Genomic DNA, 512,039 nt, shown 5'->3' with positions numbered 1-512,039 from the left:
TCCCAAATTGACCAGAGTTTAGAATGCCAACACAAAGAAAGCAAAAGGTGGGGGACATCCGGTGGGACCTCTGGCATTAACGGAACAACACAGGGCGTTTTTTTTAAACCTATAGTTTGTTTACTTTGGTCCGAATTGATAAGGTTGTAAACTTGGAGTGATTTCCCCTTGGTTCAGTTTCGTTTAACATCTGGAAAAATCCAAGCGTCATTACAAAGCACGCAAGAACGTTCACTCCTCTTATTGGAAAGTAAATACAGGAAGAAGGTCCTGTTTGGACTAGTGCATATTTCTTGCATCTCCATGGTCAACCCATCTCATTTTATTTAAATAATCAGACATTGTTAGCGAGCGACGTTGCTACACCTGCTCTGGTCACTGAGACTTCGCCCTGCTCTGCCGCCGCCTGTCTCCAACTTTAGTGGCGGCTAGTTTGATCACAGAGATGCGAGTGACGGACGGCGAGCTTAACTGCTGTGTATTTCTGTGAGAGAAACACAGGAAGTTGCTACAGTTTGCTGCTCTGCTGCATCGCAGAGTGCAAAGCACACCTGACTACAGGAGACATTTAGCTCAGACTTGCGGAATATATATAGTTGGTGCGGTTCGAGGTCAGATCACGTTCTCACCACAAATGAACTGCTCCAGAGTTCCATTGAAAGCGCACCGAGAGCACCTCATCAAGCAGGTCTCGGTACGCTTGTTTGGTCCGCATTTGGTGCGCACCCGAGTGCAATTGCCACATTCTCACCTGCCCAAACGAACCGCACCAGCGGGTCAAACAAACTTTAGTACAATTCAACCGAACTAAACAGGTGTGAAAGCGCCCTAAATGAAATGTCGTAGAGACAGCTTGAAAGAGGGCCTGCACAGAGAAGCAAACAAACATTCAACAAAGACTCTACAAACAAACAACATTTGAGACTGACTGACTGAGTGAAAATAGAATCTGCTGGCCAAGTTACCACACTGTTGGACGGAACGATTTAGAGAAGATAGTGAGTTCAACCTTGGGCTTTAGTATTTGTGAGCTGAGTAGTTGCAGCCCAGTCTCATGGCAGTTCGTGAAATGGTTACGTTACTGAATCTATTGATTTGTGAACAGGACACGATTATGTCGTTTTTTTTGTGTGGTGATTACGAATTTTAATTTAATGTATTTAAATGGGAAGCATATTTTGTGATCACAGCACGACAACGGTAGGGAGTAGGATGAAAAGCTGAAAGTCCGCGTAGGGAGGTTAGTCAGGGTGGTGGATGGGTCAAACAATACAGGAATTTCACCCCGGAGAGCGGGGATCGCGTCCTGCATGTTACGGTTCCTTTCCCAGTATCTTCTTTTCCTAACCTCAACCGTCCCGTTGTTGTGGCGTGTCATGTCCCCGTTCTGTGCCTGGGGATTGCGTCCCTGTGTGGCGGTCCGTCCTGTTGTTGTCGCCGGCGTGATTGAGTGAACACGCCCCTTGACATACTGTACATGCACAGACAGAGGAAGACAGAGAGGCAAACAAGAGCTGTGTTTGAAACCGTTTCCTATCACTGAGTGTACATACAACGTAGTGCTCAGTTTGTTTCAGGGACGTATTAAAAGTAATTTTGTTCTGGTTTGTTAACATGATGCTGGGCGCGTGCGCCTCCGTCACACAAATAACCGGCACATCTACCAGGGCTCTCAAGTGTCACGCATTGAGCATGACAGTCAGTCATTTCGGTCTTTTGTCACGCACTCCCGCCACACATTGTATTTCTCACACGGAAAAACTACTTATAATATATTTAATATGCCGCAGCGCCCAAAATTTCTCTGTCGCGCCGCTCTCACTATGGAACCGGCAGGAATCAAGCGTGTCTCCCCTGGAGTTCTTAGTTGAGCCTGCAACTTATCAGCCAATCAAAAAAAAGAAAGGGCCTATACAATAGCCAATCAGAAAATAGCACTATTGTATCTGGGTAAGATTTAACGCAACAACCAATAAAAAAAAAGCATAGAGCAGCATACAGACACTTCCCTAAACGTTCGCTCATTCAGAGACCAGAGACCCAAACGGGGCTCTGTGTCTGTCAGACGGTCTGAGATCTACCGTATCAGCAGAGCAATCACGTAATGCACAGCAGACTATGGTGCAGGTAGATTATTTTCTGAAATATAGTGAATATTATAACTTTATTTTTCTCAAAATATCACGACTCCTCCAAATCTCAGAGAACACAGATATATTTTGAATGTGCACAAAGTTTTGAACATGAGCATAAATCTTGCTCAAACTTAACAATATTACAGTCCAGAGGTTTATTAATAAATTAAAATGAATTAATGTATCATTGAGGTGAATAATTGTCATATGCACATTTAAGGTGGTTACTTCATCAACAAAAGATGCAAAAGAGGAGGGAAGAGTAAACGATGCCTATAGCTACATGTGTGCTGACTCAGATATAATTAGAAAAGTCGATCTACAGGAGAATAAATAGATGAAAGCAGAATGCCTGAGAGCCTTATTGCAATATATTCCATTAATTATTCCCCCATTATGTGGGGGGGACGGGTCTTGCCTGTCTTCAAAACTTGAGAGCCCTGCATCTACTGACGCAACAATGTTTTCAGCAAGTGTCCGGAATCTTGTTTGGTTGTTCCCTTTATAGTTTACTATTTCATAAACAATATATAGGGAATAGTGAGTGAGTGAATGAAGGAATGCTTTTGAACACAGCTAAGGAAATGGGGAAACACACCAGGAACTGGGAGAGACTCAAGCCCCATAACACTCCCAGCTTGTCAGGCTGGAAAGGGATGACTGAATGAGTCAATAAGTGCATTAAGTTACATGCGGCATAACACATCCCTTATTCTCTCACCCTTAGCAGGTGTGCTTTAATGTCTAGAGTCTAGACATAAGGGTGTGAATGGACAGACGAAACCCTGTGTGTAGTGTCTTTCTCCCTCTGGCTGCTGAGAATCAAGAGTTGAATGCTGAATCCCACAACTTTGCTTCTAATAACACCTTTCAGGAAGCAAAAAAAGACAAGCTCTTGGGCTGCATACAGTAATCAGTATTAGTGTAATGTACAGGAAGTAGATTCATAGGTGCATCTAAATTAAAACACAACATAGGACAAGAAGCCTACATATTCACTCATATGTTGTCAGCACCCTCTTGTGGTCTTGAATACACCATGTGGTCATGAATATCCTCTCCAGAAACAACCAACCATTGTATGGTAGTTCAAAGGACATATTTATGTCGGAAGAAATGCGAAAACATCAGATGTGTGTGGAGTGATGAGGAGATTGTAAACTTCCTCGCAAAAACACATACATGAAACATAATCGCCATATTTCCATCCGGTACTCCACGTTGTTTTATTGTCTGAGCTTGGACTCTTTCATCTTCCTCTGCAATAAAAAAAAAACCCTTTTAAACCCTTTTAAATCACATTCCTGGTCATACTGTGCACCTATTTAACAATATATGCCAAAAGTATTGCAAAAAAATCCATTTATTTTTATTTTTATATAAAAATGTATTAAAATCCAATGATGTTTTCTTCCTGTAAAACACAACATGACCTGTGCTTACGTAAGCTATAGTAGTGTCAACCAATTTCAACCGATTAATATCATGACTTCCATGTGCAACTGTCATGACATCCATCTGCAACTGTTAGCAGTACAGAACTTTGAGTTAATTCCACACTACAGATTCATGAGCATCGCATTGCCAGACCTATCTCCACAGCGCTGCGGAGGAAGGTCTGGCAACAGGAACATACACTCCTAGACAGACAAAAACAGGGCTTGTTTTCATTTTGTCTTGGGCGGCGCTAACCTCTGGATGCGAAGCGTGACTCTGCAAAATGGTCTCGGGAAGTTTTGTTTTGGTGGAACATTTGCAGCTTGCAAAAGAAAACGCCAAATACAACATTAAATTAACTGTTAACACAATACAGTAACGTGAACTATTTAAATTAGCTGGATACATGGTTTAACATAATTTGCTCTTAACAGTGTATCACCGTGTGTATTCTGTCCATAGCAAATCCCTGCTAATAGGTCCCAAAACGTCCCAGTTAGAGAGGAAATGCCGTAAAAATATTCTTTGTAAATCTTTATAATTATTCTCTGAATAAACCAAGCAGGCCTGCCTTGTTGCACAATCCACATTTTCTTCAGAACCTTGACATTTTCAGTGTGTAACGTTGCTCTGGTTGTTCCTGGATGCGACCGGATTTTAAAGTAAACACAAAGAAAGCAAAAGTAAAGGACATCCAGTGGAACCTCTGGTGACGCCGGAATTATCTGATAAATGAACTGCCATCGATCCAGACTACAGATTCATTAGCTAGCTAGCTAACAACAGCAGTGACAGTGGTGGTGATGCGCACAGACAGACTTGCAATTAGCCACGCTGTCACTGTCGTGGCTGCTAACAATGTGGCTAAGGTCTTGGCTAAGTAAAACAGGTCAACAAATTCAAATACCTAGGGCACTTCACTTTAGACAAGGGGGTCTTCAGCGTTTTTTTACCCAAGGACCCCTTAAAGTGGTCATATTATGCTCATTTTCAGGTTCATAATTGTATTTTGAGGTTGTACCAGAATAGGTTTACATGGTTTAATTTTCAAAAAAACACCATATTTTTGTTCTACTGCACATTGCTGCTGCTCCTCCTTTCACACGCTGTCAGGTTTCTGTTTTAGCTACAGAGTAAGACATCTTAACTTCTGTAACATCTCTGTTGTCAGTCGCAGTCGCACATGCGCAGTAGCTAGGTAACTCCGGATTTCCACTGGATGCGGAACGTCTGCGGACCGGCTCCGCTGCGGAACGGCTGCGTGCTCCGCCATCCGTCAATACCCACTAAGTCCGGATTTGTTGCGACACGGCTGCAGCCATGACTGACAGCTGTAGTCACGAGGACCCACAATATCTCGCAAATTCACGTAGAATAGAACCATATGATCTGCCGTGAGCACGGTGTATTTTATTTTGAAAATTAACCAGATTTTTATTTTGTTTCTGTGCTCGACTTCCTGTCCCGCACTATCTGCCATGTGCTGAATTGCTGCGGAGCTATCCGGCGTCTGGCAAAAATAGAAGCTCTGCGTATCTGCTCCGGAGGGCTGTGGACCGCCGGAGCTGGGGCGCAGTCAGAACGCAGCCGTTCCGCAGTCAGTGGAAATACACACATTGACTTTGATGGAAACCTAATGACTCCGCCGACGTTCCGGAGCAGATCCGCAGGCGTTACGCATCCAGTGGAAATTGCCGGTAAGGATTACATGAGCTAGCTCCAACTTCGGCCTGTACAAGGCAGGATTAGCCGGGGGACTTCTTCTAAACTAGGGCGCACTTCCAACTTTGCGTGGAATACCTGCAGAACAGGGACATGTAAGTAGTTCTATACAATTTATTTTGTAGATTAGGGTGAATTTGTGTGTGTTGTAGCAGTGTTTTGCCATTGAGAACGAGCTAGCATGCTAACGGTTAGCCCACTAGGCCCTGTCGGTACACGATCCGTTCTGCCTGCACGATCCGTTCTGCACATGCGCAAGATAATACTGTTTTACCGAGGATACGACCTGCACGATCTGTTCCACGCTAGCCTATGGCTAGCCTCCACCGGGAAGCTAACGTTAGTTTAGCTAACAGCTAATTCGGCTAACCGCTAGCTGACAGCTAGATTCAGTCTAAAATAACGTTAACTCAAACGTAATGGGAAAAGCAGGCTAAAGCTAAATTAAGACTTCACAACAATAAAGACAAGTATTGAGTGATTGTATTTTAAATGAGCACAAGTAAAGTAGAACTGACGTAACAGCTGTTATATATGTTAGGTGTTTGTTATATATGTCAACGTTTATTTTCAAGTTTTATTTTGAGGGTCTTTTAAAGTTATTACATGCTGTCTCAGCTAGCAGTTAGCCGAATTAGCTGTTAGCTAAACTAACGTTAGCTTGCCTGTGGAGGCTAACGGCAGACCGCTACAATCAGCTAGCGGTTAGCAGACTCCGCGCGTGACACGTGCTGCATTTTGTAACTGCAGCCTAACTTTTGTACACATTTGTTACTTTTATATAGCCTATATATATATATATATATATATATATATATATATATATATATATATTAATATTATAATATTTCTGATTATGGCATAGCTTTCTCCCCACCCAAATAGGATAATAAGGTAATGGATAAAAAAAAAAATAATTGCTTGATCAAGGGTCCGGCCCGGGCCCGGCCCGAGGATGTGGCAGAAAATAACGGCCCGAGCCCGACCCGAGGTCCGGTCGGGCTCGGGCCAAGAATCTAAACTCTATCTCCTACAACTGGGCCTACAATATTGGGTAACACTTTACTTGAAGGTATCTACATAAGAGTGACATGACACTGTCATGAACACATGAACCCTAACCCTAACCATAACTTGTCATGACAAAAACCGAATGACACTAACAGAAGCGCTATGTCATAAACATTTATGACTTGTTTATAAACGTTTATGACACGTTCATGACAGTGTCATGTCACTCTTATGTAGATACCTTCAAGTAAAGTGTAACCCAATATTGTGTAGGGGGCGGCCTAAAGCCTTTATACATACCTTTTTTGCATAGAATACTAAGCTATTAAAATAATAATTGTTGACATGATTTTATAAATCACCTTTTAATGTTACATATTTCACATACCTGTGGTACAGTGAATCCTTATTAACTGTATCTGTGGCTACCTTAGTGACTACCAACTATAGGCCAGTAAGCCTATCATCAGTGGGGATTTACTAATAATATGTTGGATTCATCTAAAGGCTTTAGTGTGTAGAGTTTTTATGGTAATGAACATATGTTACATTTAAGCCATTGCCAAATGAGTTGATGCAAAGTAAATTAAGACTATCGGCTCCACACAACTCTCTGTATTTCTCAGTATGGCTGTGTTTAGAAATTGGTGTGGTGAGTAAAGATAATTACCTCTTCTGAAGAGTCCATGTTTTTTTAATCCTCTGTGTTCTCCTTGGCAACAATAGAATTGTTGTCATTACTTAGAATTCCTCATGGGGGAGACAGAAACTACGCACTATAGCTTTAAGACATTTACATTTTTTTTTTTAAAACCGGATCCCCTGTTGAAGATCTCTGCTTTAGACAATAACCTCAGTTTTGATCAACACGTCAACGATATCCACAAACGATCTCAGCAGAGATTACGTGTCATCTGTAAACTCAGAGCACTTTCTGTTGCCCCACAACTCCTGTTGTTACTTTACAAAAGCATAATCCAACCCATCCTGCTGTACTGTTCCCCCTGTCTCTACAGCATGCTCACCATTTCTAACAAAAACAAACTCACCAAGATCTCACACGTCGCCTCCAAATTTATCAACTCCCTTACACCCGACATCTCAGACCTGAACTATGAAGCCATTACACGCCTTGCCCTCACCATTGTCAATGACACCAATCACCCTCTATATCCACACTTCACACTGCTGCCATCTGGCCGCAGATAGAGAACTCTGAGGTGTAGAAAGACTCGCTTCGGCAGAAGTTTTGTCACTTCTGCCACAGCACTGCTGAACAAACTATCTCGCTGACTTTGTATCTATTATATCTGTATTTGTGTCTATTGCCATGTGCATAAAACAGACTGAAAACAAATTTTCCCTCATGGGACAATAAATATCCACCTATCTATCAATTGAGGGAAACTTTGACAATTTGTACTGGCTCTATGCCAATGCAGCACCGACGAACTGGCATCATGGAGGGGGGCATTTCACCTGCATGTACTGCCAGCACTGCAGTGACAGAGCCAAAGAACAGCAGAGTTTCCTGTTTACCTTTTGTCCACCTCTTGATCTAACCACAACAGCAGGTGAGGGAAGTTTGTGTCGAGCCATTGCCAACAGTCCTCAGTACTGCGCTGAACTCTGAGTCTGCCCACTTTTTTTTTTCAAAATTTGTGCTACATTTGGATGGGAATGTGACCAATATTGATTTCCTTGAACCATGAAGCCAATCTTCATCCAACCATCACCATGCAGTTTTAGTTTTCTTAACTTAAGCGGTCTTTAACCATAGGTGGTGGATCAGAAAATTCTCTTTTTTTCTTGAATACTTTTTTGGGGCATTTTCAGCCTTTAATTTGTCAGGACAGCTCAAGACATGAAAGGGGAGAGAGAGGGGGGAATGACATGCAGCAAAGGGCCGCAGGTTGGAGTCGAACCTGGACCCCCTGCGTCGAGGAGCAATATCTCTATATGTGCACCCGCTCTACCAACTGAGCTAGGACGCCCAGAAAGTTCTCTTTTTATACTACTTTTCGCCGTTGACAATCTTCATGCTACGTAATTTTACAGGGCTGTGGTCGAGCTGCTGCTGCTATGCCCAGTGCCTCCCATTCAAACACTAGAGGGTGCCTTTTGCATCAGTATCTAACGCTGAGAGCCACTGACCAAGTTTGAGGATTTGACGAGTTGGGAGTGAGAACGGGTTAGGTTGTTGAAGTGATGTTGACAGCGAAGGACAGCTGGTCATCCAGTGTCACACCTAAGTTCCTTGTAGTCCAATCTGGTGAAGATATTTAATTATTAGTGAGTAAATATAACCCCATACACATGCTAATTAAACAATATTGATGCATATGAACCTCAGCGCAAGAGCTTTGGTCCCAGTGTTGCCAACTTAGTGACTTTGTCGCTAGATTTAGCGACTTTTCAGACCCCCTTAGCGAACTTTTTTCAAAAAAGCGACCTGCGACAAATCTGGCGACTTTCTGTAGAAAAGTCGCCAGTATTGTCTAGCGACCACGCAAGGTATTTCTCTCCTGTAGCCGCCAAAACAGTCTTCTGTTCTGTGACAGAGGAGCAACAGAGCAGCCTCTCCCCTCTCTCCTCATGTGCAGCAGCACTACACACAGTGCGCAGGCAGGTAGAAGGGGAGGGGGACAGGGTGTGCGGGGGCCGGTGTAGGTAGGAGAGACAGCAGGACGCGACGGGAGAAAGACTCCACTGAGCTGGCCTGGACCTGGGCAAGCCAGCCTTCTTTGAGAATTCTTTATCGATCTTTTTCCCTTTCCTCTGTAGAATTTCTTTTTTTACTTCAAAGATAGGTACCTAAGTAATAATTATAAGGTAAAATAAATTCCTGTATTAAATTTGTGATTATTTGGCTAAAGAGTTCTATTTCTTTCTATCTACCTTGCTGACACAACATTACGCTTTATACAAATGATTGCGTAATGACGTCACATATATGCAAATGAGCGTATGACGTCATCTAGTGACTTTTAGCGACTTTTGGAGCTGGTGCTAGCGACTTTCATTGGAAAAGAGTTGGCAACACTGAATCGGTCCTAGCCGCATCATTGTTGTGCCAATAGCCTAATTGCGTTAAATCAAATCCTCGAGTGTAATATTGCGATTATACAACAGTTACCAACAAAATAAAAGTTATAATCAAACTGTATATTGTGGGGCAATTGGCTCTCAAAATAAAAAATAACACTGACGATTTCTAGTCCCTCCCTGTTTAGTCAGCCAGGCAACTTAAGCTAATGTTAGCTTTGTAGAGATTGTGGGATTTCCCAAACTGAATAATTACCGCAAATATAAACACCAAACTGCTTTGCTAGCTCTATCCTGTTATAACTAAGATATTTGCTGAAAAAAATATTTTTTCCATGGATAGATTTAAATAATAAACGTTCGCGAACTTCAAACAACAGAGACAATATCCTGTCCCTGTAAAATGTTAGTTAGCAGCTAACTTAAGCTAATGTAGCTTTGTAGAGATTGTGGGATTTCCCAAACTGAATAACTACCACACATAAACCCCAAACTGCTTTGCTAGCTCAATATTGTTATAAATAAGATATCTGCAGAATTTTTTTTTCCATCGACAGATATAGCTCATAAACATCCGTGAAAATCACATTTAGCAGCTATTTTCAAGTTAGCGCCGTCACCGGCACGGGAGCGTGCCTATGTTCCCACAGCCCTATGTTCCCACAGCCCTATGTTCCCACATTTCTAAGATTGTTTCCAATATTAGGCCCTATCTTCCCACATTTCCTTTTTCATAAATTTGTATCAAATTTTATAGGGCTGACCCCACCGGCACGGGTGATTCAAAACATTTCCAGTGAAAGTTTTGTCTGGTCGGATCTACTTTAATAGATAAAAGAGAAAGACATCCATCTATTCACAGTGCAGTACAGTACGTAGAGGAACACAATTGTGTTTCCCTGTACCCGATTAATTATGGTGTCTTGTTGTCTTGTGCTCAACTTGCGTGTCAAGCAGGCTTGGAATTTCGTAATTTTAGGGTCAAGGGCATTTGGCCTTTGTGTGTGTGTGTGTGTGTGTGTGTGTGTGTGTGTGTGTGTGTGTATGTGTTGAAATATTGGAACTCGAGCAAGAAATTTGCGTGTAGATGTGTGGCAAAAGCCATCAGTGTTTAGAAAGGAGTTTTCTTTGGGAATCTTGTTGTTGTGTTTATGGAACAGCTCCAATGTTAGCAGAGCCCGGATAGAGCCAGACTCCATCCAGAAAACAAGCATTTTAAAAGTTGTTTGCGTGTCATCTAGCCAATAGACCTGATAAAGTATGAATTCAGAGTTTTTACAAATTGGCATCATGATGTTGTTATTTCAGCATACTTTTTTAAATCTGTTTTTTGCAATAAAAAAATGGCACAATCTGTACTTCAAGTCGCACTGGAAGTGGCAGATTTCAGACGTAACGTTTCTTTCCTGGAGAAGGCAGCACACATTAGCACGCTTTTTGCTCTGCCAGGTGATATTATTAATCCAGACATGATGCTTTTTAATTTCCCGATGCATCTGTGACTTCCACACCAGGTACAGCAATAGTGGTTATGTTGGCCTTATGATGACAGAAAAAAATGTTTGTACCTACAGCTCTACACCGGCAGGTACTCGAGTAGTGCGAGTAACGCAATTAAACACAAATGATCCACATACGATCCAACACCGCTTCCAAAATCGAACAAATATTGGTTGCCATGGTGAACTTGTCATTCGGTGGGAACTACGATGTAACTTTTAATTTTGATTTTAATTTTGATTTCAGACTTTACACCCAAACATACGAACACACACAGTTTTTGACAGTAGCAGGGGCACAAAGGCCATGGTGGCTGTAGGGTGTACAATTATTTTCGGGGGCAGGGCTGTCGTGAAATTCCTGCCTTGGTGTCAAGGCCTATCATCCTACCACATGAAAATAGACTATATTTACAGTATTGGCTATACACAATGTACAATTTAAACTCATAATGAATACAATTTTTGTTTTGCCTATCTGTGATAAAGTAATATAGATGCTTTATAGGCATTGTTGCGGGTTAACCTTTTTGCCAGATGACCTCCCCACTGTCAACTGGTCAGTAAAGGATAATGGTGCCTCAAGGCTGGCATAATTTTAACTATAGTTTACTTTCTATGTTCAACACTATAAACATTTTGGGAACTGTTCATTAAATTGTTAATTTGACTTTTTTTCTGTTCTGTCTGGGTAGGTGCTCAGTTGCATAATATGCAAATGGAGCATTATAATTATTATATCATTATAAGACATATAGATTCATTGTTTTTGCACTGAAAAAACTTCAGGCTTGATATTCAGTGAATAAACAGAATGTATTCCCTGGACTTTAAAAGGGTGAACTCAGAGTTCTTGTTTGCTTCTTGTTCCTCATTAAATTGTACTCTGTGGGTGTATTATGTCAATTATTCACATCATTAAGTGGTCATACATTTGTTTTGCGCTATTAGTCTTGTTGTTGCCTGAAAACAATAAGGTCCCAGGTTGAAGAGGTGAGAGGATGCAGGCAGGAAGAGTGTGGGAGAAAGAGAGAGAGAAATTGTGTGTGTGTGTGTGTGTGTGTGTGTGTGTGTGTGTGTGTGTGTGTGTGTGTGTGGTCCAGGGAAAAGCAACCACATCATACATTCACACTTCTAATTGAAGGTTGTTTCATCACTTCATCCAACTGGAGACGTAATTATGAAGACCCATACCTGGATTCACACCTCTAATTGAAGGTTGTTGCATCACTTCATCCAACTGGAGAAGTAATTATGAATAATACCATAAGTGAGCATCAACATACATCAGACTTTTGATTACAAATAAAACAGTTTAATAAAAATGAAATAAACAAGGATATAATGAAAATAAGTTATTGTATTTTAAGAAGGACTTTATTTTACAACCTTAGCTTCTCAGGCCTTGCTGGATATAGAAATCACAAATCATTTTGCTAATGATTCTTTTGTTAAGTGCAAAGATTCATAGTCACTGACTGTACTTCCTTTATTTTTCCTAAACAGGCATCATCGTTCAAACCCACTACAGTGTACTTTCTGAGTATCTTCAGTTTAGACTGTAGTTGGTTCAAAATGTTTTGGTTAGTTAATTACAAAACAAGACTTAAAGGGTAACTTTGGTATTTTTCAACCAGAGGGCTGTTTCACAAAAGCAGAATTTATACAGCCCAGTCTCACGACAGTTTGAGTCAGGCTGTGTAAATCCTGGCTGTTTGTACAGCTCGCCTGGTCCAGACCAGGCGAGCTGTACAGAATAAATCTCCATGGTGCCTCTGCTTTTGTGAAACCGAGTCAAGGCTAAATTGAGCCAGGATAACTGGGAAATCCCGGCTTAATCCCTTATCTTGGTTTTGTGAAATAGCCCTCTGGACTTATTTTCCCATGTTTTGTATCTAAATGACTGATGGGACCAACAATTTTTGAAATTTACGTCCACCAAAAGTGCTTGTTTTACCATTCAAATGCTCATATTATTGTTTTAAGTGTCTGGTTATCATCTAGTTCAATCAACCCAGGATTTCCCAATCCAGCGACACACACGTTCACATAAAAGAGACAGTGTTTGCACAGCATGACCAATCGCAAACATCTACCAGAGCTGCATATTTTACATAACAAGAGCAAACTATAATTCTACATAAATATGAAGAACACAGACACGGTTTTACAGGCAAAACGCAATACAGTCGCAGCTTCCTAAAACAGGAAGGAAAGCTGGCAAAAATATAGCCGATGCTGTAAATGCGTCAATCACAAGGCTTATCAATATCACTTCCCCATTAGTCAGGCACAAGATCTGACCATAATTACACTTGTGCTTTCCATAAACTGTCGTTGCTTTAGCCCAGTTGCAACCCTGGCAGTGGTAAGCGATAGTGAGAGGATACAAGAAATATAAAAACATAATTCAAACCGATGTGTGGCATTGGCAACACAAGGCTCAAGAAGCAGACAATTCCCTCCGCTCAAAATCTATACCTTTCATAAAAATACCCATCAGGGAATGTTAACGGGTAGCCTGGTCCTACCAGACTCTCGTACATTTCATTTGTACAGAGAGTCTGGCTACTCTCCATTGAGAAGTGTTAACTTCCTTGAAGGCGGGTACTCTGTTGAAGTTTAAAACTATTGGATCCGCCTCGAGCCACTCTGGTAGCCTGGCTTCGCCCTCCTACGTGCTGTCTGGTAGGACCAGGCTAGCAAGAGGGGAGACGACAACAACTATCGGCTTAGCATCGCTAGCGTTCACCTTAGCCAACTCCTTCACCACTAACGGAGCGAGCTGGAAAATCAAACTTTTTTCAGAACCCCGTGGGGAGGAGGGCCACAACATCATGGCCACCAACAAAACTCAGCAAAGATTGTTCTTGCTCTGGCTTTAACTTCTGGATATTCGGCAGCGTTGCCACAATGGACCCCATCTTTCTCCGCCGCCATTACGGAACTACAACTCAAACTAGTGCATGTCACAACCTCAACGTCATCGTTCTCAGCCACTCCCTCTGTTCACTGATTGGACTGCCAAAGATTTGGCCAGAGAAAATCCAAGAATTTACCGCAAACCCAGATGGAGTACTGAAGGAAAATGAAAATTGAGCGGAAGTACGTAGGAGGGTGGAGCCAGGCTAGTTAACGGGGTTGTCGGTCTTTTTTGAGCACACCTCTCTCTCTCCACGCACCGAGCTCCACCGGATCTTCTAAGAGTTATCAATCGAGTATTGATTGGTCAGTAGGCGGTGCTTTTACACCGGTTGATCTCTAATCTCCAACATAACCTGCTCCCGAGCAACTAAGGCGATTTAACCCGGTAACAAGTGATCCACCATCGTGATACACAAAACCCTGGGTTGAACCTGAAGTTACCTTGTTAAAACCAAATCTTGCTTCATTGTACAGGCCTCTGGGATCTAACTCAAGACCTTCTTGTTGTGAGGCCAATTCTAACTGCTGAGCCAACGTGCTGCCCGATGACTGAAAATGAAGTAAAAAGGATTATTACTATTTTTATTGTTTGTTTTATTTTGTCTTTACTCAGGAGAACTTTGCTGTATCTTTTTATATTTTGTTTAAAAGCTCCCAAATGTATTCAATGCATTCTGCTATCACTAGCCAAGACAATCTCACTCCAATCGTGTAAAATACGGACGCTTGGTCAGGTGCCATTGGCATTGTTATTGGTGCTAAAAATCTTCTTTAGCGTCATATTTGAACGTGCTTTATCTTAACGTGCTGGGTCGGCACTATTGTTGGCACTTTTGACGGCACTTTTGATACAGTTAGGTTTAGGAAAAGATCGGCGGTGGACTTATACAAGGTACGTTTACGTGACACGCGGGACGAGAACAGGACAGTTGAGTTTAGGAAAAGAACGTGACAGTTGGGTTTAGGAAAAGAAGAACGCAAGATATTTAACATTTTCAACATTAAAGTATTTACCACAAGCTTATGCCGACCTTACACCAAACGACTTTTCAAGTGATTCCACTGGTGCAGACTATTTTCCAATATCGCTCCTCATTCGTTTGGTGCAAGGTGGTCATAAAACTCAGTCCGAGTTTTTCCCGCCTTGACATTCTGACAAAATCAAACATATTTGATATTATCGTAAGTTTTAAGTCTTGGTAAAGAAGTTAAATCACGTGAACATTGTCAACAACCTATGGATGTGCTCTCTCCAGCACCAAACAGGATCAGCAAATGGTTCGAGCCAGTGTTGTTTATCGTTACTATGGTGCTATCTTTTACAGCTGGTTCAGATCGGCTTTTAGAATGATATTTTCTGGAACGATATTTCATACTGTCTTGACTGAAATATGAATTAAACAAGTATGAATTACTGAAGTAGTCTACGATAATGGTTAGCACAGTAAAGATAATTATCTTTACACTCATAACATTTAACCCTCATGTGGTGTTCATATTTTTGTTACACAGCCAATGTTCCCGGGTCTGGTGGACCCACTACATTATTAGGCTTTTAAATTAATACAGCCATTTATCAATACAACAATTTATGTAAAAATACTTAACAGATGTTTACTTTAGCTCAATTACCAATGATATATACATCATTTATGGTTCATATTTGCCATTTACCCCTGTGAGATCAAATTTATGATCATATGGTCATTTTCGTTTTTTGTGACAAAACAAGGAAATTCAATTATAAAAAAAGGTAAAAAAATAGAAACAAGATTTTTGATCATTATTGGTGCTTATTTCTTAGAACTTAATCAGAACAGGTAAAAGTGCTTGAAATGTAACAATTTTGTAACGTTGTGTGGGAATAGCAGGTGCAGAAAGACAACATTCATAGCACCTACAATTAAATACACTCGGGTCCAGTAGACCGGAACACCTCATATGTAATAGTTATGTGTGCAGTCATTGAAAATAAGTTATTTAAAATAAGTTATTTAAAATATAGTTATACGTTATTAAAATAAGTTATTTTTTATGTTCTTCACAGAAAATGAGCCAAGGCCAATGAGTTTGAGTTAGAAGAAATAATAAATAGCATAATATTTCTTTTAGCAAACATTGAAAACGGGTCCCACAGACCCAAACAATACACAAGGGCATTACTAGGTAAGATTTTACCTGACCTAAAAAACCTTGCCATCTTTCTCAACAGTTGCATGACCAAAGAACAGGGCACGGCTCCCGCTGATACATTGTTATGGTAAATTGGGTTTTTCATGCGTTTTACATTTGTTTTCATATTATATATTTATATTATTAGATATTTGTTTTAATGCTGGGCGTATAATTTTGTCGTATAGTAAGTGTTTATCCGCCACACCTTGAAGACCGGTTCGTGAAAATATGTCTTACATGAAACCGGACCGTGGCGCAAAAAAGGTTGGGGACCGCTGGTCAACAGTTATCAAGTGGTAGTTGCAACACATTCTCACTCCCAACTAGTCAACCCTCACGTCATTGACCCGTGGCGTCATTTTTCAATGTGCTGGGTAAAACCACTTAGTTAGGGTTAGGAAAAGATTGTAGGTAGGACTACAAAATGTAGAACAAAAAAAAGTGTGACCCATCTCATTAAAAAAATACTTGAATGCTTTAATTGCTGTTAAACAAAATAACCGTGAATATGTAAAAAAAATAAAAATATATAAAAAAAATATTGTATTGTACAGTATTGAGGCATACCAAAAAAACTAAAAAGTCCACACACACACACACACACACACACACACACACACACACACACACACACAGGGCATCATTGGACAACACTTGTGGTGATGAGATAGATGTTGATAAGTTTAAAAAAAAACAATTAGGATAGATTATTATTATTATTATTATTAATAATAATTGTTGCAGGCCTACCTGAGATAACTTCTGTTGTGATTTGACATTCTAAATAAAATAAAATTTAACTTAAAATCAAACAAACATTAAATTGTATTGAGGCATATCAAAAAAATTACAAAGTCGACGTACACACACACACACACACACACACACACAAACACACACACAGTGCATCATAGGTCAACTTTGATCTTTTGTTGTATGTTTATCTTCAACACCTCATGCAAATAGGATAAAGTTTCTCATTCCTGATTGGATAACCCTTATGGTGATGAGATAGATGTTGATAAGTATAAAGGTTCTGCACAGTTGTACAGGTAACCAAGAACACCCATCAGGACTGATGCATGGATATGGCCTTGCTGGTTTAACAGGTATGATATAAAAAAAATATTTTTGTATGTTTTTTTAATACAAATTTTATTTATTATTTTATTTATATTTCTAATAATATGAATTGTATTGAATTGTAGGAACCCTAAAACATGGATCCAGAAGTCACTTTCAACAGGACTAGCATTGTGACTGCCATACATCCCTGCTATGAAATAGATAACTATAATTTCATACTGACAAAGACCCCTTCCATTATATGTGTATTATTATATTTTTTCCTAATGTTGTTGTCTGTTATCACAATATGTGGAAACTTTCTTGTTATAATCTCTGTATTTTATTTCCAACAGCTCCACACTCCTACTAACTACCTTATTCTCTCTCTGGCTGTGGCTGACCTGCTTGTTGGGATCATAGTCTTTCCTTTCACCATGGCATTCTCATATAGCTCATGTCTGTATCATGAGGGTTTATTTTGCAAAATACGAGGCAGTTTTGATATAACACTGAGCACAACTTCTATTCTGCACCTGTGTTGTATTTCTATTGACAGATATTATGCAGTGTGTCAGCCTCTGACCTATAGAACTAAAATCAACTATTGTGTTCTTGTGATCATGATTCTGGTTAGCTGGGGTGTTTCTGCTGTAGTTGCAATAAGCATCACAATTGCTGGATTAAATAATGATAAATGTGAGGAAAGGTGTTTCATTGATGTTCTCATATTTAACACTATTGGACCTATTTTCTCATTTTACCTCCCAGTGATCATAATGCTCTGTATCTACCTAAAGATTTTCCTTGCTGCACAGAAACAGGCACGCAGCATCCAGAACACAACCTGTCAGAGCAAAAAGTCTGGAGCAACTGTCAGTAAGAATGAAAGAAAGGCTTCCAAAACTCTGGCTATCGTTTTAGGAGTCTTTCTTTTATGTTGGACTCCTTACTTTCTTTGTACCACTGTTTTGCCTTTCAGTAATGACTCAGTGCCAGTTCCTGTGATTGAAACACTTGCCTGGCTTGCACTGTCAAACTCCATGCTCAATCCCTTTATTTATGCTTTCTTTTACAGCTGGTTCAGATCAGCTTTTAGAATGATCATTTCTGGGAAAATATTTAATGGTGATTATACTAATTCTAAACTGTCTTGACGTAAATAAATGACTGAACTAGCCTACGATAATAATTTGCACAATGAAGATAATTGTCTTTACACTCTGTCATATAACATCACTAATCTATAGGCTTACATTCTACTTAAAATTGCATATGTATGTAAACATGATGAAAATACTTACACAATCATTGTGTTTCAAATACATCTTCCAAAAAATAATGAGAAACCAGTTTACTTAAGCAAAATAAGGTGGATTAATTTAAGCAAAAATTACATATACATCCCTGCTGTGAAATAGATAACTTTAATTTCATATTGACAAAGACCCCTTCCATTATATGTGTATTATTATATTTTTTCCTAATGTTGTTGTCTGTTATCACAATATGTGGAAACTTTCTTGTTATAATCTCTGTATTTTATTTCCAACAGCTCCACACTCCTACTAACTACCTTATTCTCTCTCTGGCTGTGGCTGACCTGCTTGTTGGGATCATAGTCTTTCCTTTCAGCATGGCATTCTCACTTAGCTCATGTCTGTATGATGAAGGTTTATTTTGCAAAGTACGAAGCAGTTTTGATATAACACTGAGCACAACTTCTATTCTGCACCTGTGTTGTATTTCTATTGACAGATATTATGCAGTGTGTCAGCCTCTGATGTATAGAACTAAAATCAACCATTGTGTTGTTGTGATCATGATTCTGGTTAGCTGGGGGGTCTCTCTTCTAATAGGAATAAACCTCATAATTGCTGGATTAGATTATGAAAAATGTGAGGAAATGTGTTTGATTGATGTTCTCATAGCAAACACTATTGGACCTATTTTCTCATTTTACCTCCCAGTGATCATAATGCTCTGTATCTACCTAAAGATTTTCCTTGCTGCACAGAAACAGGCACGCAGCATCCAGAACACAACCTGTCAGAGCAAAAAGTCTGGAGCAACTGTCAGTAAGAATGAGAGAAAGGCCTCCAAAACTCTGGCTATCGTTTTAGGAGTCTTTCTTTTATGTTGGACTCCTTTCTTTCTTTGTATCACGGTTTTGCCTTTCACTCACTCAGTGCCAGTTCCTGTGATTGAAACACTTAACTGGATTACACTGTCAAACTCCATGCTCAATCCCTTTATTTATGCTTTCTTTTACAGCTGGTTCAGATCAGCTTTTAGAATGATCATTTCTGGTAAAATATTTAATGGTGATTATACTAATTCTAAACTGTCTTGAATTTAATAAATGACTGAACTAGCCTACGATAATAGTTTGCACAATGAAGATAATTGTCTTTACACTGTCATATAACAAAACTAATCTATAGGCTTACATTCTACTTAAATTGCATGGATGCAAAAATGATGAAAATACTTACACAATCATTTTGTTTCAAATAAATCGTCCAACAAATAACGAGAAACCAGTTTACTTCGGCAAAATAAGGTGGATTAATTTAAGCAAAAATTACATATATATCAAACACCCAAGATTAAAAATATTATTTAGAAGCTTTTATAAAAAGAAAAGCCACATTAAAGAAACACAATTTAGTTACTTTAATAGTGACTATAAATTTTAGTAAGTTGGAAGTTTATTTGTAACCTGTGCCTGTTTGGTCATGTTGGGTTGTGATTTTTCCATTGTATTGCTATGATGATGACTTTATTGATGCTGTTATCAGTTAAATTGTAGTAAGTTGAGGTATTGAGGTAAAATATACAAACATATCTTCAACACCAATCATGAGTCTTTTCAGTGACACTAATGGTTTAGTAGCTTTTTGTAGTCCTGTCAACGGTAAATATTTGCTGACACTGTTAAACATACAATATGTTGCTAAGGGAATAGGTTTGGCTGCTGCTAAAGTTTGCTCACCTTTTTCTCTTATAACTAATGGCCCAGACATTCAGTAGGTTTTGACCTGGATCTGAATGATCTGCAGAGTTCTCCTCCTCTCCAAAACAAACTGACTCTGTAATTTAAACCACTTACAACACCAAATTATAAAATATAGACGAAATAATCTGAGTTAAAATATAAGAAATATAAAAAAAAATTAAGTAACACAATGAGGGCATGTAAGAAGGACTATTATAATAACTTACTAGAGAATAACAAATATAATATGAAAGCAATATGGAAAACAATAAACACTATTATTACAAAAGGACTTAATAAATTGAATTATCCGGAAAACTTCAAGGACAGTGACATGACGTTGACAAATATGAATGAGGTGGTTGACAGATTCAACAATTTCTTTGTTAATGTGGGCCCTAAACTGGCCAAAGATGTAAAGTACACAGGGATGAAATACTCTGTGATGGACCATGTGGATAAAAACCCATACTCATTTGTTTTGGGAACTGTAGAAAACAAAGAAATTATAGAGATTGTAAGTAAAAGTATGAATACAACTTCAAAAGATTGTGATGCCACTGATATGTCTCTTGTAAAAAAAGTAATAAATGGGATTTCAGACCCACTAACATATACATATAATGTATCATTTAAAAAAGAGTATTTCCTGACAAGATTAAAGTAGCTAAAGTCATCCCATTGTATAAATCTGGTGACTCACATATTTTCAATAACTATAGACCGATATCCTTGCTTTCTCAGTTCTCAAAAATACTTAAAAAACTATTTGTGAAAAGGCTAGATAATATCATTAATAAAAACTATTTACTCATGGACAGTCAGTATGGATTCAGATCTGGTAGATCAACGTCTATGGCACTAATTGAGTTAGTAGAAAGATTAACAAATTGTATTGAAAATAAAAACTATGCACTGGGGATTTTCATTGATCATGAAATCCTGTTAAAAAAATGGAAAGGTATGGCATCAGAGGTGTGGCCTATAATTGGATAAAAAACTATATTGAAAATAGGAGTACGTTTGTTGAAATGGGTAATCACCGGTCAGTAAGCCTTAGTATTTCCTGTGGGGTTCCACAGGGGTCAGTTTTAGGCCCAAAACTGTTTATCCTTTACTCTTCCTTTATTCTTTAAACAAGAGCAATTAGGATAATAAATCACACCGGGTATTATGAGCACACTAATCATCTGTGTTTTAATTCACATTTGCATTTATGGACATTGTTACATTTAAAACTGCACAATTTATGTTTAAAGTTAACAAAAATAATTTACAATGTAACATGTAACACGCAATGTTTAATGAAAGAGACATTTTTGACTTTATTTTTGCAACATTGTTGATTGTACGAGATAAATAATAAAAATGAAAATGAAATGAATAAAGCAGTTTCACGTTTAAAAATCTATGTTTCTCTGAAGCTGTTTGACTCGTCAGTGGAGGGGCTGCTGCTAAAGTTTGCTCACCTTTTTTCTCTACTAACTTAAGACCCAGAGGTTCAGGAGGTTTTTACCGGGAGCCAAATTATCTGCAGAGGTCTCCTCCTCTCCAAAATAAGCTGATGTGATGATTTAAAACAGTAAAAACACTGACTAAAGCAGTGCTGGGCGATATAACGGTTTATACCGTATAGGCTACATGTATTTTCCCATATGATATGAATGTTTCACATACCGTATTACCACTGCCGCAGAGAGCGTTACGGCCAAAGTAGCCTACTCTGCGAGTGAATTGAGGTGAATAAGTGTACCCCTGTTAACTGTGTACCTTTCTCACCAAGGTTATTATAGTTTTTATTTTTATTTCGTTTTGACTTTTTGTTTTCAAATTCAGTTTAGTTTTAATTAGTTTTTAAAGTGGGTTTGCTAGTTTATTTATTGAAAATGCTTAGTTTTAGTTTAGCTTTTATTAGTTTTTGTAATATGGGTTATTTGTCAGGGGCAAGATTCAAAAAGGTCAGAAAAAGTATTGTGTAATAATGAGCTCAACAAAAACATCATGCAGTTCTAGAAATATGTATTCACAATGTAAACAACAATAAGACCAATACATAAAATGTTCATATGATGAGCACAAATATGTAAACACAAAACGCTGCAGTAAGTGCAAAATGAGGAATTACGTAATGAAATCGCCTAGGCCTGCAGGTAATGCATGTATAGTGTAGCCTAAATTTCCAATCAACCTCAGTGATTTGACTGCGATTAACCAAACGCACACACGCAATATCAACTGGCTAGTTATCCTCCAGATTGCGACGGACAACGTCTCTTTTTCTTTCTCTCTTTTCCGCCGGGTGGCGCGCGAGCCTGCTTGCGGTGTGAAGCGCGTGTCCACGACAGTCCGCAACAGAGTCCACAACAGAGTCCCAACAGAGTCCCAACAGAGTCCGCGACAAAGTCCACAACAGAGTCTGATAACTTTAGACAACATAGGGAATGAAACGGGAGCGGGACGGGATTCGGGAGTTTTTTTGGGGGGGCCAGTCACGTGATCGGGATATAATGGGAGTATTTTCGTGGGCTCGGGATGGGATGGGAGCGACAATTGATTCCTGTGTCACCCTCTACTGACCAGCAGTGTGCCGTAACAGGCCACGAAGACCCGAGAGTGGGAGTTTAGGGCGGAGCAGCAAATTGGAGGCAATTTTCCAAAGATGCGCGCCAGTTGTGGAAGAGTACATCCCCACAAACTCCTCCCTTGGCTCCAGGTCTTTGTCAACATAGCAGAGGCAGATGGAGATCTGCTCCGTTCAACTGATGTCCTGGGTTCCATCCATTATGAGGGAGTACTGCAGTACAGAAAGGTGGGGATAGAAAGGTGTTGAGAATGACCAACACCTAATCTAAAATTTAGGGTACTTAATTTACTAGAAAACACAACAAAATATTAATTTCGCAGATTGTGAAGGGCGATATTCATGCCAGAGTCTTCATGTTCATTCATGTAAATTTTTTTGAAGTGGTAAATACATGTTTCGGAGTATCCTCCAGGCATATGGACTTTTAACCCTGGTGTTGTCCTCAGGTCAAGTTTGTTTTATGCGTTCCATACAACATTCTATGCAAGTAATATTAATGATTACTTTCATTGAATTTTGGGTGTTTCATTCAATTTTATAGCATTTGAAAAAAAAAGTTTAAATGGTTTTAAAACAGTATTCTGACAAAACTTTAACATACACCAGTCTGTGATTGGCACTTAATTTTAAAAGCTTATTTGCCTAAAAAAATGAGGTATAATGTCATATAAAATCGGTTTATTGACCATGAATAAAGAAAACTTTGAAAGCTTTTTTGACAAAAACTTTTTAAAAAATTGCCAAAAGCATGTTTGTCACAAAAAGCGACAAACAGGCCAGAAAAAAGCGCAAAAAAGTGAATTTTCAATTTTGACCCGGAAGGACAAGGCAAGACAACAAAAGGGTTAAACATGACAATGACTACGAGAAAGTTTTTTTTTTTTTTTTAAACTACATGTAGTAAAACATATGATTTCATAAAAACATCATGTCAAATTTTATATATACACACATATGGCCACAATGTCTGTACCTTCCTTTTCAACTAAAACAGTAAATTTTATTATGTGGTGCTAATGACATTTTTCCTCAGGTATTTGGAGAAACCAACAAAAATCTGTATATTCTCAAACAGTATGGTCTTAGCCACTGTTAGTTTTTGTTTCCAGACAGAATGAAGATTGTAATAATTTTAAAAATGCACAATTGTACATTAAGCACAATAGACTGACTAATAACTACATTTCTAAAACATGTATAAAGATGCTTCAGTGGATTGTACACATTTGAAAGTGGACTTGGCATGCAACGGCGGGCGGAATGTCCTCCATTCTGTGACGCTACAGCGTGCATACGGGTATTAAACGCGTTTGATGGATCAAAACAAAAGTGTGACCCATTTCATCAAAAAAATACTTGAATGCTTTAATTGCGGTTAAACAAAATAACTGCGAAAGTGTAAAAAAAAAAATTAGGATATTGTTATTTAATAATTGTTGCAGGCCTACATGAGATAACTTCTGTTGTGATTTGATATTCTAAATAAAATAAAATTGAACTAAAAATCAAACAAAAGTATTACATTGTATTGAGGCATACCAAAAAAACTAAAAAGTCCCCCCCCCACACACACACACACACACACACGGATACAGTTTCCCATTCCTGATTGGACAACACTTATGGTGATGAGATAGATGTTGATAAGTTTAAAGTTTCTGCACAGTTGTACAGATAACCAAGAACACCCATCGGGACTGATGCATGGACATGGTCTTGCTGTTTTTTTTTTTTTTTGTTTGTTTTTTAATTTATTTATTTGATTGGGACAGTGCATGTTAATGAACAAACATGGAATACATGCATGTAAACATGCCGGATTGTAGCCAAGGGCTAATTTCCATCCGTAGTCCCACGGGCTAAGATCACACAGGTCACAAAACATTGCATAATAAAATTTACATCTACAGTAAGTACATCGTTTATCAATAAATTAACAAAAGCCCTATATACAATATTCACATAAGTCTTAAAAATTCATTCAACTTTAAGAATCCATATACACATTACAAAATAAAGAAATTCAGAAAAAGATACAACATACCCATTAATGTGAGCAACTTTGATTTGCCCATAGCCATTTTTTCAACTGAACTTTAAACGAGCTATATGTAGGGCATTCTCTCAATGTTAGAGGAAGTCTATTCCACAGGTTCCCACCTCAGACAGACAGAACTGTCTGACCGAAGGTGGTACGCCTGTGGGGTATTATCAGGTCTCCTCTAGTAGAGGCTCGAGTGGTCCTCTGCAGATTATCTTTAGATTCGATAAAGTCCTTCAATGGTGGAGGAGCGAGGGAATGTAGAACCTTGTATATCAAAAAGGCCATTTTCAAATTGATCATATTTCGAAAATCCAATAGTCTATGTTTTTTTATAACATGACAATAGTGGTAGGATAGCGTTTTTTTTATCAAGTGTTTTTAATGCCTTTTTATAGAGACTTTCCATGGTTGCAAGTGTTGTGGGGCAAGCAAGAGACCAGGTAGTCAAGCAATAGTCAAAATGAGAAATAATCATTCAATAAAAATATGTTTTAGCAACATCCATGTTTAAATTATTTCGAATATGTCGGACATTTTGAAGATTAAATTTGACTACCTGTGCTACTTTTTTTTACATGACTTTTAAAACAAAGTGTTGGTTCAAGGACTACCCCAAGGTATTTGAATTCTGAGACCACGTCAAGTTCCACTCCATTCATAAAGACATTGGATCTGATTACTTCGACCTGGCGTTTTGAGAAGTACATGCACACAGTTTTTCTGGTATTCAACATGAGGCATGAATCCTTGAGCCAGTCCTGCACATAAAATAGGGCATCTGTGAGATCAGCAGCTGCTTGTTGGACGGTTTTTGCTTGAGTGTAAATTACTGCGTCATCCGCATACGTCTGCGAGAAGACTTTTGGACATGAATTTGGTAAGTTATTGATAAATAGTGAGAACAGAATTGGCCCAAGGATAGATCCCTGCGGGACACCAACTCCAGAATCTAAACAGGGAGATTTGACACCATCTACTACCACGTACTGTTTCCTGTGGGACAGATAGGATTTAAACCATACAAGTGCTTGATTAGAGATGTTAAACTGAGTCAACGTGGATATTAAAATCTGATGGTTTACAGAGTCAAAGGCTTTCTTCAAATCTAAGAAGACAGCCCCAACACAAGGACTCTTGTCAAGCAAACCTTTTATGTTTTCTGTTAACACACACAGGGCACTATCAGTGGAGTGATGGGTCCGAAAACCAAATTGTAATGGATGTAATGAAGGTTGGACATTTTCCAGATGGGCCGTCAACAGTCTGACTACCCACTTCTCCACTATTTTTGATATAACGGGAAGTATGCTGATAGGTCTATAATTGGACATTTCAGTTTTAGCACCTGATTTAAATATTGGTGTCACTGCAGCCACTTTCCAATCTGCAGGGACTATAGCATGGTTAAATGACATATTAAGAAGATGGGTAATTGGACGTACAAGAGGATCCTTGTACTCTTTCAAAAAATGTGTATTAAGGCCAAATGCATCAAGGGCTTTTGAATTTTTCATACCAGTAATCATTTTTGTTACTTCATAGTCTGAAATTTCAGTGATTTCAAATACAGGCTGATGTAGATCAGTAACATTGTCAGAACACAGAGATGAAACAAAATGCTGCGTAATCTCTTTCACAGAATTTATGAAGAAACTGTTGAGATAGTGGCTATGGAAAGTGGATCTTTAATAATCAAGTCATTAATTTGCAGCTCCATTTCCTTATTGTTTTTGTTTAATTGTCGGCCAAGCAGTTTATTTAGGTTTTGCCATATTACTTTAATGAAAAAGTTAGCTTTGGCCCATCTCAGACTCTGTGTTACCTTGTTTCGCATATGAGTAAACCTCTGACGGTCTATTGTTAGACCTGATTTCAAAAATTGCTTTAATAGCAAGTCTCTAGCTGACATCAGGTTTTTACATTCTTTATTCAGCCATGGCAAGTGGCACCTATTTTTACGTTTATATCTCCCGCTACTCGAATGGGTTGAGATAACATCCTTCACAGATTTAATAAATTTACTGCTACAAAATTCAGGATTGTCACCAGACAGGATTATATCCCAGTCCACACTGTAAGAAATGATTCTGTGGTCATGTAGATTTGAATTAATGTATTAGGTAAAATATATTCAATGTGATTGTGTTTTTGATTTTGAGGCAAATATTTAATTAAATTTCAAATAAAAATGTTTGGAATAAAATCCAACCATTGTAGTTAAATAAAACATAAGCATTATATTTATCTAATCCCAAATAGATAGAATATTGAGTTAATTCAAATCAATGTAATCAGGCTAATTTTAATTGAAAAGCACTTCCTGTCAACCTAGCTAGCTAGCAGCTATAATGTTACCCAGCATGCCGTTTGGCTGTGTAAATTTGTAGGCTAAATGTAAAATTATTAGTGTTAGAAATTGTTAAAGTCACAAATAGTTGTGTGCTATGGTGTTTTATCCTATTAAAGAGAGTTAGTTGTGGGTTATTAACTGTCGTAAATTTACAACCATGAGTGAGAAGGGTACGAAGTTAACAATGCTCCCTTCTGAAGTCACTCACAGATCAATTCGGCGGTAGCATTCTCTGCGGCGTTGCACCGGTATTACAGTATTTGAAAAATTCATATCATATGGGAAATTAATACCCGTACTGGTGTACTGCCCAGCACTACTACAATGAGTCGAAAGCACAAAAGTGAATTGCTAATAAAATTCTTATTTGAATATTTGTAAAGTTCTGTACTTTCTGGGCCATAGAGTAGTTATTCCTAAAAAAAGAATATTTAGATTTAATTCATTGCATTGATTAAATTTAAATCGATGTGCAGATTAATGTAGATGATTATTACTCAATTATATATCATTAATATGTAGAATTAAATTCATTTTTATTAGTACTATTTACACATTAGGGAGTTTATCTTTATCAAATCAACTCAAAATTTTTGTTTAGGTTATAATTAATTCTGTACTGTTTTCTATTCGAATATACTCATATTAAATGGATAACTATTAAGGGTCTCATTTAATTCATATTTACTCAATACCAAACCATGTGAAATTTAATTAGTAATATTGCTTGTTGCCTCATTTTTATTGAGTAGATATGGTGTATCTTTTCTTACAGTGCAGTGATGACAGGGCTGTTGTCACATTTTGTCGTTGGCTTTTAGGTATAAACTCATAAGGAGACCTGTTATTTGTGAAGTTAGAAAAATCGTTATTAACCCTCGATTTGGACAGTTTCCTGGAGAAAAGTATAATATTATGGTCTGAAATACCAGTCAAGAAATTGTAAGATCTAATTATCCTTTCAGGTCTGTTACTGAAAAGTAGATCTATTTTAGTTTTACAGTGTTTTGTAATCCTTGTTGGTTGCTGAACTAGTTGGAAAAAAATTAGATTGTCCATTGTATGCTTTAGTGTTTTCCTATGTTTCTTACAGTCCCAGTTCACATTGAAGTCTCCAATTACAATAATTTCATTGGGCTTGTTGTGTATTGACAGGTATGATATAAAAAAAATATTTTTTTAATGTTTTTTTTAAAGCAAAGTTTTGCATATTGCTAATAATATGAATTGTATTGAATTGTAGGAACCCTAAAACATGGAACCAGAAGTCACTTTCAACAGGACTAGCATTGTGACTGCCATACATCCCTGCTATGAAATAGATAACTTTAATTTCATACTGACAAAGACCCCTTCCATTATATGTGTATTATTATATTTTTTCCTAATGTTGTTGTCTGTTATCACAATATGTGGAAACTTTGTTGTTATAATCTCCGTATTTTATTTCCAACAGCTCCACACTCCTACTAACTACCTTATTCTCTCTCTGGCTGTGGCTGACCTGCTTGTTGGGATCATAGTCTTTCCTTTCAGCATGGCATTCTCATATAGCTCATGTCTGTATGATGAAGGTTTATTTTGCAAAGTACGAGGCAGTTTTGATATAACACTGAGCACAACTTCTATTCTGCACCTAAATTGTATTGCTATTGACAGATATTATGCAGTGTGTCAGCCTCTGACCTATAGAACTAAAATAAACCATTGTATTGTTGTGATCATGATTGTTGTTTGCTGGGGGGGTTCTGCTGTAATTGCAATAAGCATCACAATTGCTGGATTAAATAATGTTAAATGTGGGGAAATGTGTTTGATTGATGTTCTCATAGCAAACAATGTTGGATTTATTTTCTCATTTTACCTCCCAGTGATCATAATGCTCTGTATCTACCTAAAGATTTTCCTTGCTGCAAAGAAACAGGCACGCAGCATCCAGAACACAACTTGTCAGAGCAAAAAGTCTGGAGCAACTGTCAGTAAGAATGAGAGAAAGGCCTCCAAAACTCTGGCTATCATTTTAGGAGTCTTTCTTTTATGTTGGACTCCTTACTTTCTTTGTATCACTGTTTTGCCTTTCAGTAATGACTCAGTGCCAGTTCCTGTGATTGAAACACTTAAATGGCTTGCACTGTAAAACTCCATGCTCAATCCTTTTATTTATGCTTTCTTTTACAGCTGGTTCAGATCAGCTTTTAGAATCATCATTTCTGGGAAAATATTTAATGGTGATTATACTAATTCTAAACTGTCTTAAGTTGAATAAATAACTGAACTAGTCTACGATAATAGTTTGCACAATGAAGATAATTGTCTTTACACTCTGTCATATAACATCACTAATCTATAGGCCTACATTCTACTTAAAATTATTATTACTTAAAAAATGTGTATGTAAACATGATGAAAATACTTAAATAATCATTGTGTTTCAAATAAATCTTACATATATTGTATATCCATCAAACACCCAATTTTAAAAATATTATTTAGAAGCTTTTATAAAAAGAAAAGCCACATTAAAGAAACACAATTTAGTTATTTCAATATTGACTCTAAATTTAGAAGGTAGAAGTTTATTTGTAACCTGTGCCTGTTTGGTCATGTTGGGTTGTGATTTTTCCGTTGTGTTGCTATGATGATGACTTTATTGATGCTAATATCAATTAAATTGTAGTAAGTTGAGGTATTGAGGTAACATAAACAAACATATCTTCAACACCAATCCTTGAATCTTGTCAGTGACACTAATGATTTAGTATCTTTTTGTAGTCCTGTTTTATGGTGAATATTTGCTGCCACTGTACAGTATGTCGCTAAGGGAATAGATTCGGCTGCTGCTAAAGTTTGCTCACCTTTTTTCTCTACTAACTTATGACCAAGACGTTCAGGAGATTTTTACCTGGATCTGAATTATCTGCAGAATTCGCTTCCTCTCCAAAACAAACTGACTCTGTAATTTAAACCACTTAAAACACTGAATAAAGCAGTTTCACTTTAAAAATCTGTATTTCTCCAAAGATGTTTGGCTCATCGGCGAAAGGCCTGTGACCAGAGCCGCCACTAAAGTTTGCTCACTCTTGTATTTCTGATAACCTAAGATCCAGACATTCAGGAGGTCTTTACTGTGAGCTGAATTATTCACGGAGGTCTACTCCTCTCTAAAATGTTTCAAATTTGTTTATTAGGATAAACCCCTTGAGATGTAGCATCTCGTTTTCGAGGGGGTCCCAACATATAACATAATAATTACATAACAACAGAGAAGTGAAAAGTCTAAACAAAACAAAAAACAAACAAAACAAAAACATACAACACCAACACCTGCATATGTTCTTCAATACATTACAACCACCAAAAGGCCAACATGGCCAATATTAAGTAAATAAGTAAACAGTAGAGTATGAGCGAATATCTAACTACAGTAAAATATAAATATTAGGTAGAAACAGTAGATGTAAAAATAACCCAACAAGGTCTGAGTTAAATGCATTTTGATATACAACATCACAATAGTCAATCATTGGAAGTATAAGTTGAGAGGCAAGTTTTATACGAACACTACGCGTAAAGCAATTCCAAGTTCACTTTGCGTAACACTTGCTCAATGTGTAATTTGAATGAAAGTTCAGTATCAAGCCATACACCCAGATATTTAATCTTATCACCTTTATGCAGAGAAGAGCCATCATTAATGTAAAAGCCAATCTTGAAGGATAATGAAGTCAGACTGAAGAGAAGCTTGAATTTGTGGTAGATTACGTATATATATATATATATATATATATATATATATATATATATATATATATATATATATATATATATGACAGTGTCATCGGCATAAAGTTGAACAGAACAGTTATTAAAAATTGATGGTAAATCATTTATATAAATAGAAAAAAGAAGTGGTCCCAATGTTGAGCCCTGATGCTCTGTCTTGAATCAAAACATCTGATTTACTTCTCTGTAGGACTACACATTGTTTTCTATTATGCAAGTATGAATTATACCACAAAACTGCATTTTCAGAGAGGCGGATATCATAGAGCTTATCTAATAGAAGATAACGATCAACAAAATCAAAAGCTTTAGTTAAATCAATAAAGATGGCACCTGCAACTTCACTATTATCTGAAGCACAAAACACATCATTGGTGAATTTAAGTAGGGCAGTAGTTGTGGAGTGATTGGACCTGAAGCCGGATTGAAATTGTGATAGAATATTATTGGTAGTGAGATAGTTGATTATAAATTAATTTTTCAAAGACTTTAGCAATAGAACATATAATGGATATAGGTCTATAATTGTTTGGGTCAAGTACATCTCCAGTTTTATGGAGTGGTGTGATGCGTGCATATTTCCAGATAGATGGTAACTCACATGTCAACAAAGACATGTTGAATAAATCAGCAAGTGGATATATAAGAATATGGGAAGCTAGTTTAATAAACATGTTTTCTATTCCATCAATACCAGCACCACTGTTACCATTTAGATCATTAATTGTATTCTGAACCTCAGTTGGTAAAATGTTCCTAAAAGAAAAAGAACTGCAGCAGGGTGATGTAATACCAAAGGAACTTGTAGTCCAATGAGAGCTAGGTAATAAGTTAGAACAGACCGAGGAGAAATGCTGATTGAATGCTTGGGCATTAGATAAAGAGTCATGAAGTATTGTATCAGCCACTCTTATTCAATTAATACAGTGTTTATCTGATGTATTAATAATGGTTTAGATTTTTTTCCAAAATTACTTAGGATTCTTAAAATCACTAGTGAGACATTCTCTGTAGTAGTTGATTTAGCATTACAAGTTTTTGTCTTGCTCAAATTTCTCAACTGCCTGTAAATTTCCCAATCAGCAGCATCCATTGTCTGACGAAATGTTGACCACGCTTTGTCCCTCTGCCTAAACAGACTAATAAGTTTGGGGCTGATCCAAGCAAGATGTTTACCCTTGACCTTTGTAATTCTTCAGGGAGCATGTTTGTCCACAACATCAATAAACTCAGAATGCAGAAAGTCCCAAGCATCTTGTACATCTGGTATTAATTGGTATCTGTCCCAATTAATAGCAATCAAATCATTAATAAATACATCTAAATTTAATTTCCTATGTTGTCTAATTTTAATAAGTCTTGGTGGCAATTTAGGAAGTTTGATTTTCCATATGCAGTAGACAATTGAGTGATCAATAAAGCAGTCAGACATAACACCAGACCTTATGATTCTGTTTGGGTGTGTAACGACTATCCAGTCCAGCAAAGATTGGGTTCTAAAATAAACAGACCTGCTGATTTGAACCGGTAAAAACACTGAATAAAGCAGTGCTGGGCGATATACCGGTTTATACCGTATACCTGTATTAATTTTACCGTATGATATGAAGAGAGCGTTATGGCCAAAGTAGGCTACTCTGCGAGTGAATTGAGAACGGTACCCCTGTTAACTGCGTACCCTTCGCACTCATGGTAGTAACTTTTGAACACAACAATAACCCACAACTAACTTTCTTTAACAGGATAAAACACCATAGCACACAACAATCTGTGACAGAAAAAAATTATAACACTAATAATTGTACATTTACAAATTTACACCGCTGAACGGCATGCTTGGTAACATTATAGCTACTAGCTAGCCAGATAGCATAACAGTCAGTTAAACTGGGAGAAGCTCTGGTCGCTCCTGCACATACAAGACCAGAGTAGAAAGATAGAGGATAAAGAAAGACCAAAAATACAGCACAACAATGTATGCCGAAGAGACTACAGTCTGCTGTTCCGAAGTGTTTTGTATTGAAAATCCATCTCTTGTTGCCGGTTATGCTAATGTTATGCGAGCAATGATTAAAACACTAGAGTTAAGATGTCTTGCCTCGTAGAAATACTTCTGCCAAACTAGCTAACGTTATTCAAACAACATCGAAGCTGTGGCCAAAGAATTTCTAATAAGGGAAGAAGTTGCACTCTCTCGTTACTTCCGGCTTCTGAACTGGTTGCAGTTCCACCAGAGTTCCATATAGGGGGTGGGGCGCTCACATGCCAGTGCCATCTCAGGATATAATTTTTTGTCTAGTAATTTGAATGTTGCACTGCTGGGTGTGAGATTTTTGTGGCTTTTTTGTTCTAAAAAGCCTTTTAAAATGTCAATGACGTCATACACATATACGTCTAGAGATACTGCTTTACGGCAAGCTCTGAGTCGCTTCCTTTTTTCTCTTGAGACACAGCTGACACAGCTGACAGGTAAGGCTCTCCCTGTCAATACAATTGATAGAAAGAGGTTTGCTAATGTTTTAAAGACCACGCCGAAATATTCACTCTGACATTCTGGTTCTGCTTCGGATGCCGTCAAGCGGGATCTCCGATCGTAATCAGTCCTTCACTGACCAATCAGCATTCATTAGCAGAATGCTAGCGTGTTATGGGCAATAACGACTCAACCTGTAAGAAATCAAAAGGACATAAGTACTCGTTCATTCAACTTTCGACCTATAATCCATGTGGAACTTGCAAAAACTATAATGAAATCTGAGATTTCTCAACGACAATCAGGCGAAAGAGACAAATTTAGCTGTTTAGCTCCATAGAGTCCCATTCATTTTGCACTGGACCACGATCACCCCCAGTGGAACTCTGGTGGAACTGCAACCAAATTCAGTACAATGGGGCTTAATAGGGAGTGGAACGGCTTTCCGTAGACCAGCTTTGCTGTGGCCAAAGTAGTGTTTATACAACTATCTTACAACTATTTTGTCTTGGAAAGAAAGCAATGTTAAAGTTGTTGGTATGTGTATTTATTTGATATATCTTTATTTTACTACTATGCAGTTTGCACAATAAAAACAGTCCCGATTTTGAGTTGCGTGTCCCGAGTCGCGACAAAAGCCTGTCGAGATGCTAAAATGTCCCGGTTTACACCAACCACTATGAAATTGTCCCGGTTGTCAGTGATTACATAGCCAACATGGTCTTATTATAGCCTGATCATTAACTAAACCCATGTAGAAAGACTAATAAAGCGTCCAGCGTATGATTTTAACAATGTGTGTGTGTGTGTGTGTGTGTGTGTGTGTGTGTCAGTCAATCGTAGCGGTCGGCATCTGCATAATCTATGCAGCCAGCATTACAATGTATATTTGTTAACATTGTTGCAATGCCTCTTCTTATCTGTCTCGCGACGCCATAGACTAAAAGCGACACTAGAGAACTTTTCCTGCTTCTGTCCCCCTACAGGTTGTCTCATTGGAACCACAGCCCGATTTAGCAAACTTGCATAATTTACTGTAATGGACAACTCCGCTTCCAACCTGTAGGGGGACTGAACCGGGAAAAGTTCTCTAGTGTTGCTTTAAAATGTAGGTCTCCTTTGTCAGTTCGCCATGTGTCTACCGGGCACAAATGCTCCCGTTGAGTGGATTTTTTCGCTCATGAACAACACATGGACTGACGAGAGGAACCACATGACCATTCCCATCTTAAAGGCGCTACTCGTCAGACGGTCCAATTTTGCTGACACCTGTGTGCAATTTCACAGTAGGCTTTCAGCCAACAAATTGATTCTTGAGCAAATTCACTCTTCTAACAAATATACGAAATTAATGTTTCCAATAGGGAAGCTATTTGCTCTATGAAATGAGATTACGTGTGTGTGCGTGTGTGTGTGTGTGTGTGTGTGTGTGTGTGTGTGTGTGGGTGTGTGTGTGTGTGTGTGTGTGTGTGTGTGTTGTTGGTTAGAATAACATTGGTAACACTTTACGGTAAGGGTATATGAATTATTATGAATTCATGCATGTATTGATGCATGAATTGAGTGATATGTATTATTATGCATTATGTAATTAATTATTTATGTATTACTGCATTCCTTAATATCCCATGAATCATCAGGAATTGACGTGTTGATAGTCTGTCATTCGTGACCTCATACATGAACAACACAATTAAAGCATTAGGTACGTGGGCACATCATTATGAATTATGATTTATTAAGCATGATCATGATTATTTCGTTTTCTGCAAAAAAATGTGGTCATCACTGCGCAAATTCTGATTTGAACACAACTTGTGCATAATGATGTACCCACCTTACCTAATGCTTTAGTTGATGTGTTGTTCATGCATGAGGTCATGAATGAGGTGATTCATAAGATATAAAGGAATGAAGTAATGCACAAATCATGAATGATGCATGAATTCATAATTCATGTACCCTTACCGTAAAGTGTTACCATAACTTTAGTTCAAGCCTGTGGCAGCAGTTCCAAATAATTCGTTTAGTGCCATGCAATGAAAAATATACCTTTTCACAAAGTTTTTCACAAGTTCGGTGGGTGCATTTTCCAAAAGAATGCTTTAATTCTGAAAAATAAAAACAAAACTCACTCAATGTCTTTTAATATTGTTTCTTAGATATGTAGGCTACATACCAAGAAAATTCATGAATATTAACTGAGATACATTGTGAGCAGTTGGCCTACGTGTGCTGTTGGCAAAATTGTGTCTAATCTGTCTGTGTCTATGTCTGACCTGAGGCCTGTACTACGAAGCGAGATTTGGCGTTAACGAGCTAACTTCAGGCTCAACCCAGGGTTTTCTGTACTACGAAGGTGGATCACTTGTGATCGGGTTCAATCGCCGTGGTAACTTATGCTGAACGCCTAACCTGGTCGGGAGCAGGTTATGTTGGAGATCAGAGATCAACCGGTATAAAAGCACCGCCCACTGACCAATCAATACTCGACTGATAACGGCGTCACCGTTCATAGAAGATCAGCTGGAGCTCGGTTCGTGGAGAGAGGGAGAGGTGCGCTCATAAAAGTTAAAACATTTAGAGACCGACAACCCCGTTAACATTCCCTGATGGGTATTTTTATGAAAGATATAGATTTTCAGCGGAGGGAATTACTTATAGGCTATTTGTTGCCTTCTTTAGCCGTGTGTTGCCAATGCACACATCGGTTTAAATTATGTTTTTATGTTTTTTTTTATTTTCTCTCACGATCGCGCACCACTGCTGGGGTTGCAACTGAAATAAAAGCCTAAAGCAACGACAGTTTATGGAAAGCAAAAGTGTAATTATATATGGTCAGATCTTGTGCCTGACTGATGGGGAAGTGACCAGTTTAGTCTAATGTATTGTAGTGGGTGTACTGTACTGTATATTGGCCAGAATCTGCCTTTGGGGGAGGAGGGGGGCATATCATAGTGGGGGGTCTGGGTGTCCTCCCCCAGGGAAGTTTTAAGCATCAACGACTTCATTTCCTGCATTCTGATACACTTTTATGCACCAATTTATGGTGAAATACCTCCATTGAGCCTATGTGAAGAAAAAAGCACAGATGACAATTCAAAATATATCAAACATATAATGGAAAGTATGTTGTTACGTGTCATTGGCCATTTTTAAGTGAGTATATGGAAATCCTGGAGCTTACTATCACGTAGACTACACCACTGGATATTGATAAGCTAAACGTTGTGATTTACGCATAACAGCGTCGGCTTTTTTGCCAGTTTTCCTTCCTGCGTTTTGCCTGTAAAACCGTGTCTGTGTTCTTCATATTTATGTAGAATTATAGTTTGTTCTTCTTGTTTAAAAGATGCAGCTCTGGTAGATGTTTGCGATTGGTCGTGGTGCGCAAACACCGCCTCTTTTATGTGAACGCGCACGTCTCTAGATTGGAAAAACCTGGGTTGACTGAACTAGTTGATAACCAGCGTCGTGATACAGGTTATGCGGGACCACGGTTGTTAGGTTAGGTGAAGCCGGATCACTGAAAGAAATCAAGGACATGTTGATCTTGATTCGTGGTACAGGTCTCTGGGCTGGCACATGTTCACGTTAAAAAGCGTGTGCGTGCACGAGCACTACGGTCACACGCAAAGTGTCCCGGTTTTAGTTCCAGGAAATCTGGTCACCCTACCCTTCATAGAACTTAATTGTATAATGTTGTGGAGTAGGGTAAGAAAGAAAATACAGTGATATACTGCAAAACCGCCAGAATCTTAAAAAATACTGTGATACAAATTTGTGTGGCATGTTGGCGGATGGGCTGGAGCCGAGCTGCTGCTAGCTCAGCTTTTTTCTCTGATAACTTCAAATCAAGACGTCTGAAAACTAAAGTCCATTATCCGGTTAAAATATATAGCTAAAAAAGGACTAAGATGTAAAAATTGTATCGTAAAACCGGGGCTTAAAACTGGATAATTTTTTTTTATTTCTGACAGCATCTGGCAGACAACCACAACCCTGACGCATGCGGACAGGGGATATACAGCCTATGCCGACCAAATGATATGACAATGCAAGGCAATTTATTTATATAGCACAATTCATACACTAGAGCAATTTAAAGTGCTTTACAGAATAAATAAAAAACAAACAAAAACAGAATACACTTAAGCAACAATAAAATATACAGGGACACATTAAGGGTAAAAACAAGAGTAAAACTAGAAGATCACATATAAAAGATGATAAAAGACAACTATAACTGCAAGCAATTATGACGGGGTCCAAGCCTCCCAAATATCCCATTAACATTGATTGAGTAAAAGGGCCAAAACTCATACGTATATGTTGACTATATCGCCCCCTAATGGCCGATCTTTGCCAAATTTGGTGCAGAGCCTAAGAACGGAATGCCGAACGAGCATCATAAGTTTCTTGTTGATAGCATTTAATTTGGCAGAGATGTCATAAATGTCGTGTTTCGTAGCTAGCTACGAAATTTTGTTTGGTGGTAAATATAGTTTAACATAGCAAAATTCTTTTGATAACTTTTCGTCAGGTCCATCTGGAGATGCTACGTACCAGGTTTCGTGCAGATCGGTTGCACAGCCAAGGAGGAGTTAGAAAAGTTGGTTTTGCACATTGCGCAATATTGCGAAAAACAGCGGAAATGGCCGTGGCCTATATCATCAGATTCAGCTTGATTCAAGGAACACGTGGATGTAACGGTTTCTAATGTGCGATGTGTAATGTGGGAGTTATAGGCAAAAACACGTTTGACGTCATTATAGTGCCAACTAGTGGTCCATATGTGTGATTTTTATTGTAAATCTACACTGTAAATTTGAAGTTGCGAATTAGTAGCCCACTGTAGGTGTGGCCTCAGGAGTGGCCCTAGATGATACCCTCAAAATTTCGTAAAAATCAGACCAGCCGTTCATGAGATTTAAAATATTTGTACTTGTAGCCAATCTTTGTAAACTTTGTTGCAGAGACTCAGAGCATCATGGCAAACAACAATCTAAAGTTTTACGTTGATAGCATTTATTTTGGCCGCAATATGGCAAAGTTTGTGTTTTTTTAGCTAGCAACACAAATTTGTTTGTGCGTAATTTGCGCAATTTCTATCCAATAAAAATTATTTTGATATCTTGTTGTCAAGTCAGTCTGGAGATGCAAGGTACCAAGTTTCATGCAGATCGGTCACACGGTCTAGAAGGAATTAGAAAAAGTAGGTTTACAATAAATCGCGATTTTTAATAAAAGTCTAGGCGGAAATGGGCATGGTCTATATTACGAGATTCAGCTGAATTGAAGGAACGCGTGGCTATGTGTGTTTTTAATGTGCGATGTACGGTTTGGGAGTTATAAGGCCATAGCTCCACCTAGTGGTGGAAGTGGCTGAATTTTTTTTTTGTTCTTAGGTCCTTGCAGGGATCTGGATCAGTCCTCAAAATGGTACCCCGGGTATTCAAACAAGCCACTGGGCAGGCTGTGCTTGCTCAGGCAGCACCAATGGGCAGGAGAAAAAGCTCCATTTATTGATTCATTTGGAGTGAAATGTGTTTGTACTTTATACATCTAGGCTATTCTTCTGGTTCAGAATCAAAGTTAAAAAAACAACATATTAATTGTATTGAGGCATACCAACAAAACTGAAAAGTACACCTACACACAGAATGCATCATTGGTTAACTTTGATCTTTTGTTGTATGTTCATCTTCGGCATTCATGCAAACAGGATACTGTTTCCCATTCCTGATTGGGCAATACTATGGTGATGAGATAGATGTTGATAAGTATAAAGGTTCTCCACAGTGGTACAGGTGATCAAGAACACCCAAAAACAGAAGACCAGAGCACTGATGTGTGGACAATGTTGAGGGTTTTAACTGACAATGTTGACTAAATATTTTATATACTGTATATAATGGAAATGGCTGCATATTGCTAATACTATGAATTGTATTGAATTGTAGGAACCCTAAAACATGGAACCAGAAGTCACTTTCAACAGGACTAGCATTGTGACTGCCATACATCCCTGCTATGAAATAGATAACTTTAATTTCATACTGACAAAGACCCCTTCCATTATATGTGTATTATTATATTTTTTCCTAATGTTATTGTCTGTTATCACAATATGTGGAAACTTTCTTGTTATAATCTCTGTATTTTATTTCCAACAGCTCCACACTCCTACTAACTACCTTATTCTCTCTCTTGCTGTGGCTGACCTGCTTGTTGGGATCATAGTCTTTCCTTTCACCATGGCATTCTCATATAGCTCATGTCTGTATCATGAGGGTTTATTTTGCAACATACGCGGCAGTTTTGATATAACACTGAGCACAACTTCTATTCTTCACCTTTGTTGTATTTCTATTGACAGATATTATGCAGTGTGTCAGCCTCTGACCTATAGAACTAAAATAAACCATTGTGTTGTAGTGATCATGATTCTCGTTAGCTGGGGGGTTTCTCTTCTAATAGGAATAAGCGTCATAATTGCTGGATTAAACAATGAAAAATGCGAGGAAAGGTGTTTGATTGATGTTCTCATGGCAAACACTATTGGACCTATTTTATCATTTTACCTCCCAGTGATCATAATGCTCTGTATCTACCTAAAGATTTTCCTTGCTGCACAGAAACAGGCACGCAGCATCCAGAACACAACCTGTCAGAGCAAAAAGTCTGGAGCAACTGTCAGTAAGAATGAGAGAAAGGCCTCCAAAACTCTGGCTATCGTTTTAGGAGTCTTTCTTTTATGTTGGACTCCTTACTTTCTTTGTATCACTGTTTTGCCTTTCAGTAATGACTCAGTGCCAGTTCCTGTGATTGAAACACTTGCCTGGCTTGCACTGTCAAACTCCATGCTCAATCCCTTTATTTATGCTTTCTTTTACAGCTGGTTCAGATCAGCTTTTAGAATGATCATTTCTGGGAAAATATTTAATGGTGATTATACTAATTCTAAACTGACTTAACTTGAATAAATGACTGAACTAGTCTACGATAATAGTTTGCACAATGAAGATAATTGTCTTTACACTCTGTCATATAACATCACTAATCTATAGGCCTACATTCTACTTAAAATTGCATATGTATGCAAAAATTATGAAAATACTTACACAATCATTGTGTTTCAAATAAATCTTCCAACAAATAACGAGATACCAGTTTACTTCGGCAAAATAAGGTGGATTAATTTAAGCAAAAATTACATATATATCCATCAAACACCCAAGATTAAAAATATTATTTAGAAGCTTTTATAAAAAGAAAAGCCACATTAAAGAAACACAATTTATTTACTTTAATATTGACTATAAATTTTAGTAAGTTGGAAGTTTACTTGTAACCTGTGCCTGTTTGGTCATGTTGGGTTGTTTTTCCATTTTCCATTGAGTTGGTATGATGATGACTTTATTGATGCTAATATCAATTAAATTGTAGTAAGTTGAGGTATTGAGGTAACATAAACAAACATATCTTCAACACCAATCATTGAATCTTGTCAGGGACACTAATGGTTTAGTAGCTTTTTGTAGTCCTGTCAATGGTGAATATTTGTTGCCACTGTTAAACGTACAATATGTCGCTAAGGGAATAGGTTCGGCTGCTGCTGAAGTTTGCTCACCTTTTTTCTCTACTAACTTATGACCCAGACGTTCAGGAGGTTTTTACCTGGATCTGAATTATCTGCAGAGTTCGCTTCTTCTCCAAAACAAACTGACTCTGTAATTTAAACCACTTAAAACACTGAATAAAGCAGTTTCACATTTAAAAATCTGTGTTTCTCTGAAGCTGTTCAACTCGTCGGTGAAGGGAACTGCTACTAAAGTTTGCTCACCTTTTTTCTCTGCTAACTTTAGACCCAGACATTCAGGAGGTTTTTACTGGGAGCCAAATTATCTGCAGAAGTCTCCTCCTCTCCAAAACAAGCTGATGCAGTGATTGATTTAAAACAGTAAAAACTCTGAATAAAGCAGTTTCACTTTAAAAAATCTGTTTCTCCAAAGATGTTTGGCTCATCGGCGAAAGGCCTGTGACCAGAGCCGCCACTAAAGTTTGCTCACTCTTGTATAGAGATACAAGATACAGATACAGAGGATAACCTAAGACCCAGACATTCAGGAGGTCTTTACTGTGAGCTGAATTATTCACAGAGGGCTACTCCTCTCCAAAACAAACAGACCCGCTGATTTGAACCGGTAAAAACACTGAATAAAGCAATGCTGGGCGACATACCGGTTTATACCGTATACCGATATTCATTTTTCCGTATAATATGAATTTTTCACATACCGTAATACCGCTGCCATGGAGAGCGTAGCCTACTCTGCGAGTGAATTGAGAACGGTACCCCTGCTAACTGCGTACCCTTCTCACTCATGGTAGTAACTTTATAACACAACAACAACCCACAATTAACTCTCTTTAACAGGATAAAACACCATAGCACAAAACAATCTGTGACACAAACAATTTGTAACACTAATAATTGTACATTTACAAATTTACACTGCTGAACGGCATGCTTGGTAACATTATAGCTGCTAGCTAGCCAGGTAGCATAACAGTCAGTTAACTGGGAGAACCTCCGGTCGCTACTGCACATACAAGAACAGAGTAGAAAGATAGAGGATAAAGAAAGACCAAAAATACAGCACAACAACGTATGCCCAAGAGACTACAGTCTGCTGTTCGGAAGTTTTTTGTATTGAAAATGCATCTCTTGTTGCCGGTTATGCTAATGTTATGCGGGCCGGGCGCACTAACGTTAACCTCACGTATGCAGCGGAGCAACATTATTATATTAACACAAAAACAATCCACCTATGGTCCCGCTACAGGTTGTTGAGAAAGACGGGTTCAGAGCAATGATTAAAACACTAGAGTTAAGATGTCTTGCCTCGCAGAAATACTTCCACCAAACTAGCTAACGTTATTCAAACAACATCGAAGCTGTGACCAAAGTAGTGTTTATACAACTATCTTACAACTATTTTGTTTTGGAAAGAAAGCAATGTTAAAGTTGTTGGTATGTGTATTAATGAGATTATGTGTGTGTGTGTGTGTGTGTGTGTGTGTGTGTGTGTGTGTCTGTGTTGTTGGTTAGAATAACATTGGTAACACTTTACGGTAAGGGTACATGAATTATCATGAATTCATGCATACATTGATGCATGAACTGAGTGATGATATGTATTATTATGCATTATGTAATTAATTATTTATGTATTACTGCATTCCTTAATATCCCATGAATCATCAGGAATTGACGTGTTCATAGTCTGTCATTCGTGACCTCATACATGAACAACACAATTAAAGCATTAGGTACGTGGGCACATCATTATGAATTATGATTTATTAAGCATGATCATGATTATTTCACTGCGCAAATTCTGATTTGAACACAACTTGTGCATAATGATGTACCCACCTTACCTAATGCTTTAGTTGATGTGTTGTTCATGCATGAGGTCATGAATGAGAGGCTATGAACTCATGTCAATTCCTGATGATTCATAAGATATAAAGGAATGAAGTAACGCAGAAATCATGAATGAATTCATGCATGAATTCATAATTCATGTACCCTTACCGTAAAGTGTTACCATAACTTTAGTTCAAGCCTGTGGCAGCAGTTCCAAATAATTCGTTTAGTGCCATGCAATGAAAAATATACCTTTTCACAAGTTCAGTGGGTGCATTTTCCAAAAGAATGCTTTAATTCTGAAAAATAAAAATAAAACTCAATGTCTTTTAATATTATTTATTAGATATGTAGGCTAAAAAATGTCAATTTCTGACAGCATCTGGCAGACAACCACAACCCTGACGCATGCGGACAGGGGACATACAGCCTATGCCGACCAAATGACATGACAAGGCAAGGCAATTTATTTATATAGCACAATTCATACACTAGAGCAATTGAAATTGCTTTACAGAATGAAAAAAAAAAAAACAATACACTTTAGCAACAATAAAATATACAGGGACACATTAAGGGTAAAAACAAGAGTGAAACTAAAAGATCACATATAAAAGATAATAAAAGACAAAAAGATAAATATGGTTGTACAGGTTTTAAAATCCCTAGAGAACAGGAATGTTTTAAAAAGCCCCTATTATACTCCTTTTCAGTGTCATATTTGTACTCTTGGGGTCTACTAGAATAGGTTAACATGAAATGATATTCAAAAAACATATGTTTCTCATACTGCCCATTGCTGCAGTGCCTTCACCTAAAACACTGTAGCTGTGTTCAAAACCGTTCCCTATTACGGAAATAGTGCACTACATAGTGTGTTCGCCATTTTGTAGTGGTGTTTGAATTCTCCGCGGTTAATTTCATTCACTTTATAGTCGACTATAATAATACCCACAATGCAATTTGGGTGTACATACGATGTAACCTACATTTTACTCCCGTATCCCACAATCCAATGTTTTCCCGGAGGAGAAGAAGAAGCAGAAGTCACAGTGAAAACTGAAAAGGAAAAATGGAGTGGACTTTTGTTTCTAAACAGTGGAAATGTAACATGCAATATATATACAACCTTTTACTTTTCTCCTGGGTGCTCGGTTTGTTTCAGGGATGTATTAGAAGTATTTTTGTTTCGGTTTGTTTACATGATGACAGGCGCATCTACTGACCCAAGTCACGCAACAATGTGTTTTCAGTGAGTTTCCGAAATCTCGTTTGGTCGTTCCCTATACAGTTCACTATTTAATAAACACTATATAGGGAATAGTGAGTGAGTGGAAGAGGGAACGGTTTCGAACACAGCTTCTGTCTGAGCTCTTGGCCTGCCTTGCTGAAAAGCCCAGTCTGCTCTGATTGGTCAGCTGGCCCACTCTGTTGAGATTGGTCAACCAAATTCAAACAAGACACTTGGCAGGCTGTGCGCTCAGGCAGCACCAATGGGCAGCACATTTGAAAAACTGGACTGGCATTCTCAATTAATGACATCACTAATTGTGGAATTTCAAACAGGAATGTTGGCGAGGCGTTTTTAGGCACTTGAGAAAAAGTGCAGTCTGTGGGAGAGAAAGCTCCATTTATTGATTAATTTGGAGTGAAATGTGTTTGTACTTTATACATATATTACATACACAAACACTATATAACACACTAAAACATGGGAACATAAAAAAAGCATGATTGGGGCTATTTAAGACTTGACTCAAGACTGTAAGGTGCTGGCCAATCTCAGGCATTCTGAGAGTTCTTTTTCCAGGCATGAGGAGCATGAAAACACAAAGCTGCTTCTCCATGTTTTGATCTTTTAAAAGGGAACTGCAAACAGCCCACATGAAGACCTGAGGGGTCTGGTAGGTCTTTGAAGGAGATCTGTGATGTATATTGGTCCTAGCCTATTGAGTGCTTGATAAACGAGCAGCAGATTCTTAAACTCAATTATCTTGTTCACTGGAACATGTGATCAAATCTCCTAGTCCTCCAGCAGCGTTGACTAATCAACACACACCGAATGCTGACCTCGAGATTTTGACAGTAGTAGGGGCATAAAGACCATGGTGGCTGTAGGGTGTACAATTATTTTCGGGGCATCACAGCCAGAACGACGGGCAATTCCTGCCCTGGTGTCAAGGCCTATCATCCTACCACATTAAAATATACTATATTTTACAGTATTGGCTATACACAATGTACAATTTAAACTTAAATAATGAATACAATTATTGTTTTGCCTATCTGTGATAAAGTAATATAGATAGGCACTGTTGTGGGTTAACCTTTTTGCCAGATGACCCCCCCACTGTCAACTGATCAGTAAAGGATAATGGTGCCTCAAGGCCGACTAGCTGGCATAATTTTAACTATAGTTTACTTTTCTGTGTTCAACACTATAAACAATTTGACATTTTTTTTCTGTTCTGTCTTGGTAGGTGCTCAGTCGCATAATATGCGAATGGAAGCATTATAAGCCATATTGACCCTTTGCACGTGACGTCACGCTCCACCCGCGCGAATTATGAACGCCATGACGGACGGCGGAAGAGCTATGCTGTAGATGGACGGCAATCTAAACTCGTACGTTTTCGTTCGTGTTTGTGTTCTCACATTCACAATCTGCAGAGTAATCCTCACCAACACAAGCATGTGTATGTAATGCCTTTCTGTTTCAAATGGAAATGAGTGATAAATAAAATGATCCTCAACCAGCTAGCTGCCGTGCTAACCAGCTAACAGGTCCAACCCGATGATGACCCACATAACTAGCTAACATCGGTTATTCACTGACCTAGCTACATATCCAAAAAAGAAAGCCGTTCCATTGATCATTTAACTTAACACACATACAAAAAAATATTGGTTAAATTAAAGATGACATGGCACGGAAACTAGCTTCAAAAACGAGTTAAATGCGCGTCTGCGGAGCTCCTACCCCGGCTAGCTGACGAGCTAGCTGCAGCTAGCTTTGGACGGCTCGCTAGCTGCTGCCCATCGCATCGAAATATCTACCGGTCAAATCTAAACATAGGCTACGCAGCGAATATAATCACAGATAACAAGATGGCTAGATGTTACAATTATGTGTGGTTACTACTGATCATAGACACTCCGTGATTTACTGCATGGATTAACGTGTGATAGATAATTAATGACTGCACTTCCAAGAGCTGGGATATTTTCAGGCATCCATTAGCTAGGAAGTTGCATTGGCACACCCAGTAAACAACGGTATGGGTAGCCACGACCGACCATGTCCTCTAAAAACATGGGCTACTTGTTATATAAATCTTTACTTAAAGGAGAATTCCGGTCAATTTTTACGTTAGTCTTGATCGCTATGCTACGCGAGTACTTTCGATAGAAAAAACCCCGACCCAAATCAGCGCAGGTAACACGGAGAAGCTGCAGCTACATACTACAAGTGTCCACTGAGCTAAAACAGCAGTGGTCGGGGCCTTTGTGCCTCTTAACAGACACAAAATGCAATTAATATGTCTGTGCCACATGAACAGGGCCCTTACGTGTCAACAAGATGCGTTTTCAACTCAGGCATTGTTTAAATTCACCTACCCTGGTCCCTGTCTCGATCCTGCTGGTAGCTAGCTTGCCCTGCTAGCTGATAGCCGTTAGCTGCTAGCTGCCGTCCGGTGAGTGCCGTCCAGCTACTACCACACTACTGTTTTTTTTTAGGGGGGAATAAACTTCAAGACGTGACATGACCTGTCCTCTGGATGACATAGCCACACCGCGGATTATTATTGGGATGATTATCACAGAAGCCTGTCTGAATACACTCACCGGACGGCAGTTAGCAGCTAACGGCTATCAGCTAGCAGGGCAAGCTAGCTACCAGCAGGATCGAGACAGGGACCAGGGTAGGTGAATTTAAACAATGCCTGAGTTGAAAACGCATCTTGTTGACACGTAAGGGCCCTGTTCATGTGGCACAGACATATTAATTGCATTTTGTGTCTGTTGAGAGGCACAAAGGCACTCTAAAACTTGCCCCGACCACTGCCGTTTTAGCTCAGTGGACGCTTGTAGTACGTAGCTGCAGCTTCTCCGTGTTACTTGCACTGATTCCAGTCGGGGTTTTTTCTACCGAAAGTACTCGCGTAGCTATAGCGATCAAGAGTAACGTAAAAATTGCCCGGAATTCTCCTTTTAAGTAAAGAATAGATGTTAATACAAAATGAACCCTAGATTGATGTCTTATCTTTGCCATTACGAGGTACCTCCCCCCCACCGTTAGCGTAGCATCACGTACCTCTAACCCAGGCAGCTACAAAGAACTGGTTAGCATCCAGACTTTTAAAAGCTTTGAGATCAGCACCAGTATATGGGGATATCCCGTTTACCACATAGTGGTACAGATCGTGTGGACTGAAGTCGGGCAGACTCTGTGATTTAATGAGGTCCGTGAAAACGGAGGGAGAACGAATTAAGGGTCGGTATCCAATCCTGCTATCTCCAACTTCTCCAAATACTGCTCTTTGTGAGCACCTACCAGATGCCCTACCTCGACCGATAACGGCACGACAACTTGTTGTTCAATAGAAGAAGCCATATAAAGCCACAAATACAGTTTATTTAGTGTTATGTATTTCAAACTGATTGAAACTATGAAACTTCCCGCTCGTCCACTACTGTTTAGCCTGTGCTTCCGCCGTCCGTCATGGCACCGTCACGTGGTCGTGTGACGTGTTTGCAAAGGGTCAATAGACTGATTCATTGTTTTTTCACTAGAAAACTTCAGGTTTAATATTCAGTGAATAAACAGAATGTATTTCCTGGACTTTAAGAAGGGTGAACTCAGAGTTCTTGTTTGCTACTTGTTCCTCATTAAATTGGACTATGTGGGTGTATTATGTCAATTATTCACATAATGAAGTGGTCAACATTTGTTTTGCGCTATTAGTCTTGTTGTTGCTTGAAAACAATAAGGTCCCAGGTTGAAGAGGTGAGATGATGCAGGCTGGGAGAGAGAGAGAGAGAGAGAGAGAGAGAGTGTGTGTGTGTGTGTGTGTGTGTGTGTGTGTGTGTGTGTGTGGTCCAGGGACCAGCAACCGCATCATACATTCACACCTCTAATTGAAGGTTGTTGCATCACTTCATCCAACTGGAGACGTAATTATGAAGACCCATATGTGAGCATGTGGATCAACATACATCAAACTTTTGATAACAAATAAAACAGTTTAATACAAATGAAATAAATAAGCATATAATGAAAAGAAGTTATTGTATTTTAAGAAGGACTTTATTTCACAACCTTAGCTTCTCAGTCAGGCCTTGCTGGATATAGAAATCACAAATCATTTTGCTAATGATTCTTTTGTTAAGTGCAAAGACTCATAGTCACTGACTGTACTTCCTTCATTTTTCCTACACTAGCAGGCATCATCGTTCAAACCCACTACAGTATACTTTCTGAATGTCTTCAGTTTAAACTTTAGTTGGTTCAAACTGTTTTGGTTAGTTAATTAAGAAACAAGACTAAAAGGTAACTTTAGTATTTTTCAACCTGGACTTATTTTCCCATTTTTTGTGTCTAAATGATGGGAACACCAATTTTTGAAAATTCTGCACCTTCAATTTACGTCCACCAGAAGTGCTTGTTTTGCCATTCACATGGTTTTAATTGTCTGGTTATCAAATAGTTCAATCAACTCAGGATTTTGTAGATTAAACACAATAGACTGACATTACTAAAACATGTATAAAGGTTTTTTGGTGGATTGTACACATTCGAAAGTTGACTTGACTTGAAACTGCGGGCGGGACGTCCTCCGTTCTGTGACGCTACAGCGTGCATGCGGGTATTAAACGCGTTTGATGGATCAAAAAAAAAGTGTGACCTATCTCATTAAAAAAATCTTGAATGCTTTAATTGCGGTTAAACAAAATAACCGCGAAAATGTAAAAAAAAATAAAAATAGGATAGATTATTATTTAATAATTGTTGCAGGCCTTCCTGAGATAACTTAACATATTAAATTGTATTGTGGCATACCAAAAAAACTAAAAAGTCCATACACACACACACACACACACACACACACACACACACACACACCCACAGGACACAGTTTCCCATTCCTGATTGGACAACACTTATGGTGATGAGATAGATGTTGATAAGTATAAAGATTCTGCACCACAGGCGCCGATACCATGGGTGCTCCGCAGCTCTAGCACCCACTGAACATATTGAGCACTCAGTGCCAGACTGCCAGTTGGTGCTAAGTGGAGTATCTATCATAGTGTGATTAGGCTACTAGACAGGTGGAATTGATTCTTAATTTACCATGAAGCTGATCACGATTACGTGTTCATCTCCAATCCTATCTGTATTTGTGAGAAGTGGCGTTGTCCTGAAGTGAAAGATTATTATCGAGTCAATAGGCGCGTGTGTTCGTGTCGGCCGCTGTCCATTTACTAAGGTTCTGAAATGCAAACATTTTTTGACTACTTTTTTTTTTTAAAGGACATGCGCCCGTGAGCACCCACGGAGGAAGGTACAGGTAACCAAGAACCAAGAACACCCATCAGGACTGATCCATGGACACGGTCTTGCTGGTGTAACAGGTAGGCTATGATATAAAAAAAAAAAATTTTATGTTTTTTTTTAATGCAAAGTTTTGCATATTGCTAATGATATGAATTGTATTGAATTGTAGGAACCCTAAAACATGGAACCAGAAGTCACTTTCAACAGGACTAGCATTGTGACTGCCATACATCCCTGCTATGAAATAGATAACTTTAATTTCATACTGACAAAGACCCCTTCCATTATATGTGTATTATTATATTTTTTCCTAATGTTGTTGTCTGTTATCACAATATGTGGAAACTTTCTTGTTATAATCTCTGTATTTTATTTCCAACAGCTCCACACTCCTACTAACTACCTTATTCTCTCTCTGGCTGTGGCTGACCTGCTTGTTGGGATCATAGTCTTTCCTTTCAGCATGGCATTCTCACTTAGCTCATGTCTGTATGATGAAGGTTTATTTTGCAAAGTACGAGGTAGTTTTGATATAACACTGAGCACAGCTTCTATTCTGCACTTATGTTGTATTTCTATTGACAGATATTATGCAGTGTGTCAGCCTCTGACCTATAGAACTAAAATAAACCATTGTGTTGTTGTGATCATGATTCTGGTTAGCTGGGGGGTCTCTCTTCTAATTGGAATAAGCATCATAATTGCTGGATTAAACAATGAAAAATGTGAGGAAAGGTGTTTGATTGATGTTCTCATGGCAAACACTATTGGACCTATTTTATCATTTTACCTCCCAGTGATCATAATGCTCTGTATCTACCTAAAGATTTACCTTGCTGCACAGAAACAGGCACGCAGCATCCAGAACACAACCTGTCAGAGCAAAAAGTCTGGAGCAACTGTCAGTAAGAATGAGAGAAAGGCTACCAAAACTCTGGCTATCGTTTTAGGAGTCTTTCTTTTATGTTGGACTCCTTTCTTTCTTTGTATCACTGTTTTGCCTTTCAGTAATGACTCAGTGCCAGTTCCTGTGATTGAAACACTTAACTGGCTTACACTGTCAAACTCCATGCTCAATCCCTTTATTTATGCTTTCTTTTACAGCTGGTTCAGATCAGCTTTTAGAATGATCATTTCTGGGAAAATATTTAATGGTGATTATACTAATTCTAAACTGTCTTAAGTTGAATAAATAACTGAACTAGTCTACGATAATAGTTTGCACAATGAAGATAATTGTCTTTACACTCTGTCATATAACATCACTAATCTATAGGCCTACATTCTACTTAAAATTGCATATGTATGCAAACATGATGAAAATACTTACACAATCATTGTGTTTCAAATAAATTTTCCAACAAATAATGAGAAACCAGTTTACTTCGGCAAAATAAGGTGGATTCATTTAAGCAAAAATTACATATACATCCCTGCTATGAAATAGATAACTTTAATTTCATACTGACAAAGACCCCTTCCATATGTGGAAACTTTCTTGTTATAATCTCCGTATTTTATTTCCAACAGCTCCACACTCCTACTAACTACCTTATTCTCTCTCTTGCTGTGGCTGACCTGCTTGTTGGGATCATAGTCTTTCCTTTCAGCATGGCATTCTCACTTAGCTCATGTCTGTATGATGAAGGTTTATTTTGCAAAGTACGAAGCAGTTTTGATATAACACTGAGCACAACTTCTATTCTGCACCTGTGTTGTATTTCCATTGACAGATATTATGCAGTGTGTCAGCCTCTGACCTATAGAACTAAAATCAACTATTGTGTTCTTGTGATCATGATTCTGGTTTGCTGGGGGGTCTCTCTTCTAATTGGAATAAGCATCATAATTGCTGGATTAAACAATGAAAAATGTGAGGAAATGTGTTTGATTGATGTTCTCATTGCAAACACTATTGGACCTATTTTATCATTTTACCTCCCAGTGATCATAATGCTCTGTATCTACCTAAAGATTTTCCTTGCTGCACAGAAACAGGCACGCAGCATCCAGAACACAACCTGTCAGAGCAAAAAGTCTGGAGCAACTGTCAGTAAGAATGAGAGAATGGCTATCAAAACTCTGGCTATCATTTTAGGAGTCTTTCTTTTATGTTGGACTCCTTACTTTCTTTGTACCACTGTTTTTCCTTTCAGTAATGACTCAGTGCCAGTTCCTGTGATTGAAATACTTAACTGGCATACATTGTCAAACTCCATGCTCAATCCCTTCATTTATGCTTTCTTTTACAGCTGGTTCAGATCAGCTTTTAGAATGATCATTTCTGGGAAAATATTTAATGGTGATTATACTAATTCTAAACTGTCTTGAATTAAATAAATGACTGAACTAGCCTACGATAATAGTTTGCACAATGAAGATAATTGTCTTTACACTCTGTCATATAACATCACTAATCTATAGGCTTACATTCTACTTAAATTGCATATGTATGCAAACATGATGAAAATACTTACACAATCATTGTGTTTCAAATAAATTTTCCAACAAATAATGAGAAACCAGTTTACTTCGGCAAAATAAGGTGGATTAATTTAAGCAAAAATTACATATATATCAAACACCCAAGATTAAAAATATTTAGAAGCTTTTATAAAAAGAAAAGCCACATTAAAGAAACATAGTTTAGTTAGTTGTATAGTGACTATACATTTTAGTAAGTTGAAAGTTTATTTGTAACCTGTGCCTGTTTGATCATGTTGGATTGTGATTTTTCCGTTGTGTTGCTATGATGATGACTTTATTGATGCTGTTATCAGTTAAATTGTAGTAAGTTGAGGTATTGCGGTAACATATACAAACATATCTTCAACACCAATAATTGAGTGTTTTCAGTGACACTAACGGTTTAGTAGCTTTTTGTAGTCCTGTCAACGGTAAATATTTGCTGACACTGTTAAACGTACACTATGTCGCTAAGGGAATAGGTTTGGCTGCTGCTAAAGTTTGCTCACCTTTTTCTCTTATAACTAATGGCCCAGACATTCAGTAGGTTTTTACCTGGATCTGAATTATCTGCAGAGTTCTCCTCCAAAACAAACTGACTCTGTAATTTAAACCACTTACAACACCAAATTATAAAATATAGAACGAAATAATCTGAGTTAAAATATAAGAAATATAAAAACTAATTAACTAACATAATGAGGGCATGTAAGAAGGATTATTATAATAACTTACTAGAGAATAACAAATATGAAAGCAATATGGAAAACAATAAACACTATTATTACAAAAGGACTTAATAAATTGAATTATCCGGAAAACTTCAAGGACAGTGACATGACGTTGACAAATATGAATGAGGTGGTTGACAGATTCAACAATTTCTTTGTTAATGTGGGCCCTAAACTGGCCAAAGATATAAAGTACACAGGGATGAAATACTATGTGATGGACCATGTGGATAAAAACCCATACTCATTTGTTTTCGGAACTGTAGAAAACAAAGATAATTTCTTTGTTTTCTACAGTTCCGAAAACAAAACAAGAGATTGTAAGTAAAAGTATGAATACAACTTCAAAAGATTGTGATGCCACTGATATGTCTCTTGTAAAAAAAGTAATAAATGGGATTGCAGACCCACTAACATATATATAATGTATAATTTAAAACAGAGTATTTCCTGACAAGATTAAAGTAGCTAAAGTCATCCCATTGTATAAATCTGGTGACTCACATATTTTCAATAACTATAGACCGATATCCTTGCTTTCTCAGTTCTCAAAAATACTTAAAAAACTATTTTTCAAAAGGCTAGATAATATCATTGATAAAAACTATTTACTCATGGACAGTCAGTATGGATTTAGATCCGGTAGATCAACGTCTATGGCACTAATTGAGTTAGTAGAAAGATTAACAAATTGTATTGAAAATAAAAACTATGCACTGGGGATTTTCATTGATCATGAAATCCTGTTAAAAAAAATGGAAAGGTATGGCATCAGAGGTGTGGCCTATAATTGGATTAAAAACTATATTGAAAACAGGACTCCGTTTGTTCAAATGGGTAATCACCGGTCAGTAAGCCTTAGTATTTCCTGTGGGGTTCCACAGGGGTCAGTTTTAGGCCCGAAACTGTTTATCCTTTACTCTTCCTTTATTCCTTAAACAAGAGCAATTAGGATAATAAATCACACCGGGTATTATGAGCACAGTAATCATCTGTTTTTTAATTCACATTTGCTGACATTTATGGACATTGTTACATTTAAAACTGCACAATTTATGTTTAAAGTTAACGAAAATAATTTACCATGTAACATACACGCAATGTTTAATGAGGGAGACATTTTTGACTTTTTTTTTGCAACATTGTTGATTGTTCGAGATAAATAATAAAAATGAAGATGAAATGAATAAAGCAGTTTCACGTTTAAAAATCTATGTTTCTCTGAAGCTGTTTGACTCGTCAGTGGAGGGGCTGCTGCTAAAGTTTGCTCACCTTTTTTCTCTACTAACTTAAGACTCAGAGGTTCAGGAGGTTTTTACCGGGAGCCAAGTTATCTGCAGAGGTCTCCTCCTCTCCAAAATAAGCTGATGTGGTGATTTAAAACAGTAAAAACACTGACTAAAGCAGTGCTGGGCGATATACCGGTTTATAGTCTATAGGCTACCTGTATTAATTTCCCCATATGATATGAATGTTTCACATACCGTATTACGCGTACGAGAGCGTTACGGCCAAAGTAGCCTACTCTGCGAGTGAATTGAGGTGAATAAGTGTACCCCTTTCTAATAACCTTTCTCACCAAGGTTATTATAGTTTTTATTTTTATTTCGTTTTGACTTTTTGTTTTCAAATTCAGTTTAGTTTTAATTAGTTTTTAAAGTGGGTTTGCTAGTTTATTTATTGAAAATGCTTAGTTTTAGTTTAGCTTTTATTAGTTTTAGTGTTTTTTTGTAATATGGGTTATTTGTCAGGGGCAAGATTCAAATAGGTCAGAAAAAATATTGTAATGAACTCAACAAAAACATCATACAGTTCTAGAAATATGTATTCACAACGTAAACAACAATAAGACCAATACATAAAATGTTCATATGATGAGCACAAATATGTAAACATTCTACACAAATGCTGCAGTAAGTGCAAAATGTGCAAGTGACGTGTGCCAGGAAAAAACTAAATAGCCAATAGACTAAAGAAGACATACATGAACAGGTGTTTTGAACTACGGTTTGAGTAAAGTGGCTTTTACTTGTTGAAGTCAATCGACTCACACAGTTGTGTAGAGATCCGAGTATCAATAAACATATTAACCCGCGCTTCCTCATGCTTTTGGTGTTCCTGCGTAGTTCCTTCTACTAACCAGTAGAGGGTGACAATTTTTCGGGACTCGGTACGGGAGTCAATTTCACTGTTGTTAACGTGATAGGGACGGAATAGAGCATAGAAATTAATGGGAGCGGGCGGGAGCGGGACGGAGAAATGTGTGTTTTGAGTGTGAGAAGATCTCCGTTAGGAATTACGTAATGAAATCGCCTAGGCCTGCAGGTAATGCATGTATAGTGTAGCCTAAATCAACCGCAGTGATTTGACTGCGATTAACCAAACGCACACACGCAATATCAACTTGCTAGTTATCCTCCAGACAGCGACGGACAACGTCTCTTTTTCTTTCTCTCTTTTCCGCCGGGTGGCGCGCGAGCCTGCTTGCGGTGTGAAGCGCGTGTCCACGACAGAGTCCGCAACAGAGTCCCAACAGAGTCCCAACAGAGTCCCAACAGAGTCTGATAACTTTAGACAACATAGGGAATGAAACAGGAGCGGGACGGGATTCGGGAGTTTTTTTGGGGGGGCCAGTCACGTGATCGGAATATAATGGGAGTATTTTCGTGGGCTCGGGATGGGATGGGAGCAACAATTGATTCCTGTGTCACCCTCTACTGACCAGCAGTGTGCCGACATGTTTGCCGCGCCGTCATATGTTTGGCCACGAAGACCCGAGAGTGGGAGTTTAGGGCGGAGCAGCACATTGTGGAAGAGGCCCCGTACATCCCCACAAACTCCTCCCTTGGCTCCAGGTCTTTGTCAACATAGCAGAGGCAGATGGAGATCTGCTCCGTTCAACTGATGTCCTGGGTTCCATCCATTATGAGGGAGTACTGCAGTACAGAAAGGTGGGGATAGAAAGGTGTTGAGAATGACCAACACCTAATCTAAAATTTAGGGTACTTAATTTACTAGAAAACACAACAAAATATTAATTTCGCAGATTGTGGAGGGCGATATTCACGCCAGAGTCATCATGTTCATTGATGTACATTTTTTTGAAGGGTAAATACATGTTTCGGAGTATCCTCCAGGCATATTGACTTTTTTTTATATATAACTTTATTTTAGGTGTTTTTAATATACAGAAATGAGCATACATACATATACAAACAAACTCGGGACATCCCACATTGGTGCCCTCCGCTTCTCCCTCCCCATACACCCTCCCATGGGACCAAGAGTACAACATTTTTTTTTAAAAAAGATCCAATTCTACAGCGGCGTATCAATGGGCTAGTCAGACAGTTGACTAAAGAGAGTTGACTCCATTGATTTTGTCCTGTTTCATTTTTATTGGATATCACGCTTCTTTTTTTAAAGAATGTCGTGAGGGTAGATGTCCCCTCTGTAGTTTTTTTTTTTAATTTTTCAAATGAGCTGACAACTTGGCATGGACAGGGAATGAGGCATCGTATGATCATATCTATACCTACTATAGCTAGCTAGCTAGCTAGCTAACTACTCTTTGTCTGGGATGAGATGAAGTATCATAGAAGAGCAAGTAATTTTAGCCTGCATACAGTATAACACACCATTCCAGGTTGCTAGTGCCATGGACTATAACATATCAAAGTGATAACCTGTAGAACAAATGGATGTTGTACACAGCATGGATCTGCAGACCACTGACACAAAGGTAAGACATGATATGTTTATTAGTGATCGGCTGTTTTAACTCTTCTCTTGCAATTAATGTTAACCTTAGCCTAAGGTGACCAGATTTCTGAGACAAAATCCAGGGACATTTTCAGCTCAGAAGTGTACCTCCAAAACAGGTAATGTTTTTTATCTTTGTAAAACTTAAAACGGGGACAATGCCCCTCACTAGACCTGTAGCTGCAATAAATGCATCAATCTGGTGCACTTTGAAAAGAAATTCAGAGGTTAGACTTGATTATTCTTATCTATGGATGGAAATATTTGTGCTGTAGCCTGAACTATTTTGCACTTCAGATTTGTAACCATGCACACACAGGTGGAATAGTTTTTTTTTTTTCATATTTTTGCATTAATGTCACTAGGAAGCATACCAGTAGAAATATATATTCATATTTGTAAGTGGGATGTACAGTCATGTGAAAAAATTAGGACACCCTATGAAAACAGACATATGGATATTTAATATCAATTTTAACAATACTGAGAGATTCAAGTAATATAACTAAACAAGTAAAACTGAAGAAAATACTTTTTAAAACTTTCTGTAAAATGTAATAAAATAAACATGCTATTTCTGGTGAGGAATAAATTAGGACACCCCCACATTTTGTCCCACTTAAAATGGCTGAAATCACACACAGGTGTATCACATCAGGTGCACATGATTAGAACATTGTTACTCAGCATTTTAAAGGAGGCTTGCCCTATTTAAACCTCAGACATTCAGTTTGGTGTGCGCCTGACTGTTGAGGTGAGAGTGAACACCATGGTGAGATCGAAAGACCTGTCTGAGGCCTTCAGAAAGAAGATTGTTGCAGCTTATGAGTTTGGTAAGGGATTTAAAAAGATCTCAAAAGAGTTTGAAATCAGCCATTCCACTGTCCGGAAAATAGTGTACAAGTGGAGGACATTCAAAACAACAGCCAACATGCCCAGGTCTGGCCGTCCAAGCAAGTTCACCCAGAGAGCAGACCGAAAGATGCTAAAAGAAGTCTCCAAAACCCCTAAAATGTCATCACGGGACCTACAGCAGGCTCTGGCGACTGTTGATGTGAAAGTGCATTCCTCTACAATCAGAAAGAGACTGCACAAGTTTAATCTTCACGGGAGGTGTGCAAGGAGGAAACCTTTACTCTCCAAGAGAAACACTAAGGCCAGACTGAAGTTTGCCAGAGAGAACATAGACAAAGAACAGGACTTCTGGAATAATGTTCTTTGGACAGATGAGTCTAAAATTGAATTATTTGGACACCAGAACAGAGGACATGTTTGGCACACACCGAATACAGCGTTCCAGGAAAAGAACCTCATACTAACTGTGAAGCATGGAGGTGGAAGTGTCATGGTTTGAGGATGCTTTGCTGCAGCAGGACCTGGCCAGCTCACCATCATGAATTCTACAGTGTATCAGAGGGTGCTTGAGCAACACGTGAGACCATCTGTAAGAAAATTAAAGCTGAAGCAGAACTGGACCCTGCAACATGACAATGACCCTAAACATACCTGTAAATCCACCAAGGACTGGCTGAAAACTAAGAAATGGAGAGTCCTGGAATGGCCCAGTCAAAGTACAGATCTTAATCCATTTGAGATGCTGTGGGGTGACTTGAAACGGGCTGTACGTGCAAGAAACTCCTCAAACATCACACAGGTTAAAACATTCTGCATTGAGGAGTGGGGCAAACGTTCCTCAGACCGATGGCAGAGACTGGTAGAGGGTTACAAGACACGTCTCACTGAAGTTATTTCAGCCAAAGGGGGTAACACTAGGTATTAGGGTAGGGTGTCCTAACTTTTTTCTCAGTTAGAATATGCATTTATGTTGATGTCTTTTGTTTAATGAGAAAAACAATGTTATTTTTTGCTGTTTAACTGCAATTAGATCACTTTCTTTTCCAGAGATAAATAAAACAATATTAGACATCAATATGTGAACATTTCTTAATGAATAACTGAATACTTAATGGGGTGTCTTAATTTTTTCACGTGACTGTATATAAGTAAGTGGGATTGTCTGGAATCTGGCACTATAAATTATGGTGGGATACACTGGCTAAGCAATTTACAAAAATGTCTGTGCTGACATAAATAGTTTGAGAATACATTATAATTTGTGCCCAAAGTTGGAGACCATGTAGAAATTTTGTTGCAATTTCAAAACCGGATTACCCGGGAACCGCTTGTTGTACCAATGCATGTGTTGAGTAAAGAGTTTGTGAGATATTTCACAGAGAGTAATGGGTGTGCAGAGATTTATGCAGAATGCAAATATGATAACATTTCATGTAAGTTCAATGTTAATTTTCTCGCAAACCATTTGTCACAGTAAGGGGGTTAACACTTTTGCATGCACTATATCCGTGTCAGATTCTCATTAGGGGCTGAGCCCCCCTAAAGGTCTGATCCTAGAATCGCCCCTGCTGCTACTTCATACTTGTACTCTACTACACCTCAGAGGGAAATGTTGTAATGTTTACTGCACTACATTTATCTGACAGCTTTTGCTTTATTGCTTCAGGCTGGGCTTGTTTCTGCAACAGCTCATTGAGTATCAGATACAATTAAAACTGTTGAGAAAATATTTTCCTTTGACATTGGTCCAGTATTAAACGAGATTGCTGCAGTCGGCAACGGCGAAACAAGCTACAATGTAAGTTAATAGAACGTCAATTGTCCAGCTTGTATTTACGTTCATAAAAGTGCTCGTTTTGCCACTGACAGGCTCAGATTAATATTCTAAGTGTCTGACAACATTATGGAAAGGATTTCTAAGTAGGTCGGCCTTTCTGTTAAAGAATAAGGTACTTTTTTTAAACATAAAAAGTCCGCAAAATTGCGTTCCCTAAACCCACCAGACTATGTATTACTATGTAAATAAACAGTAATTTTAGCATCGTAAAATATGGGCATTCTACATCTCTGAGCAGCGCTTGCTCTGGCTGTCTTGAGCCTGCGTGTGTAGGGTGCACGACTATACATTTGGTCAATGTTTTCTTTCTTTCATTCCAATTTCGGGTCCGTCAGTCACAGTGAAAACCGGGGACATTTCCGGGGACAGCTCCAGCCCGGGACAGGTCACCAAAACCGGGGACGTCTGGTCACCCTAGATTAGATGGCTGTGTGAACACAAAAGGCATATAGGCATACACTGGCAAATTGAATGGGCATCATGAGCAAAATTGTCTGAATGCTAGTGCAGACCTTTTGTTATTATAACACAGCCATTTAACCACCACAAAAGGGAAAAGAATCTGCCCGCAAATCATGCACTAAAAGACTGAGAAGCGTATGTGTGGCTGTGAGGAAAAAGGAAAAAGTGTAACATCTAAATATAACATTTTTATAACCTATTAAGTCAGAAACTTCATTTGAGTCAGAGTCGAGTCTCGTTATATATATCCTCGAGTCCGAGTCGAGTCTTGAGTCCTCAGTCCGCGAGTCCAAGTCAAGTCATGAGTCCAGACAATAGATTCTCGAGTCGGACTCGAGTCCAGAGAATAGAGACTCGAGTCGGACTTGAGTCCGAGTTCAGGACTCGAGTACTCCATCACTGCCTCAAGCATGTAGCGGAGCAACATTATTATATTAACGCAAAAACAATCCACCTACGGTCCCGCTACAGGTTGTTGAGAAAGACAGGTTCAGAGCAATGATTAAAACACTAGAGTTAAGATGTCTTGCCTCGCAGAAATACTTCCACCAAACTAGCTAACATTATTCAAACAACATTGAAGCTGTGGCCAAAGTAGTGTTTACCCAACTATCTTACAACTATTTTGTTTTGGAAAGAAAGCAATGTTAAAGTTGTTGGTATGTGTAATTACTTGATATATCTTTATTTTTACTGCTATGCAATTTGCACAATAAATATAGTTTAGATTCTGTAACTGTTTCTTGCATTCCCCTTCATTAGGGTGAGCAGACGTCCCGATTTGATCAGGACAATCCCGATTTTGAGTTGCGTGTCCCGAGTCCCGACAAAAGCCTGTCGGGACGCTAAAATGTCCCGGTTTACACCAACCACCATGAAATAGTCCCAGTTGTCAGTTATTACATAGTTGACGTGGTCTTATTATAGCCTGATCATTAACTAAACCCATGTAGAAAGACTAATAAAGCGTCCAGCATATGATTTTAACAATGTGTGTGTGTGTGTGTCAGTCAATCGTAGCGGTTGGCATCTGCATAATCTGTGCAGCCAGCGTTACAATGTATATTGGTAAACATTGATGCAATGCCTCTTCTTATCTGTCTCGTTTTAACCATAGCCAGTGAAAGAAATGGACACAGCGATGCCATAGACTTAAAGCAACACTAGAGAACTTTTCCAACTTCGGTCCCCCTACAGGTTATCTCATTGGAACTACAGCTCACGCCACCCGATCTGGCAAACTTGCATAATGTACCTACTGTAATGGACAATTCCGCTTCCAACCTGTAGGGGGACGGAAGCAGGAAAAGTTCTCTAGTGTTGCTTTTAAATGTAGGTCTCCTTTGTCATTTCGCCATGTGTCTACCGGGCACAAATGCTCCCGTTGAGCGGATTTTGTCGCTCATGAACAAAACATGGACTGACGAGAGGAACCGCATGACCATTCCCATCTTAAAGGCGCTACTCGTCACATGGGCCAATTTTGCTGACACCTGTGTGCAATTTCACAGTAGGCTTTCAGCCAACAAATTTATTCTTGAGCAAATTCACTCCTCTAACAAATATACGGAATGAATGTTTCCAATAGGGAAGCTATCTGCTCTATCAAATGAGATTACGTGTGTGTGTGTGTGTGTGTATGTGTGTGTGTGTGTCTGTGTTGTTGGTTAGAATAACACTGGTAACACTTTACGGTAAGGGTACATGAATTATCATGAATTCATGCATGAATTAATTGATGTATGTATTATTATGCATTATGTAATTCATTATTTATGTATTACTGCAATCCTTAATATCCCATGAATCACTGACATGAGTTCATATTCTGTCATTTGTGACCTCATACATGAACAACACAACTAAAGCATTAGGTACGTGGGCACATCATTATGAATTATGATTTATTAAGCACGATCATGATTATTTATTTTTCTGCAAAAAAATGTGGTCATCACTGCGCAAATTCTGATTTGAACACAACTTGTGCATAATGATGTACCCACCTTACCTAATGCTTTAGTTGATGTGTTCATACATGAGGTCATGAATGAGAGGCTATGAACTCATGTCAATTCCTGATGATTCATAAGATATAAAGGAATAAAGTAACGCACAAATCATGAATGAATTCATGCATGAATTCATAATTCATGTACCCTTACCGTAAAGTGTTACCATAACTTTAGTTCAAGCCTGTGGCAGCAGTTCCAAATAATTCGTTTAGTGCCATGCAATGAAAAATATACCTTTTCACAAGTTCAGTGGGTGCATTTTCCAAAAGAATGCTTTAATTCTGAAAAATAAAAATAAAACTCAGTCTTTTAATATTATTTATTAGATATGTAGGCTTAAAAAATGTCAATTTCTGACAGCATCTGGCAGACAACCACAACCCTGACGCATGCGGACAGGGGACATACAGCCTATGCCGACCAAATGACATGACAAGGCAAGGCAATTTATTTATATAGCACAATTCATACACTAAAGCAATTTAAAGTGCTTTACAGAATGAAAAAAACAAAAACACAAACACTTTAGAAACAATAAAATATACAGGGACACATTAAGGGTAAAAACAAGAGTGAAACTAAAAGATCACATATAAAAGATAATAAAAGACAAAAAGATAAATATGGTTGTACAGGTTTTAAAATCCCTAGAGAACAGGAATGTTTTAAAAAGCCCCTATTATACTCCTTTTCAGTGTCATATTTGTACTCTTGGGGTCTACTAGAATAGGTTAACATGAAATGATATTCAAAAAACATATGTTTCTCATACTGCCCATTGCTGCAGTGCCTTCACCTAAAACACTGTAGCTGTGTTCAAAACCGTTCCCTATTACGGAAATAGTGCACTACATAGTGTGTTCGCCATTTTGTAGTGGTGTTTGAATTCTCCGCGGTTAATTTCATTCACTTTATAGTCGACTATAATAATACCCACAATGCAATTTGGGTGTACATACGATGTAACCTACATTTTACTCCCGTATCCCACAATCCAATGTTTTCCCGGAGGAGAAGAAGAAGCAGAAGTCACAGTGAAAACTGAAAAGGAAAAATGGAGTGGACTTTTGTTTCTAAACAGTGGAAATGTAACATGCAATATATATACAACCTTTTACTTTTCTCCTGGGTGCTCGGTTTGTTTCAGGGATGTATTAGAAGTATTTTTGTTTCGGTTTGTTTACATGATGACAGGCGCATCTACTGACCCAAGTCACGCAACAATGTGTTTTCAGTGAGTTTCCGAAATCTCGTTTGGTCGTTCCCTATACAGTTCACTATTTAATAAACACTATATAGGGAATAGTGAGTGAGTGGAAGAGGGAACGGTTTCGAACACAGCTTCTGTCTGAGCTCTTGGCCTGCCTTGCTGAAAAGCCCAGTCTGCTCTGATTGGTCAGCTGGCCCACTCTGTTGAGATTGGTCAACCAAATTCAAACAAGACACTTGGCAGGCTGTGCGCTCAGGCAGCACCAATGGGCAGCACATTTGAAAAACTGGACTGGCATTCTCAATTAATGACATCACTAATTGTGGAATTTCAAACAGGAATGTTGGCGAGGCGTTTTTAGGCACTTGAGAAAAAGTGCAGTCTGTGGGAGAGAAAGCTCCATTTATTGATTAATTTGGAGTGAAATGTGTTTGTACTTTATACATATATTACATACACAAACACTATATAACACACTAAAACATGGGAACATAAAAAAAGCATGATTGGGGCTATTTAAGACTTGACTCAAGACTGTAAGGTGCTGGCCAATCTCAGGCATTCTGAGAGTTCTTTTTCCAGGCATGAGGAGCATGAAAACACAAAGCTGCTTCTCCATGTTTTGATCTTTTAAAAGGGAACTGCAAACAGCCCACATGAAGACCTGAGGGGTCTGGTAGGTTTATGTCTTTGAAGGAGATCTGTGATGTATATTGGTCCTAGCCTATTGAGTGCTTGATAAACGAGCAGCAGATTCTTAAACTCAATTATCTTGTTCACTGGAACATGTGATCAAATCTCCTAGTCCTCCAGCAGCGTTGACTAATCAACACACACCGAATGCTGACCTCGAGATTTTGACAGTAGTAGGGGCATAAAGACCATGGTGGCTGTAGGGTGTACAATTATTTTCGGGGCATCACAGCCAGAACGACGGGCAATTCCTGCCCTGGTGTCAAGGCCTATCATCCTACCACATTAAAATATACTATATTTTACAGTATTGGCTATACACAATGTACAATTTAAACTTAAATAATGAATACAATTATTGTTTTGCCTATCTGTGATAAAGTAATATAGATAGGCACTGTTGTGGGTTAACCTTTTTGCCAGATGACCCCCCCACTGTCAACTGATCAGTAAAGGATAATGGTGCCTCAAGGCCGACTAGCTGGCATAATTTTAACTATAGTTTACTTTTCAGTGTTCAACACTATAAACAATTTGACATTTTTTTTCTGTTCTGTCTTGGTAGGTGCTCAGTCGCATAATATGCGAATGGAAGCATTATAAGCCATATTGACCCTTTGCACGTGACGTCACGCTCCACCCGCGCGAATTATGAACGCCATGACGGACGGCGGAAGAGCTATGCTGTAGATGGACGGCAATCTAAACTCGTACGTTTTCGTTCGTGTTTGTGTTCTCACATTCACAATCTGCAGAGTAATCCTCACCAACACAAGCATGTGTATGTAATGCCTTTCTGTTTCAAATGGAAATGAGTGATAAATAAAATGATCCTCAACCAGCTAGCTGCCGTGCTAACCAGCTAACAGGTCCAACCCGATGATGACCCACATAACTAGCTAACATCGGTTATTCACTGACCTAGCTACATATCCAAAAAAGAAAGCCGTTCCATTGATCATTTAACTTAACACACATACAAAAAAATATTGGTTAAATTAAAGATGACATGGCACGGAAACTAGCTTCAAAAACGAGTTAAATGCGCGTCTGCGGAGCTCCTACCCCGGCTAGCTGACGAGCTAGCTGCAGCTAGCTTTGGACGGCTCGCTAGCTGCTGCCCATCGCATCGAAATATCTACCGGTCAAATCTAAACATAGGCTACGCAGCGAATATAATCACAGATAACAAGATGGCTAGATGTTACAATTATGTGTGGTTACTACTGATCATAGACACTCCGTGATTTACTGCATGGATTAACGTGTGATAGATAATTAATGACTGCACTTCCAAGAGCTGGGATATTTTCAGGCATCCATTAGCTAGGAAGTTGCATTGGCACACCCAGTAAACAACGGTATGGGTAGCCACGACCGACCATGTCCTCTAAAAACATGGGCTACTTGTTATATAAATCTTTACTTAAAGGAGAATTCCGGTCAATTTTTACGTTAGTCTTGATCGCTATGCTACGCGAGTACTTTCGATAGAAAAAACCCCGACCCAAATCAGCGCAGGTAACACGGAGAAGCTGCAGCTACATACTACAAGTGTCCACTGAGCTAAAACAGCAGTGGTCGGGGCCTTTGTGCCTCTTAACAGACACAAAATGCAATTAATATGTCTGTGCCACATGAACAGGGCCCTTACGTGTCAACAAGATGCGTTTTCAACTCAGGCATTGTTTAAATTCACCTACCCTGGTCCCTGTCTCGATCCTGCTGGTAGCTAGCTTGCCCTGCTAGCTGATAGCCGTTAGCTGCTAGCTGCCGTCCGGTGAGTGCCGTCCAGCTACTACCACACTACTGTTTTTTTTTAGGGGGGAATAAACTTCAAGACGTGACATGACCTGTCCTCTGGATGACATAGCCACACCGCGGATTATTATTGGGATGATTATCACAGAAGCCTGTCTGAATACACTCACCGGACGGCAGTTAGCAGCTAACGGCTATCAGCTAGCAGGGCAAGCTAGCTACCAGCAGGATCGAGACAGGGACCAGGGTAGGTGAATTTAAACAATGCCTGAGTTGAAAACGCATCTTGTTGACACGTAAGGGCCCTGTTCATGTGGCACAGACATATTAATTGCATTTTGTGTCTGTTGAGAGGCACAAAGGCACTCTAAAACTTGCCCCGACCACTGCCGTTTTAGCTCAGTGGACGCTTGTAGTACGTAGCTGCAGCTTCTCCGTGTTACTTGCACTGATTCCAGTCGGGGTTTTTTCTACCGAAAGTACTCGCGTAGCTATAGCGATCAAGAGTAACGTAAAAATTGCCCGGAATTCTCCTTTTAAGTAAAGAATAGATGTTAATACAAAATGAACCCTAGATTGATGTCTTATCTTTGCCATTACGAGGTACCTCCCCCCCACCGTTAGCGTAGCATCACGTACCTCTAACCCAGGCAGCTACAAAGAACTGGTTAGCATCCAGACTTTTAAAAGCTTTGAGATCAGCACCAGTATATGGGGATATCCCGTTTACCACATAGTGGTACAGATCGTGTGGACTGAAGTCGGGCAGACTCTGTGATTTAATGAGGTCCGTGAAAACGGAGGGAGAACGAATTAAGGGTCGGTATCCAATCCTGCTATCTCCAACTTCTCCAAATACTGCTCTTTGTGAGCACCTACCAGATGCCCTACCTCGACCGATAACGGCACGACAACTTGTTGTTCAATAGAAGAAGCCATATAAAGCCACAAATACAGTTTATTTAGTGTTATGTATTTCAAACTGATTGAAACTATGAAACTTCCCGCTCGTCCACTACTGTTTAGCCTGTGCTTCCGCCGTCCGTCATGGCACCGTCACGTGGTCGTGTGACGTGTTTGCAAAGGGTCAATAGACTGATTCATTGTTTTTGCACTAGAAAACTTCAGGCTTGATATTCAGTGAATAAACAGAATGTATTCCCTGGACTTTAAGAAGGGTGAACTCAGAGTTCTTGTTTGCTACTTGTTCCTCATTAAATTGGACTATGTGGGTGTATTATGTCAATTATTCACATAATGAAGTGGTCAACATTTGTTTTGCGCTATTAGTCTTGTTGTTGCTTGAAAACAATAAGGTCCCAGGTTGAAGAGGTGAGATGATGCAGGCTGGGGGAGAGAGAGAGAGAGAGAGAGAGAGAGAGAGAGAGAGAGAGAGAGAGAGAGAGAGAGTGTGTGTGTGTGTGTGTGTGTGTGTGTGTGTGTGTGTGTGTGTGTGTGTGTGTGTGTGTGTGTGTGTGTGTGTGTGTGGTCCAGGGACCAGCAACCGCATCATACATTCACACCTCTAATTGAAGGTTGTTGCATCACTTCATCCAACTGGAGACGTAATTATGAAGACCCATATGTGAGCATGTGGATCAACATACATCAAACTTTTGATAACAAATAAAACAGTTTAATACAAATGAAATAAATAAGCATATAATGAAAAGAAGTTATTGTATTTTAAGAAGGACTTTATTTCACAACCTTAGCTTCTCAGTCAGGCCTTGCTGGATATAGAAATCACAAATCATTTTGCTAATGATTCTTTTGTTAAGTGCAAAGACTCATAGTCACTGACTGTACTTCCTTCATTTTTCCTACACTAGCAGGCATCATCGTTCAAACCCACTACAGTATACTTTCTGAATGTCTTCAGTTTAAACTTTAGTTGGTTCAAACTGTTTTGGTTAGTTAATTAAGAAACAAGACTAAAAGGTAACTTTAGTATTTTTCAACCTGGACTTATTTTCCCATTTTTTGTGTCTAAATGATGGGAACACCAATTTTTGAAAATTCTGCACCTTCAATTTACGTCCACCAGAAGTGCTTGTTTTGCCATTCACATGGTTTTAATTGTCTGGTTATCAAATAGTTCAATCAACTCAGGATTTTGTAGATTAAACACAATAGACTGACATTACTAAAACATGTATAAAGGTTTTTTTGGTGGATTGTACACATTCGAAAGTTGACTTGACTTGAAACTGCGGGCGGGACGTCCTCCGTTCTGTGACGCTACAGCGTGCATGCGGGTATTAAACGCGTTTGATGGATCAAAAAAAAGTGTGACCTATCTCATTAAAAAAATCTTGAATGCTTTAATTGCGGTTAAACAAAATAACCGCGAAAATGTAAAAAAAAATAAAATAGGATAGATTATTATTTAATAATTGTTGCAGGCCTTCCTGAGATAACTTAACATATTAAATTGTATTGTGGCATACCAAAAAAACTAAAAAGTCCATACACACACACACACACCCACACACACACACACACACCCACAGGACACAGTTTCCCATTCCTGATTGGACAACACTTATGGTGATGAGATAGATGTTGATAAGTATAAAGATTCTGCACCACAGGCGCCGATACCATGGGTGCTCCGCAGCTCTAGCACCCACTGAACATATTGAGCACTCAGTGCCAGACTGCCAGTTGGTGCTAAGTGGAGTATCTATCATAGTGTGATTAGGCTACTAGACAGGTGGAATTGATTCTTAATTTACCATGAAGCTGATCACGATTACGTGTTCATCTCCAATCCTATCTGTATTTGTGAGAAGTGGCGTTGTCCTGAAGTGAAAGATTATTATCGAGTCAATAGGCGCGTGTGTTCGTGTCGGCCGCTGTCCATTTACTAAGGTTCTGAAATGCAAACATTTTTTGACTACTTTTTTTTTTTAAAGGACATGCGCCCGTGAGCACCCACGGAGGAAGGTACAGGTAACCAAGAACCAAGAACACCCATCAGGACTGATCCATGGACACGGTCTTGCTGGTGTAACAGGTAGGCTATGATATAAAAAAAAAAAATTTTATGTTTTTTTTTAATGCAAAGTTTTGCATATTGCTAATGATATGAATTGTATTGAATTGTAGGAACCCTAAAACATGGAACCAGAAGTCACTTTCAACAGGACTAGCATTGTGACTGCCATACATCCCTGCTATGAAATAGATAACTTTAATTTCATACTGACAAAGACCCCTTCCATATGTGGAAACTTTCTTGTTATAATCTCCGTATTTTATTTCCAACAGCTCCACACTCCTACTAACTACCTTATTCTCTCTCTGGCTGTGGCTGACCTGCTTGTTGGGATCATAGTCTTTCCTTTCAGCATGGCATTCTCACTTAGCTCATGTCTGTATGATGAAGGTTTATTTTGCAAAATACGAGGCAGTTTTGATATAACACTGAGCACAACTTCTATTCTGCACCTGTGTTGTATTTCTATTGACAGATATTATGCAGTGTGTCAGCCTCTGACGTATAGAACTAAAATCAATCATTGTGTTGTTGTGATCATGATTGTGGGTTGCTGGGGGGTCTCTCTTCTAATTGGAATAAGCGTCATAATTGCTGGATTAAACAATGAAAAATGTGAGGAAAGGTGTTTGATTGATGTTCTCATTGCAAACACTATTGGACCTATTTTATCATTTTACCTCCCAGTGATCATAATGCTCTGTATCTACCTAAAGATTTTCCTTGCTGCACAGAAACAGGCACGCAGCATCCAGAACACAACCTGTCAGAGCAAAAAGTCTGGAGCAACTGTCAGTAAGAATGAGAGAAAGGCCTCCAAAACTCTGGCTATCGTTTTAGGAGTCTTTCTTTTATGTTGGACTCCTTTCTTTCTTTGTATCACTGTTTTGCCTTTCAGTAATGACTCAGTGCCAGTTCCTGTGATTGAAACACTTAACTGGCTTGCATTGTCAAACTCCATGCTCAATCCCTTTATTTATGCTTTCTTTTACAGCTGGTTCAGATCAGCTTTTAGAATGATCATTTCTGGGAAAATATTTAATGGTGATTATACTAATTCTAAACTGTCTTGAATTAAATAAATGACTGAACTAGCCTACGATAATAGTTTGCACAATGAAGATAATTGTCTTTACACTCTGTCATATAACATCACTAATCTATAGGCTTACATTCTACTTAAAATTGCATATGTATGCAAACATGATGAAAATACTTACACAATCATTGTGTTTCAAATAAATTTTCCAACAAATAATGAGAAACCAGTTTACTTCGGCAAAATAAGGTGGATTAATTTAAGCAAAAATTACATATATATCAAACACCCAAGATTAAAAATATTTAGAAGCTTTTATAAAAAGAAAAGCCACATTAAAGAAACACAATTTAGTTAGTTGTATAGTGACTATAAATTTTAGTAAGTTGAAAGTTTATTTGTAACCTGTGCCTGTTTGGTCATGTTGGATTGTGTTTTTTCCATTGTATTGCTATGATGATGACTTTATTGATGCTGGTATCAATTAAATTGTAGTAAGTTGAGGTATTGAGGTAACATAAACAAACATATCTTCAACACTAATAATTGAGTGTTTTCAGTGACACTAACGGTTTAGTAGCTTTTTGTAGTCCTGTCAACGGTAAATATTTGCTGACACTGTTAAACGTACAATATGTTGCTAAGGGAATAGGTGTGGCTGCTGCTAAAGTTTGCTCACCTTTTTTTTCTTATAACTAATGGCCCAGACATTCAGTAGGTTTTTACCTGGATCTGAATTGTCTGCAGAGTTCTCCTCCTCTCCAAAACAAACTGACTCTTTAATTTAAACCATATAGACCTTATGGAATGGACTGAACAATGACATCAAACAGCGCCATAATATCATTCAGTTCAAAAATAGATTAAAGAAATCAATACTTGACCAGTACAGAAAAGAATAGACCGAAAGATAGGAATGGAATTGTAATGTAAAGGTGTTGTTGTATATTGTTGTATTGTTGTAAGTTATTGTAAGAACTGAAAATGTGTATGCTGTATTTGCATATTTATTTGCTTTGTAATAATATGATTTTGTGAAATAGGGGTAGTATCAAATAAGCTATTTTCTTCCGCCTGCTCCTTCTCGAACTAATCCTTTTTTATTTTTTTTTGGTTTTTGTTAAATTCAGTTTGTTTGTGTTTTATTTTGTGGTTTTCATTTTTTTTGTTTTGTCTTCTTTTGCAAAATTGTTGATTGTTCAAGATAAATAATAAAAATGAAATGAATAAAGCAGTTTCACGTTTAAAAATCTATGTTTCTCTGAATCTGTTTGACTCGTCAGTGGAGGGGCTGCTGCTAAAGTTTGCTCACCTTTTTTTTCTACTAATTTAAGACCCAGAGGTTCAGGAGGTTTTTACCGGGAGCCAAATTATCTGCAGAGGTCTCCTCCTCTCCAAAATAAGCTGATGTGGTGATTTAAAACAGTAAAAACACTGACTAAATCAGTGCTGGGCGATATACCGGTTTATACCATATAGGCTACATGTATTCATTTTCCCCTATGATATAAGTCTTTCACATACCGTATTACCGCTGCCGTGGTGAGCGTTATGGCCAAAGTAGCCTACTCTGCGAGTGAATTGAGAACGGTACCCCTGTTAACTGCGTGCCTTTCTCACCAAAGTTATTGTAGTTTTGCATTTTCCATTAGTTTTTATTTTTATTTTGTTTTGACTTTTTGTTTTCAAATTCAGTTTAGTTTTAATTAGTTTTTAAAGTGGGTTTGCTAGTTTATTTTTTGAAAATGCCTAGTTTTAGTTTAGCTTTTATTAGTTTTAGTGTTTTTTTGTAATATGGGTTATTTGTCAGGGGCAAGATTCAAAAAGGTCAGAAAAAGTATTGTGTAATAATGAACTCAACAAAAACATCATACAGTTCTAGAAATATGTATTCACAACGTAAACAACAACAAGACCAATACATAAAATGTTCATATGATGAGCACAAATATGTAAACATTCTACACAAATGCTGCAGTAAGTGCAAAATGTGTAAATGACGTGTGCCAGGAAAAAACTAAATAGCCAATAGACTAAAGAAGACATACATGAACAGGTGTTTTGAACTACGGTTCGAGTAAAGTGGCGAACTTTCTGAAGTCAATCGACTCACACAGTTGTGTAGAGATCTGAGTATCAATAAACATATTATCCCGCGCTTCCTCATGCTTTTGGTGTTCCTGCGTATTTACTAACCAGTAGAGGGTGACAATTTTTCGAGACTCCCGTGGGTCACGGTACGGGAGTCAATTTCACTGTTGGTAACATGATAGGGACGGAATAGAGCATAGAAATCAACGGGAGCGGGCGGGAGCGGGACGGAGAAATGTGTGTTTTGAGTGTTAGAAGATCTCCGTTAGGAATTACGTAATGAAATCGCCTAGGCCTGCAGGTAACGCATGTATAGTGTTCGAATCAACCTCAGTGATTTGACTGTGATTAACCAAACGCACACACACAATATCAACTGGCTAGTTATCCTCCAGACAGCGACAGACAACGTCTCTTTTTCTTTCTCTCTTTTCCGCCGGGTGGCGCGCGAGCCTGCTTGCGGTGTGAAGCACGTGTCCACGACAGAGTCTGCAACAGAGTCCGCAACAGAGTCCGCAACAGAGTCCCAACAGAGTCCGCAACAGAGTCTGATAACTTTAGACAACATAGGGAATGAAACGGGAGCGGCACGGGATTCGGGAGTCTTTCTCTCAGGATTTTGCAGGACAGGATTTCTTTGGGGGGGCAGTCACGTGATCGGGATATAATTTGTATTTTTGTGGGCTCGGGACAGGATGGGAGCGACAATTGATTCCCGTGTCACCCTCTACTAACCAGCAGCTATCGCCTCTGAAAGCACGCCTGTAGTGTTCTCTGTCCTATGGTTGTCTCTGTCATGCTGCCTGGCCCTGTAGGCTGATGGCCATCCACCTAGAGCCAGGTTCTCTCTGAGATTTGCTAAAAAAAAAAGTTTGTCCATGCGCAATTGCGGCCCACAGTGGATGAAAATGGCAAGCGGCTGTACTCTGCAGACCAAAGTTTGCATCCCAGATATGTGCCCCGACATGTTTGCCGCTCTGTCACATGTTTGGCCACGAAGACGCGAGAGTGGGAGGTTGGGGCGGAGCAGCACATTGGAGGCAATTTTCCAAAGATGCCCGTCAGTTGTGGAAAAGAGTCCCGTACATCCCCACAAACTCCTCCCTTGGCTCCAGGTCTTTGTCAACATAGCAGAGGCAGATGGAGATCTGCTACGTTCCACTGATGTCCTGGGTTCCATCCATTATGAGGGAGTACTGCAGTACAGGTAGAAAGGTGGGGATAGAAAGGTGTTGAGAAAAAGATTGTGAAGGGCGATATTCACGCCAGAGTCTTCCTGTTCATTCATGTACATTTTTTTTGAAGTGGTAAATACATGTTTCGGAGTATCCTCCAGGCATATGGACTTTTAACCCTGGTGTTGTCCTCGGGTCAAGTTTGTTTCATGCGTTCCATACAACGTTCTATGCAAGTAATATTAATGATTACTTTCATTGAATTTTGGGTGTTTCATTCAATTTTATAGCATTTGAAAAATGAAAAAAGTTTAAATGGTTTTAAAACAGTATCCTGACTAAACTTTAACATACACCAGTCTGTGATTGGCACTTAATTTTAAAAGCGTTTTTACCTAAAAAATGAGGTATAATGTCATATAAAATCGGTTTATTGACCATGAATAAAGAAACCTTTGAAAGCTTTTTTGACAAAAACTTTTAAAAAATTGCCAAAAGCATGTTTGTCACAAAAAAAACGACAAAAAGGCCAGAAAAAAGCACTAAAAAAGTGAATTTTCTATTTTGACCCGGAAGGATAAGGCAAGACGACAAAAGGGTTAAACATGACAATGACTAGGAGAAATAGTTTTGTTTTTTTTAAAACTACATGTAGTAAAACATATGATTTCATAAAAACATCATGTGAAATGTTATATATACACACTGTCTGTACCTTCCTTTTCAACTAAAACAGTTAATTTTATTATGTGGTGCTAATGACATTTTTATTCAGGTATTTGGAGAAACCAACAAAAATCTGTATATTCTCAAACAGTATGGTCTTAGCCACTGTTAGTTGTTGTTTCCAGACAGAGTGTAGAAAACATTCAGATAGATAAAAATCAGTTTAAGGAGTTTTCATTTTGCCTAAAAACCTACAACCTAAAGTGCTTGTATTTGCTAAATCACCCATCAACAGTACTATTACACATCTCATAAAGAACGCATGCTGAGATGGCAGATGCATTCAGTAACTCTAAGCCATCTAACTGACCACAAAGTTAAACGAAAACATGTCAAAGAAAAACAAACGGTATATAGCCTTCCTAAAAGGATAGGTTGTCATTCAATGTGCACTGTTTGCAATGTATTTCATGAAATTGATATACATTTAATGAAATACAGTGCAAACTGTGTGTGCGCGCTGAGGGGGGGGGTTGCTGTCACAGCGTCATGGTATTCATACAATGGATACACAACCCCCCCAGTTGTGTGTTGACCTCTCATCTTCATTGTACAACAGTTCATGACGTTCAGTAAGTTCTTGTCCCTGATAAAATGTAAACAAATTTTGCCCCGTCTAATATTTATTGTGATTTTTTTTATAATGCCTGGATTTCTCCTTTTAGGACTTTGTTTCTATTTTTGAATGTGCTACCTCACCTCTTCATTGTCCTCCACCGTTTCCTGCCTTTCATTTAGTTCTGCACTTAGTTCCTGGTAAAACAAATGAAAAAGATTGATAACTCCATTGATTTTGTCCTGTTTCATTTTTATTGGATACACCCAACAGTCTACAACAATTGTTGTAATATCTTCTCTTCTTTTCTCCAAAACGTAAATGTAATAATTAATTGTAAGCAATTGTTTGTTTGTTTGTTTTGGAAACAAGATGGGTTTCAAGTGTGTTGATGGTATGGTAAAAATTATACAGCTCTGATCATATGGGTGATTTGCGGACATCTAGTGGCCATTCCCCAAAATCCAAATTCATTTATTTTTAAAATAGGAAAGCTATTTTTTTAAGCATGCTAGCAAACAGTGTGTGCTGCTGATAACTGCTAGCTAGCTAGCTAATAACCTTGTCTGTCAAAAAGAATGACAGGTTGGGTTATTCATTTAGCCGATAAGATACCGGCACTTACTGTACATGTCTGCTTGGCTTTACAAAAAGCTCTGATGTCTTGTCCACTTCTTTTTGACATGATGCAGAGGTATAATTCTCTCTTTCTCTTTCTGTCTATCGACTATCGCGCTTCTTTTTTTAAAGAATGTCATGAGTGTAGATGTCCCCTCTGTAGTTTTTATTTTATAGACAGGGGATGAGGCATTGTATGATCATATCTATACCTACTATAGCTAGCTAGCTAGCTAGCTAACTACTCTTTGTCTGGGATGAGCTGAAGTATCATAGAAGAGCAAGTAATTTTAGCCTGCATACAGTATAACACACCATTCCAGGTTGCTAGTGCCATGGACTATAACATATCAAAGTGATAACCTGTAGAACAAATAGATGTTGTACACAGCATGGATCTGCAGACCACTGACACAAAGGTGAGACACGATATGTTTATTAGTGATCGGCTGTTTTAACTCTTCTCTTGCAATTAATGTTAGCCTTAGCCACCAACTTACTTAGTTACGGTTTGCGTTCGTACAGCAAGCTTTGGTATAGTGGAGATGATCATGGAGTAGTCAGTTTCTTGTTTAATTATTGCTTTAATCTATTGCTGAATTCGGGAATAGTTGCGATGATGATGATGATGGGGATTGCATGCTTTCAAGTTTTGGACAGAATGCCTGATATAAATCTGATGGATGCATATTGTTGTGAATTGAGAGCAGTCAGCTCATGGTGTGATATAGTGTTCATCTGTGCGACACCTATTTTTGAATTTTGAATTAAATCAAAATATTAGCAAAAGGCATAGCCACACATTTGCCCACTGAACTTCAACATGTAGTCTATGGTAGGCCAGGCCTAGTTTCCTTTCGTAGCTCCTCTCTCTGAGTCTGATGTCACGTCATGTCACATTGTCAACATGGTACATGGATACATGAAGCAGAACATAGTGGGTCATATGTCTGATGCTTTTGAAAATTTAAGGCTTTCTTCTTCATAATAACGTGTCGGACATCATCACATTTTTGTATACATTTTTATTCATTTACATTAGTAAGCTACAGGGCAGCGTCTTTCAAAACATGACCTGCGCGAAAGAGAAAAAAAAAATGAATGCGTCATTGTACCCAGCACTTCTGAAAATCCACTTCCAAATGGGTCTCTGTCCCCAGCACATTTCAAACCAAACTGACGCCCATGATCGCAGGATACATCTTTTGTTATATACCACTGTTATGTGACCCAGAAATGCAAGGACAAAGCCTCTGAAGTAAACCAAGCTTCTTTATTATCATAAAACATAGAACATTATTGTCATAGAACATTTATCCCCATCAATAAAAACAAAGCATTAACCATTTACAAAAAACCCGAGTGTGTTTAGTCAGCTACAGCCATAGACAGTATATAGGAGTGGACCAAAAGATCCCGTTGCTCTGGACGGAGAAGGCCATTAGAAGCACTTTTCTGGTGAGCGCCGAGCGTTACTGCGCAGCCTCCAACTGAGAGAGACGACGTAAATGTGACGTGAGCAACGTGTCTGAAAGTTGTAAGTCTTCTGGTAGCTGTGCCAAGAGAAATCTCAATCATTCCCAATCTTGCAGAGACGGAGAGCGTAGGTATATGTAAGGAGATAACATAGGCACAGGCTAATTATTGCTAACTAAAATGCTAGTTAACATTAGTAATTACACTTAAACAGCTAATGTGAGACGAAACTGCCTGCGCGCTTCTCCTGTACTATACGGTAATTCCTCTACTATGCGACAGTAAGTCGCGTGGTTATGACACAACTGTTAGCATATTTTTACAAAAACGTCTGCTACGGAGCCATAACGTGAGGTACAAGGTAATGGAGCCTTTTATACATTGTCATCTTTCTTTAGAAATAAACAATGGACAAATACAGTCTTTAAATGCTTCAGATGTAAAGTTATTCGCTGTCAAAGTGACGTCAAAATGAATGGCAGTCAATGGAATGCTAACGGGGGGTGATCGCTTTGTAGCATTAAAATGGCGCCATAGGATGTTTGCGGTCCGAGGAGAGGCTTACCCTCTTGGTTGTGAGGAGACGCTTACCCCCTTGGCTACAGCCCAGGATGTTTGGAGTTGCTATGGCAACAAGTGACAGCTGCCATTAGCATAGCTTTAGCTCAACGGTCCGACCAGTAATCACTTACATAATTAGAATTTGGCACATCTAAACAAAATCAACAATTACCATCAACATTTGTACCCCTTAGGACCTTAGCAAATGTTAGAAAACAAGTTGTTGTTTACAGATTAGCAAAATAAGAGCAAATCCCCCGGTAATTAAGGTAGCATAACGTTAAGAATAACGGCCATTTCCGCTACAGCGTTGTCATTTACGTTAATGTAAGTCATTTTAACAATGCATAATTGTAGATTAAGCACAATAGACTGACTAACTACATTACTAAAACATGTACAGAGGTGCTTCAGTGGATTGTACACATTCGAAAGTCGACTTGACTTGCAACTGCGGGCGAAACGTAACGCGTTTGATGGATCAAAAAAAAAGTGTGACCCATCTCATTAAAAAAATACTCAAATGCTTTAATTGCGGTTAAAAAAAATAACCGCCTGAGATACCTGAGATAACTTCTGTTGTGATTTGCATTCGAAATGAAATAAAATTGAACTAAAAATCAAACATATTACATTGTATTGAGGCATACCAAAAAAACTAAAAAGTTCACACACACACACACACACACACACACACACACACACACACACACACACACACACACAGAATACAGTTTACCATTCCTGATTGGACAACACTTATGTTTTTTTAATGCAAAGTTTTGCATATTGCTAATAATATGAATTGTATTGGATTGTAGGAACCCTAAAACATGGAACCAGAAGTCACTTTCAACAGGACTAGCATTGTGACTGCCATACATCCCTGCTATGAAATAGATAACTTTTACTTCATACTGACAAAGACCCCTTCCATTATATGTGTATTATTATATTTTTTCCTAATGTTGTTGTCTGTTATCACAATATGTGGAAACGTTCTTGTTATAATCTCCGTATTTTATTTCCAACAGCTCCACACTCCTACTAACTACCTTATTCTCTCTCTGGCTGTGGCTGACCTGCTTGTTGGGATCATAGTCTTTCCTTTCAGCATGGCATTCTCACTTAGCTCATGTCTGTATGATGAAGGTTTATTTTGCAAAGTACGAGGTAGTTTTGATATAACACTGAGCACAGCTTCTATTCTGCACTTATGTTGTATTTCTATTGACAGATATTATGCAGTGTGTCAGCCTCTGACCTATAGAACTAAAATAAACCATTGTGTTGTTGTGATCATGATTCTGGTTAGCTGGGGGGTCTCTCTTCTAATTGGAATAAGCATCATAATTGCTGGATTAAACAATGAAAAATGTGAGGAAAGGTGTTTGATTGATGTTCTCATGGCAAACACTATTGGACCTATTTTATCATTTTACCTCCCAGTGATCATAATGCTCTGTATCTACCTAAAGATTTACCTTGCTGCACAGAAACAGGCACGCAGCATCCAGAACACAACCTGTCAGAGCAAAAAGTCTGGAGCAACTGTCAGTAAGAATGAGAGAAAGGCTACCAAAACTCTGGCTATCGTTTTAGGAGTCTTTCTTTTATGTTGGACTCCTTTCTTTCTTTGTATCACTGTTTTGCCTTTCAGTAATGACTCAGTGCCAGTTCCTGTGATTGAAACACTTAACTGGCTTACACTGTCAAACTCCATGCTCAATCCCTTTATTTATGCTTTCTTTTACAGCTGGTTCAGATCAGCTTTTAGAATGATCATTTCTGGGAAAATATTTAATGGTGATTATACTAATTCTAAACTGTCTTAACTTGAGTAAATGACTGAACTAGCCTACGATAATAGTTAGCACAATGAAGATAATTGTCTTTACACTCTGTCATATAACATCACTAATCTATAGGCCTACATTCTACTTAAAATTGCATATGTATGTAAACATGATGAAAATACTTACACAATCATTGTGTTTCAAATAAATCTTCCAACAAATAATGAGAAACCAGTTTACTTCAGCAAAATAAGGTGGATTCATTTAAGCAAAAATTACATATAAATCTCTGCTTTGAAATAGATAACTTTAATTTCATACTGACAAAGACCCCTTCCATTATATGTGTATTATTATATTTTTTCCTAATGTTGTTGTCTGTTATCACAATATGTGGAAACGTTCTTGTTATAATCTCTGTATTTTATTTACAACAGCTCCACACTCCTACTAACTACCTTATTCTCTCTCTTGCTGTGGCTGACCTGCTTGTTGGGATCATAGTCTTTCCTTTCAGCATGGCATTCTCACTTAGCTCATGTCTGTATGATGAAGGTTTATTTTGCAAAGTACGAGGCAGTTTTGATATAACACTGAGCACAATTTCTATTCTGCACCTGTGTTGTATTTCCATTGACAGATATTATGCAGTGTGTCAGCCTCTGACCTATAGAACTAAAATCAATCATTGTGTTGTTGTGATCATGATTGTGGGTTGCTGGGGGGTCTCTCTTCTAATTGGAATAAGCATCATAATTGCTGGATTAAACAATGAAAAATGTGAGGAAATGTGTTTGATTGATGTTCTCATTGCAAACACTATTGGACCTATTTTATCATTTTACCTCCCAGTGATCATAATGCTCTGTATCTACCTAAAGATTTTCCTTGCTGCACAGAAACAGGCACGCAGCTTCCAGAACACAACCTGTCAGAGCAAAAAGTCTGGAGCAACTGTCAGTAAGAATGAGAGAAAGGCTACCAAAACTCTGGCTATCGTTTTAGGAGTCTTTCTTTTATGTTGGACTCCTTACTTTCTTTGTACCACTGTTTTTCCTTTCAGTAATGACTCAGTGCCAGTTCCTGTGATTGAAATACTTAACTGGCATACATTGTCAAACTCCATGCTCAATCCCTTCATTTATGCTTTCTTTTACAGCTGGTTCAGATCAGCTTTTAGAATGATCATTTCTGGGAAAATATTTAATGGTGATTATACTAATTCTAAACTGTCTTGAATTAAATAAATGACTGAACTAGCCTACGATAATAGTTTGCACAATGAAGATAATTGTCTTTACACTCTGTCATATAACATCACTAATCTATAGGCTTACATTCTACTTAAATTGCATATGTATGCAAACATGATGAAAATACTTACACAATCATTGTGTTTCAAATAAATTTTCCAACAAATAATGAGAAACCAGTTTACTTCGGCAAAATAAGGTGGATTAATTTAAGCAAAAATTACATATATATCAAACACCCAAGATTAAAAATATTTAGAAGCTTTTATAAAAAGAAAAGCCACATTAAAGAAACACAGTTTAGTTAGTTGTATAGTGACTATACATTTTAGTAAGTTGAAAGTTTATTTGTAACCTGTGCCTGTTTGATCATGTTGGATTGTGATTTTTCCGTTGTGTTGCTATGATGATGACTTTATTGATGCTGTTATCAGTTAAATTGTAGTAAGTTGAGGTATTGCGGTAACATATACAAACATATCTTCAACACCAATAATTGAGTGTTTTCAGTGACACTAACGGTTTAGTAGCTTTTTGTAGTCCTGTCAACGGTAAATATTTGCTGACACTGTTAAACGTACAATATGTCGCTAAGGGAATAGGTTTGGCTGCTGCTAAAGTTTGCTCACCTTTTTCTCTTATAACTAATGGCCCAGACATTCAGTAGGTTTTTACCTGGATCTGAATTATCTGCAGAGTTCTCCTCCTCTCCAAAACAAACTGACTCTGTAATTTAAACCACTTACAACACCAAATTATAAAATATAGAATGAAATAATCTGAGTTAAAATATAAGAAATATAAAAACTAATTAACTAACATAATGAGGGCATGTAAGAAGGATTATTATAATAACTTACTAGAGAATAACAAATATGAAAGCAATATGGAAAACAATAAACACTATTATTACAAAAGGACTTAATAAATTGAATTATCCGGAAAACTTCAAGGACAGTGACATGACGTTGACAAATATGAATGAGGTGGTTGACAGATTCAACAATTTCTTTGTTAATGTGGGCCCTAAACTGGCCAAAGATATAAAGTACACAGGGATGAAATACTATGTGATGGACCATGTGGATAAAAACCCATACTCATTTGTTTTCGGAACTGTAGAAAACAAAGATAATTTCTTTGTTTTCTACAGTTCCGAAAACAAAACAAGAGATTGTAAGTAAAAGTATGAATACAACTTCAAAAGATTGTGATGCCACTGATATGTCTCTTGTAAAAAAAGTAATAAATGGGATTGCAGACCCACTAACATATATATAATGTATCATTTAAAACAGAGTATTTCCTGACAAGATTAAAGTAGCTAAAGTCATCCCATTGTATAAATCTGGTGACTCACATATTTTCAATAACTATAGACCGATATCCTTGCTTTCTCAGTTCTCAAAAATACTTAAAAAACTATTTTTCAAAAGGCTAGATAATATCATTGATAAAAACTATTTACTCATGGACAGTCAGTATGGATTTAGATCCGGTAGATCAACGTCTATGGCACTAATTGAGTTAGTAGAAAGATTAACAAATTGTATTGAAAATAAAAACTATGCACTGGGGATTTTCATTGATCATGAAATCCTGTTAAAAAAATGGAAAGGTATGGCATCAGAGGTGTGGCCTATAATTGGATAAAAAACTATATTGAAAACAGGACTCCGTTTGTTCAAATGGGTAATCACCGGTCAGTAAGCCTTAGTATTTCCTGTGGGGTTCCACAGGGGTCAGTTTTAGGCCCGAAACTGTTTATCCTTTACTCTTCCTTTATTCTTTAAACAAGAGCAATTAGGATAATAAATCACACCGGGTATTATGAGCACAGTAATCATCTGTTTTTTAATTCACATTTGCTGACATTTATGGACATTGTTACATTTAAAACTGCACAATTTATGTTTAAAGTTAACGAAAATAATTTACCATGTAACATACACGCAATGTTTAATGAGGGAGACATTTTTGACTTTTTTTTTGCAACATTGTTGATTGTTCGAGATAAATAATAAAAATGAAGATGAAATGAATAAAGCAGTTTCACGTTTAAAAATCTATGTTTCTCTGAAGCTGTTTGACTCGTCAGTGGAGGGGCTGCTGCTAAAGTTTGCTCACCTTTTTTCTCTACTAACTTAAGACTCAGAGGTTCAGGAGGTTTTTACCGGGAGCCAAGTTATCTGCAGAGGTCTCCTCCTCTCCAAAATAAGCTGATGTGGTGATTTAAAACAATAAAAACACTGACTAAAGCAGTGCTGGGCGATATACCGGTTTATAGTCTATAGGCTACCTGTATTAATTTCCCCATATGATATGAATGTTTCACATACCGTATTACGCGTACGAGAGCGTTACGGCCAAAGTAGCCTACTCTGCGAATGAATTGAGGTGAATAAGTGTACCCCTTTCTAATAACCTTTCTCACCAAGGTTATTATAGTTTTTATTTTTATTTCGTTTTGACTTTTTGTTTTCAAATTCAGTTTAGTTTTAATTAGTTTTTAAAGTGGGTTTGCTAGTTTATTTATTGAAAATGCTTAGTTTTAGTTTAGCTTTTATTAGTTTTAGTGTTTTTTTGTAATATGGGTTATTTGTCAGGGGCAAGATTCAAATAGGTCAGAAAAAGTATTGTAATGAACTCAACAAAAACATCATACAGTTCTAGAAATATGTATTCACAACGTAAACAACAATAAGACCAATACATAAAATGTTCATATGATGAGCACAAATATGTAAACATTCTACACAAATGCTGCAGTAAGTGCAAAATGTGCAAGTGACGTGTGCCAGGAAAAAACTAAATAGCCAATAGACTAAAGAAGACATACATGAACAGGTGTTTTGAACTACGGTTTGAGTAAAGTGGCTTTTACTTGTTGAAGTCAATCGACTCACACAGTTGTGTAGAGATCCGAGTATCAATAAACATATTAACCCGCGCTTCCTCATGCTTTTGGTGTTCCTGCGTAGTTCCTTCTACTAACCAGTAGAGGGTGACAATTTTTCGGGACTCGGTACGGGAGTCAATTTCACTGTTGTTAACGTGATAGGGACGGAATAGAGCATAGAAATTAATGGGAGCGGGCGGGAGCGGGACGGAGAAATGTGTGTTTTGAGTGTGAGAAGATCTCCGTTAGGAATTACGTAATGAAATCGCCTAGGCCTGCAGGTAATGCATGTATAGTGTAGCCTAAATCAACCGCAGTGATTTGACTGCGATTAACCAAACGCACACACGCAATATCAACTGGCTAGTTATCCTCCAGACAGCGACGGACAACGTCTCTTTTTCTTTCTCTCTTTTCCGCCGGGTGGCGCGCGAGCCTGCTTGCGGTGTGAAGCGCGTGTCCACGACAGAGTCCGCAACAGAGACCCAACAGAGTCCCAACAGAGTCTGATAACTTTAGACAACATAGGGAATGAAACAGGAGCGGGACGGGATTCGGGAGTTTTTTTGGGGGGGCCAGTCACGTGATCGGAATATAATGGGAGTATTTTCGTGGGCTCGGGATGGGATGGGAGCAACAATTGATTCCTGTGTCACCCTCTACTGACCAGCAGTGTGCCGACATGTTTGCCGCGCCGTCATATGTTTGGCCATGAAGACCCGAGAGTGGGAGTTTAGGGCGGAGCAGCACATTATGGAAGAGGCCCCGTACATCCCCACAAACTCCTCCCTTGGCTCCAGGTCTTTGTCAACATAACAGAGGCAGATGGAGATCTGCTCCGTTCAACTGATGTCCTGGGTTCCATCCATTATGAGGGAGTACTGCAGTACAGAAAGGTGGGGATAGAAAGGTGTTGAGAATGACCAACACCTAATCTAAAATTTAGGGTACTTAATTTACTAGAAAACACAACAAAATATTAATTTCGCAGATTGTGGAGGGCGATATTCACGCCAGAGTCATCATGTTCATTGATGTACATTTTTTTGAAGGGTAAATACATGTTTCGGAGTATCCTCCAGGCATATGGACTTTTTTTTATATATAACTTTATTTTAGGTGTTTTTAATATACAGAAATGAGCATACATACATATACAAACAAACTCGGGACATCCCACATTGGTGCCCTCCGCTTCTCCCTCCCCATACACCCTCCCATGGGACCAAGAGTACAACATTTTTTTTTAAAAAAGATCCAATTCTACAGCGGCGTATCAATGGGCTAGTCAGACAGTTGACTAAAGAGAGTTGACTCCATTGATTTTGTCCTGTTTCATTTTTATTGGATACACCCAACAGTCTACAACAATTCTTGTAATATCTTCTCTTCTTTTCTCCAAAACGTAAATGTAATAATTAATTGTAAGTAATTGTTTGTTTGTTTTGGAAACAAGATGGGTTTCAAGTGTGTTGATGGTATGGTAAAAATTATACAGCTCTGATCATATGGGTGATTTGCGGACATCTAGTGGCCATTCCCCAAAATCCAAATTCATTTATTTTTAAAATAGGAAAGCTATTTTTTTAAGCATGCTAGCAAACAGTGTGTGCTGCTGGTAACTGCTAGCTAGCTAGCTAATAACCTTGCCTGTCAAAAAGAATGACAGGTTGGGTTATTCATTTAGCCGATGAGATACCGGCACTTACTGTACATGTCTGCTTGGCTTTACAAAAAGCTCTGATGTCTTGTCCACTTCTTTTTGACATGATGCAGAGGTATAATTCTCTCTTTCTCTTTCTGTCTATCGACTATCACGCTTCTTTTTTTAAAGAATGTCGTGAGGGTAGATGTCCCCTCTGTAGTTTTTTTTTTTTATTTTTCAAATGAGCTGACAACTTGGCATGGACAGGGAATGAGGCATCGTATGATCATATCTATACCTACTATAGCTAGCTAGCTAGCTAGCTAACTACTCTTTGTCTGGGATGAGCTGAAGTATCATAGAAGAGCAAGTAATTTTAGCCTGCATACAGTATAACACACCATTCCAGGTTGCTAGTGCCATGGACTATAACATATCAAAGTGATAACCTGTAGAACAAATGGATGTTGTACACAGCATGGATCTGCAGACCACTGACACAAAGGTAAGACATGATATGTTTATTAGTGATCGGCTCTTTTAACTCTTCTCTTGCAATTAATGTTAACCTTAGCCTAAGGTGACCAGATTTCTGAGACAAAATCCAGGGACATTTTCAGCTCAGAAGTGTACCTCCAAAACAGGTAATGTTTTTTATCTTTGTAAAACTTAAAACGGGGACAATGCCCCTCACTAGACCTATAGCTGCAATAAATGCATCAATCTGGTACACTTTGAAAAGAAATTCAGAGGTTAGACTTGATTATTCTTATCTATGGATGGAAATATTTGTGCTGTAGCCTGAACTATTTTGCACTTCAGATTTGTAACCATGCACACACAGGTGGAATAGTTTTTTTTTTTTCATATTTTTGCATTAATGTCACTAGGAAGCATACCAGTAGAAATATATATTCATATTTGTAAGTGGGATGTACAGTCATGTGAAAAAATTAGGACACCCTATGAAAACAGACATATGGATATTTAATATCAATTTTAACAATACTGAGAGATTCAAGTAATATAACTAAACAAGTAAAACTGAAGAAAATACTTTTTAAAACTTTCTGTAAAATGTAATAAAATAAACATGCTATTTCTGGTGAGGAATAAATTAGGACACCCCCACATTTTGTCCCACTTAAAATGGCTGAAATCACACACAGGTGTATCACATCAGGTGCACATGATTAGAACATTGTTACTCAGCATTTTAAAGGAGGCTTGCCCTATTTAAACCTCAGACATTCAGTTTGGTGTGCGCCTGACTGTTGAGGTGAGAGTGAACACCATGGTGAGATCGAAAGACCTGTCTGAGGCCTTCAGAAAGAAGATTGTTGCAGCTTATGAGTTTGGTAAGGGATTTAAAAAGATCTCAAAAGAGTTTGAAATCAGCCATTCCACTGTCCGGAAAATAGTGTACAAGTGGAGGACATTCAAAACAACAGCCAACATGCCCAGGTCTGGCCGTCCAAGCAAGTTCACCCAGAGAGCAGACCGAAAGATGCTAAAAGAAGTCTCCAAAACCCCTAAAATGTCATCACGGGACCTACAGCAGGCTCTGGCGACTGTTGATGTGAAAGTGCATTCCTCTACAATCAGAAAGAGACTGCACAAGTTTAATCTTCACGGGAGGTGTGCAAGGAGGAAACCTTTACTCTCCAAGAGAAACACTAAGGCCAGACTGAAGTTTGCCAGAGAGAACATAGACAAAGAACAGGACTTCTGGAATAATGTTCTTTGGACAGATGAGTCTAAAATTGAATTATTTGGACACCAGAACAGAGGACATGTTTGGCACACACCGAATACAGCGTTCCAGGAAAAGAACCTCATACTAACTGTGAAGCATGGAGGTGGAAGTGTCATGGTTTGAGGATGCTTTGCTGCAGCAGGACCTGGCCAGCTCACCATCATGAATTCTACAGTGTATCAGAGGGTGCTTGAGCAACACGTGAGACCATCTGTAAGAAAATTAAAGCTGAAGCAGAACTGGACCCTGCAACATGACAATGACCCTAAACATACCTGTAAATCCACCAAGGACTGGCTGAAAACTAAGAAATGGAGAGTCCTGGAATGGCCCAGTCAAAGTACAGATCTTAATCCATTTGAGATGCTGTGGGGTGACTTGAAACGGGCTGTACGTGCAAGAAACTCCTCAAACATCACACAGGTTAAAACATTCTGCATTGAGGAGTGGGGCAAACGTTCCTCAGACCGATGGCAGAGACTGGTAGAGGGTTACAAGACACGTCTCACTGAAGTTATTTCAGCCAAAGGGGGTAACACTAGGTATTAGGGTAGGGTGTCCTAACTTTTTTCTCAGTTAGAATATGCATTTATGTTGATGTCTTTTGTTTAATGAGAAAAACAATGTTATTTTTTGCTGTTTAACTGCAATTAGATCACTTTCTTTTCCAGAGATAAATAAAACAATATTAGACATCAATATGTGAACATTTCTTAATGAATAACTGAATACTTAATGGGGTGTCTTAATTTTTTCACATGACTGTATATAAGTAAGTGGGATTGTCTGGAATCTGGCACTATAAATTATGGTGGGATACACTGGCTAAGCAATTTACAAAAATGTCTGTGCTGACATAAATAGTTTGAGAATACATTATAATTTGTGCCCAAAGTTGGAGACCATGTAGAAATTTTGTTGCAATTTCAAAACCGGATTACCCGGGAACCGCTTGTTGTACCAATGCATGTGTTGAGTAAAGAGTTTGTGAGATATTTCACAGAGAGTAATGGGTGTGCAGAGATTTATGCAGAATGCAAATATGATAACATTTCATGTAAGTTCAATGTTAATTTTCTCGCAAACCATTTGTCACAGTAAGGGGGTTAACACTTTTGCATGCACTATATCCGTGTCAGATTCTCATTAGGGGCTGAGCCCCCCTAAAGGTCTGATCCTAGAATCGCCCCTGCTGCTACTTCATACTTGTACTCTACTACACCTCAGAGGGAAATGTTGTAATGTTTACTGCACTACATTTATCTGACAGCTTTTGCTTTATTGCTTCAGGCTGGGCTTGTTTCTGCAACAGCTCATTGAGTATCAGATACAATTAAAACTGTTGAGAAAATATTTTCCTTTGACATTGGTCCAGTATTAAACGAGATTGCTGCAGTCGGCAACGGCGAAACAAGCTACAATGTAAGTTAATAGGACGTCAATTGTCCAGCTTGTATTTACGTTCATAAAAGTGCTCGTTTTGCCACTGACAGGCTCAGATTAATATTCTAAGTGTCTGACAACATTATGGAAAGGATTTCTAAGTAGGTCGGCCTTTCTGTTAAAGAATAAGGTACTTTTTTTAAACATAAAAAGTCCGCAAAATTGCGTTCCCTAAACCCACCAGACTATGTATTACTATGTAAATAAACAGTAATTTTAGCATCGTAAAATATGGGCATTCTACATCTCTGAGCAGCGCTTGCTCTGGCTGTCTTGAGCCTGCGTGTGTAGGGTGCACGACTATACATTTGGTCAATGTTTTCTTTCTTTCATTCCAATTTCGGGTCCGTCAGTCACAGTGAAAACCGGGGACATTTCCGGGGACAGCTCCAGCCCGGGACAGGTCACCAAAACCGGGGACGTCTGGTCACCCTAGATTAGATGGCTGTGTGAACACAAAAGGCATATAGGCATACACTGGCAAATTGAATGGGCATCATGAGCAAAACTGTCTGAATGCTAGTGCAGACCTTTTGTTATTATAACACAGCCATTTAACCACCACAAAAGGGAAAAGAATCTGCCCGCAAATCATGCACTAAAAGACTGAGAAGCGTATGTGTGGCTGTGAGGAAAAAGGAAAAAGTGTAACATCTAAATATAACATTTTTATAACCTATTAAGTCAGAAACTTCATTTGAGTCAGAGTCGAGTCTCGTTATATATATCCTCGAGTCCGAGTCGAGTCTTGAGTCCTCAGTCCGCGAGTCCAAGTCAAGTCATGAGTCCAGACAATAGATTCTCGAGTCGGACTCGAGTCCAGAGAATAGAGACTCGAGTCGGACTTGAGTCCGAGTTCAGGACTCGAGTACTCCATCACTGCCTCAAGCATGTAGCGGAGCAACATTATTATATTAACGCAAAAACAATCCACCTACGGTCCCGCTACAGGTTGTTGAGAAAGACAGGTTCAGAGCAATGATTAAAACACTAGAGTTAAGATGTCTTGCCTCGCAGAAATACTTCCACCAAACTAGCTAACATTATTCAAACAACATTGAAGCTGTGGCCAAAGTAGTGTTTACCCAACTATCTTACAACTATTTTGTTTTGGAAAGAAAGCAATGTTAAAGTTGTTGGTATGTGTAATTACTTGATATATCTTTATTTTTACTGCTATGCAATTTGCACAATAAATATAGTTTAGATTCTGTAACTGTTTCTTGCATTCCCCTTCATTAGGGTGAGCAGACGTCCCGATTTGATCAGGACAATCCCGATTTTGAGTTGCGTGTCCCGAGTCCCGACAAAAGCCTGTCGGGACGCTAAAATGTCCCGGTTTACACCAACCACCATGAAATAGTCCCAGTTGTCAGTTATTACATAGTTGACGTGGTCTTATTATAGCCTGATCATTAACTAAACCCATGTAGAAAGACTAATAAAGCGTCCAGCGTATGATTTTAACAATGTGTGTGTGTGTCAGTCAATCGTAGCGGTTGGCATCTGCATAATCTGTGCAGCCAGCGTTACAATGTATATTGGTAAACATTGTTGCAATGCCTCTTCTTATCTGTCTCGTTTTAACCATAGCCAGTGAAAGAAATGGACACAGCGATGCCATAGACTTAAAGCAACACTAGAGAACTTTTCCAACTTCGGTCCCCCTACAGGTTATCTCATTGGAACTACAGCTCACGCCACCCGATCTGGCAAACTTGCATAATGTACCTACTGTAATGGACAATTCCGCTTCCAACCTGTAGGGGGACGGAAGCAGGAAAAGTTCTCTAGTGTTGCTTTCAAATGTAGGTCTCCTTTGTCAGTTCGCCATGTGTCTACCGGGCACAAATGCTCCCGTTGAGCGGATTTTGTCGCTCATGAACAAAACATGGACTGACGAGAGGAACCGCATGACCATTCCCATCTTAAAGGCGCTACTCGTCACATGGGCCAATTTTGCTGACACCTGTGTGCAATTTCACAGTAGGCTTTCAGCCAACAAATTTATTCTTGAGCAAATTCACTCCTCTAACAAATATACGGAATGAATGTTTCCAATAGGGAAGCTATCTGCTCTATCAAATGAGATTACGTGTGTGTGTGTGTGTGTGTATGTGTGTGTGTGTGTCTGTGTTGTTGGTTAGAATAACACTGGTAACACTTTACGGTAAGGGTACATGAATTATCATGAATTCATGCATGAATTAATTGATGTATGTATTATTATGCATTATGTAATTCATTATTTATGTATTACTGCAATCCTTAATATCCCATGAATCACTGACATGAGTTCATATTCTGTCATTTGTGACCTCATACATGAACAACACAACTAAAGCATTAGGTACGTGGGCACATCATTATGAATTATGATTTATTAAGCACGATCATGATTATTTATTTTTCTGCAAAAAAATGTGGTCATCACTGCGCAAATTCTGATTTGAACACAACTTGTGCATAATGATGTACCCACCTTACCTAATGCTTTAGTTGATGTGTTCATACATGAGGTCATGAATGAGAGGCTATGAACTCATGTCAATTCCTGATGATTCATAAGATATAAAGGAATAAAGTAACGCACAAATCATGAATGAATTCATGCATGAATTCATAATTCATGTACCCTTACCGTAAAGTGTTACCATAACTTTAGTTCAAGCCCGTGGCAGCAGTTCCAAATAATTCGTTTAGTGCCATGCAATGAAAAATATACCTTTTCACAAGTTCAGTGGGTGCATTTTCCAAAAGAATGCTTTAATTCTGAAAAATAAAAATAAAACTCAATGTCTTTTAATATTATTTATTAGATATGTAGGCTTAAAAAATGTCAATTTCTGACAGCATCTGGCAGACAACCACAACCCTGACGCATGCGGACAGGGGACATACAGCCTATGCCGACCAAATGACATGACAAGGCAAGGCAATTTATTTATATAGCACAATTCATACACTAAAGCAATTTAAAGTGCTTTACAGAATGAAAAAAACAAAAACACAAACACTTTAGAAACAATAAAATATATAGGGACACATTAAGGGTAAAAACAAGAGTGAAACTAAAAGATCACATATAAAAGATAATAAAAGACAAAAAGATAAATATGGTTGTACAGGTTTTAAAATCCCTAGAGAACAGGAATGTTTTAAAAAGCCCCTATTATACTCCTTTTCAGTGTCATATTTGTACTCTTGGGGTCTACTAGAATAGGTTAACATGAAATGATGTTCAAAAAACATGTATGTATGTAACAGTATGTTCCTCATACTGCCCATTGCTGCAGTGCCTTCACCTCAAACACTGTAGCTGTGTTCAAAACCGTTCCCTATTACGGAAATAGTGCACTACATAGTGTGTTCGCCATTTTGTAGTGGTGTTTGAATTCTCAGCGGTTAATTTCATTCACTTTATAGTCGACTATAAAATACCCACAATGCAATTTGGGTGTACATACGATGTACCCTACATTTTACTCCCGTATCCCACAATCCAATGTTTTCCCGGAGGAGAAGAAGAAGCAGAAGTCACAGTGAAAACTGAAAAGGAAAAATGGAGTGGACTTTTGTTTCTAAACAGTGGAAATGTAACATGCAATATATATACAACCTTTTACTTTTCTCCTGGGTGCTCGGTTTGTTTCATGGATGTATTAGAAGTATTTTTGTTTCGGTTTGTTTACATGATGACAGGCGCATCTACTGACCCAAGTCACGCAACAATGTGTTTTCAGTGAGTTTCCGAAATCTCGTTTGGTCGTTCCCTATACAGTTCACTATTTAATAAACACTATATAGGGAATAGTGAGTGAGTGGAAGAGGGAACGGTTTCGAACACAGCTTCTGTCTGAGCTCTTGGCCTGCCTTGCTGAAAAGCCCAGTCTGCTCTGATTGGTCAGCTGGCCCACTCTGTTGAGATTGGTCAACCAAATTCAAACAAGACACTTGGCAGGCTGTGCGCTCAGGCAGCACCAATGGGCAGCACATTTGAAAAACTGGACTGGCATTCTCAATTAATGACATCACTAATTGTGGAATTTCAAACAGGAATGTTGGCGAGGCGTTTTTAGGCACTTGAGAAAAAGTGCAGTCTGTGGGAGAGAAAGCTCCATTTATTGATTAATTTGGAGTGAAATGTGTTTGTACTTTATACATATATTACATACACAAACACTATATAACACACTAAAACATGGGAACATAAAAAAAGCATGATTGGGGCTATTTAAGACTTGACTCAAGACTGTAAGGTGCTGGCCAATCTCAGGCATTCTGAGAGTTCTTTTTCCAGGCATGAGGAGCATGAAAACACAAAGCTGCTTCTCCATGTTTTGATCTTTTAAAAGGGAACTGCAAACAGCCCACATGAAGACCTGAGGGGTCTGGTAGGTTTATGTCTTTGAAGGAGATCTGTGATGTATATTGGTCCTAGCCTATTGAGTGCTTGATAAACGAGCAGCAGATTCTTAAACTCAATTATCTTGTTCACTGGAACATGTGATCAAATCTCCTAGTCCTCCAGCAGCGTTGACTAATCAACACACACCGAATGCTGACCTCGAGATTTTGACAGTAGTAGGGGCATAAAGACCATGGTGGCTGTAGGGTGTACAATTATTTTCGGGGCATCACAGCCAGAACGACGGGCAATTCCTGCCCTGGTGTCAAGGCCTATCATCCTACCACATTAAAATATACTATATTTTACAGTATTGGCTATACACAATGTACAATTTAAACTTAAATAATGAATACAATTATTGTTTTGCCTATCTGTGATAAAGTAATATAGATAGGCACTGTTGTGGGTTAACCTTTTTGCCAGATGACCCCCCCCACTGTCAACTGATCAGTAAAGGATAATGGTGCCTCAAGGCCGACTAGCTGGCATAATTTTAACTATAGTTTACTTTTCTGTGTTCAACACTATAAACAATTTGACATTTTTTTTCTGTTCTGTCTTGGTAGGTGCTCAGTCGCATAATATGCGAATGGAAGCATTATAAGCCATATTGACCCTTTGCACGTGACGTCACGCTCCACCCGCGCGAATTATGAACGCCATGACGGACGGCGGAAGAGCTATGCTGTAGATGGACGGCAATCTAAACTCGTACGTTTTCGTTCGTGTTTGTGTTCTCACATTCACAATCTGCAGAGTAATCCTCACCAACACAAGCATGTGTATGTAATGCCTTTCTGTTTCAAATGGAAATGAGTGATAAATAAAATGATCCTCAACCAGCTAGCTGCCGTGCTAACCAGCTAACAGGTCCAACCCGATGATGACCCACATAACTAGCTAACATCGGTTATTCACTGACCTAGCTACATATCCAAAAAAGAAAGCCGTTCCATTGATCATTTAACTTAACACACATACAAAAAAATATTGGTTAAATTAAAGATGACATGGCACGGAAAATAGCTTCAAAAACGAGTTAAATGCGCGTCTGCGGAGCTCCTACCCCGGCTAGCTGACGAGCTAGCTGCAGCTAGCTTTGGACGGCTCGCTAGCTGCTGCCCATCGCATCGAAATATCTACCGGTCAAATCTAAACATAGGCTACGCAGCGAATATAATCACAGATAACAAGATGGCTAGATGTTACAATTATGTGTGGTTACTACTGATCATAGACACTCCGTGATTTACTGCATGGATTAACGTGTGATAGATAATTAATGACTGCACTTCCAAGAGCTGGGATATTTTCAGGCATCCATTAGCTAGGAAGTTGCATTGGCACACCCAGTAAACAACGGTATGGGTAGCCACGACCGACCATGTCCTCTAAAAACATGGGCTACTTGTTATATAAATCTTTACTTAAAGGAGAATTCCGGTCAATTTTTACGTTAGTCTTGATCGCTATGCTACGCGAGTACTTTCGATAGAAAAAACCCCGACCCAAATCAGCGCAGGTAACACGGAGAAGCTGCAGCTACATACTACAAGTGTCCACTGAGCTAAAACAGCAGTGGTCGGGGCCTTTGTGCCTCTTAACAGACACAAAATGCAATTAATATGTCTGTGCCACATGAACAGGGCCCTTACGTGTCAACAAGATGCGTTTTCAACTCAGGCATTGTTTAAATTCACCTACCCTGGTCCCTGTCTCGATCCTGCTGGTAGCTAGCTTGCCCTGCTAGCTGATAGCCGTTAGCTGCTAGCTGCCGTCCGGTGAGTGCCGTCCAGCTACTACCACACTACTGTTTTTTTTTAGGGGGGAATAAACTTCAAGACGTGACATGACCTGTCCTCTGGATGACATAGCCACACCGCGGATTATTATTGGGATGATTATCACAGAAGCCTGTCTGAATACACTCACCGGACGGCAGTTAGCAGCTAACGGCTATCAGCTAGCAGGGCAAGCTAGCTACCAGCAGGATCGAGACAGGGACCAGGGTAGGTGAATTTAAACAATGCCTGAGTTGAAAACGCATCTTGTTGACACGTAAGGGCCCTGTTCATGTGGCACAGACATATTAATTGCATTTTGTGTCTGTTGAGAGGCACAAAGGCACTCTAAAACTTGCCCCGACCACTGCCGTTTTAGCTCAGTGGACGCTTGTAGTACGTAGCTGCAGCTTCTCCGTGTTACTTGCACTGATTCCAGTCGGGGTTTTTTCTACCGAAAGTACTCGCGTAGCTATAGCGATCAAGAGTAACGTAAAAATTGCCCGGAATTCTCCTTTTAAGTAAAGAATAGATGTTAATACAAAATGAACCCTAGATTGATGTCTTATCTTTGCCATTACGAGGTACCTCCCCCCCACCGTTAGCGTAGCATCACGTACCTCTAACCCAGGCAGCTACAAAGAACTGGTTAGCATCCAGACTTTTAAAAGCTTTGAGATCAGCACCAGTATATGGGGATATCCCGTTTACCACATAGTGGTACAGATCGTGTGGACTGAAGTCGGGCAGACTCTGTGATTTAATGAGGTCCGTGAAAACGGAGGGAGAACGAATTAAGGGTCGGTATCCAATCCTGCTATCTCCAACTTCTCCAAATACTGCTCTTTGTGAGCACCTACCAGATGCCCTACCTCGACCGATAACGGCACGACAACTTGTTGTTCAATAGAAGAAGCCATATAAAGCCACAAATACAGTTTATTTAGTGTTATGTATTTCAAACTGATTGAAACTATGAAACTTCCCGCTCGTCCACTACTGTTTAGCCTGTGCTTCCGCCGTCCGTCATGGCACCGTCACGTGGTCGTGTGACGTGTTTGCAAAGGGTCAATAGACTGATTCATTGTTTTTGCACTAGAAAACTTCAGGCTTGATATTCAGTGAATAAACAGAATGTATTCCCTGGACTTTAAGAAGGGTGAACTCAGAGTTCTTGTTTGCTACTTGTTCCTCATTAAATTGGACTATGTGGGTGTATTATGTCAATTATTCACATAATGAAGTGGTCAACATTTGTTTTGCGCTATTAGTCTTGTTGTTGCTTGAAAACAATAAGGTCCCAGGTTGAAGAGGTGAGATGATGCAGGCTGGGAGAGAGAGAGAGAGAGAGAGAGAGAGAGAGAGAGAGAGAGTGTGTGTGTGTGTGTGTGTGTGTGTGTGTGTGTGTGTGTGTGTGTGTGTGTGTGTGTGTGTGTGTGGTCCAGGGACCAGCAACCGCATCATACATTCACACCTCTAATTGAAGGTTGTTGCATCACTTCATCCAACTGGAGACGTAATTATGAAGACCCATATGTGAGCATGTGGATCAACATACATCAAACTTTTGATAACAAATAAAACAGTTTAATACAAATGAAATAAATAAGCATATAATGAAAAGAAGTTATTGTATTTTAAGAAGGACTTTATTTCACAACCTTAGCTTCTCAGTCAGGCCTTGCTGGATATAGAAATCACAAATCATTTTGCTAATGATTCTTTTGTTAAGTGCAAAGACTCATAGTCACTGACTGTACTTCCTTCATTTTTCCTACACTAGCAGGCATCATCGTTCAAACCCACTACAGTATACTTTCTGAATGTCTTCAGTTTAAACTTTAGTTGGTTCAAACTGTTTTGGTTAGTTAATTAAGAAACAAGACTAAAAGGTAACTTTAGTATTTTTCAACCTGGACTTATTTTCCCATTTTTGTGTCTAAATGATGGGAACACCAATTTTTGAAAATTCTGCACCTTCAATTTACATCCACCAGAAGTGCTTGTTTTGCCATTCACATGGTTTTAATTGTCTGGTTATCAAATAGTTCAATCAACTCAGGATTTTGTAGATTAAACACAATAGACTGACATTACTAAAACATGTATAAAGGTTTTTTGGTGGATTGTACACATTCGAAAGTTGACTTGACTTGAAACTGCGGGCGGGACGTCCTCCGTTCTGTGACGCTACAGCGTGCATGCGGGTATTAAACGCGTTTGATGGATCAAAAAAAAAGTGTGACCTATCTCATTAAAAAAATCTTGAATGCTTTAATTGCGGTTAAACAAAATAACCGCGAAAATGTAAAAAAAAATAAAAATAGGATAGATTATTATTTAATAATTGTTGCAGGCCTTCCTGAGATAACTTAACATATTAAATTGTATTGTGGCATACCAAAAAAACTAAAAAGTCCATACACACACACACACACACACACACACACACACACACCCACAGGACACAGTTTCCCATTCCTGATTGGACAACACTTATGGTGATGAGATAGATGTTGATAAGTATAAAGATTCTGCACCACAGGCGCCGATACCATGGGTGCTCCGCAGCTCTAGCACCCACTGAACATATTGAGCACTCAGTGCCAGACTGCCAGTTGGTGCTAAGTGGAGTATCTATCATAGTGTGATTAGGCTACTAGACAGGTGGAATTGATTCTTAATTTACCATGAAGCTGATCACGATTACGTGTTCATCTCCAATCCTATCTGTATTTGTGAGAAGTGGCGTTGTCCTGAAGTGAAAGATTATTATCGAGTCAATAGGCGCGTGTGTTCGTGTCGGCCGCTGTCCATTTACTAAGGTTCTGAAATGCAAACATTTTTTGACTACTTTTTTTTTTTAAAAGGACATGCGCCCGTGAGCACCCACGGAGGAAGGTACAGGTAACCAAGAACCAAGAACACCCATCAGGACTGATCCATGGACACGGTCTTGCTGGTGTAACAGGTAGGCTATGATATAAAAAAAAAAAATGTTATGTTTTTTTTTAATGCAAAGTTTTGCATATTGCTAATGATATGAATTGTATTGAATTGTAGGAACCCTAAAACATGGAACCAGAAGTCACTTTCAACAGGACTAGCATTGTGACTGCCATACATCCCTGCTATGAAATAGATAACTTTAATTTCATACTGACAAAGACCCCTTCCATTATATGTGTATTATTATATTTTTTCCTAATGTTGTTGTCTGTTATCACAATATGTGGAAACTTTCTTGTTATAATCTCTGTATTTTATTTCCAACAGCTCCACACTCCTACTAACTACCTTATTCTCTCTCTGGCTGTAGTCTTTCCTTTCAGCATGGCATTCTCACTTAGCTCATGTCTGTATGATGAAGGTTTATTTTGCAAAATACGAGGCAGTTTTGATATAACACTGAGCACAACTTCTATTCTGCACCTGTGTTGTATTTCTATTGACAGATATTATGCAGTGTGTCAGCCTCTGACGTATAGAACTAAAATCAATCATTGTGTTGTTGTGATCATGATTGTGGGTTGCTGGGGGGTCTCTCTTCTAATTGGAATAAGCGTCATAATTGCTGGATTAAACAATGAAAAATGTGAGGAAAGGTGTTTGATTGATGTTCTCATTGCAAACACTATTGGACCTATTTTATCATTTTACCTCCCAGTGATCATAATGCTCTGTATCTACCTAAAGATTTTCCTTGCTGCACAGAAACAGGCACGCAGCATCCAGAACACAACCTGTCAGAGCAAAAAGTCTGGAGCAACTGTCAGTAAGAATGAGAGAAAGGCTACCAAAACTCTGGCTATCGTTTTAGGAGTCTTTCTTTTATGTTGGACTCCTTTCTTTCTTTGTATCACTGTTTTGCCTTTCAGTAATGACTCAGTGCCAGTTCCTGTGATTGAAACACTTAACTGGCTTGCATTGTCAAACTCCATGCTCAATCCCTTTATTTATGCTTTCTTTTACAGCTGGTTCAGATCAGCTTTTAGAATGATCATTTCTGGGAAAATATTTAATGGTGATTATACTAATTCTAAACTGTCTTGAATTAAATAAATGACTGAACTAGCCTACGATAATAGTTTGCACAATGAAGATAATTGTCTTTACACTCTGTCATATAACATCACTAATCTATAGGCTTACATTCTACTTAAAATTGCATATGTATGCAAACATGATGAAAATACTTACACAATCATTGTGTTTCAAATAAATTTTCCAACAAATAATGAGAAACCAGTTTACTTCGGCAAAATAAGGTGGATTAATTTAAGCAAAAATTACATATATATCAAACACCCAAGATTAAAAATATTTAGAAGCTTTTATAAAAAGAAAAGCCACATTAAAGAAACACAATTTAGTTAGTTGTATAGTGACTATACATTTTAGTAAGTTGAAAGTTTATTTGTAACCTGTGCCTGTTTGGTCATGTTGGATTGTGTTTTTTCCATTGTATTGCTATGATGATGACTTTATTGATGCTGGTATCAATTAAATTGTAGTAAGTTGAGGTATTGAGGTAACATAAACAAACATATCTTCAACACTAATAATTGAGTGTTTTCAGTGACACTAACGGTTTAGTAGCTTTTTGTAGTCCTGTCAACGGTAAATATTTGCTGACACTGTTAAACGTACAATATGTTGCTAAGGGAATAGGTGTGGCTGCTGCTAAAGTTTGCTCACCTTTTTTTTCTTATAACTAATGGCCCAGACATTCAGTAGGTTTTTACCTGGATCTGAATTGTCTGCAGAGTTCTCCTCCTCTCCAAAACAAACTGACTCTTTAATTTAAACCATATAGACCTTATGGAATGGACTGAACAATGACATCAAACAGCGCCATAATATCATTCAGTTCAAAAATAGATTAAAGAAATCAATACTTGACCAGTACAGAAAAGAATAGACCGAAAGATAGGAATGGAATTGTAATGTAAAGGTGTTGTTGTATATTGTTGTATTGTTGTAAGTTATTGTAAGAACTGAAAATGTGTATGCTGTATTTGCATATTTATTTGCTTTGTAATAATATGATTTTGTGAAATAGGGGTAGTATCAAATAAGCTATTTTCTTCCGCCTGCTCCTTCTCGAACTAATCCTTTTTTATTTTTTTTTGGTTTTTGTTAAATTCAGTTTGTTTGTGTTTTATTTTGTGGTTTTCATTTTTTTTGTTTTGTCTTCTTTTGCAAAATTGTTGATTGTTCAAGATAAATAATAAAAATGAAATGAATAAAGCAGTTTCACGTTTAAAAATCTATGTTTCTCTGAATCTGTTTGACTCGTCAGTGGAGGGGCTGCTGCTAAAGTTTGCTCACCTTTTTTTTCTACTAATTTAAGACCCAGAGGTTCAGGAGGTTTTTACCACAGCCAAATTATCTGCAGAGGTCTCCTCCTCTCCAAAATAAGCTGATGTGGTGATTTAAAACAGTAAAAACACTGACTAAATCAGTGCTGGGCGATATACCGGTTTATACCATATAGGCTACATGTATTCATTTTCCCCTATGATATAAGTCTTTCACATACCGTATTACCGCTGCCGTGGTGAGCGTTATGGCCAAAGTAGCCTACTCTGCGAGTGAATTTTAGAACGGTACCCCTGTTAACTGCGTGCCTTTCTCACCAAAGTTATTGTAGTTTTGCATTTTCCATTAGTTTTTATTTTTATTTTGTTTTGACTTTTTGTTTTCAAATTCAGTTTAGTTTTAATTAGTTTTTAAAGTGGGTTTGCTAGTTTATTTTTTGAAAATGCCTAGTTTTAGTTTAGCTTTTATTAGTTTTAGTGTTTTTTTGTAATATGGGTTATTTGTCAGGGGCAAGATTCAAAAAGGTCAGAAAAAGTATTGTGTAATAATGAACTCAACAAAAACATCATACAGTTCTAGAAATATGTATTCACAACGTAAACAACAACAAGACCAATACATAAAATGTTCATATGATGAGCACAAATATGTAAACATTCTACACAAATGCTGCAGTAAGTGCAAAATGTGTAAATGACGTGTGCCAGGAAAAAACTAAATAGCCAATAGACTAAAGAAGACATACATGAACAGGTGTTTTGAACTACGGTTCGAGTAAAGTGGCGAACTTTCTGAAGTCAATCGACTCACACAGTTGTGTAGAGATCTGAGTATCAATAAACATATTATCCCGCGCTTCCTCATGCTTTTGGTGTTCCTGCGTATTTACTAACCAGTAGAGGGTGACAATTTTTCGAGACTCCCGTGGGTCACGGTACGGGAGTCAATTTCACTGTTGGTAACATGATAGGGACGGAATAGAGCATAGAAATCAACGGGAGCGGGCGGGAGCGGGACGGAGAAATGTGTGTTTTGAGTGTTAGAAGATCTCCGTTAGGAATTACGTAATGAAATCGCCTAGGCCTGCAGGTAACGCATGTATAGTGTTCGAATCAACCTCAGTGATTTGACTGTGATTAACCAAACGCACACACACAATATCAACTGGCTAGTTATCCTCCAGACAGCGACAGACAACGTCTCTTTTTCTTTCTCTCTTTTCCGCCGGGTGGCGCGCGAGCCTGCTTGCGGTGTGAAGCACGTGTCCACGACAGAGTCTGCAACAGAGTCCGCAACAGAGTCCGCAACAGAGTCCCAACAGAGTCCGCAACAGAGTCTGATAACTTTAGACAACATAGGGAATGAAACGGGAGCGGCACGGGATTCGGGAGTCTTTCTCTCAGGATTTTGCAGGACAGGATTTCTTTGGGGGGGGCAGTCACGTGATCGGGATATAATTTGTATTTTTGTGGGCTCGGGACAGGATGGGAGCGACAATTGATTCCCGTGTCACCCTCTACTAACCAGCAGCTATCGCCTCTGAAAGCACGCCTGTAGTGTTCTCTGTCCTATGGTTGTCTCTGTCATGCTGCCTGGCCCTGTAGGCTGATGGCCATCCACCTAGAGCCAGGTTCTCTCTGAGATTTGCTAAAAAAAAAGTTTGTCCATGCGCAATTGCGGCCCACAGTGGATGAAAATGGCAAGCGGCTGTACTCTGCAGACCAAAGTTTGCATCCCAGATATGTGCCCCGACATGTTTGCCGCTCTGTCACATGTTTGGCCACGAAGACGCGAGAGTGGGAGGTTGGGGCGGAGCAGCACATTGGAGGCAATTTTCCAAAGATGCCCGTCAGTTGTGGAAAAGAGTCCCGTACATCCCCACAAACTCCTCCCTTGGCTCCAGGTCTTTGTCAACATAGCAGAGGCAGATGGAGATCTGCTACGTTCCACTGATGTCCTGGGTTCCATCCATTATGAGGGAGTACTGCAGTACAGGTAGAAAGGTGGGGATAGAAAGGTGTTGAGAAAAAGATTGTGAAGGGCGATATTCACGCCAGAGTCTTCCTGTTCATTCATGTACATTTTTTTTGAAGTGGTAAATACATGTTTCAGAGTATCCTCCAGGCATATGGACTTTTAACCCTGGTGTTGTCCTCGGGTCAAGTTTGTTTCATGCGTTCCATACAACGTTCTATGCAAGTAATATTAATGATTACTTTCATTGAATTTTGGGTGTTTCATTCAATTTTATAGCATTTGAAAAATGAAAAAAGTTTAAATGGTTTTAAAACAGTATCCTGACTAAACTTTAACATACACCAGTCTGTGATTGGCACTTAATTTTAAAAGCGTTTTTACCTAAAAAATGAGGTATAATGTCATATAAAATCGGTTTATTGACCATGAATAAAGAAACCTTTGAAAGCTTTTTTGACAAAAACTTTTAAAAAATTGCCAAAAGCATGTTTGTCACAAAAAAACGACAAAAAGGCCAGAAAAAAGCACTAAAAAAGTGAATTTTCTATTTTGACCCGGAAGGATAAGGCAAGACGACAAAAGGGTTAAACATGACAATGACTAGGAGAAATAGTTTTGTTTTTTTTAAAACTACATGTAGTAAAACATATGATTTCATAAAAACATCATGTGAAATGTTATATATACACACTGTCTGTACCTTCCTTTTCAACTAAAACAGTTAATTTTATTATGTGGTGCTAATGACATTTTTATTCAGGTATTTGGAGAAACCAACAAAAATCTGTATATTCTCAAACAGTATGGTCTTAGCCACTGTTAGTTGTTGTTTCCAGACAGAGTGTAGAAAACATTCAGATAGATAAAAATCAGTTTAAGGAGTTTTCATTTTGCCTAAAAACCTACAACCTAAAGTGCTTGTATTTGCTAAATCACCCATCAACAGTACTATTACACATCTCATAAAGAACGCATGCTGAGATGGCAGATGCATTCAGTAACTCTAAGCCATCTAACTGACCACAAAGTTAAACGAAAACGTGTCAAAGAAAAACAAACGGTATATAGCCTTCCTAAAAGGATAGGTTGTCATTCAATGTACACTGTTTGCAATGTATTTCATGAAATTGATATACATTTAATGAAATACAGTGCAAACTGTGTGTGCGCGCTGAGGGGGGGGGGGGTTTGCTGTCACAGCGTCATGGTATTCATACAATGGATACACAACCCCCCCAGTTGTGTGTTGACCTCTCCTCTTCATTGTACAACAGTTCATGACGTTCAGTAAGTTCTTGTCCCTGATAAAATGTAAACAAATTTTGCCCCGTCTAATATTTATTGTGATTTTTTTATAATGCCTGGATTTCTCCTTTTAGGACTTTGTTTCTATTTTTGAATGTGCTACCTCACCTCTTCATTGTCCTCAACCGTTTCCTGCCTTTCATTTAGTTCTGCACTTAGTTCCTGGTAAAACAAATTAAAAAAGATTGATAACTCCATTGATTTTGTCCTGTTTCATTTTTATTGGATACACCCAACAGTCTACAACAATTGTTGTAATATCTTCTCTTCTTTTCTCCAAAACGTAAATATAATAATTAATTGTAAGCAATTGTTTGTTTGTTTGTTTTGGAAACAAGATGGGTTTCAAGTGTGTTGATGGTATGGTAAAAATTATACAGCTCTGATCATATGGGTGATTTGCGGACATCTAGTGGCCATTCCCCAAAATCCAAATTCATTTATTTTTAAAATAGGAAAGCTATTTTTTTAAGCATGCTAGCAAACAGTGTGCTGCTGAGAACTGCTAGGTAGCTAGCTAATAACCTTGTCTGTCAAAAAGAATGACAGGTTGGGTTATTCATTTAGCCGATAAGATACCGGCACTTACTGTACATGTCTGCTTGGCTTTACAAAAAGCTCTGATGTCTTGTCCACTTCTTTTTGACATGATGCAGAGGTATAATTCTCTCTTTCTCTTTCTGTCTATCGACTATCGCGCTTCTTTTTTTAAAGAATGTCATGAGTGTAGATGTCCCCTCTGTAGTTTTTATTTTATAAACAGGGGATGAGGCATCGTATGATCATATCTATACCTACTATAGCTAGCTAGCTAGCTAGCTAACTACTCTTTGTCTGGGATGAGCTGAAGTATCATAGAAGAGCAAGTAATTTTAGCCTGCATACAGTATAACACACCATTCCAGGTTGCTAGTGCCATGGACTATAACATATCAAAGTGATAACCTGTAGAACAAATAGATGTTGTACACAGCATGGATCTGCAGACCACTGACACAAAGGTAAGACACGATATGTTTATTAGTGATCGGCTGTTTTAACTCTTCTCTTGCAATTAATGTTAGCCTTAGCCACCAACTTACTTAGTTACGGTTTGCGTTCGTACAGCAAGCATTGGTATAGTGGAGATGATCATGGAGTAGTCAGTATCTTGTTTAATTATTGCTTGAATCTATAGCTGAATTCGGGAATAGTTGCGATGATGATGATGATGGGGATTGCATGCTTTCAAGTTTTGGACAGAATGCCTGATATAAATCTGATGGATGCATATTGTTGTGAATTGAGAGCAATCAGCTCATGGTGTGATATAGCGTTCATCTGTGCGACACCTATTTTTGAATTTTGAATTAAATCAAAATATTAGCAAAAGGCATAGCCACACATTTGCCCACTGAACTTCAACATGTAGTCTATGGTAGGCCAGACCTAGTTTCCTTTCGTAGCTCCTCTCTCTGAGTCTGATGTCAAACAAAGCATTAAAAACAAAGCATTAACCATTTACAAAAAACACGAGTGTGTTTAGTCAGCTACAGCCATAGACTGTATATAAGAGTGGACCAACAGATCCCGTTGCTCTGGACGGAGAAGGCCGTTAGAAGCACTTTTCCGGTGAGCGCCGAGCGTTACTGCGCAGCCTCCAACTGAGAGAGACGACGTAAATGTGACGTGAGCAACGTGTCTGAAAGTTGTAAGTCTTCTGGTAGCTGTGCCAAGAGAAATCTCAATCATTACGAATCTTGCAGAGACGGAGAGCGTAGGTATATGTAAGGAGATAACATAGGCACAGGCTAATTATTGCTAACTAAAATGCTAGTTAACATTAGTAATTACACTTAAAAAGCTAATGTGAGACGAAACTGCCTGCGCGCTTCTCCTGTACTATATGGTAATTCCTCTACTATGCGACAGTAAGTCCCGTGGTTATGACACAATCGTTAGCCTATTTTTACAAAAACGTCTGCTACGGAGCCATAACGTGAGGTACAAGGTAATGGAGCCTTTTATACATTGTCATGTTTCTTTAGAAATAAACAATGGACAAATAGAGTCTTTAAACGCTTCAGATGTAAAGTTATTCGCTGTCAAAGTGGCGCCAAAATGAATGGCAGTCAATGGAATGCTAACGGGGGGTGATCGCTTTGTAGCATTAAAATGGTGCCATAGGAGGTTTGCGGTCCGAGGAGAGGCTTACCCCCTTGGTTGTGAGGAGACGCTTACCCCCTTGGCTACAGGCCAGGATGTTTGGAGTTGCTATGGCAACAAGTGACAGCTGCCACTAGCATAGCTTTAGCTCAACGGTCCGATCAATAATCACTTACATAATTAGAATTTGGCACATCTAAACAAAATCAACAATTACCATCAACATTTGTACCCCTTAGGACCTTAGCAAATGTTAGAAAACACGTTGGTGTTTACAGATTAGCAAAATAAGAGCAAATCCCCGGGTAACTAAGGTAGCATAATGTTACACTTTTAAGAATGAGGTGACGCTCACTCATGGAATAACACATTTATTTCCTGTAGGAAATATGAAAACACAGTTCAGATTAGGAGCTGTAGCATGTACACTTAAACTCGTTCATCACGTACTGACTTCTACTTCGGCACTACTGGCTCATAGCACATACTTTCATAACTCTTATTCAATCACTATCAATAACAATACACTTCATAATACACAACCCAACTCATACACTAAACAAACATGCTACTCTTGGTACCATACTCACTATTGCTTCCACTGTTACTCTGTAAGTACCCATGTTAAGTACCCAAATACATGTTTACTTACTCTTACAGGGACTACAGGTAAGTATTTAGCAAGTGACCGTAGCTACACAAGTACTGTCTCTTTTTAGTGTCAAATTAACATACACACAGGTAAGTAATGCATAACTTGAAATGACATAAAAACATGAAAATAACAGTTCAGTAATACCACATTACTCCAGACTGAATACTCTTAAGAACTTGTCTTGTTAATCTCACTACTTTTACTGTTTTTAAACCTCTATGAATTATGTTTAAGAGCTGAATTATCTAACATAACTAATCTTTAACCCACAGTCAGTTATTGTATTATTTTCACAAATATTTCACAATTAATGTTTTAAACACTGACTACCGCACACTCCACTTATCAAAACATCACGGAATGCTCCTTTAACCTTCATGACGCTCAGGCTGTGGCGGTAGCATTTACCAGTGATTAGCATTAGCTTGGCCTGCTAAACAATACACACAGTTAAACAGTTTCCTACAACATTCACTCGGTTCATCCCGTTTCACACCGTTTGTCCTCACTACTGTCTTAACCACATATGTCTCTAAACGTGTGTTTCACTCCTTACAGCTCACACAGAAAGGTAGTAGCTTGTGTTTAGCAACCGAAGTCATTACTATCAGCGTCCGCCATCATAGACACACGAGGCGGCAAACATACACACCCATAACACGGTCAAATTCAATGTCTCTTAATGTCACGGTTGTTAGCTAAAGCTCTAATAACACCAACTACTAATGTCTATTACCCGGGTTCTAATTACCGTCAGCTTACCTGTAGGAAATATGAAAACACAGTTCAGATTAGGAGCTGTAGCATGTACACTTAAACTCGTTCATCACGTACTGACTTCTACTTCGGCACTACTGGCGTCAGCTACTGATACCCAGTCAAGTGTAAAGCTTAGAGCGCCCTCTGCTGGCGAAGCTGGGTTAAGCCAGACTAATATCACCCATTCAAAACACATTAATTCAGAATCCCTTGTGGTATATTATAGACAATAGAGACAGTAGTTACCTCGTGTTTTTAGACTTTAGCTTCATTCATTTCAAAATTTAGAGGGGGGGGGTGCAAATAATTGTAAATAACACAAATAATTAACACAGTGCCACAATAACGTTAAGAATTACGGCCATTTCTGCTATAGCGTTGTCATTTACGTTAATGTAAGTAATTTTAACAATGCATAATTGTAGATTAAGCACAATAGACTAACTACATTACTAAAACATGTACAGAGGTGCTTCAGTGGATTGTACACATTCGAAAGTCGACTTGACTTGCAACTGCGGGCGGAACGTCCTTCATTCTGTGACGCTACAGCGTGCATGCGGGTATTAAACGCGTTTGATGGATCAAAAAAAAAGTGTGACCCATCTCATTAAAAAAATACTCAAATGCTTTAATTGCGGTTAAACAAAATAACCGCGAAAATGTAAAAAAAAAATAGGATTGTTATTTAATAATTGTTGCTGGCCTACCTGAGATAACTTCTGTTCTGATTTGACATTCTAAATGAAATAAAATTGAACTAAAAATCAAACGTATTACATTGTATTGAGGCATACCAAAAAAACTAAAAAGTTCACACACACACACACACACACACACACACACACACACACACACACACAGGATATACACACACACACACACACACACACACACACACACACACACACACACACACACACACACACACACACACACACACAGGATACAGTTTACCATTCCTGATTGGACAACACTTATGGTGATAAGTTTAAAGGTTCTGCACAGATGTACAGGTAACCAAGAACACCCATCAGAACTGATGCATGGACATGGTCTTGCTGGTTTAACAGGTGTGATATGAAAAAAATATTTTTTGTTATGTTTTTTTAATGCAAAGTTTTGCATATTGCTAATAATATGAATTGTATTGAATTGTAGGAACCCTAAAACATGGAACCAGAAGTCACTTTCAACAGGACTAGCATTGTGACTGCCATACATCCCTGCTATGAAATAGATAACTTTAACTTCATACTGACAAAGACCCCTTCCATTATATGTGTATTATTATATTTTTTCCTAATGTTGTTGTCTGTTATCACAATATGTGGAAACTTTCTTGTTATAATCTCCGTCTTTTATTTCCAACAGCTCCACACTCCTACTAACTACCTTATTCTCTCTCTGGCTGTGGCTGACCTGCTTGTTGGGATCATAGTCTTTCCTTTCACCATGGCATTCTCACTTAGCTCATGTTTGTATCATGAGGGTTTATTTTGCAAAGTACGAGGTAGTTTTGATATAACACTGAGCACAACTTCTATTCTGCACCTAAATTGTATTGCTATTGACAGATATTATGCAGTGTGTCAGCCTCTGACCTATAGAACTAAAATCAACCATTGTGTTGTTGTGATCATGATTGTGGTTTGCTGGGGCGGTTCTGCTCTAATTGCAATAAGCATCACAATTGCTGGATTAAATAATGATAAATGTGGGGAAAGGTGTTTGATTGATGTTCTCATAGCAAACAATATTGGATTTATTTTCTCATTTTACCTCCCAGTGATCGTAATGCTCTGTATCTACCTAAAGATTTTCCTTGCTGCACAGAAACAGGCACGCAGCATCCAGAACACAACCTGTCAGAGCAAAAAGTCTGGAGCAACTGTCAGTAAGAATGAAAGAAAGGCTACCAAAACTCTGGCTATCGTTTTAGGAGTCTTTCTTTTATGTTGGACTCCTTTATTTCTTTGTATCACTGTTTTGCCTTTCAGTAATGACTCAGTGCCAGTTCCTGTGATTGAAACACTTAACTGGCTTGCATTGTCAAACTCCATGCTCAATCCCTTTATTTATGCTTTCTTTTACAGCTGGTTCAGATCAGCTTTTAGAATGATCATTTCTGGGAAAATATTTAATGGTGATTATACTAATTCTAAACTGTCTTAACTTGAATAAATGACTGAACTAGCCTACGATAATAGTTAGCACAATGAAGATAATTGTCTTTACACTCTGTCATATAACATCACTAATCTATAGGCCTACATTCTACTTAAAATTGCATATGTATGTAAACATGATGAAAATACTTACACAATCATTGTGTTTCAAATAAATCTTCCAAAAACCAGAAACCAGTTTACTTTGGCAAAATAAGGTGGATTAATTTAAGCAAAAATTACATATACTGTATATCCATCAAACACCCAATTTTAAAAATATTATTTAGAAGTTTTTATAAAAAGAAAAGCCACATTAAAGAAACACAATTTAGTTACTTCAATATTGACACTAATTTTAGTAAGGTAGAAGTTTATTTGTAACCTGTGCCTGTTTGGTCAGGTTGGGTTGTGATTTTTCCGTTGTGTTGGTATGATGATGACTTTATTGATGCTGGTATTAATTAATCATTGAATCTTGTCAGTGACACTAATGGTTTAGTAGCTTTTTGTAGTCCTGTCAATGGTGAATATTTGCTGACACTGTTAAACGTACAATATGTCGCTAAGGGAATAGGTTCGGCTGCTGCTAAAGTTTGCTCACCTTTTTTCTCTACTAACTTATGACCCAGACGTTCAGGACATTTTTACCTGGATCTGAATTATCCAAGGGTGTAAGCTTCTCCTCACAACGCGAACCTCCTATTTCGCCATTTTCATGCTAACAAGCACTCACCCCCTGTTAGCATTCCATTGACTGCCATTCATTTTGACGTCACTTTGACAGCGAATAACTTCACATCTGAAGTGTTTAAAGACTGTATTTGTCCATTGTTTATTTCTAAAGAAACATGACAATGTATAAAAGGCTCCATTACCTTTTATCTCACGTTATGGCTCCGTAGCAGACGTTTTTGTAAAAATATGCTAACGATTGTGTCATAACCACGGGACTTACTGTCACATAGTAGAGGAATTACCGTATAGTACAGGAGAAGCTCGCAGACAGTTTTGACTTACATTAGCTGTTTAAGTTTAATTACTAATGTTAACTAGCATTTTAGTTAGCAATAATTAGCCTGTTTCCATGTTATCTCTTTACATACCTACGCTCTCCGTCTCTGCAAGATTCGGAATGATTGAGATTTCTCTTGGCACAGCTACCAGAAGACTTCCAACTTTCAGACACGTTGCTCACATCACATTTACGTCGTCTCTCTCAGTTGGAGGCTGCGCAGTAACGCTCGGCGCTCACCGGAAAAGTGCTTCTAATGGCCTTCTCCGTCCAGAGCAACGGGATCTTTTGGTCCACTCCTATATACTGTCTATGGAATTATCTGCAGAGTTCGCTTCCTCTCCAAAACAAACTGACTCTGTAATTTAAACCACTTACAACACTGAATAAAGCAGTTTCACGTTTAAAAATCTGTGTTTCTCTGAAGCTATTCGACTTGTCGGTGGAGGGGCTGCTGCTAAAGTTTGCTCACCTTTTTTCTGTATTAACTTTAGACCCAGACGTTAAGGAGGTTTTTACCGGGAGCCAAATTATCTGCAGAAGTCTCCTCCTCTCCAAAACAAGCTGATGCAGTGATTTAAAACAGTAAAAACTCTGAATAAAGCAGTTTCACTTTAAAAATCTGTGTTTCTCCAAAGATGTTTGGCTCATCGGCGAAAGGCCTGTGACCAGAGCCGCCACTAAAGTTTGCTCACTCTTGTAACTCTGATAACCTAAGATTCAGACGTTCAGGAGGAGCTGAATTATTCATAGAGGTCTACTCAGCTCAAAAACAAACAGACCCGCTGATTTGAACCGGTAAAAACACTGAATAAAGCAGTGCTGGGCGATATACCGGTTTATATACCTGTATTAATTTTACCATATGATATGAAATTTTCACATACCGTATTACCGCTGCCGCGGAGAGCGTTACAGCCAAAGTAGCCTACTCTGCGAGCGAATTGAGAACGGTACCCCTGTTAACTGCGTACCCTTCTCACTCATGGTAGTAACTTTTGAACACAACAATATCCCACAACTAACTTTCTTTAACAGGATAAAACACCATAGCACACAACAATCTGTGACACAAAAAATTTGTAACACTAATAATTGTACATTTAAAAATTTACACCGCTGAACGGCATGCTTGGTAACATTATAGCTGCTAGCTAGCCAGATAACATAACAGTCAGTTAAACTGGGAGAAGCTCTGGTGGCTGCTGCACATACAAGAACAGAGTAAAAAGATAGAGGATAAAGAAAGACCAAAAACACAGCAAAACAATGTGTGCCGAAGAGACTACAGTCTGCTGTTCCGAAGTTTTTTGTATTGAAAATCCATCTCTTGTTGCCAGTTATGCTAATGTTATGAGCTCCGGGCGCGCTATCGTTAAGACCTGTCACCTCAAGCGTGCAGCGGAGCAACATTATTATATTAACGCAACAACAATCCACCTATGGTCCCGCTACAGATCGTTGAGAAAGACGGGTTCAGAGCAATGATTAAAACACTAGAGTTAAGATGTCTTGCCTCATAGAAATACTTCCACCAAACTAGCTAACGTTATTCAAACAACATCGAAGCTGTGGCCAAAGAATTTCTAATAAGGGAAGAAGTTGCACTCTCTCGTTACTTCCGGCTTCTGAACTGGTTGCAGTTCCACCAGAGTTCCATATAGGGGGCAGGGCGCTCACAGGCCAGTGCAGAATGAATGGGACTCTATGGAGCTATACCCCTCAAAATCCACTTTTCTCAGGATATAATTGTTTTGTCTAGTAATTTGAATGTTGCATTCGAAAGGGGAGGCTAAGAAAATACACACTGCTGGGTGTTAGATTTTTTTAAAGTGGCTTTTTTGTTCTACGGCCAGAGATACTGCTTTACGGCAAGCTCTGAGTCGCTTCCTTTTTTCTCTTGAGACACAGCTGACAGGTAAGGCTCTCCCTGTCAATACACGTGCTAGAAAGAGGTTTGCTAATGTTTTAAAGACCACGCCGAAATATTCACTCTGACATTCTGGTTCTGCTTCGGATGCCGTCAAGCGGGATCTCCGATCGTAATCAGTCCTTCACTGACCAATCAGCATTCATTAGCAGAATGCTAGCGTGTTATGGGCAACAACAACTCAACCTGTAAGAAATCAGAAGGACATAAGTACTCGTTCATTCAACTTTCGACCTATAATCCATGTTGAACTTGCAAAAACTATAATGAAATCTGAGATTTCTCAACAACAATCAGGCGAAAGAGACAAATTTAGCCGTTTAGCTCCATAGACTCCCATTCATTTTGCACTGGACCGCGATCACCCCCAGTGGAACTCTGGTGGAACTGCAACCAAATTCAGCTATTTTGTTTTGGAAAGAAAGCAGTGTTAAAGTTGTTGGTATGTGTATTTATTTGATATATCTTTATTTTACTACTATGCAGCTTGCACAATAAAAACAGTCCCGATTTTGAGTTGCATGTCCCGAGTCCTGACAAAAGCCTGTCGGGACGCTAAAATGTCCCGGTTTACACCAACCACTATGAAATTGTCCCAGTTGTCAGTGATTACATAGCCAACATGGTCTTATTATAGCCTGATCATTAACTAAACCCATGTAGAAAGACTAATAAAGCGTCCAACGTATGATTTTAACAATGTGTGTGTGTGTGTGTGTGTCAGTCAATCGTAGCGGTCGGCATCTGCATAATCTGTGCAGCCAGCATTACAATGTATATTTGTAAACGTTGTTGCAATGCCTCTTCTTATCTGTCTCGTTTTAACAATAGACAGTGAAAGAAATGGACACAGCGATGCCCTAGACTTAAAGCAACACTAGAGAACTTTTCCCGCTTCGGTCCCCCTACAGGTTGTCTCATTGGAACCACAGCCCGATTTAGCAAACTTGCATAATTTACTGTAATGGACAATTCCGCTTCCAACCTGTAGGGGGACCGAAGCGAGAAAAGTTCTCTAGTGTTGCTTTAAAATGTAGGTCTCCTTTGTCAGTTCGCCATGTGTCTACCGGGCACAAATGCTCCCGTTGAGCGGATTTTTTCGCTCATGAACAACACATGGACTGACGAGAGGAACCACATGAGCATTCCCATCTTAAAGGCGCTACTCGTCAGACGGGCCAATTTTGCCGACACCTGTGTGCAATTTCACAGTAGGCTTTCAGTCAACAAATTAATTCTTGAGCAAATTCACTCTTCTAACAAATATACGGAATGAATGTTTCCAATAGGGAAGCTATCTGCTCTATCAAATGAGATTGCGTGTGTGTGTGTGTGTGTGTGTGTGTGTGTGTGTGTGTTGTTGGTTAGAATAACATTGGTAACACTTTACAGTAAGGGTATATGAATTATCATGAATTCATGCATACATTGATGCATGAATTGAGTGATGATATGTATTATTATGCATTATGTAATTAATTATGTATTACTGCATTCCTTATTATCCCATGAATCATCAGGAATTGACGTGTTGATAGTCTGTCATACGTGACCTCATACATGAACAACACAACTACCGCATTAGGTACGTGGGCACATCATTATGAATTATGATTTATTAAGCATGATCATGATTATTTATTTTTCTGCAAAAATATGTGGTCATCACTGCGCAAATTCTGATTTGAACACAACTTGTGCATAATGATGTACCCACCTTACCTAATGCTTTAGTTGATGTGTTGTTCATACATGAAGTCATGAGTGAGGTGATTCATAAAATATAAAGGAATGAAGTAATGCACAAATCATGAATGAATTCATGCATGAATTCATAATTCATGTACCCTTACCATGAAGTGTTACCATAACTTTAGTTCAAGCCTGTGGCAGCAGTTCCAAATATTTCGTTTAGTGTCCTAAATATAGCTTTTCACAAAGTTTTTCACAAGTTCAGTGGGTGCATTTTCCAAAAGAATGCTTTAATTCTGAAAAATAAAAATAAAACTCACTCAATGTCTTTTAATATTATTTCTTAGATATGCAGGCTACATACCAAGAAAATTCATGAATATTAACTGAGATACATTGTGCGCAGTAGGCCTACGTGTGCTGTTGGCAAAATTGTGTCTAATCTGTCTGTGCATGGTTTTATTTCAGTTAGCCTAATAGTTGGTTTGTACGGAGCCCCCCTGGTCCCACTTTGTCAAAAAAATTAATTATAACTATCTCGTGGCCTCAAGATACTATCTCGTAGCCTCAAGATAAGTGTATATAAAAGGAGAATGCACAATGGAGCAGCTTTTCTCCCCAAAAATGTGAAACACTTCAATAATTAATGAACCAGTCTGCACACTCCACTATAGGCTAACTTAAAATCAGAATCAGAAATACTTTATTGATCTTTATTGATGCTATTGATAACCCGGGGGACAATTCTTGTGTCACAGTTGATGTGCACATCAAGACATTTAAAGGAATATAAATAATAATAGAAGTTGGTAAATAAACAAGTATATACATGTAAAAAGTATGAATATAGGCTATAAAATATGAAGAAGAATTATAAAGGACTATGGATATGCAGCCTACAAGATTTCTTCTGGTGTCAAGCGCCCGGCCCCGCCGGGCGTGACCCGCTCCGGGGACAGTGGCAGGTGGGGAGTTTGACTGGGGCGGTACACCTGTCAAACGGTAACGCAGGTGTCCTAAGGCGAGCTCAGGGAGGACCTTCCCCGGTCCAAAACTTGGAAGAAAATCCCACCGAAGCACCCTTCAATTTACCCCAGGGAAGGTGCACCATAAGCGGGCAGAGGTCTGCCGCTTCCCCCTACCCTTCTCCGGTCCAAAAACTTGGAAGAAAATCCCACCGAAGCACCCTTCGATTTACCCCAGGGAAGGTGCACCATAAGCGGGCAGAGGTCTGACACTTCCCCCTAGCTGGTTCCCTCCGAAGTTTCCCTCAGGATAGCTGGCACTCAGAGTCTTGCAGTTTTATCTGGTAAAGCGAATGATTAGAGATCTTAGGGCCGAAACGATCTCAACCTATTCTCAAACTTGAAATGGGTAAGAAGCCCGGCTCACTCTCCCAGCCACCTTCTGCACGATTTCGGAAACCCAGTTTTTGAAAACATAGGCATCCAGAGAACTGTACCGAGGAGTCTCGGGGCAGTGAGACCAACCTCTGGAGACCACGGCCGGACACTTTTGACAGCTTTTACCGTAACGCAGCTGCGGTTCTCCAACACTTTCCACTGACCGATTTGCAAACGTGACCCGCCATCGGAGGGCCCCCGCCGGCCGGCTTAATGCCGGTGTTCGGCGAGATAGTATCTTGAGGCCACGAGATACTATCTTGAGGCCACGAGATAGTATCTTGAGGCCACGAGTTACTATCTTGAGGCCACGAGATAGTATCTTGAGGCCACGAGATAGTTATAATTATTTTTTTTTGACAAAGTGGGACCAGGGGTAGGTTTGATTTGCATTGAGAGATGATTTTATGGAAAATATCCTACGCCAATCTCTAGGTATGGTGAACGGTATGTGATGATGTGGGGCTATTTTAATTCCAAAGGCCAAGGGAACTTTATCAGGATGCATAGTATCCTGGATCCATGAAATAACTGGCCTTTAAAAATAAAAATCTGCCTGCCTCTAGGTCAGTCGTGCGCATGACTGACCTCCTTAGGACCTAAAGAAGAGGAACAGAGAGAGGGTGGGAGGGAGGGGTGCAGAATGCGGGAGCGAATGAGAGGCAGAGGGTTAGGTGGGTATTTATAGGAATACCGGAAGAGGCGTGTTTGAGGTGTGGCCCTGCTCCTGAAACTCTGCATTGAGTGAGTGTGTGTCAGTTGCGTGGCGGTTGCGTGGCGTTTTCTATGTCTTTGCACACCAGAAACGTGTCTGATGCGGCGCTGCTGCTGCTAGCCTTGTCTGTACAATCAATAGCTGGGGCAACTGCGTCCCGTGCCTTCTCCTTTTTTCGTGGATCTTTATAACAAGGATCCTGTGGATCGTACAGTTCTCGGTGTTTCTCCACCTCATCAATTAACCTGCCGTCGTCCATCGTTGCAAACTCGAAGTGTAGGCTTGAAAGTGTCCAGTTTCAACTAGAAAAAAGTCACGTGATTTGGATAACCCTTGTTCGACATATGGAGAGAGAGTTGTGGAAATTTACTGCACTCAAGCAGTAGTATACTTCATTTTAAACATAAATATATACTGATTTGATTACAGCAAAGACAACGTCGGCAGTATTTCAGTATATTTGAAAATCAAAAATTATTTATTCTTTTTTTAAATTACATTTACATCTGCATTTATGTCAAAACCTAGATACTTTCAAACATCAAAATGTCATTTATTAAATGTATTCGTGTCAAAATGAAATATAAACATCTTTTCATATTCTATTTGCCTGGAAACACTTCCAACACACTTGCGTGTCGCGTGAAAAATAGGCGTCGGTCCTCTAACCTGTTAACATGGGAGCCGAAATAAAAATGGACATGCCACGCAGCTGACACGCTCACGCCACGCAGGCAGTGTGCAGGAGCCCTAAGAACCACCACACACCTCAGTAAACACCTTGAAATGTGACTTGATTGTGCTTTGAAGTCGTTATGACTGATCCAGGCTGAGGATGTGTAATGTGACAACATAGTTGATTTCCCAAAAATATGAAAATCAGATAATCAACACTATTGCAGCCGAGTAGTATATATCCTAATTAGTCTTGCACCAATGAGTGGCCTATATAAAAAGGCAGCTGGGGAGTTTTAAAGCAAATTGGAAGACGTGGAGCTTCAATTCAATTTTATTGTCATTGAAACAATGTGCAGGCACATATGTAACTAAATGTAGGTCATAGTCTCCATGCTCCAACTAACAGTGCACATACACAGCACAATTAAAAGACAGTTTCAACATCAACATTATTTACAGGCTCAGATGAATTATATTGTAGACGTTGGTACTTGTGCAAATAGCATAGTAAAGTGCAGTAACAGGAGGAGGAAGGGGCTTAGTAAAGTTCAGTGGGTGGCCAGGTCCAGATGGGTGACAGCTTGTGGGAAGAAACTGTTTCTGAGTAGTGCAGGCTTTGGTAGTGCAGGCTTTGGTAGTGCAGGCTTTGAGGCTCCTGTAGCCCCTCCCAGAGGGGAGGGGGGAGAACAGGCCGTGGTTGGGGTGGGAGGAATCTCTTCTGATGCTGAGACCTCTGCGCAGGCAGTGTCGGTGGTAGATGTCTTTGATGGCTGGGAGCTGGGTGCCAGTGATGTGCTGGACCGTGTTAACGACCCGCTGCAGGGCTTTCTGTTCAGCTGGGGTGCAGTTGCCGTACCACACTGACATGCAGTTGGTCATGATGCTCTCTGTGGTGCAGCAGTAAAAGTTGGTCAGTGCTTGCTGCTGCCGCTGTGTAGCTCACTTTACAGAGAAACCAAAAATGTATCCACATGAGTAGGGTACGACTGCAGAGGCTCATTGCATTGTGTTCCAAAATGGTAAGAGGATGCCGTTATGGATTTTGAACATAAATCAAAAAGTATATTTAAATTGAAAATACCATCACAAGCTCAACTTAAATTGTTCCTGCATATTTAATGTTTTCCTATGTAGAATGTAGCTGTTATTTTTTGACTTACACAACCATGAAGCATCATTAGGTTTAAGATTGAAAACAAGACAGAAAAGGACACACACATTATGTATTTACACTTTATTATATCTGTTACAGGAGAGGAGCAACATTTATGCCACCCCCAACCTGCATGTCCCTCTTGTGCAGATATATCTGGATCCATCCGCAGATATGCGGTTTGACTACCACCTGTCTAGGCCACCTATTGAGGCTGTGATGGCCCTTCTCAGGTGAAAGAAGACCCATGGCTTGGTGCAGTACATGGAGTTCTTCCTGGTCGAGTCTTGCTGGCACATGAGCTGTCGTACAACGTTGTCACCCGGATCTTCGATGTGCCAAAGACAACGAAATTTTTTCGAAATTGTTCACCTTATGTGCGACACAATCCTATCCCTCCTAGACAAAGTTGTGCGCTTCCCCACACTGGCACAAAGTGTTGAAGTTGGCTATGGCTTCCAGACCCTCACCAACAGCCCAGACTTCAGTCACTGTGTGGGAGCCATTGATGGATGTCACGTCCGCATCAAGGCTCCCCATGGGCCACATGCACAGGACTATGTCAACAGAAAGTTCTTTTACTCTTTCCAGTTCCAGGCCATCTGTGACAGCAATGGCAAATAGTATGTATTTGTGGGATACTCTGGTTCTGTTCACGACACCAGGGTGCTTACAAAAAGTCCAGTGTTTGTCAGTGGCTGTTTCCACCAGTTGGCCACTTCATTGTGGTAGATGGGGGATAGCCCTGTCTTGCAGCACCGGTTACCCTCATCACATGGTAACGGGAACCACTGAGGGGAAGAGTAGAGGCACGCTTCAACTCACATCATGCCAGAGCCCGATCAATCATTGAACGGGCCTTTGGCATGATGAAGGCACGGTGGCGAGAGATCTTCTTCAAAGCCCTGGAAGTGGATCACACCTTCACTCCACATGTCGTCGCAGTGTGTGCAGTGCTCCACAATATCTGCCTCACTGCTGGGGGCATCCTGGAGCCAGCTTAACTACTTGTTAAGTGGCTTATTTATTGTATTATTATTTAATCAGTATTCTCTATAATACTGTACAATTGTTTAACATACACATTTTTATTTAATTGTACTCATATTTGCTTTGTAATAAATGTGTTGGCCAGTTTGTGTAATGATCTTTTTCTATAAGACCCTTATTTGAAAAATAAATCACATACCCATTTATAAAATGATCACTATCAGTATCAATATCAGTATCGGTATCAATATCGATGAAATTGAAACAAAAAGTATCGGTATTGTATTGAATTGTAAAAGTTTGCTATTGCCCATCCCTAGCGGCGTTCTGAATGAGTTTTTAGAGAGGCCTGTGAAAACAGTGTTACAATAAACCAGTGTACTAAAAATTAATGCATGTTCAATTTTTTTAATGTTTTGTAAATGATAGTAGGCTGATTTTGTGATGGTTTGGATGTGGCTGTTGAGGTTCAAATCTGAATCTATCACTATACCGAAATTTCTGATTTGTGCTTTGGTCGTCAGTGAGACGGATTCAACATGAGCAATTACTTTAAGTCTCTCCTCTTTGGCACCAAAGACAATAACATTTTATTCTTATTGAGTTGGGCAAATCCAGTCGTTAATTTCTCCAATACATTTGTTTGGAGTCAGTTGGACCATATTCATCAGATGACAGAGCTAGAAAGATTAAAAGTGTCATCTGCGTAATTTTGGTAGGAGATACAGTTTTTTTTATTAATTGGGCAAGTAGCAGCATGTAGAGATTAAAAAGGAGATGCCAGAGGATCGACCCCAGGGGAACTCCATGTCATTTTTGTTCGCCTACAGAATTATGTTAAGGTGAATCAGGAAATTGCATAGTGTTGTGTTTAATGGCCATAAAAATACAGAATAACTATAATAATTTAACCACTTTAACCACTGTAGGCTTAGAAAGTCGCTTAGTAACCTTTCCCAATATGTCACATGTTCTACAAGACATATGAAATGTTTAGACCTCTGTTATGGTACAGTTAAAAGAGCCTATAGGTCATTTAGTAGAGCTCCCCTTGGTCGGTCCGACCATAACGTTGTCTATTTGGTTCCGGTCTACAATACTGTCCTGAGGAGAACAAAACCTGAGAGACGTTTGGTTCAAGTCTGGTCTGAAGAATCTACACAGGAGCTATTGGACTGTTACTCATGTACAGACTAGGACTTGTTTAAGGAAGCATGTTCTAACTTGGATGAACTTGTTGATACTGTTTCTGCTTACATAAGTTTCTGTGAAAATGAAATAATTCCTAAAAAGGCTATTTCTATTTTTCCAAATAATAAACCATGGGTGACCAAATCCGTTAAAAGTATCATTAATCAGAGAAATATTAGTTTTAAGCAGGGGGATGCCATAGTCTATAATGACCTGCAGAAGCAAGTTAAGAGGGAGCTCAAATTAGCTAAACTTAAATATAAGGACAAAGTTGAATCCCTATTGAATACTGGAAAGTCACGCCCTGCATGGGATGGTGTGAAGTCAATGATGGGCTTACAATCTAATCTTAAAAAAAACTTCTCCTTTGATGGCAAGACAGATTCTGAGCTTGCAGATGAATTGAATATTTTTTATAATCGCTTTAATATTTACGATTTCACCAAGGAATTGTCTACGAACAGAGAATCATGGGCACAACAAGATGTGGCTATCACTATTGATAAGGACAGAGTTCACAGAATTCTTAGGGGGGTGAAGAAAAGGAAGAGCCCTGGTCCAGACAATATTGGTGGACGCCTACTAAAAAGCTGTGCAGAGCCACTGTCTGACATACTTGCCTTCATATTCAATAAGTCACTTCAATCACACCGGGTCCCTCATCTCTGGAAAGAGTCAGTGATTGTGCCTGTGCCTAAGACCAAAGGACCTAAATCACTTAATGATTTTAGACCAGCGGCCCTCACTTCTCTCATTATGAAAACTTTTGAAAAAATGATCAAACAGGAGATTTTAGCAATAACACAGTCACAACTCGACCCTTTACAATTTGCCTATAGGGCAGGAAGGGGGGTCGAGGATGCTACCGGTAGCCTGCTCAACACAGTTTTTAACCATCTGGAAGGGGCAAAGGAATTTGTACGACTACTATTTATTGATTTTTCATCAGCTTTTAACTGTATCCAACCCCACATTTTAGCAGAAAGACTTTCAAAGACAGACAACATAAACCCAGGGCTAATAGCCTGGCTAGTTGATTTTTTATCCTTCAGATCCCAAAGGGTGAAAGTCAATGGTGTTTTATCTGGCAATCTTATATCTTCTACTGGCTCCCCCTAAGGATGTGTCCTCTCCCCTCTCCTTTTTGTCTTATACACAAATGAATGTTGTTCACAATATGATGGAAGTTTTTAAATTTGCAGACGATTCTGTCATTGTGTCTCTACTTAATGAAAGTGTGATTGACCATGGACCAATAGTGAAGGATTTTAATGATTGGTGTAAGCGTTCCTTTTTAAACATAAATGTCTCCAAGACCAAAGAATTAATTATTGATTTTAGGAAACAGTGCCCCCATCTTCTTCTTCCCCCCACTATCATTGATGGCCAAACTGTTGAGACAGTACAAAAATATAAGTACCTTGGCACAATAATCGATAGCAAGCTGTTTTGAACCGCACACTGATGCTGTTTGTGCCAAAGCCCACCAGCGTATGTACATTTACCGAAAACTGAGGAATTTCAACATTGACCCCATGTTCATGAGAATGTTTTATTCCTGTTTTATTGAGTCTGTTTTAACCTTTTGTTTTATTTTCTGGTTTGGTTCGCTGTCCATGAAAAACAAAAAGCGACTAGAGAGTATCGTTAGGTCATGTGGCACGATTGTAGGCATCGACTTTCCCACTCTTTCCCACATCTACTCCAACAGAGTGGCAAAGAAGGCCCAATCCTTTGCAGCTGATCCTAGCCACCCCTTGTCCTGCCAGTTTAAGTTACTTCCCTCAGGCTGTAGGTACTCCATGCCCAGATGCAGGTCAAATAGACTCAGAAACTCTTTTATCCCGACTTCTACTTCCATTTTAAACAATTTGCCAGAACTGTTCTGAATGTATGTATTTTTATTTACTATTGTGGTTTTAGATACTGTGGGTATTTCATGTTTTGCTGTATTGTTGTTTGTCTTGTCTTTATGTGTGTCTGTTGGCTGTACAAATAATTGCCCCTCGGGGACAATAAAGTTAACTTGACCTTGACCTGGACCTTGAATGATTGTGTTTACTTACTATCCGTAAAAACGTGCTTTTTAGAAGCCACATTTTAAATATACTTTTTCCCAGCCCAAGCTGGTGAAAACTAGCCCATTCGGCAGGTTTTCTGCCGAATCAGAGGTTGAAAAGAACATATTAATTGTATTGAGGCATACCTACAAAACTGAAAAGTACACCTACACACAGAGTGCATCATTGGTTAACTTTGATCTGTTGTATGTTCATCTTCGGCATACATGCAAACAGGATACAGTTTCCCATTCCTGATTGGCCAACACTACGGTGATGAGATAGATGTTGATAAGTATAAAGGTTCACCACAGTGGTACAGGAGACCAAGAACACCCAAAAACAGAAGACCAGAGCACTGATGTGTGGACAATCTTGAGGGTTTAAAAGGTATGATATGAAAAATTAACAGATTTGTTTCAGTTTTTTTAACTGACAATGTTGACTACAATATTTCATATACTGTATATAATGCAAATGGCTGCATATTGCTTATACTATGAATTGTATTGGATTGTAGGAACCCTAAAACATGGAACCAGAAGTCACTTTCAACAGGACTAGCGTTGTGACTGCCATACATCCTTGCTATGAAATAGATAACTTCAATTTCATACTGACAAAAACTCCTTCCATTATATGTGTATTATTATATTTTTTCCTAATGTTATTGTCTGTTATCACAATATGTGGGAACTCTCTCGTTATACTCTCCGTCTTTTATTTCCAACAGCTCCACACTCCTACTAACTACCTTATTCTCTCTCTGGCTGTGGCTGACGTGCTTGTTGGGATCATAGTCTTTCCTTTCAGCATGGCATTCTCCCTTAGCTCATGTCTGTATGATGAGGGTTTATTTTGCAAAGTACGAGGTAGTTTTGATATAACACTGAGCACAACTTCTATTCTGCACTTATGTTGTATTTCTATTGACAGATATTATGCAGTGTGTCAGCCTCTGACCTATAGAACTAAAATCAACCATTGTGTTGTAGTGATCATGATTCTGGTTAGCTGGGGTGTTTCTGCTCTAATTGCAATAAGCATCACAATTGCTGGATTAAACAATGATAAATGTGGGGAAAGGTGTTTCATTGATGTACTCATATTTAACACTATTGGACCTATTTTCTCATTTTACCTCCCAGTGATCATAATGCTCTGTATCTACCTAAAGATTTTCCTTGCTGCACAGAAACAGGCACGCAGCATCCAGAACACAACCTGTCAGAGCAAAAAGTCTGGAGCAACTGTCAGTAAGAATGAGAGAAAGGCTACCAAAACTCTGGCTATCGTTTTAGGAGTCTTTCTTTTATGTTGGACTCCTTTCTTTCTTTGTACCACTGTTTTGCCTTTCAGTAATGACTCAGTGCCAGTTCCTGTGATTGAAACACTTAACTGGCTTACACTGTCAAACTCCATGCTCAATCCCTTTATTTATGCTTTCTTTTACAGCTGGTTCAGATCAGCTTTTAGAATGATCATTTCTGGGAAAATATTTCATGGTGATTATACTAATTCTAAACTGTCTTGATGTGTATACAATTTTGAAATAGCCTACGATAATGGCACAATAAATATAATCTTTCCACTCTGTCATATAACATTACTAGTCTACATTACTAGTCTATAGCCTACATTGTACTGAAAATTGCATATGTATGCAAACATGATGAAAATGCTTAAAGAAGCATTGCATTAATAATAAATCTTCCAACAAATAATGACAAATCAAAGTTACAACCGCAAAATAAGGTGAATTAATTAAAGCAAAAAGTATTGTCCATCAAACACCCAAGATTGAAGATTTCAAGTCACGTTAAAGGAATGCAATTAAGTACATTTAATGTTGACTCTTAATTTAATAATATGGAAGTTTATTTGTAACATGTGCCTGTTTGGTCATGTTGGGCATCTAAATGAGCAACACAGTCTCACTCCCTACTCGTCAAATGTATAATTAATTAATTTTCAACGCCAGGGAGGTACCCGTTGCATTATTTTTCGACGAGGGGGTCCGTCAGATAGACATTCATGTTAATCCCTCACCGTCAGGCATCGACGAAAGAAAAAAAACGCCCCCTTAACTCGAAATCTGTGACAGTTTTATTATTGGTATTTTTAGCCCAATAACCGCTGTTTTAACCAACATTATTCACGAGATATTATCATGGTTTATATGTATTTCTTTTAATGTTATTATTACGGTCTATTTCGGCCAGGGAAGCTGGGTTGCTTTTTTGTTTATTTATATTTTTGCAACTATAACGCTAGATCTATCAACATTTATTTAGATGTTATCATAGTATTAATTTCTTTATTTTAATAATATTATTTCGGTCTTATTACCGGTGAAATATTGCAGTATGCTGTAATACAGAACATTATGATATGATCCGAGCTAGACGCATTCAAAGCCGATATCCCACAATGCAATGCGGGCATTCATTCACAGAATCAGACAGCGATCAGCGATTTTTAACGCCAGTATCGCTTAAATATACATATATATACTTAGTGTTTTTATCACCAGCAACAACACGTTGCTCAGCTTTGTTCCAGTAAGTTATACACCATAATAACGTTTAAACGAATCCACAGAATACTCCGGAAGTGACGCAGTACGTCCTGCTCAGCGGATAAGAGGATAAAAATACATAATATTCGTAATATTGATGTTTTTGTCTAACGTTGTATTTGAAGATTTAAACAATGAAGATATTAATAATAATAAAATACAGTTTCATGTATTTGTCTCATGTATTGTGTGCTCGATCGGCAGGCGGACGGCGGCAATCTGAAATGGAATGGAGCCCATTCACGGCCGACAGCAGAAACGAACATCGAGTCGAACGTGTCCCCCCAACCACCCCGGAAGAACTACAAATACACAAGCTTTGTAACAGCTTCTGTGGCGTTGTAGTTTTTAAATATATTGGTATATTTCTCATAATTAGAAGTTGGTAGTGTATAATTTTGGATACACCCTGGGGTTTTTTTTGGGATGGGGAACACACTGGTGTCATCAGATTTTAAAAATATAATCGTTAAATAGGTGAAAATAGCTTATTACCATATTTGACAGTGCTTACAGTGGGGAAACTTTGAAAACCATATCTACATGAGAGCAGAGGCCCAGAGCGTTCTATAACAGCTGGTCCTATGTGTGGAGCACTTTCTGTTGCTAAATGACAAGCCTTCAAAGATGGACTGGGTTCAAGGTTCAGTGGTCAATATTTCAAAGCAGGAGTAATGTATCCTCTTCAGACTGACATATGTTACTCTCCAGGTTGAGAAGTTTCCAACGATGTCTTTGCTATAGTCCTACGACAACGTTTTAATTTTTACACATCATGGAGACCATGTTGCAGGCAATACTTTATTGTCCCCAGAGGGATATCTGCTTTGAGTTCAAATGCTTCACACATAACATTTGACATATTGTTTTATCATACAGATGATGACTTACAATAAAAAAAAACAACATAAACAAAGTGATATGTAGTCAGACTGCACATCACACAGCAACAATCTGTTGTTCATCTATAGGCCTATAGTTTAGAAATGTTAAGTTTACCCATATCTTCTGTCAGAGGATAAGAGCTCATACTTGGCATGGAGAATAAAGATAGATCAGACCATATTATCTGTGCTTGCCTGGAGAGACTGGTTTCTATTCCTCTCCACAACCTTCATGACAGTCATATATAACATAAACCCTCTAATTCACCATGAGTGTCTGCGCTAAACAGTGTTGGGAGTAACGCGTTACAAAAGTAACGCAATTACAGTAATGTATTCCTTTTTGCTGTAACGCAGTAATATAACGCATTACTAATTACATTTCGGTAATATTATACTCGTTACAATCTCAATAACGGGAGTTACAATGCATTTTAACGCAACATTTAGTGGTGCATTGGTTTCTTTAAGAATTCACCAACACATTTCTTCACAAGAAAAAAAAAAAGCCGTATTATTTTCCTGTCGCTGTATTCGATGGTTGAGATGACTGCAGAGACAAATACATTTGCGAGATGGATATTATTTTCAGGAGTTATTACGCTGCGTTGAAGTGAGCTGTCCTGTTTCTGTTCCCGTGGTCAGAACCAGAGACAGTACGGACAGCATGTCCCAACAGGTGACGGTACGTCAGCGGCTGACAGATATAAACATGTCGGGAATTAATGTTGAGGCTTGCTACACGTAAATATCATTGCATTTTTATCAGCCGTGGAGAGTAACTATGCCTGTAGTGGAATGGCTTCGAATGACGACCAAAAACGCTTGTCTTTTACTGTGACCATTTACTGTTCAATATGTTGCAGTTTTACAAACAAGAAAGTGAACAACTGGAGCCCTGCTGGAGCTGCTACCCCCGCGACCCGTTACCGGATAAGCGGACGAAGATGGATGGTGTTTTAACCTAAACAACATGAATTTCTTATTGAAGTGCTATAAACAAACATTTTACAACAATGCCATACTTTTAATTGAGTATTTTCATTTTCTCCTACTTGCCTATTATACGTTTTACTTATCTATTTTGTATAGCTTTAGTTACTTTGCATATTTATATTAATTATACAAAATATGAATAATCTATGATGTATTAAAGTGGATAAAGACGAGACTTTATTGATCCGGTGGTGAAATTCACAAGCTAGCTGCCAAATCAAACTTCCCCTGTTATTTTGGTGAAAGTAACTCAAACGTAATGCAAAAGTAGTGTAACGCATTACAATTCAGAGACAGTAATATTGTAATATAACTAATTACTCTCAAATGACAGTAACTAGTAATCTATAATGTATTACATTTTGGAAGTAACTTGCCCAACACTGGTGAACATCCTGCTGCTGTCCAAGGTGTTTTTAACTAGCCATTCACATGGGATGGGAGAGATGACCCCTGAGTTCCAAATCGCAAACTACATACTATATACATTATAATACTAGTAAGCCAGAAAAAATAAGTACGTTCCAATAGTATGTCAAGTGAAGTGTATATTGACACACCTTCAGGTACGACACACCTTCAGGTACGTATGACTTCCGGTTGACTTCCTGTTTCCTGTTGTAGACAACGGCAGCTGCAGACTGCTTAACGTCCTGCGATTTAAGTCCTCTACAGTGAAATACAGTCACTCTTTGCATCGTCTAGCTGTATTTTAACCGGACCTGTCTGGCCGCAGTTTCTCCGTTGTTTGTAAAACTCTCCTCCGCTCCGTTAACCAACGTCTAGCTATTTGTTGTGCTAACAGCTAGTTAGCCTGTCTGCTAGCGGGGAGGTGACGCGGACCCCTTAGGATGTTTGCCTCCTTGGAATTCTTTTCTATATTTTGGCAGTAGTAACGGAGTATCCACAGCTTGCTAACACAAGCAGGAGCATCCTCAAGTGTTGACTTGTGAACTGCAAGTGAAGAGGGATCGGTTTTGGAGAGGGCCTCCGTCAACGTTGCTACTAGCTAAACTAGCAAGCTACACGATGCCCCCCCTCAGCTGTACACCTGGCTGCGACTCGTGCCTCCTGTTCAGCCAGAAGATAGTGGAACTTGAAGCCAGAATAGCGACTCTCCACCAGATCAAGGTGAATGAACAGTTCCTTGACACCATTATCATTGGAAGTTCCCCTCACACACACACTAATGTCGGATGTCTTGATTCCACTCTGCCCTGCACTACTCTCACCCCACCACGCACTAATACAACCTCTGTCCCTGTCGTCTCTCCTCGGCTTCTGCTGAGAACCAAGTCAGCTCTGCTGACCAGCTCCACTCCACACCAGCCTGAGCCATGGCGTATAAGCAAGCACCACAGCAGGCGGTCAGGACAACGCTCAGGCCCAGCCCAACCTATACGACTAGAAAATCGCTACACCATTCTGATGAACGATGAGGAGTTCCCTCTGCTCTGCGGAAACCCTTCTCTGCCACGTCCCCACGGCGCTCATCCTGGCCCATCCACACAGTCGGCGCGCCCCCCTTCAGACCCAACAACTTCCACGCTGGTCATCGGAAGCTCCATGGTCAGGGACCTCTACATTCCCCCTACACCTAGCGGTCCGTCCAAGGTCTACTGCTTCCCTGGTGCCAAGGTCCGCGACATCCAGCACAAACTTCCCAGCATCCTCGCCTGCCACGCTAAGGTCGACAACATCATCGTGCATGTGGGCACAAACAACATCAGAGAGAGACGGTCGACAGCACTTCGAAAAGACTTCACCACTCTCATCACCACCCTGATGGGCACAGGAAAACGGATCGTCATTTCTGGGCCTCTACCTACCTACAGAAAGGGTGCTGAAGGATGGTCCAGACTGTTCTGGCTCCACACCTGGCTGAAACCCCACTGCGCTTCCCTTGGCATTCCCTATGTCGACAACTTCAACTTGTTCTGGGAGAGGCCCAGCCTGCTGAAACATGATGGTCTCCACCCAAACCGACATGGAGCCAGGCTGCTATCTGACAACATAACGACCACACTGAAAGTTAAGTATTGACATTCTGTTGAAAATATCACAGATTCATGCCCCCCAGGTATTGATCCTAATGGCACTTTACAAGTGAATGAATCTGAAAATGTTTTCTGCAGGGTAACATGTAGTACTAGTACTATTCCAGTTATAATCAACAATAGACCATACAAAGTGTTGAATCCCCTAAGTAATAAGAAGTTGACTGCAAACATAGTCAATTTAGCATCCAGTTCACATCAGCCACAATCTGCCCCAAAAAACGAGACAGTGTCTGTAACTCGACTCAGATCAGTTAAATCACAGGTAGTCAAAAGAGGGGCAATACTTAACAACCTAATTGGAATTACAACTACCACTGCAATGATAGAAAAGGATAGGAAAATTAGACGCGGTCTACTAAATATCAGATCTCTGTCTTCTAAAGCAATACTAGTAAACAAATTGATATCCGATAATCAAATTGATCTATTCTGTCTAACTGAAACATGGCTGGGCCATGAAGAGTATGTCAGTCTAAATGAAGCCACTCCTCCCACTCATATTAATACTCAAATTTCTAGAGGCTCAGGCCGAGGAGGGGGAGTTGCAGCCATATTTGACTCAAACCTGTTAATTAATCCTAAACCTAAACTAAATTATAACTCTTTTGAAAATCTCGTTCTTAATCTTCAGCATCCAACATGGAAAACAGTACAGCATATTATATTTGTTGTTGTCTACCGCGCACCAGGTCCATATTCTGTCTATATATCGGAATTCTCAGAGTTTTTATCATGTGTAGTCCTAAAATCAGACAAAGTACTTATTGTAGGTGATTTTAATATCCATGTGGACGTTGACAGTAATAGCCTTAGTACTGCTTTCAACTCACTACTAGATTCAATTGGTTTCAGTCAGAGTGTGCACGAGGCCACGCACTGTTTTAACCACACCCTTGACCTTGTGCTGGCATATGGCATCAAAATTGAAGACGTAATAGTATTCCCGCAAAATCCTTTATTATCAGACCACTTCTTAATAACTTTCGAATTCTTACTACCCGATTATACGAAATTAGATAAAAGCTTCTACGCTAGAAGCCTATCTGACAGTGCTATAGCTAAATTCAAGGAAGATATTCCAACAGCACTAAACTCATTACCGTGCCTTAATATAACAGAGGATCTTTATGTAAACTTTAGTCCCTCCCAAATTGATAATTTCATAGACGGTGCTACGGCCTGCCTACGGACTACTTTAGACTCTGTTGCTCCCCTTAAAAAGAAGATGATGAAGCAAAGGAAACTAGCACCTTGGTATAACTCCCAAACTCGTAAATTAAAGCAAATCTCGCGCAAACTTGAAAGTAAATGGCGTTCCACCAAACTGGAAGAATCTCGTTTAGACTGGCAAGACAGTCTGAAAACCTATACTATTCATCACTAATAGAAGAAAATAAGAACAACCCAAGGTTTCTTTTCAGCACTGTAGCCAGGCTGACAGATAGCCACAGCTCTATTGAGCCATCTATTCCTATAGCTCTGAGTAGTGATGACTTCATGAGTTTCTTCAACGATAAAATTATAACAATTAGAGATACTATTCATCACCTCTTGCCCCCAACCTCTAATGGGTCACCTTTAACTGACGTGAAAATTACTAAGGACCTTCTAACTGCATCAGACAAAGGACTTGTCTCCGTACTTGTCTTATTAGATCTTAGTGCTGCATTCAATACTATTGACCATACCATCCTCTTACAGAGACTGGAACATTTAGTTGGCATTAAAGGAATCGCACTAAACTGGTTTAAGTCCTACTTCTCTGATCGATCGCAATTTGTTAATGTTAACAATAAACCCTCCAATTACACTAAAATTAACCATGGCGTTCCTCAAGGCTCAGTGCTTGGACCAATTCTATTCTCCTTATATATGCTTCCTCTAGGCAATATTATTAGGAAACACTCAATTAACTTTCACTGTTATGCGGATGACACCCAATTATATCTGTCAATCAAGCCAGATGAAACCAGCCAGCTAGCTAAACTTCAAGCTTGCATTAAAGATATAAAATCATGGATGGCCTACAATTTCCTGATGTTAAACTCAAACAAAACCGAAGTTATTGTGCTGGGCCCGAAACACCTACGAACCTCATTAGCCGAAGATATAATTACTCTGGATGGCATTGCCCTGGCCTCCAGCACTACTGTCAGAAATCTAGGAGTTATTTTTGATCAGGATCTATCCTTTAACGCCCATCTAAAACAAACCTCTAGAACAGCCTTTTTTCACCTTCGTAACATTGCTAAAATTAGGAACATCCTATCTCAAAACGATGCAGAAAAACTAGTCCATGCATTCGTTACTTCCAGGCTGGACTACTGTAATTCCTTATTATCAGGATGCTCAAATAAGTCCCTTAGGACTCTCAAGCTGATCCAGAATGCTGTAGCGCGTGTTCTGACAAGAACTAAGAAAAGAGATCATATTTTTCCTGTATTAGCTTCTCTCCATTGGCTTCCTGTAAAATCCAGGATTGAATTTAAAATCCTTCTTCTGACCTATAAAGCTCTAAATGGTCAAGCTCCTTCATAACTTGAGGACCTCTTAGTACCTTATTGTCCCACTAGAGCACTACGCTCCCAGAATGCAGAGTTACTTGTGGTTCCTAGAGTCTCTAAAAGTAGAATGGGAGGCAGAGCCTTCAGCTATCAGGCTCCTCTCCTGTGGAACCAGCTCCCAATCTGGGTTCGGGGGGCAGACACCGTCGCTACATTTAAGACTAAACTGAAAACTCTCCTCTTTGATAAAGCTTATAGTTAGGGAGTGAGGAGTTTCAGTGAACGCCTGGACCGGCGGAGCAGGGTGTATTGCTGCAGACACAGCACCCCTGCTTTTCTCTGCTTCTTTTTACAGTCATCAGATTTACCTATCGTATAATCAATAATATAGTGCCTCTCCTAGTTATGCTATTATAATTCTAGACTGCCGAGGAAGTTCCTTCTTATGACACGCTCTTTTCTTTTGTTTCCTTTTATGCACATCCTGTCTCAGAAGTGCTTGTTACTAACCTAGCTCTGGGTAGTTTACTCCCCGGAGTCCTTATGTTTCTTCTTCGCCCAGAACATCGCCTCAGATTAGGGCGACACCAAGACCTGGGTCTTGGGTGCAGCTGTGGCTATGGACCTGCTACACCCTGCTACGCTCTGCGATTCCCTGCAATGCCCGGCTACGTCCTGCTGCGTCCACCGCGTCCACCCATGCTCTGCTGTGCCACGCTACATCCTGTACCGTCATAACCCCAACCGTCAGACACCGCCCACCAAGAGTCTGGGTCTGCCGAGGTTTCTTCCTAAAAGGGAGTTTTTCCTCGCCACTGTCGCAATAGCCACTGCTAATGCTTGCTCTTGGGGGAACTATTGGAATTGTTGGGGCTTTATAGAGTGTGGTCTAGACCTACTCTATCTGTAAAGTGTCCCGAGATAACTCTTGTTATGATTTGATACTATAAATAAAATTGAATTGAATTGAATTGAAAGTATGCCAAAAATATATCACCATATAACCTCTCAGCTGGAGCAATGTGTAGGTCAGGAGGCTGCGCTGCTAACATTAGCCACACTTCTAAGTCGTTAGTCACGGGTGGGGGTGGTGGTACTGTACAACATTGTAAACTGGGCTATATGGATTATCAGTTTTTGGCAGAATGCCAGAATTAGAAATAAACTGAGGACTAATATGAGACAAGAGACTTTCTCTCATGCCTGAACTGAAGTGAAAAATACATTGGACTTTTGCTGATATGGATTATTTCGCACAAGTCGTGGAACTGCATTACATAAGGTAAGACCATTTTATGGTTAATTTGGGTTTATAAAGTGTAGCCTACTTGTGTTTGTTACACGTGGTACCAGCTTGCCTTGCTGTCAACTGGTTTTGTAGCCTGGTCCTACCAGACTCTGGTACATTTCATTTGTACAGAGAGTCTGGCCACTCTCCATTGACAAGTGTTAACTTCCTTGAAGGCGGGTACTCTGTTGAAGTTTAAAACTATTGGATCTGCCTAGAGCCACTCTGGTAGTCTGGATCCAGGCTAACAAGAGGGGAGACGACAACAACAACTATTGGCTTAGCATCGCTAGCGTTCGCCTTAGCCAACTCCTTCACCACTAACGGAGCGAGCTGGAAAATCAAACTTTTCCCGAACCCTGTGGGGAGGAGGGCCACAACATCATGGCCACCAACAAAACTCAGCAAATATTGTTCTTGCTCGGGCTTTAACTTCCGGATATTCGGCAGCGTTGCCACAACGGACCACATCTTTCTCCGCCGCCATTATGGAACTACAACTCAAACTAGCGCACGTCACAACCTCAACGTCATCGTTCTCAGCCACTCCCTTCGTTCGCTGATTGGACTGCCAAAGATTTTGTCGGAGAAAACCCAAGAATATACCGCAAACCCAGACGGAGTACTGAAGGAAAATGAAAATTGAGCAGAAGTACGTAGGAGGGCGGAGCCAGGCTACTGGTTTTGGGGATGCTAATATTAAATAATGCATAAACATTTCTCTTATTTGTGGTTGAGAGTGGCATATCTGGTGTGTATTTTTTAATGAGCTGTTGGCTTTAAGTATATGCGCTGTACTTCCTGTGTTGTTGAGGTAAAGGTGAATACATTTATTTTGCTGTTGGCAGAAGTGAGAAACGTATGTCTTGCACCTCTCCATCCGTGCTATTTGCTCGTTGCATTGGCTGGACGAAGTTAGCTTCTTTTTTTGTTTTAGAGCTGGAGTTATTTGTAAGAGATAACTTTGTAGTAATATACAGTAGTGAGGTCACAGAGTAGTCTTTGTCCCCAATATGGCATCGAATACATGCCCACATACAATGTGAGATCCCGCTTCTGTTTTAAAGATAACGCAGCTCATCACGGCAATAACTTATTAAAAAAAATGTGCCCGCTTGTGAAAACCCTACCCCCTTACTGATGATTGTCTGGCGCTGAGTAGAGGTACCCTGGACATAAACAAACATCTTTAATACCAATCCTTGAATCTTGTTAGTGACACTTATGATTCAGTAGCTTTTTGCAGTCCTGTCAATTGTTGATGATTTATTTGGATTGTTTAACATATGCAAACAGTAAGTAGTTGTTTTATTGGGGTTCTGCGGGCATACCCCCCTGGAGAATTTTTTGGCCATAAAAGCCCAAATTTGGTGGCCTCTGGCATAGGGCTGTGCAATTAATCGAAATTTAATCGTGATTATGATTTTGGCTCCCAATGATCACAAAAACTGAAAAATCAAGAAAAATAATTATTTAGCTCATTACATTTTGTAAGTAAACTCTTATTTTCTCTTGTGTTCTGAATGAAAAAATAAAGTTTAAATAGAAAAAGTATTAAGGCAAATTTCACAGTTGTATGTGTTTTTTTTACTGTTGATTTATTTAACTTTTTCCACTGTTTTTTAAGTTCAGTAATTGCAACATCTTTCCAGAAGTCAACGAGTAATCGTGTTAAATTAAAAATAATTAAGTTAAATTATGATTTCAATATTGACCAAAATAATCGTGATTATATTTTCTTCCATAATTGAGGAGCCCTACTCTGGCATATTTTAATGCCACTATTTATCATTTAAACTGATCTTAATAATAATTAATATTTAATGAGTTTGTCTCCCCGATAGTAAATGTGGTGAAATAATGTAAAGAAGAATTAGGCTTCTTGTTTTAGCCCACTATCTGTAAATAGCTATTTACATTTAAAACCATGCCTATTCCTGACTGATCAGATTGTAATAAGAATCATTAGACCTTATTTATTGTTTCAATCAGTAGAGACTCATTTTGGAGTGAACAATTATTTAATAAAATGTGCCCTGATAAAAGCCTTTGGCGATTAGAGTCCTGGAAGAATACAGAAGGAAGCCTGACCAGAGTGCTGAAGATGAGCTGGAGGCGAATGTGTGGAGGTGGGTCGTGATAACACTGAGTTACGGAAGACCGCTACGAAGAAAAGAGCATGTTTAAATATTGGCAGCATGAATATGATTGGCTGAAAGAGGAAGTGGCTGAATCTGATTGGTTTAGCTGAATGTGTAAACACCCTTAATTAACTTGTAGAGACCGGGAGAGAGGAAGGGCTTATGAAGTAATATAGTCTCTCTGTCTGAACTTACGCTATAGCTTCATTTGTCTGCCGCACCCTTACTTCCACTGTCTAATTTTCTCAAGTCTTTGCTAGCAGTTCAATTTTACTAGTGTTTATGATTAACCAGCGATAGAAATTATAACAACTGGTAAATCTGATAAATTACAGACAAATTCATCCAAATAAAAATACATTGTTTTACGAAGATAATTTTTTAAAATCAAAAATAAAAATAAATTTGGCCCCACACGAAGCCACTGAATAGCAGTGCTCAATGTATATACAGTACACATACATTTCAGAACTTGTGTCACTAAATCATAAGCATTCCATGCAACATATTATATATTTATATTACATATATTTATTAATATAACCTACAATGTTACAAAAAACCTTTGGTTTTCATATTTATCATGTACCTTGGCCTCTTGTGCTGTGCACCAACAGAAGCAGGAGGATAAAACTGCAATGCCACTTGTTGACTGAAGTGCCTGTTCATATCTGTCACACCTTGATGGGCCAGGAGTTCTCCTGTCTGCACACAGCACCAGTAGTAGTAGCTGGTGGTTCCATGAATGGCCATTTTGGTTGACCACAAAAATCCTGACCCTGAAACAATTTTTTTGGGGGAGTTGGGCGAAGAATGAGGCTGCATTCTATCCGCCGGAACTTGTAAAGGCAAACTTCGAAGGCTAGTCGCCTCTCGGGAGTCAGAATGTGCTGACGTTTACGGTAAGCGAGGCAGACACTGTCACCACATTTAATAGTATACTTAAAACTCTCCTCTTTGATAAAGGTTTGATAAACTTTGCCTCCATTTTTTAGCCATGTTGCCGGGTTACCACAGAGAACACACTGACTTTTTCAGGGAACAATTTAATAGTTAAGGTTAGGGTCAGGGTTAGGTGAAATGCCCCCTTTGTTTACCCGCCACCATGACTGGTAGGTAGATAAATTCACCTGCCACCGACCAAATTCATCTGTCAATTTCCAACCTTAGAGTTGACCCATTCTTAAATACCTCATATTATGCTCATTTTCAGATCCATAATTGTATTTAGAGGTTGTACCATAATAGGTTTCCATAGTTTAATATTTAAAAAACACCTTTCATACGTAACAATTTTCAATGTCTTCTGGACATGGCGATGCAACTATCTGAACTATTTGGGCCTCTGCTCTAACTAGCTTGGTTTAAGGGCGTGCCACACTAGCAGCTAGGCGAGCATTATAGTCTGTTACAAAGTGTCGCAAAATGACGCACGTTTATCTTCGAAGTAAAGGCTGGTCTACAATAGAGCTGTTTCGAGCAGTTCTTGAACAGTGTTTTCTGTGGGAGATGGTAAGTGCCTTTGGGGTGGACTTTGGGCTTTTTAATTTTGTAAACCTATAACATGCACAAAAAATATATATATAACACAATAAAGGCAAGGGATGAAGCTAAAAAGCATAATATGCACTTAATAATGCACATAATACACTTTAAATCTTAAATAAATAGGGTTAAAAACAATTATTTTGCCAGGAGACTTAGATCATAGCAAGTTTACCTAAATGGTAAATCTGATTTTATAAGAAATAAGACATAAATCTGTTTTTAGCTAGACTGGTAAAATTAAAGGTTCAAAAGGGATTTAAAGGAGAACTCCAGGAAATTTTTACGTTAATCTTGATCGCTATAAATATGTGAGTACTGTCGATAGCAAAAAAAACGAGCCGAATCGGTGCTAGCAACATGGAGCTGCTGCAGCTAATGCCGAGAGCTCCCACTTAGCTAAAACAGCAGTTTTGGGGGCATATCATAAAGAGTGCCTTTGTGCCTCTTTAACAGACACAAAATGCAATTAAAATGTCTGTGCAACATGAACAGGACCCTTACATGACAACAAGATGCGTTTTCAACTCAGACATTGTTTAAATTCACTTACCCTGTTAGCTGCTAGCTGCTGTCTGGGATGAGTGAGTGTGTTCAGCCAGGCTTCAGTAATAATCATCAAGCAGCAGTTCTGTGTGTATTTGTAGCATATATATCCATTGAGTGCGCAATCCATCTGGTGTTGGTGAATAGTAGTCTCTGCAGTGGCGAACTGTGTGTTAGTTGCCTTAGCCAGGCTAGCAGGCCCGACCGGCATCCTTCTACTTCCTCCCCGCCTTCCCCGCCTGCCGCGGCCGACAACAATCCACGGGCGCCCGCTGGTCTGGTGGATGTCCTCCAGAGGACAGTTCATGCTTTCACGGCAAAATTTTTGCGGCGGAAAAAGTTTATTTCCCCCTCAAAAATAGGTAATTGAGCACTGTAGTGGTTATGATCATATCAGTGACTATGTAACTACATGGAAACGGGCCAAATGATGCCTTTCTTGTAAAGTAACAGCGTTACTGTAAGGGCCCTGTTCGTGTTGCACAGACATTTTAATTGCATTTTGTGTCTGTTAAAGAGGCACAAAGACACTCTTTATGATATGCCCCCAAAACTGCCGTTTTAGCTAAGTGGGAGCTCTCGGCATTAGCTGCAGCAGCTCCATATTGCTAGCACCGATTCGACTCGTTTTTTTTTTTTTGCTATCGACAGTACTCACATACTTATAGCGATCTGAGCGTTCTATAGTGTTCTCCTTTAAAATGTTTGTCTCATTTATAATACAGTATGTTGCCCTGGCATCTAATGTCGTCAGTGATGTAAAGTAAATGTATGATGAAAAGTCTCACATCTGATTGGCAGTGGTTCATGGTGGTAATGAGATAAAGGATTGTGCACAGTGACACAGTCGATACTGATGCAGGACTATCTTAAGCTCTAAAAGGTATGATATGAACTGATATGATATGTATTTTATTTTATTTTATGTATAACTATTATTGTAGTTTAGCATTCATGAACTTCAAACTATTTTAAAATACATATTGTTTACTTTAAATATTATTAATCATTTATTGAAAACTGATTTTCAGGAACCCAGAAAAATGGCACCAGAAGTCACTGTCAACCTCACTGATGTTAATTACATGCATCCCTGTTATGAAATAGATCATTTTTCTAACATAATGAAAGGCACCCTTTCTGCAATGTGTGTTTCATTATATATTTTCCTTGGCTCATTATCTGTTGTCACAGTATGTGGAAACATTCTTGTAATAATCTCCATAATTTACTTCCAACAGCTCCACACTCCTACTAACTACTTTATTCTCTCTCTGGCTGTGGCTGACCTGCTTGTTGGTGTTGTAGTTTTTCCTGTAAGCATGGCATTCACTGTAACCTCATGTTTTTACTATGAAGATATATTTTGCAAAGTACGAGACAGCTTTGATATAACGCTGAGCACAGCTTCCATTTTGAATTTATGTTGTATTTCCATTGACAGATATTATGCAGTGTGTCAGCCTCTGATCTACAGAACTAAGATAAATGTAAACGTTGTCGTGGTCATGATCCTGCTCAGCTGGGGTGTTTCTGTTCTAGTTGGCTTTATGATTCCAGATTTAAAACATGAAAAATGTGAAGTGAATTGTTTTAATGATGTCCTACTTTCAGACATTTTTGGACCCATCTTCTCATTTTATCTACCAGTGATTGTAATGCTCTGTATCTACCTAAAGATTTTCCTTGTGGCACAGGAACAGGTACGCAGCATCCAGAACACAACCTGTCAGAGCAAAAAGTCTGGAGCAACTGTTAGTAAGATGGAGAGAAAGGCTACTAAAACTCTTGTGACCATTTTGGGAGTTTTCCTGATGTGTTGGACTCCTTTCTTTCTCTGTTTTACCTTTCGGCTTTTGAACAATGTGTCAGTGCCACTTCCATTGTTTGAAACACTTAACTGGCTTGCACTGTCAAACTCCATGCTCAATCCCTTTATTTATGCTTTCTTTTACAGCTGGTTCAGATCAGCTTTTAGAATGATCATTTCTGGGAAAATATTTCAAGGTGATTTTTCTAACACAAAACTGCTTTGACATATTCTCTGGAGTACTGAATAAAGATCAAGCATGTGTGATTAGACTTTGCTACCTGCATCTCAACATAATGTTTTGTCATCTTTTTTTATTATTATTAGGCAATAAAAGGCACAACATATTAAGGCACAATAGTGCATTATAGTGAGACGTCTGTTTTTGCTATCGTAAAAGATAATCTAAAAGTAACTACCGTACACTGAAAAAAAGTCTTTTGAATTTACTTGATTTTAATGTGTACATCGGTCCCACATGATCAGAATGTGGTTAACTGAAATACTTTTTTTTCTCTCTCTCTATAACTTATTTCTTGTCAAACCAACATATTTTATTCACATTAGACTGTCCATTAAAATTGTGTTAATTTAACATATTATTTTTCCGTTACAGTAACATAAATTTATTGTGTAATGTTAAAGGTGCTCTAAGCGATGTTGGGTGACGGCACTTCTTGTTGACGTTCAAAGTATTTTCAAACAAAACGAGGCTAGCTCGCCCCTCCCTCCTCCTCATCCCGTCCCCTCTCCCTCCCTTCCGTGCTTCCACGCACTAACCCCCCAACCCTCACCCCCAAATCCTTCTTGTCGGGCATTGGCTGGAACGCTGGAAGACTTATGTTTTGTGGAGCAGGTTGGCCAATTTGTTTTTGTTGCCGTTTGTGGAGCCTGGGCTGTCTATAGAGACCACTTTTTTTTACAGAGTGTTCAGGTGACAGGCAGCTCACGGATAGTGAGGAGATGTTTGCTGTATGTGACAAAAAATGTTTTAGCCTAAAAAAAACGCGTAACAGTAATTAAATCATTTTTAGGATACCTGATTTTAGACTGTAACTACAATACGAAATTATTGTGTAATGTTAAGTAATTTAATCATGTTCAGGACACCTGATTTTAGACTGTAACTGCAACTTGATTTCTTCAAGCTAGTATTATGTAAAGGTATTACAGTATGTAACTTTAAGGCAATTTCATCATGTCCCTGGTACCCGAGTGGGGTCTCTAAATCTAACATGATTTGTTAAAGTTAACTCTATCCAAATGTATCGTAGCCATCGGTTCCTTGTTGTGCGTGTAGATAAATACAGTTGTATGTTGAAATGATTTGCATTGACAAAAAAGGCACGAGTCAGAATTCTGTACTCAATATTGTCTATGTTAAAACTTACGTACCAATTTTACCCAAAAATCTTAACCTCTACATCAACAGCAGTGGATTCAACCACACAACTATGCAAACCACAATGTTTTCAAATCGTTGTAAATTATGCATACAGTGCAATGGTTTTAAATATAAAGTAACCTCACACTAACCATCTTCACAGTGTAACAATAGGAGCATATACTGTACATACTCTACTTCAAAACATATCTTCATAGTGGACCTCGAACAGCAAAGACATTTATAATACTTCAAATATATCAGCGGACATGGCAAAGACAATTCTAGTACTCTTAAAACTCTTAAAAGTGCAAATACAAAATAGTGTGAACTGTTATCACAAACAATGCTCTCCTGAGAGCAAATACAAAAGAATAACACCATTTCCCTGAAATAGTCTAAATCAAACTAAATCAAGCTAGTGCTTTGTTACTACATTTACTCCTAAGTTTAAAGGGTAACTTCAGTTTTTTTCAACCTGGACCCTATTTTCCTATGTTTTTGTGTGAATCTTTGAAAATTGGTCGCTGTGAACCGGGCTGCAATGTTATATAGGGCAACTGTGCATGGTCAGTTAGTGTCCACTAAAGGTTCGGATTTTGCCGCCGACAGACTCAGATTATTATTCGAAGTGTCTGACAACATTATAGAAAGGATCCCTACAGAGATAGAAGTAAAAGTACTGTTTAGAATCTTACTCTTTAACAAAAAGGTCTATCTCTGTAATGTTGTACGACAAGTAGAATATTAATCTGAGACTGTCAGCAGCAAAAACAGCACTTGGCCATAAATTGAAGGTGCGCAATTGTCCTATAATTTACATTAAAGCTTGTTTGGCAGCTGCCGACTGAAGCAATCTTGCTTTTAGGCCTGTCGCACTAGTCAATAAATCAATTAATCGCACGATAAAAAAAAATGACGAAAAATATTAACCCTGTGTAAAAAGAAAATCCTGAGGAATAAACACAAAGAGAATTTTTTTTTGGAAACTCTTAAAATTGTTTTCATAATGGCTTCACAAGGAAAAAAGCGGTCCGTCTGGTATAGCAGTACCCAAGATGCCTGTTGGTTTATTGCTGACAGCTCAGTCTTTACTAAAAGAGTCTGTTTTCTAGAGAGAAAACTTTTGCTTTGTTTGCAAAAGGTTATTTCTATGCAGCTCCATGCTAATCCTGTCCAGTTAATTCAAACAAAAAAAACTAGTCCAAAGGGTACAGCCATACCAACGATGCGTAGACTCCGGATTTCCACTGAATGCAGAACGTCTGCGGACCGGCTCCGCTGCGTGCTCCGCTGTCCGTCAATACCCACTAGGTCCGGATTTGTTGCGGCACAGCTGCAGCCATGACTGACAGCTGTAGTCACGAGGACCCACAAGATTTCGCGAATTCACGTAGAATAGAACCACAAAACCAACAACAGTTTGTTTCCATCCAGAGGAGTAGAGGGGAAACTACTCTGTGCTGTGTTTTCAAGGTGTAGTGCAGGGAAATACGATCCGCCGTGAGCACGGTGTATTTTATTTTGACAACCGGATGTCCATTTTGTTTCTGTGCTCGACTTCCTATCCCGCACTATCTGCCGTATGCTGAATTGCTGCGGAGCTCTCCGGTGTCTGGCAAAAATAGAAGCTCTGCGTATCTGATCCGGAGGGCTGCGGATCACCGGAGCTGTGCCGGAGTCGGAACACAGCCGTTCTGCAGTCAGTGGAAATACACACATTGACTTTAATGGAAACCTAATGACTCCGCCGCTGTTCCGGAGCGGATCTGCAGCCGTTTCGCAGCCGATGGAAATTGGGGGTTAGGGACAACTATGCTGTTTGGCTGACGGCGCAGTCTCTCTGACCCTTTCACTGGAAGAGCCTGTTTTTTAGAGCAAGTGCTTTGTTGGAAAGTTTCCCTCCATCAAGTTCCATGAAAATCTTTTGGATTACCTCAAAGGTATAACGAAGGCCAGCAGGGTAGCTGAAGTTCAGGGCATACAGTACATTAGTCCAAACAGCATAGCAACAGCTAATGCTACATTATCAAGATCTTGCAACATCTTGATGCCTTCAAGGACAATTCCGATGTCCTCTGGTTCATCACTTGAAGCATGTCATTTAAGAACATAAATCCCAACAGGGGTGTCTTCAATTGCCTCGTTGATGGCGTCTTCATCCATGCCCTGTTAAAAAAAAACAAAGGCAAGTAAATAAGACCAATCGAGAAACAAATACATAATTATTAAATCATAAGGTAGTAAGGCAAGGCAAGGTAGCTTAGGTAGTATAGCATTTCAGTAACAGGGCAATTCAAAGTGCTTTACATGAAAACAGATCAAAAAATTAAAAACAGATAAAATACGAGAATAAAAGTTACAGTGCAGTATAATAAATTAAACATTAAAGAGCAGTTAAAACAGTTAAATATATAAAAGCAGATACAATAGGAATTTCTCTTTATATGCTTATATAGATTGTCATACAGTGTCAACAATGCAACTTCAGTATAAGAAATGAACAGTTATTTAAAGAAAGGCAACATCAAAAAGATAGTTCTTCAGCCTTGATTTAAAAGAACTGAGAGTTGCAGCAGACCTGCAGTTTTCTGGGAGTTTGTTCCAGATATGTGGAGCATAAAAACTAAATGCTGCTTCCCCCTGTTTAGTTCTGACTCTGGGGACAACAAGCAGACCTGTCCCAGATGACCTGAGGGGTCTGGGTGGTTCATAGTGTAGTAGCAGATCAGAAATGTATTTTGGCCCTAAACCGTTTAGTGATTTATAAACCAGCAAAAGTATTTTGAAATCAATTATTTGAGGCACTGGAAGCCAGTGTAAAGACTTCAGAACTGGAGTGATGTGATCCACTTTCTTGGTCTTAGTGAGGACTCGAGCAGCAGCGTTCTGAATCAGCTGCAGCTGTCTGATTGATTTTTTAGGGAGACCTGTAAAGACACCGTTACAGTAGTCAAGTCTACTGAAGATAAAAGCATGGACAAGTTTTTCCAAATCCTGCTGAGACATAAGTCCTTTAATCCTTGATATATTTTTAAGGTGATAATAGGCTGACTTTGTAATTGTCTTAATGTGGCTGTTAAAATTCAGGTCTAAGTCCATGACTACACCAAGATTTTTGGCTTTGTCTGTTGTTTTTAACATTATCGTTTGAAGCTGAGTGCTGACTTTTAATCGTTCCTCTTTTGCTCCAAAAACAACCACCTCAGTTTTTTCTTACCATTTAATTTAAGAAAGTTCTGGCACATCCAGTCGTTAATTTGTTCAATGCACATATTCAGTTGTTGTATTGGACTATAGTCCCCTGGCGATAAGGTTATGTAAATTTGTGTGTCATCCACATAACTATGGTAACTTATTTTGTTGTTTTCCATAATCTGAGCCAGTGGAAGCATGTAGATGTTAAACAGAAGAGGCCCCAGAACTGAGTTTTGGGGAACTCTGCACGTCATATTTGTATGCTCAGATGTATAATTACCTATAGACACAAAGTAGTCCCTATTCTTTAAATAGGATTCAAACCACTTTAGCACTGAGCCAGAAAGGCCAACCCAGTTTTCCAATCAGTCTAGTAATATGTCATGGTCGACCGTATCAAATGCAGCACTGAGATCAAGTAATACTAAGTAACACTGAGTTATGGAAGACCGCTATGAAGAGAAGAGCACAGAGTTTAAATATTGGCAGCATGAATATGATTGGCTGAAGAGGAAGTGGCTGAATCTGATTGGTTTAGCTGAATGTGTAAACACCCTCAATAGAGTTGAGCTCGGCTGAAACGAGTATCCGAGTACGGATAAAGCACTTTTGCCGAGTACGAGTATTATACGAGTAATACGAGTCAATATCTGTGCTCGGATTGAATAAAAATCCTCATTGGGTAGCTGACTGTGTCTGCGTTCTGTGATAGGCTAATCACAGCGCCCCTCCCCTACACACTTGCTGTGTCCTGCTCTGCTCACTCACACACAGAACACTGAGAAGAGAACAGCTCTCTCGCTCTCTGTCTCTCCCTCAGTCACTCAGGTTCGCGGGTCTTTTCCGTTACCGTTTAGGGTTTCTTCAGCTTCAGGTTTGTTTTTTACTTCGGTTTGTAGTACTTACTTATTAACCAGTAGAGTTCTGGTAAACGTGGGGTTTGTTCAGACGTGGTGCTCGCATTGCGTCTCCGCCCCCCCCTCTCTCTGTCTCTCTCTTACTCACTCACACACACTCACACACAAACACATACCTGGTGTGGAAATAAAAAAAATAAAAAAGAACCAAAAAAATCACACTGATCATAAAAAAATTAAAAGTTCAAAAAAGAAAGTTATGTTGAGTATGAAAACTCTTGTTCATTACATTTTACTTCATAATTGCAACCGCATGTGTTGTATTCATTGTTGCAAAACTTGTTCTGTATATAGTTCGTTTGTTATCGTGATCAAAACCATTGATCTGAAGCTCAATGCTGATGCTGTCATGTAAATAGTTTTCTAATCAGCAATAAAAATAACAATTTCTGATCAACCCATATCAATTGCATGCTTAAAATAACATACCGGTTAAAGCCCCGCCCATTTCAAGACAACCCGACCCACTTCCGGGTTAAATCCCGTCCACTTCCAGGTTAGGCCCCGCCCAGTCCGAGTACAGATACAGATACAGATAATTCATATGGTTAACAGATACAGATACAGATACAGATAATGCTGTACTCGCTCATCCCTAACCCTTAATTAACTTGTAGAGACCGGGAGAGAGGAAGGGCTTATGAAGTAATATAGTCTCTGTCTGAACTTACGCTATAGCTTCATTTGTCTGCCGCACCCTTACTTCCACTGTCTAATTTTCTAGCAGTTCAATTTTACTAGTGTTTATGATTAACCAGCAATATAAATTATAACAACTGGTAAATCTGATAAATTACAGACAAATTCATCCAAATAAAATACATTGTTTTAGGAAGATAAAAAAATGTATCAAAAATAAAAAGAAATTTGGCCTCACACGAAGCCACTGAATAGCAGTGCTCAATGTACATACTGTACACATACAGTACACATACATTTCAGAACTTGCCCTGAGCATCTATGTCACTAAATCATAAGCATTCCATGCAGTGGCGGTTTTTGGCATGGGCGAACCGGGCAGCCGCCCGGGGCGGCATTTTTTCATGACACATGGGGGGCGGCACGAGCACTTAAAAAAAAAACCTTGAAGCGGTTTTCTACTGTATTATCTATCATTTCACCGTGTGGGGAATTGGCGCACATTTATCATCGAAGTAAAAGCTGGACTACAATAGAGCTGTTTCGAGCAGTTCTTGAACAGTGTTTTCTGTGGGAGATGGTAAGTCCCTTTGGGGTGGACTTTGGGCTTTTTAATTTTGTAAACCTATAACATGCACACAAAAATATATATAACACATATATATAACACAATAAAGGCAGGGGATGAAGCTAAAAAGCATAATATGCACTTAATAATGCACATAAAACACTTTAAATCTTAAATAAATAGGGTAAGGGTTAAAAACAATTCTTTTGCCAGGAGACTTTTGGTTTCATGTCCTTAGAAAAAGATCATAGCAAGTTTACCTAAATGGTAAATCTGATTTTATAAGAAATAAGACATAAATCTGTTTTTAGCTGTACTGGTAAAATTAAAGGTTCAAAAGGGATTTAAAATGTTTGTCTCATTTACAATACAGTATGTTGCCGTGGCATCTAATGTCGTCATGATGAAAAGTCTCACATCTGATTGGCAGTGGTTCATGGTGGTAATGAGATAAAGGATTGTGCACAGTGACACAGTCGATACTGATGCAGGACTATCTTGAGCTCTAAAAGGTATGATATGAACTGAAAATATGTATTTTATTTTATGTATAACTATTACTGTAGTTTAGCATTCATGAACTTCAAACTATTTTAAAATACATATTGTTTACTTTAAATATTGTTAATCATTTATTGAAAACTGATTTTCAGGAACCCAGAAACATGGCACCAGAAGTCACTGTCAACCTCACTGATGTTAATTACATGCATCCCTGTTATGAAATAGATACTTTTTCTAACATAATGAAAGGCACCCTTTCTGCAGTGTGTGTTTTATTATATATTTTCCTTGGCTCATTATCTGTTGTCACAGTATGTGGAAACCTTCTTGTAATAATCTCCATCATCTATTTCAAACAGCTCCACACTCCTACTAACTACCTTATTCTCTCTCTGGCTGTGGCTGACCTGCTTGTTGGTGTTGTTGTTTTTCCTGTCAGCATGGAATTCACTGTAACCTCATGTTTTTATTACAAAGATATATTTTGCAAAATACGAGACAGCTTTGATGCAATGCTGAGCACAGCTTCCATTTTGAATTTATGTTGTATTTCCATTGACAGATATTATGCAGTGTGTCAGCCTCTGACCTACAGAACTAAGATAAATGTTAATGTTGTCGTGGTCATGATCCTGCTCAGCTGGGGTGTTTCTCTTCTAGTTACCATTGGCTTTATGATTCCAGATTTAAAACATGAAAAATGTGAAGTGAATTGTTTTAATGATGTCCTACTTGCAGACATTTTTGGACCCATCTTCTCATTTTATCTACCAGTGATTGTAATGCTCTGTATCTACCTAAAGATTTTCCTTGTGGCACAGGAACAGGTACGCAGCATCCAGAACACAACCTGTCAGAGCAAAAAGTCTGGAGCAACTGTTAGTAAGATGGAGAGAAAGGCCACTAAAACTCTTGTGACCATTTTGGGAGTTTTCCTGATGTGTTGGACTCCTTTCTTTCTCTGTTTTTCCTTTCGGCTTTTGAACAATGTATCAGTGCCACTTCCATTGTTTGAAACACTTAACTGGATTGCACTGTTAAACTCCATGCTCAATCCCTTTATTTATGCTTTCTTTTACAGCTGGTTCAGATCAGCTTTCAGAATGATTGTTTCTGGGAAAATATTTCAAGGTGATTTTTGTAACACAAAACTGCTTTGACATATTCTCTGGAGCATGTGTGATTAGACTTTGCTACCTGCATCTCAGCATAATGTTTTGTCATCTTATTTATTATTAGGCAATAAAAGGCACAACATATTAAGGCACAACAGTGCATTATAGTGAGACGTCTGTTTTTGCTATCGTAAAAGATAATCTAAAAGTATCTATTCCTCAAACCGAATTTATTTACCTGAACTGCAGAAGGTACCAGCAAAAGGCTTTTGTTAGAGGCAGGCCTTTATTTCTAATTCTGTTTGATAAGTATAATTGTTTTAAATGAACTGTTTTAAATGAAAAGCCATAGAGTTCCAGCACCGTAAAAAATTAAAAGTTGACACAACTTACAAATTTAAGGCAACAAACTTCAGCAAAATTTTAAGTTGGGGAAATAAACTTGGTCTAACTGAGTTGGTCTAACTTTCAATTTTAAATTTGCTTAACTCCAAGTTGCGGTAACTCACAACAATGAATTAAGGTAACTTCAAAACCTTACTTATCAACGTAACTCAAAGTTGCAGTAGCTTATAATTTAAAATTGGTAAAACTTCAAAACCTTACTTATCTTAACTAAACTAAAAGTCACAGTTAATCACCCAACCCACTTATACAAATAAATTGCACATGCAAATAATCATATACAATGTCTTGATTCAAAGCTTTTTTTATTCAACATGTTTAACATGTATCAAATGCTTCAAACAAGCAACTGAGAGCAGCTGAGACCCATAATTGACCCAAATCAGGCTAAACAGTTATACTTTTCTAACTTAAAATGTTGCAGCAAATGCTATATGTATTAAAATACTGTCTGTGTGTCAACAATTCACACACAATGAAATCCTTACACAAGTAAATAATACAGTATAGTATTATATGTAACTAATAAAGTGCGGTTGACTTAAAGAACAACTGAATATAAGAAATGGGTAGAAAAGGAAACAAAAGTTAAGAAGTGTACAGATAGAGTTTGTTTGTTTGTTAGTAGCAGAGAGACAGTTAAAAGGCTAGCTCAGTATATTTGAAGTGCGGTTGTATGAGCTTACATATGCATTGTTACTCTTTTCCCTTAGGGAGATGGCGATTAGTGCAGTCACTATAAGGAGTTTGGGGAAGATGTCCCTGTATCAGAAGTCATCCTTATACAGTTGCAGAGAGCAGGTTCTTTTTAGCATTTTTTTCAAGTGTAGATTAGCCATGTATTACTCTGCCAACTCGTGCTGGTGGAGTGCAGCGAATCACTCAACATGCCAAATAAGAGCCGGGGAGTTGGTGCAGAAATACATGGCCCAAACTACACTACAAAAAGAGTGCAAAAATAAATGTCTGTCTGGCAGCAAACTAAAGCAGCGACAAAATTTTGTGTACACTTGAACAGATATTTATTTATTTTTTAGGTTAGCATTTTGTATGTGGTAAAAAGGCTTTTTTTCTACTCGCCCCCACAGTAAAAGGATGACTTCTGCTCCAGTGACATCTCCCCCATCTCCTTATAGTGACTGCACTCATCACCATCTCCATAACTATGCATAGGTACCTCATAGAACCCCACTTCAAAAATGCTAAACTATTCCTTTAAATAAACAGTGTTGCCTGGACAGTAGGGGTGTGCAAAAACATTGATTCACATTTGAATCGCGATTAAAGCTCTACAGATACAAAATGGACTCATAGAATACCAAAAATCGATTCATATTTTTTTATATTTTTTATTATATGTCTACTGCAATCACATGAGAAAAGTAACTACATTTACATACTGTGAATCGGTTTTTTTTCTTCGCTTTTCTCAATCGTTTTTGAATTGAAAATCAATATCCAATCGAATCGTGACATTTTCTGAATCATGCACCCCCACTGGACAGTAGTAGTTGTGGATGTCAGTTAACATATTCTTAGTTTTTTACTTAAATACTAAGTAAGGACAGCAAGGTTAGATTAGTTAGGCTGACAGACTGAGAAAAGAGTAAAGATGGAGAGTAAATGAGATGAGAGATGTAAAGAGAAATAAGGGAGGAGGATAAAGAAGAGCAGTGTAGAGATGAAAGAAGCGATAAAAGGGGGGCAGAATGAAACCAGTAAAGATAGGATCCATCTCAGATATTGGAGATTTATATAAGTCCACAATTGGGCAGCATGTACGTTAACAATTAAAACGTGGCCCAACATTAGAAGCTGTCACAGTGGATAACTTAACACATTTGTTCTAGAGGGATCTGCCTCTTGCTGCCCAACATTAGAACCCGAAACAATAGAATACTGAAGGAGTTTGTATTTGAGGGATCTGACTCCTGCAGAGAGATCTGTTCCATGCTCCAAGAACACCTTATGAAATGTTTCAAGTGTCATGTACCTCAGTTCCTTGGGAAACTGAATGTTTAAGGCATATATCAGCCCAAAGAGCAAAGCAAAGGCCGTTGGCAGGTCAGGGAGGTCTTGTAAGACGATGTCTTCTTCTAGAACCACAGCTACATTTGCAACTTGCCCGAGCCGTACTTTGATCATCCTCCACTGTAGTAAGTATCCCCACAATGAGGCCCTTTGTCTGCTGCTCTTCTGGGTCAGTATCCTTGTGATGTCAGACAGGAAAAACAAACATATGATTAGTAAATCAAACTGACAGACATTTTACAATCTTTAGAGTATTTGTACATGTTGTATTAGTACTTTTACTTCTTCCCCCGGCACCCTGTCCCCCCTCCCCTTCTAACGGCCTGATCAGCGCTGCTGCACAAGGAGAGAGCAGAGAGGGGCTGTGGCTCTGCTCCTCACTCAGTCACAGAACAGAAGACTTGGCGGCCACAGGAGAGAAATACCTCGCTGGACAATACTGGATTTGTCGCTAGTCGCTTTTTTGAAAAGAAATCGCTAAGGGGGTCTGAAAAGTCGCTAAGTTGGAAACACTGTAATAGCAGCATTATATTAGCAGCACTTGTGAGTTTATCATGTGACAGCAAAAACGTGAAATGCGGAGTATGTCCTGTATGTCCCTTACCGGCTAACGTATTTCAAGATGGAGCATGAATATGGAGCGTCTACCCCAGTTCATGGTAGTGCAAATGTAAAAATTCAAGCCAAAAGGAATACTTGGAATTGATGGTCATGGTACATATTTATGAAAAAGGACAAGTTTGTGAATGGGCAACACAGATTTTTATAATGAACAAGTAAAAACGTTATATGCCAAAAGCTATACGGAAAGGGACTGGCAAGTTAACAATTGAACAACTTCTGTTACAGCTGCCTTTTTTATTTACTTAGGCAGAGGACTAAAACTGAATCGCACAATTAACCGTATTGGTAAACCGCTGTTTTCCACATCGAGCAAATTTTAGTAGAACGCAAATCTAAGGGTAACTCATAACTTAAATATATAATGCTTTTTAACTGGTACATGTGCCACTTTGTTCACCACCTAGTCGCTACTTTTTCTGTACCTTAGGTAGTGTACAATGGGTTAATTCTAATGTTTGATACTATGAGCAACACCTTAAATTGGAAACTTTGTATTTATTATTTTAGCTTTATATATCTTGCAGTAAAAAAATCCCCCAATTTCTTGCAGTACAACTGTCAATATTTTCAAAAATACTGAGATTATTAAAATAATCACCTCTTCATCCAGTCCCTTAAGCAGTTGATCCATCTCAGACGGAAACTTGCATTGCATTCAACTCAATCTGAAAGACAAATGTTACAATATATTAGTAATAAGCAAAGCAGGCATAAGAGAAATAATTAAGTATGAGTTGTTGTTTTTTTTAAATATGAGGTTCTTAATCAGTTTAATTATGGTGCAACAGATCAGTTGATCCGTACACGTACACATATATTTTAAAAAACACATTTTTCCCTCCACCGTTTGAGAAATATTCCTGTACACAAGATGGTCTTTTAAAATATAATATCTCTCAGTACACACTGCAATGCAAAAAACGATTGAAAACACTGGACCCATGCTTGGCATGCTTGGAAACGCCTGGCTTGCAGATGATCTAAGAGCTGATTGGTTTAGAATTGACTCAACATAATGTGTTGTTTTTGAATAAGAGTTAATTGATATTAGTCTGATTTGAAGCCTTATTCAGGTAACAGATCACATGTTGTGTGGCTGACAATAGCGTTTAGTAGTCAGAGACACTGACTAAATCAGATCATCAGCAACATATTGCATGTAGAGCATTTTAACAGCTAACGTTACTCTGTTATAATAAAAACAACTGGAGACTCCATACAAGCTGAAATATGTCGAATAACATTTTTATAAATTGTGAATCGGACCTAACATTATCTGAGTGTTTCTGTGACTTCCTGTTCTGACTGAAGGCTGTTGAAACGACTTGACCACCGCTTTTTGTCACGCTCCGGATAAAGCTAGCTAGTATCCAGTTGTGTTGTTTGCATGTGAACAAAAGGCCAAACCGCACAGAAAAATCTACCATTATGAAAATACCTGTGTAACGTTACCGTTACATGACCTATAAGTACCTTCACCGGTGCCTCTCTAAGTTTGCTGTCCGCATCATATGTGTATGGGTGTAGGGAAGAGTTGAGCCCCGCGTCAGTCAAGCGCAGTAATAACGTCCATTATTAGACCCCACTCAATCTCTAACGTTGCTATCTGTCTTATAAAACCTCCTTGTTTCTCTCTCTCCTGAATCAGAAGACGGGGAGATGCAGGTGGAAGTATGTCCATGTGTTGAAGCAGCATGATTTAGCTAGCGCAATCTATTCTTCTTACCGGTTATTTAGACGTTATACTATAATGTTAACTCACGTTAGTACTAAAGTTACTTTAAAACACTATTCCACAACACTGACTTGAATTGAACCCAATTAATAGCTTAACTGTTGGTACTAGCTATGGTGTTTAGGTTTAAGCAACCGAAAGCAGACTCTGTTAAAAATGTATAACGTTACTAGCTAGCTAACGTTCCCGAAATTACGAAATAGTATAATCACACACGTATTTTAACTTACCTGTCTGAAAAGCCTTTACGGAGTTTAAACGGTAACGTTTAAAGTTACCTGCTTAGACAAGTACCGCATTTATCAGCTAACGTTAGTCTTAGCTAAAGTAACCTGGCTGCTAGCTTACGATTAGCCGAAGCTAGCGGCGAACGTTAGCTTTGGGCCAAACTGTTGTCAATAAAGTAACACTGCCTACCTTATCCACTAATTTATCACACAATTGATATTTTAATTGAAAAACAGGTTCAAACTTGCCTGTGTGGGCCAATTGTAGTAGGGCTGAACGATTTTTGAAAATAATCTAATTGCGATTTTTTCCCCAAATATTGCGATTTCGATTCGATTATTTTTTTAAGCTCTTTATCTTCTGTATTATTCAACAAAGAATAGTATAATAATGTATAGTATGAACACACAATTACACACTAGACAGTTAAATAAGTAAAAATATAGTACACACACACACACACACACACGTAATTTTTTACAGTGCACAGAGAGGATCTGCCTCCAGCCCCTCCCCCTCGTGAAGTTGCTGCCATGTGCACTTGTTCAGAGAGGCTATCGTTGCGTTAGCTAGTTGCTGGTGTTCTTGCCGTGGGATTAACTGTACTAATAAAACTGTTGAAACACCGCGGCCACGCTGTTGTGAAAGCTCCCCGAACGTCATTTATCAGTCTGGTTGTTACCCCTCTCAGTGGCAGCTCCTCCACTCATATCTTTATAACGGAGCTAACCGCTAACCGGAGCTAACCGCTAATCAGAGCTAATCGTTGCCAACCGAGCCTTGAGTTCTGTGTGCCTGTATCCATTAACTGCATGTATAGACTCAAGCCCGAATAAAACCCTTCATTTTATTAAAATGGCTGTAAAAGTTTTAAACTACAACTCAGAGTTGTTTGAATGACAGAAATCAGCTCAAGGTACAGTGTAGCGTTAGCATGCTAGTTGAGGCTTTCTCTGCGGAGTACAGACTGATTGCTCTCGTGAGTCATGTGATCAAATCGCAGCCTTTGCGATTAGGAAATCGCGTTTTAACATATCGCGATATTATCGAAAATGCAATTAATCGTTCAGCCCTAAATTGTAGTGTGGTCTCCATGTTCCATGCAGCTCCGCTGCAAACAGCCAGTGCGGGGATCTTCTTCTTCTTCTTTTTATTTCCGGCAGACTAGACGCATCTATGGCGTATTGCTGCCCTCCGCTGTTCACTAATCGCTATTCACAACTTGATTAAAAGTAATTATCTATATATTTTTATATACTCCAATACGTCGCAAGTACTCCATCAGTTTCTTCAATTTGTTCCAACTGTCCAAATTCAATAAAGTGAATAAAGTAAAAACAGTTTCTCCAGTTGCACCCAGTTCTCTGAACAGTTTCTTCCTCTGAGGGGAGTACTTCCTGCACTGCACTAATACATGCTTCACTGTTTCCTTGTCTCCACATTCACACTTTCCATCAGGATGTTTACTAATCAGAGCCAGCCCACTCCTCAGCCCACAATGCCCAAGCCTCAATCTGGATAAAACTACTGCATCTCTTCTCTTACATCTATAAGCACATCTTTCTTTCTCTACCATTCTTTGTACTGAATAATAAGTTCTCCCCTTCCTTTCACAAACCCATAAATTTTGCCACATTTTTTTTTACTGACCTATTAATTATTTCTGCGTAATCTGGTGACCCATACTGCACATTGATTTGAACTCTTTCCTCCTGCACTGCTTTCTTTGCCACCTCATCTGCCTCCTCATTACCCTCCACACCCATGTGCGCCGGAACCCACATAAACCCCACCTCATACCCTGCTTTATGAATTCTATACAACACTTGCATAATTTCAACAAGCAAATCAGGTCTGGACTTAGATTTGGTACCTTTAATTGTAATTAGGGATGCAGCTGAATCACTACATATGACAGAATGTTCCTGTTTGTTATCTTCAACCCACCTTACTGCCACCAACTCTGCAGTAAATACTGATAAGTGATCTGGAATCCTACAGCCTTTTTTATAACCTATTTCAGGTATACTAATACCAAAAGCCACTTTACCGCTCTCAGGATCCTTCGACCCGTCAGTATAAATTTGTAGGTAGCCTCCCCACATTTGACACTGACGGGCTTTTATCTCCTCCACTACCCCCTCTGACATCTTTCTTTTGCTTGTTTTCAAAAAATATAAATCAACAATGGGAGCATATTGGTGGACACACATTCAAATTCACAATACCAATTTCATCTGCCATAGATTTAAGTGTTTCTGTAAAGTTTGTTTTGACCAGTCTTGCTGTTCCCATAAACTCCCAATGCTGACTCAACAGGTTTTTTGTTGGTAATTTTCCAGTCTGTCCTTTTAGTTTCATTAAATACTTCAACCCCAGTTTACGTCTTCTTATATCTAACGGCATCTCCCCTGTTTCTATTAATAGCGCTGGTATTGGAGTTGTACGAAACGCCCCACTACACACTCTAAGGGCTTTTGCTTGGACTATATCAAGTTGACTAATCACTGAAGGGGCTGCTGACCCATATACCATACAACCATAATCAATAGTTGATATTATCATTGCTCTGTATATCATCATCATAGAATCACTATCAGCCCCCCAATCAGACCCAGCCACACACCTTAGAACATTAATTATTTTCCCACATTTAGACGAAACCATCTCAATATGTTTCCTCCATGTCAGTCTTTCATCTAACCACATCCCCAAAAATTTAAAATTTTTAACTCTTTCAATAGTTGTATTATATATTTGTAACAGCCGTGTTGGCATTTTCTTCTTATGTCCAAATACCATGTATTTTGTTTTTTCTATTGATATTTTAAAACCCCAATCATTAGCCCATTCAGATACCCTCTCCAAAGCAGTTTGAGTTTGACCAAAAATATAGCAAAGGTTCCTCCCTCGCTTCCAGAGGGCCCCATCATCTGTAAACAATGAAAAACCGAAATTCTTTCCCCACTCTGCTAAACATACCATTAACTAGTATATTAAAAAGAACCGGACTTATAACGCTACCTTGAGGGGTTCCATTCTCTATCTCAACCTCCTCTGATAATTCACTTCCCACCCTTACCTGAATTATCCTATTACTTAAAAAATTCTTTATCCAATTAAACATTCTTCCTCTGATTCCCGCATCATAAAGTGCAATGAGCAATCCCTCCTTCCAAAGCATATCATAAGCTTTTTCAATGTCCAAAAACACTGCAACAACGGCTTCTTTATTTGCGATGGCTTTTTTAATGTCAATATCTAAATTTAAAACAGCATCCATTGTTGACCGCCCCTGCCTAAATCCACTCTGATATTCCACAAAATATCCACTTTTCTCCAGTTTATCCACAAGTCTATCTGTTATCATGCGCTCCATAATCTTACATAAAACAGAGGTCAATGCAATTGGTCTATAAGAACTTGGGTTATCTGTTTTTTTCCCTGGTTTTACAATTGGAATAATTACAGCATGTTTCCACTCTTTAGGAAGACAACCACTCTCCCATACATTATTAATTAGGGCAAGACTTTCTTCTCCTAACAAATCTCCAGAATTTTTAAATAATTGATATCCCAACCCATCTCTGCCAGGCGAGGTATCTTTACCCTGAGCAAGAACTTTCTTTAGCTCATCTATTGAAAAAAATACATTAAAATCATCAGAATTATCACAATCAATCAACAATTTAGCCATATTAATTCTTGATATTTGACACCTCCTTCTCCTGTTTACATCATCTACATTTTTGGAGCTGTGTACTTTTTGGAATTGCTTGACCAACATACTAGCTTTCCCTTTATTATTTACAGCTTCATCTCCATCACAGTGGAGGACAGGAATTTCTGTCTGCCGAAAGATACCTGTCATTCTATGAACTAGATTCCAAATCTTTTTTAAGGGCGTATCCGGTCCTAACTTATTACAGAAAGCCTTCCAACTTTGCTTCTTTGCTTCCTTAATTACACGTCTAGCCTTAGCTCTAAGCCTCTTATATTCAACAGCACAATTCTCTAATAGGTGTTTCCGTAAGTTTTTATATGCCCTATTCCTATCTCGGACCGCTGAATTACTTACTTATTATTATTCATCAGTCCACCACGGAACCATTGCTCCTCTTACTGGAACTTTTTTCTTAGGGATACTCTTAACTGCCGCAACCCACAACACTTCACTAAGAGACCTATTCCACTCATCTACTCCTTTTTCACTATCTATTCTTGACAATCCCATATTCACTTGATCCTCGAACTTGATCCAATTAGCTCTTTTATAATTAAGCCGCAGGGAGCACTGAACTGGCTCCTCAATCAGACACCTACCGAATTTACTAATTATTGGCACATGGTCACTTCCCACTGTATAAAGATCCATTGTTTCCCACCTACTGATCGATGCTAACTCTGCTGATACAATTGTAATATCTATGGAAGATGTCATTGACCGACTTGTACTAAACCATGTAGGACGACCATCATTTAACACAATTAAATTATTTTTATCTATAAAATCTTCTACAATTTGACAATTTCTGTCTCTCTTCTCACCTCCCCACAGTTCATTATGAGCATTAAAATCCCCAACCCAAATCCCCGGTACACTAATTTTATCTACAATTTCCTGAAAGTGACTCTCTTCTAGCTTAATGCACGGATTATATAAATTCACAATAGAGCTTTTCCCTCGATCAGTCCAAACTTCTGTAATAACACACTCTAACACTGTTTTTATTTCAATTCTTCTATACTGAATCCCATTTCTAATAAATGTAGCACAACCCCCTCCTGATGTATTTTCCCTATCTTTCCTTTCACATTTGTACCCTGGTATTATAAAATCTAATCTCGGATTTAACCAAGTTTCCTACAAATAATTTCTGGTTTTTCTCCAAGACAATCTATCAAGTGTTTAAACTCTTGCCCATTCGCAATAAGACTCCTAGCATTCCATTGCATTATGTAAAACATAATACAAAGGACACTAATCACCATCATATTCATCATGTCTGCTATCCATTTCCTCTTCCTCACTGTCGTCCAACTCAATGTGTTGACTCCCATTTGGTATTTGATCTGCACTGTCCTGAGTATAAGTAAATTCCCATAATTCCTTTGGATTGATCCCCTTGAATCCTAAAAGTTTTTCTGCAGCGGAAGCAATTTCACGTGCCACATCTGACTTTTTGTTTTCCACCATTTCAACTCTCCACATTGCTTCAACCATGAATGCCAGTAGTCCTTTTTTGCTAATCACAACAGAGTCGTCATTAAGAGCATGTCCCTTTACTATTTCTTTTGCCTTGGCCTCCCCTTGATCTTGACTTACCCCACCATTACACTCCACTCTTCTCACTGCCTCAGCATAAGATATTTTCCCCTCTTTTCTTATTCTCTCCACATTTTCTGCTTTGACATAGTTTTGACAACCCCTGAAGGAAGCTGGATGTTCACCCCATTACATTCTTTTCCGTCATGCTCCTTGCTACATCGTCTACATCTTCTCTTTCCATTACACACAGCTGCCACATGTCCATATCTCTGGCACTGAAAACATCTCAAAGGGGGTCTATCATACTCTTTTACTGGGTAGCTCATGAACCCCAACATGACCCTCTTCGGTAGCACACCATCTTTAAAGGAGAGAAGGATAGGTATGGTTCCTCTACCATTTTCATTTCTACCCATACGTTTTACAGCTACAACATTACCGCCTTTTAAACTAGTCAATATCTCTTGCTCAGATACGTCCAATGGCACATTATACATCACTCCCTTTACCTCGGTATTAGTTTTTGGTTTGAACACCTCTACTCTCTCTTCCTGCTTCTTACAGTGCAGACGCTTTGCTACTTGCTCCTGCCTTTGCTTGCATATTTCTGCTGATAATCTTACTTTTCCTCTGAGAGAAAACTCTGAGCAGCGGCTCTTGGATACTTATAAATCACTGGACTATACATTTTTTTGTAGACATAGTAGGCTTTTGCCATATTTCAAAATTTTTCTGCGTGAGCGTGGCCTACCAATAACTCAAGCCTGTCCTAAAGTGATTGTAGCTAAAGGTAATTAGCAGCAAGATGCCTCCCTTCTCCATGGAGGACTACTACAAACTCCTTCAGAAGATTGTTATTCTGGAAACCAAACTTCAACGGTTAGAAGTAAACCTGGAAGTGAACGGATCATGTGGGAATGACACCACTTTACCATTGACCCAAAACAATGGACAGAAGCATGCCAACACACGGCTAACTAGCACCAGCAAGACTACGGACAAACAGGAGGGCTGTGGAATAAGTAACAAATCAACAAGTGATAGTCCTCCCTGGAACTCTTTTGGTGCAAAGCCTAAGAGTAAATCCTTTTCCTGGGAAGGACGACTAACGGGCAGGGCACAGCGCCCTGAGATTTGTGATATGAACGGCTGGCCTGCATTACCATCCAGGCAGAGCGCCTCTTCAACCCCTGTACTCAGTAGGACACAGCCGTGGACAGCTGCAAAAGGGAGAATTAGCAACAAAATGCCTCCCCAACAACTGAGTGTGCAACTGGATAACAGATTTGCTCCTCTGCTGCAGGACCCTGGACATGACCTGGATTGCGTCTCATCGTCACACAGCAGGGTAAGGACTGAGAGCAATTCAAAAAGTAAAAAGCTATAGGGAAAGCTAACGACTGGGCACCAAACTCTGATTGTAGGTGACTCTGCTGTAAAAGACATAAAAAGCAGTAAAAACACCAAAATTCTCTGTTTTCCCAAAGACATGGTGTCTGACTTAGCCCAAAGAATCCCGGATATCATGGCAGCACACCCAACTGTGAAAAACATTATACTGCATATAGGGTCACATGATGTTGTAAAGCAACAGTCTGAAGTGCTGAATCGTGACTTTATGAATCTGCTGAACACAGTCAGCTCCCTAAACACAGAGGTGTTTATCAGTGGCCCTATACCGCCAGTCAGAAGAGGAGCTGAGAGATTCAGCAGACTGTTGGCACTGAACAAATGGCTTTCAACTGCATGTACCGTCCACTCTCTGCGGTTCATTGACAATTTTAACATTTTTTGGGACCGCAGACATCTTTTTAAAGCAGATGGACTTTTCCTTAACAAGCCAGGAGTAAAGCTGTTCACCTCTAGCCTACTTTACTTTCTGCACCACACATCTGCTCCCTCGGCCAAGGACACAGGACAAGATAAATCAACACAAACAAAACAAGAGGAAGACACAACAAAGTGCGGCAGTGATCCACCACAGCCCCCACCTGAGCAAAGATTTGACCATGGAGAACCTCAGAGCGGAGACGAGAAATCTCAACCCCCTTCACCCGTCCAACACTCCTCAAACCCCCTTACCAACACCGACGCCTTTGAGGATCCATCGCTCTCCCCATTCACCCTTTCCCCTGTTTCCCCCTGCCACATGTTGGGGTTTACTGACCGGATGGAGCAGCTGGTAGATGCTGGAACCAAGTTCACCCCACTACCTTCTCCCATCACTCGCCCCCAGCATCAACCACTGAAAGTAAAACGCCAGGCACCTCTGTCCCCTCAAGGACGGCAGCTAACTCCTTCTCAACAGACTGATAAGTATGCTTGTGTACAGAATGAAACAAGCTTTAACTGATATGTGCTGGGCCCAGGCTGCATGCCTAGTGGCACTCATGACTCTTTCCAGGACAAGCCTGGGCCCTGTGTATTCAATTCTTCGTCAATCTATGTTGTGATAGGTAATAGAAAAAGAATGGTGACTCCGCTAAGTAAGAAAAAGAAGCACTTAACTGCCAACTTAGCAAATTTAGCATCCATTCCTCGTCAGCCACAGCCTGTCCCAAAAAACGAGACAGATAACTATTTTAACACACTAACACTAGCCTTACTAAACGTCAGGTCTTTGGCGGGTAAATCATTTTTAATCAATGATTTTATTATTAAACACAATCTTGATTTTATGTTTTTAACTGAAACCTGGTTAGACCATAATAACGTAATGCTGTTCTCATTGAGTCAGCTCCCCCTAACTTCAGTTTTATGAGTGAGAATAGAGCGAATAAGAAAGGAGGTGGAGTCGCCATTTTGTTTAACGACTCATTCCAATGTAGTAAAATAGCTTATGGAAACTTTGCTTCTTTTGAATATGTGGCTCTTCAGTTAAGGTCCCCCTCTCGACCTTTATTTCTAATTATCTACAGGCCACCTAAATACTGTGCATCCTTCTTTGACGACTTTAGTGGACTGCTGTCTTTAATCTGTATTAACTTTGACTGTGTAGTTATTGCTGGTGATTTCAACATTCATGTTGACAACCCCCAGGATAGAGGGACCAAAGAACTGTGTTGTATTTTTGAGATCTATGGACTGACTCAGCATGTGACGGAGCCCACACACAACAAGGGGCACACTCTGGACTTGATTATCTCGAAGGGTTTGAACATTTCCAAGGTTGTGGTGACTGATGCTGCTCTCTCTGATCATTCCTGTGTTTTCTTTAATGGCACTATCTCTGTGCAAAAAAGTGTCCAAACAAAGTTAATAAGAAAACGGTATATCACTGACAACACCAGTGAAACATACATTCAGCTTTTCTCGTCCACACCCACCCTCACTGGGTTCTCAGTCACTGAGCTTGTAGACAATTTCAATTGTAAAATTACAAATGTTATTGATGCCATTGCTCCCATTAAGGTAAAAACTGTCTCTGATAAGAAAAGATCTCCATGGAGAAATGCCATACTGGTAAGAACAGAAAAAAGAGAGTGTCGAAAAGCAGAACGCAGGTGGCGAAAAACTAATCTCCAGGTCCACTACAACACTTTTAAAGAGAGACTTCGCATTTATAATTTGGAACTGAGGAATGCAAGGCGGTCCTTCTTCTCGGACATTATCGCCAAAAACAATAATAATTCACGTGCTTTGTTTGCTACTGTTGATAGGTTAACAAACCCTCCAGTACCAGTAGCATCTGAACTTTTATCCACAAAGGCCTGCAATGATTTTGCCACCTTCTTCAATGACAAAATTCAGAAAATTAGACAAACAGTCAGTGCTTCCATATCGAGTACAGGGTATGTGTTGTCACAGTGTCCAGGCAAAACAGATTCCAATATGACCCAATTTCATATGATTAACCGTAAAAACCTGGAGGACATTATACAACATCTGAAAACCTCCTCATGCTGCCTTGATATTCTACCTACGGGCCTTTTCAAAAATGTTGCAAATTGTTTGGCTCCAGATCTTCTACAGATTGTAAACACGTCTCTTCTCTCAGGTATCTTCCCACAGGCCCTGAAAACTGCAGTCATTAAGCCACTCTTAAAAAAGAACAATCTAGACACGTCATTAATGAGCAACTATAGGCCGATATCAAACCTTCCATTTTTAAGTAAAATCATTGAAAAAACGGTTTCTCAACAACTGACCCTTTTCTTGTCACTAAACAACAGTTTTGATGCCTTCCAGTCGGGTTTTCGACCACACCACAGCACTGAGACAGCTCTTGTTAAAGTCTTTAATGACATCCACTTAAATACAGATAGTGGCAAAATTTCAGTCTTGGTACTACTTGATCTCAGTGCTGCATTTGACACGGTCGACCATGACATATTACTAGACCGATTGGAAAACTGGGTTGGCATTTCTGGCTCAGTACTAAAGTGGTTTGAGTCTTATTTAAAGAATAGGGACTACTTTGTGTCTATAGGGAATTATACATCTGAGCATACAAATATGACGTGCGGAGTTCCCCAAGGCTCAGTTCTGGGGCCTCTCCTGTTTAACATCTACATGCTTCCACTGGCTCAAATTATGGAAAACAACTAAATAAGTTACCATAGTTATGCGGATGACACACAAATTTATATAACCTTATCGCCAGGGGACTATAGTCCAATACAACAACTGACTAAGTGCATTGAACAAATTAACGACTGGATGTGCCAGAACTTTCTTAAATTAAATGAAGAAAAAACTGAGGTGGTTGTTTTTGGAGCAAAAGAGGAACGATTAAAAGTCAGCACTCAGCTTCAAACGATAATGTTAAAAACAACAGACAAAGCCAGAAATCTTGGTGTAGTCATGGACTCAGACCTGAATTTTAACAGCCACATTAAGACAATTACAAAGTCAGCCTATTACCACCTTAAAAATATATCAAGGGTTAAAGGACTTATGTCTCAGCAGGACTTGGAACTGTAACGGAGTCTTTACAGGTCTCCCTAAAAAATCAATCAGACAGCTGCAGCTGATTCAGAACGCTGCTGCTCGAGTCCTCACTAAGACCAAGAAAGTGGCTCACATCACGCCAGTACTGAAGTCTCTACACTGGCTTCCAGTGCCTCAAAGAATTGATTTCAAAATACTTTTGTTGGTTTATAAATCAGTAAACGGTTTAGGGCCTAAATACATTTCTGATCTGCTAGTACACTATGAACCACCCAGACCTCTCAGGTCGTCTGGGACAGGTCTGCTTGTTGTCCCTAGAGTCAGAACTAAACAGGGTGAAGCAGCATTTAGTTTCTATGCTCCACATATCTGGAACAAACTCCCAGAAAACTGCAGGTCTGCCGCAACTCTCAGTTCTTTTAAATCAAGGCTGAAGACCTATCTATTTGATGTTGCCTTTCTTTAAATAACTGTTCATTTGTTATATTACAAGTGACATTCTCTTACAGAAACGGGCATATATCTGATTAATTCTCTGACACAGCATGGCAAGGGAATAACAGAAGAGTCAGATGTCGTGTTGATCAAGAGTTAGAAGAAGAAAACTAACTAAAATTAGGCAGAAGGCCTAAATACAAATAGACTAACATACTCCAAGGGGGTCCCTGTCTATTTAGAGACAGACTGCAGAAGGAAATAAGATAGTTTAAGAAAAAGTTATTGACTACTGAAAGGTTTTTGTCTGCAGGGCTGTACCGGGTTTTTACAAGGTTTGCCGAAAAAAGAACCGAGCCTTGTGGTGACGATCACATTGTAAGAAAAAAGTATACTAGCTTCTGTTATTATGAGTAATGACAGCTCAAAGCCGTGCGAAGCATCTGGGCCCATTGTGGGTGAGATGGTTGGAAAAATATGGACCTGACTGCTTGAGATGTTTGTCATATTGGTAAAAATGGATTTATGATTACAAGTGACATTCTCTTGCAGAAACGGGCATATATCTGAATAATTCTCTGACACAGCATGGCAAGGGAATAACAGAAGAGTCAGACATCGGGCTGATCAAGAGTTAGAAGAAGAAAACTAACTAAAATTAGGCAGAAGGCCTAAATACAAATAGACTAACATACTCCAAGGGGGTCCCTGTCTATTTAGAGACAGACTGCAGAAGGAAATAAGATAGTTTAAGAACAAGTTCTTGACTACTGAAAGGTTTTTGTCTGCAGGGCTGTACCGGGTTTTTACAAGGTTTGCCGAAAAAAGAACCGAGCCTTGTGGTGACGATCACATTGTAAGGAAAAAGTATACTAGCTTCTGTTATTATGAGTAATGAAAGCTCAAAGCCGTGCGAAGCATCTGGGCCCATTGTGGGTGAGATGGTTGGAAAAATATGGACCGGACTGCTTGAGATGTTTGTCATATTGGTAAAAATGGAACACTAAGTACAAACAAAGACTGAAGTTGCATTGTTGATACTGTATAACAATCTATATAAGCATATAAAGAGAAATTCCTATTTTATCTGCTTTTATATATTTAACTGCTTTAATTGCTCTTTAATGTTTCATTTCTTATACTGCACTGTAACTTTTATTCTTGTATTTTATCTGTTTTAAATATTTTATTCTGTTTTCATGTAAAGCACTTTGAATTGCCCTGTTGCTGAAATGTGCTATACAAATAAAGCTGCCTTGCCTTGCCTGCCTACTCCCTTACCAAGCACAGTTTTAATCTCGAGAGCCTTAGTTTGTTGCATTTCCGACTTACACATAATTGAAATCATTCCATTCTGCAAAATAGAGGCATGCAATATATCACCAATCCCTTTTTTAAGTTCATTTGTCAATTTAAGGGGACTGACTGTAGAAAATTCAACCCCTCCTTTTACTTTAATCAGAACTTTAAATTCCTCATCACTATTTGGATTAGGCCTTATTGATTTAAACTGTGGGTTTTCCATATCACTATCCTGAGAGTTATTTCCTCGCTGTCTTTTGTATCTTGTCTTACTCACTGTGCTCCATTCCTCCCCACCCCCATCCGCTCCCTTTGGCATGGGCTGACTCTGAGTTTAAATTATCCCCAACTGTGTGAGAATTTACCGTTTTTAACAAGGTTCACTGGAAGTTCTTGTTTTTAGTTTTCCTTTACAGAAGACTCACCACACGACTTCCTTTCCACTTCGAATCTATCTACTAAGTTTGCTAGGACCTGCTCAGGGATATCTTTCCCGGACCTATACAAGCCGTCGGGCAATACCCCTTCAAACAGTTCCTCACAAAACCCACACTATCCAATCCAAAATCACACCTAGTCAATTAGACTCACGGCTCTCCGGTTACCCAGTGCGAAAGGAAGCAGTGAATTACACCGAACAACCGTCTGACTGTCTAACCTAAGTTAAAGACCAACAAACTTGTCTCCTTCGGTTCTCACTACCTCCCGCGTCTGCTAACCCTAGCTGACTGTTCGCCCAAACGCCCACCAACCAGCAGTGCGGGGATCTGATGACTTCAAGTGACTATCTTCAACTCGGAAAGTTGGCTTTCCCGCATTTCACAACAAAGACATATGAGTTATCAGAACTTTTGCACTTTTTGTGGACATTGAAATATCAGTTGTGCATCCCAACTGAATGATGTATTTTGTAATGACTTACTAAATGCCGTTGAATCATACAAATTTCAACTTTTGCTGGAGCAACTTACATTTTTTAGTAAAATATTAATAATTTATATTTTCAATTCTTAAACACTTAAAATACTTTTTCATGTCAACAATATTAAGTTGAAGTTTTTACAGTGAGTGGACAGAGATCATTAATCTTTTAAGAAACATTTGCAAAAATATCACCATATACAACAACAGCCAAAAGGGCAATTTGGGTAAGAATTAATCAAACACCACCATTGTGTCAGTTTGAACCCTGTAAATGTACCGGGTATTTATTTCAAATACAAGTACTACAGTATTGCTGGTAGATTACAATAAGAGCATACAGTAGTTTTATAAAACACATTGCTGGTTTGCAGCAAACCAGTATCTGATTAACATTACAGATGGTAGCTATTTGATTCTAGCTCCAGGCTAACTTTTCCTCCCACCGCCAGCTAGCTAGCCATGCTCTGCTCTTGTCGGCTAATCTTGTCAGCTCTTCCTTTTGTTTCTTCCAGTATCGGATTCTCCTGGGGTCAATGTCGAAATGTCTCGCAGCTTTTTCACCCGAGTTTTCCTCCGCATATTTTAAAACTATACTACAAACTAAAACTAAACACTTTGTTGTTGAAAAGTCTGTCACTAGCACCAGAGCCCGTCATTCTCTGCTAGCACTATGTAGCTACTGCCATCTCTTGGCACCTGTACATTACTACAAACTACACTGGGCTGAGTTATGGTACACATACAGCCGCATTGACTAAAATACCGGTAGGACAATAATGCTTTACATAAGTACCATAATCCAGAAAAACAAAGTGTGGAAAAAAAAAGCATGAATATATTGTTGAATCTGTTAAATTAAATTGGTAGAAATATACATTACGATGAACTTGAATTTTATTTTTACTTAACTATTACAGAGCCCGTTGAAAATGTGCCTGTTTGGAACAGGCGATTGCTTGGCCTGTGGTATTGCTATTACATGAAAGGCACTTAGGAGATTATCCACACTAATTTTTCTCCGCCCTTAATTTAAGGCCGGCCTTTATTTGTCCGTGTTGACCATGCCCCCGGCCACTATCAGAGGCCCGGCTTTTAATTGACTACCGGTTTTTATTTGAGGAATTACAGTATTCACAAGTAACAGAGCAACAAGGTCCTGAAGGTTGCAGTCAAAACAGGAAGTTATGAGCATCATTTACTCATTATTAACACGAAACTCCACTCAGTAGTTCCCCATGCTCCACTAAGGTTGTGAGCAAAAGTTGACGTCAATCGGCCACTAGGTGGCACACACTATATACACACATAGACTGTTAGATATATTCTGATTCTTAATATGATTGTTGGCCACATTTTGAGCCTCTTGGATAAGATTCTTTTTTTCTCAGAGGCTATGTCATCGGCACTTCCATTTTGTGCCACTATAGTTGGCATAACAATTTAAAAATAATGAATCATCACCACGTTAGGGCCAATTTAATTTTAAGTTTATTTTATTGAAATTTACCTTCCCCAGCTGGCACTTTTACTTTGCGTTATGACACCACCAGGAACTCTTCATAGGTAGACAGGAAGTGAGGCCTGGCAGGTGACCGCATTAAAGAAGAAATGCTAGCCACAGTCAGGAGCGATTATAGTTTTTTGACCACAAAACCACGAATACCGAATTGACCACTTACAAAATAAGTTTTTCATTACGTTTACATTGACACATGCATACACCGTTGGATAAGATATTTAAGTTGTATTTAGAAGGATAGTAGATCCTATTTTCGTTGGAATTAAGTTTATGTTTGTTTGAATGTGCGTCCAAAATAAACCTTGCCTAGCTCGTGCAGCGGCTTGATAGAAGGTAAGACAAGTTGCCGAAATAAAGTCAAAAAACTTCGTTAAGGATTAGGAAAGCATTCCGTCTTGGATTATTGACACCGGAGGATGAACCACACAGATTTTTGTGGAAAATCTCTTCGGTGTACGGTGATGACACACGTTTCAGTGATGACACATTGTCTGACACACTGGAGTTATCTAAGTTATTTTAAGGGGTCCAAGCCCGAGTCTGGAAGAACCGGCGGTAGCAGAGCTACGCCGTTCGCACAGCGGGGCTGTGGAACTCTATTGTTTTTGTAAGGATTAATCATACATCATTTTTCTTCTCCGCCTAAAACTCCGATTACAGCCTAAACCGTACATGGTGGGGGGTTGCCATTTTCAGGACTGGTCCGGTCGGTGGTCACTTCCACCACTAGGTGGCACTATAGCAGAAAAAACGTGTTTGGCCCTATAACTCGCACACCGTACACCGGACATTTAAAAACATGTATCCACGCGTTCCCTGGATCCAACTGAATCACGTGATATAGGCCACACCCATTTCCGCCTAAACTTTTATGTGTGAAAAATCACGATTTATCAAAAACCTACTTTTTCGAACTCCTTCTAGACCGTGCGACCGATCGGCACGAAATTTTGCAGGTAGCATCTCCAGATGGGCCTGACAAAAAGTTAATGAAAATAATTTTGATAGGATAAAAATTGCGCATATTATGCACAAACAAATTTGTGTAGCTAACTATCAAAACACCAACTTTGCCATATCTCGGCCAAAATAAATGACAATAATGGCAAACTTTAGATTCTTGTTTGCCGTGAAGCTCTGAAGGTCCCCCACACGTTTTACGAAAATTGGTCACTAGGGGGTGCTACAAGTACATAAAGTTTATATCTCAAGAACCGCTTATCCCATTTTTACTAAATTTGTTGGGTACCATCTAGGCCCACTCCTGAGGCCAACCCTAAAGTGGGGTACTGAGTGGCTAAAGTGGGCGTGGCCTATGGGACCCAAGTCTAAATTTACTACTTACACTAATGTGAACAACTTTAAATTTACAGGGTAGATAGACAATGGGTCATGGACCACACCTACCAAAAATTACACATGTGGACCACTAGGTGATTTTTTTTTCCTTTAACTCTCACATTACACATTGCACATTAGAAAACCTTACATCCACATCTTCCTTGAATCAAGCTGAATCACATGATATAGGCCACGCCCATTTACAAAGAACTTGAGATCATTGTTCAACATGCCACTACAATGCGCCCTACCAAATGTGGCGAAGATCGACCTTTAGGGGGCGCTATAAGCAACGTTTATTTGTTTTGGCCAATAACAGCATTTTAATGTGAAATTTGCAATTGCAATATCTCTGCCACAGTAAATGCAATCAACACGAAACTTGTAATGCTCGTTCGGCATGCCGCTCTAAGGCTCTGTACCAAATTTGGCGAAGATCGGTCATTAGGGGGCGCTATAATGAACGTAGACGAGTTTTGACTGAAATGCAAAGAATGTCTGACTACCGTTTTTTTTTTTTTTTAAAGGGCGTGTGCCTGTGAGCAACCACGGAGGAAAACATAAATCGGCGCCTATGACACCATTTGCAACAACTTGACCACCTCCCCTGCTCCTTCAACCACCACACCTGCCTTTCTCCCTCCACCCTCTCAGTCACTCTCTCATTTCTCTCTGCTGTCCCCTGCGGTCAGGGGGGTTAAGAAGTTTGTTTATTGTAGAGCATTCTTAAAGGTGGTCTGTATATGCATGGAGATGAACTGTTAACCGCTACATTTGCAACGGCGACTTACCGCAGACCTCGCGGCTCACGCCTCTCGATATTTACCGACGTTTGCCTCCCCGCCGCCAGGCTTCGGGTTCCGCTTTCGCGTGCTCCCCGGGGTGTCGGGGGTGACTGGCGTGGGTGGCTTGGGCCCCGTCATAACTGCTTGCAGTTCTAGTCTTTATTTTTTTGCAAAAGAAGGAGACAGTCTGACAGAGTGACAAGCAGTCTGTGAGAGTGTGTCAACGAACAAAGACAACTCAGAGTTTTTATAGGGGAGCATACAGAGGGAGGGACTGTATTTCTTGTCGAATAAGCTCCTTTTACTGCTGATTCTGAGCTTTTACTGCTGAGTTTGAGCTTTTTTTAGAGAAGACTGCTTCAGGCCATTGAAGTTGGCTCTCTGCCAGGTGCTACCAAGTGTGGAGTCTACATAACAGAGAGAGGGGCCGCGTAGCCTGCGCACGACGGAGGCAGAAGGAGCTACGATCGCCTTTTAAAATAATAGAGTACTATAATGAATCCCTATAACTGATATATTATAATATCATATATAAAACAGAGTAAATATTGTATAGTATAAAAGTAAATACATATAAAGTCATGAAAATATAAAAACCCTGCAGCAATGGATAATATATGAAAGAAAGATCACACATACACATAAAAACTTTCCACTACAGGATTCAACGCTGTTATCAGGACTCCTGCTGCAGCATTAGTGCTAAAATATGGCCTTTGAAGCTTGTGCATTTGAGCGGGAATGAAACATAACAGTATTTACTAAAATAATAATGTAAATAGTTGATTTGATAGCCTACAGGTTTGGAAAGTTTCAGTAGTGGAACTTTTGATTTGTTTATTTGTTTGAATTGCGTGAATCACGCTGCATTTAAAGGATGGATGAGCCTATTAAGGAACTAAAAAAGGTCAGAAAAGGCAAATTAGCAAGATGTACACGCAAAATCAAAGAACTTAAACAACAAAATATATTTATGCTGTTAAACATTGCCCAGGGTGTGAGGCGCCGGGCGGGTGTGGGGATACTCACAAGCCCCCGGCTGAGCGCCGCTACGTTGGAGTTTACCCCGGTGGACGAGAGGGTCGCCTCCCTACGCCTGCGGGTTGTGGGGGGGAAAACTCTGACTGTTGTTTGTGCGTATGCACCAAACAAGAGCTCGGAGTATTCGGCCTTCTTGGAGACCTTGAATGGAGTCCTGTATGGGGCTCCAGTGGGGGACTCCATAGTTCTGCTGGGGGACTTCAACGCGCACGTGGGCAATGATGGAGACACATGGAGAGGCGTGATTGGGAGGAACGGCCTCCCTGATCTAAACCAGAGTGGTTGTTTGTTGTTGGACTTCTGTGCTAGTCATGAATTGTCTATAACGAACACCATGTTCGAACATAGGGATGCTCATAAGTGTACTTGGTACCAGAGCACCCTAGGCCAAAGGTCAATGATCGATTTTATAATCGTTTCATCTGATCTGAGGCCGTATGTTTTGGACACTCGGGTGAAGAGAGGGGCAGAGCTGTCAACTGATCACCATCTGGTGGTGAGTTGGGTCAGAGGGTGGGGGAAGACTCTGGACAGACCTGGTAAGCCCAAACGGGTAGTGCGGGTAAATTGGGAACGTCTGGAGGAGGCCCCTGTCCGACAGACTTTCAACTCACACCTCCGGCGGAGCTTTTTGTGCATCCCTGTGGAGGCTGGGGGCATTGAACCCGAGTGGACAATGTTCAAAGTTTCCATTGCTGAAGCTGCGGCGGAGAGCTGTGGTCTTAGGGTTTTAGGTGCCTCAAGGGGCGGTAACCCACGAACACCGTGGTGGACACCGGTGGTCAGGGAAGCTGTCTGACTGAAGAAGGAGTCTTTCCGGGATATGTTATCCCAGAGGACTCCGGAGGCAGTTGCAAGGTACCGAAGGGCCCGAAGGGCTGCAGCCTCTGCCGTGAAAGAGGCAAAGCAGCAGGTGTGGGAGAAGTTCGGAGAAGACATGGAGAAGGACTTTCGGTCGGCACCAAGGTGCTTCTGGAAAACCGTCGAAGCGGGGAACCATCCAAGCTGTGTACAGTAAGGATGGGACGCTGTTGACCTCAACTGAGGAGGTAATAGGGCGGTGGAAGGAGCACTTTGAGGAACTCCTAAATCCGACTAATACGCCCTCTATGGTAGAAGCAGAGCTGGAGGATGATGGGGGATTGTCGTCAATTTTCCTGGTGGAAGTTGCTGAGGTAGTTAAACAACTCCACAGTGGCAAAGCCCCAGGGATTGATGAGATCCGTCAAGAAATGCTTAAAGCTCTGGGTGTGGAGGGGTTGTCTTGGTTGACATGCCTCTTCAACATAGCGTGGAAGTCTGGAACGGTGCCTAAGGAGTGGCAGACCGCGGTGGTGGTTCCCCTTTTCAAAAAGGGGGACCAGAGGGTGTGTGCCAATTACAGGGGTATCACACTTCTCAGCCTCCCCGGTAAAGTCTACTCCAAGGTGCTGGAAAGGAGGGTTCGGTCGATAGTCGAACCTCAGGTTGAAGAGGAACAATGCGGATTCCGTCCTGGTCGTGGAACAACGGACCAGATCTTTACTCTTGCAAGAATCCTGGAGGGAGCCTGGGAGTATGCCCAACCTACATGTGCTTTGTGGATCTGGAGAAGGCGTATGACCGGGTCCCCCGGGAGATACTGTGGGAGGTGCTGCGGGAGTATGGGGTGAGGGGGTCCCTTCTCAGGGCCATCCAATCTCTGTATGACCAAAGCGAGAGCTGTGTCCGGGTTCTCGGCAGTAAGTCGGACTCGTTTCAGGTGAGGGTTGGCCTCCGCCAGGGCTGCGCTTTGTCACCAATCCTGTTTATAGTATTTATGGACAGGATATCGAGGCGTAGTCGGGGTGGAGAGGGTCCTGATGGCATCATCGGCCTGTGACCTTCAACACTCACTGGATCGGTTCGCAGCCGAGTGTGAAGCAGCTGGGATGAGGATCAGCACCTCTAAATCGGAGGCCATGGTTCTCAGCAGGAAACCAATGGAGTGCCTTCTCCAGGTAGGGAATGAGTCCTTACCCCAAGTGAAGGAGTTCAAGTACCTTGGGGTCTTGTTTGCGAGTGAGGGGACAATGGAGCGGGAGATTGGTCGGAGAATCGGCGCAGCGGTTGCGGTATTACATTCAATTTATCGCACCGTTGTGACAAAAAGAGAGCTGAGCCAGAAGGCAAAGCTTTCAATCTACCGGTCAGTTTTCGTTCCTACCCTAACCTATGGTCATGAAGGCTGGGTCATGACCGAAAGAACAAGATCCAGGGTACAAGCGGCCGAAATGGGTTTCCTCAGGAGGGTGGCTGGCGTCTCCCTTAGAGATAGGTCATCCGTGAGGAGCTCGGAGTAGAGCCGCTGCTCCTTTGCGTCGAAAAGAGCCAGTTGAGGTGGTTCGGGCATCTGGTAAGGATGCCCCCTGGGCGCCTCCCTAGGGAGGTGTTCCAGGCACGTCCAGCTGGGAGGAGGCCTCGGGGAAGACCCAGGACTAGGTGGAGGGATTATATCTCCAACCTGGCATGGGAACGCCTCGGGATCCCCCAGTCGGAGCTGGTTAATGTGGCTCGGGAAAGGGAAGTTTGGGGTCCCCTGCTGGAGCTGCTACCCCCGCGACCCGATACCGGATAAGCGGACGAAGATGGATGGATGGATGTTAAACATTGTATCATTTTCCAATCACTTTGTGAAGAATTTAAGAATGCCCATGATGCTGTGCAAAATGTTTAACCAGAACAGGAAAAGCGAATAGACAATTGAATGGTATGAACCTAGGATCGAACCATTTGAAGATTTCCTGGAAGAGATACAGGATGGGGAGGAATTAATAGCACGGCAAGGTGAGTTAGAGGAACAGGAATTTCCTGCAGAAGAACGTGAGTCTGTTGAACCAGTGGATGTATCAGAGCAGCAAGAGGGTGCATTAGATCCACCAGAGTCAACAGATCTACAAGATTTAATCCATCCAAATTATAGCATTTCTAATGTTAGTAAATCTAAATCATCTTCAGTGACATCTGCACATGAACAGGAAGGCTCTTGCTGAGCAAACTGCACTGTTGTCACGTAGGGAAGCATTGAATGCTAAGCATGCACTTGAGCAACAGAGATTGATTTTAAACTCAAAGATTGAAGACACAGAACTAGAAGCACAGATTGCTGCATCAGATGCCAAGATAAAGGTCCCGGAAAGCAATGATTTGCAGTCAGGAAAGTCTGAAGATGGTATGAACTCCTACTTAGAAAGCCATAGACAACGGCAGTCACCTGTGGAGTTTGCTAGAATGTCTACAGTTCCTAAAACACCACTGCAAATATTTCTGCAACAGCTTAGACCTGCTAGAGTTTTTACAATCCCTAAGCAGCAGGCAATGCTGTCACAATTGCAAAGACACCAATCCCTTTAAAGTTCAAGCAGGATAAGATCTGTCTAAAAGGTGGTATGCAAAAACCCATTTATACTAAGTCCAGACCATGATGGTATGTCTTCTATCATGCAAAGACAGAATAACATTGTTGATTTACTTGTACAGCAACATAAGCAGGCACTATTACCTGTTAGAGAAATACCAACCTTTTATGGTGACCCATGAAGTTACACAACATTCATGCGTGCCTCTGAATATAGCATCGAAGACAAAACAGCAAACAGTCAAGATCGCCTGTACTATCTGGAGCAGTATACGACAGGACAACCCATAGAACTCGCCCGAAGCCGCTTCCATTTGGATCCATCAAGAGGATATTGTGAGGCTAAAAGACTCCTACAGGAGAACTTTGGAGATGACTTGAGAGTTACAATAGCATACATGGATAAAGGCCTGAAATTGTCATGGTTGTATGTTTCTGTATATGTTCTGTTTCCTGTTTTATTTTGAAGTCTCTGGTTTTCTGTCTTGTCTGGTTTTACTTCCTGTTTTTAGTTTTCCCGCCCTTGTGATTGTCTTATGTCTTTCACCTGTTGTGTCACCTGTCTTTTGTTTCCTCATTACCTAGTGTATTTAGTCTCTGTTCTGTCTTTGTCTCTTGTCAGATTATTGTGTGCTGTTCAGTGTTTTTTGTTTGTCCTTGTCAGTGGATTGCTTGCCACTGTTCTGTGTTTTTCCTTTTGTTGGTATGGACTTTATTATTTGTTTATTAAATCCACAAAGCTCATACTGCCTGTCCGTCTCTGCATTTGGGTCCTTCATCCTCTGAAACCCTGACAGAATAATCCGACCAAACATGGACCCAGCAGAGACTTCTGATGAACTTTGTGACCTTATGTGTGACCTGGTGGAGCTCAAAGCCAGGTGGAGGGAGGCTAGCGGTGATTGCTTGAAGGAGGCAATTTTGGCAGCAGCTTGTGAGAAAGTTTTGGAAAAACCTTGCTTAAAGGACTCTGTTCCAAACTGGGTTATCAGCTTCATTTTTGCTCCAGCTCCTCCGCTTCAGCCAAGCCTGTTAGCTCCACAAAGGCTTCACTCAGTCAAGTACCAGCTCCTCATCAGATTCCGAGCCAGCTAGCACCCACTAGCCTGCCTGCTTTTCGGCCTGCTAGCATCCTGGCTACAGGTTCTCTGTTTTTGACCCGGTGTGCCTCCTTGCCTGCTTCCCAGGAACTTTTTTCAGTATGTCCTACTGTTACATGGTCAGCTAACGCTCCTAACGACAATTAGGGGCGTCTGTCGACGAATGACAGAACTGAAGCTGAGTGACTTTCGGGTTGATGCTGGGGTTTGAAAGCGGGTAGGCAACGATGAATCCAGAGAGCAGGCAGAGGGACCAAACTGGGTTAACCTCCAGATCGCAATGGAGGGGTAGGGACAGGGCGGAGAAGAGCAGGCAGCAGAGCAGATGCCAGTGGAGAATGCCATGTGTCTTGAGGCAGATAATTCAGCAGGTCAGAGGCAGCTTGAAGCAGGGCCTGAGCAAAAGAGCAAACAAACATTCAACATAGGTGCTAGGAACAAACGAGACTGAGTGAGACTAGAATCTGCTGGCTAAGTCACCACACTGGTAGTCTCACATTGCCAGTCCTTCCTCCACAGCACTGCGGCGGAGAGTCTGGCTAGTCCACACAGCATTCCGGGATGGGATAAAAACGTGCTGTGGTTTATTGGCATTTATTTAATCCAATCCCAATCGTCTTGGGTGGTGCTTTGCGCTGGATGGAGCAACGTTGCCTTTGCAACTTAGCCTCGGGAAGGAACTTGTTTTGGTGGAACATGTACGTGTACGTTTCAAAGTTTTTTAGTCGTGCAACAGAAAACTCAGATTGGACAGATAGTCTAGCTAGATGTCTGGATTTATCCTGCAGAGATACAAAAACACAGCACACGGGAGGGAGACACCACCACTGGGGACACCGACACCACCACCTACGGCACTCAGCAACTGTGGGATAAATAACACTCAATTGTTGCGTGGTAAAAAAAATCAATAAACCAAAAATAAATGGAAAACAACTTCAATCTAAGGCAAATCTAGGCAGCCAAAAGTGACTAATAGCTGCCTAGAGTCAAACAAAAATAACCAAAGATTAACAACAAATAAACCATAAAGTTTAAACAGAAATGAAAGTCTTTTCATCAAAACTTAAACAAAAAGAAATAGAAACTAACCAAAAATCACTTAATCCTAATTTAACAAAGAAACCCATAAACATACATCCCAATCTCCACACACATACTATTAATAAACATGGGCAGGCCAAAGAAAGGCAACGCTGTCGCCCGTGTCACTGAAACAATCACTCAGTTGGGCAACAGATCCCAGAAACACCGGCCAATTGCAAATGCGCCGCTGAAAGGCGCGTGGAGGTGTTCAAAGCCTGGAGTGAGCTCATACAAATCCTGTTGAAACAAAACAATATATGAGATGCCAACCGGCATACATACCCGTCAGGGAGCTTCACACCAATACACCACCAATAGTGCAGATAGTACAGCTGCACGGGGCCTACAATAGAACGGCCGGTTACTTAAGCACTCCCGTCAGGAGAATACCTAAGAGAAGAAAAGAGTTGCCGAACCTACCAGCAGCAAAACTTCAACGCGGTCCCATTACAGTAGTTGGGTTTGTGACAGGGAGACACTGCAAAAGACAATGCATGCTGTAATGCCCATCCTAACACAAAAGAGGCCTATAGGTAACAAACAAATTAGCAACACTGCATTACCTGTTGAATTCCAGTTAACCGCGCTGCGGAAGCGAGGGGACCCAGAGCGGAAATGTGGCTCCGGCAACAAAGAGTAGAGAGTGTCAAGAGGACAAACCCCCTGCCTAAATAACATGCAGTTACTTCCTGATTGGTTAAAGAGTGAGTGTGACTGAAAGCATAGCGACCAATCAACCTGCTACACTTGGTTCTTATCTCTGAGTTAAGAGACTATCTCTCCACCGTTACATATTCCATTATGTACGGGGATGATGGTCCGTGTACTTGGTGGCCAACGGATTTTCGTTTTGAAAGGAAAAAAACAAAAACGAAAAACGGCCTGTTTCCCAATTACCATTAGTAAATAGGAAAACAAAAAACGGAAAACAACCCATTATTCGTTTTTTGTTTTGATATTAAAAAACGGAAAACGAAAGACAATCTCGTTATCCGATTTTCTTTGATGTATTTGTAGATGGAACTCGGAAATTAAAATACGTGTGTATAAGTCGTATTCCTTCATTTTGCATTGGTATTTTTGTGTGACCCGGAAGCGATCGTAAGTAGTAAGCGGTTGTATGCTGCATACCCGGAAGTCATTTGGACATCAATGAGACAGAATGATACGGGCGTAAAAATGTTTTTAGACGAATATGCTAGTTTTATATTAGAAAACCGAAAGAATGGGATGTCTTGTGGGGATATAGCAGCAGCGTTGGGTTCACAGTTTGGAACGATACGGGGGTTTTCTGCGAGGAGTGTGCGGAGGTGGTGTGCTGAGCAGGGATTTTGTTAAACATACAAATGAATGCTACTCTTAAAGTAAATAAAAAGCTGACCACAGCTAGGCCGATATGCAGACTAGGGCTAGGCCTATGCAATTTTTTAAATGTAATTAGATCACCAAACATTGGTTGTTTATCGATAGCAGAGGTGAAAAGAGTAAAAAAATATTCTACTTAAGTAAAAGTACTGTTACTTTGTTGAACTTTTACTTAAGTATAAGTAAAATTACTTGTATAAAAATCTAAAGCTAAAGTAAAAAGTAGCTAATTTAAAATGTACTGAGTAAAAGTTACTTAGTTACTTTTTTAACCTCCAAAAATCACATTTAATATTTAAGATTTTATATCTTATTTATACTTATTATAGGCCTGTTTGTTTGACAGATATTGTTATATTAAATCGGAGTCTTTTGCGATTTGATAAGGGAAAGCCATATCATGGTTTCGATTTTAGTTTGTTTGACAGATACTTTGCCAAAGCAATGGCGCAAAACAACGTTAGAGACCTTTTTATGTTAATATGAGAAGTTTTGAAAATGTTTTCGCTTCATTATTATTATTATTATTATTATTATTATTATTAGACTATGACGGTTGTCTTGTTGTGTAGACGCATTTTTGATGAATAAGAGCGGTCAGCGCTAATCTCCTGTGACCACTTCATAATAAAAGTCAACTTGTGTTTCGCCAGTGAAATGCTTTTAATGTGAAGCTGCAGCAGCAGGAAATGTCCAGTTTGCATTAGCAGTAACTTAATACAGAATTTTTTCACAGCTTACACTGCATGATAAAGCTGATGTTTTCTTGCACTTGAAGCCAGTGTTCACAAGTTTTTCCTTTTTTTTTACTCAGTAACGGATGTGATTGAAAATGTAATGAAGTACAATACTTTAAACAAAACATACTTAAGTAAAAGTAAAATTACAGATTTAAAAAACTACTTAAAAAAGTACAAGTACACAAATAAACTGCTCAATTACAGTAACGTGAGTAATTGTAATTCGTTACTTTCCACCTCTGTAAATCAGTATTTCAAAAAATGCCTTAATCACTTTATTACTAAGTAGAATGTTTAGGATAACAATTAACATTTAAACTAAGTTGCACTCCTGCTCCCAGACTGGATCGTCTTTCGGCCGAAAAATGATGACAGGCTATCTATCTGCAAAAGGGGTTAAAGCTTCTGAGGGCAGAGTGGGCAAAGTGTTGAGACGTATTCATCAACCCTACCACATTGCAAGACAGCAGGTAAGGTAGCATTGTTTTTTTTTCTGCGTTGAAATAGAACACATCAGGGCCCTGTTTCAGGAAGCAGGCTTAACAAACTCTGAGCTTTACCCTGAGCTCTGAGTTGACTGAGTCTGAGAGGTGAAACTCAGTTTCAGAACAGCTGATAGAATTAGTTCAATATTCAGTATGGTCAACCTGATGGAAGTCACATTTTCCACTGCAAAAAATAATTAGCCTCCTCCTGGGTCGGAATGTGACTTTATAACCATAAGCCATGAGTAGCCCAAACAGTGTCTTATCTGTTTGATCCATATTTTTATCTTCAGCCACTAGCATTTTGTCCCTCGAGGTTAAGCTCAGAGGGGACCGAGCGTTTGCCGTTGCAGCTCCAAAACTTTGGAATGGTCTGCCTCTGCACATTAGACAGGCCTCCTCTCTGTCTAATTTTAAAAATCTACTTAAAACTCATCTCTTTTCTTTGGCCTTTTAACTCCTGGTAGAGTGTTGATCTTATGTGTATACTTGCTTATTTGTATGGTGTTTGTCATATTGTGTTTTATTTATTTTACTTATTTCTGTTTTATCTTTTTGTGCAGCACTTTGGAAACCTTGTGTTTGTTTAAATTGTGCTATATAAATAAAGTGGATTGGATTGGATTGGATAGCTGTATAAATGTATTTAAAAATCAAACGTAATATGGGAGAATTCCAGCACTTTATCATTCATTAAGGAACTTAAAGTCTGGTGAATGAGCTGGAGTGGAATACGCTGAATAAAATTTTATATTTTTAACTCATTGATCCTTCCTCCACTCCTGTTTTTTAAGCATTGGCACACATTCATATTTCTAGTGCCACTGGATTAGATTGGAGCAGGGGTCACCAACACGGTGCTCGCGGGCACCAGGTAGCCCCCAAGGACCACATGAGTAGCCCCCAGGCCTGTTCTAAAAATGAAAATTGAATATTGACATTATCTGTTTCCCACCTTGTTAAGTCATTCTTGATAATTATTGATTATTATATATATTATATCATTATATATTAATCATTAACGTGATCAGTGTCTTCACATAGATGACTATCATTAATCATTAATAATCATATAAAACTAAAGGCAAACTGAGCAAATTAGTTATTTCAGAAGAGTGTATCAAACTGGTAGCCCTTCGTATAAGTCAGTACCCATGAAGTAGCTCTCAGTTTCTAAAAGGTTGGTGACCCCTGGATTGGAGGCACTGCTCTTTATTCACCCATTGCCATGGTAAATCGTAGTATCGGAGCTTCATTGATGATAGCTTTTTTTCATCCCCACTCACGTGCTTCCATCTGGTTCAAAGAGTTGATTGAACTAATTCTATCAGCTATTCTGGAACCAAAAACTCTGACTTTCCCATCTCAGGTTTAGTCAACTCAGAGCTCAGGGATAAGCTCAGTGTCTGTTAAACCTGCTTGCTGAAACAGGGCTTCAGATGTTTGGACCCCACTGTAACTTAGGTGTAGGTGAATCTTGTCATACAAATCAAGGATTATTTATAATAATGCCGTTCTTATATTTTAGGGTGCCCGAAATCTGAACCCCATACCCTACAATGCACAATACATGGGGCACAAGCTACATGTAGATCAGAATGAAAAGCTTGTTATGTTTGGAGTGACCCATGTAATGGCTATCGATGGTTTCAGCAAGAAGATTGTCAGTCACTCCACTATGCCAATAAAGAACAACATCATAATTTATGAGGAAGTGTACAGGTAAAATAACTTTGTTAGTGCTAGTAGTGGTAGTCTGCATGTCAAAGCGTCATTGGTCATTGTGTGGTAGCTTGCCGCTGTAACACCAAATTCTGCGAGCCATCAGATTCTGTGTCAAAACCCAAACCACAACCTTTTCTTAAACCTAACCAAGTAGTTTTCATGCCTAAACCTAACCAAACTGCGACCAATTCACAACGTCAACCACCCTGAGCGCTTCACTTCCTATTTGGGTCACAGATTCTGATGGGTCACAGATTTTGGTGTCACACCACCTTGTGTGTGTGTGTGTGTGTGTGTGTGTGTGTGTGTGTGTGTGTGTGTGTGTGCGTGTGTGTGTAGTGCAGCTGGAAAAAATGGTAAGTGCTTTGGACTTTTAATTGGCACTTTAGGGATTTATGGCGTAGACTAATGCTTTTTATGTGTAAAGGATATATTTTATGTTTGTCTGTGATTTGTCCTCAGACCTGCTGTACTTTCCTATGGACTATGGGATCAGGTCAGAGTTGACTGTGGGAAAGAGTTTTATCTGGCATTATTCATACAGGAAAAGCTGGCAGAACACAGACACAATACTCAACGGCAGCCTTACATTCAGACTCCTTCTACAAGGGTGAAATAAATGTTTTGTTAAAAATGAATCCAGGTTTCTTGCAAATGTATTTCTAATGAGGGCAAGCAGACTAACACTATCCTTAAAAACCTGCACAGAACCATGTGATAGAGAGAATGTGGTCGGAGGTGAATGCCAGAGTCAACTACCCTTTGAAGACAGCTTTGGTAGAGCTGGTGGACCAAGATGAACTGAACATGGAGGACAACACATCAAAGTATTGTGTGTCAAACCTGACATGCCAGATGGCTAGGATTGGCATCACAAAAGTCACAGAGGCATGGAATGCACACAGGATCCCAGGTATAAATTTCCTTTTACTGGCTACATGAATGTCATGACTTATTAATTAAGCAGTTTAAATCATTTTTGCTGTTCTATTATAGATTTCAATCTGTATTGGATTAATTCATTTGTAGCTCAAATTGAACTGAAAATGTATATTGAAACTACAGTATATTGGCAGATTCAACATGTAAAACATGTTATGTCTTACAGGAAAGGGAATACCAAATGAACTGGCTAAAGACGGGTGTCCTGCAAAGCTTCCTGAGGACCTTCTGCCTGTTGGTTCTGTTGCAGCTGACCTGTATCAGCAGGAAATGGGATCCGCATTGAAAAGGGAATCCATTTTTGGATGTGATCCTTTCCCCTCTGAAGAGGCCCAACAATGGACTGAAACTGAGTTTGGTTCTCACTTTGACATGTTATCACTGTACGAAAATGTGGTTCACCATAACTACGGCCCTTTTAAAGATGCAGTTAGGTCTCTTATTGATTTCACCAGAAGGTGTGTGTGACCTGCAGTGGTCAATAAAGAAGCAGTATACTTCCAAAAATAGCATTTATTACAGAGGAAAGTGTAAAAGTGGTTTCAGTCCATAACAAGATAAATTGCACTAACAATGCAGTAACTCAATTGTTTACAATGAATACACAGTACTTGCAATCTTTGTTTCTTTGTAAAGTCTTTGTTTTAAATGTAATTGTCATGTAAAGAAGTTGAGCTTTTGTCTAAAAATCTAGCTCAGATCACAATAAAGAACATAACATCAGTTAATCTGTTTTAACTACTTCCTTTATAAACTGTTCTTTTAAGAGGTCAATTGCCATTAGGAACAACTGCTCCATTCCAAAATGTTTTATAAAACATCAAACGGGATTAAACATTATAACCACGTATCAAACAGATGTGATAATGAAAAATGCAAACCAGAGATGGTTAGACATGTTCCTGGAAAGCTGCAGGTTGTCATTCCAACATAACACCACAACAGATGATTTTATTAACAAGTTCATCTTCCTCTGAGAAAACAGATTAATAAAATCAACAGCTGTGGTGTTTGCTAAAATGCAAACTTTGCAGCCTCTGTAGCTTTCCAGTAACATGGATGCCATCCTTGCTGAAACAATGTTACATGAGTTACTCTGTTTGTATCTCCTTGAAAGAAGACAGGAAAGCAGAAAGACCCTTAACCTGGTGCACCTTGGAGTCAAACTCTTGAGCTCTGCATTTCAGACAGTGATCTGCGGTTAACAGCCACTGCTCCACACATGTTCGGCATCCAACCAGAGACTCGCAGCATGTGGAAAACATGGGCTCTTCCATTAGAGCTGCAAGGTTGTAATCAAAGAAAAATATGCAGAATGACATTTAATAGTTTATTTCAATATAAAAAGAAAATGAACATGTACTGTATATGTACCTACTGTTACATAACTTACACATACCTTTACAAATTAGACAGGTGAAGGCGTCCTTTAAAGTGTGCAGACAAGCATCTGGCATTATTGTTGTGGTTTTGGACTTTGCAAGCTCAGACAGCTGGTTTATGGTTGTAGTGATGTCTTGGAGGCTCTCTGCAGCTTGCTTTAGTTGGTTAATTTTACCAATGACCTCTTGTGCACTCAAACTGTCTTCAGCCCTTCGACTTAAATGTAGGATCAGAAAAGAAATGATTCAATATGTATTCAAATGGTGTATACTGTATGAACAAATGATTAAACATCTTTATGAATATTTTACTCTGTAATAGTGTCAACCTAAGATACATTCTCTTAGTTGTTGTAAATTTACATTTCTGTTCAGTAAATAGTCTTATAATTAAATAATAATGAATAAATTCATGATCAAGACTCAAAACTGATTCTTGTAAATTATTTTCAAATATTAATCTGTATTAATCATTAAAAAACTGTAAATTATAGCTACTTATATATCGTGTAATATATTATATATTGAACAATGACAGCACCTGAAATATCCTGCATATCTTGTCCACAGACATGTCATCATCTTTTAGTGTAACCCGTTTGCCTCCTCGAAAGAGAACATAACTTTCCATTGTCGTTTGCGCGGACATCCAAACGGCAGCGCACCCTCTGCTCACCGCCAGCAAAATTACGAATTACCACACCAAGTCCCGCCCTACGAAGCAGCTCGATTGGTTGGGGTTTGGCATTTCACCTTGAGTGGTTAAGGTTAGGATAGCCGATTGGTCAGGGGATAGGACCTGTACAAATGGGGTTACGTTACCTTGCGTTCTCATGGACACCTGGCCAATAAATGCTATTGAAGGGCGGATCTTGGCGTGGTGGGAGTAACTTCCGGGTCACGCAAAAATACCAATGCAAAATGAAGGAATACGACTTATACACACGTATTTTAATTTCCGAGTTCCATCTACAAATACATCAAAGAAAATCGGATAACGAGATTGTTTTTCGTTTTCCGTTTTTTAATATCAAAACAAAAGACGAATAATGGGTTGTTTTCCGTTTTTTGTTTTCCTATTTACTAATGGTAATTGGGAAACAGGCCGTTTTTCGTTTTTGTTTTTTTCCTTTCAAAACGAAAATCCGTTGGCCACCAAGTACACGGACCGATGATCCCCCTGAGATCAAGTACGTGAATACTTCTTTAAGACACACCGGCTTGCCCGGCCACACCCTATAAAGCACCTGTGCTGGTGTGGAATCACTAATAGTTTGATTGGAATCGTCTCCGAGCGGCCTACAGCTCGAGAGATAATCTATTCACTTAGAGAACCGAGGTTACAGCGTAACTGAGCATTCTCTATCGTATCGAGACTATCTCTCCACCGATACATATACACATTATGAGGAAACAGTGCTGCCCAAGCCCAGATAGTGTAAAACAAGTTACACAGGGGTCTGGCCTACTCCCTCATAATAGGTCTCACTGAGCTGAGGAAGAAATAGAGGAGAGAGGGCTTAATACATCGGAGGGAGTGGCCCACAGGCAACCTGCTCCCTAGGATCTAGACCACTTGTGAGTGGCTGGCAGAGAGACACTCAAGGTTTGTGAAATCAGGTATCTACCAGTGTGGAGCGAACCTTTGCACCCTCGTAGCTTCTCTTTTAACTGAGAGAGGAGCACTGCCAGGTTTACAGGAAGGGCAATGTCCAGAGATGTGGCTGCCCTGCAGAGAAGCTGTTCAAAATTATGAACAATCAAGTCACCGCCATAGTCTACTGCCACTTACATAGGACTGAATGAAACAGGCTAACCTGGACCGGGTATCAAACCTGGGTCAGACTCTGCAGTGACTCTGCAGTGACCTTGCTGGTCGGCGGCAGTTTCAACCACCGAGCCAGCTTGCTACCCGTCCTCAGAGTAGAGCACAGATTCCATTTCCATCCATCTGAATCTGCCTCCTCCACCCCACCAATTGGGGAGAGCAGGGGAGGCTATGAAACTGGCCTGCCAGAGGTATCTCTTTTGTCTGTAAGCCAACTTGATGTCTGCACTCGGCAGGTACCCCATCAGGCGTGTCAGCTTACGACTGCAAGCAATACGCCAGAGAGAGAGACACCGGCGCTGCAACTGAGAGGCCGCTTTTTGAAGGTCTAAAGATAGAGAGAGGAAGGGAACCTGCCAGGATCCTGAACACTGCCCTCACTGTTCCAGTCTCTAGCCTCGTAACACATTTTCTACAGTTGCCCCTCAGAAAGAGAAGGAGCTGCTTGCGTCCTTTCAAAAAAGCAGAAACGGCCCTATCTTGTACGTGCATTTATTAAATTATATTTTAAGGTACTTTTTCTCTCTGTAAACATTATTCTCCCCGAAGCTCTAAATGGAAGAGGGAAGCACTGTGCGCCGTCAACCAACTAACAGCCACTCATAGCTCAAATGTATGCAGTGTGGCCGGTTGTTTCGCGCTCACACCCTGCTTTCATTTCGGGGAGATGTAACGTACGGTTTAGCCAATGGCCAGCTTCACCAGACTTATTTTCCCTGGGCGCGTGAACCAACAAGCCAGCAATACACCCAAGGGACTTCAGCATCTGACCACCCCGGCCTTTACCCCGAGGCAGAAAGATGCTGGCTTGGCAGGAAAGTGTCATTTTCGTCTGCTAGCCGACTTTACACCTGCTCAGAACGATACCACACTTAGGGCCTCAGCCAAAAAAACGGTAAAGGGAGACACAGCCAGGAGGACAACCAGCCACTGCAACCGGACTCCCGGAGACAGTCAAACTGTTGTACTGTTGTACTGTTGAACCAATAAGCCAGCAATACGCCCAAGGGACTTCAGCATCTGAACACCCAGGTTTTACACCGAGGCAGAGAGACGCCGGTTTGGCACGAAAGTGTTTACTTATTTCTCTGAGCTCGTGAACTGACGAGGCCAGCAATACGCTCCAGGGAACTTCAGCGCATAACCACCCGGGGTTTTACCCCGAGGCAGAGAGACAACGGTAGGCAGGAAAGCAGGAAAGTGTCCAGACGTCTGTTAGCAGACTTTACGCCTGCTGAGCACGAGACCCCTCAGGGCGTGTCAGCTCATGAAGATGCAATCAATAAGCTGGTAAAGGGAGACACAGCTGGGAGGACAAACAGCCGCTTTAAACGGACAACCAGGAAAAATCAAACTGTTGTCCCTTTCTTTTGTTTGCAACATGGGAAACAACAATCCACGGAGGCCGCCACAGACAGGCTCCTAACTTAACAGGTAAGCAGATACACTGTTGTAACCCACACTCTTTCCAGTTTTTCTCTGTGAAATTGTTTGCACACAACGTAACCATACTCTAAGGTTGAGATCAAACAATCAGTTATTCCACGCCAGCACAGGTGCTTTATAGAGCGTGGCCAAGCAAGCCGATGTGTCTTTAAGAAGTATCCACGTACCAGACCTCAGGGGGATCATCCCTGTACATATGGAATATGTAACGATGGAGAGATCGATATGATAGAGAACCGAGGAGCAGTTAACCATAGTCCTCATAAATCCACAGGAGTTTAGAATCCCAACCAGTGCCGGAGTGGGACTCATTTTCAGCCCTGGAGTTTCATGCCTTACACCGGCCCACTTTACGTCACGACTGACTATATTAAAATAATGTAATTAAAACCTTAGTATAAGTCTGCAATAGCGCATTGTCCTCTACAGCTTTGTAATTCAGTGTATTTTTGTAAAATATCGTTTCCAATTAAATAAAATTGAATAATATTTCATATAACATTCTATTCCCTTTCAGTCGTGGGCTTTGTATATTTACTATCCTTATTTCAAATGATAAAAGGCATAATGGCTCAATATTGTAACTCTGATCATGTTTGCTTGTTCACACACTGTGGTACAACAGCTTAGATGTGCCTTCCACGCTGACAGCAGCTTTTTACAAAGCTTTCTGATCAAGTGAAAGTCAGTTTCATTAATGTAGTGCAGAATTATCTGGCATCATTGATTATCTCAGGGCACTTCACTGTCACTGTAAGCAGCACTGTTCTAGTGGCTGCTGAGCCTGAGCATGTCGGGTCGGCCAAAATGAAGGCAGACAGCTCCTCCAACGGACAACGGCACAAAACACACCGAACAGACTCGAGTCACTGACCTCGGCAGACTGTCCGACGGCCGATAATCGGGTTGGTGTGTCAGGGCCCTAACTGCCTTTACTCTTGCTGGTTTTCATGAAAAAGTTCAGCTCAGTTTAGGACATCTGGCCACGTCACTTTCTAGACTTTCCTTTTTTAATTGTCGCCTTTTCAGTGCCGTTTTTGCGCTTTCTATTATCCGTTTTTATAGCTTCTTTTTGCTCGTGGTCGCATACTCCAACAAGCACCGCTGACTGAAGTGTACGAGTTGACAGTTTGTTTTTGGTTCTTCTGGTAGGTCGAATTCACCTGCCATCGGCCAAATTCATTCGCCAATTTCCAACCTTGGAGTTGGCCCATTCTTAAATCTTAAATAGATTTTAGGGTTAAAAACAAGTCTTTTGCCAGGAGACTTTTGGTTTCATGTCCTTCGAAAAAAGATCATAGCCTAAAAAGTCTACTTAAATAGTATATCCGATTTTATAAGAAATAAGACTTAAATCTGTTTTTAGCTATACTGATAAAATTAAAGGTTCACAAGGGATTTAAAATGTTTGTCTCATTTACAATACAGTATGTTGCCCTGGCATCTAATGTCGTCATGATGAAAAGTCCCACGTCTGATTGGTGGTGGTAAAGAGATAAACGTTGATAAAAGATTTTGCACAGTGACACAGCAATGAAGAACACCCATCAATACGATGCAGAACTATCTTGAGCTCTAAAAAGGTATGATATGAACTGAAAATATGTATTTTATTGTAGAGAACTATTAAAACTATTATTGTAGTTTAGCATTCATGCACTTCAAACTATTTTAAAATAAATATTGTTTACTTTAAATATTGTTAATCATTTATTGAAAACTGATTTTCAGGAACACAGAAACATGGCACCAGAAGTCACTGTCAACCTTACTGATGTTAATTACATGCATCTTTGTTATGAAATAGATAATTTCTTTAACATAATGAAAGGCAATACTTCTGCAATGTGTGTTTCATTATATATTTTCCTTGGCTCATTATCTGTTGTCACAGTATGTGGAAACCTTCTTGTAGTAATCTCCATCATCTATTTCAAACAGCTCCACAGTCCTACTAATTCTCTCATTCTCTCTCTGGCTGTGGCTGACCTGCTTGTTGGTGTTGTAGTTTTTCCTGTAAGCATGACATTTACTGTAACCTCGTGTTTTTATTATAAAGATATATTTTGCAAAGTACGAGACAGCTTTGATGCAATGCTGAGCACAGCTTCCATTTTGAATTTATGTTGTATTTCCATTGACAGATATTATGCAGTGTGTCAGCCTCTGACCTACAGAACTAAGATAAATGTTAATGTTGTCGTGGTCATGATCCTGCTCAGCTGGGGTGTTTCTCTTCTAGTTACCATTGGCTTTATGATTCCAGATTTAACACATGAAAAATGTGAAGAAAATTGTTTTAATGATGCCCTACTTGCAGACATTTTTGGACCCATGTTCTCATTTTATCTACCAGTGATTGTAATGCTCTGTATCTACCTAAAGATTTTCCTTGTGGCACAGGAACAGGTACGCAGCATCCAGAATACAACCTGTCAGAGCAAAAAGTCTGGAGCAACTGTTAGTAAGATGGAGAGAAAGGCCACTAAAACTCTTGCGACCGTTTTGGGAGTTTTCCTGATGTGTTGGTCTCCTTTCTTTCTCTGTTTTACCTTTCAGCTTTTTCTCCATGTATCAGTGCCACTTCCATTGTTTGAAACACTTAACTGGATTGCACTGTTAAACTCCATGCTCAATCCCTTTATTTATGCTTTCTTTTACAGCTGGTTCAGATCAGCTTTCAGAATGATTGTTTCTGGGAAAATATTTCAAGGTGATTTTTCTAACACAAAACTGCTTTGACATATTCTCTGGAGTACTGAATAAAGATCAAGCATGTGTGCTTAGACTTTGCTACCTGCATTTCAGCATCATGTATTGTCATCTTTTTTATTATGCAATAGAAATTACATAAAGGCACAGCAGTGCATTATAGTGCTATTGTGTAAAAGATCATCTAAAAGTAACTATTTACAAGTAACAGAGCAACAACGTCCTGAAGGTTGCAGTCAAAACAGGATGTTATGAGCATCATTTACTCAGATTAACACAAAACTCCACTCAGTAGTTTCCCATGCTCCACTAAGGCTGTTTGCAAAAGTTGATATCAATCTGCCGCTAAGTGGCACACACTATTTACACACATAGACTGTTAGACATATTCTGATTCTAAATATAATTGTTGGCCACATTTTGAGCCTCTTGGATAAGATTATTTTTTTCTCTGGGGCCATGTCATCGGCACTTTCATTTTGCGCCACTATAGTTGGCACAACAATTTAAAAAGGTCTGAGACAAGCAAGAAGAAAAAAAATAATGATTGAGAGCCTCGAAAGAGAGCCTCGGGTAGGGCTCCATCGCCTCCTGCCCTCAGCCTCTCCAACCGCTTCAATGCTTTGTCGGAGTCGGAGCCGGTGGTGGCCAGTGCGGCTCACCGGGCTCGCCCCGCTTCAAAGCAGACTGACCAGCCGTCGTCACGGAAGACGATTGCTACCGCGCGGCGAAAGCTTCTGAGGGATGCGGTAGTCAGACGGTCCGGTGGCCTACACTGCCTGGATCGGCCAAATGACAACGTTCCTCAAAAACAATCTCCACAACCGAACGGTAAGCATTCTTCCTCTTCTTTTCCCTGCCCATCTGAAACCGACACTGACTGTTTTGCTCCCGTCACCGGCTACCCACACCCCCCCACTCCTCGTCCGCTCTTCCCCCTAACCACAGTAATTATTGGGGACTCCATCACTAGAGACCTACGGTTTCATAATGCTGTCACACACTGTTTTCCCGGAGCCAAAGTTGCAGACATCCTGGCTAAAGTTATGGACCTGATACCCTCATTTCCGACCTCTATCAAACGCATCGTGGTCCATTGTGGACATAACGACATGTCCACTCGGATTCAGGAGTGTGAGCGCACAAGGCGAGACTTTACCACTCTCATTGAGGCTTTAAAAAGCACTGGGAAGTCGGTTTTTATTTCGGGCCCACTTCCATCTCTAGGTCGCGGATCAGGCCTCTTTAGCAGACTACTCTCCCTTAACACCTGGCTCCAGCTCACATGCAGTATTCACAGGATAGGTTTTATTGACAACTTCAATCTGTTTTGGGAACGTGGCTCCCTGTTCAGCAGGGATGGGATTCATCCCAATACACGCGGAAGCCAGATGCTACGTGGAAATTTGCACCACGCCCTGCATACCCAGACCTCTGATTGACTGTTTACATCCCGTAAACACTCCCACAAGCACACTGACCAGACACACTCTCCCAAAGTCAATAATCAGAGATACAGCGCTACACGCCCCTCTGTGCTCCCTTCAGAGCAATCACCCATTCATAATCCCATAACCACCGTGTCTGTCCCCCGACTGAGACCGTTTAAACCAAACGCTAACAAAAGAGGTGCTATACTAAACAACCTAATTGGAATTAAAACAACCACTGCAACGATAGAACAGAATAGGAAAATCAAATGTGGACTATTAAATATTAGATCTCTGTCATCGAAAGCATTATTGGTAAACGAATTGATATCAGATAACCACATTGATTTATTCTGCCTCACCGAAACCTGGCTGGGCCATGACGAATATGTTAGTTTAAACGAAGCCACTCCTCCCAGTCATAATAATACCCAAATTCCACGAGGCTCAGGCCGAGGAGGGGGAGTTGCAGCCATATTTGACTCGAGCCTGTTAATTAATCCTAAACCTAAACTAAATTATAACTCGTTTGAAAGCCTTGTTCTTAATCTTCAACACCCAACATGGAAAACAGTACAGCCAATTATATTCGTTGTTGTTTACCGAGCACCAGGTCCATATTCTGAGTTTTTATCTGAATTCTCAGAGTTTTTATCATGCGTAGTCCTTCAATCAGACAAAGTACTTATTGTAGGTGATTTTAATATCCATGTGGACATTGAGAGCAATAGCCTTAGTACTGCTTTCAATTCACTGCTAGATTCTATTGGTTTCAGTCAGAGGGTGCATAAGGCCACGCACTGTTTTAACCACACCCTCGACCTTGTGCTAGAATATGGCATCAAAATTGACGATTTAATAGTATTTCCGCAGAATCCTTTATTATCAGACCATTTTTTAATAACTTTCGAATTCCTACTACCAGACTATACGAAATTAAATAAAAGTTTCTACACTAGATGCTTATCTGACAGTGCTATAGCTAAATTTAAGGAAGCTATTCCAACAGCACTTAACTCAATGTCATGCCTTAATATAACAGAGGACTGTTATGTTAACTCTAGTCCCTCCCAACTTGATAACTTTGTAGACGCTGCTACGGCCTGCCTACGGACTACTTTAGACTCGGTTGCTCCTCTCAAAAAGAAGATGATGAAGGAAAGGAAACTAGCACCTTGGTATAACTCCCAAACTCGCAAATTAAAACAAATCTCACGAAAACTTGAAAGTAAATGGCGTTCCACCAAACTGGAAGAATCTCGTGTGGATTGGCAAGATAGTCTAAAAAATTATAGGAGGGCCCTCAGAAATGCCAGATCAGACTATTACTCAACACTAATAGAAGAAAATAAGAACAACCCAAGGTTTCTTTTCAGCACTGTAGCCAGGCTGACAGATAGTCACAGCTCTATTGAGCCATCTATTCCTATAGCTCTGAGCAGTGATGACTTCATGACCTTTTTTAATGATAAAATTATAACAATTAGAGAAAAAATTCATCACCTTCTGCCCACAGCTTCCAACGACTCACCATTGGGCGCAGGAGGGCTAGAGAGAACGATAAGACCTGATACTTATTTAGACGGCTTTTATCCTTTAGACCTCCAACAATTAATGTTAAGGGTCTCTTCAGCTAAGCCAACTACCTGTCTCTTAGACCCCATTCCAACGAAGCTACTTAAAGAAGCACTACCCGTGGTCAACACCACATTACTAGATACGATCAATATGTCCTTATTAACAGGTCACGTACCGCAGTCTTTTAAAGTAGCTGTGATAAAACCTATTCTGAAAAAACCCACCCTCGACCCTGAGGTCTTAGCCAACTATAGACCTATATCTAACCTCCCGTTTCTCTCCAAAATCCTTGAGAAGGTAGTCGCTAATCAATTGTGTGACTTTCTGCATAGAAATAGTCTATTTGAAGACTTTCAGTCAGGATTTAGAATGCATCATAGCACAGAGACGGCACTGGTGAAAATCACTAACGACCTTCTAACTGCTGCTGACAAAGGACTTGTCTCCGTACTTGTCTTATTAGATCTTAGTGCTGCATTCGACACTATTGACCATACCATCCTCTTACAGAGACTGGAACATTTAGTTGGCATTAAAGGAATCGCACTAAGCTGGTTTAAGTCCTATTTTTCTGAGCGATCCCAATTTGTTAATATTAACGATAAACCATCCAAATACGCTAAAGTTAGCCATGGCGTTCCTCAAGGCTCAGTGCTTGGACCAATTCTATTCTCTTTATATATGCTTCCTCTAGGCAATATTATTAGGAAACACTCAATTAACTTTCACTGTTACGCAGACGACACCCAATTATATCTGTCAATCAAGCCAGACGAAAGCGGTCAGTTAGCTAAACTTCAAGCGTGCATTAAAGATATAAAATCCTGGATGACCCACAATTTTCTGATGTTGAACTCAAACAAAACGGAAGTTATTGTGCTGGGACCCAAGCACCACCGAACTTCATTATCTAAATATATAGCTACCCTAGATGGTATTGCCCTGGCCTCCAGCACTACTGTCAGAAATCTAGGAGTCATTTTTGACCAGGATCTATCCTTTAACGCCCACTTAAAACAAACCTCAAGAACAGCCTTTTTCCATCTTCGTAACATTGCCAAAATCAGGAACATCCTGTCTCAAAACGATGCTGAAAAACTAGTCCATGCATTCGTAACTTCCCGGCTGGACTACTGTAATTCTTTACTATCAGGCTGCTCAAATAAGTCCCTCAAGACCCTCCAGCTGATCCAGAATGCTGCAGCACGTGTTCTGACAAGAACTAACAAAAGAGATCACATTTCTCCTGTATTAGCTTCTCTGCATTGGCTTCCTGTAAAATCCAGGATTGAATTTAAAATCCTTCTCCTGACCTACAAAGCACTAAATGGTCAAGCACCATCATACATAGAAGAGCTTTTAGTACCTTATTGTCCCACTAGAGCACTGCGCTCCCAGAACTCAGAGCTACTTGTGGTTCCTAGAGTCTCTAAAAGTAGAATCGGAGCCAGAGCCTTCAGCTACCAGGCTCCTCTCCTGTGGAACCAGCTCCCAACTTGGGTTCGGGGGGCTGACACCGTCGCCACATTTAAGAATAAACTGAAAACCATCATCTTTGATAAAGCTTATAGTTAGGGAGTGAGGAGTTGCAGCATAGTAGAGTAGAGTAGAGGGAGGCAGGAAGTACAAGCCCGTTCCGGCAGGGGAGAGTACGAGCCCGGTCCAGGGCCCCTCTCTTTAGCCTGCCTCTCTTAGTTATGCTATTATAACTCTAGACTGCTGTGGGAAGCTCCTTCCAAGGACACAATGAGCCGCTCCCTCTTCTCTCTTTTCACTTGTCTCCTTTTGTGTGCATCTTAGTCCCAGAAATGCCTGTTACTAACCTAGCTCTGGGGAGTTTTCTCCCCGGAGTCCCTTTGCTTCTTCTTCACCCAGAACATCGCCTTGGAATTGGGTGGCACCTACACCGGGGTCCTGGGTGCAGCTGACGCTATGGACTTACTACACCCTGCTACGCTCTGCGTTTCCCCGCAGTGTCCGACTGCGTCCTGCCGCGTCCAACCGCGTCCACCCAGGCTGCTGTGCCACACTACACCCCGTAACGCCCTGCTGTGCCCTACTATGACATGAACTACTATGACTACCATTGTGATCACTGCTTCACTATCTTTATTATGACTATTATTGCCACCATTCACCACTCCCCCAACTGGTGCCGTCAGACACCGCCTACCAAGAGTCTGGGTCTGTCCGAGGTTTCTTCCTAACAAAAAAAGGGAGTTTTTCCTTGCCACTGTCGCAATAGCTACTGCTAATGCTTGCTCTTGAGGCAACCACTGTAATAGTTGGGGCTTCGTAAAGTACAGAGTTTGGTCTAGACCTACTCTATCTGTAAAGTGTCTCGAGATATCTCTTGTTATGATTTGATACTATAAATAAAATTGAATTGAATTGAATTGAATCACCACAACTAAAACTTTAGTGCTGCACACGTAACCTAAACTTTAGGCATTAGAAGGTGTCATGATTTCTACATTAATGTGTTAAACGGCTTAAGGCCAAGTTGCCTTTCAGTAATCAAACATGTGTCTTCTCCATATAAACGTTGTTTAATGGCTTTATTCAAACATGACAGAACCATTATGGATAGAGATGCAATATTATCGATAAGAGATGCACATGGTATGTAAAGGAGAGCCCTCCTTTCTTCCCACCACGGTGGCACCACTGCTAAATGATGTAATTAAAAATGATATCAAGTATGTAAGTTCACCTAATTTAATAACTTAACTTTTCAGTATAATGAATGTTGGCTTAATTAGAAACCATAGTCCATCAGAACTTTGTTTCAAATTAATCAAATAATAATAGTATGGCTGTCAGCATTAATGCGTTAATCGCGATGCGATTAAGGGCCGAGCATAACACGTTATTTTTTTAAATCGCATTAATTGCATGCTTCGCGTCGTGCCTAACAGGCTACTATTTTGACCGTTTGCCGCACGCCATACTTCCTCGTGACACATCCTGCTGCTGCAGGCATGATGGAGAAAGACAGCAGCAACACAATTCTGAATGGCGCTTTTTATTTTCCAAAACTCCCAGACGGGTCGAAAGCCATATGCACATTTTGTAAAGCCGAATTAAAATATCACCGAAGCACGTCAAGCTTGAGCTACCACCTACGAGCTAAGCATGACTCAGGTTGATGCAGCAGGCTCAGGCAAAGCATTATTTTGGAGAGTGCTACTTGCTGACTTTTGGATGAAACCAAATCCAAATAAATTACTACAGCTCTTGCAAAATGGGTGGCAACTAACTGCAGACCTGTCAGTATTGTAGAAGACTCGGTTCTTAAAGACTATGTTCTGACCCATCTTATACATTGCTGTCGAGGGGCCAGTAGTTTCACGCATACACAGCCTGTACGACACGGAGAAAGCAGCCAAACTGGAACTGCTGCAAAGTCATGCAAGGTGATCACTGGACGTCAGTGAGTAATCAAAATTATTTAGGAGTTACTGCACACTATATTGACTCTAGATTCAAATGTGTGACTAGATTTCACACATTTTTCTTTTGTTTACAGTAAATAAATAAATAAATAATAAACAAATACAAATCTTAAAATCAAGTTCATAAAGTCACTTTCTTTGCATTAATTTGATTCCCAATCAAGATACACTGGTAATAATTGCTTTCCATTGTTAATATGTACTTAAAAACAGTTCTGAAATGCAAAATAATAGAATTTGCGATTAATCACGATTAACTATATAAATTCAGCGATTAAACGCGATTAAAAACAATTAATCGTTTGACAGCCTTAAATAATAGTCATTATTTATTAAATAGATATAGAGTTCTGCTGCCTAGTTCACAGCCTACAATCAAGCCAAAGCAAGAGTCTACATTCATGTGTCAGGCTTAGGCACAGTAGTGCTATAAGCTAAATGCTATTGTCAGCATGCTAACGTTAGGGTGCCTGGGTGACCTAGTGGTGGGGCGAGCACCAATGTATGGTTATGTTCGTCACTCTGGCATGAACAGCACGCCCAAGCTGATCCCACAAGTGTTCAATGGGGTTGAGGTCAGGACTGCTAGCAGGCCATTCCATCCTCTCCACTCCCACATTCTGGAGGTAGTCTCTGATAAACCCTGCCCCGTGTGGGCGAGCATTCTCATCTTGGAGGATAGAGTTCGGTCCCAGACTGTGGAGATGTGGGATTGCAATGGGTTGCAGAATCTCACCTCTACATCTCTCTGCATTGAGATTGCCTCCAATGATGACAAGCCTCGTTTTTCCAGTGAGGGAGATGCCGCCCCACACCATCACACTGCCTCCACCAAAAGGTGTTACTCTATCGGTGCAGCAATCAGCATAGCGTTCTCTGCATTTTCCTCACACGTTGACCCTACTAAGATCCAATTGCTGTAGGCAGAATCTGGACTCATCACTGAACATAACGTTCGTCCACATGTTCAGGTTCCAGTGCATGTGTTGCCGACACCAGCGCAAACGGGCCTGACGATGAAGGGTAGTCATGGCAGGACTCCTGGCAGCCCTATGAGACCAGAGATTGGCTGCGTGCAGTCTGTTCCAGATTGGTGCCAATCAGGCACCTGATTGGGAGCAACCTGGGGGTACCAGAAGCTCAAAACAAGTGTCAATAGCAACAGCAAAATAACCTGTTTGGCAATGGCAGCTGCTCATCCCACAAATGCATGGGGAACCATTTGAAAGGGAACTAAACAGGCTTTCCAACGGTATAAGATTTATTGCCAAAAAGCATTGTTACCACAGAGAAATAATCTACCAAACACAACCTCCCAGTCACATGCTTCTTTAACCTCTAGGCCACCACTCCCCGTAAGTCGCTAAGTTGGCAACATTGGAGGGGATAAATGCTACTAGCAAATGTTTGGAGGAGGGGTGGGGGTGGTGCGTGATCATCAAAGGCTTGCCTTATGTGGATGCGCTGACAGTGTTGTTGTCATTACTTAGAATTCCTCATAGGGGCGACAGAAACTGCACATTATAGCTTTAAAGAATAGATTTGGATTTGTAAGTTTGTTGTAACATAATTTGTAAATGAAATTATGTAAGTTCAAAATGTTATGGGTTGCTATGAAGTAGTCTGGCGCAAAGAGGTGGACCGACTGACAGACTGACAGACTGACAGACGAACTGACCGACATTGCCATTTGTCATCCTTAGAGCCATACAGTACTAGCATTGCTAACCGTAAGACAAGATAGATTGTGACTCTTTTATTTCCTATATGGTCACAGGATATTGCTAGATATCCATACTATAAGCAGTTTAAATGAATGAAAGCAGAAAATTCAGGGATGCTGACGCACCAACATTAATAGTGGGACAGTGCAGTGAATGAAATTAATTCAAATTAAGTGGACTGATCTTTAAGCAGAGGATCCTCTGTGACTTAAAACTGGCTCATTCACGCTGAAACTTTCTCTTTTTGTATTATATTTTCAGGGTTTCCGGGGGTCTTAAAAAGTCTAAAATTTCAAAATCATATTTTTAGGCCTTAAAAAGTCTCAAATTCGCTAAAGCATTGTGTTCTTGGTCTTGAATAATATTGCTCATAAACCATGGACTGGGTGAATACTCACAAAGCTAACACACAAACGAATAACGTTATCTCAAATCCCGTTCACTGTTCAGGTCGCTACTTCAGGCTGTGGCCGACAGTAACGTTACACATTGCAGATCAAATTGTTCGTAAAAGTCGTTATATTGTTTTGGGGACAATGACATGGCTGCGCGTCGGCCGGTTCACACCTCATCCTCGTCCATTAATACCTGACAATGGACACCTCGTCGGGCATTAACCCTTACTTGTAACACTTAGAATGTTTGTTTTTTTCAATTCTTTCGTGTTGTCGTTCTTTCTTTTGCTAGTCCAAATGTAATTCCCGTATTACGACTACAATTCAGACCAACATGCAACTTATACTGCAGCCAATCAGCTTTTGTATTATTGGCGCGAGTCTCTTTCGGATTGTACAATAGGCTATGGGGAAGTGCAAGTTTAGGGATACTTGGCTTGGAAAAAAAATAGGCTTAGGGCCATAGACAATGACACTGTTCTCCCCCATAAAAAAAAGGCTTTTTGTTGTTGGAAGGCATCTTACAGGCTGCTGTATCCTACCTCTGATTGGGCAAGGGAAGTTTGTATAAATTATTCTAATTAGATAGGAACTAGTAAATATTAAGTCCATGTCATGCAGAGTGCCACAGTAAACAAGGACATCCATACTGGTGTTGAGACTACCCGGAGGGTCGAATAGGTATGGTATGAACTTTTATTAAGAGCTATTATAAAAGAAAATTACTGTTTGAATTGTGCATTAAAACTGAACATAATATTTTTCTAGAGCTGAACATTTCTCAATATCATTTTACAATGTATGTATGCTGAATTACAGGAAGACACAAGCATGGATATGGGAGTCAGCATTAACAGGACTAATGATCTTATTGTGATACATCCCTGCTATAAAATAGATGCCTCTTCCGTACTGACAAGCAACCCTTCCGGAATATGTGTATTGTTACATATTTTCCTTGGCTCATTATCTGTTGTAACTGTATGTGGAAACCTTCTTGTAATAATCTCCATCATTTACTTCAAACAGCTCCACACTCCTACTAACTACCTTATTCTCTCTTTGGCTGTGGCTGACCTGTTTGTTGGTTTTTTAGTCATTCCTCTCACCATGGAATTCTCAGTAACATTATGTCGGTACTATGAAGATTTATTTTGTAAAGTACGGAGCACCTTTGATGTATCGCTGTGCACAACTTCTATTCTGCACCTGTGTTGTATTTCTATTGACAGATATTATGCTGTGTGTCAGCCTCTAACCTATAGCACTAAAATAAATGATCATGTTGTTGTCATCATGATCTTGGTTAGCTGGGGGGTTTCTGTCGTAATTGTAATTAGCTTCATAATTGTAGGAATAAACCAAGAAAAATGTGCCGCAACATGTTTAATTAATGCTATAATGGCAAACATTTTTGGACTTATTTTCTCATTTTACCTCCCAGTGATTCTAATGCTGTGTATCTACTTTAAGATTTTCCTAGTTGCACAGAAACAGGCACGCAGCATCCAGAACACAACCTGTCAGAGCAAAAAGTCTGGAGCAACTGTCAGTAAGAATGAAAGAAAAGCCACCAAAACTCTGGCTATCGTTATGGGAATCTTTTTGATTTGTTGGCTTCCTTTCTTTCTTTGTACTACCGTTCTTTCTTTCAGTCATGTCTATGTCCCACTTCCTTTGATTGAATTACTTAACTGGCTTGCACTGTCAAATTCAATGCTCAATCCATTTATTTATGCTTTCTTTTACAGCTGGTTCAGATCAGCTTTCAGAATGATCATTTCTGGGAAAATAATTCAAGATGATTTTACCAACTCAAAACTGCTCTGATTTACTGTTATTTTATTGAATATGTGTTGTATAGACATGTCTATAATTGAAATGAAAGCAGTCACATGCACAAACACACACAATACTATACACTGTACTCTACCAGAGAAAAAAAAGTTTGAAATCCATGTGTGAAGGTTTTAGTAGATTTCATCAACTTTTAAACAATAGGCTAATAACAAAAGAAATGTGAACAACATAATTGTGTCAATCAAGGTTGTAATTTTGATTTGATTGAAGTTTAGTACGGAAGGCTGTTTTTTAAAAGACCTCCTCAGGCAAGGTTTTGTGAGGCCTGGCTCTGCCTCTCTGGGGTTTACAGAGCTGAGGCTTTGAATATGTTAAAAACCTGGACCAGTTCAACCTCCGCATTAGATTTCTTCAGTGCTGCTAAAACAGGTGCATGACTATATTGTAAATTAAGTCACCCTCTTCAACCACAACTTGTTAAATGTTTTAATTTTAAATTGTTGGCAAGCACACAATGTTTTTAGACTAATACTTCTAATACTAATATTAGACTAATAATTGTGGAATACCTAAACTAAATTATTTTTAACATTTGGATTGCCGTGTAAAGAGAAACACAGCACCCAAATTATTTCTTATCCAGGCCCCGTTGTAAATACAAATTGACAAAAGCCAATAGTAATTGAACAGACATAGATACAAGTATAACAAAGACAAAGCCACAGCTGTCCCATCAAACAGTAACAGGCTAGGACAAAGTTTTTTTTAAACAAAGATAGAAATAACTTGATGTATTTTGTTTGCTGAATTTACGATAGGGCTCAAATGATCACAAATCTGTCGTAGACAGTGTTTGCTGGATTTAAAAAGTCTCCCCTAACTCAACAACTGACAAAACAGCGTGATTTTTGAAGAAAGTCTGGGGATTTCTGTTTAATTTGTTTAATTTGACGTGTTGTCCGTCATTAGTGTTGTCCGTCGATAGTGGGACCTATTTTAACGAGATTTTCCCTTTAAAAGTCAGGCGAGTTTGTACCTTGGCGCATTGCTACTATGATGGCAGATTTGCTAAGCAGGAAGGAGAGATTTTCAGGAGAAGAAACTGATCTGCTTGTGTGTGAAGTGAAAGCTTACGAGCAGATCACATATGGCACGAGCACTATGCCAACAAAACTCCACCAAGTAATGCAGGCGTGGGAGGAGGTAGCGGTGAGCGTGTCCTCCTCTTCTGGCATCACTAAAACGGTCGCACAATGCAGAAAGCAGTACAATGATGTCAGCAGACAGGGGAAACAAAAGCTCACCGCAAACAAAGACTGGAAATGGGAGGAGGACCACCTACAAACTCCGACGAGCTAACGTCAACGGAGGGCATCGCTGCCTCTACCCTCAGTGTGGAAAGCATTGAGGGATTTGGGGGGCTAGAGGTGGGTGTTCAAGGTAATGCAATGATGACATATCAATGTGTCCAAAGCATGTAGGCTTCTTGGGAAATTTGTTTATTTTACAATAACACGTCACCAAAAACATGCAATAAATTAAATATAACTTTCATGCAGCTCCGCTGGCAGAAGCTTGTGAGGACGGTCCCAGTAGGCAGGAGCAGGGTGTAGTTATGGAGGGAGAAGAGTCGGTGGAGCAACCATCACTGAGGTCGGGAGGAGAGGCGAGCTGACCCACATCTCCATGCAGTAGCCTCATGAGGCAGGAGGACCATCCATTCCTCGAAGTCCAGCAGGCTGGATTTAGTATGCTGGCGAGGAAGTTGAGCGGCATCAGGCAGAGAGTTTGGCATGTCAACACCCGCCTGAGCCGCTTGGAGATGTTGCTGCGGCCCCTTGGGCGCATAGCAGACAATGTGGGAAGGCTCGCTGACGCAGTTGAGCGTCTTGTTCCTGCAACACCACCTCCTCCGTCCACCAGATCCCCTCCTATCACCCGGTCCACCAGGACCACACTGTGCCCTGCTGCTCCTGGAACCTCCCGTGGCCAGTCCCATTGTCCTCCCGCCTGCGAACCCGAGGAGGAAGAAGGCCAACACCACTTTAAATTAAGAATTAAATCGTTGGTATTGTTTTATTCAATCATTAATTAACAGTTGAAATGCTTAAATATTGGCTACCTGATCACTAATGTTAATAAAGAATATTTGGTAAATATTGTTCAAAGATGTTTTTTTCACTATAAAGACACACTGAATCCCCTGGCTCGCATTGGTAAAATGCAATGTGATTAAAAATCCACATAAATGCACTTTTAAATAAACAACTGAGCTTTCTTACCAGGCTACAGATGAAGCAGCTCTTCTGCCAGCTGATCTCTCCTCTCCTGTGCTGCTGCTGGCGTATTTGGGTTCATTGGCATCGGCACATGCAGTTCAGCATCACGCCTTCTAAAGTCCTGTAATCTGTCTTCATTTTTGTCCAAGACACATCCATGATGCATGGCAATGTTATGCAACACACAACATGCCACGAAAAATGCTCCGACCTTCTGAGGACTATATCGTAATGTTCTCCCTGACTCATCCAAACATCTGAAGCCCATTTTCAGCATGCCAAACGTTCTATCTATTACAGCGCGTGCTTTCGTTTGTTTTGAAAATTCAGGGGTGGTTCCCCCTGGAAGACTACAGGAATGACAGAGATGGCCAATATAAAGGAGTCATGGCTTGATCCAGGATAATTGGTGAATACATGTGTAACCTTACACGTTGCATCGCAAATCACCTGGATATTGATGGAATGGGTTCCCTTACGGTTCACATACACCAGAGCGTTCTCTGATGGGGCACATAGTTGCACGTGTGCAATCTATTGCACCCAAGACCCCAGGGAACCCAAACCTCGGCCAGAACTCCTGTTTAACCCGCTCTTGACGGGCAGGTGTCAAGGGTAATTTAATGTAAACATTTGCATGTTGGACTAAGCCTAATGTAACTGCATGTATGGCCAAACTTACAGCAGATTGGGACAGCCTCTAATTGAACTGGATGCTATATAATATATATACAATATGTAACTACAAACACCACGGGACTCCGGAGCGCCTCCAGGCACGAAGGATTGAAGTTGCGGCAGATGTGACGACGTGGTTTGACATTACCAGTACTTTTCTTCTAATAAGCACCGGTATTGGTTTCTAAATAGTGTAATTTGGTATAATATATTGTCTAGATATAGTATATTTTGAGTTTAATACAGCAATATATGCGTTTCTAGTTACAGCATAATTTAGGTGTATGGTTTCTTATTTCATTAGGGTATACAGTAACTGTTCATTTTCTGTCTAAGAAAAACAACATTATTTCTAGTTATGGTTTTAATTGGATACAAAGTATGACATATTATCTCTTTTTAATGTACCGGATGATAAAGTATGACCAAAAATATGTCAATTAACAAATGCTTCCAAAGAAAGTTAATTTGATTCAAAACAGTTTTGCACACCTCTTTTTTGGGGCAGGTGCGTCGGAAAAGGCAAAGGTTACCAGCAACACGAGGACGGTCTGTGTGACCGAAACGTTGTGAAATAAAATATTTGCATGCGTAATGGACAGTGGACTTCTTCAACAAAAGAAAGTTAATTTAAAATTATTGAAACAGACACACATACAGTTAGTGTATTATTACTCATACCACATGCGAACAGAATGCAGTTTATCCCATCTGATTGGACAAGAGACCTTCGTCTCATGGTATTATTACTCATATCACATGCGAACAGAGTGCAGTGTATCCCATCTGATTGGACAAGAGACCTTCGTCTCATAGTAGTTAGGTGGGGATTGATTATTTTAATATCAAGTCCAAAGGTTCTGCACAGTGGCACAGTTAATAAGGACTCACACCCACACGGATGCGTCGGCTAACCAAAGGTATATGATATAAAACTTAATAAACTACAAAAGTGTTTTTGTTTAAGAACATTGATGTTAAATATTCCAAATATTTACAAAGTTTCCTTAATTTAATTTGATTTCAGGAATCTACAAGCATGGAACCAGAAGTGACTGTCACCAGGACTTACATTGTTAATGAAATACATCCCTGCTATGAATTAGATAATACAACCTACATATTTACAAGTAACCCTTCCATAATATGCGTTTTATTATATTTTTTCCTTGGCACATTGTCTGTTGTCACAATATGTGGAAACTTCCTAGTAATAATCTCCATCATTTACTTCAAACAGCTCCACATCCCTACTAACTACCTTATTCTCTCTCTGGCTGTGGCTGACCTGCTTGTAGGAGTTTTAGTTTTTCCTTTTAGCATGGCATTTACTGTAACCTGGTGTTGGTATCATGAGGGTTTATTTTGTAAAGTACGAGGAAGCTTTGATGTTACACTCAGCACAGCTTCAATTTTGAACTTATGCTGTATTTCTATTGACAGATATTATGCAGTTTGTAAGCCTCTTGCTTATAAAAGTAAAATTAATGATCATATTATTAGGATTATGATCCTGGTGTGCTGGGGAATTGCTGCTTTGATTGGGATTGGCATCATTATTGCAGGTTTTAATCAAGGAAAATGTGAAGAAAGTTGTTTAATTGATGCTCTAATATCAACCACTCTAGCGTGTATATTTTCCTTTTATGTCCCAGTCATTATAATGCTTAGTATCTACCTAAAGATTTTCCTTGTTGCACAGGAACAGGCACGCAGCATCCAGAACACTACCTGTCAGAGCAAAAAGTCTGGAGCAACTGTCAGTAAGAATGAGAGAAAGGCTACCAAAACTCTGGCTATCGTTTTGGGAGTTTTTCTCTTGTGTTGGAGTCCTTACTTTCTTTGTATCATATTTCAGCCTTTAACATATAACGTTACACCAATTGCTGTGATAGAAACACTTAACTGGCTTACACTTTTAAATTCAATGCTCAATCCATTCATTTATGCTTTCTTTTACAGCTGGTTCAGATCAGCTTTCAGAATGATCATTTCGGGAAAGATATTTCAGGGACATTTTGCCAACTCAAAACTTCTTTGACTTGTTGGTCTGAATGGTCAAATACCATTTTAATTATAGAGTTATGGTGAAGGTTGAAACAATAAAGATTCATGTTTTACCACTACTGTATACTATATACCATTCACTGAGAAAAAATGTCTGTATATAAACCAGTATTTTGCATTTAAAAATAATATGTTATATTATATATATATACTGTATATATAATACATTCTTATATCATTTTACAAAACAAATATTACAAAGTACTTCACTGGACACAGAGTGAGGAAAAAAGTAAAATAAAATAAAATAGTAAAACAGAAACATGCAAATGATGAAACCTATCATACAGAAACACATGTTGAATAATGCCCAGACTCGCTCCAAAATGTTGTTTTGTTGCCGGTGGTTGCGCACATTTTTTTGGCCGTTCTGCTTGCTGTAGCGGCTTCCCCAGCAGGCTTAATCGGGCTCCCTGCTTCCTCCGCCCGGGCCACATCACCTAATACTATCTTGATGTGTTACTGCTACACGGAAAAAAGGGGACACTCTGAATCTCTAGATGAGCAGCAGACAAGCCGCAACTGAGAGAACGGTGCTGCAACTTGTCTTACAGGTTGAGTTTCATAAAAAATGAAAAACACACAAATTAACAAGCCCAAATGGTAAAACCGCCTCTGATGGCACAGTACAAGTTGTGCTTTCAAATGTTTATTTGAAGTAAAAAGAGTGGCATTATCAACACAAATGATTAGAGGGGCTTCTGTAAGTTATTTTGGGTTACAATGGTTCTGGAGAAAGCTGCAAGCAGCAATACAGGAGGGCAAGCAGTTGACCTCTTCCAAATAGGCATGTTTTGAACGGGCAATAATGGTAAAATAGAAAAACAAGGCGATTGAAACAAATATATACATAACACGTAGTAACAGGTGCATTATGCATATACATACAAGCATGCTCACTACACATGCTTTGCCACACATATGCACAAACAAAATTAGGATTTTGTAATAAGGCAGGCCTGCTTGGTTTTTTCAGGGAATGATTGTAAAGATTTACAAAGAATATGTTTACGGCAATTACTATCTAACTGGGACATTTTGGGACCAATTGGTTGGGATTACTTTGTATGGAGCCACTCTCATATCTAGAATTCTGACCGAGTTTATTAGCGGTCCTAAACCATGACAACCCAGAGCTGAGACCAAGAAGCAGACACTACTCTGTGCTTCCATTGGAGCAGTTACCCACTCATAGTTCCATAACCATGGCGTCTGTCCCCCCAGCTCAAATCAATTAAATCAAAAGTAAACAAAAAAGGGCGGTATACACAAAAACCTACTAAAAATGATAAAAACATAAAAAAACATAAAACATAATTGGAGAATTAAATGTGGACATTTAAATATCAGATCTCTGTCTTCTAAAGCAGTACTAGTAAACGATTTGATATCAGATAACCATATTGATCTATTACAACTACTATTTCTAATTGTAGTTCAATTATTTTTATTGTGACTATAATTGCCACTGTTCATCACACCCCCAACCGGCACCGTCAGACACCACCTACCAAGAGCCTGGGTCTGTCCGAGGTTTCTTCCTAAAAGGGAGTTTTTCCTCGCCATTGTCACACTAGTTGCTTGCTTTTGGGGGAATTACTGGAATTGTTGGGTCTTTGTAAATCATAGTGTGGTCTAGACCTACTCTATCTGTAAAGTGTCTTGAGATAACTCTTGTTATGATTTCATACTATAAATACAATTTAATTGAATTGAATTATTCTGTCTTACCAAAACATGGCTGTGTCATGAAAAATATGTTAGCCTTGGGAGATCACGTGACCGACAATCACATGGCTGCTCGAGGCTGAAGCTCCTTGCCCCATCTCCGCATTTTCATTAAAAATCAGGTCTATTCTTTTTTATTCAACGTCAATCATTTCATTTGTTACCACAGTGGCTTAGTGGAATGCCTGCAGGAGCAAAAAAACAGGCCTCACTGCCGTTTAACTGCGCACAGAACTCTGCCAACTCTGCTAACATGGCGACGGCTAGCAAGGATTCTGATGCTAACGCGGACCTACGCATGGAAGAGGCTATGAAACGGGTCCTGGAAAAGCAACAAAGCAGGCTTCAATCAGCGGTCCGCATCGCAATGAAGGAAGCGTTAGCAGAAATTGACACCTTGCTACAACACATCAGGAGAGAGCTTGAGAGGCAGGGAATTACAGTAAGAGACCTAATCCAGCAACTAGACGAGGCGCAAAAAGACAACAGACAGATGAGAAACACGGTGAAAGCCTGTATTGATGACCAGAAAAAATTTGAGTTGAAGTTGGCTGAACTGGAGGACAGATCGAGAAGAAATAATGTGCGCATCATTGAACTGAAAGAGGGCAGCGAAAAAGATGACCCAGTTGGATATTTGCAAAATCAGTTGCCAAAATGGATCCCCTCCTTAGGGAACAGGGCTACCATCGAAATTGACAGGTCGTACAGGATCTACAGCAAGTGTGCAATGATGCGCACGCTGATTCTCAGTTGTCTGAGATACCAGGACCATCAGGCAATTATCCAGGGGGCGAGACAAGTATAGCAGGAAGGCCCGATTCGTGATTCCAACGCAACACTGCGCTTTAAGCCTGACTACAGCGCTTTCACCGTCCAATGGCGCCAGGAATTTATAGGAGTGCAGCGTAAGCTGCATGCTAAAGGTATCCCAAACTTTATTTATCCGGCAACGATTAAAAATCAACGCATTATGCTCGGCCTTTAATCGCATGATTTGTTTTTCATACTGTTAATTTCAGAACTTAATAGATGGTTGGGACTTAGTTTTAAGGTTTTTTGTAACATTGTTCATATTAAATATAGGAAAGCACTAGACCTGTTTCAGTTAACCTGTGACTTTAGACAGGAAGGGCAGTTTTGAGCTGGAGTTTTTGTGTGAGCTGCGTTTGATGCGGCCACGTATCTTAGAGAGAGAGAAGGGGGTCTGCGGTCTGGGAGGGCTAGGGGATTTATTTAATTTATGTTTTCACCACACTGTGCTTAGATCTAACAGCTCACCCTATGCTACAAATTTATCAGTGAATTCCGGTAGGGTACTCAACACATGTATACGTGCATACATTTTGAAGATGGCTGAACTTTAAATCCTTTCAGTTAACATCAGGGGGCTAAATGGACCGATCAAATGACCTAAATTCCTGCACTATTTAAGAAGGAAGAACATAGACGTGGCGCTTATTCAAGAATCACATTTACGTAAAAGAGATGTAAATCGTCTACAAAATAAATATTTCAAAAATGCTGCTTCATCTAGTGACGACACCAAAACCAAGGGCTCCATTGTGTTGCTGTCACGGAAATGCACACTCACCATAGACAAAAGTAGTAAATACCTATCAGGCAGGATATCATATATATGTACTACGATAAGGAGTAGGAAAATAGCCTTTGTTTCGGATACGCACCGGCTACATATGATGAAAGCTTTTTCCTGTGTCTAACCAATGAATTGCTTTCTCTCAATGACTATTCACTAATTATAGGGGGAGACATGAATGCGGTACTAGATTTAAATCAGGATAGATCAGGGGTCAACCACACAAAAGCCCAAAAACACATATCGGACATGTTCAATGCAGTTGTGGAATCTCACCATCTTACAGATATATGGAGGATGCACAATCCTACTAGCAAGGATTACACTTTTTTTTCCACATGTCACCTCACCCACTCCCGCATTGATTATTTTTTTATGCTCCAGTGAACTTAAGGCAATGTTCCACACGAGAGCAATAGAACCAGCAATACTGTTTGATCACAATGCGCTGAAAACCACATTCCATTGTCATATGTTAGGAGAAAGATCTAGAAGGTGGCAATTTAATAATTCCCTTCTCCAAAACACAGCTTTTGATACAGAGTTTAGAGAAAACTGGAAGAGTTTATATCAATGATTCTCCTGTGGGAGGATTAGTGTCCAGGATTTATGCTAAACTGATGCAAGTATCCATAGGAGTCTACTTAGTCTACTTTGGATGTCTCATGACCTAAACCGGGTAACATTATCACTGTCATTAAGAGTTTGTTGCAGCAACCAACGTAATAATAACTCATATATCGCCCATATAAACCCACGGACGCTTTACACAAGTAACATTACAGGTGGACAAGGGAAAACAAAATAGTAGGCCAACACAAACACGGACTGAAAGGAATAAAACATCCGTGCTAATGGAAGGGGGACGTAATTTAATGTAGATTACTGACGTACAACCTCATCATGCAATCTAAAGTTATTTTATGAATGAAATAGACATATTACATACCTGAGGGCCAATTTGGGGTGGGGTTTGAATCATTTACAATGCCGTAATTGTCTCCATCTGTTAAAAGCCAGAGTGAAGTTGACTCATGTTTTAGCCCGTTGTCTTTTACTTTCCCTTTCCCTTGTAGTTTTCCGTTTCCTTCTTACTTGTGGTGGCCATGTCCCAGTATCAGCCATAACTACAACAGATAACTTCTAAAATAACATTAAACTACCATCAGGCCTATATAAAGACATCTCATGCTTACTTTTACCTGGCTCAGCTGGTTGGATACGGTAACACAGGCTTTTCCAGTGTTATAAAGAAATCTGTGACCCTTCAGAACGTGAGCGCCAGACTGTAGCGCCGTCTACCTGCCACAAATCATTCTGTGACTTTGCAGGAAAAATCGGACCCGGGCAGATGCCTTACTAAAAACGATATAAAAATAGCATTTTTTTCACTGTTAGTCTCGTTTGCTGTTACAGGTCATTTAAGATCATTGTATGAAAAATGACAGAGCTTCAGAAACATTCAAAAGTTACATAGTCACTTTAAGTCACAGTAAGTCACGGCAATGCCGATAAAGTGGTTGCAAGTGCGGTTACAGTTTTCAAAACTTCAAGTAGAAACCGTTTGCTGCGATATGGTATTAATGGCGAGGCGAAAGCGGTTGCAGTGCTGTTGACGTTACACTTCCTCTCAGACAGGCAGGCACAACAGTGGTTTCTATGCCCTAGTGTCACGGTCCGCTGACCGTGACCCTGGCCCTCTTCATAGTGTGTGTGTGTGTGTGTGTGTGTGTGTGTGTATGTAGTTTTTGTGTTCTTTTCCCCTTTTGGTGTGCTGCTGTATGCTTGGTGTGTTTTGTTTTGTTGTCTGTCTCTGTGTTGTGCTCTCCCTCTCATGCTCTGTAGGCCACCGGTGGGCGTGGCACTGAGCTCCAGCATACACACCTGAGGTTCATCACACCACTCTGCACACCTGCTCCTGATCTACCATCTACTTCCTTTATAAGCCTGGCCAACTTTCCAGTCTCCGCCGGATCGTTGGATCAACTTGATCATGATGATCATGATGCGTATGATTACACGCCTGCTTAATCTTAGTACTATCCCGTTGGTGATATCGTATGCTAACCTGTTCTATCCTCTCTCACCTCAGCCTGCTATCCCGCTCTGAACCCGTGACCCTGCTCTGTCTGCCAGATTCGCTTGACCCTGAGCCCGGATCCTATTCCCTCACGGATTCCTCCAGACCACCGGCCACCCCAAACCTCAGTTTGTGTGTCCCATTCAATAAAATCACCTTTAATTGCAACTACCTCTGGTCTGCGTCTGAGTCCTGGCCTCCAGCCTGACAGAACGATCCGGCCAGTATGGACTCAGCAGACTTGGAGCCTGTCCGTCATGCCGTCTCAACTCAGGGAGCGATCTTGGATCAGCACAGCACCGCGCTTCAGGAGATAATGGGAGGACTCCAAAGATTATCGACCCGCATGGCAGAACTCCAGAATGCACTGCAGAACCCACCCCCAGTACCAGCCGTAGCTGCACCAACTACTAACAACCCCGCTAGGGAACCTTGGGTTTCCCCACCAGAAAGGTACGATGGAAATCTAGGTCAATGTAAGACGTTCCTCATGCAGTGTGGTCTAGTCTTTGATCTCCAGCCCCATTCATACGCTAGGGAAAAAGCTAAAATTGCCTACCTGATTGAGTTGCTGCGGGGAGCGGCGTTGGAGTGGGCTTCGGTTCACTGGAGAAGGCAGGATCAGACCACCGCCACCTATGCCGCCTTCACGGCCGAGATGCCATCTCACCTGGCATCGAGCCCGGGCCACTTTGCTGAGAACCTCTGCCCAGAATCAGCGCCACGCCAACCGTCGACGCACCCCTGCCCCCACCTATTCTGTTGGAGACAAGGTATGGCTCTCAACTAAAGACCTCCCATTGAAAGCTGTTTCTAAGAAACTGTCACCCAAGTACATTGGCCCCTTTGTCGTCGAGAAGGTTATCTCTCCTGTGACCGTCCGTCTCTGGCTGCCCCGCACTCTCAGAGTCCACCCTACCTTTCATGTTTCCCTGCTCAAACCTGTTCTTATCAGCCCGCTGCTCCCTCCTCCCCCGGCCCCTCCACCCCCCCGGCTCATTGATGGCCGGCCGGCGTTCACTGTGCGCCGGATTTTGGACTCCCGTCGCAGGGGCCGTGGCCTGCAGTACCTCATCGACTGGGAGGGCTATGGGCCTGAGGAGAGGAGCTGGATACCCAGACAGCGGATTTTGGATGCCGCTCTCATCCGGGCCTTCCACCGCTCGCATCCTGACAAGCCTGGTGGACCGCCTGGGGGCGCTCGTCGGGGAGGGGGTACTGTCACGGTCCGCTGACCGTGACCCTGGCCCTCTTCATAGTGTGTGTGTGTGTGTGTGTGTGTGTGTGTGTGTGTGTGTGTGTGTGTGTGTGTGTGTGTGTGTGTATGTAGTTTTTGTGTTCTTTTCCCCTTTTGGTGTGCTGCTGTATGCTTGGTGTGTTTTGTTTTGTTGTCTGTCTCTGTGTTGTGCTCTCCCTCTCATGCTCTGTAGGCCACCGGTGGGCGTGGCACTGAGCTCCAGCATACACACCTGAGGTTCATCACACCACTCTGCACACCTGCTCCTGATCTACCATCTACTTCCTTTATAAGCCTGGCCAACTTTCCAGTCTCCGCCGGATCGTTGGATCAACTTGTATGATTACACGCCTGCTTAATCTTAGTACTATCCCGTTGGTGATATCGTATGCTAACCTGTTCTATCCTCTCTCACCTCAGCCTGCTATCCCGCTCTGAACCCGTGACCCTGCTCTGTCTGCCAGATTCGCTTGACCCTGAGCTCGGATCCTATTCCCTCACGGATTCCTCCAGACCACCGGCCACCCCAAACCTCAGTTTGTGTGTCCCATTCAATAAAATCACCTTTAATTGCAACTACCTCTGGTCTGCGTCTGAGTCCTGGCCTCCAGCCTGACACCTAGTGACAGACAGACTGATGTTGTAAGGCAAGGCAACTTTATTTCTTATTATTTCTTTCTGAATCCTTCATGCACGCTAAAGTTCACCATGGTGTTCCACAAGGCTCGGTGCTTGGACCCAGTGCCGGTGCCCTAGCCAAGACTAACCCTGGTCTTCCTTGCTGCAAAGTCATCTATCACATCATCAAATAACATCTGACAGGCAACTTTGTGGTTAATACTAATTACAGCCAGACAAATGAAGCATTGTTGGCCCTAGGTACATTTTGATGAGCTTTGGTTTAGAAAAACTTGTGTCTGCTGAAGTTACTGTAACTGGTAGAGTCACAGCAATCCGGAGAGCAATCCACAAGTTGGGGTAGATTTCTGTGAACTGCTTTCCATGTATGAATTTCAGCAACTCAAGAGCTGTCATGCACTTTGATGGCAAGTCAGGTACATTTTTCAGCTCCTGGGCCAGCTCCTTCCCATCCAAATCAGACTGTCCTCCACAGCTTAATGTGTGTCCAAGGGCCTCTACTTGCTTTATTAACTCCTGGTGTGGTAGGCTTTGGAAACCAAACTTGCTGTTCACATCTCCAAGAGTCAGGAATTTCTCCTTAAGTGATGAGATGGCAGCATCAACAACTATGTTAAAGAAGGTCATCTCCAGATTTGTCAGGGCATCATGCAATGGCTCATCAGGAGACTCATAGGAAAAGTGCCTCTTTGTGGACCTCAGCCTCATTTGTGTAAGAACTGGTCTAAACGTATCATCAGGCTTCTTTACATAGCAGAGCGAGCATAATAGGGTTTTAACAAATGCATGTGGTTGTACATACTTCTTTCGGTTTTGGGTTGAGATAAAATAGTTCAGGTCTGAAACTTTTTGGAGAACTTGGCCCGAAAAGGAGTGCCAACCAACGGCAGAAGTGCCAGAACCTGATCACCTGGACTAAATTTTCATTCTCCATGCCGTTTATAAAGAGTTGCATTTTATTCTGAGCTTCCTGCAGATTATCTCTCGCCAGTTAATTTGCATGGTACAACCGCTGTCTGAAACCATTTACAGTACATAATCTATTAAATTGGTTGGAGCTTCCTCAGCTTGCCAGTCATTATGTAGTGAGGCTAAAGGGCCTCTAACTTTGTTTGTGACCAAAGACCAGGTCATTAGGACTAAAGCCCAAACTCTCTTGGGACACCTCTCTGGCAGCTAACATTAGCCACAGTAGCCCCTCCTCCCAGTCACGGTCCAGCTCAGTGCAATATGCATGGAGAAGACACTATAGGGTTTGATGAAACCTTTCTAGAGCTCCTTGGCTCTGAGCATGGTAAGCGCTGGACTGAGAATGTTTGACATTTAGCTGCTTTAACACCTCTGCAAACAACTTTGAACAAAAGTTAGAACCCTTATCAGACTAAATAAACTTTCGGATACCAAAAATAGAAAGGAACTGTGTCAGAGCTTTCACAACTGACTTAGTGGTGATGTTTCTGAGGGGATAAGCAGCAGGATAACGTGTAGCCTTACACATCACTGTAAGCAAAAAGGTATTTCCAGCTTTTGAGCGTGGCAAAGGACCAACACAATCAATGATCAGATGCTCAAACGGTTGTTCAGCAACTGGAATGGGATACAGATGGGCAGGCTTAATTACAGTGCCTTGCGAAAGTATTCGGCCCCCTTGAACTTTTCGACCTTTTGCCACATTTCAGGCTTCAAACATAAAGATATAAAAATGTAATTTTTTGTGCAGAATCAACAACAAGTGGGACACAATCATGAAGTGGAACGAAATTTATTGGATATTTCAAACTTTTTTAACAAATAAAAAACTGAAAAATTGGGCGTGCAAAATTATTCAGCCCCTTTACTTTCAGTGCAGCAAACACTCTCCAGAAGTTCAGTGAGGATCTCTGAATGATCCAATGTTGACCTAAATGACTAATGATGATAAATAGAATTCACCTGTGTGTAATCAAGTCTCCGTATAAATGCACCTGCTCTGTGATAGTCTCAGAGGTCCGTTTAAAGCGCAGAGAGCATCATGAAGAACAAGGAACACACCAGGCAGGTCCGAGATACTGTTGTGGAGAAGTTTAAAGCCGGATTAGGATACAAAAAGATTTCCCAAGCTTTAAACATCCCAAGGAGCACTGTGCAAGTGATAATATTGAAATAGAAGGAGTATCAGACCACTGCAAATCTACGAAGACCCGGCCGTCCCTCTAAACTTTCAGCTCATACAAGGAGAAGACTGATCAGAGATGCAGCCAAGAGGCCCATGATCACTCTGGATGAACTGCAGAGACCGACAGCTGAGGTGGGAGACTCTGTCCATAGGACAACAATCAGTCGTATACTGCACAAATCTGGCCTTTATGGAAGAGTGGCAAGAAGAAAGCCATTTCTTAAAGATATCCATAAAAAAGTGTTGTTTAATGTTTGCCACAAGCCACCTGGGAGACACACCAAACATGTGGAAGAAGGTGCTCTGGTCAGATGAAACCAAAATCGAACTTTTTGGCAACAATGCAAAACGTTATGTTTGGCGTAAAAGCAACACAGCTCATCACCCTGAACACACCATCCCCACTGTCAAACATGGTGGTGGCAGCATCATGGTTTGGGCCTGCTTTTCTTCAGCAGGGACAGGGAAGATGGTTAAAATTGATGGGAAGATGGATGGAGCCAAATACAGGACCATTCTGGAAGAAAACCTGATGGAGTCTGCAAAAGACCTGAGACTGGGACGGAGATTTGTCTTCCAACAAGACAATGATCCAAAACATAAAGCAAAATCTACAATGGAATGGTTCACAAATAAACATATCCAGGTGTTAGAATGGCCAAGTCCAGACCTGAATCCAATCGAGAATCTGTGGAAAGAACTGAAAACTGCTGTTCACAAACGCTCTCCATCCAACCTCACTGAGCTCGAGCTGTTTTGCAAGGAGGAATGGGCAAAAATTTCAGTCTCTCGATGTGCAAAACTGATAGAGACATACCCCAAGCGACTTACAGCTGTATTCGCAGCAAAAGGTGGCGCTAAAAGTATTAACTTAAGGGGGCTGAATAATTTTGCACACCCAATTTTTCAGTTTTTTATTTGTTAAAAAAGTTTGAAATATCCAATAAATTTCGTTCCACTTCATGATTGTGTCCCACTTGTTGTTGATTCTTCACAAAAAATTACATTTTTATATCTTTATGTTTGAAGCCTGAAATGTGGCAAAAGGTCGAAAAGTTCAAGGGGGCCGAATACTTTCGCAAGGCACTGTACCTGATTTGGTTTACCAGTTGGGTGTACAGAGTGTTGGGTCATCTCTTTGCTCTTTTAAAAGATAACTGCAAGGCAGAGGCACAGGAAATACAGGCTCTCTTTTCTTAACTGGGCTATCAAGACAGGAACCATCACTGGTTTGACTCATAGCTTGTCACTGCACAATTGGAAAGCACCAGAGAAATGTTTTTGGGTGACTCAGAAACTTCTAAATGGTGAGTTGGAGTAACAGGCCACATAAGATTTCCAGCCAGGTCATTTCCTAGAATGACGTGTACTCCCCCCATAGGCAAGGAAGGGCACACTCCCATGGTCACTTCACCTTACAACAGATCTGAGAAGAGTGTCAATTTATGCTGTGGGACAGAAAAAAACAGTCAAACCCATCCCCTGGACAGCAACACTGGAACTGGTGTCTGTCTCAGAGGAGAAAGATACCATAGAGTCCACAATAAATGAGTCAAGTGCCCCTGAATCTCTTAATATATTTACAGAAACTTTCCTATCACTCCCAACCAGTGAAACATAACCATCAGCTACAAATGCAGCATAACCGGGATCAATCTCCTCATTAGCAGAGGAAATTGTCTGCAGTTGCTCCATCACAGGAACCTCAGTCCTCGACTCTGATAATGAAGGTTTTGTGTGTTCCCGTACAGCAGCAATGACACGACTTTGCTCTGCACACAAAGACACAGCAGCTGCAGATGGTTTTGCTGGCGAAGACCCAGTCTTCAACTTTTTCTTCAACACCGGGCACCCATTTCTCCAGTGACCACACAGTAGTTACAGACACGATTGGGGTCCAGCTTTCCCTGGAAACCCCTGTCTGCTTTAACTGAAAACATTTCTGTCCCTTCTGACAAACTCTTGTTAGAGTGGGCAGCATCTCCATGACCATGGTTCTCACCAAAAAAAACCTTATGGGTCAAGACAAACTCATCTGCCAATTTAGCAGCATCTGTAATCTTGCTTACTTTCTGTTCATTTATGTAAGTTACAACACGGTCAGGCAGAGTATTCTTAAACTGTTCAAGCAAAATTTGTTCCTGCAAGTCCTCCAAGGTTTTTACCTGAGACACAGCACACCATCAATTAAAATGAGTGGCTAAATCACGAGCAAATTCAGTGTGAGACTGCTTCTCTTTTTTGTGTGCTCTGAACCGCTGACGATATGCTTCCGACACCAATTCATAGGCCCTAAGTACAGCAGCTTTAACCATTTGGTAACTACCACTGTCAGCAACACTCAATGCTGAGAACGCCTCCTGGGCTTTGCCAGTGAGCACACACTGAAGCAGTAGAGTGCTTCCAGTGTCAGACCAACTTCGGGCTTCTGCTAAACATTCAAACAACACAAAGAAAATGTCAGGGTCCCTTTCATTAAATTTTGGAACTAACCGCAAATTGACAGAAACATGAAATGACGGAGTAGGAGGAGCAAGCCATAATGACCCTTCAGCCTTCTGTGGCTCAGGCTGAAGCTTTCCCTTTCTTATAAGGTCCAACATATAGTACTCCAACTCTACCTGTTGTCTTGCCTGAACATAGGCTAGCTCAGCTTCCCGAAGACGAACATCTTGTCTTGCCTTTTCTAACTCTATAGCGTTCTTGTGTCCATGCTGCAATTGTAGCAGGAGTAGCTGTTTCTGCTCCTCAAATGACAACCCGGCCCCAAAACCAGTCAGAACAGGAGCCATGTTAGACACTTTAACGTTCCCATTTACATCAGACAAACTAGTCACTACCACAGGCACACTAGCAGTCTCCATTAGGACAGGCAAAACTTCCTGCTCCACTAATTTGGCCTTTAAGGTGTCCAACAACTCATCTTTGTTTAACTTCTTAGAGAGATCTATGCTGTAATGGTCAGCCACTCTAAAGAGCCTTTTTTGTAAGAATTAAGCAAATCTTCACTTGGACTCTGAACAAAGTCCTCAATTGAAGCCGTTTTCCCAGACAGAGAACCTTCTTACAGCAACAAATACTTTACCAACACACTACAGGTAGGCAAGAACACAACCAGAAACAAGTTTTCACCACCACTAGACAAGGATGACAAGCTGCTTTAATTATGGAACCTTATTCCTCTGGCTAACTGCCTAACCAATACAACCTCTCTCACTCAACCCTAGTCTTCATGCAGGCTAACGGTGGGATAAATTAAGCATGGGAGCGTGCCTACGTTCCCACAGCCCTATGTTCCCACATTTCTAAGATTTTTTTCAAAATTAGGCCCTAGGTTCCCACAGTTCCCACATTTCTAAGATTTATTTCCAAAATTAGGCCCTATGTTCCCACATTTCCTTGTTCATAAATGTGTATCAGATTTTATCCCCCTAACCCTAACCCTAAAAATGTTGTGGGAGGATAGGAATCCAATTTTGAAAATGTCCTAGAAATGTGGGAACATAGGGCTGTGGGAACATAGGGCCTAATTTTAAGAAACATCTTAGAAATGTGGGAACATAGGGCTGTGGGAACATAGGGCCTAATTTTAAGAAAATCTTAGAAATGTGGGAACATAGGGCTGTGGGAACATCGGGCCTAATTTTCAGTGAAATCGAAAATTCTTAGAAATGTGGGAACACTGGGCTGTGGGACCATTGGGCTATGGGAACATAGGGCTGACCCCATTTAGCACAAGCCCAGTAACCCGGTTAACTTTCAGCATACTGAAAATCATAGACAGCCATAGAATGCACCCGAGCAAAAAAAAAGAGCTAAAACAAAAAAAGGGTCAATCGGGATAACGGGTGCCCCTCATTGCTTATGCCTATCAGGAATAAAGGTTCCAAACGACTTACCAGCCCTCAACTTTGCCTAGCAGTACAGGGAAACAAGTTAACAAGCAAACCAGGTGCAGCAAACCAAACAAAGAACAAAATGGTAAGATGGATGCAGTGGGCCCAGCTGAGAGAGAGTGAGACTCCCAGGAGGGCATCAGTTGTATTCTTCCAATCATTCAGTCCTTCATTTATTAAAGTTTTTAGAGGGGAAACATTTGCAGCAGAAACAAAAGATACTGTTGTTTTTGTATGAGTAGGTTAACCAACTTCTTTTGATCCTGTCCCTATTTATCAAGGTTCTGTTAAAGTAAGCGTGCTGGCAACTTCTTCCATCACCTCTCCTTGGAAATACTATATCAGGTTTTACCTGATGAAATAATGAAATGTCTTATGAAGAAAGATTGGGAAAATTAAGTTCACCGACTTCTGTATACAGGAGATAGAGAGGAGATATGATTCCGGTGTATAAGCTTCTACATGGCATGTATGATGTAACGGTTAAGCCTATCTTTCAGTTTCAGGGCAATAGGTATGATTTCATTTTTTATTTATTTTTTTAAAGATTATTTTTTGGGGCATTTCCCCCTTTAATGGACAGGACAGCTAGGTGAGAAAGGGGAGAGAGAGGGGGAAGACATGCAGGAAATCGTCACGGGTCAGACTCAAACCCTACACTTCTGCATCGAGGCTCTATGCATATGTGCGCTTGCTCTACCAACTGGGCCAACCCGGCCACGCAATAGGTATGATTTACATGGGAATTCTTTAAAGCTTTACCCTAAAAACATGCATGTCTGAAAAGAGAAAGAATTTCTTCAGACTTCGTGCATGGAACGAGCTTCAAGAAGTTGTGTTCCCCTTCAGTTAACTCTTAAAAATAGGTTAGTTGCATTTTGTCTGTCAAAAGATTTGTAATGTACAACTATAAAGCTTGTTTGTATTTATGTAACTTATTTATGAAATGTAAGTAAGTTTAAATCATGAAATTAATGTGATTTATGAAATCATTGTGCTTCAAATTTATTTATATTATTTATGTTTTTGTGTGATTTGAGTCTGAAATATAGGATTTGATATCCTGTACCAGAACATTTTCAATACATTTCAATTATACATTATTTATTTTAATTTTTAATTTTATTTATTTATTCATATATAATGCACATTTAAGGAGGTTACTGTTAGGGTGAGGTCTGGACCCAAGAGCGAACACAGACTAGATGGATGGAATTTGAAAACAGTTTTTTAATGAAAGTTCAGCCGAACAGAAATCTTGCAATATAACTCAGGATGGTGGTGATCCAAATGGAGTGTAGGAGCGGAGGTAGGCAAGGCAGGCTCGAAAACACACACAGCAGGTGGCGTGGCTGGAAGTGAAGATGCTGTAGACCTCCCAACGTCTGCGCACAGAAAAAACGACAGTGTTAAAATAAAGAAAAAACTTCGAAACAGGTTCACTTAGAGACTAGAGCTTTTGGCCGAGAGTAGTTACCACTAGGTAGACTGAACGAACTGCCGCTGGCTGCCTGGATCACAGGAGTACGATAGTTGGAGCTTGATTAGTAGATCACCTGCAGCTGCGCTGGAGAGCCAGGTGCCCTGGAGGAAGCCACGCCTGCCCACACACTCCACACACTCCCACACACACACACACACACTGAAAACCCCAAAAAAAGGAAACACACAGCCTGAGTCACGGACAGGCCGTGACAGTTACTTCCCCAACAAAAGTTGCAAAAGAGGAGGGAGGAGTAAATTATGCCTAGGCTACATGTGTGCTGACTCAGATATGATTAGAAAAGTCGATCCAAAGGAGAGGCCAGTTATGATTAGGCCAAATGTTGGTGCTAACATCTACAAAATGGAAGCTAAAATGAACATACACTGGCTATTAACAAGCTGGGCAAGCCGATCGCTGTTTTGCATTGCTTTCAGTTTATTTAAATGGGTCCGGGCTAAGCCCCAAACCTCCTCAAGTCCTAGAAATGCCCCTGCCCAAGGGCCGGTGGTCTACGAAATTTACCGGTACATTTTTTGGTCCCGCCCCTGATTCCGAGTGGTGCGCAACGCAGGGCTCCAGACTAACTTTTTTTTTACTAGGACCACTATAGCCTACCCTGGAAATCCAGAGTTCTCGCGAGAGCACAATTTGAATTTGCTCAGCGAGTCACTCTGGCATTGAGTAATGATGCTCATTAACTATGCCCTTGTAGCCAAGCTGCACCAATCACATCGGTGTATCTGATATAGGCGGGACAGAGGCGAGCTAAACAGATGATGACAGTTTAATCTACCAGTTAGCTCCGCTGGTAGCTAAGCGAATGGTGCTCTGGATACGTCACCCCGTGTATTGTTGTGATTGGTCATAGTGTTATCCAATTGCGTGCAGTGAGATTTTCAAATGCATGCTTGGTGCCGCCCCTCGAGTTCGGCCATTTTCATTACTCAATGACAGAGGCTAACTGTAGCCCCTAACTGATAATGCTTTGGGTATAAATACACAAACTGCAATGCACTTTTTTATTTTAGTTCACAGTAGGGCTGGACTGGGACAAAAAATCGGCCCTGGCATTTTTGGACCAGGCGGCCCACACCCACCGTGACTGGTCAGACACATTCCCTGCAGACAGTCCTCTTAAAATATGCGTGCGTTCTATGATATGAGTTGCCTAGTGTTCTGCGTTCATGTGATAGTATTGGATCCTTCAAGAGGGGTCTTAAGACTTATCTGTTGATCTTACACTTAAATAATTAATTCATTGTTAGAGGTATGATTTGTATATTTATGGTATTTGTTTATTTTTTATTATTGATATTTGATATTGTATTGCCATTATTGTTATTATTACTATTTTTCTTAATATTGGCTTAGCAACTTTTAAAAACTGTTTACTGTTAATTTTAACTATTGTAAGATTCATATTTTATATATATATTATTTTATACTTTGGATGTTATTGTATGCTAAATACAATAACCATAACCCTTCCCAAAAGCTACAGTAAAGCTGAGAGTAGTATATTCTCTGGAAAAGACCACCAATACAAGAGAAGCATTGTACTCACTCACTTTTGATTGACGACCTGGAGGCCAATGTCCATACTCAAGTGCAAGTAATTGCCAAAGACGAAGAGTTTAAAGTATAATTTCAAATTATTTAATAACATTTAAGTATACAAGCATGCATTGTCAGTAAAGTCAGTCAAAATGTTGCGTTGGCCCACACCAATGAACAATAAAGTTTTACTCGAACAAGGTAACAATTAAAAGAGTGAGAAACAGAGAGAAATGTCAGCTAAGTTAAGGTATAATTAATTTAGCTTAAATGTCTGGGCAATGTAGAGAGACAGCTGTATACACATGAGCCTAGTAGAACAGGCTGAATAGATCACACAGATTTTTCAGCTAACCAACAGGCTAGCATTTTCAATGTAAGCTTAAGCATTTAGGTTACCTGACAGCCACTAACTTTAATGTTACAGCCAAACTGCTTGTTGTCGTTATGACGTGAGGGGCACTTAATGCACACGCACACACACACACGCACACACACACACACACACACACACACACACACACACACACACACACACACACACACACACAGCCTCCCTCCCTTCCTGAGAGTCCCTGTTAATGTGCCTACTCCTTACCACGTCGTCAACTACTCTCTCTTCCATCTTTTCCTCACTCGCTCCCATGGCCCTGTCATGGTCACTCTCCTCCTCCTCGACTTCTTCCCTGTCATGATGTTGTTTCTGCTTCTCTACCAGCCACCTCTCCTCCTTCCTTTACTTCAGGTAATGCTGATGTTGAAGCAGTTACTACAGCCCCAAACATGTCAGAAATTTTGGCACATTTTGAGGCATCCGTCTGTAGACTGCACTTTGGTGGTCGTTTGTCCATTTTAACGTGGATGCTAAACTTCCAGCATAAGCATAACTATTACAGCTCGTGTCTCAGGGCCGGAAGTGGGGAAGGGGGTTCCTGGATTTGATTGGGTCAGGCCAGTGGCAATAAAGAAAATTAAGCTTGATGGTGTTTTTTGCCTCCAACGGCGCCTTCCAGGCAGCTAACCCTAACCTTAACCCTAAACATAACCATTGCCACGCTGCCTGGGAGGAGACATTGGGGGTTGAAGGGTGGGGTGTGTGTGTGTGTGTGTGTGTGTGTGTGTGTGTATGTGTGTATGTGTGTGTGTGTGTGTGTGTGTGTGTGTGTGTGTGCGCAAATTGAGCCAAATTTGATCCACAGAGCAACCCACAACTTATGCAATAGCCACTATTCTCTGCCAGGTCATATTTGACCCAAAACACCACAGATGTCACTTTTTTTTAAGAGACATTTAGAAGTTACTTAAATTGTGACAAAATACTTGTGTTAAAATACCCATTTCTGAGGATATCATGAAGCTTTGTTCCAATAAAAAAAGTAAATGGTACTTTTTACATATCTGAAATTGAAAACGGGTCATTTAATCCTAACACAATATTGTGTTGTTTTTCTGACAACAGCAGTGACTAGTGCTAGTTTGTGTCTTTAAGCTCATAGCTTTAGCAACAGACTGTTGTACGTCCCGCTGTTCGAATCCTCTACAGTGAAATACAGTCACACTTTTACACAGTTTAGCTGTCAGCATTTTACCTATGTTTATCCAGTTACTACTGTAGCTAATGGTAGGCTAGTAACGTTACATGCTGCCAAGTGTAACATATTATTAGTGTTTAGTAAGCGTGACATGCAGAAATGTTTCTGTTGCCTCTAACGTCTGTTTTGCAGACATTTAAGTAGCACTGTAATGAGGCACCAAAATCTGCGCGCACCGGTGCCATATTAGCACCGGATTATAACATGCACCGTTAACGTGAACAGAGAATTGCATTGCCTGTATCTTTTCACAGCAAATGCGCATGTGGAAAGCGGTCGCACAACAGCTGAAATGTTGTGTTGCGCATGCATGTATTGTTTAAGACAACCAAATAAAATATTGACTTCTTTTGAAATAAGATTTTCCATTTTTCAGATTTGTTTTTATACATTAAAAAGAAACAAATATTGAACAGGTGGTTGCAAAAGGGGGCAACCCGAGGTAATGAAACGGTTGCCAATTGACTCAATCTGGTTGCCAAGGGCAACTGGGTAAACGTTACTGTCGAGCCCTGCCTTGTCACATGACCAATTAATGTTTCCATGATGAATCTCCAAAATTCTGATACAATGGAACCAGCACTGGAATTGTTTTTTAAAAACTGACAGACTGAGCCTATAGAAAATGTATATTGTGTTCGGATATACAATTTAAATTAAACACTTGAAACTAATAATGAATGTGATATTTTATGTGCTAAGTTATGTGATGTTTCATTTAGCACAATTACATTTTGTTGTTCTATTCTATCCAATATTTCCGATATTTCTAAGCATATTTCCCCCCCCTGAATAAAGTTGAATTAACTTAGGTTTGGGAGCAGGGCCACGCCTAAAACACACCTCCAATCACCTGAAAAGCCTTTATATTTCTCGCCAACCCACTCGATGCTGTTTGCCTCCAACCTTTCGACCCACCCACCCTCTCCCTTCGATACCTCAAACTTCCCCTTACCTCATTCCTTCATCCCCTCTTCCATCATCCCTCCCTGCTCAACCTCTCTCGTTTCTCATTCTAGGGGGGTCGGAAATCTGCTCTGGTGAGAACACCTGAGACGGAACCCCCACACTGAGTCTCACTCCACCTAGTCTCCAGTACATCCTCCCGGACCAAGCAACCAGATGATATCTCTTTTTCAATCTCACCCCCATCCAAATCCATTTCTATGTTCTCAACATTCTATAATCAAGCATTGATTAAAACTTGAAACGACATATTCTTGTGACGTGGTTCTTGCTAGTGAACTGATTATGGGTCCCCCCTGTGCCACCCCACTTAAAAAATCCTGGAATTGCCGCTGGTTGAATGTAAGGCGCCGCTCCAGGGAAACTCGATCATTATTGTTAGCTGCTGTAACTTAGCCCCCAGAAGTCAGTGCAGGCTGACCTGATGTAGCTCCCGTCCCCTGGCAGCAGCCGAGAAGCCAGGAGACTAGGTGACTGTCTGAAAGAAGCACGGTCCATCAGATGTCAGATCCATGAAAAAACTATGACAAACTGGTTTGTAATTATCATTAAATATTTACAATTAACTAGAACTGATTAACGGGCACAGAGTCTATTTCTAGAACAATTGTAGTTCTGAAAGTAAGTCAAAAGTAAGTAGTTAAAATCGCTTTAATATTGGAGTAGGACAAACCAATCGCTGATCATCCCTTCAACTGTCCATATACAACCTGATCAGCAATCGAGCAAATAACGTGATTAAACACAAATGCACACAATATGATCCCGCAATCAAACTCACACAATTAGCGCCATTGCACATGCGCCATTAGGATTCAAAAATGATAACACAGTCAATAGCATACACTGTGCAAGAATTGTTTTGCCAAGTTGCAAGATCTGGCTTTAGGTTAGCTGGGTACTGCAGCCATCATTTTCTTCAATCCATCCATCCATCCATCCATCTTCGTCCGCTTATCCGGTCTCGGGTCGCGGGGGTAGCAGCTCCAGCAGGGGACCCCAAACTTCCCTTTCCCGAGCCACATTAACCAGCTCCGACTGGGGGATCCCGAGGCGTTCCCAGGCCAGGTTGGAGATATAATCCCTCCACCTAGTCCTGGGTCTTCCCCGAGGCCTCCTCCCAGCTGGATGTGCCTGGAACACCTCCCTAGGGAGGCGCCCAGGGGGCATCCTTACCAGATGCCCGAACCACCTCAACTGGCTCCTTTCGACGCGAAGGAGCAGCGGCTCTACTCCGAGCTCCTCACGGATGACTGAGCTTCTCACCCTATCTCTAAGGGAGACACCAGCCACCCTCCTGAGGAAACCCATTTCGGCCGCTTGTACCCTGGATCTCGTTCTTTCGGTCATGACCCAACCTTCATGACCATAGGTGAGGGTAGGAAAATGTTCAGAATTTTTTTTTTACTGTTTAGGAAATAACTATAATTGTATCCATATATTCAATCATTTTATGCCAGTATAACAGCTTCATATCACAAACTAATGATGTATAATACTGCAATAAAGGAGACAGTATATCTTATTTCAGTCCATCTCATTTCAAAAATGTTTACACACACACACACACACACACACACACACACACACACACACAGTTAATGTAACATTACTTGTCACTTTGCATCTTTGTATCTCATGCAAACCCACATCTGATTGGATGACCACATTTTCTGTTGATTTAGGTAATGAGATAGCGGTTTATAAATACTGAATCAAGTCCAAAACCTCAGCACAGTGGCAGTGAATAAAAACACGTAACACTGTCCTTGCATGGATTATATTGAGGTGTTACATTTACCTGGTAAGGGACACAAACTGAAAAGCTCAAATTAACTGAAAATGATCATGTCTTGTTTTCTTGAAAAGGATTGCTGTTGCTGTAATTGTACATATGTGCTGACTCAATAGATGTTAATGCTTAAATATTAAATAAACATTATAGATTATTATTTCAGAAATCAAAAAAGCATGGAACCAGAAGTGACTGTCAACGGGACTTACACTGTTAATGGCATACATCCCTGCTATGAATTAGATAATACAAGTTATGTATTTACAAGCAACCCTTCCATAGTATGTGTTTCATTATATATTTTGCTTGGTATACTATCTGTCGCCACAATATGTGGAAACCTTCTTGTAATAATCTCCATCATTTACTTCAAAGAGCTCCATACTCCTACAAACTACCTTATTCTATCTCTGGGTGTGGCTGACCTGCTTGTCGGAGTTTTAGTTTTTCCTTTTAGCATGGCATTCACTGTAAGCTCATGTATGCATCATGAACATGTACTATGTAAAATACGAGACAGCTTTGATGTATCGCTGTGCACATCTTCTATTCTAAACTTATGTTGTATTTCGATTGACAGATATTATGCTGTGTGTCAGCCTCTGACCTATAAAACTAAAATAAATGTTCACATAACTGTGGTTATGATCCTTGTGACTTGGGGGGTTTCTGTTCTAATTGGAATTGGCATCATAATTGCAGGATTCAGCCAAGGAGCATGTGAAGGGATGTGCTCAGTTGACGTTGTAATGGCAAACACTATTGGACCTGTTCTCTCATTTTACCTGCCAGCGATCATAATGCTCTGTATCTACCTGAAGATTTTCCTTGTTGCTAAGAAACAGGTAAACAGCATCCAGAACACAACCAGTCAGAGCAAAAAGTCTGGAGCAACTGTCAGTAAGAATGAGAGAAAGGCCACCAAAACGCTGGCTATTGTAATGGGAGTTTTTCTTTTATGTTTGACTCCTTATTTTCTTTGTATTGTCTTTCAGCCTTTATCTTATAACCCCCCACCGGTTCCTGTGATTGAAACACTCAACTGGCTTACACTATCAAATTCAACGCTCAATCCCTTTATTTATGCTTTCTTTTACAGCTGGTTCAGATCAGCTTTCAAAATGATAATTTCAGGAAAAATATTTCAAGGTGATTTTGCGAACTCAAAATTGTTTTGATTATTTTAAGGTTTGCTAAAATATATCATTGCTTATAAAGATGGAACAATAGATTATACTTTACTTCTGAAGTGTACATTTTTAAGCATCATAATATTGTGCACTGACAACACAAAATAAAACTAAAGTTTCACCTCTGTGTATTGATGCATGGTATGGGATAAATTAAAGGTTCCATATGGATACATCTTCATACAATAACCTTATTCTTTAATGCTTTAAGCATTTTTCTAGGCTATATTCTTATTATCTAACTAAATGTATTTGGGCTTTGAGAACTTAAACTTTAATAGAAACATCAAGGCAAAGACATGTAGTCGATTTAAGATGAGTCATAACGCGGTTCATGGGCCATGACAAAAACGTGAACAGCAGACTGCATCTTTTGTTCTCTCCGCTTCTCTGGCCGTGAGATTGTTTGCTATTGTTAATAATTATTTCCTGGGCGCCTTCAGTTCCAGCCCACCATACATATGTCTTATCACTCACAGGCCTCAAGAAACGGAGTGAGCAAGGTCAGCATGGCTTGAGGCTTTTTACTACTACTCTAACAAAATATAGTCTTCAATAATACTATCATGCTAATGAATAGCTAAAAATGTCAGTCTATGAGATTAATGCAGACTATCATGCTAATGAATAAAATACCTAAAAATATGTCTGTCTATAAAATAAATGTAGACTATATACAAACTTGAAATTCATTCTATGGCTGCAGCCTGAAGCCTCCCATCTCATGCCTGGTGCCGTAGATGATATCTAAAAGATAAATACAGATGGTAAACAGAGTAAGAATCCATTCTGTACGTAGTATGTGTTTTAAACGTAGTATCAAATCCTGCTCAAGGTATTCCTATCCACTATTGTTACAGGATGTTGTATCTCTGTAATCCTTATTACTGTGGACTCCTGCCTGGCACTGCTGCTTATCTGCTGTGTATGTGCCTGTGCACACAGACACACAAACAACAGGATAAGCGATTGTATTTGCTTCAAGTTCCCTGTGAAGTGTGTGAACAATATAGAATACAGAAATAAAAAATAGTCATGGAAAGAGTGTCACGTTTATTATTTTATTCTGGTATGTACAGATCCTCATTATATCTCTCGTCATTGTCCTTTCCAGGAAATTCTTCACTTAATTGGCAGAAATGGCTGCAGAATCCAGGGTGGGGATCTTTAAAATACTTCCCCGCAGCTCACCCTGCCTTTCTCTTCCAGCAAAAACAGAATAAAAGCATACTCTTGATCTGCTATCATACAGTGTTTAGATTGTTTTTGTTATTTAGTCATTTTTTTGTTAGCAACAAGTGATTACTCAAACAGCCGTCCAGTTTCAAAGCACAGTATACAGTATAAATAGCCAGCATGTTGCTCTTGTATGGACCATAGCACTGGGAGCAGTTCAGCAATGAGTACATTGTCTGGAAGTCCTGCTTGTATTTGTTGGGGCACCTGCTCCAATCAGTCACACCTGTATTACAACATTTGGGATTATCAAATTGAACACTATGCTTCATGTCAGAATATGCTGAAACGTTCAAAATCGGAAACTATCATTTCAATCAGGAGAGACTTCGTTTGCAGATATGCAAAAAAGATTTATTGCACAACTGCATAATAAAATGTACATAGTCTTTGGAGATTAGACTCCATCGTATTAATACTATTTTAAAAGGGGTAGAGAACAGGACATAACCCCCGATGGAGTCTGGTGGCGGCAGAGAAGGAGTCCGAGACCAGACCGAAGAGGCAACGGAGTGGTCAGCCGGAAGAAAATCGATGACCAGAGGCGGCAGGGGAGGTGGAGGGTTAAGCGTTTTACCTGAAACGACATTTTGTTATAAAGAATTCTATGAAGGGACAAAAGCATTATGTTGATGTTATGCATGGTTGTAGATTCAGCGAGACAACCGTTCACTGCTACGTATACGATTCAAGCTGTTGAACCAATTTGTCAATTTACCCAATGTGGCTGAGGCACAGGCGAGTGAGTTACATGTTCGCTACGTCACAACTTATTCGGCAAAGCTGTTTCCATCTCCCATTTTGGCATTGACTCTTTTTCGGAAAAGGCAAAATCACCTCAAGTGAGCATAAAAACTTTTTTGCGAATATGAGGACGTTTTTTTAGAATTTTGCCGTTTACATCAACATTTTCTAATGTGATACTTCAAAATGTGCATAAAAATACATTGATGGAAACATGACTATTGACAAAGAGTGAAATTATAAAGGAAATACACAAATTATTGTTTTACAGGAAACGGTCGTTCATATGCTGGGATTACTACTTAAGGGGACCAGTGTTTTAACCCAAACCACAAACTTTTTTCTATAAGTTTTCGTAAGATATAACACAAACCCGTTAATTAGTACACACTGAAGCATGGTAGGATAACAGCAACTTCTCCATCTTTCCATAATGTTGTCAGACACTATAATAACAATCTGAGCCTGACAAATTCATGGTTCTCAGACTATTATTGGTTGGGGTAGAGCCAGGCTGCTCTCAGCATGCCAGGTATGCCTGAGAAGAAAGGCAAGGCAAGAATGTTATCTCAAAAAAACTATACCCAGCTCCACATAACACATTTGCCAGTTAAAAAAAAGAAGGAAAATCTGCCGTACATCATATTTTTCTATTGACATTTTGATGCTTATGTTTTGTTGTGAAACAGGGATAGCATTGGAATCGTTGGTTATTGTTGAAAATCCAAGCTGCCTACAACTGCTCTACTTCACGAAAGGGAAAGCTAAAAATCTTTTTAGAGCCACCTATTATTATGAAGGCACAATGTTTTTGACTTCCTATATGCAATGTCAGCTTTAGAAAATGACATGACAGACATCATTCAGAATCAGAATCAGAAAAAGCTTCATTGCCAATTAAGTACGTTTTTTACACATACAAGGAATTTGTTTTGGTGTGACATGCACCTGTCACACATGCTCTTAGCATAAGAAGGTTAAGAAAATCAAGAAAACTTAACCCTTATTAACCCTTGCACAATAATCATGATAGTAGCTTTTTTAGTTTTATTTAGTTATCTTTTTTTTTAAGATTTCTTTTTGTTGTTTTTTGGCCTTTATTAGATAGGACAGCTGAAGACAAAAAAGTGGGAGAGAGGGGGGGATGACATGCAGCAAAGGGCCATAGGTCGGAATTGGACTCGGGCCGCTGGGGTCAGGACTGAGCCTCAGTACAGTGGTAATTTCCCTTTTTTTGGGGGGGGGGGTCAATAAAAAACTATCTATCTATCTATCTATCTATCTATCTATCTATCTATCTAGTTAGGTAACAATAACAATAGATATGTTTGCAGTCACCATGTCATTGTTGTTATTACTCAGCTGCTCTTATTTTGTTCCAGTTTGTAACTTTGTTGGAAAAGTTTCACATATAAACAGAACATAATCGGCTGGTGATAATTAGAGAGTTTGCTTAAAACGTATTGTACCTCAGGGAAAAGCACAGCCCTGTGCACCACCTGAGCCACTCAGAGACCAAAATCATCAAAGTCATTCACACCTCTAATGGAAGAGGTCTCTGTTTGCATAATATCATTGCAACACTTTAAAAAAGCTAAATGTATAACTGTAAGTTAAGATTTTACGAGTAATTACTTAGTAATCTAACAATATATCGGGGAATCTCTGTGTGTGCGCGTGTGTGCATCACATGTGTGTCTGTTGTCTTTGAAATATCTCATGAACTGTTTATCCCATCTACCTCACACGTTCCTGGGTACCCTATGAACATGGCGTTTGTAATTTGGAACTTTTTGGACCGTTTGGACCCCTGTCAGCATGATCTCCTTTTTTTCCCATCATTGTTGACTTCAGTAAGTCACTGTGTCAGAGCAATGGAGTTCGTGGATGTGGGCTTTACCACTGCAACTGCAGTTAGGTAGCACTCTTTAAAAACACCAGAAGCAAAATCCTTCAAATTTAGATCACAGTCAATTGTATCTGCCTACTCCTCTACATCTTTACTGGAAAGAAGCCCACAATTGTAAAGACTAGAGGACATTAACTGTAGGTTCTCGTGTCTTGCACTGACAAGTTTCCCTGTCATCTTCAGTTGATGCTACATCCCAAAATGGCCTTTGACTGCAGAAAAAGGAGGACGACACCTTGTGTGCACTTCCAGAAACTGTCCTGTATGTTTTTCCTGATGTCTGTTAGCAACCTCTAATGCATTTTCCTTTTCTGAAGAGTGATGGTTTGCCTTTTGTCAGTTGTCATTCAGTGTGTCAATAACAACGCCAAAGGCACCTGACCAAGCGTCCGTATTTTACGTATCTTTCGATCATTACTGTATATGTTTACTGCATTTACTGTCTAACTGGGACGCGCTAGTAGTTATGGAAAAAGTTTTATTTACCAAGCAAGCTTCAAAGAAATATGTAATAAAAGCAATAACATGATAGATTGATCACAGAAAACTTTTCACCCTCGTACCTGCTTCATCATCTCAAATAAAAGAGTTCAAGTAGAGTCAAATAAAAACATTTATTACAAGCAAATAGTCATTGAACATGTGCAAGACAAAAGATAATTTCATATGTGATAATGCTATAAATAATCTGCGACTATCGGTAACACAATGGTTTTGTGTTTTAACAGAGTTAGCAATGCGTTGCGCGTTATCTTGCATGTTATAGAGTAAAAACACATCCTAAAATTTATAACTCAAAAAATACAACAATTAAAACAAAAACAAAATGTAGCTGCTACTGTTCATTCACATTCACCACAATGATAGCAATGCTTGTGAAATTACACATTGCTGCTACTAAGCTAACATACATTACTTTTTTTTTTAACAGTTTATTTATTGAAAAATTTCAAAACAATAACAAGAACAACAACAACAAAACCCAACAACAATGTAATGGAGTCATCATAATTTGCTAACATACATTACTGAGCTACACAACTACCAAGACTCAATTTACCTTTCCATACCAATGTGCAAACTAGATTTCCTGGTACAAACTTACAGACTGATTTTGGTATAGTGCAAAGCAGTTAACTGACAGTGCTTTTCAAGCAATGTACATCCATACGTGGAGAATATATAAGATACATCCCATTTTGTTCCTAAAATAAGTTATAGATTTCAGCCTTCCATTAAATAGTGGTATTAGTGATACTCTGTTAAATCCTCATTAGCTACTTTTCAGATAGGAAGTATGATGCTCTACTTACTTAAGGGGATATAGGCATGGTAGGTAATGTCAGGTAATCATGAGAAACCTAATAACTAGTCAGGACTTAAGTTTACGTACAAATATTTTATGATTACATACATTTGATTTTTCACTCTCAGCGCGTCAAAAAACGATGCTTGGTCAGGGTAGTCTCTTTAGCATCTCAGTCAGACGCAGGGGGCTTTCAACTTATTCCAATGTAATCCCATCAGCAGCGATATTTGAGGCTCTGGTTACCCTCTACCTCTTTGGTGTCATTTATGACGTGCTTGGTCTGGACACTTGATGTCTGATTTTTATACTACTCGCTACGGTTGTCGCTCTTCATACTACGACATCCCACAGCGCCGTGGTCAAGCTGCTGCTATGTCCATCGCCCCCCATACAGATGGTAAAGGATGCCTTTTGCATCAGTATCTGACGCTGAGAGCCACCAACCAAATGTCCGTATTAGACGAGTTGGGAGTGAGAATGGCTTAAATAACTTCGGTACTTGAGTGTACTGTGTAGTTACATACACACTGATTCATGAGTCATTGATCCAGAGTTATTCAGGATCTACTTCTACGACATTCGTTAATTATAAGTTGCTTAAGTTGTCGGCTAACAAAGCAGCAATGGACTTCACATTTAAAAATCAGAAATAGTTGCTTCATGCTGCATGAAGCAACGTTTAAAAAAATACCATTTCAGTCACATTCACAATATAGTATATCTGAACTTTTTCAGATATGCCACACTTGCTTTCCTAGGGCTTCTCATTACACAAATGGGAACAGTAACATTACCATGCAATCATTTTGTAATGCTGTTTGTTTTGAACCACACCATTTTCTTCTGATTTAAATGAATTAAAAGCTTTTACAATATCATCCCAGTAAGCTTTTTAATTTTACTTACTTTCTGATTTTTTACAGAAAAATCTTACAATCACTGCCACATCTTTTGAATCAGTAATTAAATAAATTTAATGTGAACAGTTTGATTCGTGAATTCAGATATTGACAAATGACTCCGATGCACCAGTGCTGCTTGAGTTTGCAGCTTCTGACACACGATAGATATCTGAAAGACAAATAAATTGTTAATAAGACAGCTTATTCAAGTAAATGGCAAAAAAGCCATATTTAAATCGCAACTTACATCTTCTTCCACGCAGTCGATTTATCCAGTTTAGGCCACTGGGAGAGGAAATGCCTCCACTTGTACTCTATAGTAGAAAAAATAAATATGTGTAAAATAAAGTTATTACAGGACATTTTAATAATGTCTGTATAATTTCTATTCTCACAGTATATTCATTTCAGGTCTGTAGATTCAACCAAAGGTAGGATACTTTACAAACAAGGAAAACCGCACAAGCTCAAAATGTTTATGCAATGGTTTTGGGATATTAATAAAATGCACTTACTCTTGTTGTATTTGAGCCTGTGCTTGGTGTAGGTACTTTTCTTGAGAGGATAGAACGGATCTACAGGCACAATAAAATGGATGTCAATGTCAAAATCATTTTGAATCCAGGAAAGTTGTGATTGATTTTTTTTACATTGTGGTTCTGCTGCCATTAGTTATTAAAGGATTTAAATCATTTCTCCATTACTGTCAGAGTGATATCTATCTTCTCATCTACGGCAGCACTCTGAAAAGCAAATAAGTATATTTCGCAAAATGTCTTTCGTTGAAGTCAACATACCTTTGAATCGAATAGTGTCCCAAACACTAAAATGAAGAAACCCTAAGGAAAAACAGATGACATGCACATTTGTTATCATTGGAAGAACACAAAATGTTTTATTACACAAAATACTGCCACAAGTATTAAATAACTTTGTATTTCAATGAATGCAAATACCTGTAGTGAATTGAAGAATGCAAAAGCAATGTGGATTCCCTTATTTGTTGATGATATCATGGTTCCCACTCCCAAAGCCCAGGTCAGTCCAAATAAAGGAGTCAAAATGGCTAAACACCTGACAATGACCACCAGCGTTTGCTTTTCATCTCTTTGGGTGGCGTCTCCTACACCTCTTCTCAGCATTTTGAATAATACCACGATCACGATTATAATGTTGATGAAAACTATAGTCAAGGCAGGTATCACTAAGGCCAGCAGGGCATGTGTCTGAATCCAGTTGAGCCAGCAAGCATTGTCTGCCCTGATGTATTCATTCCCTGGTGCTGTGACAGCAACAGTAATAACAGCTATAATCAGAGGGCACACGTAGCCTAATAAGAAGCCAATGGCCAACATGATTGACTTGGACATGTGGGAGAAGACCATGACCGTGCGGTAAAAGAGCAGAAGGCCTGACACAAGCATCCAAAAAAACAGAGCAAGGTAGAAAAAGTGCATAAAAAATGTTGCTGTGCTGCATGGTCCTACTGGAACGTTATAGTCCCCCCCTGGGTTTTCAAGGGGGTTCTTGGCAATAGAAGCCCCGATGATGAAACAGATGTCAGCAATCAACAGAGACAGGGCAGTGTTAATGATGGAAACATGGCGCATGAAGGAAGTGCTATTTCTAGTAACGTCTTTCCACACGTATCCTTCAATAATGAGACACATAACTAAGCTTGCCATAGATATCCCAACTCCAAAATAAGTGATTATATCCAAGGCTTCTCTCAGTTCTGGAGGGATGTCTGTTGCCATCAGAATTGAGAATGAGGTGAGATGGTTGCAGCTGCAGGTTACAATGTTGTCTGTATCGGAAACAAACGTACAACCCTCATCATCCCAAGCTCCCAAATTATTCAAGAGTGTGAAGTTCCAGAAGACACACTGTGGGTTTAGTAACAGGGAACTGTTAAGCTTGTTGAAGCTCAGAGTAACATTCTGAACTGTTACATTTGTTTTGACTAGCACCACAGCAGCGTTTATTGCATTATCTGTGACAGTGTAATTGCTGGTGGTGTTGAAGCGGATGGCATCAAAGCTGGAGTTCCGTGCTGGCATAACATTATCAAGGGTGGAGAAGGTGATGGTGGTGAAAAAGACATTACTGTTGATGTTTGGAACTTTTATGAAAATGTTCAGATTGGCCGTAAAGGAGTTGTTAAACGTAGTGGTTCTGTTGAGCAAGATCCGTGGAGTCTCGAAGGCAATCTCCCCTACCAACCTATCAGACAGGGACTCCATTGAACTCAGTAGTGCTGAGCTGGCATTGCTGGTTCTATTTGCATTCAGAAATGTCCAGGACTGTCTTGATTCACTACCAATGATGACATCAACTGTTTCAAGTATATTCTGCAAATGAAGAGACATTTCATTGTGAGGGTACAACATCATCAAAAAGTCAAAAAGTTTTTAATGACAAAACACATAACCTTTACTAAAAGGCTACAGAGTGGAAGGTTTAGCCTACCTCCATGACAGGTGCAGTGACATCACCAGTGGAAACATCTGCAATGTTGTTTAGGATGTCAACGATAGCTGATATGGTTGCAGATGATGTTGCTATTTTGTCTTTTTCTTTTTGGACTGTGCTATTTAGATTCCCCACAAAGTCTGGTATTCCCTCGTTATTCAAATTCTAAAAGATAAAATACACAGAAAAGTATGACACCACATGTTAGCATAGGATTACAAACTATTCATGATAAATACAAAGATGTTTTTTCTGGCCACTAGAAACTGGCAGGGAAGGCAAAGAGAATGTGTTTTAAAGCGAAAGTGTGGAACTTTTACATATAATTGAATGTCCATTACATTCAAGCCCTTGTCAAATGAGTTCACACAACGCTGCTGTCTGTGTTAACATTCCTGCGCTGGCGCACCGGAAGGAGAAAGGTAATATGTGGAGAGAGAGAGAGAGAGAGAGAGAGAGGCAGTGGTGCACAACAAAGGTCTATGGCACCAGAGACGCTGCGATCACAGCATGAGGTTCTTGAGCAGAATGTGACCAAGCAGCCTGCAAAATTGCTTTCTGAAGTTCAGCTGGAGCTTGCTATCTGAGTTTGCCATGTCGAAGGGGAATTAAAGTTAGTATTTTTGTTCATCCAGACTGTTTTCTTGCTGAGCTTCAACAGGGGGATATGATCTAGTAGTTCCCAGGATAAAACGTCATATATAGATCTACATGTGATTGCCAGCAGAGCCAGTTTTGGACATAGCGGGGTTGGGCAGTAGGTTAGGACGCCACTAGCTGGAGGGGTGCTAAGGAAGAGGAAGAAATAATTTTATTAATTTACGATGCCAATTGCCTAATCAAACCAAGTCGGTCACACTGCTGTTCAAAGTGTCCAGCTTACTGCATGTTGCTGCTTTTTTATGAAACTGTTGTGTGTGAATCATGTTCCATACAAACATAATAGGCTTCGGGACAAGACCCCATAACAAGGAAAGTATGTCCCACTTTGTGCACAGGGGCATTTTCAACTCTCACAGGTCCGGTAACAAAAGATACAACGATAAACAAGGATCTACATCCTGAAATTAAAAATAAAGTAATACTAAGGTATTGGCTATACATGTAACTGTGTTTTTGGTTTGCTCAAACATGTGACCCGCTCAGCCAAACAATATATGAAAACAGCGGTCAGTTTAAATGAATTATATGACCGATATAAGCATGAACAATGTGAGCAATGTGGTAATTGTAAATCTTTTTTAGTGATGTGGAGTGCTGCTTTGTGTTCAGAACGTCCGTATTTTGTTAACGCTGAGGTTAACAAGTGTTGAAATCCTGTCCAGGTCTTCCTGCAACAGATCCACACCAACATCCACTCTTAATAGATATTATAGAAAATACAATGGGCAATACAATTTTCTTGATGCAGAACTATTCAAATTCGATTTACGACAGTAGTACAGAACAAATGTAGTGCAGTACCTGTCGTGTGCTGGCTAAACAAAGTTCATTCTTTTGTAATCGTGACTAAACATCTAAAATTAGAAGCCATTAAGGACGACGACCATGTTGTTGTCATCAACAAATTTGGCTGTTGAAAAGCCTGTGTGGCTGGGGGCCAAAAAAGTTAACTGCAGGCCCTGGTGACATGGCATTACATTTTTGTCATTAACTAATATTTGACCGTATTGTATATTACATCTTCTGGGGAGTTCTAATGATTGATGATTGGATGATTTGTTTGCAAAAGATCACCTACCGTTGAAGCAATTAACAAATTGTTGATTGCTATTACGATGCAGGTGTCCTGCAAAAGCGTCCACCCTGTTTGCTGACAGACCGCAGTCCTGCTCCCGTCCTGACCTACACCACATCCTATGCTTGATTCGTCGCCTACTCGTCCAGTCCCATACTGAGAATTATCACATTTTGGAACTAAAGAATTACAAAAATCAATTAGTTTTACACAGAAAAAAAGGTAAAACAGCTAACAGCTATTAGCTAAGCCAATATAATCACATTTCAAAGGTTGCTCTTACCTTCTGTGAAAATGTTCATTTCTGTTGTTTTATTATAATCCTTCAGATCATCTACCTTACAAACAAAACGTATTAGCTGTCCTTCGCTGCATTTCCCAAGCACGTAATTATACGTGATGCAGGTTTCTTCACCCTTGGTCATGCTTTTGGAATCTGTAAACATTTAACAGTGTTGTTAATAATATAAACTGTTAATAGCTGTGTCCAGCTTTTCAGTATGGTCAGATTGAACTGTTTTCAATGTCACTTCATACTTACCTAAGAGTATATTAGATGAGCTAAACCACTTGACTGTAAACTGGGACTGCACGCAACACTTAAGTGGTTGTTTCTGTCCTTCTGTCCCCTTACAATGAACGTTAACAATACTCTGTAGTTGTACAATGGGAGCTTGTTGGATTTTATTCGTTATATCTCCTTTTTGGTTGAAATTAATGACTTTGCCTATTAGAATACATTCGTAAAGTCCTGTGATGAAGAGAAGTAAATATTAATGATTGCATTAGTATACTGTAAAATAAAAAGACATTTATAATTTGCCACATGCCAGTATTTCACTTTAGCTGACGAAATATTTTGATGATACATTGGCAAAATTTGTGTAGGAATAGGACTGTTGGTGCTTTCAGTCCAACATTTGTTGTGAGATGCAATAACAATAAGCGATAATGTCTCTGCTTTTTTCACAATATTCTGTTGAAATACAAGATTAATAAAATCCCAAACTGCACTATATCTGATATCACTTCACATAATCATGAAATGTAAGACCCAGCTTTAGAAGTGTGTATATGACTGCATTGGTAACATTTTATAGTAGTTTCATGTTTACTGATGTCTTAGTAGTTCAAATCCAGCTATCTTTGACTTACCAATATCAGCAAGAATGACGTTGTCAACTGTAAGTATAGACACATTGCCAGAAGTATTTACTTTAATTCTTGCACTTTCTGTAATTTTCTTTCCATTGAATTTCCACTCAGAACCATTAATTTGTCCCACATTAATGTCAGGAGGCCCACATGTCAGCGTCATGCTTGTACCAGTATACGTAAGCACTGGTATGGTGATTGGAGTTTGACCTTTAAAAAAAAAGTTAAAAAGAGATCAGTTGGGAATTCGGTCAAGCAAAAAATAATTAGGTACTATTTTTTTAAACTTACTGTTGTAATCTGCAGTAACTGAACCAATGACTGTAGCAATAGACTTCATTGCATCAGGGATATTTTTATTTGCTTCAGCCACTTCAGTCGGCTTAACTTGTGTTGTCTGAACAACAAAGTCTGTGATTATACTTCCTTTTCTGTAAGAACAAACAAAAGACAAAGTTGTGGTGTAAAATATGTACGGAGTCCTGCCGGAAAAATGTTTTTAAAGCCAGAAATTTCATACCTGAATCCGTTAACAGAAACACCGATAAACCCTGTGATTCCTTTATACTGCTCCTTTAACTGTGAGAGAGATATGTATATGATATCAACATTGTAACATGGAGAACAGGAAATACAAGTTACTTACTAATTGGATATGGAGTAATCAATGCACTTACCACTGACTCAATCCTTGATTTAAGATCTTTGTATTCAGAACTTGTTGAATCATTTAATGTGGCTGTGAATTGCTTGTCTAGTTCCATTGACATCTCCACTTTGAAGACTGTTCATTTAAAAGAGATGAAAAATATGAGCAAAGCTATGGATAAATATTTTTCTGTTTTTTTTCGTGATGTAAAGAAAAGGATAAACACCAGAAAAAGGTCAGGTAGACAGGACACAAAAATAAAAGAAGGGACAGTTGTAAATGATGGCTTGTTTTTGTATTTGCATTACCAGTGCAGATCAAAGGTATATAAAACTATTTCTCTCAACAGTGTTCATATCCCTTTAAACTATATTTATGTCATGTGGCTGGTAGAACTAAGCAGACCAATATTCAAGCAGTGTTTAGGCAGTCTATTAAACATAGATATATGTATATTTTGTCTCCATTAAATGAGTTCACATCAAACTTCATATTTACAAAAACTGTCTGCAAGTTAAAAAGTCCAGCAAGCTTACATGACCAAAGTGATTTCTGAGAGGCCATGTTGCACATCAAGCTATTTAAATGAAGTTAGTATAATCAAAAAATCTATATAACAAAAAGAAAAGGTAAAAATGGGGGCAGTAAGTAGAAAAACTGTTGGGTTTCATCAGCAGTAATTTAACTCCTACGCGAACATAAAACGTAAAATAAATCAGATGTATAGAAATGGCAGCTCTGCTCTGTTCAGTTATATTTTCCTCATTGATTATGCTTGATTTCACCCACAACCCATCCACTATTACAGTTGTTAACAATCACTAACATCCTTTTGTCCAATCTGTAGTCACATTTTCAAAACTCTAAACACAATTAGCCCAACATTGGTCTGTTCAGGCCATACAATTAACACGATTCATGTTGTTACCACGAAATATGCAGTCAGTTAACCCATTTCTAAAATGTTAATTTCTTCTTTACATACAAACTTGCCCAATACTAAAATTATGGAACTTTCTTGTCTTATTTACAAATGCTTGCACACAACACGTCTGAATTGAAGACATAATGTTCAAAACCTTAAATATTTTACAAAGCCTCTACTTCCACAACAACTGCAGCCTGAAATTCTACTTTAAATCCTCTTCTGTGCTTTTACTGTAGAGACACCGAGATGTAATTGCCATGTCATTGTAATTGTTAGCAATCCTAACATGTTTTAATTAGAAAGTTTGACCCTCAGTTCTGATGGCTACCAAACATTACAACTGGAAAAGTGGTGTTTAAAACATCTGATTTAAGGTAATCAATAATATAAGATATCATTTGTCATAAAGCGAGCCATAGTGCCTTTTTACCCCCTTTTTGTCAATAAAACAATACCTGTTGAAGGAGGCACTGCTGTAACTGTTGGTGTAGTAGGAGCTGTCGAGATTGTTGAAGGGGTACTGAAGGTTGTGCTGGAAGTGTTGGTGGGGATAGTGGTAGAAGCTGTTGTAGCCTTGGTACTAGTAGCTGTTGTGCCGGCTGTGGTTGGAACAGGGGTAGAATTAACCGCTGGTATAGAGATAACTGTGTTATTTTGGCTGGTCACAGTAGTAGCTGACAATGTAACAGTTTAAACAAAACACATCATTTTTAATTAGGGCCCGAGCGCCGACAGCGGCGAAGGCCCTATTGAAACTGAAGGAATTATTATTCTTTTTCCCGGCAAATGAATTGGCTTTTTGAGGGGCTTAACATATTCAAAAACTCACCAAATTTGGCGGTCGCATCAAGTCTGGTGAAAATTTACGTATTTTATTGAGATAAAATTGAGCCCCTGCAGTGCGTTTAACGTAGACTCACGAAATTTGGTACACATGTGTATCAAGTCAGGACGCACACAAAACGTCATTGGAGCCATATCCTAAACCCAACAGGAAGTCCGCCATTTCGAATTGAAAGTTCGAAATTAGTGCGATTTTGGCCATTTCCACATGTTGTACTTTAACGAACTCCTCCTAGAGATTTCATCTGATCAAATTCAAATTCGGTCTGTGCCATCTTAAGACATTAAAGATGAAAAGTTGTTAAAAGAAAAACTTTTCGTCATAGGTCGTGGCTGTGGCGGGGCGGCCATTTTGTGTGTTTCGCCGCCGAAACAGGAAGTGGGTGTAACTCAAGTGTACATTGTCCGATTGGCTCGAAACTTTTCAGGATTCATAAGAGTCCAACCCTAAGGACAAATAAAGGCCGATATTTACTTAAAGTCATAGCGCCCCCTAGTGGCAACAGGAAGTAGGCGTAAAAGTCAAGGTGCTATACTTTAACGAACTCCTCCTAGAGATTTCATCCGATGGACTTCAAACTTGGTCTGTATCATCCCAACACCTTAAAGATGAAAAGTTATTAAAAGAAAAACTTTTCGTCAGACGGTGTGGGCGTGGCGTGGCGGCCATTTTGAGTGTTGAGCGATGAACAAAGAAGTTGTTGTAACTTGAGTGTACGTTGTCGTATCTGCCCGAAAATTGTCACGATTGACAAGGGTCCAGCCCTGAGGACACCTACAGGCCATATTTGACTTTTGGTCATAGCGCCCCCCGCTGGCAACAGGAAATGCGCCTTATATGACAAACTTCATCCGATTTACGTGAAACTAAGAATGTGTGGTCTACATGTGATAATGAGCCGGCCCCTATAATATAACCACGCCCACTTACTCAGGCCACGCCCCCTTTCATAACATTTGAACCGTTTAAGGTAGAGTCTTGTGTGAGGTGTCATTGAACTCAGCAGAGAGTTGCTTCTTCATTGGTGATGGTTTGGCCCGCCGCCTATGCGTAAGCCACGCCCCCTTTCACAGCTAATGAACTGTATGGCGTAGAGTCTTGTGTGAGGTGTCATTGAACTAAGCAGAGAGTTGCTTCTTCATTGGTGATGTTTGGCCCACCCCCTATGCTTAAGCCACGCCCCCTTTCATAACATTTGAACCGTTTAAGGTAGACCCTTGTGTGAGGTATCATTGAACTCAGCAGAGACTTCATTATTAATTGGGAATGGTTTGGCCCGCCCCCTATGTTTAAGCCACGCCCCCTTTCATAAATGCTGACCCATCTAAGTTAGAGTCTTGTGTGAGGTATCATTGAACTCAGCAGGGAGTTCCCTTTTCATTGGTGACGATTTGCGGTGTCTGAGTGCCGCGCAAATGAGGACAATCTGACAACATTATGGAAAGGATCCCTTCAGAGATAGAGCTTTTTGTGAAAGAGTTAGATCATTTTTGTTTAACCAGAAACAAAAACAACTCTAAAATCGTTATCACCAAACTCACCAGACTTCATTTAAACAAACAATACTTTTAGCATGTATAGATCCAGCATATTTCCAAATGTAATTGGGCAAATTAAGGATTTATTCCAACCGAACCAGAGTTGTAATTGTTTGACATCTTTTTTTAGTTTTAGTTTATTTCTGTCAGTTGTTCAGTTGGCCGCTCAACTTTGAATGAAGTGTATGTTAAAGGTCACATATTATGATTTTCCTTGTTTTCTGTCATATCTACAATGTTATAATGTTGGATTTTCATGTTAAGCGTGGCCGTTCAAATAATTAGGTAAACGTATTTTAGACAAATCCCTGTGAGCTAAAACATTCAGATTTCCTACTATTCTTAACGCTCCAGTTTCAACACTTTTTTCTACTCTGGCTAAGTCTTACACAACTCTAAGCAGGCCTTCTATAATTGGTCATCTGCTCCAAGTAGGCAGGACTTGAGTGTGTGTTTTTTTTAAGCCACTGCGGTGTTAAAATTGTCCCATGTAACTACATGCTAATGGCGGTAAACAATGTCACCTTGGCTGCTAGTGTCGTTAAATTCTCCCCAATTCCGGGTCACATTACCCCTGAAATATTTTCTGTTAGTAGGCTAGTATTTGGTTTAAAAGCCTTTATTTGTGATTTCTGACTGTAGAAATTGCTGCTATATTCTAAAAGTGTCAACTGCTAACTAAAGTAGCTACATGGCAAACGGCAATAAACAATGTCATCTTGGCTGACAATGTTGTTAAATTCTCCCCAATTCCAGGTTGCATTACTGCTGAAACATGTCCGATTGGGTAGTGTTTGGTTCAGAAGCCTTTATCTGGGATTTTTGAAGGTAGAAAGTGCTGCTTCGTTCCACTACAATCTAACGTTAGCATACTGCTAACTATTAAGTAGCTACATGGAAATGCGGCATAGCTGTAATCTTGGCCAATGCTTGTAATTTCTCTCCAAATTCCGGTCACTTTACTGCTGGGACATGTCCGGTTGTGTAATATTTGGTTTAGAAGCCTTTATTTTGATTTCTCACAGTACAAAGTCTAGGGGCCCGTTTCAGGAAGGAGATTTAACAAACTCTGAGTCTAACCCTGATCTCAGAGTTGATTTACCCTGAGATGGGAAACTCTGAGTTTTCGGTTTCAGAACAGCTGATTTGAGTTGGTTCAATCAACTCAGAGTAGGTTCATGCGCGTGCACCACTACAATAAAGCGGCAGCATGAATGGAGCCATGATACTACGATTCACCATGGTAACAACCACAAACAAACCGGTTGGCGGAAATACTCATGCGCACGCGAGTTTGAACATGTATTTTGTTAAAAAAGCAACACAGCGGCTGCTGCAAAAGAGAGAGAATTAGCGTGGGAGAAAATTGCTGCTAGAGTAAATGTGTATATTCCAATATAGTGTTTATCATATTTAATCATAAGTATAGCCTAATAACACTGGTGAAACATTGAACCTATGTATTTCATCTGCAATACTGCGGGTGAATAATTAATGGCTAATTTAATGGCTCTGTCCAGGGAACACTACAAAAACGTTTAAAAAACATTTCAGAGCGAGGCACACTCTTCTGACGGTGCTTTGCTATACAGTGGCTTTACTAATATGCTCTGCATCACCAATGTTGTAAAGAAGACTGCCATTTCCAAAAAAATTTAATGTGACACAAATAATCTGCTGGGATGTACAGCATGTCCACGATGGGTGACGTTAGTGATATGAGGACGGATAAGGTTATGTAGGCTACATTCCTGATAGACTGGGAAGAAAAATGATACCGCTCAAATAGGAAGTTATCTGGAAATTAAAATGCAATGAGGAAATGAGAGAGCGCTGGTTCAGAGGGAGGAGACCAAGAGAAACTCAAGGTTTCTTGAAGAAAACCTGCTCCCGACCAGGTCGGTAACTGACTCTGAGGTTAAGATACCTCTCTTTCTGAAACAGAAAACCCAGAGTTTCCCTCATCTCAGGGTTAACAAACCCAGAGTTTTCACTAAACCTGCTTTCTGAAACGGGGCCCTGCTATATACTCTGTTGCAGTAGCTCCAAGTTCAACTAGTGAAACCATAGACTGTATAATATGAATATACAGTCTATGAGTGAAACATAGAGCGGAGGTTCCGGACATTCCAGAGAGTGCACTGGCCAATCAGAGCAGACTGGGCTTTTTCAGGAGGAGGGATTAAAGAGACAGGCACTCCAACCAGCGTCTCATACAGAGGGGTGAATACAGGTGCAGCAGCCATGGGCAGTATGAGAAATTTCTTTTTTTTTACATTAAAGCATGTAAACACGTTCTAGTACAAACACAAAATGCAAGTATAATCCAGAAATTATGTTTATTTAAATGGAGTCTGGTGAGTTGGCGATAGCGACAAAAAGGCAAACCTCTGTAGGTATCCTTTCCATGAAGTTGTCAGATGCTTTATTAATAATCTGAGCAGTGGCACTTTTTAAGTGTTGTGGTGTGCAGATGTGTCGTAATATTTATCAGCATACATTATTGCTAAAAAATATATAATCAAGCCCACATCAAAATAGCATACTGTAACAATTTGTACTTAGGTTAGTACTTACTTGTTACATTTGTTGGTGGTGTTGATATATTCAAAAATTCAAAATATTTTGAAGTGCTTACATGTAATAAGTGTTATTAGTGTATCAGCTGTTGTAGTGTTCATAACTGTTGTAGCAACAGGTGTTGAAGATGAAAAAACAAATATACATAAAGGAAAAATCCTGAAAAGTGTTGTTAAATTACTGAAACATTTACCCAACCACTTGCTTACATAAACCTACTGCTATCTACAGTTGTTGGTGTAGTTGTGGGTGTTGTGGTGCTTGGGTATGTTGTATTCAACTGTATTCTCATTGAATCTGGTTTTGCTGGCAATGGAAACAAAAAATACTCAAGCCAAGTTTAAAATAAATATACTTTAAGTGGCTATATGTAACTTTCGGTTTGTGTTGATTCTAGCGTCCGCTTTGGACAAAAGGTGGTAGTGTTTTTTTTTTTTTTTACGGTGCTGTATTGCCCACTGTATATTACTTAGTTAGCGTTACCAGAAGGTCATATAGTTGCGATGAATGTTTTGCTCAAACCGGAAAATCATTCATTTACAATAAGAGAATAAGTTACAGATGCATCTTTGCATTTCAGTGTTGCATACGGTAACTTAGTCTACTTTGGATGTCTCGTGAGCTAAACCGGGTATCACTGTCAATGTGCCACAAGCCAAAGCATTAAGAGTTTGTTAAAGCAACCAACGTAATAATAACTTAGATTAATATAGCGCATTTCATGAAACCCATGGACGCTTTACACAATTAATGTTACAAGGGGACAAGGGAAAAGAAAATAGTAAGCCAACAAAAACACGGACTGAAAGGAATAAAAAGACAGCGCTAAATGGAAGGGGGACGTCATTTAATGTTTGCTATTGACGTACAATTACATTGCGTAAGTTATTTTATGAATTAAATATACATATTACATACCTGAGGGCCAATTCGGGGTCGGTTTTGAATCATTTACAATCCCGTAATTGCCTTCATCTGTTAAAGCCCGACCGAGTGTGACTCACGTTATCGCCCGTTGTCTTTCACTTTCCCTTTTAGCTTTGTTTAATTCCCTTCTTTCCTGTGATGGCCCTGCCCCAGTATCAGCCATAACTACAAGAGATAACTTCTAAAAGCCTATATAAAGAAATCTCCTGCTTTCTTTCACCTGGCTCTGCTGGCATATGCTAACACATGCTAACACTGACTTTTCTGGTGTTACAAAGAAATCTTTTTTAAGATTATTTTTGGGGCATTTAGGCCTTTAATTTGACAGGACAGTATAGACATGAAAGGGGAGCGAGAGGGGGAACGACATGCAGCAAAGGGCCGCAGGTCGGAGTCGAACCCGCGGCCGCTGCGTCGAGGAGTAATCACGAGGTCAAGGAACACTGCATCAGAGACTGCACAAGTTACTGCTAAATTACCAAAAAAGTCCACATGCAACAAAAAAGTCTTCTCCTGCAAGCCTGATGTTAAAAAGATATGTGCGCACCACTTTCAGTCTCTTGAAACCATCAGCAGTGAAGGACACTGTTCAGCAAGCAGCAAGAGAAGCAGATTATGCGAAAGGAACATTAGGCCAAGGAGAGAGTTTTCATTTCTGGAGAATCTGTGTTGGCAAGGAACTACAAACGCGGACCTAAGGGACTGTTCGTTATTTATTTCAGGAGCCACCAGAGGAGTTTGGGGATCTTTAGTCAAAATAGACCTGACCCTCCCTTCACAAGCAATACATTTTGGATGACCCTCCAAAATTATATGGAAAAAAGGGATGACCCTCCCCGGCAATTTACTGATGCCTTCTGTACTGGTTTACACTTAGCACAGACTTACAGATAGACATCACTTTTTTTACTGCCATGACATACGTGCCTAAACCTCTGCATTCTGATCTTACGCATCACACTCCTCTGTTATCGTGTGGTGGCCATTTCAGTAGATTTACTCACTAACATTGTTGGAGAAACACAATAAGCATGGAAACTAAATGCACACTTCCTGCATTACTGCATTACTTCAAATACTAACTTACTCATCTAGTAAACTAGTAGTGACATGAAATAAAACAATAAAACATTGAGACCATTCAGCAAAGGACGCTGGGTAATAACAAATTCAACACTGGTTGCTATGGACTCGTCACTAGGCTTCCTCAGTCATTGTATATTTTAGCATATAGGTAAAGCTGCCAAAGCTGAACATTATCCAAAACTCCATTTCTCAGACGAGCGTCAATTTGGGAGCTTGCATGCTACCTCTCCTTCCTTCTCAAATGCCTGTCGTTTATATATATATATATATATATATATATATCACCGGGACGGAAAGGATATTTGAGTCAGGTATGGCTGCAGCCTGGAGACTTCCCGTCTCATGCCCTGCTGGCTTGGTGGAGTCCGCAAGCTTTGACTTTTCAAAATAAAAGCTTGCGTCTGGTCTGTTATGTTTTCGTACGGTGTTTTGGATGTTTTCAATCATGCTAATGAATAAAATTATCTTTTCATCAGATGTCTTAGTTACAACACAATGGAGCTAGCACAGCAGTTTGGTGTTTATATGTGCGTGAGGGATTTATTCAGTTTGGGAAATCCCACGGTCTCTAAAGCTACAGTTCAAATTGTCTGGCTGACAAAATAGGGAGGGACCCATCTGTTAGCGATAAGGGCCGAGACTGAGAGAGCTACATGGAGCTACATGGATAAATATGCACCAAACAAGCCACTTTGAAATGTTGCTGTTCTCATGAATACAAAAGTTGGGTGACCCTCCCTCCTAGACTAAAAAAAATTTAATGACCCTCCCCTCTACAAAGAATAAAAAAACATGACCCTCCCCTATTTTCATCCGGTGGTCCATTCCATAAATACCGAATGGTCCCTAAGTGGGTTCCTGCAACTGTTCTTGCACAAACTGGACTAGTATCCTATACAGTCCAAACCACTGGACACTGGAGTAATGTCCTCATAAATCCACCGGAGTTTAAAATTCCAACACAAAGAAAGCGGAAGGTAACAGACATCCGGTCAAAATGTATGATCATCTGTTATGCTGATAATAAAAACCCAAATATATTACGTACTGTAAACCTTTACATTTTTCAGGTAAAACTATTTGACATGTCAATAATGTCAAATTTGGACTTTATAAAGATGTCGTGAAGTGATTTCACTAATAAATGCTTTTATAACTGTGCCATGAATAATTCCCTTGACCTCAAGTAAAGTGGAGCTCAGATCAAGTACTGTACTTTATAATATAACAGTTATTTCTAAGCACTTACTTGTTACAGTTGTTGGTGTTGTAGTAACTGTTGTTGTGTTCACACCTGTTGTAGCAACTGTTGTTGAGTCTGAAACAAAAAATAATAATTATGTATGTTAAACAGAGAGGTAAAATTTGATAAACAACAACAACTAGTTATGGAATGCTACGCCATCTTTTGAAAAACGTACTGGTAACTGCAGATGTTGGTGATGATGTGGGTGTTGTGGTGTTTGGATGTGTTGTAGCAATAGGTGTTGAATCTGAAAAGAACGTTTTGAACAAAACGGTCATCAAGTATGACAATATGAAAGGCATGGTCACATCTGTCATAAGACCATTTCAATTGTCATGAATATTTTCCTTAACCTAAAGTCAAGTGAAACAATTTGGACTTGTCATAAAGATGTCATAAAGTTTGATTTCACTAGTAAATGCTTTTATAACTGTGTCATGAATAATTCCCTTGACCTCAGTGGAGCTCAGATCAAGTACTGCACTTTATACTATAACAATTATTTCTAAGCACTTAGAAAGAGGTAAAATTTGATAAACAACAACAACTAGTTATGGAATGCTACGCCATCTTTCGAAAAACTTACTGGTAACTGCAGTTGTTGGTGACATTGTGGGTGTTGTGGTGTTTGGATGTGTTGTAGCAACAGGTGTTGAATCTGCAACGGTCATTTTGTTACTATATGTTATTGCTTGCAATACAAACCAAATCTATTCTAGCCCAAATAACTTACTATAAAGTTTTACTACATATTTTCTGGACAAGTATTTCATGAAATTATTTTTAAGCACTTACTTGTTACAGTTGTTGGTGTTGTTATTTTTCCTAGATTTTTATATTGTGACAATTATTTTTTTAGGCATTCATGTGTAACAATTGTTACACTTGCTTACAACAAATCTGTACACCCACAATTCAAAATCAACTTTTGGCGTTTTGGCATAAAGGGTTAAAGAATCAAGATTTACCTATATCACACAATAACACAAACTAAATAACAGAGACAGCAGGAGACCATCAACTCCTGTGTTCTGCACAGGATAATTAGTGTTTTTGTAGTACTTGTTATTGGTGTTGCAGCTGTTGTAGTTTTTCCATCTGTTACAACAGGTGTAAAATATGAAGAGAAATGGTTGCAATTTAGTTAGTTAGTTAAATTAGAAAATGTCCTCATGACAAAAGTTGATTTAGAAATTGTGGGTGTTGTAGTGTTCAGATTTGTTGTAAGCAAATGGTGTTGAGACTGCTAAGTCTCAATTTTATCATTATTTTACAGCATATGATCATCTGTTATTGCTGACAATAAAAAGCCATATATATTACGTACTGTAAATCTTTACATTTTTCAGATAAAACTCTTTGACATTTCAATAAAGTCCAACCACTGACCTAATTTAAAATTGACAAAAATAAAGTTGTTTTTTAGTACTTACTTGTTACAAATGTTGTTGGTGTTTCAACTGTGGTAGTGTTCAAATCTGTTGTACCAGTTTGTGTTGAATCTGAAAAAAAAAAAGTATTTATTATTTAAAAACGTATAACTTTTTTGTTTTTAAATGTGTTACCCATGCCTAATTTCTAAATCACTTACTGGTAACTGCAGTTGTTGGTATATCTGTGGGTGTAGTAGTGTCAAGTGTTGAATCTAGAACAATAAAAACATTTACTTCATTTGTTTTGTGGTACAGCTTCTAGAAATTCTGTATTGAACCGACTATAAGACGTTTTATTCCCCCTATAAATAGGTTGTCCTATATTTTTTTGGTCTTGACTTTTAACCCTTGTGTGGTGTTCGGGTCTATGGGACCCATTTTCAATGTTTGCTAAAAGAAAAATTATGCTATTTATTATTTCTTCAAATTCAAACTCATTGGCCTTGGCTCATTTTCTGTGAAGAACATAAAAAATAACATTTTTCAATGACTGCACATGGTACACACACCGCCCTCCTACACATAACTATTACATATGAGGTGTTCGGGTCTCCTGGACCTGAGTATATTTAAATGTAGGTGCCATGAAACTATGTTGTCTTTCTGCACCTGCTATTCCCACACAAAGTTACAAAATTGTTACATTTCAAGCACTTTCACCTGTTCTGATTAAGTTCTAAGAAATAAGCACCAATAATGATCAAAAATCTTGTTTCTATTTTGTTTTACCTTTTTTATAATTGAATTTCCTTATTTTCTCACAAAAAACGAAAATGATCATAAATGTGATCCCACAGGGGTAAATGGCAAAAATATGAAGCATACATGATGTATATATTTATTTATTTATTTATTTATTTATTCGGGACAGTGCACATTAATGAACAATCTAACATTTCTGTAAAGACTGTAAATGAGCCAGGTTATAGCATAAATGCTAATTTTCACCTGTAGTCCCGAGGCAGGAAGACAACAACATACAAGATAATACAACACAAAAGAATATGACAATAAACAATATCAAGCAAGAAACAAGAAACACATTAGCTCACATTCAGGCAGATTACATTACATCAATAAAATTAGTCAAAATGTTGACATAACTGGGAACTTTTAAGAAGTTGTTTAAGGTGCTTTTTAAATGTGCAGTAAGTTGGACATTCTCTAATGTTTGTTGGGATGCTGTTCCAAAAATGACCTCCTCTGATAGACAGAACAGTTTGTCCAAAGCTAATTTTTCTATCTCTATATCTCCTCTAAATGAAGCTCTGGTACAACAACCTCTGTCAGACCTTGGTTTAATTTATGTAGAAAGTGAAGGTGGGGCAAGTCCATGAAAAACTTTATAAATCAAACAGCTATTTTTAAAATGAATAACATTTTCAAAGTTGAGCATATTGTATTTTCCCAAAATATTACACTGATGGAATGACAAAGGTTTTTGATCAAGTATTTTTATAGATTTTTTGAATAACATTTCTATGGGTTTTAAAATTGTATTTCCAGTGAGTGACCAAGTTGTGATGCAGTCAATCTATATGTGAGAATATCATTGAATGTAGGAACATTTTGGCAGAAGTAGTTGTCATTGATAGTCTGATTTGTTTAAAATTTTGTAAATTGAATTTGATTCTATTCGCTGTAAGTTTGATGTGTTTTTTAAATGAAAGTGTTGGGTCCAGTGTGACACTGAGGTACTTGAACTCCTCTACAATGTCAAGTTCCACTCCCCCCAGGAACACATTGGACCGCTCCAGTTTTATGGTTTTTTTTGTGAAAGTCATAGCAACAGTTTTTTTTTTGTTCAGTAATAGGCAGGATTTAAGCAGCCAATGCTGTATATTCTCCAGTGCTGATGTAAGGATGGATGATGCTTCCTGTGTGCTTTTAGCAGGTGTAAAAATAACTGCATCATCAGCATACATTTGAAAATGGACTTTTTGACAAACATTTGGCAAATCATTTATATATACAGAGAACAATACTGGACCCAAAATAGAGCCTTGTGGGACCCCTGCTGTACATTCAAGGTAAGACGATTTAGTGCCACTAACACTCACAGATTGTCTTCTGTTGGACAAGTAAGATTGAAACTAAACTAGCGCATCTTCTGCAAAGTTGAATTGAGTCAGTTTAGACAGAAGGGCTCGATGATCTACTGTATCGAACGCCTTCTTTAAATCCAAAAAGACTGCACCAACACAGATGGTTTTATCAAGCAAGGATTTCACTGTTTCTATGAATACACAGTTTGCCGTCTCTGTGGAGTGGTACTGGCGAAACCCAAATTGCATGGGATGCAGGAGAGGATGGGCGTGGCTGAGGTGTTTATTCAGCAGCTTGGCGATCCACTTTTCTGCAACCTTAGATACAACAGGGAGTATGCTGATGGGGCGATAATTGGAAATGTTTGTTTTGTCTCCTGATTTAAAAATAGGTGAGACTATAGCCACCTTCCATTCTGATGGAACAAATGCCATTTTAATTGATAGATTTATCAGATGTGTTATCGGGCATACCAGCACGTCTTTAAATAATCATTATATATCATTGGTCATTGAGCTAATGTAAACATCTATTAAGTATTTTTACATAAATTGTTATAGCTGCATTAATTTAAAAGCCAAATAATGTGGTGGGTCCACCAGACCCGGGAACATTGGCTGTGTAGCAAAAAATGTAAACACCACACAAGGGTTACACACCAATACACATCCAGAGCAACAGGTGGCGCCAAATAGCAGTGACCTCAATGTCTGGAGCCGTCAATCAAAACTCACAACAACACTTCTTGAGGCCGTATGGGTTGTGCAATAATAATATCATATATATCATGGTGTTGTGTTTACTTGTGGATGGTTTTTGTTTTTTCTTTATTTATTTAGTCTGTTTTTATTGTTCCTATTTATTAAATTTCTGTCTTATTTTAATTTTTTGTTAACCGACTTTAAGATGACGGTGATGAACGCAGCAAAGTCATCAAACAACTGCCAAGCAGCAAATAAATATGTTGTCACAGAATGTTATGAATGAAGATGGAGAGCCCAATAAGACCTTCTTTGGTGTTTCGTAATGTGTTGTATTATTTTCAAACAAAAAAGATTTTTTTACTAAAAAAAGATTTGGTCCTCATGAAGTCTTTTTCCAAAAGATGAGTCTTGAAAAAAAGGAGGAGGGGGGGGGGGTTGCAGCAATAGGTGTCTGTAAAGATGACTTATTACTTGTTATATGCTAAAAATACTTAATGTTACCTTGAGTGTGATTCAAAAAATCTGTTTTTTTATTTTCTCACAAAAAAATGAAATGATCACATGATCATAAATGTGATCTCACAGGTGTAAATGGCAAATATGAACCATAAATGATGTATATATCATTGGTCATTGAGCTAAAGTAAACATCTATTAAGTATTTTTACATAAATTGTTATGGCTGTATTGATTTAAAAGCCAAATAATGTGGTGGGTCCACCAGACCCGGGAACATTGGCTGTGTAACAAAAAATATAAACACCACACAAGGGTTAAACACCAATACACATCCAGAGCAACAGGTGGCGCCAAATAGCAGTGACCTCAATGTCTGGAGCCGTCAATCAAAACTTACAACAACACTTCTTGAGGCCGTATGGGTTGTGCAATAATAATATTATCATGGTGTTCTGTTTATGTGGCCTGTGGCTGTCATTGATTTGCACTTTTCACTTTGTTTACTTGTGGAAGGTTTTTGTTTTTTCTCTATTCATTTAGTCTGTTTTTATTGTTCCTATTTATTAAATTTCTGTCTTATTGTTCTATTTATTGATTTTTTGTTTTGTTTGTTAACCCACTTTAAGATGACAGTGATAAACGCAGAGTCATCAAACAATTGCCAAGCAGCAAATAAATATGTTGTCACAGAATGTTATGAATGAAGATGGAGAGCCCAATAAGACCTTCTTTGGTGTTTCTTAATATGTTGTATTATTTTCAAATAAAAAATATTTTTTTTATTTAAAAAAGATTTGGTCCTCATGAAGTCTTTTTCCAAAAGATGAGTCTTGAAAAAAGGAGGGGGGGGGGGATGTTGCAGCAATACTTAGTTACCTTGAGTGTGATTCGAAAAATTGTGACATTTTTAATCCAAAGTTAGCATTGTTTCAGATGTTTGTGTTATACATTTTCACATTAATCTGGGCAACATAACTTGTCATAAACATGTCATAGCAGGCCTCATGATCAAACTTAAAGAAACTATTTAATTGTATGTGTTAAAATTGCAATAAACTGTTTTTTTTTTTACATTGGCATGTCATGAGACCATTTCAATTGTCATGAATATTTTCCTTAATCTAAAGTCAAGTGAAACAATTTGGACTTGTCATAAAGATGTCATAAAGTTTGATTTCACTAGTAAATGCTTTTATAACTGTGTCATGAATAATTCCCTTGACCTCAAATAAAGTGGAGCTCAGATCAAGTACTGTACTTTATACTATAACAATTATTTCTAAGCACTTACTTGTTACAGTTGTTGGTGTTGTAGTAACTGTTGTTGTGTTCACACCTGTTGTAGCAACTGTTGTTGAGTCTGAAACAAAATGATGTGTGTTAGACTACATTTGCACGTGGCCGGCTATTTTCATAAACGGACATTTAGAACCTCTACGTTTTCAGAAAAGTGTTCGTTTACATGTACCCGTGTATATATGCTGTCAATGTCGTTAAGAGCATGCCACACCTGTAGGTGGCATTGTAACAAGAAGCTCAAGCCCACGTTAGCCAATCAGAATCCCGAAAATATCAACAACAGCAACAAACCACTTCCTCTTTCTCTCTCTCGGCTGCCTAAACCTCCGTTTGTCTCAGTTTACATGCAAACGTGCAAACGAAGTTTTCCAAAATCTCCACTTTGGCCAGAGTTTTTAGAAATAATCGTTTTCTGTGATAAAAACGGGGTTTTCGTGTAAATGAGAGGCCAAACCACAGGACAATATCTGCGTCTTCCCTTCATGTAAACGGGGTATTAAACTGAGAGGTAAAATTTTATAAACAACAACAACTAGTTATGGAATGCTACGCCATCTTTTGAAAAACGTACTGGTAACTGCAGATGTTGGTGATGATGTGGGTGTTGTGGTGTTTGGATGTGTTGTAGCAATAGGTGTTGAATCTGAAAAGAATGTTTTATAATGAACAAAACGTTTATTAAGTATGACAATCGGAAAGGCATTACATACATTTTCACATTAATCTGGGCAACATAACTTGTCATAAACATGTCATAGCAGGCCTAATGATCAAACTTAAAGAAACTATTTAATTATATGTGTTAAAATTACAATAAACTGTCATAAGGTTGTTTTTTTTTTTACGTTGGCTGTCATGAGACCATTTACATTTTCATGAATATTTTCCTTAACCTAAAGTCAAGTGAAACAATTTGGACTTGTCATAAAGATGTCATAAAGTTTGATTTCACTAGTAAATGCTTTTATAACTGTGTCATGAATAATTCCCTTGACCTCAGATCAAGTACTGTACTTTATACTATAACAATTCTTTCTAAGCACTTACTTGTTACAGTTGTTGGTGTAGTAGTAACTGTTGTTGTGTTCAAACCAACAAATAAAATCGTAATAATGTGTGTTAAACTGAGAGGTAAAATTTGATAAACAACAACTAGTTATAGAAGGCTAGGCCATCTTTCGAAAAACGTACTGGTAACTGCAGATGTTGTTGACAATGCGGGTGTTTTTTGTTTTGCTTAAGGCCAACACCGAAAAGACACCAAGCAGTGGCGAAGTGCAGCCAGGAGGCGAGCCGCCATGCATTGTCTATGTAAAGCTGCAGCGCCCACTCTGACCTTAGTGGTCTGTGGATGGTGACACCTCGATGCTGTTTGTTGTGTTTTCGGTATAAAGGTTAAGGGTCCAGATTAACTTAAGTCACACAATAACACTAACTAACTAACAGAGATCGCAGGAGACCAGCAACTCCTGTGAAACTGCAGTTATTGGTATAACTGTGGGTGTAGTAGTGTTGAGTGTTGAATCTAGAACAATAATAACATTTACTTAATTTACTTAACATGCAATTTATCTAGTTTTGTTGTATAGCTTCTAGAAATTCTGTATTGACACGAATATAAGACATTTTTTCACACCTTTAAATACGTTGTCCTATATTCGGGGTCTAGACTTTTAAACACCGATATACATTCACAACAACAGGTGGCGCCAATGACAGTAACCGTCAATCCACCGTGAATCAAAACTCATAATAAGGCTACGTTCAGACTGCAGGCAAAAGTGACCCAAATCTGATATTTTTGCTCATATCTGATTTTTTCATGACACTTTCAAACGCCCAAGTCACATGGCATCAGATATTTTCTGGTTCTGATTTGTGCCACTTTCATATGTAGTCCAAACCCGTTACAGGTAGGATAATTAAAAAATGTGACCTGAGTCTGGACAGTCAGATCGGCATTCATGCGACTCTGACGTCACTCTAGAGCAACCGTCGTCACAATTCTGCGCCGAGAACAGCAAGCCCCCTGGAACAGCAGCAGGCTTTGATGCAGACATGGGCATAGCAGCCAACGGTGGAATTGCAACATTTTTACCATAGACTTTACATGGCAAAAAACACTTCTATATATCTGTGAATAAATGTTTGAGGTACATCAACTTACAAGTCGGAACACTTAAATAGTCTTTATTTAAATCATTATGTTTTAAAAGTTGTAACATTAATAATAGCTGAATCCAGAGTTCTTTAACTAGGAAGACTCACGGGGCAGATCCGCCCTGCACTGCAGGCTCATATGACGGTTGTCCCGAGTTCCTGTAGCTGTAATAATGGATATAATGGCTGTAATTCATCATGTGTATTATCTTATAATACACCCGAGGGTTGTATGCTGTAAAGCCTTTAATGTGTATGTCACGTTTTTAATGGGGGGGTGATGTTGTAGCAACATGTGTCTGTAAAGATGACTTTAGTGTTACATGCTTTTGCTGAATGCAAAGCACAACTGAACCTTGATGATGTTATGTGAGGATTTGTTTGGTGCATTTTCAGGTAAGACTGAAATATTTCTTCACTGCAGATAATCTAACATATTATAACGTATTTTTTGAAAAATACTTACTCGTTACAATTGTTGTAGCAGTTGTGGTGTTTGAATCAGTTGTAGTGACAGGTGTTGAATCTAAAGAGAAAATTATACAGTTATTCATCAGCCACTTTCAAAAGTAATATCCTTCAAATGAAGATGGTTTACTGAAAAATGCCAAACAAATGTCAAATAGAGGACCGTTAGCCATGACTTATAAATACTGGTTACAGTTGGTGGTATTAAATAACTATGTCCATGTTCGGACACAGTTATTTAGGAGTGATTTTTTACAGCGGGGAGATGGGGGTGTCCAAGTATGACCAAGGGTAGCACTCGGCTAATCTACCAGTATTAGCTTCCTTTTTGCCGGCTCTTGTAAAGACAAAGCTAAAATAAATATTGTCCATTCAGTCTTACTTGTAGGTGGTGGAGAGGGTGTTGTCGCAGGACAAGCTGTGAAGTCTGATGGAGGACAAAGAGAGTAGACATTAAGTAGAATAGAAATCTTGCAAATCTGCTTTTCCAGAAGTGAATTTTGCTCATTTGGTGAAATTATTGTTCATTAATCATAGATAGTGCGAACCACAGAAGTAATAAAAGACACTGTAAATTATGCAAAATCCGAGGCTTCGTCCATGATTGCTATTAGAATTGTTGCACCGTATTACATGTCAAAGTTATTAACTAAATTCTTTTAAAATAGCTGCTTAAACTTGCTTACTGTATTGATGCGCAGGCTGGCAGTATTGTCCCTCAGGAGGAATGGCATTGATACATCCACATGTGTCATCAGTGATGTTATCACAGGATCCATACAGGAAACACTGGTCACATGGCCAACGATACTGATCCTCACATAAACACTGGTAACCACCACTGCTCGGATAGCAAACTGGAAACATGGGTATTCATCAGTGTTTTTAAAGAACACAGTAACAAGTGCCTTTTGTGAAAACATTTGATGTAAAGCCAAACAAATGTTTTCGATCTAAAATGTTGTAATGTAAAAGCAAAGTGTGGGTAAGAAAGCACCGACTGTAAAATAACAGAAAAAACAGGGTTTTGTAAGCGCCCTATTCACACGGGACTAGAATTACCAAGGAACCTCATGTGATTCAGAAATTACCCTCCCACGTCTGTGTTTTCTGCGGCACATTTTGCACAGGATAAGTGAAGTCTGTTTTTAGTTGAATTTACTGACATTATCCTGCACATATGATGGCAAGGCTTTCCTTTATAATTTCCAAAGCAGCCAATACAACCCCGAATCACAGAGATGCCAATTCGCACAAGACTAATATTATCACACAACCTCTGTGTTTGGCAAAATACGGTAGGTAATTTGCAGTGGAACTTTTGTTTGACAAATTACAGATATGGCAGATTCGCATGGATTTAAGATCACGACCACCTCCGCAATTATTACAAATAACTAGAGCACCCCAGGTAAATCTAGTTTGGTACCGATAGAGCTTTGAGAGAGCATACAAAATAAATGATGGTACAAACAAGTTATGTACAGTCACTATTCCTACCTGTGGAAATGTTGGCCTCAGAGATTTGTATGCAGTTGTTGATGCTGAAGGGGTAACTGATGCTTCTCAGAGTGGTCCTCAGTTGATTTATTAGCGTAACATCCGTGGTGTTCAACTCAACAGAAATGATGTATTCATAAAGAACTGGAGGAGCTGCAGAGAGAGAAATTAAAAGACAGAAAGGAAAGATAGTCTCTTTTCATTTCTTTCTTCATGTTCATGGAGAACGAGCGGATCGCTGCGAGGAATATTGCCAGTGGTGGAGGAGGTACTGAATCTCAGTACTGAAGTAAAAGTACAAATAACCAGAGACATATTTACTTTAGTAAAAGTAGAAGTACCACAATGACAACCCTACTTAAATAAAAGTCAAAAGTACCTGATTTGAAATGGACTTTAAGTATTAAAAGTAAAAGTACTGTTATGGTTTGGACATTTCTGTTGCCTGGTTTTTTATATTTCGGTTGCCTGTATTATCATTTCTGTATGTTTCCTGTGTTTGTATATTTATTCTGTATACTTCTGTTTAGTTATCTCCTTGTTTATTGTGTTTACCCTGTCCTTAATGTGTTCTGTGTATTGTGTATTTTTTGGTTAATTCCTGTGTTCTCTGTTCTCTGTTGGGTTGTGTCAAGTTTCTGTGTTTAGTTGATTTCATGTTTTTTGGCGGTTGTTCCTGTTTCCTGTTTTATTTTGGTAGTCTGGTTTTCTGTCCTGTCTCGTCCAATTTACTTCCCTTGTTTTCCCGCCTGTGTGATTGTCTGATGTGCTCCACCTGTTCCCCAGCCCTGGTGTCCCCTGTCTTGCGTCTTCTCGTTACCTAGTTTATTTAGCCCCTGTGTTTCCTTTCCCTGTTTCCTGTCTGGTGTCAGATTGTTTTGTGTCCTCGTGCCGTCAGCTTGTACCCGTTTGTGTCTTACCCTGTGAGATTGTATTCCTCGTTTTGCTAGTTTTTTCTCTGCCAGTTTGTTTCAGCCTTGTGCTTCTTTTTGTATTTTTTCTGTGGTTTTTCCTGCCTCTGTGCTGCCGTTTTTTGTTCCATCAATAAATCCTCGAGCTCAACCCTTTCTCCTGCCTGCCTGCCTGCCTCTTTTTCTGCGTTTGAGTCCACTATTCCTCGCTCCCCGCAACAGAACAATCTGACCAGACATGGACCCAGCGGAGAAGCTTCTCTTTAAAAAGAAGGTTTTGGAGTTCGGCTGGACCGTGCACTGTCTGCGGTGCTCTGAGCCTGACCAGCACCCTCCTCTCCTGGAGAAGCTCGCCATCCAGCGGCAGTGGTTGTCGGACAGACCGTGGGTGAGTCACTTCGTTCCCCAGTTGGAGGGTTTCAAGTACTGGCTACATCACTTTTTTCAAGCCACCTCCAGTGACTCACCCACCAGCCTGCCTCCTCCCCAGTCGGCAAACACCGTGGCCGTCGGGGCATGTTTTGTCGATCCGCCCGCTCCCCTTTCGGCTTCCCCAGAACCCACCGGCACCCACAGAGGTCGAAGACGGGGGATAGGACGTCATGGCTCCTGTCGCCATGCCCCGCTCTTCACCCCAGAGTCCTCGCTCCATAGCATCCCCGAGCTGACGTGCAACCCTTCTGTTCCCGAGCTGACGTACAACCCTTCTGTTCCCGAGCTGACGTGCAACCCTTCTGTTCCCGAGCTGACGTGCAACCCTTCTGACCCCGGGCTGACGTGCAGCTCTCCTGACCCCGGGCTGACGTGCAGCTCTCCTGACCCCGAGCTGGCATGCAGCTTTCTTGACCCCGGGCTGACGTGCAGCTCTCCTGACCTGGGCCGGCGTGCAGCTCTCCTGACCCTGGGCTGATGTGCAGCTCTCCTGATCCTGGGCTGGCGTGCAGCTCTCCTAATCCTGGGCTGGCGTGCAGCTCTCCTAACCCTGGGCTAGCTAGCAGCCTCCCTGATCCCCTGTAGCAGCCTCCCAAATTCCCCGCTAGCTAGCAGCCTCCCAGATTCCCCGCTAGCTAGCAACCCCCCTGAATCCATGCTAGCTAGCAGCCTCTCTGAGCCCTGGCTGGCTAGCAGCCTCTCTGAGCCCTGGCTAGCTAGCAACCTCCCTGAGTCCCTGCTAGCTAGCAGTCCCCCTGAATCCAGGCTAGCTAGCAACCTCCCTTAGTCCCAGCTAGCTAGCCGCCCCCCTGAGTCCTTGCTAGCTAGCAGCCCCCCTGAATCCAGGCTAGCTAGCAACCTGCCTGACTCCCAGCTAGCTAGCCGCCACCCAGAACCCAAGCTAGCTAGCAGCCTTCCTGAGCCCAGGCTAGCTAGCAGCCTCCCGAATTCCCCGCTGGCTAGCAGCCTCCCAGATTCCCCGCTAGCTAGCAACCCCCCTAAATCCAGGCTACTTAGCAACCCCCTTGAATCCAGGCTAGCTAGCAGCCTTCCTGAGCCCCGGCTGGCTAGCAGCCTCCCAGATTCCCCGCTAGCTAGCAACCCCCCTGAACCCAGGCTAGCTAGCATCATCCCGGATCCCCGGCTGACTAGCAGCCTTCCTGATCCCCAGCTGGCTAGCAGCCTTCCTGATCCCCGGCTGGCTAGCAGCCTTCCTGATCCCCGGCTGGCTAGCAGTCCTCCAGATCCCCGGTTGACTAGCAGCTTGCCCTATTCCCAGCTGACTAGTAGCTCTCCTGATCCCCAGCTGACTAGCAGCTTTCCTGATCCCCGGCTGGCTAGCAGCCTCCCAGATTCCCTGCTAGCTAGCAGCCCCCCTGAATCCAAGCTAGCTAGTAACCCCCCTGAGCCTAGGTTAGCTAGCAGCCTCCCTGATCCCCGGCTAGTTAGAAGCCGCCCTAATTCCCGGCTGGCTAGCTGCCCCCCTGAATCCCGGCTGGTGTCCAGCCCCCCTGAACTGGCTATAACTGCCCCTGAGACCACCCCTGAGACCGTCCCTGAGACTTTGCCGGTCTCCGGCGTCCCTGGAACGGTCCCTGGGACCGCCCTTGAGACTTTGCCGGTCTTCGGCGCCCCTGAGACTTTGCCGGTCTCCAGCGCCCCTGGGACCGTCCCAAGGACTTTGCCTTTGTTCTGCCCCCCAGAGACTTTTTTTGAAAAATACTTACTCGTTACAATTGTTGTAGCAGTTGTGGTGTTTAAATCAGTTGTAGTGACAGGTGTTGAATCTAAAGAGAAAATTATACAGTTCATCTGCCACTTTCAAAAGTAATATCCTTCAAATTAAGATGGTTTACTGAAAAATGCCAAACAAATGTCAAATAGAGGACTGTGGAATACTGGTTACAGTTGGTGGTATTAAATAACTATGTCCATGTTCGGACACAGTTATTTAGGAGTGATTTTTTTACAGCGGGGAGATGGGGGTGTCCGAGTATGACCAAGGGTAGCACTCGGCTAATCTACCAGTATTTGCTTCCTTTTGACGGCTCTTGTAAAGACAAAGCTAAAGTAAATATTGTCCATTCAGTCTTACTTGTAGGTGTTGGAGAGGGTGTTGTCGCAGGACAAGCTGTGAAGTCTGATGGAGGACAAAGAGAGTAGACATTAAGTAGAATAGAAATCTTGCAAATCTGCATTTCCAGAAGTGAATTTTGCTCATTTGGTGAAATTATTGTTCATTAATCATAGATAGTGCGAACTACAGATGTAATAAAAGACACTGTAAATTATGCAAAATCCGAGGCTTCGTCCATGATTGCTATTAGAATTGTTGCACCGTATTACATGTCAAAGTTATTAATTAAATTCTTTTAAAATAGCTGCTTAAACTTGCTTACTGTATTGATCCGCAGGCTGGCAGTATTGTCCCTCAGGAGGAATGGCATTGATACATCCACATGTGTCATCAGTGATGTTATCACAGGATCCATACAGGAAACACTGGTCACATGGCCAACGATACTGATCCTCACATAAACACTGGTAACCACCACTGCTCGGATAGCAAACTGGAAACATGGGTATTCATCAGTGTTTTTAAAGGACACAGTAACAAGTGCCTTTTGTGAAAACATTTGATGTAAGGCCAAACAAATGTTTTCGATCTAAAATGTTGTAATGTAAAAGCAAAGTGTGGGTAAGAAAGCACCGACTGTAAAATAACAAAAAAAACAGGGTTTTGTAAGCGCCCTATTCACACGGGACTAGAATTACCAAGGAACCTCATGTGATTCAGAAATTACCCTCCCACATCTGTGTTTGTTGCGGCACATTTTGCACAGGATAAGTGAAGTCTGTTTTTAGTTGAATTTACTGACATTATCCTGCACATATGATGGCAAGGCTTTCCTTTATAATTTCCAAAGCAGCCAATACAACCCCGAATCACAGAGATGCCAATTCGCACAAGACTAATATTATCACACAACCTCTGTGTTTGGCGAAATACGGTAGGTAATTTGCAGTGACATTTTTATTTGTCAAATTACATGGCAGATTCGCATGGATTTAAGATCAAAGGACCCCAGGTAAATCTAGTATGGTGCCAATAGAGCTTTGAGAGAGCATACAAAATAAATAATGGTAGAAACAAGTTGTGTACAGTCATTATTCCTACCTGTAGAAATGTTGGCCTGAGAGATTTGTATGTTGTTGTTGATGCTGAAAGGGTAACTGGTTTCTCTAAGAATGCTCCTCAGTAGATTTATTAGCATAACATCTGTGGTGTTCAACTCAACAGAAAGTATGTATTGAAGAACTGGAGGAGCTGCAGAGGCATAACATAAAAAAACAATTGTAAAACCTTAAATTAGTTTAATCACGTTTAGAGAAAAGAAAAGCATAATGGATGGATCCTAGGTAAACAAGATTCTTGGTCATGTGTTTTCTGATTAAAATCAGCAGCGACTTCTGAGCTTTACCTGTTGATGGTGAAATTGTTGCTCGAGGACACACTGAAAAGTCTGTTGAGAGAAAGAAGGAAGAGGTGTCTACTTTTATCAAAATAAGCATGCATGAGGTAAAAAAGAATAACAAATACCCCAGGTGTACTCACTAATACAAATTTACAAACAAGAATATAGCAAAGGAGAGTCAATTACACACAATTTGTTTCATCATACCAAGTACAAAAATGTTTGAAACATTAGAAAAATTGAATTTGGGCTTTAAAACTGGGATTAGTGTGTGACCATAGCTACTCACTTTGATGGTGTATTGACTGACAGTACAGCCCATCTCTGGGAATAGCTTTGATGCACCCACATGTGTTGTTTGCACTACCATCACATTCCCCATAGGTAGCACACTTGTCACAAGGCCAAAGGTAGTCATCCTCACAGCGGCACTGGAATCCAGTGTCATCTCGGCTGCAAACTTTAAAAATAATACCATATTTTCTCTTATGAAAAGGTGAATTGTTTGAGAGAGACACTAAAACAAATTCTACCATCTATTTGTTCTCACCTGTAGTGATATTAGCATCTAAGATGGTTATTTGGCTGTTGATTTGGACGGGGAAAGGTATTATTGTCAGGGCTTTTCTCAGTTGATCTACGTCTGTGGTGTTCACCTCAATGGAAATCTGGTATTCATACACAACTGGAAGTACTGTTGGAAAAAACAGTGTCATTAAAAAGTATTTTTGCTAAATGAAGACTATGAGATTGAGGTGAAAGCTCTGAATAATCAATTTTTTTCTTTTTTTGCATACTGTATGCTGTTCTGAACGCTCAAGAATGAACTGCCACGCTCATATTTGTTTGCATAAATTTCCACATAGAACGGAAACATCAAGATGCTGTTGAAATGTAAAGGTACACTATTAAGCATAAGCATAAAGTAACCATTTAAAGTCTCTATTACCTTTCTTTGGCTGGCAGTATTGCCCATTGGTAGGGATACTGTTGATACACCCACATGTTTCGTCAGTGATCTCATCACATGCCCCGTATGTAAGACAGTTACTATATGACCAAACATACTGGTCCTCACATCTGCACTGGAAGCTGGTACCATTTGGATAACACACTAAACAACACAAAAACACAAGTAAGAAAAAAAAAAAGAAAGAGCACAAACTAGTCTGCAATTAAAGACATGCAGTAGTTTCAGACATCATTTCATATTTCACACTTGGTTGAGAACTATGAGGAAATGAAACACACCTTATGATTAATGATTAGATTAATCATTGATTGCCCACATATGCTTGGTCTCTGCAGTCACTGGGCCGGGTAGGTTCCTCTATGCTGCCCAGCGACTGCAGGATTTTATCTTTTCTTGTCTCGTCTTTGAAGCTCAGGAGGAACTTTTTGCTGACATGCAGTGCAGTTCATAATTATTTGGACAGTACTGAAGTGTCCAAATACAACTCGTTCTCACTCCCAAGTGGTCACATGACCCTTGGCTTTCAGCGTCCAACATCGTATACAGTGGGGAAAATAAGTATTGAACGCGTCAACATTTTTCTCAGTAAAGATATTTCTGATGGGGCTATCGGCATGACATTTTCACCAGATGTCAGTAACAACCCAAGTAATCCACACATACAAATATATCAAAACAAATAAGTTAAGTTGTGTGTAATAAAGTGAAATGACACAGGGAAGAAGTATTGAACACACTTGCTGAAATGTATTTAATACTTAGTAGAAAAGCCTTTGACAGCTTCAAGATGTCTCCTGTACAAACAAACTAGTCACACACATTGCTCAGCTGTGATTTTTGCCCATTCTTCCAGACAAACTGTCTTCAAATCTTGAAGGTTCCGGGGGCATCTTCTATGAACTCTGATCTTCAGTTCTTTCCAGAGGAAAGATTGGATTCAAGTCGGGTGATTGACGCCCATTCTAACAGCTTGATTTTCTTTCTCTGAAACCAATTGAGAGTTTCCTTGATTGTGTGTTTGGGATCATTGTCTTGCTGAAATGTCCACCCTTGTTTCATATTCAGCATCCTGGTGGATGGCAGCAGAATCTTATCAAGAATGTCACGGTACATTTCTCCATTCATCCTTCCTTCAATTATATTAAGTCTGCCAGTGCCAGATGCTGAAAAACAGCCCCACACTATGATGCTCCCACCTCCAAACTTCACTGTTGGTATGGTGTTTTTAGGGTGATGTGCAATGCCATTTCTCCTCCAAACATGATGTATACTATGACAGCCAGAGAGTTCGATTTTGGTCTCATCTGACCAGATTATATTCTCCCAGTATGTCACTGGCTTGTCCAGATGTTGTGCAGCAAACTTTAAGTGAGCTTCCACATGCCTTTTCTTGAGCTGTGGTGTCTTGCGTGGTGTGCATGCATAGAGGCCATGGCAGTTGAGTGCATTACTAATTGTTTTCTTTGAAACAACTGTACCTGTTTCTTCCAGGTCTTTCTGAAGATCTCCGCGAGTGGTCCTTGGTTCTTCGACAACTCTTCTAAGTATTCTATAGACTCCTCTGTCAGAAATCTTGCGAGGAGCACCTGGTCGTGGCCGGTTAACGGTGAAATGATGTTCTTTCCACTTCTGGATAATGGCCCCAACAAACTCACTGAAACTTTCAGAAGTTTAGATATTCGTCTGTAACCAATATCATCCGTATGTTTTTCCCATGAAATGCTTTTTGAGTGACACCTTGTTAATGAGAAACCTTTTTATAGGCCATCAATTAGGACTAATCCAGCTGATAATTTACACTAATAGGGGGCAGGATTGCTTCTTAAATACTGACAGATTTCAGCTGGTTAATTGGCTTCCCATGCATTTTTACACCCCTTTTTCTTCATGTGTTCAATATTTATTCCGATTATCACTCCACTTTATTACACATAACTTTTGTCATGGACACACATGTTTTGATTTCTGTGATTTCTGATGTATGTGTGGATTACTTGGGTTGTTACTGACATCTGGTGAAAATTTCATTCCAATAGCCCCATCGGAAATATATTTACTGGGAAAAATGTTATACTTATTTTCCCCGCTGTATACTTTTCAGCACCTACTGTATATGGGACGCACCAGGCATAGCAGCAGCTCGACTGTGGCGCTGTAAAATGACGCAGTATAAAGAGCAAAAATGATAGCGAGTAGTATTAAAGATATATAAAGACAGAAAATCTGCATATGGAGGTAGGTTGGGGTGGTGGATGGGTTAAACAATACAGGAATTTCACCCAGGAGACCAGGTTTGTGTTAAATGTTTTTAATCCCACCCACAATCTTTCCTTAACCCTAAACAAGGGGTTTTATCCAGCACATTAAAAAATTAAGGCAAGGGTCCTGAAACTGACTTTAAACTTTAGATGCTGTATCACTTCCTCCAGATATTTGGAGTTAATAGGTTAGACATTACACAGTAAACACTTGAACTGCAGTAAAAGGGCAGAGTACACTTGACTTACAAAAGTAGCACCCATAGTGTTCTGGCCAGAAGAAGCTCCATTCTTACCTGTGGTGATGTGAATGTCTGTGACATTTACAGTTGGACCCAAGGCCAGGGTAAAACCGCCGTTGTCCAGGAGGCTCCTAAGGTAGTCCACCGTTTCGATATTGGTAACATTCAGCTCCACATCCACTTCGTACTCAACTGGAGCCAACAGCGCTGGATGAAAAATACAACATGATGTGTAAGGGACTTCATTTGGCACGGGAAGCCAGTTAGGGATCATGTATTTATCACTACAGTAATGACTCTTTCTGGTTGGTGGGACAACCTGTGCAGTGTAATGAAAAACCTCCACATTTATTTATGTGTTTATATAATTGTTTATACATTTATTTATAAGCACAAGCTTTATTGACAAATTGTGTTTCTGTGTTCTGCTATCTATTGTTATTATAAAAATACAGACTATAGCTGCTTTAAGGCACCTGTGGAGGATGAATGCAGTTTGTCGAATTAAAGCAACAAGCATTGAATTGCACTAAATTGAATTAAAGGACAATTCCGGTGCAAAATAAACCTAGGAGTTAATAACATATGTGTACCGAGTCGACCGTTCTCGACCGTTTCATGCTAATCAAATGGGTCTCTAGCTTGAAACAAGCTAGCGCAAACCGGTGATTAGCTTCTAACGCTAGCCTTCGGGGCAGAGGGTAAATCGTTATTTCTACACCACTAACAAAGCTCAAATTAGCACCATACTTCAACGGTAGCACAATGAGTGTCCCTACATGTAAACCGAAGCATTAAGAACTTTGTAAGTGTACAGAAAGTTTATTAAAAATATAGTTTATAAAGACTGTGCCACGACGAACGCCGTGCAACCAGTAACCAGTAACTATATATATATATAGCTCAAGCACGGCGTTCGTGGTTCGACTGGTCATGACCGTTTTCCCAAGATGGTGCCTGCCTGTATAGTGAACGGTACAGTCTTTATAAACTATCTTTTTAATAAACTGTCTGTACACTTACAAAGTTTCAATGCTTCTAGCTTGTTTCAAGCTAGAGACACATTCGATTAGCATGAAAACATATCCCCGAGAACGGTCGACTCATTACATGTCATTTAGCTGACGCTTTTATCCAAAGCGACTTACAATTGCTATATATGTCAGAGGTTGCACGCCTCTGGAGCAACTAGGGGTTAAGTGTCTTGCTCAGGGACACATTGGTTGACGTATCACAGTGGGATTTGAACGCAGGTCTCCCACACCAAAGGCATGTGTCAAATCCACTGCGCCATCACGTTATTAACCGCTAGGTTCATTTTGCGCCAGAATTGTCCTTTAACTCAAGCTATAACTCTGCTTCTACCTGGTCAATGCTGTCAATTAGCAATGACACAAAATGAATGCCTCTGAATTTATTGTAAGTTATGACTTGATTACCTGATATTGGCTGGCAGAACTGGCCATCAGCTGGAATGGCATTGGTGCATTTACAGAATGCACTGGGTATGGAATCACAGGCTCCATATGCAAGACAGATGCTGTATGGCCAAGTGAAATGCTCCTCACATCTACACTGGAAGCCAGTGCCAGTTGAGGAACACACTGTCAGAAGAGAAGATTTATATTCATATAGCCTACTATTAAACCTGGTAATATGTTTGTCATCAAGTTGTTCAAAGGTCAAGATTGCTACTCACCTGTTGTAATGCTAATGTCAGAGATCTCTATGTTGTTATCAAGTTGTATGGGAAGACTAGTAGCATTCAACGAGGAAAGACTCAGCTCAAATGTTTCTACATTAGAGACATTCACTACAACATCAATAATGTATTCCCATTGGCCTGTAGGCACTGCAAAGATAGATGGATAAAAAAACAATGTGAATTTTGACAACCATGCATACATTATATACAGCAGGTCGATATTTTGGGAAATAAGGCTTATTCATTTTTTTGAGTTAGATAAGAATATTGACACCTTATGTCTATACACTACATTTGAAGCTACATCCAGGATCAGTTAGTCTAGCTTAAATTAAAGACTGGAAACGTCCAAAGGTGAAAAAAATCTGCCTACCAGCATCGCTAAAGCTCACTAACTACCATGTTGTATAGCATTTGTTTAGATCTTAAAGAGGTGATAGAATGCAAAACCGATTTTACCTAAACAGGACATACATAGAACCTCAAAATCCCATTGACGCCTCTTTCCTCTGCAAATCTCACAATTTGAAACTGCCTCTGAAAACGGACAAATCTCAAAAAGCTCGTAGTTGACGTCAACTATGTGGCTGTACCTTATTTGGCTCTGGTCTCTCTTTGTCATGCCCCAACATTTACATAGGCTACACCACTGATCTGAGATCAGGTAGTCTTCTGAATAGGTCGCGCAGATCTCAGAAATTGTATACATTGTTCATCTATTTTATCACTAAATTCACTACTGAGACTTTTTTATGTGAGAAATCAACTATGTAGATGTCAAATATGGGCCGTTTTACGAAAATTGATGGCTAATTGCAAATTTTGTCCGACTGTGTCAGAATTCAGCGGCCGCTGCTGCCTGGGTTGCTGCCTCACCGCCCGGCCTGTCCTCCTTCACAGACCCTGGCCTGCTGTGAGCTAGATGGAGCTCCGTCACGGCCGGCAGCCCGCGGTGCTCTATACCTGCGCAAAGTCACCGTTTCTGGGTACTGGACTACCAAACGCCGCTGCACTGACAGAGCTCCACGGCCTGCAGTAGCTGCTCTCCCTCCCCTGTTAAATGGCCGGTGTGTGTAAGTGAGAGCGCGGTCAGCGAGCTTGTCACCCAGGTGATAGAATGATTATATAGGGTATTTCATACTGTTCCTTAAGGTCTCCTAATAGGGTATGTAACATTGATTAGGCTGAAAATGGCCTGAATGCTATTTTATGGGCCCTTAACTAACCTGTGAATATGGCCCTATTTGTAACAAGAGCCTTTTCTTCCAAATATGGTATGCTCATGAACATTTAGATGAGCTGCGCGCTGATTGGTTTGAACGAACCACATACAAACACATTGGAGACGAGACAGCAGGTCTCATATTTCAGACACTGCAAAGTTATACATTGTTTGTCTACTATTTTGTTATTAAATTCACTTCTGCGAGAAATCAACTATATAAAGCTCAAATATGGGCCGTTTTACGAAAATTGATGGCTAATTGCAAATTTGGTAAGACGTGTCGGACTTTAGGAGCTCCACACAGTCTGATGAGAAAGCGGCTACCTCCATACCCAGTGAAAGTCACCCTTTCTCGGTTACTGGACTACTGGGGGCTCGGAGCTTGGCCAGCTGCCGGCATAACTAGAGTATATTTACAGTATGAATTTGGTCACGCCACTTATATTACAGCTACCCCAAGGTCTTATAAAGCTAACAATTGTGTCCAATTTCAATTTAATGCATTTTTGTGAACATGAGGGGTATCGTTAGCTGCTAGCTAGTCCCTTCAAACCTATGTGTACAGATTGCGGCTAGTTAGCTACACTTTTGGCATAACTAGAGTATATTTAGGGGTCCAAGCCGGAGTCTGCAAGAACGGGCAATAGCAAAGCTATGCTGTTCGCACAGCAGGGCTGTAGAAACCTATTGTTTTTCTACTGATTAATCATCATCATCATCATAGTCATTATTCTTCTCCGCCTAAAACTCCGACTACAGCCTAAACCGTACATGGTGGGGGGTTGGCATTTTCAGGAATGGTCCAGAACTCCGCAAGGACCTCAGGCGCAAAAATAGACCCACTTCCACCACTAGGTGGCGCTATTGCAGAAAAAACACGTTTGGCCCTATAACTCCCACACCGTACACCGTACATTCAAAAACCATACATCCACGCGTTCCCTGGATCCAACTGAATCACGTGATATAGGCCATGCCCATTTCCGCCTAAACTTTTATGCGTGAAAAATCGCGATTTATCAAAAACCTACTTTTTCAAACTCCTCCTTGACCGTGCGACCGATCGGCACGGAATTTGGCAGGTAGCATCTCCAGATGGGCCGGACAAAAAGTTAATAAAAATAATTTTGATAGGATAAAAGTTGCGCATATTACGCACAAACAAATTTGTGTAGCTAACTATGAAAACACCAACTTTGGCATATCTCGGCCAAAATAAATGCCATCAATGCTAAACTTTAGATTCTTGTTTAGCATGACCCTCTAAAGGTCCCCCAACCGTTTTACAAAAATTGGCCACTAGGGGGCGCTACAAGTACAAAAAGTTTATATCTCATGAACCGCTAATCTGAGTTTTACAAAATTGATGGGTACCATCTATGGCCACTCCTGAGGCCAACCCTAGAGTGGGGTACTGAGGGGTCAAAGTGGGTTACCACACCTACCAAAAATTACACATGTGGACCACTAGGTGGCGCTATAATGTTTTTTTGCCTTTAACTCCCACATTACACATCGCACATTAGAAAACCATACATCCACGTGTTCCTTGAATCAAGCTGAATCACATGATATAGGCCACGCCCATTTCCGCTTAAATTTCTGTCCGCAATATCGCGCAATGCGCAAAAACAACTTTTTCGAACTCATCCTAGGCCGTGCGACGGCTCAGCACGAAACCTGGTAGATAGTATCTCCAGATGGGCCTGACCAAAAGTTACTTAAGGAATTTTGCTACGTTAAAGTATGCGCATTTGACGACCAAACAAATTTTCCTAGCTAGCTACCACACACATATCATATCATATCTCAAATTAAATGTTATCAGCAAAGAACTTGAGAGCTTTGTTCAACATCCCACTACGATGCTCTGTACCAAATTTGGCGAAGATCAGCCTTTAGGGGGCGCCAAAAGCAATGTTTATTTGTTTTGGCCAATAACTCAAAGCATTTAAATGGGAAATTTGCAATTGCAATATCTCTGCCACAGTAAATGCAATCAACACGAAACTCGTGGGGCTCGTTGGGCTTGCCGCTCTAAGGCTCTGTACCAAATTTGGCGAAGATCGGCCATTAGGGGGCGCTATAATCAACGTAGACGAGTTTTGGCCCTTTTACTCAATGTTAATGGGATATTTGCAATGAAAATGTACCACAGACCTTGCAGCTCACACTTCTCAATATTTACTGATGTTTGCATCCTACCGTTGCGTGCTCCCCTGGTTTTTTACAATAAACAAACTTCTTAACCCACTTGACAAAGTTTCTACAACCTCCAGTGGACAAATGCAACTCTTTTCTCTCACTTTTTCAATCCAAAATCAACACCATTCATAGGCACTGATGAAAATACTGAGCACCCACGTGTGCCAGACTGCCAGTAGGCTACATTCATTTACAAGTAAACATTGCAGTTGCTGCTAAGTGGAGAGTCTGTCATAGTGTGATTGATTAGGTGGCATTGATTCTTAATTTCCCACGAAGTTGATCGCTGTAACATGTCAGTTGAACTTTTCATCTCCAATCCCATCCGTATATCATTGTTAAAGGTAGTCTGTATATGCATGGAGATGAACTGTTGACCGCTACGTTTGCAACAGCGACGTACCGCGGATGTCGCGGCTTGCGCCTCTCCATATTTAGCGACGTTTGCCTCCCCGCCGCCCGGCTTCGGGTTCCGCTTTCGCACGCTCCCCGGGGCGTCGGGGGCGACTGGCGTGGGTGGCTTGGGCCCCGTGATAACTGCTTGCCGTTCTAGTTACAGTTTGAATTTCGTCACGCCACTTATATAACAGCTACCCCAAGGTCTTATAAAGCTAACAATTGTGTCTGATTTCAATTTAATGCATTTTTGTGAATTTCAGACGTCTAGGAGGAGGCTAGCTAGCTCTCATTGATAGATTTCTAATTAGACTACTTCTTGGGCACAGTGAGAAATCAACATAGCAAGATGGTCAGAGCGGCGGCAATTTAGTGGGTTAACTCATTCTATGGTCAGTGCACAGTGCTGGGCGCCATTTTCTTTTGAACTAGTCAAATGACCACGGCAAACAGTTCAATGTCCATTCTGCTCTCATTCTATTTTTATGTGTTAAACTAATCTAATCTCCTGGCTGTAGCTTTGTATATAGTGACAAATATATCAGAGTGGTATCAATCTTCTCATCTAATCATATGTTAGAAAGTGACTACGGTAAGTGTATTTCTCAATATTCATATCATATTTATTAATTGGACTAACCACTCCTTTTCTCCCTGGTGTGAGGTAGAAAGTGTTCTTCTCCATAGTGTACCTGAGACAACAGATATCAGGTTCAAATAATTGCTTTGTGTCATTATCAAAACCTCTGATCCCATAATTTAGTATAGTCGACCTACCGGTAAAACCAGACTTGAACATTCAATGAAGTTCCCTGTTTCCAAAATAGTAAGTGTCACTAGAAGGGAAAAGATGGTCAAGCCATTCTTAGATATTGCCATTCCTTTGAAGAAAAGTTGAGAGGGACAGAAAAAACAAGAAATTATACAGTGATACCATCAAGCTGTACTTGCTGCATTGTTTCACAGCCTATTGATTATATTGCTAAACAGTCACATGGATATGAAACTTCTCACACATTGGTCATAACTCTACTAACCATTACCAACCACTAAACAACTGAAAGTCAAGCCAGTTATTAATGCATTGGGAGAGAGTAATAAGAGGGAGCTTATGCCAACTTGGAATGCAGATTGATTGATGACCGGCAGGTCAAGAGGTCACGAGCTGTCAAAAATGTGATTTACATCTGCCAGATGTTTCTGACGCGATTCTTCCGGAACTTTCCAGAAAGAGGGCGTGCCTCAGACCGGTTATTACCAGGGAGGAGACCAGAAGATGCATATTAATGCATCAAGACAGGAAACAGATGAACCAATGAGCAAGAATTAAGTATCTTTGCACTATTTGAAGCAGTTAAACATATAACTGTGAGCCCAGAGAGTGGGTAAGACTGGGTTGTAAAAAAGGAATGTTCAAAAATGCAAGAGCTCCTCTTACAACAGGCTAAGGAAGTAGCTCTAATAAGCGTGAATGGGCCTAAGCCCCAAAGGTCAATGCATCTCCACACACACACACACACACACACACACACACACACACACACACACACACACACACACACACACACACACACAGGTGTTACATTTTGTAAAAAATGTTGATCGTATGTCTGTGCATGCTTAGCTCTGGTTCGTATGTCTGGCTCACACTATCCTCTGCCCTCCTGCGTCCTCCGCTGCTCCGTACTCATCTGACTGTGCCTGCTTCGTTCTGGCCCGGGGATCTGTGTTCACTCCCCTTTTCCCACCACACCTATTTTTCCCATGCCCGAACACTCTACCGGAAATTGCGTTTTCAGTTCAAATGAGCTAACCAGTGAGAAGTCAAAAAAAAAAAAAAAGATCAACATTCCCTGTACCATACATATGGTATTTTTCATCAGATCACACAAAATCACAAATGGCATTTGAACACATAACATTCATTGTGACTACTTCTACACTTTTTTTTGTTTACGGTCAAAATGACCACCATAGGAAATTAATGGGAAAGAGTATAATATTCATCCATAACACACTCCTACAACTTTCCTGTGCTTGTGTACCATTATACACATGAAACACACACACATTAAACACACACAGACACACACACACACATACACACACACACATACACACACACACACACACACACACACACACACACACACATGCAACACACACAAACAAACACAGTTCATGTTGTCAGTACATGTTGTCATGTTGCCGCTTGTGCATGTGAACCACTAATGTTCGCCCACACATGCATATGAATTTTAACTTGTGAATACAAAACTTATTTTGTATCATTTAAATGTAACTAGCAAAACAGATTTGTAGTGATTGACATTGACAATTCACAATGACAAACATTGACATTGACTAGAGTTGAGCCGGATACTCGGCTGAAATGAGTATCCGGTACAGATAAAGCACTTTTGCCGAGTACGAGTATCATACGAGTAATACGAGTCAATATCTGTGCTCGGATTGAATAAAAATCCTCATTGGATAGTTGACTGTGTCTGCTTCTGTGATAGGCTAGTCGTCACAGCGCCCCTCCCCTACACACATACAGATTTATTGTGTTGCTGTGTCCCGCTCTGCTCACTCACACAGAACAACTCTCTCTCTCTCTCTCTCTCTCTCTCTCTCTCTCTCTCTCTCTCTCTCTCCCTCAGTCACTCAGGTTCGCGGATCTGTTCCGTTAACGTTGAGGGTTTCTTCAGCTTCAGGTTTGTTTTTTACTTCGGTTTGTAGTACTTACTTATTAACCAGTAGAGTTCTGGTAAACGTGGGGTTTGTTCAGACGTGGTGAATGTGACTCGTGTTGCGTCTCTGCCTGTCGAAGATTTTTTTTCTTTTTTAAACCATCAGCTGGCTCTAAACAGATCTGAAAAACAGCGTCGGACTATTTGATCCGTAGAACACAGTCCCCCCCGCCCCCCTCTCTCTCTTTCTCTCTCTCTCTCTCTCTCTCTCTCTCTCTCTCTCTCTCTCTCTGTCTCTCTCTTACTCACTCACACACACTCACACACACACACATACCTGGTGTGGAAATTAAAAAAAAAAAAAAAATCACACTGATCATAAAAAAATTAAAAGTTAACAAAAGAAAGTTATGTTGAGTATGAAAACTCTTGTTCATTACATTTTACTTCATAATTACAACCGCATGTGTTGTATTCATTGTTGTAAAACTTGTTCTGTATATAGTTTGTTTGTTATTGTGATCAAAACCATTGATCTGAAGCTCAAGGCTGATGCTGTCATGTAAATAGTTTTCTAATCAGCAATAAATATAACAATTTCTGATCAACCCATATCAATTGCATGCTTAAAATAACATACCGGTTAAAGCCCCACCCATTTCAAGACAACCCGACCCACTTCCGGGTTAAATCCCGCCCACTTCCGGGTTAGGCCCCGCCCAGTCCGAGTACAGATACAGATACAGATAATTCATATGGTTAACAGATACAGATAATGCTGTACTCGCTCATCCCTAACATTGACTTAAAAGATTGGTTGTGTTTAATGTGGTGAAAGATGTCAATTTAAAAAAAGATAACGTAGCAGCAAGTAGTTAAGCTAATTATATTAAATATACAAACGTTAAAAAATATGTCCTTGTGACATTTATTGTATTACAGTTTTTCTCAATTGTTTACACACAATTACTGGTACTTGAGACACAATGAGCACAACATGTAACTCATGCACCAACCCCCTTAACCAATTCTGCTAAACTAAAAGCACAATTCCTGCTTTACACTCAAATTGCAGTTCTAAAACACACTTTTTTCAAAACACTACACACAATTTCTCTGCATTTGGCACACTTTTAATGCAGAAAATCTCTTGTTTTCACAAGAAACACACTAACATTCAAATATGAACACTGACTCATCACATGGGCAAACACCCATCACACATTTGTACAATTAGCAATCAGAGCTTTAGCATAAAAGGGCAACAGGTGAGCTCTTCTGTTTTGGAGCAATGGCTGCCAACATTGGAAACAGAGGCAGAGCCAGAGGAGTAAGAGTAAGAGTAAGAGTAAGAGTAAGAGTAAGAGTAAGAGTAATAGGAGGACGAGGACGAGGACGAGGAAGGGGAAGGCCAAGGACCATAATCTCTGATGAGATCCGAGCCACTTTGGTTGATCATGTGGTCAACCATTCAATTCAATTCAATTCAATTTTATTTATAGTATCAAATCATAACAAGAGATATCTCGAGACACTTTACAGATAGAGTAGGTCTAGACCAAACTCTGTACTTTACGAAGCCCCAACTATTACAGTGGTTGCCTCAAGAGCAAGCATTAGCAGTAGCTATTGCGACAGTGGCAAGGAAAAACTCCCTTTTTTGTTAGGAAGAAACCTCGGACAGACCCAGACTCTTGGTAGGCGGTGTCTGACGGCACCAGTTGGGGGAGTGGTGAATGGTGGCAATAATAGTCATAATAAAGATAGTGAAGCAGTGATCACAATGGTAGTCATAGTAGTTCATGTCATAGTAGGGCACAGCAGGGCGTTACGGGGTGTAGTGTGGCACAGCAGCCTGGGTGGACGCGGTTGGACGCGGCAGGACGCAGTCGGACACTGCGGGGAAACGCAGAGCGTAGCAGGGTGTAGTAAGTCCATAGCGTCAGCTGCACCCAGGACCCCGGTGTAGGTGCCACCCAATTCCAAGGCGATGTTCTGGGTGAAGAAGAAGCAAAGGGACTCCGGGGAGAAAACTCCCCAGAGCTAGGTTAGTAACAGGCATTTCTGGGACTAAGAGTTGGTCTCTGGGCCATAAGAACCATGGTCTAACAATGAGGGAAGCTGGGCAAAGAGTACAGCCAAATTTGAGCAGGTACACTGTAGCATCCATCATCCGGACTTTCCGAAATGAGAATAGGTAAAAAATACTCTCACTAGAAAATTGCAGTACTACATATCAATACAGTACTCAGTGAGTACAGTAGTACAGTATTGCCTGTGGACTGTTCTGTAGGACTGTAAAAATAAAGTATGTTTCAAGTATTTGGGAAATGTATTCCTACTTTGTATTTACAGTATTTTACTATTTGTTTGGCAGAACTGAAAGATTACCAACACAAGGTGGTCGGGAACGTCTTCTGTCTCCTGAACAGGAAACTGAAATAATCAACATGGTCCTAGAAAATAACGCCATAACATTACGGCAAATACAAAGAAAAATACTAGAAAACAATGAGATGTTTTAAAACATTGATAGGGTAAGCTTATCAACACTGGACCGTGTCTTGCGCAGAAATAATCTGAGGATGAAGCAGGTCTACAGGGTGCCATTTGAACGCAATTCAGAAAGAGTCAAAGAATTGCGACATAACTATGTGCAAGTGAGTCCTATACAATTCCACAATTGATGCATACTCTCAACACTGTATAAATTATACATATTTCAGTATTGTAATCATAATGATTGTGCTCCACAATAGTGACCACTCATGTCTATTTCTGATCTTGTTGTGTGTTTCAGAGAGTCCTCGAGCTAGAGGTGGCTGCAGTGGAGCACCAGTTCATCTTCATTGATGAGGTTGGATTCAACCTCACAAAAAGACGAAAGAGGGGAAGGAATATCATCGGCCAGCGTGCCATTGTTGAAGTCCCTGGCCAGCGCGGAGGGAACATCACAACAACACCATGCTACCCTTGGCCCCTACAACACTGCCCATCTGATCACATTCCTGGACACCCTACACAACACACTCATTCCACCAGATCAGGTAGATGGCCCAGAGAAGCTCAGGTATCTTGTCATTTGGGACAACGTAAGTTTCCACAGGGCTGCTCTGTTTCATAACTGGTTCACTGCCCACCCACGCTTTTTAGTTGTTTATCTCCCTCCATATTCTCCATTCCTCAATCCTATTCTGCCTGGAGATGGAAAGTGTATGACAGAAATCCACAAACGCGTGTACCTATTCTCCAAGCTATGGAAGACGCATGTGGAGATATAGCAGCTGATGCTTTTCATGGCTGGAATCGCCATGCTAGGCGATATTTCCCCCGCTGCTTGGCCAGGGAAAACATTGCTTGTGATGTGGATGAGGTGCTGTGGCCAGACCGAAACAGAAGAGAGGATGCAGCATAGGTTTTTTTTAATTTTTTTTATTACGGTATTATTTTATGTAACTGTATACAGTAAATTCTTCTGTTGTTTTGTATGTAGACCACTGTATGTGCAACTTTGTGTTGGTTTGGAATGGGATGTACACGGTGTACATTGTTTTTGTGGGAAAAATAAAATATATTTGTTACCGTGTATTTGTGTTTTGAGTATAAGAACAATATTTTCAAATATTTACAACACACTCATGTACTGTCTGTAGTAAGTGTAACACTGAACCAAAAAAAGGCCTAAGTCATTATGATGAATGGAGAAGTGTTTTCAGTGTTTTACATTGAGCACATCAGTGTTCAACTGGTTCTTATAAATGTCTGTTCATATGATGGTTTGTGTGTGTCATTTGAAAACAAAATACTATTTTGAGAAGAAATAACATTGTTTAGAATGTAAAGTTTAATTTTGCAGGAGAATTGAGGGGTTTTGCCCATTGTGTGTGTGTGTTTTTTGATTTGTGTGTAGAGTTCTGAGAATATGAGGCATGCTTTCAGAAAATGTGTGTAAACAATTGAGAAACTGTAATACAGCTGTTAAAATTATTTTATTTTCCTTGATGTACACAATGCTTATAATAGTTGTAAAAAACGTAAGATAAGATTCAACTTTGCACCCTGAACCAAACTTGTTTCTTTGTAAAACGCCAACATTAAAAGTAAGTAGTACTACCTTGAAGTTATATGACTTCACCAGATGCATTTATGTTTTAGCAACATTGCGTCATAATTTCCCAATTCAGAATTAACACATCACCAAAATGTAAGTCTCACAGACAAGATATGGTATGTTCAACATGAATTTGAATTTGTGAATACAAAACTGATTTTGTATCATTTTAATGTAACTAACATAACCACATTCGCTTAAAAGATTGTTTGTGTTTAATGTGGTGAAAGATGCCAATTTAAAAAAGATAACATAGCAACAAATAGTTTAGCTAATTATATTAAATATACAAACATTTTTAAACCTTATGTGATCAGTGTTAAAAAAGAAAAGAAAAAAATGTAAGATGAGATGCAACTTTGCACCCCGTCCCAAATTTGTTTCTTTGTAAAACACCAACATTAAAAGTAAGTAGTACTACCTTGCATTTTACTCTGGTCTCATGTTATCTGCATTTCAACCTGAGCTCAATTATTTATAATAAGTAATTATACAACGCAATATGCAACTGACAACTATGTATGTATGTATTTGAATGACCGACAAATTATATATCATGTAAGAGCAGAAACTAAGAATTTAAGACCACAATTTTTTATCCTGTAACAGTATCACTGAAAAGACCCTGAAGGGTGTTGGAACGGCAACTATGATTACATCAAAACTCTGACTCAAACAAGGTTCTTGTTATTTACTAGAAAAGAGAGGATTTAAGAAGACTATAAGAGATAGTTAAAAAAGAAAAAGATATAGGAAGCTTGTCCCTCCAAGCGAACTGCTATTTTATTTATGAATTTGTATATCCAAATGTGCTATTGTTCGACTTTGTATTTCTATTATTGTTATACAATATTCTGTCTTTTTTCTATCTACAACATCTATCAATGTTGGAAGATCTCTCTTGGAGTAGACTAGTTTCTCCCTTTGACAGAGCAAGGGCCTCTAGCATGCAGTAGTCAGCTAAGGTCAAATGTCGACCTCTGCTCTGCAGCGCTTACACACACACACACACACACACACACACACACACACACAGTTGTTTTATTTTCTGTTTTTCTGTTTCCTTGTCCCATTTTTTAGTCTTAAGTACTTAATACAAGAAACAAATAAATAATCATGCAACATTAGTTAGTTTACCTAAACACCGTTATGCTTTGTACAACTTGACATTAATGTAACTTGAGAAATGTCCAAATAGTTATGAGACAAACTCCAGATTCTAGTTTTAGTGATTAATAATTCAGACCTGGGTAGCTTAAGTTGACTGACATTCAATAAAATTACCAACCAGTTGTTGATGGAATGCACAATGCAACAGGCAACTTTCCCTTCTGTGACATGCTACCACAGGTCAGTCTTTACCTAAACACCTTTATGCTATGTACAACTCGACATTAATGCGTAACAACTACGTTTTTACCAGCTTTATCTTATTATCTTGTATGAGCTTTTAGAAATAGTAACATATCATATATGCTGCATGAAAACGCGAGCCATAGCAAGGGGCCTCTAGGTCAACCTCTGCTCTGCTGAACAATAGACACACACACACACACACACACACACACACACACACACACACACACACACACACACACACACAGACACCAGTGGTATGTCAACAGCTATACATTTATGTCCACATACGTTCTCGCTTAGTAGTTATCTTTAGATTGGATATGTCATTAGATTAAATGCCCGTAGGAAAATAATTTCCAAACACAACCAGAACCACTCAAGCTAAAAATCATTGAGGGTTAAAAGCCACATGTCCCACTATAGCCTTTTATCTCACTATATACACAGTTTGGTTTTATTTGTTAGCCCTGTGTTAACCTTGTTAAGCTGTAAATGTAGCAATTCTTCTCTCACTTTCATAAGGAAAATTGTAGGGTATATCTATCCAATTACAAATGCAAAGCACCGCTTATTAAACAAGAACAAGAAAATATATGAATGGATTTAAACACCAGTGCAGCCAAACACTATAAACAATCTTCATTTAGACAACACACACTGGCACTCAGAACATACTGAAAGTAAAAACACTAGCATCAAACACCAATACAGAAACTAGAAACTTTATTTTATAACATACTAGTTTTTTAGGTAAACAAGAAGGAATGAAAATCATCTGTTTGCGTCAATAGATAGATTTTTGTTTTTTGGAATGTATGTACATACTGGAAAAACGAGAATTGATTATTTTGGAGGTGGTGCTTCCGGTTCCGGTGATATGGCAACAGCTTGCTTAAGCTAAGCTCGCTTATTCCTACCCCCAAAAGTAATTTAGTACTTTGTTTATCCTACATCTAAAGAGGAAAATATGCTAGGCAGCAAAAACTAGTTATGAACGAGTTATGAACCTTCGCTCCGGAACGCATAAGGAGACTAATAAGTATTAGCCAAAGAAAAAAACGGCAAACAAACAAATTGCTGGGGACGCAAGCAGCATGGCTGACTTAAGTGAAATATACAAATTATTTGCGTTTACTACAGCTTATGGGCGTCTAAAACGGTACAGTTATTTAGAAAAGTTGCAACAGAACGTTCTCTATACAGATACAGACAGTATGATATATGTGACGAAAGAGGGCGAGGCACCTCTGGAGCTGGGTAATTTCCTCGGCAAGCTTACGGATGAGTTGAACGGAGACACTATACAAGAATATGTAGCAGCCGCGCCAAAAAGCTACGCGTACCAAACCAAAAATCAGAAAAAAGTAGTGATTAGGGTGAAAGGTATTACTCAAACTCGAGAATGTTGCGAACAAATCAACTTTGATAGTGTGTCAGAGCTGGTGGAGGGCTACCTCGAGGGAGCTAGAGAAATGGCCCTTGAGACTCCTCAACATGTTATTAAACGCGATAAAAAAAAGGTTTCTGTTGAAAAACTCGACACTCCAGAAAAAGTTTAGGGTGGTGTACGACAAACGGCGGCTATTTCCTGACGGTACAACTCTGTCTTTTGGCTACTAGGTCCACATGATGGAACAGATTGATTTTGATCCGAGGTTAAAGGTGCCATTTTCATGTTTGATAATTGGCCCCAGTGGATATGGCAAGACGTATTTTCTGAAATCTGTACTGGAGAAATGTGAGCGTGTGATGGATATTGTGCCTCAAAACACTGTCTGAATTTTTTCCCTCACAAAAACAGTTTTTCCTGGAAAGTTTTGAAGATGCTACAAAAGAGCAACACGACTATATAATCCTGGACCTCACGCCTTCATGCCCACAACGTTACAGAGTGAGTACAGGATTACTGCCCCACCAGCAAACGATGATTTACATAGCAAAAACAAAGTAGGACATCGTTATGTTAAGCCCTTTATCATGCGACGCCTTCAAAACGTAAAGACATTTTGAAACACTGCTCGCCCGACTTTCTCCAAGCCTTGTGTGAGGTACCTTTAAACCTGTTAAAAGGGAATCTGCCTGTATCGCCTTCTCAATACAAACAACTGAAACGTCAAAAGAAGATTATCAGGCTGCTGGCCGATAAAAAAAACAGTTTAAAGCGTAAACATCAGGCTCTGAAAAAACAGACGGGGGGCTTTATCTTACCGTTACTCTCGGCTGACATTCCTATTCTGGGCAACCTCTTAGGAGGTCAGCTTCCAAAAACATAAGAGCGGAACAAAAAATAAAAGATGGCTCTGAGCCAAGAAAATGTATTTGATTTCACCCCAGCAGTTGAGCAGAATGACTAGACTGGAGCCGACCATCAGACAGACGGCTGAAGATGATTTGAATGAGAGCATGAGCTCGGTGCTAAATGATCCTGGATTAAATTCATATGAAAAAGCTAAAAGATACGAAGCTCTACTGCTACGATATCTCACTTTGCTTAAACAAAGTAAGAAAGATGTGCATAACGTTACTCTCAGCCTGCGACAGGATGCTACAGAAGATGAACACTCTGCAGCACCTGCAGCTGCAGCATCAGCACCAGCATCAGCAGCAGTAGATGCAGTAGCAGTTGCTGACCACCGTACCATTTTGGATGAAACAGCGAGCGAGGTGTTAAAAAACCTACCCCCACGTGACCGTAAAAATGCTCTCTACATTATGCAGAAATTAGCCGCAAGTGACGAGGGATGGATGCCGAGAGGTGAATTTGTTTCTAAGGGTGTTGTTGTTAAAGGGTCTCATATGCTTGACTTAATAAAAACCCTCTCACTGACCAATAAAAGAAGAACCCAAACAACACCAAAAGGTTGGACTAGTTTCTTAAATACGCTGGACGGATTAAACATTCCTGTATCCATGTTTAAAAATCCCCAAGCACGGGCACAGTACAGTCAGCTCAAAATGGAGGGAGATGATTTTGAAGAAAAATCACCGCGGGAAAAAAGAAAAAAAGCATACCTATTATCCCCGCGATGGTCAACTTTGGATTAACGTTACCGTACACTGTCATTTTCAATAAAATGTTTTATTAATCACAAGTTTATGGTTACAGAGTCTTTCTTATTGTTTCTTACAAGTGGTAACAATCTCTAAACACGTCTAGAGAGCATGAACCATGGCGAAAAGATTCTGAGCGGTTACGACCGACGCACCTTTGATATTTATTGACAAAATTAGATACCATCCGGTCATTTTTATAGACATCTTCATGATACAGAGTCAACATTTGATTATATGATAAGCCGCAGGCTCGATGGCAGAGATAAAAAACACAATGTTAACCGCATACGACAGAGTAAGTGTGCTGGAGCTGACTGCTGTGGTACTCTATCTTCTTTGAACGGTTTTCCAGAAACTGCAAACTACTCGAGGGGTAATGCGCAAAATCAGGGGGGAATCCGTACAAGTCGAAAAAAGTCGCTCCGCCGTCCTCTTCCAGCGTTAACGCCAGCCAGTGTTGGCCGGGCATGTGGGATGGATGAGTGTTGACGATAAAGTAGGCTGGTAGACGGAAGGTTTGACCCAGCGATGCTAGTTGATCAGAAGCCCACACTCCGTGGAATAAATTACCCGTAAGATGATGCATCAGCCATTCTAGCTGGTGATTATCCATCCTTTCAATAATAATTCACCAGCACCTGTCTTTTAGCGTTGATCTCCAGAATGGAATCGTAGCATGCGTATACTATGAGCGTTGTAGTGTAAGGCAGCGGTACCCTAAATCTCATCTCCAAGCGCAAATTTCCGTTGGAAATTGGAGACAGGGCGTCGCTGTCTTCGGTCGCCCCAAGATTGAACACAAACAGAGAATAACCTTCGTTAAATTCACGGCGGTTGATGCTAAGAGGTAGGTCTTTAAGATGGCGACCCATGGCCGTAAACATATTGTAAAATTCTCTGACTGAATTTCCGCTATTGAAACGGGGCTGAAAGGCTTTAGCAGGAACCTGTCTGCCGTCCTGGCACAAGGCCAAATATTCTACATCATTATGTTTAAAATTAAAGGGTGAAAGGTCCCTGCGTCCTACAAAACCGTCATGGTGCACCATGGCTAAAGCTAAATAGCGGGGCATAGCACCCAGAAAGAGGTTCTCCTGGTTGCAGATCCTCGAATTTTCAGGGATAGAGTACGTTTTCACACTGACGCACGAGAGCGGACAGAGGGCATTTCCTTTCATCAGGGCCGCGGCATGACCCAGGCGTACAGCAGGGGAAACGGTGACCTTTTTAACAAACAGGGAAGCCGATAATATCTTCAGGGTGAACTCCGAGTCACGAGCCCCCATAAGGCAAAACACGTCGCTGTTACGAATAAATTTAATCCTCAAATCAACAGAGTTTAACAACAGGCGCTCACAGAAAAATATGTCACTGTGGATTGTGAAATCAATCTGTCCCCCAGAATAACGTTGCATTGGCTAAAAATTGTATTGAGAGGATAATTGACTAGTAACAACGTGTCGTTCAAGTCCAAATACTTTTCACCGTCTCCGGGTATAAAGAATTTGATGGGCGAGTTGTCGCAGTGCAGAGAGGGGCTGGTATTCTTGATATTTTTTGTCCTCTACAGATAGTTGTGTCATGGGAGCTGAAAAGAGATCCAGTTCAGCCAGGGTGCACTCGGCTGATTTCTGATGTAATAGAGCCGTTGTGTGTGGTGCATTAAAATATGTCAGAGCTCTGCGCCGACTTCCTTCTCTTAGGCGTGCCTCTCCTGAGTGATTTGCTCTTCTTGAGCGTTGCACGTTTTTTAAATGCAGAGGAAACAACACGCTCGCCCGGAGGTCGTTTCCTTGCTCTACAGGACAGGACCAAAATACCTCCTGAACCTTCTTGATTCTTATTCTCAGTCAGTTTTCCCATAAATCCTTTCACGGCATCGGACGCTATGTTTGTAGCGGCTGTTTTAAGATGCGGTTTTGCCACAGCAAAACCTTTTTTCAGCAGAGGCGATACGAACCGAAACAACTTCGAAAAGATAGAGCCTAAGCCTCGCCCGTAAATGACCGGGGCTCCGTAAAAACCGGGTAAAGCCCCGCCTACTTGCCCTTCATAGTACGCTACAAAGCGCCGAGGATCTTCTTTGATATGTAGCATCTTACCGGGTCCTTACGATGAACGTTGGACTGGTTTAAAGTGTAATTTCACAATTGTCTTTCCAAACACAAAATCAACGTTCCTGTTGCGATCGGTTTTAATTTCAATGCGTATGTTTTTGATGTAATTTTTTGACACAGGTATATAATGTACCGTATTGTACCTGATGCTAGTCACGTCTCCAAAATCACCTTTCACATTCACCACACAAAGCAGCGGTGAGTAGCTGTCGCTGACCGCTTGATACTGAATAATGTCGGTGTATACAAAGAGGTTATATACGTCCACCATTCGCCGGCTTTTAAGCCCAACATGTAAGCCAGCGGGGGGTAGGTACGGATTTTGTAAAGACCGTCGCCTTTAGATGCATTTGGTCGCAGCGTTGAAAGTCGCATCAAAGGACGGATCATGTTTTTTGGCCGCCGGGACCAAATATTCCAGGAGATCTTTAGGACGGTTATAGTATGCGCCACGATTGAATTTCACCTTCACCAACGGTTGAGGTTCGTCAGTCATCGGTTCAGTTCAAAATAGGACGAATCTCCCGGTAAATTATACCACGTACGAGGATATATGATTTCACATAGACCTACTACCCATTCGCCGCTCAGTTCAATCGGCTTAGCCAGATCGATTGTGTAACAACTACTAGTATTACTTTTAAATATTTCCTTACTGGCGTTGGAAGGCTGAGTCACGTAAAAGCCCTCTGCGGCTGTGTGTTCCATGATTCTCTATTGAAATCAAGTGACGGCGTGTCCTTTGTACCCCACCTTTTTATATACTGACCACATCCGCCAATTTAACCCAACTGTTGAACTTCTCTGGCCAGTTTTTCCATTGCACAAAAGCCTGTTTCTCGCACTTGACGGTGCAACGTTTTAAGATTTTCTCCACTTGAAACATTTTGTTTGCGGCCATTTTTACTTTTTGCAGCTCCGCTTCATAAAATGAACCTTCGATAGACTCGCCATCATAATCTTCTAATTTGTATACGGGAGGCGTACGGGGAAACGATCCGCCACTGTAAAGACTTCATAAAACTCTGTTTGTATTTTTTATCAAACACACCTCTCACCTTGGATAGTTGTACCAAATCCCCTTTCTTAAACAACATCTTTATTTTATTCCTGTGACGAGAGGCAAAGGTGCTGTACAGGTTGTGAAACACCTGATCGGTGTTCTCCGATGTGACCTCCTCCACCTCCGTTTCATCCTGTACACCCTGCCGGAGACGTTGAACGCCGCCAAAGCTACTGGGATGCTGTGGATTGTAATAGATGTTTTCCATCACCCGTTTCTCTGACATCCTTTCCTCTGAAACTGCTAATGTTTTCTAAGACGTACGCAAGAATGACTCTTTATTCATTTTATTTTTTATTATTCTTTATTTTCAAAAGATGGTAAATACAATTCTTAAAACAGGTTACATATATTAAAAAGCAGATATCACTCATTTAACACATTGTTTTTCTGTTCAAAAGATGGCAAATACAATTCTTAAACAGGTTATATACAGGATTACATATATTAAAAAGTAGAAATCACTCATTTAAAAAACATTGTTTTTCTGTTCAAAAGGAAAATACAATTCTTAAACAGGTTACATATATCTTCAAGTATACAAATTTGTTATATATATGAAAATGTCTACTATTAAAAAGTAGATTTTTTTTTTTTTTTTTCTCAGTTGAAAGATTTTCACAGAATCTTGCCCAATCAAATTATCATACATGTCCGTGATGGGTCAAAGATTTTCTTTGCTAATTTCAGTTCGTGGAGTAGCGTCTCGGCGACTACACAGACTCTGAAATCCTCTGTTTTGATGTTGCGGGCGAGTAACAGACTCTGAATAGCGGGAATAAAGCGAGGTGTGATGAGTCTTTTCATCAGGTGGTAAAAGCGGCGCTCGTAAAAGTCGTCCTCAAGTACTTCCAGACCTGCGTGCTGCCGCTGGCTAGGATGAGCAACCTTACAGCCATAGTACTCAGAGCGTCTGTCGTCATGAATAATTAGATTGAGAAGATGAAAAACCGCTGATTTGATGGTGTCGATGATGAGAGAAGAGCCCCAACCGTCTACCTCATCCTCCTGACCAGGAGGAGAGCTCTCCTCCTGAGCGTTTGGAGGACTTTCTGGACTCTCCTCCTGATCGCCTTCCTTACCCTGTTCATCTGGGATTTCCGATTCCATTTCATCTTCTGAAGAACCAGGGTTTTCTTCTTCTTCCTCCTCCTCCTCCTTTCCTCATCCGGAGGTGTAGCGGTTGTCCTGGTCTCATTAGTGTAGTCCTGAGTCGCCACGTCCTCATTAGAGTCACGCACATCCGTGTAGTCCTGAGTTGCTGTCTCGGGAGAGGGAGGCGGGCATACCAGGTTTTGACTGTCCGCCTCTGAGGAGGCGAAGAGGACCCGCAGGGTAAGGGGTCTCATCCATGGGGTAAGGGGTCTCTTTGTTGTTGAGCTGAACATCGTTGTGATTTTCTTCTGTTCAACCGCTGAACATCTTGCCAAGTTCTGTTGCCGTCTGCTTCACCCTGCTTCAGTCTTTATAATATTGTAAGGGGGTGTGGTCAGGAATGTTCTGGAAGGAGGTGTGGTTAGGAAAATTCTGGAAAGGAAGTGGGGTTGGGAAAGTTCCGGAAAGGAGGCATGGTAAAAACAAAAGTTCAAAAGTTTAGAGTTTTTTTTCACAACCAGGGTACGTTTCCATCCACAGCTGCTAAGGAAGAGACTGGTGACCCTATCCCCCATCTCCGTCATCCGGTCCGCCCATTCCAGCACTGGTAAGACTAGCACGGTTCAGAATAAACCGCACTCTGGATTAAATCTTTGCAAAACAAACAGGTCACAGGCTCTCTTTACTTCTGAATCCCTGGATAGCAGGAGAGCCTGGAACCACCAACAGCCTGAGGTTGTGGTAACAGATGGCCATGTTGATCCAAAGATGATGTTCATCTTAGCCAAGTCGCTATCGCTGGGGTAATTGGCAGATCTAGGAGGCTGCGTCTCGGGATTCTCTTCATCATTGCTACAAATGTCTACATCCGTCTCCTCCTTCTTACATTCTACCATAACCGTTTGAGTCTCTTTATCTTGGGTCACTCCACTCACACCCTCATTTTCTTTATTGGCGTTACTCTGAGAAGTACCAAATTGTAGCAACGTCTTCATCACACCCCAGTCATCAAAGGTCATTTTCACCATGACGGTTGAAGGAGACAATTTCTCCCCTTCCTTCAGCTGATAAAAGCAGAGTTAACCTTCTTCGTACTTGAAGACATAACCCTAGCCACAACACATGCCACTCGGTTGTAGAGACCATTCCTTGTGCAGAGATTCAGTCGGGGGCAACTGGCTACGACACAGATACAACATGCATTTCTTTGGAGCTCCGGGTGCGGTAAGAGCATCTTGGAATATCGTTATCGGAGTCTCGCAGATCAGCGAAGAAGACCACCTGCTGGAGGCACCTCCTTGGTACGGACTCAATGGAGAGGCAGCTTCTTCATCAGCCATCTCTGAAGCAGCGCTATTCAAGTTTACATTCATGATGAGTAGAATGAAAGGTCGTCTTTCTTATGTTTCAACCAGAAAAGACACCCTTTTTATGCTTGAACGAAACTACTTATTGATCCACCCCTCTTCTCTCACTGGCTCATTCAAAAACGCATCTTCCTGTATATCGCCCATTGGTTCATTTAAAAAACGCAATTTCCTGTCTTTACGCATTAATACGCATCTTCCGGTCTCCTCCCTGGTAATATCCGGTCTGAGGCACGCCCTCTTTCTGGAAAGTTCCAGAAGAATCACGTCAGAAACATCTGGCAGATGTAAATCACATTTTTGACAGCTCGTGACCTCTTGACCTGCCGGTCATCAATCAATCATAAGCTCCCTCTTATTACTCTCTATTGGGGGTTTCTGAACTTAGTAATTGTCTTATTACATCAATCAGTGGTTTACACGCAGTTTAAAAAAACGATTATATTCGGGTTAAGGCAATACCCCGGTTCAAACGCCATGTTTACACCTTACCCGTTAAAATCGGAGTTCTAATAACCAGGTTAACAGACCAGGAGAACTCCTTTAGTAACCAGAGTATTCGTGCATGCATACACCTTAATTGGACTGAGATCAGGTTAAAGGGGTGATAGAATGAGTATATAGGGTATTTCACACTGTTCCTTAAGGTCTCCTAATAGGGTATGTAACATTGGTTGGGCTAAAAATTGCCTGAATGCTATTTTATGGGCCCTTAACTATGTGAATATAGCCCTATTTGTAACAAGAGATTTTCTTCCAAATATGGTATACTCATGAATATTTAGATGAGCTGCACACTGATTGGTTTGAGCGAACCACATACAAACACATTGGAGATGAGACAGCAGGTCTTCTGAGACTTTTTTTATGCGAGAAATCAACTATATAAAGCTCAAATATGGGCTGTTTTACAAAGATTGATGGCTAATTGCAAATTTGGTAAGACGTGTCGGATTTCAGGAGGTCCACACAGTCTGACGAGACAGCGGCAGCCCCGTTGCGCTCCATACCCAGGAGAAAGTCACCGTTTCTGGGTTACTGGACAACCGGGGCACGGGGCTCCGCTGAGCTGGCCGGCTGCCGGCATAACTATAGTATATTTACATTTTAATTTTCGTCACGCCACTTGTATTCAAGCTACCCCAAGGTCTTACAAAGCTAACGCTTGTGTCCGATTTCAATTTAATGCATTTTTGTGAATAGGAGGGGTTTCGTTAGCTGCTAGTGTCCATTCAATCCTATGGGTAGCTAAAGATCGAGGTTAGCTAGGTACACTTTCGGCGTAACTATAATATATTTACAGTTTGAATTTCGTCACGCCACTTATAGAACATCTACCCTAAGGTCTTACAAAGCTAACGCTTGTGTCCGATTTCAATTTAATGCATTTTTGTGAATTTGAGGGGTTTCGTTAGGTGCTGGTGTCCCTTCAATCCTATGGGTAAAGATCGTGGCTAGCTGCAGGCCCTGGAGCTCCGTCAGGGCCTCGGCATTTGGTAGTCCAGTCACCCAGAAATGGTGGCTTTGCGCGGGTATGGAGCGCCGTGGGCGTCTGGTCGTGACAGAGATCCATCTAGCTCACAGCGAGCTGGGGTCTATGAAGGAGGAGACACCGGGCGGCGAGGCAGCACCGGCCGCTGCCTGCTGAGCTCCTGCTGACCTCTCGTGGCTGTAGTAATTATCGCAGGACCAAACAAGGAAGTGACGTCCCATTTAAAACCAAAAGTCAACGGTCACTTTTTCAAAATAACCGACTTATACGGACATTAGCCTGTGACGCAGTGACGTCCATGACACAGTAACCTCCTCATTTTAGTAGTTTTATGTGACTCATTTTTAGGGGACTGCCTATTTCTCTGACGCTCCATTGTTCCGACCTCTCAATAACAAGAGAAATTTACTGCATATCTTAAACAGATGTTCGGGGGAAAGCATACAGCCTGAAGCCTGATCGGACATCTAGTTTTCAAGTCTCATGAGAAAGCATGGTGGATTCAAACGTTTCCGAAAAGTCAATGTATTGACTCGAAAATGGTGAACAAAACGATTTTGAAATTCTGAACCGACTTTAAAGTAAACAAAATCTAACTAAGAAAAGTTCTATGTATAGTCTAAAGGTGAAAAACAAACCATCAGTCACTGGACCGACATTTGGTTTTATTGAGGCTGCATTCTACAGAATATTTCAAGTTTAATATGCGTGACAGACTATTGTTTAGTTAAGGCAGGGAAGGGTAAGACATAGGCTAATTGTAGGTTACAAACATCACACAAAGACCCATTTGGCTTGATGTGATGGCTTATTTATTTTTGGCAAGGTGACAAACGCCGATTTGTGCATCTCTGTGCGTGCTCTCTCCCAGCATGCATGCAAACTGTTCAAATATGGATCCACAAAAGCCTATATGGTCGGAACAATGGGATGTCAGAGCAGAGAGTTTATTTTGTCGAAACAAAGGGACGTTGGACTAGTGGGCTGTAGGACCAAAGGGAATTTTTCGGGTTATTGAGAGGTCGGCACAATGGAGCGTCAGAGAAATGACATGGCACCCATTTCTAACCAATCCCTGATGATTTCCTAACTGTAATTATTTTTGTTGCCTCAACTTAACTAGGTCCGTTTTACAACATTAACTATGTGTTTAGAATAGCAGCCACAACTATTAGCAGGCCCAGTAACAATAGTGTTAGCTGAAATTCCATGATACAGACACCTGACCAACTGTATTTGTTCTGCTGACTCATAGCCAAGCCAAGTGGGACATAGATATCAGATATATTTTATATAAGTGTTTTTTTTTACAATAAACACAAACCTCATATTGTGTTCCAGTATACACACCTCTAATGGCTTGTCCTCTTCAAGTTAACTTTAACTGCATTGGACAGTGAAGCTTCCACATTGTGTTGGCTGAGTCAACAAGATCCAATGTTGCTGGATGGCAGAAGATAGTTTTTAAGATGAGATTTAGATATTCAGAACTGGAACTGAGTGAGAAATGCATTAAGATACTTAAATGAAGATACTTGAAAATCTAATGACAACTATTTAATGTGCTTGTTTGGCTCAAATGTGCACTTAAAGACGACCCATAGTGCTGTAATTTAACATGGCACAAAGACATGATGAGGTGACATTTTAATAGTGATTTTTTATAAGTTGTGAGTGTTTATTTGTATTTCTTATTTTATTTTATTGAACCCTTATTTAGCCAGGAAAATCATTAAGAACTAATTCTTATTTACAATGGCGGCCTGGCAAAAAGGGAGAGGGGAGTAGGGACTAAAAGAGAAATGTCAAAAGTTAAAAAGACAGCAGCACACTTCTAAAAACTTCTAAAACATCCACTACTAACATGCAATCATAACAAGCATTACATGTGACAAAAAAATACATAAATTACATACAGTCTAGCATACAAGCATAAAACAACGGAACAAAAGTAGCAAAACAACAGCAGCAAAAGAAAATATGCATCAGACAAAAAAACTCGCTATAGACACTGATAGGTTAACTCTAAAGTGTGCAGTAAATAGAGATTTTGGACACTTTCTAATCGTCATCATTTGTTAGTCCTAGCACTAGCCCGAAACCTTTTAGGGCAAATATCCTACATTAACATAACATTTCATTCAACTAAAATGTGTGTCATAGCTTACGTACCTCTACGGCCCGGCGCCTTATCCTCTAAATTTTGCCCCTCACTGCAAAGACTGTCAGACAGGGCCATAAAATGGGAACAAACATCACCATATTATTGAATGCTCATTTAGACCTATGAGTAATGTTGATAGGCCAATTTACACTTAATAGACTGTGTTACCTTCATTATAAGGCTTAAATGTTTTCCTTTTCATTGTCTACCCTACCTATGTCTTTAGTTTGTTCTTGTGCTGATATAATGCTAACTTTCCTTCCTTTGCTGGGGATCAGTAAAGTTATTATCTAATTAGTATTATTTTCATTCTAGTGACAGCTTGTGATGCTGGTGATCCAGTCATTTTATTATTACTATTTTACTGAGGATAAAGGAGCCAGCAAAGTATTGAAAAAAGTGTAAATACTATGAAAACAAATATATCTTAAGGTCAACCTTCTGAAATGTCACATAAATCAAACACTCAGTGAGTATATTCCTGGTTTTAGAAACACAAATAAATGGAATTTATTTTGACCCACTTTAAATGTCAATGAATAAGTGTGTATTAGTATTGCGTCAGTCCACAAAAGCATTGGTAACACTAAGTCAACAATATACAAAAATTTAACCCAAAAAAGCAAATACTGCACAGCCTCAGTCAAGTCAACAAAGACGCAGATGAGTCAAAGCAAATAGATTGACGATATAACATTGTAAACATTCCTGAAAAACACCAACATTATAAAAAACAAAAGTCCCAACACATAGGCATTTCCTTACCATAGCCTCTTACTATTCTCTCTCTTCAGCTGTATTCATCCACTCCGTGTGTGGAAGAAGCTCAGAAGCTTGCGTGTAGAGGCTGTCAACCTGCAAATGGAACTATGGGAAACATGCTGCACGAATGACTTCCTGAAACATAGTAAAGGACACACATTACTGGCAGTGGCTCAACAGGTCTATTTGTTCCCTCAGCTTCCTTGTCCGTTATCAGCTACTGTATTTGTGAAACAAAGAAATTATTTCACAAGAAGAAAGATAGATGGATAAGAATGATTTTAAAGAATTTATTTTTTTATTTTTTCCCTAAACAATTCATAGGAGAGCATTACAGAAAGTTGCATTGGCAGCAACTTATAAACAAGGGTAAGATGATAACACAAAGCACCAGGGAGACAGTGACTCTGTTTAACAAAGTGGCCTATTTAAATAAATCCACTGTGGGAGGTGTAACAGACTGATTGCAAGTTAATGCACAGGTGACTCACTTTTATTCTGAATACATTTACCTTATTATTATTATGATTATTTAGGTATAGCCAAGAAATTACACCTTCAAATATTAAGCCTGCTGGAAAACACAAAACGCCAAGCCCAAACAGTCAGTGCACTTAATTCAATTTTATTTATAGTATCAAATCATAACAAGAGTTATCTTGAGACACTTTACAGATAGAGTAGGTCTAGACCACACTCTGTAGTTTACGAAGCCCCAACTATTACAGTGGTTGCCTCAAGTGCAAGCATTAGCAGTAGCTATTGCGACAGTGGCGAGGAAAAACTCCCTTTTTTGTTAGGAAGAAACCTCGGACAGACCCAGACCGGTTGGGGGTGTGGTGAATGGTGGCAATAATAGTCATAATAAGGATAGTGAAACAGTGTCCACAATGGTAGTCGTAGTAGTTCATGTCATAGTAGGGCACAGCAGGGCGTTACGGGGTGTGGTGTGGCACAGCAGCCTGGGTGGACGCGGTTGGACGCAGCAGGACGCAGTGGGACACTGTGGGGAATCGCAGAGCGTAGCAGGGTGTAGTAAGTCCATAGCGTCAGCTGCACCCAGGACCCCGGTGTAGGTGCCACCCAATTCCAAGGCGATGTTCTGGGTGAAGAAGAAGCATAGGGACTCCGGGGAGAAAACTCCCCAGAGCTAGGTTAGTAACAAGCATTTTTGGGACTAAGATACACACAAAAGGAGACAAGTGAAAAGAGAGAAGAGGGAGCAGCTCATTGTGTCCTTGGAAGGAAGGAACTTCAGACAGCAGTCTAGAGTTATAATAGCATAACTAAGAGAGGCAGGCTAAAGAGAGGGGCCGGAACGGGCTTGTACTCTCCCCTGCCGGAACGGGCTGTACTTCCTGCCTCCCTCTACTCTACTCTACTATGCTGCAACTCCTCACTCCCTAACTATAAGCTTTATCAAAGATGATGGTTTTAAGTTTATTCTTAAATGTGGTGACGGTGTCTGCCCCCCGAACCCAAGTTGGGAGGTGGTTCCACAGGAGAGGAGCCTGGTAGCTGAAGGCTCTGGCTCCCATTCTACTTTTAGAGACTCTAGGAACCACAAGTAGCTCTGAGTTCTGGGAGCGCAGTGCTCTAGTGGGACAATAAGGTACTAAGAGCTCTTCTATGTGTAACCCAGTGGTAAACTTGGGTATTATAGCGTAATGGGAATGGGGTGGGTTATGATTAATCTCTTGTAATCTCTAAAAAAAAAAAGTAAACGCTTATTTACTTTAAATAATTAATAGAGGACACCTGATTGCTAAACAAGGAATATTAATGTATTTTACATAATTAAGAGGGGTTCAATATTTGTAATTTTATTTCATGACAGTGATTAAGACTAACGTTTAAAGTTTATATTATTTAGCTAAATAATATTTCCAGAGGTTCTAGGCAGTTAGGGCCTTTTTATTACTTTATTCTTACTGTTTTTATGTTACTATATTTTATTGGTCATTTGGGCATTCACGCTGTATAGTCAATAGTGATTGGCTTCAGGTATAAAAACGTGGATATACACGTGACCGGATAAGATACATGGGAGGGAGTGCTGGAGGTTTTGGTGTCGGGTTGTTTGTTTTTTTTTGTCTCTTCTCGCTGGATCCGGGTGGAGCACGGGACGCTGGTGCATTGAGGAAAAACAAAAAACGCTAGAAAGAGCGAGAAAAGCCAATGAAACTGAGCGGGAGGCTCGGAGGAGAGGACTGCGGACTGAGGATGGTGGTGAGTCGAGAGACTGAGTAAAACGAAGCCGGAGACCTGTCTGACGGAGCGGAAGAGAAGGAGCTGAGGCCGTGACCGGAGGAAGCCGAGATAGCTAGCCAGTGTCGGCATATGCTGGGCGGAACTGTCGGTTAATCACACCGCACCTGAGGATCCGGACCAAAGTTTTTCCACGCTCTCAATTTTTTGCAAGTGTCTGTTCAGCGCACTCAATGTTTTGCAAGACCAAACAGGCCTGCAACGTGTTTTTTTTTCTGCGGTCAAATCGTCACCGTGAGTAAACTGGAACGTGTGTGAATGTGTGTGTGATTGGGCCCATCACTGCATTTTCTAAGACTTGTTTCAGGACACTTTGCGGGGTTTTTTTTTTTTTATTGTTAGAGTTCCCTGTGTATTCTCGATTGTAAAGAAAGGGCTAAGGGCTAACTTTTAGCCCATTTATTCTGGGGTAACAATTGTGATTGACACTATTGGGGTTCCCAGCTAAAATAAAAAAAAAAACAACTATTATTTAAGTGTTGGGGAAATCTTTTGGTTATTCACTTTTGTATTTTGGTTAATATTGCTTTTGGGGAAAGTTTTTGTATTCTATTTGTTAAATTCTTGTATTCAAATAAACTAGGGCGTTACCCTATGTTATTCTATTTTCTTTGCTAGAACGAAAACCATCTCTGGGTCTCATTATTTTCAACTATCTTATTGTTAAAAGGTTTTACCACTCATTAGTAACTTATTAGGTGCACCTTCGTGGTATCCACCTGAACTACACTGAACCCAAGCACCCCCATTCTCACGTAAGTGACTCACAGAGTGGTAGTACGGGTGCTACATATGTATGATGGTGCTTGACCATTTAGTGCTTTGTAGGTCAGGAGAAGGATTTTAAATTCAATCCTGGATTTTACAGGAAGCCAATGCAGAGAAGCTAATACAGGAGAAATATGATCTCTTTTCTTAGTTCTTGTCAGAACACGTGCTGCAGCATTCTGGATCAGCTGGAGGGTCTTGAGGGACTTATTTGAGCAGCCTGATAGTAAAGAATTACAGTAGTCCAGCCGGGAAGTAACGAATGCATGGACTTGTTTAGTTAGACTTAAGCAAAACTCTTAACAGTTAACAACCAACGGCAGACAGCACATCTCCCAAATCTCAGCAATGCAAACAAGCATGCACAAGTCTGAAGACTGAAGCGTAACACTGCCTTACACTTGCTGTGTCCAAAATCACCATCTTGTTCACTTTTTCAGTTCCACTATTTTGATTTTTTGTGTTTCCTCTAGTCTGCAGGTTAATCGAGGTTTCAGACAGTTATTATCATTTTGTCATCATCATCACCGACCACTGTAGGTGCATTTCCCCAGCTATTTAATGGGTAACACTTCATTTGAAACGGAGTGCATAAGACTGACATGTATCTGCCATTACCATGACATGACACCCGTCATGAACATGGAGGATGTATGAATCATTATGACTGTTGTCATTAAGTGTCATTCCGTCAATTATGTCATTTTTTATGCAAAGTTGACATTGTTTGAGATGTCTTTGTAATAAAAACTTGACATTAACCAAGACAATATAACATCATAAACATGCCAAAGCAGGCCTAGTTATAGAATTGAAAGGAACTACTTTGCTTTATGTATTAACAATACATTAGTCTGACTCACCGGATGTGAACTGTTGGGATAAAGCCTGCCATTTGGCCTCCTAACTCAGAACTGTTTCTAGGTACCCAACCTTTGCTGATGTGTTTGTGTATAAACACTGTAGGGCACTGCCAGGCCTGGGAACCACCTATTACTGTCATTAGTCTAGCTGTAGTTAAAAGTTTAGGAAGGGTTTCACCTGTGTAAAATGGTGTGGCAAACCCCATTGCTTTGTCATCAGAAGCTGGGCTTTAAATTGCACTTATAATTATGTAATTATACAGTTTCTCTGTTACTTACATGCTCATAGAGGTCACCATATCTGAGAAGGTATGTCTATGTTCAAGTTACAATAGAAATACTTGTGGTAAAAATGATAGGATCAAAGGAGGAAATCAGGTGACATTGTTATAAAACAACAAACTCTGCTGTTTTCTGAATTTTCTTTCAAAAGCATGACCACTATCATTCCTTAACCTTATGATTGTAACTATAACCTAACCTTAACAAAGTAATCATTTTAACCCAAACCATGATCTTTCCCTAAACCCTTTCCCTTTTTTTGGCCTAAACCTAAACCTAAACATAAAACAGGTTATCTTTGAACAGTGATTTTGATAAGTTTTGGGTTTAAGTGGCCGGGTTGGCTCAGTGGTAGAGCAGGTGCACATGTACTGAGAGGTTTATGCCTCGACGCAGAGGTCCAGGGTTCGAATCTGACCTGTGACGATTTCCTGCATGTCTTCCCGCTCTCTCTCACCTAGCTGTCCTGTCAAATAAAAGTGGAAAAACCCCAAAAATAATCTTTAATCTTTTAAATACAGTAAAACATTTAGGTGTTAATTTATTTAGCAAAATCTTTGCTGGATGGCGTGATTATGGTGGAGTTAATTATATAACAAGTTGGAACCACATTGTAACGAGCTGTTGTTTTAAGAAGCCAATAAGGAAAACAAGAATTTAGAAAATGCAACACCTTTTGCCCTGGCTTGACCTCAAAATATTTTTGCCTGAGGTAATGATCCTTCAATGTCTATTTTCTGTGTGTTTTTGTGCACAGTGTCAGTGCTTATAGCTTATTTTGAGCATCAATTACGATAATTTAAAGTACTACAAAACCTGGCGGAATAGTCAAGAATCTTTAATGTGTTATGAAAGATGAAAAAATGGTTGCCTCTAATTGGCTGTATCATACTGTATGCAATGCATTTGGCTTGGAGTTTAGTACTGTGGCAAATTGAATCCCTCAGTCTGCCTTGTGTGCGTAAAAATACCTTTAGTCAGGGCACACAACTGCCTACTGATCCCCTATTGTGTTTGGTCAATCTCAGCATCAGACGTCCCACTGTCCCACAGTGATAACAAGGAGGAATCCTCGGGGGTGAAGGGGTAGGGGAAGGAGGACAAGACAGTGGAAGACAGCGGCACGGAGGGAGAGAAGGAGATATAAACCCCAACTTCCCTCCGTCATCCTGGGGAATGTGAGGTCCCTGGGGAATAAAGTGGACGAGCTAACGGTGTTAGCAAGGAGTCAGCGGGAGTTTCACGAGTGTAGCATCATGTGTTTCATGTGTCCCCGATAACAATGTGACCATCACCGGCTTTCAGACTGTTCGGGCAGACAGGGACTGCACCACGAGTGGTAAGCATAAAGGAGGGGGGCTTGCCATTCTTGTTAACAATAGATGGTTTAATCCTGGTCACATCATGATCAACGATCGTGTGTGCTGCCCGGACATTGAACTGCTGGCTGTAGGACTTATTATTGCAGGCCAGCAATAATATATATTATTTTCTCAGGGAGATTCCTCATGTTATTAGCCTCTTTCCGAGCAAGTAGTTACAGGAACGTAGTTATAGAAACAGTCCACTTCTAAACAGTTCTAACTACTCTTCCCCAAAACCGGTTTTCCCATTTGCATTTGCACTGGCCAAGTGGCCATAGGAACTGACCTTTTGTTATTATAACACTGCCATCTAACCACCACATGCGGGAAAGGGAAAAGGGAAAAGACCCTGCCCTGAAGTAGGAGCTGAAAGAGTTATAGGAACTGTGGCCAGAGGAATTTAATAATCCCCAAATTGGTCCAGTCGGAACATGAGAAAAAAAGGGTTCTAGGAACGTTATGTTCTCGGAACTGCAAAAATCCCTCCAGTCGAAAAGCGACTATTGTTGTGGCAGTTTACCTGGGAGTACATATATACAATAAACTGGACTGGATAAAATAAACTCTGTAGTACTCGTAAGGGCCAGAGCCATTCGTACATACAGCTACGAAAAGTAATGCACTGATTTGTATGTGTTGCACATATTTATTGCTGTAGGCACCCGATTGACTGCTGCTGTATGTCCTGAGTAGGCAGGAGGTCAGGGTGGATGGGTGGGTCCTAAAATACAGGGCTTTCAGGTCGGGGAGTGGACTAGGTGTCCCAGGAGTATTACCTAAGGGGACCAGTGTTTTAACCGAAACCACAATCTTTTTCTCTAATCTTAACTAGTCGTTTTAGTGCATAAAGGTAACTTTAAGCAGGACAGTCACCTTTTGTTGGCTAAACTTTACTGCAATGGCTCTTTTAGAAAAGCCGTGATTGGCCTACGTATCTCATCACAGGCTAGATTTTCTAAAGCCTGAAAACAGAGCGGGTGCAAAAGGCTAAAACAGACTTTAATTCACTCTATTTTCTATTTCTTTGAGTTACCAGTGCAGAGAGTGAAGCGGAGAACATGACTGCGTCTGTGTAATATTTAACTGATCTACCTCACTAACTAGACCACTAGACTATCTTTTTATTGACTCTTTACACCATTGACTCTTTACACCATCTCAGCAGTGATATAGACTCTCTGTTCATGTATATTGCATATCCATTGACTTACTTGCACCTTATACGTGCCGGCATTTGTAATTGCCCACTTATTCTGCACTTTATGTAGCATATTGTATTCTGTATTCTTGTACTGTATTGAATGTTGTCTTGCACGCCTATGCTTTTCTTGGCCTGGTCACCGTTGCAAATGAGAACCTGTTCTTAACGGCCTACCTGGTTAAATAAAGGTTACATAAAAAATAAAAATGTACAGCCAGGGGTGTAGGACTTGAGGGGGGGGGGACTGAGTATACAGGGCCCTAATGTGAGGAGGACCCACACAGATATGAGAATGAATAGCTGTCGATGGGACCTTTGTACAGTGTCCAGAATTGTGTGCTTACAACATTTGGGTGTTACGTTTAGCGAGAGATTCAGGACCCAATTGCAGAGAGATACTAGCAGACAGGAGATGGTGCGAGCTTCAGGATTTAATATAACAGAAAACGGCAGTACAGAGACTGGCAAACAATACAAAGAAACTCAGAGAAACAACTGGAGCAAACTTACAGGGAAAGGCACGCAACACAAAACAATGATCCGACAAAAGGCAAGGGGAAGACAAAGACTAAATACACAGGGTAACGAGGAAACAAGAGGCAGGTGACACAAGGGCTGGGAAACAGGTGGAAAACATCAGGTAATAACAAGAGCGGGAAAACATAGTAAAACAAGACAAGACAGAACAGATTATCAAGGTAAAACAGGAAACAAGCAAAATACAGAACAGAAACAGACTACCAAAATAAAATACACACAAACCCATAACAGAACCCCCCCCCAAGGGACAGATCCCAGATGTCCAACAAAAAAAAAAACAGGCAGAAACAACCCAGGGAGGGCGGAGGGGGCCTGGAGGAGGGACGACCCCAGAAACAAAATAAATCAACCCCGGAGGGGCGAAAGAAAGTCCGGGGGAGGCAGAAAGCCACTGGGGACCTGGGAACAGAAAGTCACTGGGGCAAAACGCCCTGGGGCACAGGGAACAGAGAGTCACTGGGGCACAAGGAGCAGCGCCCAGGGGCCCGGGGAACAGAGAGTCACAGGGGCTGAGAGAGAGAGAGCTCGGCAACAGGGGGCAGAGAGGCCTCGGCAACAGGGGACTGAGAACAGAAACGAAGGCAGAAACCTTCAGGCGGCCTGCGACGAAGGCAGAACCCTTCTGGCCACCGGCGACGAAGGCAGAAGCCCTCTGGCGGCCGGCGAAGGCAGAACGCTTCTGGCCACCGGCGACGAAGGCAGAATCTCTCTGGTGGCCGTACTGGATGTCGAGGGCACTCAGGTGGCCAAGCAGGACGTCGAGGGCACCGACATGACTGGCGGCGAAGGCGAATCCCCTCTGAAGGCCGGCGACGAAGGCGAATCCCTTCTGAAGGCCGGCGGCGAAGGCGAATCCCCTCTGAAGGCCGGCGACGAAGGCGAATCCCTTCTGAAGGCCGGCGGCGAAGGCGAATCCCCTCTGAAGGCCGGCGGCGAAGGCGAATCCCCTCTGAAGGCCGGCAGCGAAGGCGAATCCCTTCTGGTGGCCAGGCAGGCTCAGCAGATGAAGGGGCAGCTGGGCTGAAGACAGACGATGGGTCAGCTGGGCTGGAGACAGGCGACGGGTCAGCTGGGCTGGAGACAGGCGACGGGTCAGCTGGGCTGGAGACAGGCGACGGGTCAGCTGGACTGGAGACAGGCGACGGGTCAGCTGGGCTGGAGACAGGCGACGGGTCAGCTGGGCCAGTGTCTGCCAACAAGGTAACAGGATCAGTAACAGACAACAAGGCAACAGAGTCAGGAGTCGGCAACTCCGCCGACAGGGTAACTGGAGCATTAGTCGGCCTGACCGGCGACAGGACACGGGGGACAGGAGTCGGCCTGACCGCCGACAGGACACGAGGGGCAGGAGTCGGCCTGACCGCCGACAGGACACGAGGGGCAGGAGTCGGCCTGACCGCCGACAGGACACGAGGGGCAGGAGTCGGCCTGACCGCCGACAGGACATGAGGGGCAGGAGTCGGCCTGACCGCCGACAGGACACGAGGGGCAGGAGTCGGCCTGACCGCCACAGGCAAAGTCTCATCGGGGCAGAACAAAGGCAAAGTCACTAGGGAGGTCTCTGGGACTCCGGAGACCAACAAAGCCTCAGGGGCAGTCTCTGGGACGCCGGAGACCGGCAAGGCCTCTGGCTTGCCCGTAGACGTGGACTCTGGGAGAGCTGTCGACATGGACTCTGGAAGAGCTGTCGACGTAGACTCTGGGAGAGTGGTCATCGAAGACTCTGGACGACTGGTAGACTCTAGCAGAGCGGTCATCGGAGACTCTGGACGACTGGAAGACTCTAGCAGAGCGGTCATCGGAGACTCTGGACGACTGGAAGACTCTAACAGAGAGATACTAGCAGACAGGAGATGGTGCGAGCTTCAGGATTTAATATAACAGAAAACGGCAGTACAGAGACTGGCAAACAATACAAAGAAACTCAGAGAAACAACTGGAGCAAACTTACAGGGAAAGGCACGCAACACAAAACAATGATCCGACAAAAGGCAAGGGGAAGACAAAGACTAAATACACAGGGTAACGAGGAAACAAGAGGCAGGTGACACAAGGGCTGGGAAACAGGTGGAAAACATCAGGTAATAACAAGAGCGGGAAAACATAGTAAAACAAGACAAGACAGAACAGATTATCAAGGTAAAACAGGAAACAAGCAAAATACAGAACAGAAACAGACTACCAAAATAAAATACACACAAACCCATAACAGAACCCCCCCCCAAGGGACAGATCCCAGATGTCCAACAAAAAAAAAACAGGCAGAAACAACCCAGGGAGGGCGGAGGGGGCCTGGAGGAGGGACGACCCCAGAAACAAAATAAATCAACCCCGGAGGGGCGAAAGAAAGTCCGGGGGAGGCAGAAAGCCACTGGGGACCTGGGAACAGAAAGTCACTGGGGCAAAACGCCCTGGGGCACAGGGAACAGAGAGTCACTGGGGCACAAGGAGCAGTGCCCAGGGGCCCGGGGAACAGAGAGTCACAGGGGCTGAGAGAGAGAGCTCGGCAACAGAGAGTCACAGGGGCTGAGAGAGAGAGCTCGGCAACAGGGGGCAGAGAGGCCTCGGCAACAGGGGACTGAGAACAGAAACGAAGGCAGAAACCTTCAGGCGGCCTGCGACGAAGGCAGAACCCTTCTGGCCACCGGCGACGAAGGCAGAAGCCCTCTGGCGGCCGGCGAAGGCAGAACGCTTCTGGCCACCGGCGACGAAGGCAGAAGCCCTCTGGCGGCCGGCGAAGGCAGAACGCTTCTGGCCACCGGCGACGAAGGCAGAATCTCTCTGGTGGCCGTACTGGATGTCGAGGGCACTCAGGTGGCCAAGCAGGACGTCGAGGGCACCGACATGACTGGCGGCGAAGGTGAATCCCCTCTGAAGGCCGGCGACGAAGGCGAATCCCTTCTGAAGGCCGGCGGCGAAGGCGAATCCCCTCTGAAGGCCGGCGACGAAGGCGAATCCCTTCTGAAGGCCGGCGGCGAAGGCGAATCCCCTCTGAAGGCCGGCGGCGAAGGCGAATCCCTTCTGGTGGCCAGGCAGGCTCAGCAGATGAAGGGGCAGCTGGGCTGAAGACAGACGACGGGTCAGCTGGGCTGGAGACAGGCGACGGGTCAGCTGGGCTGGAGACAGGCGACGGGTCAGCTGGGCTGGAGACAGGCGACGGGTCAGCTGGACTGGAGACAGGCGACGGGTCAGCTGGGCTGGAGACAGGCGACGGGTCAGCTGGGCCAGTGTCTGCCAACAAGGTAACAGGATCAGTAACAGACAACAAGGCAACAGAGTCAGGAGTCGGCAACTCCGCCGACAGGGTAACTGGAGCATTAGTCGGCCTGACCGACGACAGGACACGGGGGACAGGAGTCGGCCTGACCGCCGACAGGACACGAGGGGCAGGAGTCGGCCTGACCGCCGACAGGACACGAGGGGCAGGAGTCGGCCTGACCGCCGACAGGACACGAGGGGCAGGAGTCGGCCTGACCGCCACAGGCAAAGTCTCATCGGGGCAGAACAAAGGCAAAGTCACTAGGGAGGTCTCTGGGACTCCGGAGACCAACAAAGCCTCAGGGGCAGTCTCTGGGACGCCGGAGACCGGCAAGGCCTCTGGCTTGCCCGTAGACGTGGACTCTGGGAGAGCTGTCGACATGGACTCTGGAAGAGCTGTCGACGTAGACTCTGGGAGAGTGGTCATCGAAGACTCTGGACGACTGGTAGACTCTAGCAGAGCGGTCATCGGAGACTCTGGACGACTGGAAGACTCTAGCAGAGCGGTCATCGGAGACTCTGGACGACTGGAAGACTCTAACAGAGCGGTCAATGGAGGCTCTGGACAGCTGCACGTCAGCGGCGGTTCTGGGCGGCTGCACGTCAGCGGCGGTTCTGGGAGGCTGCACGTCAGCGGAGATTCTGGGAGGCTGCACGTCAGCGGAGATTCTGGGAGGCTGCACGTCAGCGGAGATTCTGGGAGGCTGCACGTCAGCGGAGGTTCTGGAAGGCTGCACGTCAGCGGAGATTCAGAGCGGCTGCTAACCAGCCGGGGATCAAGGGAGCTGCTAGCCAGCCAGGGATCTGTGAGGCAGCTAGCCAGCCGGGAATCATGGATGCTGCTAACCAGCTGGGGATCTAAGAGGCTGCTAGCCAGCCGGGGTTCAGAGAAGCTGCTAGCCAGCCGAAGCTCGGGGCGGCTGCTAGCCAGCCAGGATTCTGGGAAGCTGCTAGCCAGCCAGGAATCTGTGAGGCTGCTAGCCAGCCGGGAATCAGGGATGCTGCTAACCAGCTGGGAATCTAAGAGGCTGCTAGCCAGCCGGGGTTCAGTGAAGCTGCTAACCAGCCGGGGATCAGGAGGGCTGCTAGCCAGCCGGGGATTCCGGATCAATGACAACCTGGGGACACTAGGGAAACGTTAGGAAACTCGGGAACTCTAGGAAGCTCAGGGAAGCTGGGCAGTGCTGGGACACCGGGCAGCTTGGGGACACTAGAAAGCTCAGGGACACTAGGAATGCTACTAGCAAGCCTGGAGTCAGGGGGGTTACCAGGTGGCCTGGATTCAGGGGGGTTGCTAGCTAGCTGGGGCTCAGAGAGGTTGCTAGCCAGCCTAAATTTAGGGGGGCTGCTAGCCAGCCGGGGACTAGGGAGGCTGCTAGCTAACCTAGGCTCAGGGGGGTTGCTAGCTAGCTTGGATTCAGGGGGGCTGCTAGCCAGCCGGGGATCAGGAAAGCTGCTAGTCAGCCGAAGCTCGGGGCGGCTGCTAGCCAGCCGGGATTCTGGGAAGCTGCTAGCCAGCCGGGAATCAGGAAAGCTGCTAGTCAGCTGGGGATAAGGAAGGCTGCTAGTCAGCCGGGGATTAGGAGGACTGCTAGCCAGCCGGGGATCTGGAAGAGTGCTAACTAGCCTGGACTCAGGAGGGCTGCTAGCTAGCTTGGGCTCAAGGGGGCTGCTAGCCAGCCGGGATTCTGGGAAGCTGCTAGCCAGCCGGGAATCAGGAAAGCTGCTAGTCAGCTGGGGATAAGGAAGGCTGCTAGTCAGCCGGGGATTAGGAGGACTGCTAGCCTGCCGGGGAACTGGAAGAGTGCTAACTAGCCTGGACTCAGGAGGGCTGCTAGCTAGCTTGGGCTCAAGGGGGCTGCTAGCCAGCCGGGATTCTGGGAAGCTGCTAGCCAGCCGGGAATCAGGAAAGCTGCTAGTCAGCTGGGGATAAGGAAGGCTGCAAGTCAGCCGGGGATTAGGAGGACTGCTAGCCTGCCGGGGATCTGGAAGAGTGCTAACTAGCCTGGACTCAGGAGGGCTGCTAGCTAGCTTGGGCTCAAGGGGGTTGCTAGCCAGCCGGGATTCAGAAGAGCTGCTAACTAGCCTGGACTCAAGAAAGTTGCTAGCTAGCCTGGATTCAGGGGGTTTGCTAGCTAGCCTGGATTTAGGAAGGTTGCTAGCTAGCCTGGATTTAGGGAGGTTGCTAACTAGCCGGAGCTCAGGGAGGTTGCTAGCTAGCCTGGATTCTGGGGAGATGCTAGCTAGCGTGGAATCAGGGAGGCTGCTAGCTAGCCTGGATTCAGGGGGCCTGCTAGCTATCCTGGGCTCAGGAAGGCTACTAGCTAGCCCAGAGTCAGGAGAGCTGCACGTCAGGGCTGACGTCAGGAGAGCTGCACGTCAGCCCGGAGTCAGGAGAGCTGCACGCCAGCTCAGGAGAGCTGCACGTCAGCCCGGAGTCAGGAGAGTTGCACGTCAACCCAGGGTCAGGAGAGCTGCACGCCAGCCCGGGAACAGAAGGGTTGCACGTCAGCTCGGGAACAGAAGGGTTGCACGTCAGCGCAGGCTCAGATACACAAGTTAGCTCAGGCTCAGAAACACTGGTCAGCTCAGGCTCAGGTACACAGGTTAGCTCAGGCTCAGGTACACAGGTTAGCTCAGGCTCAGGTACACAGGTTAGCTCGGGTTCAGAAACACCGGTCTGCTGAGGCTCAGGACAAAACACAGGCATGGAGACGGGGAGGCGAAACTCCTGTGGTGTGGCCTGCCAACGCACCTCCATAAGGTGCCTAGCGAAGGCGGGGTCCTCCTCATGCAGGGAGCGGTAAAACTCAATTAACAGTTCCCCATCCGAGTCCAGTGGGTGAATAACTGGCTTGAATTCCATAGCTGCTGGGTCCATATGTGGTCGGATCATTCTGTTACGTTTAGCGAGAGATTCAGGACCCAATTGCAGAGAGATACTAGCAGACAGGAGATGGTGCGAGCTTCAGGATTTAATATAACAGAAAACGGCAGTACAGAGACTGGCAAACAATACAAAGAAACTCAGAGAAACAACTGGAGCAAACTTACAGGGAAAGGCACGCAACACAAAACAATGATCCGACAAAAGGCAAGGGGAAGACAAAGACTAAATACACAGGGTAACGAGGAAACAAGAGGCAGGTGACACAAGGGCTGGGAAACAGGTGGAAAACATCAGGTAATAACAAGAGCGGGAAAACATAGTAAGACAAGACAGAGAACAGATTATCAAGGTAAAACAAGAAACAAGCAAAATACAGAACAGAAACAGACTACCAAAATAAAATACACACAAACCCATAACATTGGGTATGAAGATCGAAGATACAGTACACTGAAAAAAGAAAATAGTTGAACCAACTTAATTGAATTGTTTCAATTGGTAGCACCTAAATTAATTAAATTCTTTAAAATTAAGTTAATAAGTTAGCTTAACACAATTGATTTAAGTCGCATGTACTTAACAATTCAATAATTCTCAAATCAACATTTTGCATTAATCCAACTTAATATTAAGGCAAGTCAACTTAAAGTTTTCAGTTTTTCCAACTCAATAATTTGCATAACCCTAAAGTAAAATATTGCTCTTTTCTAACCTAATACTATGGTTTAGTGTAAATTACTTTTTGTAGTAACCTTAAAATGAAATTTTAGTTTGTTTAATATAGCTAAAGTTACAATTTTAAGTTGGCTAAAAATATTAAAAAAAACTCACAATCGGATGGTTCTTTTAATACTTTACTGTATAAATGTAATAACAAACAGCTTTTGGTCCAACACATTACACATTTGTCAACAAAGTGCAAAATAGTGCAACAAAGTATTAACACAAATATGCCTAACAATCTCAACACATACAGTGCTATCACTAAGAGCCAAGTGCTAAGTGCCAAGAGAATACAGAAACTTCAGCTATAGCCAATGAATATTATGCATTTGAACAGTGTAGCTGACCAATGGCAATGAAAAAATATGAATACTTCTTTTAGAAGTTTGTTGTATAATTGAACACATCAAAACTGAAATGCAATCTTTCCCTACAAATGGAAGGAAATGTGTCTGGGAAAGAGAGAGAGAAAAAAAATCTTCTGCCGTAAAAAAACAACTTCTGCCAGGAGACGAGGAGGAGAAGGAGAGGGGAGGAGAAGAAGAGGAGATGAGGAGAAGAGAGAAGGAGAGGAGAAGGAGAGGGGAGGAGGAGACGAGGAGAAGAGAGGGGAAGAGGAGACGAGGAGGAGAAGAGAGAAAGAGAGGAGAAGGAGAGGGGAGGAGAAGAGGAGATGAGGAGAAGAGAGTAGGCAAAGTGGGGAGAGTGGAGAAGAAGAGACAAGGAGGAGAAGAGAGAAGGAAAAGAGGAGAAGAAACCCGTTACAAAATCTGTGTAAAAGCATTTCAAATTGTGGTTTGAAGAATATTTGTTGAGTCTCTTCGAGCATAAAAAAGGCCCAACATCTGAAAGAGACTACATTTTTTACATGCTATATGTCGAAACACCATTGTTCTTTCACATCCAGGGTCCAGGGGCGGAATACACTATTGTGTGTCGTTACTGCGAGCTTTGAAGTTTGCCATACGGATTATGGACTTTGGGGGACATCTTGTGCTGATCAAGCTGCATGAAGATTTTTTGGAGCACTTCAAAAGTGAAGTGAAAGGGTTTTGGATAAGCTAGGTTGAGTGCATAAAGCAATCATAGAAGCAGGGCACAAGCTGAGGAAACCGAAGTCAGTTCATGCAACACTTGCGCACCCTCAATGACAATGACAATGTCTTCAGGTGGCTCCTGCAGCCCTTACCCCTCCTTCCGAATCACAAACACTGTCATGGTGAGCTGCTCCAGGTCTCTCTGAGCATCATCTGCTCCAGAGTCCTACAGAGGGGTACAGGACACAAACATAAATCATCATTGGCCTCACTTCTTACTGTGATGAAGTATTTGTGTGTTGTACCAATATGTGTTATGTGCTGGGCTATTTCTTGGCGTGTTCTCACACACCACAAACAGCAGATGTTATCAATCTGACCATCTAACTATAAGCAAGAAAAATAAGATTTCCCAAAATGTCAAACTATTCCTTTGAACTTGTAAAATCAACTAAACCAGGTAAACCCTTCTTACTTAAAAAAATATTTGATCCAATATGTTGTGTATTGTTGCTGGGAATTACATGTCCAATATGACCATGATAATAAATACAACATGTCAGCAATCCAACCATGGTTCAGGTGTTGACATGGTTGTTCTAACAGCTGAAAAAATCTCTTATAGCACACTAAATCTAGGAAAAGGCAAAGAGAGATGGAGAGGGGGGGAGGAGAAGAAGAGGAGATGAGGAGAAGAGAGAAGGAAAAGAGAGGACAAGGAGAGGGGAGGAGAAGAAGAGGGGAGGTGGAGGAGAAGAGAGGAGGCGAGGAGAAGAGAGGAGACAATGAGGAGGAGAAGAGAGAAAGCAAAGAGAAGGAGAGAGGAGAAGAGGAGACGAGGAGGAGAGAGAAAGAAAAGAAGAGAAAAGAGGAGGAGAAAAGAGGAGGCAAGAAGTAGAGGGGAGACAATGAGGAGAAGAGCGAAGGCAAAGAGGAGAGAAGGAGAGGGGAGGAGAAAAGAGGAGACAAGGAGGAGAAGAGAGAAGGAAAAGAGAGGAGACGGGGAGGAGGAGAAATATGGTCATGATAATAAAATACAACATGTCCACAACCCAACCATTGGTGTCCCTTTGACAAGATGTGCTGACATACAAACTTACAAGATATTCCTTGATCAGGTCATGTGCATCTTCTCCCAGGAAGACGGTGGGGGCTTTCAGCACACATTCCCTCCGAAGATTAATGTCCACAGTCTAGAACAACAAACGTATATTCATTTTATTGTTCTAAATTTCATAAGACAGACATCCTTACTCTTATCTTACTTTATTTAAAAACATTTACAAGCCCAGAGATTCATTATAGAAAGAAAAAGGGATGCGCTCAGTGGTGTAGTTTTTGAGTCACACAGCATTGGCCTTCCCATATTAATGTATTTATGAAGGATACAGATATATTGTGACAGCCCTCTTAGTTATGAAGGGTCTTGTTTGATGGTACAGATTTACCTGGTCCAATGTGTCCATGATGTTCGCAGTCTTTTGGCGTGTTGCTCCTCCTTTGGCAAGGATGACTTTGATCAGCTGACTTGAGTGCATGTCTAACTGGGCCATGAACTTCTCCTCAAGAGGAACAGCCACGAGCCTCTGGAATCCTGTATTAATCTAAAAACAAAACACAAATGACAGTAGATATTGTATTATGGAAAAAATGAAACTGGTCTCATCCTGTATAAACACTCAGAACACACAAGTAACCCCTGAAGCATACCTGCCAAAATATCAATACCCCAAAAAGTATAGCATGTGGAAATTAAAAATGTAAATGCCATTAAGTTCAGTGTTATACAATCTCAACCACATCAAGTTATGACCAATTCATGAAAGCTCGCTGTAACAATATATCATCAATATGGTGATATCAGACTAGATGTCATCTCAGCTTTTGGATATCATGATTAAGATTGTGATGTGATTTTTTTGCCACATCGCACAACACAAAGCGAATCATTTAAACACAAAATTAATTCATCAAATGTAACCAGCCCTCTCTAATTAGATTTTAAGAGATTTACAATTTACCTTTGGTAGTCCAAATGGGTTGTGTCCTGGCTTGAAGTAACCACCGCCAGTCATGAAAAAAAATAAGAAAACTAGGAATTAATTAATATTAAAGAAAAGGAAATTTTCATTCCAGTGTTTAGTTTTATTTGTGTACGAGTATAATACGCGAGCAGCGTATAATACGCGAGCAGCGTCAATTTACCCAGAGCACCTCGAGCGGGTGGAAGCCAGGCACAGAAACAGCTAAGAGAACGCGGTGGATTTTCAAAATAAAATACCCCGTGCAAACTGCTGGTTGTAAAAACAGACAAAAGCAAAACTAATTAACTACGTAGCATATTTACACATGTAGAAGCATGTTTAGAAGAACATACACCGGGAAAATGGCCAAATCTGAGCAAGTAAACAAAGTCTGGTGGGCTAAACGCTCGCTTCTGAAACGCTCCCGGTGGAGTCTGAAGTTGCATGCAGGACGGACCAAAATCGTGGCGCGTACGCGAGACGTGTGCAGTGGGGTTTTGCACATGGTAACTGATTTAGGACAGGGAAGACAGCAGACAACTCTTCACACAGTAAACATTTATCACCACTGCCTTGATAATATCTAGCATAAATACGAAGGCAGCCCTGCCACCGAGGCACCGCACACCATCTACTCCCTCTCCCACAGCCGATGCGTGCGTGTGCGAGCGCTGTACGCACCCTCTCTCCTCTCCCTCTTAACTTCAAGTACATTGAAAACAACGCAGGTGGTAGCAAATTCACGCTTCCCGGAGCACCACAGTTTAAGCATAATTAACATTACCTCCCACATCACCCATGGCCGTGACCGCATGAATGGAAGTATTGCATGTGAACCAACACTCGTGTATAAATGCGCGCGCCCGAAGTAGTCTGAAGAGAACCGCCACCCAGCTTGTTGGGATAATGGGCTAATGCTAATGAATATCTAACACTAAGCCAACACCAACACACTACATTAATACACAACTTTAAACTAACGCCTGCAAACTACTATGAGGTGAAGCCCCATGCAGCAGAGTAGGATAGTTGCTAGCCTCGCTAGCTGTCCCGGATGCTAGCGGGTGTTAGCGGCAGATGCTATCTGACTCTACTTTTCACAAATGTAACAACACAGTTGGACAATTTTATATCTAACATATGAAATTATTCGTTTTACCTCTGACTTACCTTCAAAAACGATGGAGACAGTGGTAATTCAGTATCTATCTTCTTCCCAAGTTGTCTGAGCCGAGAAATTTGCAGCTCAAGTGCAGGTAGAAAGTTCTGGAGAAGGCGGAGACATCATGACGTCCAACCCAGGTTGGACGCAAGATTGGATGTGGTAAGATTGCCACCTATCAACAATTTGGTTTAAAAAAAAAAAAAAAAAAAAAAAGATAGATACATAGCTTAAAGTATTCTTAGTTTAATAATTAGTTTTTTATCTAAATAACAATAATAACAATAATTTACAATAAAGGAATATAAAAGAGTGGTTACAATGCCGAAAAAGGATATTAAAATTCTGAAAGTAATTACTCCTACTGATGTAGTGCAAAAGAATAATCCTCTAGTTAACGGTATCACAAAGCTATCGGGAAAATGGCATAAACGTTGGCCTGACATTGAACAACCATGGCCAGTGGAAGGGACTCTTAACCCTGATGTAATTAAAATAATGCAAGTGCTTGTGTAAGGCAGATCAAAAGAAGGGGAAAAAAGGGGAACAAGAGAGCTTGGTGTTCTTAAGTTGTTTGAAAATGAGTGACAGAAATTGATAAAGGCTGCAAAAGATAAAAGAGATAGAGGTGTAGAGAAAATGGCAAAAGAGGCGAAAGTAACAGAAAAGCTAATGGCGTAAGTCAATATACCTTTCTCACATACGGATTCAGTAAAAAAACCTCCACCTTACGAGGAGGAGGCGGAGTTCAAGGACGTCTATCCTCAGCTTCCAGTGGTCATTCAGGAGGGTGATTATTGCACCAGAGATGAAGAAGAATGAATAATAGAGAGAGGAAAAGCTGAAACAACTGTAAAGATGAAGCCAAGCTCCAAAAGTAAGAAGAAAATGAGACGCCTGGAAACTAAGGGTAGACTGAGGTTCAGAAGGACAGAAGATGATGATGATGATGATGAAAGTGAATCAGAAGGGATCATGGGTGGATATGACCCTGCGATCAAACGAGTGTTGGCTAGAGCGGAAAAAAAGAGGTGAAAAATGGAGGAAGAAAGATACAAGAATTCAAACTTCGGATGAAAGTGAAGATGGAGAAAGCGATGGAGATTTGGAAAGTAGAGGTGCTACAGGATTTTACCTGGCACCGACTAGCAAAGAAGAGATTGAAAGAGACATGGAGCGATGCATGTCATACTTGGAGAAATCAACTAAACCAGAAGAAATAAGAGAATTGGAAGAGCATTTTGAGAAGCTGAAGATACAGAAGGAAAAGCTTCTGAAAAAAGGGTCCCAAAAACTGGAGAGGAAGTATATGTTGCGCTCAAGAAAAGGGAAGACATCTGAGAAGATGCTTCCAGTGTTCATCAGAGTACAGAATATGGAGTATAAACCTTGGCAGAATACTGATATGTCAGATATTCTTGATAAGTTGCCTATTCTTCAAAATGGAGCACATCCTCAGATTTCAGTTGGAAGAAATTACGGTGGGAACACAGTCTGCCATAGGAGACATTAAGAGACTTTTGGCTAATCTCCTTGGGGTTCCAGGTATGGAAGAATTTTTTCAGAGAGCTGGACTTAATCGATATGTGGGGACTGCTGTACATGATCCTGAGTTGTTGGCTGCAAGTAGAGGTCAACTGTGGAGAGCGCTGAGAAATACGTTTCCAACAAATGTCCATCCTGACAACATTCTGATTAAGCCACTGGGACAAGAAGAAAATCCAAGAGCTTATGTGTCGAGAGTTCACCAGGTGTGGCGAAATATTACTGGAAATGATCCAGATGCGAGTCAAATGGAGCAGTCAATTTTGCGAGCCAAACTACAGAAGGGGCTGCCTCTACCAGTAAGGAGTAAACTCGCAGAGGTGGTGGGACTTGGAAGCATGGCAAACGGTGTCTATAAAGATCATATAGCCCATCAAGTGGAGCTATATAGGAAAAGGAACATGATCAGAAAGAACAAGACCAAGAAACTCTCAGAAAACTCAATCAAATACAACTGGTGGAGAATAAGAAAAAAGAGAAGAAGCAGGCTCTGGTTATGCAGAATCAGTGTCCACCAAATCAACAAACATCACCACAGCTTCGGCTAAGCCAGGTCCAACCTCTATTGTCCCAGCCACCACTAGTGGTTCCAGTTGTTTCATACCCACAGCCAGTTTCTGGACAGACACAGAACTGAAGAGGAAGAGGTCGAGGAAGAAGATTTAATCCATACTTTATGCAATCTCCAGAAGCGTGTTATAATTGTGGACAGGATGGTCACTTTTCCCATGAGTGCAATAGACCAGGAGGGAACTCTAGAGGAAATTACAGAGGAGGATTCAGGGGCCAGTCAAGGTCATCTGGAGGGCCGTTGAACCATTATAGGGACCCGGAGCCAGGATTCTAGAGGTGCCCAGAAGATCCGAAAGGGGGTCATCAGCTGATAGTATCAGGGCCGGAAAGAGATCCAACGAATAAGGTGAAAGTAAACAACTGTTCATTGGAAGTGATGGCGGACAGCGGAGCTGCTTTCACCTGTATTCGGCCTGAAGATGCTATACATCTCCCCATGTCCAATCAACTGATTCGGACAATCAGGTCTGAGGGAGTGAAAAGCTGATTCCTCTCACGGAACCAATTGAGCTGTGCTATAAAAATCAGAAAACTACAATACCCATATTAGTATCAGAGCATACACCTATTGCATTGTTGGGAAGAGATGCTTGATTTCTTAAAATCATGATTTCAGGTCAAGGATAGGGACAGCCACAAGCTGTACAGATGACACATTAATCTATTTGCAGTGCCAATATGGATTCAGACACTCTGAAAGAGGAGATGATGCGACAGGTTCCAGAATGTTTGTGGTCTCAACATAGTACTGATATTCCATCCATCCATCCATCTTCGTCCGCTTATCCGGTATCGGGTAGCGGGAGTAGCAGCTCCAGCAGGGGACCCCAAACTTCCCCTTCCCGAGCCACATTAACCAGCTCTGACTGGGGGATCCCGAGGCGTTCCCAGGCCAGGTTGGAGATATAATCCCTCCACCTAGTCCTGGGTCTTCCCCGAGGCCTCCTCCCAGCTGGACGTGCCTGGAACACCTCCCTAGGGAGGCGCCCAGGTGGCATCCTTACCAGATGCCCGAACCACCTCAACTGGTCCTTTCGACGCGAAGGAGCAGCGGCTCTACTCCGAGCTGCTCACAGATGACTGTGCTTCTCACCCCATCTCTAAGGGAGACGCCAGCCACCCTCCTGAGGAAACCCATTTTGGCCGCTTGTACCCTGGATCTTGTTCTTTCGGTCATGACTCAGCCTTCATGACCATAGGTGAGGGTAGGAACGAAAACTGACCGGTAGATTGAGAGCTTTGCCTTCTGGCTCAGCTCTCTTTTCGTCACAACGGTGCGATAAATTGAATGTAATACCGCACCCGCTGCGCCGATTCTCTGACCAATCTCCCGCTCCATTGTCCCTTCACTCGCGAACAATACCCCAAGGTACTTGAACTCCTTCACTTGGGGTAAGGACTCATTCCCTACCTGGAGAAGGCACTCCATCGGTTTCCTGCTGAGAACCATGGCCTCAGATTTAGAGGTGCTGATCCTCATCCCAGCCGCTTCACACTTGGTTGTGAACCGAGGTCACAGGGTCACAGGCCGATGATGCCATCAGGACCACATCATCTGCAAAAAGCAGCGATGAGATCCCCAGCCCACCAAACTGCAACCCCTCCCCACCCCGACTACACCTCGATATCCTGTCCATCAATACTACAAACAGGATTGGTGACAAAGCGCAGCCCTGGCAGAGGCCAACCCTCACCTGAAACGAGTCCGACTTACTGCTGAGAACCCGGACACAGCTCTCGCTTTGGTCATACAGAGATTGGATGGCCCTGAGAAGGGACCCCCTCACCCCATACTCCCACAGCACCTCCCACAGTATCTCCCGGGGGACCCGGTCATACGCCTTCTCCAGATCCACAAAGCACATGTAGACCGGTTGGGCATACTCCCAGGCTCCCTCCAGGATCCTTGCGAGAGTGAAGATCTGATCCGTTGTTCCACGACCAGGACGGAATCCGCATTGTTCCTCTTCAACCTGAGGTTCGACTATCGACCGAACCCTCCTTTCCAGCACCTTGGAGTAGACTTTACCGGGGAGGCTGAGAAGTGCGATACCCCTGTAATTGGCACACACCCTCTGATCCCCCTTTTTGAACAGGAGAACCACCACCCCGGTCTGCCACTCCTTAGGCACCGTCCCAGACTTCCACGCAATGTTGAAGAGGCGTGTCAACCAAGACAACCCCTCCACACCCAGAGCTTTAAGCATTTCTGGACGGATCTCATCAATCCCTGGGGCTTTGCCACTGTGGAGTTGTTTAACTACCTCAGCAACTTCCACCAGGGAAATTGACGACAATCCCCCATCATCCTCCAGCTCTGCCTCTACCATAGAGGGTGTATTAGTCGGATTTAGGAGTTCCTCAAAGTGCTCCTTCCACTGCCCTATTACCTCCTCAGTTGAGGTCAACAGCGTCCCATCCTTACTGTACACAGCTTGGATGGTTCCCCGCTTCCCCCTCCTGAGGTGGCGAACTGTTTTCCAGAAGCACCTTGGTGCCGACCGAAAGTCCTTCTCCATGTCTTCTCCAAACTTCTCCCACACCCGCTGCTTTGCCTCTTTCACGGCAGAGGCTGCAGCCCTTCGGTACCTTGCAACTGCCTCCGGAGTCCTCTGGGATAACATATCCCAGAAAGACTCCTCCTTCAGTCGGACGGCTTCCCTGACCACCGGTGCCCACCACGGCGTTCGAGGGTTACCGCCCCTTGAGGCACCTAAGACCCTAAGACCACAGCTCCCCGCCCGAGCATTGTCCACTCAGGTTCAATGCCCCCAGCCTCCACAGGGATGCACAAAAAGCTCCGCCGGAGTTGTGAGTTGAAAGTCTGTCGGACAGGGGCCTCTTCCAGACGTTCCCAATTTACCCGCACTACCAGGTCTGTCCAGAGTCTTCCCCCACCCCCCTGACCCAACTCACCACCAGATGGTGATCAGTTGACAGCTCCGCTCTTCTCTTCACCCGAGTGTCCAAAACATACGGCCTCAGATCAGATGAAACAATTATAAAATCGATCATTGATCTTTGGCCTAGGGTGCTCTGGTACCAAGTACACTTATGAGCATCCCTATGTTCGAACATGGTGTTTGTTATAGACAATCCATGACTAGCACAGAAGTCCAACAACAAACAACCACTCTGGTTTAGATCAGGGAGGCCGTTCCTCCCAATCACGCCTCTCCATGCATCTCCATCATTGCCCACGTGCGCGTTGAAGTCCCCCAGCAGAACTATGGAGTCCCCCACTGGAGCCCCATACAGGACTCCATTCAAGGTCTCCAAGAAGGCCGAATACTCCAAGCTCTTGTTTGGTGCATACGCACAAACAACAGTCAGATTTTTCCCCCCAACAACCCGCAGGCGCAGGGAGGCGCCCCTCTCGTCCACCGGGGTAAACTCCAACATAGCGGCGCTCAGCTTTCTGACAGGCAAAGAAAAGAGGTGCAGGAGAAGCTTGATGAGCAAAAAAGGAATACAGTGCAACCTGGGGACAAGGTGTTCGTAAAGGTATTTAGAAGGAAGTGGTATAAAGAACGCCGTGAGGGACCATTTGAAGTTGGGAACAGCCATTCAGGTTAAAGGGTCTCCAACGTGGTATCATTTATCACCTAGCGCCTAGAGAAGAGGTGCCACATGTGGAGAGCTAAGATGTTGAAGGCTCAAAAGAGCCGGGAGAAAATGGGGAAGAACAGACAGAAGGAGGAGAGATGCATGAAAATATTCAGTCAAAACCCAGAAGGAGAGATTGTCCATGTTGTGGACAACATTGATGATCATGTGTACACTTTTGATAATGCCAGACAGGAGATTTGGGGACTGTTGGGACCATCGAGGAGGTTAAACATAATATTTTTCAAGCAAAGGGTTTTCAGCCAACATGTGACTCAAAGACAAAAGACCCAGAGACCATGTGGTCTTTCAGACAAAGGATCTTGGCCTATGGTAGAGTCCACATCCCTTGCTCCAAACTCATAAATGAAGAAAAGGAGATAGGAAGAGTAAAATGGCGTCAGGGAGGGGCCTGCAGATAAGGTTCGACACCTTCAGCTTCACTTTGATTCTCCCATTGGTTCAGAGGTACCATAAAACCAGCATGGAGCCAGGTCTGGTGGCCTGAGCTATAAAACCTCACGTAAACACCCACTTCTCGTCTTTGCCCTGTGACTTTGTTCACTACAGCATGACACACAGAAATCTCAGCTTTCCACCTCAACCCCAAGTTGTACCAGGTCAGCGCCCAAGCGCTCATGCTAAAACTTCCATTTTTGAAACAAAGTGGATTTAATTTCGGTGCTGGGAGCACTGTGGATCCTATGAAACCACGCGCCAGTGTTTTCATATCTGCAGGAGAAGGAAACAACGCTTTTCCTTCATCAAAGTCGACTCTAACTTCCCTTCCTTCTGCCCTTTTTGGAAGGAAAGCTCCCTCTGTGATCTGCTAACGAGCAGACATGGACTGGTTCTGTTCTTTCTGTGGAAATCCATGGGCAGGAACGGACTGAACACACAGTAAGAAGGCTTACGTCTGGGCAGAGATAAATAGTGTGTTTTATTAATGAGTAATTGGCTATTGCTGCTATTTTGTGTTACCATTAATGTGATCTGATTAATACAGTGCTATTGCTGCACGTTTTGATTTATTTTTATTTATGACCGCTGAGTCAAATCTATTCTGTGAATGTACTCTGATCACGGTGCATTGTTGATATGTTGTGTTGATTAATGTAGCTAGGGTAACCGTAATGCTACATTGCTAACTCCCCTTTCACTGAGTTTTTAGTTATTGTACTGAGTGAGAAAATCAGGTTTTTCTAAGTATATATATATCTTTCTTTCCTCTTTCTCTAACCTCTCTCACACACACATAGATATATGAACACATATAGCTAGGTGAACAGCTGGCCAACAGCTAGTCACGTAGCTAGCTACAGAACGCACACTGCTTAACAACTGCGCTCCTCAGGGTGTCCCTTTGTGTCAACCATACGGTAGCCTGAATGAGCTAACGGCTAATCTTGGGCCTAGCCTATAAATACTGCCCTCTTGGGGTGAAACAGTTTTGTGCAGCTCACAGGAGTAGCCATTTTTGTAGTCTTTGGCTAGACTACACCTCGTCACCCCCTCCTCTTTCACACTCACTCACTCACACACACACACACACACACACACACACACACACACACACACACACACACACAGTGTCTCACAGAGACATGCTGGTTTGGTTTGTTGGATTGTATTTAAAAGAAACGTATATTGGTTTTAATTGATCAAAGGATTATTGATTGGCCATTGATAATTTTGAAGTTAATAAAGTCTACTATACTTTAATTAGCAGTTGTTTGTGATTATTTGTGTATTATTGTATTAATTGCTGGTTAAACACAGGTCAGTGCTCGGATTTCACCCTTCCACTGACAAATGAGACTATTCCACAGTTCAATATTGGCCCCTGAAGTTTCAGGGTGGTGCCCCGTTTTGATTGTTTGTTGATTTGATAAAGTTATTAATAACCATATTCATAACTTTATTAATATTGATAAACATCTTTGATAATATGCCAATAATTGAATCTGTATCCCCGTGTGAGGCCTGTTAGATACCAGCGTTATTACAATAATTATACATAAATTCATTTCTTCTAAATTCAAATTCATAAATTTAAATTTTTAAACTTAATTTTTTTTGAAAAAGACATTTTATTTTTGAAAATTATTGTTTTTGGAAACATTAACGCCCATGCGAGCGTTGAATATCTGCTTTAGTGCAACATTTAGGCAGAATTGTCCATAATTCTTTTAATTTTAAACATTTTTTTTGGAATTTTAAATTTTTGAAAATTAATTTTTCTGCAACCTGCCAAGCATACATTCAGTTGTGGTTTGTGAATTTTTCAGTGTGTACATTGGTTAGTATTCTTTGTTGTCTAGACAACAACATTTTTCGCGTCTACTTGATCTTGAAATCCTTGACTAACACTCTTGACAGTAACAGCTATTACTCACCTGAGGTGTGTGACCTCTGACATCCTGACAGATTAGGTTTAGGATTAGGTTGTAGTAATTAGCTTAATTAGCAGTCAACACTTAAAACTAAAGGAACTACAGGTTGAGCCTTTCACCTGTGTTACTTGTATCAACTTTTTCACAGTTAGTTCCCTTTGTCACCACAAAAGGAATTTAGCCCTGGAAGCAATCTGTTTACTAAAGAGGTAAAAATGAGTTGCTTTGATTACCAGAGGCTGGGAGTGAGAACTTCCAATGAGCCAACCGACACAGTCCTGCAGAATGTGGTCACTTGTCTCATCCTAGACTCCTCAGAGGATAGGAATAACCTTGAAGGTTATGAAGCTACCTGCGATGAGATACTCCAGGAACTGTTAGCTTACATTGCACAGCCGTCTTGGATGCTAAAAGCTTCCATACAAGGCTTGCTTGGTCAATTGGTGCTCATCTATCAGAGCAGAGCCCATCGGCAACGCGCTGTCCTCCAAGCACAGCTTGCACAGCTGCAGAACAGCTATGAAGCTGAGCAGCGCAAAACGGCGTGGCTTAGACAGAGAGTCCAAGCCAGGCGTGATGAGATCTCTCGGTTAGAGGAGAGCCGTGACGATCTGTCAGCACAGCTCCGGCGTGCTGAGTAAAGAACAGCGTTCTATTCTCCCCCTCACAGGAGAGACCATTCTCTTTCTCCTCCTCCTTGGTCTCCTCACAGTCAGAGACACTTTTCTTCTTCACCACCTCGGCGAGAAACCCACTTGTCTTCTTCCCAGAGAATAGACCGTTCATCATCTTCTTCTCGTTCTCCTCCTCGGAGACACCAGTCTTGTTCTTCTCCACCACCTCAGTGGAGAAAACCCTTTTCCTCACCTTCCCAGAGGAGAGACTCTTCTTCTTCTTCATCTCCTCCCCCTCGGAGGAGAGAGTACCACTCCCCTGCCAAAAGGGGGAGGGATCTCTTGCAACATCAGAGAAACACAGGTAGAATCAGAGTTCCGTCCACTGACAAAGGGTACGAGCCACAAAGCTCGCCATCCCGCTTTGATCAGACTCCATCCCCACTGCCAAAGGGGAGGAGCCGTCCTCACCTGAGTGACTATGAGTCTTCTGATGTTTCGACCGGCCCCTGCTGGCTCCGAAAACAGGATCTGAGCACTCGCCAGATCGAGCCTTGGCTGCATGATCCTCTCCGACTCTGAAAGAATGTCCAGTTTGACCCAACGGAACGGGTAAGTATGCTGACATCTTTGCACGTCCAAGAATCACGTGATTCTGCATTTGACCATGACCCTCCTAACACATCCAACGGTCCAGCCGACCTGGAGGAACCTACTTGGCTCCCCTTGGAGCCTCCAGTCACTTCGGTCTACTCAGAGACCAGGGCTAGCAGCCTAGTGGACTCCAGTAGGGAGGTGTCAGAGCTGGTCATAATTGAGAGTTATCAAGAGCCTCTATCGGCCCGTTTGCTGGAAACAGGTGCTCCACTCTTCAAGGAGACACCGCAGCTAATTTCTGATTGCAAAATCCTGCTTCCTGAAGAAAACAGATGTTCTCCACTGGTTAAAGAGGAAGAAACCTTCCAAACCCTGTGCGGTTACATTGGATCAAAACTTTCATCCACTGCGATGGATACTTTGTGTAGCTTAAAGCCATACTCTGCCTGGACTCCACCCCCACGAAAGGGGGAGGGAGCTCCTGATGACTCGGACAACACATGTCCACCCCCAAAATAAGGTCTGTATCCAGCAAAACCAGACCAGGGAGGGGACCTAGAGGAGCCCAGAGGGCTCCCTGAAACCGCGACGCCCAGTGCCTCACAAGCCCCTCCCCTGACGTCCTGGGGAGACCCTGCCCACAAGGGCAAAGCCCACGGTACAGATACCACAGCAGGGGCAAAAGGGGGTGTCGCCCCCCTAGCCTTGCGGGACTGCGTCTCCAGGAAAAGTCAGACACATTCTAACACTTCAGCAGAAGTCGTTAAAATAATGCTCACCCACAGTACACCAGTACTAGCCGTAGCATTCAGTGGTAGCATACCCAGCTACCTGCTAGATAACTTGCCCATCACAAAACCTGTTTTGGTCGATATCACACCCCAGAGGATGACTCTTGTGCATCCTATTCACATCTTTTTAAGTGACACAGATGGCTCGGACACCGGTCACAACCACCGGAGACCGGGCCCACTCACTGACTGCCACCGTGGACACAGTCAGGCTCAGGTCGACACCCTGAAGCCACTTGATCCTGCAGGCAGTCTGCCAGCCCCAGACGGACAAGTCACCGTCATTCATGAGCAAATGGCCATGATTCTTCCAGAGCCTGATCCTGGCTCTGACTCTTCCTTGCCGCCGGCGAGCATACAGCCGCCGCAGTCTGGCAGCCTTGATTTTTCCAACCCTCACAGGTCTTTCTTTCCTTTCCTCCTCCAGGACATTGATTTTCAATATGTCCCAGAAACAGCAGGGCTTATTTCAGTGGAAGGTGAAACCACAGAGGTCACCAAGGGCTGTAACTCCGTTACAGGAGAAGCCGGTGATTCAGTTAGACGAAATAGCCCTAGACCAGTTTGGAAAAAAGTCAGACCAAAACGGTACGAGAATTAGGGTCGAAGTGTCTCTAGGAAAGTTAGCTCAGCTCCCATGCCAGTGTACGAGAGAGAATAGTGGTGAAGGGAGATTTAGAGTTCAGTGGGAAGATAGCCATGGCAGGGTCTTAGATTTGTTAGGAGCATTAACATCGAGAAAGTATGCGTTACTGAATGATAAGGGAAGACTGAAGATTGAAGGTGATTGCAGTCTTTATGTGTATAATTCCCATCAGGAGGATCAAGGTGATTATAAATGTATTTTTTATGATCCACGGTTTAAAAGCGAGGGGTTAAAGTTGGGACGCAGAGTTAATGTAGTGATTCTGGTGGTAAAAGATGGAAGTAAAAGTATAGAGCTCCAATCTGTTGGAGAAACACTTCAGCCTAATGCAAGAACAGTGAGAGGTAATTCTACTCTTTTAGCGTTGACTACTGAAGGTGTTAATGTATCACATTTGACTACAGTGGCGCCTCGGACGATTTCGCCAACGCCAACTTCAGTGAAGACTGTGATTAGGGTCAAGTGGGAGGAACAGCTATTCTTCCTTGTAAACGTGGGAGATGGAATAGTGGTAGTAATACTCCTCCCAAGTGGAGAAATAATCGTGGTGAGGATGTGTTGTTACCAGGACCGGAAGTAGATAGGGTATCCCGTAGTCAAAGAAAGTATTTTTTGTACAATGATATGAGGTGGTCGAAAATTGTGGGCGATTGTTCACTTGTTTTGTGTAATGCTACATGGGAAGATCAAGGGGAGTATGTGTGTACTTATCTAGAGCCGGAGTTTAAATTTGTTCCGTTTCAGAATTATTGGATAGCAGGTCATGTGACCCTTAAGGTGACGCTTATGATGAAAGATTTAAAGCCTGTTGAAGTTTCCACAGTCACCAAAGGAGTTCAGAAACAATATATTACAGTAATCACTCCAAGAGTAAATAATACACAAAGGATATTTGTCACTTTGCCCTCAGAAACAATTGAGAGTGTTAATACATCAACTAAAGCAAGAATTTTGGCAAAGAAAGAGATGAATGTTACGACAGTGAAAACATCTTTTGTAAATGTGACGCCAACACCGAATACAACTTTTCTGAAATTAAAGGATGTAATAAATGTAACTCAGAAGCCTATGTTACAGATGGAGTTTGGTGAAAATGGCAGTAAGGAAATCCATGAAATTGGAGAGCAAATGGTAGAAGAGAATGATGTAGATTCATCTGAAACAGTTCAGAATATTATCCCGGATGAAAAAAATTAGTTCTTTAATTTTGGTGGAGCACCAGTAGATATGACTCATCAATACCGTTCGTTACGGAAGAGAGAAGCTACATGGAAGGCATATGGATTTGATTCTTCGGTTTTAAAAATTACAGATAGATGGGCAGGTAGGAATCTATGGTTTCAGCAGTTAACTCATTCTGTGAGATCAGTTAGGAAACTGAATGGTCCGTGTTTGTTGAAAGTGCCAGCACCAGGCACATGGGATTCAATTTTAGAGACAGTGACTCAACCTCTATCCACTATGTGTCAATCTTATGTTTTATCATGGTTGTTGTATCAGCAACAATCACCAATAGATATAGTGATGTCTTTGTCATCGCACTTGTTTAGGCCTAGACTTAATTGTTCCTGGTTAAATGAAATACCCTATGTGAATTTATTAGATCAGCAGGAAAATAAGCTAACAGCGGTTCCTGAAGCAATGGAGGTCACATCCGCAAGGGATAAAGGATGTTTTTGTTCAAATAAAACGTATGATGGACCTGGGATGTTTATGGGAATATCAGATCGTGATGATTATGTGATGAATTTGGGTAAGCATGAACCTTACGACGTACGTTAGTGATGAGACATATAAAGTAACTTTTTCTGTACCATCTAGTAAAAAGGGTAGGACTTTGATGGTGAGAGATCAGCTTTTGCCTGGCAATGTGACTATAGGGAATTTTCAAGATATTTGGTGGGTTTATGGTGACAAGGCCTATATATTTTTACTCTATGGGTGGATAGGATGTTGTTACATGGCGAGGTTGACATGTAACCTTTTTGGCATATCACATTGGCAATATTACCTATACTTTGCAGGGCTTTGCAAATGAAACTATACAAGGGTTTAACTATTTGTCAAATACTCAAAGAAGTCACAGGCTGACGCTGTTGAAACATGACATGGCACTATATTTTGGCCAAACTAAGGGGCTTATGTGTGGCTATGAACTTGACAGGGGATGATTGTTATACTTTGATTCCTGATAGTTCTGATAATATCACCAGTGTTATAGATGCATTGAAGAGTATAAGGGATGCGTTTGGTCAGTCTGAAGGCGCTGGATCGTCTGCAAATGCTTGGCTGCAGGATCAATTAGGACCAGTGGGAGCAGTGGTGGTTCAGATTTTAGTAGCGGCTCTTTTAGCGCTTTGTGTGATGTTTTGCTTCTGTACTTTGTTATTGACTTTTGCAAAGGCTATGCTATTGAGATGGGTTGGAGTTGTGATGCCTGGAGACAACACTCAGATGCTTTTGTTGAATGTGACTGATTTGGACGGAGATGAAGAAGTGATGCTAGATGGAGTATTGATGGAAAGTTATCCATTTTGAATATCTGACTTTGCTATAATTCTCACATTTCTTTGGAATATTGTTGTGGTATTTAATGCTTTTTTATTGATCAAAGGCGGGAAATGGAATGTGATTTATTCATTTTGATCCATATGATTTTTTGATATTATTCATTTTTGATATTACTCTGTATTTCCATATTATTTTTGATGTTTGATGTTTTAATTTTCATGTGTTGTTTTGCAAAAGATACTGGTTGGTGTTTTCTTTTCTTCCAGAGTATATGGGGGAATGAGCAGAAGGGGCTTCAGATACTCAAATATGGACAATAAAGAATGGAATGGAGAATTCTGAACAAGGATACAGCGATGAAGCTGTTCAGATTCCATCGACGCTACATTGAAAATCGACACTGCTGAGAAGCGGCAATGTAGTGGAATACATTCCTGTGTTTGTTCTGATATATACGTATTTGCATGAGTAATACATATTTGTGTCACAATTCTTTTGTATGAATTGTTTGGAGAATTATGTTTTCTGTCATGGAGTAAATATATGGGGACCTCAGATGTTTTTCTTTTTTTCTTGACGTTTAGGGATATGGGGTCTAGGCAGGGCGAGGTCCTGTTTTTCAGTGTCCGATGGGTCAACCAGCCTGAATTTGGACATTGTTTTCATTTTATTTCATTTCCTGAGGTTTTCACATGTATTTGCTTAAATCATATCTACATAAACTGATAAAGATCTCTTTTCTAATTGATCTGGAGTACTGAGGTGGTCGCCTGAGGCAGAGGGGACGTTAGAGAATTTTCCTGTCTAGATTGTTTTGATGGATATTTTGGAAAGATAGCTGCCAGACTTCTTTCACTCTCACACTCCATAAAGTTGTTGTATTGTCAAAATCATACTACAAGGAACACGTGTCGGAGAAATTGTTATTCTGTTATAATTTTAAACATGTATGTTTTACTCTTTTTGTTTTTCGAGACTTTATTATGTCTCGAAGGGGGGAAATATATGGTATCTGGCCTATATATCGGACCTTTACTTGCCAACTCACATCTATTTACTTTATCTAACATGTTACCTAAACCTGCTGCAGCAAGAGCAAAGTGCATTTTTGGTCTGTGACTCTCCGGGTTCTGCAGGACTCGTCATTGATGCTGAAGACTTTATGTAATAAAACCTTTATGATCAAGTACAGTGTCAGCGGAGTTCCTCTTCCACACATCTGCAACACAGCATCGCAACTAAAGATACCACAATGTTCTTGTAGTCTAACCATGGGACTGATTTTCTTTATTTTTTTTCTCTTCCTGGTTGTGTTTTGTTTCCCAATTACCACAATGTTGTTGTTGGTATGTCTCCCCTGCTTGTACAGATCATTAGAAGTGTAAAATTTCAAAAACAAATTTGATCATATTATAATTTCTCAAATTTTGGCTTACAGTTTTATCAAAATAATCTATACATAGTAATGGAAGAAATTGGTGCCTTGCTAACATTAAGATTTGAGTTAATAATTTTCTTTTAAGTTAACGCTAATTACTGTATTTGTCTTTTTTTCAGCTTCAACAGTCGCTGCAGAGAGCGTGTGTCCCATTTGCCAAGTAGTGTACCCTGCTGACGTCATTGAGATGCATGCCAGTGCCTGCAATGAGAGGTATGTTGTTGTCCCATGTAGTTTTGCCTTGATGCATAACAAATTTGTAATAGTATGTTTATTGCAAATGTTTGTCTTCTCCTTACTTTGAAATGTCTCAACATGAATATTGATCAACAAGACATTTAATATACTAGTCAATGGGTTTTTGCTTGTTGACTAATTAGTTAACATACTTTTGGACTTTGGACAACACATTACTTTTTATGTGACTTTTTTTGGAAATAATAAAGTAAAAGTTTCTCCATGGCTTTCCCAGGCTCTACGCTTGACTAGAATTGAAATTCTCTTGTTTGACAATTCAATCTGAGTTAGCAGACATATGCACAATTTAGAGGGTCCAGAATCTACCTTGACCATATTCAAGGGGCTGCTCAGTTGTACAGGGAGACAATACTTGACAGTCACGCATCAGGGAAGACACTGCATTTGCACGTTGACCTCAGAGGCAGCAAGTTGGACCAGGAAATGGCTTTAATTGCTTTTTATAAAGCACGCCGTGTGGAGTGGGCAAATCCTATGCAATGCAGACTTGAAGGTTCATCTTTTTTATCTCTTTTAGTTCATTTTAGAATTTGTTATGTGCAGTCTTTTTTTTCACAAATAACCCAGAATCTTTACATTTCTTATAATTAATAGGTGATCCCACAATCGGAGCGGGAGTGAACCGCTTCTTGTTCTCCAGAATCATGGAGAAGCTGAAAAATGGTTTTAAGTTGAACTTTGGTAGTGTCTTCAATTACCTTTCCATATATTGTGGAGTGTTTTAGCTGCAATATTCTTAATGTCATAATTTCTCCAATTAATACGTGCTAAAAGGCCTTGTGAAACGGAAGTTAGAGCCTATGATGTGACTTATTTCTCAGTGAAAAAGAATTTTGGGGGAGTAACAGCCCCAAGTTGGATTTGATTCAAATCCTCTGCATTTGATTGGGCTGTTTAAAAGTGGGTGGGGTTTAGTGTTTAGCAACAAAAACCTTGCTGCTGACTGCAGTCTGAGTCACTTTTGTAAACACCCCTGTGTTCAAGCTGTCATCAGACATTTAATACTGTTTTACAGGAAAGACAGGGATTTTATGGGATTTTGAGGTAAAAATATTCTGATACTGTCATATCAAGAGCCAAATGAACAATTAACACAGGAACACTAGATTAAAACTGGGAAAATTTATGTTTTACTTCATGAGGCATTTAAGATGTAGTTAGGATTATACCTACTGTACATACCTATTGATGTCTCTTGTTCTATACAACCACAGAATCACAAAAAATTTGAGTACATGTTAATTGGTCAAGGAATTTCTTCTGTTTGCACAGGAAATTCTGATGACACAAAGCTGTTTGATGGAGAGCCAGACCATCTTGTACCTTCGTCCTCTGCATTCCTTGTTGAGAATGACCTGTTTCTGATAGCAGGCTGCATGATTGGTCATTGCTTTTTGCATGGAGGTCCTGCACTGACAGGCCTAAGCCCTGCGATTGTTCACATCCTGTGTGGGGGCACAGTTGAAACCGCCATCATACAAATCAACGACTGTCCAGACATTGATCTGCGGGAGAAAATTACACTGGTGTGTATTCTGCAAACTTTTTTTAGATTCTTCTATATTGGGTTTAAGAGTGTTCATATTTTGTCTTAAAGCTTGAAGGGAGTTCTGATCTCTCAGCTGATGAAAAGGAGAGCCTTGACAACTTGTGTCAAGGCTTGCATGTGACCTTCCTTTGATAACAGAAAACAACCAAAGATGGCTCTTTGAAAGGCTTCTATGTCATGCGGTATTTGAATATTGTTTAAACTATTTAACATCATTTATTACTCTGTTAAACCACTATACGTGTAAAGATTTGTCTTTGTGTCTTTTCTCACTAGGTCATGAGAGAAAGAAAGCAAATAAGAAAAGGGCTTAAAGAAACCATGTTGTGGCCACTCATTAGTGAACGTCCAGATGTAGCTCCAGTGATTTTCCCTTGGGAGTCGAGTTCTGTCTTGACCCCACAGGTAAATAGTTCAGTTAAGACAAGCAGTTTTGGTCATATCTGGAAATTGATTGTTCTATCAGGGGAACACCGACACTCCAGGACAATTGCTTATTCCAGATCGAAAAAGTACTTGTTCTAAAAAGTACTTTATTCTTGTGTGGGTTTTTTTGTGTGACTTGTATATTTTTGTGAGATTTATATATTTATCTTTCAATTTTTTTTGTGATTGTATTTTCTTTTTAAGCACCATTGCATTAAGACAAATTCCTCGTATGTGTAAAAACCTAACCCTGATTCTGAGATGGTTTATCTGCTTGGTGTTGTATGTGTAGTGCATTCTGGAATGCATCAGCTGGCCTACAATGACTGATGATGGCCGACGACGATGAATGCTCTGTGACGGATAAGAGCCGCATCACAGGGTACCTTGGCCGGTTCATTCAAAATGTTATACTTCCCTCATGTAATGAGTGATGTATGTACATTTTAACGACAATTCATTTTATTTTTCTCATTATCTAATCCTCTGCAAACAAGACAATAAATGTACTTATTATTTTATACATTTGTTACATTAAAATTGTACGCCAGATCTGGGTTATATCTCACAACCCTTATAGAGTCCTTTTTATATTCTTCAAACTATTCAAAAAAATCAGAGTGCCATACTGTTAATCAAAAGAACCTGGCCAGTGTAGGTTTTCCAGATACAAATATGTTCAGCCAGCTTTCTGTTCATAACCTGAAACAAGATGCTTTCCAGAAATCAAAAACAATGGCTGATACCGTATCTGGAAAAAATACACTGGCCAGGTTCTTAATTTTTATACTGCATAAATGCAACTGTATGGCTCCTACGCTTGTTTAGAACATTTTCTAGAAAACTGAATTGTATCTGTAATGATAAAATCTAGTGTTGGCATCAGCTACATAGCCAATACTTGTCAGGTAAAATCTTGGTTGGCGTTGTTCTTCAAAGAATTATTTGACAACCATGAGCAAAGTGTATAAAAAAATCTCATTCTCTATCATTTTGAGCATTTATATATTTCTATTTTGTAGCATCCAGTGATGAACTGAAGGCACTCATTGAGTTCTGGGTTGGATGGGAGGCTCCTACAACTACCCTCACATTGGAGGTGACTGACTGTAGTCTGCCAAAGTCTTCCACGTGCTTTGAGACTCTCCGTCTTCCTGTCCGCTGCCAAGACTTCACTGTATTTAAGGAAGAACTGATTGCCTGCCTTCAAACATCTGACACTGGATTTGGATTGGTGTAACGGTAGTGCTAAAATGTAGCTTCTTTCAAAGGCAGTTCTCATTCATGTTTTTGTTCAGAGTTTGTTCAGTCTTGGATATAAAATTAAGACCATGCCGCCTCCCTCCTTTACCTCCACAAACAGGGTGAGAATGTCTTTGAAGAATTCAGTGAATGTCTCCTTTATCTCTGAGTCCATCTACGTTTTCCCATCACTCTAAAATCTCTGATGCAGCCCGTTTGCTTCTCTTTAGTTTTTTTTTTGTCGTCTTTCTGACACCTTCAAAACCTTTTCTTTTTTTATTTCAACATTTACCTCTCCTGGAACCATCACCTTATCGTGGTGGAGAGGTTTGTGTGTCCCTATGAACCTGAGGGCTGTGTTGTCTGGAGCTTTGTGCTCCTGGTAGGGTCTCCCAAGGCAAAGTGGTCTCAGGGGAGGGGCCAGACAAAGAATGGTTCAAAAACCCTATGAAAAAACGAGGTAGAGATGGAGTGACCCTGCCCGGAGGAAGCCCAGGGCCCCCGTCTGGAGCCAGGCCCAGATGGAGGGCCCGTCAGCGAGCGCCTGGTGGCCGGGTTTGCCACGGATTCCAGCCGGGCACAGCCCGAAAAAGCTACGTGGCACCTCTCTCTCCAACCCATGGGCCCACCACCTGTGGGAGGAACCGCTGGGGTCGAGTGCGCTGCCACATGGGTGGCAGTGAAGGTCAGGGGCCTCGACGGACCAGACCCGGGCAGCAGACGCTGGCTCTGGGGACGTGGAACATCACCTCTCTGTGGGGGAAGGAGCCGGAACTTGTGCGGGAGGTGGAGCGCTACCAGTTGGATCTGGTGGGGCTTACCTCTACGCACAGTCTCGGTTCTGGAACCATACTCCTGGATAGGGGTTGGACTCTTTTCTTCTCCGGAGTTGCCCAGGGTGTGAGGCGCCGGGCGGGTGTGGGGATACTCACAAGCCCACGGCTGAGCGCCGCTACGTTGGAGTTTACCCCGGTGGACGAGAGGGTCGCCTCCCTACGCCTGCGGGTTGTGGGGGGGAAAACTCTGACTGTTGTTTGTGCGTATGCACCAAACAAGAGCTCAGAGTATTCGGCCTTCTTGGAGACCTTGAATGGAGTCCTGTATGGGGCTCCAGTGGGGGACTCAATAGTTCTGCTGGGGGACTTCAACGCGCACGTGGGAAATGATGGAGATACATGGAGAGGCGTGATTGGGAGGAACGGCCTCCCTGATCTAAACCAGAGTGGTTGTTTGTTGTTGGACTTCTGTGCTAGTCATGGATTGTCTATAACGAACACCATGTTCGAACATAGGGATGCTCATAAGTGTACTTGGTACCAGAGCACCCTAGGCCAAAGGTCAATGATCGATTTTATAATCGTTTCATCTGATCTGAGGCCGTATGTTTTGGACACTCGGGTGAAGAGAGGGGCAGAGCTGTCAACTGATCACCATCTGGTGGTGAGTTGGGTCAGAGGGTGTGGGAAGACTCTGGACAGACCTGGTAAGCCCAAACGGGTAGTGCGGGTAAATTGGGAACGTCTGGAGGAGGCCCCTGTCCAACAGACTTTCAACTCACACCTCCGGCGGAGCTTTTCGTGCATCCCTGTGGAGGCTGGGGGCATTGAACCCGAGTGGACAATGTTCAAAGTTTCCATTGCTGAAGCTGCGGCGGGGAGCTGTGGTCGTAGGGTCTTAGGTGCCTCAAGGGGCGGTAACCCACGAACACCGTGGTGGACACCGGTGGTCAGGGAAGCCGTCCGACTGAAGGAGTCTTTCTGGGATATGTTATCCCAGAGGACTCCGGAGGCAGTTGCAAGGTACCGAAGGGCCCAAAGGGCTGCAGCCTCTGCCGTGAAAGAGGCAAAGCAGCGGGTGTGGGAGAAGTCCGGAGAAGACATGGAGAAGGACTTTCGGTCGGCACCAAGGTGCTTCTGGAAAACCGTTCGCCACCTCAGGAGGGGGAAGCGGGGAACCATCCAAGCTTTGTACAGTAAGGATGGGACGCTGTTGACCTCAACTGAGGAGGTAATAGGGCGGTGGAAGGAGCACTTTGAGGAACTCCTAAATCCGACTAATACGCCCTCTATGGTAGAGGCAGAGCTGGAGGATGATGGGGGATTGTCGTCAATTTCCCTGGTGGAAGTTGCTGAGGTAGTTAAACAACTCCACAGTGGCAAAGCCCCAGGGATTGATGAGATCCGTCCAGAAATGCTTAAAGCTCTGGGTGTGGAGGGGTTGTCTTGGTTGACACGCCTCTTCAACATTCCGTGGAAGTCGGGGAAGGTGCCTAAGGAGTGGCAGACCGGAGCACCAGAGGGTGTGTGCCAATTACAGGGGTATCACACTTCTCAGCCTCCCCGGTAAAGTCTACTCCAAGGTGGTGGAAAGGAGGGTTCGGTTGATAGTCGAACCTCAGGTTGAAGAGGAACAATGCGGATTCCGTCCTGGTCGTGGAACAACGGACCAGATCTTTACTCTCGCAAGGATCCTGGAGGGAGCCTGGGAGTATGCCCAACCGTACATGTGCCCAACCCTACATGTGCTTTGTGGATCTGGAGAAGGCGTATGACCGGGTCCCCCGGGAGATACAGTGGGAGGTGCTGCGGGAGTATGGGGTGAGGGGGTCCCTTCTCAGGGCCATCCAATCTCTGTACGACCAAAGCGAGAGCTGTGTCCGGGTTCTCGGCAGTAAGTCGGACTCGTTTCAGGTGAGAGTTGGCCTCCGCCAGGGCTGCGCATTGTCACCAATCCTGTTTGTAGTATTTATGGACAGGATATCGAGGCGTAGTCGGGGTGGAGAGGGGTTGCAGTTTGGTGAGCTGGGGATCTCATCGCTGCTTTTTGCGAATGATGTGGTCCTGATGGCCTGTGACCTTCAGCACTCACTGGATCGGTTCGCAGCCGAGTGTGAAGCGGCTGGGATGAGGATCAGCACCTCTAAATCTGAGGCCATGGTTCTCAGCAGGAAACCGATGGAGTGCCTTCTCCAGGTAGGGAATGAGTCTTTACCCCAAGTGAAGGAGTTCAAGTACCTTGGGGTATTGTTCGCGAGTGAGGGGACAATGGAGCGGGAGATTGGTCGGAGAATCGGCGCAGCGGGTGCGGTATTACACTCAATTTATCGCACCGTTGTGACGAAAAGAGAGCTGAGCCAGAAGGCAAAGCTCTCAATCTACCAGTCAGTTTTCGTTCCTACCCTCACCTATGGTCATGAAGGCTGGGTCATGACCGAAAGAACGAGATCCAGGGTACAAGCGGCCGAAATGGGTTTCCTCAGGAGGGTGGCTGGCGTCTCCCTTAGAGATAGGGTGAGAAGCTCAGTTCATCCGTGAGGAGCTCGGAGTAGAGCCGCTGCTCCTTCGCGTCGAAAGGAGCCAGTTGAGGTGGTTCGGGCATCTGGTAAGGATGCCCCCTGGGCGCCTCCCTAGGGAGGTGTTCCAGGCACGTCCAGCTGGGAGGAGGCCTCGGGGAAGACCCAGGACTAGGTGGAGGGATTATATCTCCAACCTGGCCTGGGAACGCCTCGGGATCCCCCAGTCGGAGCTGGTTAATGTGGCTCGGGAAAGGGAAGTTTGGGGTCCCCTGCTGGAGCTGCTACCCCCGCGACCCGTTACCGGATAAGCGGAAGAAGATGGATGGGTGGATGGATGGATTTACCCCGATGTGACCACGTTGCATTGTCTCCTGGGTTTGTTGTTGTCAGTTAAACTTTCTACTTGTTTTTTTTGTTTATTGGACTTATGTTTTGTTGTGTTTTGTCACCGTTGTGCAATACTGTACGTGTTTAATGTTCATCTATGCTGATGTTGCTGGTGAAAGTTATTATGATATTGTATTTTTTTTGGTTGTTCCAACACCCCAGATGTTTCAAGATTGTATTGTATTCACACTACAACAAAAATAATACAATCTACATGTCTTTGGTTTGAACATTCATTATGACATTAAGAGAGCTGAAAGTCTTAAAGTCCGCTGCTAGCACTGCTTGAGGAAAGCTATGCTTCCTGCTGCCGCTGGCAGTCCTAACAGGGATGCATGTCTGCTGGTCTGATTTGATTAAACAGTTGAAACTTATTTCTTGCATCACCAGACCTGCCAACCTTGAAGAAATGTTATGAGTACAACCCCCCCACCCCCACAACCCGCGCGCACCCGACAGCCCACCACCAATGCACGCCCCACCGTTACCCACCCACCAGTGAGAAAACTATGAGATACCCAACACCATAATACATAATATACTTTCAACAATAAAGATGTATTAGTTACTCCATAACCAACAAGTAGACCATAAATGTTAAACAATTACTGCAATCATTCCCAACACCGAATTGAAAACTAAATGTTGTACAGGAGGCATAGCCTATGGAAACTTCTTCCACTTGAAAATCTTGTCAGAAATAAAAGTAAACTGAGGACATTCTTTGTAAATAAATAAATCAAAACATTAAATAAATGTGCAAAACCAGCAGTTATCAATATCAAAATCAGTTTGCTAAAAACAAACAAAAAAGATTCACATTTTCCATGCATAGTGTTTAAACATTTGCATTGTTTAACTTGTTAAAGTTTGCAGATTTGGCTTTTTTAAGTAGTGCGTCAGTGAAAGTCTCTTTGTAACAAGTGCTGCCTTTGGAGGCAATCATTACTTTTCTTGTCACCAGAGAACTACGCATCTCTGTGCTCAGGCTAGCACGACATTGTGTTTTGTTTTTAGTGACCAAGCTGAAAATCCTTTCACAGTCTGCGTTGCTGTGAAAAATCACACACACCCCAAGCATAACTGTGGAGAGGTTTGCAAAAGGTTTCTTCCCTCCTGTTTCCATCACACCTAATTCTCTCCAAGCTTCATCAGTCCATTTGGTAAGAATACCATCATTCAAGGTGGTGGACTGAAAGAGCCGAAACTCCTCCTCCACTTCATCCACTGTAACACCATTTCCCAACAAGCAGGGGAACCTGTCTATGAAGTATGTCAGTGAGGAGAATTTGGCTGTTTGCCGCCTGCTTATATCAGCTACGGCAGCATGACGTAGCAATTCGTCCCCATAGGGGAATTTTGTGAGCATGTACTCAACAGCTGCTGTGAAATATTTCCTTACATCCCTGAAGAAAGCTCCAAGAGGTAAATTAGCTTCACTTTTGATAAATGTCTGTGTGTCATGTCCAATTGACAGCTCATCATCAGGCAGCTGGTGTTCACTGGATTTGTACAGAGTGGGTTGGCATCCTCTCTTTACTTCTTCCATCATTTCCACAACACACTCAGGTTTGCAGAAGGCCAACAGCATTTTTTGCAACTGTAGCTCCAGTATCTGCAGCAATATGGGCACACATGGCTCTTCTTTCAGCAGGTTCTGATTTGCGGTTTCAAGTAAAGGTATAGCTCCCTTTAAAAAAAGAGCATACAACTTGGACTGTGGGTCAGTCAAGAAAGCATACACCCTCTGTGGTTTTGTGACCTCTGTTTTTTCTATCTTCTTTTCCTTTTCAGATTTATTTTTGGACAGATCCCTCTGTCTTTTTCCCATTTCTTTTTGTTGAAAAACAAATTGGTTTAGGTCAAACCCCTTGGGTGGTTGAGCTGACAGCCGTGTAGTGCTTGGTCCTGCCTGCAGCTGTTTGGGTGTAGGTCCTACCTGCAGCTGTGTGGATGTAGACCCTGCCTGCAGCTGTGTGGATGTAGACCCTGCCTGCAGCTGTTTGGGTGTAGGTCCTACTTGCAGCTGTGTGGATGTAGACTCTGCCTGCAGCTGTTTGAGTATAGGTCCTACCTGCAGCTGTTTGAGTATAGGTCCTACCTGCAGCTGTTTGAGTGTGGGCCCTGTCTGTTGCTGTGTAGTGATTGGCCCTACCTGCAGCTGTTTGAGTGTAGGTCCTACCTGCAGCTGTGTGGATGTAGACCCTGCCTGCAGCTGTTTGGGTGTGGGCCCTGTCTGCAATTGTGTAGTGCTTGGCCCTGCCTGCAGCTGTTTGGGTGTAGGCCACACCTGTAGTTTTATTGGTGTAGGCCCTGCCTGTTGCTGTGTGGAGCTTGGTCCGGTCTTGAACTTTCTCTGGTGGACTTTGGTCTTTAAAAAGCTGGAGGACAAAGTCTTTGAGACAGCAAGCTTACCCGAGGTAGGTGTGAGAGTTGAGGGCTTAGGGGCAGCTGGGCTCTTCAGAGAGGGATGAGCTGAGGACGTGAGAGGTTTAGCTGCCTTCTTACCTGCTACCTCTTCAGCAAAAAACAGAGTTAGAGGTTCCCACTGCTGGAGGAGTCTATTAACACATTTGCCAAGAGCCAGCCATCTGGTCGAGGATAATTTCAAAATCTTCCTCACATCAGTGTCGCACAGCATTTGGAGGTCACGCAGCAAAGCTTTCCTCTTGCTACTCTTGTCAAGGTAGTAGTAGATCACGATGAGCATGTCTTCAATGTCAATACATAGACTTCTTGCAGCCTTTTCCGCAGCTATATGTATCAGGTGGCATGCACAGCCGACCATGTACATGTGGGGATTCTGTGACTTAATGAATGCTGCGACACCTTTTCTTAACCCCTGCATGACAGAGGCATTGTCGGCAGAAAAGCTTACACAATTGCCCCATGGTATTTTCCTTTTGTTTAGTTCCTGGTCGATGAGATTGTATATCCCTTCACCAGTAGACTCTCTAGACTCAACAATTTTCAGGAGTACTACAACTATTTTTCCAACACTGGGATCATAGACACGGACAACCAAAGGATAAAGCTTGACCCATGTCTGTGCTACCATTGGTTGCAATGCTGAATGGGGAACGGCACATAAGGTCACTGATGACCTGTTCATCATTCGAGGAAAGTGTGTTCAATATAGCTGCTGTCTTGGTTCGGGCACAGCTGTACTGCTGGGCAATTTGACTATCTGGAAACATCTTTTTAAATAATGGTCCAGCATGGTCAGCTATAGACACTGGCACATTGTGCTCAGCTATAAAGTTTGAGAAAAGTGTTTCTGCCCTGATGGTCCGTAGATCTTGATCTCCAAAAAACTTTGTGGTGATCTTAGGGACTGAGGCCATGGCACTTTCCAGTTTCTTGTGCTTTGTTCCTTCCACATGGCATCTGCAATCTGAAAATGTAGGTGGGGGGGGGGGCTCTAAGGCACAAGAGTCTGTGGGGGGCAAGGGAAATTGAGGACAGAGGGACCCAGGGAAACTGGGGACAGAGGGCTCTGGGGCACCGGGAACAGAGAGCACTGGGGCACAAGGTATGGAGAGCACTGGGGCACTCAAGACAGGGAACAGAGAGTGGCCACTCAGGATAGGGAACATGGAGGCCTCGGTAATAGGGGACAGAGTGGCCTCGGCACCAGGGGACAGAGTGGCCTCGGCACCAGAGGACAGAGTGGCCTCGGCACCAAGGTGCTGCGGCCAGCAGCGAAGGCAGAACCCTTTGGGCGGCCTAACAGGCCATTGAGGACCTTCAGGAGGTTGAGTAGGACGACGAAGGTAGAGCCCCTCAGGCGGCCAAGCAGGATGTCGAGGACTCCGAGGTGGCTGGTGGCGAAGGCGAAGCCTCTCAGGCGGCCGAACAGGTTGGCGAAGGTAGAGCCCCTCAGGCAGCCAAGCAGGACGCCGAGGACTCCGAGGCCGCCGTCGACGAAGGCGAAATCCCTCTGGCGGCCGTCGACGAAGGCAAAACCCCTCTGGAGGGCGGTGGCGAAGGCAGAATCCCTCTGGAGGCTGGCGGCGTAGACGATATCTCACAGGAAGCCGTCTGTGAAGGCGAAACCCCTCTGGAGGCCGTCCGTGAAGGCGAATCCCTACTGGAGGCCAGCGGCGAAGGCGAATCCCTTCTGAAGGCCAGCGGCGAAGGCGAATCCCTTCTGAAGGCCGGCGGAGGCGAATCCCTTCTGAAGGCCGGCGGCGAAGGCGAATCCCTTCTGAAGGCCGGCGGTGAAGGCGAATCCCTTCTGAAGGCCGGCGGCGAAGGCGATATCGCTCTTTAGGCCATCTGTGAAGGCCAACGGCAAATCCCTTCTGAAGGCCGAGCAGATCTGCGGCAAAGGCGAAACCCCTCAGGATGACAGGCAGACCGAGCAGGAGAAGGGGCAGCTGGGCTGAAGACAGGCGACGGGCCAGCTGGGCTGATGCCAGGCGACGGGTCAGCTGGGTTGAGGTCCGCCAAACAGGCAACGGGAACAGAGGTCAACAGGGGTGCTGATAGGGCACGAGGGGCAGGAGTGGGTCTGACCAAAAACAAGGGCAAAGTCACTGGGGTGGTCTCAAGGGTGGTCTCAGGGACAGTCTCACGGTTACCGGGGACCGGCAAAGTCACTAGGGAGGTCTCTGGGACGCCGGAGACCGGCAAGGCCTCAGGGGCAGTCACTGGGGAGGTCTCTGGGACGCCGGAGACCGGCCAAGTCACTGGCTTACCCGTAGGTGAACACTCTGGGAGAGCGGTCGACGTGGACTCTGGGAGAGCGGTCGACGTAGACTCTGGGAGGTCTGTCATTGGAGCCTCTGGACGACTGGAAGACTCTAGAAGAGCTGTCATCGGAGACTCTGGATGACTGTACATCAGCTGAGACTCGGGACGGCTGGACGTCGGCTGAGGTTCTTGGCGGCTGCACGTAAGTGGCGATTCTGGTCGGCTGCACATCAGCGGCGGTTCAGTGCGGCTGCACGTCAGCGGCGGTTCTGGTCGGCTGCACATCAGCGGCGGTTCAGTGCGGCTGCACGTCAGCGGCGGTTCTGGGCGGCTGCACATCAGTGGCGGTTCTGGAAAGGCTGCACGTCAGCGGAGATTCTGGAAGGCTGCACGTCAGCTGGAACTCAGGAAAACTGCACGTCAGCGGAGATTCTGGAAGGCTGCACGTCAGCGGAGGTTCTGGAGGGCTGCACGTCAGCGGAGGTTTTGGGCGGCTGCACGTCAGCAGAGGTTCTGGGCGGCTGCACGTCAGCCAGGGATCTGTGAGGCTGCTAGCCAGCCGGAGATCTAAGAGGCTGCTAGCCAGCCAAGGCTCAGGGCGGCTGTTAGCCAGCCGGGAACTCGGGGAAGCTAGAAAACTCGGGGAAGCTAGAAAGCTTGGGGAAGCTAGAGAGCTCGGGGAAGCTAGAGAGCTCAGGGAAACTAGAGAGGCTGTTAGCTAGCCAGGGATCAGGGAGGCTGCTAGCTAGCCTGGAATCAGGGGAGCTACTAGCTAGCCGGGACTCAGAGAGGTTGCTAGCTAGCCAGGGCACAGAGAGGTTGCTAGCCAGCCTGGATTCAGGGGGGATGCTAGCTAGCTGGGATTCTGGGATGGGGCCGCTAGCCAGTCCAGGGTCAGAAGAGCTGCACGTCGGCCCAGGGTCAGGAGAGCTGCACGTCGGCCCAGGGTCAGGAGAGCTGCACGCCAGCCCGGGAACAGAAGGGTTGCACGTCAGCTCGGGAACAGAATGGTTGCACGTAAGCTCGGGAACAGAAGGGTTGCACGTCAGCTCGGGAACACTGGTAACACAGGTCAGCTCAGGCTCAGGTCCGACAACAGGTTGATGCAGGGCATGGCACTGGGAGCCATGTCTTCCCTTCCTCCGTCTTTGACCTCCATGAGTCCCAGGAAAACTGGTCAGCTCAGGAACACTGGTCACACTGGTCAGCTCTGGAACACTGGGAACACTGGTCAGCTCTGGCAGAACATGGCGACGGGAGCCATGACGTCCCTTTCCCCGTCTTCGGCCTCCACGGGTCCCAGGAAAGATGGCCAGGCGGGTACCCTCCAAGGACTGCTGGTGGTCGGAGGTGTACGCCGACCAGTTTGCATAAGGGGAGTCGTTAGCGGGAGTACTGGTCCTCTGATTAACAGCTTGAAAGCTGGCAGTTTTGGCATCCTCAGTCCGTCTAGAACACTTAGCTAAATACTGGAACAAAGTCAGATAAGACACTGGCTCTCTTCCAGGTGGAGAAACGATAAAACTAGGAATAATAGGCAAGGGAGCTGACTGGGTGACAGACATAAATCCAGTAGCCACGGTGTTAGCAGACCGGGAAGTAGGCAGGCAGGTGGGTGAGTCATTGGAAACAGCTTGCAGAAAACACTCCAGGCGTGGAACAAAATGACTCACCCACGGTCTCTCCTTGAACCAATACTGCTGTGCGCCAATCTTTTCCAGGATAGAAGACTGCTGGGTTAGTCTGATAGAAGACTGCTGGGTTAGTCTGGAGTTAACCAATTTAGCCACAGTCTGGTCAAACTCCGAAACCTTCTTCTCAAACAAACGCTTTTCTGCTGGGTCCATGTTGGTCAGATCATTCTGTTACATTCGCATAAAATAGTGGACCCAAAATGCAGAGAGCAGGCAGGCAGCAGGTAGAGCTCGAGGATTTATTTAAACCAAAAGTCGACACAACAAAAGGAGTACAAAAATGCAGCAGGCAAAACAAAAACTCACGGACGAGAAGCCTGGAGCGAACCCGGTTGGAAAAACTGACATGCTTGACAAAGTCCAGAAGCGAAGACACACAAACAGACCGGAACGAACACAACACACAAACAATGATCTGACACTGGACAGAGGAAAGACAAAGACTAAATACACAGGGTAACGAGGAAACACAAGACAGGTGACACAAGGCTGGGAAACAGGTGAAACACATTAGGGCAATCACAAGGGCGGGAAAACAGAGAGTAAAACTAGAAAATAAAACAGGAAACAGAAAATAAAACAAGACAAGACCGAAAATCACAAAAACAGAAGGAAAAAAGACATGACAGAAAACCAGGCTACAAAAAATGACAGACACAACACCAAAACCATAACACTATGAGTAGGTCATATTCCTGCATATTGTTACAAATATTATGAATTACAACACACACACACACTATAGGCCTATTCTTTATTTATTCAATTAACACACACACGCACACACACACACACACACACACACACACACACACACACACTTCATTCAGAGGAAAACTAGATACATGTAATTTATATTCAGATACATTTTTGGCTCATTACTACCTCCTAGATTACAATACATTATTATTACTGTGTAGAGGAGTGGAGTGGATGAATGGCTGTAAATGTAGTGAAACTACACAAGAAATGTTTTCTTATATCCTGTCCAATATTTTGTGCCCATATATTTTTGTTAGTCTAACCAATAGGAGGCGGGGTGAGCTAATGAATAGGCCTAAATACTTCTGTGTTAAAGATGAAAGTCAGAACAGGTTAAAACATAGCCTTCTTCTGATTACTGAAGGGAAATTAAGTACTCCAAGTAATGATTTACTCATAAAGCAACTATAAATAGGCCTGAAGCAACTACTAAAAAAGCACAAGATTGAAGCCTGGCAGAGCCAAGATTATAGGTTAATAAATAACATGGGTCAGATATTTTCAGATAGGCTTTTAAAAAGGTTGACAGCTACTAAAGGAGTTCCAGTGAAACTGACTGTTTACTGTTCTAAATGAATGCACTACATTAAAACAAAAAAAAGAAATGTGAATCTGTTGTTATTTCCGTAGACAATAAAATATCCAACACTGCCTCTGGCCTCGTCCTCTGAACACCACAGGATGGCGCTAACACACAAGCTGCCATAACTCAGTTTTAGTGCCCCTCTGAACTGACAGTTTCACAGCGAATAACATTATCTCCGTCAGTGGTTATCTCACATCACATCCCGTTCACTGTTCAGGTCGCTACTTCAGGCTGCAGCCGAAGGTAACGTTACACATGGCGGATACAATTGTTCGTAGAAGTCGTTATATTGTTTTGGGGGAAATGACATGGCTGGATAGCTAGCATGTGTTGTTGTTCAACATACTGTTAAATTATTTTTACTGATTGCCAACTGTACACAATGTTATTGACTTTGAATCTTGTTAGCATAGCGTTAGCTTTCTGGCTCGTAGCTGAGCCGACTAATCAGTACCTGGCCTGTCTAAAACCTTCTAGATTTCTAGCCATTCCACCACTTTTCTAACTGCCCCCAACTAATGCGAAGGATGGCGGTTGTGACAGGCTAGCCTATTGACACTATGAACATTTTTTTCTTATCATCATTTTATTTTTAATATCATTATGTTTCGGGGGTGGAGAGTATTTGTGTGTGGGACTGTGTTCGTTACCTTTTGCTCCTTGGTGACTGATGTCGATGTCCGACTTGCACACGGTGCAGAAGGCATGGTGAGGTAGCCTTGACACATGTAGGCAAGGACATCTCTCCCGATAGCTGTCCAAAAATCATTGTGGTTTCCGAACCTTTTTTTTAGGCGGTTCAGCCATGGCATTTCAGTTTGAATAAGTGCTATAGCGTGCTCTGACAGAAAAGCCAAACTCTCTCATTCTTCTGAAGATAGAGCGGGTGGACACTCCCATCAAGTTAGCAATATACGGCACAGGAAGACCTTGGTTGATGAGATGTAACAGAGAATCCGGAGAAATATTAAATCTTGGACGCCCAGTTGCTCCATGACGAACCTGCACAGATACTATGGGGACCAGATTTTCTCTTTCTTCAACAACCAACTTGTGCAGCTCTGTGAGTGCATCTACAATGGCTTTTGGGATGAGAACCTGGTCAGAGGCAGCACTAAAAAGAACAGCCTCCTGAGAACACACAAATTCAAGGTAATCCAGGTCAAGTGGCTGCTGACTGATAATATGCTGGAGCCATGTGTGGAGCCTCGCTAACATTGTTTGTGCAAGCAGTTCCTAGAGAGAGGGAAAAGAGGAAAAATGTATGAGAGGTCAAAAATACCACCATTAGTGATAAGAGACCTCAAATATTGGCACATGATTAATACAAGATTGTGCCTAAAGAAAATGCAATGATTGATATCATATGGATGCAGAAAATTTGTTTATAATACCCTCAATATCAGGAGTTTAGCCATTTACCCAAATCTAGGGCCTTGTAGAAAATCAATAGGCATGAAAAAATGTTATTCGAATACTATGAATTTGCAGTTTGTAATTAACTAGCTAAACTACATGACCCAAAGTAGTTAACTACTGAAAAAGCTACAGATATTTGAAATGCACTGCAGTTTAACTGCAACCAACTACTGCAAACTGTAGATTAAGTGGTAATTTAACTATATGCATTATAAATAAATAAAACGGCCAGACATATTTTTTACCAGTCTTTCTATTGTTATCATCATCTCATAACTTCGCCACTTCACATCAACTTGGAAAGGTAATAAAAAAACATAAACTTAAGTAGTCTTTCTTCAAATTATTCACAATAATTCCCCATTATTTTTGATGTTAGTGTTTTTTCACCACACAGCACGGCATGTAAAAGCATTGATATACCATAGTTCACCTGTTGGAGTTAAAGTGCAGATCGAGGTGAACAAAGCCGGTTTGTTTGCAGAATACATACCGCACTGTGGCTGTTTCTGCTTACACTTTAACCTCCTGTAGTATTTATAACTTCCATGAACATATTAGCTCTAAATATCTCCACATCTTTTCACGTGAATTAGCACTAGCAGCGCCGCTAAAAGCAACTTAATACAAAAATAAAAAAAACACCCCCACATTAGCGTTTCTTCTTCTCTTCTCTTTCCGTGTCCATGTGATTTCAAGTCAAAGTCGGTAGCTCCTGTTGGCGGTGTTAAATAAAGATTTGGGGGGTGACTCAACAGCGCCACCTGCTGTTGCGCAGTGCGAATTACATGACATTTGTTAGGAAGTTTACTGGCATTTGTTTGTGGATACTTTTCTTTGTATCTGTAAAACATACTGTATTTGTTTGATAGGTACGTTTCTTATTTGCAGAACAAAATGCATTAGTTTGTGAATGATGTTTTGTATTTGCAAACCACACTGAGTTTGTTTGTGAGTAAAACACGTTTTGTGTGTGTGTGTGTGTGTGTGTGTGTGTGTGTGTGTGTGTGTGAGGTTTTGGCATGATTCTAACTCCATATTTGTGTCCCGTTTTAAAATCAAAGTAAACGGTGAGTTTACATGCGTAACCAAAGTAAAATGCTGACTACAAGCTTTTTTTATAAACTTTACTAAGAAGTTATCATGTTTCACAACCTTAAAGATGTGTTTAAAAGTACAACCTTTACGTTTTAAACCGCAACTGATGTTCTGTGGTTTAGCTGTTAAGATGGAAAATGCTCCTGTCGGTTGTAGGCTACTACAGGGTAGAAAAAAAAACAACCCATATCATTGTATGGTCCGAAGATTTAGGCAGAAAATGGAGCTCAATCAGGGAGTGTATAAGTGTCTATACAATGATTAGGGGTCCAAGCCCGAGTCTGCAAGAACAGGCAATAGCAAAGCTATGCCGTTCGCACAGCAGTGCTGTAGAACCCTATTGTTTTTCTACTGATTATTCATCATCATTAGTCTTCTACAGCCTAAACCGTACATGGTGGGGGGTTCCCATTTTCAGGACTGGTCCCAAACTCCGCTGTTGCCCGTTCTTGCAGACTCGGGCTTGGACCCCTATTGTTTTTCTACTCATTATTCATCATCATTATTCTTCTCTGCCTAAAACTCTGACTACAGCCTAAACCGTACATGGTGGGGGGTTGCCATTTTCAGGACTGGTCTGAAACTCCACAAGGACCTCAGGCGCAACAACTGACCCACTTCCACCACTAGGTGGCGCTATAGCAGATAAAACGCGTTTGGCCCTATAACTCCACCGTACACCAGACATTTAAAAACCATGTATCCACGTGTTCCCTGGATCCAACTGAATCACATGATATAGGCCACGCCCATTTCCGCCTAAACTTTTTTGTGTGAAAAATCGCGATTTATCAAAAACATACTTTTTCGAACTCCTTCTAGACCGTGCGACCAATCGGCACGACATTTTGCAGGTAGCATCTCCAAATGGGCCTGACAAAAAGTTAATAAAAAGAATTTTGATAGGATAACAATTGTGCAAATTATGCACAAACAAATTTGTGTAGCTAACTATGAAAACACCAACTTTGCCATATCTCGGCCAAAATAAATGACATCAACACCAACCTTTAGATTCTTGTTTGCCTGAGGGTCCCCAACACGTTTTACGAAAATTGGTCACTAGGGGGCACTACAAGTACAAAAAGTTTATATCTCAAGAACCGCTCATCCCATTTTTACAAAATTTGTCTAGGGGCACTCCTGAGGCCAACCCTACCCAGCGAGCAAGAAGTAGTCTAGAAGACGTCTAAAAGACGTCATTCTTAGACGTCCAGAAGACCTCTTCACAGGAGCCAGAATGAAAGTTTTTTTGACGTCTTTTCTGGACGTTGTTTAGACGTAAATTAAAGACGTGCTAAAGACGTCATTCTTAGACATCCAAAAGACGTCTTTTCTGGACGTTGTTTAGACGTAAATTAAAGACGTGCTAAAGACGTAGTTGTTAGACATCCAGATGACGTCCTCACAGGAGCCAGAATGAAACTTTTTTTGACGTCTTTTCTGGACGTTGTATAGACGTAAATTAAAGACGTTCTACGGACGTAGTTGTTAGACATCCAGAAGACGTCCTCACAGGAGCCAGAATGAAAGTTTTTTTGACGTCTTTTCTGGACGTTGTTTAGACGTAAATTAAAGACGTTCTACGGACGTAGTTGTTAGACATCCAGAAGACGTCCTCACAGGAGCCAGAATGAAACTTTTTTTGACATCTTTTCTGGACGTTGTTTAGATGTCAAAAACGTGCTAAATATGTCATTTTTAGACTGCCAGAATAAAAGTTGTATTAGATGCGTTTTCTGTAGAAATGTCAAAGATGACTGTTAAGATTCTGTTAAGAAAGGCTTCTATTAACATGGAAATCCCATCTGGACATATTTGCAAGGATCAAAATAAAAAAAAAAAAATGTTTACTTCAAACAATGGCGTTGAGTGAGTTAGTTCTCACTGAGAAAAACCCAGTTACTCATTGTTAATGGTTGTCGTGTCATGAAACTGCAGACAGACCATAGACCTAAATTATTTGAAAGAATATGGATTATATTGATTATTCAATTGAATAATTTTTTAGTTTATATACTAGTCTTGCATTTTTGTATCTTATCAATATAATTGTAATAAACTGCTTACCATTTTTCTGTAAACAAACTGATCACTTCAAGAAATCAACTATTTAAATTTCAAAATATATTTTTATTAGTAGTATTTAGAAAAACTTAAAACCAGAACAGCAGTTTAAATTAAACCAACAACACACTAATACTTAAAACAAGAACAGCAAGTATAAATTAACACAATAACATAATAAAACTTAAAAGTCAGAACAGTAAAGTAAAATAAAAGTGCTATAAAATTTTGTAATATTAGCACAGTATATTTATTTATTTATAACCACCACCCCCTACTCTCCCAGGGGCATGTTTTAGGTGGTCCGATGCCGCCGACTTTATTTGGGCCTCTGTGGCAGCTGCGTCCCATTTCATGACAGCAGCTACAATCAAAGCAAAAAATCCTATGTAAAATAAATCAATTCAAACGCCACTGTTGTGGTTTAGCTTGCAGCATAGATACAGATTATGCTTAGATGAAAATTTGAGTAACAAATCAATTAAATGAAATAGATCACAAATTAAGTAAAATTACATCAAGCCTGATATTAAGCATTCCACACACTTTTTTTTTTTTAAATTACCATAATATAAAATCTTACCTTTTATTGCTGAAAACAATTTCTTGTCTTCGAGCCCAATTTTATCTTTTTTTCCCTTCCCTTTCAAATTAAACAGTGTCATTAGGTTGTTGGTGAAGAGCCTAATCCAATCCAAGACAAAAATAATATGCAATTATTCCACCACATGCAGAATTGTCTTCAAATTAAAACAGTGATTTTGCATTGGCATTATGCACAGCCACACTATTTTTACCTTCATCAAATCGCCTGAAAAGACACTATACAATATAACCATACAGATCTCTACATACATTACACCTCTTAGCTGAGAAGGACATAGGGCTTCATAAATTAGCCAGCGTTAGCCTTAGGCTGGCTACACAAATTGGCTGCGTCGCATGAGCCTGGCGTTTCTGTTGTGTGGCGGCTGCATTGCATTTTCTCTGTCTTTGCACACCAGAAACGCTGCGCTGCTAGCCTTGTCTGTACACACACGTTTTCAATTGATTTACTACAGTAGTACACTTCATGTTAAACAAGACAACTTTGGAAGTATTGACTTTTATTCAAGTAAAAAAGTATTGAATTTTTTTATTACATTTATATCTGCATTTATGTCAAAACCTAGAGACTTTCAAACAACATGTTATCGCGTGAAAAATGAGCGTCGGTTCTATTTCTAGTATGCATGCGTTTTCGGCGCGGCATTCTGGGATTGGAGCCAGGCAAAGCCACGGTGCCACTGCAAATTAGCCTTGGGAAGAAATTTCTTTTGGTGTAACATACATGTTCAAAAGTTGTTTTAGTCGTACAACAGAAAACTCAGATTGGACAGATAGTCTAGATAGCTGTATGGATTTACCCTGCAGAGATCTGAGGAGCAATTTACATAAATCGACAGAGTTTAAAGTTGTATTAATTTAATTATTAATTTTAAAGAAAGATAACAGAAATTTGGCCAAGAAGAGTGAAATCTGGTGGAATTTCCTCTCATGCCCTCTTTTGTCCGTGAGCCCATGTCTGTCTCTCCTTCTCCCTCTCTTAATCCTCCTGTTATTGTTGTTGGAAACCAGAAATAGGGCTTTTTTTTATTCAACGTAGGGAATAAAACAGGGAAGTAAACCGCTGCATTTTATTTTAATGACCATCCGTTTAAATAAAAGTGCATATGTCATCTCTAAGGTGGCTTTGACTTACAAATGTAGCCATTTTCATAAAATATATAATATACAGTTTATCTTTTAGCACTATTTAGCTAAAAAACACCAAGATATAAAAACTATCCATATTGCCAAACCCTAGTGCACAGTCCTACTCTTTACTTAAACCAACAACTAAACCAAACTACCAAATGAAAACAGATTGCGGATCTGTTAAGTTAATAAGTAAATAAATACCTGTCCATCACTTTGTGCGTGCAGTCCTTTACATCTTTCCCACCCACTCTTGCCAGCTGACAAACCTATAATTAAAAAAACACATTCAAATATATTAATGGTAAAAAATTGAGAACATTTGGGTCCAGTTGTTTGCTGCCCTGAAAACACAACATGTAAACCATACAAAAATCATATGTATAATCATGAAATAATTGAAATATTTTAACTCAAATATAACATTTTTTTCCAAAACATTTTATCAGCAGGTAAATACAAAAAGCTGAAAGAATTTGCTGGATCGATATTGAAATGTATCAATATATAAGATCTCTGCTTTATTACTCTCTTGCATATATTTTCTGGCATAAAATGCGACTGCAGGGTGTGTCTCCTTACAACAAAATTAGCGCGCATAATCTTTTGGAACTATATCACCCTGACTGACTTGCAGCTTGGCAAAACAAAAACTCCTGCTGTTCGGATGTTGCCATTTCTGATATATTAACATTTCAACATTTTAATTAAAAGAAATACACTACAGTTTGATCAGAAATACAAATTTTATTATGATAAGCAAAACTTAAGTTACCTAAGACATCACCTACCACTGCAGATGTGTAGTGTACTGAAGTGAAAAGTGGAAATAAGTAGGGATGCACGATATTGGATTTTGGCCGATATTCGATATGCCGATATTTTCAAACTGATTTTGTCCGATGCCGATATTGATATTTTTCCCCTGATGCCACATTTACATTTTTACATTTACATTTTTAAGTTCAGACTTTTAAGTTCAGACTTCAGTACTTATGAGTAAAATAAATAAAAATTTCAAATAAAAAAATGACATCTTTTACTTGAACGTCTACCAATCCTCCACCACACACCATAATCATATCGGCTGATATATATCGGCAGAAATAATCATATCGATTTTGTGCCGATACCGATGTTGTGCCGATAATATCGTGCATCCCTAGAAATAACACCTGTTTTCCGGTTAGAACGTTCTGTGTTCCGCATAGCCCCCTATTGGCATTAGTCAAGTCAAGTTAGTGCTGGGCGGTTTGACCAAAAATTTATATCACTTTTTTTTTTTTTTTATAATGATGACGGTTTTCCGGTTTATGACATTTTTTTATTTTATTTTCATGCATAGTCAAGTGTTCAATGCATTTTCTACTTGTTGAGAGAGGAATTACTGCAGTAAATTGACTTAGCATGGTCTATTTTACTGTCATTAGTGAATATTGTAGAATATTTCCACACTAGTAATAAAGGGTTTGCATGGCCCTGGAAAAATATGCTGTTGCTTACAAATAAGAGCCAGTCATGCTTCTAATGTAGTGAGGAATCAGAATGCAAAGACAATTGTAGTCAAAATTCAGAACTTTAACTTTTCAAATTTCACTTCTTCTATAAAAACCAGTACAAAAAATAGAACAACTTGCAATACAGGTACATTACACAGTATTCAAGTAAATATAAAAAGGAAATATAAAACAAGTGACTTAGTGAAGGACTTATTAATGCAAATTACAATTTGCATTAATATTACATACACTATCACACACACACTCTCTCTCTCTCTTTCAATAAGTGTTTATGTTGAGAGGAATGGATTCCAAATGGCTGTTCTCTATCATTTTACATTCAAAGCTCTGGTTTTTGTGTTTAGCGTGAAAGCTCACGTGATTGCCACCAACTCGGGATAACTATCACGAATACGTTTGTTAAGGATAATCAATAGAATTGTAAGCTCATTAGAGGTTGAAAAATTCTTACCAAGGTTTCAAATTTGTTTTTATCCAGAAGAGAAGCCTCCTCCCTCTCGAACTCTTCCAAGGTGTTAATCTTTATGATCTCAATGCTAGATTTAGGCATGCTCCTCTGGAGTTGTTTGACCTCATCAGTGAGAGTCACCAGCTTTGTCAGCACTATTTTTTGGAATTCTGGCAATAATGAGAAATTAAGAAAAAAAAAAATTACTCACTATAATCATGGTTCTCTGGTAACAGCAAGGCATTTCAGTAAAAGTGTGCTCTCTAGAAATCCCAGAAAAATGAATAACTATTCAATTTGTTACATAACACTATTTAACAGGTAAACTTTAACCCTGTATTTGACAAATCAGTTGTATTAAATAACAATTTTATTAAGAGATGGTTGTCATAAATGCCAAAGCATTAAGATGAAAACCTGAAGTCTGATTCACCAGTTACAAAGAGTATGTAATGTTAATACATAAGTAATTAGTCTGGGTGTTACATGAAAATATTCTTGTACTTACTCGCTTCTGACAGGGGGAATGTGGTTGGCACATCCCTATTATAACTGGACATTTCATGTGAAAGACCTAAGCAGGAAAGAAAAAAAGTGTGTGAAGCGATCAATATATTTAGAACACTTGTACAATGTGCCTCATTGAGTGATACAACCAATGACATTCACCATCTATGCAGACTGATCTCATGAAATAGCGTATGTATGACACGCCAATTCGTATTTCCATTTGTGGCGTGCTATTAACACGCATAATCACTTTTTTGCGTGTTTATCAACGCCGTTTGTTGTCCATTGACTTAACGTTAAATGACTATAAATATATATGACCTACCCCAACCCCGTCCCTAAACCTAACCGTCACTGGGGTTAAGAACATTTATTAATCTTTTCATACCATCTTAGGGAAAAAAAATATCACTCCCCAGATATAGATATTCATTTTGTTCCGTTTCACGCTGAACTTTAATGGCTTTGACATACACGCGGACTCACTGTGACATTTAACGGCGTAGACTGACATGCGGAATAACATCTTACCACGCGGATAGCTCAAAATGCGTATAGATAACACGCCACTTGGCATGAAAGTGGCGTGTATGTTTATGCAAAGTCATGATGTCATGTTGATCTATGGACCTACCTTCCACAGCCTGGGACCTGTGTACACCTGAGAAACCCAAACTACCAACATTAGTTATCCAGTATGAATAGTATTATTCATGCTAATTTGATATTCAATAAGACAAGCCAAATGTAACTGGCAATACTCACGACTGCTTGAATTGTCCCAGCCCACAGACCTGGATGAACCTGTGCAACCCAAATGTAGCCATTATCAATAGTGCTAATTACCTATGCTAATTTAATATTCAATAAAACACTACTGTGCCTGGCTATACTTACAACTAATTGAACTGTCCCGGCCCACAGACCTGGACCTGGACCTGGACGAATCTGTGGAACCCAAAACTGAAACATCAGTTTGTCATGACCAATTAGTAACCTGCATGCTGATTTGAAAATTTAAAAATGAAAAGTTTAACTCACCACTAGTTGACCTGTCGCGGTCCAAAGACCTGGGTGTGCCTAAGCAATGCAGAGCAGAAACATCAGTCATTCATTATCATTAGTCCTAGTGACCTGCCTGCAATATTCAGCAATGAAAGGCTATACTCACGACTAGTTGTCCTGTCACGGCCCGCAGACCTGGCTGTACCTAAGCAATGCAGAACAGAAACATCAGTCAGTCATTATCAAGTGTTAGTTACCGGCTGCCTGCTGATTTGATAATCTGGAAATTAAAAGTTAAACTCACGACTAGTTGTCCTGTCACGGCCTGCAGACCTGGGTGAACCTAAGCAATGCAGAGCAGAAACATCAGTCAGTCATGATCAACAGTCCAAGTGACCAGCCTGCAATATTCAACAATGAAAGGCTATACTCACGACTAGTTGACCTGTCACGGCCCGCAGACCTGGGTGAACCTAAGCAATGCAGAACAGAAACATCAGTCAGTCATGATCAACATTGTTAGTTACCTGCATACTAATTTGATAATCTAAAAATGAAAAGTTAAACTCACGACTAGTCGACCTGTCACGGCCTGCAGACCTGGCTGTACCTAAGCAATGCAGAGCAGAAACAAACATTAGTGATTCTTTATCAACAGTCCAAATGACCAGCCTGCAATATTCAGCAATGAAACGTTATACTCACGACCAGTTGACCTGTCACGGCCCGCAGACCTGGGTGAACCTAAACAAACCAAATCGAAAATGTCAGTCAGTCATGATAGGAAGAAGTAGATGATAGAAGTAGTAGGGCAGCACAATTAATCACATTTTAATTAAAATGGCAAAATTTGTTAAAGGCAAAATATGTGTCATACATTCTAAAATAAAGGTATTGTGGTTCTGCAGAGACATCCTTGCCTACAAATAGTATCCTACAGTCTAAAAAAAAATCTTTGTTTGGTACAGATCCTCTCAAAAAAGAAATATTTTTAATATTTAATTTTATATATATATATATTTTACAATGAGCATAATGATACAAAAATGATCATTCCCTCAAATATCATAAATCATATCACAGTTGCAATATCAGTAAAATTAATTGCAATTAGATATTTTCCTAATATCGTGTGATCACAGTAGTGATTACTTGCATGTTGATTTGGTATTCTAAAAATAAAAATTAAACTTTGGAACGAATTGTTAAATTAAAATATAATTTGAATAGTAAAAAAAAATATTATTTGATTACTAAAATCACAAAATGCTCGATATTTGATGAACAATTGGCTTTATGCACAGACACTACTTCCTGAACTTCAGCCTGCTCCTTTGTTTCCTGTTTGCCATTATTGGACAAACTGATGAATCCAGGTGTGCTTGGCCTATGTAGTCACAGCAACACTAATCAGACACACCTGGATTAATCAGTTTGTCCTATAATGTCAGACAGGAAACAAAAGAGCTGGCTGAAGCTCAGGAAGTAGTTCAACTGTGCATAAAACCAATTCAAGTAAATTCAAGTTAGCGAGAGTGCGAAACATAAGGCAATGTGAGGTTTTTAGTTTACTGAGCTAATGTTATGTATCATGTAATGTTAGTGACAGGCTGCGGCTGGGATTCGGAAGGATGGGTAATAGATTTAACATTAAGTTTAAAATTGTCATCCACCAAGCCAAAATGCTTATGTTATCATTATCATTAGACAGCCAATTATGTTTGTTTCAAATTATTCTAATGTTTCATTACAGTGTTGATAATGCATAATAGTGAAGTACAGGCTTCATTTGAGCATTAAATATTTGAATATTAAAAGAAAAATGAAATTTGAATAGTATTAAATGGGAAGATTGACAGCTCTACTCACCACTATTTGATCTGTCGACGCCCACTGACAACAAAGACAGATAGTTTAATACAAATACTTAACTTAAAATTTGAATCTGGTTAAAATGCGCATGGTCATCTTAGTAACAACTCACCATTCTTTAACTTGATTGGTGGGGTGGGAAATACTGGAATTATTGGACTGGAATCTTAGTAAATAAGGGGTATAGCAAAATTAACAGACAGTTTACTTGATTTTGTACTGAGCACAGGCAACTTTTCAATACACATTAAATGAATGCCAAAATAAACATTTCTGTACCTCCTTTCCGCTTTTCTTTATCATCCTCCTCAGCAGTCGCCTCAGACAGGTCAGATCCTTTTAATATTAAAACACGTTGCAATTGTAACATGAGTTTGTGTGTTTTCTCTATTCAAATGAATAGAAATAAATAGAATAGAATAGAAACAAATGATGGGGACATACCTTCAACAAAATCGTCAAACTGTTTTGTTTTTTTCATCCTTTTTTTGACTACAACCTCTTCGTCTTCATCTTCTTCACATAGTTCAGCATGGCTGGTTTGATCGTAGTCTTCACACTCATGGAAACTTTCTGCAAAGACAGCAAGCATGTCATCAAAGCTTATATCAATGTATAGTCCACATAACTTCTCCAATTTGTTTTACCATTGTATCAAAATATAAGAGGTTACCTGAGGTAATTTTTACTTTCAACAATGGGAAAGTTTCCCAGTCCTCCTTAGGAGCCACATGGTTGTCAAAACAATATTTTGCCCTCGTCTTTGGCCATCGAAGGGTTTTCTCAGCTACATTAACCCAGGCATCAGGGATGGTCCCCTCCATTTCCTTCCCATTTTCATTCCAAACGGCCCTGACGAAAAGCATAACCTGCAACAAAAATGAATATAATAAATAAATGAACTATTATATATATCAAGTCATGTCACGTTTATTTATATAGCGCTTTTCACAATAAAGATTGCCACAAAGCAGCTTCACAGTATGAGTATATATATGTATATATATATTTACTCACTGCTCTTGACTAAAGAACTTTTGAAGCTTTAATAAGGATAAGTCTATATTTATTTATATTTTACGCAGTGCAGGTTGTTTGATAATTAAATTTCGGTATATGTCCAAGGCCTACCAGTTAGACAGTAAGGGCACAGGTAAATATGACATCTTTACTGTTGTACTATTGAGACAAATAACAAGTTTGCAGTATTGCTAAGATGTCAATATTTAGTTTAATTATATTTTATTTTAGAAAGCACAGTGCATTTAGTTTTTGCTTGTTTCGAGATTTGAGTTGAGCAATACACATTTCATGCAAATCATGCACCCATTTACATACCCAGTATATACTCAACGTACTTAATGTCTTGCCAATCTTCATCATGAATGTTCAATGCCATGCAGCAGAGGAATCATGACAGAGCCATTGTTGAAAGGAAGGCAGGCTACTTTTCGACCAAGGTCTTTTTCCTTGACTTCTTTTCTTCTAAGTCTACGGCCATTCCCTATGTAAGCAATGTTCAAGAGGTTTGACGGACATGGTTTGTCAAACAGGTCGACAGTGTGTCTCTGTTTTACCACATCGCAAACAACTGTACCATCTCCCCTCCTCTCTTGAACAAAAGCAAAGCTCTCATCTTCCAGAAGGAAACAGCTGTCTCTTCTTTTTGATGAAATGTACATTTGGGGCTTTGCTTTAGGCTGTGCAGTGGAATTCCCCTGGGCATGTTCAATTTCGACCAGGCGTTTGGACACCTGCGCTAATGGATTTTGGCCAGTCCTGACCAATCTTTTGATCTGCTGCAAATAGTTCTCATATGGAAAGCAACATATGTCATTTAAAGAGCACCTGAAATGAGAGACATCTTCATGGATGTGTAACAGGGCATGCACATTGTACACCGTAAATGTTTTTCCATAGAGTGCAGGGCAGCTAGACACAAAGTGCCTCATCAGATCAGCAGAAAAATCCAAATAGGCAGCTCTTTTCCTCTCATCTGAGTCCAGCATGATGGATACTGCCACGGTTAATGTCACAAAATGAGCATACAGCTGTGAGGAGACTGTATTTTTTAGTACTATGGGTCCCGTGTACAGAAGAAACTGACGGAACTCTGTGGCTTTCCACCTGTCCAACTCCTGAAGGCCACGGGGCTGTCGTGCAAACTCACTGGGCATCTGGCCTCGTAGCAGGTTTAGTTTTTGTGAGATTTCATTTTTCTGTCTCAGAGAAAGCCTACACAGTTTTGGGCCTCGAGTCAGATACACCAACAGCCGCCTAACAACTCCCAAGCAAACCGTATGCATATAATCCAAAACAAAGGCACTGACACAGGGAATCCTAGCAGCTATTAAAGGGCTAGATCCATTTTGATGGCAGGAATACTCTAACTGACTAAATCCTTCATCTGTGCGCAAGGTTGATGTCAGCTGATTGAAGACAACTCTTCTTTCAACATACTGACCTTTCACTTGGCACCTCTCACAGCTGTCATATGCAGTATGACCTTTAATGCATTTTAAATATGCTCTTGCGGGTGCATCACAGATAAAGGTACGAACATTTACGGCATACTTTTTCTCACGAAACACCAGGCCATTCTGTTGGAGATTTTTGAACTCCTCCAAAAAGTCATGAAGATACGCATCAAGGGGCTCAGGTTTGCTTTCCCCGCAGTACAATGCCACAATAAATGGACTGAAATTGCTAAATGTAACCAGTATTGGCCAGAACTGGACTTTACTACTTTTGAAGATTGGTAGTCCATCAATGTTGACATCCAAACTGACAGTACTGTGTTGTTGTCTAAAAGCATCATTTTGAGACAGTACACGGGAAATGCCCCCCTCCAAGCCATAGTAAATATACTGTCCATTACATTTTGAATGGCTGTCAATGACTTGAGGAGTGTCTAGTAATGTGCGTGCATCTTTAGGGAGTACATGTCCATGATCCCTTAGAATCTGCAACAATTCATTTAGGGACCTATTAGTAATTTGATGTCTTGTACTCCACTCTCGCAAGTCATTGCCGATGTTTCTAACTTGGACCTCTGGTTCAGGGTTCAAAATCTCCACATCTGATTCACATATTCCGATGTCAGTGTCAAAGTCTGAACCATCAGTGGTCACACTGATGCTGTGGTCATCAGTATTGCTTCCACCATCATCATTGGTTGTTTCCTCTCTGTCATTTGTGGTTACTGCGTCATCAATTGTCACCGCAGTGTCTTCGTCAGAGTGGAGAAGTTCATTGATGTCTGCTCTACGTTTCCTCCACATTCTTAAATAAGCCATCTTTAACCCTTAAGTTGAAACTGTCAAAACAAAATTCAGTAAAATTAAATATTTTGAGTGTGCACACACACACACTAGAGATGTGCAGATGTGCGGAGATTGTCCGTTTTTTATATGCAGATTCCGGATCACGTGTTCAGTTACAAATAAGTTAGATAGTATAATGTATATTTGGATTACGGGCTCTCTTTGGCGTTTTTACAGACACTTATTTGGGTTTATTTCGCGCTAGATTGCCTTATATTTAACAAATGAACGAAATCAATGCTCTGCTAGTTAACTGGAGATGTTTTATTTATTTGTATTGGTACATTCGTGCTGCAGGATGTTTCAAAAGTGGCATTAACAACCTTGGCAAAAAGTTGTTTCAAAAAGCAAATTATGCCTATGCATAAAATTCTAGTCTAAGAATAGCATAGCAAACTGTGCTTAAAAAATTGAGGGGTAGAACGGTACACAGAAATCGCGGTTCGGTTCATACCTCAGTTCGGTACGATTTCAGTGAGTGTGTTAAAACCCACGTATTGTAACTTAAAAGCATTGCAGTCTACTATTCCTGACAAACTTTCATGGTTGCAGTTAGTGTTACTACAGTAAATCCATGGTGAATGTTGCTGGACACTGGATAGTTCATTCATGGCACAATGTTTCTTCCTGGTTTCGACTTCAGCGCTGTTTGATCAGTTAATAACGAAGAAATTTGAATGTTTCTAACTAGATTTCACAACGATGGCATTACTTCTGTGGCAAATTTGATATATATATTGTATATATGGTACTTTATATAGAAAGTCCATGGCAAGATGTGTTTTTAAAAATTAAATCATTAAAACCTAATAGTCTCTAATGATATGCTACTAGTGCTTATTTTTAAGAACACTATATCTATTCAATTAAGTGCTAGTACTTATTCATTAGCTACTATTACTGATTCATTAGATACTAGTTATTATTTATTACATAGTTACGTTTTTGATACAGCCAAAAGAAAGAAATGCCCAAGAAATTTCTGATTCTTTTCAAAATTGAAAAATGATTCTTTAAATTATTTTTTTTAAATAAAACTAACATCATAAAAAAAAAAAAAAATACTGTTGAAAGAGCCACATATGGACATATTTTGGATTAGGCTAATGTCATGTTGCCCTAAGGGGCCGTCACACAGCGCGTTTTTGCGTGTATAAATTCATAATTTCAAAAAATGTAGGCTCACGACAATCACGCTCATAATAGAAGCGACGCGGCACGCTCGTTTTCCCAAGCGCCTCTGTAGCATATCAACGACAGACACCATGGGAGAGCATGCGCTTATGGAAAGGAGAAAGCGGTGTGAACTGCGTTGCATGATGGCGAAGAGGTACCAGCAAATAGTTAATTGATTTCAATATTAGTTTAATACAAACACTTGATTGTTCGTGTTTGTACTTGTATACTTTATTCATTGTGCATTAAATAATGTTAACAGATTAAATTTATTAATTTTAACAATGTAGAATCTTTTTTATTTACCCCAAGGAGAATAATTGCTACAGTAGGCTATATAACTATTTTTTATTGTTATTTTATTATATCTAATGTTATTTAACAAATGGAATCTTATTGTAAAGTGTTTTTACTACAGTTTCCATCTTTGTAACCGTGATATATACTTTAATATATGTACATTTAAATTAAGCTTTGGTACCGAAATTGGTACAGAAAATCGTGGATTATTACTGGTATCGGTACATAACTGGTATCCGTGACAACACTATAGTAGTTTAATGTACTACTGACACTAAAACTCTGAAAAAAAATTTTTTTCTTAAAGTAATTTTTATTTTGGGTGAACTATCCATTATACATATTGTCATTATCCACAATATGTATTATTGCATTTTTGTATTATTGTTACACTTTATATTATATTATTACTTTATATTATTTATATTATTACATCCCTAGAAATAACCGTTCGGTACGAGGCTTTCGGTTCGGTATGCATTTTCAAATTTTTTTGGTTTAATATGAATACTTGTACCGTTACATCCCTAGTACTTATTTATTAGTTACTAGTACTTATTATTAGATACTAGTACTTATTCATTAGATAGTAGTACTTATTTTGATGGTGACTAGTAACTACTATTTTGTTACTATTGAACACTACAGTGGCTGTTCTGACTAGTCATTATAAAGAATAAGCACTAGCTGACGTTAATGAATAAGTAATGTTACTAGTAATTAATGGAATAGATAGTATCTAAAAAAATATGTAATGTTATTGACCCATTTTCAGTTTTTATAAACATGGGGACTTTTTTTTGGGCGGAGCCCACTGTCCAGAGCCCCAATTATTTTTGTTTGCAAAAGTTCATTTTAACGGATGGACATGTACATGCTCAATGGATAGACATTCTGACAGGATTAAGGTTAACGTTGGTAAATCACTGGTAAATCAAAAGGTTTAGAGAAAAAAAAATGAATTACTTAGGCTAGTTGATCCAACTGAGACTAACAAAAAAAAAATCGGTAACACTTGATAGTCCACTTTAGACAGTCTACTAACTATAAGTAACTTTGCAACTACATGTCAACTAACTGTCATTAGAATATTAGTAAGCTGTCTGCTTAATATCTACTAACACGTTATTTTGTTGGTCCCCCAACAGACATTCTACTGACTATAATTAACTTGCCAACTACAAGTCAACTAATTCTCCTAAATCGATTCCTAACACCTAACTATAACCTAACAGTCTACTGACTGTCTACTACAGCTTACTAATACTCTAATGAGAGTTAGTTAACATGTAGCTGCTAGTTGAAAAGTTACTTAAAGTTAGTAGACTGTCTAAAGTGGACTATCAAAATAAAGTGTAACCAAAAAAACTTTTAGATATTTTGAAAACTACTCCCTATTATAACAATGTTACTTACAAAGTCCTTGATGGGACGTCGACTCAAGTGCAACACCGTCAAACTGCGACAGCCTTCCTTGGCAACTAAGCTAGCTAGCTTAAGTAGCTAGCACGTCCTTTTAGAGGGAAAAAAAACATTTGAATTACTTAGCTGAACCAACTTGGACTAAAGAAAAAAAACTTTGATAACATTTCGAGAAACACTCACTATTAGTATTACCATATTATAACAATGTTACTTACAAATTCCTTGATGGAGACGTCGACTCAAGTGCAACACCGTGAGACAGCGACACGAGACGGAGACTACTAACGTTAAGCGATCTTAAGTAACGTTAGGCGTCCAGGGGGAAAAACACATTTGAATTACTTAGCTGAACCAACTGGTACTAACGAAATAAAAACATTATAATAACATTTCGGGAATCACTCACAATTAGTATTATCAATATTATAACATACTTACAAAGTTCTTGATGGGGACGTCAAGTGTAACACAAGCCAGCAAAAAGCCTTGGTGCAGAATGCGGCGGAGGCGGAGCATGCTGCAGTCATATATCAGTCATAATGCGGCGGAGGCGGAGCATGCTGCAGTCATATATCCGTCCGCCACAGAACTGAGAAACTTGTATTCCGAGCATGTTTGATCATTATATAGATAGATCATGTTATAAAAGTAAAAAAAAAAAATCAAGTAATTGTATCACAGTTTGAAAAAAATCACAGTTTGTATTTTTTATTATCACTATAAAGGTAGAACTATTTTTCACAGGGGATCGAGGGAATCTTCTTGAAACCGGAAGGTGTACCCAGTAAAACCGCCTTTTCCACCACACTTTTAAGAACAAAAACGAAAGGGGAAAAAAACACTCATATCCGAAAAACATGCTTATCACTTTTTAAAAAATATAATTTTATTAATTAGCATACACGTAATAAAAAAAACACACCAAAACAATAAACAATAAAAAAATTGACATTTGTAGGAGTATGGGTGAAATTTATTTTATATTTGGGCTTGCCCTTGCTGAAGGGGTCAAGGTGGTCAGAACAGCGCTCTTTTGGAACCCCAGGCCTTCAAAAAGCTTATGTGGAAATTTACATTTAGGCTACCCATCACCCTCAAACAAAGACAATGACAAATGGAAAAAATACAATAAATAAATAACTTTTTCTAGAATACATAATTTAATATAAAACTTTAGAATAATTGTCCATATTGACTGGAAGTATTTGTGTCAACGTCTACCATTCCCACATCCCAAAAATCATGTGGTTATAACTCACATTATCAGTTATTGACAGTTTGGTTTATACCTCGCCTTAAATTTGAGGGACCAGATTTTTGCCAAACTGCCTGTATCCTCTAGGCCTACCTCTCAGAGATCAGATCGTAAAAAATCATTAGTCATCCTGCCACTGCTTTCCCCATTGTGACTGACCTGTCTAAGTTTAAAAGAGCAAGGTGACCAAAATAATAAAATTATGTAAAGGGTTGAATGCAATACAATTGTGATATTGACAAGGATCTTAGCGTCAACTATGGCGTCGCTCCTACAGCGTTGTGACCGTTTCGGAGTGATAAGGGGTGATAAGTCTGATTTTGAAGATCTGCAAGGTCTGCCAGCCAGTTAGCAAGCAAACCTGCCCTAAAAAGACTGCTTGCTGGTGAAGTGCTAATTTCAAAATGTTACTGTTACTCACATGAACACTGTAAAGCAATCGGGTGTTTTATTAATATTATGAATTACTAAAAGTTGTTTGAGAATATCTGTTTCTGTCTGAATCATTATAACACACCATTACAACTATCAGTGGTTTCTTTCTTTTCATTTTTATTTATTTATTTAAATTCAATACTTACTTACCCTATTAACCCTAGATTCTTTAAAAAGGAGACGTAACAATATTGTAGTGTTTTTTTTTTTTTGCAAATTCAGTGACTACACAGCTGATCAACACTGAACCAGTTGACCAAGTCCAAGTTACTCATTTTTGGAGGTGCACTCCAAAGGAGAAAGCTTATTTATTTTGGAACTGTCTTTCACAGGGATATTTTGTGGTACATTGTGTAAATTTTATCAAATATTATGTGAATCCTAACTTTGAATTTAAATGTTTTCATGAATGTAAAAAGAAAATTGATAATTTTTAAATCTGAAAAAAATCTGTTAGCTAAATTCACAAATGTAAATTTTATGCAATCTTCAAAGATTTAAACATGAAATGAAAATCTATTTTGAGTTTTGAGTTCTCTAAGAATATACATGCTGCAGTGTTTAAGGACTTAGAACTTAATCTGGAATGAAAGACTTTAGGAAACTGGAGGGACTCTGGAAATGTTACCACAATGACAATGGTTGTTTTTTTTTAACAGCCTTTTGAGTGGGCAGCCCACAGTGGCCTTTAACATATTTTCTGTCATTAAATCTAGATGTTTGCAAATGTTTATATTGTGGCAAAATTGGACATCTTTATTCACATAATTTGTCAAATAATTCTGGATGTCAACGTACAGATTATAGCCATATGAACATCTTTCCTCAACTAGTTCTGGCTGTCAGTGGACGTTTAGATTATGGCCAGATTGAACATCTTTATTTACCATGGGCTTTATGCCCAGCTGCACTACTTCCTGAACTTCAGCCTGCTCCTTTGTCTCCTGTCTGTCATTATTGGACAAACTGATCAATCCAGGTGTGTCTGTTTAATGTTGCTGAGACTACATAGGTGAAGCACACCTGGATTGTCCAATAATGACAGACAGGAAACAAAGGAGCAGGCTGAAGTTCAGGAAGTAGTGCAGCTGGGCATAAAGTCCATTATGGACCTTTTCTGAATGTCAACGGACGTCCAGATTATAGCAGTTGCCTAGAACGTCTTTTCTGAACTAGTTCTGGCTGTTAGTGGACGTTATGGCCAGAATGGACATCTTTATTCACGTAATTTATGGACTGTTTCTGGATGTCATCGGACGTCCAGATTATAGCCATTATGAACGTCTTTTCTGAACTAATTCTGGCTGTTAGTGGACGTTTAGATTATGGCCAGAATGGACATCTTTATTCAAGTCATTTATGGACTATTTCTGGATGTCATCGGACGTCCAGATTATAGCCAATATGAACGTCTTTTCTGAACTAATTCTGGCTGTTAGTGGACGTTTAGATTATGGCCGGAATGGACATCTTTATTCACGTAATTTATGGACTGTTTCTGGATGTCATCGGACGTCCAGATTATAGCCATTATGAACGTCTTTTCTGAACTAGTTCTGGCTGTCAGTGGACGTTTAGATTATGGCCAAATTGGACATCTTTATTCACGTCATTTATGGACTATTTCTGGATGTCTTCGGACGTCCAGATTATAGCCAGTATGAACGTCTTTTCCAAACTAATTCTGGCTGTCAGTGGACGTTTAGATTATGGCCAGATTGGACATCTTTATTCACGTCATTTATGGACTGCTTCTAGATGTCATCGGACGTCCGGATTATAGCCAGTATGAACGTCTTTTCTCAACTAATTCTGTCTGTCAGTGGACGTTTAGATTATGGCCAGATTGGACATAATTTCTCAGTGTCATTAATCGACTAATTGTGGTTGTCAATGGACGTTCAGATCATGGCCTGGACGGGCCGACGTGATATCAACCTGTTTTGTACGTCCACAGACGTCGCTTGCTCAGTGGGTAGAGTGGGGTACTGAGGGGTCAAAGTGGGCGTGGCCTATGGGACCCAAGTCTAAATTTACTACTTACACTAATGTGAACAACTTTAAATTTACAGTGTAGATAGACAATGGGTCATGGACCACACCTACCAAAAATTACACATGTGGACCACTAAGTGGCGCTATAATGTTTTTTTGCCTTTAACTCCCACATTACGAATCACACATTAGAAATCCTGACATCCACATGTTCCTTGAATCGAGCTGAATCACATGATATAGGCCACGCCCATTTCTGCTTAAAATCTTTTGCGCAATGCACAAAACCAACTTTTTTGAACTCGTCCTAGGCCGTGCGACGGATCAGCACGAAACCTGGTAGATAGCATCTCCAAATGGCCGTAACCAAAAGTTACTCAAGGAATTTTGCTACGTTAAAGTATGCGCATTTGACGACCAATCAAATTTTCCTAGCTAGCTACCACACACGTATCATATCTCGGCCAAATTAAATGTCATCAGCAAAGAACTAGAGGTCATTGTTCAACATCCCACTACGATGCTCTGTACCAAATGTGGTGAAGATCTGCCTTTAGGGGGCGCTACAATCAACGTAGATGAGTTTTGGCCCTTTTACTCAATCTATGTTAATGGCATATTTGCCACGAAAATGTACCACAGACCTTGCAGCTCACACTTCTCAATATTTACTGATGTTTCCCTCCTACCATTAGGTTTTGTTTTTGGCTTTTGTGTGCTCCACTGGTTTTTTACATTAAACAAACTTCTTAACCCACTTGACAAAGTTTCTACAACCTTCAGTGGACAAATGCAACTCTTTTCTCTCACTTTTTCAATCCAAAATCAACACCATTCATAGGCGCCGATACCGTGCAATTAAACATTGCAGTTGGTGCTAAGTGGAGCGTCTGACATAGTGTGATTGGTTATGTTGGTGTCATTGATTCTTAATTTCCCACGAAGCACCCACGGAGGAAAACATAAATGACGTCATTTGCAACAACTTGACGCCATTTGCAACAACCTGACCACCTCCCCTCCTCCTTCAACCATCACACCTGCCTCCCCCCCTCCACCCTCTCAGTCACTCTCTCATTTCTCTCTGCTGTCCCCTGTGGTCAGGGGGGTTAAGAAGTTTGTTTGTTGTAGAGCATTCTTAAAGGTGGTCTGTATATGCATGGAGATGAACTGTTGACCGCTACGTTTGCAACGGCGACGTACCGCAGACATCACGGCTTACGCCGCTCGATATTTACCGACGTTTTCCTCCCCGCCGCCAGGCTTCGGGTTCCGCTTTCGCGCACTCCCCGGGGCGTCGGGGGTAACTGGCGTGGGTGGCTTGGGCCCCGTCATAACTGCTTGCAGTTCTAGTTATCTGTTATAACTGTATGTGGAAACCTTCTTGTAATAATCTCCATCATTTACTTCAAACAGCTCCACACTCCTACTAACTACCTTATTCTCTCTCACCATGGAATTCTCAGTAACATTATGTCGGTACTATGAAGATTTATTTTGTAAAGTACGGAGCACCTTTGATGTATCGCTGTGCACAACTTCTATTCTGCACCTGTGTTGTATTTCTATCGAGAGATATGCTGTGTGTCAGCCTCTAACCTATAGAACTAAAATAAATGATCATGTTGTTGTCATCATGATCTTGGTTAGCTGTGGGGGTTTCTGTCGTTAGCTTCATAATTGTAGGAATAAACCAAGAAAAATGTGCCGCAACATGTTTAATTAATGCTATAATGGCAAACATTTTTGGACTTATTTTCTCATTTTACCTCCCAGTGATTCTAATGCTGTGTATCTACTTTAAGATTTTCCTAGTTGCACAGAAACAGGCACGCAGCATCCAGAACACAACCTGTCAGAGCAAAAAGTCTGGAGCAACTGTCAGTAAGAATGAAAGAAAAGCCACCAAAACTCTGGCTATCATTATGGGAATCTTTTTGATTTGTTGGCTTCCTTTCTTTCTTTGTACTACCGTTCTTTCTTTCAGTCATGTCTATGTCCCACTTCCTTTGATTGAATTACTTAACTGGCTTACACTGTCAAATTCAATGCTCAATCCATTTATTTATGCTTTCTTTTACAGCTGGTTCAGCTCAGCTTTCAGAATGATCATTTCTGGGAAAATAATTCAAGATGATTTTACCAACTCAAAACTGTTCTGATTTACTGTTATTCTATTGAATATGTGTTGAATAGACATGTCTATAATTGAAATGAAAGCAGTCACATGCACAAACACACACAATACTATACACTGTATTCTACCAGAGAAAAAAAAGTTTGAAATCCAGGTTTTAGTAGATTTCATCAACTTTTAAACAATAGGCTAATAACAAAAGAAATGTGAACAACATAATTGTGTCAATCAATTACAGGTACAACATGACACACAAGGTTGTAATTTTGATTTGATTGAAGTTTAGTATGGAAGGCTGTTTTTTAAAAGACCTCCTCAAGCAAGGTTTTGTGAGGCCTGGCTCTGCCTCTCTGGGGTTTACAGAGCTGAGGCTTTGAATATGGAAAAAACCTGGACCAGTTCAACCTCCGCATTACATTTCTTCAGTGCTGCCAAAAGAGGTGCATGACTATATTGTAAATTAAGTCACCCTCTTCAACCACAACTTGTTAAATGTTTTAATTTTAAATTGTTGGCAAGCACAAAATTAGACAGATGTTCTGTTCTTAGACTAATACTTCTTTTTTTTAAATAAATTTACAACAAACATTTCCACCCACCCATCCCACCTGCCTGACTACACTAACCTAGATCAGAAAGCAAAAAAGCATATGAATGTGGTTACATTTAGTCGTACGCAATGTCATTATGTGTATAGTAAATACAATATACATACATATTAGTGGAATACCTAAACTAAATTATTTTTAACATTTGGATTGCCGTGTGAATAGAAACAGAGCACCCAAATTATTTCTTATCCAGGCCCCGTTGTAAATACAAATTGACAAAAGCCAATAGCAATTGAACAGACATAGATACAAGAATAAGAAAGACAAAGCCACAGCCGTCCCATCAAACAGTAACAGGCCAGGACAAAGTTTTTTTTTTAAACAAAGATAGAAATAACTTGATGTATTTTGTTTGCTGAATTTACGATAGGGCTCAAATGATCACAAATCTGTCGTAGACAGTGTAAACTGGGTTTAAAAAGTCTCCCCTAACTCAACAACTGACAAAACGGCGTGATTTTTGAAGAAAGCCTGGGGATTTCTGTTTAATTTGACGTGTTGTCCGTCATTAAGATAGCGGGACATTTTAATGAGATTTTCCCTTTAAAAGTCAGGCGCATTTGTAGATACATAGATCCTTTCTTATTAATCCTTTGCAGGAAATTACAGTGTCACAGCAGCTTCAAGACATACATAACACCACACATTTACTCAAATATATCCATACCAATAAGTTAAAATACAAAAATATAAATAAGAGAAAGTTATTTTTGTACATTATAGAGTCGTATAGCAGCTGGTATGAAAGACTTCCTATACCGCTCCGACTTGCACATTGGTGCAATCAGTCTTTGACTAAAGGTGCTGCTGTTTATCACCTTCAGGAGGTGAAGTGGGTGTGCAGGGTTGGTCAGTATTGATTCTAGTTTATTTAATGTTCTAGCCAGTGCCACCGAGCCAGCCTTCTTGATGAGATGTCCACTCTGTTTCTGTCTGCTGTGCGGACGCCGTCTCCCCAACTGGCCACAGCAAAAAAAAAAAAAAAAACAGAGCACTGGCCACCACTGTGTGATAGACACTGCAGAGCAAAGGTTGGCAGATATGTACCTTGGCGCATTGCTACTATGATGGCAGATTTGTTAAGCAGGAAGGAGAGATTTTCAGGAGAAGAAACTGATCTGCTTGTGCGTGAAGTGAAAGCTCGCAAGCAGATCACATATGGCACGAGCATTATGCCAGTAAAACTCCACCAAGTAACGCAGGCATGGGAGGAGGTAGCGGTGAGCGTGTCCTCCTCTTCTGGCATCACTAAAACGGTCGCACAATGCAGAAAGCAGTACAATGATGTCAGGAGACAGGGGAAACAAAAGCTCACCGCAAACAAAGACTGGAAATGGGAAGAGGACCACCTACAAACTCCGACGAGCTAACGTCACACCCTCAGTGTGGAAAGCATTGAGGGATTTGGGGGGCTAGAGGTGGGCGTTCAAGGTAATGCAATGATGACATATCAATGTGTCCAAAGCATGTAGGCTTTTTGGGAAATTTGTTTATTTTACAATAACACGTCATCAAAAACATACAATAAATTAAATATAACTTTCATGCAGCTCCGCTGACAGAAGCTTGTGAGGCCGGTCCCAGTAGGCAGGAGCAGGGTGTAGTTATGGAGGGAGACGAGACGGTGGAGCAACCATCACTGAGGTCGGGAGGAGAGGCGAGCTGACCCACATCTCGATGCAGTAGCCTCATGAGGCAGGAGGACCATCCATTCCTCGAAGTCCAGCAGGCTGGATTTAGTATGCTGGCGAGGAAGTTGAGCGGCATCAGGCAGAGAGTTTGGCATGTCAACACCCGCCTGAGCCACTTGGAGATGTTGCTGCAGCCCCTTGGGTGCATAGCAGACAGTGTGGGAAGGCTCACTGACGCAGTTGAGCATCTTGTTCCTGCAACTCCACCTCCTCCGTCCACCAGATCCCCTCCTATCACCCGGTCCACCAGGACCACACTGTGCCCTGCTGCTCCTGGAACCTCCCGTGGCCAGTCCCATTGTCCTCCCGCCTGCGAACCCGAGGAGGAAGAAGGCCAACACCACTTTAAATTAAGAATTAAATCATTGGTATTGTTTTATTCAATCATGAATTAACAGTTTAAATGCTTAAATATTGGCTACCTGATCACTAATGTTAATAAACAATATTTGGTAAATATTGTTCAAAGATGTTTTTTTCACCATAAAGACACACTGAATTCCCTGGCTCGCATTGACTTAAAAAAAAAAAAAAAAACATTGGTAAAATGCAATGTGATTAAAAATCCACATAAATGCACTTTTAAATAAACAACTGAGCTTTCTTACCAGGCTACAGATGAAGCAGCTCTTCTGCCAGTTGATCTCTTCTCTCCCGTGCTGCTGCTGGCGTATTTGGGTTCATTGGCATCGGCACATGCAGTTCAGCATCACGCCTTCTAAAGTCCTGTAATCTGTCTTTATTTTTGTCCAAGACACATCCATGATGTGTCTTTACAGATAGAGTAGGTCTAGACCTACTCTATCTGTAAAGTGTCTTGAGATAACTCTTTTATTATTCTGTCTTACCAAAATATGGCTGTCATGAAAAATATGTTAGCCTTGGGAGATCAGGTGACCGACGATCACATGGCTGCTCGAGGCTGAAGCTCCTTGACCCATCTCCGGATTTTCATTAAAAATCAGGTCTATTCTTTTTTATTCAACGTCAATCATTTCATTTGTTACCACAGTGACTTAGTGGAATGCTTGCAAGAGCAAAAAAACAGGCCTCACTGCCGTTTAACTGCGCACAGAACTCAGCCAACTCTGCTAACATGGTGACGGTTAGCAAGGATTCTGATGCTAACGCGGACCTACGCATGGAAGAGGCTATGAAAAGGGTCCTGGAAAAGCAACAAAGCGGGCTTCAATCAGCGGTCCGCATCGCAATGAAGGAAGCGTTAGCAGAAATTGACACCTCGCTACAACACATCAGGACAGAGCTTGAGAGGCAGGGAATTACAGTAAGAGACCTAATCCAGCGACTAGACGAGGCACAAAAAGACAACAGACAGATGAGAAACACGGTGAAAGCCTGTATTGATGACCAGAAGAAATTTGAGTTGAAGTTGGCTGAACTGGAGGACAGATCGAGAAGAAATAATGTGCGCATCATTGAACTGAAAGAGGGCAGCGAAAAAGATGACCCAGTTGGATTTTTGCAAAATCAGTTGCCAAAATGGATCCCCTGCTTAGGGAACAGGGCTACCATCGAAATTGACAGGTCGCACAGGATCTACAGCAAGTGTGCAACGACGCGCACGCTGATTCTCAGTTGTCTGAGATACCAGGACCATCAGGCAATTATCCAGGGGGCGAGACAAGTATAGCAGGAAGGCCCGATTCGTGATTCCAATGAAACACTGCACTTTAAGCCTGACTACAGCGCTTTCACCGTCCAACGGCGCCAGGAATTTATAGGAGTGCAGCGTAAGCTGCATGCTAAAGGTATCCCAAACTTTCTTATTTATCCGGCAACTCTCAGAGTAAACCACGGAGGGAGAACGCTCACATTCACTGCACCAGAGGAAGCGGACAGGCTCTGTCGGGATCTGGATTTGGAGGAGGGGGACGTGGCGCCCATGTGGGGTGCTTCACGACCAGATTGGGAGCTGTCATCGGGCCCGGAGGGCGGCGTGGAGACCTCTTGTCCAGTGCAGGAGCCTGAGCGGGCGGACCCGGCGACTGTGGATTAGCGTATCTGGAACACTGTGCAAGTTTAACTCGAGGACACTGCATGTAAGTTTGGCAACCTGACTTTAAAGGAATGTTTGATGAGGCTGAAAACATGATGGACACGGACTGATCACTTTACATAGCCTACATCAGAAACTGGTAGCTGGTTCGAACGTGGTGTGTGAGTTTGAGAGTCAAGCTGTGGAGAAATATTTAATTAGACTGAAAGAACATGATAAACACTTATCTTATAATCTATATTTACTACTCTTACATGGTTTGTTTCCCACACAGCCTATTTCAGGGCGTAGTAGCTGGTCTAATCATAATGTATGAGCTTGGGAGCCGAGTTATAAGGAGCATTTGATTAGACTGCATTTTATAATCTATGTCTACTACTCCTACATGGCTGATTTGTAGGGCTGTCAAACGACTAAATTTTCTTAATCGCGATTAATCGTTGAATTTCTATAGTTAATTGCGATTAATTGCATGTTTTATCACATGATTAAAATTCTATTATTTTGTATTTCAGAACTGTTTTTAAGTACATATTAACAATGGAAAGCAATTCTTACCAGTGTATCTTGATTGGGAATCAAATGAATGCAAAGAAAGTGACTTTATGAACTTGATTTTAAGATTTGTATTTGTTTATTATATATTTAATCTAGTCACACATTTGAATCTAGAGTCAATATTAGGGTTGGGTATTGTTTGGTTTGGATACCGGTGCTAAAGCGGTGCTTTTAAAACGGTACCGGTGCCTTAATGGTGCCTGAACCGATACTTTTTAAGAAAGTTAAAAAAAAGAAGGGTACTAAACAGTTGGCGACATTAAAGAACGGCTTGTTTATTGCTAAGGCCATATTATCAAAATTAAATGTTTAATAATAATGTAATCACTATAACAATAACTTATTTCACTAGTAAATAGCTGTTGAATGACAAAAAACACCAGATGGGAAAAGGGCATTTAAGAACAACTTTGAATGCACCACGAGGCTGTAAATTACCAGTTGCATTGAACGCACCGTCTGTGTTTTTCAGACAATGGCAGGTGCATCCAAGGGGGTAAGCTTCTCCTCGGACCGCAAACCTCCTATGGCCCCATTTTGATGCTACCAAGCCATCACCTCCCGTTAGCATTCCATTGACTGCCATTCATTTTGGCGCCACTTTGACAGCAAATAACTTTACATCTGAAGTGTTTAAAGACTCTATTTGTCCATTGTTTATTTCTAAAGAAACACGACAATGTATAAAAGGCTCCATTACTTTGTACCTCACGTTATGGCTCCGTAGTAGACGTTTTTGTAAAAACAGGCTAACGATTGTGTCATAACCACGTGACTTACTGTCACATAGTAGAGGAATTACCGTGTAGTACAGGAGAAGCGCGCAGGCAGTTTCGTCTCACATTAGCTGTTTAAGTGTAATTACTAATGTTAACTAGCATTTTAGTTAGCAATAATTAGCCTGTGCCTATGTTATCTCCTTACATATACCTACACTATCCGTCTCTGCAAGATTCGGAATGATTGAGATTTCTCTTGGCACAGCTACCAGAAGACTTACAACTTTCAGACACGTTGCTCACGGCACATTTACGTCGTCTCTCTCAGTTGGAGGCTGCGCAGTAATGCTCAGCCATCACCGGAAAAGTGCTTCTAATATACTTCACTGGTCTCCGTCCAGAGCAACGGGATCTGTTGGTCCATTCTTATATACTGTCATGGGTGCATCCCAGTGTTGAATCCTCTACAGTGAAATACAGTCACACTTTACATCGTTTAGCGTTAGCTGTCAGCATTGTAACCATGTTTAATCTCGCTACTAGCTAGCGGTAGGCTAACGTTAGCTGCTGTTGAGTATAGTGTTAACTAGCGTCACGTGCAGCGATGTTTCTGTTGCCTGTAACTTCTGTTTCAGAGCATCAGAGAGAAGTGCAGACATATCAGTGGCACCAGAATGAGGCACCGAAATCCGTGTTGCTATTCCTGCAGCAGTAGGATGTGTTACGAGGAAGTACGGCAAAATAGTAGCCTGTTAGGCACGACGCAAAGCCGAGTGAAGTGAAAATAAATTAATAAATGGCGGCATGCGATTAATACGATTAAAAAAAATTAACGCATTATGCTCGGCCCTTGATCGCATGATTTGTTTTTCATACTGTTAATTTCAGAACTTAATAGATGGTTGGGACTTAGTTTTAAGGTTTTTTGTAACATTGTTCATGTTTAATATAGGAAAGCGCTAGACCTGTTTCAGTTAACCTGTGACTTTAGACAGGAGGGGCAGCTTTGAGCTGGAGTTTTTGTGCGAGCTGCGTTTGATGCGGCCACGTATCTTACAGAGAGGGAAGGGGGTCTGCGGTCTGGGAGGGCTAGGGGATTTATTTCATTTTTTATGTTTTCACCACATTGTGCTTAGATCTAACAGCTCACCCTATGCTACAAATTTATCAGTGAATTCCGGTAGGGTACTCAACACATGTATACGTGTACATTTTGAAGATGGCTGAACTTTCAATCCTTTCAGTTAACATCAGGGGGCTAAATGGACCGATCAAGGGTGGGAGAGGGTTTTGGTTCTTGTTCGAGTGCATTTGTGTGTTCTGTATGTTGTATGTTAAAAATATAAAAATAATAAAAAAAATGGATCATAAAAAAAAAAAAGTTAGGGTTGGGTACCGAACGCTGTACTTTTTTGGGTACCGATCGAAATACGTCGGTACTACCAAGAACCGATTCACGTTAAATCAGATGGTGCCAAATTTCGGTACCTGAGAGTGCATAAGCGCAAGCTTATCTGTCCTCTCTGCATGTTGACAGAGAGCAGGGCTCCAACACACCGTAGGTGTAAAAGATCCTCTCGACTGTAGGTGAGTGGTCCTCGGTTGCTGGTCTCTTGTACCAGCACCGAGTGGATGTTAGTAGTCCATAACAATAATATTATAAGTGCAATTCCGATTGCTTTGTAGAGCTCAAACATTGTCTCGACAATAGACAGGAGAGAGACTTCACAATAACACGAGACGCCAGCAGAGCTTGCTTGAGTTGAGTTTGCAGTCTGCTCTACTTTTATCATCATCGTTTATCTTGAAATATCTCCAAACTGCTGACATTACTTGACTACCTGCTTAACTGACGAGACGTGAGGTTAGGCACGGGTGTACTCACGCTCAACACCGTTCGCGGTTAATGTAGACGTTAATGCTTAGCGCATTGTTCGTTGCAGTACTCTCCGAAACACCAGAGGGCGTACAGACAAAATAATCTGTGAATGAGCAAGAAGTAGTAGAGAAGAATAAACCGGAAGTAAAGGAAAGCCTGGCAACAGTAGTAAACACAACAATGTTAAAACACTGACGTACTGCAAAACTTTATATTTATCTATCTATTTAGGCTAATGTCACGTTGCCATAAAGTGGTATCGGGTGGGGTTGTATCGGGGTAGTTTTACGAATTTGAGTACCAGTACATGAGCATAGTATTGGACCGACACCCGAGTACTGGTATCGGTATCTGTGCATCCCTAATTTTCAGTCAGGATTTAGAGTGTATCATTGCACAGAGACGGCATAGGCAAAGATTTCAAATGACCTTCTAATTGCTTCACGTAATGGACTTTGTACTTGTCTTCGTATTTGTCTTATTAGTGCTGCATTCAACACTTTTGACCATACCATTCTGTTATAGAGACTGGAACATTTAATTTCCATTAAAGGAAACACACTAAGCTGGATACAGATGAATCCTTCATGCACGCTAAAGTTCGCCATGGTGTTCCACAAGGCTCGGTGCTTGGACCCAGTGCCGGTGCCCTAGCCAAGACTAACCCTGGCCTTCCTTGCTGCAAAGTCATCTATCACATCATCAAATAACATCTGACAGGCAACTTTGTGGTTAATACTAATTACAGCCAGACAAATGAGGCGTTGTTGGCCCTAGGTACATTTTGATGAGCTTTGGTTTAGAAAAACTTGTGTCTGCTGAAGTTACTGTAACTGGTAGAGTCACAGCAATCCGGAGAGCAATCCACAAGTTGGGGTAGATTTCTGTGAACTGCTTTCCATGTATGAATTTCAGCAACTCAAGAGCTGTCATGCACTTTGATGGCAAGTCAGGTACATTTTTCAGCTCCTGGGCCAGCTCCTTCCCATCCAAATCAGACTGTCCTCCACAGCTTAATGTGTGTCCAAGGGCCTCTGCTTGCTTTATTAACTCTTGGTGTGGTAGGCTTTGGAAACCAAACTTGCTGTTCACATCTCCAAGAGTCAGGAATATCTCCGTAAGTGATGAGATGGCAGCATCAACAACTATGTTAAAGAAGGTCACCTCCAGATTTATCAGGGCATCATGCAATGGCTCATCAGGAGACTCATAGGAAAAGTGCCTCTTTGTGGACCTCAGCCTCATTTGTGTAAGAACTGGTCTAAACGTATCATCAGGCTTCTTTACATAGCAGAGCGAGCATAATAGGGTTTTAACAAATGCATGTGGCTGTACAGACTTCTTTCGGTTTTGGGTTGAGATAAAATAGTTCAGGTCTGACACTTTTCGGAGAACTTGGCCCGAAAAGGAGAGCCAACCAACGGCAGAAGTGCCAGAACCTGATCACCTGGACTAAATTCACTGCATTCTCCATGCCGTTCATAAAGAGTTTCATTTTATTCGGAGCTTCCTGCAGATTATCTCTCGCCAGTTAATTTGCATGGTACAACCGCTGTCTGAAACCATTTACAGTACATAATCTATTAAATTGGTTGGAGCCTCCTCAGCTTGCCAGTCATTATGTAGTGAGGCTAAAGGGCCTCTAACTTTGTTTGTGACCAAAGACCAGGTCATTAGGACTAAAGCCCAAACTCTCTTGGGACACCTCTCTGGCAGCTAACATTAGCCACAGTAACCCCTCCTCCCAGTCACGGTCCAGCTCAGTGCAATATGCATGGAGAAGAGACTACTAGACTTCTAGAGCTCCTTGGCTCTGAGCATGGTAAGCGCTGGACTGAGAATGTTTGACATTTAGCTGCTTTAACACCTCTGCAAACAACTTTGAACAGAAGTTAGAACCCTTATCAGACTAAATAAACTTCCAGATACCAAAAATAGACAGGCACTGTGTCAGAGCTTTCACAACTGACATAGTGGTGATGTTTCTGAGGGGATAAGCAGCAGGATAACGTGTAGCCTGACACATCACTGTAAGCAAAAAGGTATTTCCAGGTTTTGAGCGTGGCAAAGGACCAACACAATCAATGATCAGATGCTCAAACTGTTGTTCAGCAACTGGAATGGGATACAGATGGGCAGGCTTAATTACCTGATTTGGTTTACCAGTTAACTGACATGTGTGGCAAGTCTTAATAAAAGCTGAAATGTCTCTCTTCAAACGAGGTCAGTAAAAATGTCGCAAAACTTGATCATAGGTTTTCCTTGCACCTAGATGCCCTGCTATGCTATCCTGAGCCGTCTGAAGTACAGTAAGTCTAAACATAGAGGGCAGAACAATTTGCACAATTTCATCCCCCACAAAACAGTCTCCCTGGGGAACTCACATTCTCACCAACAGGCCATGGAGAAAATAACCACAGGCTGCACTCTCCACCTCATCATCTGGAAGAACCTGGGTGTACAGAGCCTGAAGTGTTGGGTCATCTCTTTGCTCTTTTAAAAGATAACTGCAAGGCAGAGGCACAGGAAATACAGGCTCTCTTTTCTTAACTGGGCTATCAAGACAGGAACCATCACTGGCTTGACTCATAGCTTCTGTCACTGCACAATTGGAAAGCACCAGAGAAATGTTTTTGGGTGACTCAGAACCTTCTACCTGGTGAGTTGGAGTATTCACCGGAACAGATGAAACAGGCCACATAAGATTTCCAGCCAGGTCATTTCCTAGAATGACGTGTACTCCCCCCATAGGCAAGGAAGGGCACACTCCCATGGTCACTTCACCTTACACCAGATCTGAGAAGAGTGTCAATTTATGCTGTGGGACAGAAAAAAACAGTCAAACCCATCCCCTGGACAGCAACACTGGAACTGGTGTCTGTCTCAGAGGAGAAAGATACCATAGAGTCCACAATAAATGAGTCAAGTGCCCCTGAATCTCTTAATATATTTACAGGAACTTTCCTATCACTCCCAACCAGTGAAACATAACCATCAGCTACAAATGCAGCATAACCGGGATCAATCTCCTCATTAGCAGAGGAAATTGTCTGCAGTTGCTCCATCACAGGAACCTCAGTCCCCGACTCTGATAATGAAGGTTTTGTGTGTTCCTGTACAGCAGCAATGACACGACTTTGCTCTGCACACAAAGACACAGCAGCTGCAGATGATTTTGCCCGGTGGGCCGGTAGTGTTTCGAGGCTGCGAGGGCCGGTCTGATAATAGTCGCTGTAAAAAGCTGTGCAGCTTCAGGTTTATTATGGATGCGCTCTGCTGTCGACATGCTGCGGCAGATGTGACGCGTTTGTGCTGCGTGTATTTCTGCCGTAGTTTAAATTTTCCACCTCCAATGTATAGCAGCGTACAACCACTTCCCTAAACCTTGTCTCATTCAGAGACCAGAGACCCAAACGGGGCTCTGTCTGTCAGAAGGTCTGTGATCTACCGTATCAGCAGAGCAATCACGTAATGCACAGCAGACTATAGTGCAGGTAGATTATTTTCTGAAATATAGTGACTTTATTCTTGTAATAGCCTATTATAACTATTTTTCTCAAAATATCACGACTCCTTCAAATCTCAGAGAACACAGACGGGATGAGTTATATTTTGAATGAGACAAAGTTTTGAACATGAGCAGAAATCTTGCTCAAACACCTGAAATATTAGCCTACAGTCCAGGGGTTTATTAATAAATTAAAATGAATAATGTATAATTGAGGTGAATACAATTATTCACCTCAATTATACATTATTCATTTTAATTTATTCATATATAATGCACATTTAAGGAGGTTACTTCCCCAACAAAAGATGCAAAAGAGGAGGGAGGAGTAAATTATGCCTAGGCTACATGTGTGCTGACTCAGATATGATTAGAAAAGTCGATCCAAAGGAGAGGCCAGTTATGATTAGGCCAAATGTTGGTGCTAACATCTACAAAATGGAAGCTAAAATGAACATACACAGGCTATTAACAAGCTGGGCAAGCCGATCGCTGTTTTGCATTGCTTTCAGTTTATTTAAATGGGTCCGGGCTAAGCCCCGAACCTCCTCAAGTCCTAGAAACGCCCCTGCTCAAGGGCCGGTGGTCTACGAAATTTCCCAGTACATTTTTTGGTCCCACTCCGCCCCTGATTCCGAGTGGTGCGCAACGCAGGGCTCCAGACTACCTTTTTTTTTACTAGGACCACTATAGCCTACCCTGGAAATCCAGAGTTCTCGCGAGAGCACAATTTGAATTTGCTCAGCGAGTCACTCTGGCATTGAGTAATGATGCTCATTAACTATGCCCTTGTAGCCGAGCTGCACCAATCACATCGGTGTATCTGATATAGGCGGGACAGAGGCGAGCTAAATAGATGATGACAGTTTAATCTACCAGTTAGCTCCGCTGGTAGCTAAGCGTATGGGGCTCTGGATACGTCACTCCGTGTATTGTTGTGATTGGTCATAGTGTTATCCAATTGTGTGCAGTGAGATTTTCAAATGCATGCTTGGTGCCGCCCCTCGAGTTCGGCCATTTTCTATACTCAATGACAGAGGCTAACTGTAGCCCCTAACCGATAATGCTTTGGGTATAAATACACAAACTACAATGCACTTTTTTATTTTAGTTCACAGTAGGGCTGGACTGGGACAAAAAATCGGCCCTGGCATTTTTGGCCCAGGCGGCCCACACCCACCGTGACTGGTCAGACACATTCCCTGCAGACAGTCCTCTTAAAATATGCGTGCATTCTATGATATGAGTTGCCTAGTGTTCTGCGTTTATGTGATAGTTTTGGATCCTTCAAGAGGGGTCTTAAGACTTATCTGTTGATCTTACACTTAAATAATTAATTAATTAATTGTTAGAGTTATGATTTGTATTTATATTTATTTATGGTATTTGTTTATTTTTTATTATTGATATTTGATATTGTATTGCCATTATTGTTATTATTATTATTTTGCTTAACATTGGCTTAGCAACTTTTAAAAACTGTTTACTGTTCATTTTAACTATTGTAAGATTCATATTTTGTCACTTTGGACGGTATTATATGCTAAATACAATAACCATAACCCTTCCCAAAAGCTACAATAAAGCTGAGAGTAGTATATGCCATGGAAAAGAGCACCAATACAAGAGAAGCATTGTACTCACTCACTTTTGATTGACGACCTGGAGGCCAATGTCCATACTCAAATGCAAGTAATTGCCAAAGACAAAGACTTTAAAGTATAATTTCATATTATTTAATAACATTTAAGTACAAGCATTGTCAGTAAAGTCAGTCAAAATGTTGCGTTGGCCCACACCAATGAACAATAAAGTTTTACTCGAACAAGGTAACAATTAAAAGAGTGAGAAACAGAGAGAAATGTCAGCTAAGTTAAGGTATAATTAATTTAGCTTACATGCCTGGGCAATGTAGAGAGACAGCTGTATACACATGAGCCTAGTAGAACAGACTGCATAGATCACACTTTAACTTTAATGTTACAGCCAAATTGCTTGTTGTCGTTATGACGTGAGGGGCACATAACGCGCGTGTGCGCGCGCGCACACACATACACACACACACACACACACACACACACACACACACACACACACACACACACACACACACACACACACACAGCCTCCCTCCCTTCCTGAGAGTCCCTGTTAATTTTCCTACTCCTTACCACGTCGTCAACTACTCTCTCTTCCATCTTTTCCTCACTTGCTCCCATGGCCCTGTCATGGTCACTCTCCTCCTCCTCGGCTTCTTCCCTGTCATGTTGTTTCTGCTTCTCTACCAGCCACCTCTACTTTGCATCTTTGTATCTCATGCAAACCCACATCTGATTGGATGACCACATTTTCTGTTGATTTAGGTAATGAGATAGGGGTTTATAAATACTGAATCAAGTCCAAAACCTCAGCACAGTGGCAGTGAATAAGAACACGTAACACTGTCCTTGCATGGATTATATTGAGGTGTTACATTTACCTGGTAAGGGACACAAACTGAAAAGCTCAAATTAACTGAAAATGATCATGTCTTGTTTTCTTGAAAAGGATTGCTGTTGCTGTAATTGTACATATATGCTGACTCAATAGATGTTAATACTTAAATATTAAATAAACATTATAGATTATTATTTCAGATATCAAAAAAGCATGGAACCAGAAGTGACTGTCAACGGGACTTACACTGTTAATGGCATACATCCCTGCTATGAATTAGATAATACAAGTTATGTATTTACAAGCAACCCTTCCATAGTATGTGTTCCTTGGTATACTATCTGTCGCCACAATATGTGGAAACCTTCTTGTAATAATCTCCATCATTTACTTCAAAGAGCTCCATACTCCTACAAACTACCTTATTCTATCTCTGGGTGTGGCTGACCTGCTTGTCGGAGTTTTAGTTTTTCCTTTTAGCATGGCATTCACTGTAAGCTCATGTATGTATCATGAACATGTACTATGCACATCTTCTATTCTAAACTTATGTTGTATTTCGATTGACAGATATTATGCTGTGTGTCAGCCTCTGACCTATAAAACTAAAATAAATGTTCACATAACTGTGGTTATGATCCTTGTGACTTGGGGGGTTTCTGTTCTAATTGGAATTGGCATCATAATTGCAGGATTCAGCCAAGGAGCATGTGAAGGGATGTGCTCAGTTGACGTTGTAATGGCAAACACTATTGGACCTGTTCTCTCATTTTACCTGCCAGCGATCATAATGCTCTGTATCTACCTGAAGATTTTCCTTGTTGCTAAGAAACAGGTAAACAGCATCCAGAACACAACCAGTCAGAGCAAAAAGTCTGGAGCAACTGTCAGTAAGAATGAGAGAAAGGCCACCAAAACGCTGGCTATTGTAATGGGAGTTTTTCTTTTATGTTTGACTCCGTATTTTCTTTGTATTGTCTTTGAGCCTTTATCTTATAACCCCCCACCAGTTCCTGTGATTGAAACACTCAACTGGCTTACACTATCAAATTCAACGCTCAATCCCTTTATTTATGCTTTCTTTTACAGCTGGTTCAGATCAGCTTTCAAAATGATAATTTCAGGAAAAATATTTCAAGGTGATTTTGCGACTCAAAATTGTTTTGATTATTTTAAGGTTTGCTAAAATATATCATTGCTTATAAAGATGGAACAATAGATTATACTTTACTTCTGAAGTGTACATTTTTAAGCATCATAATATTGTGCACTGACAACACGAAATAAAACTAAAGTTTCACCTCTGTGTATTGATGCATGGTATGGAATACATTAAAGGTTCCATATGGATACATCTTCAGTAGGAACAAATATTCTTCAGACAGGGAATGTTGTGGAGTTGGAAAGGATTTGTCAACAGTATAAAAACATAGAATAATAACCTTATTCTGTAATGCTTTAAACATGTTTCTAGGCTATGTTCTTATTATCTAAGTGTATTTGGGCTTTGAGAACTTAAACTTTAATAGAAACATCAAGGCAAAGACGTAGTCGATTTAAGATGAGTCATAACGCGGTTCGTGGGCCATGACAAAAACGTGAACAGACACATAATGCTAAATAATGAAGGATTAAATGTGACCGGTTCTGGTCTGGCCCCAGTGGCCAGACTCTTTCTGACTCCAACTGGTCACCTCAAAGACTGCTCCTTTAAGTTCTGTGTTCGTTGAACCACAAAATCAATACACAGGATTCGCTCAGTTAGTCTATAACAAACTTAAGTAAATGATATTGCAAGTTATAACAACTTATGCATAATCTCCCCTTCTAACGCAGAAGGCGGCTCAGGTTCTGGTTCAGGCTCTAGTCATCTCACGTCTAGACTACTGCAACTCCCTCCTGATTGGCCTGCCTGCATGTGCCATCCAACCCCTACAGCTCATTCAGAATGCAGCGGCTCGACTTGTCTTCAACCTCCCCAAGTTCTCTCACACTACACCTCTCCTCCGCTCTCTTCACTGGCTACCAATTGCGGCCCGCATCCGCTTCAAGACACTAGTACTTACGTACAGGGCCACGAACGGATCAGCACCCGCTTACATCCAGAACATGGTCAAACCATATACCCCAACCCGCCCACTTCGTTCTGCATCAGCCAAACTGCTGGCTGCTCCCTCACAGCGAGGGAGAACTAATCACTCAACGAAATCCCGACTGTTCACTGTCCTGGCTCCCAAATGGTGGAACGAGCTCCCCATCGATATCAGGATGGCCGAAAGCCTACACATCTTCCGCCGAAGGCTAAAAACGCATCTCTTCCGACTACACCTCGGATAAAAAAAAAAATCTTGAACTTGCACTTTCGAACCTGCACTTTCATATGTCTCTTTGTAGCTTTGCCTATTTAAAGCTACTGTATTTGCACTTACTACTTGTGGTCTGGAGTTTGAACCTTCACAGTTGAAAGCACTTAATTGTAAGTCGCTTTGGATAAAAGCGTCAGCTAAATGACATGTAATGTAATCTTGCATGTTATAGAGTAAAAACACATCTTAAAATTTATAACTCAAAAAATACAATTAAAACAAAAACAAAATGTAACTGCTACTGTTCATTCACATTCACCACAATGATAGCAATGCTTGTGAAATTACACAAAAAAAGGCTTAGGCTAACATACATTACTTTTTTTTTTAACAGTTTATTTATTGAAAAATTTCAAAACAATAACAAGAACAACAACAACAAAACCCAACAACAATGTAATGGAGTCATCATAATTTGCTAACATACATTACTGAGCTACACAACTACCAAGACTCAATTTACCTTTCCATACCAATGTGCAAACTAGATTTCCTGGTACAAACTTACAGACTGATTTTGGTATAGTGCAAAGCAGTTAACTGACTTAACTGAGCTTTTCAAGCAATGTACATCCATACGTGGAGAATATATCACAAGATAGATCACATTTTGTTCCTAAAATAAGTTATAGATTTCTGCCTTCCATTAAATAGTGGTATTAGTGATACTCTGTTAAATCCTCATTAGCTACTTTTCAGATAGGAAGTATGATGCTCTACTTACTTAAGGGGATATAGGCATGGTAGGTAATGTCAGGTAATCATGAGAAACCTAATAACTAGTCAGGACTTAAGTTTACGTACAAATATTTTATGATTATATACATTTGATTTTTCACTCTCAGCGCGTCAAAAAACGATGCTTGGTCAGGGTAGTCTCTTTAGCATCTCAGTCAGACGCAGGGGGCTTTCAACTTATTCCAATGTAATCCCATCAGCAGCGATATTTGAGGCTCTGGTTACCCTCTACCTCTTTGGTGTCATTTATGACGCGCTTGGTCTGGACACTTGATGTCTGATGTCTGATTTTTATACTACTCGCTACGGTTGTCGCTCTTCATACTACGACATCCCACAGCGCCGTGGTCAAGCTGCTGCTATGCCCATCGCCCCCCATACAGATGGTAAAGGATGCCTTTTGCATCAGTATCTGACGCTGAGAGCCACCAACCAAATGTCCGTATTAGACGAGTTGGGAGTGAGAATGGCTTAAATAACTTCGGTACTTGAGTGTACTGTGTAGTTACATACACACTGATTCATGAGTCATTGATCCAGAGTTATTCAGGATCTACTTCTACGACATTTGTTAATTATAAGTTGCTTAAGTTGTCGGCTAACAAAGCAGCAATGGACTACACATTTAAAAATCAGAAATAGTTGCTTCATGCTGCATGAAGCAATGTTTAAAAAAATACCATTTCAGTTACATTCACAATATAGTATATCTGAACTTTTTCAGATATGCCACACTTGCTTTCTAGGGCTTCTCATTACACAAATGGGAACAGTAACATTACCATGCAATCATTTTGTAATGCTGTTTGTTTTGAACCACACCATTTTCTTCTGATTTAAATTAATTAAAAGCTTTTACAATATCATATATATATTTGAATCAGTAATTAAATAAATTTGATGTGAACAGTTTGATTCGTGAATTCAGATATTGACAAATGACTCCGATGCACCAGTGCTGCTTGAGTTTGCAGCTTCTGACACACGATAGATATCTGAAAGACAAATAAATTGTTAATAAGACAGCTTATTCAAGTAAACGGCAAAAAAGCCATATTTAAATCGCAACTTACATCTTCTTCCACGCAGTCGATTTATCCAGTTTAGGCCACTGAGAGAGGAAATGCCTCCACTTGTACTCTATAATAGAAAAAATAAATACGTGCAAAATAAAGTTATTACAGGACATTTTAATAATGTCTGTATAATTTCTATTCTCACAGTATATTCATTTCAGGTCTGTAGATTCAACCAAAGGTAGGATACTTTACAAACAAGGAAAACCGCACAAGCTCAAAATGTTTATGCAATGGTTTTGGGATATTAATAAAATGTACTTACTCTTGTTGTATTTGAGCCTGTGCTTGGTGTAGGTACTTTTCTTGAGAGGATAGAACGGATCTACAGCCACAATAAAATGGATGTCAATGTCAAAATCATTTTGAATCCAGGAAATTAAGTTGTGATTGATTTTTTTTACATTGTGGTTCTGCTGCCATTAGTTATTAAAGGATTTAAATAATTTCTCCATTACTGTCAGAGTGATATCTATCTTCTCATCTACGGCAGCACTCTGAAAAGCAAATAAGTATATTTCGCAAAATGTCTTTCTTTGAAGTCAACATACCTTTGAATCGAATAGTGTCCCAAACACTAAAATGAAGAAACCCTAAGGAAAAACAGATGACATGCACATTTTTTTTATTACACAAAATACTGCCACAAGTATTAAATAACTTTGTATTTCAATGAATGCAAATACCTGTAGTGAATTGAAGAATGCAAAAGCAATGTGGATTCCCTTATTTGTTGATGATATCATGGTTCCCACTCCCAAAGCCCAGGTCAGTCCAAATAAAGGAGTCAAAATGGCTAAACACCTGACAATGACCACCAGCGTTTGCTTTTCATCTCTTTGGGTGGCGTCTCCTACACCTCTTCTCAGCATTTTGAATAATACCACGATCACGATTATAATGTTGATGAAAACTATAGTCAAGGCAGGTATCACTAAGGCCAGCAGGGCATGTGTCTGAATCCAGTTGAGCCAGCAAGCATTGTCTGCCCTGATGTATCCATTCCCTGGTGCTGTGACAGCAACAGTAATAACAGCTATAATCAGAGGGCACCCGTAGCCTAATAAGAAGCCGATGGCCAGCATGATTGACTTGGACATGTGGGAGAAGACCATGACCGTGCGGTAAAAGAGCAGAAGGCCTGACACAAGCATCCAAAAAAACAGAGCAAGGTAGAAAAAGTGCATAAAAAATGTTGCTGTGCTGCATGGTCCTACTGGAACGTTATAGTCCCCCCCTGGGTTTTCAAGGGGGTTCTTGGCAATAGAAGCCCCGATGATGAAACAGATGTCAGCAATCAACAGAGACAGGGCAGTGTTAATGATGGAAACATGGCGCATGAAGGAAGTGCTATTTCTAGTAACGTCTTTCCACACGTATCCTTCAATAATGAGACATATAACTAAGCTTGCCATAGATATCCCAACTCCAAAATAAGTGATTATATCCAAGGCTTCTCTCAGTTCTGGAGGGATGTCTGTTGCCATCAGAATTGAGAATGAGGTGAGATGGTTGCAGCTGCAGGTTACAATGTTGTTTATATCGGAAACAAACGTACAACCCTCGTCATCCCAAGCTCCCAAATTATTAAAGAGTGTGAAGTTCCAGAAGACACACTGTGCGTTTAGTAACAGGGAACTGTTAAGCTTGTTGAAGCTCAGATTAACATTCTTAACTGTTGCCTTTGTTTTGACTAGCACCACAGCAGCGTTTATTGCATTATCTGTGACAGTGTAATTGCTGGTGGTGTTGAAGCGGATGGCGTCAAAGCTGGAGTTCCGTGCTGGCATAACATTATCAAGGGTGGAGAAGGTGATGGTGGTGAAAAAGACATTATTGTTGATGTTTGGAACTTTTATGAAAATGCTGTTGTTCAGATTGGCCGTAAAGGAGTTGTTAAACGTAATGGTTCTGTTGAGCAAGATCCGTGGAGTCTCGAAGGCAATCTCCCCTACCAACCTATCAGACAGGGACTCCATTGAACTCAGTAGTGCTGAGCTGGCACTGCTGGTTCTATTTGCATTCAGAAATGTCCAGGACTGTCTTGATTCACTACCAATGATGACATCAACTGTTTCAAGTACATTCTGCAAATGAAGAGACATTTCATTGTGAAGGTACAACATCATCAAAAAGTCAAAAAGTTTTTAATGACAAAACACATAACCTTTACTAAAAGGCTACAGAGTGGAAGGTTTAGCCTACCTCCATGACAGTTGCAGTGACATCACCAGTGGAAACACTTGCAATGTTGTTTAGGATGTCAACGATAGCTGATATGGTTGCAGATGACGTTGCTATTTTGTCTCTTTCTTTTGTGACCGTGCTACTTAGATTCCCCACAAAGTCTGGTACTTCCTCCTTATTCAAATTCTAATAGATAAAATACACAGAAAAGTATGACACCACATGTTAGCATAAGATGACAAACTATTCATGATAAATACAAAGATGTGTTTTCTGGCCACTAGAAACTGGCAGGGAAGGCAAAGAGAATGTGTTTTTAAGCGAAAGTGTGGAACTTTTACATATAATTAAATGTCCATTACATTCAAGCCCTTGTCAAATGAGTTCACACAACGCTGCTGTCTGTGTTAACATTCCTGCGCTGGCGCACCGGAAGGATGCTAATATGTGGAGAGAGAGAGGGGCAGTGGTGTACAACAAAGGTCTATGGCACCAGAGACGCTGCGATCACAGCATGAGGTTCTTGAGCAGAATGTGACCAAGCAGCCTGCAAAATTGCTTTCTGAAGTTCAGCTGGAGCTTGCTATCTGAGTTTGCCATGTCGAAGGGGAATTAAAGTTAGTATTTTTGTTCATCCAGACTGTTTTCTTGCTGAGCTTCAACAGGGGGATATGATCTAGTAGTTCCCAGGATAAAACGTCATATATAGATCTACATGTGATTGCCAGCAGAGCCAGTTTTGGACATAGCGGGGTTGGGCAGTAGGTTAGGACGCCACTAGCTGGAGGGGTGCTAAGGAAGAGGAAGAAATCATTTTAATCATTTACGATGCCAATTGCCCAATCAAACCAAGTCGGTCACACTGCTGTCCAAAGTGTCCAGCTTACTGCATGTAGCTGCTTTTTTATGACACTGTTGTGTGAATCATGTTCCATAAAAACAAAATAGGCTTCGGGACAAGACCCCATAACAAGGACAAGTATGTCCCACTTTGTGCACAGGGGCATTTTCAACTCTCATATGTCAGGTAACAAAAGATGCAATGATAAACACGGATCTACCTCCTGAAATTAGAAATAAAGTAATAGTAAGGTATTGGCTATACATGTAACTGTGTTTTGGGTTTGCTCAAACAAGTGACCCGCTCAGCCAAACAATACATTATATGAAAACAGCGGTCAGTTTAAATGAATTATATGATAGCTATAAGCATGAACAATGTTAGCAATGTGGTAACTGTAAACATTTTTTAGTGATGTGGAGTGCTGCTTTGTGTTCAGAACGTCAGTATTTTGTTAACGCTGAGGTTAACAAGTGTTGAAATCCTGTCCAGGTCTTCCTGCAACAGATCAACACCAACATCCACTCTTAATAGATATTATAGAAAATACAATGGGCAATACAATTTTCTTGATGCAGAACTATTCAAATTGCTTCATCAATGTCTGCCTAAAGTGTGCATTGTAAGTTGCATAATGTAGAATCATAAAATTTGGTCAGAACATCCACAACTGAAAGGCCGATACTGATACTACCTGAACCTCAGTAAATAACAGAAACCACACATCACAGAAACAATCAGAAACCTGCATAACAGTAGAAACATACTTGAAGATGAATAACCAGGTTTCATACTGTATGTTTCATCCACAACCTGATTAAACATCAGTAGTACAGAACAAATGTAGTGCAGTGACTGTTGTGTGTATGGCTTAGAGAAAGCAAAGTTCATCCTTTTGTAATCGTGACTAAACTTAATGGCTTCTAAAATTAGAAGCTTCTAAAATTAGAAGCCATTAAGGACTGCAAGTCATCAACAAATTTGGCTGTTAAAAAGCCTGTGTGGCTGGTGGCCCAAAAAGTTAACTGCACGCCATGGTAACATGGCATTACTTTTTTGTTATTAAGCAATATTTGACCGTATGGTATTTTGTATCTTCTGGGGGAGTTCTAATGGGGATGATTTGTTTGCAAAAGATCACGTACCGTTGAAACAACGAACAATTCTTGGATTGCTGTTACGATGCAGGTGTCCTCCGAAAGCATCCACCCTGTTTGCTGACAGACAAAAGTCCTGCTCCCCACCTGACCAGGATTACATCTTACGATTGATGTGTCGCCTACTCGTCCAGTCCCATACTGAGTATCAACACATGTTGGAGCTAAAGAATTACAAAAATCAATTAGTTTTACACAGGAAAAAAGGTAAAACAGCTAACATCTATTAGCTAAGGCAATATAATCATATTTCAAAGGTTGCTCTTACCTTCTGTGAAAACCTTCATTGTTGTTATTTTATCATAATCCTTCAGATTATCTACCTTACAAAAAAAATCTATTTTCTGCTGTCCGCAGCTCTTAAACACGTAATTATACGTGATGCAGGTTTCTTTACCATTGGAAACTTTTTTGGAATCTGTAAACAGTGTTGTTAATAATATAAACTGTTAATAGCTGTGTCCAGCTTTTCAGTATGGTCAGATTTAACTGTTTTCAATGTCACTTCATACTTACCTAAGAGTGTATCAATGGGGCTAAACCAATTGACCGTATAGAGGGACTGCACGCAACAGTTAAGTGGTTGTATCTGTCCTGGCACATTACAATGAACGTTAAGAATACTCTGTAGTTGTACAATGGGAGCTTGTTGGATTTTATTCGTTGCATCTCCTTTTTGGTTGACATTAATGACTTCGCCTATTAGAGTACATTCATAAAGTCCTGTGATGAAGAGAAGTAAATATTAATGATTGCATTAGTATACTGTAAAATAAAGATAAATTTATAATTTGTCACAAGTGTATATGACTGCATTGGTAACATTTTATAGTAGTTTCATGTTTACTGATGTCTTAGTAGTTCAAATCCAGCTATCTTTGACTTACCAATATCAGCAAGAATGACGTTGTCAACTGTAAGCATAGACACATTGCCAGAAGTATTTACTTTAATTCTTGCACTTTCTGTAATTTTCTTTCCATTGAATTTCCACTCAGAACCATTAATTTGTCCCACATTAATGTCAGGAGGCCCACATGTCAGCGCCATGCTTGTACCAGTATACGTGAGTGGTATGTTGATTGCATTTTGACCTTTAAAAAAAGTTAAAAAGAGATCAGTTGGGAATTCGGTCAAGCCAAAAATATGTAATTAGGTACTATTTTTTTTAACTTACTGTTGTAATCTGCAGTAACTGAACCAATGACTGTAGCAATAGACTTCATTGCATCAGGGATATTTTTATTTGCTTCAGCCACTTCAGTCGGCTTAACTTGTGTTGTCTGAACAACAAAGTCTGTGATTATACTTCCTTTTCTGTAAGAACAAACAAAAGACAAAGTTGTGGTGTAAAATATGTACGGAGTCCTGCCGGAAAAATGTTTTTAAAGCCAGAAATTTCATACCTGAATCCGTTAACAGAAACACCGATAAACCCTGTGATTCCTTTATACTGCTCATTTAACTGTGAGAGAGATATGTATATGATATCAACATTGTAACATGGAGAACAGGAAATACAAGTTACTTACTAATTGGATATGGAGTAATCAATGCACTTACCACTGACTCAATCCTTGATTTAAGATCTTTGTATTCAGAACTTGTTGCATCATTTAATGTGGCTGTGAATTGCTTGTCTAGTTCCATTGACATCTCCACTTTGAAGACTGTTCATTTAAAAGAGATGAAAAATATGAGCAAAGCTATGGATAAATATTTTTCTGTTTTTTTCGTGATGTAAAGAAAAGGATAAACACCAGAAAAAGGTCAGGTAGACAGGACACAAAAATAAAAGAAGGGACAGTTGTAAATGATGGCTCGTTTTAGTATTTGCATTACCAGTGCAGATCAAAGGTATATAAAACTATTTCTCTCAACAGTGTTCATATCCCTTTAAACTATATTTATGTCATGTGGCTGGTAGAACTAAGCAGACCAATATTCAAGTAGTGTTTAGTGCAATGTATTGGATAATTCAACAAAATGCACTCTATTAGCTGTTATTCTTTTTGTACTGTCTCATATCAAAAGTCAATTAGGCAGTCTATTAAACATACAGTATCTTTTGTCTCCATTAAGTTCACATCAAACTTCATATTTACAAAAAACCTTCTGCAAGTTAAAAAGTCCAGCAAGCTTACATGACAAAAGTGATTTCTGAGAGGCCATGTTGCACATCAAGCTATTTAAATGAAGTTAGTATAATTAAATATCTTCATAACAAAAAGAAAAGGTAAAAATGGGGGCAGTAAGTAGAAAAATGTACAGTACAGTATAAGACATTACAGCATTATGATATGTTTTTACATTTGCATGACAAGTGGTCTTACTGTCATACTGTAATAGAGCAGCGGCTGTCTACCTCACACATTCTAGCATGGGCCTTGGCTGCTGCTCCCTAAACGTTAAGCTCCATGTCTGTGTATAGACAGAATCATTGTGACGGCTTTCTAACACAAAAATCACTTCAGGGTAGACAAATGGCCATGTAAAATCACTCTCCAGAGAGATAGGGAGAGAGGTCTAAGATATTTAAATTAAGATTTTTACAGTAGACATTATTTTATTAGTTAATGCTGTAATGTGTATGTAGATCTTTAAAAAATATATGTTTATTATTAGTTATGTCTACCATTGAATTGGTTTGATTACCTGTGTGGATAATGCCCACAAATAGATATTCAAACTTATGTGTTTTTTAGGATAAATATTCAAACGTAATTATGCTGCTTTTGACAGCCCTATACTGTAGGATATAGAAATTTGGAGCTTCACAGACAGGCTTAAGAACTGACAAAAGAAATCAATGCACTCTGAAGCCATATATGAGTTAATTATCTTTTTAGTGTATGGGCTTTTTAGTGCCTGAAATTCTACTTTAAATCCTCTGTCATTGTCATTGTAATTGTTAGCAATCCTAACATGTTTGAATTAGAAAGTTTGACCCTCAGTTCTGATGGCCACCAAACATTACAACTGGAAAAGTGGTGTTTAAAACATCTGATATAAGGTAATCAATAATATAAGATATCATTTGTCATAAAGCGATCCATAGTGCCTTTTTACCCCCTTTTTGTCAATAAAACAATACCTGTTGAAGGAGGCGCTGCTGTAACTGTTGGTGTAGTAGGAGCTGTCGAGATTGTTGAAGGGGTACTGAAGGTTGTGCTGGAAGTGTTGGTGGGGATAGTGGTAGAAGCTGTTGTAGCCTTGGTACTAGTAGCTGTTGTGCCGGCTGTGGTTGGAACAGGGGTAGAATTAACCGCTGGTATAGAGATAACTGTGTTATTTTGGCTGGTCACAGTAGTAGCTGACAATGTAACAGTTTAAACAAAACACATCATTTTTAATTTCTATTTATTATTCTATAATACTATATAATACTGCGTCACACAGCAGTGGGTTTTGTTACAACACAGTGTTTTGCATAACCTTAAAGGGTAATTTCAGCTTTTTTCAACCTGGACCCAATTGGTGTCTAAGTGACTAATGTAAGAATCTTTAAATTGGTCAAGTATTGAGCAAGAACACGGTAACCGGCAGCCGCAAACCGGGCTGCAATGTAATCCTGAAGGACAAATGTGCATCGTCAATTTACGTCCACTGCTGTTTTTGCCACTGACATGCTCAGATTATTATTCTAATTTTCTGACAACATTATGGAAAGGATCCCTTCAGAGATAGAGCTTTTTGTGAAAGAGTTAGATAATTTTTGTTTAACTAGAAACAAAAACAACTCTAAAATCGTTATCACCAAACTCACCAGACTTCATTTAAACAAACAATACTTTTAGCGTGTATAGATCCAGTGTATTTCCAAATGTAATTGGGCAAATTAAGGATTTATTCCAACCGAACCAGAGTTGTAATTGTTTGAACCACCAAGACATCTTTTTTTAGTTCTAGTTTGTTTCTGTCAGTTGTTCAGTTGGCCGTTCAACTTTGAATGAAGTGTATGTTAAAGGTCACATATTATGCTTTTCCTTGTTTTCTGTCATATCTACAATGTTATAACGTTGGATTTTCATGTTAAGCATGGCCATTCAAATAATGAGGTAAACGTATTTTAGACAAATCCCTGTGAGCTAAAACATTCAGATTTCCTACTATTCTTAACGCTCCAGTTTCAACACTTTTTTCTACTCTGGCTAAGTCTTACACAACTCTAAGCAGGCCTTCTATAATTGGTCATCTGCTCCAAGTAGGCAGGACTTGAGTGTGTGTTTTTTTTAAGCCACTGTGGTGTTAAAATTGTCCCATGTAACTACATGCTAACGGCAGTAAACAATGTCACCTTGGCTGCCAGTGTCGTTAAATTCTCCCCAATTCCGGGTCACATTACCCCTGAAATATTTTCTGTTAGTAGGCTAGTATTTGGTTTAAAAGCCTTTATTTGTGATTTCTGACTGTAGAAATTGCTGCTATATTCTATAAGTGTCAACTGCTAACTAAAGTAGCTACATGGCAAACAGCAGTAAACAATGTCATCTTGGCTGACAATGTTGTTAAATTCTCCCCAATTACTGCTGAAACATGTCCAATTGGGTAGTGTTTGGTTCATACATGGAAACGCGGCATAGCTGCAATCTTGGCCAATGCTGGTAATTTCTCTCCAAATTCCGGTCACTTTACTGCTGGGACATGTCCGGTTGTGTAATATTTGGTTTAGAAGCCTTTATTTTGATTTCTCACGGTACAAAGTCTAGGGGCCCGTTTCAGGAAGGAGGTTTAACAAACTCTGAGTCTAACCCTGATCTCAGAGTTGATTTACCCTGAGATGGAAACTCTGAGTTTTCGGTTTCAGAACAGCTGATTTGAGTTGGTTCAATCAACTCAGAGTAGGTTCATGCGCGTGCACCACCACAATAAAAAGGCAGCATGAATGGAGCCCTGATACTACGATTCACCATGGTAACAACCACAAACAAACGGTTCGACAGAAATACTCATGCGCACGCGAGTTTGAACATGTATTTCGTTAAAAAAGCAACACAGCGGCTGCTGCAAAAGAGAGAGAATTAGCGTGGGAGAAAATTGCTGCTAGAGTAAATGCGTATATTCCAATATAGTGTTTATCATATTTAATCATAAGTATAGCCTAATAACACTGGTGAAATACTGAACCTATCTATTTCAGTGGCTTTACTAATATGCTCTGCATCACCAATGTTGTAAAGAAAACTGCCATTTCCAAAAAAATGTAATGTGACACAAATAATCTGCTGAGATGTAGAGCATGTCCACGATGGGTGACGTTAGTGATACGAGGACGGATAAGGTTATGTAGGCTACATTCCTGATAGTCTGGGAAGAAAAACGATACCGCTCAAATAGGAAGTTATCTGGAAATTAAAATGCACCTATAGTCGGTGCCTCAATATCATCTCCCGACATATGTTTAACTAACGAAGTAATACAGTTTCTTCATCAACGAAATCGTCGACAAAAGGAAATGCCATGTTTGAGATAAAAAACGTTTTATAGTCTGCCTAACACAGTTAATAAACCAACACTGTTTATTTTATTCATGCAGATAACAAACTGTGCTAAAATGTGCCTGATATAGACTGAATGAATGAATGAGGAAATGAGAGAGCGCTGGGTCAGAGCGAGGAGACTGAGAAAAACTCAAGGTTTCTTGAAGAAAACCTGGGGTCCGTTTCAGAAAGCAGGTTTAGTGAAAACTCTGAGTTTGTTAACCCTGAGATGAGGGAAACTCTGGGTTTTCCTTTTCAGAAAGAGAGGTAACTTGTGAACCTAACCTGGTCGGGAGCAGGTTTTCTTCAAGAAACCCCGAGTTTCTCTCAGTCTCTGAGAGAGACTATGAGACTGAGAGAAACTCGGGGTTTCTGACACTATGTCAGAGGGAGGAGACTGAGAGAAACTCGGGGTTTCTTCTCTCTCATTTCCTCATTCATTCATTCAGTCTGTATCATTTTAATGTTTGTTATCTGCATGAATAAAAACTTAATAAATAAAACTTATTGTTAGGCAGATTATAAAAAAAAAATTCTCAAACATGTCATGTCCTTTTGTCGACGATCCCGTTGATGAAAAAGCTGTATTACTTCACAGAGAGTTTACGTCGGGAGATGATATTGAGTCCCGACTAAATATATTTTCATTTCCACATTTTTTCACAGTCCATCAGATATGTAGATAGGCTACCTTATCCGTCCTCATATCACTAACATCCACCATCGTGGACATGCTTTAACATCCCAGCAGATTCTTTGTGTCGCATTACGTTTTTTGCAAACGTCAGTTTTCTTTATTGGTGATGCAGATCATACTGTAATAGTAAAGCCACTGTAGCCGTCAGAAAAGTGTGACTCGCTCTGAAACGTTTTTTAAACGTTTTTTGTAGTTGTTCCCTGGACACAAACCAGTGAGAGCCATTAAAAAGAAATAAATGATTATAAATTGTAGTTCTGTTAATGATCATGGTGTTGCAGCCTCAGAATGGGATATTGTGGTAGCTTACTTTTTCGCCCGCAGGATTGCACCCAAATGAAATTATAGGTGTAATACAATTCCAGTTTTCACCAGTAATATTATAAGTTAACTGTGATTAAATAGGAAATTAATACACTGTTAATGCTTACGCATTGACTCGAGCAGCAATTTTCTCACACACCAATTCTCTCTCTCTTGCTTTTTTAACAAAATACATGTTCAAGCTTGTTGTTTGTGCGCATGAGTATTTCCGCTGACCCGTTTGTTTGTGGTTATTACCATGGTGAATCGTAGTATCATGGCTCCATTCATGCTGCCTTTTTATCGTGGTGGTGCACGCGCGTGAACATACTCGGAGTTGATTGAACCAACTCATATCAGCTGTTCTGGAACCGAAAACTCTGAGTTTCCCATCTCAGGGTAAATCAACTCAGACATCAGGGTTAGACTCAGAGTTTGTTAAACCTCCTTCCTGAAACGGACCCCTGCTCCCGACCAGGTTGGGTTCACAGGCTCAGTTACCATAGTAACTGACTCTGAGGTTAAGATACCTCTCTTTCTGAAACAGAAAACCCAGAGTTTCCCTCATCTCAGGGTTAACAAACTCAAAGTTTTCACTAAACCTGCTTTCTGAAACGGGCCCCTGCTATATACTCCGTTGCAGTAGCTCCAAGTTCAACTAGTGAAACCATAAACTGTATAATATGAATATACAGTCTATGAGTGAAACATAGAGCAGAGGTTCCAGACGTTCCAGAGAGTGCACTGGCCAATCAGAGCAGACTGGGCTTTTTTGGGAGGAGGGATTAAAGAGACAGGCACTCCTATAGAGCGTCTCATACAGAGGGTGAATACAGGTGCAGCAGCCATGGGCAGTATTAGAAAAAAAATTTTTTTTACATTAAAGCATGTAAACACGTTCTAGTACAAACACAAAATGCAAGTATAATTCGGAAATTATGTTTATTTAAATGGAGTCTGGTGAGTTGGCAATAGCGACAAAAAGGCAAACCTCTGTAAGTATCCTTTCCATGAAGTTGTCAGATGCTTTATTAATAATCTGAGCAGTGGCACTTTTTAAGTGTTGTGGTGTGCAGATGTGTCGTAATATTTATCAGCATACATTATTGCTAAAAAATCAAAATAGCATACTGTAACAATTTGTACTTAGGTTAGTACCTACTTGTTACATTTGTTGGTGGTGTTGATATATTCAAAAATTCAAAATATTTTGAAGTGCTTACATGTAATAAGTGTTATTAGTGTATCAGCTGTTGTAGTGTTCATAACTGTTGTAGCAACAGGTGTTGAAGATGAAAAAATAAATATACATAAAGAAAATCCTGAAAAGTGTTGTTAAATTACTGAAACATTTACCCAACCACTTGCGTACATAAACCTACTGCTATCTACAGTTGTTGATGTAGTTGTGGGTGTTGTGGTGCTTGGGTATGTTGTATTCAACTGTATTCTCATTGAATCTGGTTTTGCTGGCAATGGAAACAAAGCTTTAAGTGGCTATATGTAACTTTCAGTTTGTGTTGATTATAGCGTCTGCTTTGGACAAAAGTGGCAGTGTTTTTTTTTTTTTTACGGTGCTGTATTGCCCACTGTATATTAGTGAGTTAGCGTTACTGGAAGGTCATATAGTCGCGATGAATGTTTTGCTCAAACCGGAAAATCATTAATTTACAATAAGAGAATAAGTTACAGATGCATCTTTGCATTTCAGTGTTGCATACGGTAACTTAGTCTACTTTGGATGTCTTGTGAGCTAAACCGGGTATCACTGTCAATGTGCCACGAGCCAAAGCATTAAGAGTTTGTTAAAGCAACCAACGTAATAATAACTTAGATTAATATAGCGCATTTCATGAAACCCATGGACGCTTTACACAATTAATGTTACAAGGGGACAAGGGAAAAGAAAATAGTAAGCCAACAAAAACACGGACTGAAAGGAATAAAAAGACAGCGCTAAATGGAAGGGGGACGTCATTTAATGTTTGCTACCGACGTACAATTACATTGCGTAAGTTATTTTATGAATGAAATATACATATTACATACCTGAGGGCCAATTCGGGGTCAGGTTTGAATCATTTACAATCCCGTAATTGTCTTCATCTGTTAAAGCCTGACCGAGTGTGACTTACGTTATCGCCCGTTGTCTTTCACTTTCCCTTTTAGCTTTTAGTGGGCATTTAGGCCTTTATTTTGACAGGACAGTATAGACATGAAAGGGGAGCGAGAGGGGGAACGACATGCAGCAAAGGGCCGCAGGTCGAAGTCAAACCCGCGGCCGCTGCGTCGAGGAGTAATCACAAGGTCAAGGAACACTGCATCAGAGACTGCACAAGCTACTGCTAAATTACCAAAAAAGCCCACATGCAACAAAAAAGTCTTCTCCTGCAAGCCTGATGTTAAAAAGATATGTGCGCACCACTTTCAGTCTCTTGAAACCATCAGCAGTGAAGGACACTGTTCAAAAGCAGCAAGAGAAGCAGATTATGCGAAAGGAACATTAGGCCAAGGAGAGATTTTTCATTTCTGGAGAATCTGTGTTTGCAAGGAACTACGAACGCGGACCTAAGGGACTGTTCGTTATTTATTTCAGGAGCCACCAGAGGAGTTTGGGGATCTTTAGTCAAAATAGACCTGACCCTCCCTTCACAAGCAATACATTTTGGATGACCCTCCAAAATGATATGGAAAAAAGGGATGACCCTCTCTGGCAATTTACTGATGCCTTCTATACTGGTTTGCACTTGGCACAGACTTACAGATACCCATTGTTTTTCTACAGCCATGACATACGTGACTAAACCTTTGCATTCTCATCTTACGCATCACACTCCTCTGTTATGGTGTGGTGGCCATTTCAGTAGATTTACTCACTAACATTGTTGTGGAAACACAATAAGCATGGAAACTAAATGCACACTTCCTGCATTACTGCATTACTTTAAATACTAACTTACTCATCTAGTAAACTAGTATTCACATGAAATAAAACAATAAAACATTGAGACCATTCAGCAAAGCACACTGGGTAATTCAACACTGGTTGCTATGGACTCGTCACTAGGCTTCCTCAGTCATTGTATATTTTAGCATATAGGTAAAGCTGCCAAAGCTGAACATTATCCAAAACTCCATTTCTCAGACGAGCGTCAATTTGGGAGCTTGCATGCTACCACTCCTTCCTTCTCAAATGCCTTGAAAAGGCTGTCATTTATATATATATATATATATATATATATATATATATATATATATATATCACCGGGACCGAAAGGATATTTGAGTCGGGTATGGCTGCAGCCTGGAGACTTCACGTCCCTCCCGGCTTGGTGGAGTCCGCAAGTTTTGACTTTTCAAAATAAAAGCTTGCGTCTGGTCCGTTATGTTTTCGTACGGTGTTTTGGATGTTTTTGAACTAAACAGTACGGCAATAGGGCGATAGGGGCCAAGACTGAGAGAGCTACATGGAGGTACATGGATAAATATGCACCAAACAAGCCACTTTGAAATGTTGCTGTTCTCATGAATACAAAATGGGTGACCCTCCCCCCTAGACTAAAAAAAATGTAATGACCCTTCCCTCAACAAAGAATAAAAAACATGACCCTCCCCTATTTTCATCCGGTGGTCCATTCCATAAATACCGAACGGTCCCTAAGTGGGTTCCTGCAACTGTTCTTGCACAAACTGGACTAGTATACTACACAGTCCAAATCACTGTTAGTGTCTGGAGAAGGCACGTGAATCAACTCTGACTCCTACAGCTCCTGCAGAACTGTCTTGTGGAGATTCTTCAGATGACCTTTCAACATACCAGTTCACCTACCTACACAAGCACAAAACTCAACCACATCAGAGACAAACGTTCCAGTTGCAGATGTGGCTAAAAATAAGAATGAGACACCTTCTTTTGCATCAGCACCAGAAACAAGTTTTCCAAACTGATACCCCACCAGAGAGCAGCGGCCTCCTGCACGCCTGAATTATTCGGCTAAATAGTGACTGACCCAAGTCAAAAGGGCAGAATAATCCCCATGGGCACAGTCAGGACCTTGAGATTGTCTACCCTCACCCTTAAAGTTGAAATGGCGATTCATCCCTTTAAATGTGAATAAACTACAGTTACACTCACTGCCAGCAAATGCTCTTTCCGTTGTGATTGATGATATCCTGACAGCTTGCCGTTATCTTGTTTCCTACAGACTATGTTGATGCGACAGCCACTCAAACAGGACAGAGTAACTCGGCAGATATATTTTTTATGTTGTTTTGACGACTTAGTTAAGGCGGCAGGAGCGTGTCGTTAAGGCGGCCGCCTTAACTGCGAAGTGCTGCGGGAAACCCTAGTATGTCACAGATTCTTAATTTAAACACTAACTGCTTTGTTATAACGAGGATGGACATCCTAACAACCAATGGTGTAACTGAAGAAGTGAGCCTATACTATTCAGAAGACCGCCAACATGTTATTGCTAAAATCAAAAAGATTCAAGCCCAGATTACTTGCTGTAATCTCTGCTACATTTCTAAATTCGGATAATATTTTTAGGCGTTTATGTATAACAAATGTTGGTGTTGTGGCAACTTTCAAGTGAACGTGAATTACTGAAATATTTCAATCAAATGGTAACCAGGGAAGTGTTAGCCCATGCCTTATTTCTGGAAACTCACTTCACCAACAACTGCAGTTACCAGTTATATATATATATATATATATATATATATAATTATGTGTGTTAAACAGAGAGGTAAAATTTGATAAACAACAACAACTAGTTATGGAATGCTACGCCATCTTTCGAAAAACTTACTGGTAACTGCAGTTGTTGGTGACATTGTGGGTGTTGTGGTGTTTGGATGTGTTGTAGCAACAGGTGTTGAATCTGCAACGGTCATTTTGTTACCATATGTTATTGCTTGCAATACAAACCAAATCTATTCTAGTCCAAATTACTTACTATAACGTTTTAATACATATTTTCTGGAAAAGTATGTCACTTAATTATTTCTAAGCACTTACTTGTTACAGTTGTTGGTGTGGTAGTAACTGTTGTTGTGTCCACACCTGTTGAAGCAACTGTTGTTGAGTCTGGAAAAAAAAAAAATCATAATTATGTGTGTTAAACAGAGAGGTACAATTTGATAAACAACAACAATTAGTTATGGAATGCTACGCCATCTTTTGAAAAACTTACTGGTAACTGCAGATGTTGATGATGATGTGGGTGTTGTGGTGTTTGGATGTGTTGTAGCAATAGGTGTTGAATCTGAAAAGAACGTTTTATAATGAACAAACGGTCATCAAGTATGACAATATGAAAGGCATGGTCACGTCCAAATGGAACGGTCATTTTGTTATCATATGTTATTGCTTGCAATACAAACCAAATCTATTCTAGCCCAAATTACTTACTATAAAGTTTTAATACATATTTTCTGGACAAGTATGTCACAACATGTATTTTTAAGCACTTACTTGTTACAGTTGTTGGTGTTGTGGTAACTGTTGTCACACCTGTTGTAGCAACTGTTGTTGAGTCTGAAAAGATAATTACATAATTACAAGACTCCTGTTACTGAAATTTGGATTTTGAATCAGTGTGGTCCTCCATGTTTCATTCTTCAAACTTGCTGGGGCCGGAAAGCTACGATGCCCATTAGCAGCATTAGCAGCACCTGTGAGTTTATCACGTGACAGCGAAAACGTGAAAACCCAGTTAATGCGAATGCAAATGTAAAATTTCAAGCCAAAAGGAATACTTTGATTTGATGGTGGTGGTAAATATACATGAAAAATTTAAGTTTGTGAACGGACAACACAGATTTTGATAATGAACAACTAAACACGTTACACACTGGACCTTTAACATGTTATAAACCAGTCTGACGACAGTGATAACAGTACCAAGGTCATTTAATACGTTTTGGACAAATAAAGTTAGCTTTAGGCTAACATTACTTGTTACTTAGTCTTTCGTTGCCAGACCTTCCTCCACAGCGCTGCGGAGGAGGGTCTGGCTAGTCCACATAGCATTCCGGGATGGGAGAAAAACGTGCTGTTGTTTATTTGCATTTCGTTTTGGTGGAACATGTGTACGTTCAAAGGTTGTTTTAGTCGTGCAACAGAAAACTCAGATTGGACAGATAGTCTAGCTAGCTGTCTAGATTTACCCTGCAGAGATCTGAGGAGTAGTTATCCATAGTCCTCATAAATCCATCGGAGTTTAAAATTCCAACACAAAGAAAGCGACCGAAAGGATATTTGAGTCGGGTATGGCTGCAGCCTGGAGACTTCCCATCTCATGCCCTCCCCATCTCATGCCCTCCCGGCTTGGTGCAGTCCGCAAGCATTGACTTTTCAAAATAAAAGCTTGCGTCTGGTCCGTTATGTTTTCGTACAGTGTTTTGGATGTTTTTGAACTAAACAGTACGGCAATCATGCTAATGAATAAAATAATTTTTTCTTTAGATGTCTTAGTTACAACACGATAGAGCTAGCAAAGCAGTTTGGTGTTTATATGTGCGAGCGGGATTTATTCAATTTGGGAAATCCCACGGTCTCTATATAGCTACAGTTCAAATTGTCTGGCTGACAAAATAGGGGGACCCATCTGTTAGCAATAGGGGCCAAGACTGAGAGAGCTACATGGAGCTACATGGATAAATATGCACCAAACAAGCCACTTTGAAATGTTGCCATTTTCATGAATACAAAAGTTGGGTGACCCTCCCCCCTAGACTAAAAGAAATTGAATGACTTTTGATTGCTTACAATAAAAAGGCATATATATTAAGTACTGTAAACCTTCACATTTTTCAGATAAAACTCTTTGACATTTCAATAAAGTCCAATCACTGACCTAATTTAAAATTGACAAAAATAAAGTTGTTTTTTAGTACTTACTTGTTACAAATGTTGTTGCTGTTTCAACTGTGGTAGTGTTCAAATCTGTTGTACCATTTTGTGTTGAATCTGAAAAAAAAACATAACAAAATAATAATATAGTATTTATCATTTAAAAATGTATAACTTTTTTTTTTAAATGTGTTACCCATGCCTAATTTCTAAATCACTTACTGGTAACTGCAGTTGTTGGTATATCTGTGGGTGTAGTAGTGTCAAGTGTTGAATCTAGAACAATAAAAACATTTACTTAATTTGTTTTGTGGTACAGCTTCTAGAAATTCTGTATTGAACCGACTATAACACGTTTTAATCCCCCTATAAATAGGTTGTCCTATATTTTTTTGGTCTTGACTTTTAACCCTTGTGTGGTGTTCAGGTCTATGGGACCCATTTTCAATGTTTGCTTAAAGAAAAATTATGCTATTTATTATTTCTTCAAACTCAAACTCATTGGCCTTGGCTCATTTTCTGTGAATAACATAAAAAATTAAAGCTGCAAGCAGCGATGGACGGGCCCTCGCTCCTCTGCGCGTGTCGGGGTCACTGGCGGTCGCAGCTCCTTACGACCGTGCAAATCGTCACCAATGAAAAGGGAACTCCCTGCTGCGTTCAATGATACCTCACACAAGACTCTACCTTAGATGGGTCAGCATTTATGAAAGGGGGCGTGGCTTGAACAAAGGGGGCGGGCCAAACCATCACCAATGAAGAAGTAACTCTCTGCTGAGTTCATTGATACCTCACACAATGGTCAACCTTAAATCGTTCAAATGTTATGAAAGGGGGCGTGGCTTAAGCATAGGGGGCGGGCCAAACCATCACCAATGAAGAAGCAACTCTCTGCTGAGTTCAATGACACCTCACACAAGACCCTAACTTAAACGGTTCAAATATTATGAAAGGGGGCATGGCTTAAGCATAGGGGGGGGAATAATAATAATTCCTTCAGTTTCAATAGGGCCTTCGCCGCTGTCGGCGCTCGGGCCCTAATAACTTATTTTCAATGACTGCACATGGTACCCCCCCCCCACACACACACACACACACACACACACACACACACACATAACTATTACATATGAAGTGTTCGGGTCTCCTGGACCAGAGTATCTTCAAATGTAGGTGCCATAAAACCATGTTGTCTTTCTGCACCTGCTATTCCCACACAAAGTTACAAAATTGTTACATTTCCAGCACTTTCACCTGTTTTGATTAACGTCTAAGAAATAAGCACCAATAATGATCAAAAATCTTGTTTCTATTTTTTTTTTTTTACCTTTTTTATAATTGAATTTCCTTATTTTCTCACAAAAAACGAAAATGATCACATGATCATAAATGTGATCTCACAGGGGTAAATGGCAAATATGAACCATACATTATGTATATATCATTGGTCATTGAGCTAAAGTAAACATCTATTAAGTATTTTTACATAAATTGTTATGGCTGTATTGATTTAAAAGCCAAATAATGTGGTGGGTCCACCAGACCCGGGAACATTGGCTGTGTAACAAAAAATATAAACACCACACAAGGGTTAAACACCAATACACATCCAGAGCAACAGGTGTAAAAGCTTTTTTTTTTTTTTTTAAATGTGTTACCCATGCCTAATTTCTAAATCACTTACTGGTAACTGCAGTTGTTGGTATATCTGTGGGTGTAGTAGTGTCAAGTGTTGAATCTAGAACAATAAAAACATTTACTTAATTTGTTTTGTGGCACAGCTTCTAGAAATTCTGTATTGACCCGACTATAAGACGTTTTTTCCCCCTATAAATAGGTTGTCCTATATTTTTTTGATCTAGACTTTTAAACACCAATACACATCCAGAGCAACAGGTGGCGCCAAATAGCAGTAACCTCAATGTCTGGAGCCGTCAATCAAAACTCACAACAACACTTCTTGAGGCCGTATGGATTGTGCAATAATAATATTATCATGGTGTTCTGTTTATGTGGCCTGTGGCTGTCACTGATTTGCACTTTGCACTTTGTTTACATGTGGATGGTTTTTGTTTTTTCTCTATTTATTTAGTCTGTTTTTATTGTTCCTATTCATGAAATTTCTGTCTTATTGTTCTATTTATTGATTTTAATTTTTTGTTATGCTAACTTTAAGATGATGGTGATAAACGCAGCAGAGTCATCAAACAACTGCTAAGCAGCAAATAAATATGTTGTCACAGAATGTTATGAATGAAGATGGAGAGCCCAATAAGACCTTCTTTGGTGTTTCTTAATATGTTGTATTATTTTCTAACAAAAAATATTTTTTTATTAAAAAAAGATTTGGTCATCATGAAGTCTTTTTCCAAAAGATGAGTCTTGAAATAAAGGAGGAGGGGGGGTGGGGGTGTTGCAGCAATAGGTGTCTGTAAAGATGACTTGTTATTACTTGTTATATGCTAAAAATACTTAATGTTACATTAAGTGTGATTCGAAAAATTGTGACATTTTTAATCCAAAGTTAGCATTGTTTCAGATGTTTGTGTTATACATTTTCACATTAACCTGGGCAACATAACTTGTCATAAACATGTCATAGCAGGCCTAATGATCAAACTTAAAGAACCTATTGAATTGTATGTGTTAAAATTACAATAAACTGTCATAAGTGGTTGTTTTTTTTAAATTGGCTGTCATGCGACCATTTCAATTGTCATGAATATTTTCCTTAACCTAAAGTCAAGTGAAACAATTTGGACTTGTCATAAAGATGTCATAAAGTTTGATTTCACTAGTAAATGCTTTTATAACTGTGTCATGAATAATTCCCTTGACCTCAGATCAAGTACTGCACTTTATACTATAACAATTATTTCTAAGCACTTAGAGAGAGGTAAAATTTGATAAACAACAATTAGTTATGGAATGTTACGCCATCTTTTGAAAAACGTACTGGTAACTGCAGATGTTGGTGATGATGTGGGTGTTGTGGTGTTTGGATGTGTGGTAGCAATAGGTGTTGAATCTGAAAAGAACGTTTTATAATGAACAAACGGTCATCAAGTATGACAATATGAAAGGCATGGTCACATCCAAATGGAACGGTCATTTTGTTACCATATGTTATTGCTTGCAATACAAACCAAATCTATTCTAACCCAAATTACTTTCGATAAAGTTTTACTACATATTCTATGGACAAGTACGTCACATAACTATTTCTAAGCTCTTACTTGTTACAGTTGTTTGTGTTGTGGTAACTGCTGTCACACCTGTTGTAGCAACTGTTGTTGAGTCTGAAAAGATAAGTTCACTGTCATAATTACGTATGTTAAGCTGAAGGTAGAACTGACAAGTCAATTAAGACAATAGCTGCCTTGTTATAGGAAGGGGTCAGTGTATCTTTTGGTCATTCGATGTTCATTTCATAAACAGGTGTTAAAAAACAAAAAAAGATTGGTTATTTGATTTTTGTTTTAAAATACAATATTTGAAATTGAAATACGAAGCGTTTTTTCCTTTTCATGGTCATATATAACAAAAAAATACAAAAATATAACAAAAAATAAAATCACTCAAAAATAGAAACGAAAAAAGGACTGTTTTTTCATATTCAGAGACTGGATGTTGTCATTTCCAATGCAACAGCACCATCTGAACACCCACAATTCAAAATCAATTTTTGGCGTTTTGGCGATTTATCTATATCATACAATAACACAAACTAAATAACAGAGAAAGCACGAGACCATCAACTCCTGTGTTCTGCGCGGTATAATTAATGTTTTTGTAGTACTTGTTATTGGTGTTGCAGCTGTTGTAGTTTTTCCATCTACTACAACAGGTGTAAAATATGAAGAGAAATGGTTGCAATTTAGTTAGTTAAATTAGAAAATGTCGTCATGACAAAAGTTGATTTAGAAATTGTGGGTGTTGTAGTGTTCAGATTTGTTGTAAGCAAATGGTGTTGAGACTGCAAAGTCTCAATTGTATCATTATTTTACATCATATGATCATCTGTTACTGCTGACAATAAAAACCCAACTATATTAAATACTGTAAACCTTCACATTTTTCAGATAAAACTCTTTGACATGTCAATAAAGTCCAACCAACGACCTAATTTAAAATTGACAAAAATAAAGTTGTTTTTTAGTACTTACTTGTCACAAATGTTGGTGGTGTTTCAACTGTGGTAGTGTTCAAATCTGTTGTACCATTTTGTGTTGAATCTGAAAAAAAATAATAATTCAAAATTATAATATAGTATTCATCATTTAAAAATGTATAACTTTTTTTTTTTTTTTTTTTTTTTAAATGTGTTACCCATGCCTAATTTCTAAATCACTTACTGGTAACTGCAGTTGTTGGTATATCTGTGGGTGTAGTAGTGTCAAGTGTTGAATCTAGAACAATAAAAACATTTACTTAATTTGTTTTGTGGCACAGCTTCTAGAAATTCTGTATTGACCCGACTATAAGACGTTTTTTCCCCCTATAAATAGGTTGTCCTATATTTTTTTGATCTAGACTTTTAAACACCAATACACATCCAGAGCAACAGGTGGCGCCAAATAGCAGTAACCTCAATGTCTGGAGCCGTCAATCAAAACTCACAACAACACTTCTTGAGGCCGTATGGATTGTGCAATAATAATATTATCATGGTGTTCTGTTTATGTGGCCTGTGGCTGTCACTGATTTGCACTTTGCACTTTGTTTACATGTGGATGGTTTTTGTTTTTTCTCTATTTATTTAGTCTGTTTTTATTGTTCCTATTCATGAAATTTCTGTCTTATTGTTCTATTTATTGATTTTAATTTTTTGTTATGCTAACTTTAAGATGATGGTGATAAACGCAGCAGAGTCATCAAACAACTGCTAAGCAGCAAATAAATATGTTGTCACAGAATGTTATGAATGAAGATGGAGAGCCCAATAAGACCTTCTTTGGTGTTTCTTAATATGTTGTATTATTTTCTAACAAAAAATATTTTTTTATTAAAAAAAGATTTGGTCATCATGAAGTCTTTTTCCAAAAGATGAGTCTTGAAATAAAGGAGGAGGGGGGGTGGGGGTGTTGCAGCAATAGGTGTCTGTAAAGATGACTTGTTATTACTTGTTATATGCTAAAAATACTTAATGTTACATTAAGTGTGATTCGAAAAATTGTGACATTTTTAATCCAAAGTTAGCATTGTTTCAGATGTTTGTGTTATACATTTTCACATTAACCTGGGCAACATAACTTGTCATAAACATGTCATAGCAGGCCTAATGATCAAACTTAAAGAACCTATTGAATTGTATGTGTTAAAATTACAATAAACTGTCATAAGTGGTTGTTTTTTTTAAATTGGCTGTCATGCGACCATTTCAATTGTCATGAATATTTTCCTTAAACTAAAGTCAAGTGAAACAATTTGGACTTGTCATAAAGATGTCATAAAGTTTGATTTCACTAGTAAATGCTTTTATAACTGTGTCATGAATAATTCCCTTGACATCAGATCAAGTACTGCACTTTATACTATAACAATTATTTCTAAGCACTTAGAGAGAGGTCAAATTTGATAAACAACAACTAGTTATGGAATGTTACGCCATCTTTTGAAAAACGTACTGGTAACTGCAGATGTTGGTGATGATGTGGGTGTTGTGGTGTTTGGATGTGTTGTAGCAATAGGTGTTGAATCTGAAAAGAACGTTTTATAATGAACAAACGGTCATCAAGTATGACAATATGAAAGGCATGGTCACATCCAAATGGAACGGTCATTTTGTTACCATATGTTATTGCTTGCAATACAAACCAAATCTATTCTAACCCAAATTACTTTCGATAAAGTTTTACTACATATTCTATGGACAAGTACGTCACATAACTATTTCTAAGCTCTTACTTGTTACAGTTGTTTGTGTTGTGGTAACTGCTGTCACACCTGTTGTAGCAACTGTTGTTGAGTCTGAAAAGATAAGTTCACTGTCATAATTACGTATGTTAAGCTGAAGGTAGACCTGACAAGTCAATTAAGACAATAGCTGCCTTGTTATAGGAAGGGGTCAGTGTATCTTTTGTTCATTCGATGTTCATTTCATAAACAGGTGTTAAAAAACAAAAAACGATTGGTTATTTGATTTTTGTTTTAAAATACAATATTTGAAATTGAAATACGAAGCGTTTTTTCCTTTTCATGGTCATATATAACAAAAAAATACAAAAATATAACAAAAAATAAAATCACTCAAAAATAGAAACGAAAAAAGGACTGTTTTTTCATATTCAGAGACTGGATGTTGTCATTTCCAATGCAACAGCACCATCTGAACACCCACAATTCAAAATCAATTTTTGGCGTTTTGGCGATTTATCTATATCATACAATAACACAAACTAAATAACAGAGAAAGCACGAGACCATCAACTCCTGTGTTCTGCGCGGTATAATTAATGTTTTTGTAGTACTTGTTATTGGTGTTGCAGCTGTTGTAGTTTTTCCATCTACTACAACAGGTGTAAAATATGAAGAGAAATGGTTGCAATTTAGTTAGTTAAATTAGAAAATGTCGTCATGACAAAAGTTGATTTAGAAATTGTGGGTGTTGTAGTGTTCAGATTTGTTGTAAGCAAATGGTGTTGAGACTGCAAAGTCTCAATTGTATCATTATTTTACATCATATGATCATCTGTTACTGCTGACAATAAAAACCCAACTATATTAAGTACTGTAAACCTTCACATTTTTCAGATAAAACTCGTTGACATTTCAATAAAGTCCAACCAATGACCTAATTTAAAATTGACAAAAATAAAGTTGTTTTTTAGTACTTACTTGTCACAAATGTTGGTGGTGTTTCAACTGTGGTAGTGTTCAAATCTGTTGTACCATTTTGTGTTGAATCTGAAAAAAAAATAATAATTCAAAATTATAATATAGTATTCATCATTTAAAAATGTATAACTTTTTTTTTTTTTTTTTTTTTTTTTTTAAATGTGTTACCCATGCCTAATTTCTAAATCACTTACTGGTAACTGCAGTTGTTGGTATATCTGTGGGTGTAGTAGTGTCAAGTGTTGAATCTAGAACAATAAAAACATTTACTTAATTTGTTTTGTGGCACAGCTTCTAGAAATTCTGTATTGACCCGACTATAAGACGTTTTTTCCCCCTATAAATAGGTTGTCCTATATTTTTTTGATCTAGACTTTTAAACACCAATACACATCCAGAGCAACAGGTGGCGCCAAATAGCAGTAACCTCAATGTCTGGAGCCGTCAATCAAAACTCACAACAACACTTCTTGAGGCCGTATGGATTGTGCAATAATAATATTATCATGGTGTTCTGTTTATGTGGCCTGTGGCTGTCACTGATTTGCACTTTGCACTTTGTTTACATGTGGATGGTTTTTGTTTTTTCTCTATTTATTTAGTCTGTTTTTATTGTTCCTATTCATGAAATTTCTGTCTTATTGTTCTATTTATTGATTTTAATTTTTTGTTATGCTAACTTTAAGATGATGGTGATAAACGCAGCAGAGTCATCAAACAACTGCTAAGCAGCAAATAAATATGTTGTCACAGAATGTTATGAATGAAGATGGAGAGCCCAATAAGACCTTCTTTGGTGTTTCTTAAAGCACCCATATTATGCTCATTTTCAGGTTCATACTTGTATTTTAAGGTTGTACCAGAATAGGTTTACATGGTTTAATTTTCAAAAAACACCATATTTTTGTTGTACTGCAGTGCTCTCTCTCACTGCTGCAGATCCTCTTTTCAGCTGGTCTCTGTTTTAGCTACAGAGTGAGACCTTGTTTCTTCTTCTTCTTCTGTACTATCTTTGATTGCACTGCACATGCTCAGTAGCTCAGATGTAGATCATGTCAGCTAGCTAGCTCCATAGACAGTAAAAGAAAGGCTGTTTCTACAACTTCGGTCAGTTACAAGGCAGGATTAGCTGGGAGACTTCTAAATGAGGGCGCACATGGAAGTAGTTCTTTTGTAGATTATGGTGAACTTGTGTGTGTTGTAGAAGTGCTTTGCTAGGTAGCATGCTAGCGTTAGCATTAGCGTTAGCATGCTAACGCTAATGCTAACGCTAACGCTACGAGCTAATGGTTGCGTTTAGCCTGCTTGTTTCGGCTTGTGACGTCACAAGCCCTGCCGATTTTGAACAGCTCACCCAGAGACTGAAGGCAGGACACATTCAGAAACTGTATCTCACTCTAAACAGCATGGATGGATTTTTTTCAAAGTTTGTATGTGTGTGGAAGCACCAGAGACACAACATAACAACCCAAATCCCAGAAAAAGTGATTTTTTCATAATATGGGCACTTTAATATGTTGTATTATTTTCTAACAAAAAATATTTTTTTATTAAAAAAAGATTTGGTCATCATGAAGTCTTTTTCCAAAAGATGAGTCTTGAAATAAAGGAGGAGGGGGGGTGGGGGTGTTGCAGCAATAGGTGTCTGTAAAGATGACTTGTTATTACTTGTTATATGCTAAAAATACTTAATGTTACATTAAGTGTGATTCGAAAAATTGTGACATTTTTAATCCAAAGTTAGCATTGTTTCAGATGTTTGTGTTATACATTTTCACATTAACCTGGGCAACATAACTTGTCATAAACATGTCATAGCAGGCCTAATGATCAAACTTAAAGAACCTATTGAATTGTATGTGTTAAAATTACAATAAACTGTCATAAGTGGTTGTTTTTTTTAAATTGGCTGTCATGCGACCATTTCAATTGTCATGAATATTTTCCTTAAACTAAAGTCAAGTGAAACAATTTGGACTTGTCATAAAGATGTCATAAAGTTTGATTTCACTAGTAAATGCTTTTATAACTGTGTCATGAATAATTCCCTTGACATCAGATCAAGTACTGCACTTTATACTATAACAATTATTTCTAAGCACTTAGAGAGAGGTCAAATTTGATAAACAACAACTAGTTATGGAATGTTACGCCATCTTTTGAAAAACGTACTGGTAACTGCAGATGTTGGTGATGATGTGGGTGTTGTGGTGTTTGGATGTGTTGTAGCAATAGGTGTTGAATCTGAAAAGAACGTTTTATAATGAACAAACGGTCATCAAGTATGACAATATGAAAGGCATGGTCACATCCAAATGGAACGGTCATTTTGTTACCATATGTTATTGCTTGCAATACAAACCAAATCTATTCTAACCCAAATTACTTTCGATAAAGTTTTACTACATATTCTATGGACAAGTACGTCACATAACTATTTCTAAGCTCTTACTTGTTACAGTTGTTTGTGTTGTGGTAACTGCTGTCACACCTGTTGTAGCAACTGTTGTTGAGTCTGAAAAGATAAGTTCACTGTCATAATTACGTATGTTAAGCTGAAGGTAGACCTGACAAGTCAATTAAGACAATAGCTGCCTTGTTATAGGAAGGGGTCAGTGTATCTTTTGTTCATTCGATGTTCATTTCATAAACAGGTGTTAAAAAACAAAAAACGATTGGTTATTTGATTTTTGTTTTAAAATACAATATTTGAAATTGAAATACGAAGCGTTTTTTCCTTTTCATGGTCATATATAACAAAAAAATACAAAAATATAACAAAAAATAAAATCACTCAAAAATAGAAACGAAAAAAGGACTGTTTTTTCATATTCAGAGACTGGATGTTGTCATTTCCAATGCAACAGCACCATCTGAACACCCACAATTCAAAATCAATTTTTGGCGTTTTGGCGATTTATCTATATCATACAATAACACAAACTAAATAACAGAGAAAGCACGAGACCATCAACTCCTGTGTTCTGCGCGGTATAATTAATGTTTTTGTAGTACTTGTTATTGGTGTTGCAGCTGTTGTAGTTTTTCCATCTACTACAACAGGTGTAAAATATGAAGAGAAATGGTTGCAATTTAGTTAGTTAAATTAGAAAATGTCGTCATGACAAAAGTTGATTTAGAAATTGTGGGTGTTGTAGTGTTCAGATTTGTTGTAAGCAAATGGTGTTGAGACTGCAAAGTCTCAATTGTATCATTATTTTACATCATATGATCATCTGTTACTGCTGACAATAAAAACCCAACTATATTAAGTACTGTAAACCTTCACATTTTTCAGATAAAACTCGTTGACATTTCAATAAAGTCCAACCAATGACCTAATTTAAAATTGACAAAAATAAAGTTGTTTTTTAGTACTTACTTGTCACAAATGTTGGTGGTGTTTCAACTGTGGTAGTGTTCAAATCTGTTGTACTATTTTGTGTTGAATCTGAAAAAAAAATAATAATTCAAAATTATAATATAGTATTCATCATTTAAAAATGTATAACTTTTTTTTTTTTTGTTAAATGTGTTACCCATGCCTAATTTCTAAATCACTTACTGGTAACTGCAGTTGTTGGTATATCTGTGGGTGTAGTAGTGTCAAGTGTTGAATCTAGAACAAAAAAAACATTTACTTAATTTGTTTTGTGGCACAGCTTCTAGAAATTCTGTATTGACCCGACTATAAGACGTTTTATCCCCCTATAAATAGGTTGTCCTATATTTTTTTGATCTAGACTTTTAAACACCAATACACATCCAGAGCAACAGGTGGCGCCAAATAGCAGTAACCTCAATGTCTGGAGCCGTCAATCAAAACTCACAACAACACTTCTTGAGGCCGTATGGATTGTGCAATAATAATATTATCATGGTGTTCTGTTTATGTGGCCTGTGGCTGTCACTGATTTGCACCTTGCACTTTGTTTACATGTGGATGGTTTTTGTTTTTTCTCTATTTATTTAGTCTGTTTTTATTGTTCCTATTCATGAAATTTCTGACTTATTGTTCTATTTATTGATTTTAATTTTTTGTTATGCTAACTTTAAGATGATGGTGATAAACGCAGCAGAGTCATCAAACAACTGCCAAGCAGCAAATAAATATGTTGTCACAGAATGTTATGAATGAAGATGGAGAGCCCAATTAGACCCTCTTTGGTGTTTCTTAATATGTTGTATTATTTTCTAACAAGAAATATTTTTTATTAAAAAAAGATTTGGTCATCATGAAGTCTTTTTCCAAAAGATGAGTCTTGAAATAAAGGAGGGGTGTTGCAGCAATAGGTGTCTGTAAAGATGACTTGTTATTACTTCTTATATGCTAAAAATACCTAATGTTACATTAAGTGTGATTCGAAAAATTGTGACATTTTTAATCCAAAGTTAGCATTGTTTCAGATGTTTGTGTTATACATTTTCACATTAACCTGGGCAACATAACTTGTCATAAACATGTCATAGCAGGCCTAATGATCAAACTTAAAGAAACTATTGAATTGTATGTGTTAAAATTACAATAAACTGTCATAAGTGGTTGTTTTTTTTAAATTGGCTGTCATGAGACCATTTCAATTGTCATGAATATTTTCCTTAACCTAAAGTCAAGTGAAACAATTTGGACTTGTCATAAAGATGTCATAAAGTTTGATTTCACTAGTAAATGCTTTTATAACTGTGTCATGAATAATTCCCTTGACATCAGATCAAGTACTGCACTTTATACTATAACAATTATTTCTAAGCACTTAGAGAGAGGTAAATTTTGATAAACAACAACTAGTTATGGAATGTTACGCCATCTTTTGAAAACCGTACTGGTAACTGCAGATGTTGGTGATGATGTGGGTGTTGTGGTGTTTGGATGTGTTGTAGCAATAGGTGTTGAATCTGAAAAGAACGTTTTATGATGAACCAACGGTCATCAAGTATGACAATATGAAAGGCATGGTCACATCCAAATGGAACGGTCATTTTGTTACCATATGTTATTGCTTGCAATACAAACCAAATCTATTCTAACCCAAATTACTTTCGATAAAGTTTTACTACATATTCTATGGACAAGTACGTCACATAACTATTTCTAAGCTCTTACTTGTTACAGTTGTTTGTGTTGTGGTAACTGCTGTCACACCTGTTGTAGCAACTGTTGTTGAGTCTGAAAAGATAAGTTCACTGTCATAATTACGTATGTTAAGCTGAAGGTAGACCTGACAAGTCAATTAAGACAATAGCTGCCTTGTTATAGGAAGGGGTCAGTGTATCTTTTGGTCATTCGATGTTCATTTCATAAACAGGTGTTAAAAAACAAAAAACGATTGGTTATTTGATTTTTGTTTTAAAATACAAAATTTGAAATTGAAATACGAGGCATTTTTTCCTTTTCATGGTCATATATAACAAAAAAATACAAAAATATAACAAAAAATAAAATCACTCAAAAATAGACACGAAAAAAGGACTGTTTTTTCATATTCAGAGACTGGATGTTGTCATTTCCAATGCAACAGCACCATCTGAACACCCACAATTCAAAATCAATTTTTGGCGTTTTGGCGATTTATCTATATCATACAATAACACAAACTAAATAACAGAGAAAGCACGAGACCATCAACTCCTGTGTTCTGCGCGGTATAATTAGTGTTTTTGTAGTACTTGTTATTGGTGTTGCAGCTGTTGTAGTTTTTCCATCTGTTACAACAGGTGTAAAATATGAAGAGAAATGGTTGCAATTTAGTTAGTTAAATTAGAAAATGTCGTCATGACAAAAGTTGATTTAGAAATTGTGGGTGTTGTAGTGTTCAGATTTGTTGTAAGCAAATGGTGTTGAGACTGCAAAGTCTCAATTGTATCATTATTTTACATCATATGATCATCTGTTACTGCTGACAATAAAAACCCAACTATATTAAGTACTGTAAACCTTCACATTTTTCAGATAAAACTCTTTGACATTTCAATAAAGTCCAACCAATGACCTAATTTAAAATTGACAAAAATAAAGTTGTTTTTTAGTACTTACTTGTCACAAATGTTGGTGGTGTTTCAACTGTGGTAGTGTTCAAATCTGTTGTACCATTTTGTGTTGAATCTGAAAAAAAAATAATAATTCAAAATTATAATATAGTATTCATCATTTGAAAATGTATAACTTTTTTTTTTTTTGTTAAATGTGTTACCCATGCCTAATTTCTAAATCACTTACTGGTAACTGCAGTTGTTGGTATATCTGTGGGTGTAGTAGTGTCAAGTGTTGAATCTAGAACAATAAAAACATTTACTTAATTTGTTTTGTGGCACAGCTTCTAGAAATTCTGTATTGACCCGACTATAAGACGTTTTTTCCCCCTATAAATAGGTTGTCCTATATTTTTTTGATCTAGACTTTTAAACACCAATACACATCCAGAGCAACAGGTGGCGCCAAATAGCAGTAACCTCAATGTCTGGAGCCGTCAATCAAAACTCACAACAACACTTCTTGAGGCCGTATGGATTGTGCAATAATAATATTATCATGGTGTTCTGTTTATGTGGCCTGTGGCTGTCACTGATTTGCACTTTGCACTTTGTTTACATGTGGATGGTTTTTGCTCTATTTATTTAGTCTGTTTTTATTGTTCCTATTCATGAAATTTCTGTCTTATTGTTCTATTTATTGATTTAAATTTTTTGTCATGCTAACTTTAAGATGATGGTGATAAACGCAGCAGTGTCATCAAACAACTGCAAAGCAGCAAATAAATATGTTGTCACAGAATGTTATGAATGAAGATGGAGAGCCCAATAAGACCTTCTTTGGTGTTTCTTAATATGTTGTATTATTTTCTAACAAAAAATATTTTTTTATTAAAAAAAGATTTGGTCATCATGAAGTCTTTTTCCAACAGATGAGTCTTGAAATAAAGGAGGAGGGGGGTGTTGCAGCAATAGGTGTCTGTAAAGATGACTTGTTATTACTTGTTATATGCTAAAAATACTTAATGTTACATTAAGTGTGATTCGAAAAATTGTGACATTTTTTATCCAAAGTTAGCATTGTTTCAGATGTTTGTGTTATACATTTTCACATTAACCTGGGCAACATAACTTGTCATAAACATGTCATAGCAGGCCTAATGATCAAACTTAAAGAAACTACTGAATTGTATGTGTTAAAATTACAATAAACTGTCATAAGTGGTTGTTTTTTTTAAATTGGCTGTCATGAGACCATTTCAATTGTCATGAATATTTTCCTTAACCTAAATTCAAGTGAAACAATTTGGACTTGTCATAAAGATGTCATAAAGTTTGATTTCACTAGTAAATGCTTTTATAACTGTGTCATGAATAATTCCCTTGACATCAGATCAAGTACTGCACTTTATACTATAACAATTATTTCTAAGCACTTAGAGAGAGGTAAAATTTGATAAACAACAACTAGTTATGGAATGTTACGCCATCTTTTGAAAAACGTACTGGTAACTGCAGATGTTGGTGATGATGTGGGTGTTGTGGTGTTTGGATGTGTTGTAGCAATAGGTGTTGAATCTGAAAAGAACGTTTTATAATGAACAAACGGTCATCAAGTATGACAATATGAAAGGCATGGTCACATCCAAATGGAACGGTCATTTTGTTACCATATGTTATTGCTTGCAATACAAACCAAATCTATTCTAACCCAAATTACTTTCGATAAAGTTTTACTACATATTCTATGGACAAGTACGTCACATAACTATTTCTAAGCTCTTACTTGTTACAGTTGTTTGTGTTGTGGTAACTGCTGTCACACCTGTTGTAGCAACTGTTGTTGAGTCTGAAAAGATAAGTTCACTGTCATAATTACGTATGTTAAGCTGAAGGTAGACCTGACAAGTCAATTAAGACAATAGCTGCCTTGTTATAGGAAGGGGTCAGTGTATCTTTTGGTCATTCAATGTTCATTTCATAAACAGGTGTTAAAAAACAAAAAACGATTGGTTATTTGATTTTTGTTTTAAAATACAATATTTGAAATTGAAATACGAGGCGTTTTTTCCTTTTCATGGTCATATATAACAAAAAAATACAAAAATATAACAAAAAATAAAATCACTCAAAAATAGAAACGAAAAAAGGACTGTTTTTTCATATTCAGAGACTGGATGTTGTCATTTCCAATGCAACAGCACTATCTGAACACCCACAATTCAAAATCAATATTTGGCGTTTTGGCGATTTATCTATATCATACAATAACACAAACTAAATAACAGAGAAAGCACGAGACCATCAACTCCTGTGTTCTGCGCGGTATAATTAGTGTTTTTGTAGTACTTGTTATTGGTGTTGCAGCTGTTGTAGTTTTTCCATCTATTACAACAGGTGTAAAATATGAAGAGAAATGGTTGCAATTTAGTTAGTTAAATTAGAAAATGTCGTCATGACAAAAGTTGATTTAGAAATTGTGGGTGTTGTAGTGTTCAGATTTGTTGTAAGCAAATGGTGTTGAGACTGCAAAGTCTCAATTGTATCATTATTTTACATCATATGATCATCTGTTACTGCTGACAAAAAAAAACCAACTATATTAAGTACTGTAAACCTTCACATTTTTCAGATAAAACTCTTTGACATTTCAATAAAGTCCAACCAATGACCTAATTTAAAATTGACAAAAATAAAGTTGTTTTTTAGTACTTACTTGTCACAAATGTTGGTGGTGTTTCAACTGTGGTAGTGTTCAAATCTGTTGTACCATTTTGTGTTGAATCTGAAAAAAAAAAAATAATTCAAAATTATAATATAGTATTCATCATTTAAAAATGTATAACTTTTTTTTTTTTTGTTAAATGTGTTACCCATGCCTAATTTCTAAATCACTTACTGGTAACTGCAGTTGTTGGTATATCTGTGGGTGTAGTAGTGTCAAGTGTTGAATCTAGAACAATAAAAACATTTACTTAATTTGTTTTGTGGCACAGCTTCTAGAAATTCTGTATTGACCCGACTATAAGACGTTTTACCCCCCTATAAATAGATTGTCCTATATTTTTTTGATCTAGACTTTTAAACACCAATACACATCCAGAGCAACAGGTGGCGCCAAATAGCAGTAACCTCAATGTCTGGAGCCGTCAATCAAAACTCACAACAACACTTCTTGAGGCCGTATGGATTGTGCAATAATAATATTATCATGGTGTTCTGTTTATGTGGCCTGTGGCTGTCACTGATTTGCACTTTGCTTACATGTGGATGGTTTTTGCTCTATTTATTTAGTCTGTTTTTATTGTTCCTATTCATGAAATTTCTGTCTTATTGTTCTATTTATTGATTTAAATTTTTTGTCATGCTAACTTTAAGATGATGGTGATAAACGCAGCAGTGTCATCAAACAACTGCAAAGCAGCAAATAAATATGTTGTCACAGAATGTTATGAATGAAGATGGAGAGCCCAATAAGACCTTCTTTGGTGTTTCTTAATATGTTGTATTATTTTCTAACAAAAAATATTTTTTTATTAAAAAAAGATTTGGTCATCATGAAGTCTTTTTCCAAAAGATGAGTCTTGAAATAAAGGAGGAGGGGGGTGTTGCAGCAATAGGTGTCTGTAAAGATGACTTGTTATTACTTGTTATATGCTAAAAATACTTAATGTTACATTAAGTGTGATTCGAAAAATTGTGACATTTTTTATCCAAAGTTAGCATTGTTTCAGATGTTTGTGTTATACATTTTCACATTAACCTGGGCAACATAACTTGTCATAAACATGTCATAGCAGGCCTAATGATCAAACTTAAAGAAACTATTGAATTGTATGTGTTAAAATTACAATAAACTGTCATAAGTGGTTGTTTTTTAAAAATTGGCTGTCATGAGACCATTTCAATTGTCATGAATATTTTCCTTAACCTAAAGTCAAGTGAAACAATTTGGACTTGTCATAAAGATGTCATAAAGTTTGATTTCACTAGTAAATGCTTTTATAACTGTGTCATGAATAATTCCCTTGACATCAGATCAAGTACTGCACTTTATACTATAACAATTATTTCTAAGCACTTAGAGAGAGGTAAAATTTGATAAACAACAACTAGTTATGGAATGTTACGCCATCTTTTGAAAACCGTACTGGTAACTGCAGATGTTGGTGATGATGTGGGTGTTGTGGTGTTTGGATGTGTTGTAGCAATAGGTGTTGAATCTGAAAAGAACGTTTTATAATGAACAAACGGTCATCAAGTATGACAATATGAAAGGCATGGTCACATCCAAATGGAACGGTCATTTTGTTACCATATGTTATTGCTTGCAATACAAACCAAATCTATTCCAACCCAAATTACTTTCTATAAAGTTTTACTACATATTCTATGGACAAGTAGGTCACATAATTATTTCTAAGCTCTTACTTGTTACAGTTGTTTGTGTTGTGGTAACTGCTGTCACACCTGTTGTAGCAACTGTTGTTGAATCTGAAAAGATAAGTTCACTGTCTTTTACGTATGTTAAGCTGAAGGTAGACCTGGCAAGTCAATTAAGACAATAGCTGCCTTGTTATAGGAAGGGGTCAGTGTATCTTTTGGTCATTCGATTTTCATTTCATAAACAGGTGTTAAAAAACAAAAAAAGATTGGTTATTTGATTTTTGTTTTAAATACAAAATTTGAAATTGAAATACAAGGCGTTTTTTCATATATAACAAAAAAATACAAAAATATAACAAAAAATAAAATCACTCACAAATAGAAACGAAAAAAGGACTGTTTTTTCATATTCAGAGACTGGATGTTGTCATTTCCAATGCAACAGCACCAGTGTATCAGTGTTGCTTTCAGCACAAGCTAAAATTACTTTGGAACATAGACTGTTAATATTAATATGTACAGTCTATGCTTTGGAACCCTACTCTGATGATGTTTGAGCAGACCTTTATTTCAAAATGTCACATTTATTTATTTCCCTCTACCTGCCTCCCTCCTCCGATTCTCCGTCTCTTAATACCGGCATTATGCAACATGACCCCACACAAATTGCAACAGAAACTCTTTCAACTGATCTGGTCTCATAAAAGTCTCCTCTATAACATGAAAGTCCTAAGAAATCCAAGTGGTGGAAAGTATTGAAAAATACTGAAATCAGTAATGCCAGTTTCCCATTGCAGCCTATTGTTAAAGAGACACTACAGGTGAATAGGGAAAATATTTAAACTAACAGATATCTCCATTAAACTTCCCCAGTTGATTATTTACATTAAGACAATCTCTTGTATTACAAAAATTCTGAACGTGTATGTTTAATTATACAAATGACTGAGGCATTATCTAATTGAAAAACTTGTTAAACATATGAAGCATGTCAAGTGTGCAAAAAATGTCATAGGAGCCATACCCTAAACCCAACAGGAAGTCCGCCATTTTGAAATGAAAGTTAGAAATTAGTGCAATTATGGCCATTTCCACATGTCGTTCTTTAATGAACTCCTCCTAGAGATTTTATCCAATCACCTTCAAATTTGGTCTGTGCCATCTTAAGACGTTAAAGATGAAATGGTATTAAAAGAAAAACTTTTCGTCATAGGGCATGGCCGTGAAGGAGCGGCCATTTTGTGTGTTCCACCATCGAAACAGGAAGCAAGCGTAACTTGAGTGTACATTGTCCAATTGGCTCGAAATATTTCAGGATTCATAAGAGTCCAACCCTGAGGACATATAAAGGCCGATATTTACTCAAAGTCATAGCACTCCCTAGTGCCAACAGGAAGTTGTCCTAAAAGTCAAGGTGCTATACTTCAACGGACTCCTCCTAGAGATTCCATCAGATCGACTTCAAATTTGCTCTGTCTCATCTTAAGACCTTAATGATGAAAAGTTATTAAAAGAAAAACTTTTCGTCAAAAGGTGTGGGCGTGGCATGGCGGCCATTTTGAGCATTTATCGATGAACGAAGAAGTTGTTGTAACTTTAGTGTACATAGTCCAATTTGGCCGAAATTTCTAACGATTGACAAGTGTCCAGGCCTGAGGTCATTTATAAGCCAAAATTGACTTATGGTCATAGCGCCCCCCGCTGGCAACAGGAAATCAGCCTTATATGACAAACATTATCCGATTTACATGAAACTTATGTGTGGTCGACATGTGATACTGAGCCACCCCCTGTACTTTAACCACGCCCACTTACTACGGACATGCCCCCTTTAATAACATTTGATCCGTTTAAGGTAGAGTCTTGTGTGAGGTGTCACTGAACTCAGCAGAGAGTTCCTTCTTCATTGGTGATGGTTTGGCCCGCCACCTATGTTTAAACCACGCCCCTTTCATAACTGGTGACCCATTTAAGGTAGAGTCTTATCTGAGATATCAATTAACTCAGCAGAGACTTCCTTATTTATTGGTAAAGGTTTGCCCCGACCCCAATGCTTTGGCCCCGCCCCCTTTCATGCGTGTCTGAGTGCCATGCAAATGCACAGTCGCAAGGAGCATCGTCCACCAGTAACCGCAACATGCGCAGAGGAGTGAGGGCCCGTCCAAGGCGGCTTGCAGCTTTAATTTCAGGATGTATTTCATAGCCATGTAAAGATGTGCAAAAAAAATGGATGATCAGTCGCTCAGGAAGTTGGGCTACAAGTTTCCCTCAACTGCAGAATCAATCGCTGCAAAGTGGAAGCTAACTTCAGCGTGGTGTCAGATGAGTCCATACAGTCAATGGTCACATCATGTTTGAGCAATTTTCAGCAAAACATCTCCTCACATTTCTTGCAGAAAATCCTCTTGCACCCCCACTTCCCTGTGATATGCGCGCAGAGATTTCTGCACATGACAGGCCTTTTTTTCGCCATGTCTAAAATCACATCAGAGTAAGAATCAAAAGTCATTTTAGCCTATGCTGAAAGCAACACTGGTACTATGGTACTGGCGCTGTTGCCTTGGAAATGACAACAATCAGTCTCAGAATATAAATAAAACAGGCCTTTTTTTATTTCTGTTTTCTAGTGATTTTATTTATTTTTTTTAATTTCTCTCATCCGCTTTTGACCATGAAAAGGAAAAATGCCTTGTATTTCAATTTTCAAATTTTGTATTTTAAAATGAAAATCAAACAACCATTCGTTTTTTGTTTTTTAATACCTGTTTATGAAATGAAAATTGAATGACCAAAAGATACACTGACCGAAGAGTAATGTAAAAGTAAAAGTTTTGAAGCACGTGTTGTTGTTGACAATGTGGGTGTTGTAGTATCCACATGTGGTGTAACAGTAGGTGCTGGGGCCGTGTACTTTTTCGTTCATTCGATTTTCATTTCATAAACAGTATTAAAAAACAAAAAACGAATGCTTATTTGATTTTTGTTTTAAAATACAAAATTTGAAATTGAAATACAAGGCATTTTTTTCATTTTCATGGACAAAAGGGGATGGGAGAAATTAAAAATATGCTGTGATTTTCATTTTCTATTTCATATAACAAAAATAAAATCACTCGAAAATAGAAATGAAAAAAGCCTGTTATTTTCATATTCAGAGACCGGATGTTGTCATTTCCAAGGCAACAGCGCCAGTGTAGCCACCAGTGTTGCTTTCAGCCCAGGCTAAAATTACTCTGGAAACATACTCTTGATAATGCTTGGGGGGAATTTTATTTCATAATGTCACATTTATTTATTACCCTCTCTCCCTGCCTCCCTCTGACTCTCTGTCTCTACCCGCAGTAGATAACTTTCCCAAGAGAGTCGAACCAGCTGAGGAAATACAATTTCAGTTCACGGCTGTAACGTTACCGTTACGCCACCGTTACCAATCCCAGCAAACTTTCTGTTGCTTGCTGATCTGGCAGAGAGTCACCGGGGGTTCGGGATCAGATCATGGGGATCAGACCTCCGGTGCTGGGTCTAATATTCTAATATTAGCTGCTGCAGCTAGCTAGCAGCTAGCCTCCAGCCTTGTGACCTCGGTCCCTGCGGTTCGCTGCCCGGTGCTGACTGACTCTGATCCGTCTGCAGAGCTGGCGTTATTTTCTTTTGTTTGCAGATAGTGATATGCTATGATGCACTGATGTCAGGCAGGCTTGCTAGTTGCTTTTAGTCGAAGTCTGTGAGATAACAAAACTTCCTTTGAATATAACGTGCATATAAATAGATGGAATAAATAAAAGTAAAACATATGTATTTAGGCTATTGAACTATAATGACTAATGCGTATGTTCATATGTATTGCCTCACTTATGTATTTCATGATCTATTTCATAGCCATATTTATGTAAAGGGGGGCAAAAAATGGATGATCAGTCGCTCAGGAAGTTATAGGCTACAGTTTCCCTCAACTGCAGCCGGGACATTCTAAAACGCTTAACGTGAAAAAGCTTAACATGGTTTAATCTACCTAAACAATGATCAATCAGATATCAGTCAGTTATCAGTCAGATAACGTCCATAATAATTGGACTTTGGGTTAGATTTTTTGACGTGATTGAAGTGTGCTGCGACCAGTGGTTTACCACCAGTTGGTTTTCACAGATGGGCCCCAGGCAGGTTGGGGTGCTGTTCACCTAGCGCTCCGTCAGATCTTGCCCTGAACTAGAGTTTAGATTCTCTGCCCGAGCCCGCTAGCACTCCGTCAGATCTTGCCCTGAACTAGAGTTTAGATTCTCTGCCCGAGCCCGAGCCCGACCTTAGCCCGACCCGAGCCCGGCCCTGGCCGTTATTTTCCGCCACTATCCTTGGGCCGGGCCAGGCCCTTGATCAAGCAACAGTTTTTTTTTTTATCATTACTTTATTAGCCTAATTGGGTGGGGAGAAAGCTATGCCATAATCAGAAATATTATCTATATAGGCTATATTTAGGCCAAAGTAACAAATGTGTCCAAAAAGTTACACAAGTTGGACTACAGTTACAAAATGCAACACGTGTCATGCGCAGAGTCTCCTCCTCTCACACACATCACACCGGGGCTGCTGGGCTGTATGGTGTAGCTTAAGTGCAACATGGAGCTTGAGGATGTAAAGAAAAAAAGAATAACAGCAGAATTACCTTTGAGGAAAGTCGGAGGTATGGAACCATTTTAAACAAGTCGTGGGCAGTGACAACATATGTGTCGGCTTTGTCGAGTGCATTAGGCTAAGTGCGGCACGCTGCTCGCCTATGACAGCAAATAAAACGGGGACTTGGATGATGAACAAACACATGAAGCAGGCTCGTCGTGGCAAAAAAGATGATAGTCAGCCTTCAACGTCCTCTTTTGTTACTTCTCCAAGCATGAGGGCAAGGCAAGCCCTCACAGAGAAATGCGTTGCGTTTTTTTTTTTTTTTTTACGTTTCTTCATTCGGATCCATTTGCGATCCATTCCATTCTGAATAAACAAACAACGCAGTTTACATGCTTCGCTCTCATTATTCATTAAGATCATTTTAAACAGATTTCTGCAGTTCAAACAACTCTGAATTGTAGTTGAGAACGTCAGTTATAACGGCCCACGTATTAAAAAAGTGTTGGGTTAAAATTGGGCTCGGGCTCATAATTCCAGTTAATGTGTCGGGCCCGGCCCGGCTCAGACACAACGTGCACGGGCTCGGGTTGGGTCGGGCTTGATTTTTTGGGCCCGATCTAAGCTCTACCCTGAACTGAGAGGTCATCGTCTATGTCAGGATCAACAGCACAGTGGTGGCAGCCAATGTGAAAACTGGCAACCAGGCTGTAGCTGTGGGCACATCCCCTCTTCTGCCCGCTCAGAGCGGTGCATATGCCGGGCTGCTAACTCAGCAACAGTCATTGTGTTGAGAGGGACCACACCAATGGGAGTGGAGGCTCCACCCTTGGGTGTTGCTTCAGCGAAGGACAAGAGGACAGACGGTGTCTACTCTTCTTCTCCCTAGGAATGTCAGTCCTGGGTTGGGACTGGGTTGGGATGCTCTGGCATGAAAGTAAAGGAAGGTGCCCTGGTGGCTCACCTGGTTGAGCGTGCACCCCATGTGCAAAGGCTCATTCCCTGCCGCAGCAGCCCAGGTTTGATTCCTGCGGCCCTATGCTGCCACCTATGGGCTCAGGGTCTGCTTTATGCCTCTCCTCCTTCTGCTCTCCTCCAGCCTCTTCTCTGAGAATTCAGGCTGACGGAGTGTGACTACATCTGGCAGCTCCTCTTTGGCCCCCCACGATGTGGTTTTAGGTTATACCTCCCCTCTTGCACAGGGTGGCTTGGGTCCCCCGCCCCAGAGGGTGTTGCTGCGTGGGAACAGGTTCCGCCCCTTCCTGGCAGGGTGCTTGCCACATGTGTATGTTCACCAGGTGGTTCCCTACCCGGCAACAGCAGCGTGCCTCCTGACGTTTCTACTGACTCAGCTGGAGGCAGGAAAATCGGTTGCAACCCTGCAAGGAATTTTGGCAGTGGTCTAGGCAGTGTGTGTTTGTGCTTCCACACTGCATGAGCATGACGGCTCCCTGATTTCCTGATTTCTTAGAGGCTTCCTAAGGCTGGCGGTCATAAGTCCAGTCCTTTAGTCTCTCTTTGGGTTTGACCATGGTCCTTGGAGCACTTCTGCATCCTTCCTGATCTGAAGTGGCTCTCTCTTGACACTGGGTTACTCTGGCATACCTTTGCCTGAAGAGCAGGCAAGTTCCATGATCTGCCTGTTCAAAAGTAGCAGTTAAGGATGGGGTTCTTGCAAGATGGGGCCGGTTTATCCTTTACCCCGATCCAGCATTCCTGAAAGAGGTTTCATCTGGGTTTCATCACTCTCCTCTCCTGAAAAAGCTCGGCTGGTAGAGTGACCCCAGTTCACGTTTCACCCGGTCAGGGCCCTGGCGGAATACATGAAGTGCACTTGGGCCCTCAGGAAGACTGTCCAGCAGTCATTCTGCTTCCGGTCGTCTGGGCGTACATTTGTCAAAGCCATGGCATACACTATTGAACAGGCGTATACATTTTGGGGTGTGCCTGTCCCTTCCTGGGTACTGGGGCATTCAACCCTTGGCGTTGCTACCTCGTGGGCTTATGGTGGCAAGCCTCCCACGCTGCTATATGTACAGCAGCCACATGATCATCTCTGTCCACCTTCATTTGCTGAATGTGGCAGCCAGCCCCTCCTTTGTGAGTGTGTGCTGGTTGTGTCATGTTGATGGATTACTAAGCCTTGGTGGCTATGTGTTCATCTCACCGGTTTGTTGTCTCCCTGATCAGCTGAGCACTTTGCAGGCTGACCGGAGTGGCCTTTTTGTTTAGTTGTCGGCCTTGAACAAAGAAAAGGTGCAGGCCTCTACAGTATGTGTTCCTTGGGTCGGTCTTGCATCTTGCAGCCTACTCCCAGCAACCCCTCTGACTCTCAGGCTTGGCCTTTGTGACTTGCAGGGCCTTGACCTGGTTGATGGTTCATAGTGTTTTTTAGAACAGTTCATTATAACTTTTTTTACACTTTCTGGGCTTGGGCAGCACTGTCTCCTCACGGGATGTCTTAAAGAGTTCCCTGTACATATGGAATATGTAACGGTGGAGATATAGTCTTGATACGATAGAGAACGCTCGGTTACGTTTTAACCTTGGTTGTCTGAGTGAATAGACGATCTCACCAGCTGTAGGTCGCTTGGAGATGTGACTATCAGTGATTCAACACCAGCACACGCGCTTTATAGGAAATAGCATAGGGTGTGGCTGGGCAAGCCAGTGTATCTTAAAGAAGTATCCATGTACATAAGGAATATGTAACTTCACTCAGAGAACAAAGGTTACAACGTAACCGAGCGTTGTAGCAACTGTTGTTGAGTCCGAAAAGACCATTTCACTGTCATAATTATGTGTTTACCTGAAAATAGATCTGACAAGTAAATTAAGACAACAGCCTTGTTATAGGAAAGAAAAAGTAATGTAAGAATTGTTGTGAAGCACTCACTTGTTGTTGACATTGAGGGGTTGTAGTGTTGTTACACATCGCGGATCAAATTCTTCGTAAAAGTCGTTATATTGTTTTGGGGACAATGACATGGCTGGATAGCTAGCTTGTCTTGTTGTTCAACATACTGTCAAATTAGTTTTACTGATTGCCAACTGTACACAATGTTATTGACTTTGGATCTTGCTAGCATAACGTTAGCTTTCTGTCTCGTAGCTAAACTGAAGGGTTCTATCAGCTGAGAGGACTATATAAATATCTCTGGTTGCTAAGGGAGGCAAGTCATATCTATGGTCCTTCCTAATTCCTGGGGAGTCTACACCGTTTGCATTGCATAAGAACCTGATGGATGGGAATGATAGTTCCAGGTATTAGTCAAACCGTCAGGCGTACCCAGGGAAACAGAGTTATTGTTTGGATAAACTTTAGATTTCGATTGTAAAACTAATTAAAATATGAACTAATGTTTTAAAAATATGTTATTTGGCAAGTGACCATGGTATAAGCGGGTTAATGCCCTTCGAGGTGTCCATTGTCAGGTATTAATGGACTTCGACGGAGGCTGCGCATCGGACGGTTCACGCCTCACCGTCGTCCATTAATACCTGACAATGGACACCTCGTCGGGCATTAACCCTTACGTGTAGAATCTCAAAAGAACATTTTACAGTCATAGGTAACACTTTATTTGAAAGGGTGTGCATAAGACTGACATGAGAACGGTCATCAACATGGAGTCTTAATAACTGTTTATGACTGACATTAAGTGTAAATTATGACATTTTTAATTGTTTGAGATATTTGTGTTATGACAATTTGGCATTAACCTAGACAACATAACTTGTCGTAAACATGTCATAGCAGGCCTAATGATCAAACTTAAATAAACTATTTAAATGTATGTGTTAACATCTATCTAATAAAGCGGGACGCCTCTGTGTGTGTTTGTGTATGTATGTATGTAAGTGTGTGTGTGTGCGTCTTTTTTTTAAATATCTCACGAACCGTTCATCCAATCTACTTCACACTTGGTTTCCTGGGTACCCAATGAATTTGGGATTTGGATTTTGGAGCAATTTGGACAGCATTGGATATTGGATATTAAAAATTAAAATAAACATTCAAACAATAAACTGCTGGTGCAGCACACAGCACGCAACATGCTCTTGACACGCTCTGGACAGCAGCGGTGGTGGGGAGGTTTACCGGCTTGGGCTGCGCTTCACTTTTTGCTGCTTCTAGCATAACATTCTTCATGTTCCTGGAGCACGAGCGGATCGCTGCGAGGAACATCGCAAATGTTGTGTTGAATAAGGTTGGAATAAAAAGGCGCTACGTAACGCTGGCTTTTCCGTGACCTCTCAATAACACGAAAAAAATCCCTTTGGTCCTACAGCCCACTAGTCCGACGTCCCTTTGTTTTGATAAAAATAAACCCACTGCTCCAACATGCCATTGTTCCGACCATACAGGCTTTTGTGGATCACCTCCCATAATCTAAAATCTGAATCAACAATAACAAGCGAAATTACTTTTCTCTAGCTTATTAACACATTTAAATGTTTATCTTTGAAAAACTGGAGCGTGGGAGAAATGACATGGCACCTGTACAAGTTGGCCACCTCTGCAGAACAAAGGGTTGTGGTAGAGACATTTGGTGTCAGCGAGACAACCGTTCACCGCTGTGTATACGCGGTGAGCAGGGCCATACGATTTAAGCTGTTGAACCAATTCGGCAATTTACCCAACGTGGCTGAGGCACAGGCTATAACGTTAAAGCGCTCTGCAACTCCACTGTGCACCTTGTGCCACAAGTGTACGGCGCACTGGATGGGAACCATATGCTGAGCCTTCCCCCATCCGAAGGATACTGGGCTATGGTCATGTGAGTTACATGTTCGCAACGTCACAACTTATTCGGCAAAGCTGTTTCCATCTCCCATTTTGCGCATTAACTCTTTTTCGAAAAAGGCAAAAAACACCTCAAGCCAGGGTACTTTTTTTGCGAATTTGAGGATTTTTTTTTATCTTGCCATTTCCATCAACATTTTCTAATGCGATACTTTAAAATGCTCATTAAAATACGTTGATGAAAACATGACTACTGTCTTCCTCTGATGTAGACGTAGTCTACACTGTAAGTCAGTAGTAGGATATAAAGTGGAGATGCATATTAAGTGGTTCAGGGTCCTTCTGTAAGTAATTTTGGGGTACAATTTGGTTTTGGAGAATTCTACAAGCAGCAATACCACAGGCCAAGCAATCGGCCCGTTCCAAACAGGCACATTTTCAACGGGCACTGTAGTTACAATAAACTGCCATCAGTGGTTGGTTTTCTTACATTGGTTGTCATGAGACCATTTCAATTGTGTCATGAATATTTTCCTTAACCTAAAGTAAAGTGAAACAATTTGGACTTGTCATAAAGATGTCAGAAAGTTTGATTTCACTATTAAATACTTTTTTTTTTACGTTTTTACCATAGACTTTACATGCCAAAAGACACTTCTATAGTGACTAAATGTTTGAGGTACATCAACTTACAAGTCGGAACACTTAAATAGTCTTTATTTAAATCATTATGTTTAAAAAGTTGTAACATGTAATAATAGCTGAATCCAGAGTTCTTTAACTAGGCAGACCCACGGGGCAGATCCGCCATGCACTGCAGGCTCATATGACGGTTGTCCCGAGTTCCTGTAGCTGTAATAATGGATATAATGGCTGTAACTCATCATGTGTATTATCTTATAATACACCCAAGGGCTGTATGCTGTAGAGCCTTTAACGTGTATGTCACATTTTTAATGTCTCTATTTCCAAACTGCAGTCAAAAAAAAAATCGGATCTGGGAAAATATCGGAATTGAGCATTAAGGACTGTCTGATTGTAGCCGAATACTTCTTGAGGCCGTATGGGTTGTGCAATAATAATATCATGGTGTTCTGTTTATGTGACCTGTGCTCTTATTGATTTGCACTTTGCACACTTGAGGATGGCTGTTGTTTTTTTATCTATTTATTAAGTCTGTTTTTATTGTTCCTATTTATTTAATGTCTGTCTCATTCTATTTATTGATTTATTATTTTATTTGTTAACGTCCCAAACAAAGCACGTCGTAAGTAGTAAAAATTAGCAAACAAATGACAGGAAGTTTTGATGAACTTTAAGATGGTGATAAACCAAGCAGCAAATTAATATGTTGTCATATTATTTTCGAATAAAAATATTTTCTTTATTAAAACAAGACTTGGTCCTCATTGAGTCCAAAAGATTCCAAAAGATGAGTCTAAAAAGGGGGGGGGGGTGATGTTGTAGCAATATGTGTCTGTAAAGATGACTTTAGTGTTACATGCTTTTGCTGAATGCAAAGCACAACTGAACCTTGATGATGTTATGTGAGGATTTGTTTGGTGCATTTTCAGGTAAGACTGAAATATTTCTTCACTGCAGATAATTCAACATATTATAACACATTTTTTGAAAAATACTTACTCGTTACAATTGTTGTAGCAGTTGTGGTGTTTGAATCAGTTGTAGTGACAGGTGTTGAATCTAAAGAGAAAATTATACAGTTATTCATCTGCCATTTTCAAAAGTAATGTCCTTCAAATTAAAATGCCAAACAAATGTCAAATAGAGGACCGGTAGCCATGACTTATAAATACTGCTAACAGTTGGTGGTATTAAATAACTATGTCCATGTTCGGACACAGTTATTTAGGAGTGATTTTTTACAGCGGGGAGATGGGGGTGTCCGAGTATGACCAAGGGTAGTACTCGGCTAATCTACCAGTATTAGCTTCCTTTTGCTGGCTCTTGTAAAGACAAAGCTAAAGTAAATATTGTCCATTCAGTCTTACTTGTAGGTGTTGGAGAGGGTGTTGTCACAGGACAAGCTGTGAAGTCTGATGGAGGACAAAGAGAGTAGACATTAAGTAGAATAGAAATCTTGCAAATCTGCTTTTCCAGATGTGAATTTTGCTCATTTGGTGAAATTATTGTTCATTAATTATAAACAGTGCCAACCACAGATGTAATAAAAGACACTGTAAATTATGCACAATGCGAGGCTTTGGCCATGATTGCTATTAGAATTGTTGCACCGTATTACATGTCAAAGTTATTAACTAAATTCTTTTAAAATAGTTGCTTAAACTTGCTTACTGTATTGACCAGCAGGCTGGCAGTATTGTCCATCAGGAGGAATGGCATTGATACATCCACATGTGTCAGTGATGTTATCACAGGATCCATACAGGAAACAATGGTCACATGGCCAACGATACTGATCCTCACATAAACACTGGTAACCACCACTGCTCGGATAGCAAACTGGAAACATGGGTATTCATCAGTGTTTTTAAAGAACACAATAACAAGTGCTTTTTTGTGAAAACATTTGATGTAAAGCCAAACAAATGTTTTCGATCTAAAATGTTGTAATGTAAAAGCAAAGTGTGCGAAAGAAAGCACCGATTGTAAAATAACAAAAAAAACAGGGTTTTGTAAGCACCCTATTCACACGGGACTAGTATTACCAAGGAACCTCATGTGATTCAGAAATTACCCTCCCACGTCTGTGTTTTCTGCGGCACATTTTGCACAGGATAAGTGAAGTCTGTTTTTAGTTGAATTTACTGACATAATCCTGCACATATGATGGCAAGGCTTTCCTTTATAATTTCCAACGCAGCCAACACAACCCCAAATCACAGAGATGCCAATTCACACAAGACTAATATTATCACACAACCTCTGTGTTTGGCGAAATACGGTAGGTAATTTGCAGTGGAACTTTTGTTTGACAAATTACAGATATGGCAGATTCACATGGATTTAAGATCACGACCACCTCCGCAATTATTACAAATAACCAGAGGACCCCAGGTAAATCTAGTCTGGTACCGATAGAGCTTTGAGAGAGCATACAAAATAAATGATGGTACAAACAAGTTGTGTACAGTCACTATTCCTACCTGTAGAAATGTTGGCCTCAGAGATTTTGATATGGTTGTTGATGCTGAAGGGGTAACTGATGCTTCTCAGAGTCGTCCTCAGTTGATTTATTAGCATAACATCTGTGGTGTTCAACTCAACAGAAATGATGTATTCATATAGAATTGGAGGAGCTGCAGAGAGAGAAATTAAAAGACAGAAAGGAAAGATAGTCTCTTGTTTCACAATAAAGGTTGCTGGATATACCAAGCAAACTTTTCTTCCTGGAGAACGAGCGGATCGCTGATAGGAATATCGCCAGTGGTGGAGGAAGTACTGAATCTCAGTACTGAAGTAAAAGTACAAATAACCACAGACATATTTACTTTAGTAAAAGTAGAAGTACCACAATGACAACCCTACTTAAGTAAAAGTAAAAAGTACCTGATTTTAAATGTACTTTAAATATTAAAAGTAAAAGTACTTGCATAACGATTTATTCGCTTAATCTTATTTGCATGTTACCAAAAAAAAAGTTGGTTATTTGGTTAGTTTGCACCTTGGTCAGTGAGAGCACTGTGTCTGATTTACAAAGGGGTGGTTCAGTTATTTTGATGCTGAGCTTCGACAGTATCCATACTGTCCACTACCACAAACAAGGCCTGGATTTAAAAAAAGTTCCTATCCTAACCAGCATAAAACGGAAATATGTCGTTAGAATCGGAATGCGGTTGGTTTTATTCATGGATGTATTTTAAGACGTTTTTTTTAATTTTTATTTCACTTCAAATAAAGTGTGTGAAGCAGCGGAAATGGGGAGACGGATGTGAAGAGGTCCATATATAGATACAAACGTGTCTTACGCAGCCTGGCGGAGAAGTAAACGACACTGTGGACAGAAATAGATGGCAACTATGATTTAAAAACGGGAATAATAAAAAGCAAACATTTTCACTTTTACCGAAGGCTGTATTACCGAGGGTCAGCGGCGCAGTGCTCGGGCTCTGGAGCACCGGAGCCGGCTTGGAAGCCGATGAAGGATCAAAGGTGCCCCATATATACTGTATCTATGGCAACCAAGCTTCACTGGTGAGACAAACGTGTGACAGTCAGGAAGACGTTTTGGCAGGGGGGAAAACTGATCAGAAAATGTAACGGAACGTTGTAGAAATGTAGTGGAGTAGAAAGTATAGATAATTGCTGCAAAATGTAAAGAAGTAAAAGTCAAAAGTATGCACTATGGATTCTACTTAAGTAAAGTACAGATACGTGAAAAATGTACTTAAGTACAGTAACTAAGTATTTCTACTTCGTTACATTCCACCACTGAATATCGCAAATGTTGTGTTGAATAAGGTTGTGATTTGTGCCACTTTCATATGTAGTCCAAATCCGTTACAGGTAGGATAATTAAAAAATGTGACCTGAGTCTGGACAGTCAGATCGGCATTCATGCGACTCTTTCGTCACTCTAGAGTAACCGTCGTCACAATTCTGCGTTGAGAACAGCAAGCCCCCAGGAACAGCAGCAAGCTTTGATGCAGACATGGGCATAGCAGCCAACGGTGGAATTGCAACATTTTTACTGTAGACTTTACATGGCAAAAGACACATCTATATATCAGTGAATAACTGTTTGAGGTACATCAACTTGGATGGTTGTTGTTTTTTTCTCTGATTATTAAGTCTGTTTTTATTGTTCCTATGTATTTAATGTCTGTCTCATTCTATTTATTGATTTATTATTTTATTTGTTAACGTCCCGAACAAAGCACGTCATAAGTAGTGAAAATTAGCAAACAAATGACAGGAAGTTTTGATGATCTTCAAGATGGTGATAAACACATTTGTCAAACTGCCAAGCAGCAAATTAATATGTTGTCATATTATTTTCCAATAAAAATATTTTCTTTATTAAAACGAGATTTGGTCCTCATTAAGTCTTCTTTCCAAAAGATGAGTCTTAAAAGGGGGGGGGGGTGATGTTGTAGCAATATGTGTCTGTAAAGATGACTTTAGTGTTACATGCTTTTGCTGAATGCAAAGCACAACTGAACCTTGATGATGTTATGTGAGGATTTGTTTGTTGCATTTTCAGGTAAGACTGAAATATTTCTTCACTGCAGATAATTCAACATATTATCACGTATTTTTTGAAAAATACTTACTCGTTACAATTGTTGTAGCAGTTGTGGCGTTTGAATCAGTTGTAGTGACAGGTGTTGAATCTAAAGAGAAAATTATACAGTTATTCATCAGCCACTTTCAAAAGTAATATCCTTCAAATTAAGATGGTTTATTGAAAAATGCCAAACAAATGTCAAATAGAGGACCGGTAGCCATGACTTATAAATACTGCTAACAGTTGGTGGTATTAAATAACTATGTCCATGTTCGGACACAGTTATTTAGGAGTGATCTTTTACAGCGGGGAGATGGGGGTGTCCGAGTATGACCAAGGGTAGTACTCGGCTAATCTACCAGTATTAGCTTCCTTTTGCTGGCTCTTGTAAAGACAAAGCTAAAGTAAATATTGTCCATTCAGTCTTACTTGTAGGTGTTGGAGAGGGTGTTGTCACAGGACAAGCTGTGAAGTCTGATGGAGGACAAAGAGAGTAGACATTAAGTAGAATAGAAATCTTGCAAATCTGCTTTTCCAGATGTGAATTTTGCTCATTTGGTGAAATTATTGTTCATTAATTATAAACAGTGCCAACCACAGATGTAATAAAAGACACTGTAAATTATGCACAATGCGAGTCTTTGGCCATTATTGCTATTAGAATTGTTGCACCGTATTACATGTCAAAGTTATTAACTAAATTCTTTTAAAATAGTTGCTTAAACTTGCTTACTGTATTGACCAGCAGGCTGGCAGTATTGTCCATCAGGAGGAATGGCATTGATACATCCACATGTGTCAGTGATGTTATCACAGGATCCATACAGGAAACAATGGTCACATGGCCAACGATACTGATCCTCACATAAACACTGGTAACCACCACTGCTCGGATAGCAAACTGGAAACATGGGTATTCATCAGTGTTTTTAAAGAACACAATAACAAGTGCTTTTTTGTGAAAACATTTGATGTAAAGCCAAACAAATGTTTTTGATCTAAAATGTTGTAATGTAAAAGCAAAGTGTGGGTAAGAAAGCAGCGATTGTAAAATAACAAAAAAAACAGGGTTTTGTAAGCACCCTATTCACACGGGACTAGTATTACCAAGGAACCTCATGTGATTCAGAAATTACCCTCCCACGTCTGTGTTTTCTGCGGCACATTTTGCACAGGATAAGTGAAGTCTGTTTTTAGTTGAATTTACTGACATTATCCTGCACATATGATGGCAAGGCTTTCCTTTATAATTTCCAACGCAGCCAACACAACCCCAAATCACAGAGATGCCAATTCGCACAAGACTAATATTATCACACAACCTCTGTGTTTGGCGAAATACGGTAGGTAATTTGCAGTGGAACTTTTGTTTGACAAATTACAGATATGGCAGATTCGCACGGATTTAAGATAACGACCACCTCCGCAATTATTACAAATAACCAGAGGACCCCAGGTAAATCTAGTCTGGTACCGATAGAGCTTTGAGAGAGCATACAAAATAAATGATGGTACAAACAACTTGTGTACAGTCACTATTCCTACCTGTGGAAATGTTGGCCTCAGAGATTTGTATGCGGTTGTTGATGCTGAAGGGGTAACTGATGCTTCTCAGAGTGGTCCTCAGTTGATTTATTACCGTGACATTCGTGGTGTTCAACTCAACAGAAATGATGTATTCATAAAGAACTGGAGGAGCTGCAGAGAGAGAAATTAAAAGACAGAAAGGAAAGATAGTCTCTTGTTTCACAATAAAGGTTGCTGGATATACCAAGCAAACTTTTCTTCATGTTCCTGGAGAACGAGCGGATCGCTGCGAGGAATATCGCCAGTGGTGGAGGAAGTACTGAATCTCAGTACTGAAGTAAAAGTACAAATAACCACAGACATATTTACTTTAGTAAAAGTAGAAGTACCACAATGACAACCCTACTTAAGTAAAAGTAAAAAGTACCTGATTTTAAATGTACTTTAAATATTAAAAGTAAAGGTACTTGCATAGCGATTTAATCGCTTAATCTTATTTGCATATTATCAAAAAAAAAGTTGGTTAGTTGATTAGTTTGCACCTTGGTCAGTGAGAGCACTGTGTCTAGCGACCCGTGATTTACAAAGGGGTGGTTCAGTTATTTTGATGCTGAGCTTCGACAGTATCCATACTGTCCACTACCACAAACAAGGCCTGGATTTAAAAAAAGTTCCTATCCTAACCAGCATAAAACGGAAATATGTCGTTAGAATCGGAATGCGGTTGGTTTTATTCATGGAGCTGCGTTTTGGTAGGGGGGGGAAAATGTAACGAAAATGTAACAGAACGTTGTAGAAATGTAGTGGAGTAGAAAGTATAGATAATTGCTGCAAAATGTAACGAAGTAAAAGTCAAAAGTATGCACTATGGATTCTACTTAAGTACAGATACGTGAAAAATGTACTTAAGTACAGTAACTAAGTATATCTACTTCGTTACATTCCACCACTGAATATCGCAAATGTTGTGTTGAATAAGGTTGTGATTTGTGCCACTTTCATATGTAGTCCAAATCCGTTACAGGTAGGATAATTAAAAAATGTGACCTGAGTCTGGACAGTCAGATCGGCATTCATGCGACTCTTTCGTCACTCTGGAGTAACCGTCGTCACAATTCTGCGCTGAGAACAGCAAGCCCCCAGGAACAGCAGCAAGCTTTGATGCAGACATGGGCATAGCAGCCAACGGTGGAATTGCAACATTTTTACTGTAGACTTTACATGGCAAAAGACACATCTATATATCAGTGAATAACTGTTTGAGGTACATCAACTTGGATGGTTGTTGTTTTTTTCTCTGATTATTAAGTCTGTTTTTATTGTTCCTATGTATTTAATGTCTGTCTCATACTATTTATTGATTTATTATTTTATTTGTTAACGTCCCGAGCAAAGCACGTCATAAGTAGTGAAAATTAGCAAACAAATGACAGGAAGTTTTGATGATCTTCAAGATGGTGATAAACACATTTGTCAAACTGCCAAGCAGCAAATTAATATGTTGTCATATTATTTTCCAATAAAAATATTTTCTTTATTAAAACGAGATTTGGTCCTCATTAAGTCTTCTTTCCAAAAGATGAGTCTTAAAAGTGATGTTGTAGCAATATGTGTCTGTAAAGATGACTTTAGTGTTACATGCTTTTGCTGAATGCAAAGCACAACTGAACCTTGATGATGTTATGTGAGGATTTGTTTGGTGCATTTTCAGGTAAGACTGAATTATTTCTTCACTGCAGATAATTCAACATATTATCACGTATTTTTTGAAAAATACTTACTCGTTACAATTGTTGTAGCAGTTGTGGTGTTTGAATCAGTTGTAGTGACAGGTGTTGAATCTAAAGAGAAAATTATACAGTTATTCATCAGCCACTTTCTAAAGTAATATCCTTCAAATTAAGATGGTTTATTGAAAAATGCCAAACAAATGTCAAATTGAAGACCGGTAGCCATGACTTATAAATACGGCTAACAGTTGGTGGTATTAAATAACTATGTCCATGTTCGGACACAGTTATTTAGGAGTGATTTTTTACAGCGGGGAGATGGGGGTGTCCGAGTATGACCAAGGGTAGTACTCGGCTAATCTACCAGTATTAGCTTCCTTTTGCTGGCTCTTGTAAAGACAAAGCTAAAGTAAATATTGTCCATTCAGTCTTACTTGTAGGTGTTGGAGAGGGTGTTGTCACAGGACAAGCTGTGAAGTCTGATGGAGGACAAAGAGAGTAGACATTAAGTAGAATAGAAATCTTGCAAATCTGCTTTTCCAGATGTGAATTTTGCTCATTTGGTGAAATTATTGTTCATTAATTATAAACAGTGCCAACCACAGATGTAATAAAAGACACTGTAAATTATGCACAATGCGAGTCTTTGGCCATTATTGCTATTAGAATTGTTGCACCGTATTACATGTCAAAGTTATTAACTAAATTCTTTTAAAATAGTTGCTTAAACTTGCTTACTGTATTGACCAGCAGGCTGGCAGTATTGTCCATCAGGAGGAATGGCATTGATACATCCACATGTGTCAGTGATGTTATCACAGGATCCATACAGGAAACAATGGTCACATGGCCAACGATACTGATCCTCACATAAACACTGGTAACCACCACTGCTCGGATAGCAAACTGGAAACATGGGTATTCATCAGTGTTTTTAAAGAACACAATAACAAGTGCTTTTTTGTGAAAACATTTGATGTAAAGCCAAACAAATGTTTTCGATCTAAAATGTTGTAATGTAAAAGCAAAGTGTGGGTAAGAAAGCAGCGATTGTAAAATAACAAAAAAAACAGGGTTTTGTAAGCACCCTATTCACACGGGACTAGTATTACCAAGGAACCTCATGTGATTCAGAAATTACCCTCCCACGTCTGTGTTTTCTGCGGCACATTTTGCACAGGATAAGTGAAGTCTGTTTTTAGTTGAATTTACTGACATTATCCTGCACATATGATGGCAAGGCTTTCCTTTATAATTTCCAACGCAGCCAACACAACCCCAAATCACAGAGATGCCAATTCGCACAAGACTAATATTATCACACAACCTCTGTGTTTGGCGAAATACGGTAGGTAATTTGCAGTGGAACTTTTGTTTGACAAATTACAGATATGGCAGATTCGCACGGATTTAAGATAACGACCACCTCCGCAATTATTACAAATAACCAGAGGACCCCAGGTAAATCTAGTCTGGTACCGATAGAGCTTTGAGAGAGCATACAAAATAAATGATGGTACAAACAACTTGTGTACAGTCACTATTCCTACCTGTGGAAATGTTGGCCTCAGAGATTTGTATGCGGTTGTTGATGCTGAAGGGGTAACTGATGCTTCTCAGAGTGGTCCTCAGTTGATTTATTACCGTGACATTCGTGGTGTTCAACTCAACAGAAATGATGTATTCATAAAGAACTGGAGGAGCTGCAGAGAGAGAAATTAAAAGACAGAAAGGAAAGATAGTCTCTTGTTTCACAATAAAGGTTGCTGGATATACCAAGCAAACTTTTCTTCATGTTCCTGGAGAACGAGCGGATCGCTGCGAGGAATATCGCCAGTGGTGGAGGAAGTACTGAATCTCAGTACTGAAGTAAAAGTACAAATAACCACAGACATATTTACTTTAGTAAAAGTAGAAGTACCACAATGACAACCCTACTTAAGTAAAAGTAAAAAGTACCTGATTTTAAATGTACTTTAAATATTAAAAGTAAAGGTACTTGCATAGCGATTTAATCGCTTAATCTTATTTGCATATTATCAAAAAAAAGTTGGTTAGTTGATTAGTTTGCACCTTGGTCAGTGAGAGCACTGTGTCTAGCGACCCGTGATTTACAAAGGGGTGGTTCAGTTATTTTGATGCTGAGCTTCGACAGTATCCATACTGTCCACTACCACAAACAAGGCCTGGATTTAAAAAAAGTTCCTATCCTAACCAGCATAAAACGGAAATATGTCGTTAGAATCGGAATGCGGTTGGTTTTATTCATGGAGCTGCGTTTTGGTAGGGGGGGGAAAATGTAACGAAAATGTAACAGAACGTTGTAGAAATGTAGTGGAGTAGAAAGTATAGATAATTGCTGCAAAATGTAACGAAGTAAAAGTCAAAAGTATGCACTATGGATTCTACTTAAGTACAGATACGTGAAAAATGTACTTAAGTACAGTAACTAAGTATATCTACTTCGTTACATTCCACCACTGAATATCGCAAATGTTGTGTTGAATAAGGTTGTGATTTGTGCCACTTTCATATGTAGTCCAAATCCGTTACAGGTAGGATAATTAAAAAATGTGACCTGAGTCTGGACAGTCAGATCGGCATTCATGCGACTCTTTCGTCACTCTGGAGTAACCGTCGTCACAATTCTGCGCTGAGAACAGCAAGCCCCCAGGAACAGCAGCAAGCTTTGATGCAGACATGGGCATAGCAGCCAACGGTGGAATTGCAACATTTTTACTGTAGACTTTACATGGCAAAAGACACATCTATATATCAGTGAATAACTGTTTGAGGTAAATCAACTTGGATGGTTGTTGTTTTTTTCTCTGATTATTAAGTCTGTTTTTATTGTTCCTATGTATTTAATGTCTGTCTCATACTATTTATTGATTTATTATTTTATTTGTTAACGTCCCGAGCAAAGCACGTCATAAGTAGTGAAAATTAGCAAACAAATGACAGGAAGTTTTGATGATCTTCAAGATGGTGATAAACACATTTGTCAAACTGCCAAGCAGCAAATTAATATGTTGTCATATTATTTTCCAATAAAAATATTTTCTTTATTAAAACGAGATTTGGTCCTCATTAAGTCTTCTTTCCAAAAGATGAGTCTTAAAAGGTGATGTTGTAGCAATATGTGTCTGTAAAGATGACTTTAGTGTTACATGCTTTTGCTGAATGCAAAGCACAACTGAACCTTGATGATGTTATGTGAGGATTTGTTTGGTGCATTTTCAGGTAAGACTGAATTATTTCTTCACTGCAGATAATTCAACATATTATCACGTATTTTTTGAAAAATACTTACTCGTTACAATTGTTGTAGCAGTTGTGGTGTTTGAATCAGTTGTAGTGACAGGTGTTGAATCTAAAGAGAAAATTATACAGTTATTCATCAGCCACTTTCTAAAGTAATATCCTTCAAATTAAGATGGTTTATTGAAAAATGCCAAACAAATGTCAAATTGAAGACCGGTAGCCATGACTTATAAATACGGCTAACAGTTGGTGGTATTAAATAACTATGTCCATGTTCGGACACAGTTATTTAGGAGTGATTTTTTACAGCGGGGAGATGGGGGTGTCCGAGTATGACCAAGGGTAGTACTCGGCTAATCTACCAGTATTAGCTTCCTTTTGCTGGCTCTTGTAAAGACAAAGCTAAAGTAAATATTGTCCATTCAGTCTTACTTGTAGGTGTTGGAGAGGGTGTTGTCACAGGACAAGCTGTGAAGTCTGATGGAGGACAAAGAGAGTAGACATTAAGTAGAATGGAAATCTTGCAAATCTGCTTTTCCAGATGTGAATTTTGCTCATTTGGTGAAATTATTGTTCATTAATTATAAACAGTGCCAACCACAGATGTAATAAAAGACACTGTAAATTATGCACAATGCGAGTCTTTGGCCATTATTGCTATTAGAATTGTTGCACCGTATTACATGTCAAAGTTATTAACTAAATTCTTTTAAAATAGTTGCTTAAACTTGCTTACTGTATTGACCAGCAGGCTGGCAGTATTGTCCATCAGGAGGAATGGCATTGATACATCCACATGTGTCAGTGATGTTATCACAGGATCCATACAGGAAACAATGGTCACATGGCCAACGATACTGATCCTCACATAAACACTGGTAACCACCACTGCTCGGATAGCAAACTGGAAACATGGGTATTCATCAGTGTTTTTAAAGAACACAATAACAAGTGCTTTTTTGTGAAAACATTTGATGTAAAGCCAAACAAATGTTTTCGATCTAAAATGTTGTAATGTAAAAGCAAAGTGTGGGTAAGAAAGCAGCGATTGTAAAATAACAAAAAAAACAGGGTTTTGTAAGCACCCTATTCACACGGGACTAGTATTACCAAGGAACCTCATGTGATTCAGAAATTACCCTCCCACGTCTGTGTTTTCTGCGGCACATTTTGCACAGGATAAGTGAAGTCTGTTTTTAGTTGAATTTACTGACATTATCCTGCACATATGATGGCAAGGCTTTCCTTTATAATTTCCAACGCAGCCAACACAACCCCAAATCACAGAGATGCCAATTCGCACAAGACTAATATTATCACACAACCTCTGTGTTTGGCGAAATACGGTAGGTAATTTGCAGTGGAACTTTTGTTTGACAAATTACAGATATGGCAGATTCGCACGGATTTAAGATAACGACCACCTCCGCAATTATTACAAATAACCAGAGGACCCCAGGTAAATCTAGTCTGGTACCGATAGAGCTTTGAGAGAGCATACAAAATAAATGATGGTACAAACAACTTGTGTACAGTCACTATTCCTACCTGTGGAAATGTTGGCCTCAGAGATTTGTATGCGGTTGTTGATGCTGAAGGGGTAACTGATGCTTCTCAGAGTGGTCCTCAGTTGATTTATTACCGTGACATTCGTGGTGTTCAACTCAACAGAAATGATGTATTCATAAAGAACTGGAGGAGCTGCAGAGAGAGAAATTAAAAGACAGAAAGGAAAGATAGTCTCTTGTTTCACAATAAAGGTTGCTGGATATACCAAGCAAACTTTTCTTCATGTTCCTGGAGAACGAGCGGATCGCTGCGAGGAATATCGCCAGTGGTGGAGGAAGTACTGAATCTCAGTACTGAAGTAAAAGTACAAATAACCACAGACATATTTACTTTAGTAAAAGTAGAAGTACCACAATGACAACCCTACTTAAGTAAAAGTAAAAAGTACCTGATTTTAAATGTACTTTAAATATTAAAAGTAAAGGTACTTGCATAGCGATTTAATCGCTTAATCTTATTTGCATATTATCAAAAAAAAAGTTGGTTAGTTGATTAGTTTGCACCTTGGTCAGTGAGAGCACTGTGTCTAGCGAACCGTGATTTACAAAGGGGTGGTTCAGTTATTTTGATGCTGAGCTTCGACAGTATCCATACTGTCCACTACCACAAACAAGGCCTGGATTTAAAAAAAGTTCCTATCCTAACCAGCATAAAACGGAAATATGTCGTTAGAATCGGAATGCGGTTGGTTTTATTCATGGATGTATTTTAAGACGTTTTTTTTAATTTTTATTTCACTTCAAATAAAGTGTGTGAAGCAGCGGAAATGGGGAGACGGATGTGAAGAGGTCCATATATAGATACAAACGTGTCTTACGCAGCCTGGCGGAGAAGTAAACGACACTGTGGACAGAAATAGATGGCAACTATGATTTAAAAACGGGAATAATAAAAAGCAAACATTTTCACTTTTACCGAAGGCTGTATTACCGAGGGTCAGCGGCGCAGTGCTCGGGCTCTGGAGCACCGGAGCCGGCTTGGAAGCCGATGAAGGATCAAAGGTGCCCCATATATACTGTATCTATGGCAACCAAGCTTCACTGGTGAGACAAACGTGTGACAGTCAGGAAGACGTTTTGGCAGGGGGGAAAACTGATCAGAAAATGTAACGGAACGTTGTAGAAATGTAGTGGAGTAGAAAGTATAGATAATTGCTGCAAAATGTAAAGAAGTAAAAGTCAAAAGTATGCACTATGGATTCTACTTAAGTAAAGTACAGATACGTGAAAAATGTACTTAAGTACAGTAACTAAGTATTTCTACTTCGTTACATTCCACCACTGAATATCGCAAATGTTGTGTTGAATAAGGTTGTGATTTGTGCCACTTTCATATGTAGTCCAAATCCGTTACAGGTAGGATAATTAAAAAATGTGACCTGAGTCTGGACAGTCAGATCGGCATTCATGCGACTCTTTCGTCACTCTAGAGTAACCGTCGTCACAATTCTGCGTTGAGAACAGCAAGCCCCCAGGAACAGCAGCAAGCTTTGATGCAGACATGGGCATAGCAGCCAACGGTGGAATTGCAACATTTTTACTGTAGACTTTACATGGCAAAAGACACAGTGAATAACTGTTTGAGGTACATCAACTTGGATGGTTGTTGTTTTTTTCTCTTAATTATTAAGTCTGTTTTTATTGTTCCTATGTATTTAATGTCTGTCTCATTCTATTTATTGATTTATTATTTTATTTGTTAACGTCCCGAACAAAGCACGTCATAAGTAGTGTAAATTAGCAAACAAATGACAGGAAGTTTTGATGATCTTCAAGATGGTGATAAACACATTTGTCAAACTGCCAAGCAGCAAATTAATATGTTGTCATATTATTTTCCAATAAAAATATTTTCTTTATTAAAACGAGATTTGGTCCTCATTAAGTCTTCTTTCCAAAAGATGAGTCTTAAAAGGGGGGGGGGTGATGTTGTAGCAATATGTGTCTGTAAAGATGACTTTAGTGTTACATGCTTTTGCTGAATGCAAAGCACAACTGAACCTTGATGATGTTATGTGAGGATTTGTTTGTTGCATTTTCAGGTAAGACTGAAATATTTCTTCACTGCAGATAATTCAACATATTATCACGTATTTTTTGAAAAATACTTACTCGTTACAATTGTTGTAGCAGTTGTGGCGTTTGAATCAGTTGTAGTGACAGGTGTTGAATCTAAAGAGAAAATTATACAGTTATTCATCAGCCACTTTCAAAAGTAATATCCTTCAAATTAAGATGGTTTATTGAAAAATGCCAAACAAATGTCAAATAGAGGACCGGTAGCCATGACTTATAAATACTGCTAACAGTTGGTGGTATTAAATAACTATGTCCATGTTCGGACACAGTTATTTAGGAGTGATCTTTTACAGCGGGGAGATGGGGGTGTCCGAGTATGACCAAGGGTAGTACTCGGCTAATCTACCAGTATTAGCTTCCTTTTGCTGGCTCTTGTAAAGACAAAGCTAAAGTAAATATTGTCCATTCAGTCTTACTTGTAGGTGTTGGAGAGGGTGTTGTCACAGGACAAGCTGTGAAGTCTGATGGAGGACAAAGAGAGTAGACATTAAGTAGAATAGAAATCTTGCAAATCTGCTTTTCCAGATGTGAATTTTGCTCATTTGGTGAAATTATTGTTCATTAATTATAAACAGTGCCAACCACAGATGTAATAAAAGACACTGTAAATTATGCACAATGCGAGTCTTTGGCCATTATTGCTATTAGAATTGTTGCACCGTATTACATGTCAAAGTTATTAACTAAATTCTTTTAAAATAGTTGCTTAAACTTGCTTACTGTATTGACCAGCAGGCTGGCAGTATTGTCCATCAGGAGGAATGGCATTGATACATCCACATGTGTCAGTGATGTTATCACAGGATCCATACAGGAAACACTGGTCACATGGCCAACGATACTGATCCTCACATAAACACTGGTAACCACCACTGCTCGGATAGCAAACTGGAAACATGGGTATTCATCAGTGTTTTTAAAGAACACAATAACAAGTGCTTTTTTGTGAAAACATTTAATGTAAAGCCAAACAAATGTTTTCGATCTAAAATGTTGTAATGTAAAAGCAAAGTGTGGGTAAGAAAGCAGCGATTGTAAAATAACAAAAAAAACAGGGTTTTGTAAGCACCCTATTCACACGGGACTAGTATTACCAAGGAACCTCATGTGATTCAGAAATTACCCTCCCACGTCTGTGTTTTCTGCGGCACATTTTGCACAGGATAAGTGAAGTCTGTTTTTAGTTGAATTTACTGACATTATCCTGCACATATGATGGCAAGGCTTTCCTTTATAATTTCCAACGCAGCCAACACAACCCCAAATCACAGAGATGCCAATTCGCACAAGACTAATATTATCACACAACCTCTGTGTTTGGCGAAATACGGTAGGTAATTTGCAGTGGAACTTTTGTTTGACAAATTACAGATATGGCAGATTCGCACGGATTTAAGATAACGACCACCTCCGCAATTATTACAAATAACCAGAGGACCCCAGGTAAATCTAGTCTGGTACCGATAGAGCTTTGAGAGAGCATACAAAATAAATGATGGTACAAACAACTTGTGTACAGTCACTATTCCTACCTGTGGAAATGTTGGCCTCAGAGATTTGTATGCGGTTGTTGATGCTGAAGGGGTAACTGATGCTTCTCAGAGTGGTCCTCAGTTGATTTATTACCGTGACATTCGTGGTGTTCAACTCAACAGAAATGATGTATTCATAAAGAACTGGAGGAGCTGCAGAGAGAGAAATTAAAAGACAGAAAGGAAAGATAGTCTCTTGTTTCACAATAAAGGTTGCTGGATATACCAAGCAAACTTTTCTTCATGTTCCTGGAGAACGAGCGGATCGCTGCGAGGAATATCGCCAGTGGTGGAGGAAGTACTGAATCTCAGTACTGAAGTAAAAGTACAAATAACCACAGACATATTTACTTTAGTAAAAGTAGAAGTACCACAATGACAACCCTACTTAAGTAAAAGTAAAAAGTACCTGATTTTAAATGTACTTTAAATATTAAAAGTAAAGGTACTTGCATAGCGATTTAATCGCTTAATCTTATTTGCATATTATCAAAAAAAAGTTGGTTAGTTGATTAGTTTGCACCTTGGTCAGTGAGAGCACTGTGTCTAGCGAACCGTGATTTACAAAGGGGTGGTTCAGTTATTTTGATGCTGAGCTTCGACAGTATCCATACTGTCCACTACCACAAACAAGGCCTGGATTTAAAAAAAGTTCCTATCCTAACCAGCATAAAACGGAAATATGTCGTTAGAATCGGAATGCGGTTGGTTTTATTCATGGATGTATTTTAAGACGTTTTTTTTAATTTTTATTTCACTTCAAATAAAGTGTGTGAAGCAGCGGAAATGGGGAGACGGATATGAAGAGGTCCATATATAGATACAAACGTGTCTTACGCAGCCTGGCGGAGAAGTAAACAACACTGTGGACAGAAATAGATGGCAACTATGATTTAAAAACGGGAATAATAAAAAGCAAACATTTTCACTTTTACCGAAGGCTGTATTACCGAGGGTCAGCGGCGCAGTGCTCGGGCTCTGGAGCACCGGAGCCGGCTTGGAAGCCGATGAAGGATCAAAGGTGCCCCATATATACTGTATCTATGGCAACCAAGCTTCACTGGTGAGACAAACGTGTGACAGTCAGGAAGACGTTTTGGCAGGGGGGAAAACTGATCAGAAAATGTAACGGAACGTTGTAGAAATGTAGTGGAGTAGAAAGTATAGATAATTGCTGCAAAATGTAAAGAAGTAAAAGTCAAAAGTATGCACTATGGATTCTACTTAAGTAAAGTACAGATACGTGAAAAATGTACTTAAGTACAGTAACTAAGTATTTCTACTTCGTTACATTCCACCACTGAATATCGCAAATGTTGTGTTGAATAAGGTTGTGATTTGTGCCACTTTCATATGTAGTCCAAATCCGTTACAGGTAGGATAATTAAAAAATGTGACCTGAGTCTGGACAGTCAGATCGGCATTCATGCGACTCTTTCGTCACTCTAGAGTAACCGTCGTCACAATTCTGCGTTGAGAACAGCAAGCCCCCAGGAACAGCAGCAAGCTTTGATGCAGACATGGGCATAGCAGCCAACGGTGGAATTGCAACATTTTTACTGTAGACTTTACATGGCAAAAGACACATCTATATATCAGTGAATAACTGTTTGAGGTACATCAACTTGGATGGTTGTTGTTTTTTTCTCTGATTATTAAGTCTGTTTTTATTGTTCCTATTTATTTAATGTCTGTCTCATTCTATTTATTGATTTATTATTTTATTTGTTAACGTCCCGAACAAAGCACGTCATAAGTAGTGTAAATTAGCAAACAAATGACAGGAAGTTTTGATGATCTTCAAGATGGTGATAAACACATTTGTCAAACTGCCAAGCAGCAAATTAATATGTTGTCATATTATTGTCCAATAAAAATATTTTCTTTATTAAAACAAGATTTGGTCCTCATTAAGTCTTCTTTCCAAAAGATGAGTCTTAAAAGGGGGGGGGGTGATGTTGTAGCAATATGTGTCTGTAAAGATGACTTTAGTGTTACATGCTTTTGCTGAATGCAAAGCACAACTGAACCTTGATGATGTTATGTGAGGATTTGTTTGGTGCATTTTCAGGTAAGACTGAATTATTTCTTCACTGCAGATAATTCAACATATTATCACGTATTTTTTGAAAAATACTTACTCGTTACAATTGTTGTAGCAGTTGTGGTGTTTGAATCAGTTGTAGTGACAGGTGTTGAATCTAAAGAGAAAATTATACAGTTATTCATCAGCCACTTTCAAAAGTAATATCCTTCAAATGAAGATGGTTTATTGAAAAATGCCAAACAAATGTCAAATAGAAGACCGGTAGCCATGACTTATAAATACGGCTAACAGTTGGTGGTATTAAATAACTATGTCCATGTTCGGACACAGTTATTTAGGAGTGATTTTTTACAGCGGGGAGATGGGGGTGTCCGAGTATGACCAAGGGTAGTACTCGGCTAATCTACCAGTATTAGCTTCCTTTTGCTGGCTCTTGTAAAGACAAAGCTAAAGTAAATATTGTCCATTCAGTCTTACTTGTAGGTGTTGGAGAGGGTGTTGTCACAGGACAAGCTGTGAAGTCTGATGGAGGACAAAGAGAGTAGACATTAAGTAGAATAGAAATCTTGCAAATCTGCTTTTCCAGATGTGAATTTTGCTCATTTGGTGAAATTATTGTTCATTAATTATAAACAGTGCCAACCACAGATGTAATAAAAGACACTGTAAATTATGCACAATGCGAGTCTTTGGCCATTATTGCTATTAGAATTGTTGCACCGTATTACATGTCAAAGTTATTAACTAAATTCTTTTAAAATAGTTGCTTAAACTTGCTTACTGTATTGACCAGCAGGCTGGCAGTATTGTCCATCAGGAGGAATGGCATTGATACATCCACATGTGTCAGTGATGTTATCACAGGATCCATACAGGAAACAATGGTCACATGGCCAACGATACTGATCCTCACATAAACACTGGTAACCACCACTGCTCGGATAGCAAACTGGAAACATGGGTATTCATCAGTGTTTTTAAAGAACACAATAACAAGTGCTTTTTTGTGAAAACATTTGATGTAAAGCCAAACAAATGTTTTCGATCTAAAATGTTGTAATGTAAAAGCAAAGTGTGGGTAAGAAAGCAGCGATTGTAAAATAACAAAAAAAACAGGGTTTTGTAAGCACCCTATTCACACGGGACTAGTATTACCAAGGAACCTCATGTGATTCAGAAATTACCCTCCCACGTCTGTGTTTTCTGCGGCACATTTTGCACAGGATAAGTGAAGTCTGTTTTTAGTTGAATTTACTGACATTATCCTGCACATATGATGGCAAGGCTTTCCTTTATAATTTCCAACGCAGCCAACACAACCCCAAATCACAGAGATGCCAATTCGCACAAGACTAATATTATCACACAACCTCTGTGTTTGGCGAAATACGGTAGGTAATTTGCAGTGGAACTTTTGTTTGACAAATTACAGATATGGCAGATTCGCACGGATTTAAGATAACGACCACCTCCGTAATTATTACAAATAACCAGAGGACCCCAGGTAAATCTAGTTTGGTACCGATAGAGCTTTGAGAGAGCATACAAAATAAATGATGGTACAAACAACTTGTGTACAGTCACTATTCCTACCTGTGGAAATGTTGGCCTCAGAGATTTGTATGCGGTTGTTGATGCTGAAGGGGTAACTGATGCTTCTCAGAGTGGTCCTCAGTTGATTTATTACCGTGACATTCGTGGTGTTCAACTCAACAGAAATGATGTATTCATAAAGAACTGGAGGAGCTGCAGAGAGAGAAATTAAAAGACAGAAAGGAAAGATAGTCTCTTGTTTCACAATAAAGGTTGCTGGATATACCAAGCAAACTTTTCTTCATGTTCCTGGAGAACGAGCGGATCGCTGCGAGGAATATCGCCAGTGGTGGAGGAAGTACTGAATCTCAGTACTGAAGTAAAAGTACAAATAACCACAGACATATTTACTTTAGTAAAAGTAGAAGTACCACAATGACAACCCTACTTAAGTAAAAGTAAAAAGTACCTGATTTTAAATGTACTTTAAATATTAAAAGTAAAGGTACTTGCATAGCGATTTAATCGCTTAATCTTATTTGCATATTATCAAAAAAAAAGTTGGTTAGTTGATTAGTTTGCACCTTGGTCAGTGAGAGCACTGTGTCTAGCGAACCGTGATTTACAAAGGGGTGGTTCAGTTATTTTGATGCTGAGCTTCGACAGTATCCATACTGTCCACTACCACAAACAAGGCCTGGATTTAAAAAAAGTTCCTATCCTAACCAGCATAAAACGGAAATATGTCGTTAGAATCGGAATGCGGTTGGTTTTATTCATGGATGTATTTTAAGACGTTTTTTTTAATTTTTATTTCACTTCAAATAAAGTGTGTGAAGCAGCGGAAATGGGGAGACGGATGTGAAGAGGTCCATATATAGATACAAACGTGTCTTACGCAGCCTGGCGGAGAAGTAAACGACACTGTGGACAGAAATAGATGGCAACTATGATTTAAAAACGGGAATAATAAAAAGCAAACATTTTCACTTTTACCGAAGGCTGTATTACCGAGGGTCAGCGGCGCAGTGCTCGGGCTCTGGAGCACCGGAGCCGGCTTGGAAGCCGATGAAGGATCAAAGGTGCCCCATATATACTGTATCTATGGCAACCAAGCTTCACTGGTGAGACAAACGTGTGACAGTCAGGAAGACGTTTTGGCAGGGGGGAAAACTGATCAGAAAATGTAACGGAACGTTGTAGAAATGTAGTGGAGTAGAAAGTATAGATAATTGCTGCAAAATGTAAAGAAGTAAAAGTCAAAAGTATGCACTATGGATTCTACTTAAGTAAAGTACAGATACGTGAAAAATGTACTTAAGTACAGTAACTAAGTATTTCTACTTCGTTACATTCCACCACTGAATATCGCAAATGTTGTGTTGAATAAGGTTGTGATTTGTGCCACTTTCATATGTAGTCCAAATCCGTTACAGGTAGGATAATTAAAAAATGTGACCTGAGTCTGGACAGTCAGATCGGCATTCATGCGACTCTTTCGTCACTCTAGAGTAACCGTCGTCACAATTCTGCGTTGAGAACAGCAAGCCCCCAGGAACAGCAGCAAGCTTTGATGCAGACATGGGCATAGCAGCCAACGGTGGAATTGCAACATTTTTACTGTAGACTTTACATGGCAAAAGACACATCTATATATCAGTGAATAACTGTTTGAGGTACATCAACTTGGATGGTTGTTGTTTTTTTCTCTGATTATTAAGTCTGTTTTTATTGTTCCTATTTATTTAATGTCTGTCTCATTCTATTTATTGATTTATTATTTTATTTGTTAACGTCCCGAACAAAGCACGTCATAAGTAGTGTAAATTAGCAAACAAATGACAGGAAGTTTTGATGATCTTCAAGATGGTGATAAACACATTTGTCAAACTGCCAAGCAGCAAATTAATATGTTGTCATATTATTGTCCAATAAAAATATTTTCTTTATTAAAACAAGATTTGGTCCTCATTAAGTCTTCTTTCCAAAAGATGAGTCTTAAAAGGGGGGGGGGTGATGTTGTAGCAATATGTGTCTGTAAAGATGACTTTAGTGTTACATGCTTTTGCTGAATGCAAAGCACAACTGAACCTTGATGATGTTATGTGAGGATTTGTTTGGTGCATTTTCAGGTAAGACTGAATTATTTCTTCACTGCAGATAATTCAACATATTATCACGTATTTTTTGAAAAATACTTACTCGTTACAATTGTTGTAGCAGTTGTGGTGTTTGAATCAGTTGTAGTGACAGGTGTTGAATCTAAAGAGAAAATTATACAGTTATTCATCAGCCACTTTCAAAAGTAATATCCTTCAAATGAAGATGGTTTATTGAAAAATGCCAAACAAATGTCAAATAGAAGACCGGTAGCCATGACTTATAAATACGGCTAACAGTTGGTGGTATTAAATAACTATGTCCATGTTCGGACACAGTTATTTAGGAGTGATTTTTTACAGCGGGGAGATGGGGGTGTCCGAGTATGACCAAGGGTAGTACTCGGCTAATCTACCAGTATTAGCTTCCTTTTGCTGGCTCTTGTAAAGACAAAGCTAAAGTAAATATTGTCCATTCAGTCTTACTTGTAGGTGTTGGAGAGGGTGTTGTCACAGGACAAGCTGTGAAGTCTGATGGAGGACAAAGAGAGTAGACATTAAGTAGAATAGAAATCTTGCAAATCTGCTTTTCCAGATGTGAATTTTGCTCATTTGGTGAAATTATTGTTCATTAATTATAAACAGTGCCAACCACAGATGTAATAAAAGACACTGTAAATTATGCACAATGCGAGTCTTTGGCCATTATTGCTATTAGAATTGTTGCACCGTATTACATGTCAAAGTTATTAACTAAATTCTTTTAAAATAGTTGCTTAAACTTGCTTACTGTATTGACCAGCAGGCTGGCAGTATTGTCCATCAGGAGGAATGGCATTGATACATCCACATGTGTCAGTGATGTTATCACAGGATCCATACAGGAAACAATGGTCACATGGCCAACGATACTGATCCTCACATAAACACTGGTAACCACCACTGCTCGGATAGCAAACTGGAAACATGGGTATTCATCAGTGTTTTTAAAGAACACAATAACAAGTGCTTTTTTGTGAAAACATTTGATGTAAAGCCAAACAAATGTTTTCGATCTAAAATGTTGTAATGTAAAAGCAAAGTGTGGGTAAGAAAGCAGCGATTGTAAAATAACAAAAAAAACAGGGTTTTGTAAGCACCCTATTCACACGGGACTAGTATTACCAAGGAACCTCATGTGATTCAGAAATTACCCTCCCACGTCTGTGTTTTCTGCGGCACATTTTGCACAGGATAAGTGAAGTCTGTTTTTAGTTGAATTTACTGACATTATCCTGCACATATGATGGCAAGGCTTTCCTTTATAATTTCCAACGCAGCCAACACAACCCCAAATCACAGAGATGCCAATTCGCACAAGACTAATATTATCACACAACCTCTGTGTTTGGCGAAATACGGTAGGTAATTTGCAGTGGAACTTTTGTTTGACAAATTACAGATATGGCAGATTCGCACGGATTTAAGATAACGACCACCTCCGTAATTATTACAAATAACCAGAGGACCCCAGGTAAATCTAGTTTGGTACCGATAGAGCTTTGAGAGAGCATACAAAATAAATGATGGTACAAACAACTTGTGTACAGTCACTATTCCTACCTGTGGAAATGTTGGCCTCAGAGATTTGTATGCGGTTGTTGATGCTGAAGGGGTAACTGATGCTTCTCAGAGTGGTCCTCAGTTGATTTATTACCGTGACATTCGTGGTGTTCAACTCAACAGAAATGATGTATTCATAAAGAACTGGAGGAGCTGCAGAGAGAGAAATTAAAAGACAGAAAGGAAAGATAGTCTCTTGTTTCACAATAAAGGTTGCTGGATATACCAAGCAAACTTTTCTTCATGTTCCTGGAGAACGAGCGGATCGCTGCGAGGAATATCGCCAGTGGTGGAGGAAGTACTGAATCTCAGTACTGAAGTAAAAGTACAAATAACCACAGACATATTTACTTTAGTAAAAGTAGAAGTACCACAATGACAACCCTACTTAAGTAAAAGTAAAAAGTACCTGATTTTAAATGTACTTTAAATATTAAAAGTAAAGGTACTTGCATAGCGATTTAATCGCTTAATCTTATTTGCATATTATCAAAAAAAAGTTGGTTAGTTGATTAGTTTGCACCTTGGTCAGTGAGAGCACTGTGTCTAGCGAACCGTGATTTACAAAGGGGTGGTTCAGTTATTTTGATGCTGAGCTTCGACAGTATCCATACTGTCCACTACCACAAACAAGGCCTGGATTTAAAAAAAGTTCCTATCCTAACCAGCATAAAACGGAAATATGTCGTTAGAATCGGAATGCGGTTGGTTTTATTCATGGATGTATTTTAAGACGTTTTTTTTAATTTTTATTTCACTTCAAATAAAGTGTGTGAAGCAGCGGAAATGGGGAGACGGATGTGAAGAGGTCCATATATAGATACAAACGTGTCTTACGCAGCCTGGCGGAGAAGTAAACGACACTGTGGACAGAAATAGATGGCAACTATGATTTAAAAACGGGAATAATAAAAAGCAAACATTTTCACTTTTACCGAAGGCTGTATTACCGAGGGTCAGCGGCGCAGTGCTCGGGCTCTGGAGCACCGGAGCCGGCTTGGAAGCCGATGAAGGATCAAAGGTGCCCCATATATACTGTATCTATGGCAACCAAGCTTCACTGGTGAGACAAACGTGTGACAGTCAGGAAGACGTTTTGGCAGGGGGGAAAACTGATCAGAAAATGTAACGGAACGTTGTAGAAATGTAGTGGAGTAGAAAGTATAGATAATTGCTGCAAAATGTAAAGAAGTAAAAGTCAAAAGTATGCACTATGGATTCTACTTAAGTAAAGTACAGATACGTGAAAAATGTACTTAAGTACAGTAACTAAGTATTTCTACTTCGTTACATTCCACCACTGAATATCGCAAATGTTGTGTTGAATAAGGTTGTGATTTGTGCCACTTTCATATGTAGTCCAAATCCGTTACAGGTAGGATAATTAAAAAATGTGACCTGAGTCTGGACAGTCAGATCGGCATTCATGCGACTCTTTCGTCACTCTAGAGTAACCGTCGTCACAATTCTGCGTTGAGAACAGCAAGCCCCCAGGAACAGCAGCAAGCTTTGATGCAGACATGGGCATAGCAGCCAACGGTGGAATTGCAACATTTTTACTGTAGACTTTACATGGCAAAAGACACATCTATATATCAGTGAATAACTGTTTGAGGTACATCAACTTGGATGGTTGTTGTTTTTTTCTCTGATTATTAAGTCTGTTTTTATTGTTCCTATTTATTTAATGTCTGTCTCATTCTATTTATTGATTTATTATTTTATTTGTTAACGTCCCGAACAAAGCACGTCATAAGTAGTGTAAATTAGCAAACAAATGACAGGAAGTTTTGATGATCTTCAAGATGGTGATAAACACATTTGTCAAACTGCCAAGCAGCAAATTAATATGTTGTCATATTATTGTCCAATAAAAATATTTTCTTTATTAAAACAAGATTTGGTCCTCATTAAGTCTTCTTTCCAAAAGATGAGTCTTAAAAGGGGGGGGGGTGATGTTGTAGCAATATGTGTCTGTAAAGATGACTTTAGTGTTACATGCTTTTGCTGAATGCAAAGCACAACTGAACCTTGATGATGTTATGTGAGGATTTGTTTGGTGCATTTTCAGGTAAGACTGAATTATTTCTTCACTGCAGATAATTCAACATATTATCACGTATTTTTTGAAAAATACTTACTCGTTACAATTGTTGTAGCAGTTGTGGTGTTTGAATCAGTTGTAGTGACAGGTGTTGAATCTAAAGAGAAAATTATACAGTTATTCATCAGCCACTTTCAAAAGTAATATCCTTCAAATGAAGATGGTTTATTGAAAAATGCCAAACAAATGTCAAATAGAAGACCGGTAGCCATGACTTATAAATACGGCTAACAGTTGGTGGTATTAAATAACTATGTCCATGTTCGGACACAGTTATTTAGGAGTGATTTTTTACAGCGGGGAGATGGGGGTGTCCGAGTATGACCAAGGGTAGTACTCGGCTAATCTACCAGTATTAGCTTCCTTTTGCTGGCTCTTGTAAAGACAAAGCTAAAGTAAATATTGTCCATTCAGTCTTACTTGTAGGTGTTGGAGAGGGTGTTGTCACAGGACAAGCTGTGAAGTCTGATGGAGGACAAAGAGAGTAGACATTAAGTAGAATAGAAATCTTGCAAATCTGCTTTTCCAGATGTGAATTTTGCTCATTTGGTGAAATTATTGTTCATTAATTATAAACAGTGCCAACCACAGATGTAATAAAAGACACTGTAAATTATGCACAATGCGAGTCTTTGGCCATTATTGCTATTAGAATTGTTGCACCGTATTACATGTCAAAGTTATTAACTAAATTCTTTTAAAATAGTTGCTTAAACTTGCTTACTGTATTGACCAGCAGGCTGGCAGTATTGTCCATCAGGAGGAATGGCATTGATACATCCACATGTGTCAGTGATGTTATCACAGGATCCATACAGGAAACAATGGTCACATGGCCAACGATACTGATCCTCACATAAACACTGGTAACCACCACTGCTCGGATAGCAAACTGGAAACATGGGTATTCATCAGTGTTTTTAAAGAACACAATAACAAGTGCTTTTTTTGTGAAAACATTTGATGTAAAGCCAAACAAATGTTTTCGATCTAAAATGTTGTAATGTAAAAGCAAAGTGTGGGTAAGAAAGCAGCGATTGTAAAATAACAAAAAAAACAGGGTTTTGTAAGCACCCTATTCACACGGGACTAGTATTACCAAGGAACCTCATGTGATTCAGAAATTACCCTCCCACGTCTGTGTTTTCTGCGGCACATTTTGCACAGGATAAGTGAAGTCTGTTTTTAGTTGAATTTACTGACATTATCCTGCACATATGATGGCAAGGCTTTCCTTTATAATTTCCAACGCAGCCAACACAACCCCAAATCACAGAGATGCCAATTCGCACAAGACTAATATTATCACACAACCTCTGTGTTTGGCGAAATACGGTAGGTAATTTGCAGTGGAACTTTTGTTTGACAAATTACAGATATGGCAGATTCGCACGGATTTAAGATAACGACCGCCTCCGTAATTATTACAAATAACCAGAGGACCCCAGGTAAATCTAGTTTGGTACCGATAGAGCTTTGAGAGAGCATACAAAATAAATGATGGTACAAACAACTTGTGTACAGTCACTATTCCTACCTGTGGAAATGTTGGCCTCAGAGATTTGTATGCGGTTGTTGATGCTGAAGGGGTAACTGATGCTTCTCAGAGTGGTCCTCAGTTGATTTATTACCGTGACATTCGTGGTGTTCAACTCAACAGAAATGATGTATTCATAAAGAACTGGAGGAGCTGCAGAGAGAGAAATTAAAAGACAGAAAGGAAAGATAGTCTCTTGTTTCACAATAAAGGTTGCTGGATATACCAAGCAAACTTTTCTTCATGTTCCTGGAGAACGAGCGGATCGCTGCGAGGAATATCGCCAGTGGTGGAGGAAGTACTGAATCTCAGTACTGAAGTAAAAGTACAAATAACCACAGACATATTTACTTTAGTAAAAGTAGAAGTACCACAATGACAACCCTACTTAAGTAAAAGTAAAAAGTACCTGATTTTAAATGTACTTTAAATATTAAAAGTAAAGGTACTTGCATAGCGATTTAATCGCTTAATCTTATTTGCATATTATCAAAAAAAAAGTTGGTTAGTTGATTAGTTTGCACCTTGGTCAGTGAGAGCACTGTGTCTAGCGAACCGTGATTTACAAAGGGGTGGTTCAGTTATTTTGATGCTGAGCTTCGACAGTATCCATACTGTCCACTACCACAAACAAGGCCTGGATTTAAAAAAAGTTCCTATCCTAACCAGCATAAAACGGAAATATGTCGTTAGAATCGGAATGCGGTTGGTTTTATTCATGGATGTATTTTAAGACGTTTTTTTTAATTTTTATTTCACTTCAAATAAAGTGTGTGAAGCAGCGGAAATGGGGAGACGGATGTGAAGAGGTCCATATATAGATACAAACGTGTCTTACGCAGCCTGGCGGAGAAGTAAACGACACTGTGGACAGAAATAGATGGCAACTATGATTTAAAAACGGGAATAATAAAAAGCAAACATTTTCACTTTTACCGAAGGCTGTATTACCGAGGGTCAGCGGCGCAGTGCTCGGGCTCTGGAGCACCGGAGCCGGCTTGGAAGCCGATGAAGGATCAAAGGTGCCCCATATATACTGTATCTATGGCAACCAAGCTTCACTGGTGAGACAAACGTGTGACAGTCAGGAAGACGTTTTGGCAGGGGGGAAAACTGATCAGAAAATGTAACGGAACGTTGTAGAAATGTAGTGGAGTAGAAAGTATAGATAATTGCTGCAAAATGTAAAGAAGTAAAAGTCAAAAGTATGCACTATGGATTCTACTTAAGTAAAGTACAGATACGTGAAAAATGTACTTAAGTACAGTAACTAAGTATTTCTACTTCGTTACATTCCACCACTGAATATCGCAAATGTTGTGTTGAATAAGGTTGTGATTTGTGCCACTTTCATATGTAGTCCAAATCCGTTACAGGTAGGATAATTAAAAAATGTGACCTGAGTCTGGACAGTCAGATCGGCATTCATGCGACTCTTTCGTCACTCTAGAGTAACCGTCGTCACAATTCTGCGCTGAGAACAGCAAGCCCCCAGGAACAGCAGCAAGCTTTGATGCAGACATGGGCATAGCAGCCAACGGTGGAATTGCAACATTTTTACTGTAGACTTTACATGGCAAAAGACACATCTATATATCAGTGAATAACTGTTTGAGGTACATCAACTGGGATGGTTGTTGTTTTTTTCTCTAATTATTAAGTCTGTTTTTATTGTTCCTATGTATTTAATGTCTGTCTCATACTATTTATTGATTTATTATTTTATTTGTTAACGTCCCGAACAAAGCACGTCATAAGTAATGAAAATTAGCAAACAAATGACAGGAAGTTTTGATGATCTTCAAGATGGTGATAAACACATTTGTCAAACTGCCAAGCAGCAAATTAATATGTTGTCATATTATTGTCCAATAAAAATATTTTCTTTATTAAAACAAGATTTGGTCCTCATTAAGTCTTCTTTCCAAAAGATGAGTCTTAAAAGGGGGGGGGGGTGATGTTGTAGCAATATGTGTCTGTAAAGATGACTTTAGTGTTACATGCTTTTGCTGAATGCAAAGCACAACTGAACCTTGATGATGTTATGTGAGGATTTGTTTGGTGCATTTTCAGGTAAGACTGAATTATTTCTTCACTGCAGATAATTCAACATATTATCACGTATTTTTTGAAAAATACTTACTCGTTACAATTGTTGTAGCAGTTGTGGTGTTTGAATCAGTTGTAGTGACAGGTGTTGAATCTAAAGAGAAAATTATACAGTTATTCATCAGCCACTTTCAAAAGTAATATCCTTCAAATTAAGATGGTTTATTGAAAAATGCCAAACAAATGTCAAATAGAGGACCGGTAGCCATGACTTATAAATACTGCTAACAGTTGGTGGTATTAAATAACTATGTCCATGTTCGGACACAGTTATTTAGGAGTGATTTTTTACAGCGGGGAGATGTGGGTGTCCGAGTATGACCAAGGGTAGTACTCGGCTAATCTACCAGTATTAACTTCCTTTTGCTGGCTCTTGTAAAGACAAAGCTAAAGTAAATATTGTCCATTCAGTCTTACTTGTAGGTGTTGGAGAGGGTGTTGTCACAGGACAAGCTGTAAAGTCTGATGGAGGACAAAGAGAGTAGACATTAAGTAGAATAGAAATCTTGCAAATCTGCTTTTCCAGATGTGAATTTTGCTCATTTGGTAAAATTATTGTTCATTAATTATAAACAGTGCCAACCACAGATGTAATAAAAGACACTGTAAATTATGCACAATGCGAGGCTTTGGCCATGATTGCTATTAGAATTGTTGCACCGTATTACATGTCAAAGTTATTCACTAAATTCTTTTAAAATAGTTGCTTAAACTTGCTTACTGTATTGACTAGCAGGCTGGCAGTATTGTCCATCAGGAGGAATGGCATTGATACATCCACATGTGTCATGAGTGATGTTATCACAGGATCCATACAGGAAACAATGGTCACATGGCCAACGATACTGATCCTCACATAAACACTGGTAACCACCACTGCTCGGATAGCAAACTGGAAACATGGGTATTCATCAGTGTTTTTAAAGAACACAATAACAAGTGCTTTTTTGTGAAAACATTTGATGTAAAGCCAAACAAATGTTTTCGATCTAAAATGTTGTAATGTAAAAGCAAAGTGTGGGTAAGAAAGCAGCGATTGTAAAATAACAAAAAAAACAGGGTTTTGTAAGCACCCTATTCACACGGGACTAGAATTACCAAGGAACCTCATGTGATTCAGAAATTACCCTCCCACGTCTGTGTTTTCTGCGGCACATTTTGCACAGGATAAGTGAAGTCTGTTTTTAGTTGAATTTACTGACATTATCCTGCACATATGATGGCAAGGCTTTCCTTTATAATTTCCAACGCAGCCAACACAACCCCAAATCACAGAGATGCCAATTCGCACAAGACTAATATTATCACACAACCTCTGTGTTTGGCGAAATACGGTAGGTAATTTGCAGTGGAACTTTTGTTTGACAAATTACAGATATGGCAGATTCGCACGGATTTAAGATAACGACCACCTCCGCAATTATTACAAATAACCAGAGGACCCCAGGTAAATCTAGTTTGGTACCGATAGAGCTTTGAGAGAGCATACAAAATAAATGATGGTACAAACAACTTGTGTACAGTCACTATTCCTACCTGTGGAAATGTTGGCCTCAGAGATTTGTATGCGGTTGTTGATGCTGAAGGGGTAACTGATGCTTCTCAGAGTGGTCCTCAGTTGATTTATTACCGTGACATTCGTGGTGTTCAACTCAACAGAAATGATGTATTCATAAAGAACTGGAGGAGCTGCAGAGAGAGAAATTAAAAGACAGAAAGGAAAGATAGTCTCTTGTTTCACAATAAAGGTTGCTGGATATACCAAGCAAACTTTTCTTCATGTTCCTGGAGAACGAGCGGATCGCTGCGAGGAATATCGCCAGTGGTGGAGGAAGTACTGAATCTCAGTACTGAAGTAAAAGTACAAATAACCACAGACATATTTACTTTAGTAAAAGTAGAAGTACCACAATGACAACCCTACTTAAGTAAAAGTAAAAAGTACCTGATTTTAAATGTACTTTAAATATTAAAAGTAAAGGTACTTGCATAGCGATTTAATCGCTTAATCTTATTTGCATATTATCAAAAAAAAAGTTGGTTAGTTGATTAGTTTGCACCTTGGTCAGTGAGAGCACTGTGTCTAGCGAACCGTGATTTACAAAGGGGTGGTTCAGTTATTTTGATGCTGAGCTTCGACAGTATCCATACTGTCCACTACCACAAACAAGGCCTGGATTTAAAAAAAGTTCCTATCCTAACCAGCATAAAACGGAAATATGTCGTTAGAATCGGAATGCGGTTGGTTTTATTCATGGATGTATTTTAAGACGTTTTTTTTAATTTTTATATTTCACTTCAAATAAAGTGTGTGAAGCAGCGGAAATGGGGAGACGGATGTGAAGAGGCCCCATATATACTGTATCTATGGCAACCAAGCTTCACTGGTGAGACAAACGTGTGACAGTCAGGAAGACGTTTTGGCAGGGGGGAAAACTGATCAGAAAATGTAACGGAACGTTGTAGAAATGTAGTGGAGTAGAAAGTATAGATAATTGCTGCAAAATGTAAAGAAGTAAAAGTCAAAAGTATGCACTATGGATTCTACTTAAGTAAAGTACAGATACGTGAAAAATGTACTTAAGTACAGTAACTAAGTATTTCTACTTCGTTACATTCCACCACTGAATATCGCAAATGTTGTGTTGAATAAGGTTGTGATTTGTGCCACTTTCATATGTAGTCCAAATCCGTTACAGGTAGGATAATTAAAAAATGTGACCTGAGTCTGGACAGTCAGATCGGCATTCATGCGACTCTTTCGTCACTCTAGAGTAACCGTCGTCACAATTCTGCGTTGAGAACAGCAAGCCCCCAGGAACAGCAGCAAGCTTTGATGCAGACATGGGCATAGCAGCCAACGGTGGAATTGCAACATTTTTACTGTAGACTTTACATGGCAAAAGACACATCTATATATCAGTGAATAACTGTTTGAGGTACATCAACTTGGATGGTTGTTGTTTTTTTCTCTGATTATTAAGTCTGTTTTTATTGTTCCTATTTATTTAATGTCTGTCTCATTCTATTTATTGATTTATTATTTTATTTGTTAACGTCCCGAACAAAGCACGTCATAAGTAGTGTAAATTAGCAAACAAATGACAGGAAGTTTTGATGATCTTCAAGATGGTGATAAACACATTTGTCAAACTGCCAAGCAGCAAATTAATATGTTGTCATATTATTGTCCAATAAAAATATTTTCTTTATTAAAACAAGATTTGGTCCTCATTAAGTCTTCTTTCCAAAAGATGAGTCTTAAAAGGGGGGGGGGGTGATGTTGTAGCAATATGTGTCTGTAAAGATGACTTTAGTGTTACATGCTTTTGCTGAATGCAAAGCACAACTGAACCTTGATGATGTTATGTGAGGATTTGTTTGGTGCATTTTCAGGTAAGACTGAATTATTTCTTCACTGCAGATAATTCAACATATTATCACGTATTTTTTGAAAAATACTTACTCGTTACAATTGTTGTAGCAGTTGTGGTGTTTGAATCAGTTGTAGTGACAGGTGTTGAATCTAAAGAGAAAATTATACAGTTATTCATCAGCCACTTTCAAAAGTAATATCCTTCAAATTAAGATGGTTTATTGAAAAATGCCAAACAAATGTCAAATAGAAGACCGGTAGCCATGACTTATAAATACGGCTAACAGTTGGTGGTATTAAATAACTATGTCCATGTTCGGACACAGTTATTTAGGAGTGATTTTTTACAGCGGGGAGATGGGGGTGTCCGAGTATGACCAAGGGTAGTACTCGGCTAATCTACCAGTATTAGCTTCCTTTTGCTGGCTCTTGTAAAGACAAAGCTAAAGTAAATATTGTCCATTCAGTCTTACTTGTAGGTGTTGGAGAGGGTGTTGTCACAGGACAAGCTGTGAAGTCTGATGGAGGACAAAGAGAGTAGACATTAAGTAGAATAGAAATCTTGCAAATCTGCTTTTCCAGATGTGAATTTTGCTCATTTGGTGAAATTATTGTTCATTAATTATAAACAGTGCCAACCACAGATGTAATAAAAGACACTGTAAATTATGCACAATGCGAGTCTTTGGCCATTATTGCTATTAGAATTGTTGCACCGTATTACATGTCAAAGTTATTCACTAAATTCTTTTAAAATAGTTGCTTAAACTTGCTTACTGTATTGACCAGCAGGCTGGCAGTATTGTCCATCAGGAGGAATGGCATTGATACATCCACATGTGTCAGTGATGTTATCACAGGATCCATACAGGAAACAATGGTCACATGGCCAACGATACTGATCCTCACATAAACACTGGTAACCACCACTGCTCGGATAGCAAACTGGAAACATGGGTATTCATCAGTGTTTTTAAAGAACACAATAACAAGTGCTTTTTTGTGAAAACATTTGATGTAAAGCCAAACAAATGTTTTCGATCTAAAATGTTGTAATGTAAAAGCAAAGTGTGGGTAAGAAAGCAGCGATTGTAAAATAACAAAAAAAACAGGGTTTTGTAAGCACCCTATTCACACGGGACTAGTATTACCAAGGAACCTCATGTGATTCAGAAATTACCCTCCCACGTCTGTGTTTTCTGCGGCACATTTTGCACAGGATAAGTGAAGTCTGTTTTTAGTTGAATTTACTGACATTATCCTGCACATATGATGGCAAGGCTTTCCTTTATAATTTCCAACGCAGCCAACACAACCCCAAATCACAGAGATGCCAATTCGCACAAGACTAATATTATCACACAACCTCTGTGTTTGGCGAAATACGGTAGGTAATTTGCAGTGGAACTTTTGTTTGACAAATTACAGATATGGCAGATTCGCACGGATTTAAGATAACGACCACCTCCGTAATTATTACAAATAACCAGAGGACCCCAGGTAAATCTAGTTTGGTACCGATAGAGCTTTGAGAGAGCATACAAAATAAATGATGGTACAAACAACTTGTGTACAGTCACTATTCCTACCTGTGGAAATGTTGGCCTCAGAGATTTGTATGCGGTTGTTGATGCTGAAGGGGTAACTGATGCTTCTCAGAGTGGTCCTCAGTTGATTTATTACCGTGACATTCGTGGTGTTCAACTCAACAGAAATGATGTATTCATAAAGAACTGGAGGAGCTGCAGAGAGAGAAATTAAAAGACAGAAAGGAAAGATAGTCTCTTGTTTCACAATAAAGGTTGCTGGATATACCAAGCAAACTTTTCTTCATGTTCCTGGAGAACGAGCGGATCGCTGCGAGGAATATCGCCAGTGGTGGAGGAAGTACTGAATCTCAGTACTGAAGTAAAAGTACAAATAACCACAGACATATTTACTTTAGTAAAAGTAGAAGTACTACAATGACAACCCTACTTAAGTAAAAGTAAAAAGTACCTGATTTTAAATGTACTTTAAATATTAAAAGTAAAGGTACTTGCATAGCGATTTAATCGCTTAATCTTATTTGCATATTATCAAAAAAAAAGTTGGTTAGTTGATTAGTTTGCACCTTGGTCAGTGAGAGCACTGTGTCTAGCGAACCGTGATTTACAAAGGGGTGGTTCAGTTATTTTGATGCTGAGCTTCGACAGTATCCATACTGTCCACTACCACAAACAAGGCCTGGATTTAAAAAAAGTTCCTATCCTAACCAGCATAAAACGGAAATATGTCGTTAGAATCGGAATGCGGTTGGTTTTATTCATGGATCTGCGTTTTGGTAGGGGGGGAAAATGTAACGAAAATGTAACAGAACGTTGTAGAAATGTAGTGGAGTAGAAAGTATAGATAATTGCTGCAAAATGTAACGAAGTAAAAGTCAAAAGTATGCACTATGGATTCTACTTAAGTAAAGTACAGATACGTGAAAAATGTACTTAAGTACAGTAACTAAGTATTTCTACTTTGTTACATTCCACCACTGAATATCGCAAATGTTGTGTTGAATAAGGTTGTGATTTGTGCCACTTTCATATGTAGTCCAAATCCGTTACAGGTAGGATAATTAAAAAGTGTGACCTGAGTCTGGACAGTCAGATCGGCATTCATGCGACTCTTTCGTCACTCTAGAGTAACCGTCGTCACAATTCTGCGCTGAGAACAGCAAGCCCCCAGGAACAGCAGCAAGCTTTGATGCAGACATGGGCATAGCAGCCAACGGTGGAATTGCAACATTTTTACCATAGACTTTACATGGCAACAGACACATCTATATATCAGTGAATAAATGTTTGTGGTACATCAACTTACAAGTCGGAACACTTAAATAGTCTTTATTTAAATCATTATGTTTTAAAAGTTGTAACATGTAATAATAGCTTAATCCAGAGTTCTTTAACTAGGCAGACCCACGGGGCAGATCCGCCCTGCACTGCAGGCTCATATGACGGTTGTCCCGACTTCCTGTAGCTGTAATAATGGATATAATGGCTGTAATTCATCATGTGTATTATCTTATAATACACCCGAGGGCTGTATGCTGTAAAGCCTTTAACGTGGATGTAACGTTATTAACGTTGTAGCTCAATACTTCTTGAGGCCGTATGGGTTGTGCAATAACAATATCATGGTGTTCTATTTATGTGGCCTGTGCTCTTATTGATTTGCACTTTGCACACTTGTGGATGGTTGTTGTTTTTTTTCTCTATTTATTAAGTCTGTTTTCATTGTTCCTATTTATTTAATGTCTGTCTTATTCTATTTATTGATTTATTATTTTATTTGTTAACGTCCTGAACAAAGCACGTCATAAGTAGTGAAAATTAGCAAACAAATGACAGGAAGTTTTGATGAACTTTAAGATGGTGATAAACACATCACCAACATCGTCAAACTGCCAAGCAGCAAATTAATATGTTGTCATATTATTTTCCAATAAAATGATTTTCTTTATTAAAATAAGATTTGGTCCTCATTAAGTCTTCTTTCCAAAAGATGAGTCTTAAAAGGGGAGGGGGGGGGGTGATGTTGTAGCAATATGTGTCTGTAAAGATGACTTTAGTGTTACATGCTTTTGCTGAATGCAAAGCACAACTGAACCTTGATGATGTTATGTGAGGATTTGTTTGGTGCATTTTCAGGTAAGACTGAAATATTTCTTCACTGCAGACAATTCAACATATTATCACGTATTTTTTGAAAAATACTTACTCGTTACAATTGTTGTAGCAGTTGTGGTGTTTGAATCAGTTGTAGTGACAGGTGTTGAATCTAAAGAGAAAATTATACAGTTATTCATCTGCGACTTTCAAAAGTAATATCCTTCAAATTAAGATGGTTTACTGAAAAATGCCAAACAAATGTCAAATACAGGACCGGTAGCCATGACTTATAAATACTGGTTACAGTTGGTGGTATTAAATAACTATGTCCATGTTCGGACACAGTTATTTAGGAGTGATTTTTTACAGCGGGGAGATGGGGATGTCCGAGTATGACCAAGGGTAGTACTCGGCTAATCTACCAGTATTAGCTTCCTTTTGCTGGCTCTTGTAAAGACAAAGCTAAAGTAAATATTGTCCATTCAGTCTTACTTGTAGGTGTTGGAGAGTGTGTTGTCACAGGACAAGCTGTGAAGTCTGATGGAGGACAAAGAGAGTAGACATTAAGTAGAATAGAAATCTTGCAAATCCGCTTTTCCAGATGTGAATTTTGCTCATTTGGTGAAATTATTGTTCATTAATTATAAACAGTGCCAACCACAGATGTAATAAAAGACACTGTAAATTATGCACAATGCGAGGCTTTGGCCATGATTGCTATTAGAATTGTTGCACCGTATTACATCAAAGTTATTAACTAAATTCTTTTAAAATAGTTGCTTAAACTTGCTTACTGTATTGACCAGCAGGCTGGCAGTATTGTCCATCAGGAGGAATGGCATTGATACATCCACATGTGTCAGTGATGTTATCACAGGATCCATACAGGAAACACTGGTCACATGGCCAACGATACTGATCCTCACATAAACACTGGTAACCACCACTGCTCGGATAGCAAACTGGAAACATGGATATTCATCAGTGTTTTTAAAGGACACAGTAACAAGTGTGTTTTTTGTGAAAACATTTTATGTATAGCCAAACAAATGCTTTTGATCTAAAATGTTTAAGCAAAGTGTGGGTAAGAAAGCAGCGATTGTAAAATAACAGAAAAAACAGGGTTTTGTAAGCGCCCTATTCATACCTGACTAGTATTACCAAAGAACCTCATGTGATTCAGAAGTTACCCTCCCACATCTGTTTTGTGCAGCGCATTTTGCACGGGATAAGTGAAGTCTGTTTTTAATTGAATTTACTGACATTATCCCGCACATAAGATGGCAAGGCTTTCCTTCATAATTGCCGACGCAGCCAACCTCTGTGTTTGGCGAAATACGGTAGGTAATTTGCAGTGAAATTTTTATTTGACAAATTACATGGCAGATTCGCATGGATTTAAGATCACGACCACCTCCGCAATTATTACAAATAACTAGAGGCCCCCAGGTAATACTAGTATGGTGCCAATAGAGCTTTAAGAGAGTATAGAAAATAAATAATGGTAGAAACAAGTTGTGTTATTATTCCTACCTGTAGAAATGTTGGCCTCAGAGATTTGTATGTTGTTGTTGATGCTGAAGGGGTAACTGATGCTTCTCAGAGTGGTCCTCAGTAGATTTATTAGCATAACATCTGTGGTGTTCAACTCTACAGAAAGTATGTATTGAAGAACTGGAGGAGCTGCAGAGGCATAACATAAAAAAACAATTGTAAAACCGTAAATTACTTTAATCACGTTTAGAGAAAAGAAAAGCATAATGGATGGATCCTATATAAACAAGATTCTTGGTCATTTGTTTTCTGATTAAAATCAGCAGCGACTTCTGAGCTTTACCTGTTGATGGTGAAATTGTTGCTCGAGGACACACTGAAAAGTCTGTTGAGAGAAAGAAAGAAGAGGTGTCTACTTTTGTCAAAATAAGCATGCATGAGGTAAAAAAGAATAAGAAATACCCCAGTGAGGACTCACTAATACAAATTAACTTACAAACAAGAATATAGCAAAGGAGAGTCAATTACACACAATTTGTTTCATCATACCAAGTAGAAAAATGTTTGAAACATGAGAAAAATTGAATTTGGGCTTTAAAACTGGGATTAGTGTGTGACCATAGCTACTCACTTTGATGGTGTATTGACTGACAGTACAGCCCATCTCTGGGAATAGCTTTGATGCACCCACATGTGTTGTTTGCACTACCATCACATTCCCCATAGGTAGCACACTTGTCACAAGGCCAAAGGTAGTCATCCTCACAGCGGCACTGGAATCCAGTGTCATCTCGGCTGCAAACTTTAAACATAACACCATATTTTCTCTTATGAAAAGGTGAATTATTTAAGAGAGACATAAAACAAATTCTACCATCTATTTGTTCTCACCTGTAGTGATATTAGCATCTAAGATGGTTATTTGGCTGTTGATTTGGACGGGGAAAGGTATTATTGTCAGGGCTTTTCTCAGTTGAGCTACATCTGTGGTGTTCACCTCAATGGAAATCTGGTATTCATACACAACTGGAACTGTTGGAAAAAAACAGTGTCATTAAAAAGTATTTTTGCTAAATGAAGACTGTGAGATTGAGGTGAAAGCTCTGAATAATACATTTTTCTCTTTTTTTGCATACTGTATGCTGTTCTGAACGCTCAAGAATGAACTGCCATGCTCATATTTGTTTGCATAAATTTCCACATAGAACGGAAACATCAAGATGCTGTTGAAATGTAAAGGTACACTATTAAGCATCAGCATAAAGTAACCATTTAAAGTCTCTATTACCTTTCTTTGGCTGGCAGTATTGCCCATTGGTAGGGATATTGTTGATACACCCACATGTTTCGTCAGTGATCTCATCACATGCCCCGTATGTAAGACAGTTATTATATGACCAAACATACTGGTCCTCACATCTGCACTGGAAGCTGGTACCATTTGGATAACACACTAAACAACACAAAAACACAAGTAAGAAAAAAAAAGAAAGAGCACAAACTAGTCTGCAATTAAAGACATGCAGTAGTTTCAGACATCATTTCATATTTCACACTTGGTTGAGAACTATGAGGAAATGAAACACACCTTATGATTAATCATTGATTGCCCACATATGTTTGGTCTCTGCAGTCACTGGGCCGGGTAGGTTCCTCTATGCTGCCCAGCGACTGCAGGATTTTATATGGTTGAACTTTACTTGTCTCATCTTTGAAGCTCAGGAGGAACTTTTTGTTGACATAAATTATTTGGACAGTACTGAAGTGTCCAAATACAACTCGTTCTCACTCCCAAGTGGTCACATGACCCTTGGCTTTCAGCGTCCAACATCGTATACAGTGGGGAAAATAAGTATTGAACGCGTCAACATTTTTCTCAGTAAAGATATTTCTGATGGGGCTATCGGCATGACATTTTCACCAGATGTCAGTAACAACCCAAGTAATCCACACATGCAAAGATATCAAAACAAATAGCCTTTGAAAAGCCTTTGACAGCTTCAAGACGCCTCCTGTATGAAGAAACTAGTCGCACACATTGGTCAGCTGTGATTTTTGCCCATTCTTCCACACACACATTCTTCCGGGGGCATCTTCTATGAACTCTGATCTTCAGTTCTTTCCAGAGGTTTTCAATTGGATTCAAGTTGGGTGATTGACTAGGCCATTCTAACAGCTTGATTTTCTTTCTCTGAAACCAATTGTGAGTTTCCTTGACTGTGTGTTTGGGATCGTTGTTTTGCTGAAATGTCCACCCTCGTTTCATATTCAGCATCCTGGTGGATGGCAGCAGAATCTTATCAAGAATGTCACGGTACATTTCTCCATTCATCCTTCCTTCAATTATATTAAGTCTGCCAGAGCCAGATGCTGAAAAACAGCCCCACACCATGATGCTCCCACCTCCAAACTTCACTGTTGGTATGGTGTTTTTAGGGTGATGTGCAATGCCATTTCTCCTCCAAACATGGTGTATGCTATGACAGCCAAAGAGTTTGATTTTGGTCTCATCTGACCAGATTATATTCTCCCAGTATGTCACTGGCTTGTCCAGATGTTGTGCAGCAAACTTTAAGTGAGCTTCCACATGCCTTTTCTTGAGCTGTGGTGTCTTGCGTGGTGTGCGTGCATAGAGGCCATGGCGGTTGAGTGCATTACTAATTGTTTTCTTTGAAACAACTGTACCTGCTTCTTCCAGGTCTTTCTAAAGATCTCCGCGAGTGGTCCTTGGTTCTTCGACAACTCTTCTAAGTATTCTATAGACTCCTCTGTCAGAAATCTTGCGAGGATCACCTGGTCGTGGCCGGATAACGGTGAAATGATGTTCTTTCCACTTCTGGATAATGGCCCCAACAAACTCACTGAAACTTTCATTCATTCAGATATTCATTTATGTTGTTACTGACATCTGGTGAAAATTTAATTCCAATAGCCCAATATATTTACTGAGAAAAATGTTATACTTATTTTCCCCGCTGTATACTTTTCAGCACCTACTGTATATGGGACGCACCAGGCATAGCAGCAGCTCGACTGTGGCGCTGTAAAATGACGTAGTATGAAATGATAGCGAGTAGTATTAAAGACATATAAAGACAGAAAATCTGCATATGGAGGTAGGTTGGGGTGGTGGATGGGTTAAACAATACAGGAATTTCACCCAGGAGACCAGGTTTGTGTTAAAAGTTTTTAATCCCACCCACAATCTTTCCTTAACCCTAAACAAGGGGTTTTACCCAGCACGTTAAAAAATGACGGCAAGGGTCCTGACTCAGAGCGTTAAAAACTGACTTTAAACTTTAGATGCTGTATCACTTCCTCCAGATATTTGGAGTTAATAGGTTTCAAACACTTGAACTGCAGTGAAAGGGCAGAGCACACTTGACTTACAAAAGTAGCACCCATAGTGTTCTGACCAGAAGAAGCTCCATTCTTACCTGTGGTGATGTGAATGTCTGTGACATTTACAGTGGGACCCAAGGCCAGGGTAAAGCTGCCGTTGTCCAGAAGGCTCCTAAGGTAGTCCACCGTTTCGATGTTGGTAACATTCAGCTCCACATCCACGTCGTACTCAACCGGAGCCAACAGCGCTGGATGAAAAATACAACATGATGTATAAGGGACTTCATTAGGCACTGGAAGTCAGTTAGGGATCATGTATTTATCCATGGCAAACAGTTCAATGTCCGTTCTACTCTAATTCTATTTGTATGTGTTAAACTAATTTAATCTCCTGGCTGTAGCTTTGTATATAGTGACAAATATATCAGAGTTGTATCAATCTTCTCATCTAATCATACGTTAGAAAGTGACTACGGTAAGTGTATTTCTCAATATTCATATCATATTTATTAATCGGACTTACCACTCCTTTTCTCCCTGGTGTGAGGTAGAAAGTATTCTTCTCCATAGTGTACCTGAGACAACAGATATCAGGTTCAAATAATTGCTTTGTGTCATTATCAAAACCTCTGATCCCATATTTTCTGTTTAGAATTGTAAATATAGTCGACCTACCGGTAAAACCAGACTTGAACATTCAATGAAGTTCCCTGTTTCCAAAATAGTAAGTGTCAATAGAAGGGAAAAGATGGTCAAGCCATTCTTAGATATTGCCATTCCTTTGAAGAAAAGTTGAGAGGGACAGAAAAAACAAGAAATTATACAGTGATACCATCAAGCTGTACTTGCTGCATTGTTTCACAGCCTATTGATTATATTGCTAAACAGTCACATGGATATGAAACTTCTCACACATTAGTCATAACTCCACTAACCAGTACCAACCACTAAACAACTGAAAGTCAAGCCAGTTATTAATGCATTGGGGGTTTCTGAACTTAGTAATTACACGCAGTTTAAAAAAAATATTATATTCGGGTTAAGGCAATACCCCGGTTCAAACGCCATGTATACACCTTACCCGTTAAAATCGGAGTTCTCATAACCAGGTTAACAGACCCAGAGAACTCCTTTAGTAACCAGAGTATTCGTGCATGCATACACCTTAATTGGATTTAGATCAGGTTAAAGGGGTGATAGAATGATTATATAGGGTATTTCACACTGTTCCTTAAAGTGCGCATATTATGAAAAAATCACTTTTTCTGGGATTTGGGGTGTTCTTTTGTGTCTCTGGTGCTTCCACACACATACAAACTTTGAAAAAAATCCACCCATGCTGTTTAGAGTGAAATACAGTTTCTGAATGTGTCCTGCCTTCAGTCTCTGGGTGAGCTGTTCAAAATCAGCACGGCTTGTGACATCACAAGCCGAAACGAGCAGGCTAACCGCAACCATTAGCTCGTAGCGTTAGCATGCTAACGCTAATGCTAACGCTAGCATGCTAACGCTAGCATGCTACCTCGTTCTCAATAGCAAAGCACTGCTACAACACACACAAGTTCACCATAATCTATAAAAGAACTACTTACATGTGTGCCCTCATTTAGAAGTATCCCAGCTAATCCTGCCTTGTAACTGACTGAAGTTGTAGAAACAGCCTTTCTTTTACTGTCTATGGAGCTAGCTAGCTGACATGATCTACATCTGAGCTACTGGGCATGTGCAGTGCAATCAAAGATAGTACAGAAGAAGAAGAAGAAAAGAGGTCTCACTCTGTAGCTAAAACAGAGACCAGGTGAAAAGAGGATCTGCAGCAGTGAGAGAGAGCACTGCAGTACAACAAAAATATGTGTGTGTTTTTTGAAAATTAAACCATGTAAACCTATTCTGGTACAACCTTAAAATACAATATGAACCTGAAAATGAGCATAATATGGCTGCTTTAAGGTCTCCTAATAGGGTATGTAACATTGGTTGGGCTAAAAATTGCCTGAATGCTATTTTATGGGCCCTTAACTACCCTGTGAATATGGCCCTATTTGTAACAAGAGCTTTTCTTCCAAATATGGTATGGTCATGAATATTTAGATGAGCTGCACGCTGATTGGTTTGAGCAAACCACAAACACATTGGAGACGAGACAGCAGGTCTCATATTTCATATTTCATTTGTCACTTTTTCTTTCTTTTTTTTCGTTTCGTTACTAAATTCACTTCTGAGACTTTTTTATGCGAGAAATCAACTATATAAAGCTCAAATATGGGCCGTTTTACGAAAATGTATGGCTAATTGCAAATGTGGTAAGACGTGTCGGATTTCAGGAGGTCCACACAGTCTGACGAGACAGCGGCAGCCCCACTGCGCTCCATACACAGGAGAAAGTCACCGTTTCTGGGTTACTGGACAACCGGGGCACGGGGCTCCGCGGAGCTGGCTATAACTATAGTATATTTACAGTTTGAATTTCGTCATACCACTTATGTAACAGCTACCCCAAGGTATTACAAAGCTAACGCTTGTGTCCGATTTCAATTTAATGCATTTTTGTGAATAGGAGGGGTTTCGTTAGCTGCTAGTGTCCATTCAATCCTATGGGTAGCTAAAGATCGAGGCTAGCTAGCTAGCTACACTTTCAGCATAACTATAATATATTTACAGTTTGAATTTCGTCACGCCACTTATATAACAGCTACCATAAGGTCTTACAAAGCTAACGCTTGTGTCTGATTTCAATTTAATGCATTTTTGTGAATAGGAGGGGTTTCGTTAGCTGCTAGTGTTCATTCAATCCTATGGGTAGCTAAAGATCGAGGCTAGCTAGCTAGCTAGCTAGCTACACTTTCCGCATAACTATAATATATTTACAGTTTGAATTTCATCACGCCACTTATAGAACAGCTACCCTAAGGTCTTACAAAGCTAAGGCTTGTGTCCGATTTCAATTTAATGCATTTTTGTGAATTTGAGGGCTTTCGTTAGCTGCTGGTGTCCCTTCAATCCTATGGGTAAAGATCCCGGCTAGCTGCAGGCCCTGGAGCTCCGTCAGGGGCTCGGCATTTGGTAGTCCAGTCACCCAGAAACGGTGACTTTGCGCGGGTATGGAGTGACGCGGGCTTCCGGTCGTGATGGAGATCCATCTAGCTCACAGCGAGCTGGGGTCTATGAAGGAGGACATGCCGGGCGGCGAGGCAGCACCGGCCGCTGTCACGTTAGCCTGCTGAGCTCCTGCTGAACTGCGACACACAGTCGGACAAAATTTGCAAATAGCTATACATTTTCGTAAAACGGCCCATATTTGACCTCTACATAGTTGATTTCTTGCATAAAAAAGTCTCAGAAGTGAATTTAATAATTAAATAGCGGACCTCTGGAGATCTGCGTGACCTAGCTAGATTCAGAAGACTAAGCTGACCTCAGGTCAGTGGTGTAGCCTTTGCAAATGTTGCAAAAACTGTCGTTTTTCAACTATGACAAGGTAAAATCGGTTTTGCATTCTATCACCCCTTTAAGCGTCTGCGCATGCGCCGTACTGCCCCTGCGCTGTACTGCCCCTGCGCCGTACTGCCCCTGCGCCGTACTGCCCCTGCGCCGTACTGCCCTGCGCCGTACTGCCCCTGCGCCGTACTGCCCCTGCGCCGTACTGCCCCTGCGCCGTACTGCCCCTGCGCCGTACTGCCCCTGCCCACTAGTAAATCCTTAATCAGATCTGCTAGACTGGTCGACGTTGTTAGGTTTACGCATGAGGAGTGGGTTCAACAGATTGTCCATCTCCGGGGCTGTCATCGCTTAGGGTTAGGTCTCTGTGTAGAAGTGGAGGGAACGAGCCGCCCACTGCGACCGCTGGCTAACGTTATATTAGTTAGCTAGCTTGATAATTCCCCCAACACTCGATACAGATAATGAGCCAAACAAAGTTGTTAGAGAGCATTTTGCTTTCCTATGCTGTGAGTGTGTGAAACATTAAGTTGTTCAATTTTACTAATTTAGGGGCGGGTCAATGTGATTTTGACATAGGTCAACTGGAAGAAAAAGCTTTATTCTGACCAGTTATGCGTTGAGCACGTCTCCGAGCAACGTCTGCCCTAAGATAAATGCCTAGAATGGGAAACGTCCACTCAGAGGACCAAAGCTTAGACATCTTTTCCACAAATACATTTTCTTCGATCAAAAAGTGAGGAGAATTCAAGTCACAGTAAAAGATTGGTTGACCCAAACAGCAAAAAAGAAACATGTTCGTTGTTAGGCGGTGACCTCTCGTGGCTGTAGTAATTATCGCAGGACCAAACAAGGAAGTGACGTCCCATTTAAAACCAAAAGTCGACGGTCACTTTTTCAAAATAACCGACTTATACAGACGTTAGCCTGTGACGCAGTGACGTCCATGACACAGTAACCTCCTCATTTTAGTAGTTTTACGTGACTCATTTTTAGGGGACTGCCCATTTCTCTGACGCTCCATTGTTCCGACCTCTCAATAACCCGAAAAATTCCCTTTGGTATTACAGCCCATTAGTCCGACGTCCCTTTGTTTAAAAAAAAATAAACCCTCTGCTCCAACATCCCATTGTTCCAACCATATAGGCTTTTGTGGATCACCTCCCATAATCTAAAATCTGAATCAAGAATAACAAGCGAAATTTACTGCATATCTTAAACAGATGTTCGGGGGAAAGCATACAGCCTGAAGCCTGATTGGACATCTAGTTTTCAAGTCTCATGAGAAAGCATGGTGGATTCCAAAAAGTCAATATATTGACTCGAAAATGGTGAACAAAACGATTTTGAAATTCTAAACCGACTTTAAAGTAAACAAAATCTAACTAAGAAAAGTTCTATGTATAGTAAAGGTGAAAACAAACTATCAGTCACTGGACCGACATTTGGTTTTATTGAGGCTGCATTCTACAGAATATTTCAAGTTTAATATGTGTGACAGACTATTGTTTAGTTAAGGCAGGGAAAGGTAAGACATAGGCTAATTGTAGGCTACAAACATCACACAAAGACCCATTTGGCTTGATTCAAAGTGATGGCTTATTTATTTTTGGCAAGGTGACAAACGCTGATCTGTGCATCTCTGTGCGTGCTCCACAAAAGCCTATATGGTCGGAACAATGGGATGTCAGAGCAGAGGATTTATTTTGTCAAAACAAAGGGACGTTGGACTAGTGGGCTGTAGGACCAAAGGGAATTTTTCGGGTTATTGAAAGGTCGGAACAATGGAGCGTCAGAGAAATGACATGGCACCCATTTTTAACCAATCCCTGATGATTTCCTAACCCTAATTATTTTTGTTGCCTCAACTTAACTAGTTCCGTTTTACAACATTAACTATGTGTATTAACTATTAGCATGGCTCAGTAACAATAGTGGTAACTGAAATTCCATGATACAGACACCTGACCAACTGTATTTGGTCTGCTGACTCATAGCCAAGCCAAGTGGGACATAGATATCAGATATATTTTATATAAATGTTTTTTACCTCATATTGTGTTCCAGTATACACACCTCTAATGGCTTGTCCTCTTCAAATTAACTTTAACTGCATTGGACAGGGAAGCTTCCACATTGTGTTGGCTGAGTCAACAAGATCCAATGTTGCTGGATGGCACAACAGCAGAAGATAGTTTTTAAGATGAGATTTAGATGTTCAGAACTGGAACTGAGTGAGAAATGCATTAAGATACTTAAATGAAGATACTTGAAAATCTAATGACACACTATTTAATGTGCTTGTTTGGCTTAAATGTGCACTTAAAGACGACCCATAGTGCTGTAATTTAACATGGCACAAAGACATGATGAGGTGACATTTTAATAGTGATTTTTTTGTAAGTTGTGAGTGTTTATTTGTATTGTATTTTTTATTTTATTGAACCCTTATTTAGCCAGGCAAATCATTAAGAAATAATTCTTATTTACAATGGCGGCCTGGCAAAAGGGGAGGGAGAGTAGGGACTAAAAGAGAAATGTCAAAAGTTAAAAAGACAGCAGCACACCTCCAAACATTTCTAAAACATCCACTACTAACATACGATCATAACAAGCATTACATGTGACAACAAAAAATACATAAATTACATACAGTCTAGCATACAGCATACAACAACGGAACAAAAGTAGCAAAACAACAGCAGCAAAAGAAAATATCGATCAGACAAAAAAAGTGAACAAAAACAAATCTCATTCACTACTCGCTATATGATAGACACTGAATAGTTAACTCTAAAGTGTGCAGTAAATAGAGATTTTGGACACTTTCTAATCGTCATCATTTGTTAGTCCTAGCACTAGCCCGAGCCCTTTTTAGGGAAAATATCCTACATTAACATAACATTTCATTCAACTAAAATGTGTGTCATAGCTTACGTACCTCTACGGCCCGGCGCCTTATCCTCTAAATTTTGCCCCTCACTGCAAAGATTGTCAGACAGGGCCATAAAATGGCAACAAACATCACCATATTATTGAATGCTCATTTAGACCTATGAGTAATGTTGATAGGCCAATTTACACTTAATAGACTGTGTTACCTTCATTATAAGGCTTAAATATGTTTTCCTTTTCATTGCCTACCTATCTCTTTAGTGTGTTCTTGTGCTGATATAATGCTAACTTTCCTTCCTTTGCTGGGGATCAGTAAAGTTATTATTATCTAATTAGTATTATTTAATTTCATTCTAGTGACAGCTTGTGATGCTGGTGAACCAGTCATTTTATTATTACATTTTCACTGAGGATAAAGGAGCCAGCAAAGCATTGAAAAAAGTGTAAATACTATGAAAACAAATATATCTTAAGGTCAACCTGCTGAAATGTCACATAAATCAAACACTCAGTGAGTATATTCCTGCTTTTAGAAACACAAATAAATGGTATTTATTTTGACCCACTTTAAATGTCAATGAATAAGTGTGTATTAGTATTGCCTCAGTCCACAAAAGCATTGGTAACACTAAGTCAACAATATACAATAAGTAATCCAAAAAAGCAAATACTGCACAGCCTAAGTCAACAAAGACGCAGATGAGTCAAAGCAAATAGATTGACTATCAGGGAAAACTATTTCACTTTAACTTCAATCATTTCACACACATTTACAAAGCTATGGTTTGTTGAAAAGGTATCATATAACATTGTAAACATTCCTGAAAAACACCAACATTATAAAAAACAAAAGTCCCAACACATAGGCATTTCCTTACCATAGCCTCTTACTATCCTCTCTCTTCAGCTGTATTCATCCACTCTGTGTGTAGAAAAAGAAACACTTCATTACAAGAAGCCTGCGTGTAGAGGCTGTCAACCTGCAAATGGAACTATGGGAAATATGCTGCATGAATGACTTCCTGAAACATAGTAAGGGACACACATTACTGGCACTGGCTCAACAGGTCTATTTGTTCCCTCAGCTTCCTTGTCCTTTATCAGCTACTGTATTTGTGAAACAAAGAAATAATCTCACAAGAAGAAAGATAGATGGATAAGAATGATTTTAAAGAATTCATTTTTTTATTTTTTCCCTAAACAATTCATAGGAGAGCATTACATAAAGTTGCATTGGCAGCAACTTATAAGGGTAAGATGATAACACAAAGCACCAGGGAGACAGTGACTCTGTTTAACAAAGTGGCCTATTTAAATAAATCCACTGCGGGAGGTGTAACAGACTGAATGCAAGTTAATGCATAGGTGACTCACTTTTATTCTGAATACATGAATTACCTTATTATTATTATTATTATTATGATTATTTAGGTATAGCCAATAAATTACACCTTCAAATATTAAGCCTGCTGGAAAACACAAAGCCAAGCCCAAACAGTCAGTGCACTTAAGCAAAACTCTTAACAGTTAACAGCCAACGGCAGACAGCACACCTCCCAAATCTCAGCAATGCAAACAAGCATGCACAAGTCTGAAGACTGAAGCGTAACACTGCCTTACACTTGCTGTGTCCAAAATCACCGTCTTGTTCACTTTTTCAGTTCCATTATTTTGATTTTTTGTGTTTCCTCTAGTCTGCAGGTTAATCGAGGTTTCAGACAGTTATTATCATTTTGTCATCATCATCACCGACCACTGTAGGTGCATTTCCCCAGCTATTTAATGGGTAACACTTCATTTGAAACGGAGTGCATAAGACTGACATGTATCATGTATCTTGACATGACACCCGTCATGAACATGGAGTACGTATGAATCTTTATGACTGTTGTCATTAAGTGTCATTCCGTCAATTATGTCATTTTTTATGCAAAGTTGACATTGTTTGAGATGTCTTTGTAATAAATAAAAACCAAGACAATATAACATGTCATAAACATGCCAAAGCAGGCCTAGTTATAGAATTGAAAGAAACTACTTTGCTTTATGTGTTAACAATACATTAGTCTGACTCACCGGATGAAACTTGCTGATGTGTTTGTGTATAAACACTGTAGGGCACTGCCAGGCCTGTGAACCACCTATTACTGTCATTAGTTTAGCTGCAGTTAAAAGTTTAGGATGTGTTTAAACCTGTGTAAAATGGTGTGGCAAACCCCACTGCTATGTCATCAGAAGCTGGGCTTTAAACTGCACTTATAATTATGTAATTATACAGTTTCTTTGTTACTTACATGCTCCTAGAGGTCACCATATCTGAGAAGGTATGTCTATGTTCAAGTGACAATAGAAACATTTGTGGTAAAAATGATAGGATCAAAGGAGGAAATCAGGTGACATTGTTATAAAACAACAAAACTTTCTGAATTTTTTTCAAAAGCATGACCACTATCATTCCTTAACCTTATGATTGTAACTATAACCTAACCTTAACAAAGTAATCATTTTAACCCAAACCATGATCTTTCCCTAAACCCTTTCCCTTTTTTTGGCCTAAACCTAAACCTAAACATAAAGCAGGTTATCTTTGAACAGTGATTTTGATAAGTTTGGGGTTTAAGTGGCCAGGTTGGCTCAGTGGTAGAGCACCTGCACATGTACTGAGAGGTTTATGCCTCGATGCAGAGGTCCAGGGTTTGAATCTGACCTGTGACGATTTCCTCCATGTCTTCCCGCTCTCTCTCACCTAGCTGTCCTGTCAAATAAAGGTGGAAAAGCCCAAAAAATAATCTTTAATCTTTTAAATACAGTAAAACATTTGGGTGTTAATTTATTTAGCAAAATCTTTGCTGGATGGCTTGATTATGGTGGAGTTAATTATATATACAATTTGGAACCACATTGTAACAAGCTGTTGTTTTAAGAAGCCAATAAGGAAAACAAGAATTTAAAAAATGTCACACCTTTTGCCTTGGCTTGACCTCAAAATATTTTTGCCTGAGGTAATGATCCTTCAATGTCTATTTTCTGTGTGTTTTTTGTGCACAGTGTCAGTGCTTATAGCTTATTTTGAGCATTAATTACGATAATTTAAAGTACTACAAAACCTGGCAGAATTGTCAAGCATCTTTAATGTGTTATGAAAGATGAAAAAATGGTTGCCTGTAATTGGCTGTATCATAGTGTATGCAATGCATTTGGCTTGGAGTTTAGTACTGTGGCAAATTGAATCCCTCAGTCTGCCTTGTGTCCGTAAAAATACCTTTAGTCAGGGCACACAACCGCCTACTGATCCCCTATTGTGTTTGGTCAATCTCAGCATCAGACATCCCACTGTAGCTGCAGTGGTGCTGTACACAGTGATAACATCAACATAGCTAAAGGAAAAACCGTCACCAGTTAGCATCAAGCTGGAGAACTTGCTCTACATGTTTCACAACTCTTCCAGTAAGAACTGAGTATTTAAGGTATTTAAAACATGTGTTTTTTTCCCCCTGTGAGTCAGTGTATTTTATAACCAGAACAAGGTCATTACTGGGCCTTCTTAGTTACCGTTTTTGAAAGAGTAACAAATGATTAGGTACTGTTTTTTAGAAGGGTAGTTACTGTTTTTTGAAAAGGTAACGAATGATTAGTTACTGTTTTTTAGAAGGGTAGTAACTGTTTTTCAGAAGGGTAGTTACTGTTTTTTGAAAAGGGTAGTTGCTGTTTTTCAGACGGGTAGTTACTGTTTTTTGAAAGGGTAACGAATGATTAGTTAATGTTTTTCAGAAGGGTAGTTACTGTTTTTTGAAAGGGTAACGAATGATTAGTTACTGCTTTTCAGAAGGGTAGTTACTATTTTTCAGAAGCGTAGTTACTGTTTTTTAGAAGGGTAGTTACTGGTTTTCAGAAGGGTAGTTATTGGTTTTCAGAAGGGTAGTTACTGTTTTTTAGAAGGGTAGTTACTGTTTTTTGAAAGGGTAACAAATGATTAGTTACTGCTTTTCAGAAGGGTAGTTACTGTTTTTTGAAAGAGTAACGAATGATTAGTTACTGTTTTTCAGAAGGTTAGTTACTGTTTTTTAAAAGAGTAACGAATGATTAGTTAGTTTTTTGAAAGAGTAACGAATGATTAGTTACTACTTTTCAGAAGGGTACTGTTTTTTGAAAGAGTAACGAATGATTAGTTACTGTTTTTCAGAAGGGCAGTTACTGTTTTTTGAAAGAGTAACAAATTATTAGTTATTGTTTTTCAGAAGGGTAGTTACTGTTTTTTAGAAGGGTAGTTACTATTTTTCAGAAGGGTAGTTACTGTTTTTCAGAAGGGGAGTTACTGTTTTTTGAAAGGCTAATGAATGATTTGTTACTGTTTTTCAGAAGGGTAGTTACTGTTTTTTGAAAGAGTAACGAATTATTAGTTACTGTTTTTCAGATGGGTAGTTACTGTTTTTTGAAAGGCTAATGAATGATTTGTTACTGTTTTTCAGAAGGGTAGTTACTGTTTTTTGAAAGGCTAATGAATGATTTGTTACTGTTTTTCAGAAGGGTAGTTACTGTTTTTTGAAAGGGTAACAAATGATTAGTTACTGCTTTTCAGAAGGGTAGTTACTGTTTTTTGAAAGAGTAACGAATGGTTAGTTACTGTTTTTCAGAAGGGTAGTTACTGTTTTTTGAAAGAGTAACGAATGATTAGTTAGTTTTTTGAAAGAGTAACGAATGATTAGTTACTGCTTTTCAGAAGGGTACTGTTTTTTGAAAGAGTAACGAATGATTAGTTACTGTTTTTCAGAAGGGTAGTTACTGTTTTTTGAAAGAGTAACGAATGATTAGTTACTGTTTTTCAGAAGGGTAGTTAATGTTTTTTGAAAGAGTAACGAATTATTAATTACTGTTTTTCAGAAGGGTAGTTACTGTTTTTTAGAAGGGTAGTTACTATTTTTCAGAAGGGTAGTTACTGTTTTTCAGAAGGGTAGTTACTGTTTTTTGAAAGGGTAACGAATGATTAGTTACTGTTTTTCAGAAGGGTAGTTACTGTTTTTTGAAAAGGGTAGTTGCTGTTTTTCAGACGGGTAGTTACTGGTTTTTGAAAGGGTAACGAATGATTAGTTAATGTTTTTCAGAAGGGTAGTTACTGTTTTTTGAAAGAGTAACGAATTATTAGTTACTGTTTTTCAGATGGGTAGTTACTGTTTTTTGAAAGGCTAATGAATGATTTGTTACTGTTTTTCAGAAGGGTAGTTACTGTTTTTTGAAAGGCTAATGAATGATTTGTTACTGTTTTTCAGAAGGGTAGTTACTGTTTTTTGAAAGGGTAACAAATGATTAGTTACTGCTTTTCAGAAGGGTAGTTACTGTTTTTTGAAAGAGTAACGAATGGTTAGTTACTGTTTTTCAGAAGGGTAGTTACTGTTTTTTGAAAGAGTAACGAATGATTAGTTACTGTTTTTCAGAAGGGTAGTTAATGTTTTTTGAAAGAGTAACGAATGATTAGTTACTGTTTTTCAGAAGGGTAGTTACTGTTTTTTAGAAGGGTAGTTACTATTTTTCAGAAGGGTAGTTACTGTTTTTCAGAAGGGTAGTTACTGTTTTTTGAAAAGGGTAGTTGCTGTTTTTCAGACGGGTAGTTACTGTTTTTTGAAAGGGTAACGAATGATTAGTTAATGTTTTTCAGAAGGGTAGTTACTGTTTTTTGAAAGGGTAACGAATGATTAGTTACTGCTTTTCAGAAGGGTAGTTACTATTTTTCAGAAGCGTAGTTACTGTTTTTTAGAAGGGTAGTTACTGGTTTTCAGAAGGGTAGTTATTGGTTTTCAGAAGGGTAGTTACTGTTTTTTAGAAGGGTAGTTACTGTTTTTTGAAAGGGTAACAAATGATTAGTTACTGCTTTTCAGAAGGGTAGTTACTGTTTTTTGAAAGAGTAACGAATGATTAGTTACTGTTTTTCAGAAGGGTACTGTTTTTTGAAAGAGTAATGAATGATTAGTTACTGTTTTTCAGAAGGGTAGTTACTGTTTTTTGAAAGAGTAACGAATGATTAGTTACTGTTTTTCAGAAGGGTAGTTACTGTTTTTTGAAAGAGTAACGAATGATTAGTTACTGTTTTTCAGAAGGGTAGTTACTGTTTTTTGAAAGAGTAACTACCCTTCTGAAAAACAGTAACTAATCTTCGTAAAATACAGTAACTAATCATATACTACCTATTTTTTTGTGTACCTTATTTTAAAGTGTTACTGTTTTTCAGAAGGGTAGTTACTGTTTTTTGAAAGAGTAACGATTGATTAGTTAATGTTTTTCAGAAGGGTAGTTACTGTTTTTTGAAAGGGTAACAAATGACTAGTGACCCATTGATCCTCCAAAATTGTGCTTTTTACGGAAGTTTTATTCTTTAACTGGTTACAGGTTCACTCGTTCTGGAAAACCAAACTGCCTGGGGACAACAACAACATACAGCCATTATTTACAGTCGGGAACAGCTGATCGCCCTCCAACTGCTGCCGTCAGCCGCTGACTCTACCCAGCTTATCCCAGAGGAGAACAAGGAGGAAGCCTCGGGGGTGAAGGAGTAGGGGAAGGAGGACGAGACAGTGGAAGACAGCCGCACGGAGGGAGAGAAGGAGATATATACCCCAACTTCCCGTCATCCTGGGGAATGTGAGGTCCCTGGGGAATAAAATGGACGAGCTAACGGTGTTAGCAAGGAGTCAGCGGGAGTTTCACGAGTGTAGCATCATGTGTTTCACAGTCATATGGCTGCACCGGGACGTCCCCGATAACAATGTGACCATCACCGGCTTTCAGACTGTTCGGGCAGACAGGGACTGCACCATGAGTGGTAAGCATAAAGGAGGGGGGCTAACCATTCTTGTTAACAACAGATGGTTTAATCCTGGTCACATCAAGATCAACAATCGTGTGTGCTGCCTGGACATTGAACTGCTGGCTGTAGGACTTATTATTGCAGGCCAGCAATAATTATTTTTTTATAAATATTATTCCTCATGTTATTAGCCTCTTTCCGACCAAGTAGTTACAGGAACGTAGTTATAGAAACAGTCCACTTCTAAACAGTTCTACTAACTACTCTCCCCCAAAGCCGGTTTTCCCATTTGCATTCACACTGGCCAAGTGGCCATAGGAACTGACCTTTTGTTATTATAACACAGCCATCTAACCACCACATGCGGGAAAAGGAAAAGGAAGAGTTACAGGAACTGCGGCCAGAGGAACTTAATAATCCCCAAATTGGTCCAGTCGGAACATGAGAAAAAAAGGGTTCTAGGAACATTATGTTCTAGGAACTGCAAAAATCCCTCCGGTCGAAAAGCGGTTATTTTTGTGGCAGTTTACCTGGGAGTACATATAGACAATAAACTGGACTGGATAAAAAAAAACTCTGTAGTACTCGTAAGGGCCAGAGCCATTCGTACATACAGCTACGAAAAGTAATGCACTGATTTGTATGTGTTCCACATATTTATTGCTGTAGGCACCACATTGACTGCTGCTGTATAAGACCTCGAAGATCTGAGTAGGCAGGAGGTCAGGGTGGATGGGTAGGTCCTAAAATACAGGGCTTTCAGGTCGGGGAGTGGACTACGTGTCCCAGGAGCATTACCTAAGCAGACCAGTGTTTTAATCGAAACCACAATCTTTTTCTCTAATCTTAACTAGTCGTTTTAGTGCATAAAGGTAACTTTATGCAGGACAGTCACGTTTTGTTGGCTAAACTTTACTGCAATGGCTCTTTTAGAAAAGCCGTGATTGGCCTACGTATCTCGTCACAGGCTAGATTTTCTAAAGCCTGAAAACAGAGCCAAGAGGAGGTGCAAAAGTCTAAAAGAAACTGCATAGAACAGCTTTAATTCGCTCTATTTTCTATTTCTTTGAGTTACCAGTGCAGAAAGTGAAGCTGAGAACATGACTGCGTCTGTATAACATTTAACTGATCTACCTCACTAACTAGACCACTAGACTATCTTTTTATTGACTCTTCACAACATTGACTCTTTACACCATCTCAGCAGTGACTCTCTGTTCATGTATATTGCATATCCATTGACTTACTTGCACCTTATACGTGCCGGCATTTGTAATTGCCCACTTATTCTGCACTTTATGTAGCATATTGTATTCTGTGTTCTTGTACTGTATTGAATGTGAAACTATTTGTATTGAATGTGAAACTATTTGTTGTCTTGCTTTTCTTTTCTTGGCCAGGTCGCCGTTGCAATTGAGAACCTGTTCTTAACGGCCTACCTGGTTAAATAAAGGTTACATAAAGAAATTTAAAAATAATTACAGCCAGGGGTGTAGGATTTGAGGGGGGGTGGGGGGGGGGGGATTCTAAAAAAGATTCTAAAAAATGCAAGACACCTTTTGCCTTTGACCTTGAAATGTTTTTGCCTGAAGAAATTATCCTTCAATGAACAGTTACGTCTATTTTCTGTTTTTTGTGCAACCTATTACACAGATGCTAACAAAACACTTAAAGCACACATTGTATAGCTTGAGTAAAAATGACTTTTAAACTTGTTGACTGAAAATTGTTTCCATACAGCTACAGCATAAAGACATGAGTCTGTGCTGTTATAGTACTGTAGATGTATTGTTCGATAAATAAGAAAGCCCAATAAATATGTACCATGTTACAGGTATGGCAAGCTCTCCATCACTAAAATGTTTTTGGTTTGGTTTGTCACAGGAATATGTAAACTAAAGGTTATACCTACAAGTTATAGTTGATTAACATATGAAAAGTAACAAGATGGATGTCAGACAATGCTAATGCTAAAGCTAGTTTGTCAGCAGTTGGAGATGTAAGGAAGAAAAAAACTGAGTTAATGTAGGGGTAATGTGGAAACATCAATCACACCACATCATATATCATCCCATATGCGGGTAAAATCAAGGGTGTCACTTTGTGTTGAAAAGTTGTGGGGACATAAGGGCTCTGATGAAAACAGTTTCGTATTTGATGGGGGAAATCGGTATGAGATCAGAGTAGATAATTGGAGTGGGTCCGGAAAACAATTGCATAACGGTGCATTAAAAGGCAATAGAAAATACAAAAATAGGCCTACTCAGCATAAAACTCCCAACAACATTGATTGCAACAGTAACTGTCATCCGTACAAGCGTGCAGATTTAATTTAACATTGAAGGACACATGTTAAAATGTTTTTCTAATATGTTAGTTCATGACTTTATGGCTTTACTGTCAGTTCCTCACACTCAAAATTGAAGATGAAATTTGGAAATTGTCATTGGAGTCAACCTGCTGAAATGTCACATACATCAAACACTCACTGAGTGTATTCTAGCTTTCAGAAACACAAAGGAATTTATTTTGACCCACTTTAACGTCAAGGAATAATTATGTATTACTATTGCCTTTGTCAGTCCACAAAATCATTGGTAACAACCACACTAAGCCAACAATACACAATAAATTCACAAAAAAAGCACACAGTAAATACTGCACAGCCTCCAGTCAGCATCAAGCCTGGAGAACTTGCTCTGCAGGTTCCACACCTCTTCCTGTAAGAATCTGAGTATTTAAGGTATTTCTAGCTTTCAGAAACAAAGGAATTTATTTTGACTCACTTTAATGTCAAGGTATAATTATGTATTACTATTGCCTTTGTCAGTCAACAAAAGCATTGGTAACAACAACACTAAGCCAACAATATACAATACATTCACACAAAAAACACACAGCAAATACTGCACAGCCTAAGTCAACAAAGATGCAGATGAGTCAAAGCAAATAGAATAAACTATCAGGGAAAACTATTTCACTGTAACCTCAATTACTCCACACACATTTACATTTATTTAGGTTTTTTAATAAGGCACCATGGGAATGTTTACATAATCGCAAAACCGGTCACACTGTAAACAATAGCCCCCCTCAGTGAGTCCATTCCTGAAAAACACCAACACTAAAAAAACACAAGTCCCAACAAATAGGCATTTTTACAAACATGTAAATCAGCTAATGTCCTTACTATATCTTCTTAGTATCCTCTCTCTTCAGCTGTATTAATCCACTCTGTGTGTTGGAAACACACGTCATTACAGAAGCCCGCATGTAGAGGCTGCCAACCCGCAAGTGGTAGTCTGGGAAACATAGTAGGGGACATACAGTACATTGCTGGAAGTGGCTCAACATGTTTAGTTTTTCCCTTTAGCTTTCTTATCTGGTTTTATCAGCTACTGTATTTTGACTTTGTACCTGTATGTATATGTGAAACATGATGATAACACAAAGCACCAGGGAGACAGTGTGTTCAACACAGTGGCAGCTGTTTAAATAAATAAATCCACTGCAAGAGGTGTAGCAGAATCAGTTAAAGGGGTGGTTCAGAAATTTGGACATAGGACCTCATTTCCAAGTTAGCCAGTGTGTTATTTATCAGTGGAGACTGTTTTCAACACTTTTCATCCAGTCCTTCCAGTTGCAGAGTTTGCTGGTGCTAGGCTAGCGCAAGTCAACAGTATCTGCTAGCCTGCCACTAAAAACAGTCTTACCCACTCCACAGTACACCCAAGGCAAATAAATTCTAACGCCAAACTATTGACTTGGTCCTTTAGATTGCGGGGTTTTTCAAAGTGGTCTGGTCTAAAATGATCACTACACATTTGCCACTTGAGTAGAGTCTCCACCTTGATGTCCAAGCCAGCAGCAAGAAGCCACAGTTGGTTCCTTTCTGGATCTCCCAATGGAAATTTGGGGAAACTTTGAGGTGCCCATCTGTAGCGTTTATTTTTACAATTTCTAAATGCACACTGAATCATCATGTTGCCTAGTCTTTAGTTTCCAATCCAATGCTTCAATACCACTGTACTAGGCTACTACTAGGTGTCCCGACTGTAGTGCGCTTGTTCCGACTTCTGTTTACTTTTCGGCGCAGTACTACTAACTAAGCAAAGTAAAATTCCGCTGCTGCTGAGAAACTAGTCCCTCAAAATGTAATGCGATCATTGAGATGCAAGGGTAGTTTTATTTCTAACATTATTTTATCAACACAGACATTTACATGAATAGTCTGGCATTAGAATTTATTTGCCTTGGGTGTACTGTGGAGTGGGTAAGACTGTTTTTAGTGGCAGGCTAGCAGATACTGTTGACTTGCACTAGCCTAGCACCAGTGAACTCTGCAACTGGAAGGACTGGATGAAAAGTGTTGAAAACGGTCTCCACTGATAAATAACACACTGGCTAACTTGGAAATGAGGTCCTATGTCCAAACCACTCCTTTAATGCACAGGTGACTCTGAATACATAATTTAAAATAAATCAAATTATGTAGATAGTCAAGAAATTACACCTTAAAATATTAAGGCTGCTGGAAAAACACACAAAGCCAAGCACAAACAGTCAGTGCACTTAAGCAAGACTGAGTATGTTTACATGCACACAAAGATTCCACTATTATTTAGAATATGACAATATTCAGATTGTCATACTGTTCATGTAAACAGCATATTTGTCGCGATAGTGAGGAATGGTGGACTCAAACGCAGAGAGAGGGAGGCAGGCAGGAGCAGCAGAGATACAAACAGACGGCACCAGGACACAAAACGATCTAACAAAAGACAAAGGGAACACAGGGGTTAAATACAAGAGGTAATGAACAAATGAGGGACAGGTGACACGACAGGTGAAACACATCAGGGCGGGGCAGGACAATCAACAAAGGCAAAAAGTAAAACTAGACATGACAGGACAGAAAACAGACTATCAAAATAAAACAGGAACACTAACAAAAACCTGAAATCACAACTAAACACAGAAACTTGACACAGAACACAGGAATAATACACAATAAAACAAATAAAGGCAACAGAAATGAACAAACTGGTAACAGAAATATCCTCAAACCGTAACAGGGCCCCCCCCTCAAGGGCGGATACCAGACGTCCAAAGAAACAACTAAAAACAACCCAGGGAGGGCGGAAGAGAGTTCGGGGGAGGCAGCAAGTCGCTGGGGACCAGGGAGCAGAAATCACTGGCACACAGGGGACAGAAAGTCACGGGGGCACAGAGAACAGAGTCACTGGGGCACAGGAAACAGAGGGCCGGTGAGGCCTGGGGGAAACAGAGGGGCCACTCGGGACAGGGAACAGAGAGTCTCGGGGGAAACACAGAGCGGGGCCACTCAGGGGAAACAGAGCGGGGCCACTCGGGGGAAACACAGAGCGGAGCCACTCGGGGGAAACACAGAGCGGGGCCACTCGGGGGAAACACAGAGCGGGGCCACTCGGGGCAGGGAACAGAGAGTCTCGGGGGAAACACAGAGCGGGGCCACTCGGGGGAAACACAGAGCGGGGCCACTCGGGGGAAACAGAGTCCCTGGGGCACAGGGAACAGAGAGTCACTGGGGGGCCTCGGCAATAGTGGACTGAGAAGCCTCGGCGACAGGGAACTGAGAGGCCTCGGCGACAGGGGACTGAGAGCAGCCACGAAGGCAGAAGCCTTCAGGCGGCCTGCGACGAAGGCAGAATCCCTCTGGCCACCGGCGACGAAGGCAGAATCCCTCTGGCGGCCTGCGACGGAGGCAGAATCCCTCTGGCGGCCTGCGACGGAGGCAGAATCCCTCCGGCGGCCGTACTGGACGTCGAGGGCACTCAGGCGGCCAGGCAGGACGTCGAGGGCACTCAGGCGGCCAGGCAGGACGTCGAGGGCAGCGCCCCACCGGGGGCCCTGTAGGTCGGCCAAGGCGGAGCCCCCTGGGAGGCAGCGCAGGCGAAGGAGCAGCTGGGCCGGAGTCAGGCGGCGGATCAGCTGGGCCGGAGTCAGGCGGCGGGTCAGCTGGGCCGGAGTCAGGCGGCGGGTCAGCTGGGCCGGAGTCAGGCGGCGGGTCAGCTGGGCCGGAGTCAGGCGGCCAGGCAACCGGGGCAGAGGTTGACTGGAGTGCCAACCGGACACGAGGGGCAGGAGTGGGCCTGACCGCCGACAGGACACGAGGGGCAGGAGTGGGCCTGACCGCCGACAGGACACGAGGGGCAGGAGTGGGCCTGACCGCCACGGGCAGAGTCTCAGGGGGGCAGGACAAAGGCAAAGTCCTAGGGGTGGCCTCAAGGGCAGTCTCAGGGGCGGTCACAGGGGCGCCGGGGACCGGCAAAGTCTCAGGGGCGGTCTCAGGGGCGGCTATAACCAGTTCAGGGGGGCTGCTGCTAGCCAGCCGGGGATCCCGGATCAAGGACCGCCTTGGGACACTAGGAAGCTCGGAGACACTAGGAAGCTCGGGGAAGCTGGGCAGTGCTGGGACACTGGGCAGCTTGGGGACAGTAAGGAGCTCAGGGGCACTAGGGAGCTCGGGGACACTAGGGAGCTTGGGGACACTAGGGAGCTCGGGGACACTAGGAAAGCGGCTGGCAAGCCAGGAGTCAGGTGGGTTACTCGGTGGCCAGGATTCGGGGAGGTTGCTAGCTAGCTGGGGCTCTGAGAGGCTGCTAGCCAGCCTAAATTCAGGGGGGCTGCTAGCTAGCCTGGGATCTGGGAGAGTGCTAGCTAGCCTGGACTCAAAGGGGTTGCTAGCTAGCCTGGGCTCAGGAAGGCTACTAGCTAGCCGGGGCTCAAAGAGGCTGCTAGCCAGCTGGGGATCAAGAAGGCTGCTAGCAAGCCTGGATTCAGGGGGGCTGCTAGCTAGCAGGGAATCAGGGAAGTTGCTAGCTAGCTGAGGCTCAGGGAGGTTGCTAGCTAGCCAGGGCTCAGGAAGGCTGCTAGCAAGCCTGGATTCAGGGGAGATGCTAGCTAGCAGGGAATCAGGGGGGTTGCTAGCTAGCTGGGGCTCAGGGAGGTTGCTAGCTAGCCGGGGCTTGGGAAGGCTGCTAGCTAGCTGGGGCTCGGGAAGGCTACTAGCTAGCCGGGGCTCAGAGAGGCTGTTAGCCAGCCAGGGATCAATAAAGCTGCTAGCTAGCTGGGGCTCAGGGAAGTTGCTAGCGGACCGGGGTTCAGGAAGGCTGCTAGCTAGCCTGGATTCAGGGGAGATGCTAGCTAGCAGGGAGTCAAGGGGGTTACTAGCTAGCTGTGGCTCAGGGAGGTTACTAGCTAGCCGGGGCTCAGGAAGGCTGCTAACTAGACTGCATTCAGGGGAGATGCTAGCTAGCCGGGGCTCAGGAAGGCTGCTAGCTAGCCGGGACACAGGAAGGCTACTAGCTAGCCGGGACACAGGAAGGCTACTAGCTAGCCGGGGCTCAAGAAGGCTGCTAGCTAGCCTGCATTCAGGGGAGATGCTAGCTAGCAGGGAATCAGGGGAGTTGCTAGCTAGCTGTGGCTCAGGGAGGTTACTAGCTAGCCGGGGCTCAGGAAGGCTGCTAGCTAGCAGGGAATCAAGGGAGTTACTAGCTAGCTGGGGCACAGGGAGGTTGCTAACTAGCCGGGGCTCGGGAAGGCTGTTAGCTAGCCTGGATTCAAGAGGGCTGCTAGCTAGCCGGGGCTCGGGAAGGCTACTAGCTAGCCTGGATTCAGGGGGGTTGCTAGCTAGCCGAGGCTCAGGGAGGTTGCTAGCTAGCCTGGATTCAGAGGTTTTGCTAGCTAGTCTGGATTTGGGGAGGTTGCTAGCTAGCGGGGAAGTTGAGAGGCTGCTAGCTAGCAGGGAATCAGGAAGACTGCTAGCTAGCCTGGATTCTGGGGAAATGCTAGCTAGCATGGGCTCAGGGGAATCGCTAGCTAGCAGGGACTCAGGGGGATCGCTAGCTAGCAGGGACTCAGGGGGATCGCAAGCTAGCCGGGGCTCATGGAGGTTGCTAGCTAGCCGGGGCTCGAAAAGGCTTCTAGCTAGCCTGGATTCAGGGGGGTTGCTAGCTAGCCGAGGCTCAGGGAAGTTGCTAGCTAGCCCGGATCCAAGGAGGTTGCTAGCTAGCGGGGAAGTTGAGAGGCTGCTAGCTAGCCGGGAATCAGGAAGACTGCTAGCTAGCCTGGATTCTGGGGAACTGCTAGCTAGCAGGGGCGCAGGGTTATCGCTAGCTAGCAGGGACTCAGGGGGATCGCTAGCTAGCAGGGACTCAGGGGGATCGCTAGCTAGCTTGCTGCTAGCTAGCTCAGAGTCAGGAGAGCTGCACGCCAGCTCGGAGTCAGGAGTCAGGAGAGCTGCACGCCAGCTCGGAGTCAGGGGAACTGCACGCCAGCTCGGGGTCAGAGGAGCTGCACGCCAGCTCGGGGTCAGAGGAGCTGCACGCCAGCTCGGGGTCAAAGGAGCTGCACGCCAGCTCGGGGTCAGAGGGGCTGCACGCCAGCTCGGGGTCAGCCATGACGTCCTTTTCCCCGTCTACGGCCTCCACGGGTCCCAGAGAAGACTGCCAGGCGGGTACCCTCATAGAACTGCTGGTGGTTGGGGGCGCACGCTGACCAGGTTGCCTCTGAGCAGTCCAACGAGAGTCCTAGGGAAACTGGCAAAGGGACAGGCTGGCTTACAAAGCATGCACCGATGGCCAAGGTGCTAGCAGACTGGAGAGGAGGTTGGCTGTTGGAAACCTCAGGCTCTGGAAGGCCAACTTTCCGCTCCACGTCCTTCCAGCGAACCATCATAAGATGCCATGCTGCGGTGTGATCCTCCTTGACAAGGGAACTAAAAAAAGAGGTCATCAGCTCCACTTCTGGTTCCCTTGGGTGAAGGAGAGGCTTGAACTCTGCTGGGCCCATGTCTGGTCAGATCGTTCTGTCGCGATAGTGAGGAATGGTGGACCCAAACGCAGAGAGAGGGAGGCAGGCAGGAGCAGCGTTGAAACTCAAAGATTTATTGGAAAACAATGAGGGGAGCAAACAACAAAGGAAGTCCTGAAGGCAACAGGCAAAAAGGTCCAAAGTACAAAAAAACAAGAACAGGGAATCCAGGGAGCCGAGACAGACACAGGAACACACAAACTGACCGGGAGGAGATACAAACAGACGGCACCAGGACACAAAACGATCTGACAAAAGACAAAGGGAACACAGGGGTTAAATACAAGAGGTAATGAACAAATGAGGGACAGGTGACACGACAGGTGAAACACATCAGGGCGGGGCAGGACAATCAACAAAGGCAAAAAGTAAAACTAGACATGACAGGACAGAAAACAGACTATCAAAATAAAACAGGAAACAGGAACACTAACAAAAACCTGAAATCACAACTAAACACAGAAACTTGACACAGAACACAGGAATAATACACAATAAAACAAATAAAGGCAACAGAAATGAACAAACTGGTAACAGAAATATCCTCAAACCGTAACAATATTATGTTTGGATATTCCGAATTTAGTATTTTCCGATTAAGATGTGGGATATGCTGGTATTATTTGGCTTTCAGGAGCAGTCTTTGGAGTTTTTACCACAGTTTGCAAGGCTGCGGTAGAGATGCATATCCAAAAGAAAATGAGAAACACACCTACTTTTAAACATTGTAAAATACTTACTTGGATATAATCATTTTTGGATATAATAACAATAAATAATAATACATATTATTCGGAGGCGCCTTTCAAAACACCCAAGGTCACCTTACATTAGATAAAAACAAAATAAAACAGCAAGACGGGCAATGACAAAGACAAGACACAACATAACATGAGAAAAATGTGACAATAGTTTAAAAAAATGTGGTTGTAGAAAGGGAATCAGTGCATTTAATAAATTATAAGTTATAGTAAGTAAGCCAGTTTTAAAGGGGTGATCGAATGCAAAACCGATTTTACCTTGTCATAGTTGAATAATGACAGTTTGGTGCGTAAATAGGACATACATAGAAGCTCAAAATCCCATTGACATCCCTTTCCTCTGAAAATCTCACAATTTGAAATGGCCTCTGAAAACAGGCAAATCTCAACGAACCACCAAGTTGACGTCAACTCGGTGGCTCACATACCCTTCACCATACCTAGAGATCGGCATGGTTTTATGTCGGTTAGCCTAATAGCTGGTTTGATTTGCATTGAGAGATGATTTTATGGAAAGTACCCCATGCCAATCTCTAGGTATGGTGAAGGGTATGTGATGATGTGGGGCTATTTTAATTCCAAAGGCCAAGGGGACTTTATCAGGATGCATAGTATCCTGGATCCATGAAATAACTGGCCTTTAAAAATAAAAATCTGCCTGCCTCTATGGGAATTTAATATAGGGGTGTACTTACTTTTGTTGCCAGCGGTTTAGACATTAATGGCTGTGTGTTGAGCTATTTTGAGGGGACAACAGTGTTACAACAGTCTGGTAAGTTCAGAAAATGACATCACTTTACTGTAATGCAGCCTTTAAAACCAGCAAAAGACACCACTTATGCCATATTACGATATTACGATATCCAAAATCTAAGACGATACCTAGTCTCATATCACGATATCGATATAATATCGATATAATATCGATATATTGCCCAGCTCTACTTAACAGCCAACAGCAAAGAGCACACCTCCCAAATCGCAGCAATGCATGTCAAACAAGCTGATCAAACTTATCAAAATCAGAAAAAGATTTATTGCCAAGTAAGAAAAACAAAGAATTTGCCTTGGTGGTTGGTGCAATCACACACAAACATATTAAACATTAATATGAAATAAACAAATACTGAAATAAATATACACAAAACAGCTGTTTAACATAAGAAAAAGAGGATGAATGGTTTAGTGCAAAATGTGCAGAAATGTATAGTGTGTGCAATGGACAGGTGTATAGTCCAGGATGTAGGATTATGCAAAATGTAGTGACTCAGTGTGGGCGGGTTGCTACGCCCTGAACTGCTACAACTATTATTTATAGTCATAGTTCCATTATCTTTATTGTTACTACAATTGCCACTGTTCATCATACCAACTGCTATAATTATTATGAATTATGTTTCTCTATATCTGTATTTCCGTGTCATGGTGTCGTGGTATTTTGTTCCGTGTTCTGTCTTATTGTGGTAGTCTTGTTTTCGGTCTTGTCTTGTCTGGTTTTTCTTCCTTGTCTTTGTTTGTTTCCCGCCTTTTTTGATTGTTCTGCCCAGCCCTAATGTGTTTCACCTGTTTCCCAGCCCTAGTGTCACCTGTTGCTCGTTTCCTCATTTACTTTGTGTATTTAGTCTCTGTGTTTTCCTTTGAGTCTTGTGGGAGCATTACCTCTGTTCTGTGTTGTGATTCATGTCGTGTTGTCTCTGGTGTTTTTGCCTCCAGAGGCCTGTACTACGAAGCAAGATTTGGCGTTAACGAGCTAACTTCAGGTTCAACCCAGGGTTTTCTGTATCACGAAGGTGGATCACTTGTTACCGGGTTCAATCGCCGTGGTAACTTATGCTGAACACCTAACCTGGTCGGGAGCAGGTTAAGTTGGAGATCAGAGATCAACCGGTGTAAAAGCACCGCCTACTGACCAATCAATACTCAACTGATAACGGTGTCACCGTTCTTAGAAGATCAGGCAGAGCTCGGTGGGCGGAGAGCGAGAGAGGGAGAGGGGGAGAAAGGGGTGCGCACATAAAAGTTAAAGCATTTAGAGACCGACAACCCCGTTAGCATTCCCTGATGTGTATATTTATGAAATACATAGATTGTAATGGGAGGGAATTACATATCGGCTTGGCTTCTTGAGCCGTGTGTTGCCAATGCGCACATCAGTTTGAATTATGTTTTTATATATTTTATTTGCTCTCACGATGGCTTTCCACTGCCAGGGTTGCAACTGAAATAATAGGCTAAACGACAGTTTATGGAAAGCACAAGTGTAATTATGGTCAGATCTTGGTCCTGACTGATGGGGAAGTGATATTGATAAGCGTTGTGATTTACGCATCTACAGCGTCGGCTATTTTTTTGCCAGCTTTCCTTCCTGCAGCAGCGACTGTATTGCGTTTTGCCTGCAAAATCGTGTCTGTGTTATTCATATTCATGTAGAATTATAGTTTGCTCTTCTTATGTAGAATATGCGGCTCTGGTAGATGTTTGCGATTGGTCGTGGTGCGCAAACACCGCCTCTTTTATGTGAATGCGCGCGTCTCTAGATTGGAAAAACCTGGGTTGACTGAACTAGTTGATAACCAGCGTCGTGATACAGCTTATGCGGGACCGCGGTTGTTAGGTTAGGTGAAGCCGGGTAACTGAAATAAATCCAGGACATGTTGATCTCGCTTCGTAGTACAGGCCTCTGGTCTTCCTGTCTTTTGGATTATTTGTGTTTACCTGCCTGCCAACCTCTGGACACTCTCAGTTTTAAGTTTTTGTTTAATAAACTCCTTTTTACCTGCATTTGGGTCCAAGCTCGGTCAATCCCTCAGCAAACCCTGACATTCTTATATTTTAATATCATATTTTACCAACATTTGCAGCATCCTGAGCCTTTTTGGTAAGGTTCCTAGGAAATCTCAGCCCAGAATAATGAATTAATAGTAATAAGTAAAGTATTATTCTACCCAAAACAAGTTTCCTTTTTATTTATTTTTTTATTTTTAAGAACTATACAAAAAAAATTCTTGTGTTATGGTGCGCATTCACCAGTGTTTTGTTGTTGTTGTGGTGCGCGTAGGCTACTCCTGATTTTGTCAGTCATCTCATCTCTTATATGCAGTGGCGTAACGAGCCAACACCGGGCCCCTATGCAGGATTATCAAGGCAGGCCCCCATACTACAGCACGTGATGACGGAGCAATGTCCACGAGTAGGCTACCATCAATAGGACAGGATAGGATCATAGAGACACAGCAATTCCTGTTTTTCACCTTTATGACACAAAAAAAAATGGCTGGTAAAAAGTCCCTGTGGCAGGTCGATTTAAAAATCGACCTGCCACAGTGGCTGGTGGTCAAAAAAGTTAACTTCATGCCCTGGTCCTGAGATAACGCTTGTTATGATTTGATACTATAAATAAAGTTGAAATAGCAACGACTCTTTGTACTTCTTCTAACATCCAACTTTCAGGCTTTTTTGTAGCTGGATATATCATTTGTTGCGTCTAAATATTAATGTGGATAGCGTTAGTGATAGTAAGATGCTTGCTACAGTTGAATGTCTGGTGATGAATTGGCGAAAACAACATTTTACTAATGTGATTCTTAGCTTTGTTCTAGGCACTCCCTCTCTTCAGTCACTCTCTAGCTCGCTCGACCACATTACCGTTCTCACGGGCTCTCGTTGAGCCTCTGTTTAAAATTCTGCCATTTTGACCAGTTGACAGTTTGTAACATAGAAATAAAATGGATTACGGATAATTTTTATTTCTATAGTTTGTAGCTGACCTTACTAGCTGACTTCGCTATTGGCCGTTGAAACAGGTGACGTCCCTTACGTTCTAAAACCAGCCACTGGCAACTTGACCAGCTGACCACCCTTCTCCTATCATTTTGTTTTGGAAATTCGAAACTATTTTTTTATTTGATATGGTCCTCTCTGTACAAATATTGTTCTTATTGTATCAGTTAAAACAGATGGCCAGTCTGCAGGATCTATTGGTGCGACCTTTTTTGTCACTTACTTGTGCAGAGGTGGAGGGAGAAGAGATGGATGCAGCATCACTTGGCTGTGTAGAGGTTGAGGGAGCAGAAGTGGTCACGGATGGCCCAGGGATAGCAGGGGATGGATTTAAATATTTTAAATGTGCATCTATAAAGAACGGATGAGCATTTGTGAAACAAGGGGTATTTTACAATAGTGAATAAAAAAGCTGCTGTGAAACCCAGTTAATCATTGCACATGAGCTTTACAGCCTATAGCATTCTAAACAGAAAAAATTATTACAGGGATTTCTTTGGCTTTCTGATGTGATGGCTTTGCTGTTGACTAAAAACAGCTTGCATCAGTTTAAACTAATACAATTTCAATATTTAGACAAAATAACCAAGAAAAACCGGTAAATCTGCTCAAGATCATTTTACTTCACTACAGAAATAGTTGTCATGACTACTCAGAAAAAACGTCATGCAAACTCCTGCAAGTTAGAGTCATGGATGTATTAAGAGAGTGCTATGAGAGGCCGTATAGGAAATAATTCATACTTGGTCTCACATACAACACCATAACCTCACATATACACCATTATACTTTCACATATATACCATTATACTCTTGCACATAAACTGGCATAACCTTTTACATGCACAATCAAAATTTCCTTTATTTACTATCATACTCTCTTAAACAGATTGCTATTCATAACCTCACATATACACCATTATACTCTCATATATATACCATTATACTCTTGCACATAAACTGGCATAACCTTTTACATGCACAGTCAAACTTTCCTTTATTTACTATCATACTCTCTTATACAGATTGCTATTATCTCTTACACAAACAAAAGTACCCTGTTATATGCCTGATATGACAATATATGTAAGAGAGACAAATAGTATGTGTGAAACAGAATGATAGTATATATAAGTAAGATTAATAGTCTATGTGAATAAGAATAATTATATGTAAGAACCATAATTACTGTGTAAATGTAAGAGAATAACAGTATGTGCAAGAGAGAATACTTGCTTATGTGAGAGAGTTTGATTGAAACGGAAGGCAGTTTGATTGAAAAGGAAATAGTACTAAATTCTCAGTTCCTGATTGGCTTATACATGAAGAAGAATAGTTAACGGCCCACCTTCCCTTTCAAGACGAGACATGACATGACAAGATGGCAGACAGCGGACGGCTTAATGAAGCCATTGGACTCATTAATAACTTTTTGAATACTCTGTCGGTACACGATCCGTTCTGCCTGCACGATCCGTTCTGCACATGCGCAAGATAATACTGTTTTACGTATCCATACGACCTGCACGATCTGTTCCACGCTAGCCTATGGCTAGCCTCCACCGGGAAGCTAACGTTAGTTTAGCTAACAGCTAATTCGGCTAACCGCTAGCTGACAGCTAGATTCAGTCTAAAATAACGTTAACTCAAACGTAATGGGAAAAGCAGGCTACAGCTAAATTAAGACTTCACAGTAATAACAATAAAGACAAGTATTGAGTGATTGTATTTTAAATGAGCACAAGTAAAGTAGAACTGATGTAACAGCTGTTATATATGTTAGGTGTTTGTTATATATGTCAACGTTTATTTTCAAGTTTTATTTTGAGGGTCTTTTAAAGTTATTACATGCTGTCTCAGCTAGCAGTTAGCCGAATTAGCTGTTAGCTAAACTAACGTTAGCTTGGCTGTCGACCGGAAGCGTGGAACAGATCGTGCAGTGTCGTAAATCCTCGTACAACCGCGCATGCGCGAACATTTTGCGCATGTGCAGAACGGATCGTGCAGGCAGAACGGATCGTGTACCGACATACTCCAACTGCTGTGACGTCATTGTCAGAAATGTTGGATCAACGACGACAGCCATCCACAGGGGCTATTTCTAACGCTAATGTTGACGATGAAATGCGCCGGCTCTTCAGACCTGGATCAGGTGCATCAACGAGCGGCAGCAGTAGTACTCTGCCAGGAGCTAGTCTTAATGCTAGCCAAGTGATGCAACCCCGATATCAAACTCAGCAGTATTTCGGTGGATGGACTTCAAAGTCAAGGAAGAGGTGAGTTTAACGTTACTTATTAAGGTAAAATTATTTCTGTAGCCGGGGGTATTGTTTTATTGAAGCCACCGATTTTTCCTGCTTCTTAGCTAAGTTAGCTGTAACGTTAATAAGGCAATGAACGTGTTAAAAAGTAGACATTCTCATGGCGATTGCCTTCACGTTTATTTCGTTTCAACATTAAGCTAGCTACCGTACATTGATGTGTGCCCCAATTTGGAATACCTGATAACTCAACTCATGTAACGTTAGCTAGCTAACGTTAGCTAACGTTAGTTAGCTAGCTAAAGCGTGACATTGACAATGGATACACCCGTAACAGCTGTAAAACAGTTTACCGGTATTATTTTAGTTAACGTAATATTTACCACGAGTTGCTTAGCTATTTAACGTTGTTTTTGCATTCGCGTTGGACCACGCTGGACTCACATTCTAAAACTATTGTGGTGGACTCAAAATATAAAAAATCCTGTATAATATGCCATGCTATTAATACTTTAGCTAGTAAAGTGACATTTACTTGGTCTAATTACCCAACAGTAGCTCACTGACAGGAATTGCATTTCCTGCTGTGGATCTATAAATGCATGCCATGTGTTAGGGACTGTCTCATCTGCTCACTTCTCTCGCCTTTGGGAGGAGGACGCTGGATGTGGCGCGATATCATTGTCTGCAGAGGCAAATGGATAGTCTGTGATTACAGGGCAGAACACTGGAAAAGGCTCTAGAGATTTATGATCAGAAATGAACTGCATCTGTATGAAAGAGCGTTTCACGATGAAACAGTCCCGCAGCTTAAATCTGTGTCCGTGATCGCTTTTTTGTCACCTCTTTAAACCACCTTGTTACCTGCAAATCAGCACCCTCACCAGTTAATCCCACACACTTTACCATCAAAAAAGGTCTAGTATGATGATATGATTGCGGGACTACTGCTACTACCAATAATAATAATAATAATAATAATAATAATAATAATAATAATAATAATTATAATAATAATTATAATAATAATTATAATAATAATAATAATAATAATAATAATAATAATTATTATTATTATTATTATAATTATAATGATTGCAATGCCAATTATGACATTCTTTGTGCATTATTTTTTAGGTCTACTACCCAGAATCACCCTACCTTCAACAAGGATGTTGTATTGTTACCTCATCCAGCATGGAGTGAAGTTTGCAAGCATAAAACCAGAAGAAGGCTTCATGAAAGTGGCTGTATTTTAAGTGCCTTTGAAATGAGAAAAATGTGGGACTGCAGGACGGTTATTGCAGAGATTAGGGAAGCATTCAAGGACAGAATTCCTGAGGATGTCGGGTATTGTTGAAATATTCTGAATATACATGGGTTAATTGACACATAATTGTTTTGAAATTAAATTTTTTCTTGTTTTTCCATTTTTTCCCCAGTATTGAACTTTTGATGCCATGTGGAAACAAATTGGTTTCACCGAAGTTGCGCGAAGGACAGGAACTGAATGGCTTTATGATTCACAAAGTATTCAGATCAAAGGCAGTGTACATTAGACAATCAACCATCCTTCCAGTTCCTGTAAGCTTTAAACAAATAATAATTGTAAAGAGGAGATTTTTGCTCGGTTTGGAGCGCACAGTTTTCATGGTTTGGTCAATTTGTTTAGCCCCTTTATTTTTTGATTACATTTTTTGTCATTTCCTTTTTCCTTTTTTGTGTTTGTTTTGTTTTTAGTTTAACAGTTCCGATTCAGAGGACAGTTGTGTAGAAGTTGACACATCATCAGCGAATGACCCAGCTACCACTACCAATCAGACCAACAATTTTATGACTACAAGGGCTAGGGGAGCGCAACTTGCATCAACACAGCAGGTTTCTAGGTATCCTTTCACAAGGAGAGCCAGAGCGAACCAGCTCTCTGCATCACAGCAAGGGTCCAGTGACACCATGACCAGACCGAACCAGCTCTCTACATCACAGCAAGGGTCCAGTGACACCATGACCAGACCGAACCAGCTCTCTACATCACAGCAAGGGTCCAGTGACACCATGACCAGACCGAACCAGCTCTCTACATCACAGCAAGGGTCCAGTGACACCATGACCACACCGAACCAGCACGTGGAAAATGTTGCCACTGTTAACCAGATTCAATCAGCCAGCAATGATGACTATGCAACCTACCTTTCGATCATGGGTTCCATCTCAGATTTGTCTTCTGATGACGAGGAATTAAGCCAAGCTATCATGGCCAGTCTCGAGAGTCATGTGTAAGTGACTGAGTAGTATGACATTGTTAAATGAGTAGATGTTATGAGTTAACTTCATGCTATTCTGCAGAAATTGAAGTAAATTAAGTTTTGGGCTGAACGATTAATTGCATTTGCAATAATATCGCGATATGTTAAAACGCAATTTCCTAATCGCAAAGGCTGCAATTTGGTGACATGACCCGCGAGAGCAAATCAGTCTGCACTCCGCAGAGAAAGCATCAACTTGGCACGCTAACATTACGTCATACCTTGAGCACATTTCTGTCATTCAAACAACTCTGAGTTGTAGTTTAAAACTTTTACAGCCATTTTAATAAAATGAAGGGTTTTATTCGGGCTCGAGTCCATACATGCAGTTAATGGATACAGACACGCAGAACTGAAGGCTCGGTTGGCAACGATTAGCTCTGATTAGCGGTTAGCTCACTTTTCAGTTATAAAAATATGGAGTGGAGGAGCTGCCACTGAGAGGGGTAACAACCAGACTGATTAATGACGTTCGGGGAGCTTTCACAGCAGCATGCCCGCAGTGTTTCAACGGTTTTATTAGTACAGTTAAAGGAGAATTCCGGCCAATTTTTACATTAATCTTGATCGCTATAAACATGCGTGTACTTTCAATTGAAAAAAATCCGACCCGAATCGGTGCAGGCAACACGGAGAAGCTGAAGCTACGTGTATGAGCGTCCCCTGAGCTAAAAAGGCAGTTGTCGGGTCAAGTTTTAGAGTGCCTTTGTGCCTCTTAACAGACATAAAATACATATATATATATATATATATATATATATATATATATATATATATATATATATATATATATATATACTGTCTAGTAAAGAAGACTGTTTAAAAAGTGCAATCCACATGTTTATGTATGTTTATTACAGTAAATACTAATTAAATAATCTAAATACTACTAAGTGTGGTAAAGCCACATATTTGTTTTTATATTTCTGCAATCTGCACTTTAGTTTGTGATTAGTTTCTGACTTTCATATGAATGTTTACACCAGGCTTGGTCAGTGCTCAATATACTACTGTGACTGAAGTAGTTAAATAAAAGATGTCATTCATATAAATTCATGCATCACCAAATTTCATCATCACATCCAGGAAAGAAACAGTTTGTTTAATCTAATCTTGTGTTGTTCATACTATACAATGATTTATTGCTTGTCTTTATTGAATCACAAGTAGATTATTTTCAAAAATCGTTCAGCCCTACAAAAAATTCTTACAGGCATCACCTGTATTGATTCATGAAACCTTCTGTCTATATAGTGCTGGTACAGATAACCCTCTAAAGCGACAATATTGCCCTGCAAAAAAAAGGAAGTAGTACTAACATATATGATGGCAAGAAAAAGGCAAGGTTTGGGTCATTATGTTGCTGTACGATCAAGCTGCCCAACTGGTCTCTTTTTTTAATTAATTGCCTTTTTCTTGTGGTTATATGGATATTGTTAAGAAATTAGTTGGCAGTGATAGTTAAAAAAAAAAATTAAAAAAAAGTGATTTTCCACTAGTACCATCCTTGAGTTAACTGCTGCGGCTTTTGGTTTTCTCTAAAAGGTATGCTCTTGTTCATGAGAATTTTTTTTTTTCTCTTTCAACAGGACATCTGAATGCACTAACACTAAATCAGCGCAGGATGTACTCCTCAGTCTTGCATCCCAAATTGTCAGTAACCAAAAATGCAGATTCAACATCAATAGGTCCTCAGTACTGGATGGTGCCATGCGTGGCTTCAAACGACTGTCCTACAATCCCTCGTACCAGATGTGCATCAAGTTTTCAGATGACTTGGGAATAGATGAAGAGGCTGTGGACCTTGGTGGTCCTAGGAGGGAATCTTTACGATTGCTTATGGAAGCCTTGATACAGTCACCGATGTTTGAAGGAAAGGATGGCAAAATGAATTTGGGTCTGGACAGTTCTGGTAAATGCTATATTTTTGGTCCCAAAGTATTGATTGCTTTATATTTCCTATAATCACAGCCCTTGTTTTGTCCTATTCATGTTATCCTATGTTTTGTCTGTCAATGTTATGTTTTCTCCAGCTTTAAGAGAAGATCGCTATTTCATTGCTGGCCGAGCCATTGCTGTAAGTCTTGTTCATGGTGGTCCTCCTCCAGGATTCTTGGCACCAACACTGTATGCTTGCCTAGTTGGTGAAAAGTCCTCAATAAAGCCTGTCTTGGAAGACATTGCTGATGCTGACCTGTATGAGAAGGTTAAAAAGGTAATTGTACTTTAAATATATTGTAAAATGCGAATATTAAGTGTATATTTCATTCCATGTGTGATGGCTGCAGCTCAATGGTTAAAGCAAGGTATCACTGGTCTAACAGAACTGAAGTAGCTGGGCCAATCACACTAGAAATATTTGCAAATGTATTGTTTCGTTCTCTCTTTTGTGCGTTGTTTTTTTAGGTGTCAGAATGTACATCTTTGGATGACCTGTTACACGCCACAGAACCACTGCAAGATTACCTGGCAAATGCTGGGTGCCTCAGGCCATTAAAATGCATTGAAGACAGAGACCTACTTGTTCAAGACATCCTCATGTTTCAGGTGGTCCACAGAGTCTGCGGGGCACTTGAAAGGTCTGTGTCACACTATTGTTTATAAACCAAATTAGTGCGATTGTTATTACATTAATAATAACACAAAAAAACTGTATTTGGAAATATTTCTGCTGTTTTTCTCTGCACAAATAGAAGAAAATCAAAACATTTGAGCATCTTTTTTTATTTTGTATATAGTGGTAGTAGTGGAAAGCAGTGTATTTTTTTTAAGAGTGTTCCCTTTCAACTAGACCTACCAGAACTGTGCAAGAATAACCCAACTCAAAGAAAAACAGCCTCAAACAGTTCATACAGTCAGCAGGCAATTTCTGTTTGTAAAGTAGGCTGTACAACAATTATATTTTCACAATTAAGACATATTACACATAGAAAAACAAAACTTGAAACAGTGAATTCACTTTACTTTTTCACCTGATTATTCTAAAAATTACTGGCAGCTTACAAAACTGGAACTGAACTGGATTTCAAATTATGTTAGGAATTTTCAAAACATTATCAAACTCATTGACTTATATTTTTGGCTAAAATTTCATCCTAGTTCTTACCACCCCCTATATTATTTATTCTTTGATTCTTTAAATTCTACTATTTTTCTACTTAAACCCTTTCTATCACCATCTCACAATATGCTTTCTATTTCCTTTACATTTGTCTTTCTTTCCCTCCTTTTGTCATTACATTCTTTCCATGGCTCACTTCTTCCTGTCTTTCTTTGAGTCTTTAGCTTTGGTGTTTTCTATGTTGTAACTTCCTGGGATGATTGCTGTACAATTTCATTGTTTTCTTTGGTTTTTTTTGGTTGTTTACAGAGCAAGAAGGACCATCAAAGCTAGGTAAAATCCTAGCCTTTGCCACAGGTGCAAGTGTCATCCCTCCAGTTGGCTTCTCCCCTCAGCCATCAATCGATTTCCTGCATGATCATTCCTCCAGCCCGAGACGCTGTTTGCCTATGGCCAACACCTGCATTAACTGCCTTAAGCTACCGCTTTTTGATATAAATATGGGGGATTTCAGGGAGAGAATGGACTTTGCAGTTGGTAACACACAGGGTTTTGGTAGGGAATAACAGAACATCATGAGTGGTTAGTTCCAAGTACCCTCTTGAGGATGTTTGGAATAGACAGGTTAAGAATACACAGTGAAAATATATGTTTGTTTTTTTACCAGAAAAATTAGCAAGAAAAAAATTATAGCGATTGCTGATAAAAACACATCACCTTTTGAGTGTTAAAGGTGAAAGGGTTCCGATTTTTTTTAACCTGTACCCTATTTTACTATGTTTGTTTGTCTAAGTGACTGATGGGGAGAACAATCTTTGAAATTGGTCCAGTATTTATTAAGATCCCTGTAGTCGGCATTGGCGAAACTAGATGCAATGTTAGTTGCTCAGATTATTATTCTAAATCTTTTTGTTAAAGGACAATTCTGGCGTAAAACGAACCTAGGGGTTATTAACAGATGTGTACCTCTCTCTGGGACATGTTTTCATGCTAATCGAATGAGTTTGTAGCTTGAAAGACGCTAGCGCGGACCGCTGATTATCTTACAACGCTAGTATTTAGGGCACAGGGAAAGTAAAAAAAAATCGCTATTTATACCACTAAAAAGGCTCAAAATATCACCACACTTCAACGGTAGCATAATGAGGGTCCCTAAATGTTAACCGAAGCATTGAGAACTTTGTAAGTGTACAGACAGTTTATTAAAAAGATAGATTACAAAGACACTCACGTTCATGTTTACATGCCGCCGCCGTCTTGAAAACCAGTCATGACTTACAGCTGGCGATGCAAACTAAAATCAAAAGGAGTTTGCTCAATATATCTGAAATAATCACACTATAACTTGTCTAGTGTACTCAGTGGATAACTGTCCATCTGGTCCCTCCGGTCTGGGTTGCCGAAAGAGTTTCAAGTCCAGCCCTGTTTATCAGAGAGGGGAAATCTTCAGACTGTACAAAACACTGTGTCTCTTGGGCATCGCGACGCAACAGGTCCCACTCCGTGCAACACACACTCGACACTCCTGTTCGGTGGCCATAGCTTCACAATGTCCGCAGGTACACCACCAGTTTCCTGAAGTACGAGGATGTGTTGCGGCATTGACTACCAGTAGCTCTCTCTCTCTCGTAGGCCTTTCACGGAGCTCCCGCATCTTATCTTTTCAATAAACTGTCTGTACACTTACAAAGTTCTCAATGCTTCGGTTAACATTTAGGGACCCTCATTATGCTACCGTTGAAGTGTGGTGATATTTGGAGCCTTTTCAGTGGTATAAATAGTGATTTGTTTTTACGTTCCCTGTGCCCTGAATACTAGTGTTGTAAGCTAATCAGTGGTCCGCGCTAGCGTCTTTCAAGCTAAAAACATTCGATTAGCATGAAAACATGTCCCAGAGAGCGACACAGTGGGTACACATCTGTTAATAACCCCTAGGTTCGTTTTGCGCCGGAATTGTCCTTTAAAGAGTACATTATAACAGCCCTGAAATCGCCATTGCCAGATTCAGTAATTTTATCATTGTAAACAGAAACAAAATAGTTTTAGTGGACAAAATTGACTATGCGCATTTGCACTATAGGGTTACATAGTCACAAATACATGGGAAAATAAGGTCCAGGTTAAAAAACAAAAATGAACCTTTAAACCTAAATTGTTTGTATTTTACAAACATCCTGCACACCTTTGTTTTTTCTTTAAAGGTTCAAGGCACAGTAATGTAAAAAATAAAATCCAAATGTTGTTAATGTTACATTATTCAGTTCATTACAAAACAACCCAAATTGTGATAGCATGTTAACACTTAGTGTCGGCTGCATTTTCAGTATCAGCGTTCACTAAGAATATTCACTAGACTTAAAAATAATTGTATGCCGTGGTTGCCATCATCAATCAGTGGGTCTACTGTTTCTTGAAGTGTGTTAATAACTGTTTGATTTACATTAAAGTCATTTACAGGAACAACAATGTTGTTATCAGTCTCTAAATGTAGAGGCCTATCTTCATCGATTCCAAAGGTCTCATTTCCTGTAAAAATGTCATCAATTGCCAAGTTACCAGCTCTAGATCAATTGCCAAGTTACTGTTAAGAACCCCACTCTGCCACAGTTGTAGAGGGGTTTGTCCTCCCTGTGTAGATAATCCATGGTTGTTCCACTGATTTCGAAATTCTGCAGCCGCTCTCTGAACTCTTGGCAAGTAGATGTAGTGAAGACAAAACAAATGGAGTTCATCTGTAGAATCCAGTATGCCCTCATTTTCCATGAAGGCAAACAGGTTACTGAAGTGAAACGACTCAACTCTATTTAGCTCTGCCCACAACCGCTCTATCCTCTGATTGTGGACACTGCGGCCAGTAATGACACTGCGTCTGTTTAACCCTCTTCTCTCCAGCATATACCAGGCCACCGCTGCGTTCTCCATGCCATGGTCACAGCGTATTCTTAAGGGAAGGCCAAAGCTCTGTACACCAGTGCAAAATAGTTCCAATACACTTGATGCTCTGTTGTTATTGAGGCACTGCAAGTATATGATGGTCCGACTAAAGCCGTCAACACATCCATGAAAGACCATCCTCCACCTCACCAGTTTATGGTTCCCATCAATATGCCTGTGTGAAAATTGAAATGTCGACAATGAAAAAAAGAACTGCAACCATGGTAAATATTTTTACAGAACCAGAATCTGTTCCCAACTTGATTGACCTATTTGTTATTTTTTTCAACTCTCGTGGTTTACAACATATCTGAAGCCTGTGATATGGCATTTAATACCTTAACCCTCTTTACTGCTGTTGATGTGTATCAAGTCAAAAAACCTTCATATGTTAGTAGATTAATTTCTAAAATCCTATGGCAAAAAGCATTCCAAAAAGTGTTTCATTGAGAAGGTCCATTGCCAGACAAATAAAGTATATGTATGTTGTATGTCAACTCATTTACAGAAATTGTTTAAAACAAAGGGTGCACCATTATATTAACATGACATTAAACAACAGTGTAAGACCATTCCTAGTCTAATATAAAATATATTAAAATATTGGGCGGATGAAATTTGTTGTGGGCATTAAGGGTCTCCTCAGGATGAATAATATTCCATCCAATACTTTTGCCTTATGTACTGTGTAATCATATGATGTGGTAAATGCATTCCGGTGTTTTGGTATAAAAATACTACAAAACTAATTAAGAAAAAAAACAACCATCTGAAACATAAGAGTAGTTCCAACATTTGTATTTAATGTTACTACAAACATTTTCTGTGGTATATGGACTTCTATACTCTAGTGTACTATTGCAATAGTAAAAGTATTTAAAAAAACATGAAATTATTATTTGACCAGTTTGTGTATTCGAAGACAGAACTATTTCCAAACAGAAAAAATACTCACCATAACTGATTGGGCGTTTGAACATTGTAAATTCTTCGTCGAATTGCGCGGCGTCGCCGGTAGGCCCGTCCAACTGGATCAAGATGTTGCAGGCAGCGTCTCACGCGCCAGCGTTGTATTCTGATGTTGCGTAATAGCAGGCCTCCTAACACATACCTTTCCCCTGCATTTGGGGTGGTTTGAAGGATCTCTCTAGTAATGTCAGTCAAGACCTCGTCAGACATTTCTGTATAGGTCAGTGGTCCAATTTCAAGTTGCTCTCTATGTCTGTACAGTGTCCGCCTGCTGATTCCAAAGCATACAGCTATTCTTTGCCAACTCATTCCAAGAGATAAACAGTGGGTAATTTGACCATGTAGCATGCTGTACTGAGGGCGACCAGGAAGACCATTTCTGATAGTTGGAGGTGCTCTTGAATCAAACACAGCTCGTTGTCTCACTTCTAATGATCTTGAATTTTCATTTGAATTGATAATAGAACAAAGACAAGCATACGTAGCCTCTAGTGCACCCAAACTTTCCCGACTGTCACTCCCTCCTAACTGCTGGCAAATCAAAATAAAGGAAAACATTGTCCGTCTGTAAGAATCAAGCTCACCAAATAATCTTTGCAAAACCATGCTGTCAGGTCCCATGCTCTCAGTTTCCCTTATAATGTCATGAACACACCGCATTGTATCTGTAAAAAACAAAGTAATGTCCTCCTCATTACCATTAACTTCCACAAAAACAAACGGGACTTGCAAAAGAAGGTAAATAAAATGAAAATTCATGTCTACCCTGCTAAACTTCCTAACAAAAACTGTAAAAGTTATCCTTTAAGTGTCGTAAAGTTCTACTGCTTGTTTTAATTGTGCCTTGTAGCTCCAGTTTAGCTTGCAGTGCTCTGGGCAGATACACGCTTGTTTTTAAGGCTGTCAGCGAATCAGGGAATGAGGATTTAAACTGTCTTCCTGTTTGATCAAACTAACTTCCTTTTTAATTATACTCTCACACACACTACTATACTCTCACACACACACACGCTACTATACTCTCTCACACACTACTATACTCTCACATACACTACTATACGCTCTCACACACACTATTATACTCTCTCACATACACTATTATACTCTCACATACACTACTATACTCTCTCACACACACTACTATACTCTCTCACATACACTATTATACTCTCTCACATACACTACTATACTCTCTCACACACACTATTATACTCTCTCACATACACTACTATACTCTCACACACACTACTATACTCTCACATACACTACTATACTCTCTCACACACACTACTATGCTCTCTCACATACACTACTATACTCTCTCACACACACTACTATACTCTCACATACACTACTATACTCTCTCACACACACTACTATACTCTCACATACACTACTATACTCTCTCACACACACTACTATACTCTCACATACACTACTATACTCTCTCACACACACTACTATACTCTCTCACATACACTACTATACTCTCTCACACACACTACTATACTCTCACACACACTACTATACCCTCTCATACATACATGTAAAAGGAGTATAATAGTGTGTGTGTATGAGTATAGTGGTGTATATGCAAAATTATGATAGTGTGTGTAAGACAGAAGTATGAATTATTTCCTATACGGCCTCTCATACAGTGCTGACTAATTAATAATTAAGTATTAAATAACGATATATACAACTAACCAACCAACCAATCCCCTTTTTACAATGTTACATATTACACTTTACTGGGTTCATTCAAATGAATATTTGATATAGTCAGCATGCTATTTCATAGTAACGTAAGTGAGAAAAAGCTTAATTCCAGAAATTCTGGATCAGTACAGACACCTCAACGTAGTTTTTTTCAGCTTAGCCAGAACGTTTTAGTAAGCTTTACAACGCTAACGTTACCTACACACCGTGCATAAATATTCATTTTGTGAGCACTTCTTGCATGCATGTTATGGGTCAGCCCTGTTTTCCCTGTCCCTGCCTGTTTTCCTCTTCCCTTTTTCCCTGTGTTTGTTGTCTGTGTTTGTCTTCACCTGCTGTGGCGAGAGGCAGTCTCTAGAGGATCTAGGTCAAGGGTTGTGGCCACTCTCTCCTGCTCTGTTCCAGCTCAGCTGCAACACATTCCACTAATCAACCAGCAGTTATCAACCCGGGCTGTTCATCTTTTCAGCGCCAGTTCGTTACAACCATACCAGTGATCCCGTTTCTGAAACTGCTACCAACCTGCTGCTCCCCTGCTGTGACCTGCTAGGCTGCTGCCTGCTCACCTCGCCACTCAGCTCTCATCGCCGCTTGCCTCGTCACTCAGCTCTCATCTCCTTCCTGAACGGATCCCCTGGGTGAGTCCAGACTGGACTCTCACCACCACCCTTCGTCGAGTCTCAGTCTGCCTGGCCACACTCCTGTCCGCCAACCCCAGCTTCAGTCCCAACCTGAAGCAACTCAAACCTGTACTATTCCTTTCAGCTCTATCCCAGTTGTCTAATAAACACCTTAAATTGCTCCTCTGTGTCCGTGTGCTTGTCTCTGAGTTCTGGGTCAAAAAAACAAAAAAAACAAGAGCCTAACACCTAAAACAAGAGCCTGGTGCAATGATAGCGAGCTAGAGATCAATGTGGCAAAGACAAACGAGTTACTCTTTTGCAAAAAACAAGACACCAGAGCCAGTTTTATTAAATGGCCTTGCAGTTGAAACTGTGGGAACTTTTAAGTACCTAGGTACAGTTCTTGACAACCATAACAACCAGAGTTTTTCAGATAACACAGACTATATTTTTAACAAATGCTCACAACGACTCAGTCTCCTTAGAAGACTGAGCTGTCTGGGCGTTAGTGCTCAGATTACTGAGCTAGTATACACCACACACATTGACCTTTCATCTCTCTGCTTGGTTTGGCCATTTAAGCTGCAAACTTAAGAACAAGCTTAACAGGATAGTGTCAATGGCCAGCAAAATAGTGGGAAAACCCCCAAAACACCTAACCTAAATATACACTGACAGAATGAGGAAAAAAGCTAGGAAAATCACTGCAGATAGTACACACCCTCTTTCCAGCCAGTTTGAGCTCCTGAAGTCTGGGAGGCGCTTCAGAGTGCCTCTGGCAAAAAGTGTTTTTAAAAAATTCTTTATTCCAAATGCCATCAGTATTCTCAACCAAACCAAGTGACAACATCAAATTGAGCTGCTATTTTAATGAATTTAAGCATATATATTCTGTTTTATCCTGATATTTTTTTTCTTTTCATATTTTTTATACTCAACTGTCATGTCTGAGATGTTGTCTGTATGTTTATCTGTCTTGTATGTCTGGTGAGCCAAAGAAAAATTTCCACCCTAGTGGACAATAAAGATTTATTCTATTCTATTCTAACAATGCATGTTCTTTGACACGTAAAATGCAAGTGCTTTAAACTATCAATTACAACAGGTGATGGAAATTCTACATTTGTATTTGACTAGGCTAACATTGCACAAAGATGTCAATAAGTTCCGTTATGATAACATTAGTAGGCCTAACGTTACCTAACCTAACGTTATGTCACATAGGCCTACATTTCACGAAAGAAACAATGGTTATTTTCTTAAAACATGAATAGCCTAATCGTTCCCCTCAAATACAGTGGCAGTAACTTAGCTAAATTAAACATGGAAACGACTATCGCCCATATAACAAGTTAACGTTAGCGGATAACTGCAACAGATAAAAAAAAAAATTCAAAGTGATTTTTTTTCTTATGTTATGACAACTTGACATTAACCAAGACAACTGTCATAATGCCTAAGCGTGCCTAATTACTGTATAATACTAAAACTATTGAGCTTTATGTGTTAACATCACATTAGTCTGACTCACCGGATGTACTCTAGACTGTCACCTATTTCTTCTCACTTTCCGCTATCCTATTTATTTTTGCAAGGGCATCATTGCTGCATCCCCAAGGCGATTGGTATCCCAAGGTATTTTAGTTTTTTTTAAAGATAATTTTATCTTCATTTTGATAGAGAGGAAATGGGGGGAGAGAGAGAAGGGATGGCACACACAGGGGCAATTTCAGGATTTTTTTAAGGGTGGTGGCAGTCTGGGAGGGCCGGGGGGCATTTTATCAGAATACAGCATAGAAAATCTTAGAAATATAGGAAATACTGTATAGGATAGAACAACACAATGCAATTCTGCTAAATAAAACATTGCATTCATTATTAATCTCCACAGCGCTGCTGAGGAGGGTCTGGCTAGTCCACACAGCATTCTGGGATGGGAGAAAACATGCTCTGGTTTATTGGCATTTCTTTAAACCAATCACAATCGTCATGGACAGGACATAGCCACAGTACCGCTGCAAAATAGCCTCGGGAAGGAACTTGTTTTGGTGGAACGTGTGTATGTCCAAAAGTTGTTTTAGTCGTGCAACAGAAAACTCAGATTGGACAGATAGTCTAGCTAGCTGTCTGGATTTACCCTGCAGAGATCTGAGGAGCAGTCAACCATAGTCCTCATAAATCAACCAGAATTTAAAATTAAGAAGCGGCCTTGCCATGTGTGTGCTAAAGACTTTAGATGTATGCAGCACTTTACACAACCTGCCAGAAGATAAGCATCTTCAGTGTGTTATGAAAGATGAAAAAATGGTTGTCTGTTATGTGTAATTGGCTGCATCATATTGTGGGAAATGCATGAGTTTGGACAATCGAGCTTGTGGCAAATTGAATCCCTCAGTCTGCCTGGTGACTGTAAAAAATACCCTTAGTCAGGGCACCCAACCCCTACCTGATCCCCGATTGTGTTGGTCAATCTCAGCATCAGACTTCATGGCTGCATTGGTACTTGTGGTGGAAGTTTTCGATGCAGCAGGTGTTAGAGGTTTTGGAAATAAATGGAGTTTGTGAAACAAAAATAAAAGAACAGTCGTAGACTAAGCCAAGTTAGGTTTTTGTATTTTATTATAAACTTGCAAGTTTACAAGGAAGCACACAGTTCACAAAAGTGTGAAAAGGTCTCTTCGAAAAAGTGAACAGAAGCACAGAGCTTATATACACAAGGTTAAAGGGAGTGATTCTCCGCACATGGTCCTAGTTTAAGATCTTAAGTCTAAACATGGCATAGACAGCATATCTATAAGTCAGCACAACTAAATCACAAGTGACGTTCTGGTGCCTCAGTGTCCCTGTCTTAGCCTTACTATCACCTCTTGGGTCACATTCCTCGTACATCAGTGGACTGGTGAAAGCTACTGTAAGACAGAGGAAGATGTTTCAGTTGACCTTGTACCCTTATCAGTTCACACAGAGACCATCTATATTTCAGCAGACTCCCAGGCGTCAGCTCATTATAAAGAGAAGATTTAAAAGTCTACATGTGGGATCAGTCAGTGAAATAAACTCCTTTTCATTTGTGTTAGAACATAAAAGAAATAAATCAGAAAATATATAGAAAATCATAGGGATGAGCGAGTACAGCATTATCTGTATCTGTATCTGTATCTGTTAACCATATGAATTATCTGTATCTGTAGCTGTACTCGGACTGGGCGGGGCCTAACCCGGAAATGGGCGGGATTTAACCCGAAAGTGGGTCGGTTTGTCTTGAAATGGGCGGGGGTTTAACCGGTATGTTATTTTACAGTTTTTTCTGATTGCTTAAGCGCTAATCGTGAATCTTGTAGCACAATTTCTAAAACTATTAATACGTATAGCAAAACCACTCACTGAGTTTGCAAAACTAAAAGCACAAACACTGCTTTGCACTCATTTTGCAATTTTGTAACACACACTTTGCAAAACTGTAGGCACAATTCACAGCACAACACTCTTTTTGCAGAACTTTAAACACAACTCTGTGCTTACACTCAATTACCACATTTCCAACACACTACTAGCAAAATTATACACATGTATGGCTATCATTAACACTATTTTGCCAACTGTCTGGCACACATTCACATGTGAAAACTGTTTTAGATAATTAGTTCACTTTGCAATCAGCCTAAGCACTATAAATAAGCCACAGGTAAGCTGTCTGTGTGGAGTACAATGGAAGGAGCAGTAAGAGTGAGAAGAGTGAGAATCAGAGGAGGCCGAGGAAGAGGACGAGGACGTGGACGTGGAGTTGAAGAAGTTGGAGGCTGTTTTACAGGCAAAGGAGGAGGCATGTGGAGATATTGATCAGGCATCATGTCAAGCCTGGATACGGCATTCAAGGAGATATTTTCCCCGGTGCCTTGGACTGGAGGATATCGCATGCGATGTGGATGAAATTTTGTGGCCGGACCCAGAAAGACGACATGATGTAGACTGATTGTCTTTTATACTTTTTTTTTTTTTTTTGTGAAATTACTATTTTGTGTTCTGACTTTGTCTTGGTTTTGATGAGTGTGAATAAACACCAATACTTGAAGTTTGGATCCTTGTATGTTTACATGACACTATGACAAAAGTATGACCTCAAATTGACATCTGTACACAGAGAAAGCAAAAGCCAGATGTGTTTTGTATTCATACCATCAGTGTGTAGTTGCCACATTGTGTGCTTAGTAGATGATGGCTTGTGTTTACTCTTTGACACGAAAACACCATTTTTACGAAGGTGTGAAGAGTTAATCTAGCTGTGTTCGCTTTTGCAAGAGAACTACAATGTTTTGATAATTGGGTGAAAGGTTTTCTTATTTGTGTCTAGAGTTTTGCAAAAATAGCCAATAGTTACAAAAAATGTGCTTAAGCAATCAGAAAAAACTGTAAGCATGCAATTGATATGTGTTGATCAGAAATTGTTATATTTATTGCTGATTAGAAAACTATTTACATGACAGCATCAGCATTGAGCTTCAGATCAATGGTTTTGATCACGATAACAAACAAACTATATACAGAACAAGAACAATGAATACAACACATGCGGTTGCAATTATGAAGTAAAATGTAATGAACAAGAGTTTTCATACTCAACATAACTTTCTTTTTTTAACTTTTAATTTTTTTATGATCAGTGTGATTTTTTTATTTTTTTATTTCCACACCAGGTATGTGTGTGTGTGTGTGTGTGAGTGAGTAAGAGAGAGACAGAGAGAGAGAGACAAAGAGAGAGAGGGGGGCGGGGGGACTGTGTTCTACGGATCAAATAGTCCGACGCTGTTTTTCAGATCTGTTTAGAGCCAGCTGACGGTTTAAAAAAGAAAAAAAATCTCCGACAGGCAGAGACGCAACGCGAGTCACATTCTACCAAGCACCACGTCTGAACAAACCCCACGTTTACCAGAACTCTACTGGTTAATAAGTAAGTACTACAAACCGAAGTAAAAAACAAACCTGAAGCTGAAAAAACCCTAAACGTTAACGGAAAAGACCCGCGAACCTGAGAGAGAGAGAGAGAGAGAGAGAGAGAGAGAGAGATGGATGTTCTGTGTGAGTGAGCAGAGCGGGACACAGCAACACAATAAACCTGTATGTGTGTAGGGGAGGGGCGCTGTGACGACTAGCCTATCACAGAACGCAGACACAGTCAACTACCCAATGAAGATTTTTATTCAATCCGAGCACAGATATTGACTCGTATTACTCGTATAATACTCGTACTCGGAAAAAGTGCTTTATCCGTACCGGATACTCATTTCAGCCGAGTATCCGGCTCAACTCTAGTAACTACAATCTAATTTTTTTTTTTCAAATGTACTCTGGGCTGATTGTAGTTTTTGTTTTTATCTGATTGTGTAATCCCAGTGTCATGTAATCAGTTACTACCCAACACTAGCTATGTTTCCATCCACTTGTCAATCGAATTATCTGAAGTTTGCTAAAAACATTCATGCGAATAAACCCGGTGAAAGTGTGTTTTCACAACGGTTTTAAAGCAAATAAAAACCTGTGCGTAATGACGTCACATGCTGTTGTCTGGTCAAATTGTTATATAAAATAGATTTCAGACATTTTAAGGTGTTTCCATTCATTTTCGCACTGAATCGCACAACATTCAAACATATGCGAACAAAGTTTGCTAGCCAAAATGGATCGCGCTGTCTACCTACAAATGATGAATATTGCAGAAGTTGTAAAAGTGCTTATGTGCCAGCTGACAGCAACATATCAAGCTATTATAACACAACAACGACGCTATCAAAACATTGCTATGACGATGCAGTTGCCCGTAAATGCCAGACGACAACGATCTAAAATAAATATCCGTTACATTTCGCTTGTGAATTAAATTTTAAAAAGTCTCTTGTGTCCTTGTTCGTCCACTTCGTCTTTGTTGACACCCGCCATTTCTGCAAAGAGAGCGGAAATGGCCCAAAACTACTTCTTCATTTTCTTGGTGGGTTCCAACCATAAAATGACCTCAAAGGTAATCACAATTCATTATTTATTCGGCAAATAACATTTCCATCAGCTTTTATCGCACTAGCCGTTTACCGATTGAGAGAAAATTCGATGTGATCGAACGTACAAACTTTGTATCCATTTCGAATTTTACTGTTTCCATAATTTAAAACTTAACTTTCATAAAAACCTGTGGATGGAACCATGGCTACTGATTATGAGTTAAAAATACTATGACTGTTTTCTTTAGCTTTTTAACTTGCTACTAGCTAGCTATAGGAACATTGCTCACATTTATAACTAGCTTTTCATATAGGTATAAATAGTCAATTTACAATCAAAGAGAAGCACAAGAATTGTTAGGGTCTATTTAATTCAGTTGAGATGAACATGTACAAACAGGAACGCATATGAACTGGCCTTGGATACTGTAAGACCTGCAATATGGCTGCCAGAGAATATGTTACATCTTCTCCACGCCCTCTATTCTACTCTGTCACATAACACATTCTTTGTCGATTGTTATGTGGATAAGAGACATCTTTGTGACTCCAACTCTTGGCAGGTCATTGGCATGGTACAGTGACCTCCACACACCCACACACCCACACACCCAAACACGAATCCAGTGAACTCACACAACCCCACTACAATAATCTTGATCAAAAACTGCAGCTACCTCAGTTCATGTAAACGGAGCCACACTGACCTTCTGTTGTAGGTAGTTAAATAAGTAATAAATCACACTAGAGACTGACTGGTTGCACACATGCATGCATTCTTAGTTATTGTAAGACTAGGAATTAGGAAGAGAAGTAACTATTAAGGAAAAATATACGTAGAACCGTATGGGTGAATTCCGTGTAGTTGCTTCAGTTTCAGGGTATTGTACATGCTGAGTC

At 40.1% G+C, this 512,039-nt stretch overlaps 23 protein-coding genes and 6 long non-coding RNA genes across 39 annotated transcripts; 22 read left to right on the top strand and 7 right to left on the bottom strand.

Annotated features, from left to right (window-relative positions):
* The first annotated feature begins 17,169 nt into the window (after positions 1–17,169).
* Positions 17,170–18,171, top strand: LOC116047024 (trace amine-associated receptor 1-like). The gene has a single exon (XM_036004825.1). The coding sequence runs from the start codon at positions 17,170–17,172 to the stop codon at positions 18,169–18,171; it is 1,002 nt and encodes a 333-aa protein (XP_035860718.1).
* A 329-nt stretch (positions 18,172–18,500) lies between these two features.
* Positions 18,501–19,367, top strand: LOC116047026 (trace amine-associated receptor 1-like). Its single transcript, XM_031295511.1, has 2 exons — positions 18,501–18,696; positions 18,769–19,367. The coding sequence occupies exons 1-2, from the start codon at positions 18,501–18,503 to the stop codon at positions 19,365–19,367; spliced, it is 795 nt and encodes a 264-aa protein (XP_031151371.1).
* Positions 19,368–28,268: 8,901 nt separating this feature from the next.
* Positions 28,269–29,127, top strand: LOC116047022 (trace amine-associated receptor 1-like). The gene has a single exon (XM_031295508.1). The coding sequence runs from the start codon at positions 28,378–28,380 to the stop codon at positions 29,125–29,127; it is 750 nt and encodes a 249-aa protein (XP_031151368.1). The 5' UTR covers positions 28,269–28,377.
* A 10,140-nt stretch (positions 29,128–39,267) lies between these two features.
* Positions 39,268–40,223, top strand: LOC116047027 (trace amine-associated receptor 1-like). Its single transcript, XM_031295512.2, has 2 exons — positions 39,268–39,549; positions 39,622–40,223. The coding sequence occupies exons 1-2, from the start codon at positions 39,354–39,356 to the stop codon at positions 40,221–40,223; spliced, it is 798 nt and encodes a 265-aa protein (XP_031151372.1). The 5' UTR covers positions 39,268–39,353.
* A 9,199-nt stretch (positions 40,224–49,422) lies between these two features.
* Positions 49,423–50,424, top strand: LOC116047028 (trace amine-associated receptor 1-like). The gene has a single exon (XM_031295513.1). The coding sequence runs from the start codon at positions 49,423–49,425 to the stop codon at positions 50,422–50,424; it is 1,002 nt and encodes a 333-aa protein (XP_031151373.1).
* A 184-nt stretch (positions 50,425–50,608) lies between these two features.
* On the top strand, positions 50,609–51,572 carry LOC116047029 (trace amine-associated receptor 1-like). The gene is made up of 3 exons (XM_036004823.1): positions 50,609–50,629; positions 50,715–50,898; positions 50,971–51,572. Exons 1-3 carry the CDS (start codon positions 50,609–50,611, stop codon positions 51,570–51,572), a joined length of 807 nt encoding a protein of 268 aa, XP_035860716.1.
* Positions 51,573–68,156: 16,584 nt separating this feature from the next.
* LOC118495772 (trace amine-associated receptor 1-like) lies at positions 68,157–69,107 on the top strand. Its single transcript, XM_036004822.1, has one exon. It carries the CDS (start codon positions 68,157–68,159, stop codon positions 69,105–69,107), a length of 951 nt encoding a protein of 316 aa, XP_035860715.1.
* Positions 69,108–77,109: 8,002 nt separating this feature from the next.
* LOC116049965 (trace amine-associated receptor 1-like) lies at positions 77,110–78,111 on the top strand. The gene has a single exon (XM_031300019.1). It carries the CDS (start codon positions 77,110–77,112, stop codon positions 78,109–78,111), a length of 1,002 nt encoding a protein of 333 aa, XP_031155879.1.
* A 324-nt stretch (positions 78,112–78,435) lies between these two features.
* LOC116049964 (trace amine-associated receptor 1-like) lies at positions 78,436–79,310 on the top strand. Its single transcript, XM_031300018.1, has 2 exons — positions 78,436–78,636; positions 78,709–79,310. The coding sequence occupies exons 1-2, from the start codon at positions 78,441–78,443 to the stop codon at positions 79,308–79,310; spliced, it is 798 nt and encodes a 265-aa protein (XP_031155878.1). The 5' UTR covers positions 78,436–78,440.
* Positions 79,311–96,335: 17,025 nt separating this feature from the next.
* Positions 96,336–97,313, top strand: LOC116049963 (trace amine-associated receptor 1-like). The gene has a single exon (XM_031300017.1). The coding sequence runs from the start codon at positions 96,336–96,338 to the stop codon at positions 97,311–97,313; it is 978 nt and encodes a 325-aa protein (XP_031155877.1).
* Positions 97,314–106,651: 9,338 nt separating this feature from the next.
* On the top strand, positions 106,652–107,699 carry LOC116049950 (trace amine-associated receptor 1-like). Its single transcript, XM_031300004.1, has one exon. The coding sequence runs from the start codon at positions 106,729–106,731 to the stop codon at positions 107,596–107,598; it is 870 nt and encodes a 289-aa protein (XP_031155864.1). The 5' UTR covers positions 106,652–106,728; the 3' UTR covers positions 107,599–107,699.
* A 13,251-nt stretch (positions 107,700–120,950) lies between these two features.
* LOC116049962 (trace amine-associated receptor 1-like) lies at positions 120,951–121,952 on the top strand. The gene has a single exon (XM_031300016.2). It carries the CDS (start codon positions 120,951–120,953, stop codon positions 121,950–121,952), a length of 1,002 nt encoding a protein of 333 aa, XP_031155876.2.
* Positions 121,953–136,084: 14,132 nt separating this feature from the next.
* LOC116049961 (trace amine-associated receptor 1-like) lies at positions 136,085–136,996 on the top strand. The gene is made up of 2 exons (XM_031300015.1): positions 136,085–136,328; positions 136,401–136,996. Exons 1-2 carry the CDS (start codon positions 136,085–136,087, stop codon positions 136,994–136,996), a joined length of 840 nt encoding a protein of 279 aa, XP_031155875.1.
* A 7,226-nt stretch (positions 136,997–144,222) lies between these two features.
* LOC116049960 (trace amine-associated receptor 1-like) lies at positions 144,223–145,140 on the top strand. The gene is made up of 2 exons (XM_031300014.1): positions 144,223–144,466; positions 144,539–145,140. Exons 1-2 carry the CDS (start codon positions 144,223–144,225, stop codon positions 145,138–145,140), a joined length of 846 nt encoding a protein of 281 aa, XP_031155874.1.
* Positions 145,141–151,245: 6,105 nt separating this feature from the next.
* On the bottom strand, positions 151,246–162,621 carry LOC118495937. The gene is made up of 3 exons (XR_004898386.1): positions 162,537–162,621; positions 162,440–162,502; positions 151,246–151,339 (listed from the first exon to the last, which is right to left on the bottom strand). It is a non-coding gene; the product is annotated as an uncharacterized LOC118495937 (long non-coding RNA).
* Positions 162,622–175,557: 12,936 nt separating this feature from the next.
* On the top strand, positions 175,558–178,911 carry LOC116049959. The gene is made up of 5 exons (XM_031300012.2): positions 175,558–175,761; positions 177,305–177,498; positions 177,964–178,111; positions 178,210–178,414; positions 178,610–178,911. The coding sequence occupies exons 1-5, from the start codon at positions 175,657–175,659 to the stop codon at positions 178,909–178,911; spliced, it is 954 nt and encodes a 317-aa protein (XP_031155872.1). The 5' UTR covers positions 175,558–175,656.
* A 5,603-nt stretch (positions 178,912–184,514) lies between these two features.
* Positions 184,515–185,841, top strand: LOC116049951 (trace amine-associated receptor 1-like). The gene has a single exon (XM_031300005.2). The coding sequence runs from the start codon at positions 184,843–184,845 to the stop codon at positions 185,839–185,841; it is 999 nt and encodes a 332-aa protein (XP_031155865.2). The 5' UTR covers positions 184,515–184,842.
* A 9,383-nt stretch (positions 185,842–195,224) lies between these two features.
* LOC116049958 (trace amine-associated receptor 1-like) lies at positions 195,225–196,223 on the top strand. Its single transcript, XM_031300011.1, has one exon. It carries the CDS (start codon positions 195,225–195,227, stop codon positions 196,221–196,223), a length of 999 nt encoding a protein of 332 aa, XP_031155871.1.
* Positions 196,224–197,892: 1,669 nt separating this feature from the next.
* Positions 197,893–201,191, top strand: LOC116049957 (trace amine-associated receptor 1-like). The gene is made up of 3 exons (XM_031300010.1): positions 197,893–198,226; positions 200,257–200,517; positions 200,590–201,191. Exons 1-3 carry the CDS (start codon positions 197,893–197,895, stop codon positions 201,189–201,191), a joined length of 1,197 nt encoding a protein of 398 aa, XP_031155870.1.
* A 20,930-nt stretch (positions 201,192–222,121) lies between these two features.
* Positions 222,122–223,123, top strand: LOC116049955 (trace amine-associated receptor 1-like). The gene is made up of 2 exons (XM_031300009.1): positions 222,122–222,449; positions 222,522–223,123. The coding sequence occupies exons 1-2, from the start codon at positions 222,122–222,124 to the stop codon at positions 223,121–223,123; spliced, it is 930 nt and encodes a 309-aa protein (XP_031155869.1).
* Positions 223,124–228,637: 5,514 nt separating this feature from the next.
* Positions 228,638–472,162, bottom strand: LOC116049941 (uncharacterized threonine-rich GPI-anchored glycoprotein PJ4664.02-like). Its single transcript, XM_036004815.1, has 69 exons — positions 471,962–472,162; positions 470,265–470,357; positions 465,426–465,529; positions 465,274–465,325; positions 464,846–464,998; positions 462,697–462,861; positions 461,752–461,793; positions 461,448–461,597; positions 460,709–460,876; positions 460,407–460,451; positions 460,024–460,083; positions 457,860–458,012; positions 457,048–457,215; positions 456,744–456,788; positions 456,361–456,420; positions 454,431–454,583; positions 453,616–453,786; positions 453,312–453,356; positions 452,929–452,988; positions 450,786–450,938; positions 449,973–450,140; positions 449,669–449,713; positions 449,286–449,345; positions 447,145–447,297; positions 446,333–446,500; positions 446,029–446,073; positions 445,646–445,705; positions 443,504–443,656; positions 442,692–442,859; positions 442,388–442,432; positions 442,005–442,064; positions 439,864–440,016; positions 439,052–439,219; positions 438,748–438,792; positions 436,233–436,385; positions 435,421–435,588; positions 435,117–435,161; positions 434,734–434,793; positions 432,971–433,123; positions 432,159–432,326; positions 431,855–431,899; positions 431,472–431,531; positions 429,709–429,861; positions 428,897–429,064; positions 428,593–428,637; positions 426,083–426,235; positions 425,271–425,438; positions 424,967–425,011; positions 254,468–254,620; positions 253,654–253,824; positions 253,350–253,394; positions 250,332–250,400; positions 245,990–246,043; positions 245,832–245,900; positions 244,574–244,645; positions 244,447–244,470; positions 235,278–235,384; positions 235,121–235,179; positions 234,892–235,031; positions 234,601–234,810; positions 233,987–234,196; positions 233,729–233,881; positions 233,449–233,624; positions 231,705–231,872; positions 230,192–231,586; positions 230,033–230,074; positions 229,751–229,810; positions 229,483–229,549; positions 228,638–229,404 (listed from the first exon to the last, which is right to left on the bottom strand). The coding sequence occupies exons 3-69, from the start codon at positions 465,525–465,527 to the stop codon at positions 229,334–229,336; spliced, it is 8,535 nt and encodes a 2,844-aa protein (XP_035860708.1). The 5' UTR covers positions 465,528–465,529; positions 470,265–470,357; positions 471,962–472,162; the 3' UTR covers positions 228,638–229,333.
* Positions 274,176–274,521, top strand: LOC116049949. Its single transcript, XR_004104952.1, has 2 exons — positions 274,176–274,221; positions 274,259–274,521. It is a non-coding gene; the product is annotated as an uncharacterized LOC116049949 (long non-coding RNA).
* On the bottom strand, positions 342,241–351,054 carry LOC116049943. Of its 11 annotated transcripts, none has more exons than XM_031299990.2 (19): positions 350,590–351,052; positions 349,905–350,100; positions 349,676–349,804; positions 349,511–349,567; positions 349,344–349,397; positions 349,229–349,252; positions 348,065–348,103; positions 347,794–347,832; positions 347,664–347,702; positions 347,526–347,564; positions 347,396–347,434; positions 347,252–347,317; positions 347,120–347,158; positions 346,989–347,015; positions 346,353–346,418; positions 345,848–346,014; positions 344,081–344,145; positions 342,723–342,823; positions 342,241–342,503 (listed from the first exon to the last, which is right to left on the bottom strand). In XM_031299990.2, the coding sequence occupies exons 2-19, from the start codon at positions 350,095–350,097 to the stop codon at positions 342,394–342,396; spliced, it is 1,293 nt and encodes a 430-aa protein (XP_031155850.1). In that variant the 5' UTR covers positions 350,098–350,100; positions 350,590–351,052; the 3' UTR covers positions 342,241–342,393. The 11 variants fall into 11 exon arrangements, with proteins under 11 accessions (XP_031155850.1, XP_031155851.1, XP_031155852.1 ...); XM_031299991.2 differs by having other exon boundaries at positions 347,252–347,302; positions 350,590–351,051; XM_031299992.2 differs by lacking the exon at positions 347,526–347,564 and having other exon boundaries at positions 350,590–351,054.
* Positions 355,452–355,940, bottom strand: LOC116049945. The gene is made up of 3 exons (XR_004104947.1): positions 355,894–355,940; positions 355,671–355,751; positions 355,452–355,543 (listed from the first exon to the last, which is right to left on the bottom strand). It is a non-coding gene; the product is annotated as an uncharacterized LOC116049945 (long non-coding RNA).
* On the bottom strand, positions 378,664–383,395 carry LOC116049942 (adhesion G-protein coupled receptor F1). Its single transcript, XM_031299989.2, has 8 exons — positions 383,330–383,395; positions 383,050–383,225; positions 381,082–381,249; positions 379,563–380,963; positions 379,428–379,469; positions 379,142–379,201; positions 378,874–378,940; positions 378,664–378,795 (listed from the first exon to the last, which is right to left on the bottom strand). Exons 1-8 carry the CDS (start codon positions 383,346–383,348, stop codon positions 378,725–378,727), a joined length of 2,004 nt encoding a protein of 667 aa, XP_031155849.2. The 5' UTR covers positions 383,349–383,395; the 3' UTR covers positions 378,664–378,724.
* On the bottom strand, positions 386,544–395,697 carry LOC116049947. Its single transcript, XR_004104950.2, has 3 exons — positions 395,687–395,697; positions 388,189–388,192; positions 386,544–386,632 (listed from the first exon to the last, which is right to left on the bottom strand). It is a non-coding gene; the product is annotated as an uncharacterized LOC116049947 (long non-coding RNA).
* LOC116049946 lies at positions 399,677–402,321 on the bottom strand. The gene is made up of 3 exons (XR_004898204.1): positions 402,308–402,321; positions 400,756–400,809; positions 399,677–399,699 (listed from the first exon to the last, which is right to left on the bottom strand). It is a non-coding gene; the product is annotated as an uncharacterized LOC116049946 (long non-coding RNA).
* A 21,237-nt stretch (positions 472,163–493,399) lies between the features above and the next one.
* On the top strand, positions 493,400–495,078 carry LOC116049940. The gene is made up of 3 exons (XR_004104946.2): positions 493,400–493,552; positions 494,675–494,887; positions 494,980–495,078. It is a non-coding gene; the product is annotated as an uncharacterized LOC116049940 (long non-coding RNA).
* Positions 495,079–495,358: 280 nt separating this feature from the next.
* On the top strand, positions 495,359–498,447 carry LOC116049953 (G2/M phase-specific E3 ubiquitin-protein ligase-like). Its single transcript, XM_031300007.2, has 4 exons — positions 495,359–495,813; positions 497,433–497,755; positions 497,877–498,058; positions 498,250–498,447. Exons 1-4 carry the CDS (start codon positions 495,371–495,373, stop codon positions 498,445–498,447), a joined length of 1,146 nt encoding a protein of 381 aa, XP_031155867.1. The 5' UTR covers positions 495,359–495,370.
* Positions 498,448–512,039: the final 13,592 nt, after the last annotated feature.

This window comes from Sander lucioperca, chromosome 9 (assembly GCF_008315115.2).
Source record: "Sander lucioperca isolate FBNREF2018 chromosome 9, SLUC_FBN_1.2, whole genome shotgun sequence".
Taxonomy (NCBI): Eukaryota; Metazoa; Chordata; class Actinopteri; order Perciformes; family Percidae; genus Sander; species Sander lucioperca.
Note: the sequence above shows the minus strand (reverse complement) of the source record. Positions and strands in the feature narration are given on the sequence as shown.

What these genes read in the sequence shown, in the direction of transcription:
- LOC116047024 (XM_036004825.1), top strand. Translation starts at nt 17,170, where the DNA reads ATGGATCCAGAAGTCACTTTCAACAGGACTAGCATTGTGACTGCCATA.
- LOC116047026 (XM_031295511.1), top strand. Translation starts at nt 18,501, where the DNA reads ATGTTGTTGTCTGTTATCACAATATGTGGAAACTTTCTTGTTATAATC. An exon ending in GTATGATGAAGGTTTATTTT is followed by an intron (nt 18,697 to 18,768) that starts GCAAAGTACGAA and finishes GTATTTCTATTG; the next exon opens with ACAGATATTATGCAGTGTGT.
- LOC116047022 (XM_031295508.1), top strand. Translation starts at nt 28,378, where the DNA reads ATGTTGTTGTCTGTTATCACAATATGTGGAAACTTTGTTGTTATAATC.
- LOC116047027 (XM_031295512.2), top strand. Translation starts at nt 39,354, where the DNA reads ATGTTATTGTCTGTTATCACAATATGTGGAAACTTTCTTGTTATAATC. An exon ending in GTATCATGAGGGTTTATTTT is followed by an intron (nt 39,550 to 39,621) that starts GCAACATACGCG and finishes GTATTTCTATTG; the next exon opens with ACAGATATTATGCAGTGTGT.
- LOC116047028 (XM_031295513.1), top strand. Translation starts at nt 49,423, where the DNA reads ATGGAACCAGAAGTCACTTTCAACAGGACTAGCATTGTGACTGCCATA.
- LOC116047029 (XM_036004823.1), top strand. Translation starts at nt 50,609, where the DNA reads ATGAGAAACCAGTTTACTTCG. An exon ending in TGAGAAACCAGTTTACTTCG is followed by an intron (nt 50,630 to 50,714) that starts GCAAAATAAGGT and finishes ATACTGACAAAG; the next exon opens with ACCCCTTCCATATGTGGAAA. An exon ending in GTATGATGAAGGTTTATTTT is followed by an intron (nt 50,899 to 50,970) that starts GCAAAGTACGAA and finishes GTATTTCCATTG; the next exon opens with ACAGATATTATGCAGTGTGT.
- LOC118495772 (XM_036004822.1), top strand. Translation starts at nt 68,157, where the DNA reads ATGGAACCAGAAGTCACTTTCAACAGGACTAGCATTGTGACTGCCATA.
- LOC116049965 (XM_031300019.1), top strand. Translation starts at nt 77,110, where the DNA reads ATGGAACCAGAAGTCACTTTCAACAGGACTAGCATTGTGACTGCCATA.
- LOC116049964 (XM_031300018.1), top strand. Translation starts at nt 78,441, where the DNA reads ATGTTGTTGTCTGTTATCACAATATGTGGAAACGTTCTTGTTATAATC. An exon ending in GTATGATGAAGGTTTATTTT is followed by an intron (nt 78,637 to 78,708) that starts GCAAAGTACGAG and finishes GTATTTCCATTG; the next exon opens with ACAGATATTATGCAGTGTGT.
- LOC116049963 (XM_031300017.1), top strand. Translation starts at nt 96,336, where the DNA reads ATGGAACCAGAAGTCACTTTCAACAGGACTAGCATTGTGACTGCCATA.
- LOC116049950 (XM_031300004.1), top strand. Translation starts at nt 106,729, where the DNA reads ATGTTGTTGTCTGTTATCACAATATGTGGAAACTTTCTTGTTATAATC.
- LOC116049962 (XM_031300016.2), top strand. Translation starts at nt 120,951, where the DNA reads ATGGAACCAGAAGTCACTTTCAACAGGACTAGCGTTGTGACTGCCATA.
- LOC116049961 (XM_031300015.1), top strand. Translation starts at nt 136,085, where the DNA reads ATGAAAGGCACCCTTTCTGCAATGTGTGTTTCATTATATATTTTCCTT. An exon ending in TTACTATGAAGATATATTTT is followed by an intron (nt 136,329 to 136,400) that starts GCAAAGTACGAG and finishes GTATTTCCATTG; the next exon opens with ACAGATATTATGCAGTGTGT.
- LOC116049960 (XM_031300014.1), top strand. Translation starts at nt 144,223, where the DNA reads ATGAAAGGCACCCTTTCTGCAGTGTGTGTTTTATTATATATTTTCCTT. An exon ending in TTATTACAAAGATATATTTT is followed by an intron (nt 144,467 to 144,538) that starts GCAAAATACGAG and finishes GTATTTCCATTG; the next exon opens with ACAGATATTATGCAGTGTGT.
- LOC116049959 (XM_031300012.2), top strand. Translation starts at nt 175,657, where the DNA reads ATGATGACAGGCTATCTATCTGCAAAAGGGGTTAAAGCTTCTGAGGGC. An exon ending in ACCACATTGCAAGACAGCAG is followed by an intron (nt 175,762 to 177,304) that starts GTAAGGTAGCAT and finishes CTTATATTTTAG; the next exon opens with GGTGCCCGAAATCTGAACCC. An exon ending in ATTTATGAGGAAGTGTACAG is followed by an intron (nt 177,499 to 177,963) that starts GTAAAATAACTT and finishes ATTTGTCCTCAG; the next exon opens with ACCTGCTGTACTTTCCTATG.
- LOC116049951 (XM_031300005.2), top strand. Translation starts at nt 184,843, where the DNA reads ATGGCACCAGAAGTCACTGTCAACCTTACTGATGTTAATTACATGCAT.
- LOC116049958 (XM_031300011.1), top strand. Translation starts at nt 195,225, where the DNA reads ATGGATATGGGAGTCAGCATTAACAGGACTAATGATCTTATTGTGATA.
- LOC116049957 (XM_031300010.1), top strand. Translation starts at nt 197,893, where the DNA reads ATGAGGCAGGAGGACCATCCATTCCTCGAAGTCCAGCAGGCTGGATTT. An exon ending in CGAACCCGAGGAGGAAGAAG is followed by an intron (nt 198,227 to 200,256) that starts GCCAACACCACT and finishes GCTATGAATTAG; the next exon opens with ATAATACAACCTACATATTT. An exon ending in GTATCATGAGGGTTTATTTT is followed by an intron (nt 200,518 to 200,589) that starts GTAAAGTACGAG and finishes GTATTTCTATTG; the next exon opens with ACAGATATTATGCAGTTTGT.
- LOC116049955 (XM_031300009.1), top strand. Translation starts at nt 222,122, where the DNA reads ATGGAACCAGAAGTGACTGTCAACGGGACTTACACTGTTAATGGCATA. An exon ending in GCATCATGAACATGTACTAT is followed by an intron (nt 222,450 to 222,521) that starts GTAAAATACGAG and finishes GTATTTCGATTG; the next exon opens with ACAGATATTATGCTGTGTGT.
- LOC116049943 (XM_031299990.2), bottom strand. Translation starts at nt 350,097, where the DNA reads ATGCTTTTCGTCAGGGCCGTTTGGAATGAAAATGGGAAGGAAATGGAG. An exon ending in CCGTGACAGGTCAACTAGTC is followed by an intron (nt 347,703 to 347,793) that starts GTGAGTATAGCC and finishes TGCATTGCTTAG; the next exon opens with GTTCACCCAGGTCTGCAGGC. An exon ending in ACGCACAAAGTGATGGACAG is followed by an intron (nt 342,824 to 344,080) that starts GTATTTATTTAC and finishes GGATTGGATTAG; the next exon opens with GCTCTTCACCAACAACCTAA.
- LOC116049942 (XM_031299989.2), bottom strand. An exon ending in AATTGTTCGTTGTTTCAACG is followed by an intron (nt 381,250 to 383,049) that starts GTACGTGATCTT and finishes TTTATCTATTAG; the next exon opens with AATTTGAATAAGGAGGAAGT. An exon ending in TCACTGCAACTGTCATGGAG is followed by an intron (nt 380,964 to 381,081) that starts GTAGGCTAAACC and finishes CTTCATTTGCAG; the next exon opens with AATGTACTTGAAACAGTTGA.
- LOC116049941 (XM_036004815.1), bottom strand. Translation starts at nt 465,527, where the DNA reads ATGGCAATATCTAAGAATGGCTTGACCATCTTTTCCCTTCTATTGACA. An exon ending in AGACATTCACATCACCACAG is followed by an intron (nt 462,862 to 464,845) that starts GTAAGAATGGAG and finishes TGTGTTGTTTAG; the next exon opens with TGTGTTATCCAAATGGTACC. An exon ending in AATCAAGGATTGAGTCAGTG is followed by an intron (nt 235,180 to 235,277) that starts GTAAGTGCATTG and finishes TCTCTCTCACAG; the next exon opens with TTAAAGGAGCAGTATAAAGG.
- LOC116049953 (XM_031300007.2), top strand. Translation starts at nt 495,371, where the DNA reads ATGACTACAAGGGCTAGGGGAGCGCAACTTGCATCAACACAGCAGGTT. An exon ending in TTTGGGTCTGGACAGTTCTG is followed by an intron (nt 497,756 to 497,876) that starts GTAAATGCTATA and finishes TGTTTTCTCCAG; the next exon opens with CTTTAAGAGAAGATCGCTAT. An exon ending in TGTATGAGAAGGTTAAAAAG is followed by an intron (nt 498,059 to 498,249) that starts GTAATTGTACTT and finishes TTGTTTTTTTAG; the next exon opens with GTGTCAGAATGTACATCTTT.